The sequence below is a fragment of the Gymnoscopelus braueri genome (assembly GCF_963280865.1).
Source record: "Gymnoscopelus braueri genome assembly, chromosome: 7".
NCBI classification, from domain to species: Eukaryota; Metazoa; Chordata; class Actinopteri; order Myctophiformes; family Myctophidae; genus Gymnoscopelus; species Gymnoscopelus braueri.
The window spans coordinates 36,087,159-36,634,658 of NC_137608.1; the positions used below are offsets into that span (position 1 = coordinate 36,087,159).

The 547,500-nt window shown below is 42.6% G+C and overlaps 12 protein-coding genes across 37 annotated transcripts in view; 5 read left to right on the top strand and 7 right to left on the bottom strand.

Annotated features, from left to right (window-relative positions):
- arvcfb (ARVCF delta catenin family member b) overlaps positions 1-145,092 on the bottom strand; it is a gene marked incomplete at its 5' end in the record, with an annotated part of 301,150 nt that extends 156,058 nt beyond the window's left edge. For 3 of the 4 annotated variants that reach the window (XM_080432831.1, XM_080432832.1, XM_080432830.1), the window contains one exon: positions 12,550-12,780. In XM_080432831.1, the coding sequence (XP_080288957.1) occupies positions 12,550-12,780 (231 nt within the window). Of the gene's footprint in view, positions 1-12,549; positions 12,781-25,355; positions 25,472-77,355; positions 77,441-144,992 lie in introns of those variants that run through there. The other variant, XM_080432834.1, reaches the window with a different exon arrangement.
- Positions 145,093-147,400: 2,308 nt separating this feature from the next.
- On the top strand, positions 147,401-181,507 carry tango2 (transport and golgi organization 2 homolog). 3 transcript variants are annotated; one of them, XM_080432091.1, is made up of 9 exons: positions 147,401-147,480; positions 148,449-148,574; positions 155,286-155,374; positions 158,036-158,155; positions 159,077-159,194; positions 170,246-170,313; positions 177,472-177,625; positions 178,254-178,361; positions 179,543-181,507. In XM_080432091.1, exons 2-9 carry the CDS (start codon positions 148,519-148,521, stop codon positions 179,661-179,663), a joined length of 834 nt encoding a protein of 277 aa, XP_080288217.1. In that variant the 5' UTR covers positions 147,401-147,480; positions 148,449-148,518; the 3' UTR covers positions 179,664-181,507. The 3 variants fall into 3 exon arrangements, with proteins under 3 accessions (XP_080288217.1, XP_080288219.1, XP_080288218.1); XM_080432093.1 differs by having other exon boundaries at positions 177,475-177,625; XM_080432092.1 differs by having other exon boundaries at positions 147,423-147,476.
- A 523-nt stretch (positions 181,508-182,030) lies between these two features.
- On the top strand, positions 182,031-202,928 carry dgcr8 (DGCR8 microprocessor complex subunit). 2 transcript variants are annotated; one of them, XM_080432086.1, is made up of 14 exons: positions 182,031-182,172; positions 182,743-183,774; positions 186,450-186,612; positions 188,307-188,449; positions 188,698-189,055; positions 189,892-190,089; positions 194,086-194,187; positions 194,281-194,379; positions 195,310-195,392; positions 196,468-196,568; positions 196,662-196,768; positions 197,492-197,619; positions 198,808-198,921; positions 200,689-202,928. In XM_080432086.1, the coding sequence occupies exons 2-14, from the start codon at positions 183,052-183,054 to the stop codon at positions 200,770-200,772; spliced, it is 2,403 nt and encodes an 800-aa protein (XP_080288212.1). In that variant the 5' UTR covers positions 182,031-182,172; positions 182,743-183,051; the 3' UTR covers positions 200,773-202,928. The 2 variants fall into 2 exon arrangements, with proteins under 2 accessions (XP_080288212.1, XP_080288213.1); XM_080432087.1 differs by lacking the exon at positions 182,031-182,172 and adding an exon at positions 182,192-182,433.
- On the bottom strand, positions 201,404-215,999 carry trmt2a (tRNA methyltransferase 2 homolog A). 3 transcript variants are annotated; one of them, XM_080432090.1, is made up of 12 exons: positions 215,438-215,999; positions 209,279-209,919; positions 208,571-208,679; positions 208,077-208,258; positions 207,789-207,903; positions 205,717-205,832; positions 205,327-205,438; positions 204,797-204,919; positions 204,458-204,533; positions 204,172-204,288; positions 203,603-203,699; positions 201,404-203,440 (listed from the first exon to the last, which is right to left on the bottom strand). In XM_080432090.1, exons 2-12 carry the CDS (start codon positions 209,911-209,913, stop codon positions 203,260-203,262), a joined length of 1,863 nt encoding a protein of 620 aa, XP_080288216.1. In that variant the 5' UTR covers positions 209,914-209,919; positions 215,438-215,999; the 3' UTR covers positions 201,404-203,259. The 3 variants fall into 3 exon arrangements, with proteins under 3 accessions (XP_080288216.1, XP_080288214.1, XP_080288215.1); XM_080432088.1 differs by lacking the exon at positions 215,438-215,999 and adding an exon at positions 210,484-210,570; XM_080432089.1 differs by lacking the exon at positions 215,438-215,999 and adding an exon at positions 210,289-210,420.
- On the top strand, positions 213,981-221,084 carry ranbp1 (RAN binding protein 1). The gene is made up of 6 exons (XM_080432094.1): positions 213,981-214,158; positions 216,126-216,265; positions 216,748-216,905; positions 217,046-217,174; positions 218,403-218,471; positions 219,656-221,084. Exons 1-6 carry the CDS (start codon positions 214,144-214,146, stop codon positions 219,796-219,798), a joined length of 654 nt encoding a protein of 217 aa, XP_080288220.1. The 5' UTR covers positions 213,981-214,143; the 3' UTR covers positions 219,799-221,084.
- Positions 221,085-227,204: 6,120 nt separating this feature from the next.
- Positions 227,205-318,613, bottom strand: zdhhc8b (zDHHC palmitoyltransferase 8b). Its single transcript, XM_080432147.1, has 11 exons — positions 318,326-318,613; positions 248,578-248,699; positions 241,898-242,055; positions 239,340-239,512; positions 238,190-238,292; positions 237,562-237,653; positions 236,554-236,686; positions 234,525-234,633; positions 232,423-232,529; positions 230,975-232,059; positions 227,205-229,861 (listed from the first exon to the last, which is right to left on the bottom strand). Exons 1-11 carry the CDS (start codon positions 318,427-318,429, stop codon positions 229,729-229,731), a joined length of 2,319 nt encoding a protein of 772 aa, XP_080288273.1. The 5' UTR covers positions 318,430-318,613; the 3' UTR covers positions 227,205-229,728.
- Positions 318,614-319,126: 513 nt separating this feature from the next.
- pgam5 (PGAM family member 5, serine/threonine protein phosphatase, mitochondrial) lies at positions 319,127-324,417 on the top strand. 2 transcript variants are annotated; one of them, XM_080434419.1, is made up of 6 exons: positions 319,127-319,704; positions 320,325-320,500; positions 321,290-321,415; positions 322,002-322,090; positions 323,259-323,392; positions 324,062-324,417. In XM_080434419.1, exons 1-6 carry the CDS (start codon positions 319,472-319,474, stop codon positions 324,210-324,212), a joined length of 909 nt encoding a protein of 302 aa, XP_080290545.1. In that variant the 5' UTR covers positions 319,127-319,471; the 3' UTR covers positions 324,213-324,417. The 2 variants fall into 2 exon arrangements, with proteins under 2 accessions (XP_080290545.1, XP_080290544.1); XM_080434418.1 differs by having other exon boundaries at positions 321,290-321,414; positions 321,995-322,090.
- A 521-nt stretch (positions 324,418-324,938) lies between these two features.
- On the bottom strand, positions 324,939-347,081 carry ankle2 (ankyrin repeat and LEM domain containing 2). Of its 4 annotated transcripts, XM_080432144.1 has the most exons (14): positions 346,997-347,069; positions 346,154-346,212; positions 344,643-345,149; positions 341,598-341,789; positions 340,183-340,367; positions 336,745-336,933; positions 336,334-336,456; positions 335,522-335,585; positions 334,612-334,797; positions 332,681-332,783; positions 330,324-330,514; positions 328,796-329,759; positions 328,493-328,624; positions 324,939-327,498 (listed from the first exon to the last, which is right to left on the bottom strand). In XM_080432144.1, exons 3-14 carry the CDS (start codon positions 345,136-345,138, stop codon positions 327,303-327,305), a joined length of 3,021 nt encoding a protein of 1,006 aa, XP_080288270.1. In that variant the 5' UTR covers positions 345,139-345,149; positions 346,154-346,212; positions 346,997-347,069; the 3' UTR covers positions 324,939-327,302. The 4 variants fall into 4 exon arrangements, with proteins under 4 accessions (XP_080288270.1, XP_080288271.1, XP_080288269.1 ...); XM_080432145.1 differs by lacking the exon at positions 346,154-346,212 and having other exon boundaries at positions 346,997-347,081; XM_080432143.1 differs by lacking the exon at positions 346,997-347,069 and having other exon boundaries at positions 346,154-346,392.
- A 670-nt stretch (positions 347,082-347,751) lies between these two features.
- golga3 (golgin A3) lies at positions 347,752-374,240 on the bottom strand (the record flags this gene model as incomplete). 3 transcript variants are annotated; one of them, XM_080432363.1, is made up of 23 exons in its annotated part: positions 347,752-350,364; positions 350,649-350,803; positions 351,175-351,339; positions 351,920-352,042; positions 353,013-353,145; positions 353,619-353,758; positions 353,942-354,058; positions 354,567-354,764; positions 355,044-355,187; positions 355,430-355,646; positions 356,823-356,917; positions 358,008-358,271; positions 358,536-358,613; positions 358,805-359,173; positions 359,777-359,938; positions 362,002-362,139; positions 362,654-362,856; positions 364,191-364,497; positions 365,751-365,859; positions 366,763-367,508; positions 368,522-368,628; positions 371,335-371,499; positions 374,078-374,240. In XM_080432363.1, 23 exons carry the CDS (start codon positions 374,238-374,240, stop codon positions 350,166-350,168), a joined length of 4,497 nt encoding a protein of 1,498 aa, XP_080288489.1. In that variant the 3' UTR covers positions 347,752-350,165. The 3 variants fall into 3 exon arrangements, with proteins under 3 accessions (XP_080288489.1, XP_080288488.1, XP_080288487.1); XM_080432362.1 differs by having other exon boundaries at positions 371,236-371,499; XM_080432361.1 differs by having other exon boundaries at positions 371,209-371,499.
- An 18-nt stretch (positions 374,241-374,258) lies between these two features.
- Positions 374,259-418,506, top strand: LOC308088030 (uncharacterized protein). 2 transcript variants are annotated; one of them, XM_080432365.1, is made up of 7 exons: positions 374,259-374,391; positions 388,883-389,877; positions 393,054-393,105; positions 404,693-404,813; positions 409,475-409,623; positions 415,118-415,360; positions 416,990-418,506. In XM_080432365.1, exons 1-7 carry the CDS (start codon positions 374,374-374,376, stop codon positions 417,563-417,565), a joined length of 2,154 nt encoding a protein of 717 aa, XP_080288491.1. In that variant the 5' UTR covers positions 374,259-374,373; the 3' UTR covers positions 417,566-418,506. The 2 variants fall into 2 exon arrangements, with proteins under 2 accessions (XP_080288491.1, XP_080288490.1); XM_080432364.1 differs by lacking the exon at positions 374,259-374,391 and adding an exon at positions 377,643-377,823.
- Positions 418,507-421,455: 2,949 nt separating this feature from the next.
- On the bottom strand, positions 421,456-440,908 carry chfr (checkpoint with forkhead and ring finger domains, E3 ubiquitin protein ligase). 2 transcript variants are annotated; one of them, XM_080433963.1, is made up of 18 exons: positions 440,806-440,908; positions 439,667-439,797; positions 438,325-438,424; positions 437,812-437,921; positions 436,736-436,795; positions 435,665-435,889; positions 435,305-435,382; positions 434,762-434,936; positions 433,695-433,849; positions 432,847-433,009; positions 431,345-431,550; positions 428,726-428,848; positions 428,205-428,288; positions 427,808-427,878; positions 427,469-427,556; positions 426,712-426,819; positions 425,986-426,058; positions 421,456-424,001 (listed from the first exon to the last, which is right to left on the bottom strand). In XM_080433963.1, exons 2-18 carry the CDS (start codon positions 439,773-439,775, stop codon positions 423,959-423,961), a joined length of 1,971 nt encoding a protein of 656 aa, XP_080290089.1. In that variant the 5' UTR covers positions 439,776-439,797; positions 440,806-440,908; the 3' UTR covers positions 421,456-423,958. The 2 variants fall into 2 exon arrangements, with proteins under 2 accessions (XP_080290089.1, XP_080290088.1); XM_080433962.1 differs by having other exon boundaries at positions 435,665-435,892.
- Positions 440,909-461,408: 20,500 nt separating this feature from the next.
- Positions 461,409-547,500, bottom strand: part of fbrsl1 (fibrosin-like 1) — a 380,812-nt gene continuing 294,720 nt past the window's right edge. For 4 of the 10 annotated variants that reach the window (XM_080433944.1, XM_080433939.1, XM_080433945.1 and 1 more), the window contains 14 exons: positions 520,151-520,199; positions 488,835-489,387; positions 485,891-486,171; positions 482,701-482,957; positions 477,729-477,779; positions 477,446-477,541; positions 475,319-475,390; positions 473,820-473,849; positions 473,255-473,326; positions 471,739-471,871; positions 469,120-469,203; positions 465,614-465,697; positions 464,299-464,563; positions 461,409-464,012 (listed from right to left, as the gene is read on the bottom strand). In XM_080433944.1, coding sequence (XP_080290070.1) covers positions 462,674-464,012; positions 464,299-464,563; positions 465,614-465,697; positions 469,120-469,203; positions 471,739-471,871; positions 473,255-473,326; positions 473,820-473,849; positions 475,319-475,390; positions 477,446-477,541; positions 477,729-477,779; positions 482,701-482,957; positions 485,891-486,171; positions 488,835-489,387; positions 520,151-520,199 — 3,366 coding nt within the window. In that variant the 3' untranslated portion in view covers positions 461,409-462,673. Of the gene's footprint in view, positions 464,013-464,298; positions 464,564-465,613; positions 465,698-469,119; positions 469,204-471,738; positions 471,872-473,254; positions 473,327-473,819; positions 473,850-475,318; positions 475,391-477,445; positions 477,542-477,728; positions 477,780-482,700; positions 482,958-483,141; positions 483,303-485,890; positions 486,172-488,834; positions 489,388-520,150; positions 520,200-522,783; positions 522,897-547,500 lie in introns of those variants that run through there. The other 6 variants (XM_080433940.1, XM_080433942.1, XM_080433941.1 and 3 more) reach the window with 6 other exon arrangements.

The following is a 547,500-nucleotide window of genomic DNA, read 5'->3' on the forward strand; positions in this document are numbered from 1 at the left end:
TAATGCAAATGGAGGCTCAGTTCAGGACGCTTTCCTTTTAGGTACAACATTAAAAGAGAGAGAGAGAGAGAGAGAGAGAGAGAGAGAGAGAGAGAGAGAGAGAGAGGGGGCTGGTCAGACAGCTTTAGAAGAAGGAAAAGAAAAGAAGGAAAAAAGATGACTGGACAAAAAAAAGGAAGGAATCCACAGAAAGAAGGGATAAATGGCTGAGGTATTACATTCCGTTAGGTCAGAGTAGCCGCTTGCCATGCTGCCCCACTTTCGTTCTAAATGAAAGACCCTGGCACCCCACGCATCATTATGTTACATCCTTTTACTTTAAATAACACTGTTAATGATTCACACGGGCAACATTACATTCACAGTATCACTGTTCTCAGGTTATACACCTTGGAACTTATTCAACTTCAGTGGAAGTTTTCTCTCTTTGGGAACAGTATTTCACAATGCCCACTTCACAGTGAATTTGCCTGTGTTAAATCTATGAAAATGTCAAAGTATTGCTGTGGAAAAAAATGTAATGACTGAGATTGTACTCTTGGTACTAGTATTGTTATGCAAAGGTTGGACATACTGTAGAAGAAAAGTCTGTGTAGTGTGTGTAGTGTGTACAGTATTTAACACCAGGTAGGCACTGAGTAGTAGCTGGCCATATTGAATGAATGTGGTATGTTGAGTAAATAACCCACAGCTGTTAATCAAAGACAATGTGAGTCAGTTCTCTGTCAGGACAGGGTCTGTGAAACAGATGGTGGAAAGGTTAATGTTGGCCAGTAAGGCGCGGCTTGACAGCCAGCCACCTCCAATGAAGCTGCGTCTGTTAAAATCATGTTTTCTGCCTCCTTTCCAAGATGTCAGACATGAAGAAGTGAGGAGGGGGATGCTGGGGGCGAGATAGACAGAAAGAAAAAAGGGAGGGAAGATGCAAGGAGAGGTTGACAGACAGCAGGGGGGAAGGAGAGAGGAAAAAGACAGAAAGTAATTAGGGGACTGGTAACCATAACAAAAAATGTGTTCAGATAAATACAGGTCTACAAAAGATATGTCTTAAGACGAGGCTAATTAGAATATGACACTGACTTTGCCAGATTCATTAAATTGTTCCATAGTGTTGGAGACACCAATGGCAAAAACCCAATCCGCTATTTATGTGTACCTGCAGGGTAAATATGAAATTTTATGCCAGAGGCTACCTGCTGTTTATGCTAGCAGCAGCAGAGCATGCAAAACAATCATTATCTAATACATTTTTACATTGTCTTTTGTTTCCTCCATAGAGAATGGAATGGATACTCCGAGATCCAGAGGATTAGGGTCTGGTGTTTTGTTTTGCTTTCAGTGACTTATTTTCTGGTGGTTAAAAAAACTGTAATGTTCATTTAATTGCAGCACAGTAGGAATAGGGAGTTTTCTAAGCATCATGTTATTGAACATGCAGTCATCCATCCTACTATAATTGCACGGATACACTATTAAAGAACACCTACATTTAAACTACTGTTTATAAATCATGCATTCTTGTGTGTTGAATTTAAAAACAAGCTCAACTAAACAGTGCACCCATTCAGGTCAGACTATATGACTGAGGACATTAAAGTAATACAGCACCTTCTATCTTTTCTCACATTCCTGCCCTGGCCAGTCACTGCCCTCACTTTAGCTGTTACTTCTCTCAGGCACTCAGAAACAGTTCATACCAAGTCCAATCCTTTCCATTCTCTCATACTCCAATGTCCTAACTTGCTAATAATGTGGTGGCTGATACAGTGCGGTACAGCCCTTTGGTGTACATCTGCTCTTTCATTGAATCATGCTAATTTACTTGAATTGAACTGAACTGTTTCAGGTGCTAGACTGGAGAAGAAACTGGGCATTTTGTATTGTATTGTACTATATTGTATTGTATTGTGGTCACATTGAAAATATGGGCAAAGGGTTTGTGGTTCAAGACAGGCCAAGGACAAGAGCTGAATACAAACAACCTGCTAGTGGTTATAGTGTCCAGTGTCCATCAGTTAAACCAGTCATTTTCAAAGTGGGGTTGGGATACTTGGGAACCCATGAGTTAAATAAAAAATCACACCCTGTGTGAAGTGGGCGGTGTCTTGCTAGCTAATCACAATACTGAATGGAGTCAACCAATCATGTACAAAAGATAAATACATTTATTGAAACACTCTTTATGATGGACGAAACCATAACTCGAAAAAAACCAAGTTTTGGTTTTTTTCGAGTTATGGTTGCTTATATAGGGCTATGCACATGTGTCATGTGACACTGGCCAATCACAGTCCTGAATAGATTGTGATTGGCCAATCACAGCGCAGGATAATTCTACTAATTTCCTGGGCCCAGATCACAGCGCAGGAAAATGTACATTTTTCCAAATCTCACTTATAGGGGCGGTTTCACCGCCCAAAAAAGGACAGACTTGGGTCTGGTCTAGGTAGAGCTACAACTCACTCAATCAGCCAGACAGACAGACAGACAGACAGACAGACAGACAGCCAGCCAGCCAGACAGACAGACAGACAGACAGACAGACAGCCAGACAGACAGACAGACAGACAGACAGACAGACAGACAGACAGACAGACAGACAGACAGACATCTCTGTTGATGTGGCATGATGATGGGTATACTGTACCTACACTCATGGACGCCTACAATTGAAATTGTGGCAGCAAAATTGAGAACTGACTGGCAAGGGAAGAGCATTTCCATATATTTTAAAGTTGTAGCTGCTATTTCCTGCAATCTAGAGCCTTCAATCTTAACCAATAAAGCTGATCTTCACTGTACAGATCAGTTCATATTACAGTATCGTAGTCAACAGTCAACGTTTACTATCTGGTTTAATAAAATAATAAGAATACATTCATAGACTTCTAGATGGCATATTAGTCAGGTGGAAAGTAACCATTTAAGACCTCGAAAATGATGGGAGGAAAAATGTTTCTTCACAAATTGCACTTGCATTCTGTCATATTTATTGCAATGCATATTTTGCTGACATGTATATTTTTTGTCATTCATATCTGTTGATGTGATGTAATGTCAAGTATACTGTGAGTTGTTTTCAATGAGATGAGCTAAACACACCAGCGGTATGGTCCTTTAAAATTTGATTAATAATTAATTGAATATTAATTGTTCATTATTGGTGATGAATAGCTCTATTTCATATACTTTCACAAATGTTCCAAAATAGAAAGAATAGCAGATCTACAAGCTCAAATGTTGTGATATGATGTGTTGTGAGCTTGAGGAGTGGCCGCTATTTTTGAAGATTGGGGGGGGGGGGGGGGGGGAATAGATAGACATTCGCTAAATAGGCACACCAGGTTGAAATTTATCAAAGTGGTGTAGTTGTAGTACATTGCAATAATGTGTGATTGTCACAAAATCCCAAGGCACACCTGGGCTTGTCTCACGGCACACTGTTTGGGAACCACTGATTTAGCCATGGACAGTTTTATTGAATGTACAATTACTATTGCACTTGAATCAAGACAAAAATATCACAACTGTTCAAACACTCAACTCCCCTTAACCAACTACTTAAAACCATGAGGCACTTTGAAGAGCTCAGGAATGTTACGTCCAATGAACCACATATTTACTCCTTCAGCCCCTCCAAAACATGGTTCATTGCCACTCCTGGTCCTCATTTTCTCCCCATTTACATGCTTGTAAGTCACATAGTAAAAATGTCACACCCGTACCTTCAACTCATGAGTGTAATTAAATCAAGACTTTGAAGAACCACACACCTCCATTCTGGCAAACAAAGCTGTGGGGCATACAGACTGGTTTCAATTTAGGTTTTCTATGGGGGGGTAGGGGCAGGGGGTATACAGCCTTGTTTGGTTATCCTGCTGGACACTGGGAAGCACTGAGGTCACATTCCTGAAGTGGCACTGGGGTCCTGTAAAGGAGAGGCACTTTATTTTAAACACATGTGGGCTAGGCCCACACTCACTGTGCCAAGGGACTGACAGAAGTCCCCTATTCATGAATCTGTCCTCCACCTATCCTGCATTAATTATTCCTCATTCCACACAGACATTTCTTTCCTGGGGACTTGGGCAAGTGAGAAGAGGTCAAGAAAAAATGTAAAACGCACGCACGCACGCACGCACGCACGCACGCACGCACGCACGCACGCACGCACGCACGCACACACGCACGCACGCACGCACGCACGCACGCACGCACAATTAAAACTGTCCAGGGACCTAAGGCTCTTTGCCCTTCACCGGCATTGAGATCCCGTGTTCCCCTATTCCACAGGGAGGACTTGCGTCGGTAGGGAAAATGAAAGCAGTTTTCAGAGACCCTCTCAGTGCTTTTAGTGAGCATAATGGTTTAATGGATTGAGATCGAATGGCAGGGAGGTACACCAGGACAGGCATTAGGGCCACTGGCGTTGGGGCTGATTTGAAGGATGAAGGTCTGAGCCAACCCTAGAGGAATATAAATAACCCTGTAGTAACAAAAGGGATTCTCTCTCTCTCTCTCTCTACTGCTCTGAATGCAAAGAGAAAGTGTCCGTCTCAAACCTTGACTAAAGAAATTCCTGTCCTCCCATATCAGACCATGCACCAAGCTGGGATACAAAGCTAGTTAAATCCCCCCTTCGCACACACACACACACACACACACACACACACACACACACACACACACACACACACACACACACACACACACACACACACACACACACACGCACACACACGCATACACACACACACACACACACACACACACACACACACACACACACACACACACACACACACACACACACACACACACACACACACACACACACACACACACACGCAAGAACGCACACATACACACACGAAAGCACGCCCCCACAAACACACATAGGTCTACAGTAGTGTGCAGTGTGATTCACTGGGCAGTGAGGAGGATAAAAGATTGCCTACATTGACCTCTATTATATCATTTCAAATATCTGCTTAATGAGCATTCACAGCACATAATAACACAAATGTAAAATCAAAAAAAAAATGCAGATTTTTCAGTATTTGTTTCAATTATGTTTAAAATCACAGACTGTTGCGCAGGGCAAGTGAGGAAAACTAGAACTAAGAATGGCGTTAAAAGAGTACACGGAAAAGGGGGGGTGTCGGGCACGGGAGCGGTGGGGGTGCAAAAATAAACAAAGCAGCCCGCTTTCACACCAAGGTAATTAGGACATTTTATGGGAGGTTCCTGACGGTACTAGGAGGGGAAAGGAGTGGGGGACGGACAGACACTAAGGCTCATTGTTAGGCAGGTGATTTACGAGAGCATGGGGGCTCCCTCCCAGGCCCATGCCCCTAGAAGGGATATATGTACACTCACCGATATAGTGGCCTGCCATCTTTGTATTCATTGTGCCCAAGCAGGGCTAGGCAAAGGGGGGAGGGGGGGGGGGGTACAGAGGGAGAAGGGCTGGAGGGCATGGTGGGGTGAGTGCTGCATTGCCATCACTAGGCTGAAGGCCTGTACGTCTTCGCTCGCAGACAGCAGCAGACATCAAAGGCTGCACTGTTCTCACTCTCCAAAGCTCTCAAGCCTTTGAAAACTTTCCATAACATTTGCACGAGGGGGGTACAGAGGATTGGCGTGCGCTTCGGTATAGCCGAGAGAGCCTGCTGAATATGGCATATGAATACCAAACAACATTATATTGTGACTGTCTCTGCTGTGCGAGGAAATCAGACTACATTTCCTTTTCAATGAGGTTGGAGGATTGGCTCCACGGTTTGATGAGCTCCATCAGAGTGTGTGTGTGTGTGTGTGTGTGTGTGTGTGTGTGTGTGTGTGTGTGTGTGTGTGTGTGTGTGTGTGTGTGTGTGTGTGTGTGTGTGTGTGTGTGTGTGTGTGTGTGTGTGTGTGTGTGTGTGTGTGTGTGTGTGTGTGTGTGCGCGCACGCGCACATGTACTGGCGCACATGTGTGTGTATGTGTGCGCACGCGTGCATGTGTTCGCTGGCATGCACTAAGGGACAGTAGATGTGGGTAGACAAGATAAGGCGTCTGGTGTATATGAAATGAGGTCACCTTCCGCAGCCCTTCCACTCCAGACAGTCATGGCTGTCTGAGTGCTGGCTGCAACTCTGCGTACATAGAGCCGTCACCATTCAACACTTGACCTTTCAGAGCCTGGGCACTGACGCCACTCCGGGCTAAAATCAATTACCGCAGGCAAACCTGATACCAGACTAAGGAAAAAAGAAGAAAGGCCATGTTTTGTAGTGTGCACTACCACCGCCAACAACAATATGGTTGCATGTCCCAGCAGGCTGACGATGAATGAAGATATGTAAAGATGACCCCCTAGTCCATGTTACTATGTTAACAAAGCATCTGAGTGTTGATGTTGTGGTCAGTCCAATCTAACCCCATCCCACCCCCACTCTTTTGCTGTTGATGTTGGACAGTTAGTAGGTCAGTAAGTGTTCTTTCTAACAAGGCTGAATAGATCATAATTCATGTAGAAAGGTCTTGGAATGTAGGGCAGTGGTGTTTACAAGAGCCCCATGCTTCTGCGGTGGTCAAGGTCTCTTTGGCAATCAGCCACCTTACACACTGTGCCAATATATCATAACAAAACAAAAAGCAATATATCATATTTTTTATGTGTTAAACCATGCTTATTTCTAAACGCTATGCTTTGCTGTAAAAGTAAGAATGTACAAATGGATCCGGGTCCATTTGGTTCCATTTGGCACTCAGTTATGATGAATATGAGTTCTTTCTCCCTGGTGGAATCTTGGAGGACTAAACCTGACTTATTACCTTCATATCTGCACGCTGATTAAAGTTTTGCCTTTTAGGTGAATGCTACTCTAGATATAAATCGGTGTTTTACTCATTTTAAAATCCGATCTGTTCCTCTCATGTAAAGTGTACGGCCCAGTGATGATCCAACAGTTTTTCATGCCTGGGTCACCACTGATGGTGTAGCAGTTTGTCTCTGGACCAGGATATTCCCCTGCTAGCATAGAATGTAGTTAAAAACCTGACACCATGCCCAGTGATAGTTTGCAGGCTATGTCTCCTGTTTCTGCAAGCAGACATGCTCCTGCTGCCTTAGACGGAATCTGAGAGGACATTCTCTCCTGTGTCTCCTTTACGATGTCTCCCTCTCCTGCTCTCCTATTTATTCAATAGAACTAAAATGCAAAAGTAAATGTATTTTTCTTTTTAAGCAAGCAAGCCATCAAACGAAACAAAATAACCACAATGCTCACGGCAGACAAAACTCAGATTTTCTCTGACAAAAACAGATTTTGACAAGCCCACAATTTTACTGCATACTTGAGTTTGGAACCAATCTGTTCCATGGCCAAGGTGAGCTTTGGTCAGATCGACAACTAATCTTATTAGGCATGTATTTGGGATTCCATTAATCAGACCTGGAACCAGTTTCCCTTCTGACCCCAAGTCTAAATCATGGCAGACCTCATTGCCCCTGAAGTTGTGAACCAGAGCCCCTAGTTGCTGATCCGTGCTTCAAATTAATCCATCACCATGCATCCAGGGGCCCTGTGTGTGTGTGTGTGTGTGTGTGTGTGTGTGTGTGTGTGTGTGTGTGTGTGTGTGTGTGTGTGTGTGTGTGTGCGTGCGTGCGTGCGTGCGTGCGTGCGTGCGTGCGTGCGTGCGTGCGTGCGTGCGTGCGTGCGTGCGTGCGTGCGTGCGTGCGTGCGTGCGTGCGTGCGTGCGTGCGTGCGTGCGTGCGTGCGTGCGTGCGTACGTGCGTGCGTGCGTGCGTGCGTGCGTGCGTGCGTGCGTGCGTGCGTGCGTGCGTGCGTGCGTGCGTGCGTGCGTGCGTGCGTGCGTGCGTGCGTGCGTGCGTGCGTGTGTTGCGTCCTTCATCACTCAGCCTCATGATCAGAGTGGGTCGTGCAGTACAGTCAGTGGCATCCACACACGCACGCATGAACAAACACACACGTCCTGCCAAGATTTCCTCGTTACTGAGCAGACCAAGACCAACCCCCTTGTTCCACCTCTGTCCCTCTTGTCAGGTATTTGTGTCACAGCCCTTGCATCCAATTTGCCAGAGCATTTATGGGTGTTTATGATCAGGCCAATGGTCCGATACCTGGTGACATTTGAGAGCCGTGTAGAATGGTGTGTACTGTAGAGCAGATAGATACGCACGGGTATGTTCCACTCAATTGATTCCCTAAAATGTGAATGGGTGTGTGTGTGTGTGTGTGTGTGTGTGTGTGTGTGTGTGTGTGTGTGTGTGTGTGTGTGTGTGTGTGTGTGTGTGTGTGTGTGTGTGAGTGTGTGTGTGTGTGTGTGTGTGTGTGTGTGTAGATGTGCGCATTTGTGTGTGTGTCAGGGAGGTGCACATGACGAGGGCCTAGTGTGTGGAGTAACAGAGTGTGACTAATTCACAGGCTGTCATATTAACCACTTAAACCCTACTACTGTATGTACTTTGTTGACCGGTGTCCCCCAGCCCAGGGGTCTATCCTTGGCGCCCCTCATTTTCTCCCTCTACCAAATCCTTTCGCCAAAAAAAGCTGATATACAAGCTCACAAAGCAATCAGCATTTTTTGCCCAATAGTCCACCTATTTTCGCTGAATGTTTGCCTATTACGCCAGGCTAGGGTTCAAGTGGTTAAAAGTGGCTTCCAGTAAATCATACAGGAGTATTATAGCATGGTGGCTCATATGCGCACACGCACGCACGCACACACACGCACACGCACACACACACACACACACACACACACACACACACACACACACACACACACACACACACACACACACACACATATGCAGAGCAACACAAACAGGCTCACACAAACAAACCCATACAGAAGGAAACCCATCCATAGATATAGCCCACTTGATCTGCAGTGCCTGTGGCGATGGAGTGGGTGAAATGTTTAGTTTATTCTGTTGCATTTTACCTGCATCCTATTCATTTTCTCTTTTGTGAGGTCCAGGTGTTTGCAACATAGGGATTAAGAGGGGGCTGCATTTCTGCACAGACTTATACAGCAATAACATATGAAATGTAAAGCGGTTGTCAGTCATACAGTAAACATGATAGATGAATCACTCAAGCCATATATACTTGTGTGTAGTAAATCAGAAATAGCCAAATTAAAGCTCTCAATGCACTTCGATACAACGCACTGTGAGCTTGTACATCTTCTATTTTTACTACGTTGGAAAACTGAAGATTTTTGAAACATTTCACCCATAATGGCATGCCCAAAATAGGGACACCAGGTTGAAAGGGGATAAAACCCATGGTAACATGTAGGTATTCTTCACTATGATTAGAGGTATGACAGTATCACAACTCAATGTACAGTATGAGATGTACGAGTATGAGGTGAAGGTAGTTAAGCAGTTTATCAAAGCTATGTTTAGTTTAGTCAATTATGAATGTTAAGCAACTAGTCCATGAGCCAGAGCCCCAAAATTGAGCAGTGATTATCGAAAGAGTGGACAAAACCATACCTATATTAAATTGTTTATAGGGTCAATATAGGTAAATAAATATATGATAACCTTTCCACAGGAGCAGCTTTCTCATATTTATCACACATTTTGTTATTTTCCTTATACGTACATGACAGGTTTCACCTGTCATGTACGTATGACAGGTGTGACACACACAAAATGACAAAATTTAAAAAATAGTTATCGTATTACAAGTTTTCTGAAATTGTATATTTAAATATGCAAAATAGGCATTTAGTCCATGAGCCAGAGCCCCAAAATTGAGCCAGATATTGAATATTCCCTCGTTAAAAACCTTTGACTCCAACATCTTAACAAAATGAAACTAGAAAAAGTGCTCCTCGGAGCACAGGTCTCCGCCAGGTCAGGTAAGTTATTGTGGCCTCCTGGTGGCGCTACAATAGGCCAATGTGAAAAGGGTGGCATTTCTTCCTCGGCCTTGTGGGAATGTGCGTGCACATTTTCACGGAAATCGCACGCCGCGTTCATGATTTGAGACGTTCAAAACGGACTAATCCTGCAAACTTTGGAAGTCAACCTTAGCCAATCAGGATGGAATATGAAATATCGGACAGATGCGTCTTGATCACATGACTATAGAGATACTGTGTACCGATTTGCGTGATGTTTGGATAAAATCTGAAGGATTAATATCCAAAAATGTATTTGACATAAGTCGGCCTCCTGATGGCGCTGTAAAAAGCAGATGTAAAAAATGCAGTGCAGATGTTTTTCCTTGGCCTCTAGGGAGTAGGCGTGCAAAGTTTCACGCAGATCGGTGCAGTTATAGTTAAAAATGCAAATCGGCCTGTTATAGCGCCACCATGAGGCTGATGTGAAAAGTTTTAAGTGCCCTTTCTTCCTCGGCCTAGTGGGAATGTGCGTGTGCAATTTTATGGAAATGGCAAGCTGCGTTCATGATTTGAGGCAGTTTGTTCAAAACGGACCAATCCTGCAAACTTTGGATGGTAACCTTAGCCAATGAGGATGGAATATGGGAAATCGGACAGATCAGGGTTGATCACATGACTATAGAGATACTGTGTACCGATTTGCATGAGGTTTGGTTAAAAACTGTAGGAGTAATGGGAAAAAATGGGTTGAGGCAAAGGTTCTGAATTGGCATCCAGGGAGTGTGTGTGCACAGTTTCGCAGCGACCGGGCCAACGGTGCCGGAGATTTGGTGGTAACACACAGACAGGACACACGGACACACGGACGGACGGACGGACAGGGGCGAAAACATACTCTCTCGCCATGCCTTTCGGCCTGGCGGAGACAATAAGAATGTTGACTCTGGCTTTGTCCAATGTTGATTCTGGAAAGTAAAGCAAATTCGGGCATATTTTCATAATGCCTAATTTGCATATGTAAATATACAATTTCAGAAAACTTGTAATACGATAAATCATTGACTTCATGTAAGTAATCAACTGGGGAAGTTTCATTATGATAACTATTTTTTAAATGTTGTTATTTCTTCACCTGTCATGTACGTATGGGGAAAATAACAAAATGTGTGATAAATATGAAAAAGCTGCTCCCTGTGGAAAGGTTATCATATATTTATTTACTTATATTGACCCTATAAACAATTTAATATAGGTATGGTTTTGCCCACTCTTTCGATAATGACATCTTGTCTGGCTCATGGACTAAACAGTGAGCAATGCATTTACACTATCTCAACAGTAATATGAATGAGCAAGCCATATTATGTTTTGTTGTAGGACAGTGTCGCTCCCCGGAAATAACAGATTTTCGGCAAGCGACAAGTTGAAGTATAGCCTATAAATGACTACACTTAAGAGCAAACTTAAGAGCAAGCGGCAGAGAGGATGATCTTTACTGTGATTGATTACATGTGCCATGGTGATGCAATAAGAGGAGAATAGGTGCATCCGAGTTCCACTGGCTTCAACCAAATCACTGCTTGTTTGAAAGTGCCCGTCGTAGAAAGATCCAATGACACCAGACACCGCAGCAGTTAGAATAACAGAGGAAATAGGACTGTATCACTTCCTCTCGGAGGGCAGTAATTCAATGGACGGACTGTAAATCAATGGGCTGTGGTGACAGATGACATTTCTGGAGGATTAAACATCTGCTTTATTTCACGTGTCACGTCTCACACATCTCCTCCTCCAGCAGCAGGAGACACGATTCACAAGAGCCTGCTGGCTCAGTACTCAGGACTCTGACATCCATCGCATGCCAGACGGACGGACGAAGCTGGATGAAAGGCTAAATCCAATCAGAAATGCCGGCTGCAGATGATATCAAAGAGCATGGGGTGAAAGTAGATGGGGATTGGGTGTCGGTGGCAGGAGGTGGCGGTTTAAGAGGAGGAGAGAATGAAAGGTAGAATCTCAAATGATGAGTCACCACACAACTGATTGGTGCACAACAGCCCAGATCGGTGGGATGTGAACAATCGAAACGGGGCTCTGCATGCAATCCCAGAGATTTTGAACAAAGAGATTAGAGATCTCCAAGTCAAACTAGCGTGGACCCTGTAGATATGTTCCCCAGAAGTAAAGCGATGACCCAAATACATGGAAATGAAAGGGAGCTGCCGAGACAGAAGGAATGGGGTTGATAGCGTGAATCACTGGTTCTCAAAACAGGTTCCGGAAGGATTAGAGGGGGGTCCCCAGCAAAATGAGGAACCTTTAAAGCAGTTAAGCCCTATTTATTATTCGTCTATTAGAAAATAGTCAATCTACAAGCTCACACGCGTCGCGATACGTTGCGTTAGGAGCTTGTAGATCGGCTATTTCCGACAAATGTTGACATTTTTTTTTAAATCTTCTCTTATGGGGGTACTGGATATAAAATATTTTCAAATGGGGGTACGTGGACATATCAATCCGAGAGTCCTTGACATGAAAATGCTTGAGAACCACTGGCATGGATAGCCGAACGGCACATAGACTGATGGGTAAGTAGGTATGTGCAGGTAAAAGCAGACAGAGCCTTGGTCTGGTTTGGCAGTTAGGAGGGAGATCAGGGTGATGGCATGTTTTTTTGTACCTGCATCACTACCTGCTGCCACGCCAGGGGCTGACTGGTGGCAGTAGTGGTGGTGGCAGAGAGGGGGACGGCCCCGGCGAGCCTGTCGGGAGGCAAGTTGGCACGCTCCAGCTGCAGGGAGACGTTGCGTCGCTCCTCCTCGAGGGCGCGGGTCAGGCGCTCGAAGCGCGCCTCCTGCTCCTTCACCGAAGCCAGGATGCTGGCTGCCGAGTGAACGTCGTAGTCCTCCATATCAGTGGTGGAGTTGGCGGCAGTCTGGGGTCGCACAGGCGATCTTCCAGGGTTGGAAGGAGGAGAGGAGGGGAAGAGAGAAAGGGGAGTATAGGGCACCAGGTCATCGTTATATAGATATCCACCCAGCTGGCTCTCTTGAGATCAAACTGGCTACTATAGCCTGCCTAAGAAGAGCAGGGAAGAGGTTGATAGGGATATAAAGGCTAACTTGTTAGCCACATCCGGTATAACAGTGACAGCCCACCTATCATGCAGGGATGCAGTGTACAATACAAGTTGGAATGAAATTGGGCTGCCAATCTCAGTAAGTTTACAAAGATTATACCGGATGTGCTGTCATCTTCAGCTCCCTACAAAATAGCCATGTTTTAACACCAGCGCAGGGAAAATGACAAAATGCTCCACACAAATCGAGTTACAAGGAAAGGTATACTGTAAATGAAACATGACAGAAGATACAAACAATGTGTACAAACAAGACCCTTTACCCAGACTTCAAAAGATGGAAAGGGTTGATATCCTCCCTTAAAACCACTTTCACCCTGGTGTCCCTATTTTTCCCTATCTTTATAGGCAAAAGTTTCCACAAATTCTCACAAATTATCCAAACATTTTTCAAAATTGAAAATAGCCGATCTCTGTTAGATCGCCTATTTTCGCTATTTGTTATACAACAAAGTATAAAGTAGGGCTTAAGTGGTTAAAAAAGAACGGCCTTACCCAACATGGATGAACGTCACTGGCATAATATGGTCATGCACATGGCGATGATGTATTCTGACATACAAGCACTGCCGCAGGCAGGCATACAACACATGCACCAGCTTCCGTTTCTCTGAGCAATCCATACCGACAGATAGTCCGTGCGTGATATCATACGGTTATTAATCTGTTATGATTTTCAGATAGCACAGGGAACACGTTGACCCCACACATCACAGTCACATACAATCTGATATGCCTTATTGATGGAAGGGCCAAGAGGTCTGAGAGCACAATAACAAATCAGTTTGGGGGTGGGGGGGTGAAAGGTACATATACACACCTAGTCGATAGGTAGACTGAGATGAGTTAGTTAGAAGATAGACATTCCTCACTAGAACGACAGAATAGAAGCCGAAGGAACGCGATGTAGAGGGCTGAAAAAGGAGGGAGGAAAAAGGACAAGGAAGACAAAAACAGAAAAAGTACAGGCATTAATAAATAGATTTGAAAAAATAATTATTTTGTTTTTATTAAGTAAGAGTAATTACATTCCAATTCTAATGTTTACATACTATATAGTAATTCCCTCCTCCTAAAACTTCAGCACAATTTATTTTGCCTCCTTTATTCGTTTTAGGGATTGCTTTAAGACATGAATTAGGGTTATATTCACATACATTGTTTAAGAGTTTGATTTGAGAAAATATGTTTTTGTTAATGTTAACAAATCATACATCCAAATATAGATCTGTTTTACTCCAATGTTTCCAAACATTCCAACATGAATCATTACGGTCCCAAAATACAGCAAAATAAATGTAATTTATCTATTGTCTGTGTTAGTCCCATAAAGAGCTGAGTAAATCACCTAGACACTATGAACACGTCTCCGCTGCTATTTGTGTTTTTATTGGTGGTTTGTTGTCTCCGCCAGGCCGAAAGGCATGGCGAGAGAGTATGTTTTGCCCCCTGTCCGTCCGTCCGTGTGTCCGTCCGTCCGTCCTTCTGTCTGCGAGCAGCTAATCTCCGCCACCGTTGGCCCTGGCTGTCGCTGTGAAACTGCGCACACACACTCCCTGGATGCCACAGCAGAACCTCTGCCCCACATTTGTCAGATCAGCCAGTCATAGCACCACCATGGGGCCGACTTTTGCAAATCACATTTTTTGACAGATTTTGTCCAAAAAACACGCAAATCGGTACACAGTATCTCTATAGTCATGTGATCAACACGGATCTGTCTGATTTCCCATATTCCATCCTGATTGGCTAAGATTGGCTTCCAAAGTTTGCAGGATTGTTTTGTTTTGAACAAAATGCCTCAAATCATGAATGCAGCATGCATTTCAGTGAAAGTTTTCACGTAGATTCCCACTTGGTCCAGGAAGAAATGCCATTTGAAAACTTTCAAATCAGCCTCATGGTGGCGCTATAACAGGCCGATTCACGTTTTTACCTATAACTGCACCGATCTGCGTGAAACTTTTCACGCACACTCCCTAGAGGCCAAGGAAAAACCTTTGCCCTGCATTTTTCATATATGCCTTTTAGAGCGCCACCAGGAGGCTGACTTTTTTAAAACAAATGTTTTGCTCTTGCTCCTTCAGATTCTGTCCAAAAATCACACAAATCGGTACAGAGTATCTCTATAGTCATGTGATCAAGATGGATGTGTCCGATATTTCATATCCCATCCTACTTGGCTAACATTGGCTTCCAAAGTTTGCAGGATAGGTCCATTTTGAACAAAATTCCTCAAATCATGAACGCATGGTGCGATTTCCGAGAATATTTTGCACGCACATTCCCACTAGGCCAAGGAAGAAATGCCACCCTTTTCACATTGGCCTGTTATAGCGCCACCAGCAGGTCTAATTTAGCAAACCACATTTTTGGAACAAAATGCCTCAAATCATGAATGCAGTGTCCGATTGCCGTGAAAGGCCCAAGAAGAAATGTCACCCTTTTCACATTGGCCTATTATAGCGCCACCAGGAGGCCATAATAACCTACCTGACCTGGCGGAGACTTGTGCTCCGAGGAGCACTTTTTCTAGTTTTGTATCATTTGGAATTTAACTGCAGGGATCAATGAAGGTTTGTCTTATCTCTTACACATCTGAAATGTGTGGGGGTATATGTAGATTTAATATAAATGTGAGAACACGACTGCTATGTCTTCCATTATATCAGTGAACTGGATGCTCCTTTATCTTCAGAGCATACAGTAGTATCATGGGAATAACTGAAAAGCAATCTTTTCAGTTGAATCTTTGGATTTACAAAATGACAATGTAAAACTCACTTATGATGGAAATACCCTTCAAAGGTACAATCTAAAATAGATCTCAGAGATTACATAAAATAAATGTGAATCTTGTTTGTTTTTCATTGTTATTCACCAACATAATGTCCCTAATAGAATACAGTATTAAAGTCATCCTTAAACTATGACACACAAAGCCATTAGTGGTGCAATAACATTTCAATAAAAGTGTCATTTTGTGGTTAAAGATTAAAACAAAACCATTCTCAGGCTGCATGAGAGTAATGAGAGAAGTCATGTACAAGAGAAATGGCATTGAGTCAGTAAGCACACTACATCAAAGCATTAGCTACAGTTGCTAAATGCCTACATTGTAAATTGTAAATTGCATTTGGGTTATATTCCAGTTGATCCTACCGATATGACAGAGAGAGAGTGCTGCTTAAGGAGAGGATGTTTAGCTCAGTGGGGGATGATCAAGACATAGAATAGAATATTAAACCCTTTGAATAATAGACAGTGAGAGTGCAGGTGTGTGTTTCCTTGTGTGCCTTGAGTTAAGTTGATTGTGTGAGTGTGCGCACGCGCATACTTGCAAAGTGTGTATCAATGCTATAATGCATGCGATAGTGAGCATATGCGGTATGGGTGCGTGCGTGGATGTGTGCGTGCATACACTTCACGCGTAAACAAGTCTGACACAGTCTCTTCTATAGGACCATGGTGGGTATGCAAGGCTCCTATTTCCTTTGAAGCACACAATCCCTCTTTGATGTTTGTTTGGTGCTGATCATTTATTTATCTAGCAGGGAGTCTGGTCTGACGCGCTCTGACTCTCTAGCAAAGCAATGCGTGCTGAGAAGCCCACGTTTTCAAAGCTGTACTGTGCTGACGGCGGCGATGGCATGTGTGGAATGGGAGAATGAGGTTTCTTGTATTTGTTTTTGTCTTCCACTGACAAATATAAGCTACTGCACTATTAAATGCCTGAAACACCCGAATTTCTGAGTTTCTACCCAGCTACCATCAGACTGTTGAACAAGGCATGGACACCACCAGTCTGAGGTAGTTTTATATTGGGGGGGGGGGGGGGGGGGTTTGCCTTTATAGATAGGATAGTAGACTGACAGGAAATGGGGAGAGAAATGGGGAGTGACACGCAGCAAAGATCGTCAGGAACGGGATTCGAATCCGCGACACGCTGTCAGGCTGGCATTGCAGCCTAGGGTGCCTGGACCGCCAGGCTGCGGCCCAGGCCGTGAGGTAGTTTTTAACCATGTGAAATATCCACCAGGCCGAAGGCGTGCCCGAGACTATCTTTTCGTCCCTTGTGTCCGTCCAACTTTTTCACATCAGCCTTTCATATCGCCACCAAGAGGCCGATTTTTGCTAAAAAAAAAAGGATATTAATCCTACAGATTTTGTCTAAACATCACGCCAATCGGTACACATTATCTCTATAGTCATGTAATCTAGACGGATCTGTCAAATTTTTCATATTCCATCCTGATTGGCTAAGATTGGCTTCCAATTTTTTTTGCCGTTGCCGTGAAACTTTGCACACACATTCCCACTAGGCCAAGGAAGAAATGCCACCCCGTTCCTACTCCTACAGATTTTGTTCAAACCGCACGGAAAATTGGCCTATAACTCTTGACCAAAGCTTGCTCCGAGGAGCACAATTTTGATTATTTTATTTTTTTACCCAGCCTTATGGCATCATGTTATGCTCACACCTGCATATGATACTAATGTTTCTAAATAGCATGTACACACCTGCATATGATGCTAATGTTCTAAATATCATGTCATACCTGCTTTCACATACGCTATAAATCTCTCTCTATATATATATCTTTATATACTGTAGCATATATATTTGTTCTATTTAACCTGTTATCTACTGTATCTCTTTCCCTTTGCTCTCACTCTACTTCTGTCCTCTCTCTTGTGAAAACTGATTCTGATTATCATCTGAATCTGGAGTATTCACTGTGTATGTGAATTTGATTTCGTGTTTTGCTTACATACTGTAGGCAAGAGTATGAAAAACACCATTTTGCAACTCACTTTCCAAGACTATCAGTCCTGTTCAAGGAAAGCCGCAGAGTTGGATTAGTTAAGCTGTTTTAGATTTCATAGTGTAACTTTTATTAGCCTAAACCTGTGGTTGGTCTGTGGAAAAATGATTTATTCTGAAGTGATACCTCTCTTGTTAACTTTTATTCATGTTCATGGTTCTTTCATCTATGATGCATAATTTATGTTAGCTAAGAAAATCACTTTTTTATTCTTTGATGAATGGAAATCCCCTTTCTCCAAATATAAGGACATAAACTCAGCCTTAAATTAGTTCCAAATTGGATATGTAGCTATATATAGCTGCATTGTCAACTGTACTGCCCATAACTATTCTGAGTTTCGAGATAGCCCTTGATGTATAAATCGCTGAGAATGACAACGTGCAACAGGCTGTGCTGATTGGTTGTACACGATGACAGTCTGCAGTGACTCCAGTGATTCACACACTCCAGAGAGAAGGGAGATAGGGGGGGGTGTGAATGGGGCAGGGCAGTCATTTCTTCCTGAGTCACAGAGAGAAAAACATGGCAGGCATGTCAGCTACAGTATAAGCCCTGTGGTGCTTCTCATTAGCCACCAAACTTCTGGGCCTACTTAAAATAACCCATGGAATCCTCAGAATTCCCCCTCCCTACCACGACCCCTCCCTGACATTGCTACTACCACCACCACCGCCGCAAAAACGATCGTGTTTTTCTTTTCTGACCCAGCAGATGTTTGCAGTCTGCTGGGGCATTAGGGGAGAGCCAAGGTCTCTTAACCTCCATCCTCAATTACCCACACTCCAGTTCTCCACCCAACTTCATCCTCCAGAAAGCCCTCAGAGCTCCAACTCCATGGCTAACTATGTCATTTGTGGTTGGCACTAGCACAAGTGTGTGTGTATGTGTGTGTGTGTGCGCGTGTGCGTGTGCGTGTGCATGTGCGTGTGTGTGTGTGTGTGTGTGTGTGTGTGTGTGTGTGTGTGTGTGTGTGCGCGCACACACGCGCGTGTGTACATGGGCATTTCTGTGTGTGTGTGTGGGACAAGGGTTGGAGGAGCTGGGAGGGAGGCAGGGAGGGAGGATATAAAACCATTATTCAAAGATTTTCTCTGTAATTAAAAACATGCACATCTCACATTCCATGCTGCGCATGGAAGGTCAGACTGTAGATGCAGCACTTTGTTGCTACATGAGCCTGTACGAGTTCCGCTGGTGCAAAGCTGCTTCCCCCCCCTCAAGAATATACTTGTTTCAGCTCTAAAAATAGACTGGTAATACTGTAAATAAATGGGCATGAGCAGGGGCCCTCGATTCGCAGAGTGGTTGTTCAGGTGATGAGACGTAGTGGTCGCTCACATTAACCAGATGAACCCTTTTCTGGGCATGTCATAATAGGCGAACATTATGCAAAAATTGCTGATCTGTAAGCTATTTTCAGCAAAGCATTTGGTATAGAGAGAAAAAGGAGGGGACCAATTACAGACCCAAGGGGGACCCCATTCAACTACTCTAAGTATATACTGTAGGGTTGGTGGTTAAAGCTGAGTGGTGACCATTAGTTGGCCAGTACTGAGTCAGACACATTCACCTGATTAGGGAGTAGGGATTTTGTGTGGAGGGGAAGGTAGTATTGAAAAGACCTTCCAATCATGGCCCCTCACTGCCAATTTTCCCCCACATATTCAATTAATTTAATGTCTAATGAGATACGGTTAAAAACACCTGCTCCTTTTGTTACTCTGTGTGTGTGTGTGTGTGTGTGTGTGTGTGTGTGTGTGTGTGTGTGTGTGTGTGTGTGTGTGTGTGTGTGTGTGTGTGTGTGTGTGTGTGTGTGTGTGTGTGTCCAGTAGTGATGAGCGGGTCGACCCGTAACCCGCGGGACCCGCGGGTCAACCCGCGGCGCGGGTAGGTCGAGTCAGGATTTCAGAGAAAATTATGCGGGCTGAGGGTGAGCGGGTCAGCCGCTCTCCACGAAAAAAAAAAAAAAAAAAACTATTTTGACCAACATGCTTGTTTATTCAGCCCATGACAATGTTGTGCTACTGTAGACATATAAAGGGACTTTGGGTACTTAAAAGAGCGCTATATAATATATATATATATTCCCACCGCAGGTCGCGGGGCGGGGTGAGCCATAGATTTATATATGGGTTCGCGGGGCGGGTTGAGGCGGGTCGCGTTCCGTCGCGGGTTGGGGCGGGGCGGGTCATGAAAAAACCCGACCCGCACATCACTAGTGTCCAGGCTTCAATCCTTTCAGTTCAAATCAGCACCTTGGTTGTGATAATTATTCACCAAATAAGATGTCAAACCGAGGCCATGGCGCTCTCTGAAATCACTCTTTCAGAGTGAGTAACTTTAAGCTCTTAGATGGGCAATTCATTATGATGGGTCATCCATTATGCCAAAACCTCTCAGTTGATGACTTGCACATAGGTGATTCATCTGAAAGTCGAAGTTGATAAAATGGCTGAGGATGAACTATTTACTCTTTATACATTATTTACTTTCTGTGCATCACTGACTCCCGTACCCCCACAGGTTTATGCATGTTATCTAGGGCTTAACTAAATTATTAAATTCAATTTCAGTACTTAAATCACTTGCGACAATCTGGCAATTCACTGTGGTTGTGTCATGAAATTAACTTTTACTGAGATGCTCATCAGCTTGATGGTATATATCCAGAGGTCAAAGAACAAACATTATTAAGTCTGATAGGTGGCTCTAAAAAATATGCCAGACTTATGTAAAACATTAGCCTGTTTTAAACAAATACAACTTAATGTGTCACACATCTTTGAATATCCCTTCATAAAGCCAAAGAAAGATACAGCGACCTAGCAAAATATTGGCCTCCAATTTCAGATTCTGTGAGTGATTGCCTGTGGAACATTAAAGTGGTGTTAATCCCTGGAGGGGGATTGCTGAATGATGCCAGGATAAATAAAGCTTAGTGAGGTGTGTGAAGTCCATCACTGATAAGTTGCACAACTAGACGTATAGGTGGGAGAAGCGGTGTGTGTGTGTGTGTGTGTGTGTGTGTGTGTGTGTGTGTGTGTGTGTGTGTGTGTGTGTGTGTGTGTGTGTGTAGGCACTAAGGGTGGATTCAGACTGGGTCCGATTGATTTGAACCGTTCCAGAGTACGATTGGCCTCTCCCAGCTCGCCAGCATTCACATTGGCCAAAATTCTTCCGTACTCGAGTACACTTCATTCAAAAGTAATGATAAATATGTGCCTCATGGGGGCGCTGTTGACTATGGGGCTTTGGGAGATAGAGAATGTCATTCACGAAAGAAGAGTCACTTGTCAGAGTTTAAAGTGAATAATAAAGTTTGACTGTGTTCCTGACGTTGTCTTGAGTTATAATAATAACAGAACAACAATACACAACCAAAGCAGTGTGTGCATTGGTCTTTGAAACCTCAAATTGTAACGTCGTCTCTCGCGTCTCTGTTATTATCAATATGATAGTCACGTCACTGATGCATCCTTGGTATTTTAGCAGTGACGTCACGGACTAATCCTTGGTATATTTATCCTTATATACACGTTCGCTACACATGTGTTTTTTGTTTATTATTTTTCACGGCTCGCGCTACTCAAACACTTGCAGGATTATTATTTCTTGTCAACATTCAAGAAGAACTATGAGAAGGTATAACCCAGCTAAAATAATGCGTAATCATAAAAATATATAAATGATATATGATTAGCAGTCCACTTCCTCCTGTCGGTACGGATGGATTCACATTGCAGCGTACCGTACCCGAGGACGCATCAATCGCACCCGAGACTACCTCGGGAGGCGGTCCCGGGTACGGTACGGTGATCCGTTTCGGGGAACGGTACGCTACATTCACACTATCACAACATCTGCCATGTGGTCCGCGGTGCGCACCCGGGACCATAGTCTGAATCCGCCCTAAGGCTTGGTCACATACACATATTCTCACATGCATGCACTTACTGTACACATGTATTGATTGATAGATTGAATACTTTATTAGTCAGAAATGTAAACAGCACGAAGTACAGTCAGACATTAAGGCTAAAGGGGGGGGCACGGCCTCTTCCCCCCCTTGGTAGGCGTATGTTCCCCAGCCCTGGCGCAGTCGGTAGCGCTGTCACCTCACAGCTAGAAGGTCCTGGGTTCGATTCCCGCCGGTGACGCTGTGGGCACTGGGGGTGTGTCCTCTCCTCCGCGTCATCAGTGCCCATACTCTAGGTGGGGTTAGCGAAAGGGCCTTTCTGCATGTTCTCCCCGTGTCCCCTAGGGAAGGTACCCTCACAAAAAACATGCAGTAATCCTGGTCTCTATACTGCCTCCCCCTGGTCAGCCGGGGCGCCTGATGGAGGGGAAAGGAACTGGTTGGAATAACGTGTTCCTTCCACGCGCTACGTCCTACCGGGGAAACTCCCCCCTGTCAGGTGATAAGAAGCGGCTTGCTAGCTCCTCATGCATTGAAGGAGACATGAGCTCAGTTTTGGGCTCTCCCTAGGCTGGCAGAGGGAGAGTAGCGCCCAGGATTACATAGGCTATTGGCACTGGGTGAAAAATATGGGTTATAAAATCGTGGGATAAAAAAGAAGTTTAAGGCTAAAAGGATAACACAAAAAAGTCCTGGGGACTTGTTTCCATTGTGGTCCTATGTATCCTATGTATGCATAGTTACATGTACATACTGTATACCACACACACAAAGTACATAGAATTGTACAGTATGCACACAGATACACTACAATATACTTTAAGGATAAATACAAATGCACAAATATTACATGCATACAAGCAAACATGCAAAGCCATTCCAATATTCACACACAGTCACACAGTAAGATAAGACCTTTATTGATCCCACAGGGGAAATTCAGTCGCCAAAGACAGCACTGCAGTTACGAAACAGTTACAGGGCAAGAAAAGTACCGTAGTTACAGCACTGTTAGGGCGGCTTCAGACTGGGTACGTTTGAATCAAACCGTTCCCGAGTACGCTTGGCTGGCCAGCATTCACACTGGCCAAGACTCGAGACCATTTCATTTAACAGTAATGGTAAATATGTGCCTCGCTGTGGACTATGGGGCTTTGGGAGAGCGAATGTCATTCACAGAAGAAAAGTCACTCTAGAGTGAATAATAAAGTTTGACTGTGTTCCTGACGTTGTCTTGAGTTATAATAACAACAGATCAACAATACACAACCAAAGCAGTGTGTGCACTGGTCTTTGAAACCTCGAAATGTAACGTTGTCTGTTAATATGATATTGGCGTCACGGACGCATCCTTGGTGTGACGTCACGGACTAATCCTTGGTGTATTTATCCTTAAAAATACGTTCGCCACACATGTGTTTTTTGTTTATTATTTTTCACGGCTCGCGCTACTCAAACACTAGCGGGATTATTATTTCTTGTCAACATTCAAGTAGAACTATGAGAAGGTATAACCCAGCTAAAATAATGCGTCATTATAAAAAATATATAAATGATATATGATTAGCAGTCCACTTCCTTCTCTTGGTACGGATGGATTCACACTGCCGCGTTCCGTTCCCGACTCCGCAGCAATCGGACCCGAGACTACCTCCCAAGGTGGTTTCGGGTACGGTACGGTGATGCGTTACGGGGAATGGTTCGCTACGTTCACACTACCACAACATCTGCCATGTGGTCCGGGGTGCGCACCCGGGACCATAGTGTGAAGCCGCCCTAAAAGACATCACACCCAAAGAAGCACCCTCAATAATTATCAAAATATACACTATACACCCTCAACAGTGCTTTCATAGTGCAGGACAAAAGAAATAATAAGATAATGCACAGTAAGCATGTCAGACAGTGACCTTACTCCTTACTATAATGAACTGATGTTACCTCCGATCAATTACTCTATTGAACGAGCCGAGCGACCATCGTGTGCCTCATTATACATCTTCATAGCTAGCGACACACAATAATTTTCTGTGTCCCCTTCGGGAAGAGGAATCTAACATTACCCTTCCTGCTAAACCTGCCGGGGGCCAGGGGTTTGAGTGGTTGTCCAATGCAATGTCCATGATGGAGTCCAGCTTCCTCGTTGTACGCAACTTTGCCACCTCCTCCACCCCGTCCAGGGTAGCCCCAACGAGGGAGCCAGCTTTCCTGACCAGCCTGTTCGGGTTGCTTGTGTCCCCGGCATTAATGTAACACCCCCTCCCCGCAGGTAATCGCAAAGAAGAGGGCACTAGCCATTACAAACTGCAGAACATCTGCAGCATCCTGTCACACACACTGCCCACACCAAAACATCCCCCGCGAAAATACAGGCATTTTCTTGTCTTTTAGATTAAGCAGCAGAAAACACATTAAAGATAGCTATTTTTTTGTTTGTTTAAGTATATACTGCCTCTTCACCTAAACCTATTAAAATAACAAAGCACAGCTGTTTTATAATGTGATCATTACAGTTTACATTTCAGTTAATTAGCCGTTATACAGACCAACATACATAGTAATAGGCAATAGGCGTTCATTTCAGTGACTACAATTCCCTGCAACAGGACAAGCTTGAATTCATCACAATTACAAGGAACACAAGGCTAAGAGCTGCAACGGCAAAAGATTTAACATCATAATGGGTCTCTAGAATGAGCACATAATAGAGGAGTGCAAGATAAAGAAACAACACTCAACAATTCGAGATAGAAAACAGGATCTATTCTCGCTTGAAGCTGTTGATGTTGAATAAAAAAGGATTAGAAAACCTATTGGCTTTGATGTTCATTCGTCCATTTACCTTGGCTTGAATCAATAAATGGAAATATACAGTATGTTTTTTGCCTACTTCTGAAAAAACATCCTAAGCAAGCAGAGGTTAACCAAAATACAATTAAACTGCGACATGGCACAGTATCGAAAAGAAAACAGATTTCTAATTCAAAGTTATGCAGTCTATCATTAATTGTAGAAACTGGACAGGTGCAATGAGCCTTCTCCTGCTCAGGTTTCAAACAGGAGGAGATGTGACAGGAGGACACCAAGACCCCCATCTCGACCTTCTGATGTTTTAGAGTCTTTCTACCTAAATTGGCGTGACTGTGTGAATTATTCAAACGGTAGCACACATTTCCTCAAGGCAAAGACTTTCAAAGTATTTTTCAAAGATGAAAAAAAAAAGTTACAAAACAGACATGCACACACCAAGACGTGCATGCACACGTGTGCACTGTATACAAACACACACACACACACACACACACACACACACACACACACACACACACACACACACACACACACACACACACACACACACACACACACACACACACACACACACACACACACACACACACACACACACACACACACACAGAGAGGAAAGGCACCACGACAACAAAGAGAGATAACAGAGAATGAGACATTTTGGATTGAGGGGGGGAAATAGTGGGGGGAAAAGCCTGGCAGGAAGCGTAATTGCCGCAATGATGTGCTGAACGGAGTGATTAGAGGGAGGAGACAGATAGGGAAAGAGGCAGAGGAGAGGGCGGGTGTACCTGTCTTTGATGTTCCGTGTGCACCGTCAGACTGAGTGGACTGAGGTGAATCTCGGGCTCCGTTACAACTGTCTCGTTTGTTTGAGCCGCCCAGCGAGTTCCACCCGACACAGCAGCTGCAGCGAAGGAAATAAAAAAACTATTAGGATCCTGAACATTGATAATACCTGTATGCCTCCACACACACACACACACACACACACACACACACACACACACACACACACACACACACACACAACACACACACACACACACACACACACACACACACACACACACACACACACACACACACACACACACACACAGGGTGAGGTATAGACCAATCAACAGCATCAGCATCATTAGGATCACAGGAGACTCAATATGTGAATAGCTAAATTGGAAAAAAGAAAAGATAAATCAATTGAAAGTTGTCTTTGGTCTCCAACTTCCACTGTGGGATTAGAGTATCTCTCCAACCTCAGGGATACCGGGTGCATTTGCTTCAAGGACAGATAGGCTTTGAGCACCTTGGATTTCGGCACCAAACATCAAAGGTTAAGGTAATCCTCTCTGCGTTAGTTAATACATCTTCTCTCTCTTCCTGCCCCTTTCACAACGTTCCCACAAACCCCACCCCCCCACCCCCCCACCGCCCCCCCCAACCTCATTATCCATTCCACAATTGAAGTTTCAGACTAGCCTCTAGATGCATGTTAAATGAAGATTACCTTCAACAACAAAATGATGTGTCAATTCAATTCTAAATGAGCACATGTGGAGCTCGTTTAGATACTGCTGTGCATTTCTTTTCCAAAGATGACAGCCTATTGCTTTCTCATAAGTATTTTGTTTTCATTGAGACAGATAACAGCACAACTGAGTGGCAGACAAACCTGGAAGACAAAGGAGAGGGGGTTCTGATGGGATTTACTGTCAGCCAAAACCAACAGATATATGTGAGTCCAGCATGGATCTTGACCACTACATGATCATATTTGACCTTTTTAACCTATCTAACCTAATCTTAAAAGCAGTGACGGCTTCAAAGCATATTCCTGGGGGGGCTATGGGGGGCTGGCTTTTTTTTTAGAGCAGGGGCTCACATATTTATACATATCTTATTTATTTATTCCATAAATACTTTTCATAACAATTGGGTTTGTGGGGAGGGGGGGGGGCTTGGGGGGGCTAAGCCTTCACCGCCCCCCCTAGCCCCCCCTGGAGCTGTCACTGCTTAAAAGCATCTAAAAGTCTAAAAGCATCACATACTGTCTTATGGGAGGTCACCAGTGCAAATTTGTAGATCATCTAGGGAAAATCTGGGTAGTGAAAGTGAATGTGTTACCCTTTTCTCAACAACAATTGAGATGCCCTCGAGCAAGGCACTCGACCCCCAATTGCTCTGGGGGAGCTGTTCTTGACCGACAGTGTGATTGCAACTGTGTGAATGTCAAGCAGGTATTCTCAGCAAAAGCCCTTCCCCAGATATAAAAGGTTAGGGGAAATTTATAGAAGCCATTATTTGACTCAGTAGAAAATGATACCTCCAACAGCGTGTTCTATGTGCTTTCTTGTCCTGCACAATTCCGACCCCCATACTGATGAACTTCACCACCATCCCACAAAGACATCGCCGTTTGACAATAATCTCTGCAGGAACGTAATAATAATATTTGTGCCTCATCTCTCTGCACCTACCACTTTGCCCAGCCTGAATTATGCAGATACGCTTGCATATTCCACATAACTAATCCCCTTCCCATCAGCTCCATATCGCTTGGAGAGCGATGCAGCATAATTGTGTTATTAATAATAAATGCAGAATGGGTTCTCAACTGACTGACCGATTCTGTGGAAGGCTGACTGGCTGGCTGACTTAAGGTCCTGGCTGTCTGGAGAATACTTGACTGATCAAGGCATTTTCTCTGCCTTTGCTGTCTGTTGACAACTTGGGAGGATTTCTTTGCAGCTAAGAGTGACGAGGGTGATCTTTCACCGCTGCCTCTTACCTATGGTATGATGAATAAGTACTACAGCACAGAGTTGAGCTGCATTTGGCCTGTGTAAAGGATAATGCCTGCATGTGCATGTTAGTGTTTCTGCAACCTGAAAATGCATTTTGGAGAGACTGTTACTGAGAGACTGTTACTGAATAAACCCTAAATAACAATAAATACTATCAGAATATTGTTTTTTAACACTTATTTTAACAAAGGAATATCACTTACCCTACTTACTTCACTTACTTTAATCCTATAGTACATTAAGTACATAGGTACAAATGTACCATATATAGAGTGAAGAAATACAGAAAACACAAGGATGAGACAGGAAATGACATACTGTACCATTGAACCATTATGCTACTGTAAGTATACATCACCCAGAGGCCCATGGGCCTGCATTTTGTCATACATTAACTGGGTACAAAATGTGCAATAGGAGGTAGGCCTACCGTATGCATGCACAGATTTGGCTACAACTTAAATGTGTGTTGTTAGTTGTTAGTAGAGCATCAATCCCTTTTTCAAATGTGTAAAACTGACAATTACATGCAATTAGTAATGCACACTTAATTACATTTGATAGGAGCCATCCCTCAACCCTGTTGTTGAGCCTTTTGGCTGATAGTACAGCCAACCAATACCATCATATTAAATATAGCCAAAGGAGAGCTGTGTGAATTTTATGACAGTGAGCTACCACCTCTATCACAGGTTATATTTAGTAAAACACTAAATTCCATTTGATATCTCCAGGTCAAGGTGCAGAGTAAAATCTCATCATTCTTCACCAAAGAAATTTCAGAAAGACCCAGCCCTGGGGCTGGTTGATAGTGCAAGAAGTAGGTAGTCTTAGGTGAGATTTATAGTGATTTAACGGAGGCTGAGCAGTTTGGAAAATAGGTTACTATACTGCTCAGTCTGAGTTTTATTGGCAATGGAGCAGACACTGTGATGTCAGCACAGTCTAATCTGTACTTATGCTACTTCCTATGCATTGTGTTTGAAAATGCAGCTATTAACATGATGGCAGGTTCTTTAAATCTGGGGTTTTATGTTCTCTACATTAATTGACATAGTGGATATAATCTTTTTATGTGAATTTATGCTCATTACACATTTTGGGTGAAGCAGACAAGATTTTGCTATTTTTCAAGAAAAGTGAAGGTAGTATAGAAGTGAACAAATAAGTGGTTAAAATAATACCCCAAAGTATAAGTCAAGAATATATACTGTATGTCAAATTGCAGTGTCACTATTTTGTGTCACAATTCCCTTTTTTTTCTGGGGAAGGATGACTTTCTGATCAATAGCATCCTTGCTGCATCACCTAAACTACAACTAACTCTTGCATAGGGTTGGCGTTGACAGATTCTATTGCAGTGATGGTTACTATATGTACCGTACAGTACGTACTTTATGTGGAGTGTGAAGCTAAGTTACAGGGTTCATCAGAGGTTCATCAAGAATTGCAGTAAACTGATAGCTGTAAAGGCCTGAAACTATACATCATTCCGGCTGAAAACACGCTGCAGCTGACACACGAGAACTTCTCAACACAGTTGAATCAGTTCACGCCTGCTGAGAAAAACCATTCAGCCATCTCAGCCCCATAATGAGAGGTCTTGTCAAAACATCTGCTTGCTGTGCAGACAATGGTTTCACCATCTTTTTTGCAACACCAGTGCAAAGTAATCTGAACTTTTGACTTCATGTTTACCCCTCATAAGTCACAGGATTTACACCAACATGTGGTGGAACTACAGTGTATTTTATGGCTGATTGGCATGCATTCAGTCAGTGTCTGACCTCGTGTTGAGGCTAAAACTATAAAACAGAGATAGGAAAGGGAGATGCTATTGTAACGTGTTCCTGTCACTCTAATAGCTGGGCTAAATATTGGTTTGATATACAGTATTGTTTGACATGAGTATTTGTGATGAAACTACTAGGCTTAATAACAAACCTATAATTGAAAAAGAAAAGCGCTCTTGGGGGCTTGATTAGAGTGATTAGACCACACACAAACAGGAATGGAATTTGGGACCAAAAAAAGGTTAGCATTGTTCTTCTCAAAACGCATTAAAACGTATTGTTATATTGTAATATGCAAAATCTTCTCGGGGTAGTTGCTGCTGGGACACATGATTTTAGTATTTCTTTCTAAACTCCTGGCTATGGGCCTGATATCACATATAGAGACATACAGCAGGCCTATACAACATGATTCTGACGCACATCATTTGGCAAAGCTAGGAAAATAAGTAGCTTTGGGAACCATGTGGCCCATAGGGCCACTTAAGAGTGCTCATCCTCACTTATGACCTTGGCTGATGACACTCCTTAGATTAAAAAGCATGGATGGAGAAAAGAAAATAGGGGAGGAGGATCTCCCAAGACCCACATCAAAACCCGGCGACTCTACAGAGAAGAGGAAATTATCGAAACGGACAGCAACAAAAAGAACGATTTTCTGCCAAAGCAAAGTACCTCGCATTGAAGTGTAAGTGCAAAGGAGAAATTGATAGTTTATTGTTTTTTTTTTGTTTGTTTTTCTCCAGCCTGGAAGAGAGAGTGTTTGAGGACTGTCCAATCATCCTGGAGCAGCCATGGGCACAGCACTGAGGCATTTTCTTTCAGGCTTGGGTGGTTGACTTCCAAAATGTAATCTCCAACTCAACAACATTACTGACCTCACCTGTCTAAAACTGTAACCAGTAATCCACTAGACATGGGGTTGGTTAATTCCCAAACCTTTCCATGCAAGGGACCCCCAAATACCCATGGCCTCTGGCTGGGGACCCCCTATTGTGAAATTACTTTAAGGCATTTGTGAGCTTGTAGATCTGCTATTTTTGCACAATGACATTTTTGACAATAATGACATGCTCATATCTTTTTTATAAAAGTTTGTTGATTTTTCCTTTTTCCTCTCCATTCAATTCGCAGCCCCAACTTTGAAAACCACTGCACTAGTATGTTTCCATTCCAAACTGTACGTAAAAATTACATTTCATGAAAAAGTTTTTCACAGTTATTATGTATTAATTGGGGCTCCGTACATTCCAGAGGAAAATCCCACACACTGTCTTCACTTACAGTAAAGTTATTGAAGAAAACATTAGGTATCACCTAACCGCTGATGAGGAATTTTTTCCCTCTTCTATAAATTGGCTGTTCACTCCTACGCAACTGTCCTACTAAGAAGGTGTGCAAAAGGACTTTATTTACCCATTCTAGAGTTTACTTTTCCACCTATAGCCATATCTACATTCAGGTATCGTACATACAGTATTTGCCTCAGACCCGCAGATGGAAATATACATAATTCAATTTTATTTTTTAATACTTGAAAAGCTGCTAAAAATTTGCCTAACAATTACAGTTGGTTGGAAATATACCTAACCAGAGAGAGAGAGATTTCCTGCCAATGCAAAGACTCTAACAGTGAGGGCTTTAATAGGTGAGCCAGAAGGAATTAAAGTGAAGAAATAGATGATTGTTGTTTGTTATCTGAGTAAGTTTCAAAATGTATCTGTTACAGATTACTTGCTTGAATTTGTAATTACTACCAAAATTCCCTGGGTTACTCAAGCATGCCAAAATATGTTCATGTCAACCAAAATTAATTCCACTGTGCAGAGTAGACTGTACTTTGAACTTTGTCTTATGGTTATTATCTATGGTCTCTCTCAACAACTACAGGGATATTTGTTTCAGCGTTATCATCGTTTCAGAAGCAAAAAAGGTTTTCCTGACAAAACAAAGTATCCAATCTATGACTTTGGATAGAAGTGGAAATGAGATGAGAAATGTATGGCTGTTATTTGTTCTCTTGCTTGGAAGAGAGTATCCAGAGCAGCCACAGAATGGGATTTTTATCTGGGCAGGTTACTCTGAAAATGTAACATAAATTGTCTAATAATAGGAGAAATAGATAGACCTATATTCCAGCATGGCATTTGTTTTAGGACCCTAATGGTGTCTAGTTAAGCATGTTTCATTTTGTTATGACCCGGAGATGAGTTATTTGCCTGTTTTTCACCAATACAGATTGGTTGTACCATGTGAATAATGACTTTTCCATTTTATTACAAATTATATGTCAAACGGATTCATTCGTCTTTGTACTGTATGTTGTCTGGTTCAAGAGCTATGCCAAACGAACTCCAAGGGCCATAAGTTGACCGTACAGAAATATATTTTCACGCACGCACGCACGCACGCACGCACGCACGCACGCACGCATGCACGCGCACACACGCACACACGCACACACGCACACACACACACACACACACGCACAGTGCAACCCAGCAAACTGGGTTTAAAGATGCCATATTGCACATGACTAGAAGGGGAACGTAAATTATATTCCACCATTGTATTTTTTTTCTTATTCTTTTATTGCAAGATACTGTGATTTGACCCAGCCTTTTGTTGTGCATGACACAAAGGGAAGCAGTGAGGAGAGAATCGACCATAACATCATGAAACTATAGTGCATAATAAATCAAGAAACCACAGTGCAAAGATGTCAAAATCAGATTTAACTGTAACAAGGTTACGGCTACAGTGTTGAAGGTAGTTAACTTCATAACAGCACAATCTTCTTTGGCACACCAACAGTTCAAGTCCCAGCTCGACAAAATGAACTGCGCATACTAAGATATCCCTCTTCATTCAGCAGTAAGATAGCTAAGCTGTGGAAAGGTTTTGGAGTGATTTGTCAGCTGCTTTGATGAAATCAAATCCATTCTGGATGAAAAAGATAAAGCAAATTTTCTCACAGATATTTCTGGACACTCAAGCAAACTTAATCTGAGACTTCAAAGCTGTTTTCACCATTGTACTGCAACTCTGAACACATCTAGACATGCATGTGAGAACGCAAATGTCAGAATAAGTTGTACATGCAACGGATTTAACACTGCCTGCTCCCTAGTACAAATTACATATGTCTGATTGATGCCATGTGCGAATAGACCAGGTCATTGTCCGGAGAATTCAAGTGACATCTTTAATGACATTGAAAAATATATGTAACAATTGCTTACATTGGCCCACAAATGCATTAGCAAAAGGATAAACCACAATAAAGCTGACTGCAGCTAATTTCCATTGTGGTGAGGAGTGAGGACACACAACTGGATCAAGTGTTTGTTGGAATAGAGATACACAGGCGACTACAAATTCACGCCCACAATCGAGACAGCGCCGCCACTCGGGGTAAGGGAGAACGTTGTACTGCAGCTGTCAATGCAATCCATATGAGGGCTACTTGTCAACTACTGTAGTTGTCACAGTGCGAGGCAGAAGATGGTGTACCCAAACGCAGAATAGAAATGCTGAGGCAGAGAAGGTCAAGTGCACAACAATGTAATGTAATGTCAAAAACTAGGAACACAGGGAGCTTGGAATATTAACTGGAATATTAATATTAAATACACTAGGAGTCAAACAGAACACTGTAACTAAATCTAAGAACTGGAAAGGAACACAAGGAAATGAGGGTTTAAACACACAGGGTTAACCAGACACAGGTGTATACACAACTGATAATTAACAGAGGGATTGGCTAGGAGACCAACAGGACACAGGTGGAGAATACTAATTATCACAAGGAGGTGAGACAAGACAGGTAACTAGGCAAAACAGGAAACACTAGGACATCACTACATAATAAGAGTATCCAACAGACAGGTCATGACACTAGTAGGTATCCTACCCGACACCAGGGTCTACATTTCTGAATGCAGATGTACAGTAGTGGTTGTGGTAATGCTTTATAATATTTACAGAGAGGAATCCCCTCCACCTGCCCCCAAAACTGGTGAACTTCACTGTCAGCGGTCTGACTATTACAATACAGACTGAAAGTGTCCCACTTGATCAAATTGGATGAGAGATACTGAAATTCACAATACAGTAGCTCTGGAAAAAGCTGTTATCAAAGCAGTTCATTCATTCATGCCATATTTCACAATTTATCTTCACATCTGTGCCTTCTGCACACTCTAACCGGGCGCCACCCCTCGACTAAACCAAACGTATTTCCAGTTGGTGTCAAGGGCAACTCAGACATGTTTGACTTTGACACATATAGGCAGCTTTTGTTGACAAGATAGCAATCCTTTCAAACAACATTTCAACCTCCACTTTCTTCTACTTCAGACACATATGGATGGAAGCTGTCTACGCAGCACACCATCAGCACTGCTGAAATGTGCAAATACATCAGTGAGCTTGAGTTGGAGTTCACAAGATTCAAGGACTTTCTGACTTGTGGACCCATATTCTCTTTCTTGATCAAACCAGACAGCTTTGATGAGAGCACGAATTGGATTAATCTCTCGTCTGAGGATGACCTAGATGATGGTCATCTGATAAACTGGCTGAATACACAAGACTTGGAAATACAGCTAATTGTACCACAGTAGATGTGTCTGTGTGTGACGCTGCAATGGACTTGGACAGAACGGTTGATCATGATCTAATAGAGCTACGACAAATGTTTCATTAGTTTCATAAAATCTTTCATCCCAAAAGCTATGAGACAGACATGAATGGAGTTAGGAATTTAACTGAGGTTCGGAAGGAAAGACTACACTTGTTAAATTTCAACGAGCTCATACATTTAGAGTTTTAAAGTCATACTGTGTAACTTTTTGTTATTTTTGATATAATCTTTCACTGGCATATTCTTCACAAAAACCTCAAAGAGATCTCAAAGTGGATACAGGGGAAAAGTAATGACTACTTCTTGTGCTGATGGGATGTAAGTTAACCTACCACCTTGAGTGAGGAAATTATTGCGAACGCAGCGGAAGCCTTCCGAAACCCTGCTCGGCTTGTGTGTGTCTCTGTGTGTGTGCACTGCCTGTGTGCAGCCGCGCCCCCCATGTGACTCACGCTCTCATTGGCTGTGCAGCCGTGCCCCCATGTGACTCACGCTCTCATTGGCTGCTGACAGATCTCAGAGTGGAGCTTACTATGAAACCAACCCGATCGCCCCCCAAACACGGTGAAATAGCACAGATTGACAAACGGCAATTCCGTGCATAGATGACTAGGAACTCCGCAACTCCGTGCATAGGAGAATAGGCGGGTGCAAATATGGTTTGACCCCAAACAAATTGGAACAAAAGGTTTCTCAATGGTTTATTGTAGTATCAGGTGTACTTAATAACATATCAAAAGTCTACCGAAATCTGATCATTAGAAATGTCAAATTTCCAAGATGGCCGCCACCAGTTCCTTAAAAGACCATTACTCCTTCATTATTTACCCTACACAAGTAATTATGGTGCCTAACCCCATGTTTTGGTGATCTAGAAATCCAATTAGCATATATTCATTATAGTCAAGTGATTTTAAGTACAATTAAATATTGAAGCAATTGGTTATAAGCATATTTAACAATGTAATTGGACATTTCTCTTTTCTACACGCCATAATGCCCAGGATTGGTGAATTCATCACCTATATACATGTAATTCACATTCCGTTGAAGCTTTCAACATTTCTTTGGATACCAATAAGGATTAAATTCATTATTACTGGGTGGTACTGTGACATTTGTAAAAACATGGCTGCCAAGTGATAGACTGGGAATATTACACAAATCTTGGAAGAAATTCCTTACAGAGAAATGTCTTCACCAATTTGTTTGTAAAGGTGTCTGGTTCCCAAACCGGGGGTCCACCAAATGATTTTGTGGGGTCCCCAGATGGTTAGCTTAATGTGCAACATTGTTTTCTCACTCAACAGTAAACAAACCAACATACAGTATAAGTGTATACAGGGCATCTGCACATTTCTAAAGTTACAATTTAATTACTCTTAAGACTATATTATCTATATATATATTATCTCAAATATTAGGTAAGAAAGAGGCAAACATTGTGAAAATAGCCGATGTACAAGCTCACAACGCTACACTCAGTAGGAAAAAATGGCCACTTGTGGGCCTAGAGAGGGTGTGCAAGTCAGTACAGAGCTATCAGAACATGTATCTAGTGTCTTCTACTGGGTGTCTAGGCAGGGGTGGTGGAGGAGTGTGGCATGGATAAGGTTCAGATTTGCTTGTCACAGACATCTCCTTATTCCTGTGAGTAGTTGTGTGAGGTTTTAGTGCAAAATTAATTTCACATGTCTTTGTTTTGTGATACTGCTGGCAATAAGCTTGAACCATGATCTTTTTTCTGGATAATTGTAACAGCAAGAAGGTAAGTATAGGGGACAGCCCATGACGCCCTGGGCTCCAGTCTCCCCATAGAATCCCAATCTAACCGACCTCCACGCCCATAAGGTGCTGTGTCCCTGCTGCTATCCAACAAACAAGCATTGCTTTCGGCATACCCCAATTTTTTGTTCTGGAGCTGTTCTGGAGAGGGGAGAGGACGCTCTGAGCCATAATGATAAGTCACTGGGGGCCCCTGGGAATATTAATGGTCAGCCACCACCAACTCTCCTGTGAGCCAGTCCGACACAGACACCCTTGTCTGCCTGACACACAGTCATGCACCACCACGTGGAGGTCTTACAACCATCACTATGGGGGGGGGGGGGGGGGTGACCCGGGGGGGTGACCCTCCTCACTACCTATGCCCACTCAAGAGCGCCTATCTCGGGCATAGGAGCCAGACCCGCCAGGAGGTCCATTTGGGACCAGCATACTTAGGGACACGACTGTCTGCCTGACACAGTCTTGCAACATGTGGAGGTCTTACAACCACCACCACTGGCTACCTATGCTAACTCAAGAGGGCCTATCTTGGGAGTGCCTATCTCGGGAGCCAGCGTGGAGGTCCACTTGGGACCAGCGGGACTATCCAGTGAGCCAGGCGACATAGGGACACTCCTCTCAGCCTCACGCATTAGCTAAATTCCAATACCTTAATTTCTGCCTCCTCCTCACTCCGTCCTCCAGCGTGCCGTGGCTTAGTAATCGTTTGCATCCCAAATGCTAATTTGGTTTTGGAGGAGCTGAGAACGAGGAGAGTGCAGGCTCCCTAAGCCACTTGGAGTGAGATCTGGCAAAGAAGTTTATCTTTCATGTATCGTTTGCAGAACTGTCTTCGTTGAAATGGCGTATCATTTCTGTTGGAGGTTTTGCACATCGGTCATGGGGGAGATCAGAAGCTCAGGGTCTCCTTGGCTTTGAAAAATAAATATTCTCGTGTATGTAGGGGAGGAGTTATGAAGTTCCTGTGGGGTGGGTAAGGGGAGGGGTGCAGAGAGATGGGTTCAAAATGCAAGAAATAGTTTTTGGGTGGGGTGTATAGTCAAAGATGAATTTAGTTTGGGCAATATTGAAAACAATACTATATTGCAACCGACAATATTCTCTGCCACCACCTTCTGCAAATTGTGACTATTAGTTGTGTTGTGTTTTGAGGATATCTTAAAGCCTTGTTCCAGTAAAAAATTAATATAAGTTGTTGGACATTTATTATATAATTAGTTAAGTTAACTTGAAACGGGTGACCATTTCAAAGGGTGTTAATAGAGTCTCAAACAAAATATAGGATTTCACAATTATCTAATTGTATCTCTGCAATTTGGACAAGTCCAATGGATTCCCAGGCCCCCAAAACATGGGGTTAAACACAAAAAGTACTTTTTAGGATAAATAATGAAGGAATTAAGCTATTTTAACGTTTTTTTGGGTCATCTTGGACGCCATCTTGAAAATAACACCTTAAAAGTGGTCAAACTTTGGTAGACTTTTAGTATGTTATTCAGGACACCACATACTACAAAAAACAGTTGAGAAACCTTTTGTTCCAATTTTTTTTGGGTAAGGTGCTTTTTTTTCATATATGCACCCGCCTAGAACCATATCCCCCCCATTAACTTCAATACGAGGCGGAGGCAGTCACGTGACTTTCTCTCTACGCTCTCCCCATCACGGTGAAATAACACGGATTACAAGTCCGTACATACACAACATTTTCGAGCTGCGTTCGCTTCCCGCGTTCGCGCGTCTTACTTGTGAGCATGTTTAGACTGAAGCCTTATCCACACATTTCAGAATGGCTCAATGTAAATTTTTTGTTAATGTTTTTTTTCTACATTTGCTAGGCTGTATAGAGTACTTTAGAGAGGAGCTTTTCATATGCAGAACACCACTCTGTGTGTGTGTGTGTGTGTGTGTGTGTGTGTGTGTGTGTGTGTGTGTGTGTGTGTGTGTGTGTGTGTGTGTGTGTGTGTGTGTGTGTGTGTGTGTGTGTGTGTGTGTGTGTGTGTGTGCGCGTGCGTGCGTGCACGTGTGCACATGTCCTCCCCAGAGAGTGTGATTGTGAATTCAGCACATCTCTCTTGTAGCATCATCCTGGAGCATATGGATGATCAGTCTCCATCAGTCTCCCTGATGGAGCGACAGAGATTTGTGGGGAGGAGTTTTCACGCACTGCCGCCCTGAATAAAATATCCGTGCAGGGATTTGTGAGACACACACATGCCTTAAACACTGTGCACTTAAACTATGTAATGTGTGACACCGCAGCCTGGCAGGGCTTTATCTGAAAAATAAGGAGGAGGGAGTAGGCAACACAGACAGACAGACAGACAGACAGACAGACAGACAGACAGACAGACAGACAGACAGACAGACAGACAGACAGACAGACAGACAGACAGACAGACAGACAGACAGACAGGCAGGCAGGCAGGCAGGCAGGCAGGCAGGCAGGCAGGCAGGCAGGCAGGCAAGCAGAGAGGGAAAGATGGGGAAAGATGGGGAATGAGAAGATGGAGGGAGAGACAGAAATGCAGACATAGGGCCACAGACAGTTTGAAGGAGGAGAAGAAAAAGACAGGAGAGAGAACGAGAAAGTGTGAGACAGACAGACAGACAGACAGACAGACAGACAGACAGACAGACAGACAGACAGACAGACAGACAGACAGACAGACAGACTGACTTATAAGGACAGAAAGATTGAAAGAGAAAGCTAGGAAGAGAGGAGGAGAGACAGACAAACAGAAAGGGAGAAACATACAGATTTAAGGAAAAAGGGGGTGAAGACGAAGATGGTAAGAGAAAAAAACGGAAAGAGGCAGGTAAAGGAGAGAGCGAAGTTAAGATTGAAAGAGAAGCGAAAGAAGACTACACTAAAAAAATCTGTTTAGTCTGCTTACGCACAGCAGGTGGAAAGCTCCTTGATACACAAACGTATGAAATGCTAATACAATATATAGTAGGATATAGGCTACACATTCCTGCTTAGTCCTAGACGTGAAATCAGTAGCCTAGAATTTTACTCATGCGTTGAGTTGGGAGCACACACGCACAGATTAAAAACGAATCCACCACAAAGTCGCATTTTGACATCCCTGCATTAAGCCTTTTGACTTCAGTGTACAGCAAAGAGATATAAAATAAAGTTGATCTTTCTGGTTAGGTTAGATATGACATTCTCACAGGTGCAGTGGGTAAGCGTCACATATATTTTTCCAGAATACACTACATAGTCTACTGATGGGCAAACAAATTTTGCAGCATTTCAGCACCATGGAGAGCGCTTGTTTTTCGGATCAATGAACCCTCGGGAATAATGGGCCTTTGTGGTAACACTTTACTTAAAGATCGCGTCTATAATACATTATAATCACATTTATAACGCATTATAATGCACTTATAAGGCATTATAACACTCTTTATAAATGTTTATAATCATGTATGACAACTTATTACAACGTTTATAACGTATCATAAGTGCTGGTCATCATGCATTATAAGCTCAGAGGAACAACATTATAACTACCTTAACTTAGTTAGTTATAAAGTGTCTTTGTTAGAAGTTGTTATGCATAATTATAAACATTTATAACGAGTGTTATGAAGCATTATAACTGCATTGTAATGCATTATGATGCATTATAATGCATTATAAATGTGATTATAATGCATTATAGACTTTAAGCAGTGTGTTACCTGGTAGTTATAATGTGCTGTTCCACTGAGTTTATAATGCATTATGACCAGCATTTATAAATGATATTATTATAAGTAGCTTTTAAGTAAACTGTTACCGAAATGTTTTTTGAAACAACGGGTCGTCAGAACAACGGACCGTCGGAATAACGGGAATTTTTTGGGACCAATGAACCCTCTGAATAATGGAATTTTTTTTTTTTTTTTTTTCAAACAATCAAGATTTCGGACCAATGGTGCTTCGAAACAACGGGCTGTCGGACTAATGGGCAGGCCCTCTATAGATTACATATAGTTATATAGTTATTGGGTTCACCGTCCCAGGCCCATGTTACATCCATCCACAAAGTTTTATAAAAACAATTCCAATAGTTTTCTTGCTAACACACAGACGGACAAACATACATACATACACATACAAACAGCGCTTAAAACATAACCATGTTGGAAGCGGAATTATATAAAACTGGGACCATTATTTCACTGGCACACGGTGGATTCTTATTTGGGAAACACAAACGCACGCACGCACGCACGCACGCACGCACGCACGCACGCACGCACGCACGCACGCACGCACGCACGCACGCACGCACGCACGCACGCACGCACGCACGCACGCACGCACGCACGCACGCACGCACGCACGCACAAAGACAAAAAACAGGCATTCATGTGATTAACTCTCTTTAGACTGTGAAACATGAGACGCTTTATCAGCCCCCTCCGTCATTCCCCACCCACCTCCTCTAATTGTCTAAAGAGAACTCAGAAATCTCTGCACTGATACTCAATTAAAGTCACATGGGCAATTATACAACAAAGTAAAATCAGGGTAAAAAGAGACTTTGTAATACAAATGGTTTTGGTCATTCAAACAATCGACTTCACAAGGGAGGGGCTGAAAAGATTGGGTTTGGATGGTGGAGGTTTGGGCAGGAAAATAACTCAGCCCAAAGTAATTGCCTACTGCCGTCATATTTACTGTAGAAAAAAGGCTATTTATAGAAAGCCGGGTAAGGCCCCCCATTTCCTGAACAGGGCAGTGAGAAAGGCAGCAGCTCAACCGGAGTGGAACAAGTCACTAGAGACCACAAGAGCCTAACTGTGGTAATGGCTACAGCCTCTTAACAGGAGCTGTGTGTCTGTACTTTTCACTAGTGCGCATATGATTACACTGTGCAAGCCAGAGACCCCCCCCCCCCGCCGGCTTTCATGCCTTGCATAAAAGAAAAGAATGGAATAAACTGTTCCTTGAGACTACCAGACTTTGAGTCCGCATAAAGTCTGAGATCCAATTATTTGACTTCCACGTATTTTCCATTCTGGAGGAGTAATTCAGGACCCCATACAGAGCGACAATGAAAATTCCTCTTTCAAATTGGAGTTCAAAAGGAAATGGAAGCTCTAATAGAATCCATTTTACATTTATTTTTCAAATATCCGGGATGCACAATCACATATACAATATGTATATGTGTATATATATATATATATATATATATATATATATATATATATATACACACACACACACACACACACACACACACACACACACACACACACACACACACACACACACACACACCATACATATACATACGTGTGCGTGTGTGTGTGTGTGTGTGTGTGTGTGTGTGTGTGTGTGTGTGTGTGTGTGTGTGTGTGTGTGTGTGTGTGTGTGTGTGTGTGTGTGTCTGTGTCTGTGTGTGTGTGTGTGTGTGTGTGTGTGTGTGTGTGTGTGTGTGTGTGTGTGTGTGTGTGTGTGTGTGTGAATCAATCTACATTGGCCCAATGGATAAAAGCTGTACGAAATTGCTGTTACAATAGGCAGATGTACGCTGCTCCAATGGATTCAATGCACTATGTCCTTGGTGACAAATGTACTCTTCTGGGTGCGCGACAGCGGGATGAGACATCTCTTTATAAAGCATACACCCCTCCCACCCCAAACTCCACTTCAGCCTGCCTTAGCCGGTACAGTACATGTCTGCTTATAGCCTCTCTTTTTCAGCATTCAGCTCCTTTACCTCGTAGCCTCAGTTACAAGCCTTAATGTGACAGACATGTTGGAGGATGGGCTGCGGGAGAATCTGAAACAGCACAGAGGACAAAAACTGGTTGAGTCTATCAAAGAAGTGATAGGAAAAGCCACCTCGACTTTTCCCAATTCAAAAGTAGTCATATCTGCACTGCTACCCAGAGGGGATATCGAACCTGATGACATCAACACCATCAATGCACATCAAACACCTCCCTGGAGGTGGAAACATCCCTTCCCCAGTATGCCCCACCAGACACAAATTATACGTAGCCTGCGAGTTAGTTCAGGCAGTATACTCGAGAGGTTACACACTGCGGTTACGCAGGCGCATACGGAGCTTACTACAATACTATTACACAGACCATACGTCATAGCTGACGTGACATCAGCTGACCAATCAGCGGGTTATTTAAGCTCACCTCAAGTCTCTGTTCATTCTCTGCTGTCATTTGTCCCCTGGTCTGTTGGTATGCAACTTTTTCTCCCACCACCACCCCAGCACCACCAGTGGGCTCTGCTATTGGTTCTGTTCCCCATGGGGGGTTGTTATGTTATGGTATATCTATCTCCCTGCTCTTAATGGTTAATGATGGCTGTATGATTATGTTGAGCAGGGAGAAAATAATGTTGCAGAGCCTGAACGCCAAGATAAAGTATTATATCCACACTTGTATTCACATTCATAATAAATATTGGTTCAAATTATTCGTGAGTTATCTGACTGAACTATGACAAAGCAACAAACAAAAATGTGTCACAACTCCTCCAGCTCTGCCCCTTGTTGGGACTATACATAGTCAACGGTAGCAGGGGCGCCGATTATGTCCACGCTTCTGGGTGCGCAACGCACGCGTGCGCAGCGCACGTGGATGCACGGCCGGTTCTTGTCCGGGTTTGTTACCTTTTTGGGGGGGTTTTGTTACTTTAATGCGGTTAATTCGGTTAATTTGGTACCAAAAATGTACTCCATGAAGTGAAGATGTCGGTGTTTTTTTCTTTTTCTTTTTGTGTGATGAGTTTGTGATGGGTGCTCTTCATTTCCCCTGGGTGCTTTAGCCCCGAGGCACCCGCAGTATCGGTGCCCTTGAACGGTAGGCTTCGAGGAGACTCTTATGGTAGATACACATACAGCTCATCACTGGGCAGCAGTACAGTACAGTAGATTATTTTATCACTGACCTCAGCCTGGAGTCTCTCAGAGCATTCACAGTCAACCAACACTCAGACCATAGCAAAACCACCATCTACCTAAACAGACCAAAACCAAACCACAAAACTTACCGAAACCAAACAAGCTACACACTATTAGAAAAAGGCTACAACGAGTCCAATCACTTTTAGACAAGTTAGGAAGAAACTTCAAAGACAACAGGGAAAACAGGGCAGTAGAAAACCTCAAAAATATTTGCCTTGGAGCCTCATTAGCAAATCTAAAAGCTAGGAAAAACGACAAAAATGACAAATGGTACGATAATAACTGTAAAAACCTCAGAAAAAAGCTAAGGAACCTGTCAAACGAAAAACACAGAGACCCAGACAACCAAAACACACGTGTCCAATATGGGGAAACATTGAAACAATATAAAAATACATTAAAGACAAAAAGAGACAAACATATTGAAAACCAGCTGCATGATATTGAGGAATCCATAAAAACAAACAACTTCTGGGAAAACTAGAACAAATTAAACAAACAAAAACATGACGAGCTAGCCATTCAAAATGGAGACGTATGGGTAAACCACTTCTCCAATCTGTTTTGCCCTATAGAGAAAAACGAAGAGCAGAAACAAATACAAAAGAAACTACAAAGCCTACAAATCATAAGACTCTAGACTAGACTCCCAAATTACACTAGAAGAACTACAGGACAAAATTAAAGCTATAAAAGCCAAGAAGGCATGTGGTACTGACGGTATTCTAAATGAAATGATAAAATTCACAGACCTCAAATTCCAATTGGCTATACTAAAACTCTTTAACATCGTCCTTAGTTCTGGGACTTTCCCAGACATTTGGAACCAAGGTCTGATAACACCGTATACACAAAGTGGAGACAAATTCAACCCCAATAATTACCGTGGGATCTGTGTTAACAGCAACCCCGGGAAAATACTCTGCATGATCAACAATCACAGAATTCTACATTTCCTCACGGGAACCAATGCCCTGAGCAAATCACAAATTGGCTTCCTACCAAATGATTGTAGAACAGACCATATTTTCACCCTAAATACCCTAATTGACAACCAAATAAACAAAAACTGAAGCAAATTGTTTTCCTGATTTGTTGACTTCGAAAAAGCATTTGACTCAATTAGGCACGAGGGCCTGTTGTACAAACTGTTGGAAAGCGGCATTGGAGGAAAAACCTGTGACATCATAAAATCAATGTACACCAACAACAAATGTGCTGTAAAGATTGATGGAAAACACAAAGACTTCTTTTCCCAAGGATGGGGGGTTAGGCATAGCCTGGGATCCAGCCTGCTTCGCTACGTTCGGCGGACTTTTTTTTCTCTCTTCGCTTCTCAGTCTGGAAAGCCTCCCATTGGGAGGTTTTGCAGAACTACACTGGAACTACATATGTTACGTTGGGCAACGTCGTTGCTGATTGGATGTTGTTCAAACGAATGACGAATCACAACGATCACACTGTTTTTTTGGTCCCGCCCCGCACCACAGACCAATCAGAAGTCCCAGGTTCGATTCGAAGCTTTTGGCATGTCCCGCCTCCCTTGGAGATAGGAGGCTTTCCAGACTGAGAAGCGAAGAGAGAAAAAAAAGTCCGCCGAACGTAGCGAAGCAGGCTGGATCCCAGGCTAGGTTAGGCAGGGATGTAGCCTGAGTACAACCCTCTTTAACATAATACATCAATGAATTGGCAAAAACATTAGAACAATCCACAGCACCGGACATCCCCTTAGCAGACACAGAAGTCAAATACTTATTTTCAGAGGATCTGGTGTTGCTATCTCCAACCAAAGAAGGATTACAACAGCAACATGATCTCCTGCACACTTTCTCCCAGACATGGGCCCTGACAGTAAACCTAAACAAAACTGAAGTTATGATATTCAAAAAAATATATAGCCCCCAGCACCAACAATTTGTATTAAATACAACTGCACTAGAACATGCAAAAAAATATTACCTACCTCGGCCTAAACATTAGCAGCACAGGTAACTTCAAACAAGCTGTAAATGACCTGAGAGACAAGGCAGGCTAGAAGGGCTTTCTATGCCATCAAAAGAAACATCAAGTTAAACATCCCCCCAAAAAATCTGACTCCGTTATAGAACCCATTTTCCTCTATGGTTGCGAAGTCTGGGGCCCACTTACTGATCAAGAACTTTGAAGAAAAATGGGATAAACACCAAATTCTGCAAATCCATTCTCCGCATCCAATGGAAAACGCCAAACAATGCATGCAGAGCAGAATTAGGACGATACCGACAAATTATCAAAATCAAAAAGAGAGCACTGAAATTTTATAACCACCTAGGAAAGTGAACCAGACACGATCCACAAAAAGGCCCTCACATACAGTGAAACCGAGGAAAGATGTCCCCTCAGCCACTTAGCTCTGGGACTCCGTACACAAACACAAGCCCAACCACCAGACAGAAAACAAACGGGACTACACCAAATTATAAGGAAATAAAAAGCAAGCTATCTTACACACTGGAAAAGATCTACCCAAAACCAGAGCAAAATGGAATGCTATTTAGCTCTAAGCAGATAATACACAGTAGCAGAATACTTGAGCACTGTAACTGATCCAAAACTAACGAAAACATTGACTAGATACAGACTCAGTGAACACAATCTTGCGATTGAGAAAGGCCGGCATAGGCAGACCTGGCTCCCAAGAGAAGACAGACTGTGCACCCACTGCACATAAAACGAGATAGAAACTGAGCTACGCTTCCTTACCTAACCAAATCATTGTGTGTATCCCTGCACTGTTTACACCAAATGACCTCGGTACATAGAAATACTGTTCATATAAACAGAGCAGCTAACTTAATTCAATTACATTTGATTAAATTGCGGCTACTTGTCAAAAAGGTTTTATACCAAGTGAATGGAAAACATCGAAATACTGAAATTGCTAACTTTTTATAGTATTAAGATGCTCTCTGCTCTCAAAGTTACAATCTAACACAGCTCTGTTTACACTTTTATTTTATTCCTATTTATATTCAATATGTATTTGTACATACATTGTTTTGTTTTGATTGTTTTGTTCTACTTTTGCTTTGGCAATGTAAAGGTATGTTTTCTCATGCTCCTTTGAATTTAATTTAATTGAATTGAGTTGAGTTGAGTTGAGTTGAGTTGAGTTGAGTTGAATTGAATTGAATTGAATTGAATTGAATTGAATTGAATTGAATTGAATTGAATTGAATTGAATTGAGAGGGAGGGAGGGAGAGAGGGAGAGATGGAGAGAGAGAGAGAGAGAGAGAGAGAGAGAGAGAGAGAGAGAGAGAGAGAGAGAGAGAGAGAGAGAGAGAGAGAGAGAGAGAGAGAGAGAGAGAGAGAGAGAGAGAGAGAGAGAGAGAGAGAGAGAGAGAGAGAGAGAGAGGGGGGGTGGGGGATTAGGGAGCACAAAAAGAGAGGGAGGTGTAAAAAAATATATTTTTGAATTAAGTAACTGGAGAGAAGGGGCAGACAGAGAGATCAGAGAGAGGGATGGCATGGAGAGGGGTAAAGACAGAATGCTGAAAGAAGAGGCAGATGAAGAGAGGGGGGGGGTGGAGGGAGATGAGGAGAAAGTTGTTGAAGATTCCTAAAAAGATTCTCATTTATATTGCATGGGCATCCTTTCTGGTTCTGCTGCCAATTTGATGGTGAGGGGCGAGGGTGGGTGAAGGGAGCGGAAACAGGGCATGGGGGGGCAGTCAATTTCTCTAACCCATCAGTGGGAGGAGTGGGCGTCATGCTCCTCGCTCTGCTCTCATCCATCCATCCATCAGAACAGTGAGAACCAAAGTAAGCCAAAACATCATTTTACAGAGCAAAGAACTCATTCAACGCAACAGCAACTGTGAAACATTGCAGTTGCAGCAAAAACACATTTAAAAACACCAAAAATGCAGTCACACAACCACTGTTCTTCTATAAGATATTCTCCTCTCTTGCAACAGTGTGGTACATTTTCCATTCAGCCTTACCACAGTGATTTCCTGATCCCGATTTTAATTGAGCAGGTCCCACCGCCTTTGCCAGCTTTGCACTGCCAATGCAATTCAGTGCTGCCTGGAGTTTTATAGCCATAATTTAACACCAAATGTCACAGCTTTGTACATTGGCCCTGACAGAGAGACAATCAAAACCTTGTTTACTCTGTGGTGTCATTTATCGTTCTGGCAAACAACAGTATTTTTCCATTATAAGATCTACTGCAGGTTGGTTTGTGTACAAAGGGGACTATTCTAGATAGTGTTAACGGCAGAGTTGCAGGGATGCATCTAAAAACGCCCTTTGTTCAGATCTATGTCTCCTTTGTTGTGTCGTGTTCTGGTTACTGTATGGAGCTCTATCTGGGGCTTGATGTGAAAAGCTGGCCATTAAGCCATGCACACAATGACATATACTGTACTGTATGACATTATAGGCTACTTTACTTTAAAGATTACACATTATCTGTTTAAAAACAAGCAAAGTGAGAGAAGAGAAGAGAAGAGAAGAGAAGAGAAGAGAAGAGAAGAGAAGAGAAGAGAAGAGAAGAGAAGAGAAGAGAAGAGAAGAGAAGAGAAGAGAAGAGAAGAGAAGAGAAGAAAAGAGAAGAGAAGAGAAGAGAAGAGTCAGGGAGATGACAGGAGAAAGGCAGCCTATGGACAGACAGGTCTGTTTTTTTTACATCATAAATGTAAGTATTGACCACAATGGAAACAAGTCCCCAGGACTTTTTTTGTGTTATCCTTTTAGCCTTAATGTCTGACTGTATCACGTGCTGTTTCCATTTTTGACTAATAAAGTATTCAATCAATCAATCAAGACAAAAACACCACAAAAACAAAAGCAAAGCAGGACGGTTCTGCCAGCTTGTCAACACAAACAATCAAAACACAGTTGGTTGTGGGCGTGGTATTACACTCTCCCCACTCCCTCAACACTGACTGCTGACATGTCCTTGAATAAAGCCCCTGACCCACAACTGCTCCTGTGGAGTTGCCCAGTGGCTAACAGTAGGAGTTTGTGGTTGTATTAGGCGGCTCCCAGGTGTGAATATGAATGTGGAACAGGAAATTGGAGAAAAGGGCACACAGCTTCAGCAAAACAAAAAACCTTTGATGGATGAATAAAGGATTCTGAAGAAAACGTTGAGAAACAGCAAAAAATGTAATAACAAATAAAACAAGACAGTGGCGTCTAGTTTGAGGAAGGTACATTTGTCCAATAACCACCCAGTGCAGTGTTTTCTCAGAGTTTCAGAGTGCTGAGATTCTCAAGTATTGTGAGCCAAAACTATTGCCGTGGATTTGGCATTCCTGGTGTGGGTGTATCAGCAATATCTTTCGGACAATGTCCAAGTTTTACTAGTCAGCCATATTTAACAAAATGGTATGTATTTTAAATAGTATGTCTCTCTTCCCCTTTACCACATGGACTGGCCAGGGTGCACAGACCGAAAATACAATAAAATCCAGTGTTCTCTTGGTTTGTCCCTTTTCTTTAGACCCACCTTTTTAGTCCTTTAGGACCAACTTGCAAACCCATTAATTGAGCTACCGATGCTTACACTGTAAGATCCAGAATGTTAATTTGTGCAAATGGAACTAAACGAACCCATTCTTACTGCATGCCGACTTCAAACTAGGGGCCATAAAGTCTAATAAAAGACTTGCCTCCCTGTACATGAAAATTCCAGATGGAATCGCCCCCGCACTGACAACTGTCTTAGTATTCTGTTATTAATACAGACTCTACTGGCGTGGAGGAAGTGTAGGGATAATGTTAATGCCCTTTGTTGTCTCCGCCAGGCCGAAATGCATGGCCGAGACTATGTTTTGCACCCTGTCCGTCCGTCCGTCCGTCCGTCCGTCCGTCCGTCCGTGATCAGCTAATCTCTGGCACCGTTGGCTTGATCACAGGGAAACAGTGCACACACACTCCCTGGATGCCAGAGCAGAACCTCTGCCCAAAAAGTTTCACATGGGCCTGTTATAGCGCCACCAGGAGGCCAATTTTTGCTAAACACATTTTTTGACAGTACTCGTACAGATTGTTTTATGCTTACTTTCATTTTTATGTGGAAGCCGCCCGATGACGACGAGGAACATTTTACTGAAGGCAAAACAGAGTAGCCTTCACTGTGACAGCACGGCTGCGCATCCAAACAGGTAGAAAATGGCTTCTACCTGTTCACAGAGCACCAAAGCAGTGGTGTCTTTCAAAGACTAAAACTATAAATAGCTTTGAAAACTGGCGGCACAATGTTACACATTGTCAAGACAATAACTTTGCTTCTTTTCTGGCCGAGGTTGAAGAAAACCAAAGTGGATTCCAGAATAATGGTGAGCCTGTAGGCTACATTAAGCACAGCAGAAAGTAAGCTCACTTGAATTGATGCTCGAGCAAATTGCCAGCTATTGCCCTATTATCTCAAGTAGCACCAATGATAAACATTCTACATCACTGGGGTTCATAAGGCAACACTTTGGAGTCTCTGGCGTTCAGTTTATTGTCAGATATTCACCTTGAGTGAAATGAGTGCCCAGAAGACCTTTATCAACGTCTGATGGCATTCGTGGAGGACCAGTTACATCCTGATGGCCTCAGCCACTACGGTGAAGTGGTCATGGAGGAAAGAGGAGCTCTTTCCCATGGTAGAAAACATAGTAGAACAACCATGTTTTGGTTGAGAATCCTTCAGTCTAACCTCTGCAAACAATGATTCAGCACTCTGGCGTCAATTAAACCAGAAATATTACAGGCCCTGTGTTTTCTCTTGGATGAAATCTATGCATCTGATCATGCAAATATCTTCTGCTCAGCCACCACGACAGAGCTACGCTGTCCTGTAGTAGAAGTAGTAAGCCTTGCCGAGCCATGTGGCCTATAGGGCAGGAACGGATCTCCTGTTTCTGTACCCTGGACATGATGCTAGTATGTCACAGCGACTTACCCCCAATCCAACCCTTGATGCAGAGTGCCAAGCACGGAGGCATTGGGTCCCTTTTTATGGTCTTTGGTATGACCCGGCTGCAGAATTGAACCTCGACCTCCCAATCTCAGGGGAACATTCTAACCACAAGGCCACCGAGCTGGTTTAGACATCCTGTTCAGGGTCCTAGATCTACATTCAAAGCACCTTCTGCAAAGTCTGTCCCTATGCTAGCGGGCTTACAGCAGCAGGCTGCTGATTTGCAAATTGTCCCAAATTGATGGCGAGTCACCAAATGCACACAGTGAGGAAAAACTCACCACTGCACCTCAGTAAGTTTCCTGTAAATTTTAATGTGCATTGCCTGACTCGTGCCAGTATGGTTGCCGCAAAATGGGGCCATATGTTTTGTTTATCAATGATGGATGTGTTGCATTTGAGAGAAACTGACTAACTAACATGCATAGCTCCTCATGTGTCATGTGCGTTCAATACATAATTCCTGGAAAACTGGTGTGTGTTTCAAACTATCAATTCTACTGTGTAACAGCTTAAAAAGCCATGTCCACCAGCCACTCGGCTAAATGTGATAATTTGTTTAGCCCCCAAAAAACACAGACAGCATGATAACAACTGACAACTAACCGATGAACTGCATTTGAGTTTATTCTTTTTATTTTCTCTCATATCTGCCTCTTCCTGTACACTCTCTAGTATTCCCTTGTCGTTCTTGGAAAATAAGCCTTTCTATATCTTTCTTTATCACTTGATCTCTCTTTGAACTTCAACAGTATCATTGCAGGGTCATTGGAATAACTGTCAGGGACTACGGTTGTATGCCATCGTTTTGTCGCATTGCTAATCTAGGAACATAACTTTAATTCTTAATACTTCTGCAGTATTTTTAAGTCTCCAATCCATGGATAAGAGCATCAGCTAAATGCCTGAAATGTCAAATAGAACAGGGATCACACATGGCATCATGTTACGAATGTTTTCCTACTTTTGCAGAATGTTTGCCTATTATGTCATGCCAAGATTGGGAAGGCTAGGGTACTTGTGGTTAAAGTGCCTATACTGTGGCAAACTATGCCCAGACTAGACTTCTATGCAAGAATCGCATGGCTTTGTGGTATTCTGATGAAACTATGGTATGATGTGAACATGATTTTTGATGTTGTGATGTTGATGTTTCCCGTTATTTCAGTGACATAAATGTCACTCAGAGCTAGCAAAAGGACAGAGTGAAACAGCATTGGCTTCGGTTCACAAAAGCATTTTAAACATGTACAGGACGTAAACAAATCCAATCCATGCAGCAACCATTTTTCACAGTTCAATTAACACTGAGGATTATTCTGTGTACAGCGCAACTACATCATTTTGCAATGCAATGATGCTTTAACTTACACTTGAGTGTAGGTTAAAGTGCCCTTCTGTTTTCCCTCTAGTCTACACCAAATCACCCCACTGAAAATACCTGATCTACAAGCTCACAATGTGTCACGTTGCCATGCGTTGTGATCTTGTAGATCTGCTATTTTTGACGAATGTTTTGGGACACTATGGTTCATGTGTTTCTGTTAGCCTTGCCCCACTGTGTCTGGTCACAGAGAGCTGGGGAGTGTGTTTGATGGTAGAAAATCCCATAACCAATGGCTGCGTTAGGGATGTCAGACAGTGCAGCTGGAGCGTTACATCGCCATTGACCCTGTACTATATGGCAGCCCTTTGAGGTCAGCACATCAGCCTCTCATGGGATGAAGTGCACCACTGTTCCTCTATATAAAGGTGAGCCAGAGAGTTGGCAGCAAGCACACACACACATTACAACAGTACACACAACACAGGCATGTTATATGTCTTAAATAACTGGGAACAAATAAGCATACAGAAAACATAGAAACTCACTCACATGTGCATTTATTCATACATGGTCAACCCTATCCATGGCCTGTACTACACAGTCAGTTAATAGAGACAATTTCCTGCACACATGCACCTGCACGGACACACAGATATGCACACAGGCTATTTTCGGCATGCGACACCATTATACGACAGAGTACAGACTCACGCTGCTGCACCTGAAGTAGTAGGGACAGAGAGCAGAGCAGGAGGAGGAGAGGAAAAGGAGAGAGAAGATGAACAATCCATTCTGGCCTGATTTCACACAACAGCCAGAATAATCCATCAGGCATATTTTGTGGATGACCTCAGGCCCTGATGACACTGAGCGATGCCAGTGCTGAAACAAATCCCACCTGTGAAAATGATTTGATAAGTGTGTCTATCAGCGCAAATCAGAGACACAAACAGAGCGGATTAAATTGTCGCTAAAAATCTAACTAATTTACAGTTGACAAGAAGTTATTAAGTGTATTGACAAATGCCTTAAGTGGCCCATTTGTTGCAATTAGGATTTGGCTGGCTTCCCTCCTATGCTGTTGCACTCTTTTGCCACCAAACGCTATTACCCACACAATGTGGACCTATTGATCAGTGAAGAGCGGGTTCTTTATTGTGTAAATGGCTGCAAACTACAGTAAGTCTTAGTACAGAAACCTGCGCATCCTTATTTTAGGCATGTCATTATAGTTGAAATTCTTAAAAGATTTCAAACATTTCAAACATGAGCATGTCATTAAAGGAAAACCTACATAGACTACTTTGTCGTACGACAAGTTAGTCTACAGTATATAGGTGGTTAAGGTTTAGAGATGGATTTAGGATATAGCAAATACTTTCATAACAAACACCCATCACTTCACATTTCCACAGTGGAAACTATTCACCCCCTCTTCCCTCTCGTTCTCTGTCTTTACAAACACAGTGATGTGCTGCTCTCAGATAGATATGCTTGACATCGCTGAAAACAATGGAGCGCTTTTTCTAACCGTTAATCCACAGAGAGGGGGGCAGGCTGACAGTTCGAGAATGCGGTGGAGTGTATTGTTTAGCCCTGTCAATAAGCCAAATGATTCCTGGCATGAACTCAATAACTAGATAGCCGGCCCAGACAGTAATAGGAACCAAATGCCATTTGGGGACCGGCAATTATAAAATCGTCTAGGGAAAATAAAAAATATAATAAAGCATAACAGATAAGACCGAGGGCCATCCAATTTCTAAAATGAGGTATAGTATTTCTGTCACAGTCAGAAGCTTCCCCTGGCTCAAATGCATCATTACCAGGAGCCACTCCGGTGCATGTTAAGGGTAATTCAAACCGTCGCATTTTTCTCCGCAGTGTTTAAAAGGGCTTCTCAGATGGGGACTGACACTACGCCCACGTACCCACTTGGACCCATGGGGTTGCATTGTGCTCATGTGAATACCGGTAGATCTGTTTCTACGTGTTGTGTAGAAAAAGGTTAAACACAATTCAACTCAAGCGTGTGTGTGCGTGAGATGAGCATCAATGCAACATTTTCACAGGATCGCGTCCGCTTTGTCGCTACGCCTGTCAGATTGCCTGCACCCCAATACCTGAACGCTCGCTTCGCATTTAAAATGAATTACTAGGTGTGTCAGTCGCTTCCTGTGTGGAAAGAAATCTTAATACTTACTTTAGGCTTGGTTGAACAACGGTGTCATGCACCAAAAATAGTAGATCTACAAGCTCACAACTCGCCACAGCCGTGATCCGGTAAATTGGTTATTTTTGGTGCGCAACACTGTTGTGCGACAAAGAATAAATCGGGTTTAGTCTGAACAAGGCTTCAAGCATCCACAGCCATATTACACCAAAGAAATTAAGAGATGTATCTTAGCTGGAGAGAGCTGTGATGTTATGTGTTTTGACAGCAGGCAACGGCTCTAATCACTTTGATCACACAGGCAGGCAGTAATAGTTAAACCCTTTTCCTGGCTGTGAAATCTCTAATGAGAGTTGATACAAAACAAAACAACTCTTAATTAGAATTAAAGTCATAGGGGGTATTTTAAATGATGGCAGTCGGTTATGGTTCTTCTTCAGACATGCATCGATCACTTCTATGCAGTTGACGCCTTCTATTTTCCCTTCTTCCCTGTAGAAAGGTGGCTTATTTTTGTGAGGGAGACGTCACGCACACACGCTGGCTTGCACACACGCACGCGTGCACACGCGCGCATATACGCACGCACACACGCACACACACACACACACACACACACACACACACACACACACACACACACACACACACACACACACACACACACACACACACACACACACACACACACACACACACACACACACACACACACACACAGGTGCTACAGTGTATGAATGTGTTATCCTCATTCATGTGTGGTCTTAGTTTATGCACAAACATCTCCTGGGAAGCTGTGAGGTGGGCTCACACAACATGTGCTCCCCTGGGGGTTTGCCTCGCTCTGTTCCACGGTTGCAGATGCACCCCTCCCCCCGGCTCTCAAAACAAGCTAACTCCTCAGGGCTCCATCTACTGTAAAATATGCATTAGGTTAGAATCTCAATAAGAAGGAGAATGGCACAGTACAAGTGCACTGGTCTTTTTACTGACGACACAAGTGCTGACATATTGACAATTTTAACCACTTAGAGACATTCTATACGGACCTAAGTTGGCAATGTACTTGGTGCGCTCTTTTTTCCCTCTACACCATATCTCTTTGCCGAAAATAGCCGATATACAAGCTCACAACGTATTGCAACACGACACGTTGTGAGTTTGAAGATCTGCTATTTCTGCGAATGTTTCCCGAATGTTTTGAGTATGGATGCTAGGGCTCAAGTGGTTAAGAGTATCACAGTACAATCTGACAAAGACAACAGCATTCGAAACAGACAGTGCAAATTAACTATGCACAATATGGACTATTCAACTTGAGTAGAGATCTGCACAATCATGCATATGCAATTTACCATAGACTACAGTGAAATGAATGAAGCTTGGCAGGGCCTACATAACGGTTACAGTTGTATTTACTTAAGGGAGAGACAGATAAACCCCTCCTACTCACTTCTGTCTCTTGACCAAACTTCTCAAGGCGTTACCCAGGCAATAACCCAATCCCTGTACACATACGCACGCACGCACGCACGCACGCACGCACGCACGCACGCACGCACGCACGCACGCACGCACGCACGCACGCACGCACGCACGCACGCACGCACGCACGCACGCACGCACGCACGCACGCACGCACGCACACGCACAATAATAACCGCCAGCCAATGTTAGAGGTACATTGTCACAGGGACAATATTGGAACTGAAATGTTCCATATACAGTATGTTCTTACTATGTAATGTACTTGTGTTATCTGTGCCAATAGGTTGTACAAACTTTCACTAAGTCTCTATAATTCCAGAATATAATTACTAAGTAATTACTAACTTTATTAATGAAAAAAGTCATTGTGATTCGAACGTGGCTTGGATATTTGTTTACAGTACTTCACCAGTACATTTTGTCAGATAACATTTTTGAGTACACTCTCAAAGAAAATTAAATGAAAAAAGGAAAGAAAATAAAAATAACTTTTCTGTGTCAAGCTTTATTTGTATAACATAGTTCATAACTCAATGTGCCTCACAGGAAAACAATAAAAACTCATTTTAAAAAGTGCACCTGAAGATGCAAACCTTGCCTGTTCCTGGACTTTTTATTTATTTTTTACCCAGAAGTTAATTATCTTTTTCCCTCCCACCAAGTTTCATGAAAATCTGTGCATCCATTCTTGAGTTATTTTGTTCACAGACATACAAACAAACAGGCAGGTGCAATTACATTACAATACCCTGCCACGCAATGCTGGGTAAAAACTGTGAAATTCTCCGCAATAAACGGCAATGAAATAATATATAGATTAGAAAGACTCGCCAAAAAGACATGGATCAATTCTATTAAATACAAGCAATACTATTATTGAACATAAGTTCATCAAAAAGCTTTTTAAAAGTATTTAAACACTATTGTTAATAGGATAGAGTTGGGGTACTTCTCAGGTTCCAAGTGTGTAACAAGCATATTTCCATGATATCTACAGTCACAACTGTTCAATCTTGTTCAATTTCAGCTCATTAATCCATCAATAAAGAAAGATAAAGTGACGTCACACCATTGAAAGTAATAGCTAAAAACCTCCCAAGATGGCGCCACCTGTCCATTGCACTCAATGGACGGGGGTGGGGCGGTCGCTCGTTCTAAATTGGAAAATGGTGTGCCAACAGTACTTAAAGGACGACTTCACCCATTTTCAATAATTGGTCCTCACTAATGCTCATGATAAAATGGTTAAAAAAAAAGGAAATCGTCTGTGTCTCTTGGAAGAGACACAGACCGAGTCACTGATGCCTACAAGTGACATCATCATTAGGCAGGGGGGGGTTTTTCAAACAAGATTTCACTTTTTTTATTTTGATTTTTATTAACGCGACAACAATGGCTTCCATTATAGTATGCTAACTTTCCAGTAATAGAAAGCTTGCCGTTTCTATTAGCTTGGATTCCCCCATCGATGATGTCACTGGTAGGCGGGTTCAACCAATAATGATGACAGGCACCAGACCCGAAGATGGTGGACGTAGCTTTACAAATAAACAACAATACGAACATAAACAAACGTAAACTTACATTGCTAAACTGCCTTGTTGCCGTGCGCGGCGCTCAACGCAGCGTGCAAGAATTTAGATCTCATAGCCCGAGGGGATGGGACAGTCGCTGTCAGTGAAAGACCCACCCCCATTGCAGTGATTGGCTGAGAAAGCACCGAGCCCATTTCACTAGGAAACACGTCACAATATTGTCACGAAAAGCCATTTCAGCTGGTCTTTAATTACTCCATGTTTGTCTTTTCTTCAAAGTGTTTTTCATTTCTCTTCTTTGGTTATATGAGAGTGATTCTGACCATGTCAGTGGGGTCAAGTAGGTCCTGAAGTAGGGAACATCTAAACTTCAAGACAAAACTACACATTAGAATTTATGTATATATAAAGTCACTGTTTTCATTCTTAGCAAATACATTACAATATATATATATATGTTACAGGGAAATTGGCCGATGGTCTGCTAGTCGACTCAGCGCCGTCCGAGTTGTAAACCGATAGGGGGAGAATAGATCTTGTCATGGGTTACTATCCACGACACTCTCTAATTAGTGTGCATGCGTGTGTGCGTGTGTGTGTGTGTGTGTGTGGGGGGGGGGGGGGGGGTGGGGGGCTCTAGTGTGGCTTGCATTGCCCTCTAGTGTTGGTTCTACAGAATTGCCTAGTAACAGGTGTGTTGATTACATTTTTAACTGGTTTTCCAATTTCCAACATATACATTTTTGGAAAAAGCTGTTTCAAACTACAATGGAAGTGTTAGCATTTAGTATATAACTTTGTATGTAACTAATGAGTACAAAGTGTTAGACCGTCAGTTTTGGAAAACATTAAACATTGATTTCCCTACTTTTGAGAGGAGCTGACTATACTACAGTACATACCTTCAAAGAGTACACAGAGACATAAATACGATTTATAGATATACTGATTTATAGAATATAGGATTTATTGGCCTACTGGCAATGTCCACAAGAAATTTGCCACGTGGACACACACACACACACACACACACACACACACACACACACACACACACACACACACACACACTCTCTCTTCTAGACGCCCTCTAGGTGCCATGCAAGACAAGAGACTATAAGCAAGAGGAAAGTAAGAGGTGCAGCAAGCAGAACATCTTTGGAAAACCTTGAGCTGCGCGAACAATGGTAACACACAATGTTCTAAAAAGGAAAGCTTCATAATATCACCTTAGTCTTTGCAACACCTGAAGCACAGTGTACAACCCCATTGTGAGTGTAGGAGCCAATATGGGTGTTTTGATTTATTTTGAATATTATTGCTTATTTTGTGGTGTTATTGCACCACCAGGCCACAAGGAGGCATGCAGTTGACGTATCGGTGGTGGGTCATGTCACCTACTCATTGATTAAATGAACACACATGTGTGACTCTCTGCGTGTGTGGACCCCGGGAGATGCGACAGTTCTTAAGGTCCTTACACACCGGGGCGATATTTTTCATGCGAATAATACTTTTTTTTAAAAAACCTTATAAAGTCAATGCAAGCTTCCACACCAGTTTCGCGGAGCGAAAAAAGCGTCTTTTAATTATTCGGAACGAGTCCGAATTTTGCGTATATTCGCATATTCGCCGGTGTGTAACCGCCCGTAAGCACACACGAGGACCGAAATATAGAAACACAACAGGAATTAGAAGATAATAGGCACAAGGGTGATGTTGGGTTTTTATTTTGCAAAAACAAGTGTTGCAGGATGCCAAGGAACTGAGTGTGTGGGAGCGAGTCAAGAAATACTTTTGGTGAGTCCAAATTTAGTTAGTCACAACAGTGAGAAAGATGAATCTGTTACAGAGATGGAAGTGGCAGTGTATTGGGAACAGGGTCACACACTGAGACTCCTTGGACTGGATACACTGAATTCATAGAGGTGCATGATATTGTGATAAAGACACAGAATGAGTGAGTGAGAGGGCGAGTGAGAGCAATGCAATAACAAATAAAAGAGACCGCAAAAGACAGACACAGACAGTGTGTGTGTGAGAGATACTGTACAAGGACAGCAGGGAGGGAAAACATGTGATAACTAGAAAAAGAGCTCCTCGGAGCACAAGTCTCTGCCAGGTCAGGTAGGTTATTATGGCCTCCTGGTGGCGCTATAATAGGCCAATGTGAAAAGGGTGCCATTTGTTCTTAGGCCTTTCACGGCAATCGGACACTGCATTCATGATTTGAGGCATTTTGTTCCAAAAATTTTGTTTGCTAAATTAGACCTGCTGGTGGCGCTATAACAGGCCAATATGAAAAGGGTGGCATTTCTTCCACGGCCTAGTGGGAATATGTGTGCAAAATTTCACAGAAATTGCACACTGCGTTCATGATTTGAGGAATTGTGTTCAAAACGGACCTATCTAGCAAACTTTGGAAGGCAATGTTAACCAAGTAGGATGGAATATAAAATATCGGACACATTCATCTTGATCACATGACTATAGAGATACTGTGTACTGATTTGTGTGATGTTTGGACAGAATCTGAAGGAGTAAGAGCCAAAAATGTGTTTTACAAAAGTCAGCCTCCTGGTGGCGCTCTAAAAGGCATATGTGAAAAATGCAGGGCAAAGGTTTTTCCTTGAACTCTAGGGAGTGTGCTTGCAAAGTTTCATGCAGATCAGTGCAGTTATAGGTAAAAATGTGAATTGGCCTATTATAGCGCCACCATGAGGCTGATTTGAAAGTTTTCAAGTGGTATTTCTTCCTGGGGCAAGTGGAAATCTACGTGGAAAATGTCACGGAAATCGCATGCTGCGTTCATGATTTGAGGCATTTTGTTCAAATCGAACCAATCCTGCAAACTTTGGAATCCATTCTTAGCCAATCAGGACGGAATATGGAAAATCGGACAGCTCCGTGTTGATCACATGACTATAGAGCTACTGTGTACCGATTTGTGTGTTTTTTGGACAAAATCTGTAGGAGAAATATAAAAAAATGTGTTTTGCAAAAGTCGGCCTCATGGTGGCGCTATGACAGGCTGATCTGAAAAAATGTGGGGCAGAGGTTCTGCTGTGGCATCCAGGGAGTGTGTGTGTGCAGTTTCACAGCGACCGGGCCAACGGTGGCAGAGATTAGCTGGTCGCAGACAGAAGGACAGACGGACACACAGACACACAGACACACGGACGGACGGAGACAATTAGATTGAGCGTCAGACAAATAATGGATTGTCGAGAGACAGTGTGAGGGAAGGGAGAGAAAAAGTGAATGAGCAGAGTGAGACAGCGAGATCAATACACAGAACGTGTGTGAAAGAAAGACAGAGAGACAGAGGGACTTGAGGGACTGGTCTCTCATGCACTCTGTCCATAATCTTCTGCAACAGTATTGGTAAATGCAGGAGCATTTAGCTGGCGCTGTGCGGACCTGTGCCCAGTTTGTCTTAGGAAGATGGGCAGCTTAATGAAAAACTATTGATTCTCCACCCACATCTCTGGAAACCAGGCAAAGTAACACTTGCACTTCTCAACTTTGTTTGCCTCTTTTTCAACCAACGGAACCAGGACCTCAGGCTACGGGATGGAGGAAGATGTGGGAGGGTGTGTAGAAAAGGTGAGGGAGTGAGGCAGGAGGGAGGAGGAGGGCAGGAAGGAATAGATAAGAGGAAAGTTGGGAGATAGAAGAGGTATTACGTAAGTGAGCAGAGAAGGACTGGTCAACCTTGCTAAGGCTGTGCATACTTCCATTATACTTCTTTCATTCAGTACTGTCCCTCTTTCTTCTTTGTACTTTTATATGCAAGATAAAGTGTGTGAGTCTGAACAGACTCTCTCACACACACACACACACACACACACACACACACACACACACACACACACACACACACACACACACACACACACACACACACACACACACACACACACACACACACACACACACACACACACAGCGAAAGTCCAACTATATGAAAAAGGGGTTGAGTTAACAGACACAAGGCCCTGGAGCGGAGTGGAGGAGGTCATTTTGCAGAGACAGCTGATGACCGTCACCTTTATGTCCATAACTAGACTAAATGGGATCCCAGCGGGGATCAATGAGTGACTCATTGAACACACCCTCTAAAGTGCCACCTCCATACAAAAATACATACACAGTGCACACACACACACACACACACACACACACACACACACACACACACACACACACACACACACACACACACACACACACACACACACACACACACACACACACACACACACACACACAGTCACAATGGGTGGTCTCTCTCTCTCTCTGTAGCCAGGGGCCTCATTGCAGGGCCCCCTACTGGGAGTCAGTGAAGGGAGAAATTGTCATCCTTTGGCAAATCAAACTCAATTGGTCTCCATTGCCCAGAAAAGCAACCTCAGCACAGTGTGATGTGGTCAGTTTCCCGCCTCCCCAAACCCCTCCTGCAGTCTCGGTTACTCATCCACATGGGTAAAAAAAACAAGGTCTGCCGAAAAGAATCCAAGAGTCATCAGCATACATTAACATTTAATTTTTTGTTTTGTTTTGTTGAAGTTGACTCATAGACTTGCTCATATAAAGGATTTACCACATGGGCGAGGTTGTGTGGCATGTGACTGTGAATTGTTTCTAATCTATCGTCACCATATGTTAAGTCGCCTCGTCTTCATTTACATTGTTCTCTTGTTTCCAACAGAGATGATAGACACACGGCTAAGCTCTGACGGCTGGTCGTATTTCCTATACTGTAGCTTGTAGTTGTATGTATGCTCGCACGCACACACTTCTCGCACGCACACACTTCATTTCTGTGTCTCTGAACAGACTCAAACACTCATGTACGCATGTACGTATCTGTGCACACACACAAACAACACACACACACACACACACACACACACACACACACACACACACACACACACACACACACACACACACACACACACACACACACACACACACACACACACACACACACACACACACACACACACACACACTCACCCACCCACACACACACACTCACACGCACAATATTCAATAGCATCGAAAATCCTCCAATAGGCCTAACTACAAAACATCTCATCCAACTGCCCCAATTTTACAGTTTTCCACAATAACACATCCTTCACATAAATCAATACCAAAAACTACTTCTGCACAGCAAATAGTGTGGGGAGCTTATTAATGCCAGCATGCTGTAAAGCTTCAGAGGCAATCCTCAGTTGCTTTTGTTGTTTTAACTCATAGCTGTATAGGCCCGTAAAAGGTCTCCGTAAGACCTGTGGGCAGACAACAGGAGTGGAGGGGGAGACAAATTTCTTGCGTTTTGTCCGTCGAATTTACAAATTCGCAAAAAGTACCCTTGCCGACCTTTGGGCAGTTAGTGATAAAAAAAGTGTACCTCTGGTCCCTCTTTCTCCAAGAAAGAGAGAGAAAAAACACGAGACCAGCATGGTTCTGTGTTTATGATTTTTTTCCGTGCTAACTATTTTTCATACAAGTGGTGGACAACGTTTTTAGACGATTAATGTCAGGGTGAGCCAAATAATAACTTGCAAGTTAGCATGTAGGCTAGCGCCCGTACAGAACCTGGGGAACATAGATGCGGTCCCCATGTAAGCTAGCTGTCCTGTTGATAAAAAAACCACAATAAAAGTCACTAAACCTGAATCCCCAAACTGAACAAAAACAATCGTTGTCTACAAAACTTGAGTTTCACCTCCTACTGCACAGTGCTATATTATTTATGTGTGTGTTTAAGGAACGGCTGGGTACATTTGGTTCTGTATATCTGTACACTGCAGAGCAAACAAACTCGGTGGAGACTTTCACCCATTCTGCACCTTTATAAATCTTAAGAGTTTCTGAAAACCTACTACAGTAGGCTATAGTACTGGTATTGTGAAGAACTGACTAAAATGTCAGTTTTTGTCAATTTCTTCTGCCTCCTATCAGGGATTTTGGGTTACAGCACAAGAATGTACGCGCTTCAACTTGAATGCAGACATAGGCTACAAGCACAAGAGAACAAAATACATACACACATAAACCTTGAAAGTACAAATTCAAACACAGACAGAGACAAATAGAGCACTCAATTCTGTCAGGAACAAATAAACAAATAAAAATACAGAGGCGGACTGTGAAGGCCTGCAGGGTTGGCCCTATTTTGTCCTTCCTTGTCGGCTGAAAGGATATGGAAAGACGGAAAGGTCAGATATGTCACGTTCTAAGCACCGGGAGGCAAACTGGAGCCTAAAGTTTACTGGAATGCGTTGAAGTCAATGAGAGCCGGGGGACAACCATATGAAGTCTTTGAATGATTGCGACCCTTGTCAAATATTCGATTCAGAAACATAAAAGAAGACATAATGACATGTTGTTTTCTGACCTCTTGTTTTTCGATGTTTCGCATGCTATATAATTTTAATGAAGACAGATTACGTTTCTGACTGGGCACAGTGGGCAGTATGGGCTTTCAGCGCCAGACTGTCGATCAGTGATAGCCTGTCAACACCTGACAGTCTCACACTGAAAGCCCATATACTGCCCACTGTGCTGCAGTCAGAAACATACGCTGTGCTCTTTAGATCATTGGTTCTCAAAGTGGGGTCCGGGGACCCCCAGGGGTCCAGGGGGTCCCCAGCTAAATTAGTTAATATAGCATCACAATCATTTCAAGCACTTTATCCATTTTTACGTTGGCTATGCAAAGCTCACAGCGAGTCACTTCGTGCTGCACTGCGAGCTTGTACATCTGCAATTTATTTTGGAAAAATATCGAAAATGTTTTTTTTTATAATTTTGATTATTATTAATCTTCTCTATTATTAATCTTCTCTTCTGGGGGTCCCTGGCACAAAAACAAATCCGATGGGAGTCCGTGGCTAAATACATTTCAATTTGGGGGTCCTTGACATGAAAAGTTTAGATACCTCAATAAAATTATAGTGTGCAGTCTAGATATGTCAGTCATGTGATATGTCTTCTTTTATTTTCGTGAACCAATCATTTGAAAAGGATGATATAATTCAAAGCTATAGTGATTGATTATTCATAAGCTTGTCCACCTACTCTCACTGACTTAAATGCATTCCATCAAACTTCCGTCTCCAGTTTGCCTACCAGTGCTTATTGTGTTCTGTGTGACCCCTACTTGGTTCAACACACTTTGGTTGGCTGTGTTTTTTTCCCTCGTTTCCAGGAAGTTGATGGGTGGAGTTGTGACCTTGTCACAGATGCAACACACTGAGTAGGCTGGGCTCAGGAGGCTATGAATCAGACCTCTCTCTTCCCCTGGACTGCCGACTGATATATTGTCATTTGTTTGTCCTTTGTGTAACAGTTTCACATACAGTACATACACCCACTCATCACACCCTCGCCACTCACACAGACATTGCACACATACTGACAGATACACGCAATTATTATTGTATTTATTTTTGTTTTAATTTACTAATTTACTTACAGACTGTGTGGTCTCCCATTTTTGTCACATACTACACACACGCTTAAGCAACACACTATATCTGTACAATCACATGTTTGAATGTCTGTCTGCCTCCCTGCCAACTATGAGTGTCTGTCTGCCTTATGTTCACATGGCTTTCCACAAATCCCCTTCAAAGGAATCAATAAGAGAAGTCAGTGCAACCATCCCCAAAAACAACTTATGGAACACAGCAAATCTAGTAGTGTGGGAGAGCTTATTGATGCCAGCGTGCTGAAAACCTCCAGGGGCCAACCTCAGTTGTTTATGTTGTTATTTTGACTCATAGCGTATGCCAGACTCGTAGGATGTACAAGGAGTTACACTATAGTACACACAGTCTGACAGAGGATGGTGCTGGGAGATCCATGACTAGAAGGCTGCCAAGCTGAAGTAGCCCTGAAAAAGATACGTGTCTAGGTACGGTATATGGTGTAATGTGTGTACAGTACGTAATGCTTTTTAAATATTAACAATATTAATCCATTAAGACCGGGAACGCATCTGTGTCATTTTAAGATTTCTTTGGATATAAAAAAAATTGCAGATATACAAGCTCATAGCTTGTAGATCTAAAAGTTTTTGAAAAATTGTGGATTTTTTGGGGAAATCTTTGAACATATAATGTTTTAAAGCAAAATTTTTAACTCCGATCTGTGTTTCTGGGTGGTCCCTGGAACAACATATTTTGAGATGGGTCCGCGGCCAAATTCATATCATTTTGGGGGTCCTTGACATGGAAAAGTTGAAGCACCACTGATATAGCAACATACTGTATTTGGCCACGTACCCCCATCTCAAAATGTTTTGTTTCAGGGACCCCCATGAAGCAAAGATTTGAGTTACAAATGTTCGCTTTGAAAATATATTCAAAGATTTGCACAAATTGTCACGATTAAAAAAAAAATGCAGATCTACAAGCTCATAGCGTGGCACTTGGTGCCGTGCTATAAGCTTGTGTATCTGCTATTTGAATAGCCAAATAAATCTTAAAATGACACTGATGCGTTCCCGGATTGAATGGGTTCAATGAAATCAGATAAATGATGGGAACTCTCTTCTCTCTTTGCATTCCTGTTCGCTAGCTAGCCTGGCTCTTTTGCTGAATGGTTAATGCAGCTGCTGGTGTGTTATGGGTCCCGGGTTTATGCCCCACACTGGGCTGACCACTTTGAAGGTTTTGCACTGTGTAAACATTGACGAGGGATGGTGCTTCTCGGATGATGTTACACGAATAGCCAAATATCCATTAAAAAACTGTGCCAGCAGTCTATATATTATACGTATACACTTAATAATGCATAGTGTCTGCAGTGGTGGTCAACATTCTAAAGTGCAGTACATTACTGAAAGAAATAGCAATAAAATAGCAAAGTTGTGATGGCATGTGTACATGCCATAAATATTTAAACTGTAAAGGACAGTAGCAAATTTAGAAACCAGATAAGCTAAACAATCAAGACACAGTCAAACAGAAGTGCATATACTTTATATATTAGTTTAGTTACAAATATCGATTTCATATTAATGGATAAGCCCTGAGAATTAACTTGTTGAAAAGCCTATCAACAGTAACTAAGAAAGTTTATACTTTGGTGCATGCTAGGCATGTCCCAAAACCAGACTTATCAAGCAGGGAATATATGTAAAACAACACAAGCCTAGGCTCTGTATTGAATAAGAAGGTTTAGTTAGGCAAGAGAAATGCACTTTTTCCTATGAAGGCAATCAGACAGGTGCTCGGGCACTTCTTGGCTCCCTTGTGTGTGCCTGCATATTGCTTCTATCATGTAATATGTATACTGTGTCTACAAGTGCAGCAGAGGAGCTTAATACACAGCCAAAATACACCCAGGGCACATGGGAACAGAACACTCCAGACAAGAGGTTTGTGTTCAGCATTCAGTCACAACTGTATAATAGGCACCTGACGCTCTTAATCAGAGTGACTTAAAACAAACAAGTACAACCACAGGAAACAAAACAAAACTGTTCCTGGTAAACCAACATAACAAACAAACAGACACAAAGTTTTATAAGTGTCAGAACCACAGAGACTCAGTGAAGATCAGGTAAGTGAAGTGGCAGTATAAATATAGATGTAGCCTACTCTCTTGCACAGTCACATGGCAATGCTGTGGTGTTGAATGATGGAGGGAAACGAGAGGAGAGAAAGAAGTAGAGCAAGAGGTGGGATGGAAACAAAACAAGAAGAGAAATGGAGGGGATGGTGAGAATAGGACGGACAGAGGAGATATTATTCAAACAATGTTTAGGTTTGTCTCCTAAATATCATAACTTCAAAATATTGCCTCGTCAGACTTAACCACTTAAAGACGGGGTGCCGTGATTTTCAATTATTTTTTCTCCCCCTAAAACATGATCATCAGGTATTAAGGTCATTACACACCGGCGATTATGCGAATATACGCAAAATTCGGACTCGGTCCGAATAAATAAAAGGCGCTTTTTCGCTCCGGGAAACTGATGTGGAAGCTTGCATTGACTTTATAAGGTTTTAAAAAAGAAACGTATTATTCGCATGAAAAAAACGCCCCCGGTGTGTAAGGACCTTTATGGTTATACAAGGAGGAAGATTTTTTTCAAAAAAGTGTACAGAAAGTGTTAAAATTATGTTTTTATGTGGACATGCCTCCAGTTCATTAAGTATAGTCTCACCTTAGCACCTCCCACCTGTCCTAGTCCCTCCTCCTCCTCCTCATGCCCACACCTGTTGTGTTACAATCTGGGAACCCATCGCCAAATGAAAAGGAAAAACAGCACCCTCTGCTGTTTTTTACTATCTCACTTGGCTCTGGGAGGAAGTCGACGTAGCACACGTACGCAAGGAAACCGGGGTTTTGGTCTGCCTTCAGCCTTTCACTTCCGGTGGTGCGACTATGTTTTCATTCCCACTAACAATATTTCTACACGGAACACCACTTCTCGCAGAGAACATGGATCGTTTTGGTTATAAGCCCACTTGTTTCTATGATGAAAGAGCAAGTTAAAATGTGAATATCTTTCCGTGGTTTTGTCTGCTCCGAGGACGCTATTGTTAAATGAGTTTCGGTTTGTTTCTAGTGGGGAAGGATCGGCAGACACGTAAATCCCGCCCACTACATTTGATTGGGTAAAGCGTGGCCTGCTTCCTGATCTGAAGGCACGCCCACTTGTAGGCCAGTGCGTACGCGATATGACGAACCCCCCCGACAGATTCAAGCGGAGAGCAGAATCTGTTCTTGAGAGATTAGTTGTGTTATGATAATGAAATAATATTTTTACTGTGTCATTAAAGTGCTGTTTTTCTATTGGCACGTTTGGCCCTCAAGGTTTCAGCCTCCAGGAAGAAACTCAAAATATGTGTAGTTTGGGTCAACAGAAGAGAAAAGCACTGTGGCCTCCTCAATCAATGGAAAAAGAATGAATCGGGGGTATTTAACCTGCATTCGTATCCAATGACTTATAACGAGAGAAGGTAGAATAATTGCCTGATGTTGCCTGACACATGCAGACTCTGTCAGTCACACGCACGCACACGCGCGCACACACACACACACACAATCAGGGTGTCTCACAATCAGGGTGGACTGCTGACAGGTGGGCCTTGTAATCTTAAAAGTGACCCTGGAAAGCCTCTCTGGAGTGCTGTATCTCCAAGACAGCGACAGTACAGTCATACTAATTAACATTCCAGGACATTGTCTCAACTGCCTGAGAATAGAATCAGCTTCCAGCCTTCCACTCACTTCCCCTTCTTCTTTCCTCAAAAACAGCTAAACAGTGAACTGCCCGACTGCCAGTGTGTACAACACACACACACTGGAAAATATTCACAATTTAAACCCTATATACTTCAGTTGACCGGGATCCCCCAGCCCAGGGGTCTATATACTGTAGGTCCCCTCCTTTTTTTTACCTCTGCATCAAATCACTTTGATGCAGAGGTAAAAAATTGCTTACAGCAATGTGTTCTGCTATTTTGACCACGCTAGTTGTTCAGAGAATCTAGATGCACAGTGGAGGGTACTGGCTGGTACAATAATGATGTAAGCTCTAGGCCTATTTAAGCCTTTTAAAAAAAAAAAAAAGTTCTGTCTGCCAGTCAGCAGTCCCTATTTAATCCATCTGGGTTCTACTTCCATCCGGGTTCTGCGATTGGGTCCATCCTTTCAGCACAGCACCCCACCATGATGTTCAAGATAAACTACTCCACATGAGTCATGACAGTGGAGAACCCACCCCAATCACCAACATCTCCTGAGGTGTTGGTGATTGCTCTGACAAATCTTTGCTTGTCAGAGCACTGCGTCACGCGAAGCGTGGCCAATCCAATCTGGATGTCACGTTTGTGACATTTGTTGGCCAATCAAGTCCAGTGTTACGTTTGTGACACCCAATCACCTAACCAATGTCCACCCATAAGCCAATTTTAATAATATTTTCAAATTTTCTCTGATAGTTCGCCTATATGTCTTGCCCAGAATAGGTACACACGCACGCATGCATGTGCGCGCGCGCACGCACGCACGCACACACACACACACCACTGACATGATGCAACACTCCAAAACAGACACAAAACACATTCCCTGAGCACCCCCAGTAATAATTAGGAATTAAAAGGAATTTTAATTCCATGAAAAGATTTTAATCAATCAGATTGCACAGTAGATCAAAAGCCTTTTCCCCCTTCCACACACAATTAATTAGCATACTCGTGCTAGCATAAAACAGAATGTTTATCTCAATTCAGTTGGGAGGGCCATTTGAATGGGAGGTGACTAGTTCATCATAGCTGATTAAGAACAAATTATTCTCTTTAATACAGACACACTAATAAATGCTCAATACCTCTCCTTTGACACTTACATTATATCTCTGCTGTTCGGCCGGAACCAGCTAAATCTAAAATGGTAATTGTTCAGGAAATGAAAAACAAAATATCAATTTTTCAGAAAATGAAGAAAACCTTATATTTTTTAAAACAAAGCAATACTGCCTCATCAAACTTGGTATTGTGACTTTATATATTATCAGATACTTGCATGTGTCATTATATTATCACCACTTTACCCAAATCCAGTGCAAGTGGAGTTAGGAGGTTTTGTCCATCATTGATAAGAACAGCTGGCAATGGATCTCAAAGCTCACAACACATCACAACGCATTGTGAGCTTGGAGATCAGCTATTTATGGTGAGCGCCATCCTCATATACTATAGATCAAGCTGAATTCTGTACTTAAACAACTTTTATTTTAACATGCATTGTAAACAACCATGGATCTAACTGTTACCACTGTTCTTCTACAGTTGAGTGCAACAAACAATTCGGCCTCAATACTCAATCATGTATTTAACAAAAGCGATCATGGCACACCAACAATAAAAAAAATGGCATATAAATACAAAATACATTCATGAAAAATAGAATCTGTCAAATCTGTAGCCTACTGCACTAACAATAACAACCACAGTTGAATTTACCTATCATATACCTATCAACATTTTATTATCACACTGTTGTGTGTTGTGTGTTGCGTGTGTGTGGTGGGTGTTTCTTAGTGCTTTAGATTGTCATAAAAGCAGTGAAAGTCTTTTGGCATGATCTCCTTGAGCTCTTGGAGATGTTTGAAACAAACTCCTGCACACACTCATTCTCTGTCCATTAACATTTAAAAAGAAAACACGAGCAGATGACCTTTGTGAAGACACCCTTCTCCTCTTTACTGGGGTGACATCTATCAAACCTTGCACATACATTCTCTTCTCTTCCCAGTTTATGTTCTCCCAAAAGCATTGAAAAATCTTCTCCCTGTCTGCCTCATACAGAGCAGAGCTTCTCGAGAGCCTGAGAGGAGGGGGGAGTTGTTTGTTTTTGACGGACAGTTTGAGGGTCCAATGGAGTTAGGAGTTTTCGTCAGAGGCGCTTTTTAATACTTTTCATATGTTATTATTACAAAAAAAATTACACAGATGTAGAGGGGGTTCAATAGCGTTGATTTATGAAAAAAAAAGACGATATACATTTGTAGTGTGCTACTTTTATGCATTTTCTATTTGTAAAAAAATATTTTAATGGTTGAGGGACACTTGTAAGGGTGCTGAATATTATAAAACCATACCAATGTTAGATTTTCTCATCGCATTGTTGCGATACAGTATTTTAAATAAAATGATTTTCAAGTGAACAATGTGACGCATCTTGAACGCTTTTCTTGAAAATCTGTTATTTCCGGTGAGCGACACAGTCATGCGATGAACCTTACTTTACTTAATTGCATTCACCTGGTGTGTCCCAGGTTTCAACAAAGACAATAGGAAAACAAGACTACCAAACTTCGCTTGACTTCCTGTATCTGTCTCACGTCGGTGCGTGCCCCTTTAGTAGACCAGAAGCACACAATGTTCCCTATTAGCTTGAACTCACCAAATGGGGAGGGGAGATGCAACCACGCTCACTTATGAGACCATTTGTGTACCATTTTTTGTACTATTGACGAGGCATGGGCTTGGATATCTTGGTAAATTAAGGATCTTTGGTTTAAATGTGTCCCTGATTGGATGCCCAGAATGAAAACCAGCAATAATTCCCCAGGACTGGAGTCAAGATTCAAGAACGCCTTATTGTGTTCTGATAATGCACAGAGAGAGTTAAGAACCATGTCACATGGTTCTGATAATGCACAGAAATATGCACCACCATGGCTCATGATGATGCACTAATACTGTATCTGCATGATTTCTTCATACTACTCTGCTCTGGTGTGTGGTCCCGCACCAGTGAGGTGTAACTAAGGCCTCATTTCCCTCATTTATACCGCTGTAGATCGGCTATTTTCGGCACGGCATACCATTTTGTGGCCAAGTATAAATCAGGCTTAAGGTGTGAAGGACAGCCTGTCAAACACATACACACCACCACACATTTCTAGATTAGTCATGCTTGCCGTTGTCTGTGCTGGCATGCCAGTCATGCATTCAAATACAGTCTGACCACAGCATAGTAATAATGCACTATGCATAGTTACATGCATAAACATCAGCCTGGGAATAAACATTAATAAGACCAGCCACGCTTACCAATAGGCTACTCAAGATGTGATGGTAACTATATATATTGTACTGTATTTAGAATGAGTATTATGTAAAACCTAGCATGTGGAAGGTTGTTGTTTCTCATTAAACATATTATCCCTATTTTGAGCATGTCATTATAGGCAAACATATTCACGTGTCGCTTCAAGAAGAGAATCAAGAAGGGTTTTATTTGTACTTCTTTCCACTATTATGTTAAACCATTTATTTTTAGGTTACTGTATTATTTCTCCCTTGAGGATCCCAGAATGACGAGCTGTAGGTTGACAGCTAATTGGTATCCTTGGTAAACAATGTAAAATAACTCTACTAACTCTCGTTACAGTACACCAATCACATGGTATAAAATGTACCAATACAATGAGAATACATATTGTTTTGATAGAATGTCTTTTCATCTCACTAAACAAGTCAGGTGTCACACTATTAAAAAAAACATCTGTGCTCTGCGAATGAATAATGCTATCTATTGTACCACACTATACAGAAATCTACAGAGATTGTAGATTAAAATCAGAGAGATGTTGTTTTTTTTGACGGACATGAGCACAATACCACGGCATGCTAATGTGTTTTCTTATTTAATTTGTTTGAGAATCTGAAGAATCAACAATACCATGATTTTACATATTTTTGGTATGGCTGCTCAAGTAGGAATCAAATCCTAACCCTCGCAGTGTTAGCTACATTTGTAGCTCATTTATAAAAGACACACAGAATGGTCGCTTGCAAACTAGTGGTGCTCTCCAGAGGTGAAATCAGGCAAAGCTGTTATTACCAAGAGCAGAGTTGTAAACACATGCTTAAATACTATACAATCAATTCGAAAGAAAGAAAGGAGGCCCTTGGCAGTGAGTCACAAAGCATTTTCAACACTCCCACTAATGAAGCACCCAGTGACAGTGTGTGAATGTATTTCTTTAAAGTGGCAACTTGAGTGGGCAGTACATTCACACACAGCTACCTTAAGGATCAGAGTAGCTTGTAGCTTTTGGTAGGTTGGCGGAACAGGCTGACGTAGATACTATAACTAAATTGTGTTACAGTGGAACTTATTTAGTAAACAAAAGCTTTATCCTTAACGTTTTTAAGAAAGATGGGGGAGATCGCAAAGCGATATACCCCTTTGCATTTACCCCATTGCCTATAGGCACACAGCTGTGACGTTAGCCATCATCAGGCCACCATAATTGATTGATTGATTGATTTATTGATTGAATACTTTATTAACAGTTTGCAAAAAGTACAGAGGTACAGTTATACAATAATGCTAAAAGAATAACAAACAAAAAAGCCCTGAGGGCTTGTTTCCATTGTGGTCCTGTATATTGAATTTATCAAGCTATAAAGCTTAGATATACACTTAAGTCATGCTACTATGGTGTCCCATGCCGAAAATAGCGGATCTACAATTTAAGCTGCATAACAGCTCAGTTTCACCCACACCTCCATCTTACCACTCATTTTTCTCCCTCTCTATGAAACCAAACGTGCAATTTTCTACAGAGGTGAATATCTCAATTTTCTTCTGCACGCTAAGCGCTTTTTCCATCCGAATGAAATGTGGGAAATAACACGTTACGATGGAAACCTAACTTGTAATGACAGGAAATGCCAATGACAAGAACGCAAAAGGCTTCATCGTACAACCAGTAATTGGCTAAAAGGATTGGAAAGTCGTTTGTGGGAGGGCTAAAGGCTGGGAGCTGGCTGCCCATTTTGGCAGCCCCCATTCTCAGCTCCTGTCCCATCTACTGTAACTTACCACTGGGGTGTGCCAAGTCAAGTCAAGTAATAAAAGAAGCACACTCTCACTGGCTGTCCATTACCTTATTAGAGTCGTATTCCTCTAGCCCATTAATATACCCTCTGGGCATGAAATGATAAACAGCATGTCTCAAGACAGTTCTAATGCCTTATAAATCACAATGAGTTATAAATAATACGTGTCTGTCTCTAGTTGTGGATGGCGGGGGTGGGGGTGGGGGGAGACGAGGAGTCATTTTGCATACTACATGGTCAAAATGTCACTTGAGGTAACGATTCTCTAGTGAATTGGTTCCAAAATGTAATTGGCAACAGTTTTTTAAGAGTGATTAATTGTAATAAACATCTTCTCAATGTTACTTTTGGAAAGCAGGCCATTACAATTCACTGTGCCCAAAGGCTAGTGCACTCACTCACTTTGAAATCAAAACTAAATATAGGTGCCAGGCGATTTTGACAGGGAAAAATAAGGAGGGTGTTTATTTAGTTTATTATCACTGTGATGAAGCACAATAGTGAAATAATCAAAACCCCTGGATAGAAAAGGGGTGGGGACGTGAGGAAGGAGAAAGCGAGAGAGGGAGTAAGGAGAAAATGAAATGTTATTGAGTTAACCAAGCATCCAGTAGGCCTATACCTGGGGAATGTGGTCCTAAGAGACGAACCAAACCCATGGCTCTTTGCTTGGGCTGGCTTATCATCTTCAAGAAATTCAGTATCACTGTCATGGAAAAGTAACCAGTTTTAAAGTTGCTGAACTTATTGGGAACCATTTTCCTTTTCCAAGTGAATGACAACTAAGCCTTGGCTTTGACAGGTCGTTTTAGTACACACATGTAGTAGCCTACACATGCATATTCACCAAAACTGTCCGATTGGCACCTTGCCAGTAGATTAATATGCGCTCTCAAATTATTTAAATGGCCTGTCATAGTGAGGCTCCTGAGAGTTAATTAAAACCATGGTATTTTAGAGAGTCTAGGATTTAAGGTTAAGGTGAGCTTGATTTGGGAGAAGAGGCTCTGGGATGGATAAAAAGCATACTGCCATAAAGTTGGTACCGTATAAGCTCTTCCATGACTAGAATTTACCCGGAAGGTCTAGAAGTTCCTCCAAACGCTAACCTTCAAATCCTGTACTTGCAGGTCCAATGAGGGCAGATGAGTAAGAACTACATGACTGTGGGACACGCTTTTTGAAGTTTTACTCTTGGAGTGCTGCTTATAAAAAGGTCACACTGAATATATGATGAAAGAGAAACATCTGCCCAGGAAAGGCATTCAATATTATTTCTTGAACCCTATAGCGTCCCATATTCTGGGGTAGAACATTCTGTGAAAATAGCCGATCTACAATTTCTCCTCTATTTTGTAGATAGGCTATTTTCCGCAAAGAGCCTAGTGTGTCCCTGGGGGACTTACTCCGTTCAACAAAGTATATACTGTAGGGTGTAAGTGGTTTACGGACATAGTGTAGTATGGTTAAAGAAACTCTAAAGAAGAACTGAACTGAGCTGAAAATAGAGATACTTTTGATTAAAAAGACATGACATCAAGTTTTCAAAAAAGGACTGAAATGCCCCCCCCCACCCCCCCTCTTCAATTCCTTCAGATTCAATTGCAGTGTTTTTCGGGAGATGCAGTCTATCTGCTGAGAACAATCACAATAAAAGACAAACTGCTACTCACCAACCTCAATAATCCATAACAAAAAGAAAGGCCACTGGCAGAGTGGCGATAGAAAGTTGAGGCAAATAGGACAACAAAGTTTTTGCTGTGACCCTGCACTCACAGACAGCTGGCCTGGCTTACAAAAGATGAGACAATAAAGATGAATGAGGAGCCAAACAAAAGATTTATTTTTCTAATAATCGAATGAAGTGAGCTGGAAACTGTGGGGGAAGTGATCTGTTTCAGAGGCATGAAGTGGTTTATGACTGAATGTTCATGAGAACTCTGCTATATATATACACCCCTATTACCCCAGAATCTTTGCATGGCGATATGAATTCTGCAGTATGAAATTTGTGTCCTAGTGTTATCCAAGCCTGAGGTGTCTTTGGCGTCAGATTGCTTGTCTCTATGGCCCAGAGACAGTTAGTGGGAGAGATTTCCAATGAATTTTTCAGTGTGTGTATACAGTATTTTGGTTGTTACGACTTTGTATTATGATGTACTGTGTGGGCTCGCTATAATCCAACTTACTGTTTGGGGAAAATAAGGTATTGTAAAAAAAAATAATGAAAAAGAAAATATTTGCCAAACATTGTGGGGACGATTATTTAAAGATGGCGGTAAGAATGTACAGTTCACATAGACACATGGCATGGCAGTGTGTGAAGTGTATGTCACTGAATGTAGGGAGAGCGTTCCTTGGTCATTGCTTTTGATGTGACACATTATGTTCATATGTCATGCGCTATTTTTAGTATGCTGTCTATTATGAAGCATATATCATTTATAGATGTTCCATCTGGCACAAAAAACGTAACATAGTAATATGGTGCTCGGGTCGCGCAGTGGTAAAGTCCCTGCACACCAGGAGGTTGTGGGTTCGAATCCATCGGGGTGTATCCGGCTTTGTCTGGCGTCTACGAGAACACAATTGGCACGTGTTCGGGGGAGGGAAGCTGGGCGGGGAGGGTGATTTTGGTCATTGAGTGTACTCCTACGGGCTGGGGCGGCAACTGTCAGTGGGGAGCGCTGGGCGGGAGCAGTAGGACGAAGGCCCTACGCTCCTCACTGGCAGGCGAGTCAGTAGGATGCAACAGCAGTGACAACACAGGAATGTGTGCGGGGAGGAATCAATTGGCACAACAAAATAAATTCGGGAGAAAAGGGGTAAAACATTATTGGCTACTTTAAATTTATAATAAAAACTTAATATTTGAGGAGTGGGATATAGGGGAACATTTATAGGTAGAAGGGTGTAATGGCAATAGGAATCAACATCACTTTGATACAACTACCTCTCAGTATAATAGAACAGCTCAATTGGAGTTAAAGCACAGAGAAGGGACTTTATTCACCAAACCAGAATGTGTTCAGTAACCACGTGTCAGAACTTGGCTATCTTTGTGTGATTCTCTTTTTCTCTGCAGGTCTTTAAATCTCTCTTCTACATGGAGCCTTAAAGCTGATTTCTCATCCTGGGCCAGGTTATAACTCCTGGGCCGAGATACGCAGATGCAGCCCTGTTTGATGTACGGCCCTCCCCAGGAACAGCCAGAACAATATGTCAGCACCATTAAACAAAAGTATAAGGCCAAGAAAGAAAAAAAGAAAGAAAGTGAAGAAGGAAAAAAACTATTCAGCTTGAGCCAAGTTACGCAAATGACCAGAAACAAGAATTAACCTAGTGAGCAACAGAAAAACGTTGTGACTCCAGTGTTCCAATAAATCACTGGATAATAGAGGTTCCAGAATTGTTGGGCAATGAAATTGGTAGCTTCCAGAAGCAGGTTCAACTTCAGTTTACAGATCCTAGGCAACTTGCTTCAAAGCATGAAACGTTTGCAAGGTGGCAGCAAAACTGTTCCTCTACGTCTTTGAAATAACTAAAGTACTTGGAATGCAGTGAAAACAAGGCAATTTTTCAAAACCGGAAATATGTTATAGTTGTTGTTGTTGTTGTTGTTGCTGTTGTTGAGATGGGTGAAAGTGTCAATGTCAACATTAAAAATTGATGTTGCATGTTGACATGATACAAAAAACAGGTATGTGTATCACCCCCTTAAGCCATATCAAAATCAGATTATCAGGTAATTGAGTGTGTGCATGGATCTGTTTCATACCAGTCCAGTTAATAGCATTTACTGAGGATTTGACAGATGAGTACACCCTCAGTAGTAGCCGATGAATCCAAACAGCTTGTCCCACATTATTCTCAGCAGAGAACCAGTAGCATCCATAGCCTTTTTTTGTTGTTGCCAGAAACAGTAGTAGCTATTTGGTATGGCCATAACTAATACATTCCCCTCTATTGATTGAAGCAGTTGGCAGTCACATAGGTAAATGAGTCAAAGCTAGTAGGGGGCTGTCACACACTCAGTGGTAGCCGATGAATCCAAACAGCTTGTCCCACATTATTCTCAGTGCAGAACAACTAGCATCCATAGCCTTTTTGTCAAAAACAGTAACAGCTATTTTGTATGGTCATAACTAATCAATTGCCCTCCATTGATTGAAACAGTTGATAGTCTTATACTGTAGGTTATGAGTCAAAGCGAGTAGGGGCCTGTGACACAATGTTTGGAGTTGTTACTAATGGCTGTGAAGAACACAACATGATGGTGTGTTCTGGTGACACAGTGGTGTGAAAGAGTAATAATAGAAGGAGACATGATCATGTTATCAGCCTTTCCTCCCTGGAAGCTAAAAGCACAAGTATTTCTGTACTCAGTGTTGATAGATCAGGGTCCTCCCGGATGGAATGAACAGCTTCTGTCTCATTTGCAAGGAAGTGTCCTAGTTAGGTTGTATTTTTAGGAAATATGGTAGCTTAGGACTGTGTCATGACAGGAGGAAGCATATTATTTATAAATAAATACATAAATACATAAATAAATTGATAAACAAATCGATTAAATATATCGACAAATAAATAAATAAATAGTTCTCCAATATCCTCTGCTCTGCTAACATTCTTTGATTCTTATTCCAAACTACTGTAACTATAAGCCCATCTTTCTTGGTTACTGATTAAGCATCCAAAATATCTTCCATTATATTATAATATCTAAGATAATATAAGTTAAATTAAACTACACTAAGCAATGTCTCTATGGCAACTGACCGTGAGTTTACCATGCCAAATGCATAGCCTAATCGAATTCCATGCTAAACACCAGAAGACTGACAGCTGTGTGTTTGCAGTCAGGTGCTCCAGCGGTCAGCCGTGACATAATGCCATTGGTTCTAGCAAGTCAGTAAAAGCATACATGAAAGCAATACTAAAATAACTCACCTTTGGCTGAAGAGAAAGACCCATAAAACTGTCAGGACCGGTTGACATTTATCAGACGAGAGCCACGACACCTGCACCTCTACACCTGAAATAGAAAGAGGGGGAGCCTTTAATTGGATTGGATTTAAGATTTTATTTTAAACTATTGATTCAAGTTGTGTGTCTGTGGGGAGTAGGAAGCTGGATTATGCCCAAATATGGACATGCGTAACATTGATAGGCAACGGTTGAGGTCAGCGCAAGTCGCTCAACCGTTTCTCTTGTGTGTGACATCTGACCAGAGCTCGATCAGCGAGAGAGACAGACATACAGACAGAGACAGTGAGGGGAGGGAGGGAGGCGTGATAGTGAAATGCAACCCACCTCGAGCAAGACCCGGAAAAGACACGCTGTGATTGGCCAGTAGTCACTTTGAGTGACAGTTGGGGCAAACACTCACCCCAAAACATGATTTACGATTCTGTCCCTATCAGTACATAACTCAAACAGCGCTGAGTAGGCTCAGGCGAACTTTGCAACGTTCGGCACGGCAACTCGCTCCCTTTAGCTCGCTCGGTGGTGCCTCTCGTGGCTCAAGTTCGCTTCAGACTGCGTGCCTCCATCGTGGTCCAAAAGAGGACATTATGTTATATATAGACAAATAGGGAATAGCTATTTGTGAGTCATATCAGCATACATGCCTTTGCTATTGCAGCAATGCTATTGGCAATTGAGTAAGCTAGTAAAGTTGCTCAACTGTAACAAGCAGACTGTCCTTATGCCCCATTTTGTTCATTGCCTTTAAAGTGGTGTCTTCACGAGTCACGACTGACGTGCTCCTGTATTGTATCTTAATATCCTCTCTACAATTATTGTCTATTGGGAGCATGTACTGTATTGTATTTTAAGCATTGCCACTAACCAAATTTTCCAATAAAGGTGTTCATTGGAACAAACTACACAACAGCATCTGGTTCCAAGTGGTCTAAATGCAGCCAGTGAGCACTAGACTATGTCTAAGCTGCACAATGTTCAGAATGTAATTTCAACTGAATCTGAACAATTATCATTGTCTGCTGGTCCAATGTGCTGCTACAAATGTACCTTGCTGCCCACTCCCTGTTGACACACTTTGATTTTGAATGCTGAATGTACTGTATATGTCACAGGGAAGTTGGAGAACCGAGAAGGCACGCTCGTTTTTAGGCGCGGGGCGAGGCGGGGCTTTTCGAGACAGGGTTTATTACGCGAGGCTCGCGAGGAGGAGGAGGAGGAGGAGGAGGAGAAGGAGGACGCGGCGCCGCGATGCAGGGCTTTGATGCGAGGCGACGTGATGAGGAGGAGGAGGAGGAGGAGGAGGAGGAGGAGGAGACGGTGCCACGAGGAGGGGCTTTGATGGGACGCGGACCTGGCTTTTGTTGTTCCCCCCCACATAGCAACCAGGAAGCAACGCTAGGGGAAGGCTGAACACGCGTTCACACGCACACGTGATAATAGTTATTGTCCATGATGGAGGCGCGCCGACTCAGCAGAGCTTGAGGCCGAGGAGGCGCGCCCTCGCTCGCCTCGCGCCTCCAGGCGCGAGTGCCCGCGCCGACCGGCCGAAGGTCTGCTAGTCGAATCAGCGCTGTCCTAGTTGTGAACCGATAGGGACAGAATATATCTTTTCATGGATCACTATCTGTGTGTGTGTGTGTGTGTGTGTGTGTGTGTGTGTGTGTGTGTGTGTGTGTGTGTGTGTGTGTGTGTGTGTGTGTGTGTGTGTGTGAAATGTTAAAAGCCAGAACACAATAAAAGTATCTTAACAGTCATGCTTTCAATAAACCAAATTGAAAGCATGAGCGCGTGCGCATGCGCGCGTGTGTGTGGTCGCGGCCATATATGTTTGTGCACTTTAGTTGGGAAGCCTGGCTCGTGGCTTGCATTCGTGGCTCCCTCTAGTGTTGGTTCTACAGAATTGCCTGAGTGGGTAAAAACGAGTGCGCCTTCTCCAATTTCCCTGGTTTTCCAATTTCCCTGTAACATACTGTATATAGTATATATTGAGTATGAGCTATAGCTATTGCATTGCCCTACATTGTACTACATGTGAGGACCTGGCCTCGTCTGTGACATCCCCTCCGGCAGTTATAGCTCTGGGACGAGGTCAAGCCGTGTTAAGATCCGGCTTAGGGAGGGACCGGTGAAAATGTCTCTTCTTTCTCTGAACATTGTAGATGCAACTCGTCGATACACTCCATATGAACTGCGGACATCTGTAGGATACCGAGACTACTGTTACATGTTTACCATGTTCAGACAAAGGTACGATTTGGCCATTTTTGCCAGCCCGCCTTCAGCCGGATCTGAACGTGGTGGGACCTCATCCCGCACCAATAGAGCAGGGGGAGGTCACAGACCTATATAGTGAGGACCTATTATTGCATTATGTACATACAGTACGTTGCCGAGTACTGATATTATGCTACAATCTCACCAAGACAAAAGCCATACAGCAAACGATATTTGGCATACTTTAACCGTGATTCTGACAGGCCTGCAAAAACAGTTGCAGGTTGTTGTTTTTTTGGCATCTTCTGGCAATAGTTGATGATGAGGTGAAGTACCCGATGAAAGATGTCCTGTAAAAGGCTGTGGGTAATATATGTGAACTGCCGTTTTATGGGATGAGAGGGAGACAAGATGCCAGCTGTGATAGGACAGGAATTCCAGTGAAGAATCTCTCTCTCTCTCTCTCTCTCTCTCTCTCTCTCTCTCTCTCTCTCTCTCTCTCTCTCTCTCTCTCTCTCTCTCTCTCTCTCTCTCTCTCTCTCTCTCTCTCTATATATATATTAAATCTCCCAACTCATTCCCCATCTTTCCCTCTCCTCTTCCCCTCTCATCCTTTACCCCAATCCTACCCTTCCTGACTCTCCGTTTCCCACACTCATTCTCTCTCTCTCTCTCTCTCTCTCGTTCCCTTCCCTGTCTGTTGACTCACCCCTCCATGTCCCTCCCTGGCTCACTTGCTTACGCTGCTTATGTGGGCGGGGCTCAGGGGCATAACTCCATACAATCAGTGTTGGCAGATTTTTCGACAGAAACAAGCAGCCAGGTCTGGGAAAACAACTAGGACACACACACACACACACACACACACACACACACACACACACACACACACACACACACACACACACACACACACACACACACACACACACACACACACACACACACACACACACACACACACACACACACACACACACACACACACACACACACGGCTGTTTGAGAAAAGTTGTAGATTTGCTATTTTCAAAACAATCTTGACAGAAATTGAAAAATGTGGAATGTATCTGAAACATTTTAACAGAACAAATCTTGTATTGGGTGCCTGGCACAAAATATTTTCAGGTGGGGGTCCGCTGACAAATATATATTAATTTGGGGGTGCTTGACATGAAAACATTTGAAAACCACTGGTTTAAACAACATTAGGAAGCAAGCCCAAATAAGCAATTACACTTTAGAAACAAGCCCAAATAAACCTCAACCCACAACTAGCAATATTTAGAAGCGTCTTTACAGAAAAATAAGCCCAAATACGCTTATAATAAGTGGACATGGCAACGCTGCACTCAAGAAGTCACACACGCTCAGAGATCATCCGGGGACACCCCAGATATCACATCTGTTCGTCTTTCATCCAATTAAATCTCGGCTCCTGCTTCAGAGGGAAATTAAACAAATGAACGCAAGAGTCATATTTTTTCCCACTATTTCTCTTTTTATTCTATCCATCTCTAAATGTTTTAATTCCCTTCTCTGGTGACAGATACAATATAACATTTTTGTGCTGCACTACAGTGAAAGCAATGCACGCGCTGGAACTCATTTGCAGCAACTCTCACAAAAAAAGCCAGCGTAGCTTGTTTAAAAATGTGATGACATTTACAATTCCGGTGAGGCCCGTAAAGGCAAACTGAGAAGCACGTTGTGGTAAAGTTAGCCTCATTCCCTGGTACATCTCATCCTACAGTATGTTTCACGGAACACCATTACTGTTAGGGCTCTTTTTCTTTAACAAATGGCAGAGATTATAATGCAATGAAAATAACACGAAACTATTCTACAGAACAAGCAAACACAGCAAAAACTTTCCTTTCAAGAGCCCTGAGGGGCATCTTAGCTGAAACGGCAGCATCTTCCTTGCTCATTCCAGCCACCTGCATGTCCCTTCTCACCACCAGTAGTGGAAAAAGTACTCACATTTTTTACTTGTTAGAAATACTCTGCTACAAGTAAAAGTCAGATATTCAAAATGTACTTGAGTTAAAGTACAAAAGTATTGGTATCAAAATGTACTCAAACTAAGTACCAAAAGTAAAAGTACTCATTACACAAACTACACAAACTAACATCACAGATGCGCGCACGTTCATATCAAGGGCCTAGCATCCGCCTTTGAAATTGAGTCTATATAGGAAGTGACAGTTCATATGAATGGCCTGTAGTTTCGCTGTTTTACCCCAGCTGGTGTCAGAAGAAATAACTCTCAATGCAAGTGGGTGGGTTTTTGCCGAACTTTAGTCTTGATTTTATTGCCATAATAAACATTGTCATAAATACTATATGCTTCCAGTCGCTAGTTTAAAGTCTTCTTTCAATCAACATGATAATGTATGCGTTTTGGTAAATTATGGTCCCATTTATAAAAAAATATATGATAAAGTATGATATGCTCTAGGAGGGGCATGGCTACCTTGTGATGCTTTGATTGACAAGTTACACAACCAATAGCATTCATTCCCCACCCCCGCTCTGGTCCCAACCAATAGCATTCATTTCCGGTTGCTGAGGATATGACGCGATATGACGCGATATAGAAAGATGGCGGATTCATACAAACATATAGTAATATAATATCAACAAATGAGAAGACTCACAGACGGAAGCAGTCAGTGGTCCAGGATAAGACAGGCATTCTATTCATTATTACTTCTTTACAGAACAGAACTTCCTGACAGAATGATCACCTCTACTGCACCATTCTACTTGAATGCAAGCAGTTATAAAATGTGGGGTGTATATTTGGGGTGTATATTCTACTGTCTGTAATATGTCTTGACCTGGCCGATTGCTCTCCGTTTGAGGTCCTGTTGACCTCACAAAGTTGACCATAAGTGTCAGTATGTACTTATGACACGTTATGTTTCTCTCTGCGTGAATGTCACCAAGACACATTACTGTATGTTTATTGTACTGCAATAAACTTAATTCCTATAAGTAAAATTTCACGTAAATGTAAAGGTACAGTAGCCCGGCACTACCTTGCTATTCACCACTTAATCAGAAACTCGATAAAACTAATCGTTGTTGGGAGCAATCTACAAAATCTGATCTAAGTACACAACACATAAATTCTCCCATGCTGCATGAATTTCTTTAATTTATTCATACATTAAACAACAGCAATCTCACCAATATGCCAGAGAACAAAATTCACTTATTCACAATATTCCTTCCATAAATACAACCAGCACAAACCTGCAAGCAATTATCTGGTCACCTGCTAAGAATGGGTAGAGGTGGCGAGGGCTCAGAGTCATGTCAGTCCTCAGGGAGAAAATGGGGGAGTAATGAATGCAGGACTAAAATGCACCCTGGCTGCAGAGTTAAGTTGGCAATGTCACATTCACACAAACATAAATCAAATCTACGTGCTTTGCTGATATTACTGACAGCATTTTTGAGAGCAAGCACACAGTTCTCGCTCAGCAAACCCTCTTTAAATAAATAGCCTATAGGCCTAACAAACATGCTGCCTTGAAATGGTGGTTGATTGACCGTTTTAATCTTTATTTATCCAGGGAAGGACTTTCTGAGCATACACGTACATGGGTCTTTTTCAGCACTGCTTTGCCTCACATTCACACAATCAAACAAGCACAGCTGGGAGCTCGCCGGTGTATTATATCCAGTCCTACTACTACGACACAGATCGTGGCCCCCAAGGGGGAGGAGTGGCAACTGGAAAGGAGAGCAAAAATACAAATGTAATCCTAATAATATAAAATGTTTTATTTCAATTCAGATTTAATTCATAAGATTATTGTGCCAGTTTAACCACTTTCAACACAATCTGGGAACCCATCGCCAAATAAAAAGGAAAAACAGCGCCCTCTGCTGTTTTTTACTCTTTCACTTGGCTCTGGGGGGGGCTATACGGTGGACCCGTGCGCAAGGAAACCGGGGTTTTTGGTCTGCCTTCAGCGCTCCACACTAACAATAATACGGAACACTAACACCAATTCTCCCAAAGAACATGGATCGTTTTGCTTATAAGCCCACTTATTTCTATGATGAAAGAGCAATTTAAAATGTTACTAACTTTCCGTGGTCTTGTCGGCTTCGAGGACGCTATTGTTAAATGAGTTTCGGCTTGTTTCTAGTGGGGAAGGAACGGCACACACGTAAATCCCGCCCACTACATTTGATTGGGTAAAGAGCGGCCTGCTTCCTGATCTGATAGCACGCCCACTTGTAAGCAATGCGCACGGGTTGTCAACACGGCTACCGACAGATTCAAACGCAGAGCAGAATCTGTTCTTGAGAGATTACTTTCAACATGACGTGCCTTGGGCATGTCATCATTTCACATGTGAGTGTGTGTGTGCGTGTGCGTGTGCGTGTGCGTGTGCGTGTGCGTGTGCGTGTGCGTGTGCATGTGCATGTGCATGTGCATGTGCATGTGCATGTGCATGTGCATGTGCGTGTGCGTGTGTGGATGTGTGCACGCGCGGGTGCACGCGTACGTGCGCATTGCAAGAGTCTTGAGGATTTACTGGATAACAATCAGGAAGAAACTCAACCATGAAGCGCCTTGGGGATATAAGGCCATTAGCACTTCCTTCCGTTGTAACATCACCTCTCTCCTACAATGCTTGACCCCCCCCCCAAATCCCGTTCCACCCACCATTAACTAAACTAATGTATCAGTCTCACTTCAAATGTACAAATGCAACATGCTGTATCCTCACTAATTTGTACAGCCTACTTACTTAGTGAGTCATTATTACATTCTATGTAACATACATGTTTAACCATACGCTCAAACATGTATTGCCATTCATATTGTCAAACATGTATTTGCATTCATATTGTCAAACATGTATTGCCATTCATATTGTCAAACATGTATTTGCATTCATATTGTCAAACATGTATTTGCATTCATATTGTCAAACATGTATTGCCATTCATATTGTCAAACATGTATTGCCATTCATATTGTCAAACATGTATTTGCATTAATATTGTCAAACATGTATTGCCATTCATATTCTAAAAAAAAATGTCATTCATTGTATTGTATTGTTTTACTATGCTGTAGTACAGTGGTTCTCAACCTTTTCAGACCCCCCAAAATAAGCATATTTGAACTGGGGACCCCCCACCCTAACAAGCACTTGGAATTGTAGGAGTTGAGGCATTAACATTTGACTCGGTTCCGCAGATAAATATTGTGAAAATAGCAGATCTACAAGCTCACAACGCCTCACAAACTTTGCCTCTTTCTTAGGTAATATGACAGTTTGACCAATTTTTATAGTATAGATTGTTGATTACCTGTGATGCAGTAATGGTCTTTTTTATTTTATTTTATTCTTTCTTTTTTTGTTTGAGGTTATTAAAAAGTTCTTAAAAGTCCTTAAATTGTCACTTCACTGTCATCTGGGAACCCCCCCAAAATCATGTGGGGACCCCCCTGACTCACAGGTTGAGAACCACAGCTGTAGTAACTGCACGCCTTTGTTTACATTCAGTTTCTTGTTCTGCACCACGACATCACACCAAAGTACCCTCAACACTTATCTAAGGTGAATTGACGAGAAATATCACTTTCCCATTATTCCATTATTCTCCTCATGTCATGTTCTTCTCTTCTCCTCTTGAGCTTGGTGATTGAGAATGTCATACTCATACATTTTATCACTACCTGTTCCAGCAATGACCTTAATATCATCAATTATGCGCTGGAACAATTCAACTGAGACACACTGTAAATTACAAAAGGAATAATTTCTTGCAGGATTCAATGTCTTTGAAGTCATTAAAAAAGTTTTTCACTTCTTTACCCTGGCTCCAAAAGTCAAACTATTGGTGAATGAAATACAGTTACAATGTTGTGTGGTTTATTGCCTTTGACTCAATCTTGAGATTACAAAGATTACATATTCAATCACCTGTCAGCGACGCACACATGAATAAGTCTCAAGGAGAATCCTGTCAGTGCTCTCACCGGTAATCCTCCTAACTGTGATTTAAATGATTCCAGTTTAGGCATGTAGGCCCATTTAACATTGTACAATTAGAAGTGAGGTCGAAGCTACGCATTGATTTGCAAAAGGACACCTAAACAGAACATGTGGTAGAAGAATGCATTTCAAATTCAAGATTCCAACAAAATTCCCATAATTGTCAAAGAAGGCCATTCTCCAATTTCGTATGAAGTTAAACTTTTTTAAGATGCAAGTTTACAGACAGCAACTTTGTACAAAAATGGCTCTAATGACCTATTTCAGACTGCGGTGAAGCCTCAATAAAGCCTCCTTCCATACTTCCAATAAGTGGGAAATGGTTGCTGCCAGAGAGGAGCAAGACCAGACACTTCCACTCGATACAGTAATAAGGTACATTCTGTTTTAATGGCTTATGGATTAGGCGCTTATGGAAAGTATCCCAAATAAACCTCAACCCACAACTAGCAATATTTAGAAGCGTCTTTACAGAAAAATAAGCCCAAATACGCTTATAATAAGTGGACATGGCAACGCTGCACTCAAGAAGTCACACACGCTCAGAGATCATCCGGGGACACCCCAGATATCACATCTGTTCGTCTTTCATCCAATTAAATCTCGGCTCCTGCTTCAGAGGGAAATTAAACAAATGAACGCAAGAGTCATATTTTTTCCCACTATTTCTCTTTTTATTCTATCCATCTCTAAATGTTTTAATTCCCTTCTCTGGTGACAGATACAATATAACATTTTTGTGCTGCACTACAGTGAAAGCAATGCACGCGCTGGAACTCATTTGCAGCAACTCTCACAAAAAAAGCCAGCGTAGCTTGTTTAAAAATGTGATGACATTTACAATTCCGGTGAGGCCCGTAAAGGCAAACTGAGAAGCACGTTGTGGTAAAGTTAGCCTCATTCCCTGGTACATCTCATCCTACAGTATGTTTCACGGAACACCATTACTGTTAGGGCTCTTTTTCTTTAACAAATGGCAGAGATTATAATGCAATGAAAATAACACGAAACTATTCTACAGAACAAGCAAACACAGCAAAAACTTTCCTTTCAAGAGCCCTGAGGGGCATCTTAGCTGAAACGGCAGCATCTTCCTTGCTCATTCCAGCCACCTGCATGTCCCTTCTCACCACCAGTAGTGGAAAAAGTACTCACATTTTTTACTTGTTAGAAATACTCTGCTACAAGTAAAAGTCAGATATTCAAAATGTACTTGAGTTAAAGTACAAAAGTATTGGTATCAAAATGTACTCAAACTAAGTACCAAAAGTAAAAGTACTCATTACACAAACTACACAAACTAACATCACAGATGCGCGCACGTTCATATCAAGGGCCTAGCATCCGCCTTTGAAATTGAGTCTATATAGGAAGTGACAGTTCATATGAATGGCCTGTAGTTTCGCTGTTTTACCCCAGCTGGTGTCAGAAGAAATAACTCTCAATGCAAGTGGGTGGGTTTTTGCCGAACTTTAGTCTTGATTTTATTGCCATAATAAACATTGTCATAAATACTATATGCTTCCAGTCGCTAGTTTAAAGTCTTCTTTCAATCAACATGATAATGTATGCGTTTTGGTAAATTATGGTCCCATTTATAAAAAAATATATGATAAAGTATGATATGCTCTAGGAGGGGCATGGCTACCTTGTGATGCTTTGATTGACAAGTTACACAACCAATAGCATTCATTCCCCACCCCCGCTCTGGTCCCAACCAATAGCATTCATTTCCGGTTGCTGAGGATATGACGCGATATGACGCGATATAGAAAGATGGCGGATTCATACAAACATATAGTAATATAATATCAACAAATGAGAAGACTCACAGACGGAAGCAGTCAGTGGTCCAGGATAAGACAGGCATTCTATTCATTATTACTTCTTTACAGAACAGAACTTCCTGACAGAATGATCACCTCTACTGCACCATTCTACTTGAATGCAAGCAGTTATAAAATGTGGGGTGTATATTTGGGGTGTATATTCTACTGTCTGTAATATGTCTTGACCTGGCCGATTGCTCTCCGTTTGAGGTCCTGTTGACCTCACAAAGTTGACCATAAGTGTCAGTATGTACTTATGACACGTTATGTTTCTCTCTGCGTGAATGTCACCAAGACACATTACTGTATGTTTATTGTACTGCAATAAACTTAATTCCTATAAGTAAAATTTCACGTAAATGTAAAGGTACAGTAGCCCGGCACTACCTTGCTATTCACCACTTAATCAGAAACTCGATAAAACTAATCGTTGTTGGGAGCAATCTACAAAATCTGATCTAAGTACACAACACATAAATTCTCCCATGCTGCATGAATTTCTTTAATTTATTCATACATTAAACAACAGCAATCTCACCAATATGCCAGAGAACAAAATTCACTTATTCACAATATTCCTTCCATAAATACAACCAGCACAAACCTGCAAGCAATTATCTGGTCACCTGCTAAGAATGGGTAGAGGTGGCGAGGGCTCAGAGTCATGTCAGTCCTCAGGGAGAAAATGGGGGAGTAATGAATGCAGGACTAAAATGCACCCTGGCTGCAGAGTTAAGTTGGCAATGTCACATTCACACAAACATAAATCAAATCTACGTGCTTTGCTGATATTACTGACAGCATTTTTGAGAGCAAGCACACAGTTCTCGCTCAGCAAACCCTCTTTAAATAAATAGCCTATAGGCCTAACAAACATGCTGCCTTGAAATGGTGGTTGATTGACCGTTTTAATCTTTATTTATCCAGGGAAGGACTTTCTGAGCATACACGTACATGGGTCTTTTTCAGCACTGCTTTGCCTCACATTCACACAATCAAACAAGCACAGCTGGGAGCTCGCCGGTGTATTATATCCAGTCCTACTACTACGACACAGATCGTGGCCCCCAAGGGGGAGGAGTGGCAACTGGAAAGGAGAGCAAAAATACAAATGTAATCCTAATAATATAAAATGTTTTATTTCAATTCAGATTTAATTCATAAGATTATTGTGCCAGTTTAACCACTTTCAACACAATCTGGGAACCCATCGCCAAATAAAAAGGAAAAACAGCGCCCTCTGCTGTTTTTTACTCTTTCACTTGGCTCTGGGGGGGGCTATACGGTGGACCCGTGCGCAAGGAAACCGGGGTTTTTGGTCTGCCTTCAGCGCTCCACACTAACAATAATACGGAACACTAACACCAATTCTCCCAAAGAACATGGATCGTTTTGCTTATAAGCCCACTTATTTCTATGATGAAAGAGCAATTTAAAATGTTACTAACTTTCCGTGGTCTTGTCGGCTTCGAGGACGCTATTGTTAAATGAGTTTCGGCTTGTTTCTAGTGGGGAAGGAACGGCACACACGTAAATCCCGCCCACTACATTTGATTGGGTAAAGAGCGGCCTGCTTCCTGATCTGATAGCACGCCCACTTGTAAGCAATGCGCACGGGTTGTCAACACGGCTACCGACAGATTCAAACGCAGAGCAGAATCTGTTCTTGAGAGATTACTTTCAACATGACGTGCCTTGGGCATGTCATCATTTCACATGTGAGTGTGTGTGTGCGTGTGCGTGTGCGTGTGCGTGTGCGTGTGCGTGTGCGTGTGCGTGTGCATGTGCATGTGCATGTGCATGTGCATGTGCATGTGCATGTGCATGTGCGTGTGCGTGTGCGTGTGTGGATGTGTGCACGCGCGGGTGCACGCGTACGTGCGCATTGCAAGAGTCTTGAGGATTTACTGGATAACAATCAGGAAGAAACTCAACCATGAAGCGCCTTGGGGATATAAGGCCATTAGCACTTCCTTCCGTTGTAACATCACCTCTCTCCTACAATGCTTGACCCCCCCCCCAAATCCCGTTCCACCCACCATTAACTAAACTAATGTATCAGTCTCACTTCAAATGTACAAATGCAACATGCTGTATCCTCACTAATTTGTACAGCCTACTTACTTAGTGAGTCATTATTACATTCTATGACAATACATGTTTAACCATACGCTCAAACATGTATTGCCATTCATATTGTCAAACATGTATTTGCATTCATATTGTCAAACATGTATTGCCATTCATATTGTCAAACATGTATTTGCATTCATATTGTCAAACATGTATTTGCATTCATATTGTCAAACATGTATTGCCATTCATATTGTCAAACATGTATTGCCATTCATATTGTCAAACATGTATTTGCATTAATATTGTCAAACATGTATTGCCATTCATATTCTAAAAAAAAATGTCATTCATTGTATTGTATTGTTTTACTATGCTGTAGTACAGTGGTTCTCAACCTTTTCAGACCCCCCAAAATAAGCATATTTGAACTGGGGACCCCCCACCCTAACAAGCACTTGGAATTGTAGGAGTTGAGGCATTAACATTTGACTCGGTTCCGCAGATAAATATTGTGAAAATAGCAGATCTACAAGCTCACAACGCCTCACAAACTTTGCCTCTTTCTTAGGTAATATGACAGTTTGACCAATTTTTATAGTATAGATTGTTGATTACCTGTGATGCAGTAATGGTCTTTTTTATTTTATTTTATTCTTTCTTTTTTTGTTTGAGGTTATTAAAAAGTTCTTAAAAGTCCTTAAATTGTCACTTCACTGTCATCTGGGAACCCCCCCAAAATCATGTGGGGACCCCCCTGACTCACAGGTTGAGAACCACAGCTGTAGTAACTGCACGCCTTTGTTTACATTCAGTTTCTTGTTCTGCACCACGACATCACACCAAAGTACCCTCAACACTTATCTAAGGTGAATTGACGAGAAATATCACTTTCCCATTATTCCATTATTCTCCTCATGTCATGTTCTTCTCTTCTCCTCTTGAGCTTGGTGATTGAGAATGTCATACTCATACATTTTATCACTACCTGTTCCAGCAATGACCTTAATATCATCAATTATGCGCTGGAACAATTCAACTGAGACACACTGTAAATTACAAAAGGAATAATTTCTTGCAGGATTCAATGTCTTTGAAGTCATTAAAAAAGTTTTTCACTTCTTTACCCTGGCTCCAAAAGTCAAACTATTGGTGAATGAAATACAGTTACAATGTTGTGTGGTTTATTGCCTTTGACTCAATCTTGAGATTACAAAGATTACATATTCAATCACCTGTCAGCGACGCACACATGAATAAGTCTCAAGGAGAATCCTGTCAGTGCTCTCACCGGTAATCCTCCTAACTGTGATTTAAATGATTCCAGTTTAGGCATGTAGGCCCATTTAACATTGTACAATTAGAAGTGAGGTCGAAGCTACGCATTGATTTGCAAAAGGACACCTAAACAGAACATGTGGTAGAAGAATGCATTTCAAATTCAAGATTCCAACAAAATTCCCATAATTGTCAAAGAAGGCCATTCTCCAATTTCGTATGAAGTTAAACTTTTTTAAGATGCAAGTTTACAGACAGCAACTTTGTACAAAAATGGCTCTAATGACCTATTTCAGACTGCGGTGAAGCCTCAATAAAGCCTCCTTCCATACTTCCAATAAGTGGGAAATGGTTGCTGCCAGAGAGGAGCAAGACCAGACACTTCCACTCGATACAGTAATAAGGTACATTCTGTTTTAATGGCTTATGGATTAGGCGCAACTCAGCCACATGCACGCACGCAATCACTCACGCACGCAATCACGCACGCACGCACGCGCACACGCACACGCACACACAGTACATAGAATATGGTCTTTCTCTCCAGTGCAATCAGTCAAAAACAATGGTCACAAAGTCTGCTTGCTCGCTGGTGACAAAAGACGGAAAGAATTAGTGAAATAGAAATCGTGATTTGATGCTGTTATGAAAAGATGGAGAGCGGAGCATTTTGCAAGTGTGAAAAGCCATTCAGACGGACTTAATGTGCTATGAAATCACGCAGTCCTCAAACACCATCTATAAAACTGTTTCCATGACCAATTTTGATACTACAAAATGCACCCATCCCCCAACCCTTTGTGGTTGGTGGTTATCTATTTTTGTAGTGGGCATACCACCATGCTGGAGGCATTACAATAATACATAATACATTATCATTTCTTCCAGCCCCTGCCAAAACAAAATAACATGGCTAGTATTTGTGTATTGTTTCTACTGAACATTCTACTCCAACAGTTTGGACCCCATCTTGGGACAGAAAATACTTTATCACTTTATTGAATCTCATGGGAAAATTCAAGTAGTCAAATGTAATAGGTAAGGTAATACAAAGGTGCATAACAAAACAAGATTAAAAGCCCCTCTAGCAGTCCCAGGCTGTGCTGCTACTACCCAACCGGACCAAAGTGGTTGGAACAGACTAATGGTGCTTCTCCACCTCACCCACACACAGGATGTCAAGCATTTGATGTGACCCATAGCGTTCAGCCTGCTTTGGCTGTGGACTGGTTAATTGAGTCGCAATAAGAGATTGGAAAAGGAGAGAGGAGAGAAGAGACTCTAAGAGGATTGCTGAAAAGATTAATACAACTATGTGGGCAATGCTAAATAGTTACGATGTTGATGCTGACACCTGAACACACCTGTGTTTTCTTATCCTTAACCACTTAAACCCTAGCTGTACTTAATAAAACTGGGATCGGCTCTGCACTTGGTCCACGCTTTTTGCCCCTCTACTGATAGCTCCACCAATTCATCTATTGTATATTCAGTGAACAATTATCACATAGTAATAGCAAGAGCTTGTAAAGTGAACAACAATTAAGTAGCACAATTAAAAGCTGCAGTGTGCCTTTAAAACAGAAATCCTAAGGGCAGTGCTAGAGAAAAACAAAGCCATGCATGGGGTAACCAAAATCAGTAGGGTTCATCTTCTGAAGCAAATTCCATGGCAATGAATCCAGTAGCTTTTGAGATATCTTGTTTTGGACCAAAATGTTGGCCTGACGGACTGAAGGATTATACCATCCTTTGAGCTCTGCCGCTAGCAAGAAAGAAGGATCTGTTTATTACTTCAGAGTCGGTCACAGTTTTAATTTACATTCCCCCTCTCTAATCACTAATCAGACATTTGTTATGTACATGCTCAATAATGTATGCACTGTACATGTACAGTACAGTACAGTGCACTCACTGTATATGTACACCATTTTAGGTCATATCAATCAACATGAAGTAGAAGTTACATATTAAATCCAAACGATTATATAAAGTTAAACAATCTCAATGCAGTAAATTATAAAAGCGCCAAGCTGAACTAGTTTCACTGTGTGATAGCATATATGCGAGTAGCAGGATTGATCTAAAATCTGTCAAGATGAGTGTAAGACACGGCAGTAAAGCATACTGTAGGAGAGGAGAGGGGAAAAAATAGGTCATGCAACTCCAAGTGAGCTATGCATTTTTTGCTCTTTCTGCAAATGGCCTCTTTAGTGTGTTGCTTTTGCTGTGCAAGCAAAGCAGGCTGAGTAGGAGAGATATATTTTGTACTGTAGATGACTCAATGTGATTGTTGAAACTCATCAAGAAACGATTGCACATTTCTGAAACACTAAACCTCATGAGTGTGGATAAGGTGGCACACTAATGCACACACATAAACACACACCCATTACTGCGTTATTGCCACCGCTACAGCTTGTTAACAGCCGAACACTTCACACCAGGGACTGCGCGATATGACACTCTTGTCTATGCGCAGGGAAGAGATAAATATCACATCTTTCTCTTGCTGTTGTATCAGCAATGCCAGCTACAGCACATTTAAATGGCTCCCGATCTCCAGTCAGCAAGAAGTGGTTGCAAAAGAGGGAGATAAGATTTAGGGACAGGCGCAGGGGTACAGTTCCTGCCCATCCTGCAAAATGACCCATTGCAGTGATATATGTGGGAAAAGTCTGCTATATTGGACTGCTGCCGACAAGATTGGCCTGTTGCTTGCACATTGAAATAATAACGGGAAGAACAAAGTAATTTTCTCTCCATGAAAAACCCAGTCTCCTCAAAACTTGCACTGACAAACGGACAAAAAGGAGCCAAAGAGATGCAGCAGCGAAACTTGGTGTTCCTCCTCGAACAACGAGGAACAGTCATGGCTAGTGATGGAGACATGAATGCATGAATATGCACGGGGGAATCACCCCTCGTCAAGTGGATTGATAATGCCTACCCAGTCACGTAATGCCACGCTTAGCAAGCACTAAGTGAGGGGAACAGCTGAAGAATTGGCAGCAAGCCTGGGAATGGACAGTTTTAAAGTTTTCATCAAATGGTTTGAGCTCTGGTTTATAAAGAGTGAGAACATTGTGTTTCAGAAAGTGCACAGGGAGGCTGCTGAGCCCAACACAGTGCCATGCAATGAATGGCATGAGGACCAATGGGGACAGATGAGACAAGAATACATGGAGGAAAACATAAGAGCAACATACATTTTTGAGCACATTACCTGACCTTCACATTGAATATTAATTAAATAGTGAAGCTCTCCGTTTCATTATTTTATATTCATGTAGGCCAATACATACATGAATGTCAATTAGATGGTTATCTGCATGAGTTATGAAGAAAAAGAAAACAAGTTAAACTAGAAAAAGTGCTCCTCGGAGCACAGGTCTCCGCCAGGTCAGGTAGATTATTGTGGCCTCCTGGTGGCGCTATAATAGGCCAATGTGAAAAGGGTGCCATTTCTTATTAGGCCTTGCACGACAATCGGACACTGCATTCATGATTTGAGGCATTTTGTTCCAAAAATGTGGTTTGCTAAATTAGACCTGCTGGTGGCGCTATAACAGGCCAATGTGAAAAGGGTGGCATTTCTTCCTGGGCCAAGTGGGAATCTCTGTGGAAAATTTCACGGAAATCGGATGCTGCGTTCATGATTTGAGGCATTTTGTTCAAAATGAACCAATCCTGCAAACTTTGGAAGCCAATCTTAACCAATCGGGATGGAATATGGTAAATCGGACAGATCCGTGATGATCACATGACTATAGAGATTCTGTCTACCGATTTGCGTGTTTTTTGGAGAAAATCTGTAGGAGTAATATCCAATAATGTGTTTTGCAAAAGTCGGCCTCATGGTGGCGCTATGACAGCCTGATCTGAAAAATGTGGGGCAGAGGTTCTGCTGGGACATCCAGGGAGTGTGTGTGTGCAGTTTCACAGCGACCGGGCCAACGGTGGCGGAGATTAGCTGGTCGCAGACAAGGACGGACACACGGACACACGGACGGACGGACGGACGGACAGACGGGGGGTAAAACATACTCTCTCGCCATGCCTTTTGGCCTGGCGGAGACAATTAGGCAATAATAAGTTATAGTGATCAATTTGACCCGGACATACGTGAACACTATATACTACTGGCCCCCAGATGCAAAGCTGGGCTCAGACTACATAGTTGTACCGATTTTGGGTCAGATTCAGAGATTCACCCCTCCTGATATTCACAGTGGTGTTCCCTATTTGAAGCTGGTCAGAATCGATTATTTGGCCCAAATGATCCTGACGCATGAGTTTACAGTTCCAATCTTAAACCTCCTGATCTGCTCACAGATGCATCAGGGCCGATATTTAGGATTTTAAATCATCGCTACTGTTGTGTGAAGACAGGAGTCAAGAGTGACCGCAATAGCCGAGAGAGACAAGTCTACTTTTGACATGGCAGCTGCAAATAAACCTGTTTTGGACAGCTGAGATGGAGGAAAGGCTTTTCAATATGTGGCAAGAACATGACTGCCTATATAACATGTTTTCCCAGCCATATCACAACCCTTTGTCCTTTACCAATGGACAAGGTCAAGTTTAAGAAGCATCCATTGTTTTCATCTGCTTTGGCATGTGATCACATGAGATGAGATCACGTGAGGTGGTGCAATGCTCCGCTGGGCGCTAAATTTGTATTCCTAGGATGAGCGGGGCGAGGGAGCACTTGTTGTCGGACAACCCGACGGAGGCGCGTCAGATATTGTGTGTTCAGTGTCAAGTGTCTCAAGTCAGTGTGTCTGTGACTTAAGTGCGACTGCAGTCCATGTCCAAAACTCGACAGACAGGCGGAGGGAACAAGGGAAGATGAAGGGGAAAGAGATGGAGACAGAAAGCAAGCAAGATGCTGTGGGATGAAACTGAGAAAAAGATGATGATGATGATGATCATCATTATCATCATCATCATCCGAGGCCCATTGTTTGGGAAACACTGCTCTACAGTACTATTAGCAACTGCTGTGTGTGTGTGTGTGTGTGTGTGTGTGTGTGTGTGTGTGTGTGTGTGTGTGTGTGTGTGTGTGTGTGTGTGTGTGTGTGTGTGTGTGTGTGTGTGTGTGTGTGTGTGTGTGTGTGTGTGTGTGTGTGTGTGTGTGTGTGTGTGTGTGCACCACTGAGTGAAGGTTTTGTGGCAGGCTGGCTGTACTGTTGCTGCCAGAGTGTATAAACTGACTCTCTCTACATATGAAACACAACTGTGGTTTGCGTCAATGGCAGTAAACATTTATGGAATCTACTAGTGTAGGATTCATTCACTGTATGATACTAGACAGTGTCAAGACAACAATGGCACTGACATTAGTCAATAGTATTGACAAACCTTGCTATTGTATACAACAATCTTAATGTACCCACGCCACTATTCATTCATTAGCTGCAGCTGTGTGTTTACCCTGTTACAATCTGGGTAAACAAAAATGTTTACCCATTCGGTAAAAAATAAATCCCTGCTGTTTGTGCCTCCCTTTGTCATCATCTTCAGTTAGCAGAATCTGTCTTGAGAGATTAAACCCTGTTATGACACATCTGAGAAAACAGTTCATTGTTTTAAACCCTGGATATGTGGGGTTTGTATAAGAGGCCAACATGATATGTTGGTGTACAAGCATAAATGAATGCCCTCTTTTATACTTTGTTGCAAAAGTAGCCTACCAGCTCACAACAAATCACATTGTGATACGTTGTGAGATTATAGACATTTTTTATATTTAATTTTATTTTAACAGCTTTGGACTAAGTACTAACTGCATTGGATCTCTTGAAACAGAGGCAATTTTTTCCATTCCCTGAAAAGTAACGGTTTGGGACATTCAAGGTTTCTCTCCGATTCTGTAACGATTTACAGGAATTGTGTATAACCACAGTGATTGATAGGATTTCTTGCTCCAGGTCAATATAGAATGCAGTCATTGGAGCAGAGCTAACTGTTCGAAGTACATGAGCTGGTCTTGACCTCAAACTAAAACTAAAACGGATTGTTTGGGAGGAATATGTTTACTGACATTTCCGAAATGGCATAGCCATATGATGACTAATGACATTTGTCATTGCAAAGGCAGTGAGCAAAAATTACATAAAAGTGCATTCTCTTTAAAAGATAAGTAAAACATTTCAATGCAGACTTTCACACAGAGGAAATCACCAGTCCATCCAGCTGACAAATACAATTTGATAGGGCCAAACCAGATGAACATGATCAAGAGTTCAACTCAATAACACTAACACAATAACACCAGCACTTAAAGTAGGCTACATCTATATGCAATTATCCATTATTTGACATTTACATCCTTCACTGCCAGACTTATTTCTGGCTGCGTTTGCCCACTGCCAGCGATTTTAGTTTTTCTCACCTTTTCAACTGGTCACAGAATATTTATATCCAGTATGATCGATCCCAGGATGGCTGCTAAGCATGGACGGGTTTACTGGGCTGCCGCAAGAGAAAAGAAAAAACTCACCGCGACTCCCCCTTCCCTTGTTACAGGCTGATGAATATAGCATCTCTCATCAAAAATGCATGTTTTTCTCAATTTCTGGTCTTTTCAACTCAGAGAAAATTTATTTCCATGTATGATTGATCGCCCGACGGTTGCTAAGCACGGAGGGTATCACTGTGCTGCCGCGAGAAAAGAAAAAACTCACCGCGACCCCCCCTTCCCTTGATACAGGCTGTTGAATATAGCATGCCTCGCCAAAATGCAGGGGAAAAAAGAGAACTCAGAAGATACATAAGATACAGCTGATTTCCCAGAAACGCTAAACAGGAAGTGGATGGGGGGGAAATCTTTCGATCACGTGATCTCCTGGATCTGTTTGACTTGAGAGTGAAAATGGTCACTCAGGTGATAGAGAACAGCGCCATCTGGTGGAAAATCACTGAAAACGAAAAAGTCGTCATAAGTCGTCCTTGGCAGTGAATGAGTTAAAGGGCAAGACCACTTTGGTAGAGGTTTGGGTTGTGTAGTTACCTTGCCATGATGTAACTCCAAAGGTGGACAAGAAATAATAAACAAAAATAATTGCTCCAGTGATTAGAAATTGATAATTCAAAATATTGATACTATTGATACTTTTACTTTACTATAAGTACTTTTTCCACCACTGATGAACACATACAGTACAACACATAGAGCAAAGCATACCCTTCAGTTATACACCATGCACAAGCAGTTACACTATCAGCCATGTTGGGCTTAAGTGCTCTTTAACATATTCTTCTAATCCCAGTTCAACTCACTTACACACACTCAACTGTGGCTAATTTATCATTGACTCATTTCCTTCAAGCGTTTAACGAGAGATACACAGGACAATATTCAGTAGAAGCAGACGAAGCCTCTGGAAAAGACTGCCTCCATTTATCCCAATGACAGGGGGATAAAACGCAGCCAGTGCCACTTCATTTATGATACAGTAGGACTTAATGGGTGCTGACAAGCTCAATAATTTTTCAGAGGCAACAGATAACTTATAATTATCAGCCGAGGAATTAAACTGCTGCAAAGGAAGAGTGGGCACTCAGTGTGTGTGTGTGTGTGTGTGTGTGTGTGTGTGTGTGTGTGTGTGTGTGTGTGTGTGTGTGTGTGTGTGTGTGTGTGTGTGTGTGTGTGTGTGTGTGTGTGTGTGTGTGTGTGTGTGTGTGTGTGTGTGCGCGCGCATTCATGTGTGCATCATGTGTGTGTGCGTGCATGTGTGTGTGCGTGCATGTGCGCGTGCATGCATGTGCGCGTGCATGCATGTGCGCATGCGTTCATACAGTAGCCCATTGGTCAATGCAGTGATGGTTAACGTTGGACCTTGGGTGTGATATTGTTTGGTTAATGTCATAGAGCTGACTTCACAAGGCTGTTGGCTGGTGTGGTCTGCTGCCTGTAGCCTCTCTCTCTCTCTCTCTCTCTCTCTCTCTCTCTCTCTCTCTCTCTCTCTCTCTCTCTCTCTCTCTCTCTCTCTCTCTCTCTCTCTCTCTCTCTCTCTCTCTCTTTCTCTCTCTCTCTCTTCCTCCTTCCACTTATTTCTGCCATGCTCTGTCTTTCCCCCTGCCTCTCCCACTTTCATCTCTTTTTGCCCCCCCCCTGCCATCTATTGCTACAACAAAACACAGAAAAGAGTCTGAAGCCTGAAGCGACTGTATATTCGCAAAGAACAATGACTTCACTTCTAGACACCAGCTGAATGTATAGGCTACCATTTTTCATCAAGCTCACACACCAAGTGTCAGAAGAATTTACTGAGTTATGAATCACTACACACAGTCATTCAAAGAGAATGGTAATCAATGTCATGTTGCCCACGATCAGCTATGTAGAATGCAGAACGCAAAAGCTACTATGGTCAGAAACTGAGGGAAAGGCATAGGCAGAGACAGCGAGAGAGTGACAATCATACTGTAAGTATGAGAGAGACAAAACAAGACAGGGTTTTAATAATGGCATGGTTCCCATGTGGATCTCGTGATAATATGCCCAAATATTCATCCTGATCTGACTGGCATTCACTTCTATTAAAGTGAAGCATAAAGTTAAATATTTGAAGAAATAGAAAACATGTGTGAAAAAATGGTGGATGTACTTCCTTGGCGTATTGGCAACGTGCACAAGATCGGCCCAGCGGTTTGCAAGATTGACCTGAGGTGCACGCACGCACGCACGCACACACACACGCACGCACGCAGACACAGACACAGACACAGACACAGACACAGACACAGACACAGACACACACACACACACACACGCACACGCACACGCACACGCACACGCGCGCGCACACACACACACACACACACACACACACACACACACACACACACACACACACACACACACACACACACACACACACACACACACACACACGCCTTACTTATACTGATACTTTTAAATTACTGATTAATTATCAAATAAATAAATACACCTCTCTCTCTCTCTCTGTGTGTCTCTCTCTCCCTCTCTCTCTGCTTAACCATATAGGCAGCTTACAGAGAACGCAGCTGCCCTCTATGGGTTTAAAAACAAAATGAAAATGCAAAAAATCTTTCCTCACACTATTTCGTATACGCTGCTGCTACATTGTGGCAGGGAGAAAGAGAGAGAGGGCTGCTATGGTTAGAGAGCCCAGGTGTTCACGCTAATTAGACTGCTTATCTTGCTAATGTTGTACATACGCATTACGCAGACACACACAAGCACATTGCACATTAGCATGCATGTACACATACACACCTGTGTCATTCTGGAGACATTAAATGTGGCCCTGGACCACGCTGTGATACATATTTAACCAATGGAATGTTCAGTATTTTCCATTTATTTTCTGTTCCCCTTTGTACACACATGTAGAAAATTATTTTGATCTATTCAGTCCTCTTCCCGCCAGAGCCACCCCACCCCACCCCCGGTGCAGTTGGCGAGCCGGCGTATCTACGGTGTCAGAATCCATAAGTTCTGGTGCCAAGTTCAATACAGCACAGAAATACACTGTTTGTCTTTGCATTCTCTTCTCCTCCAGCCCTACATGGAAGACATGGTCCGTAAAAAAAAGAAAAACACACACACACGCTATAAACACACACAGGACAGATGGTGCATGGACAAACTTCCCCCTTGGGCAACAGAATTTATGGAGTTGGGGACCCCAACAAATGTTCACTGTGTTTACAGTTGAGCTTTAAAAGACCAGAGGAGGCAGGCAGTTCATATTTCACTCTCAGCATGGGGCTTCAAGCGTTTAGACGCACACACAAACTAGCCCCTGTCCACACCACCGTGGAAACCGCCAGGGGACCAGAGAGTTTATTGTGTATTTGCCTTTCCAGCCGAGGCTTTTCTATAACCCTGATCATACTGAGCATGCTGGGATGTGATGTTGCTAGCTGCAGTTGTCAAGTGACCCCATGAAGATGTTGCAAGGATCAAAGGATAAGATAAGATCTTCATCTCTGAAAACATGCACTATTCCATGTCAAATATGGCCCCTGGCTCTGTCTGCTAATGGCAACAGTGGTTAAGATGCACGGCTGAAATCAACAGATCCCCTGCCGGTCTACTGTACAAACCCAGTACCCCTAGAGAGGTCTACTGGGCTTCTAGTCAAATATTTACATTTATCTGTCTCTCAGAGGAATATGCAAATTACTCTGTATAATCTGACAGGACCATGCTGGCGGTGTGGTATGTTAAGTCCATTGACTATGACTCATGCACGGTAAACTTGACATTATTGCAAACAATTTTCCAAAGCATACCATGGTTTGTCTGATCTTAGCCAACATTCACTCAGTAATTCAGATACGTTCGGTCATGTTTTAATGACTTTCGAGAAATGTAAACAATCAAAAAATATATATAAGACTGGGCCAAAACCTAGTATTTGGCTGGATCTTCTAGGGCTTGGCCAATGTGTAAAATTGTGTGAAATTTGTCAGAATCAGGTTTGAACAGTTTGTGGCTGGGGTAGTGCCTGTCCTTAATGATGCGCTGAGCTTTGACTACACGCCTCTTTGTACAGTTCCTGGAGCGAGGGGAGCTCGCCTCCCATTATGCGTTCTGCTGACCGCACCACCCGCTGTACGTTTTTCTTTTCTCGTGCAGTGCAGTTTCCATACCAGGCTGTAACACAGCCTGGGCAGGACGCTTTCAATGGAGCTGTTGTAGTACAATCTGAGGATGTGAGGGCTAACTCTGTACTTCTTCAGGCGGCGAAACCAGCATAGTCGCTGCTGGGCCTTTTCCCTCACGTGTGTGGTGTGTTAGAGGGATTCGTTAGATTTGTTAGAGGGATAGTGAATTCCTGGACATGAAATGTTCATCTGCACTTTTAGTGACACCAGTGATTTTCTTTGTTAAAATATACTGTAAGTCATATCACATGACATGGCTAAGCTATGTTGATTCAAAAAGGTTATAAATGTAGTTGCAACTGCAATACTTTCCAGTCATATCTTAGGATGTTTGATTTGAAAGATACGGTATTAGCTAGTTGTAAATATTGTAATTATCTGCTGACTCCCCATGCTATTTCATTTGTTTCTATCTGCAGATGTGTCTTGTTGTTTTTAGACTCTGTCTGTATCTGATTTGTCAGAGAGATTGTTATTTGGGTTTTGCCTGGCTCCAGACCCTGAATCTGTAGCACACCAATTAAAGAATTCTTTATGTAGCGATTCGGGTCTGTTGTTGTTGTCATCCAGTGTGTTTTCTCGGTTGGAACCAGGCCAATTAGCGTCCATTTGAATGTGATGATGAAATTGAACTGCGCGAGACAGTTCAAAACAATAGCAGATAGAATTGACGTTGCTATTATTGAAGCTGTTTTTAAAACGAAATGGAAATTCAGGCTGAATGTCTATTAAAAAACTATGCAGCACTTGTGTGGTGCCTGCCCACAGAGGTTGTGGGTTCAAATCCACTGTGGTGGATCCGGCTTTGTCGAGCGTCTATACCAACACAATTGGCCCGTGTTCGGGGGAGGGAAGCCGGGTGAGGAGGGTGATATTTGTCATTGCACGTAGTCCTACAGGCGGCAACTGTCAGCAGGGAGTAGGACGAGGGCTCTACGTCCTCCCAGTGGGGGTTCCTCACTGGCAGGTGATACATACAACTGCAGTGACAACACGCAAATGTCTGTGGAGAGGAATCAATTGGCATAACGACTAAACTGGGGAGAAAAAAATACAAAAAACGATGCTATTCAAAAACCCACAGTCTACTCAAAAAGGAATGTGAATGGAATGTGATTGAAGGAGGCAGTCTAATTTGAAACGATATGTTTGGTAAATGGCAGGTGTTCTTGATAGTGGCAAACATATTGCAACAACTTTATCCATTAGCAATTCTAATAGTTTTTCATTTCTGGTATAGATAGTCTTTAGTAGACAAGAGTTATTAGAAAGGTAGCTGACCAGTGTCACCAACGATTTAAATGGCTTTACTATTTTGATTGCTTAGGCTTAGGGGATGAACCAATCGCTTAGGACAGTGTTTCCCAACCTTTTTGGTGCCAAGGCACACCTGGCATAGCCAAAAGATCCCAGGGCACACACTCCTAAGCCTTAGGACACCCTCTTCTGCAACGCCCATCTCAGAAAACAGCTGCAATGGGAGCCCTTTCAGACTGAATAATGAAGTTAAATGAAATGAATATTCAGACTGAGTGTCACACTTGGGTGCATTAACTGTGCGTTCTCCCTCATGCCTCTCAGCACTGAGCTGATGTCTCTCCTACTCTGTTCTGTGGTGGATTGTTACAGTGCGTAACCAGATATTTGATTTGAAAGAGCATTATAATGAAGCAAATGACACGCAGCAATAATCAGGTTGAGTTTATGAATTATTTAGCAGAGTCAAGGCAAGGTAATTGTATTTGTATAGCGGCAAGTATAACAGAAGTTATCTCAAGGCGCTTTTCATATAGCCTCCGAGAACCGTCTGGAAGTATTTGTCCTCTGTAGTGGACATGATTTTCTTGCATCTCATTTGCATCTAATTTGAGTAAAAACTGTAAATTCTCTTGTCCTCTGATGAGGACATTCTTCTGAGCTTTCCAATGATACCACTTATGTGGGTGTAGAACCACCATGCTGACAACTTCCAGGTTCTTCTAAATGCTAAAAACTCCATTCCTACTCTTCCCCATATACTGGGACCCTGACCCCTTGACCTCCACAGCCACCCCTCAATTCCTCCATCACTATCCAAATTTGGTGCTCCATGTTGGGATCACATGGCTTACATAAACATTTTTTTACATAAACATTGCCCTGACTCCACTACAGTTGACAAGTATCTTGTCAACTGTAGTGGACATCACAACCTAACAATTTATTTTCTAATTAAATCTAAATACTAAGAGGGTTTTTGTTTGCCTTCAGTCAGTCAGTCAGTCAGTCAGTCAGTCAGTCAGTCAGTCATTTAGTCAGTCATACGTACAGTACATGTCTATTAGGCTGTCCTCCTTGTCCAGCCAAAAATAAAGATATTTAAGGGGAAAAGCTCTATGCTTGCTTTGTGCTTCATGTATGATATATGGCCGAAACTGTAAATAGACAATGATATGTATATACAGCAGCATGGTCTTTAAATGCTCACGAAATAATATGGCAAATGTATATGTTATTAGAGACAGAGAGAGAGAGAGAGAGAGAGAGAGAGAGAGAGAGAGAGAGAGAGAGAGAGATCATATCTGTTTAAAAGAGGTTTCTCCTGAATGATAACAAGACTGCCTGTTTTCACAATGTCACCCAGCTCGTTTGAGAAATTATACAATCACATTTCGTCAGGTTCTAAGGGCCCGAGGGGGATCAACTGTCAACGCATGAACAATCATGTAAAACAGTAAGGAAAAATACCTAATGTGTTTTTTTTTTCACTCTGTGGCACTACCGGAATGCAAATCAGCACTTCCACAAGCTGATTTACGTATTGATCCAAGGTGATAGAGATGAAACCAAATCCCCTGCTCTATGGTCATGAAGGCTGCATAAATTCCTCTATTAGGTCTGTGGGGGTCAGGTAACGGAACAAGACACTGGCCCGGCATGCTGCTTCTTTCTGCAGTGAATGGGGAATGTGCATAGAGATCACTGTAGCATGCTAAAGGGGTCGAGTGTCAGGGGGCTGACACTTGAGACTAAAAATAGCGTTTAGAGAAAATAACACATTTACTGTATGTGGAATGTTTTTTGTGAAAGATTATATCAAAAATAACTTTTGTTTAATTGAAAACGTTACACAGTTTGACTTTAAGTTCCACCACTGCTTGCACACGATGGTGATAGGCTAATGTAGTGTTCTATACGTTACATTACTTTAGTCATAGCCTACATTGGATTTACTCTGTTCCAGGTCCTGTTCCAAATCCATTAACTTAATTAAACCTTTAAAGGAAACTGGTGGCTAAACCAACAATAGTTAAAATATCTGACTAAGTAAAAGAATAAGGTTATCCTGGAAAGTATACAGCCTTAACCCATCCATACAGTACATGAGGCAGGAATACTAATCCAAATGTTCATCTACCCCGCTAATATTTCAACGATGTAATTATTATTTGCTGTCAGTAGGGCTTTGAGAAACAATATTCCATCGACAAATTAAATGTCAGGTTGCATAATGTACTGTAGCCTCACAGAAGTTATGGAAGCTATCTGGAGCACTGCTGAGCACCTGTCTATGTCTAGGACACTGGTTCCTTGAGGGGTTTCCAGGGGGTCCCCATGCAGTTAAAAAAAAAATAGTTGGGAACCAAATGGACCTTTACGGGTCTGTAACAATACCAAGTTAAATCAACACTGAGGATTTTACAGTGTAGATAAATCGTATCAAATAGGTACGAACGTGGTTGAGAATCCCTGGTCTCTAGGATATGCCGTCATCCATTATGTAACCCACACACACACACACACGCACACGCACACGCACACGCACATGACATCATAATGGTTAACAACAGCACCCCTATCACTGAACCCACACAGCGTTTTTCATCAGGGTTTATGATGCCAGTTGGAGTAACACCAATCATGGGGGGGTCAGCCTCAATTAATTCCTTCTAATTGGATGTCAAAATTATAGTGCTGAAGAAAAAGGGGCTATTCTGAATTTGGGCGGACTTCAATCACATGTTTCCCTTATTGGCGATGCCTATGCTGACGATTAATTCGGGAAATCGGCTCCAAAGACTTACAAAACCCAATGGTAACATGGTTAACAAGCACGCATGGGTGAAAATGAAATAAAAATGATTTATGCAGTTTGAATGCAGAATTAGGTTCTCCTCCTCCCCTGCTTTCTAGCCCAGGGACTAGCTGCTGGCCTCCCTAGCTCAGCCTCATTATTAGCCATGGATGGATGAAGCATTAAGCTTGTTCACCACCCATGGAAAAGCATGAACCCTTCAAATACGCCATGCTACTGTATGCATGGGTGTGAGCAGCATGAATGTGTGATCTTGTTTACCAAGTAATCACACTGAAAAAAACACTAAAAGCATGGAAAGGGAAAGATATGTAGCACACTGTAAATAGAGAGGAATATATAGCTGGAACTGAGTCTACAACAACTTGCAAGTGCAGCCATAATATGATTAAAATAGGGTGCACACATAAGGTGTGTATTTGCATTTATATTGAACTTTGTGTATTTAGCTAATGGCCCAACCAACCACTATGGCCTGTGTGTGACATTACTGTGCGAGTTATACGCAAAACTTTCTTGCCAAAAAGAAAAAATCACAATTAATTGAGAGCATACAGTATAAAAGGAATGACTTCATCCCCCATGAACATCAATCAATAACATGTGAGATTCTCCCGTCTCTCACAAACAGAGACACTGTCTGTCAGCCCTGGCCAATCTTCCTGTCAATCACCCACACTATTCCATGACAACATGACAACTCCTCATTACAAATCCTGTTCCCATGACATAAGACCTGTTACGTGTTGCTGTCTTGACCGGGTCAGAAGTGCAAGAAGAAAGGGCTGGGATACCACGCACGCACGCACTCACGCACGCACACACACACACACACACACACACACACACACACACACACACACAATATAAAAATACTCTGTTACAAGTAAAAGGCCTGTGTTCAAAATGTTACTTAAGTAAAAGTATAAAAGTATTGGCCTCAAAATATACTTTAAGTACCAAAAGTAAAAGTAATTTTTTTAAAAATAGCACAACGCTATTATATATACAGTAGCACATACTGTATACGATGCGACGCGACGCGTTGTGAGCTTGTAGATCGGCTATTTTCAAATAGCCTGTGTATAAAATAGGGCTTAAGTGGTTACTGTATGTTTTATAAAGTAGTAATTTATATCTGCAAAGTAACTAGTAACTAAAGTTTTCAAATAATTGTAGTGGAGTAAAAGTACAATATTTGCCTCTGAGATGTAGTGGAATAGAAGTAAAAGTATTGCAAATTGGAAATACTAGTACAGTAAAAAGTAACTCAAAATTGTACTTAAGTACTGTACATGTACTTAGTTACTTTCCACCACTGACACACACGCACGCACACACGCACACACGCACACGCACACGCACACGCACACGCACACGCACATGCACACGCACACGCACACGCACACACACACTCAGTGCCTGACACATGTACTTCCTTCAGAGATTTGTTTGGAAGCAGCGAAACTCCCACATGAGGGATTGAGTGGAAGATAAAGCCCCCCATGAAAATGGCTCTACTTGAGCGCCATGGCGGTTAATCCAAATTAACTCCACCAAGGCTCTCCTTAATTCCCCTACACCTGTCAATTTGGACGGGGCTCCGAGGAAGAGTCAGGCGGCCAACCATTTAATCATTAGCGGGCTGCTTAGGACAGTGATTCTCAACCTTTTCCATTTCAAGGACCCCCGGTTTTGATATGCATTAAGCCATGGATCCCCATTGACACCATTTTTTAAATCTCTGGGACCCCACACTGTTAAATCCTAAATGAACTCTGAGAGTGTACAAATGGAACCAAAAGGACCTGTACGGGTCCATTTGGTTCCATTAGTACACTCTGAGAGTTACAGGCCAAAAAGGTTCCATTTGGAACAGTGGCGTAGGAGGATAGGTGCATACCACATGGGCTAAATGCCTGACAGTGAGTAACCTGGTTCGATACCCAGCCAGGGAGAGCCTACTCTCTCTCTTCGTGTTTCTTGTCTCTTTATAGGCTACTGTACCTGTCAAATAAATCTGGGGAAAAAATGCATAAAATAATAATATTGTCGCTGTCGGGCAGAATCCTTGTATGAACATATTTTATATCTCATATTTTGTAAAACATAATGGCATGCCCAAATTACGGACGTCAGGTTGAAAGTGGTTAAGGCTGTCATGTGCGTTTTATAAATATTTAACAAATGAAAAGCATTAAGAGCTTGTGACTAATAAGTATTGGATCAATTGGAACATCTTTTTATGGCATTTACAGTATCAAATGAACCATCCAGTCTCAGTTCAGATATCATCCCTTTTTTAAAACCCTGAAATAACACCTTGGACGACATGAAAGCATTTTTCCCGGGCAAGAAGAGAGATGAGATGAAAAATGAATTTAAAACAGGGAATGCTACAAAGAGAGGCAAGGCATTGAGGGAGAGCAGCAGTGGCACTATGAAATATAGGCGCTGAAGGCAGATAACAGGTACACGGGGAAAACGGACGAAATCCAGGGAACCAGCGTGATTCTGTCTCAGTGGGACATGATTGTGAACGTGACCACCTCGTATAGGCCAGCAGCTCCATCCTTATAGTTCATTTTGTGTCTATGGCAACAGTCTAGGTGAGGAGAGTGAACATGAGGAGTGAGAACGCAATAGCATGAGAGAGGTGGCTAGATGGCGAGGGGAGTAGAGAAAGGTACCAACTGAGAGAGAGAGAGAGAGAGAGAGAGAGAGAGAGAGAGAGAGAGAGAGAGAGAGAGAGAGAGAGAGAGAGAGAGAGAGAGAGAGAAATAGTGAGATAGAGAAACAGAGAAACAGAGAGATAGAGAGAGAGATTTTGCTCTGTCACTGTCCTGGTTTCTTTGGGCCAGACAGCTAGACGCCAAATCCAAAAATCCACACACTGTACCAAAAGCAGTGGAAAATAACGATGTACCAATCTGCCTCTTCTATCAGATTACTACATCAAGAGCCAGGAGAGAAGACAGAGGGGGGGGGGGGGGTAGTGGAAAGACATTCTCATTTTATAGCAGCTCTCGGCTCAGAATTCCAATCGTGACAAGTATTGATTTGTAACCTTTCACAGTGTGATAATAACCTGTGAGCCACTGTCTTTCTACGACTGCCAGAAAAAAAGAGAAGATGAAGCAGTGTTCTCTATTCTCACCTCCTACTGGAGAAAGGACATTCAAAAGATGATATTATACACACACAGAGATTAGAGTCAAGCCATTTCATTTCTGCAACATAAAAATGGCAATAGCAGACACAAAGGGAAAAGCCATCTTCACCATGTAGTTAACTAACTTCATATAATGCTTTTTGTAAATGCAATGACGTGCGAGTAACCTCTGATAGTGGAAATCCCATGTTATTTGAAAAGAGCTGCCGCAGCAGACGGATAAGACATAACCCTGGAAATAAGGAGCTTTGTGTGGGTTGAACGATCCAGGTGGCTAATGCTTGCAGGCAGAGCGGGGCAGAGCTCCTCCATATGTGCCTCGAAAAAAGGACTTTCTCTCATGCAAAAGGCCCTTCAGCGAACTTTCAAAGCAATACACGTGGCTGTTGTCTAATGGCAATTTGAACGTTTCAATCCCTCAAAGCTGATTTGCCACTTTCACGCATGAGCTATAAAATATATCACATATGCAGACAGGTAAAGAAAGCTTAGGAGGTACAGGACAGACTATAGAAGAATTTGCTTCAAGAGCAGGATATTGTAGATCCAATTAAAGCCTTCAAGTTGAGTCTTAACCACTACTACACCATCTCTAGGCATGGCATTTGAGGCTTTTACCCTGGTTAGGACTGAAGAGCCAAGTATATTATTAACCCATTAAAACCGGGAAAGCATCTGTGTCATTTTATATTTTTAGCGTTGGCTATTCAAAAATAGAAGATAAACAAGCTCCACTGCGCGTCACTTTGTGTATCTTGAAAGAACTGCTGGTTTAGAAGGCATCTGTAGCATCGGCCTCAGGTCTTAATGGACCTGAGGCCATTAAATCCCCCAAATGGATTTGGGGGATTTACAGTAGCTAAAATCAACAACCCTCCACCCAACCCCCAGCTGCCATTTGAACTAGATTTCCACTCTGCATGATGTGCATCATGTCATGGAAAATGTCACAGAATAGCATGAGCCTGACCTAAAAGTTTCCAGGCAGGAAGCATGGATGGCTGTAGACAGCAAACGTGGCTAAACACCTTGACACCAAGGGGTGAAGGACAGGGGTCTCTGAGGATCAAACCTGGGGATTTGGTCAACAGCTTTAGTCAAAGAAGGTCATAAAGTGAAGGTATTGAGCTAAAGTAGGTGGGCATCTTGGTGGCTCAGACGGAGCACACATAGACCTGTTTGTGACCACAAACCATTAACCAGCGATGCTGCCACACCCGCCTCTCTTTCGGTTCTTATTGATTAGGTAAATAGATGACTAATGACTAATACAGTGAGTTATAACTCTATAGTAGATTATCGGCCCAGTCTGTCTAGACCAGTGGTTCCCAAAACTTTTTCACTACTTCTTAAATGTTTTATTTTATTTAAAAAAATTGTTTATGAAAATTGTGTCTGTTTATACTTTTTTAATCTTTTGAAATATTTCTTTTAAAGGGCAAGACCACTTTGGTAGAGGTTTGGGTTGTGTAGTTAACTTGCCATGATGTAACTCCAAAGGTGGACTAGAAATCAAAAATAATTACTCCATCGATTAGAAATTGATAAGTCATTGTACGCTGAAACAGCTCTCAAAGTCACTCTTTTAACACATAAACGAACGCAAACAAAGTTGATTCAGACAATATAGAACATCACCAAACCCAGTAGTTTTTATAAAAAAAATGTAACTTCCTGTTGATTTTACTATTTGAAGATCCGGATCCGGATCCGGATCCATGGATCCAGTCCGGCAAAATCAATAGTAAGTCAATATTTTTATCAAAAAAACAAACAGTACTGGGTTTGGTGATGTTCTATATTGTCTGAATCAACTTTGTTTGCGTTCGTTTATGAGGTAAAAGAGTGACTTTGAGAGCTGTTTCCGCGTAAATGTAAGTCAGTGAGGAGCATATTTTTGAATTATCAATTTCTAATCACTGGAGTAATTATTTTTGATTTCTTGTCCATCTTTGGAGTTACATCATGGCAAGGTAACTACACAACCCAAACCTCTACCAAAGTGGTCTTGCCCTTTAAATGTAGGAAACTAAAACAAATTATATTTACTTGCGACCCATAAAAATTGGTCCGTGACCCAAACATGGGTCCCGACCCACTGTTTGGGAAACAGTGTTCTTCTAGACAGTCATAACATATATATCTTATGTTCCTCCTAGAAAGATTTATCATGATAAAGTTCTATGTAAACAAATGACAGCCAGGGAGAAGAGGAAGAGCATTTTCTTTAGATGCCAATATTAGAGTGAGCTAGTGCTACCTACAGAGAGATGAGAAAATGGGTTTTTATATGAGTGGTACTGGCTCAGATTCCCTGACTGATTGGGAATGCCTCAGTTGGGAAAATTAATGACACATTCACAACTTCCTTAACAACTAACAACAAGGTGCACCTTAAGCAAGCCTGGGGTGAATGTCTGTTACTCTATAGATGGATTTGGTGTAAAAAAGCATTTGTGTTCAGTCATTATTTCCTGGATGAATCAGGTTAAAAAAAAGAAAAAGAAAAACATAAGTGTATGTGTTCTCATGGGTGGCATATTGACTGGTAATACTTCTAATAATGGGCATTGATGGTTAAGATGCTTGTCATCAGAATGGCATGCGACCCTGCATAGGATAATCTTTTGATAGAAGCTTCTCTCCCTTGCCTCCCCCTAAAAGCCTCTCGGCTTTCCTACAGTCCTGTTAATACAGAACAAATACAAAGGGGAGACGCAGTCCAACCATGTAGGAACTGGTCACATTATGGTCCCAGCCTGCCCTGGGTGAACGGAGGCCAGAGTCGTACTCAACATACCCAAACTGAAACGACCCAGGCAATTAAATACCAACTATTACAATTGGAAAGAAATGTTAATTTACTGCACGCTGCTTTGGCACTTTGTCAAAATTATCTTTCTTGTATGCCTTAATTCTCTAGCTGCTGTGCTGAGTCTATTTTTAATCAAGTTAAACCATGCTCTGAATATTTCACGGCTTGCTCAGAGCATATTGATACACTTGCAGTAAACAACATAGTGCCCCATGGGCAGCAGGCATTATTGGTTTCCCTGTTACTCACACTGAAACAACAGATGCCCAGAATAGAATCTGTATTATGTGAGCATGCGTTGTTTCTGTACCTCAAATGAGTTACAACAATCATTGACAAAATTATTGACAAAAAATGTTCAGTCACCATGTGCTGCCTTCCAACATGAGTGCATGCATATGTGTGTGTGTGTGTGTGTGTGTGTGTGTGTGTGTGTGTGTGTGTGTGTGTGTGTGTGTGTGTGTGTGTGTGTGTGTGTGTGTGTGTGTGTGTATGTATGTGTGTGCGTGTGCGTGTGCGTGCGAGCGTGCGATCTGGGTCTGAGCGTAATTTTCCCCGACTATACACTATATATGATATGCTATAATGAGCTCTCTTTCCACTACACTGATTAATTTGCAACTCTTGGACAGCAGTTTTTACTGACACTGACACATAGGCCCTACTGTACTGACACATGCACATAATGTTGTGTACATAAATATATATGGGGATTGTGACGGTTCCCTGTATACAGTAGTATGATAATGTATCACTCTTAGGTTGTATGTGGTTATGGTTTAAAGTTGCTTTGTATTCATTTGTGTTCTCATTGGTTCCTATAGGACTTGGGGAGCAGTGAGATGTTGGCAATCAGCCAAATTGGCGTGCACCTGGGCCCGGGTGTCCACGCCCTATAAAAGCCTGCCTCCCCAGTCCTCTTTCTCTTCTTCAGTTCATTTGCTTTTGCTCCTCATCTAAGCTACACCTCTTTCTCCCACATTTATGTTCACACATGCAACACTCACACACTACATAATCCACTCATCCATACACGCATTACACTACTGACGTTACTGATTTCCACACCTCATCTGTTAATTCATGATTTGTTCATTCATTTTGATTACTTAAATAAACACTATTTCTTTGTAAACTGCGTCTCCCCTGTATTTTTGTTGTGTTCCCTGGTCCCCCTAGGCCAGGGTCATAACAAAATGGGGGCTCGTTCCGTAAAACTTTTGAGTGTGCAGTAAGTTTGGTGAGTCAAGTGACTCGCCCTTCTGCATTTGTTTGCTGCGACGCAGGTGTCAATTGGCCAAATTGGCAGTTTAAGGGCTCGTTTGCGCCGTGGTTTTTCGAAAGGAGTGTCATTTGGGAATCAATCCGGGGATTCCCTTGTCCGGTTGGTTCAACGGTCCGGTGAGTAGAGACAAAGTGTTGTTACACGCTTGTTTTTGTTTGGGAGATGCAGTTAATTTCTTTAGTTTGAATTTAATTTGTTTATTGAGAGTTTGATCATTTACAGATTTTATTAAGTTTCTACGGGGGGGAGTTTTTTCCTGGTATTTGTGCTGCTAAGTAAAAAAAAAAAAAAAAAAATTACCTGGCTGGTTTTGTTTCAGTGTTGTACGAGTGTCCCTGTTAGGTGCGATTTAGTTACTGGGTTAAAAGATTAGGTCGCAGGGTTAGGCTGGGGGGTGGTTTAGGTGCAAGGTGCGGCTGTAGCGGGTGTGTACCGGTGCGTGCACATTCCGTCTCGGGGGCACAGCTAAGGGCTGGACGTAGGTCGCCAGCTACTGGTTGCTTTTCCTACCCCTTGGTATGAGCTAGGCCTTTGCGGTGGCCTTCAGTGCGTAAATACCTTCCGCAAACCGGCATGAAGACGGGTGGAGTTAGTTTGGGGATTAAATAGAGCAGAGGGGCACTTGTATTTTGTTTTTTTTACCAGCTGGGGGACTAACTTAGCGCACATTAGCCAGGATGTGTACCCTAGAGGCATTTTTGGGTTCTCCTACTGAGGAACTGTCACTTCAGTGCACCAAAGACCAGTTACTTAAAATAGCAGAGCATTTTAAGATAAAAATTGAGGCAGGTGACAAGAAATTAAAGGAGACCTTAGTGTTAAGAGTACATTTATTTGAAACTAATTTGTTAAAGGAATATGAAGAGCCAGAAAAGACTTTTCCTATCCAGTTAGAGGCGGCAGCAGTGCTGCCTTTACCTGTAGCAATGCCAGGGTTGATGTTCGACCAGCAAAAAGAGATAATGGAACTTCAGATGGAACAAATTAGGTTACAAGCTAAGTTGCAAGCTGAGCAGGACAAAGTGAGGTTAGACACACAGTATGCAATTGAGAAAAATAAACAGCAAACTGAACAGGCAAAAGTGCAGGTAGAGCAGTGCAGGTTAGACTTGATAAGGGACGGTAAGATTTCAGCTGATGCAATAGTATCTACAGAACCTGCAGGACAGTCCATGGGGGAGTTTAATGTAAATGGAAATATACGTTTGGTCCCCAAGTTTTCTGAACGTGACCCTGAGGCATTCTTTTCAATGTTTGAGCGCGTGGCCGACATGCGGAAATGGCCTGACTCGGCGCGCACGTTGATGTTACAATGCGTATTAACAGGCAGGGCGCAAGAGGTTTATTCGGCAATGAGTGTTGCCGACAGTCAAAACTACTCTCTGGTTAAAGAGGCGGTGCTTAAATCGTTCGAGCTCGTCCCCGAGGCTTACGACAGCGGTTCAGGTCTTGGAAAAAACATGACAAACAGAGTCATTTGGAATTTGCACGTGATTTGACCACCTACTTTAACCGCTGGTGTAACGCCTCGGAGGTAACAGATTTTGAAGAGTTATGTGATTTGATGATTTTGGAACAGTTTAAAAATTCTGTTCCTGCTCGAGTGGCGACTTATATATCTGAGCAGAAGGCGAGCAACGCGGCGGACGCCGCAGCGCTCGCTGATGACTATGTCTTGACGCACCGGGGAGAGTTTAAGGCGGGCGGTGGCAACTATGTTGCCAAGGAGTCTTATGGCCGATTTAATAAACCTCTGCCGGTCGAAGTTAAAAGCAACAGCAACGCTAACAACAGCAGTAATTTGCGTGAGCCGGAGAAGGTTTGCAATTACTGTCATAAGCGGGGTCACTGGAAATCGGAATGTTTTATGTTAAACGGACCCCCCAGGACTAGACCTTTCAATGCAGGAAATTCGCAACCAAAAGGAGCTGGCATGGCCGCTCCAATTCGTCCGGTGTCCACTCGTGTTTCACCTAATCTCGGTCAAAACAAGGATACATCGTTTGCAGCACTGAATTCTTACCGTCCATTTATCATGAAGGGGTCTGTGTCTTTGGTGCAAGGTGGGGAAGAAGTACCGGTAACAATACTGAGGGACACTGGGGCTTTTGACTCATTTATTCAGGCTGGTGTTCTCCCTTTAACTAATGATTCTGACACGGGTGATGCAGTGCCTATCCGGGGCATAGACATGAATGTCTTGTTGGTTCCTTTGCATAAAGTGGTGCTCAAATGTGAACTGTTTCAGGGAGAAGCAAAGCTTGCTGTGCGCCCAGCACTGCCGATTCCAGGGGTAACGGTGATCCTAGGTAACGACCTGGTTGGTGCTCGGGTGTGGGCGGAGGTTCCGCCGCCGGCGGCAGTGGTGACGTCCGTTCCCCTGGTAGCGGGGGAAATGGATGAAAGTGAACGTGACTTTCCAGAGGTTTTTACAGCTTGTGCGGTGACACGTGCGATGGCTAAGTTAAAAGGGAAATCTGAGTCACAAGAATCGATTACGACTAAAGTATCTGAAAAGTTTTCAATACCTCTTGCTAATTTTGTCCATAACACGTTCAGATCTGGTTGCGGAGCAGCAGGCTGACCCCTCTCTGACGGAGCTGGTGCCGCTGATACGGCCAGAGGATGAGCTGCTTGACAGTGCTTGTGGGTATTTTCTGCAGGACTCCTTGTTGGTGAGAAAGTGGCTGCCACATGAGGGAAGGTTTGTGGGTGAACCAGTGTTCCAAATTGTGTTGCCAGTCAAACTTCGCCAGTCAGTGTTAAAAGTAGCTCATGATGAATCTGGACATGCTGGTGTGAGAAACTTATGACAGGCTTCTTAGACATTTCTTTTGGCCTCGAATGAAGAGAGATGTGTCAGCATTTATCAAAACTTGTCCTACATGTCAGTTAACTGACAAGCCTAATCAGAAGCTGAAACCAGCCCCATTGTATCCCATTCCTGCCATTAGCCAGCCGTTTGAACATCTAATAATTGATTGTGTGGGTCCTCTACCACGTTCAAAGTCAGGAGCAGTGTATTTGTTAACGGTAATGTGCCAAGCAACTCGCTATCCTGCTGCATATCCTCTGCGCACCATTACCACTCGGTTGGTGGTACGTGCACTTTCTCAGTTTATTTCCATATTTGGGATTCCGAAGGTCATCCAATCTGATCAGGGATCGAACTTCTGTTCTCACATGTTTTCCCAGGTTCTGAAGCAGCTACATGTCCGCCACAATCGGAGCTCTGCGTACCATGCTCAGAGTCAGGGGGGGCGTTAGAATGATTTCACCAAACGCTAAAAGCCATCTTGCGCGCCTACTGCACTGAGCTGGGTAAAGATTGGGAAGAGGGTCTGCCATGGCTGATGCTTGCTGCTAGGGAGGTAACACAGGAGAGCACAGGGTTCAGTCCAAACGAGCTGGTCTTTGCTCATACTGTAAGAGGTCCCTTGGCTGCGCTGTCTGGGGAATGGATAGAGGCACAGCCTCCCAAAAATTTGATTGACTATGTTAATGGTTTTCGTCATCGGTTTTACACAGCCGGGTTGTTGGCTAAAGAAAAGTTAGCTTCAGTCCTCTCTCTTCTTCAGTTCATTTGCTTTAGCTCCTCACCCAACCTACACCTCCTTGTTTCCACCTTATGTTCACACATTCAACACTCACACACTACACAATTCACTCATGCATACACGCATTACACTACTGACTTTACTGATTTCCACACGTCATCTGTTCATTTATGATCTGTTCGTTCATTTTGGTTATTTAATAAACACTATATTCTTTGTAAACTGCGTCTCCCCTGTATTTTTGTTGTGTTCCCTGGTTCCCCTAGGCCAGGGTCATAAAAAAATTGCATTTTGTTATGACCCTGGCCTAGGGGAACCAGGGAACATAGCAAAAACAAGGGAGACGCAGTGTAAAAAGTATACTTAATATTTATTAAAGATCAAAACCCAAATCAAACAACTAGAAATAAACATATGAGGTGTGGAAATCAGTAGTCAGTAATGTAATGCGTGTGTGGATGGTATAGTGTGGGTGCGAGTGTTGTATGTCTTAACAAATGTTGGAAGGAGTGCAGGTAGGGAAGTGAAGAAGACAGAGATCTGCCAAAGGACTGGGGAGCAGGCTTTTTATAGGGGCGTGAGCACCCGGGCCCAGGTGCACGCCAATTAGCCTGATGACCTGCATCACTCTGCTCCCCAAGTCCATTTTGTCGGTTTCCCCGTTGAGTAGAACTGAAAGCTTGTTTCTCACTTCAGAAGTTCTGCTGTTGTATGACTCTAAAGCCGAGCGCCGTGTGTTTAGCCCTGGAGACCAAGTACTGGCTCTGCTTCCAATTGTTACTTCACCCTTTCAGGCAAAATTCTCCGGTCCACACAATGTGGTAAAGCAGGTTTCCGAGCTAAATTACATTATTTAAACGTAAGAAACCAACCCAACTCTGCCATGTAAACTTGCTTAAGCCTTATTATGCACGCACTTCTGAGACACCGGTGTTGTGTGTGCAGCCAGAGGTTGGCTTGGCTCATGCAGTTTGCATGGCGGTTCCGGTGTTGTCTCCCAGTCGGGAGGTAGAGGAAGATGGGTTGGGTACACCTGATCCAGCGTTGGTGCACGGGCAGCTGAAGAATTCAGTAGCGCTTGCGTGCCTCGATACACTGTTGGCTCATTTGCCTACGACAGGCCGGGGGGAACTTTCGGGTTTAATCCAGGAGTTTCCATGCCTATTTGGTGATACACCGAGTTGTACTCATTTAATCGAACATGACATTGACATTGGCGATGCAAAGCCAATAAAACAGAGATTTTACAGGGTGAATGCGGATAAATGTCAATATTTAGAAGCAGAGGTCAATTACATGCTAACAAATGGCATTGCAGAGCCATGTGCATCTAGTTGGGCTTCACCTTGTATATTGGTTCCCAAGTCAGACGGTACTTTTCGTTTTTGTTCTGATTTCCGTAAAGTGAATAATGTCACTAAACCCGACTCTTTTCCACTTCCTAGAATGGAAGATTGCATCGATCAGGTGGGATCCGCGAAGTTCATGAGTAAATTCGATCTATTGAAGGGATACTGGCAGGTACCTCTGTCAGCGCGAGCATGTGAGATAGCCGCTTTTATCACGCCTAATGGTATTTATTCATACAAGGTCATGCCTTTCGGACTTCGAAATGCGCCTGCTACCTTTCAGCGGCTTATGAATCAAGTGATTTGGGATATGCCGGGGTGTGCAGTGTATTTGGACGATGTAGTTGTCTATTCAGACACATGGGAGGTTCACATGGAACGCATTCGGGAACTGTTCAACCGCTTGAGGGAGGCAAGGCTCACTGTCAATCTTGCAAAGTGTGAGTTTGCAAAGGGCGACAGTGACCTACCTCGGTCGAGTGGTTGGGCAGGGCCAAGTGTGTCCGGTTGGTGCCAAAGTTCATGCTGTTGAACAGTACCCGGTTCCAACTACAAAGAAAGAGCTCATGCGCTATCTTGGTTTAATAGGTTACTATCGTAGTTTCTGTAGGAATTTTGCGACTACTTAAGGCTAAGGCACAGTTTGTCTGGTCACCCGCTTGCCAGGAAGCATTTGAGCAGGCTAAATCACTCTTGTGTACCGCTCCTGTTCTGGCAGCTCCACGTTTAGACAGGCCATTTAAAATTTACACTGATGCCAGTCATGTGGGGGCGGGGGCCGTACTAATGCAGGAGGACAATCTAGGAATAGATAAGCCTGTTAGCTTTTATTCCAAGAAATTCAACTCTTACCAGCTAAATTACTCAGTCATGGAAAAGGAAGGATTGGCTTTGATTTTAGCTTTACAACATTTTGACGTTTATGTGGGCGGTAGTACCCCCGTTATCTATACTGACCATAACCCCCTGACTTTCCTGAATTATCTGCAGTGTCAAAACCAGAGGTTGATAAGGTGGTCATTGTTCCTGCAGTCCTATACCTTGGACATCCGTCATGTTAAAGGGACGGAGAACGTGGTGGCCGATGCGTTATCACGGGCTCCTCATGACTGAGGTCTTGACTATCTCCGTAGGTCCTCCTCTTACCTCTGTCTTTCACCCCTTAAATGCTTCCTTGGATCCGGTTGCTGGGGTGGAGGTCTGTGACAGGGTGCGGGCGGCCATTGGAGTAGAGGTTTGGTATAGTAGAGAGGTAGTATATTTATTGTAAATTGGATGCCGGTGATCCCTTAGGGACCCCGTCTTTATGGGGGGGGGTGACTGTTCCCTGTATAGTATGATAATATGTGTCACTCGTAGGTTATATGGTTATGGTTTGCTTTGTATTCATTTATGTTTCTCATTGGCTCCTATAGGACTTGGGGAGCAGTGAGATGTTGGCAATCAGCCAAATTGGCGTGCACCTGGGCCCGGGTGTCCACGCCCTATAAAAGCCTGCCTCCCCAGTCCTCTTTCTCTTCTTCAGTTCATTTGCTTTAGCTCCTCACCCAACCTACACCTCCTTGTTTCCACCTATGTTCACACATTCAACACTCACACACTACACAATTCACTCATGCATACACGCATTACACTACTGACTTTACTGATTTCCACACCTCATCTGTTCATTTATGATCTGTTCGTTCATTTTGGTTATTTAATAAACACTATATTCTTTGTAAACTGCGTCTCCCCTGTATTTTTGTTGTGTTCCCCTAGGCCAGGGTCATAACAAAATGTTTTGGCATGCAGGAGACTGTTACCATTGCCTCGGGTGTTGCGGGTGTTGTCATCATGATCATCCTCTTCATCTGCTGCTGTGTGTGTCCCTGCTGCTGCCTCTACAAGATGTGCCGCAAGCCACAACCTGTGATAGCGACCACCACACATACCACAGTGGTGACCTCTAATCCTCAGCAGTACCCCCAGCAGCCAACAGCCCATGCACCGCCACAGTCCTACCAGGGGACACAGTACCCAGGCTACCAACCTATACCAGCCCAGCCAGGCTATGGAGCCCAGCCCACTGCACCCTACCAGGGACAGCCTTACACACCAGGACCCCCACCTCCGTATCAGGAAGCTGCTGCTCCAGGCTACTCTCCTGCACCGATGCCTTATAGCCAGGCAGCGTATGCACCCGGTCAACCAGCATATCCTCTACAGCCACCTGGCCCGGCCCAGCCCCAGCCCAATGCACAGCCAGACTACCTTGCCCAGCCCGCCTACAACCCGGCCTACGCTCCACCTCCGCCCAAGACTGGCCATTAGACCAGGCCACAACATCCTGGTCCGTGTTCAATGTGCTGGACTTTTTTTTAGGACTTGGAAATATGTCTGTGTTTGGAAATGTGCGATATGTTTAACTGACGAGGAACGCTTTTGAGTGTGACGTTGTATTTTGGTGGTTAGATGTGAAAATGTGATGCCTGTAGTTCATCTCTTGAGGTGTTCCAGTACATGTAGGTTTTTTATTGCATGATGTCAGTAAGAACTATTGTTTCTTTTTTAGCTATTTCTTTGTCACCGACCATGCTAGGGAACAAAACCACTGAGTTTTCTTTTTTTTATGTTTTATATAAATACATCTCAGTTTCAAGTTTCAGCCTCCTGATCATGTCCCCAGAGTCTCCCCTTGTTTCGTGTATGCTTTGTGAAGATAAGCCTGTCGTTGAATCCGTAATTCAACCAGTTTATTCACCAGCCACAGTGAATAGAATTTGGCCCAAAGATCAAATTTAGGTGGGACTTTAAAACTGCCATTAAGTATGAACATTATTGCTTGCTTGCTGTTTTATTTTACACTGATAAACCCTGTTCTGTTGTCTCCCTTTTGTTGCAACTTTGAGTCAGGTCGTAACATCATCAGAATTATTAAACACAGATTATTATTGGTTTATTATTAAAAACAAATACATATCTTAGTCATATTTTGATACGCCCAATAAGGTTCTCCCTAAACCCACTCCTATAATAACTGATTGATTTCTCAGTCAGTCAATCAATCTTTCAGCCTATCAACTAGTCAGCTTCACAGTGTAGTCTTTCTCAGAGGAGCAGCTGACATGGCAGCTCAGTTCCTCAGTCACTGGGGAGCATTATTCCCCCCAAAAGAATGCAAATCAAATTAAACCTCTAAAGTCGGCCAGGACACCCATGATGACCCAGGACCCATTCAAATTGCATTATAAAACAAAATGTGAGAAGCCTATATTAAAATGGCATGCTCAAATTCTGAAGCTGTGCGTCCAAATTCTGTGCATCCCTTATTAATTCAAAATGTTTAGAACTATTGCTTCATTTGTCTATGACTGTGGTCTATCCATTTTTCTTTCGTTCCCACTTCCCACACACATCCATGGCCTCCATTGTAATAAAACACTAAATGGGTACTACACATAATTCAGCAGCTTTATCAGGACCAAATGACCTCAATCACAGATAGCAGTACCATCCCATCAGAGGGGGCAGGAACTCTGACTTGGAGAGGAAATGGCCTATGATACATAACTAATTGGATGACCTTCAGGTTCCCTTATCACCTCACTAGAGCCTTAAAAAGTGATTTTTAAAGGGACCAGGAAATGTGTTGTGGTTAAGTACCCCCCCCACCCTTAACACTCATATCAACCTCGCAGGTGGACTAAGATTGAATCCTGACAAAGCCTACTCTCTTTCTCAGCCTTCCTTCTGTCAACATAGAGCAAACACGTAAAGGGCCCCTAAATGCCATGCTGCTCACTTAAACCTAACTGACTGACTTTATCATTTTTAGAAGGCCATGCTCACTTCGGTGGGGATAAAAATTGTGTGTGATTATTAAGCTTTTAACTGAAATAATATAATGTACGATAATTAGATAAAAGGCCATGGAGTTTGTATTCCACTGCGCTCTGACCGCCTGGTACTTTGTCCTAGTAAACGGTTAACGTTTATAAAAAGAAAGAGTGCGACCCTAACTTTCCTTTTATAAATATTACCTGGTCCCAAAATCAGCAGAGGAAATTGTCCTTGCCCCACCACTAGTGAGGATAAAAATCAACCAAGTCCATGGAATTTCCCACTCTCCTTGTTCAAAAAGGTATCTTTACATAAATTATAATTTGAACATCTGTCAGCCTTGGCCAAATACACAATGCCATCAACCTTGGCAGAACATGGCCATGATAATGACTGATTCTATTACTAATACCAGCTTGATCCAGATGATAGCAGGGAGCACACTGTGAAATCACTGGTACTGGCATGGGACTCAAATAAATAAAGACATGATTGTTATTGACTTCCATAGGGTCTTTCTCATAAAGGCAAATTGCAATAAAGATCCACGCAATGAATCATCCAGCCTCTTCTTCAGTAATGGCCTCCCCATGTTGCCTGGCATTCATTTATGAAAGCTGGATTTTGGTGTCTAAAGAGCAGACAGTAATGACATCGATGGGGCTCATAATTGAAACCTGAACTACAAGGCCTAAAACATACAACATAAAAAGAAACCTGATGATATTCTGAGTAACAATTATATGACGGCATTACATTTTGGCATTCACACCAGTAGACAGCAAAGGGTAGAAGCAGGTAATAGGCCAGGCGGAGTCATTTAATTAATCCCCTGGCTAGGAGCAGATGGAAGTGAGCTTAGTGGCCTCTAATAAGCACTAATGTATTTTTGCACTCAGAGTAATGAAGGCTGTGATGGTTCTGGTGAATGGGGCTGTTAGTTGGCGCCATGTGAGGAGAAACTTCTAGGAGAAAATAGAAAGCACCATACTGGAGTGTGAAGGTGTTTTTTTGGTTCCTGCTTTTGCAAAGTGATGGTGTAGTGGTTAAATCCATCTCTGGGTCCAAATTGACTTCTGCTGGTCCTAAGATTGAATCCAACCAGAATAACCTTCTTTCCTTTACCTACTGTATACCTATTCCTGTCATCTCTTGCAATGTCTCCCTCTCAGCTTTTCTATTGTGTTCATCTCAGCTAAGCAAAGTGTTTTCCATTTTCCTAATATCCATGCCACTCGCAATCTCTCTGTAAAAGCCCAAAACAGGATGCAACAACTTTGCTCATAGCATGAGGTTAGCCCCAACTATCTGCAAGCTCACAATGCATCGCATCGCGACGCGTTGTGAGCTTGTAGATCGGCTATTTAAAAAAAAAAATCTTGAAATTTTTTTTTGAAAAGATTTGGACAGATTAACAACACAAATCTTGTATGGGCTTCCCTGGCACAGAATATTTTCAGATAGCGGTCTGCAGCCAAGTACATTATTTTGGGGGTACTTGACATGAAAACCTTTTAGAACCACTGGTTTAAATAACTGTTTTTTCTCAAACTAAATGACAGGGAGTGCTTTGTAGTTATTGCCCACATATAACATGTAGGGAGTAGGGAGAACACATTTCAATAGGATTTTCAATAAGATTATGATAGAGGTGACAGAATTTATAATAAATATTCAGAATCCTATAGGATTCTTTTGTAACATCGGAAAACTCCTACCGAATTCTTGTAGGAATTCCGAATCCTACATTGGATTGGAAAATCCTATAGGATTTTTTAATTTAATCTCTTCACCGAAAATAGACGATCTACAAGCTTAAAACACACATGTGAAAGAATTTGGTTTGATATCACAGTTGCGAGAACAATGCCATGATACCAATTAATACTTTCATGGCTGTTCTACCATTAGGGTATCAGAATACAAATATTTCAAACAATATCCAGTCCAATGTTACTTACTCTCAAAAGAAGAAATAAGATTGTAAAATCCACCATGTAAAAAAAGATTTGTCCAACACTTAATCCATCATCTACATTCAAAAGGAGTATAGTAGGTCACATATGTGTGTGTGGCAGAGAAAAGGACTGAGCTGTGGACTATAAAGGAGAAATAATTCCACAATAATATGATACGTTAAATTGCACCTTCCATATAATAATTCCGGTGTTTTGATATAAGCTGACAGTGTGACGTGTTTGCAGTGCAAAGGCCACAGTATGGGTATCGAAGCATCCTTAATACCATTAAAGAGAAAGAACACAGAAGGATTGCCGAGAGACGATTGCAAACACTTGTGGAATATTCTGTTAGTCTCACACAGCACAGCCCATTACCCATCATGGCCATTCCATCATAACGCTTCCAAGCAGTTGACATTTTACATGTGTTGGTTCAGTTCCCCTGAATGCCACAATAAGGCTTGCAGTACATATATCAATGAAGACTTACAACCTGGCTTAAACAGCCTCTCCCCCAGTGAGATATCCATCATTAGATAAATGTGATGCCTACTCTATCTAAATTATTGCTGCAATAAACTTTTAAGACACTATAAAATCACTAAAGTTTTAAGCTATCCTGAGCTGTTTTGGATTATGAACATTAGTAAGCATCATTGCTGTTTAACCCATTAAGACCTGGAACTGTGTCATTTTTAGATTTGAGCTAAAAAAGCATTATTTTACACTTAGGCTATTCAAAAATAGCAGATCTACAAGCTCGTAGCGCGGCACCGAGTGCCGCGCTACGAGCTTGTAGATCTGCTATTTTTCAAAAATCGTGAAAATGTGTGAAAATCTTTGAATATATATATTTTTAAAGCGAACATTTTTAACTCAAATCTTTGCTTCTGGGGGGTCCCTGGAACAAAATATTTTGACGGGGGTCCGCGGCCAAATACATATAATTTTGGGGGTCCTTGACATGAAAAAGATTGAGCACCACTGATATAGAAACATACGTTTTTCAGAATACTGTTGAGATTTAGGAGACATGTAGAATCGGCTTCAGGTCTCAATGGGTTAAAACATACCGTGGGCCCATACTGTATCCTTTTAGCAAAAAGGATATACAGCAAAGAGCCAAAAGTCAATGAACTTTTCAGCTCCTGTGTTAAACATGACTATTAGACATGCATGGTGTGTCTTGGTGTTTGTGTGTGGAGAGAGCGGCCTAATATCTACAGATAATCTAATCCATTCTAGTGTTCATGTGTAGCCAGTTCATGTGTCAGTTGTATGTTAGTGCACACAGCGAGAGGGAAAGCCTGGCCGTCCGTTCAGCAGGTGCCTGGACTTCGCTTACTAGACAAGATGAAGCACAGGGCATCCGTGTTCATTTGCCGTGGCTGTACGTCAGACTTCCATTCCAGACCTTAATTACACATGGCTAATATGATCTGGCAGGCATCCCCCTGGAGACTAGCCAACATTGCCCTACATACTGTATCTGCAACTACATCTAGAGTTTAAATTAAATATTGTTTTTCCAGCGGTTCTATGGGGTGGTTGTGGTGCTACAGTATATACAGTAGCACCGCTGCTGTAAAAAGAACCTGTATGGTTCTTTAGGGGTTCTTCAGCTTAGTTTAGCCACCTTTAATGGTTCTATTTGACAAAGGTTCTATTTGACAAAGGTATATAATATAGCACCTTTAGCACCGAAGGAGGTTTCCCTATGATACTACGAACTGTTTTGTTCTTTTTATTGAATGCATTTTTTCACTTGTGGTGTTGTGTTGTAGTTATCTTTAATCTTTTCATATTTGAACGTTTACATAATTATAATTTAGTACAACATACTGTGTACAGTAGGCCTATATATTTTTACACTGGCCTTAGGCCTATGGTAAGCATTGTTGAGAGCCCTCACAAGTGAGCATTTCATTATTGTATGCATAATCTTTCTGTCTCTGTGTTACTGCATCTGACAATTAAAAACATGAACTGAAACATGTAGTGTTGTTGCGCTTTTTTGTTCGTGTAACATGATGTAATTTTTAAGTGAGCATACAAATGTGTATGCTCACTGAATGTCATATGTTATGATACAGTGTTGCTATACTATTGTTAATGAAGTGCAATGAGGCACACATCCTTCCTCAAGCCCACACTGAACAGTACTGATAATCTAATCAGTTACCATGGAGCCTCTAAAAACACCTGGCAGTGTATAGGCTGGCAGTGAATATAGACCCTTCCCCGTGTCATCCATCCAATGGGATTCAAGTGGGTTAGAAAACATGTAGATCAAAGTAAACTATAGGAGGAGCTCCAGGGAGTGAGGGGCATGTGGGATTCCTCTGGGGAGTAATGGGGTACGTGGGGGTACAGAGGTCTGCATAATCTCTCCATACATCCCTGTCCTCTGCAGCTGGTTCAGATGGAGATAGAGGGCAGATGCCATAGGCCCGAGACCCATGAGAGACGATTAAGGAGTGACGTTCATGATGAGGAAAATGAGGAGAAGATGGAGAGGGTGGTGGAGTTTTTTTTTCTTCTTCTTTTTTTCTTTCTTTTCACCACCACAAATATGGAAAGGGATGCCTTGCCTGGAAGATTGCCAAAGACCTGTCAATCTCCCTCATGCAGAGAATTAGGTCTCTTGGTAGAAAGCACGACGCGGGCCATCTCTTGTGCAATGTGCTTCCCAACATTCAGCCGCCTCTCTATGACTTTTAGCAATTGCCACAAAATGAACCAGAATCTCTTGGGGCATTGCTTTGGCTCTGGATAAAAAGGGAACAGCTTGAAATGTCCATATCACATTGCTAACAGCTGGATAAAGATTTCAAATCCAATAGGAGGCCTAAAATGAAGAAGTATGCAGGGAGATTGGCACTTATGGCAGTAAGATGTCTGTTTTGAGGTGGGCAACCGAGATATATGCATTCTTAATCCCTTTGGTGCAAGCAGAAAATTGCTTTTACTCCATTTTCGAGCAGCTTAGTTAGTGCAGACACAGCAAAAGGAAACAACATATTAGTGCAGACACAGCAAAAGGAAACAACATATTAGAATGTTGATGTTACTTGAGGACAGGAAATGATTTGAGCTCTGACCAGTCTTACTTGCAAGACTTATTCACAGATATAAAATCAAAAGTTTGCTTGTTATTTGGAGATCAGGTTGAGTTCGTGTGCAATGCAATTTAAGAGATTTTGTTGAAGTTATACCAACTTGGCCTCCAACAATAACCTCTTGCAAACACACAGAAGATGGAGAAAAAGCTGGGGGCATTTCTTACTGCACTTACTATGTCAAGATAGATAGATGCAAGCTGGGACACAAGGGACCTTGCTTTTCATGCAATACAAAGTTCCAATCTGAGAGTTTATCAGCCAAAAAAATGTAATCCATTCATGTACATCAACACGTCATTTCACGATATCAACACTTAGCTGAGAAATACACAGAAGTCAGTTTTTCTCTTTTTTTTCAAAACTATTATTGATCCCCTCACATCAGAACAATGGCATTTCGGTTGAAAATCGGCAAACTTTCCCTTTAACAGGTATATGTCAAAGTTTGGCAATGTACATTCTAGTTGTCCATGTAGAATACAGGATGACACTAATTCAAATAGGTTAGGGTGAAAGTGAAATAGGCAATTTCTTATACCATTTAGAGATGGTATAACAATATGTACACAGTTTCATCGCGTTAACGTTTTGTACAGTAAACTGGGGATCAAACCTATGACCTTTGGATCCTCACCAAGCTACTTGTCTCATTAATATGAGCCTGTATTTTCCCTATAGTCCTATCTAAAGTAAAGCTGTCATAACATGTTTGATGTACCATTTTAATGCAAACACACACCCCAACATTTGCACCCAGCTGGCTACTTTTTCAACCACGCTGGACATTGAACACCCTGGCCTTTACCAGTCCACTACACCAGGGGTCTTCAATGTTTTTCAAGCCAAAGCTGAGAGAGAGATGAAGCAGGGACCCCCACTACATATTGTATTAAGCTGTGTTGCAGATTCAACTTTTTCAGAGATTTCACAGATAGCTTCATATTCTTTGAAGCTCTATTGTGTAGCGTTGGATTCATGTTAATGAATTCAGACATCTCAGACATTTAACCACTTAATACTTAGACAACTTGTACTTGGTTGCTCTTTTCCCCCCCTATACAAAACCTCATTGCCGAAAATGGCTGATCTACAAGCTCACAACGCCTCGCGCTGCGAGGCGTTGTGAGCTTGTAGATCGGCTATTTTCGGCTAATGTTCTCCTAAGAATAGGGAAGCTGGGGTTCAAGTGGTCAATGTAAAAAAAAAGATTCCTATCACACAAAGACTTGGCGCCCCCCCTGTAGTAACTCTGAGAACCCCCTAGGGGTCCCGGACCCCTGTTGAAGACCCCTGGCCTGCACTACACCACTGATGAGCACAAAATGCTTGCACTTTTTTGTTTTAATTGCTGATCCTAACTCTGTTCATCAATGTTCTGTTGGGAAATCTGTTAGTGTTCTGAAAAGTTCTAAAAGACCTGACATCAGCTGAGTCCAAAACACACAGTAGAGCGATTTCACTGTCTGACCTGCCATTGCAACCAAAATGAGGTAATTGGGGTCGCATCACTTGTCATGGACTTTAATTATGTTCCGATCCTTTCTGCATATTAAATAGCTCCAGTAAGAACATCTGGGGATTTTAATAGCTAAAGGGGAAAGAAGTATATGTTTGCGATATCACAGCATACGTGCTATTGTTACAGTGGAGCTGTGGATTTGCCTGGAAAATCACAATTTCTCACTTTAATTTCATCTGTGTACTTGGCAAGATTTCCCAAAAGTAATGGGTGGAGATTTTTGCCCATAAGTTAAAATGACAAAAGAGGACAAAATATGAAGCCTAATCTTTTTTGCCTTATTGTTGTGTTGAAACTTAACTGAACCCAATGAGTCAGAACTTAATCAAGACATGACATTTGAAGTGATATTGACAGCTCCGGTACCACTACTGTCATGACTCTTTGGCTACTATTTTTTAAGAATTGTGCTAATTTGAAATGTTGAAACATTGGACTACAGTACAAGGACAAATGAATAAATAAAAACTTTAATTTTGCTTTCATGTCAGAGAATACTGAAAGGTTTCTTAACAAATTACTTGATTCATCATGCAAACATTTACATAATTCTTAACAAATTACTTGATTCATCATGAAAACATTTACATAATTCTTAACAAATTACTTGATTCATCATGCAAACACATGCATGCCCCCCCACAGCACACACACACACACTCACCATGCACGCACGCACGCACGCACGCACGCACGCACGCACGCACGCACGCACGCACGCACGCACGCACGCACGCACACGCACACACACACACACACACACACACACACCTAACCCTTTCATAAAGCCACTTTGGTGTCTCTGTCCACCATTCTATCCATCATTGTCTCTCCATCTCTCCCTGTGTGTCAGTCTCTTTCCCACTGACTGTGCGATTCTCTACTTCATCCACTGTCCACCAATCTCCATCTCCAGCTGTATCGCTCCCTCTCTATTTTAATCAATCCTCCTCCCCTGCTCCCACCACCCATCCCTGTCTCTAACCGCATTTTATGTTATCTCTCCTTCTGTCTTTCTGTCTGACTGTCTCTCTCTCTCTCTCTCTCTCTCCCTCTCTCTCTGATCCCTGCAAAAGCTCCCTGCATTTCTGCCCGTGTGATTTATGTGCCACAGTCCATTCATGGTGTCACCATCTGTTTGTAGTCACTCAGTGATGAAACATTAGGGGGAGGGGGGATTGTGTGCCGGAGTACAGTGATACGCTATATTTGTTATTATTTGTTTAAAGTAAACTGGCACTATCCAATAGATATTTTATAGAATTCAGATATTTTATAGAGCCCCTACATCCCCTAGATCACCACTTGCAATAAAACACCATTTATTGATATTGTAATACTTGACAATGGCTTTATTCCACTGCTTTAAGCTGTGGAACATATTCTCTACTGAGCCTTGTATAGAAGGAGTTAGAGTTAACTAAAACTAACTTAAAACTAAAACTATAGGTGTAAAAGAACATTTGTTAACGCTTTCCATGAAAGCTGTACACAAAAATGTAGAAAGATTGTCTTCGGGTAAAAAATTACCCGAATACAATCTTTGTCACAGAGACAGTTGCAAACTACAAAACACACGCACGCACGCGCGCACGCACACACACAGTCTTTAGTCTGGCTGGGGGAGATTTCCCAGCATGCCCCAGGGCATGTTCAGTTTTGTGTGTTTTTCTATTGTTGTGTTATAAAGTAATTATTTGCTATGGATGGAAATGTGTTGGTTTTATGTGTTATGTTATGTTATGTAGTGTTACTGTTGAAAGCCATCAAGCCATTGTCACAACACTACTTAAGTCTGTTAAGAGCATGAGTGGTACTGTAAGGCAGGGACGTGCAGAAGGATTTGGAGAGGCAGGGGCTGGAATTTCAAAAGGGCACTTTTTGGATTTTGTTTCACGGACAATTATCATACTTTTAGGCCCAAAAACCCGAAAAGTCACGCACCCAACAAGCTTTGAACTGAGCAGATTGGACATTCCGTTCCAGAGATAATGGTCAAAACATCTTGAAAACTGCCACTTTCGCCGATTTTCGATCGCCGATTTTTGGTCGCCGATTTTTGGCCATTGTCGCCCGTTTTTCTTTAATAACACGGGCTAGGAAGGTCGTACGGTGACATACTAGATACCTGAGAAAAGTTCACTTTGAGCTGCATCCAACACATCCACTGGCATTTCCGTCAGCCTTACCGTTAGGCCGCTAGGGGCAGTTGAATCTTTCTTCCTTTTTTTCCCCCCCCAGTCTGGAGAGGGCACTTTTTTTAGCGACGGGTAAAAGGGCAGGGGCTCAAGCCCCCTTTCATGTCTATGTGTGTGCACGTGCATGCTGTAAGGTACTGTAAGGCACTGAGAATAAGTCTGTCCATTAAACTCTGTACCTTTTCTAGTCTCTCTTTCCTTCCATTGAGTCCATTCCTTATCATCCTCTTTTCTCAAACTCTCAATCCCTCACCTTCTCTCTCTTTTCCACTCCCTCTCTTTCACTTTGTCAATGTGGATTTTGACAATGTGGATTGTTTGTCTTACTTTCTTTCAGTTTTGTGCTCCACTCTCTCCATCCACCCTCACCACCCAATCCATTCATCTATCCCTTCCTTCGTCTACCTACAACTCACTCTCTGCACAAACGCGCGCGTGCAAGCACGCACAGCCACACACACACACACACACACACACACACACACACACACACACACACACACACACACACACACACACACACACACACACACACACACACACACACACCCTTCGAGCGTGCCTGTATCCCCTCCCTGTCTCTTTCTAGACCTACACTAGCTGCAGAGGCCTCCTGCTGGGCCTTTCATGACTGGCTCCGAGCTACTGAGCGCTGAGAACATCACCCATCACCCATCCTATTGCACCCACCGTCCCTGCATTTGTCCCACCACCACTTCCAGTGCAAACCGTTCTGTTTAAATGGAGTAAATGCCGTGTCTTTTCACACCGGAGCGATTCAATCTCCATCTCCATCTCGATGGCAGGAGGAATGTGGAGATGTTGCAGATTGGGGGGGGGGTTTCTTAGTATACATGGTGTTGCTTCATTTCATAACTCTGTGGTTACTGGAGAGTTCCCAGTGATTTTGCTATAATGTGGTTCTGAAGCAGCTGTGCTGGAGTCTCTTCTCCTCTCACATGGAGTTGCCTGTAGTGTTGCTGAAAGCTGAAACAATCTGAGCCAATGCTTTCAGCGCAACTGGCATGCATACACAGTAGGAATTTTTATCAAAACCTGCCTGAGAGCGAGTGAGAGAGGGCAGCCCTGTCCTTACATTTTAGAGCATGTGAATTAGAGAAAAAGCCAAAAGGTGCATGGGGAGACAGTGAAGAGCAGACCAAGGACGACGTCAGGATCCAATCCCATGCAAGGAAAGGGACACCTGTGTTCTCAAGTTAAGTGGTATACTCACTTCTTAGTTTGTATGCTGACAGCTAAAGGCAACCAAAATGAAGGCCTGCATCTAGGGGGTCTGGATGGTGTCTGACTGTATCTTATTTAATTTGCAGTGGGGAAATACACTGACACAGAAGAGGAGATGAGTGTATATCCAGCAGGTATAATAATGGCAAACAGGATAGAGCACATACCAGGGCAGCGTAGAGGACAGACAAATTGGACGAATGTATTTTAATACAACTGTCAAAGTAGGGCGAAGAAAAGCTTAGCCAAGCTCTTCCTGTTGCAGAAGAATTATCAACCATTCATTTAGACTAATTATGTGATTCCAGGGGCTGACGAAGCTTCAGTCATCCAGTAAGTATGTACTGTATAATTATGTATATTATATAATGATATTGTATATAGTTGCTGTATTTACAAATGTGTGTGTGTATTAATATATCCCCTAACTCCCATTTAAAGGTAGGGTAAGTGATATTTTTGGGATTAGTTTTTTGTTAAAAAGGTTAAAGTACTATATTCTGATAGTAATCATTGCTACAGAGCGTTTGTTCGGTCACAGGGGTCTCTCCAGCTCTTTAGTAAACAGAATATAGTACATTTTCAGGTAGGTGACAAAGTTTAAGCCAATCAGGAGAGAGCACTGAAAATGCATTTTCTGTTTAAGAAAGAGCTGGAGAGACATGGGAGACTCCTTTTACAGAACAAACACTCTATAGCAATGACTATTATCAGAATATAGAGCTATTTAACACTTATTTTAACAAAAGCAAATCACTTACCCTACCTTTAAGTGTTTTTTCCTGTGTTATATGCATATATATGTGTATGCATAATTGTATGTCTATTCGTGCATCTCCATGCCTGCACTATGTGTGCTGGACTGGTGCAGCATATCTGGTTTCATGGCTGAAGCATTCTTCTAGACACTGCAGCACTGCCCTCTGTGCTGCATAGCTCTGCAGCAGCCACAGTTGATTTCATCACAACACTAACACTTGGACAACACACACAGACCGTGATTTCCACTGGGTTGCCCGGATACCACATACACAGAGGATTGTCACGTGAGCTACACTTCATATACAGAAGAGGCAGAGGGAGGTACGGTATTAGAAGAGGTACGTAAATGTAATTGAATAATAAGCAACTCCCTAACCCCAAAAATGAAAGAGCTTCCCCATTAAACTGTTAAATTGAATCACTGGTGACGATCGACAGACCCGTCTCCAGACGACATAATATGCCAGATAATGCCACGCTTCATTACTTTTCCTCTCCAAACCCTGGATGAGTATTCTGGTATGGGCAGGAGGGCAGGCAGGCAGGAAAGACAGCTTGCATCCACAATCATTCAGGCACAGCTGGTCAAGGCCTCTCGCTTTCACTCTCCACAGCGGACCTAAGACCCCCTATCCCCCGCCCCCACCCAAAGGCACATCAAAAACTCTACCACACATAAAGCTGAGCATTGATGAATACGCTGGCACCTCCTCTGCCACATTCATGTTCTGACAGTGTCCCTTTATATTTGCTGCCAACCGCTTAAGTAAGGGAGAAAAACATTTTCCTGCTTTTATTTGACAAGCTTCTTCATGAGGCCAACTCGCATGACCCCACATAAATCAGCTGTCACTTGGCTTGCCTGGCCGCAGTACTAAACACTGTGTTGGACCCCAGAATATATGTGCAGGAGTTAAAGTAATACTTATCTGACAGGACATCGTCCATTCATCAAAAGGATGGGTACAATGCTTTTTGTTTTTGTGAAAATGTCATGACAGCAGGATTGCATTGCACATTAACATTTTTAGGCCTACAGTATGTGCTGGTTTGTTCATTGTCATTGAGCAGTGAACGGTTATTCTAAGGATGAGTAAAGATTATGCACTTATAATAATATTGATTGATACTTGGAACCTCTAGAGAATATCTTCTTGTAGAGGCCAACAAATTGCAATCTCTTGTCTAATGTTCCACCACTGTGCAAGTACACAAGTGCTTCCTAAAACGTACTCAATACTTTTACTGAAATGTATTCAAAAACAGTATTAGTATTCTAATCCCTGTTAATCCAATTGTGACAGTGGAGGCCTCTCTCCGATGAGCACAGAGAGGGAATGCGGCCCCACAAATGTAGACTTGAGCTTCCTGTGTATGCTAATTGGTAATGCCTTTCAGAACCAATTCATCATTTTGGAAATAGCATCCACACACTGAGGGAATAAAGGCCATTTTAGAAAAATTTAAGGTGAACTTGTGGCTCAGCCAGTTATATTTGTTTACAAAACCAAACAGAAATCTAATAAATCTTTTTCAATCTGGTTCATGATCCATCAAGTCATCCCCTCCCTATCTTGCTTCCAGTCTCTCAACTGTGCTGTCCTGTGTAATACAATAGAAATCACTTACAAATAAAAATAGCAATGGGTCGCTGTCCAACAATCTGTGATTTTGAACTTCAACCAGATACTACTACAATACCTTATGACCAACATGGCAAACACCGGGAGTGTTTATAATGTGTGATTAATTCACATGAATAAAAACTGCTGTTTGTGTCATGAGTACATCCACACAGAATGTGAATGTTACACGACAATAAAGCAATGTAAAAATAAAAAAAAAATTAATTATTATTATTATTCAAAACTAGGTCAATTTTACACTGCAAATAAAAGCATGAACGTGTATGAAGGAGGCATCACCAAAGTAATATAGTTTGAGCTTTGATGTGAAATATTGTCCCCGGCTCGTTCCAAGGACCTTTTGCCTTGATACACTTTTTATCACAAATACCACAATGTTATATGGATGTATTACGATTTTTGCTTCCACTCTATTACAATCCCAAAATACAGTGGAATATGATCGCTGTATAAAGATAGAGGTATCTCTCTCTCTGTCTCTCTCTGGAAAACTATAGGACTTTCTGTTTGAATAATACTTCAAGGCCAATATGTGGGAATTCCCATCAGGAAACAGTTGCTATGTGGTTGCTAACCTGTCATTCAATTCATTTGATTGGCCAGAAACTGAGTGGCCAAATGTCACCGCTTTCTATATCTGTCGTCTCAAATTCAAATCCCTCCAGTGTTTCAGACAATCTTTGATTTTGAGTTGATTTATTCGCCATAACAAAAAACATAGGTCATGCTGTACACATTGCCGAACACATATACAGGTACATTGAAAAGGTTGAGGATAACACAATACTTTTTTACATTGCGGTACAGCCATATACTCTACAAGATTTTGACCTCGGCTTGTTTCTCATCATGTATATGTCCTTTTCAGTGGATCAGCAATCAAGCTGCTCTCCACAGGAATGGGTTGCCACTCAGCAGTAAAGTTCAATAGGACAGGCATTTCCCATAGACCATCTCACACTCCTACAGAGTGCAGGGATACAAGGTGAAGCAAGTAAAAAGAAAACATCCCTAAGCTTCGTCTGACCTTTCTCTATCAAAAAACAAACAAATTACAGTTGCTGTTAGGGTGCCTTCTTTCTCCTTGAACCATCTAATGATGTGCCAACCTCATTTCACACTCTCAAGCACCACTGCTGCTGTCAAATAGGAGCAATGCCATGATTTGCAGATGAGAATGGCTGCCTACACATCAGTATTATGTATTAACTTTCTCACAGAAACCTAATCATAGTTAAGTAGACTTCTTAATTTTTTACCATTATAGAGCCAATAGCATGTAACAGAATCAATATTACCAAATTAAATTACCATTATGTCACTTAACTCAATTAATATAGCCCCAAATTAATAGCCTATGACTTGATTGTTTTTTTTATTTTAATCTCTTTGGATTGCCTTTGGCTCAGCAAATAAAGACTGGACGATAACTAAAATCAAACCAATGCAAGGCAAAGCTCTATTAAGTGCGAGACAAAATCCAATAACCTTGTGAAAGAATAGAGACGCCAATATACTGTAGATGGCTGCCACATTTTTTACAGGATGGTTCTTCAACTTCTGCTGCTGTTTGGCTCCATCCCCCAAGAGGAATAAAAATATAGTTCATAAAATTCAGGTTATAGGTCATTGGAAGGTAGGAATGGTCTGTTAACTTGAGAGGCAATATAGTTTTGTTTTAGCGTAAATCATTTGCTACAACTACCACTCATGACAAGGGAGACTACAATGGACAGCCTTCTGACAGCCTGGGTATATGAATGTGGTATTTTCCACATGCATTCTCAAGATGTAGTGTCTGATCTTTGTGTGTTGACCATATTTAAATGGCATCCATTTTGTTCTTATATCACACCCAGGGAAAGAGAGTTGTATTCATGTCCCACTATTGACATTCCTGTATTTACACTACCCAGGACAGTAGTAACAGTAGTAAGTAGTAACTAAGCAGCTCTTATCCCCAGACATAGTCAAGGCAGGTCACAGGTTAGCGGCCAGCACTAATCTGACTGCATGTGACACAGTGACCCATACTGGGGTGATCGAGGTCATTGAACAGACGGACAGTCACATGTACAGTCTGACTGTCTGTCAGACCAGCCAGCCAGACTTACAGAGAAACAGATGGGCAAAACCACAAGAAGAAAGTCAGGATTATTTGTTCATGTCTCAGAGAGTGATGATGAGAATATTCTGCATGTACAGTGTGTGTGTGTGTGTGTGTGTGTGTGTGTGTGTGTGTGTGTGTGTGTGTGTGTGTGTGTGTGTGTGTGTGTGTGTGTGTGTGCGTGCGTGCGTGCGTGCGTGCGTGCGTGCGTGCGTGCGTGCGTGCGTGCGTGCGTGCGTGCGTGCGTGCGTGCGTGCGTGCGTGCGTGCGTGCGTGCGTGTTTAGTGTGTGTGTTTAGTGTGTGTGTGTGTGTGTGTGTGGGCGGTGTACGCTCTTGTGTGACATCATGACATCCTATAAGCACAGGGACTTAGTGACACTGATCACACCAGCACATCCCCACCATATGCTGTTGACAATCAAATGAACTGTCTAATACCTAAATGTTTGTTTATGTATGTATATACACATCTGTGACTTTTGTAGAGGCAAGATCAAGGTTATCAAGGATCAAGGCTGCTATTCCAATCCATTATGAGGTCACAGAGGATGGTGCCATTTTGTGACCACTGCTGATGGAGCTGGGCAGCTGATGGGTTCATTTTGGGTTAATTCCTGATGTGAATTTTGAAAAGCAAAATAAAGAATATTTTAAAAAATAAGAGGACTTTAGAGGAATTTAGAGTTTTCAACGGGTCTGAAATTACAATCTAACCCAAACGGACCCGGTTGAGTTGAAGCCCAAGCCCCATACCCACCCCATAACCCCCCACCCAACCCACCCTCATCGCCCCCCCATACCCCCACCCCCATATCCCCGACATTCGCCACACCCCCATTTTCCAGTCCCCTTCCTACCTGAAAGCCCCCCTATACCCACCCGTCACACCCATCCCCATACCCCCCACACAGCCCTCTACACCCCTCCTTGCACCACCATATCACCCACCACACCCCTATTTCCACCCCATTACATACCAAGCAGCTGCTACCTTAAAGACCCTCCATATCCACCCACCAGCTTTCAGTAATAAAATGTTTTACATCCACTACTAACGCTACTCCTGAACATGAAATATGGATAACATAATTTCAGCAAATTTACATTGATGTCTAGTGGTGATATGTCGATTAATGTGAGAGAAATAATAAAGTACATTCATTAATTAAATAAAATAATTTGCTGTTCACTTCAGAAGTACCTCCACAGAACTATTGATTTATTTATTTTTAGGTTTGGAGACTGGTGTTCAACCATCTTTAGACTTTAGTTTAGGTATTCTTTACTTAATTCTCTCAACTTTATTTCTGTGTGATTTCCTGTGATTTTTGAGAGCAGCAATCACACACAGGTGTGACTGCAGGCAGAGCCATGCAGTCATGCCTTATATGGGGATTGGTGGGGCGGCTACCTATGGTAATTAGGATTAACTGGCACACCCCTTCAAGTTACGAGGATTGGGATTCATCATCATAAGAACATAAGTTACGAACAATTCTGCCTTTTAAGAACGTTTCATGAATCTGACTCGACTTCTCTTAGGAATTCACTTAGGAAGAAATGAAAGAGGAAACAGTAGGAACGTATTGCTGCATGAGGCCCATTATGCCCAGGTCTCCCAGCAACTGGGTGGAGAATGAATGCTGACAAAATCTGATTAGAAACCAATTTGGACCCTGAAGACATCTTATGTCTGTCTGGCACTGGATTCAGAAGCCATTTGAGGATGTGCCTGAGGAATGATTTAACTGAGAATCATCAGAGTACTAATTCAGGGTGGCAACTGGCAGAGTGGTTCAGTGGTCAGCATTGTGGCCACACAGCGATAATGTCCAGGGTTCAGTCTTAGTCTCGCCCTGTCAATGTAGAGTTCACACGATCTCCACAAGATTCTCCAATATAGCTCTAAGATAGCGTAGTGATTATTATATCAATTGCTTTTTCAATGAATCAATTATAAATGTTTCATTTTTGATATTTTTTTCATTGACACAAATGTTTATTGCATTTTTCAACCCCCCCATATCAATTATTTAGATTAGTTTTTTTCCATTCATTCATTAAATCATTTGTTGGACAAAAGGTTTCATCTGCAAAGTTGTCACAGCTATCAAGAATATAAGATTCATCATGGAAGCCCTTTTTCTTTTTGTTACGGTCAATTTATTTTTGTATTACGGTCACGTTTTATGGATCCATGGTTCCTAGAAGATCCCAAATGACCATGTAAACTTGTAAAAAGACAAAGCAGCAGCAAAACAGCAAGAGGGGACCACAATCAATGGAAAAGGAATACTGTAGAGTTGGTTATTGCACTGTTGTTTGTCTAGTCTTTTGAGTTTTAAATTTGGCATCTTTTTATTGGTGTATGTGCTTTTAAAAATGTCAATAAACATATTCAATTCAATTTAAGTTGTAAGATTTCTATGAACAAAGCAGTCGTTTCATATACAGTAGTTCAACTCTATTCCTGTGATACGTGACGTTCTCACACTTCTAAATTTTACCCCTTGACAGAAACAATCTATAAAGTTTAATTAATGAAGCTCTCTGCCTGGCTATGCAGTGTTGCGACCCAGACAAAGATGTGAGTTCTCTAGTTTGCATGGCAGTAGATGACGCAGAGCAGGTGTCAAGTCAACTGATCCCTGGCAGGCTCGTGAGGCAGGCAGGGCCTGGGGTGGGTTGGAGGTGAATATCAATCGGAACGACAACGGAGGTGGTGGGGAGCAGAGCTCTGCAGGTGTCTGATCCATAAAGAGCTATTCACTCTGGCTCTGGCCTGGCTTCCCCGAGCCCAGTCACCATCACAGCCAGAGTCAGTCAGTCTGATCACTATACAGCCACAGGACAGTTTTACCCATGATCCATCACACCATGCACCAGTGGAAACATGGAAATTACTCTCATTACAAAGTAATATTGAGTATGGACATCATGGGATGTCTCGACCTGTTACACCGGTTCAGAGAAATTCTTGACAGAATTCTTGACAGAATTTGATGTTATTCTTGAAGCACATCAAACAGGCGATTACACCAAGACATCACTATCACTACACAAGATATTGTGATATTTTATTTTGTCCATATCACTCAGCCCTACCTGCAATATGTTTTCTGGACACATTGGGCCTCATGCAGCAACCGTTCTTAAGAGGACATTTTTTCTTAGACCCACTTAAGAAGTTTTTAAGAAGATTTTGGTATACTCCAATGTTTTCTTAGCTGTGATCTGTTCTCAGGTAAGAACAGAATCTACACACACTGAAGAGCACTCTTAGGGTGGCCTTTGAGTTCTTAAGTGTGACATGTTTGTGCAAAAATAATTAATTCTCGAAGTTTCTTCAATTCTACAGTATAATATAGGATTTAAATTACAATAATATTTTTATCATATCTTTAGAGCAAAAAAGGTTCTCAAAAGTGTGGTCTGGGGACCCCAGGGGTCCTTGAGGAAGTACCAGGGGGTCCACAGTAAACGAGGAACAGTTTAATCACTTTAACCCTATTTTATACTTTGTTTGAAAATAGCCGATCTACAAGCTCACAACACGTCCCATTACTGGCCATTTTGAGCTTGTAGATCGGCTATTTTCGAAACATTTTGATCAATCTTGAAAACAATTCCCTAGCAGCCAAATGCATGTCAATTTGGGGGTCCTTGACATGAAAATGTTTGAGAACACAGGTGTGACTGCAGGCAGGGCCATGCAGTCATGCCTTATATGGGGATTGGTGGGGTGGCTACCTATGGTAATTAGGATTAACTGGCACACCCCTTCAAGTTACGAGGATTGGGATTCATCATCATAAGAACATAAGTTACGAACAATTCTGCCTTTTAAGAACGTTTCATGAATCTGACTCGAATTCTCTTAGGAATTCACTTAGGAAGAAATGTAAGAGGAAACATTAGGAACTTAATGCTGCATGAGGCCCAATGGCTTTTGGCTGTTACTGGGATCAAACCTGAGCTGAAATACTAGAAGATTGATCAAATCTATTCCATACAGTAATTGTTCAAGGATATGCTCATTATGCTGAGGTTATCATATGCAACTGAGAACTCACAGAACACTCATTGCAGAAACATTTACCATCTCCTTCTTTGATCTCCTCACTATGCCTTGACAATAACACTAATGCCTTTGGGCTAATTTATACTTTGTTGATTCACAAAAAGAACTCACTTAAAAAATATATATATGTTTTTCAGTAGGAAATCATTTGAATATAATGACACAAGTTTAAATTAGCAGCTCAGTGGCTTTGTGGTTAGAGTGGCCGCCCTGAGACAGGGTCATACCAAAGAAAATGGAACCCAGTGCCTACCTGCTTGGCATTCAGCATCAAGGGCTGGTTTGGGGTAAGTCCCTGCGACATACTAGCATCATGTCCAGGGGATGTATGTGTACATCAAGTTGCCTCACGCTACAGAAACAGGAGATGGGCCTCATGGCTCGGCAAGGCTTACTTATAAATTAGCCCCAATAGCCTACATGTCAATATTGAAGTGCTTGGAAGAAAATGGACTTGCTCAAGCCTGATGTATACTTAGTTGTGTGTCAGTGCTGTGCACCGAAAATAACAGATCTATAAGCTCACAATGTGTTGCATTCAGAGCGTTGTGAACTTGTAGATTTTTTGACACTGGTGCGCAACTTAGTATAAATCAGGCTTGACCTTACGACATGAGTGGGGCTCTAATGGATGATGTGCTGATTGCCATTTTGTACAGTAACAACCTGATTAAGAGGACCAATGGTGCACACCTGACAGCCCTTTGCATTTTTCTCATTACTGTGGTGGTCTTATGTGATGAATAATAATTAATATTGATCATCAATAGCCTTTACTTAACATATACTCAAGGCAGATTTTAATGGAGAGGCTCATCCTAAATAGCCCAATTAAAGGACAACTTAGTTTTTTTTACAACCACGGTTTATATTTTAGCTTGTAATTAAAGTAAATAAAAGATGAGTGTTATTTTTTTTTTCATTTACTGCTTTCTATAGTTTTAGCAATTTTCGCGATCTTTTTTACAGTGGGCGAGGGCATTCTGTCCGGTGGCTAAATATGTCTTTTTTACACAATAAAAAAGGTCCTGTGGTCTTTGATGGCCAGATGTGAGTTATTGGGGGCTAGAAGAGCTACTGTAAATAATAATAAAGAAAACGCCGGGTTATTGTGTAAAAAAAGACATATTTAGCCACCGGACAGAATGCCCCGCCCACTGTAAAAAAGATTGCGAAATTTGCTAAAACTATAGAAAGCAGTAAAAAAAAAAGTTTTAACACTCATCTTTTATTTACTTTAATTACAATCTAAAACATAAACCTTGGTTGTAAAAAAACTAAGTTGTCCTTTAAGGGATAATGTTTGGTCCATGGAATTCTAGTCTCATCTGGGAACAATCGACTAGAACTGGACAGTGGGAATTTTGTATTTCTTATACTAAACTAGCAGCAGCCTGGGTCCCTGAGAACCAATGTCTCATCCTGTTTAATGACACGAGAAAAACTAATAACTGATGTAATCAGTCATCATTTGTTGCTCAGCGATGATGAGAAACAAATACAGTCTTGGCTGCTGGCCTTCCTCTGTGTCAGTCAACAAGTCGTTATGGCAGTGTCTAATTAGCATTATGGTGAGGTCACAATTCAACCACTTCTCAACAAACATGACACCAATCAGCAAGTCCCAAACAGCAAATTCAGCCTGCTGAACAGGCATGGCAGACAGTTGGTTCACTGTAAAATCTGTAAAAGTCTGTGTTCATTTAACTCTGACAGTGTACAAAATGGAACCAAATGGACTTACGTATAAGTGTCAATTTTGAGGATTTTACTGTGTAAATTCTACACAGTCTGCATTATTGATGCATTGTTGACAAGTCTGGATGGGCTGTACTGTAGGTCTAGCAAAACAAATCTGTTGCTCCAAATAAAAAGAAACAAATGTAGATGACAAATCGCCCATGTTTCCTCTTAAATTATCCACTGAATTAGCAGATGGATCCCTTATTTTCCATCAAAGCAACTTGGATTTTAACTTATATCTATGTATAACCCATGTATAATATATACTTTGTTGTATGACAAATAATAAAAATAGCCAATCAATAAGCTCACAGCGCTTAAAAGTGAGGGGCCAGGTAAAACTATTTGAAAATGTGCCAAAAATACAGACAAATGGTGAAATGTGGTTAATGTTCACTTCTGTGCTCCTATGGGTTGTATAGGCCGGTGGTTCTCAACCTTTTCAGGTCACAACACCCCATAATAATCATATTTGAACTGGAGACCCCCCCCCCCCACCCTGACAAGCAATTGTAGGAGTTGAGGCATTACATTTAGTTTGACACGGTAACACAGATATATATTGTGAAAATAGACGATCTACAAGCTCCGAACGCCTCCCAACACGAGGCGTTGTGAGCTTGTAGATCGGATATTTTCAGGTTTTTTTGCCTCTTTCTTATATTATTTGACAATTTGGCCAATGTTTGACCAGTTTTTATAGTATAGTAGTTTGTTGATTACTTTTGATGCAGTAATGGTAGTTTTTCTTTTCAAGTATTAAAAAGGTCTTAAAAGTCATTAAATTGTCACTTCACTGTCATCTGGGGGCCGCCCCAAAATCATGTGGGGACCCCCATGGGGATCCCAACCCACAGGTTGAGAACCACTGGTATAGGCAGTAGACAAAGTTCTCTCTCACCGCAGGACTCAGGTTCATGTTCCCTGCTGCTGTCTTTTAATAAGAGCTAAATCAAGAAGCTCCAAGGGGTGTCTTCTGTGACTGAACCTGCACTCTCTGACCTCTGCATGGAGAATGATGAGTGAGGAGACGGGAATTTGCCTTTAGGGATCAATATAGTCCTGAAAAGAATGTGAAATGGCTAGCTGGCTAATGAGTGTGTTTTTTTTTTACAGCTAGGCCAAGTCTTGAGTCAGTGGATTCGATGAGAAAGACCAATGACTTTTCACAAGGTATTTGTAGCTACATGGAGGCTAAAGCCACCTACATAGTAAAATAATCATTGATAATTCAAATCCCATCGGTAACAATCGACCCATTTTGGTCGATTGTTCCTCTCTGAGTTAAATGAACACTGGGGTTTACTGTGTACTGCATACTCAAATATTAGCTAAGTAATGTAAGATCATATACCATCTCCCTTATACCACAACATAATTACTTTTGACCATGCTTGGCCATGCTTCAAATATTTGTATACTAGACATGTAGTCATATGTAAAGTAATGGAAATATGCGTGCAGTAAAGTAATGGCAATATGCATGCAGACATCCATAGCCTAAATCCATCTCTCTTTCTGGGTATTAGAGTACCAGTAGTCCAATTAGCATTATAGTGAAATATAATGCACAGAGTACAGTCGTCTCATCATCCATCACTATGCATTAAGCTTTGCACCGAAACATAATGCAAGCCCTAGAATGAAATTCATATTTAGACATACATAATGTGCAGTCAGTCAGTGAGAGAGAGAGAGAGAGAGAGAGAGAGAGAGAGAGAGAGAGAGAGAGAGAGAGAGAGAGAGCGAGCAGGGGCAGGAGTAAGAATGAATGTGTTCTGACAGAACACTGAGTAAATGAAAATTGTAACATTGTAACATTTGAAAGCAGAAAAGTGCCATCTGGGCAGATGCTGTAGCGGCAGCTTGTCAAGGCATGACCTTTTAACTGACTTACTGTTTATTCTAATCTACATGCATCTTTTCTCTCTGGTACCTAGGCGCTCAGCAGCCAGCTGTACGCACAGCATTGTATCAACTCTATATACCCTGAGACAATATGTGCGCCATGATTAAAAGGCAACAAGGGAATCAAAGGCAGGTAGCCTAGGCAATATGTGAGAGTATGGCCACCAGTGCCACACATCATTCCAGTGATGGAAGAAGTACTACTCACATGTTTTACTTAAGTAAAAGTAGCAATACTAGTGCAATGTAAATATACTCTGTTACAAGTAGAAGGCCCGTATTAAAAATGTACTTGAGTAAAAGTACAAAAGTATCTGTACCAAAAGTAAAAGTACTTATTGTGCAAAATATCCCATTTCACAGGTTCAAAATGTATTAAAAAATGTATTGCATCGCAAGTTTGTAGATCTACTATTTTCAAAAGGCCAAAATATATATATGGCTGAAGTGGTTAGTGTGTTTTATAATGATAATTAAAATCTACAAAGTAACTAGTAACTAAAGTTTTCATATACAGTAAGTGTAGTGGAATATAAGTACACGATATTCCTCTGAGATGTAGTGGAGTAGAAGTAAAAGCATTGCATTTTTTAAATACTGAAGTAAGTAAAAAAAATACCTCCAAATTGTACTTAAGTACAGTACTTGAGTAAATGCACTTAGTTACTTTACAACACTGAATAATTCTAGCAACTGGCCCCTGCTCCATCCCAGGTAATTGCAAGTCAGAAAGAAAGAACAGGGAGACTGACTGACTCTCCATGGTTACTCTGACTCACTCAGAGCAGGAGGGGCCAAACAATGGAATATAGTAGGCTCAGATGATTGACAGGTCGTCACACTCACTCACTGTCTGTGTGTGTGCACTGACGACAACTGCACATTTCGCAGAATGTTTATTTTGTTGTAAAAACCGACATTTACAATGAAGTAGCCTATTGTTCTCTCTGGCGTGATACATTGAAACGACTGTTTTTTGTTTGTTTAGCAAAAGCACGTATATACATACAACAGCAGCGCCCGTCCAAATCAAAATGCCCGCATTATCTTAATATCAATTCATCATTAACAAGCTATTATAGGCATCATCAATTTCTTCATGGTAACATTCACCAGGAAAAATAATAATAATATGATCTTACCCTGGTTTTCTTGACTTATTATAGCGTAGTCGTGCAGCAGGCACCCGCACGCAGTGCAGCCTCAACTTGGCGATGTCGGACTCGGATAATATTCACCCGATGGATTTGTTGTACAACTGTATTCTCCGTCTGATAATAATGCAACGACCCACCTATTCCGATATGTACCTTAATTTAGCCCGTTCATCCTTCTCTATGGTCCAAATCGATGCGTTTATAGTCCAAACACCGGTTCCAGCGGTAGTGCACGGCACGCACGCAGTGGCCAAGTTACTGTAGCAGGTACAGTTACAGTAGCAGGCTATTATAATAACTGTACATCCTCAGCACAACGCTCTTTGTTGTTTGTTTGTCCCCCCTCCACACAAAAACAAAAAAATAGTAAGGCTAGAGGCAGTGGTAATTAATTATTTTCTTTTCTTTTTTTCCTGCTTCAATTAATTAGTGAGTATTAGTGCCAGGTTCGATTGTGACAGAAAGGACTGGGGAGACATATATTTACCCTCTCATCCACAACTAAGTGGTCGGTGCTGTAGGCTATTAACTGTCTGTCTGTCTGTCTGTCAGGCCTCAATGTCTCCGCCCTTCATCATCACTTGCGCAGAACTGTCAAGGTTGAAACTATTAATTACTTCAGTTGTTGTTGTTGCAGAAACAGATTTAAATATCGTTTAGTTGACCGAATGATTCTTTTCGTCATTGGTCACCATGCACCATTATGTATTTATTTGATATATAGCGACTCACACTCATGATATATCATGATATGACATGATAATATATATATATATATATATATATATATATATATATATATATATATATATATATATATATATATATATACATACACATATATATATATATATATATATATATATATATATATATATATATATATATATATATATATATATATATATATATATATATATATATATATATATATATATATATATATATATATACACGTGACACACACACACACTTTACGCACACAAATCTGGATATGGATGAGTTGACAGAGAACTCAGAGTCATTACTGTACTTTGGTTTAATATGAGCTGTGCTCTTGAGCTTTCATCTGTTCACTTGTTTTCACTTGCTTCAACACACCATCACATTAACTGTTTTCCATAACAGCTCCAAGCAGAATTTTTAACTCTATGGCAGAAGGAAGGGAAGGATAAGCGGGGTGTCGCTTGCCAAAAAAGAACAGATCTACAAGTTACCAACGCGTAGCGTTGATTGCGACGCGGACGCGTTGATGTCTTGTAGATCAGTGAGGAGCCATTGGGCGGAGAGACTTCTTCCGGCAGCGTGCCACAATGCTAGCCAATCAGCGTGAAGACAGTGGAAGACAGTGGGGAGGTGCGTTCGATATGATGCTTTACAGTGTCCGAGTGGGCGGCATACATACCATAGATAAAGTAAAGTGTAAAGTAACTAAGTACATTTACTCAAGTACTGTGTACAATTTTGAGGTATTTTTGGGCGGTGAAACCGCCCCTATAAGTGAGATTTGGAAAAATGTACATTCTCCTGCGCTGTGATCTGGGCCCAGGAAATTAGTAGAATTATCCTGCGCTGTGATTGGCCAATCACAGTCTATTCAGGACTGTGATTTGCCAGTGTCACATGACACATGTGCATAGCCCTATATAAGCAACCATAACTTGAAAAAAACCAAATATTTGTTTTTTTCAAGTTATGGTTTCGTCCATCATAAAGAGTGTTTCAATAAATGTATTTATCTTTTGTACATGATTGGTTGACTCCATTCAGTATTGTGATTAGCTAGCAAGACACCGCCCACTTCACACAGGGTGTGATTTTTTACTTTACTGGAGTATTTCCAATTTCAGTACTTTTACTTCTGCTGCACTACATCTCAGAGGGAAATATTGTACTTTTACTCCACTACAATTATTTGAAAACTTTTTTAGTTACTTTTACTTTGCAGATTTTGATTATTATTACAAAACACACATGAACCACTTCAGCCCTATTTTCGGCCGTTTGAAAATAGCCAATCTACAAGCTCACAATGCGACACGGTGCGACGCATTGTGAGCTTGTAGATCGGATATTTTCAAAAGATTTTTATACATTTTGAACACTTTCAAACATTCTGCACGAGCACTTCCTACTTTTGGTACTTTGAGTACATTTATTTTTGATACCAATACTTTTGTACTTTTACTTAAGTAAATTTTGAATTCCGGACTCTTACTTGTAGAGTATTTCTACATTGCAATATTGATACTTTTACTTTGTAAAAAAGATATAGTAATTTTTCCACCACTGATATAGCTACATACCGGCTGATTGATTTCGAGGGACTGTGCCTTCAACCAGTGAGGGCAAACGGCTGCGGCGGTCGGAGTGTTAAATCGAGCCAACCCTATCTATCTGGACTGTGAGGGCACAGAGTGATCTAAACAACACAGACAGTGCGCTCTTGACAACAGCAAGTGGGAGACAGTGAGTAAGTACTCTTTGACAGTTGGTTAACAACATATAAACGTGCAAGATCACCTGCAAACAAACTCTGAAATGACTCAGTCTAGACAACAACTCACCCAAAGTGATTTGCGACATAATGTGATGCAAAGCCAGCCTCGTATTTATTGCCAGAGCCATTGGCATTTGCTAGCTGAGGTTAGAGATTGCTCGCTAGCTAGCTCTCGGATGGCATGGTTTTGTAATTGAACTATAACGCTATTACAATGTCATCTGCAGTGATATAACCAACGCAGTTGTTTTTCAGTTACAGTGGCATAGTCAATGTTAGTACTGAAACCAGCTTATTTTAACTGTCATCTTTCTTCATGAATGTTTGCGTGGGTCTGACTGATAACGCTGGATAGGATAGGCTAATGTTAGCAACTTCACAGGGTTCCCACAGTCATGAAATTCCTGGAAATATTTTTAAATGAGAAAAACTGTTTTTCTGGCCTGGAAAAGGTTAGGAATTAATCAAGTGTTTTGGAAAATGTTTGGATGTACATATTTTTTGGCTATTGGTATTGTTCATACAAACATGTCCCATACCAAAACCCGTCTAACATTATGTGAAATGTGTAACATACAACATAAAATGTAGAGCTGCATGTATACAGGACGTCACGTGACAAAAATAATAGATCTACAAGCTAACAACACGTTGCACTGTCTAGATTTGTTCTTTTTGTCACGTGACACCTTAACTCAACTCTGTCTTGGGGCATAGCACATTGGAGGAAGAGCCTCATTATTGCACAATATGATTGCAATAGGCCTGGAAATGGGGTAAAAAGTTATGGAAAAGTTTTGAAATTTCATTGGTAAAAATCTTTTGTGGTAACCCTGACTTCAGACAAACTTGATGATGAGTATAACACAGCAACTGTATGATATGGAACTGTAACTGATATGCTATTTATTTTCCTTTTATACCTTTATTTTCCTTTCCAGAAATGTTCAGCATGAGCATCCTTTGAAAGTGGACTGAGTGAGACCCTGTCTTCAATCCCTCAAAACCCCCATGTGTATCATCTTCTTCAAGTTTGACCCTCGGCCGGCATCCAAAAATGCCTACAGGTAACATGATCAACCCCTTTATCCTAACCTCACGTCTGTTAGTATGTTGGAAAGCAATTTGGCTAGAGTTATCTTAACACGTAGTACAACATTTCAGTTCAGTCCATGTTTATTTGAGTTGTGTGACTTGTTGAGTTGTGTCACCGTGGGACCTGGGAAAATCAACAAAACCTTGAAAATTGGTCATTGGCAGTGGTAGACTCTAGACAGTAAAACATTTTAAGTACATATTTTGAATATCTGTACTTGAGTATTAGTTTCATATGACGTTCGCTCCACAAATGCGGTGTACCTTTGACTCCACTACATCTCTAGGAAGGGACCCCCCCGGGACCCAAACTTACAAAAATACATTATGAATTAACCACTTAAGCTCTATTTCAAAAATAGTGAAAATAGCCAATCTACAAGCTCACAACATGTCGCTATGCGATAGGTTGTGATTGTAGATAGGTTACACATTTGTGAAGATTTGATTATTTCTTTTTATGGGGGAGGGTTCTACATTTCAATACAGCAATGCGTTGATATTAAAAAGGAAAACGTACTATGTAATTTGTACTTTTGAATACTTACGTATTTTTAAAAGCAAGTACTCCGGTACTTTAACTCAAATACAAATTTGACTGAGCAACTTCAACTTGTAGTTGAGTAATATTTGACAAGGAAATGGAATATCTTTACTTTGACTCTAGTACAGGGATTGATTACTTGAGTACCACTGGTCATTGGTCATTATTTTGAAGCACTTTTGTTCTGTTTGGTGAAGTATTTATGAAAATGGCTATTTCCATTGAGGCGTAGACTGTCACCACACTAGGTGACATGCACACAAGAAGGATGCAGCCTGTACATGTACTGTATAGTGTGGCTTACTAATATAGCTTAATCACTGAACTCCAGATTGTGAACACTAGAATGCACCAGAGCCATTGAGGTCGAAAGTTGTATTATTGAGATAGTTGAGGTCAATGAGGGGACAGAAATACTGTCATGTGGTTCATGTATTGTGAGTGTTTGGAAATACAAACAATAGTGTATGGAGCTATTGGTTGCCCAATGGCAAGCGTTACACATTCTTGTTGTTCTTGTTGTTATCCCTAAGAACACCAAAACAAACTATATATATATATATATATATATATATATAGTTGGTTTTGGCAATAAATGATTGAATATGAATATTCTTCATTTACATGATCTGCCATTGCTGTAAAATAATTGGCCAGACGGAGTGAACAGAGATGATGCAACCCTTTCTATCTCAAAATGGCTCTGGTATGCACACTTTGTATCCGCATAGCTAAAGATTGGAGAGGAAGGTCACGCAGTTATTAGACTATTGTTGCGTGTAATCATTCAGCAGGTTCCAGGTATTGCTCAAGAACACATTGACAGGAAACATGGGCTTGTGGGATATTTTCCATTACAGGATAATTCACATCACACATACTAATTCCGTTATTAGAGCCGGTGATTATTTGCATGCTATAGCTACACTGTTCAGGAATGAAAGATAATTGGATATTGTGGAACTGAGCTTTAGCTTTGGTCAAGGGCAGATCCTTTGATTGCCAGCATACTGGGTGAATATCCCCAAAGACTCCTATTGTTACTGTATTCACTCATATCTGATAATCGTCTTAGCTAGCACCACATCAATGCTGAACAAACTATAGTGGGAAAAAAGCATTTCATGGACATTGCATGTGACCTTCCTCCTCGCAGTGAATGCCACTTTCTTTCAGTGGGCAGGCAGCAGTGCAGACCTGTGGACTAAGTGCTGTCAATGTGACTTAGGGCGTGATGTCAAACTCGGCTTATTATAATCCCCCCTGGGCTTGTGAATGAGCATTGTACTTGGCCCTAGTCCATCTATGTTGTTCCATTTTGCTAGCCTGGGCCAGCCAAAGGAGATCACAGGTGTATTTGCACACCGACTCAGTCGGACCTGAACCCCCAGAGAGGTGAACTCTCCTGCTGTACCCTAACACTGTTGAAAAGATGTTAAATCTGACCTCTATCCCTCACGAACAGTTCCCTTGTGCTGCAATAAAATCCAAAAGGATAGACTAAATGGGTTTAAGATGAGATTTATTGAAGGGACAAGAAACTTAAAAAGAGGGACTCTGGTCAAATCCACAATACTTGTGGGTTTGGCTCACAAGTATTTGGAAATAATTTCTCAGCCAAATGTTGGTATATTTTAGTAGTAGCTAGGGGGATTTTCAACTGTACTGGACAATTTAATAGCTAGTCACTGTGGTGTATTAAATATATTGACTCAAATTTGACTGGTGTAAACCACTGGAACTAACTGAAAAATAATTGGATTATGTTAGAAATAAAAAGTGACAAAGCATCGTGAATAACAATGAAAGCTTCATGCTCAGCATCGCATTTAGAATGAGAATGGCTTTTGGCTTTATTCAAATCTCTTGAGGGAGATCTGTATCATAATGTGCCATCAGTCAACAAACATTCTGTATGTTGGCAGCTGCAACCTAAAGTGCTGTAGTGCATGAAAGTAGCATTAAATACGGTACATAGTAGATTAGAATTGACACAAAATAATTATATTCAGTCTGTTTTGAACAAAATGCCGCAAATCATGAACACAGCGTCTGATTTTTCACAACTTTTGCATGCACATTCGCACTACGTTGAGGAACAAATGCCACCCTTTTAACATTGCCCTATTATAGCGCCACCAGGAGGCAGATTTTTGCAAAACATTATTTTAAATATTGCTCCTACAAATTTTGTTCAGACATCACGCAAATCGGTAGACATTATCTCTATAGTCAAGTGATCAAGACGGATCTTTCCGATTTTTCATATTCCGTCCTGATTGGCGAATTCCGAACATTGTTGACCCACAATAACCTACCTGACCTGGCGGAGACCTGTGCTTCGAGGAGCACTTTTTCTAGTTAATGGATAAGTTTGTCTCTACAAAAGTGGTGAATCTCAGAGCCATGCACACCATGGGAACAAGCTTTTTATCATTAACCTTTGAAGCACAGAGGTTGACCCCTCCGATTAGGTCAATTTGATCTGCTTGCTCTTATCCGGATCCTCATTCTTGTCCCTCTCTTTGAGATGAATGAGTGGGGACACTGTAGCTAAGCTCAGGGGAAATAAACAATCTTTTCCAACCTGCACCCCACCACATGCCCCGAATAAAGACGTTGGTGGATCATTTTATATCATATCACAACAACATTTGACCTTGAGTGTGGTAAACAACATGTTCGGGCAGTTGCGTGCGTGCGTGCGTGCGTGCGTGCGTGCGTGCGTGCGTGTGGCTAATGCAAATGGCTAGGCTGATAATAGGAGTACCGTTTGAATTCCTGATTAAAGAAAATAAGATCTGAATAATCCTTGACTGCTTGGGAATTTGCACAATTGTACAGCAGTTGACTACAAAGGTTGTGAATTTCTTTTGATTGTAATTGTGTCTTATTTTGGCTGCTGCAGCCTTTTAGCTTAAATTGGCTTGCTTAGGTAACCGGTGGTCTCTGTATTATAGCTCTACTGAAATAGAAAATACCCGCTTGCTGCTTGGTACAGAAGGACATGCCCAGAGATGGCGTAGTAGTGGTTAAAACCCTGGGCACTTGTACTTGACCAGGATCGACCTCATCACTATTCTTTAAGTCTCTGTTGTTCTGTTCCCTCCGTACTAAGTTGTGAAAGTAAATCATTTTTTAAAGATGACAAGGTCGTGCATAAGGTTGCAACCATCGATTATCTTCTTTGCGATTATTCTATTGATTGGTTCTTAGATGAGTCAAATATAATTGAGAAGCTCTTTAAAAAAATATGTATATATCACCGTAATAAACGCTTCATATTTGGGCATGCCTCCCATTTAATGGAAGAATCTGGAGAGGAGTAGTGCTGATGTAATTGTCATTGTGTGTTGTCCTTTTGTTATTTTGTGATTGTCTTGTAATGTTTATATGTAATTGTCCATTTTGTTTTCTGTAATGTAATGTAGTAATGTTGTAATGTTGTTTGGAAAAAGAAAAATTCAATAAATATATTGTTAAATAAAAAAATCACACCCAGTGTGAAGTGAGCGGTGCTATTTATGAGTTATTAATTTCATCATGCATCTCGGTAGCCAATCACAGCACGTCCTGCGAAGTTTGAAGTTAATTTCATCATGTGTCTCGCACAGCACGTCCTGCAAAGCTTAGCCTATGGGCGTCGCAGCGAAAGACAAATTTTCACGGCGGAAAGAAAAACTTTCACCACGGATGGGTCCTAAACCCTCTTATAGGAGCGGTTGCACCGCTCAAAAATGGACGAGACAAATAGACGGGTACAACGGGACGGTATTGCAAAACCAGGTGTTGCATGCATTCCAAACTTACAAACATTGTTCTCGACTTATGTCTTGTGCGGTCCCCAAGTAGGCCGGTCCCCAGTCTAGTATGATAAATATGCAAAGCTGCATGCAAGGGGGACCTTTGCTAAGCCTGTGACGTTAATTCAGTTTCAGCGTCACCCAGCTGATGGCTGCTTGCATGTATGCCAGTGCGCGATTATTTTCTTAGAGAAAGTGCAAATGAAAATTTCACATGAACATAAGGCTGTTTTGGTATCTCTCTGGCACGAGTACAGCATTAGCCAAGTTTATTGTCGCATCACACTTGACATTTTCAGGTGTAAAGAAGTGGGCGAAATCATTTTTTTCATACAAACTCCATCATTTGTAGTTTTCAGAAAAGGGAAGTAGAGATAGAGCAAGGAAAACAAGGATAGAAACCTGTCAAATAATCAAATGTTCCTGATATGAGTAGAGTGAAAGTGAAAGTTTTTGGAAGTAATACTTTTTCCTCTTCACTGGCTCATTCAGTCTCTCCTTACCTGCACTCTCCCTGCCAGCATTCATCTGTGAAACAATCCGTCAGTTCTTCAAAGTGACCGTTGGCAGCTGGATGCACATTAATTAGTCAGAATTAGAAGTGCTTGGTAGGTGTATGGGAGGCACACTTCTATTTCTTCCAGAGCGAATGGTACGGTACGGTACGGTATGGAACGGTAATGCAGATATGCTCTCTGGATCTGATGGGGTATGATTAGCCATCCTAGTACTTGGTCCATAATTTTACAGTCAAGAATGACACACACACATACACATACAGGTACTAGCTCTAACTTGATCAGAGAATTAATCATCATCTACTATTTTACACTTAATTCTGCATAGAGCAGATAACCGGGCTAAATATGTGACGGTACTAGTTTGAACAGTGTGATTCATAATACACAGTGACTGAGAGATAATGGGGAAGGCACTAATAAGTATTGCACTGTTGCTTCATGAAATAACTGACAGTAGTGCCAAGCTAGTAAAAGCCTCCAGAGATTAACATCAAACACAGTATTAGGGACAGCCCCACAGCATGAGGGCGCCCGGTGTGTGGCACTGAGTAATGACTGGATGCTGTGATGGTTATGGTTTTAGCACAGCGTTGGGTGTGTCAGACTTAAAGATCCCTATGTAAGGGGATTTACGTGTAAATTAGATCACACTGGTATCCCAGATAATATAGCTGTGGTTGTAAAATTGGCTATGGTATATTTCTATGTATGTGAAGCACTTTGTGAGCCATCTCTGTGAGAAGTGCTATATAAATAAAATTTACTTACTTACTTACTTATGGTAAATATTCAGGAGAAGAGTTCTGGTGGTGTTTTAATTAATCTACAGTGTCACACTATTTCTATCGCAGTCGATTTGTTAAAGACAGTGGACAGACATAGGGAAAGACTGAGAGGGCGAGAGGGCGTCGGGAGTTGAAACAAAGTGTCTTAAGTCAGTCTATACTTATACTTATCTAGTTTTTCACAAATTCCCTGTTCCGTCACCTCGTCTCCACTCTGATCCACTTCCCTTCGGCCATCATCAAAGAGTGCTCCCTCCTTCTCCTTCCAGCGTTTTCTTCCTGTTGACGCTATTGAAAAACACTCTGCTTGATGCTGCCTGGCAGCATCCAAGTACCCTATGAAACTTGGAAGGAATCAAGACTTGCAACACAAAGCAGCAACAGCAGAGCCCAAAAACACCATCATTGGTGTCAACAATCTATCAATCTTTGGCTGACTGCCAAACTCATTACCACCATGTTGACCACAATCAGCTGTCCAGATCCTATAGGGAGGATGCTGGTCCAACAGGGAGAAGAATGTGGGATCAAGTGCACCTGCTCCCCCTTGTGTTTTATAGCGGTATCATAGTTTTGGATTGACTTGTAAATGAGTGTGGGAGAGGTGGAATAAGGATGATGGATTAGCCCAATTCAGATGTAATATTTGTAGTATCTTGTATGTATCCTGTCTTTATAGCTGCAGTAAGAATTTACTGGCAGACAGGGAACAGAATAATCTCCAAGGATGACACTAGGATGTCACAATCAAGCAACCAACAGCAATGGTGAAGATAGCACGCAAACAATAGACCTATAATAATGGCTTGGAAGAAGGTGGCCACATGTTTGTTCATTGCTTGACCGTCTGGGTCTGACTAGTGGCAGGTAGAAAGGAGAGGTAGGGGAGTGGAGGTGTCCTTTTGAGGTAGGGGAAAAAACATTGACCGCCCTCTCCAAACACCTGCATCGATCATGTCGAGGGAATTGATAAAACGATAATCACCCGCACCCACCCACACACCTTTCTGTTCTGCTGTCTCTTTCTCAGGCTTATATTGGCTGCGAACAGAGATGAGTTCTACAACAGGCCATCCAAAGCCGCTGACTTCTGGGCCAATAACACTGAGATTCTCAGCGGTGAGTAGTTCTTTGTGTTATCTTCACCTATTTTGACATTTTGCTTTCAGTTGTGTGGTTTATTTAGTGTATTTGCACAGACAAGGTAGAAAGAAGTAAAGTGATGATGATGAGTGGGTAAGAGAGTGAGTATGTTAACGGTGTATCACAAAGGGTTCCCATCAACTAGGCAGAGTATCAGCATCTTAACCACACAAAGGTGTGTACACTAAACCTGATTTTGAGAAGCTTATCCTGTGAGACTGAATATTGTTTGGACAGTTTGACCCTTGTATTTAATATTAGTTAATGGTAATGTTGGTGATCTACATATGAATTAAAGCATATTCTGCTGTTGTACATGTAAGTAGGTTGGAGGGTCGCATTGTAACGTGGGAGTCTTATCCCCGTTACAATGCGCTGAGGAAGACTATCCTGTCGAAACGTTGTTTTCTGTATTCTAATAAGTACATTTTGCCTTGTGACTGCGAGCTGTGCGGCCACCTCCTTTTTAACTACCTGCGATTTGAACCTGTGTCTCCCAAACTTTCACCACTCTTTCAAGACCGAATCCCTGCTTGGAATTATTGATTTTATGAGCTTCAGGCAGTACTATATTACTTTACATTATGGTCATTTAGCAGACGCTTTTATCCAAAGCGACTTACAATAAGTGCATTCAACATAGGTAGGGAACGAAACTACTAATCACCAGAATTATTAAGTTATTATTATTTAGTTAGTTAGTTAGTTATTATTACTACCATGGTCTAAATATCTCAAAGGAAGGGAATACCATCACAGTATATTGAATTACCATACTCAAAAATTATAGTTCTGGATTTCAGCTTTACACATTGAGTTAGCAAGTACTGGTTTTGATTCCGTAAAAGTCTGCTCCATTTGCTTTCAGAATGTCTATTCTCCTTTTCCCCACCGCACAGTAAACTACCCTTTAATTGACTGATGCTCAGCAGTCTGATACGTAACACGTCTACGCCTTAGAAATCCATCATCTCCTTTTCCTGTTGAAGAAGGAAACGCAAGAGATGGCCTCGGCTTGCTCACCCGTCTCCTCTGCCAGGGGTCAGGACTACAGCAGTACGGCCTTTAATTGATGGCTGCTTTTATGTGGTGTGACAGAAATAAATAGCCATGGCTTATCTCAGAGACAAGGGCAGAGAGAGCAGTGCCGGTGGTGATGTGAGGTCTGAAGGATACCGCATAAGGAGAGTGGAAGTATAGCTACAGTATAGCTCACAGAGTGAGTTGGAGTTGCCCCGTTGCTACTCCCTGAGCAATAAAGCGGACTACAGACTGTAAGTCAGGAGGTCAGTCAGGTGAAAAGTGTGACAAACTTGCTGAATACAGTTCTCCACACACCGCACAGACAGTTGGCTGGTATGGTGCTAAATTTAGAGCTTGATATTCGCTTACAAGAACAAATGTATGAGCATGCCCACAAGCTTAACTAACAATTTGTGAAAGGGCCCCCGCCTCCCTCCTTGCCAGGCTAAACAGCCAATCGGAGAGCTCTACCCCCCTCTCTGCCCCCATCTCCGCCACCCCGCTGCTATCAACGGGCAACAACAGACTGAGCTGGCTCAGTCTGCAGGTGACGCTTCACTACAACTGATGACCATGTCATAACCATGTACACGCTGCAAACACTGCAACAGATTTTCGGCCACAGACGATTTCCAACATTTATCTAGCCTGGTAAACCCTCCCTCCGGAAATCTCAATTCCATTTCATTTCAGGAGTGAGTCTGGCATGATCCGCCTTTCTGCAATATTGGCTCTGTATGCCAAACGGCCGGGCCTATCAGCGTCGTCGCTCATTGTTCTGTGATTGACAGCTTACGTTGGCCAATCAGGTGGCGAGTTCGAGTGAGCCCAAAACACGAACGGCAGCCATCTTTTTCTTGTGCGGCCAATTCTCCGCTATTTTTTTACTTCAAAAAGCTCTCTAACTTCTATTTTGAGGCACGGAATTTACTTATAAGATATCGTTTGGATAGAATTTAGTTGTTTAACTTCATATATGTGGTCAATTAATCATGACAAAGCCTATTTAAAAAAAAAAAATTAGAGAACCGGTAGGGGCGGGCAGTGACACCATTGTACCCGAAAAAGGCAACCCATTTTGGGTATGGCTGTCTCAAAAGTCCCGTCGCGTCACATTAAGACTGGTGAACTGCTGATTGGCTGAAGGGGAAAAATTATCATTGGCTGAAGGGGTTGTCAGTCAACGGTATTACTCCCGCCCAACTCCAGCACAGCCAATATTGCAGACAGGCGGATCAGGCCAGACTCACTCCTGAAATGAAATGGAATTGAGATTTCCGGAGGGAGGGTTTACCAGGCTAACATTTATCAACGCCGACGTCGCACTGGTGTGTGGGGGCTGTAAGACCGCCCTTGATCAAATTTGATGAAGGTTTTCTATGATTAAAAAAACTAGCTAATCCTGAAGTATTAGCGTAAGTTTATTTTCAAACCACTTGATTTTTAGTTTCATATACACATTTTACAAAACTACCATCTACTAAATTAATTAAAGGTGATTAAGCTGAGACGGTTAATTCCTGTCTCAGCTTAATCACTATGTGCTTTGCCCTGGAAGTCGTTATGTATTATATACAGTATAAGCCATATTTTTTTATCATTCTGCATTTCCAGGACTTGACCTGGAATACGGCAAAGAAGGAGGCTCATGGCTAGGAATCACCAAGAGGGGCAAGTTGGCCGCTATTACCAACTACCTAGAAGGACGGGCCAACCCTGAGGCACAAGGGCGAGGTGAGGGGACAAGTTACCCCAAGAATCATCACTACTGTATGTCTTAAAGAGCATAATGTTAACCTGCATCTCTGTTTTTACATTATGCATTACCTGTCATGTTAATCCTGAGTGACTTTGAATTGAATTAATCAATAGTTGAGTTTCAACTCAACCTCGGCATTACAAAAAGATGAGAGAGCTATGATCCAGTAGACTTGTTCTAAAGCCTCCCTCTATGTTCAAAGACAGATTTGTATCAGAAACAGAAACGTCATCGGTCAAGAACATTTGCACATACTGCTGGAAGGACCTATGACCAAACCTGAACCTTCCAATTTCCTGTCGACCGCTCGCTCTACCTCTCGAGCGACTGCCACCCCTACAGTGTAGAGGAGGGCGATAAAGTAAAAACGATTTATATGTAGAAAATCTTTATGATCAATCAGTGTAAATGAGCTGCCTTGAGCATTTTCACTAGTTCTGCAAGAAGTGAAGGTGTTGTCAGGTTTGACTGGCCTCATTTAGGCGCATCCTCGCAGATGCTCACCACAGATGTTTCTTTACCTCAGGGACTCGCGTCTTTGTGTTAGAGCAGCTTTCTAATTTGTTTGCTTTCCCTCAAGGTTTCAAGGCCACATTTTTCAATGTCTCGTTGTTGTTGTTGTTTTTTACAGATGTAGGAAAACTAAGAGGTAGACACGGGAGACATTACTGAATGCATAATGTACAGTCTAACAACTTTAAAACAAGATTTTTTTGAAGCGTGGGCAGTGTTCTCTCTTTGCCGTTTTCTATGTAAATCAAGACTGATTAGGTTGCAGATTGAAAGCAGAGAAGGTATTAGCAGGATTTGACGTGAGCCCTGAAATCGAGGCCATGTCGCATGCAGAATATTATATTCTGAATTTGCTACACTAGCCTATTCTTTTTTTCTTTTAGGATTTCTGGTGTCCAACTACTTGGCGGACAGGGACGTGGACAGCCACTCCTACCTGAAAAAGGTCTCAGCAGAAGGCCACCTGTACAATGGCTTCAACCTCATCACGGCAGAGTTCAAGTGAGTTAAAGGTGTGGTGAAGTCCTTGAGACGATGATTATCAGCTTCAGTCTCTTCCTCCACTATTCATGACTGGAATAACCAATTTAGTGCAAGAACTTGTGGACAATAAAAGGAGACGTGACACAAGGTCGACTAGGTTAAATGCTACTCCCTGTAAGTTTAAAAATGAAGCAGAAGACGGTTCATTTGTTTTTTATGAAGAAAGAATGCGTCCTCCAGTCCATCACATCCCTAGTAGAAGAGACCAGGGAGGAATGGTCGAAGAACTTTAAAGCTTACATGCATTTCTGACAAATCTAATGCGGGAATGTTGTTTTGAGATGGCAGTCATTGCTATTATCTTAGCAATCATTGTCATTGCTAGAGCTATTATCTCTAACATGCTGAAGCAAAAGACCAGTGACACAGCCACGTCATTTATGATACTGACATGACACCGATGTCTCTAACGTTGTCATGTTGAAGTTGAGCATGCTCATGCAAAAGGTAATTGAGTTTTTTTTTTATTATACATTTTTTTCATTATTCGACTGAGAGATTGGCCTAATTTGTTATATTAATTAACTTATAGTAGTTTGCCAAAAAATAGGATATCCATCATGATTTATTGGGAGAAACCAAGCAAGTATATGTTGAATCAGACACATATACATCACATACGTTTGTTCTTGTAATCATCACCCCTACAGCCCAAATGGAATGTTCCTCTATTGCATAACATATTTTTTGCATGATTCGACTGATAGATTGGCAGTCGAATCAGACTGATTCGACTGCCTATCTCAGTCCAATCATTAAAAAAAAAAAAGCTTTAAAAAAAATATATATATGTTGCATTAGTAGACTATTAGTCGGCTATAGGCAACATTTGGCCAATCAGATAATATAGCCTAATATATATATAGATTAAATACTGAGTGATGTATCATAGATGCTATTTTGCACGGATATGAATGCAGGTGAGATTTTGCCTTGAGATTTTTGTGTGCCTTTGACACAAAAAGTTTGAAAACCACTGGTCTAGAATAAACCAATTTGCATTACACTGAAAAGTAACCTATAAACAGGGTCCCCACGGTCATGAAATTCCTGGAAATATTTTGAAATTGAAAAAAAAATAATCCAGTACTGGAAAAGTTTGGGAATTGATCAAAGGTCCTGGAATTTATCAAGGGTCCTGGAAAAATATTTGGCTATGCATTGTTTTTGGCTATTGATTTTGTTAATACAAAACATTTTCATAAACATGTATAACATTACACGAAATATGTAACATAAGTAGTTTTTCGCCGAACGGGCTGTGTGATGGCATATATTATTTAAATAAAATAAGTCATACGGATGCCATAATGAGTCTTCCAGTGAGCTATGCCCTAATTTTGCACGAAATTTTGAATGAAATTGTACTATTCTATATTCTATGCTTTATTTTTGCTACACTGCCTATCTTTGGGCATTCTACATAGGAGTAAGAGACACATCATTGCGCTGAATGATTGTTATATAGGCCTGGAAATTGGGCTAAATATTCTGGAAAAGTTTTGGAAAAGTTTTGGAAATTCATTGCTAAAAATGTGTGGGGACCCTGTATAAAACAAGTTTTATTGTTTACAGTACAGTACAATTATAGACAAACATGTAGGCCAAACTGTATTTTCATTTTAGGTATGTAATACATGAAGGTGGTCAATATTTCCACACAGTGGCAAAACAATTGCGCCACCAAATTAGTGTCCTGGTTCCACAAACTGAGAAAGTAGGAAGCACCAGACAGTGCCACCAGTGGAAAATACAATATTTATTTAAGGGCGGCGATAGCTGAATGTGTAGAAAGGCTGCATGGAAAACAAGGTATACTTAGGAGCGGTTAAATGCAGAGAACACATTTCACTGTATATCCAAATATACAGTGACAAATACTGTTAAGTTATTATTTTTACTAGTTATTATTATTAATTATTATTTTACTCTTTAACTCTTGTTTACTTTGGATACATATTGAGGAATTCTTAATTTCTGACCAACTCTGTGGCTTGTGTTCCTCAGACACTCAAGGTACAGTAGATGTTTCAAACACATTTATTGCAGAGAGAGGGCGAGATGGTAGAAGCCATAGCTAATTTAGTTGCTTTCATGGCAGAGGCTATTTCCTGTGTGTGAGGAGAATGGAATGATTCATTTATCCTGTGTGCATCGATTAGATTCGATGCACAACAGGTGTGCCGTCACACTCCGCTTGGATTCAGGCTAGGTATGACGGCTTAAATCAGCTATCTCCCGCACCACAAACCCTGAGGCCAGGGATAATCCCCAGCCATAGCCTACTAGTATTAGTACAAGTACTTCTGGACCAGCGGGCCATTTTATAATGTCGATCCCTACATGTGTGCTCTCTTCATCTTTAAATGTCAATGCAAAATTGCTAGAAGAGTTCATTTCTTTCAGTAAGGGATTTATTTGTCACTCATACAGATACAACCAGCGAAATGTTGGTGGAACATGTTCTGCCACAGATTGTGCTAACACAACAATACAATATGATAACATAATAAAGAATAATAATACTGGATGTAATTACTGTACAATTGTAGATAAAAAATTACGTTAAAAGTATAGGTAGAATGTCGGGTATAAAAAATGCCTCTTAAGGCAGGTATGGTATCTTTAGCAGCAATGGGGAATATGCAAGAAGGCAATATACACAGTATACTCTGTATACTACAGAGTTTACTATTGGATTTTTGGCATATTCGATTGCTTTATGAGCCGTTTCAGTATCTGTGACTAGTTACTGAAAATGGAACATGAGCTTAATGATAATTACTAACTTATTGCAAAAGGAATTTAATCATTTTACCTATCGCTCTCATACACATGCACACAAAGCCTCCTACACATGCATTTCATCAGAAAGGTTAGTCAGAGTGCAGGGTTACCTCGAGTGCAGCACTCTACAGATCAGTTTTGAGATCCACTTCATTGCTTATGGGCATTTTTGCAGAGGTCATGTGCCGCATACTACTTGTAATAGCAGTCACCCTTTACTGACCGCTCTCTGCAGGAACACTATGCCCTGTCCAAAGAGAGGGCCAAATCATCAAGCCTCTAGTTAGTAGTGAAAAGTTTCTACCTCTAGGGCTGGGCGAAGCCGGTGCCCAAAAGACTGAATTTTAGTGGGTGGATGTTGTGTAGAGTGCTGGGGAAAAACTGAAATGATAAAACAGACGTGATGTTGATGTGCCAAACGTCCCTCAATGGTAATTATAAGATGTGGCGCAGCACACATAATGTATGTGCTCATTCTTTGCATGAATGTGCCCTATACTATTCTGAAGCTGTACGATCCGGGCAAAAATTGTCTCACTTAACTCATTCACTGCCACTGACGTAAAAAACGTAATTTGTCCCGTTTACCAATCCTGTTTTTTTTTTTTTTTTCAAATTTGACCCAAAGACCAAGGAGATATGATTGTTTAAAGATCTACACTCCCATCCACTTCCTTGTTAACTTAAAACTTAAAAATTCTGTATCTCGGCTCCTGAGTACTTTTTTTTTTCAATGAAAAATCTCTGGCAGTGGGCAAACGCGGCCAGCAATAATTGTGGCAGTGAATGAGTTAACATTTAATTGGAAATCCATAACAGCATTCTACTGAGCCGTGATCCCAGCTGTACGATAACTTCCACATCGAGATATTTGATATTCTATACACATTTAGACCTGAGAGGCATAGAGAAATCCCACTTCAGTGTTGTCAGATTGTAAAACAAGTTCATAATTGCGCTGTACCATGGGATACTAGAATTCCATGGATATGGAGTGCGAGGCATTGTCGACGTGCATTGAGATCTCAGTTCTGTTCAAATATGTTATGTCCCGAAAGGACCATTCTCCTTGCAAATTAAAAACAAAATGAGCAAAGTGTCTCACAAGATTAACTCATCACAGATTAAGTTGCTCATCGGTGCAAGATACAAACTTGGAATGAGAAGTGCTCTGCCACATTTGACACTGCTCAGTGCTGCTAAAGATACCTGTCTTAAGAGACTCTGTACCTGTACTTTAACTTTATTTCTATCTATTTACTTCATTATCCATTATTATTATTCATTACTATTATTATTATTTAATTCATTTAATCTAATTTTGTTGTTGCATTGTTGTTAGCACAGTCTCTGCGGCCACCAACATTTCACTGCTTGAACTTGTATGAGTACTACATTGAGGTCTGCAGTCAGGAAACTCTAGATACTACATTAAGGTCTGCTGTCTGGAAATTCTAGCAGAGTTTGTATATGTGGTCTCTTTAAGGGGACATCATTCTTAGTACTACAGGATTAAAAAGAGAGCCCAATCTTTTCTCAAAGGATACCTTGAGAGAGAGACAGACCCCACCCCCTGTGTTCCTCTCCTGCAGTCTGACATGATTTAGTCTGGTGACCCGGTGAGGGGAAGGATGGGAGTGGGGTTGTTGAAAAAGAGAAAGAAAGAAAAATGTGAGTGGCTGCACAGAGCAACAAACTGTACGACAGAAAGCCAGAAAAGGAGAGTTAGAAAGATGAAGGCCGGTTGATAGATCACACACATTCAAAGGCAAAAAGACGAAAAAAACGAAGAGTGAGCGCAATGGAGACTTGGAGGCAATGAGGAAAGGGTGGGAGAGACAAAGCGAAACAAGAAAGAACTGCCAGAATGCGATATATACACACACACACACAGAGAAAGGGAAATCAAAGCTAGATCTGTTCAAACAAAGATGGCTGTCACTGAATCCCTGTAGTTATATTGCTATCGGCATCGCAACAGATCCCTTTTAGAGGCTTGGAGATTCAGTTGCGGTGGTCTTTCCCCTCTGCCTTCCTCGATCTGGAGAGAGAATCTGTGAACGTTAGTGGTGTGATCCATCAATAATGGGTGGTGGACATTTATGCAGGGAGAAATGGTCCATGCCTTTATGGTGATCGCATAGCCAGAACATTCTTTATTCAGGTTTAAAATGTGTATGGTCTACTTCATTGGAATGCAGAAAATGGGAAAGCCATAGGAGTCTGCTCTGCTGTAATTAATGCAATGCTCTGTCTGAATGTTGCTGCTTATTGGAGTAATATTGCCTTGATTAATAATGTATATGCATGTTTGATTGAGTCTTTACATATGAGCAGTGCAGCCATTTTCTTTATTCATACTGCCTTGCCTCGGTGCATCTAAAGCCATTTGAGCTTTATCTCAGACATTACTAGCTTGATATATTCAAGATTGGATTTATGCGTTAATGCCCATTTCAGCAACATTATGTTAATATAGTTAACACGATTTGACGTGTTTAGAGCTTGTATATAAGCTATTTTTGTGTGACACTGTTGTCCAACAAAGTATACAATGCTACAATACAGTGGTTAATAAGACTAATCTATTTAGTCAATTATAAAAAATCAATCTATCTGTTGATATACTTTTTTTAATAAGAAAAAAACACCCCTCTTGATTATTCAATAATCAAAAAGGTAATTGATAGAATAATTGAAGAAAATCGATAGTTGCAGCCCTAGTTATTGCTATACTTGTTCTCCTAGCCGGTAGGAAGAAACAGGTGAACGCCTGATCATAAAAGAAAAAGAACAGCTCAATGACATTACTGTATGTGTATCGTTACAGTGGACAGCTCCTCTGATGTGTTTGGCAACAAAAAAAAACAGGCAGCACATTTCTTTGAGTCAAGCAGTATGTACATGTGTTTTCTAAAAACAAATTTTAATGTGGTTTGTGGCCTGTAACTGTGAAATGGAGCTCTTGGCAGGAGCTTGTTTTTTGAAGGAAATAGGAAAAATAGTGTGGCTCAGATTTGCACATTCCAAAGCTGGTATCACGACTGAATGATCTCTTAAAGGTTTCATGTGGAATAGCTTTGAATATTTGTTGTTTCCTAATGTCTGCATTACCCTGGCTGTAATGGAAACAGTCTGTATGATTTTTGTGTTGATAAAATTCTGTAAAATGGACTCCTACAGTCAATAACTAGTACATACAATAACATTTCAGTGTGCCTGTGAGTGAATCCAGATGTCCCTTTAAATATGCGCCTATTGATTTTGGCTGCACAATTGTTGCTGTGGGATTATATTTTATATCATTATTGTTGTCTCCGCCAGACCGAAGGCATGGCCGACACTATGTTTTTGCCTCCGTCCGTCTGTGTGCAGTCCGTTTGTTTGTCTGTGTACAGCAAATCTCTGGCACCGTTGGCCCGATCTGCATGATCGGCGTGCACACACACTCCCTGGACATCGGCCTTTTATAGCGCCACCAGGAGGCCGATTTTTGAACACATATTTTGATATTACTCCGTCTCCTACGTCATGTGATCAAGACGGATCTGTCCGATTCTGATTGGCTTCCAAAGTTTGCAGTGGAGTGGCCCGTTTTGAACAAAATGTCACAAATCATGAACTGTCTGATTGCTGTGAAACTTTGCATACACATTCCAACTAGGCCAAGGAAGAAATGCAACCGTACAATTTTTTCAATCGGCCTCATGGTGGCACTATAACAGGCAGATTCACGTTTTGGCCTATAGCTCTTGAACCGTAGCTCATACAATCGAAATACATATTTTCCCTTGGATGCCTTAGAATATTACCCAACTCCCCAAATAAGCCACGCCCATTTCCACCGGATACGTTTTCCGCCGTGTTGCGTTTTCTTTCAACATTGCTGGCCCACAATTACCTGGCCTGGCGGAGACCTGTGCTCCGAGAAGCACATTTTTCTAGTTCATAATATAGTTCTATTACCGGTCACATCTCTGTTGCTCCTGCTGAGAAAGATGTGATCTAATGCACACGATCACTTACAGGTTTCAGATTATTTAACATTGGCTGATTAGTACCACATGATGGAATTTACTAGCTCTTCTACATTACATACATATATGGACACATAATGCAAGCAAAACATAATGTAAACTGAACAGACATCCCACTGTAGTGCAAAACGGCAAGCAGCGCAATATAATAGGGTAATTCAAGCAACATCGGATAATGAGTAAGTAAACATGGAGCATGGGCAAGAGTGTGATAAGATGCAGACATGAAATATGGAGACTATATATGAGAGGCAACAAGGCAGTCTGTCTTTATGCTTGTCACAGAGCATATTTTTTTTAGTAAACATTTTATTGATCCTATGGCAAATTTAAATATATTCAGGAAGCAGTATAGTTTGCAACATTTTTCCGAAAGCAACAGAGACATAAAAATCAATCATCATAAAAACCCATCCCATCCCAAATTCATGGCTCCACGTCGAACAGTCAAATTGGACTTGGCTAAATTCGTACCCCTGATAGCCTTTCCCCAGGGTTGTAACGGCTCACTCCTTGTGAGTGACATCCTCCATGTGTCTTATCCCAGTCCCCCCACCTCCTTTTATGTTATCATGAATATCTACTGTATATTTAAATTTTCTATATTTTTGTGTAGTTTCTGTTTTGTCCAGATGTTTGAAGGTTAATAAAGTATTCAATCAACCACCCATCATTGTCAACACAGCTGTAATCTGAAACTAAATTACTGCAGCTTCAGCATAGAAGACAGTTCATTAGGACATATTCCAACCAGTTTACTGATGTGCTACAAAAACAGAGGTTTGAAATGCAAACATACCCTGTTCCAACTCCTCCTTCCTCATTCTCCTTCTGCCCAGTGGTCTCTCTGCCTCCCACTGTTCTTTCATCTCAGCCCCCAAATTAACCTGCAGAACACCTGTGAAGAAATTCGATGTCCTCGAAATCCTCACAGTCGACATCACAGATTCCGCAAATATAGACTGCTGGACCTTGCGGCTGAGATGGTTTGGGGAGTTGAGGTTGTTCTGAGCTCTAAATGGTATTTTCATTACTTGTTTTTTTGGCAGCAATGGCATAATCCACAGCCCAGATAAAGAGTCTTGACAAACTATTTGGCTTTAGTTAAATGCCATATGGTTTCCATGCAGCATGTGCAAACTGGGGGGTGAAGTGGTGTTGATACGTTAGCATATGCTGCTGTGTTCACGCTTGCCATGAGAATAGAAGAAAATCAGGTTTGGCTTTAGTTTGGCTTAGAGCAGGGGTAACCAACCAGTCGATTACGATCTACAGGTAGATCATCAAAGCCTTCTAAGTCGATCGCGGGGTGGGCCCGGTGGCAGACGGGCAGCCATCGACAATTCACAGAATTTGTCTCCAAGGCAGTGTTGCCAAGTCTGCTTATTATAAGCTCCTTTGGGCTTGTTTTTCTGTGAAGTCGCTTGAATATATTGGGGGTCCTTAACATGAAAATGTTTGTGAACCAGTGCTCTAAAACAACATTCGACAATAAAGTCGCTTATTTTGGACTTCTTTTCATAGACCTGGTTGCTTGTTTCTCTCACAAGATCTGGCAACGCTGGTCCAAGGGAAGCCATGCGTTGTTGTTTTCCTGTACATTCCACGCACACATAATTCAACTAGCGGGTCGCGCTCAAGAAATAACGACGGGTGCAGTCTCGTGACATTTAAATCTTCAAACAGTGTTCTAGAACTGACGTTACAAAGTGCCATGGCAGCAGATCGCATTTGAGCACAAGCAGTGGTGGAAGAAGTACTCAAATATTTTACTTACGTAGAAGTAGCAATACCACAATGTAGAAATACTCTGTTTTTAAGTAAACGGCCTGTGTTCAAAATGTTACTTGAGTAAAAGTACAAAAGTATTGAAAATAGCAGATCTACAAGCTCACAACGCGTTGTGATGCGACATGTTGTGAGCTTGTAGATCAGCTATTTTCAGATAGCCTAGGTATAAAATAGGGCTAAAGTGGTTTATGTACGATTTATAATATAATACATGTAAATGTATGTATCTGCAAAGTAACTAGTAAAAAAAGTTCTGAAATAATCGTAGTGGAGTAAAAATATTGAATATTGGATATACTCCAGTTAAGTAAAAATACCTCAAAAGTGTACTAAAGTACAGTACTTGAGTAAATGTACTTAATTACTTTACACCACTGAGCACAAACTAGTGTGTTGCCTGCGATGTGTGAGAAGTTAAAGCAAGAGTTACTAAAGGGCTGAGCCATGTAGAATTGATGGACTGCCTTAACTAGAACGGTCCTCCTCAGAACACAGATCTCCGCCAATCTCCGCCAGGCCGGGTTGTCTACCCAAGGCCCGCAAACTTTGGAAGTCAGTCATAGCCACTTGGAATGGGAAAAAATCTTGTGTCATGTCAATGAGCACTGGCACTGACTCTGCATATGGAGATTTGATACTTCAAGCAGACGCCTCATTAAAGGTGGGCTGATCCTGAGAGTATTGTATCTGTCACCATATCTGTGCAAACATATGGTCCTGTATACATTTTTGTCATTTGAACAGAATATCTGTAAATGTGGAAAATTCATCGAACTGAGAAACTAAATATTGTGCATTGAAGACATCTGTAAAAGCAATTAATTTCATGTCCTTTGTGGACATGGGAAAAAAAACTGAAGTTTATTTGTATTTTTGTCCTAATATTTACATTTCTAATATTTATATATTATTTTTCTTAATATTTTGGCATTGATTATATAACTATCATGTTTATTCTTATTTAAACTACTAGTCTTTGGGTGGATGTATGTACATGCATTGAGCCTGTCAGAAATTGCAATCGTGACAAGTGTTTTTTTAAAACATATTTTAGTGGTTGATCATGGCTTACATTTGGAAATAAAATGTGCTCTTGGGCTTGAAAAGGTTGGTTACCACTGGCTTAGAGTCTGGAAAAACACGAGGGTCATTAGTTTGCTGTATGAAATAATGCTCCTATGTCAACATAGGAGCATTCAACAGTTTTGTACAGCTGCTAGGAAACGCAGTCAACATTTTCACTAGATAAGACAAATGATCGTGCAAACACACAGATGACCCAGACATAACACCATAAAACAAATAACTTGGCTTTGGAAATTTATTTTTTGGTTGCTCATTCATTTTCGGCTATTCTACTATCCGTGTTTATACTGTATCTGACGACGGACATGATGCAAGTTGTCTTGTGCAAAGCGGGTAGTTGTCTAGCCTATTATGTACACACCAATCTACTGGCAACTGGGCAACAGTTAACACAAAAAGAGCAGAGCAACATAACAGAAAGATAGCACTCAGAGCAGTGACAGCGACCAATGCACAAACATTGTATAGGGCACTAAGGGCAGGCAACACACAATGGGGTGGCCAGACTGAAAAGTGTGGGGGGGTGGAGGCAAAAAAGATCGCTGCACCCCCGTTCCAATGCTAGTGCCTGAACCCACGTTTTCGTGCACAAAAGGCATGAGCTAATGTATAAATGTGGAAGGCAAATGTGGCATGTCTGTGTCTCTAATTTTATTACGGTAATCCTGACGCTGCTGGATTGACTGTTGTGAAATTGACAATGAAATTCATTCTAGACCCAGTTCAAAGAACTTAGGATGTAGTATTATTCAGTCCAGAAACGGCAGTGGATGCCATTGATGTCAGAGAGCATACGTTTCCTCTGCAATCCGAGACTCAACAAAGCGATTATAAGATTACACCTTAGAAGGTCTCAGGCATTGCAAGGTGTTTGTAACTCTTCCTTTTGAAAATTGAACTCTTTGTTGTGAGATTCACATGCTGTAATTGGCCATTGTACTTTTTGGCCGTCAACATTTTTCTTTCACACTTGAATTGACTTTGCAAGTGTAACACACTATTAATGACTGCTTTGCTTACTGGAGTCTACCAGTAGAATTGATCAGTTGTTAAAGAAAGGAAAGTACAGTATGTGCCGGGCTTTTGGAATTACATTTTACTGCTAATGACAATGGCCCCTATTTGGCATAATGCCTGGAAGAAAAACTGCCCTTGAAGATTTGTTGCTGCCGTAATTTGGGTAATTTTTCTTTTTAACAGTATAAAAACTTGATGAGCCTTAGAAGGGCCTTGGTGATTAGACATGTGCCGTTTAATTGGTCACTAAAGCAGTATATTTAGTTTTCCATCTCACTGTGTCCCATGCAGAGCCAAAGAAGACATTATGTGTTACTATGGCAACAGAGGCAGCCCCAAGCCCCTTCATCTAAAACCAGGTCTGTATTTTATAATATGGTTACCGTAGAAACTGATCAATTCACACTCAGTCTCTCCTGCTAGGTCTACTGATGTTATCCTGTTGTTACCATGCTGTTTAGCACATTGGTTCTCAAAGTGGGGTCCGGGACCCCCAGGGGTCCCCAGCAAAAGTAGTTAACATAGCATCACAATAATTTTAACCACAACCTTTTATACGTTGGCTATTCAAAACTAGAAGATATACAAGCTCATAGCGTGGCACCAAGTGCCGTACTATGAGCTTGTAGATATGCTATTTTTCAAAGATCTTGAACATTAGTGAACATTTTTAACACAAATCTTTGCTTCTCGGGATCCCTGGCACAACATATTTTCAGATGGGGGTCCGTGGCCAAATATTTATCAATTTGGGGGTCCTTAACGTGAAAAGGTTTGAGAACCACTGGTTTAGCAGATGCAGTATATTAAATCGCTGACTCTCAACGTCAGGTCCTGGGACCACCAAGTGTCCGAATGGAGCCTTTTGGGTCTTCTGTAACTCGGAGAGTGTACTACTAATGGAACCAAATATTCCCTTAGGGGTCCATTTTGGTTAGCACTGAGGATTTTACAGTGTAGAACTAAGGGTTACTTCCGTAACCCCGGTTTTGTAAATTGCGAACGAGGTGTTCACATATGGGAAACAGCGCCCTCTGGCGATGTACAGAAGCTTCACATTCACTCCCTCAGGGCCAAATCCTTTTTGGCCCGATGGGTCTTCCGTCGCTTTCCGGTAGCCTCCTTACCCGAGGGCATAAAAGTAGACCGGAACGCGGAAGTCATTCTCTTGATACACCAGCTTCCTTCTGCCTACGGTGAAGCAAAAAGAAGGGTGTTTTTGTGAACACCTCGTTCGCAATTTACAAAACCGGGGTTACGGAAGTAACCCTTAGTTTTGCTACATTGCTCTCTCGGTGTTCACATATGGGAGATATAAACCCCCGGAATGTATCTACAAATCGAGATACCACAATACCTGCCCCAGTACCGGGCGCCAGGGGCGTGGCCCTCAGCACCCAGGCGCCATCAGACCCACCGGGTCTGAGGCAAGGATCAGGAAAGTAGGGCCCTGACACACCATTGTCAGCCCTAAGAACTAAAAGACAGGCACAGCCTGTCCATCTTCGTGGAGGGCCCTGACAGACCGAAGTCCGCCTTACTGACCTAAGGCCCGGACGTCGGCCTATGACATACTAGGCACAAGGGCATGAACAGATCCTACATCCGTTCTATGCCCCTACCCACCTTCAGGTGGAAGCCACACCCCGGACTGCGAGCGCCAAGGAAGACGCCGCCACGTCCAGGCTAGAAAAACAGCGAAAGTCAAGGAGACTACGAACTCGCTGTCATGTAGACGTCCTGAAAGACCCGCCTCTGCAGAGGGCCCAGGACGTCAACACCCCCTAGGAGGCACAAGGGCATGAACCGACCTTACGTCTGTTCCATGCATCTACCCCACCGTCAGGTGGAAACCACGCCCAGGACTGTGTGCGCCATGGAGGGCGCTGCCACGTCCAGGCCAAAGAGAGAGCAGCGAAAGTCGAGGTAGACGACTAACTTGCTGCCGTGTAGGCGTCCTGAAAAACACACCTCTGCAGAGGGCCCAGGACGTCGACACACCCCTAGTAGAGTGCGCTCTCAGGCCGTCGGGCACTGGGGCTCCGCTACTAGTGTACGCCAGGCGAATAGCATCCAAAATCCACCGGGAAGGCGTTGACTAAGCCAGCTTCCCCGTGACCCGGGCCCCAGAGAAACGAACAACCGGCTGGGTCGGTTCTGGGCCACAGTCCTTCGGACATACACCCCCAGGGCCTTCACTGGCCAGAGACAGTGCAGCCTCCGATCCACCTCCGGGCAACCGGAGGCAGGTGAAAAGCCACCACCTCAGTAGGCTTTAACCACTGCTAGGTAGTCTTGGGGACAAACGCCGGGTTGGGTTTGAAGACAACCCTACCGTCACCTCCAGCGAACCTCATGCACTCTGGAGTCACCGAGAGGGCACGAATATCGCTCACCCGTTCCGCTGTCAACAGCGCAACCAGGAGTACCGTCTTGAACGTGAGGAACTTTGGTTCCTCCGTCTCCAACGGCTCAAAAGGAGGACGAGAGAGTGAGTCGAGCACCAGGACCAAGTCCCAACACGGCGAACAGGGACCTTGAGACAGGATGTGCACGCAGCGCACTTCATGAACTGGCCCACAAGGGGCTGTTTTACGCGGTTTTCCCCTCGAAGCCAACCGTGGCTCACTGAGATAGCTGCCAGGTAACCTTCGATTGTGGAGAAAACGTTTCCCAGATCATACCTATCCTGTAGGAAGATCAGGACGTCTGCTACCGAAACCTGGAGCGGAACCATGCACAGCCGGGGACCGTCCCAGATACCATTCCTCGCACACGCCCTACTTTGTCCCGTAGAGAGACCTAGTGGAGTGTGCCCTAGCGGCCTGAATAGTATCCGCTAGTAGTGGAAAAACAGTCATTTCAGCGAACTAACGACTTTGTCCACGTTCACGGCAATGAATAGTTCAATTGACTCGTTCACGTTCTCGTTCAGCAGCTCCACTCTCTAGTGTAAAAACGCCCTCGTGGGAGCGTTTTTGTTTTCTACGTCGCACATACAGCCCAACCTCCCGTCCTATACGCGGGGGGAGGGGATGGGGGCCTGCACTATAGTGTGAACGTAACCGTCCCAGAAAAAGAACAAACTCGTTCACATTCACGGCAAGGAACTAGTTAATTTGAGCGAGTCGAACCTGAACGATACCCCACTGGTAGCCACCATTCTAGGTGGAAAACCAGTCGCAGTCAAGTTTTCCCTCCACGGGCCAGACCCACAATTCTATTTCTGCGGGTCTGGGATGAAAGGTTTCGCCCTTCGCCTGCTGTCGCAGATCCCTGCGTAGCGGGAGGGGCCAAGGTTGCTCGTAGAGGAGGGGAGCTATCCCCGACCTCCGGGAGCCCCGTACCGGAGCCACCAGCAACGCCACCAAGCCTTGGAGTCTGATCCGTTCCGGAGTGGGGTGGATCAGTTCCAGCGGAGGGCACGCATAAGGCAGTCCCCACGGCCATTCGTGCGCCGGGGCGTCCAGGTCCAGCGGAGCCCGCTCTCTCATTGAGAGGAACAGCGAGCAATCTGCGTTCTCCTCCGCGGCAACTAGGTCCAGATCTGGTCTCCGACCCCGGTGCGGAAACCAATCTGAATAAAAGTTTCGCCTCTGGACAGAGGATTGGTTCCCCTGTTCAGAAGGCCAAGCACATGAGAGACGCTGATTGATTCCAGGTGTGCGTCGCACCACAGAATCAAACCTCCGTGCCAGACTGTTCAAGGTAGGAGATCTCAGACCTCCTTGCTTGTTGGTACAGGCCATGGTCGTGGTATTGTCCGTCCTGACCTGAACGTGACGTCCACTGATGTGGGGCTCAAAGTGTTTTACCGCCAAAAGGACTGCCATCAACTCCAAGCAGTTAATGTATGCTGTCCTCATGCTGCGGTTCCACAGACCCATGGCCGTCCGGCCCCCGAAGGTGGTGACCCACCCTGTGAGGCTGTCATCGGTGGCGATCATCATTCTTGAGATGATCCTCCCTACCGGGACGCCCTCCGACAGGAAGGAAGCTACTTTCCCTTGTTGGAGGGACTGCATGCATGCCGCGGACACTGTCACACGGCAAAAAACCTGAGGGAGCCCAACCAGAGCGCATCCAGTGCGATACCTAAGGTAGCGTGATAGGACTGGGTGAGCACATACTTCGTGCACTTCTCGAAGTTCAGTGTGAATCCCGGGGAGGTCAGGTGCGACACCACCAGTCTATGGTGATGACATGCATCCAGAACGCGAGTCCGCACTCAGCAACCAATTGTTTCTATGTAGGTTGCGATGCGGACTCCCCTCTGTCTCAGAGGAGCTATCGCTTGAGTGCATTTCATGAACATCCTGGGACTCAAGACATTTCAAACGAGAGGACCAGGTACCTGTACACACGACCCTCGAACTCGAAGCGCAGGATTTTCCTGTGCGGCGGGTAGATAGGGATGTGGAGAAGGGCGTCCTTGAGATCTAGTGAGCTCTTAGATCCAAGATAGGACGTAGCCCCCCCCCCTTTCTTCTTCACGGCAATGACCAAAGATTCGTTCAAAGATTCGTTCAAGGATTCGTTCAAACGATTCGTTCAAATGATTCGTTCAAGTTCGGTAGCGCTTCCGGTCCCGGTGGGGCGTAAGGGGCTACTATGTGCATGCAACCGTGTGCACCTGATCCCACTAACATGACTGCACATTGCACAGTCGCAGGAGGAGTTAACCAGTCCGCCTGTCGTGTGTGCGGTGTGCTGGGGGGGCATGAACGAAATCGTGAACGTAACGGTTCCAAAGAGTGAAGAGTGTCCGTTCGTTCACGTCAAGCACTAGTTCTTGTGAAAGGATCGATCATAACCGACACATCACTATACTGTCCACTCGTGTGTGACAACAAAGCCCTGTTGGACATGGGTGGTTTTGTGGAAACTGCGGCCTGTACCCCTGTGCTCTCATATGAAGCACCCAGGGGTCGGCGTTGCATTCTTTGCATCGCTCGATGTGGATTGACAAAGGATTTGGAGGGGTTGTTATTAATGTCGGGCGTACGCGAGCCGCCATCCTGGCTATACTCGTTGGCCCGGCAACCATGTTTGGCTTTTTCCTGGTAACACTTCCCTTACGGCATTCTTGCGTAATAGAGAGGAGATCTCCTCTCGTAACGTCACCGCCGTTTGACCACTCGCTTGTGACAACAGTACTTTGTTGGACATGGGTGGTCTGGTGGAAAATTGCAGTCTGTAACCCTTTGCTATCGTACGAAGCACCCAGGGGTTGGGGTTGCATTTTTTCCATTGCTCGATGTGCATTGACAACGGATTTGGGGGGGTTGTTATTGTAATCGAGCGTACATGAGCCGCCATCTTGGCTGCACTCGTTGGCCTGACAACCGTGCTTGGTGTTACTTCCGGGCCCATGTACACGGCCATTTTGGAAATACTGGCCACGCACGTGGGCGCCGCCATTGTTGCCGGCAACACGTGTCTGCAAGCAGCGGCAGCCATCTTTATTGGCAACACGTGTTGTGCAGGGGGGGCGGCCATTTTGGCTACCCCCACCTTCCTTACGACAATTTGGCTTATTTTTACCTTGTGACTTTCTTTTATGGACCAAGGAAAATTTTGGCGTGACCCCTTTAGAAAATGACGGTTTTGGCCCGCCATAAAGCCTTTGTTCTGTCCAGCGACCACCATGGACCCCCCGCAGGGGGTCCGTAGTGGTCGCTGGCTCATTTTGGGTACTTATGGTTGCAATCTTTTGGTTGTTTATTACACAAGCATTTTTTGTCATATAAGCAACATTCGCAACATAAGCAGGGGACACAATCACATTCAACGGTGCATACACATTCACGTAATTCTCTACAAAGACTTGTGTATTCAACTGTGCATGCATATTCACGTAATTCTCTACAATGACATGTGATTGCGACGGCAGGGCTTTTGGTTGCAATTATTTTTTGTTTTTTATTACACAAGCACTGTATTGTCATATAAGAAACATTTGCAACGGAAGCAGGGGACACAAGTGCATGCACATTCACGTAATCCTGTACTATGAATTGTGTGTGTGCGTGTCTCGTAACTCGGGGCTAGTGGCGCAGTTTTCTGTCGCCGCTAGCTCCGGTTTGGTGGGGTTTGGAAGGCGGGGAGGCGGTCGCTGTCCCTCTGGTCAAGCTGCTCGCCTCTGGTCGGTAGCGGGTGGGGCGGAGGAGGACTGGGAAAAGCAAGCTGGACCTACCTGCCGGGTCTGTGGTGAACCACCGTGCCCTTCCGTGGGTGACGCACAAACAGAGTACTCTCCCAGCCCATTCTGTGGAGTATTTGTCGAGAAAGATCTCCTGTGTGAGGCGTTGCATCTCAGCTAGCGCTGGTATAGCGGCGTCTCCGGTCTCGAGTTGCTTTTTTAATTTTACACAGACACTTACTTTGTCATGGAAAAACATTTCGAGCCGCACAAACAAAGGGAACACATAGGCATGCACATTCGGCCAGATCTGTACGCTGATGTGTGTGTCGCGGCTTCTTCCAGGGCTGGGGAGACCAAGGGAAGGTGGCGAGAACTGGAGGGAGAGCGAGTGCATTTCGCTCCTTCTGGAGAACTGAGCCTGGTGGTCCACGATGGCGCGTGCGTCATGGTAGACTGTGTGTCCCACTCATCCAGGGGCTGTGAGCAGGAACGGGTGTCGCGTCCTCACCGGGGGGGGAGGGGAGATCCAAGCTGGCTCCCCGGTCGCGGCTATCGGCGGTAGTGTTAAGCTCTCGTCGAGTCATCGTAGAGGACGTAGGTGGCTAGGCTAGGCTAGACTAGGCCAAGGCCACTGAGCTAGCTAGAGGCCAGGCTAAGCTAAAGGCTGTTTTAGCTAAGCCAAGGTAACTAGTCTGGTTAGTTTAACGTCCGTAGAATGCTGTGTTTTCCTCGTCTGGAAAAGCACAGCGGGGATAGGAGGGAGAGAAGGAGGTCCGGGGAACTCTCAATGGACTGAGAATCCTACCCGTCGCTTCAGAGTTAGTAGAACCCGCAGACCTCGATCTTGTAGAAAGGTGAGAAGCTCCTTCATCGTAGGCAGAAGGAAGCCAAGAGAATGACTTCCGCGTTCCGGTCTCCTTTTATGCCCTCGGGTAAGGAGGCTACCGGAAAGCGACGGAAGACCCATCGGGCCAAAAAGGGTTTGGCCCTGAGGGAGTGAATGTGAAGCTTCTGTACATCGCCAGAGGGCGCTGTTTCCCATATGTGAACACCGAGAGAGCAATGTAGCAAAACGGAGTTCCAGTATATTTTAACTCAGCGATTCATCTCAACCCTTTTAATTTCAAGAACCCCCAGTTTGATCTGTATTAGGCCACGGACCCCATTTTGATAACCTTTCTACACTGTCAAATCCTCAGTGCTTATTTAACTCTGAGCGTGTACACACTCTTGAGTTACAGACACGTAAGGGTCCATTTGGACTGCTGGTGGTCCCTGGACCGTGTGTGTGTGTGTGTGTGTGTGTGTGTGTGTGTGTGTGTGTGTGTGTGTCTGTCTATCGATGTAATTGTTTTGATTGTGTCCTTTCCAGCAGGAATCTATGGTTTAAGCAACTCTCTGCTAGAGACGCCATGGAGGAAGCTGCAGCATGGCAAGCGTCTGTTTACCAGTGTGGTCGGTAACCAGTCTTTGTCCTGCGACGGCCTTGTACATGAGCTGCTCTCCGTTCTCAATGACGAGGAGCTGTGAGTGATGCAGCGATGACTTCTTTTCCACCTGCTGTCTTGCTAGTTGTTTATAGCAGTGATTCTCAAACGTTTACATTTTAAGGACCCCTAGTTTAATATGCACCAGACCACAGACCTAGATTTGATCACATTTTTATCTCTAGGACCCCTCTAGGACCCCTGTTTGGGGCAAACTTTACTGGTATATTTCATGCACAGGAAAACTCAATGATCATCAGAGGAAATGCATACAATGTATGTGCCAATACATGTATCGAAAGTTGTGACAATGCATTGCTTAGAGAAAAATGACACATGGTAAAAGGACCCCTCCTACCCCCACCCCACTTTTTTTCTGGAAATAGATCCATTATTGCTTTAAGTGTTGTTGCTGATATTTAATGTATGTATTGTATGTCATGATGATGAATTGAGTACTGTACAATGGACCACATTGGAAACGAGCCTCCCAGGGCTTTTTGTGTTATCCTTCTTACTGTACGGCCGTGCTGTTTTCAAACTTGTTAATAATGAAATCAATTCATCAAAAATAATTCGGTCTCATATAAAGTGCAAAATGAACAGTACAGAATATACAAAAGACCCCTCTACATATTTATCTATATTGTGTGTTTCGTTTTAACAGGAACACCCCAGATCCTGTCCAGGAAGGCCAGGGTCAAGGAGGCTACAGCAAGTCCATGCTCCAGGCCCTTTCAGCTGTGTGTGTTCGTTCTCCTCATTATGGCACAAGGTCAGTGTCCTCCACCTACACACACACCAATTAAATCTGTGTCTTTGCAAATCCCCCATGAGCTACCTCCCAGGCCTATGACCAGGGTGAGAGAACAGCTCTTTGTACATAGAAATCAGTCTGTCATGGCCCGCAGTCAGCAAGGAAGTTAAAGGTGCATAGTTGGCAGAGTGGTGGTAGAGTGGCCAAGTAGTAGGTGAGACGGTCGCATATCTTAACGTTCACAGATTCACAGTGTGTCCATTAACCCATTAAGACCGGGAACGCATCTGTGTAACCACTTTAACCATTATTTTATACTTTGGCTATTTAAAAATGGCAGATATACAAGCTCGTAGTGCGGCACTGAGTGCTGCGCTACGAGCTTGTAGATCTGCATTTTTTTTTTTAATCTTGAACATTTGTGCAAATATTTGAATGTATATATTTTTTAATGGATTTTTTTTTTAAACTAAAATCTTTGCTTCTGGAGATCCCTGGAACCATATATTTTACAAATGTTTGCTTTAAAGAATATATATTGAAAGATTTGCACAGATTTTTAAAAAAATCTACAAGGTCATAGCGTGGCACTCGGTGCCGCACTAGGAGCTTGTAAATCTGCTATTTTTGAATAGCCAAATAAATCTAAAATGACATTCGTTCCCGGTCTTAAAGGGTTAATGTTCACAGATTCACAGTGTGTCCATTAACAGTCATGTTCTGTTTCGCCGCACAAGCAGCCCCTATCTGCACAATCAATCTGAAATGCTCAATGTAAGTTACTTTGGGTAAGGATGACCGCCTAAAATAGAAAACTGATTATTTCCTCTGTTTCATCTCCACATACACTATAGGTGTGAAATATACTGCTGCTGTGCAGTAAATTGAACTAGGCAGTTCCAGAATTTCTTTGGGAGGGGGATCTCTGGCAGCTCATGGACAAATGCTATATACTGTCACATTTGGGGTTTATACAAGCAAGTTTGTACAAGCTCACAACGCGTCGCAATGCAACACATTGTGAGTGTTTGCTATTTTGGGGAGAATACTTTTATTTTATTCCCTTTGGAAAACAAACAAATTGCCCAAACTAGGGACGTAGTGAACTAACTAAACTAGTGATTGATTACTGTAATCCAGGTATTCTCCAATCCCATCAAATATCTATTAATTTTGTGTGTTTCCCCGCCTTCTCCTAGGACCAATACCATCATCTTGATTGATGCGGCAGGGAACGTGACCTTCACAGAGCGCACCATGCTCAACTGTGACATCGCCCAGTGGAGTTCCAACTCCTTCCAGTTCCAACTACAGGAGTGACAAACGAGACGTCCCTCTCCTTCTCCTGCTGCTCCTTTTGGGAGCATGTGTCTTATATTGAGGAGAAAATCCATTCTCTCCATGTGCCTTTCTGCAAATCGCTCCTGTCCCTCCCATTCCTCAATCTGCTCCCTCAAATGAGCACACTGCATCATGGCCACGTAAATAAAGAGACTTTGTCCCACATTGGAACCGTGGGAGAGGCGTGAAATGAAAGGACTTACATGGAAAATAGATTAATTGCACTTTTTCTAGTGACTGCCTGGCTGTTTGTGGTGGGTGGGGGGGGCTACATAAGACATATACCTTATACGTATGGCCATTTTTGTCTTGATCAAATTATTTATCTCAACTTATTTTAGCTAAGCCAATAAGAAGTATGAGTGAATAGACTACTCTTATTCTTGATTTGTTAGGAGGAAACTATTTGTATTGGTATGTGCTAATGAAGAAGATTGCCAAAGAACAACTGTGATCTAACAGAGAAGAGACAAAGAAAATGTGGCATGAAATCAGGGTTGAGGAAGATTACTTTCAAAATGTGATCTGTTGCATTACAGAATACCTGCTTCAAATTGAAATTGGTAATGTAATCCGATGCAAATATTAACACTGTTATGCAATGTAAGCTAGTTTTTGATTGCTTTTAAAATCAATCAATCATTTGCAGTGACATTATTTCTTTGCTATTATAATAAACAACCATTAGATTTGTCTACAATCTCACAAAGTACTATTTTATGTTGGAACACTTTTGGAAGTAATCCAATAAGTAATTGTATTTGATCTAGACAAAGTATCTGCAATATGACTACTGTGTTAACATCAGCTGTAATGTTTTACAGTTCCTTTTTGTATTTAATCCTCTTGGATTGCAATCAGTTACTCCCCAGCCCTACACAGTAATAATCTCAGCGCTGGTTTGCTGAAGAAGACAACAGAGCACTGAGTGTCGGACTCAAGTTGTTTCTGGCACACTATCTCTGACCTCTTCTCAAGATAGACAATGAAAGCATTTTCATCACTGCTCACTTATGAAAAGATTGTATCACTGCACTGGGATTTGGTTGGTTGGCAGCTAATGTCTTGCATCAAATCTCTATTCGAGTAAATCACTGGGAGAGAAATGTCACCGGCTTCGGATGCACGGAATGGGACATTATCACGTTTAATCAGACTATTGATTGGTTTAAGTAGGTGAGATACTGACCTACCGACGGGGCTCAGTAGGTGTTTTGTCGTTATTCTGTGGGTTGATGAATGTTGGAGCAAACGCTCACCCCAAAACATGATTTAAGATTCTGTGGTACATAACTCGGATGGCGTGAACTTCGCAACGTTCGGCACGGAAACTCGCTCGCTTTATCTCACCTACTTAGACCAATCAATAGTCTGATTAAACGTGGGTAGGTCAGTATCTCACCTACTTAGACCAATCAATAGTCTGATTAAACGTGATGATGTCCCATTCAGTGCATTGACAGCATCCGAAATGGGTGGAAATGTCCATGACCGCCAACCTCCTGTTGAGAAGTGTTTTGCTTAGCCTCTGTGCTGTTTTATTAATAAATAAATAATAATACTATTCAATAAGACAGTTTTACTGAGGAAATTGATTTTACCACTACATTGTTTCTCTTCTTACCAGCCTGTGGATATTAGAAAAAGTGAGCTTATCCACCATTGAGAAACTGTCTATTGAAGCCTATTGATTGTAAAAAGAAAGCTTTGTGCTAGAACATCATGGTCAATAAATACAGTTAATAGCAGTTGCACGCGTGTGTGGGAGAGAGGGACTTCATATGAGTTGTGGTGGTTACGAATAAAAAGTACTTGTTCTTTAATCAGTTGGTAGTCTTTACCTTTATCTTCGTTCTGAGTCATATGTATGTTCAAGCAACCACATCTTTATTTATTCTGTAAACAAAAAATATATATATTTTTTTAATAGAATACTTTATTAACAGTTTGCAAAAAAAAAGCACAGAGGTACAGTTTCATACAAAAGGAAAAGGATGAACCTTATGGCGTGTTCCCGTTAGGGTCATGTGTATTCAATACATCGAAACATTTAAAGACAATAATATACAATAACAGTCATGTTGGTTGTATTTTCCTGTGTGATATCTTTTCCTAGGATGATTCGAGGGTGGTTTAGGTATAGATTGGTGGGAAGGATTCCACAATGCAACAGCTTCTGCTGTTGAAGAGCGCCGTTCAATGCTTAAGAGAGGCATTGCGTCTGCAATTCATGCACAGCACACTAGACTACTACTACTAGACTGAGTTGTTTTGATCAATTCACCTCGCACAGATCCGGTTTTATAGACGGAAACGGAAAGTGGGCTCTAGACCGGATCTAACCCACTGAACAGTAAATAGGAAACCAGGCTTTCCACAGTCGCGACTCGCGAGCGTATGTTAATGCAAGTTGTTGCAACGAGTGCAAGTAAAAAGACAAGTTCTTGCGTTTGGTTTGTCTGGATTCTCGTCGAATATTTTCCATCCGGTAAGCAGCTCGTCTGTTGATTGGTGACTTAGGGGGGGTTTATTATATTAACAATATCGAACCTAGGGCCAAATACCGGCCAATCCATGTTAAAAAGCCGGTATTCGTTTTGCAAGGCGTCTGGGCGGCCGTTTGCAGTTGCGGTTCTCTCTGCAAGATGGCGGAATTAATGGGAAAGCCGTGTGGCGGTGCCTCTAGGAAAAAACTGATGTAGCGACGTAGATAGGCGCCCGAGCAAAGTGAAATTAGTCCTTTACATTGGTAAGTATTCCTATAACCCGGTACTTAACTGTTTACGGCTATATCTAGCTATTGCTACAGCCTACAGGTGCAGCGTCTTGTTGATGCTTACTAGCAACATTAGCATGATAGCAATAATGATGGTGATGGGGCCTGCAGACTTTGAGGAGGTTTCTGGAAATAAACGTATTTAACCTGTTATTTGGGAGCAGTCCGAGCTTGCGTGCGAAAATGAAAAGGTTGCCTTTAATCTCCCATTACTCTGTTGAACGGTAGGATATTGGGTGACTTCTAGCTCATCTTGACTCTCATTGTTCTTTTTCCTTGCAGAGGGATACAGTGGAGGATGATCAAGAGCCTAGAGACCCCATATTAAGCTGAATGCATTGTGATTTCCAATAATTGAGACAGTAATTCTAAAAGCTGTCTACATTAATGAAAAGAACAATGTAGTCAGCTTAGCATATTCAACAACACTGGTACTACACGGTCTATACACAGGAATGCTCCTCTGCATGTGTCTTCCTTAGTTTCAACTAAAGCTCGTGGAAGAAACCGTTTCAAACTAGGTAGATAGTTGGAGTAAATAGCCATTTAGTTTAGTGTAAATCTAAAAAGCAAGTAGCTCACTCAGTAAAGATGGAGATAGACGATATACTGCCCCCTCTCCCCTTGGAGCCACCTAGTGATGAGTTCGGACAGGGCGATGGCCGAGCACCTCCACTACCTCCCCTGCAAACGTCCAGTGAGGCAGAGCTAATGGACGTTGGCTCTGGTGGTGATGGACCCACACACACCCCAGAAGGGGATGATGGGGAAGCGCAGCAGCAGCCGCAGCCCTTCACTAACGGCTCCTTAACGTTCTGTACTCACCTCTCAGATGAGGGACCCCCTCCCACCCCCGGTCCTCCCCAGTGTCCCCGAACAGCCCGCCACGCTCCCACTGTCACCAAGTTCCTCCCAGACCTCAAGTTGCTCCGAGACGTTAAGATCAGTGTGAGCTTCACAGAGAGCAGCAATACTAAAGACAGGAAGGTTTTGTACACTGGCATAGGGCAGGGCAATGCAATGGAGGTTGGCATGGATGGCCTGAATGGTGAGTTGCATGATTCTAGCGAGCAAGGGGCAGGCGAGAGTAGCTCTAGCTCCGGTGTCGCGAACGGTGCAGGCAGAGGAGAGGAGTCTGAGGTAGATCTGGAGAACAAGGTAGAGTACGCTGTGCTGGATCAGCTGGACGACTTCAGTGACAACTTTCTGGATCACGATGACCGGGGGCCCGGTGGCTTTAGGTCAGAGGTGATAGTTCAGCAGGAGCAGGCGGAAGATCATGAGGATCATGAGGTCCTGACATACTCTTACGAGGTACGTCTTCCCATCCCTCTTTACTAGAGCCTAGAACTTCACTGAACCTATGCTACCATCCAGTGTCAAGTGAATAATGCTATCATCCAGTGTCAAGTGAATAATATGCATCATACTTCTGTGCCTTGACCAATGTTGCCAGTTTTGTCCCTTCTTTGAAGTGACTGGTGATGCTGGTGCGTATTCAGCCTATGGTGTTTATAATTCATTATTTTCTTGGCTGTTCATTAAATCATTATATTAGTATGTTGTATTTAACAACTTTATGATCAATGTACAGTATATTTTTTATTGAAGGAGTATGGTACCCTTTTATCCTAAACTTGAAGAAACCTTATCATCCACAGAAATTAGTATTTTTGTCATCTATTGTTTTAGTTTTCATTGTTATCTAACCATTTATTTATTATGTTTTTTAAAGCTTTCATTTATGTGTAATTTATTTGTATTTTATGTTTCCTCTAAGTTGCTATGTACTGTTGCTATACACTGATAACAGCTTAAATGTACTTTTAAGTGATATTATTTGGTTTAAACAAAGTTTAGTTAAAAGGTTCAGGGTCTAATATATTCTGATAGTATATAGTGTTTAACGTTAACAAATATACTTTCAGACGCATTGCCAGTCTCAGCCAATCAGGAGAGAGTACCAAATTTTTATTTGTCTTGTATCCTGTATTGTGTTCCCTCTCCTGATTGGATCACATTGGTATCCCGACCTGAACTTGCATTTTCTGTTTACTAAAGAGGTGGAGAGACGGGGAGACCCCAGTTACTGAACAAACACTCTATAACAATGACTATTTTCAGATGCGTTGCCAGTTTCAGCCAATCAGGCGAGGGTACCAATTTATTTGTCTTGTATCATCTTGTGTTCTCTCTCCTGATCGGATCACATTGGTATCCCGACCTGAACATGCATTTTCTATTTATTAAAGAGCTGGAGAGACATGGACACTCCGGTTACTGAACAAACACTCTATAGCATTGAGTAAAATCAGAATATAAAGCTATTTAACACTTATTTTAACGAAAATCACTTAACCCTACCTTTAACACTTAATAATAAATAAATCACTGACTGCACCTTTTTAACCGCTTAGTAAACAAGCATATTAGACTTTTCATAAAGGTGCACGGAATCCTTAAAGCTAATGGCATTTCGATGGAGGTTTGGGTTGTGTTGTTGCCTCACCATGATGTAATAAAAAAAAAATCAATATACAAGTACTACATTGTAAATAGGCCTACTACACAGTAAGTACATATCACAGTGAAACGGATCTCAAAGGCACTCTTTTAGTACATAAACAAATACAAAGTCAATATATAACATTACAAAACCAGATTATTGAGTGATTTTTTTCCCTTCCTTTTCCGTAAAATGTATACTTTACTCTTGATTTTGCGGTTTGAAATTCGGAAGAAGACCCGTATTGCATCCGCAGATCCAGATCTTCAAATAGTAAAATCAACAGGAAGCTGTTTTTTTGGGGGGTGGGAACAGAACTGGGTTTTGTAATGTTATACCTGGTCAAAACTCACTTTATGTGATTTTATTTGTATGCTAAAAGAGTGACTTTGAGAGTCAGTGGGGAGGATATTTTGTATTATCAATTTGCAAGACTCAGCAGAGCAACCTTTGAAGATGTTTCACTAGTGTGGAGTTAAATCATGGCAAGGTATACACAACCCAAACCTCTACCAGTGCCATTGTGCTTTAAATATGCTTGAATTTGAATGCAATTTCTAAGTTCATGATTGTGCTTGAATTAAGTACTAGAAAATACTGTAATTTGTTACGATAATGATACTGTAGCGTAAAGCAGCTTGATGTACAAGTATACCCCCTGGACATCACGTTAGTATGTTGCAGGGACTTAGCCCTAATCCAACCCTTGATGATAAGTTCCGAGCGGGGAGTAATTGGGTACCATTTTTATAGTCTTCGGTAGCCAGGGATTGAACCCTGACCGCCCAGTCTCAGATTGCACTCTCTAACCGCAAGGCCGCTGAGCTGGTGAACATTTGTTTAACAGTGTCAAACAGTGTCTGTTTGCTTAAAGCTGCAATCCAAAACATATTTTAATGAATAAAAGCTATTTTACCCAATCTGTATGGTAGAGTGTGTTATTGATACACTAAAATTAATACATCTGCACAATGGTTGGAGGGGTCTAACAACTCTTCTGTTGAGATATTTCGGCCCCTGGTGTGGTGTAGGACACTGAGTTGACAAGTAGTATTGTATGAATCCCATAAGTGCTCCCTGGACAAGCAGAGATTTTACAGTTTGGTCTCAAGCTTGGATTCGATTCCCGGATAGGACATGAAAATTAAGGATTGCAGCTTTTGGTAGATCTGCACTCCGCACAATTAGATTTGTCTTTAGACATTTTGTTCTTAAATCGCCTTGTGAGCACATGCATCGCCTGATTTTGATTATCTAAAAATGGCACATATTGGCCTGGTAATTGGTCTATCTCTATACAACATGGTATAGAATACAATTAATGACATTTTGCTTTCCAACTGGGGAAACAAATTTACTACACACCTTGAAAGTGCCAGAAGTTGAGCTCTGGGATGGGTGAGCCCCACACACCCAGTTTATGCAACAAGACTGGCTAGTCTTCTATCCCTTCCCCCTCGACCTTAACCACAGTCTCTTTTAGGAGGAGTTTGATAATGACGTGGATGCACTGCTGGAGGAAGGTCTGCCGGTACCCAAGAAGATGCGTATGGCGGAGGACAAATATGCCGGGGAGAGCGACCATGGGTCAGATGGAGAGGGAGGTGTCCAGCCCATGATGACCAAAATTAAGACTGTCCTGAAGAGTGAGTGGTGCTGCGGGTCTGCCGGTTGGATTGAGTATTATTTGGGGGGGAGCAGAGCTCCTGGACTTATGCCTGTCAAGTGTCAACATGTTTTTATTTGATGGTATTAATTAACAGTGAATGACGCATGAATAATCTAGGGACATGCCAGTGGGGCATTAGTAACATCTGTTGTCTAGGTATCATGGTTGTGATTCTTCCTTGCTTTTAGTTTTGTCATGTTTTTAATCGAGGACTTCAACCTTATTTTACTGTTTCACTTGGTGTTTAAAGACTCTAGTGTCGGAGAAATACCAAAATTAGGGGTGCACTAATACTGCTTTTTCATGACTGAGCACACCAATGTTGACTTGGAGTATTTTACATAATATTGCAACCATTTTACCATAGAGCAGGGATTTTCAACTGGTAGGCCGTGGACCACTGGTGAAGGTCCCTAACCATGCATTTTTCCCCTTTTTTCATTCTATATTATTTTGGAGAAACCTATACCACAGCTGTTGGTATTTGTGATAAGGACAGTGGAATTAAAGACTATCAGTGGTCATTTGAGGAGGTTTTTGCTTCAATTTAATTTCAAAAGAACTTCAAGCTTAACTACCACAGGTAGAGGATCAGCTCTGTCAAGAGGCACATGTGTGAAACACAGTCCCTTGTGAAGTTCTGTATGAGTTGTAAGGCAGAATTCTATTTACAGCAATTAAGTGTTTTTTATTGTATGTTTTTACTTTTTGTAACTACCGGTACTTGTCTCAGTGAGAGGTTATTTTTTTCTCCACACTGACATACCTTAAGTACAGGCCTACGGGGCTAGGTTGGAGCCAGAAAATGATATGTGACTATGTCCCTGTCCACCACTATAGGCAAGAATAGACAGACTCTGTGCAACTCAAGAAATACCATATCCCCACCCAACATAATGGTGGTCCCCAGGTTGATTAATTTTTTTAGTCAGGGTGTTCATATCACTAATTACTTATGGCTCATTGGTCTCTGTAGACACCCTGCTGAGTATTTGTTTGAAAACCAACTAGCCAGTCACAACAGGATTGTCCTTCTAGGTTGTGGGATGTAAAGAGTCGCCCTACCTGTGACCTAAACATTGGAGAACAATATTGCTTTTATGTGTTGTCTTGTGCATTCAATTAAACTTTTATTAAAGTGTCAAATCACAACAAGTTGTCTCAAGGCACTTTACAAGTAGAGCAGAGACTCGACATTGTCCCACCCTGAGCAAGCAATTCTTGCAGCAGTTTCAAGTGGTATACCTTTTTTAAATGCTCCCAAATCGTGGACATTTAAGTGGGCGAATGTGCGCATCCAAGGTCTGCAAACGTTTTGTCAACAAAAAACTTGCTGAATGAGGACATTCAAGTTAAAAAGCATGTTGATGCATTCATAAAATTCATTTTATATTGTATTGTATTGATTCTGGTTGGTGGTCTTCACCGATTAGCCTGGTATCAACCCAATACAGGCATTGTATCGGTGCACCCTTAAAACAAAAGCAGCCACACAGCAGGTCACAACAACACAGCAGTGTGGGGAAGGGGAGGTCATTTTCGTCTTTTGTCTCCTGGTTGTTTGTAACCACTGGTTAAACTTTGTAACTCGCCCCAATTATTGTCATCCTTTTCGGCAGAGGGGTCCAATTAGTGCATGTATCTTTCTTTCCTGTGTTCCGCCTTTCCTAGGTCGGGGTCGACCGCCCACTGAACCCCTCCCTGATGGATGGATCATGACATTCCATAACTCAGGCATTCCAGTCTATCTGCACAGGGAGACACGTGTGGTCACCTGGTCAAGACCATACTTTCTGGGGACTGGGAGTATCAGGGTAAGACGGAATGCTTGTTTGAATTGATATGTGAGACCGTTTCTTACACTCAACATAGTATAATTAGTTTGCTAATACTTCCTTTCCTTGTGTGAGTCATGCTGTTATCGTCCTCACACTGAAATACATATTCTTTGTATAACCGTACAATCCACAATTTTTGCTTATAGGCGTATATGAGCAACACAAGTTCATTCAGGAAACTCCATTCTTCAGTCTGCTCTTCCTTTTTGTTCGTCTGGGTACAGAAACATGACGCTCCCACCACCAGCATCCCCTGTCTGCACTACAGGAAGATGAAGGACGTGGAGTTGAAGGAACTCAATGGAGAGGTTACCCCCAATGCCGAGGTTACCCCCAATGCCGAGGTGTCTCCCGTCAAGCCGGGTGAGGAGGAGATGGCCGACAGCACAGACAGGGCTGACGAGCCAGACTCGACAGCCCAGGAACAAGAGGAGGGCCAGGCTGTTGTTGCCAGCTTGGCAGAGGTACCGGCGCCAATCCAAAGCCTGGACAGAAAAAAATTGCCCCATGCCTTCGACACGGCTCAGGGAGCCCTGGGACAGGTCAGAGCCAAGGTCGAGGTGTGCAAGGACGAGTCTATAGGTAACGGATGAGAGTAAAGCAACGGGGGGGGATTATGCACATTTGTATGCCTCATTTTACCTCTTATATACATTTTATACATATCTTCTAAGTCAGTCATTACAATCATCATTATTACAAGTCCAATCCAGGACTGTTAACACATTCCATGCCAGAGGTTAATATCATAATGTACTCACCAGTGCCAGCGTTTTATTGTTGTTTTTTGTTTTTTTCATGTCGCCACAGACCTCGCTAAATAAGTTAAAAGTGCGCGTTCATTTGGTTCTAAACACACAGGGGATCTGTGTGAAACGGCCAGCGAAAACCCTTTCCAAATCCGAGCCGCCATCTTGAAGCTACAGCGGTGAACGCTAAACAGTGATCAGCGAGGAGAAAAAAAACAACCGAGAAAATCGAGTTTTAGACAGGATCCCAGACAGGAAGCGGATACGATCGAAAAAAACGGAACCCGAATAATTCTGTTTCCGGTGGTGCTACCGGAAACGGAAGTGGATCAAAAATTGCAGAAAGTGCACTTTTTGTCAGATCTACGCGAACGGCACGTGGCGGCTTTAAATAGGTTCGCGTAGATCTACGCGATTGGCAGTCAATGTGTTAAGAATTGAAGATTGAATAAAAAAAAATACGTTTAATGTCCCATCAAGAGCTGAACCAATCACCTAATGGCATTAAAACATGTCTTGCTTTTCTTTTTCTACCCATTTCTTAACATCTTGACATTGATCTCTCTCAAAGCGTTGTGTATTTAGATCATGTTTTAGGAGACTATTTTCAAATGGAACAACAAACTGCCATTGATTTTTTTTTATTTGCTTTTCACTGGGTTCCTCTAGGTCTTGAAGAGTTCCGTATTTACTTGGTGAAGCGCTTCGACTTTGAACAGGTGACTGTGAAGAAGTTCCGCACCTGGGCCGAGCGTAGGCAGTTCAACAGAGACTGCAAGAGGAAGCAGGCAGAGTCTGAGAGGCCCATCCTCCCTGCCAACCAGAAACTCATCACACTGTCAGTGCAAGACGCACCCACTAAGAAAGGTAATTGTGGGACCTACAGCTATGACCTTCTCTAATGCAAGCAAAATACAGTATCTCTGGTCCGGACTGCTTGGTGTAGCAGTCCGGGCATCTAGGCTCCAAAGTAGCAGAGGTGGGACAAAGTCCCTATGTTGCAAGTCCAAGTAGAGTCTCAAGTCTTTGCTCTCAAGTCCAAGTCAACACAGGCAAGTCCCAAGTCAAGTCCAAGTCTTAAACCTTTTGTTTCGAGTCCCAAACAAGTCCTAAGCTTTTTGTTTCGAGTCCCAAACAAGTCATAATGCTAATTAATGATATTTAAAAATGTACATACATCATGAGCATTTTTCAGAATTTGCATTTATTTTGAAACAAGGATTATTCCAGGCCAACAGAACGCAGACATTTATCAGAAAACTGCAAACCACAAAGGCATTTGTAGAATCGGCCTCAGGTCTTAATGGGTTTAATAGATGTCATAAAATGCCTTGTAGCCCTACATGAATTACAGATGAAACTAGAAAAAGTGCTCCTCGGAGCACAGGTCTCCGCCAGGTCAGGTAAGTTATTGTGGCCTCCTGGTGGCGCTATAATAGGCCAATGTGAAAAGGGTGTCATTTCTTCCTCGGCCTAGTGGGAATGTGTGTGCAAATTTTCACGGAAATCGCACGTCGCGTTCATGATTTCAGACATTTTGTTCAAAACGGACCAATCCTGCAAACTTTGGAAGTCAACCTTAGTCAATCAGGATGGAATATGAAATATCGGACAGATGCGTCTTGATCACATGACTATAGAGATACTGTGTACCGATTTGTGTGATGTTTGGATAAAATCTGAAGGATTAATATCCACAAATGTATTGACAAGTCGGCCTCCTGGTGGCGCTGTAAAAAGCAGATGTGAAAAATGCAGTGCATATGTTTTTCCTTGGCCTCTAGGGAGTAGGCGTGCAAAGTTTCATGCAGATCGGTGCAGTTATAGTTAAAAATGCAAATCGGCCTGTTATAGCGCCACCATGAGGCTGATGTGAAAAGTTTTAAGTGCCATTTCTTCCTCGGCCTAGTGGGAATGTGCGTGTGCAATTTTATGCAAATGGCAAGCTGCGTTCATGATTTGAGGCAGTTTGTTCAAAACGGACCAATCCTGCAAACTTTGGATGGTAACCTTAGCCAATGAGGATGGAATATGGGAAATCGGACAGATCAGGGTTGATCACATGACTATAGAGATACTGTGTACCGATTTGCATGAGGTTTGGTTAAAAACTGTAGGAGTAATGGGAAAAAATGGGTTTTGCACAAATCGGCCTCCTGGTGGCGCTATAACAGGCCCATGTGAAAAATTTGAGGCAGAGGTTCTGAATTGGCATCCAGGGAGTGTGTGCACAGTTTCGCAGCGACCGGGCCAACGGTGCCGGAGATTTGGTGCTAACACACAGACAGGACACACGGACGGACGGACGGACAGGGGCGAAAACATACTCTCTCGCCATGCCTTTCGGCCTGGCGGAGACAAACTCTCTCGCCATGCCTTTCGGCCTGGCGGAGACAACTACTCTCTATTAATGTATTATTAATTTAATTAATTTCACCCCGCTCCCTCAGTCCCTCCCTACCTCCCTGCCCCCTCCCCCTTCTCTCTCTCTCTCTCTCGTTAACTTATAGGTATCTGCCCCCCCCCCCCTTCTCCTCTCACTTTATGATTACTAGGGTGACCACCTCCAAACAGGCCCATTGAGGGACAGGTGAACCCATTTTGCGGGACATCGTGGGACGTGCATGTGACCCGCCCGTGCGCGCGCGCGAAGATTTTCGGTTATTGGCCGGTTTCTGGTTACTTTATTTCGGTTTTAGGGTTGGGATTAGGGTTAGGTTAGGGTTATGTTATTTAATTCTTATTTTTGCCTGATTTTACCGATTTCATTATCAAAAAAAAAAAAAAAAAAAATCTTTTGCAAAAAGTGGGGGGTATGAAATCACAGATCTGTGAGAGTGAGGGTGTCGCGTCAAACGCACAGTGAATGGCCATGACGCCCCTTAAACCCCTTTCTTTCAGAGGACAATAATAACAAATATAATGCAGCTGAGAAACTTCATTATGTACTTGCATAATACATGTTCTTTTGGTCGCAAAAAAATACCTAGTCTACTTTGGATCTGATGGATAGGGTTCTGTTCAGACTGCAGTCCATTTGAAAACACTTGGTTGGACCCTACCTGGTTGTAGTGTGACTGGTCCAGGTCCATTGCTCCTGACATTATCAGAATGGCAGCTGCTAAATCCTTTGATCTCTGATGACCGTAACATTCTCAGTGTCCTCCTCTTCAATACCTTCGGTTTTGGTCAAACTACCCCCCAACTTGGAAGCACCAGGAGGTTGTTTGTTTATAATTATTCACAACGAATCTTTGGATTTGATGATAAACTCCCGTGGTCGCTAGTTTGAGTCGTGGCGGGGGTCTATCACTTTCTGTTTCTTTTTCCTGGGTAGCTTTCACTGTTTTAAAATACTTGCTTAAATCTGCACACTTTGCAGCTAGCACAGATAGCTCTTGTATCCTCTCATTATGTTGTTGAGCTCCTGATTATTTTATTTCCCCAAATTCGACTTGTAAACAAGCCGGTGAATATAATACAAGAACGCGGCCCGGCGGCCGCCTCGTCCCAAAACACACTCGGCCCGGGTATATCCGGCGGCCTCGGTCGGCGAAAAAAATTGGGGCGAGTTTGTTTTGGGGCGAGTGGTTTTTTGGGGCTGCGTGCGTTTCTCGTCGATGAGTATTGTGGAAATAATATGAATACTATTATGGGGATATGATATAATCCTATGCTAATATATTGGAGAAAAAAATATATATAGCAGTTTTTTTTTTCTCTCGAATCTTTGATTCGCGGGACATTGTTCCGTTTGTGCGGGACGCAGGACAGACGGTCCAATTTCGGGACGGGTCACCCTAATGATTACAGCAATGTTGATGTATTTGGTCTCTCGTTCTCTCTTTCTCGCTCTCCCCCTCCCTCTCGTTAAGTTTGCAGTAATGTTAATGTGTTGTATTGGTCTCATTCTCTCTCCAGTTACAATAATGTTTTCCCTCCCACTTGTATTGTATACTAATGTAGAATACTCTTCTCTCTCTCGCTGTGAATCTTGTCAAAGTATTGAAATGTTTTAGGCTACACTGGCCACCCGTCAATGATAGCGACTAGCAAGTTAACACTAATAAACATTACTGATTGTAGGTTTGTAACATTGTCAGATTACTGCATGCATGGCCATAGAAGAGTAGTTTTCTTGTAGCATTAGCTTAGGTCACTTATATCTGGATCGACTTACCTGTTTTTGTGCTCCTCTTCAAATGTCGTTTGAAGGAGTTGCAATTCCATCGTTAATTCTAGCACCGCATGCCTTGCATACTGAGATTCTTGTATGGTTGCATTCCACCTCGTAATATCTCAAATCGAACAATATAATTGATGGGTTCGACATTTTCTTCCACCTGGCTTCCAGCAGCCATGGGCCGGCAGGAGTGAACGCACGTGTGTGTTTTCTGTTTGGTAACGTACTACAACACGTGAAGCACAGGCGCTGTCACTGACGGCCGGGATTTTTGAATAATAACATTAATAGCTGATGGGACACTTTTTAACCATGGGCTTGCTGTAAAGTATTAAGTGGCTTGAAAGGACTTGAAGTCTTTGGCAGTCAAGTCACAAGTCTTTGGCATTTAAGTCCAAGTCTATTTTTTATTTGATCAAGCAAGTCTAAAGTCATCAAAATCGGGCCTGGAGTCCTAGTCGAGTCTCGAGTCCAAGTCCCCACCTCTGCAAAGTAGCCTGACAGCGCATTGTGGGTTCGAGTCCCGTTCCCGACGATCTTTGCTGCATGTCTCTACCCATCTCTCTCTCCCTGTTTCCTGTCTGTCTCTACTGTAAAAAACATAAATAAAGGCCAAAAATCCCCCAAAGAATTGTTTAACAATGTTGTACTCCTTTGTTAACACTGTCCTGTTTTATCAGAATTCGTCATCAACCCTAATGGGAAATCAGAAGTTTGCATCCTACATGAATATATGCAACGTGTACTAAAGGTCCGACCTGTTTACAACTTTTTTGAATGTGGTAAGTTTCTATTCTCTTCAGTGATACTTTGAAGTTGTATAAATTCTACTGTTTTTATTAGCCAGTAATTTCTGTTTTGCTGCTTCCTTACAGAGAACCCAAGTGAACCCTTTGGAGCCTCAGTCATTATAGATGGAGTGACTTACGGCACAGGAACCGCAAGCAGTAAAAAACTTGCCAAGAATAAAGCTGGTAATGTCCTTGACCTTACCACTGTGTGTGTTGAAATCTTGATGGTCTACTCTCTATTCCCAACTGGTTTTGTCTGGCACCTTTTTCTTCTTCACTGTAACATTGAATACATAGGGAAGTTCCTGGCTCAAAGGGACCCAGTTGATAACCTCTGCTTCTTAACTTTATTCCACTATCGAATTGAGATTTCTACTGGTATGGACTATAGGTTTACTACCACAAGGGATAGTTTTCTCACATTCTGTATTTTAGTAAAAATGTCCTGTATACATGCTGTATACATGCAGTATATTGCAACAATCTTAAGATAAAACACTTTATTAATCCCCGGGGGGAAATTCAGGGTATTTCAGCAGCACAGGATAAGAGTACTGGAATACAAAGTGAAACAATACATTGCAGTACTGAACCATACAATAAGGCACTAAGATCAAATAAAAAAAGAGAGACCCCACATACACACCTACATACAACAATACAAACATCAACTCAAAGCTCTCAAACATACAAGGCCTTGATTTTGGGGGATGCAGGCTCTGATGGCTTTTGGTACAAAGGAAAGCGCTTTGTTTTTAGGTAGATTTTCAGTTATTACTTTTAAGTAGCTTTTTTTTATTGATTCATGAGACATTCTGACAAGTCCACATACATTACCAAAACAATACCAACCACATTGACTGGTGACACAAATTTGAAAAAATAAAATGAATAAAACCAGTTAAATCACAGACTTAATTACTTGCATTGTAAGACCAATGTGTTGTCAGTTATTGTATTATTAATAATGAGACGGGGATATCTTCATAATTTTACTCATGAGTGTAAAACTAACCAAATGGACCTGTTGTTTACATTTGTACACTTCTCAGTTAGGGTTTTACTGTGTACACTGTACACTACTTAACAGTGTTGTTTTTTTGTGACTTCCAGCTCGAGCCACACTGGAAATCCTCATCCCTGACTTTGTGAAGCAGACATCTGAGGAGAAGCCTGTAGAGGGCGATGAACTGGAGGTACCGATGCTCTCATCCAGACTGACCGTAGTAGTTGGAAAAAGAGGCTGTACTTGTTATTTTGTGCTCTAAATTGACTATGCCGTTTCTCATGTAACCCAATATGTGAACAAAGGGTATCTTTGGATAACAGTTAATCATCGCTGATGGTTGGAAGCCTCTATGTCCAAAACCACGATGTGTTGTGAACTTGTAGATCGTCTATTTTTCCTACTTTGTGTGACACTCTTGTGCAGCGAAGGAGGTGTATTTTTGAATTTCCATTTCTGCTCAGCAGGAACCTAGATATGCTTTGACTAATTAGATTGACGGAAGGACAAATTTATGCGACAGCAAAAACGGAAGTGGGGGCGAGGAGGACATCCACTTCCGTTGCTCGGACTGTATGACGGAAGCATTTGTAAATTGTGTGAGCCTGCTCAGGACTATGTAGAGGCTATTGATATCCAAAGCTGTAATACGCTTAACACCTTTACCGCCGGGCCCGTAGTTCTACGGGCCGTTAAATCCAACGGTTAAGCGCCGAGCCCGTAGTCCTACGGGCTGCGGTCTTTTCGCGCATGCGCGGTCCGGGTGCACTTTCGGAATTTTTTTGATCCACTTCCGTTTCCGGTTTGATGACAGGAAATAGAATTATTTGGGATCCGGTTTCGACGATCACGCCCGCTCCCATTCTACAGACGAAACTGAAACTCAATTCTCTTCCTGTAGTTTTTTCTCCTCGCATTTCACTGTTTAACGTAATCCGCTCTAACTCAAACATGGATGCCCCGTTTGACACGTGGTTTTCACTGGGAGATACAGGGAGATCTCGCGGATGTAAACAGACCGTTCACGGCTCAATCTTAAGGATTTTAACAAGATCTATGGCGACATGAAAAAAACAAAAAAACAACAAAAACACCTTGGCACTGGTGAGTACATTATGAGATTAACCTCTGGCGGTGGATGTGTTAACAGTAACGGTACCTGCTAGCTACTCCTGGTACTCTTGCTTCTCCTAGTTACTGTCTGAAAAAAACGTCTGGTATAACTAGTGGTTTAACAATGTATTATTCTGCTTTCTCACTCACAGTATTTTAACCATATCAGTATTGAAGACTCAAGGGTGTACGAGTTGACCAACAAAGCAGGTCTCCTCTCACCATATCAGATTCTTCATGAGTGCCTTAAAAGGTAGGAGCCACTATTAAGTTCATGTTTTTAACGTGTCTTAATTTATTTACAATCATTTTTATGACCACATGAATATTATTTTCATTGCCATAGAAACCATGGAATGGGGGATACCAGCATCAAATTTGAGGTTATCCCAGGGAAGAACCAGAAGAGCGAGTATGTAATGACTTGTGGCAAGCACACTGTCCGTGGATGGTGTAAGTACACCATTAACTTGTCTCATATAGAGGCAGTATATGCACTCTCAAACTATATTTTGAAGTTCCCAAAATCAGCAATGATGGATCTAAGGTTTTTATGCCCACCCACTTTTGTTATAAGCTGTGTGTTTCCACATTCACTGGGGTGTTATACCATAGTACTACTAACGTTAAAGGAGAGATCCGGACATTTTAAGTGTTATCTTTGATGTGTCGTTAGTCACTCACCGACGTAGAAAGTGGCGTTGAGTTTTTCCAGCGATTCCCCTGTCGTCATTTTTTCGACCCCCTCCGTTGGCATATTGGGAGCGCGTGTATGAGTGAAATTCGTCTATTATAACCGATGCAAAGTTATTTTTTTCTCTACTACTGCTCATTGTAGAGTCTCATGATACTCAAACATGCACTGAAAGTCCCTGAGAAGCTAACGCTAATGCCGAACGAGCTAACGCTGGTTGCTTGTTTCTCTCCCTGGCAACACCGAGTTGCCAGGTTCTGGGAGAGAAACAAGCAACCAGCGTTAGCTCGTTCGGCAGGGGAATCACTGGAAAAACTCAACGCCACTTTCTACGTCGGTGAGTGACTAACGACACATCAAAGATAACACTTAAAATGTCCGGATCTCTCCTTTAATGCTAGCATTCAGTAGTACTAATAACATTAATGGTAGATTCTGTAGTACTAATAACATTAATGCTAGTATTGCTAATGCTGCTACAGGCAAGAACAAGAGAGTTGGCAAACAGCTGGCATCTCAGAAGATCCTTCAGATGCTTCATCCCCATGTGAAGAACTGGGGCTCCCTGCTGCGCATGTACGGACGTGAGAGCAACAAGATGGTGAAGAAGGTGGGTCTGCCTCGGCACAGCGCCAACAGCAGGGAAAATCTTGATGGGTTTTGGAGCTTTCATCTTGAAAGGGGTTTTGGAGCTTTCATCTTGAAAGAACTGAAACTTTTATGTTAAAAGAATTGCTTGCCAGGCCAACTGAATTGGAAATTATCTTTTATCAACCTGGAGGCCTTCGGGCACACATGCCCCGAAAAGATTGTCCAGTGCAACAGTAGTGTGTATGTGTGGGTGCACCTAGATTATATGCTAGCTCACCAGTGCAATCAACTAAAACGTTAGTCTGGAGCCCTGTGGAAATCAAACATTGACATATATCTCTTACTGTAGTTGTTCCATGCTATAACATTAAAGGTGTATGAAAAAAATAAATATATATGAGATTGTGAAACTTTTAATAAAGTTTGATAAATGTATCTATAGGAATTTTTTATAAAGTTTCCTAGGTTTTCTGTGAAAAGCCTGGGTTCTTGTCAACAACTAGTGGGTGAAAACGGTTTTGTCTTTATTTTATCATTTTGGTGGTGGTCAGAGTTGGAAATAACATCAAGTTACCAAGAAAATCTACTCTCATTCCCAAAAGCTCATGGCTCATAATTCATACTGTCACTCACACACACGACTCCCCGCTTCCCTCTCCCCAACGTCCTAGCTCCACCCATAGGTTTCCTAGCTCCACCCAAAGGTTTGCTACTTAACTTTCAATCTTGTGGAGTGAACCGAGTAGGGCTGGGCAGTTAACCGAAGATCTATCGAAACTGATATTTAAAACCAATAACCGACTTAATCTTAATCATATACTGTAGGTTAATCAAATAATGTAGGAGCAGGTTTTTTGTTTGTTTTGGATCATTTGTTTTAATTTCTTATACATCAACGAATCAACATGAAAAATCTATATATATATAATCGACTAAATTGATTAGTCTGGTTAACCACTTAACCCTGCCTTAATGCTTTATACTTTGTTGTACAATGGTGATGTACAAAAATAGTGAAAGTTGCAGATATTTTCATTATTTCATTTATTAATCGTAATCGAGGCAAAAGTTTTAAATAATCGTGATATTGATTTGAAGTCATATGGCCCAGCCCTAGAACTGAGACAGGTTTCATCCAATATTGGCATGAGATGGTAAGCTATGTTCTTATATATTTTTTGGAATATATGATCTATTTTTTTTGCAGGAAAGCAATGACAAGAGTGTGATTGAGCTTCAGCAGTATGCCAAAAAGAACAAGCCAAACCTTCACATCCTCAACAAGCTGCAAGAAGAGATGAAGAAATTAGCCAAGGACAGGGTAAGAAAATCTCCTCTGCTATGCTCAGTTAAATATTCATGTAATTCTGAAATCCTTCCTGTAACCACTGATAAACGTATTATTATTACACATGTAATTTTAGAATTATAATTCATGGGATATTCTGTAGTTCTGTACTGAACAAGTTAGAAGCTTCATTCATAATGTTGGCATTGCATTTTGTACATCAACATTTGAATGCTGACAATGCTGGCTTTTCAACTTTTTGCGTGCCTGTATGAATACTGTTTAAAGTGATACTCGTGTATCGAGTTTAGCACAATATCTGCATTTGTTGGCTGCGAGTGATACTTAATCAGTGCTTTCAATAAGCACTTAATCCATTTTTTGTGTTGTGTCAAATTTAGTTCCTGGTATTTGAGAGGCTTCAATGAACATTGAACCTGTTAAGTGTGATGTTTCATGATTTGATGGCACTGTGCAAACACTTGATTACGATTACAATTTCACGATTTACAATTTAGCTGTTTAACAGATGCTCTCATCCAGAGCAACTTACAATACGCAAAGTATTCATAGAATGCTGAGAGAGCCTTAAGAAACTAGCATACCAGGTAAACCATGAACCTAGCATCTGTCTAAACAATATGCTATCTGCTATCTGTATTCTGTACACAACTGTGCTTGATCACAAGCAGTCATCCTGGGCTGCAGAGTTTTTTTTTTGGTGTCACATCCAGGCCATATTTAATCTCAGGCTGTATCAGGTTAATTTCATGGCAAGAAGTCCCTTAACGAGAAGGCTTGACGTTTCCAACACTGAAGATCATATACAGCGTTTTAATCAGGAAAGGGGTGCCGCAGGGGTAAAATACCTGCACACCACATCGTTTGATCCCTCCAAGGTGCCTCCGGCTTGGCCGGGCGCTCCAATAAACAGAGTTGCCTGTGTTTTCCGGGTGTGAAGCCAACAGAGGAGGGAAATCTCTGTCGCTGAGCTAGCACCTCCTACAAGTTTGTCGGGGGCACCTGTTAAACAGGCAACAGAATTGGTAGGGACAGCGGGTTGGTCCCAGCATGCATGGCCACAGCTCTTCGTGTCAGATGAATAGAAGCTGTCGACTCCATATGTATTGGAGGGGACATACTGTAGTCTAAACCCTACCCAGACCAAACGGTAGGGGTTAGCCGTGACAGGGCCTTTGCACAAGGGAGGAATTGGCATAATTACTAAATTTGGAGAGGAACATTTTTAAGATGGAAAAAAAGTTAGTAATTAAGATGATGCGCTGATCTTATCAGTTTTCAGTCCCTTACATGGTTTAGATTGATAAAACACAAAAAAGCACAACTGTAGACAAAAAATGTATCTACAGTTGCAGATAATTATTAGGCTACTAATATTATAGTCAAGCCATTTAAAATATAACATTATATATTCATTAAAGAATGTTAATTTAATAATAAAGAAACTCATTTAATTAAATTAATCAAGTTTTATTGAAATTGAGGATTAAAGTTTTTGTTTTTGAGTTTTTTTTATAACGACAGACATTCATAGCTTCATTTTAAAACATTCATAGCTTCATTTGAAAACCTAAATGGAAGTTTGAGTGTCAAGAAATTTGTATTATATATTTTCCATAACTTCCTTTACACTTTTGCTCGAATGCAACCTTGACACCTTATTCAGTTGGAAAAACACTATTTTTGTCGAACTGGGTTTTGCAACAACGCATAAATAAAGTGTTGTGACTCATGTTTATTGTGGCTGCGATGTTAATACATTCCTGTTTCTTTTGTCAGGAGGAGACTCGGAAGAAACCCAAGATGACCATCATGGAGTCCGCCCAGCCGGGCAGTGAACCTCTCTGCACTGTTGACGTCTAAAAGTCTAGAAAACACTGACAACCGGCCGACCCGACCCGCGGCACTGACCTACAGCCACTGTCACACACTCGCACCATGCTCACTTCACCCTTCACTTAATTATGCATCACTGAGTTACAATGGCAATACAACAACACATTTGACAAAGCTGGTAGAACTTGGCTTGCTTCCTCCCTTACACTCTGCTGTGTTTTTATTGGTTCACTGTGGTGGGGTGTTACGGGGTAGGGGACAAAAATGCACTAATGGATAGCAGAGCAAACGTCTACCTCTAGATGCATTCTCTGTATACTGCACTTGGGAAAACAACATGGTGTGACTAGTGACGATATACCTGTGTGAACCATGACGTGTGGCATGCTTCGCTACTGCAGAGGTTCTCATCTTCAGACCAGGGGACTTGAGCTACTGCTAATTTTAAATTCTACCACATCATTAGTTGCATTCATCGGTGTCCTAGGTCTAAACTAGTCTCTAATTAAATGGATAGAATGAACTCCAGTAGTAATCTGCCTCCTCATAACTTCAGCTAAGAACCATAGCTCTACTGCATCTAACCACTGGTTACCTATTTTATTTGTTTTTAGTAGTGCTGTTTTTGGAACCTTCACACATGCAGTACTGGCACCTGTTTGTTTTTCTTTTTAATTTCAAGGTTACCAGACAGTACATTTACAGTTTACTTGACCAACTTAATCGGATAACCAATTGTACGTGTTTAGTGGGTATTTTAAGTGGTTGGTGTTGCTGAACATTTTGGGTGGTTTATTACAAATATGCTTTTCTGTTCTCCTCTTTAGAATGGCCAGGTGAAGTCTTGGTTTGCACGTTGAAATATACCATGTGAAGTGATCACTATTCAGAACCACAATTATGCACTCACGTTCTGTCAGATATTTATGTCAACTAATGCTGTTAGTGCAAAACAATAATGCTGTTAGTTTAAGTATGTGGAGTTATTTAAGTTTTTCTTTTCTTTTTCTTACTCATGTATTAATAGGAACTAATACTTTGAATTGCCTTTTTTAACTCTGGCAATACAGAATGAAAACATATCAACAGACTGCTATACAGGCTGGTCTGACAAACTAGCGTCTTGCTCTCTTAGCACTACAGGGAGCTGAAGCACAGGAGCTTTGAATGCTGTAAGAGGTGATATACAAGGTAAACAATTTAACTCGCCTTTTTTCTTTTATGCTTTTACGTGTAGCTAGCGTTTCAATGTTCCTGTAACGTTCATCATAAGCAATGCCGATGACCCCAACCTGACAACTTGCTCAAGTGTCTCACTTTGGAATCCATCTCTGTTTCTGGCCATTTCGGTGTCCTTAAGGGAGTCAAGTCAGGTACATGTTGCCTTAGTTAATCCATTTCATGAAGGGCTCCACAAGTGCATACATTTGGACCTAAAAAGAAAACTTAACGACCCACTGGATGGATATGGGGGGTGGGGGAAACTATCCCGTCTTTACTTGAGAAAGTTTTGAGAAAATGTATTGTTTAACCAATTTAGTATTTTTAATGGTAATAAATATATATATATAAAAAGCCTAAATGTCTTCATTGATACGCAAAGGAGAAATCTGCCTATAGCATGAGCAGATTTTATGAGTTAATGGTTTGGTTTGTGTACATTTTGCCATTGTTGTGACAGTTGATTGTGTGTCCTGGTCCATTCATTTTATAACTTGGGAGTAGGATAATGTTAAACTGAAGTTGGTACGTTTACCTCTGACAAAATGCGATCAATGTCATTGAATCCAAACAATGTGGTACAAACCAAAGCTTAAACACAGACTTATGCATTTTATAGAAAACTCATGTTGCTGCAGAACGCATACAAAAAAGAAATCTATAAATACATGCAATACCTGCTGAAACAAATAGCTGTGCATCATTCATTGTTTGGTCTGTACTTTCTTTTCCTGGAATGTTCATACAGTATGTGGACTGTTTGAAGAATGTGCTATCCCTACCGTTGTGTTCTTGCAAAGTGTGTGAAGAAGAAAAGAAAAAGAATGCTTTTTACACTTGTTGGCATTGTTCCAATGGATTGTTTGCTTGAGATGTTGCTGCCTAGAAAATGAAGTATGTATTGCAACTGAGCTCTATAACTTCAGTGATATTTGTTATGCAAATAAATTGTCCTAATTAAATATGTCTGTGTGATCATACTGGCAATAAGGGGATCGAACTGTTCCAATAAACAAAAAGGTAGTTTTATTCATTCAGGAAGGTATTCTGCAAAAACATGTATTGAATAAACTCAAAATAGGGCTTTAAAGTCAAGCATTGCATCAAAGCATTAGAGGGAAAAAAAACAGTACTTAATGTAATTACAAAAAAATAGTTCTATGCTAAGACTGCCTTGTTATTTTAAGGGTCATGCTGTGGCTTTTCTTTATGAACAATTGGGAATCATACCCACTGAGCTATGCACAGGTAACAGAATGCCTATCTTTGTCAGGGTTTGCATTCTGCTCTACATTATGTTTTGGGAGTTGTCTCTTCCTCTCCGTCTTCCATATCCTTCTCTGAGTTGTAGTCCACCCTCTCAAAAAGCAGAAGCATCTCAACATGTATTGTCTGGGGGAAGAGATCCACAGCCATGGCTCGAACTGGTCGGAACGGGGTTCCTTGCACTCTTTTAGAAGGTGCTCTGCATAGGCTGGAAAGTAAGAAGGGTCAACACCAACACCTTAATGAAATAGAACCATTAGATTTTTAAATGGTGGACAGCAGTCAACCTTTTTGCCGTACGTATGCCTTTTAGTTATATTGCTTTTGTCCACATAATTTGCACAAAACTGATTAAATGGCAGAAACTCACTCAATGAAGTTGACCATGGCTGCCTTGGCATTGCAGGCCACATAAACCAGCCGTTTTAGATGCTCCGCTCTCCTGATGGCACAGACCACCTTTGAATCTTTTCAAACAACAAGAATAGTAAACACATGGATATTTTGGGCCCAAAAGGCAAAATAATTCATTTGAAAAGTGTATTTGTCAACAATTAAAAGGTGAGGTAAGTGATTTTGATAGTACTCATGGCTATAGTGTGTTCAGTAACAGGAGTCTCCATGTCTCTCCAGCTCTTTATTAAACAGAAAATGCATTTTCAGGTCCGGATACCAATTTTATCCAATCAGAATAGAGAACTCAAGACAGATTAAACAAGTGAAATTGGAACTGATGACAAAGAAATGAGTAGACAAAATTGGAACACTATCAAAATGAAACGGATAAATGGGTACCCTCTCCTGTTTGGGTGATATTTTGTCACCTGCCTGAAAATGTATTTTCGGTTTATCAAAGAGCTGGAGAGACCAGGATACTGAACAAACGCTCTATAGCAATGATTACTATCAGAATATGGTGCTTTAACTCAGTCTACTTACGCAGGCCTGCTCTGGGTGGGTCCACAATGGCTGTGACATTGGATGTCACCAGAGACTTAAGAATATTGGGAAACACGTCTTCAGCCTTTCCACAATGAAACTCAATGTTACTCAGACCTAAAAACATTAAGTTGTAATTAAGAGCACAACAGCACCGTTACATTAGTACAACCAAATTAAAGTACAATCTATTCTTCGGTGAAAAGGTGTTCTGCAATATGTAGCTTTTTCAACTGAAATAAAGTCAAATGTTGACATGAATCACTGAGGTAAACAGATGTCCTACCATTGAGCTTGGCATTATATTTGGCATCCTCTATTGCTTCCTGGCACAGCTCTATCCCAATAACCTTCTTCACCCTCTGTGGAGGCAAAAGAAAGTATTCACAACTTGCCAGCAGACAAACTCATCCTAAATCATTTTGGTTAAAGGACAAGTCCAGACTAAAATAAATGTTCCTACTTATATTGATCCCAAATGACTGGCCATGGAGTTTATTTGCACAATTGCCCCTGTCGTCCAGTGCTCATATCACCGGCAACTCAAAATTAGGGTCCCACCATCCCAGTAAGACCCCAGCGCACAACTACTGTTAGGAGAATGCAAGTACTGCAACATGTATACCTTAGCCAGAGAGATGCCAATGGTCCCTGTGCCGCAGCACACATCAAGCAGAGTGCTGTCTTGTTGTAGCTGAGCCCATTCCCCCACTGCAGAGTACAGCACCTCTGCTGCTCCCGTATTCACCTAGAGGGGGCACAAATGCAAACACTAAAAACAAACACTTGGTTGGAAGACCACATGATAAAAATTGCATGTTTAACTGCTGATGCGGAATTTTCAGTTGAAAGTGTCATTTTTGTTCGACAAAGTTAGCCTTAAACAATAGCAGAGACATGGAGCAGATTGGAACCTTAATACTGTACATGCAATGTCATTACAATTTGTTTGAGTGGAGCTGCTCAGTAGCCAACAGTAGAGGACTGTGGTGGTTACCTGATGCAATGGTTGAGAAAACTGCACTACAATGTAATGAATGGATACATTGTAAACAACACTACTGTCATACAACTCTCCACTTTCTGCTGCCCAGTGGTCAGTAGTTGAAGTGGAAGACCATTTGTGTGCCAACAATACACACATGTGCAAATTACCTGGAAAAAAGAATGAGGGGATATTCTGAACTGCAGATCCAGAAGTTCCTCATGAATGTGCGCTTCTCCAGCTACCAACTCAAAGGGTAAGGCCTCTTGGTTAGGGGATTTCCTAGACAAAAATACATACATATTGACCATTATCTATTGTACTGACTCCTAAAACTGTATTGAACCACTTTAAACCTGCCGTTCCTATTTTGGCATGACATAGGTGGGAATGTTTCGTAAATAGCAGATCTACGATCTCACAATGCGATGTGTTGTGAGCTTGTAGATCGGCTATTTTTGCCACACGACACCATCATACGACTAAGCATAAAATACGGCTTAAGTGTTTAACAGCTCTCTCTGACATTTATGGCGAAACCATGCTTTTTCATTCCTCACCTTTGACCCTCTCTTATGAAGTAAAGGGATGTGACGCCACTGTCTTTTCCCTCTCCTTCTGTGAAGTAAATCCTTAAGGAGTTCTTAAGTGCAACAAGTTCCTCCTCTTCAAGTTTCTGTAGAGAGATAGAGCTAAATTAAATGCAGAAAGGCATGGGAATGAAAAAAACCCTATCCTTTTACTATTCAGATTAACTTATGAACTGACACTTAAGGACAGCGCTTTCTCTACTATAGATGCTAACGTGTAGGCCAATGTAGTACTTGAAAGAATAGCCATGTATTCAAAACTAGAAAACAAAATGAATCTTTATCATTACAATTTTTTCCAAGATGCCAAAATCGCAATATCCCAAAATGATACTCTGGATACAGGAACCTACACTGACCTGGTGTGACCTTGAAGCTAAATCATGTCCTACCACCTCATTTCTAGCCTTACTTACATCTAAATTACCTATTCAACCTAAAACATTCTCAGCTAATCCAAGTGTGGTCTCTACTTTAAGAATCTGGTCTCAATTCAGAGTTGCCCTTGGAATGTCTAACCATAGTCCTATTCAGAACCACATTTTTTCCCCGCCCAAGAATGATGTAGCCTTTTCTTTGTGGCAGAGAGTAGGCCTTGTTAAGTTAAGGGATCTTTATATAGACAATATATTTTGTAGCTTCAGCGAACTGTGTGTAAAGTTTAACCTCCCAAATTCTCATCTGTTCCGATATTTCCAGGTTCGAAACTTTGTGAAAAATAATAACTCCTCCTTTCCAAATGCTATCCCCAATTCTTTAATTGACACAGTTTTGGACATCTCCATGACGGGGAAAGGTTTAATTTCAAAGGTTTATACCACAATTTCTACTCATAGTCTCATAGAGTAATTTCTTTGGACAAAATTTAAACAGATTGGGAACATGAACTGGCCAGGGTTATAGATGATGAACTCTGGGAGGAGGCTTTAATGAGAGTGAATGACAGTACATCATGCGCTAGGCTGAACCTAATACAATTTAAAGTGGTGCACTGTATTTATTTTACTAATCTTAAACTTTCTAAAATATACCCAAGTATCACAGATGCCTGTAATAGATGCCATATGTCCCCAGCAAATATGACACACATGTTTTGGTCTTGTCCCCGCCTACAAGGCTACTGGACTGCCATTTTTAAACACCTTGCTGAAGCTTGGAACATAGAGTTGTCACCGGGTGCAGAGATGGCGTTGTTTGGAACTTGTTCAGATCTCCAACATATTGGAAGGGGTATAAAGCAGAATCTTGCCTTTATATCTTTATTCGCAAGAAGAAGGATACTACTGGAGTGGAAATCACCACTGGCCCCTAAAGCATCTGTATGGCTTAAAGACCTCATGATGTACCTAAATTTGGAGAAAATTAAATTTTATCTGAGAGGATCACTTGGTAAATTCGATCAGGTTTGGGGCCCATGATTAAATATATAACTAAATTAAAGACGTTACAGGACAGATAAAGCAAACACCACCATCGACACGTTGACAAGCTCTAGGTTAATACATGCTAAAGGAAGAAAATAACAGAATCCTACTTTCCTTTTTTGTATACACTCCATATGTACCATGGGGAGGGTTAGCGAGGGAAATCATAATACTTATGAATTGATTATTATAATTTTTTTTCTTTTGAGTTATGTAACTGTATGTTACATGTCCGAATGTTGCATGTTGTATGTGGGATTGGGGTGGGGGGTAGATGTAAGGGAACAAAACAAAACAAAAATGTACTTTTGACATCCTATGGCAACTGTATTCTGAGTTTCTGTATTCTGTACTCTGAGTATCTCTGAGAGTATTCCCATGTACTTGTCAAAAGCAATAAATACACATTTAAAAAAAAAGGTTTCCAAGATGCACGAATGTCAACTCTGTATCACTATCAAAGCTTTGACTGTACTGTATATATATGTTATGTCCAAAGAAGTACATTTAAGAACTTTTTAAGGATGAGTGGTCAAACATTGTAATTTCACTTTTAGAATCCCACAAAATGTGTCACTGATTTATTTCGTGGCATATCAAGTCACAGTGTTTCAATACCTGTGGGTTGAAAAACACCATAGCCATGGCATGCTTCTTTCTTGTGGTCCTCACTGTCAACTGCTTCCAGTGCCCTTCATATGTCTCAGCATCATATACCTTGTATTGGGTTGTCCTGTGTGTAAATTGGGGGGGGGGGGTCAATGTGATGTCATTATTTTCCAATTGGTTAAAACCACAGAATGTTGCTGTGCCTCAAAGACAATATCCTGACTGGCACATCTAATCCTGAATACAATCATAACGTGGCACACACAAAGTTGTGGAATAGCATTATTATTCACTTACCTAATGAACTTCTGAAAGGCGCTGACCACTTTCTTGGTCTCATCTGAGACATGGGTGGTATCTGCAGGTCCCACCACAGCACAGGAACCACCTTTATATTTTCCAAGACGGAAGCCGACAGTCTTGTCTTCACCATCAGCACCCACAGAAACGAGGAATTCACACTTGTTCCTATACTCAGTCTGCCATGACACAGTAGGGACACATTTCAAAAGGGTTGTTGATGACATTTAACTGAAATGAGGTATTCATTCACCATTTGGAGAGACAAAAAGGACCCCTACTCTTTTAAAATAATAAATTATTTCAATGATAAACACAATTCATAACAATACATTAAAACAAATTGTGGCTACTTTTAAAATCTTTAACTGACCAAATGTATCTGTATTTATGCTGTTTAATGATGAACTTCTATGAATTTATTTTGACAAAGTTGTGCAGTGTTACAGAACATGAGTGTGTTGACTTGAATAAAGTCCAACATGGAATACCTGACAAGGAGAAGGTCGAATGGCTTCCAGGGGACAACACTTATTCTTATACTTCCCCTTCTGTGAAAACAGCCATGGCAGCATTGCTTTGTTTGTGCTGCCTATTTCTCTGAAAGACAAAGATTTTTGGAAATCAATGTGCATTCTGTATGCGACGCATCTTATCTCAACTTAGCCCGTAGCACTTGACCAAGCCTTGATGACCATGCAGTCGTATGCAAAGTTTAAAATGTAATTTAGATATTAGTTATTTCAGACAGATGCTATGTTCATTCAGTTACCTGGTTAGAACAGATTTCTATTATTTATATATTGTTTTAGACTGATGCCAGGTTCTTGGTTGACCTATGATCCTAGATTACTGAGGCACACCATCTCTGCTTTTGATTGCTCTCTGAGTTTACCTTGCTTACCGTTAGTCGCTTTGGATAAAGAGTGTCTGCTAAATGCCTAAATTGTAACTAACTCGGAAGTGTACTGAACCATACTGATTGATAATGGACAGGTAAAGCTTTTTTTTTAGACTTTCAGATTAATTGCCTGTAGTATAGGCATGCTAGTATGGGGCCCATATTTCATATATTTCGTACTAGCTTTCTTTTAAGAATTCAATGAAATTCACTTAATTAGTGCATTGTGTTAACTCAATAAAAAAAAATCAAAGTCAAAAATTAGAACCCCAGGCGATTAGCATCATCAAAGCCTTACTTGGCCAGCGTCTGCAGGACTGCCTCCACCTCCTGCTCCTTCTTTCTCAGCTGTTCCTCATAGGGGACCTTCCACAGCGGTGTCACCACATTGGCAATCTGTACACTGAAGGGCTCCTCTTCTTCATCCGCCTCCTGACGCTTGGATGGGGGTCGCCCATCTCCTCTTCCTCCTGCACTCTCCCCCTCATCTTGCTTCCTCTTCCTGACGATGGGGTCTACTTTGGGCTTGGCGAGCCTCACAGTGAGCGTATTGCCTTTCCACTGCATGCCATGCACCATCTTCATAGCCTTGTCACGCTCTTCCTCATTCATGAAGGTGACAAAGGCAAAAGACTGCCTGCCGAGCAGTTTGATCTTGTGCGGGTTGAGGCCATTCCTAGCCAGGAACTTCTTCAGGTCATTGAAGCCGACATACTTAGGGATGTTCTTGATCTCCACTTTGTAGATCTCTGAAGTGAAGAGGTCCTCTTGGATGTAGCGGTATTTGCTAGGGTCTAACACCTCATCGCCCTCTCCTTCTGCTTCTGTTTTCACATTGTCTGTCATGTCCTCTGTATCACCAGCAGCAGTCCCTTCCACTGAGGGGGGTGTGATAGCCACTGGGTCCGGGGTTTCAACTTTACCATCTGCCATGATACTCTGAGGGGAAAAGACCATTCGCCATCAGAAGGTACCAACACTCTGGCAAGGAATGCATACACATATTGTACTTTTACTCCACCACAATGATATGAAAACTTTAGTTAGTAGTTACTTTGTAGATTTTGATGCGAGGCATTGTGAGCTTGTAGATCTGCTATTTCAAACGATTTTTTTTTTACATATTTGAACTTGAACTTGAACGTGAAATGGGACATTCTGCACAATGAGAATGAGTATTTTTACTTTTGGTACCTTATAGAACATTTTCATGCAAATACTTTTGTACTTTTACTCAAGTAAATTCAGAATACAGAACTCTCACTTGTAGTAACACAGTATGTTTACATTGCATTGGAGTATTGATACTTTTTCCACCACTGACCAGAGCCCCAATGTGTGGCGAATCCGTCAAAAATAGAGTGAATGGTTGGTACCTCAGTCAATGACACTGACAGTATGATTAACACTAGTAGACAACATTTTCAATTCGTGTAAACAACTGTACTGCGAACGCAGTGACTGCATCTAAAAAAAAAATAGTCAGTGAGTCAGTGTACCTACCTTCTTCTCGCTTTCAGTTACAAGCAAGGAAGCCTGGTTACAGGGCGCTGCCATATTGGTTTAGCCACGTGCAATGCAATGGTGAACTTTCAACTGCGACTAAAGCTGGCTCCAGACCAATCCAAATCGGCCCGACTTTGGGCCGATTTGGCTTCGGGAAGCGTCGGCCAGTCGGTTAGGGGTCCGTCGGCCAGTCGGTTAGGGGTCCGTCGGGACCTTTTCGGCCGACCCAGAGCCGACCGAACATGTTCAGCTTTTTAGCCGACTGGCAGAGCAGTGGCAGTGACAACAAAGGGCTGTCGGTGTTGCCAGATTATGTGAGAGAAACAAGCGACCATGTCTATGAAAACCTACATTCACTGTTTCTCGTTGTTGCTCCCAGAGAGAGAGAGAGAGATTGATTGATTTGACCTAGTTTTGCGCAGTTTTGGTGCGCAACACAACCCTCGTTTAAGTGAATTGCTTTCACCTGCTGCTGCTGTGTGGAGCGCAGTGGTGGAAAAAGTACTCAAATGTTTTACTTAAGTAAAAGTATCAATACTGCAATGTAGAAGTACTCCGTTACAAGTAAAAGTCCCGAATTAAAAATGTACTTGAGTGAAAGTACAAAAGTATTGGTATCAAAATGTACTTAAAGTACCAAAAGTAAAAGTACTCAAATGTTTGAAAATAGCAGATCTACAAGCTCACAACGCGTCGCTTCGCGACGCGTTGTGAGCTTGTAGATCGGCTATTTTCAAATAGCCTAGGTATAAAATAGAGCTAAAGTGGTTACTGTATGTTTTATAATGTAATAATTTATATCTGCAAAGTAACTAATAACTAAAGTTTTCAAATAATTGTAGTGGAGTAAAAGTAGAATATTTTCCTCAGAGATGTATGGAGTAGAAGTAAAAGTACTGAAAATTAGAAATACTCCAGTAAAGTAAAAAATCCTCAAAAGTGTACTTAAGTACAGTACTTGAGTAAATGTACTTAGTTACTTTACACCACTGGCGGAGTGTGCGCTACAGGGCATATCTCCAAGCCAGGGTGACCTACCCAGGCTCATGAAATTCATATGCAGGCATAGTAGCCAATTAGAATGAAATCCGCAAAAACGGACTCATATACTGATACAGAACCATATATTGGCTATTATATTATGGCTGTCGGGTGGAAATCTTGTATGTTCCTTTTTTATTATTATTTAAAAACAATTTAAAATCGTGAAAATAGCCAATCTACAAGCTGTAATTATTAATAATTAAGAAATACTATATTTTAAAGAGTGAAAAATCAACTAAAGTCATTATTAGTGCAAGTTCATTCACATTTCATTTGAATGAAAATAACTTGTGGGTAAAATACATTCTGTGAATCTAATGTGATTAATGTGACCCCTACTTCAGTCAGTGAAGTCCAGGGCTGAATGTGACATATTGAGACCTATATAACTAAATATTGGTCATTTGCCAACACATTATTTTGTGAAATAAATGGGTTATATTTCACAGATAGTTATACTATTCTTATAATATATTAAAATACAATGATCCTTAACCTTCAAGTTAAATGCATTATTTCCGTGGACTTAAAAATCATTTTTGGACTTAAAAATCATTATTATTTTTTTGGATGGCCTTCCTGCCCTGGCAGGAAGACCGGGCAGGGCCTTTGTGCCCTCCAAAAAATTACAACACCAAAGGCCAAGTGGCCTTGCCCCTAAAATGACGAAATTCCAGGCTTGAATGCAATAGATGTACTCTGAGTCTGTTACAAGTAAAAGTCCAGAATTCAACATTTACTTGAGTAAAAGTACTAAAGTATTGGTATAAAAATGTACTTAAAGTACCAAAAGTAAAAGTACAAAAATGTTTGAAAATAGCAGATCTACAAGCTCAGAACGCGTGCATCGCAACACGTTGTGAGCTTGTAGATCTGCTATTTTCAAATAGCTTATAGGTATAAAATAGGGCTAAAGTGGTTAATGTATGTTTCATAATGATTTATATCTGCAAAGTAACTAGTAACTAAACATTTCAAATAATTGTTGTGGAGTACAAGTATAGACAATTGGAAATACTCCAGTAAAGTAAAAGTACCTCAAAATTGTACTTAAGTACAGTACTTGAGTAAATGTACTAGTTACTTACACCACTGCACGTCAGTGAAGAAAAAACGCTGGGAACATCCCTAAGTGGCTTTGCAGGGAAACAAGCCCAAAGTCGCTTATAATAAGCAGACCTGGCAACGCTGGCACGCTAAAAGTCAAATTAGCACATGAATGGCCAGTCGGCTGACAGACTTAAATGGTAACTTTTGCCAACCGAATACCAGTCTGTTGCAGTCTGGAGTAGTCTGCAATAGTCTGGACGAGTCTGTTTGGTGCGGAGTTGCCTTAACGGTACCAGTGTTGCCAGGTTTTGCGAGAGAAACAAGTAACCAGATCTATTAAAACATGCCTAAAAGAAGCCACATGAGCGTCGGATATTTGGAAATAGACAATCTCCAAGCTCACAACGCGTGGTGATGCGACATGTTGTGAGCTTGCAGATCTAAAAAAGTGCAACATTTTTTATATTTTTTTGGAAACATTTTAACAACACAAATCTGCTAGGGGTCACAAAATACTTTTAGATGGGGGGGGTCCATGGACAAATATATATTTATTTGGGGGTCCTTAAGTTGGCATGAAAATGTTTGAGAACCACTGGGTTTTTACGACATTAGGAAACAAGCCCAAATAAGCAACTACACTTTAGAAACAGGCCCCAAAAAACTGCAACCCGCGCAACTACCAATATTTATTTTCAAGCTGAAGCACAGACACAGACACAGACAAACAAGCCCAAAGTTGCTTATAATGACCGGATATGGCAACACTGGCTTTCAATACAAAATACAAATATCCGGCAAAAAGATCTCTTTGTATCCGGTGTAGAGACCACTTCCTGTATCCGGTGATTTCCACAGTGGATGTTTGTTTACGAAATTTACAATAACTCTCAAATGCAACATGGTCGAGTACTAATAAGCCACTTTCTTTTTCTGTGAAGTTGCTTGTAATTATTTACAGGGCTTTATTTTGGGCTTGTTTCTAAAGTGTAGTTGCTTATTTGGGCTTAGTTGCTTCCTAATGTTGTTTAAAAAACAGTGGTTCTCAAATATTTTCATGTCAAGGTCCCTCAAATGATTTAATTTTTTAGTATTTGTCTGCAGACCAGACCCCCAAATGAAAATGTTATAGCATATTTTATATTTTATACCCATGCAAGATTTGTGTTGTTGAAATGTTTTTGTTTTTTATCCAAATTTTTCACATTTTCTAGTAGATTGTTTTGAAAATAGCAGATCTACAAGCTCCGTGACGCGTTATGAGCTTGTAGATCGTCTATTTTCAAATAGCCGATGCAAAATTGCTGTTGTGGCCTAAAAGTTGCTTCTTTTGGGCTTGTTTTCAGAGATCTGGTTGGTTTGTTGCTTGTTTCTCTCGCAATACCTGGCAACACTGCGGACGGACACGGTGTGTGTGTGGAGGAATATCGACGCGCGCGAAAGCTCGAGCAGCAGCAGCAGGAAGGAAGAGAGAGCGAGAGAGAGAACAGACAGAGCTCTACATCTGAGTTTGGTTTCAGTCTGTCAAACTAAATTCCATAATCTACAAACATCTACGTTACGATGGCGGATCCCAAGGTGAGGCCGTGCTCTCGGCGTAGTGTTGTGTCTCGTGCATGGCCCGAAACCAACATTTTCTGCCAAACGGTGCATTTTAATTGACATTCATTAAAGTTTGTAAAAGAAAGCGACGGAACAAAAAAAACGAATGCCGGCAATGATGATGCTGTGTTTGCGACGTCGTTATAAACAACAAAATAAGAAATACCGCGCTGACACGTTCTCCCCTTAAAGCAAAATTATGTGCTTGATTATAAGGCAGAAAACTATTGTTTTCACCGAGTCCTAAAAGTGACCACTTGAATACTTTACCGCCTTTCTTTAGACTTAGCGAAGCTCACAAGTAAGAGTGACCAGCTAAGCTAGCATGCTAACGCTAGCTACATAGCATTGGGCTAAATTCCTGGCAAATGTATTCTTCGCCGCGCCACAAAAACGACGTATTTTCAACAGGAGAAATGTAACGTTGACGCAGGTCACGGTGACACCATTTCAGTTCTAAATAACGATATTTGTCCGAACCACGCTTGTCGTAATGGGTTTTCGATTTTCTCCATGACTGACTCAGTATAAATGAAGCCCCAACTCGGGCACACAACATCTGACCATGACAACGCTGTCAGTACAGCTAATGCATAGCTCCAGTCCTTCATTCCTGTGATTGCGTTATGATCAAGTTAATCAAATCCGTTAAACTGATGATAATCTACACGGGTCCTTGTCATTTGCTTCCTGGCTAAACAAGAGCTAACTAGCCATTTAGCAGTGTTGACAGGATCAGTCGCATATGATTGTTTGGCTTGTTTGCACTAAATATCCTATGTGTCGCTGTAATCAATCAATCATATTCGGCTGCTGATGAAGCGCACATCGGAGAAAGCTGATAACTTAACCAAGTTATCATCCAAGTTACTTTTATTCTGATGAGTTGTTTGCTAACATTAGCTGTTAAAGGCCCCGAACTGAAGTTAATATTGACACAAAGACTTGATACCAGGTGTATCATTCGTACACATGTACAAGACCCCCTTTTTAAGCAAAGCACAAATTAAATGTCAGTCTGTTTGCTAAATAAATGTATTCTAAATTCAAATAACGTGATCAAGTTAAGAGTAGCCACGTTGTTGCTACAAGTGCTATTTCTTTGATGCGGCAAGCTAACTAGCTGAACCAAGCTAAAGAGTAATGTGACAGTGTTAGCCAAAAGTTATGTATTGTGGTGCTAGCAGGACCACTTTGTGAGTTCTGTCCTTTCTTCTGCAAAATGTAAACACATACATCCACAATGGCTGCTTACTTTACCCGATGTATACTGATCCTCAACATGTTACATGCCAGTTGTCACCATAGCGTGATTGTCACCATAATCATGCTGTAAATTTATACAGCCATACATTTTGCTCCCAGTTTAGCTGTTCATGTTTTCTCTCAGTGGTTTCTGTAAACACTCCTTTAGACATGGCACTGAAGAAGTATCAAACATATGCTCTGGTCAAAATCTTTTGTATTTTTTCACTTTGCACCTTACTTTTGACACTATGTATATACAACTGCAGTGGAATTGAGTTTTGTCCTAGCCTTGGAACATTACATTTTTTTGTTAATTCTTGTACATGATTTGTCCTAACTTTCTGGAAATAAAAATAGTGTGAGTATTTAATTCCACCTTGCATCAAAGATGCTTGGCTCAGCACCAGCAACTGCCAGTTACAAAGGCTACTGCCAATTCCCCCCACAAAAGCTGTACTTCCCAACAGTGATCTTTTAAATCCCTCCATTGATACTTACTTTCTGTTGGTAGACAGCAGAGCCCAATAGTTACTGTAACCCTAAAGCAATGATGTGAGCAATTTTGATAAAATCATGCCTGTATATACAGTATTACTAGCATGAATGTTTATTTACAGAGATAATAATAATTAGCGTATGATGATTTGTGTACAGTTGTATGTAACTGTGTAACTGTTCCATTCTGTCTTTTTAAGGACACTCAAGATGACCAGCCAGAAACGGCCACAGACAATGCTGAAGATGTGAATCATGACCCCCAATTTGAGCCCATCGTGTCTCTTCCAGAGCAGGAAGTGAAAACGCTAGAGGAAGACGAGGAAGAGCTTTTCAAAATGTAAGATGCTCCCATAACTGTATAATAATGATCATGTATGTACTTTCAATGTCACAGACAACATGTAGGTGGAGGATTTTGGAGAAAGTGTGACAGTATTGACTATTGATAAATCAAAACTACATTTTGTTTTCAATTAATTGCAAAACTATGAAAAAGGCAGAGATGGTTCAAGACTGGTATACACACGGCCACTTCCTTGATTGTACTAGCAGTAAACCCACTCCAGTGTTACAAATAATGTCTTGAAAATGATATCTCTTAGTTGAGTAATTTTTCCAAACCATCATGCATCATGCAATTTATATAGCAGTGCCCAAATTCTCTAATCCAGACACGAAATATTTGTAAGAATCCCCTTTAATTTGGATACCTATTTTTGCTTTATGTAATGTCTCTCTCCTCCCAACATTACTACATAGAGAGACTGTTCTCATTTTACAACCAGTGACACCCTGTGTACAAAAAAAATCTCTCTGTAGGCGGGCCAAGCTCTACCGCTTTGCTTCTGAGAATGACCCTGCAGAGTGGAAGGAGCGTGGTACTGGTGATGTGAAGTTGCTGAAACACAAAGAGAAGGGCACCATCCGCCTACTGATGAGGAGAGACCGTACTCTGAAGATCTGTGCCAATCACCACGGTGAGTCAGCTTATTATTGTTGTCAAATCATTATCACTACAACATTCCTACTACCATATTTAAGGTCCAAAAACCAAGCATGGTAACACTAACCAACGTACTGAAATTCGTAACCCTTTTCCCTTCCTTCTGGATTTCAGTCTTGCCTATGATGGAGTTGAAGCCCAACGCCGGCAGTGATAGGGCCTGGGTATGGAACACACTGGCAGACTTCGCTGATGAAAGTCCCAAACCAGAAATGCTGGCAATACGTTTCCTCAATGCAGAAAGTGAGCATTCTCTTGCCTCAATGTACTTAAAATTCGAACACAATTTATTTAATTGGTCCATAATTGAAGCAAGCATTCTTACTTCAAGCAACTTGGGGAAGCTGTTTATTGGAAGGCTAATAGTTTTTACAACCAGAAAAATGTCAGCTGAAGTTGACCATAGTCAATTTTGTTTCCACGTTTTGTTATTCTGTCTTTGTAAGTACATTTTACCATAAAATTACCTGTATGGATTAAAGTTCTCAGTCGTCACAACTGATTTCAGTCATTTGGATTCCATAGAGTCCAGAATGTTTTTGGCTTTCTCTAAAGGATACTTGGTTGTGCACCAGTTAAGTTAATTCACTTAGCGTAATATGTCCTTTCCATCACATCACAGCAGCACAATTTGTGCTGAAATTGGTTTGAATGCAATTCATCACATTCATCATATATTCAACGTGTAGCATTGAAGAAACTCTTCCAGAGCCTTCCAGAGGTTTCCTAATTAGATTGTGGCTGTAATGCATTGAAGGTAGAGTTGGTAGCAATAAAGCATGTATAATCACAAATAAAGATGACATTATGCAATTTGACTTTACACAACGGGATACCAGTGCTCTTATCAGGGTCCCCACGGTCATGAAATTCCTGGAAATATTTTGAAATTGAAAAATAAATAATCCAGTACTGGAAAAGTTTGGGAATTGATCAAAGGTCCTGGAATTTATCAAGGGTCCTGGAAAAATATTGCATTGTTTTTGGCTATTGATTTTGTTAATACAAAACATTTTCATAAACATGTATAACATTACACGAAATATGTAACATAAGTAGTTTTTCGCCGAACGGGCTGTGTGATGGCATATATTATTTAAATAAAATAAGTCATACGGATGCCATAATGAGTCTTCCAGTGAGCTATGCCCTAATTTTGCACGAAATTTTGAATGAAATTGTACTATTCTATATTCTATGCTTTATTTTTGCTACACTGCCTATCTTTGGGCATTCTACATAGGAGTAAGAGACACATTATTGCGCTGAATGATTGTTATATAGGCCTGGAAATTGGGCTAAATATTCTGGAAAAGTTTTGGAAAAGTTTTGGAAATTCATTGCTAAAAATGTGTGGGGACCCTGTCTTATGTAGACTGATATGTGTTAGATGTGTCTTTCATTTGAAACCCTTTTTTGTTTTTGTTTGTAAAATCATGTAACTCATCATAAACATGTGATCACTTTTCAGACGCTCAGAAATTCAAGGTGAAGTTTGATGAGTGCAAAGAGGAAGTCAGAAAATCAGAAAAGGAAACGGGTACGTGCATTACTCCTGAGCCATAGAGACATGACAGTGATTCTGTAGCCTCGGAAACCCAGGCTTTTTTTTTTGTTACAAAAGAAAAAAAGCCTGGGGGAGCGATGCACGAACGATGGTCTTGGACCTTGTTATCTCCTAACCAATCAGAGTGCAGAGGGGCGTCGCTCTAAATTTGGTGACGTCAGCGTGCTCGGTGCACAGGCCGAGGGGGGGAGGGGAGGGGAGGCGGGGACATAGATTGGTGAAGCAATAGGAAGCCACGCACAAATCCAGGCGGCTGTGTTTGGGTCCGCCCTTCAAGACCATGGATTGAGCTCGTAGCCTCAGGCTAGTGATTCTGTGATACTAGCACAATTTTGAACTCCACATAATTAATGGTAAAAAGCCATATGCTCCACCAGGGTTTCCGCTAGGTATTTGTTTGGGCTGGCCAACGTGACTGAGGCCATAATGTAATACATCACGTGGGTGTTTGCAGATATGAGCGTCTGCGCCACCCTGATTAGGGCTGTGCCCAACACAGAATTTAATTGGTCGGATCAGATTTGGGATTTTTATGCGAATATTTGACTATTCATTTTAAAAGGTCTATAAGACTGTCTGACAAAATACAGTACATGTATAAGTGTTTCAGTGCTGATTCAGACCACTGTAACCCATTTAGACTTGTGGACAATTAAAAAAATGCCTTCTAAATCTATATACTGTATATAGCAACAACTACACACAGAGGTGTTCCTGGCTTGAAAGGTACTAGTATAGTAGGTGTTCCAGGTCTAAAAGTAGAACAGAATGATTGAACATTTTGTTGGCATTTAAGATCAATAAATCTGTTAATATGATGGCAGACGGCTTATGTAGTTGAAAAATATATACCAGCTAACAGAAACCTTGTGCTCCACAAGAACTCATCCCAAGATAATGAGTTGGGGAATCCCACTCCTGATCGTTGCGTGTCGCTCCCCATCTCTAACTCTGCGTTTCCTGTCCTATCTTCACTGTAATGCTATCAATATAAGGTAGAAAAGCCCCAAAAGATCATGAGTTATGTTATCTGGGAAGTTCGTGCAGTCTGTTTTAGAATTCGCGATTTTATTCCTCTTGGATAAATATTTGAGATTGTTGCCTTTACTGAAATGTGGAATTTGATGTGATTTTCCATTGTCGTTTTCCATTGTCAGGAGGTGACACGGACAGCGCAAACAAAGTGGCAGAGAAGCTTGAGGAGCTCTCCGTAAAGGAGGACAAGGCATCAGATGAAAAAAAGGAAGAGAAAAAGGAGGTGAAGGAAGAGAAAAAGGAGGTGAAGGTTGAGAAGAACTGAGAGAACTTGCTTGGCTGATCTGCAATTTTTATTTTATGTTATTTTCCTCTTTTTCTACAGCAGACTTTAAAAGAACTGAATTTGGACACTACACTCTTTTTTTGGTTCCTTCTTTTTTTCTTTACGTTCCATTTTGCCTCGATCACAAGTCCTTGGTTCCGCTTGGAAATAAAGTAGTATTCAATTTCTGGGAAAAAAAAGATCCATTCCTACCCCCTCATCCCCCGCCCCACACACACGTCGTACACACACACGCACCCACCATGGAGCGCAGAGATTTCATTCTGCTCACCTGTTATTCAATGTTATTGTATTTTCTTGACAAACTGTGAAATGAGGCTTGTGATATTGATAATTCCCACATTGGGGTAACACTTTTTCCTTTTTGTTTTTGTTTTTTACGAAGCATGGTTAGCTTCTAGGAAGGATGAGGATAATTGAGTCAGGAGCAGGTGCATTAGGGAGGGCTGAATCCTACAGTGCATCGCAATGAGATTTCCCTTCCCTTTGTCCAAGTCTCCATTTTTAGATACAGCTGAGTGTAAGGTTAAACCTATACAGTGGATGCCTTGTAGGAATCTCCTTTTTTTCTAGGTTCAACATTGGTGATCATTGCTCTGATGGGATTTGGAGGAGAAAGCCACTTCAGACAGTTGGTGACATCTGGCTGTTAGGTGATCATCAGATTCACTTATAGGTCATATTTTTCAAGTGCTTTTCTTTCTCTGATATCTCAATCATCACACCAAATCCAAAGTCAACGGTTCGTCAGATTTGGGTGTAGGTAAAATTCTGGCTGGACTCCCAGCTCTGGTTGGTCCAGTTTGTATATTCTTTTTTTAGTAGGTCATAACATTCCCTCAGATATAAAGCATGTAGATTGTGTATAATGGAAGAGTATGACAATGCCGTATCAGGTCTGTGTGCTAAATACCCATAACTGGTCTCTGACCCCTCCCTTGCCTCGAGAGTGCATCGAAGTGCCAGTGCGTCTGTTAAATGCTTTTACAGGTGACTGTTAAAATGCAGGAAATGTGTCAGTAATTGGGGAATCAGTGTAAATCATCATTTTGAAAGCAGAGTTCTTTTGGTATATGTTTTGAGAGGTCTAGAAATGCTGATCACAAGAGCCCTGTTTTTATTATATCTTCTAAGTAAATCCCCAATTTACTGAGTCAAACCTATTTTAGCAGGTAGCGGTGTATGAATAAAATGTGTTTTTTTTTTGCACTCAAAATGGTATGACAAATTTCCTCCACTTACAATAAAAGCTCAAAGACCATGTTGACATTTGTTTATTATTGCAATAATACCGTGAATACCTGATGACAAATGTTTTATACAACATTTACAGTATACAACAGTGATCAACAAAGATCTTTTTAACAACTGCATTTAACAATACACACTTTGTAATTATCTGACCTTGTATGGCGCATGATGTGAAGTGATGTCCATCTAAAATAAACATCCCAGGAAATTGCCTCTTGAGAGATAATGATGGCCAAACAGAGTTTCTGTTTGGACACCTTTGTCCAATCTATCTCTAGTTGCCGTTTATATTCATGTTTGGCAAAATCGCTGTATATCACGTATCACTGTATTGATTGTTATGTCACATGTTGACATTTGACGAGCACATCTTAATCAATGAAAGAGATCCGTTACAAGATGATATGTGCCAGGAGAGGAGGCTGATTCCAGTCAACTCCAAACCACCATGTAGAGAATGTCTTTCTCCATGCACTGTGCCAATATGCAGACTCGCCCATCTACACCAGATCCCATACAGAGTGGATGGACAGTTAGCAATTCACTGGATGCACACATTCCCTGCACCTGAAGAAGTCCTTGAGTTGTTGGCTTGTAAATGTGCACGACTATGCAAGCTTCCTGACCGCTGTTATAATCAAATAAAACTATCTGTATAGCACTTTTTTAAACAATGTTACAAAGTGCTTGAACAATCAAAAACAGTAACGCAATAACAATAAATTAAGTTTACAATAGAATAACGAACAAGTGTCATTCAAGGTGATAAAAAGGCCATTCTGTAGAATGGCCTTTTTAGAATGAGTTTTTAAGAGGGATTTAAAACTGGTTAATGATAGGGGGCCTATTTCACGACAGCAGAATTAGGGGTTAAGCCTGGATTTAACACCTATCCTGGCTTAATTTAGCCAGGATTAGCGATGAATCGGTTTCATGAAAGCTGAATTATCTTGCCAGATTAGTTTAGCCAGAGCACACTGGATAAGTTTATCCATGACTCGATTTCACGAAAGAAAATTTACGCAATCCTACCATAGTTACCATAAGCTAACAGCCAAGTTAACTTAATCCAGTGCCTTGTTCTTCAAGTTTTTCCACAGTTAATTCAACACATGTGTTTGGACTCATTTTAATGACCCTGCATTCAAATAAAATGAAATAAATACAATAAAATATAATCAATTTAATTATATTACTGAAATAGAGTGTGACCATGAATCATAATTGTTTCACAATGACTCATGTGATATGCATACCTGCCAACCTCAGACCGTCCGATAACAGGAGATTTCTTTCCAGGGGTGGGGGGGGGGGGGGGGGGGGAGTCATACTGACCACGCCCTCAAGCGGGGGGGTCTGCACCCCCCCCCGGGATTTTTTTAATAGAGTAGCATTATACCTGCCAACCTCAGACCCAGACTCGGATGCATGCTTGAGATTTTTACTTTGAAATAATGTGTAGTTTTGGAAATATTTCACTTTAAGCGCCCAATGCATTGTCAATGGCAATGGACATTTAAAGGGAAAAAAGTACAAACTTTGGCAGGCTACTAGTCCTACATACTTACACCTACAAACCCCATTCAAACTTTAAAATGTTCATCTTACTGTGGACATGTTTGCCTAAAAATGAATCTTGGTTTCATAGTCTTAGAATTATACTCCTTTAAAAGTTCAGAACATTATAATGGAGGTCAATGGATGCTTTTTGGAGCCTCAAAAAACACTTTCACCTAGAAACTGCATTCACGCTTTTTTATAATTCACCTTACTGTGGACACACATGCTTGAATGTTTTACTTTGAAATGTTTTGTAGTTTTTGAGATATTTAACTTTTAAAACTTAAATCTGAAAACTTTGGCACCTCGCTGTTCCTTCATACTTTAACCTATAAACTTGATTCACAATTTAAAATTCCACCTTACTGTGGACATGCATGCTTGGGATTTTTACTTTGAAATAATGTGTAGTTTTTTTTATATTTAACTTTAAGCGCCCAATGCATTGTCAATGGCAATGGACATTTAAAGGAGAAAGAAGTTAGTGAACTCTTGGGAGTTAGATTGCTCAGATGCTAAGTTTCCTTGCTAGGATTCGATCCATAGACCTTGTGGACTGAAGTCAAGAGCTCTTTTGACTGAGCTACCCAAAGCACACTAAACTTTGTCCATTCACATTTCCTGAACGTGATGGGTCATTCTCCCAAATTAATTAAAGTAATTTGGCTCATGCACTTTTCAAGTGGGCTTATTGTCAGCAACAGCCAAGAACACAGGAGTCTATACCTGTTACAGCACTAGACCCCAGGGAGCGAGATTGCTCACATGCCGATTCATACCTGCCAACCTCAGACCGTCCGATAACAGGAGATTTTTTCCCAGGGGGGTGGGGGGGCTCTTGACCACGCTGGGGCCCCCCCCCCCCAGGACATTTTTAACTCATTCACTGCCAGGCTTATTTCAAGCTTGTTGATCCATATGCCAAAGGCATTATGGATCAAACGGAGAAAAAAAATTCTCCGTTTACATTTTAACATTGAAGTGGATGGAGAATTAACTTTTTGAAAATCATTTTCTCCTAGTTCCTTTGAGATAAAAAAAAAAATGGCGCACTGAAAACGGCCGTCAAAAGACGTCATTGGCACTATATTTAACAGAGTAGATGTAATTTCCAGCATTCTAGTGGATTTTGGGAGTTTGACACTTTTCTCAGACTTTACTTACATAGGATCCATTAAAAAGTTAAAAGTAGCAATAAAAGAGCCATATTTAATAATATGAAGGTAATATCAAATACATTGTAAAAAATTAGAGACATGACGCTTTATTAGCAAGACAGTCTTTTATTATATTATTCCTAATTTTGCTGGTTTCCCCTGAAACCCCTTTACTGTTACAGAGTAAAACTGCCTTAGAATCTCTGCTGACGATGTGGCCATAGCTGAATGGTTAGAGAGCCTGCCTGGCAGGCCATAAGTCCCAAGTACAATTCCAGGTTTCAGCAACGTGCCAAAGTATCCCTGATCAAGACACTTAAAAGACACTTACAGTTCACCCTAAACATACTTATTTTCAATACATTTTTTGTTTTTGACACATTCCTGACCTGAGCACAGACTCAGATATATTGGTTGGATGCATGGCGCATATAATAGGCGCATTGTAGATTAGTAGGCGATAATTCCAATATTCACTATACACTCCTCATGTTTAAGCCTAACTGAATTATATATTTATGGACTTTGGACGACTTGTGCATTTAATTTGTCGGCAATACTTTGCCAGGCTTTCTCCCTGGATCCATTTATTGCGGCCGTGTTTCCTTTCTTGCTTATTATACATTTTACTTCCTCGTATGATTCCGGGGAGACATCAAATTTCTCTTTTGGGTCTTGAGTCAAGACCCAGGCTCCCGGGGAGACAGGAGACTCAAGACCCAAAAGAGAAATTTGATGTCTCCCCGGGAGCCAGGACCCAAGCCTCAAGACTCTTGAGCTAAAAGGTTTGTGAACCACTGCCATTTAGAACAGTGGTTTTCAACCTTTTTCATGCCAAGGACCCCTAAATTGATATACATTTGGCCGCGGACCCCCATCTGAAAATGTTTTGTGCCAGGGCAGGGACCCCCAGAAGCAAAGATTTGAGTAAAAAATGTATATATTTCAAAGATATGCACACATTTTCAAGATTTTTCAAAAATAGCAGATCAACAAGCTCATAGCGCGGCTTGTAGATATGCTATTTTTGAATAGCCAAAGCTAAGTGGTTAAAAATGTTGTGACGCTATCAGTGGCGTACGCAGGCGCGCGGGAAGTCCTAGGGGGGCTGTGCGTCGGGGGGGGACTCCTCGCGCCCGCGCGATGTTTTTGCGATTTTTTGGGGGTTTTCTGTGTTTTTCCCCACACAAAAAGGCAGAAAGACAGTGTAAACACCAGGTTGAAGTTCATCCATGACCGTAACAGACTGCTATGATCCATAAAATATATATATATTATAAAAAATAAAATAAAATAAAACTTTTTTTTTTTTTCTTCCCATCACCAGGGGGGCTGCTCCCATCACCAGGGGGGCTGCAGCCCCCATAGCCCCCCCCTTCCCGCGCCACTGGGCGTACGTACCCATCGTAGAGGCAGGAACTAAAATCTCGCCTCCCCTAGAAAATGAAGTAAAAGACTGACTGAATAACAGGCAGTGAAAAAAATCCAAACAGAATAGTGTCCGTCGGACCATTATCCATTCACGCGGGCAGGCAGCTATCACCACCGTATCCATTCAGCAGAGCGACCCTCGCCTATAGTGATGCAAATGTTTGCCTTTGTCTTCATGGGGTACCAGGAGTGCCAGGGGTGGGGGTCTGGGCCATCACCTGTACTCACCTGGCAATGGCAAAAAGGGTCTCTGAGAGCAGCTTGAGCCATTCATTGCTAAACTACTAAACTAAAATGAAGAGACCACCGCTGAATAATTGATTGATTCAATATACTTGCATATTGTTTTTATTAACATTTTCCAGTTTTGTAGTCAGTGTAGTGTTGTTGTTAACTTGTTTCCCCCGAGATTTCCCCCCGAGTCCCCCCCCCCAGGTGTCGTGCTCAAATCTCCTGGTACCAGTGATGAGCCTGAACAAGACAGTACTGATCTGAGTAGTTCATACCATGTTAAATGTCTTATTCTTGGAATTATGATCTAATATTTGTGATTATTTTGATAACAATTAAAATAAACAAAAACAATTGAGCTTATTTATTGTTTATTTGCTACAAAACGGGTATTATTGAGGGCAAGGTCAACATAAAAGTCAAGTCCAAGATATGCCAATTTTGTTAACATTTTGGATAAAAAATTACCTTGACATTGACCTTGAACATTTGACACTTAACTTTAGAATTGCTCTGTCACCAGAGCAATTCAACAACTCAGCACACCAGAAAAACTGCCCACAAAAAGAAACTTAACTTTGGTTGATTATTCCTCCCCTTTAATAATACCAATTGGTATTGTATTTTATATAATTTTCATCGTTGATTAGTCACCTTTACAACGAGGTTTGTAAGGATCGAGCATTCGTAGAAAGAGCAACACAGCAAAATGTTTGGGTAGCGCCCCAATTTCTTTTGCCAGAATCCCCTGCAATATTGTTCTGTTGGCATTCACTCTTGATTTGAGCTTCAAGTGCTTGCAGGTGTTTGCCAGTCACAGGTGTATGACTGGCACCTGAGCATGGGTCTTGCAACTCTTGTTGAGTTTGTATATGCTCCAAGCAGCAACACTGCCCCCATGGAAAGATGCCACGGTTGTCCCTTCAGGATAAGGCCTGTGCAATAGGGCAAGTGAAGCTGGTGTTCCGTTACGCAGAGTGGCAGCATTATTTGGTGTCAGCCCTGGTACTATTTCCAAACTTAGGACCAAGTTCTGTGAGACTAGTGAAGTCAACTAGTGAAGTCATGGGCAGGACCCATGCTCAGGTGCCAGTCACACACCTGCCAGCAAATGGTACCAGGGCTGACACCAAATAATGCGTAATCTGCATACCGGAACACTAACTTCACTTACCCTAGTTGCCCTATATCCTGAAGGGACAAATGTGGCATATTTCCATAGGGGCAGTGTTGCTGCTTGGAGTATACACAAACTCAACTCAAGTTGCAAGACCCATGCTCAGGTGCCAGTCACACACCTGTGACTGGCACACACCTCTCAGCAGTTGTGTGCTGGCAGGTCGCTAAAAATAAGAGCGATTACCAACAGAAGCATATTGGGGGATTGGGGCCACACGTTTAGCTGATTTACTCATTGTACAATCCTTACAAGTTATAACTCGTTGTAAAGATGACTAATCAACGATAAAAATTATATAAAATACAGGGGGTATGCACACTCCAAGTAGGCCAAGGAAGAACCTCTACCCCCAAAAAGATTTGGGGTAGAGGTTCTTCCTTGGCCTACTTGGAGTGTGCGTGCAAAGTGTCACAGCGATTGGTCCATTGGTGACGGAGATTAGCTGCTCACAGACAGGCACATATAGATGGACAGGGTCGGAAACGCAATGCCCGCTCCCGGCCTTTCTAGCCTGGCGGAGAGAACAAAAAAGGAAGAGGCCAAACACATTAACGACTTTCATTAGATAGCTAGATTTAATCAGCGACTTTTAATGAACAAATATAACTGTACTTATGAAACTATAACTTCTTCAGTAAACAGCAAAGAAAGCCCCATCTCCTCCCATCTGAGTGGTGTGTAACATGATCCATTTGCTGTGCCAGACAGCTGTTGCAATTCCATTCGCCATTTTCAACCATAACCACTTTAACCCTACATACAGGTACTTTGATGATTAGGGTCGCCCAATGGGCGCTGGACTTGATCCCCTCCTTTTTTCCATTACACCAAATATCGTCTGCGAAAATAGCCGATCTACAAGTTCACAATACATTGCAAATGAACTTGTAGATTGGCTATTATCTCCCCCAGAGTAGGGATGCTAGATGACATTCTGATGATGTCACAATGTCAGAGCCCCAGCCAGGGCCACTCCAGAGCCCCCATTATCTCCGCCAGGAGACGGGGGTTATGTTTAAGAAGCCACTTTTTGGCACTGAAATCTCAAGGCAGCATTACTTTAGCTTTTTTTTTTTTTCTCCAATACTGCTTCCAATATTCTTAATAATACATATATTGATCCATTTATACACGAGAATATACAAGCTTTAAATGATTGAGTTTATCTATTACCCATTAACTCATTTATTCATTAAAGTTATAAATTATTAACAAAAGCCAACTGGAAAAAAAAGAAAGAAAGAAAACATCCATTCCAAGCTTGAGTATCGATATAAAAAGATGTATCAAACATGGTTTGGGTATAAAAAAGGAAAATGGATTTAAAAACAAAACAAAAAAATACAAAATAACAAATGGGCAGTTTTACTTCATTATACAACACAGACAGTGACTTCTTTTTCTATACCCTTTCATTTCTGATATGAACAAAACCAACTCATCTCATAACAGTGTGTATATTTTGGTATGCAAGGCTGGACCAGTTCTGCGCTTCTGGAGAAAAAACATTTTAATGAGGTATTCAGATTATATTTAATCGGAATATATAACAACATATTCAGAGTATAACTGTTCAGCACTTGTCTGGGTAACACTGAAATTACTTAAATTACACTGCAACTTCTGTAGGGAGACAATGGGACAACAAATATTCTTAGAAAAGTATTACACTAGACTCACAATCCTTGTGCATCTAGTGGTTTCCAACAGTCCTGAACACACCATCATGTTAGTAAACAATGTCACGTTATCACTTTTTCCTCCTTACTTTTTGCCGTTAAACATTCTATAGTATCATTTCAGCCCCCTATTATCTTGTATGCAGAGATTTTCTTTTATCTTCTCATAAGAGCAAGAGGCGATAATGTATCAATGCCGCCTTCTTTATGCAGGCATCTCACTCATAACCTGTGACAACCACTCTACTCTGGTGTCTCTATTGTTAATTTACCAACTACTCACAGTACTTTCTCGTTATGTTTTGTTGTAAGAAACCTACAATTAACCATATTGATTTGAACCAGAATTGTCCTTTTGATTAGTTATACTGTAAACTACAACTTCCAATAAGGTTCATGTGAGTAAAATAATAACTAAATATTAAATAATAGCAACCAGCCTGTACTCAGTTTTATGTTCAAATTGTAGCCCTGTTTTTTATTAGAGTACTTTGTATAAATCTGTTAAGTTAAATTCTCTTCTTTATAGAGAAACCAAGCATTTCTCAGTCAATTGTGAACTGAACCACTCTGGGGTGAAATCTTGGAGTTTCCTTTAATGTACAGCGACATCTAGTGTTTCTTCTTTTCATTCTGCTGTTGCGTGTTCAGGCTGTGTGTGTCTGGTGGTGACCGGGTGGTGCACCCGGTAATCTTGCACGCTGTGCAACACATCTGCCAAGAAAAACGATGAAGTGAAAGGGCACAAGATCATGTGAAGCACCTTGACTTCTTGAGGTCAACTCACTTGGACATGTGGAAAGAACGTCAGTCTATGGATGTCCCACACTAGAGAGATCAATGCATTCATCTGTAGTCTCTTGTTAAGCCCTCAGTGTTTCCTCTGCGTGTGTGTGTGTGTGTGTGTGTGTGTGTGTGTGTGTGTGTGTGTGTGTGTGTGTGTGTGTGTGTGTGTGTGTGAGTGTGTGTGAGAGAGAGCGACAGACAGGGAGACAGAGAAACACTTGGGGTAATAACTCGGTAGGCTTGATGAATGAAACCAAGAGGCTAGAGGAATAACATTTATGCGCTGTCGGACGGTCCACCATGAAGAAAAATGACATGCCACACAAACGTATCAACGATAGCACTCCCACACAAAGACAACCTTCAGCAGTTCCGATTGATATCCCACCCCTGCAATACACACATACACACAGGCTACTGGCTAGACAGACCCACAAGAAGCAGAGAGGTCCCACTGAATGGAATAACTCGGAAGCAGGAAGTGCCGTGTACCTCCAGATTTGCCGATGTCTAGACTTTACAAAAAAACATTACAGAGGAGAAACTCGTCTCTCTTTGCAGTAGAGGTTGTGGTTGTTGTTGCCATTGAAGATGGTTTGGCTGTGTCCGTTTCCTGCCCAACCCCCCACCTTGCTCACACAGATATCTCGTAGGTGGTGCCTCCTACCCCAGTGACCTTCTTGACATTACTGTGGCGACCAGGGCTGAGTGGGGTGCCCTGGGCACTGGGGTGACTGTCCATTTGCCCATTAACTTTAATGGTCTCTCTGAATGGGAAGAAAAAGACAAAATGAGTTAATACAAAGAACCAGTACTTGAAGAGTAGATAATATTGCATGCACATCGAGAACAGAGAGAAAGTATTAGTGGGTTGTTTGGTGTCACATGCATATTCAGGTGTAAGTTAAGAACAGAAGAGCTACGTAAGTCTTGTGAAAAGAGACAAACATGCCAAAAGCCTGTGATTTGTTAATGAAGTCTGGAGGTGTGCATTGGATGAGTGGGTTGAAAAAGCATGCAAGGGAAAATAATATGAGTGTAGTCAAGCAACTTTATTTTTCTGACAGCAGATTTAGAAAACAGTACAAATGTTTTAATCTTTTCCTATGAAGGCAAACGTTTAAATTCATTTATAATAAAAGTAGTTCACAAATCACACCAGATCGAACTTAACTCTTTGACTGCCAATGACAAGATTTCTCGTCATATTTTCCAAAGGCTCAGACTGCCAATGACGAGAGTGACGAGACTTTGTGTTTTCAGTGGTTTTACACTAGATGGCGCTGTTTGCTAACCATTTGACTCCCAGTGAAGCAAAGAAGCAACAAATCACGTGATGGCAAAAAAACTGCCACACTCACTTCCATGTTAATGGATTTGGAAAAATTGCTTTTTCTCTGCTTTCTGTTGCTTTTTGGCGAAAACAACCTACATTCAACTGCCAATAACTATGGAATGGATGATCGCGACAGCACGCTTCTCTCCCCCCCCCCCCCCCCCCGATTCTACGAGACTCGGATACGTCTTTTAAAGCGATCGGGGGATCGATCATACTGGAGATAAATATTCTATGATTTCAAAGGTTAGTCAAAACACTTGAAAATCGCTGGCAGTAGCTTAGCAAGTTTTATTTCTGGCAGTCAAAGAGTTAACAATGATGGTCTGGGTATGATGGTCTGACAAATACTGTACACATAGGTAGGTTACAGTATGTATACTGTGGACATATTATACACGGCTATGCTACATGTGGACTAAACCAAAGTAGACTAGTTGCCCACAACTCCCCGGCTCCACTCCAACGGGAACAGAGCTTCCAGCTGGAATTCCGCCCAATACGTTACATGCAGTCCGACAGAGGGGTATGTTACGATTCATACCTGGGACCCCCCAGGCGGGGTGAGTCTGTCCTGTCGAGGATGTAGGAGAGTTTCTGATGGGTGTAGGATGGGGATCGGGGCATGGCGGGGGAGTGGTGAGGCTGGTGGCCTGGGGAGCGGTAGGGGGGCTCGTGGCCCTGAATGGCCCTGCCCTGGCTGCTGTTCGAGCTACTGTGCTCTGTGTGCAGTGAGCTTGAGGAAGTCCTGGGGGCTCGGCCCAGAGCGGAGCCGGCATGGCGCAGCACAGGGGTCCGCTGGCCATACCCTACCAGCCCAGCCCCCATCAGATTGTCCCTGGATCCTCCATAGGCTGGAGGTGTGGGGCCCCTGGAGAAGGGGGGGCCTCCAACACGGGGCCCGTCGGCGTAACAGACACTGGGGGGCAGGCCGTAGCTCCCAGGGCTGTCAAACACTACGCCCGAGTCCTGGCCGGCGTAACCATGTGAACGGCCATGCAACATCTGCATCTTCTCCCTCTCCTCTATCTCTTTCCTCTCCTGGATGGAGGCCATGATGGTCTGGGAGAGGTTGTCGTAGCGCACTGGGGAAGGGTCCCTGTCCCTATGGTGGGGCGACTGCCTGCCCATCCCCCTGGCTGACATTACTGGGCTATAGGCTGGTGGCACCCGCTGCTGCGTCTGCAGTTCGGGCCCCCGTCTGTGGCACATTTTGGTGGGAAGGTAGGGTGAGTGGAAGCCCATGGAGGGCATGCTGGGGTGGGCCATACACTCGGCGGCAGTGGCTGGAGAGATGGTGGGGTTCAGCAGACTGTCATAGGACAGGCTACCGTTACGGTTGGAAAGTGTGTTGGGGGCAAACACGCTCTTGTAGGGGGTGGATGTGACTGTCTCAGGCTGTAAGGCTGACAGATGGCCCTTCTCTAGCCGGCAGTGGCTCTGCTTCAGGCTGAGCGAGCGGGAGTTGATCGGGTAAGAGTCCAGCTGGAAAGGCGAGGACTGGAAGGTGCGGTGGAGCGGAACGTTGCTGTAGTCAGGAAGGTCCAGATTCGGTTCCGAGCGATAGTCGTGACCACGCACACCCTCTTCCAAAATGGCTGATGTCTTCCGCTCATCTGGCATCACGATCTGAGGGGCAAACAACACAACAGGACATTGTACACACATGTTTCATTCAAATGTTGGGTGTTTATTGCACATAACAATGTATTCTGAAGACCATGTCACATTAGAGCAAGTAGAGGAAGAAGACTGCATGTTTTTTCCACTATTTTTGAAGCTTAATGTTTTTAACGTAGCAATTTATTTTATCAATCAAATTTAGCTGGTTGGTTAATAATCTATAATTCTGTGATGTGACGAACTGAGATTACGTAATTATTACATACTGATTTTTACAGCCACTTTAAGACAGAAAACGCTGCAGTCCTGGGTGGGAGGGGGTGGATAGTATGTGCTAAAAGCCTAATGTTCTTCTACTGTGTATCCTACCTTCTCTCCAGTTACGTGGTAATGGACTTTCGGCATGGTGCCGAACGATGGTCTGAACTTGTACATGGCCGGGGTGGACGGGTGGGTTTTACCTGATAGAGAACTCTCTAGAACACACAAAGAAAAGAGGGACAAAGGAATAGAAGAGAGAGGCAAATTAATGATCATTCATGGGATGAAATAACAATTCCTGGTTATTCCAGGTCTATCATTTCATTGGTTTAGTTTGAAATGCTTTTTTCAGAGTAAGAAAGGCCTAAAGGAGGCCTTTTCTGAAATGTGGGTGACCTTTTAGCAGAACATTTGGTCTGCTGCTTAGCTCTAATAGCGGAAAGTCACACATAAAGAGGTTCTAGGTATTGTATATAAGTATTTTTGTTTTTGTTCTGGCTAAATGACCAGAAAGTGGGAAGAATTAAAGGACTACATGTGTACAATTTAATACTAAGCAGCAGATTAGAGACTCCTGGGACTGGGATTGAAACACAAGGCCAGCTCACAAAAATGCTTAGGAAAAATGACCAGTATCCAACTGTTCACAGCACAGATGATGTATGACACCATAATGAGAATTGCCAATGTTCATCATTAGGTACTTGATATGCATACTGTTTTAATAAGGCATATATACTAAGAAACAAATTCTGAATCAAAGTTTCATGGTGGCTAATATGGAGAGAGTATTATAAAATACAAACAGTGGTGAGCAGTGAAGTAACCCAGCTAGCGTTCTCAACAACTGCAGTACTGTACACTGCCACCAGAGAGCAGTAGTATTTCATAGAAGAAAAGACAGTGTTCCCTCCCTGACATAATGCACCATGACAGTATAGATCTTCTGTATGGACCTGGCTATCATAGGTTCTATAGGACATGTTATCCACATTTCACACTACCTAATGCAACAGTCGATTGCAGCCGTTCTCAACCAGTGGGTCTTGACCCAAAACTGTCTCGCAAGAATATTCACACAGGGTCACAGACTACGAGAAAAGGGACCATTCAGTTTTTTCACACACAGGATCAGGATTTAATGGAGAAAGTAAAATGTGGGTCCTAAGAAAACCCAACTGAGAACTAGTGGTCAAACTCAACACACTAGCAACCAAGTGAAATGGCCCTGGGCCATCTAATAGCAGCCCAGTCATTCATTCGGCATTAAACACCAACTCCTAGTTCATATTCCTCTCCTCTCACTCCCTATTTGGCAAAGCTCCAATGGTACACATCAGAATGCAATAGGCATTCATTCATGACAATTGGAATTAATTTCCTCTGTTGCTCCACAACCTCTGTCGCTGATTCAATGTGAAGGGCCCGCATTGCTGAGGTCTATGGCCATCATTGATGGCCATAGACCTCCCCATAGAAATCCCCCCTGACGGGAGGATGGAAATCCAACAGATTTAACGCATACTGGCACGCACGGTGATTGAGAAGAGAATTTAGAGAGACAAATGGTTTGGTGCAGACCTGTCAGGTGAAAGAGGTAGGGGATGGAGCGCTGCGTGTGTGTTTGTTTGTTTGTGCACGCGTGTGTGTGTGTGTGTGTGTGTGTGTGTGTGTGTGTGTGTGTGTGTGTGTGTGTGTGTGTGTGTGTGTGTGTGTGTGTGTGGTCATGTGTCCACTGTGTTTGAGAGAGACTAAGATGGAGATAGAATGAGAACAGATGAAAGACAGATGGAGAAATGAGAGGGACCTTGTGTATGCGGGTGAGTGCAAATGTGCATGTGACGTCACGTGTGTGTAAACATGTGTTATTATGTGTGTGGATGAGAGAGAGAGAGAGAGAGAGAGAGAGAGAGAGAGAGAGAGAGAGAGAATAGAGAGATGGTATGTAGATTCTGTTTATCTGTGTGTGTGTGTGTGTGTGTGTGTGTGTGTGTGTGTGTGTGTGTGTGTGTGTGTGTGTGTGTGTGTGTGTGTGTGTGTGTGTGTGTGTGTGTGTGTGTGTGTGCGCGCGTGCGTGCGTGCGTGCGTGCATGTGTACAAGAGAGGGGGAAAATGCCAGTGAGAGTGAATGAATGGGGGATGGAGGATTGTGAAGCCTGCTCACACGATGGCAGAGGGCTAGTTAGCTAATTCCTGTATCTCCTCCTTACCTTCACTGGATGTCGTCAGCTGGCTTTTCAGCTGGTTATACCTGTCAGCCTTGGGAGGCAGCGGTGGCTGGGTGTCTTTATCGTCCAGGCCTTCCAAACTGCTCTTTGACTGCAAGAGGAAGAGACATAGGAAGAGGTTGCAGTGGGGAGATTACAAATGAAGCATCGCGTTAGTCCATGGAGGGCACAGGAGTCATACACGCCTCAGCTGTAAATGAGGAGCTGTACCGCCTGTACCGCCCCAGTTGAGAAACACTAGGTTACATCTTTGATGTACATATGGATCATTTCAGTCTTCTAATGTTACAATCAGTAAAGGTAAATGTTAGAACTCCCCCCCCCCCCCCCCCCATGCGCAGGTACAAGTGTCTCCACGCTCGTACCCACATGGTGAGGATGGTCCCGACAAACACACACACACACATTCGCACACTGATGGCGGGAGGAAACCATCCCTAAGGCAATTAGGGATTAAGTGTCTTGCTCAAGGACTCTTCGATATGCATCAAGGAGGAGCCAGGGATTGAACCGGGAACCTTCTGATTCCAAGACTCTACTGTACCGCCTGCGAGTCTACCTCCTGAGCCACTGCCGCCCCAGTTTTCTCTATTGAATCAGGTATTAAATCAGGGAGTCAGAAGAAACAACAGGGTGCAACTCTCTGACATTAAACAAGAACCTGACCACATTAACCCTCGAGTCCCTAGTTTGGGCATGTCATTATAGGCAAAAATTTGTAATCTTATTAACCCATTCAATGCGGGAACGCATACTGTGTCATTTTAGATTTTTTGCTATAACCGTTATTTTATACTTTGGGCTATTCAAAAATAGCAGATATACAAGCTATAGTATATAGTGCCACGCTCCAAGCTTGTAGATTTGCTATTGTTTTTGAAAAATCGTGAAAGATTTGTGCACATTTTTTAATATATATATATTTTTTAAATATAATATTTCTTTACTCAAATCTTTGCTTCTGGGATTCCACAAATGTCTTCTAAATCCTAACAGTTTATTTTGCTCACCAAATATCAGTGGTTCTCAAACTTTTTTCATGTGAAGGACCCCCAAAATGATATGCGGAACCCCCCCCCCCCCCCCCCAGCCCCATCTCAAAATATGTTGTTCAAGGAACCCCCCAGAAGCAAAGATTTGAGTTAAAAATGTTCGCTTTACAAATATTTATATATATTAAAAGATTTGCATAAATTCTCACGATAAAAAAAAAAAAGCAGATCTACAAGATCATAGCTTGTATATCTGCAATTTATTAATAGCCAAAGTATAAAATAATGGTTAAAGTGGTTGCACAGATGCATTCCCGGTTTTAATGGGTTAAACAACCTTCAAACGTCATGACACGTTGTTGTGAGCTTGTAGACTGGTTATTTTCGCTGTCATACAAAGTATAAAATAGGGCTCAAGTGGAAGAGCAGATGATAAGATTGGACGAGGCAGAGAATTGATGAAACGGGGACCGTGCTTCAAGCAAAATCAATGTTAAAGCAAATTTTGCTGGAGGGGATGCCAAATCTTAGAGACGGCGTGGACTTTGAAAAGCCAATCACTGGCATACAGTATACTGTATGTTGGGAGTGTCTCGTGATAAAAACCTTTCCGGGCAGAGTTTCAAAAAAGCACTGAAAAGCATATTTAACCTATATTTAATTGGCCTTCCAATTTTCCAATATTTATTTATTTATTTAGTGTGTGTTGCATTTTATGCTTTATTCCAGACGGATACAGTAATTAGAGAAACGGGAAAGGTGGGATAGAGAGGGCGGTATGCAGTAAATGGCCTTTGGTTGGATTCAAACTACGAGCTCACAGTGCAGATTGTGAGCTTGTAGATCAGCTATTTTTGAATATCCTAAGTATAAAATAGTTAAAGTGATAACAATTATTTGCTATAATAACTGATTCTGTCAAGGGCCCTAATTCCCTCAATGTCCCTTGGGTCCACACACCCCACTTTGGGAACCTGTGTTCTACAGTATAAACATCCACCTGTGAGCTAGCTACTCACCTTAGAACGAATGATGGTGCCATGGATCCCGTTGTCACTGACTTTGATGACGATCTGTCTGTCAGAGAGATCAGGTCTGATGAAAGGAGGCTGGATTTTCACTGAGGGTTTCTTCCTGGGGTCCAGTGTGTACCTGCACAGGAGGAGTTCATTTCTGTTTTTACTTGAGACTCAAACTTTATACTTCGTCTTTCAAGACCCTACATACCAACATTTTTCAGCCCAAGGACCCCCTAGCTGAGAGAGAGATGAAGCAGGGACCTCCACTACATATTGTATAAAATGGTGTTGCAGATTAAACTTTTTCATAGATTTAATCGACAGCTTCATAGACTTGTCTGACAGCACTGCCATCAGTGTATGTTGGATTCATGTTAATGTGTATTTTCAGGATGAATACAGGCCATTATAACCACTGACAATGAACTGTTCGTATTAATCGCAGTCAGAATATAACATATATTTCTAATGTTAGTTATATACACTGGATTGTTCAATTACATGTATTTATCCACAGTCTAGTGTAAATGTGAAAACATGAAATAAATAAGGTTACACAAACCTATCACACATCAGCACACGAGCCCATGAGCATCACATTTCAACTTGTAACGAGCGATCAATATATATGTAGTTATATATAGATGTAGTCATAGTTGTATCTTTGTTATTAGAAATATGTGCCTATATAGCCCTTAGTGTTAATTTAACTCCAAAAAGTGTATAGGTTAATCCGTTAATGGAACCAACTGGACCCATACTGATCCATTTGGTGACTCTTCAAACACTGGGATTCTACTGTGTGACAATACGGTGAGTAAACCCATCACATCACAAATGTCCATTCAATATATGGGCATATATATGCACCCACTGCAGACGTGCAACTTGAACTTGACCCTGTCTGAATTATGGTCAATTGGAGTTGGATTCCGCAAAAACCTGACATCTTAAAAAGAAGAAGAAATAGAAAAATGACATATTGTCCTTTCCAAGTAGATGTCTTACCTGGGAGCCAGGGGAGCACATAAGACATACTCCACATTGCCACAGCAACCCCTGGTGAAGGGATTCACTCCTCCACGGAACTTGCCTGTCACCTGAGAAATACAGACACTCATTTAGCATTGTAGGGAAAAGATACGTAAGGACATCACGTGCGATGCACGCGTGTGCGCGTGCACACACACACACACACACACACACACACACACACACACACACACACACACACACACACACACACACACACACACACACACACACACACACACACACACACACACACACACACACACACACACACACACACACACACACACACACACACACACACACACACACACACACACACACACGATGGTTTAAGGTGGTGTGCGTATGAGTGAGTGAGTGAGTGAGAGAGAGAGACAGACAGACACAGACAGAGAATGTGTGTGTGTGTGTGTGTGTGTGTGTGTGTGTGTGTGTGTGTGTGTGTGTGTGTGTGTGTGTGTGTGTGTGTGTGTGTGTGTGTGTGTGTGTGTGTGTGTGTGTGTGTGTGTGTGTGTGTGTGTGTTGCTTAACATGACCAGTGCACTTAGTCTGAAGCAGTATAGGATTCAGCAGCTGTCCTCCAAGCTTCCAAATGTCTCACCTGTTCGTTTGTGGTGCGACCTCTGGTCACCAGCACCATATGAAAGCCCGTCAGGCCCAAGACTGGGATAAAAAACAGTCCTGCTATACACATCACAACCAGACTGGACACATGCAGGGTTAAGGAAAACTAGAGCAACATGTACATCTTTGGTTTACTCCCCATCACAGAGTCAACCAGCATCCAGGTTTATTTACCAAGCACTTCTCAATCGTGCATGAACCTGTATGTCTGACTAGGCAAATAAATAAAACACGCCCAAGGGGCAGTTAATATCCATGTTGTGTAGAGCTGAAGCTCTCTGCTATTCAGACTTTGGTAATCTTCTACATGGTGTCCCATGAGCATATATGTTTGGCAGAGACAGGGCTCTGGAATGCGCTCATTTGGCCCAATTTAGATTTTGTGTCAGTAAAATATTTAATTACGCCTTTTTCCTGCTATTTTGCCTCCATAAATTATTTAACTAACATGTTACGGTACTTGAGGACATAACCTTGAATGTTCTCCTGGTGTAAGGGATTTTGAGTGTTAGTAACAGCTGTAGACACGGCCAGACTCAGGGGGCACCTTTACTGGGTGATAGGTCACGTTAACGCTTAACATTTTATTGTATTTGATTAATATTAATATGAAGCTGACACAACCACCTCCAGCAAAGTGTCCTGACAAAGGAAGCTTTCTGCCAAAACATTGGCCTTACTTAGTATGTATAAATATCCCCCATTGTTTTTCTGTAAATATACTTTTATTATTGCTATCAATCAAAAAACACTGCATATGGGATAGGCTACATTGTATGTATAGTCTTTTTATATATATATAAAAATATATATAAAAATATATTTTCAAAACTTGACTACCGGTAGTAATCATTTGTCCAAGTTAGAAGATATGTCACCAGACCAGTCCTTTGGGCTAGTGCCTAAAATCCTTAAATTCCACTCATGAGCTTACTATATAGATATCTTACACACTTGCTCTGTGCACAAACACTCACACAATACCAACTCATATAATTTACATGCAAGTTAAAGACTATGCTTGTCTAGTTTCGACTTGTTTACGTCAACCAAAATGAATAAAGAAACACAATTTAAACAGAAGAGGTCACGAGCAGCAGCTCAATCTGTGGGTGGTGGAAGGATACGTGACGGTGGTGTGCAAGGCGGCCAGCCGCTCCCGGTGATGGAGGACGAAGAGGAGGCCAAAGGAAAACACACCCACCATGTGGATGCTCAGAGACAGCAGGAAGAGGAAGAAGTAGCGATAGTTCCTCCTGCCGATGCAGTTGTTCACCCAGGGACAGTGGTGGTCGAAGTCCTGGGGACAGATGGACGGATCAAGGTAATTATAGGTAAAACATGTTTTTAGAAATTTATGAAACATTTGGTTGACTGAAATAAAAATTAAAACAAGGCTGGAAAAAAGATAATTAGCTGAAACTGTATTGTGTGTTTACAAAACAAGTTTTAGTCTTTGTAAATATTTCATACTTAAAGGGACACTACACCCAAAAAAAACTTTGTTTCAATGGATTAGTCACCCCATGGAGACTTGAATTCATGGATATTTTTTTAGTTTTTTGTCTCATTCCTAAGACAATAATTTGATGACCGGCAGCGGTTCCGGTAGGAGACACAACGAGTCGTTGTGTCTCCTACCGGAACCGCTGCCTACCGGTCCGCTGGTCATCAAATTATTGTCTTAGGAATGAGACAAAAACTAAAACATTTGGGTGAAGTGTCCCTTTAAGGTCCTTACACACCGGGGGCGATTTTTTCATGCGAATAATACGTTTTTTTAAAAAACCTTATAAAGTCAATGCAAGCTTCCACATCCGTTTCGCGGAGCGAAAAAGCGTCTTTTATTTATTCGGACCGCATCCGAATTTTGCGTATATTCACATAATCGCCGGTGTGTAATGACCTTTAAGCCTAATATTTTGGAAGGATGTGAAATCTTATGTTCCAATGTTTTTTAGCTCTGCCAGTTTTAAGCCCTGTTGTTAAAAATCTTCAAAGTATAGCAAAATTGTTTTTGCTATTTTCCTGATCTTTTTGAATCTCACCCTTGACAAAAGACACTAATGAAAACTAAACTAAACTAAGCCTTTTCAGAAAATAAACTAAACAAGCAAACCCAGTTTAAAAACAAATCAAAAGTAAACTGAAACTGAGACAGAAAAAATAAAAAGAAAGAAACAATGCTAAACTATAATAACCTTGGGATGGATGAGTGTGGGTTGGAGGAAGGGATGGAGGGAGGAAAGCAGGCAAGGAGGTTAAGGGGGGGAGGGAGGGGAAAGAGGAGGTAGGGAAGTTTGTAGGGAGCCGGCCGGACGACACAGAATGGAAGGGGAGGGAGGGAAGGAGACATGGAGAGAGAGGGAGGTGGAGGAAGGCAAGATGGACAGGGAGACGGAAGGAGGAGGAGTGATATTTGGAAGAAGATAGGGAAGGGAGACGAAAAAGAGGGATAGAAGAAGTGAGATGGGGGATAATGGGGTGCAGCGATGGGGTGTAAAATTATAATGGCTGAAATATATTAGTCTTTTCTATTTTTGTTGAGACTTGTATACTTTCTGCTGGTACATTTATGTATACATATTGTCAAACCAAATTTCCCTTTAATTACTTTTTACCTCACCTACCATAGCATACATTATTTCACCTCAACTTACTAAAGATCTGAGTACCACTACACTACCTCGTGGTTAGTTCAAAGCCATATATATATATATATGACCCCTTTCATACTGGGATGTGTGGTGTACATGAAAGCTCTTAGACAGCTTCAAGGACAGCAGCCCAGCTGGAGCGAACAGCTTCAAACGCCACAAACCGTAAAAAAAAAAAAAAAGTAGGGGAAACTAATATTGAGTCTCAGTGGTGTGCAGTCATGTGTCACAGAGGGCCACATACTGTATGCGCTTGTTTTCATTCCAGCCAAACGGTACACCCATTAATTAGTTTCCACCTCTGTGGTTTAAGATGTGTTAATTAATTAAATCACCTGATGCAGTGTTAATTGGACACCACACCATCAGTGGTCATGATAAAAATAACAAGGATCATGTGTGATGTGATGAGAAATGTATAAAAGGTGTCTCAAAGACTGTATCTGAAATCCACATGGCGTCTGTTATTTTGTTTTAAAATACAAAATATGGCCATGGGGTGTATGGCCGGCTCCAGAGGACCAATTAGTCACTACTCCTTAGCACACAGTGTTAAAACACTAACCCTCTGCTCTTGCAATGAGTGTGTTTACTGTTGAAACACCAATCCTACCTGTATTACTTGTCTTAAGGCAATACACTGGTTATTGAAATGGTAAACACCATTATCTGGTTTCCAAAAGAATCAGATTAATTGGGGAAAGCCAAACCTAAGTAATTATAAATGCTTTATAATGTGTTGTGATTATTGTATGCTAAAATGTCAAAAAAGATTCCTCTATCAAAGATCTTATTAATGATATCCAGTGGTTCTCAACCTGTGGGCCAGGGCCTAACCCTAACCAATTTTTTTATACATGGTATATATTCTTTCGATAAACGCTTTTGAGATTTTCAAGTGGGCTCTGATCCACAAAAGGTTGAGAACCACTGACCCTATCCAAGCATCTTGTTGACCACATTTTGGCACCAACCACACTGGTTGTGTTCATATTGTTCCTTAGGCACAGTGTGAATGTCTTTCTCACCTCCACACAGTTGTCACAGACACTGCAGTGGGAGCAGCGAGGTGGCCTGTAGAAGTGACAGGTGGCACACCACTTCATCCGAACCTGGATGCCTTTGATCTCCACATTCTTGTAGAGAGGTGCCCGGAAATCATCGTCCTTGTCCTCGTCCTCGTCCGCTGTAGAGGACACACACAGAAAAACGACATTGTGGTGTGGACGCTTACACATAGACTAGACCAGCAAACAAAGTGATAATCGCCTAATGTAATTACACAGAGAGACGTTCACACATTATGTGTAAGCACATGCACTTTCACTCCATCTCTTACTCACTAAAACACACATACAGAGTGGTGATGTATAACTATATGAGAGAGGAACAACGGGGAACCGCATTAAATTAAGCTAGCCCCCACTGTTAGCTGTTTGTGCAAAGAGCAACAATCAATTAAATGGAAATGTTATAAATAGTCTGTGTAATTTTAACTATGGGACTTACTATTAAGCAAGGTGAATATCTTAACCCAGGGAAGAATCTGCAGTCAGGTGTGATACAAACTATTGACATTGACATGGTGAATCCCTTACCCATCATACGTCACTGAGGGAATGGAACCCCAACCCCTGACATGTAAAAAAAAAAACTCTCCCACTACAGCAGAGCACAACAGCAACAAATACAATTGACAGTATTCTTGGGCAAGGGATTGTATCCTTGCACTAGCGACCCCTGCTGGTTGGTTGGGGTCCCCTGTTTAGCAGGGAGGGGATCTTGGGGGAGATACGCTCTCCCTGTGAAACTGAAAAGTGGGACTGGGACTGGCAACTCCATGTGTATCGGAGGAGGCTCTTCCCAGGCCAACAGTGGGTGGTAGGGGGAGATTAAACCGAAAAAAATATGAAATAAAAAGTGGAGAATCTTGCCTTATGTGGAAAATATCCTTATGTATGATGACTGATGAGAATAATGACTTTCCCACGCCTTTACATGTTGCCACACTAGTTTTTTTGTGGATGTTTGCACGCAGCGCCACAACACAGTGAGGGCCGTGTTGTTCTGTTGAGACCAAGGAACAAAACCTTCTTTCAGCTGATCAAAGAGCTCATTCAAACTGAGAAAGGATCAGTGTAGGGCACCATCTTGAAAAATGATTTCACACTCCCTCAGTAAAATACCTGGAGGGAAACAGAGGCAGCTAAAGCACAGGTGGAGAGAGAGAGAGAGATACAGAAAGACAAGGAGAGAGACAGACACACACACACACACAGGCAGATGGCAAGAGGAAAATGGGGGAAAAACACATCAAGAGAGAACGAGCTTGAGATAAAGAGAGAGAGAGATTTAAGGCGGCAAATAGGGCAGGAAAACCGACAGAAATGGAACGAATGAGAAGAAGCTGAAGGAAAAATGAAGGAGAGGCAGAAATATATAGAGATATGGACAGTAGGAGAGAACAGAAAGAGAGACCACAGGAATACAGAGTCCCATAGTCTGAGAGAGATTACTCTGTCATTATGGCACTACAGCCTCTATAAATAGATTTCAAAGGTACACCAGCTGAAAAATGCCAAAAACATATGCAGCCCCTGGTCTACAATCTTTTCTTCCCTCAATGAGAGATGGCAGTCCACTGAACCCTGCTACAGTGTATTATTTTATTTTATTGAGATTGGCAATGGGAAAGCGGGAGATTGAATATGACAGGCATGGGAGAGAAGGATCAGCTGGGACTCAATTTAAGGCCCGCAATAACCCTATTCATGGGCAAATGCACGGGCAAAACTAATTGAATAATAATCATAATAAATCAATTGTTATTATTATAACTGATCATAGCAAGTAACTGAGATACTGGATAAGGGAGAGGGAGCATCTGTTACACAGTGCATTAAAGTAGACCATTTCTGTTATTAAATCATCATCTAATCTTTAGAAGAAGAATTATATCGCACCGGCTTGTCTGTGTTCCAAGTACCTAATGAGTACCTAATATGATTATTAACCACTTAAACCCTTCTACAGTAAATTAGCAAATCAGACCTGAGTTGCAACTGCACTTGGTACGCTCCTTTTTCACTCTACGCCAAATCTTTTCACCAAAATTAGCCAATCTATAAGCGGGTCTCAACACGACGCGTTGCGAGCTTGTAGATCTGCTATTGTTGGCAAACATTCCCCCCAGAATACGGATGCTGGGGGTCAAGTGGTTAATTACCATTTCTTGGTACCATAGAAATATTTCCAACAGTCCATGACTCAATTTTAGTACCTGACTCACTTGTAAAGGAACACTATTTCAGGAGATATAATCCCCTTGTGTTACAGAGAATACGACATCTAGCATGAGATCACCACCACCTAATCCGCGGTAACGCCAGCGAATGACGTCACAGCATGATGTCATATCTTTATTTATACACTAGTGAACCCTGAACCCAGCATACAGATACGGAACTACAGTTATGAAGATAACCAGAGATATAAGAACAGAACACATACAATAGAGTAGCGAAAGTAGCTATAAGATCATCCTCATATCAGAGAAGCTCCTCAGCTCAGACCACTGCAGTGGTCTGAGCTATACTGAAACTTAGCACAGTCAATCATATCTCCATGACATTTTTTCATCTTTTGAAATAATTAAAAACAAAATGTAGGAGACAAAAAATAAAGGGGTATTTACTCGCGACCCTTGAAAATTGGTCCGCAACCCACATATGGGCCCCGACTCCCGACCCAGGGGCCTCATACTGGGGTTTGCCTAGGGCCTCCTGATCCCTAAGCACGGCCCTGTAGAGGACAGCTTCCTACTATTATCCAAGGAATCTGTTTCTTCTATCATTCTTCTGAATATTATGCATGCTATCTTTTTGGGCGGTGAAACCGCCCCTATAAGTGAGATTTGGAAAAATGTACATTTTCCTGCGCTGTGATCTGGGCCCAGGAAATTTGTAGAATTATCCTGCGCTGTGATTGGCCAATCACAGTCTATTCAGGACTGTGATTGGCCAGTGTCACATGACACATGTGCATAGCCCTATATAAGCAACCATAACTCGAAAAAAACCAAAACTTTGTTTTTTTCGAGTTATGGTTTCGTCCATCATAAAGAGTGTTTCAATAAATGTATTTATCTTTTGTACATGATTGGTTGACTCCATTCAGTATTGTGATTAGCTAGCAAGACACCGCCCACTTCACACAGGGTGTGATTTTTTTTAAACATCTGACATTGAGTACTTAAGTGACAATTCACAACCCAAACCAGTGCCTAAGCGCATTCTTCATTACACCTTGGATGTTAAAATCTTTAAGGTAATTCTTTCCACTGATTATGTGTGATGTACCAGACATTTTGTCCCATGACAAACATTTATTTTCTCTCTCACTCAGTCTCCTGATCTCTCTCGCTCTCACTCTCTGCTCGTTTCTTCATGACTTAGTGTCCGTCTCTCTATCTGTCTATTTCTCCGAAGCTTTGACATGAATGTCTTTCTTCATCATGTCTCTGGATATGTATGTCAGCACGTGCACTGGCAGATCACGAGGACTGTATTGACAGAGACGACAGAGATGTAGTGAGCCCCACCAGAGGGCATATCTACTAGAAGGAGGGATTAGACTGCATCCATTCCCCATACATCAGTGTGAGTGCGCACGTCCCATTTGTGTGTGAGTGCGTGTGTTTGTATCTGTGTGTACTGTACTTACTGTATATATGAGTGTGCACGTACACACACACACACACACACACACACACACACACACACACACACACACACACAAACACAATATACATGAATGCATGTATAGCGTGTGAATGCTTTAAAGATTAAGACCCTGATAAAAAAATAAACAGATTGTTTTCCCAAATATTAAGTGTAAATGTGCTAAACGCTTTTCTACACCCCCCCCATGAGTTGCATGGGGGGGGGGGGGTTTCAGTGTTTAGGGCTCACACAGATTATATATACTAACGGATTTCATTCCTGCTACACAGTATGTAGGCCAGAGACACGCACAGCACCAAATACCTTGTTTTACCAGGCCACTGGAAACACCTTTCACAATGATGAAATGTTATGCCAGTAATGTGGAGCCACACTTAACCCACCTGGACTAAGATCAACTCCCACCAGAGCCCCCTCTCCTGACTCTACTATCCTGGCTCTATCTCAGCTTTCTTAGACAGTAAAATCCAGAGTTTAAAAAAAATAAAAAAATAAAGCTTTTTGGGCTTTATTAATATTGCTTTACTGTAGAGACAGACAGGAAACAGGGATGAGAGAGATGTGGACAGACATGCAGCAAAGATCGTCGGCAACGGGACTCGAGCTTTGGAGCCTTGTCAGTATGCAATAGCTACAACTCATGCTCTGCTTACTGTCCCTCCCTCCTTTATGAATTCCCCTGTTCCTCCATAAAACTCACAGCGGGAAGGGGCAGAAGGTCTTCATTATCTCTTGATGGAGGTTAAATAGCCTCGGCCATATGCACTGTAAAGATAATTACTCCTTTATGGGGGCCGGAATGCACTTCCTAAACACAGGCGCTTATCATTTACAGCCATCAATACAAACACTAACCTGGAAATGAGTTCAATGATTGTTTACTAAACAATCAGCTTGTGGTTCTGGGGACCCTGACTACCATTCTGCCAGGCTAGAATGAAAACCAGCAGAATTATGGGTCCATAGTTGAGAACCTGACATAAAAGAAAATCAGTTGTCTGGATCTTCATCAGCAGAAATGGAGCTATGAATCTGGTAGAATGAATTACTAACTGGGTCTCCTGGGCTGATGTCTACTTAAAGGCCCTCCTAATGCGTGAGGGGGCCGTGTTTTTTCAATTATCTTTTTCATTTATTTTATTGTTGTATTGTATTTTATTTTTTTCATAAAAAAAATATATATAAAAAATAAATGAAAAAAGTAATTGAAAAAACATGGCCCCCTCGCGTATTAGGGGGGTGGTATGAGTCACCAGAACCAAGGACGGGTGTTTTTGATGAATCTAACATGGTTAAAATGGAGTTTGAAGTTACAATGGGTTTGTATAGGAAGGGGGCGTGTCTGATAAAATGAATATCAAATGCCTAAATACTGAATCGAGCAACTTAAAAACTGTCTGGGGGGCTCACAAAGGCCTGAGTAGACAATAAAATGACAAAAAAATAATAATAAAGTGAAATATCCCTTTAACCCCAAAATATGTGGTATGGTGGATTGTGCAAAGTTTTAGAAGGACAAACAGTTGAGCGATCCTGAATACATGCCCACAAACAGTAGAGCTTCCAGCAGGGCTCCATGGAAGACCTGGGGGTAAATCCCAGCCTAGATCTATGGAGGTATGGATTTGAACAGGCTGATGAGGGGAGATAATGGGATGTTGAGAAACAGCTTTGGCGTGTGTTGATGTGAGCTCTGGTGTATAGAGTATAGTGAACCCACCACGTGCACAAGACACAGAAGAAACCATTAATCATAGTCCCATGTGTACATGCACAGTAAACACACACACACGCACTTGTGTGTGCGAGCATGTAATTGTCACAGAGCATCCACTCACAGACAAATTTCCCCCTCCACAAGCTCATTAAGGTTTAATGTACATACGATTACATTGCCAAAGCAAGTGTCAAAATATAAGTCACACAGAAATACAGACACACGCACAGTCGCACACACAAGCGGACAGGGACGAAAATGGAATCTCCCCCTTCCGGCCTGATAATAGCACATTGTCAGCCCTATAGGCACCCTATAGGCGACCTATTAGGGCGCCATCTAGAGGGGGCGCCGAATTGGGTGGTGTAATATTCCGAAATGAATGATGACACTTGAGCGATCCGTATTCTATCACTCGTTTGCAAGTCACATCACTGAGTCACATGGGTGAATAAGCCTTGTGATACTGCCTGTCTGCCTGGAACTGGGAGCCTATGCAGCCTGGCTGAGCTGCGGAGGAGGGAGGGGCGGCTGTTAGACTGACAACGTCGCAGCGCACCTCTACCACATTGTTGAACAGCTAATGTAATTAGTAAAACCAGTCTGTCACACACAATTTTTTTTATATTTTGAGGGCAAAAAAAGGACAAAAAAGAGAAAGCTTGCCTAGGGCGCAAATTGGGCTAGATCCAGGCCTGCATATTGACAAGCTGGCAGATGATACTACAATGATACATTTGAACCTTGACAACGAGAATACTTATAGGACAGAGGTGAGAGAGCTACACCTATGGTGTAAGGATAACAACTTGTAGACAAAACCAAAAAGGTAATCATCGATTTCAGGAAATTTCATATCAGCCTTTATCTCCAGTAACTATCAAAGTTATCGAAGGTACAGTTTTTGAAATTGCCACTCATTTCAAATAATTTGGAATACAGATCCATAACTGCCTTACTTGGAGAGTATGATAATACTGACTAGACACTAAAGAAATTCAAACAAAGCCTTTACTTCTTGTGCAGCGCTATCAGCAACAGAGATTGGCTATTTTCGCTACTTTTACGGAACACTGTCATACGATGAAGAATATGGTAAAAAAAATATATGGAGATGCAAGGTTTCTGCCTGAAAGCAATATTATTGTATGCCGTTTGTCATATTATATGTAACCCAAGCAGTAGCTGCATTGGAATACACTGCACACACACACACATAAATATTTCCAACAATCATTTCAACACAAACCTCGGGGGAAGACTCCAGGGTCCATGAAGGTAGCCATGCTGAAGTTTGCCAGAACAAAGAGGAAGACGACGCCATTATAGAGAGGCACTGCAGCGGAGATGGCCTTGGTCAACCAGGGACACCTGGAGAGAGAGACACACAGGGAGAAAGATTAAAGCAATCATCAAATTTAAAGATTCCCTTAAAAAATTATGACTCTGTCCTACATGGTGAGACAATCTATTTAAGATTCTAAAGTGTTACAGTCCTGCACACACTCTCTTGCCTGTAGCCATATCTACATGTACACATCAGTATGTGCAATGCATGTGAGCTGTGTTACATCTAGTACAGTACAGTAATACACATACTGTGCAATCAAATAGGGAACTGCTGGCAAATAAATTTACCCACTTTTTACACCTTCTTTTCGCATGCACGCACACACAGTGTGTGTGCGTGCGAACACACACACACACACACACACACACACACACACACACACACACACACACACACACACACACACACCCCCCCCCCCCCCCCCCCTCTCAACTAGGCTGATTGATAGCAAAGGAGCCATGAGGATATGGCTATACTAGGGCCAGCAACACTGAGCTATATTACAATGTATGCTAGCCAAGGCATTTCCTGGAACAAGCTGGAGGCTTTCAGGAAGACTCGGCATACAAACAAATGCATAGACACAGACAGACAGACAGACAGACAGACAGACAGACTAACAGGCACCTACTTGGCTCCTGTCTCTTTTCTGACTCTATACATAGTAAATTCCTCAGTGTTAATTTAACTATGAGAGTGAACAAATCGAGTTACAAATGGATAAATTAACATTTCACTGTCTATAGATGTATACCCAGTTTCTTCTCTCTGTCTCTCGTTTCTACATTAGTAATGTAAAGTACGTTTATATGTCCCAATGGGCAATTTGGTTTGCAACAGCAGTAAAAGAAAATGAAACAATACATACAATATAGATGTACTGTGCACACATGATTCAAATAAAGCCTTCCATTTTCAAGCTCACAGGGATCAAAATTTAACCATTTAAGCCCTATTTCAAAGATGTTTTTTAGAAATTGTTTGATTATAGCATATAATGACATGTCCAAAAAGGGACACCAGTTTGAAATGAATCAACACAACTACCTGTTGATTCATTGGTGAGTATTTATAGACAAAAAAATTACCACACTATGCCTGATGTAGCTAAGTATAGGGGACTCTAATGTCAGCTAGGGTCAACCTTCCCTACAGTGCACGAACGCCCTTGTTGTTGCATTTACCAATACACAGAATGCGACCCCAACTCTTCCTTGAACTATTTACCAGTTTCAACCGGGTGTCCCTATTTTGGGTATGTCATTATTGGTGAGAACTGTCAATAATGGTCTATTTCCGCAATTTGTCGTACAACAAAGTGTATAGGGCTTAATAAACAAGGAGAGTTAGAAGGCTTTTTTTTTTGCTCGTCCTCAGTTTTTTGTTTGTGTGACTGTGTGCATAATACACCAGGGTAGCAACTAATCTAGTATGTGTGCAGTCCCTCTAGAATAGATAAAAGGGGAAAAAAACGCTATAATGAAGCTGTGTTAATGAATAAAACTTGAGACAATGCAGATGTCCAGGGGAGAGACTGACAGAGCTCATGAATTAATAAAGAGTCTCCAATGCAGCTCCCTCTGCCTGGAATAATGACAGATACATTTTTCACACATGCACATGTACACAAACACGCGCACGTGCACATACACGTTTGTATAACTATGCTTGTGCGGAAATCAACATTTTAGGACTGTGATTTTATCACTACGTATAAATCAGACGTAACTCGTGCGTGCACGTGCGTACACACACACACACGTTCACGCAAGGTCTGACGTCAGTCGATTTCCTGGTACCAGTACCCTGAAATGATCTTCAATCTTTGTCGCCCCGTTCCATCCTGCCATGGGTGCTTTGTTGAATAATTCAGAGCAGTGGCTGTAGAGCGCTGGGCTGCTGTACTTACAGGCCTGAGCTAGTGGGACAGTTAAAGAGGACATTTTGAGAGCTCGTTTAGGCCTGAAGATATTGAACTTCTCAAAGCTCAGCCTTAATCACACCAAAGTTAAACCCTCTCACTGGCTAGACCCTGAGATGTTGCCTGATGACCGACATGGTGGAAAGTTGCATTTTAAATATTTATTTGGGAGCTTTAACTGTGTGCGGATATTTTAAATTCTCTTAGACTCTGAGAAGGAAATAAATATGACTTATGATACTGAAGTGGAATGATCTACTGAAGCACTTTGAGTTTAAATTAGCGCTTTTCTAATCTCATAATCTTTACAATCTCAGAATTAAATGTAAAGATATTACCTGAGCACTATGGTTCTGACATTGTACTCCTTATTATCTGCTACTAGGAACCATGATAAGACCCTACAGTACTAGGAACCATGATACCAAGACCCTACAGTAAGTGCCTCTAAGGAACAGTCTTGATCCTTAACTTAAACCTTTAGCATGTACGCTCCACTACAATCCCTAGACTGTCTGTAACGCCATAATCTTCTCTACAGATTATAATCCTCAACTATACCTCAACTTCTGAACTATGACCTAGCTGTGACCTAACTCACCAAGCTACGAGCCAGCTGAGAGGGTAAAACGTTGAGTGGTGGCCAATGCTGGTCTGGGTGAAGTGATACAAACTATGGCTGACAGCCAAGAGTAAGAGAGGCAGAGAGAGACACAATCTGGATCATTGTTTGTGAGTAGAGCAAGGCACTGGAGACAGTGGAGAGACATTATGACATTATTAAGGAGAGGAGAGGTTAACCACATGAACCCTAGCATCCCAATTCTGGACATAATACGCGAACATTTTGCAAAAATAGGCAAACATTCGGTGAAAATAGCAGATCTACAGTAAGCTCACAACACGACACATTGTGAGCTTGTAAGTATAGACTCCTAGGGGGCCCGGTCAATGAAGTATATAGAGTTTAAGTGATTGATTGTATTTAAAGTTCTCGTAATTTCATCATCGTCTTTATTAGTTTTTCTCCATTTTATTCCCAATTTAAGATTTTCCCCCATTTGTACTGATGCTGTTGTGGCCAACCTCACCACTGTTGGTCTAAGGAGGGTGTAGACTGCCACATGCCTCCACTGATACACATGGAGCTACCAGACGCGTATTTTCACCTGACCATGAGGAGTATCACTGGGAGAGCATGACACAGAGGTTCACACCATCTCCCCTCTGTGTCCCCAACCGACCAGCAGGGGTCTCTATTGCAGTGACAAGGACAAGATCCCTCACCGGCTTCCCATCCACTAATGTCACTTTTTGTTGGGAGTGTCTGGCCAAGCCAGCAGCACCGCTGCCAGGAGTTGAACCCAGGTCTCTGCGGAGGCGGGAGAGTGTTTTACCCGCAACAGTTGATTCATACTCAACTGACCAGACTGATGCTCTTTTACAGCAGTACCCTGCTTCACACTCACATCTGGGAGATCCCCCAGTCCAACCACAGTGTTCTACTGTTTCAAACAGGCTACTGAGTGAGTACAGCTGAGTACGGGCTACACACTACAGTGTAGCTCAACTGGTGTAAGTGAGCACCAAGTGTTTTGCTGAAAGGCACCTTGACAGTTGTTGAGGGAGGATTTTCCTAGCCAGTCCAGGTATTCACAGAGGTCAGATGATTGCTCCTCGAACCATAACCCTACAAATAATCCTTTCCCTTGATATTCTGTTAACTCATTCAATCCGGGAACGCATCTGTGTCATTTTAGATTTCATTGGCTATTAAAAAAATTGCAGAAATACAAGCTCAAAAAATAAATCGCAGATCTACAAGCTCATAGTGCCGCGCTATGAGCTTGTAGATCTGCCATTTATTTTTTACATCTTGAAAATGTTTGCAAATCTTTGAATATATTTTTTTAAAGTGAACATTTGTAACTCAAATCTTTGCTTCTGGGGGGGGGTCCCTGGAACAAAACATTTTGAGATATTGTAATATTACTTTATACTATATTCAAACTAATCTAAATCTAGTGTAATCTAATCCAATGTACTCTCATGTTATATCTGTACTGATAGTTCTTCCTATAAAAATGATGAGCTTTTAGGTTTATTCCACTACATCAGAGTGGTAGGCCTACATCCACACTGACTGGTACATGCTTGACGAAGATTGTTATTCATATTGTACATGTTTTGGAGACATTTTCTTTTAGATAAATCCCTCCCAAATAGAACAAGAAAGCAATCAAAATTATTATTAGAGTTAATACAGTTGATGAATCCACTACCGTACAAAATAGCAATTTAACATCTGTCAGTGAGTGTGGCAAAATTATGCAGTATAATTGACAGCAGCCATTTGCAAGATCTATAAGGGTTCATTTGGGTCTGTTTTCACACTTCAATTAACAACAGGATTTTACAGCGTGGGAGCAGACAACATGGGAGGGAGAATGTGACAGGGGAGACTAGGGTGATATTGGCCATTGTGTGGGAACAAAACAAATAACCAGCGGCCACTTATCATGGCCGTTTTACAAGTCACTTTTACAGCTTATGTAACCGTGATACTATGGCGGGAGGGGAAGCATATAACTCGACAAAAACGAAGGAAAAGTTTGAACAAAAGTTTCTGACTCTTAGTGAGTGAGCCAAAGGGCCAAGGGCCTCTTGCTGCCAAACAAGCAGTAATGTAATGAATTTGGTTCTTTGTTGGATTCTTGCCCCAAAGCTGGCCACCAAAAGGCCTGGAAACTCCTGTAGTAATTAAAACTGCCGAAAAGAGGCGTGTGTGTAATGTGTATGTGTGTGTGTGTGTGTGTGTGTGTGGTGTAGCTACAGTAGGTACTGTAGAAATCCTTCAGGGCCCACGAGCCAGCATTGGGAATCGTGACAAGTTTTCACCATCGTTGAAGAGTCTGCATGTTTGATCTCACAACAATGATACAAATATTTTAAGCTGTTCTATATTCTCCCCCAGATGAGTTTGAAGAGATTGTTGCGCTATCAGAGCTTCTATTAAATAGAAGCAAAACAGCACTCAGAGTGGGCACTCGTGTAACCACAAATACCGTACATTACATTTACACAAACACACACAGACACACACACACGGCTCCCCCACACAGTCAGACAGACCCGTTCGCGCACACACACACACACACACACACACACACACACACAAACACACACACACACTCAGCATTGTGATCAATGTGTCAGGCTGCAGGCAACATTCAGAATCTCTACACAGCAGCTTTGTACTTGCAGTATCAGTATCTCATATCAGAGTCACAAGACTGGGGCTGGCTTCTGACTCGGTTTCTTCACTGCCTCCCAGGGAATTTCATTTCCTCAGTCAAAGATGGTTCATTCATTCTAATATGACATGTTCCACTGTCTTGCAATGCTTTTATCCAAAGTGCCTTAAGTACAGTGTTTATAAAAATGATTTTTTATTTTATTGATTTTTTTTATTAATGACAATCAGGAGTGACAAAACACCAATATATTCTCGGCCATGCCTTTCGGCCTGGCAGAGTTTTTTTTTACATCAAATCTTCAAATTGATATGAAGATTTTTTCCCATACTGAAATGTCGGTCAAAACATCACTAATTGGTGGGCTAGGACTCTCCAAAATCACTCAAAAATCTGCCATAGGTCGGGCTCCCCTCCCTCTGTATGTGGCCAGGACTACACCTGGAACACTGTGGCTAGCTAGAGAAGTTTTCTATCGATCACTGCGGTGAAAGTCACATCCTGCATTACAACGGGCAAATCATTAAATCTCCGCGGCTCTTTCGTTTCCGTACTTGACTCCATTAAACTTTTCAGTACGATAGCTAAGACCACAATGCTGTTTAGATTTCGAAGTGCTTTATACAGCGAAACAACAAGCGAGAGTGAGTTGGTAGGTAGAGTTATGCAGTTATGCAAATGTAGTGCATATGCATGAAATGTACATTGTACACACATGCATACTGTATTGTTATTTAGAGAAACGCCCCCTGGTTGTCTAGTGACAAGAGGCCAGCTGGCTGGCTACAAAAGCCAGGCACAAATCCTGCTTTAAGACCTCCACTGATCATCAGTGACCCTGAGAAAGATTCTCAGGCATGATAAGATTATGGTATGTGTTGATACGAGAAGGGAACCTTTTTGAAACTAGATTTAAAATCTAGATTTTAATCCAAATATTGTGGAAAGCCTACAAAGCTAAGAAAAAAAAGCATTGTGGACTTTTGGTGGAGAAAGGCCTTGCTATAGATATGGTTAGATGCTACACTTGCAGTGCAGGGTCTCTCTCTCTCTCTCTCTCTCTCTCTCTCTCTCTCTCTCTCTCTCTCTCTCTCTCTCTCTCTCTCTCTCTCTCTCTCTCTCTCTCTCTCTCTCTCTCTCTCTCTCTCTCTCTCTCTCTCTCTCTCTCTCTCTCTCTCTCTCTCTCTCTCTCTCTCTCTCTCTCTCTCTCTCTCTCTCTCTCTCTCTCTCTCTCTCTCTCTCTCTCTCACACATCAGGGCAGAGTAGTCATCCCCGACTTGAAACTGGCAACTGCATGCTCTCACTTGTTCTCTCACGCTGCAAGAAATTACCACCCTTAAGGAGCTTGTCCACTGAGTCAGATTTTTTCCTGTCAACCAATTATCTTGATACTAATGGAGAGCTATGCAAAAATAATGTAGGCCTACATCGTTTCAGGAAGTTTCCTCAAAGAAATTAAATTCTCCTAAACCCCTGGCAGATAAAACTGGAAATACATAAAAGTACTGTAGCAATTTTCTTTGGTGAAATATTAAAAAGGTAAATATCTGCCTGGATAGAGTGAGATAAAACAAAAATGTGTGTGTGACCATTAAATTGTCATGTAGAATTACAAATGATGCAGTCGAGTCAACAAGTATTTTATTCCCAGTGTCGATTACCATATTGGCTTCTCAAATGGAAACTACCAAAACCCACACATTTCTATGCTTGTACAATAATGTTTTATTCTATTCCACAAACACAAGTCACTGACTAAGTGTTGGCTTTGAAAGTCTGTTTAATCGAGGTGGTCAGACATGCATTTTAGTGAAGAAAATCTGAATTCATAGTCAGTTTGGATTTGAAAACTCATATGGTCTGAGTCCGTCCTGTTACAAGGAATTCTTTGCTACCTTGTATGACACCTGTGACGTCAGCAGGTGTTTGCGCTTCCATTGGGCACAATTAACGATATGGTATCAGTCGGGAGTTGGGAGTGTCCTGCTATTGGTTAATTCGTTCAAAGCTGTGACCTCCCAGGGTGACACAGATGGGAGACATATGTTCATCCAGGCTGCCTGCTGATGCCCGCTGATCCCAAAATGCCCTGAGAGAATCAGGCCATGCCACCACACAAACCACCCACTGGGTGTGATGCACAAATATAGAGATTCTCCTCAATGTAGCAGCACAAGTAGGCAGGGCTGGTTTATAAACATCTACTCACACGTGTGTCTGTGTGTGTAAGATATAAAGTGACTTGTACCAGTGGCAAAAAAACTATTCCTTTATTTGTCCTGTGTCTGCAAATGCTGGTACACAGCCAAATCCAGAACATAAATTTAACTTTGAAAATGTAAAACTGGGTCAATTTGTATACTTTCAGATTTAAATTAACACTGTTTTTTTGCTGTGTAGACAAGTTCTCCTCTGAATCTCCACAGGACAAACAGCAGTAAGACCTCCAGGTCTCTAATGCATACACACTTCTGACTGAGGCACTGTGCTCACTGTTATTAGTATCACACACACGCACGCACACACACACACACGCGGGGAGACCACCTCCAACCACTGCCACTTATTTATACTCTACCATACCATTGGTTAAAATATAATTGTATTAACTCTCTCAGTGCCAGAACCCGAGTTATCCCGAGTTTTAGGGTTATACCCTCAGTGCCAGAACGAGAAATCCCGAGTTAAATCTTTTTTTTTTTTTTTTTTTAAGTGTTCAGAACCCAAGATATCATTATCTGAAGATTTGCAGCTCCATCCACTCTTTGTTTAACCTATAACTGAAAAAGGCTGTATCTCGCTTCCTAAGCACTTTTTTTTACTTTGAAAAAAAAGAAAAAAAAGTTGGCACAGTTCGCAATATTTTTTTCATTGGCACTGAGAGAGTTAATTAAAATAGGTTCCGGATTGCAGCTTACCAGTTACCAGTTAACCAGAACCAGACCCTTGCAGACCAACACAAGGCTGAGGCTCAAGTTCATCTGATTTGTTTATTATTAACTGTATTATTTGAGTACTGACTTATTTGAGTAGTAAATACTATTTAATATGTATTGCTTTACTAATGTATATATTTCATGGGACATAAACAGGTGGAGTGTCGGGGAACTAAAATAGAGTATCCAAGCCTCTAACACTATGTTCAGACTGGCATAAATCTTTGGGCCTATCCAGATTGAAATCACATTGTTTTCATCAAGTCAGAACTAAAACTGATTTTCACAAATCTGATTTGAGCCACATTCCTAGGTGGTTTGAAATGTGATTCAAAACTGATCTCTAAAGACGGGTGCTAAAGCCAGATTTATACTTCAAATAGCCAATCTACAAGCTCACAAAGCGATGTGTTGTGAGCTTGTAGATCAGGTCTTCGGCAAGCAACCCATTTGTTTGAATACCAAAATCCCATCTGATCACTTACAAATAACGTGTGGACAGTCAATCCTAAAGATCAGATTCGGATTTGTCTTTGCTTGCAGTCTGAACAAAGCCTAAAAGTCTACTTACTGGTAACTAGACAGGCAACTGAGGTGTAAGATCCACAGCTGCCTGATGCTACACTTCATGCATGGCTCGGGCGGCAGTGGCTCAGGAGGTAGAGCGTCCGCTTGGGAACCGGAAGATTCCCAGTTCAATCCCTGGCTCCCCCAGAGTTGGTGTCAAAGTGTCCTTGAACAAAACATTGAACCCTTAATTGCCCCCGATGAGCAGGTTGGTGCCTTGCATGGTTTCCTCCGCCATCAGTGTATGAATGTGTGTGTGAATGTTATGCACAATCATTGTAAATTGCCTTGGATAAAGGCGCTATATAAATGCACCATTTATATGCAATTCAACTGAGGGGCATCTCGTTTCACTTTTACATGAATGCATAAGAGGCCCGTTTGGAAACGGAATGAAATGTTTCGCCCTCTGATGCCCTTTTAACTCAACATTTACATATGCATAACTCCCTTTCCATTTTCATCAGATTGTAAAGTGAGACAGGAAAGGAGGAAACGCTGTCCTAGGCATTGCCACAGGTCATTTCAATTTGTCAGATTCAGCATGTTTTAGTGATATGGACCCAACTGGCTTACTGTCCTGGAAACGCAAGAAATTAGGGGAAATATGCAAATGTATTATTCTCTGTTACCACTGATGAACACAATTTTAAAGGGGGGAATTTCATCTTTTTTTTTACCTGAACTACGTTTCATGTCCTAAGGGATAATCTGCACAGTAGACACACCTTTTTAATCTCTACTCATCATTAACAAAGTATCTGTCAATCTGTCACACACTCCAATGAACCCACAATAAATCACAATGTGACAAGTATGCTGACGGAGCCCCTATCCCCATACACACACTGCACTCACATTAACGTGCGTCTATGAATGGAACCACACACACGCAGCCACGCACAGTGCAGAATTAATCGGGGCACCAAATGGTGGGGAGAAAGTGAAAGAAGACTCAACTATCGCCGCAAGAGTGCCGACATTTAGAAGCAAAGGCTGCAGAAGGAGTGCTAAAACTGTGAAACGTGTCAATTTTCCGCGCTGCAACCCCCCCCCCCCCACCCCGCTAACAAAATGAAACGGGTCGTAGCACCACGAAGGGTTAATCCGCCCCTGGCCGAACATGCTCTCTCTCTGGCTAGGTTTTTGCATGGTATTGCATTAGATGTTTAACATTTTTAATTACATTTACATTTAGATTGCACCTGACCAAGACCTTGTGTAGGTCAAAACGTTGTAACTTGTCTAATAAAGTGTATTGGGAGCTTAGAAGACGGTGTGCATATATTTTCTTCTCAGTTATCCAGCACCCATTGCAATTATTTGTGGATGTGCGTGCACCTTCATTTGTTTAATTACATTTAAGGACCACCGCAACATGGACACTCACACACAACCCAGTATCCATACTGTGGACTGGTATGTAGCATAATCTCCCTAATATGAAATGACATATGGAAGCATCTGGAAGAGCCTCCAGTGATCAGGCTAACCGTGGGAAATGGAAACCCACTACAGTGCTAAGGGTCAACTAGAATAAGTGAGGGCTTAGGGGGTCAATGACATTGGGGCTTAACCACACTAGTATCTGTGAGTATTTAGACCACGGTAGCAAGGTCAATCACAATCTGCAAATGCAACTGTTACCACTGTGTGTGTGTGTGTGTGTGTGTGTGTGTGTGTGTGTGTGTGTGTGTGTGTGTGTGTGTGTGTGTGTGTGTGTGTGTGTGTGTGTGTCTGTACATGCACACGTGTGCACATGCTAAGCAATGCATTGTCCAAATGCATAGTGAAATATCTGTGTCCGAAAGGAACCCTACGTATATGGGTCTAGCTTATAGTAGGATGAGTGGGAGGGGAAGGGAGGGGTGAGGGGGACTCAGCTAATATGGCCGTCACCTTGTTCCAGACAAACACTTGGGCCTCTTCCAGTTGCTAGGCTGAAATGTGGCGAGTCTGAGCAATGCATATCTGAGTGGCCGAAGTTGGCTTAGTCTGTGTTACATTCCTAGCCTCTCTTATTCTAAGTCCTGAGTGCAGTTGTTGGGGGGCTGCATGTGTGGGCAGAGGGCACCGTCACCCTATGACACATTTTCGTATAGTACAGTATATTGGCTGTGTTTCCTATTCATTGTACAACTAGAAAAAGTGCTCCTCGGAGCACAGGTCTCCGCCAGGTCAGGTACGTTATTGTGGCCTCCTGGTGGCGCTATAATAGGCCAATGTGAAAAGTGTGCCATTTATTCTTAGGTCTTTCACGGCAATCAGACACTGCATTCATGATTTGAGGCATTTTGTTCCAAAAATTTGTTTTGCTAAATTAGACCTGCTGGTGGCGCTATAACAGGCCAATGTGAAAAGGGTGGCATTTCTTCCTCGGCCTAGTGGGAATGTGCGTGTGAAAATTCACGGAAATCACAAGCTGCGTGCATAGTTTGAGGCTTTTTGTTCAAAACGGACCAATCCTGCAAACTTTGGAAGCCAACCATAGGCAATGAGGATGGAATATGGGAAATCGGACAGATTTGTGTTGATCACATGACTATAGAGATATAGAGACCGATTTGCATGACGTTTGGATAAAATCTGTAGGAGTAATGTAAAAAAAAAGGGTTTTGCACAAATCGGCCTCCTGGTGGCGCTATAACAGGCCCATGTGAAAATTGGGGTAGAGGTTCTGAATTGGCATCCAGGGAGTGTGTGTGCACAGTTTCGGAGCGACCGGGCCAACGGTGCCAGAGATTAGCTGCTAACACACAGACAGGACACACGGACGGACACACGGACGGACACACGGACGGACGGACGGACGGACGGACGGACAGGGGCGAAAACATACTCTCTCGCCATGCCTTTCGGCCTGGCGGAGACAATTATGTATTAAGTGGTTAAACGTTAGGGAGACTGACCTCTGAACCTGCAACAGAAAAGTCATACTGTAGGTTAAATCCCAGGGAAAACACAAACATATGCTCAACATAGGAAAGAGTCCTAAGAGGTAGAGCCAAACAACACACAGCAGGAGTGAGACAGATGTCCATCACTGGCCATGACCTGGACTCCCATGCCTTGTGTCTCAGGAACCACCCCTGCTCTCCATTCTGCCCTTGTGGACCAGATTCATGCCCCTCCCTCCCTTACACAGTCATGAATGTTTTGACTGTTTATCTCTAAGCGTCATCAGCGAGGTCAGTCCAACTCTACACTCACTTCCTGCAGGAAGCCAGGGTTTAACTTGGACTGGGCAACCAGCAGCCTGCAAGCATACATGCATGTCTTTATGTGCTGTATGTGCATGGACCTGCAAATGCATGCAAATGTACACACACAAACACGTGCAACACGTTACTACTACTGATGTGAGGACCTTCCATTGACTTCTTACCGGCAGCAATCATTCAACTACAAAACCTCAAAACTACCGGCTTAACCTTTAACCCTTTCTTTAACCTTAGTCCAACTCTAAAACCGACAACCAGTTAAATGCACAAAATATCTTCCCATCCCTGTGAGGGCATGTGATCCTGTCACAAGAACAGAGGTAAAGAAAAATGGATGCACAAACTCATACTGTGTACACACGGCATGCTGACTGTTCCCCACAGTGACAAGAGCAGTCCTCTCTGTCTGAAACAGACACCAGATGTTAAGTCTCTGTCCACCGGGAAACAAAAATAACACACTGGATTTAAACAGATGGGAGGAGCGCTGGTCATGGCTGAAGTTCCTCAGCATCTACAGTACTGAACTGTTGAGGAGGTGTGCTGCTTACACCCTACATATACAGTATACTTTGTTGACTGGAGTCCCCCAGGGGTCTATATTAGGCCCCCTCAACCCCAAATATCTTCGTCGAAAATAGCTAATAATCTCCATTCTCAGAACAGGTCTTGTTGTGACGTGTTGTGAGCTTGCAGAACAACAATTTTGGCTCAATGTTCGCCCCCAGAATAGGGACGCTAGGTTTCATGTGGTTAACTCCCAGCTGCTCCAAAAGAAGTGCTCAGTGGTACAATAGTGAATAGTTATACAGTACACTGCCCAGATGTGAATGTGTGACTATGAAGTGAATGTGAAGTAGGGCATTGAAAAATACCTTAAAATAGTGTACATGCTCAGCCATCCGTACACAGAAAAATGCCATGTACAATCACATGTTCCTGTGCTGGCAGCATCAGTAGGTGCTGATGGCTCAGCGCTTTGCCATGCCGTCTGGTGCTGGTGACATTTACAGTGCAACACTCTCTCTGCTTTCCAAAAACACTAGATTAAACAGCTATACGGTGCAGTTCTCACCACTGAGGCATGTCCTGCCACAAAGCCATGGTCCAGCTTTACATGCATACAAATCCAGGAAGAAGACAACGTGTACAGTATGTGTTCTGTACAGTAAGTGATCCTTGGTGCATCTAATGGCCACTTTGTACACAGGTTTACTATATATATTTGTACCAGAGTTGGAAAATCAATTTGAAAACTATAACTATAATAATAATGCTTGTAATGTTGGAAATCTGCAAATTAAAGCAACTCAAAATCGTGTTTGCTAAACATCTAATAATTATTAGATGTATATTATACATTTAGATAGGACAGCACAATTAATCGAAACCATTTGGAAATCCTGATTTGTGTTTCACAATTATGTAATCATGAAACTTGAAAATGAATTTAAACACCTTATTTAGTTAGTTATTGCAACTTGCCCTCATCTCCACGCCGTCAAAGCCATCTCTCCGTCAAGCTCAAAGAGTCACAGTACAATCAGAAGATACAATTTGACCTAACATGTGGCACGGATAAACAACAAAGGCATTACAAAAATTATACAAAACACTGCGATTACAATATCAGGCTAAATGAATGGAATTATAATTCTAGCCATAATCATGCAACACTGAAGTAATATTCTAGCACTCTAAACATCAACTCAATACATCCATGCAATCACTTCCCACAAGTAAGTAAGTAAGTAGGTCGGAGAGGCTTATCGTCGTTATTAGCAGAGAACGTGGGGGTCTATCCCTGCTACAATGCGCTAGACCCCTAGGACATGGATTGCTGAGGTGGAACGCCACACCTACGCTGCCAGTACTTACTGCACCCAAGCTGTGCTGCTCCTACGCTGAGTTGGCGGTGCCTGGGATCGAACCCATGACCTTGTGGTCCAATGGCGAGGGCTCTACCGACTGAGCTTTTCTATACTAAAGTACTGTAGGCAGTCAACTCCTTTTTCTGGGAGGATGGTGTTGGGTAGGCTCTGGAGTCATTTAATTTTAGGCACTGCAGCTGTATAGTAATCTGTAACATGGGCACTGCAGCTGTAGAGTCATCTGTAACATGGGCACTGCAGCTGTAGAGTCATCTGTAACATGGGCACTGCAGCTGTAGAGTCATCTGTAACATGGGCACATTAATAACTCACAACGTTTCGGCCTCTGCCCTCTGTGGCCTTCATCAGGTGTACTGACAGAGGCCGAAACGTTTTGTTTTTACCGCTCAATTAATACATATTTTTGGGAGCATTAAGATGGTGTGCGGACCTTCACTACAGTGTTATGTATTCTGATCAAGCACGATCAAGCACGCACGATCAAGCACGCACGATCAAGCACGCACATCCACACTTGTGGATGTGCGTGCACCTCTTGACCGCTATTGACACATTAATAACTCCTCATTTCCATTCATCCCTCATTGAGCACAAAATGCACAATTACAAATGGGTCTGTAGAGTCATATTAAATTGCTGGCACCGAAAACCGGGTGAGAGCATGGCAGATTCTTGCTGTATTTCAAGTCCACCATGTCTTACAGAGGGAGGCCGGTCCCTGCGGACCCCATTGGCCTAATGAACTGATCATTAATCAGTTTAATGCACACATGCACACACACACACACACACACACACACACACACACACACACACACACACACACACACACACACACACACACACACACACACACACACACACACACACACACACACACACACACACACACACACACACACACACACACACACACACACACACACACACCTCAGCAGCCTGGGCCAGAACAGAAGCTGTCAGATACAAACAGTAGAATAGTAATAAAACTGTAATAAAACAGAAGGGAAATGTCCAAGCATATTGTTTATGCTCCAGATGGCCCTTATGCCGGGTTCACACTGTGATGTGCATGATGTAAGTTTATACAGTTTATGAAGTCATTTGATTTATTTTACATTTATATAGTTGGAATACTGGTTGAAATCAATACAGTAATGTCCAGTATGCTCTGTGTGTGTGTGTGTACTGTATGTGTACGTGTATGTGCGTATGTGTGTTGGGGGGAGAGAGAGAGAGAGAGAGAGAGAGAGAGAGAGAGAGAGAGAGAGAGAGAGAGAGAGAGAGAGAGAGAGAGAATTATGAAGCATCCCGTCTTGCACATGGTATCACATCATTTCAAATCGTGCATGTTTTCAGGATTTGACAGACGCTGGAGATTCGGAAAAGAATAGAATAAAAATATGCCTACTTTATTCATATATTCATATATTGCGTATATTGCATCTGTATTCATATATTGCGTCTGTATCTCGCATCCTGGTGCAATCTTGCAATGTGTGATCCCCTGTCTCCGATCAGTCACACTCTGAGTCTGGAAACCACAACGATTTAGGTCAGCCGATTTCAAGAATGACAGCAGTGCAGTGTGAGTGTCTTATGACTATCTGATGACTTTGAAAGTTGTCCAATGTGTTCGTGCCTTTAGATCAAATGTAGGGTAAGTTTGTATGGCCAAAATGAAAATCTAATTAATTTGAATTTCCTGCTTTTATTCTCAGCTGCTTAGAAACACCCAACCCCTCACCAAACCACATACACACGCAACACTGTCAAATCAGACTAGAATTCCTCTCTTTGAGCTTTACTGTACGATCAGCTAACACCTCTGGGATATTTCATTTGGAGAGATTTGGACGTTCATTCATCTCTGATGGATTTGACATCGTGGTCAAAGTCATCACTGGATATTCTCTGAGGACAGATCTATGAGATATTCAGGGCCAGACCTGCAATACGAAAACCATAATCCCAGGTGATAGACCATATGTTGCTCTGAGATTGAATCTATGTGCAGGCGATCGACTGCACATCACTAATATCTCTGCTGCTCGCACACATGATACCGTGAGACAATATCCTCAGTGGCTCTGGTAGGCATGATTATTGAGAGAGAAGACGAATTGTGATACAAGAGGAAGTGCGCTTTTTGGGCGGTGAAACCGCCCCTATAAGTGAGATTTGGAAAAATGTACAAATATCTTGGGCAGTGAAACCGCCCCTAAAAGTGAGGTTTGGAAATTTGTACAATTATCCTGCGCTGTGATTGGCCAATCACAATCTATTCAGGACTGTGATTGGCCAGTGTCACATGACACATGTGCATAGCCCTATATAAGCAACCATAACTTGAAAAAAAACATAAATTGGTTTTTTTCAAGTTATGGTTTCGTCCATCATAAAGAGTGTTTCAATAAATGTATTTATCTTTTGTACATGATTGATCGACTCCATTCAGTATTGTGATTAGCTAGCAAGACACCGCCCACTTCACACAGGGTGTGATTTTTTATAGAAAACCTATTTCTTCATAAAACAAACTTCACCTTCCCCAGTAGATTGAACAATTTGCTTAATACCTCTTATGACAGAAAGAAAGAAGCGAAAGAAGAGAATGATAGACAGAAAGAAATGCAGTGAATTAATTTGGAATGAAATGTGGGACACTGAAATGTACAGAACAAGCCAAGCATGCATAGAAGGACAAAATGTCCTTCACTTTAAGCTTAAACCTGCCCACCCACCCACCCGCCTCCACCTCACTCTCCCCTCCCTCTTTCTTTTTCTCAGTTTCACCTCTCCATCCATCATGAGGCATGTAGCTGAGGCAGGTGCATTCAGTAAACCTCCCCAAACACCCCCCCCTCCCATGTCACCATTCCATGTGTCTCTTTCTCTCTCTCTCTCACTCCCTCTCTCATACAAGAAACTCATCATTGGCCCTTTCAGATCTGCAGGAATCTTAATTGTATATTGTCAGATAGGGTTCTTATCCAGCCAAGTGGGCGCATATGCATGCATGTGTGTTATGTTGAGATCTGCATAAGCTGCGTGACATGAATGCATACTCCCACACACACACACACACACACACACACACACACACACACACACACACACACACACACACACACACACACACACACACACACACACACACACACACACACACACACACACACACACACACACACACACACAGGTCTACAAGCCTACAGTACATGAATACCACACATATTTATTTCCTCATAAGGTTTATGTGCATATACACACACAGAGACATAAGTATTTTACTTTGCACACATGCATGCATACTGTACACACATGCATGGAAGCATGCACACACGCATGCACTCCACCATCTCTCTATATTTGTCCCCTCATACTGTATGCTCCCAGCATAACCCCCCCCCCACTCCCACCCCTGTCCTCATGTCTCTTCTCTCCAACTCTGAGTGGCAGCTCTCTTTAGTTGGCCGTAGAGTTAAGGATGAAAACTGACAACCTGCTGGTTCTCTACGGCTTCTCCACCAGCCTCACAGAAGCCACGCTGATACAGTGTGATCTGCTGACTGTACGCTTTCACGGAAAACACCACTATGACATGTCATTGTGGAGTGAACTTCCATCCCATTTCGTGACGTCCCAGGTTGAATTGAGGGATGGGGAATGAGGGAACAAAGATTTCCTTTGATTTAGCAGGCTCCGACAAGACAATGACCGCATTTAGCAATTAAGCCCGGCAGCGCTGGGGAAGGGCTCCTGCCAGTGTTCTCTGGGAATTGGCAGGACAAAGAAAGGGAGAGATAAGAGGGTAGGCAGGTTAATAAACTGGGTTGACCGGCTATAGGCTACTGAAGGGGGACGGACGGACGGACGGACGGACGGTTGTGACGTACCCAGTTCCACGCGGGAGGGGGGATGTCCCTCCCACTTTTGAGAAGAAAAAATCTATAAAAAACTTCTGAATAAAGAACTCACATGGATGAATGATGGATTAAACACTTATGTTAGATTTATGTTATGAACTTCGACGTCTTTTCTCTTTATTGTCTTGGACCAGGACTGGATGTGTAGAATATAGCAGATACAGTAGAATTGAGCTCTGAACTGTAGCAACTTTACTGCTAAACACGGGCAGACAGACAGGCAGAGATTCCTATGCACATTAGATGTGTTTGATTTTGAAACAAAAGCCTTGTTGTGTGGTTATTTAGCATCTTTGGGGGCATGGTTAAATCAATTAATTTAATTTCATGGTCAGTCACTTCATCCTGGTGCTGTAGGCTATAATAGTTGGTCAAATATTATCCTTGTGCCAATGCACACAGCCTGCAGTCTGATGGATTAAAATAAGCCGGCTGCCATCATATGTAATTCTCTGAACGGATTGATTGCTTTAAAATGCCAAAAAATATAATATATAATATTATAATATAATATTATAATATATATAATATAATATTAATATGGCTCTGTTGCACTGTATGTGCTCTAAATCAGAACTGAAACGCTTGCTGCTGTAGCCTTCAGTTTTTGTCATAAAGACCTCTATATACTGTATAAAAACAAATCGTTGGATATTTGCTATACTATAAAAAGTATTACAACCTCAATTATCTGTTTATTAACACTTTCAGTTTTGCGATAAAAGAAAAGGTTTCCCTACACTTTCAAATCAAGACCAAGTCATTCATTGCAATTTGGGAACAGTTGCTGCCTGCAAACAAGTTGTACTGACGGTGCTCTCTGGCACCACCAACACCTGCTTCGTTGAGAAACCGCCTGGTATTGGATGGATGTAAATATAGGGCACTTTGATGTTAATCCCTCATGGGGATAGCCAACCCCCCCCCCTCTCTCTCAACCCACTCCAACCTCTACCTTCTCCAAAAAAAAGCATGTCATCAAGTGTTCATGGAGCGTCTATCTTCTCCAAGGTTGCAGTGCTGAACCTGCTGTGTCTACTGGCTGAAACATAAGAGGGATAGATTGCACAGAGAAAGAGACGAGCTGGGGCTAAATCTGTGTGGATGGCAGCGGTGATGGCGACAGAGAGGTGGCAGGCAATAGTACAGTAAATTTATATTTAACCAGCAAGGACTGTCACAATTATTACATAATCGCCACGTTGTGAGCTTGTACGACTACCCCCGTAGGACCAGAGGCGAGGGCATGGCTACACAATGTTGAACCCACGAGAGAAGAAGAAAGAAGACGCCACACGCACGCACTAGTGGAGCTAGCGCATGACTTCAGCCAGCAAGTTTCATGACAATGTGCTCCTTAGATTTTGACAAATATTGAACAATTAGAAATGTTGTCCTATGGGGAGCCATGGGTTCATCAAAATCAGCAGAGTTTATCCTCCTGGGAGAGAAGGTGCATGGGGAATTCTGTGGGAATCAAGCTGTTGAGATATCCTTTTTGGTACCAAAGTGTTGGAAAGATGAACAGACCAACAATTCCATCATTAGAGCCCTGCTGTTAGCAGTGCTAAAAATATGATTAATCCATTTAAAAGCATGCAGTGCAATTGCTTCCCTTATTGAAAGGATTCCACTGGGCAACACTGCAAGTCTCCCCTGACACTCACATCACCCCATTTACTCTGGCTGTGCAGGGAAGTTTATATACCACTGACAGGGTCCTGAGAACTGCGATTCCTAATGAAATTGTGGAGCAAAATGTAAAGGCCTGATTGACTTAGGGGAGGGTGCCTGCTTGATGTCAGTTCTCTGCTAATTCAATAAAGCGCAAACTCTAGACTGCTATGTCAAGCTTTAACAATAAGCATGCATTGAAGGTTGTGGGATTTAATTATGGAATTGTTACAGTAAATGATTTCTGGGCACAGCCTCTCCTGCTGGTGAGAACTGATTTCATTGACAGCAGCAAGCGACTTGCCAGTGTGCTGAAATGAAGACTGATGATTTTTGAACAAGATAAACTCCTACAATATCAACCTATATTACTACTAGAATGCAGTCCCAGAGAAGATGACATGGTTTAACTGCAAACGCAGCCACTGGAGAATTCACGCTTTTCACTCAGTGCTTGCCAGGGTATAAATATAGACAGTGCAGGCAGTGTGGTTGCACTGGGCCTGTGGTGCGGGGAGTCTATTGAGAGAGACCCCCAACAATGTGTTGGGTGGAGAATGGGTCCAGCATGGCTAATATGTCTGATAACTAAACCTTATAAGCGACTAAAGAGATTTTAACAGGAAGCTAGATAAAAGCTATTGCCTCTGACCATATGGTGTCACTATTTACCCTTGGAGTGTGTAATAATGCAATAAAAAAAACGTATTAAATGGTTTGGAAATATATTACTTTCGCGATCTTCATTAAAAAATAAAAAAAAACACAAAATCTCTCTCCCTCTAATCTCTCACTCAGTCACTCACTTGCTCAATCACTCGCTCACTCACTCACACAGTTTGATTTACAGTCTATGGTTTTCCCTCTGCCAATTACTGAAAGATTAGGAATGCAACCTTGAATAAATTACTATACGCAAAATACTGTATGATTTACACCACGACACGTGTGCAATAGAGGATTTACTGCATAGTTTGATTGTTACCTCTTTGAAGGTTTACATCGCCAGAAACAAAGATTTCTCCATGATTTTTCGATCATGGAGCTCAGCTGTGTTGATCAACCCAACTCCGTTCTGTATCGACAGCAACAAGCAATTGGTTAAACTGAATGCAGAAACAATTTTTTTATGTAAAAAATAAACGTACAGTTGGCTCTAGTCAATTATGCATATTTATAGCAATGGTTAGGCTAGTTATCTACTATAGGAACTTGCCTGTTAATTGTTTTTTTGTACCATCCCAATACTTACAGTATGTAAATGTTCCAGCTATAGTTTGTTTATTATGACTTGTTGATTTGATTGACAGACTGTATGTTTATGTTACCGCGTGTCAGAGCGCTATCCATGGTTCTGATAGCTTTCTCTTTGAACTCCATGTTCACAATTTCCAAAAGCATAAGTAGATCCTTAATATCCAACACATTGTTGATAAAATGCACCGTATGCTTATTGTGTGTGTGTGTGTGTGTGTGTGTGTGTGTGTGTGTGTGTGTGTGTGTGTGTGTGTGTGTGTGTGTGTGTGTGTGTGTGTGTGTGTATGTGCGTGTGAGTGTGTGCTCTTCAGGTTTTCAAGGTTATCTGTCCCAAGCTGGGCAATTTGTACTGCAGCAAATATAAAAACAAGAAACATAAAACATGTAACAAGTCAAGTATACAACACACTGCACCACAATACAAAATATCAGAGGATCAGTGTACACAGCAACCAACCACCCTGCCCCAACCAAGAAATAGGCAGACAAACCATGGCCACTATAGCTTGGTAAACTGAAGCAGCACTTTTGCACCAGTGACTCCCTATACCAAGAGAAATGGTCAGGAAAAAGTGGTCTGCATTTTCTATTCATGTAGCGCCTTTTTCCCAAGATCGTTTATAATGTATGCGTTAACTTAAATTCACCTATTCACTCACTGACAACGGAGGCAGCCATGCAGGCACCAACCGGCGAAGTTCGGTTTCAGTATCTTGCCAATGGACACTTGGACATCATGCTAGGGGGAGTGGGCACAGAACCGGGAACCTACCGATTCTCAAAGCCATAAAAGGAGTAATCAGGGAACTAGTTTATAATGTTGTGTTAGAATATGCTAATATGGTTCTACTCCAACACAGATAATTATCTGGAGTAGGCTAGCAATGCAGAATTAACGGATAAAAAGGTCCCTCAATGCAGTAGGTAAGCACTGCATATACTGTACACAAAAACTTGTGCTGCATTCGAATGCACGATTTTTGCTCAAAACCATTCAAGCCTAAAATGAGAACTCCCACAGTTCCATATTTTATTTTGGACAATGCTCTAACTGAACATTTTAAAAGGGATGTTTAATGAGGGTAAACAAATGTTGCCGTTTAGCAGGAGGAGGCCCATCCAGGCCACTTAGCCGGGCTAACTCTGCTCTGTGTTTAACGTGTTAGGAGAGAGCCAGAGTTGGGCTATAAATACACACACTGACCCAATTATAGGTGGAGTAGTCATCTGTGATTTAGATTGTTTTTAAGCCAGCCAAAAATCCTCCCGAGTGGGCTGACAGGGTGTGGCCAGGCAAGACTCTGAAAACAATGAAGGTGGGACGCTGGGGATTTTTTTCTCTTTCTTCTCTCTCTCTTTTTAAGGTTATTTAAAGAAACAATTCAAAACTAGTTTAACTGTATAAAGTTTAGTTCTTAGTACTTATTTCTCTGCCCATCGTGTGTAAAATCCATGGTGAAATTATATTATACGGGGATCAAGCCCAGAGGGGTGAAACCCTACCGTTTTTGTGAGAATTTTTCTTCTTCTGCTGTGGTTTTGCAAATACCCAACAAATATGGCCTGATGGGGTGCTATAATTAGGGTCAGGACTTTGAAAGTCAATGCCATCGTGAGTACGATTTACACCCATTTTAACTCACTCATTTGCCTCAAGAACTATTAATGTCTGATTTTCCAGCATTTTGTATTTCTTCTTTAAATTTTTTTTCTTAAGTTCGATTGCTACCAAATTTCCTGTGGATCATTATTGGAACAAGCTAAAGTAAGTTAATTGTTTTAAAAAGGAGTCATAAATATAAAAATATGGGTCATATTTAGGGATTCGATTTCTTTTGAGCAAAGGTCACCTGATGAACCATTCCACAAAAATTCAGATTTTGTTAAGACTCACACTGAGCTTTGAAGCCATATTCCCACTTCTCACACAGTTCCAGCACTTGGCAATACTTCTGCCCCAATGCTGAGCTCTCCACACATAATGACTGAAAATCACAAGACAAAAACTCCCAAGGAATGAACATACCCGAAAGACATCAGATCACCACGTACTACTAGTGTGTGTGTGTGTGTGTGTGTGTGTGTGTGTGTGTGTGTGTGTGTGTGTGTGTGTGTGTGTGTGTGTGGGGGTGTGTGTGTGTGTGTGTGTGCGTGTGTGTGCCGTCTCCCAAAAAGGGAACTTTCCCACACTGTGACCACCAGTCAGAAGAGAGGCTCTGTTCTGACACCCACGAAAGCCACAGGCACCAGAGTATGAACATCCCCAGCAGACCAAAATAGAGTGCAGCTTCCTTGTAATCCCAGATGAACAGGTGCTTCTATCTAAAGGATCAAATCCTCTCCAATCCACTCTGGGAATCCCGAACCTTCCTGACTTTGTCTTTCTAGTTCTCTCTCTGTAGAATGTTTCTTTTTTTTTGTCTGTCTTCAGTGTCTTGCTATTTTTCTAACACTCTTTCTTTCTCCCTTACCTTCCACTCTAGTCTCTGTCTCTCTCTTTTTGTTTCTTAGACAGGAGGAGGTAGAATTCTGTATGCAGAGAAACAATGGCCTTGATTCCTTGATTCATGTAGGAGTATTGCACATCAGGAAAAATCACTTGCAGTGGGAACCCACAGAGTGGGTTTGACTGATCATGCCATGATCAAGTGCAATGATGATTAGCCTGAGTCCAGCTTTTGTTGATCTCTCGCCTGTGCCTGAACTGGCTTAAAGAGTAGCCAACCAAAATTGGATATGCAAAGGCAGGAATGGTTACGAGAAGAAGCAACTAACATGAAAGAAAAGAAAGAGTACAGCTACTGTACCATGCTTCACAATTGGCTGTTTGTATGCCTGTTAGTGGCACAGCGGTAGGGAATGTCCACCTCTAGACACTCAAAACGTCCCTATGGTAGAATGTCCACCTCTAGACACTCAAAACGTCCCTATGGTAGAATGTCCACCTCTAGACACTCAAAACATCCCAATGGTAGTCTCAGTCTCTCTCTCTCTCTCTGAATTGCCTTGTTGTTGAAATGTGCTATACAAATAAAATGGCCTTGCCTACACACAGTCCTTTTAGCGATTTGTTATGCATGGGTGGCTCTATGGGAGACAGTCAAACAGTTCATTTAATTTTCACATCTGTCATGTTCTGTGTAGTCTCTTTATTTAGCCAGACTATCTCTTCCACAATCTTCAGGCTACACAGAGAGTCTGTAATTCTGCCTGGTAAAACTGGAGAACAGGAAGTTCAGACTGGACGAGTATGCTATTCGACCAATCACGTGTTCATAAAAAAAAATCTTTTTAAATTTCCATTTCTGCTAAGCAGCTAGCTAGATAGTCTTCTTTTATTTCCAGTAGGACTATTATCTAAGCGACTGTGCACAGGCTAAACGGAAGAGGGGAAATGACGTGACATCCACTTTATTTTCTATTAATTTTCAGAGCTTCCGAAGTACAGACTGTTAGGCGGAAGCATTTCAAAATGATGTGAGCCAACGTTTGTCTTGAGAGACTATGTTTTGTGGAAGGATATTAAGAGATCACTTCTCATCCTTGCATCTCTCCCTCGCATCGTTAAGTCGGAGGAACTAAGACGTGTGCACACTCTACCTGGGCACTACCCCTTGCTTAAACCAAATAGAGTGTTTCCACTTTCCAGTAGGTGAGAAGTTGACACATCTGCCACGGACGAGCTCCTGTTAGGTAAAGGCAACTACGGACAACTGGTTATACTGTCATCGAGAGGTCTTATGTTTATGCTCTTAATTTGAAATGCACCTCGTTAATGATCAACTTTGTAATCAAATTTGTTCCGTTTACAGCTCTTGAGCACAAACTGCATTTTCTAAAGGAGTTGAGACATTTATCAACTTTATCTTTGTCTGCCTGCGATTCCAGTCCTACTCTAACGCTTTGAACCTACCAAAAAAAGCGCCTGCACGAGCGCTTTATTGCGCGTGCAGGTTTGTGCCAAGTCATTAAAATAAAAAAAAAGTCAGGGCAATGTGGAGATTTACATTTCTTCTTGCACAATGGTTGACGAAATGTTCTGGACAGGTTCATAAGGAGCGCTGACAGAAAGGGGCGTAGGAAGGGCAGAGAGAGGGATGGGTGCACGGGAGAGACAGTTTACTTTGGGTACTCCTTTGTTTTGTTTTGAACAGCTGAGAAGATGCCAAGGCTGCACTGTCAGCACCCGGGTAAACAGTGAATGACAGGACATTATGATTGTCTGGTTTTTGACGGAAGCCACAAATGATTCGTCCCCACTCCTCAAGTGGCGGGCCATCAAGGCAAAAGCACAGTTAAGGAGAAGATTAAGAAAAGGCCTGGAGGCTCCACCGAGCTGAGAGTCTCAGCTTGCACTAATTACAAGCACCAACCACCCCCGGCTACTGCCATTTTCAACAACACCACACAGTAAAATCCTGAGTGAACCGAGATTGTAAAAATGGTCCCGGACCAGTTTTACACTTGGAGATAATTAAGACTCAGGATTTTACTGTGCAGGTTTCCTCATAATATGTTGAATATCAGTATGGCGCTAAAAGATGTACGTAATAAATGGATACAATAAAATAGAGGACCTTTAATGAAAACAGTTTATTCTAAGAATGAATGGGTCTTGCAGCCCAGAAAATGCAAAGGCTGTAATCTCTGCTCTGCTTGCTGTTACTGTACGCAGGAGGCGAGGCCAGGGAATATACATAAATTGGATTGCTGTGGTCTAAATGTGTTATGTTATTAAAAGGGGGAATAAGTTTAACAGGCCCCTGGGGCCAAGTCGGAGTAGTCTGGCTATTCACTCGGGTAGAATGATGACCTTTCGAAATATGAATTTTATACGACCTGTGTGGTCTTGGGCTTTTGTCAGAGCACAATGAGATACACATCAGCTCAGTAACTCGCACAAAGCAAGAAGAGGCCAGTAGTATCTGGGCAAAGGACAATGTTCTGAGGCTTTTAAAAGAGCCCTCTCCTTTTCTTTCCTTTTGCTGACCCATTCTGACATACATTACTTTCACATGATGTTCACACAAAGATAGTTTTTTTTCTGCTACAAATTAGCCAAAATGGCACGAATTCCATTGAGCTGTGGAATTCCATTGAACTGTGGAACAAATGATGCTAACCATGTCTGCAAGGCTCAGGGGTTCCATTCCCTGCACCATTCATGACTTATCCCTTGCATTATTGCTGTTGCCTATTTAGATAGATGCTATACATGCAGATTGCCTACTTGTTCAAATATGCCACTTCGGCTGCCGTGTTAAGTGGTCAGATGGGTGGGCAATTTCAGAGCAAGTCTATTTTTAGGATAATCTTTCAAGGTTTCAAAGAATCTTTGCAAAGAAAATACTCACACATCCACTTCGTCCAGATGCAGGTGCGTTGGACAGTGACAGTAAAATTCATGAACAAAAATCCTGCACTCTGCTCTTGCTCGGCACCATCAGTTTTATTCAAATTGACAAAATGTTAAAGAAAAAAATACCACAACATATTTTTGAAATATTTGTATTAATGTTATATTATCATTCAAATCTTAATGTTTTTTTGGGCCCACTTGCACTATCCTCACGCCGGCCCACAAGTTGAGAATCCCTGATTTAAACAGATGCTACAGTATGTTTGATGTTTACACTAGTTACTTAATTGTTCTCTTTGCACTCTCTTTGCATTCTATTTACTTGTTGTTTGTTGACTATGGTTCATGCCTTTCACTTTACAAGTCACTCTGGATAAAAGTGCTAAACGCCTAAATTGTAAATGTAGCTAGTTGAGCATGGCATTAAAACACTAGCAGAATTACACATATTTTGATTCCCACTTTGTCCACCAGTATTTTTAGCCAAAGAAATCTTAAAAATCACACAGATGTGTTCCCGGATTGAATGGGTTAAATGCACTACTTTGAGGCACTAAGAGCAAAACTGTAGAGCATTTGCAGAGGATGAAGTCAAGCTCTATGAACACCAAAATCATTTGAACAAGAATCCCCCCGGTTGATTCTTTTGACTTGCGTACACACACACTGCTGATATACAGCATCTAACAATAAGCTCTCCGAAGGACCCACAGCCAGCGATCTATCTCATCATCGCAGGGTGTGTGGCGCTGCACCCTTCATGACTTGGCAGGAAAACACTGAGAGCTTTGTGACCTCTCCGTCTCTGTCTGGCGCTGAACCGCGTCAATACACAGCCCCAGCAATTGACAGTGTAAACACAAGGACAGGGTAGAGTCAGAGACCTTAAACAGAGAAGACGCAGGGAAACAGAGAGATGAGTGACATGGATGACGTGATGTGGCAGGCGGGGCGAGAGCCAGGGGACAGAAGAGCCCATCACTTCAGATAGGTGCTGACATCTCAACCACCAGGGAACCAGGGATAATGAATCAGTCAGAGTGTGAGTAGTGTTGGACTGCATCACGGAGATAAACACTGGCAATCATTGTCAGAATAGAGAACATTAGATTTTTCATGCACTGGGACTTCTTTCCTCCTCTAATTCTGCGTTATCTGTGTCTCTAAGATTATGTACCCAATTTATTTAGTTGGGAAGGGAGTGGGGTGGTGTCGAAGGGGGTCGATTTATTTTTGTAATTTGAATGCAATGTAATGTGTACAGGTCTCTCAAGCACTGTATCTGTATTTTCCTTTTTTTCTTTTGTTGATGTTGCTTCAGGACCCCGTTCTGAGTTCTTGCGGGAATCAGCCAACTCGTTAGAAAAGATACAAGTCTCTACGTCTTAGCGCCATCAAGTTATGAATTCTCCATATCTCGTGACAGTGGAAAAAGACAAATATGCTAAATTCACCATTACAATACAGAGTAGATTTTAAACTAGTTGAGTGAGTTTTTTGTCTAGATGTCAACGGTTACATGTCAACAGTTAACGCTCAGTTGACCACTGTAACATGACCGTCAGCGTAGACAACACTCCTAAAATCAATCACCGTTCTACTCTGCATCAGTGTGAAACATGAGCCCTCCAACTCTGTGAAGTTGTCAGTGATCCAAATTGAGCTGTCTGCCATCCAAGTCCCGAGACCAGCACAATCATTATAGGAGAAGAAATTCTAATTTCATTAGGCCTGACACTGTTCGTACATCCCGTGACACTACACCAGGGGAGCGGTGTTATGTGAGTGGTTGACGTTTTACATCCAGGAGATTTACTGGCTAGGTCTAGGAGGTCATGAAGGCTCTATAACAGAATAAAGAAATGTTCTCTGACCACAAATGATCATCGATGGTTTGAAGTTCTCACACTTGAGTTTTCAAAATCCTGCTTCTGATAATCTACTGATAACATGTGCTGAAACCCTGAGACTGATGGAGATAAAGACAAGCTTAGTGTGTGAAGAATCAACATGAGGAATCAATCTGGAATCTCATGCTCTGTGAATTTACTTGGAGTTGAGACATACTGGGCCCTGTTCCTGAATGATGCAGCAAACAAGACACACAGGGCACTGAGGGCAGATTCTGATCTCACTTCCAAAGAAATCAGTCAAGTTACTCAAAATGTCCACTCACTATGGACTTGGATAATGTCAAGTCCTTTCCTCAACACACAACGTCCTGGGCTGGGGCCCATATGCTCCGCTCTTTGTAATTTCACTCACATTTGCCCAATGCGAACCAGATAAATAATTTGGACGGCATGCACCAAGAGAGAGAGAAAAGATGAGAGTGAGGCAGAGAGCTAGCGTGTGAGAGAGAGAGTGAGCGAGCGAGACGTCACACAGTGCTTATGGTTGCATGTCGCATTTAATCAACTTCTCATGCCAGACAACGGTTCTTCTAGGAGGTGAGTTTATTTGTGACAGAGCAGTGATTATTATGGAACTTCTGGTAAAAGAATGTCACTCTCAATATCAATGTTGCAGACGAACGAATCTCAATAGTAAAACTTGAGTGTGTTGATCAACCCAAAGAGTTGCATTCATTACAGAGTCAGCCACCTTTTTGGAAGGGTATATCAAACATTATAACGGTATTCATTCATGTATTCGCCCATATGGGAGAAGATTTAATTCCTCTCAGGCCGGTGCAGAACAGCGCCATCAATTGACTGTCAGCTGTAGTCTGCGCAGTGTGTGCGGGAGCAAATTTTTACACCTTTTGACACTGATGTCTCCCAATCTAATTTCTTGACGTAGTCTGTAATAGTCAGGATAAGTCAGCTTGATGTGTTCCGACCTTTACATTCTGAAGGCTTGTACTTCTGTATAAACTTACTGTATTCACCACAGTAAAGTTCCTCTAGATATGAGTGGCAGCAAAGTAAGTGCCATGTATAATCACATTCTAGTCTCCTGCCCACCATCCTGCAAGCAGAGTATGCAAAAAGAAATCTCTCTGGTCTGGTAGAATTTTAAGACTATTCAACCAGAAACGAGACAACTAGATGTTAACTATTATTTCCCTGTGGGAGACATGTCAGACATCAACAGTTTGACGTTTGCATGGTGGAAAGATTTAGAATACCACAGGGGGTATGAAAACAGCCTTTTTTTCAGAATTGCTGAAAGTAAATCTATATATTGCATATGCAACAGTAACACAGCTATTCACTATTTCTCAATTATGGTGGCAGAAATCCAGCTAAAGCCCAGACTGTAAAGACATGGGGGCGGGGGGGGGGGGGGGGCAGAGGGAGATGGAAAAAGAAAATGAAAATGAGAGAAATAGAATGAAAAGGAGGTGGCCACAAGAGTAACTGTCATGATTGACTCAATGTCATGATTGAAGGTCTCTTTGAAATGGAAATTGTCTCGTTCTTGTTTCCGCTACCTGGCCATGCTGGTCTATAAATAAACTTGGGCTAAATAAGCTTACTGTCCCACTTTTCTCCACAGACAAAAAAAAGGGAAAAAAGAGAGAGAAAAAAAAGTGAAAAAAACACTTTTCCTGTTTATTGAAGCTGGTCATGTTGTTGCGTTTAATATGGTTTATTAATTGGTCACACAGTGTCTCATTCTGTGTGCATGGGGATTAATTATAGCAGGAGAGTAAACTCCAATTTGCTCTGCTGTCATCCACCTAAAGACAATACTATATAAACCATAAATCATAACAGAAGGAAATAAGAAGCAGCCATGCACAGAGAAGAAGTGTGCAGGGTAAAAATCTATGTTGCACCAAGATAGCAGTGGCAAAACTCTGTTCTGAATGCATTAGTACTGGATTGTGATGGTGCGTGATTGATCTTACATACTGTATCAATACATAAATCTCCTTCAAGTACATGTGAAAAAACAGGATATTCTTACAATAAGAAGGTGGGGAAATCCTTAGGAGAGCATTAACTTGCTCATCAGTTCATGGCAGAACAAGACTAAAATCTAAAAGCCCTGCTAGCGCCCCCCAGAGTTAATGCTACTCCTACACCCTTGATATCAGTTAGAGTACATGCCAAGCCGTCCATTAGAATTTTGTATACAACTGGAAATTGTGGCCAAAGCGTGGCACTACAGGAAAGGCAGTGGGGTCACCAGAGAGCATGAAGGTGTACAGTAAATTCCATGGCAATCCAGCCAGTAGTTTTCAAGATAAACCAGTTGGAACTAAGCATTGGACTGGACAGACGGAGCAAAGTTGCCGTCCTTACAGCCACGCAGCAAAGGCATCAAAGGAGAGGTCAGTCAGTCATACAGTCAGCACATGAACGTCAAAGGAGGCTCTCAATAAAGACACCCACAGACAGACCTAGGCCTGTCTCTCTCTCTCTCTCTCTGTGCCCAACAATGACACTCCTTCTTTTCATCCAATCCACATTCAGTCCCCAGAGCCTGGATTATAAACCAGCTCGGAGCCCCAACTAAATCTCTCCTGACCAATGAATAAAATGAACAGTTTATGAGTCAGTCACACCTATTCACTGGGAGAAGAGAGGCAGCCGTTGACTTGGGTCCGCCCATGCCTCCCTGCCCTCATTGGTTCTACTGAATGAATGGAGGCACTATTGAGCCTGGGTTGGCTTCGCTATGGCCCACGGTGGAAAATATGACAGGCCTCCTGCAGGTAGGAGACAAGAGGCGACAGAGAGAGTACTGGTAGGAGGCATGCACCACCAATATTTACCCCCATTTTAAACACAGCCATGTCTCATTTGATTTGAGTTATCGAGGTTACACCATAGACATCACATATTTCAATCAGGGCACTGAGTTACATTGGGGGTCCTTGATAAAAAAAAAGCATTATGAAAAGCCAGATTGGGGCACACTCTATTACACATTTAGAATTGAAAAAATTAGAAATAATCTTAAATGAAACTTCAAATTTACATAAGGCATTTAGCTGTCACTTCCACCACGATTGATTTATAACCAGAGCGACAGAAGAACAGTAAAATAATAATATGCAGAATAAGCCATAAGCCTCAATTCCAATTCCAGAGTGTAAAGGTCAGCCACATTACCATAATAATGGAGATAAGAAATACTGCTATTTTCTTTGCATGATTATGTATGGTAGAAAGTTTTACTGTAGATTAAATAAATTATACCCAGGGTGAATAGACACCTCAAATACACTGCTCAAAAAAAAAGGGAGCACTTTGATCCCTTAATTCTTTTGAGTTTTTTCATGAACTGTGTACATAATGCTAACGAAAACTGCTAAAAAGAATTAAGGGATCAAAGTGTTCCCTTTATTTTTTTGAGCAGTTTATATTAGGCTATGGTGAATGCAACATTACAAACTAGAGAATCAATTTCCGGCATTAGCTGATGACAGGAGCTGCAGGTAATGCATTGCTATAACATCTCTGCATTATTCTAGAGGGAAACACTGGGTTTTTTGGCCGGTCATAGGAAAACATACACCTATCCTTTATTACTCTCTTTTCCTTACCACTTTACATTACATTCCATAAATCCATCTGATGCTCTTAAAGAAAGCGACTTACAACTGCAACTGTGGAATAAGCTTTAATTTAAAGCTTTAATTCATCACCCAACATTGATTGCAAGCATCCAATCACAATATCCAATGACATTGCAATAGTGCTGTATCAATGCACAATAGTCGCACACATCCAAATATCGTTTAAAGTAGGTGCTGGACCAAAAGAAGACCGCAATCAAAACATAACAGATGATGACAGGCAAAGGGTCACACTCAGAATGACATAATCAAAGTTTCTTTACTTTTATTTCTCCAATGCCTTAGTTACAACAAACGTTTCGGCTATCCAGCCTTCGTCAGTGTGTGGAAATAGAACAGTATGCTTCCTTTTAAGGAGGAGGTGACAATGTTAAGGTGGCAATCATTGTTGCTGATCACTTCAATTTGAAGATGACAGCCACAATCAAGCAATCACAACATGAGAGGTATGTGTACACTGAAGCTCAATTTATGACATATCAACCCAATGTTCTTCTAGTGTGGACCGTGGAAATCTTTTCTGTCCCTTATTGTCATGATCAGTTGCTGAGGGATCTGGGATTCAAGACTATGATAATGTATTTCTTATTTTTTTGCAGAATGCAGCACTGTATGTATACTATAGGCACACAGTCCCAGAGTTTGTTTGTTCGTTCTTGATCGATCAATCAATCAATCCATCACTGCAGCTACAGGCACACAGGCCCAGTTGATAAAACTCCTCCCTCACATCATATCGTAATAGGTTGTATCATCTTCTACTTGGCCATATTCACATGCAGACATTTTTTGCTCTTATGTCATACTAGGTGGGTGGAAAACCCCAAAAGGTCAACTGTGCACACGGGAGACAAATTGAGCAGTACACTGAGGGTTGTTAAATATTTAGAGCTGCCCTACTGGCTGAAGCTCTTGGGATTCTGCAGGATTCCAGGTCATGTTCCATTTCATGTTTCTATGTCACTCAAACTACTACGGGGACATTTAGGACTACAACACACATTATGCCTCTGTGCAGGGAATGCATGCCCTCTTCACTGGCCTTGTTACCCAAATTCAACACTAATGGTCCTTTTTTTAACTGGACCACAACAGCGAGCAGGCCCGTCCCTACACATGCAAATGTCTTTGATTGAATGACTGACTTGACTGACAGACTGACTGACTGACTGACTGGCTTGCTGTCAGTCCCTGAGGGATGAAGCTACACCATTTGTCAGCCGATTGGCCGTTCAACAAGCTAGCCAAATCCCTCCAGGCTAAGGGATGTATCAGTTACACCAGTGGTCGTCTGGTCGACCTGTTGGCCCATCAACACACTAATTGCAGAGCAATCGTCCAACTTCACTGCTTGTGCTCGCATTTGTAATCTTAATGTTTCCCGTTTCATGTCAGTCTAAGTTCAAAGATGATGATTTTCAGTTTAGCAGTATCCCAGAACAGCTGGATCATTTTATTGATAATAGGGGTCACTAGAGGTTCCAATCCATATGCAGCTCAATGGGTTGACCATGGAACCAACACTGTCAGGGGTTTCATTCCTATAGCTGAACAGATAAAGCAACTAAGCAAGGCATTATTATTACTGCCAGGGTGAGGAGTCTGGTCCCAGTGCTATTGCTAAATCAGCACTGTGTATGAGTTTCATGTCATGTTTCATGTCATGTTCCAGAATATCAATGCTGAAAAGGTTACGGTTCAAATCCCACTGGGGAGGGGGGGGGGGGCATCCTTACTCAAAACATATGCAATCATTCCATTGTTGGGACATTGTTGTAGCATGCACTGCAGTAGATGTTTGGGACAATGGAACAGAGAGTGATACAAGAATAATACGTTTGCTGTGATTATGGAGAGAGGCTCATTCTCTGAGATTTCAGGATCACATCCTGGAAGAACTAAACAGGGAAAGTAGGTCTTTAGTTCACAGCCACCTTGCCATGACATTATATTCTCTTTTAGAACTCCCTGTCTCTCACACGCACACGCACACACGCACACATGCACGCTGTGGCCTAAACAGCAAGCTAAAGCATTGGCTTAGCACCTTGCCCTCAACTTGACCCCACATTGTGTGTGCGGACGCCTGATTTTGTAAACGTCTGTGCTTGTTTGGTCTGCCTATTATTCACATCGTATTCAGACTCACAGAAGGAGGAAAGTCAACGTTATCTTTGCGTTTGAAATGGCTATATTTGGAGTGAACGCACAGCTGAATGGACAAATGGGGTATCTTCATAGTGCTGACTCAGCATTCCTTTCAGTCTCACAGCTCATCTGTGCCCAATAGGGGGTCCACAACAAATGCTCCATATGTGACCCCACCTCACCCTTCTTAACCAGTCACTATTCAAGGACAGGCTGGGTATTTTGTAGCCTGTTGTTGATACAGCCATATAATGCCTTGTTTTGTGCTGAGAAAGTTGACTTGACAAATGTTGACAGAATGGGAAAACGCCATTAGGCAGCTGTCCAACGCAAGCAGCAGATAGAGGTATGGTTCTACTGCCACTGTGTATCTCAAAAGTGCTGACACACATACTGTATATCCACATACACACACGGATGCTCACACAAACACAGGCAGACTAGACCTACAGTACGTAAAAGGATTGCAACACTATCAATGCAAATACATTTCACTGCAATCATGTGGAGAAAAAAAATCCCAAAAGACTAACACAATGATAACACATTTCACAAGCCTGACACAATCAATGATGCTGTTACCTGCTTTAAGCCAGCATTCCTTCTCTCTCACTTTGTTATGCCCTTCGCTGTTTTGCTGTTCCCAGAAATAGTGGCCTCTGTCCTGTGCGCGTGCATGTGTGTGTGTGTGTGTAAAGTTAGACCTGGAATAGGAGTGTGCCTGACTATCACTATGGACAGATCTGTGCATGTGTGTGTACACTTAACAGGTGCATTTGAGTTTGTGAATAATGTCTGTGTAGTGTGTATATGTAGCAAACGTGTGTAGGTAGCCTACTTACAGGATGTGTGTATGCGTGAGCAGGGGACAGGTGTGCCTGTGTGCATGGGTCTAGGCATGAACATATAAACAAAGCTCTTCCCACAGAGGCATCAGACAGACAGACAGACAGACAGACCTCTCACAGAGCCATTAGCTGATCCTGACTTCCTGACTCAGTGCTTCTCTCCAGTGTTGGGTACTCAGTCAGTGCCAGCTGTGGTATGAAGCATACCTCATTAGGCCTTGGCACAGAAGACGGTGCCAGCATCATAGTGGCAGCAGAGGAAGAACTATGCTTTCAGAAAACCATGTGATTAAATTTGACTTTGAAGTCAACTTTTTTCATTTATTTTTAATATGATCTTTGACTGGTATATTTCTCACAATAACCATGTGTGGAGTGGTGAACAGCATTAAACATTTCTAATCTCAAGTGTAGGCCCCTGCCACCGGAAATGTACTGGAAATGTATTTATGTATTGTAATAATGTATGTAAATACATACAATATGTTTTTGACGAGGTGTTGTTACGTTCCGAAATATCCTCAGGCGCCACAACCTTACAGCATTCATTTTTCAGGGTTTCTTCAGTATAGACAAACTCCATGCTGAATCTTGTGATGAAAATGTGACTCCAGGGATGTGTCACTGGGGTACCTCCCATGAAGGTGACAACTACAACACTTAACTTACTTACAGTTGTTTTGCTGCTATACTTGGTGGCCGTGACACTGTACTTGTGTGTTTTGTTTATGACAAACTAGTGATCTTGACTTCAGAAAATATCAGGTTCAGGGCAGGCTGATGTAATGGCAGCCACAGACCGTATGGGTGTGCCAGGCCGACGCTTGCCTGCAAAATGCATCATGGGAAATGTAGGAACACGGAGTACCATCAACATGATAAGCATTACATTGGGAAAAGTGCCCATGCCAATGACATTATGTATGTACAAATGACAGTATGTACAAAAAGGGCATGCCTTTGGTGTTTGTGTGTATGTTGGTCCATTCATCTTGGTGTGTGGGCTGGTGTAAGTACAAGTGTGTATGTCCATGGTCTGTGTGCCATTATCCATTGTTTGTGAAATTACAATTATTGCTTGCATCTGTAAAAAGAAAAACAAAGACGATTAAGCTTGGACATTCCACTTCCTCCTAAGCGGGAGAAACCGGAGAACAGAGAACTAGAGAGAGAGTCCATTACACGTCTAATGAGGAAGTGGAAGAGTATCCGCTTGATTCCAACTATGCTGTGTCACAGCCTCCTCAGCACAAATTGCCTAATTTGTTAAACTGTCAACGGAACTTCTAACAATAGATGATACTATAGTCCACTGGAATTAAAAGCATGCACACTAACACATTATAATGAACCATGAGGTTCATACAAGCCACTTGGTATAGTTATAACCCAAGAAAGATAGTGTCAAATTCATCCCACTAATATTCTGTGATTTTCGTTTAGGACTTGCAGTCTCATAGTGTTGTATCAACTGATTATGCCCATCTGGTTGGGACCCATAGCCCTCCTCATCCTGCCAGACTCTCTGTGTGTGTGTGTGTGTGTGTGTGTGTGTGTGTGTGTGTGTGTGTGTGTGTGTGTGTGTGTGTGTGTGTGTGTGTGTGTGTGTGTGTGTGTGTGTGTGTGTGTGTGTGTGTGTGTGTGTGTGTGTGTGTGTGTGTGTGTGTGTGTGTGTGTGTGCGCGCGCGTGCTGTGGCAGGGGTACCTGTACTTGGATCTCTGGGTCAGGTGCGTGTGTTATCTGTGCTTGTGCCCGTTTGCATCCACGCACCTGTGCATAGTGAGGGTGTGTATGTGTATGCTCACGGTGCACATCTCCAAGAACAAGAGGACCTCCTGTGATGCACAGGTGTCACCAGCAGAGTCGCTTCCCCACTTAAGCCCCGGTCCATCTGTTCCATTCATTCCCAATGGCACCAGGCCGTGGGAGCAGCCAGCCATGATGAGCCGACTGACGATTGGAAGGTGTTCAGATTTTATGTTGCAACTCGTCAGTCGTCACACTGAATATTTAATAGGCACCGCAAAAAAAAACAACTTTGACAAATCACCTGGAAGTGAACTTTCAAATAAAGGTGAAGAAGAGCCTTATGATTGTTTGCAGATCTTGAGATTAATGGATGTTTGTGGATCGTTTATCCCCCCCCCCTTTCCTGAACTTGACATTGTGTGTGAGGGAGGAAGACTTCAAGTGGAGGAACAGATAACAAAGTTTGTCTGAGCCGTTTACACAGTTCGGCCGACCAGGCCTTCTCAGGCTCTTAAGTTTGTTACACTGCAGGACGATAAAAATGTCCTCTGAATGGGGTTTGAAGATAAGCGCTGGCAAGGAGCCAAAACGGTAAACGTCCACAGACACTGCTGGGATTCCTGAGTCCCACAGTCAGACGAGGTCAAGCAAGGCCATACCAGCCTCCCAGCTCTCATCAGACACACACAAAAAATAAATCATGGTTCTTCTGAAATGCCCTGTCCACATACTGTATTGTGGTTTATATGATGCATTCAGCCCGATTGATGCCTGTCTACCCCTTAGCCATGTTCCCTGTTTCAATAAGAGAGCACTGTGCTCCAGTTACAGAGGAGTGTAAAAATAGGCCTCACTCAGTCACCACTTAACCTGCCAATGTGGAGAACAAACCGTAAACTAGAAAAGTGTGCTCCTCTGAGTACAGGTCTCCGGCAGGCCGGGTTGCCTGTCTGACTTACACACGTTGTAAGTCAGTCATAGCTAAATGAAGTCACTCAACAGAGTCACAACACGTACACACACAGATGCCCGAACGTCCTCTTTCTCTCTCTCTCACTGTGTGTGTGTGTACATGTTGTGAATCTGTTGAGTTACTTTATTTCTTTGCCTATGTAGGCAGTAGGCACGTGTGCATGGACGGCTGGACGCACACAAACAAATAGTACAAGCTCAACACTTTGCTCACAGGGCAATACACAACCACACAGTATCAAAACCTTAAACAGTAGTAAAACCCCCTTACCGTCATCCATTGAAGGTGTGGGTCTGGCAACATTGCAGAACTGTGGCGGCAACACTATTATGAGCTGTTCAACTGTGTTAAAGGAGAATTCCGGACAAATTAAGTGTTATCTTTGATGTCTCGTTACTCACCTACCGATGTGAAAAGTAGCGTTCTTTTTTTTCATATATTCCCCTGTCGTCATTTTTTAAACACCCTCCGTTGTTATAATGGGAGCGTGAGGGTTAGTGAAGTTCGTCTATTATAACCGACGCAAAGTTGTTTTTTTCACTACTAGTATTCATAGTAGAGTCTCATGATAGTCAAACATGCGTTGAAACTATCTGCGAGGCTGCCGTCAATGGCGAACGATTTAACACTGGTTGCTTGTTTCTTCCAGAACCTGGCAACTCGTGTTGCCAGATTCTGGAAACAAGCAACCAGTGTTAAATCGTTCGCCATTAACGGCAGGCTCGCAGGAATTTTCAGCGCATGTTTGACTATCATGAGACTCTACAATGAATCGTAGTAGAGAAAAAAATAACATTGCGTCGGTTATAATAGACGAACTTCACTAACCCTCACGCTCCCATTATAACAACGGAGGGTGTTTAAAAAATGACGACAGGGGAATATATGAAAAAAAAGAACGCTACTTTTCACATCGGTAGGTGAGTAACGAGACATCAGAGATAACACTTAATTTGTCCGGAATTCTCCTTTAAGAGTGACTCTTTTCTGGTGGAGAAGGTTGACCCCACTGAAAATGTGACAGTTAGAGCTGAGGAAGTCTATAACACTATAATGAAGCTAGAAAATAACAAAGCTTGTGGCCCGGATCACATCTCAGTTGAACACTTAAAATATGCCAGTCTGAAGCTTGCTCCTATGCTTGCTCTATGTATTACTGGTTTCCTTAACCATGGTATCTTACCAGATTCCATGTTAGCGGTACTACTTGTGCCAGTTATTAAGGACAAAGCTGGGAAAATAAACAGCATTGATAATTACAGACCCATTGCTTTAGCTAGTATACTCTCCAAAGTATTGGAGAAAATCCTGTTGGACAGACTGGATAGGTATATTACCACAGCTGACAACCAGTTTGGATTTAAAAGGAAACATGGCACTGATATGTGTATTTTTGCTTTAAAGGACATTATTGCAAAATATAGAAGCCAGAATTCCACCATGTTTCTGTGTTTTATTGATGCTTCTAGGGCATTTGACCGGTTGAATCATTTCAAGTTATTTGACAAAATGTGCCAAAGAGGGGTACCCAAGTACATTATAAGGATACTAGCCTTTTGGTATGCACATCAGACTATGCAGGTGAAGTGGGGAAATACTGTGTCCGAACATTTCTATGTTGGTAATGGTGTTAAGCAAGGGGGGATTTTATCTCCTCTATTATTTAATTTATACATGGATGGGCTGTCTAGGAAACTGAACCAGTGTAAAACTGGATGTGTCATAGGTGACTCTGTAGTCAACCACCTTATGTATGCAGATGATTTAATTATCTTTTCCCCGTACAGTGCAGGCTTACAACAGCTTCTCAGGGTTTGCTCCCAGTATGGCATTGATTTTAATATTAAATATAATGCCAAGAAGAGTAGCATCATGATTGTGCGAAGTAAAGATGATAAAAAGGCAGTATTTCCTAATTTTATTCTCAGTAGCAACATACTACTTGTGTGCAGTGAGATTAAGTACCTAGGACACTGTATATCCGATGATCTCTCTGATGACAAAGACATCCATAGACAAAGATGCAAATTGTATGCCCAGGCAAACATACTAATGCGGAAATTTCACAAATGCTCTGTACATGTCAAGGTATCACTCTTTAAAGCATTCTGTACACCATTGTATACGGCTCACTTATGGAGTAACTACAAAGCTAGCAGCATGCGAAAACTAAAAGTAGCATATAATGATGCTCTACGGTTGCTGGTGAGGGTACCAAGATGGCACAGTGCCAGCCAGCTGTTTGTAAACCTGGGGGTACCTACCTGTCAAGCCCTGTTAAGAAATTTAATGTACAAATTCATATGTCGTCTTGAAAAGTCTGACAATCATGTTATTAAGATTTTAATTAACCCTGTCAAAAGTTCTACTCGGTACTCTTCCACGATATGGAGACATTGGCGTAACAGCCTCTACGGACTTTGAAAAGCTGTAGTTGGACTGTTTTTATGTGTTTTTTTATTTCTTTTTATTATTTTATTGCTTTTACTGTGTGATTGTCATGTTTTGCTACAGTATATGGACCCTGAGTCTGAAATAAAGATTGAATTGAATTGAATTGAATATTGCTCGTTAAAAAACAACTGTGCAAAATTTGCCAAACACTAAATGGCCATATAACGTAATTACTTTTGAAAACATTATGTCAGACAACATTTAATCATCACCATTAAAAGCAACACAAGTGAATCTACTGAATTGCACAATATGTGGTTCTATGAGCTGTTAAGGTAACAACGCACCAAGCGATGGAAAGCGTCTATTGCCAAAAATCTGCTGTTGAATGAGCGGTGGGTACACTGACGCGTCGGAAGTTGTAGGGAGGCGTCTAAAGCCAACTGAGAAAGCTTAGTCGTACGGTCGGCTTTCAACTGTCGGGTACAGTATCAGCGGGCTGGTGGAGAGGAGATAGAGCTCTCTGGTTGGCTGATATAGGGACTCTTTAAAAAAATGGGGTACATTTATTTTGTCTGAATACAGCGCATATCCATGGTATATACATATTTACTACAGCTCAAAATGCACACACACAGCGTGGGACTGTGCGCGCTCCTTCAAACACCAGCTGAAAATGATGATGATTACGATGATGAAACGTTGGATTACATCGTGGATGCACAAGGCTCATGTGGTGAGTAGCTGTAGGCTTCTCGAACAGACATGACATGGCTTTTAAAAAATCCTTATCATTCTAGCTATCTATTATATTATATTGATCATTAGTTGAAGCAAAATGATATGGCTGTGTTTGCAGATAACCTTGTGCCCAAGCCCCAAGCACCCTGCAGTGCAGTAGCTATCTTTATAATTTCTCAAATTATTTAAGCATGTACATGTTCATGAGTCGCGCTTGGTACAGACATGCGCAGAGCAAGGCTGGCCGACCATCAGTCGGTCTGAGGTCCATGCTTCTATTCTCAACCAATCACATACTTCATAATAGAACACCCCATTTAAATGGGGAAGTTGCATTGCTCATTCCTTGCTTGCCTTTTGCTGCTGCCTACTGCTGTGCTGCTGATGCTTGCTGCTGCCGCTTTAAAACCGCCTCCACCACCCTCCACCACCCTCCACCACCCCAGCTACCACCTGTCGTTTTGGATCGCTTTGGATCTATCCAATTCATCGTCAAACCAAAATAAATATATTGCGCATTTTATATTCAATAAATATATTTAACCATTCATGAGTTGTCCTGACTGAAACGTGTTTGTTGTTGAAAAAGCCATCAAGCCATAGGCTATTAAGTAGCCGTCTGTCGGTGTCTGCTCTCAGGTGCATTTAGCAGCTTTTTTTCTCCACATCTTAGATAGATACTTTATTTGTCCTTGCGGAAATTCATTTTGTGCCAAGCAGCCATCAGGATACAAAAAAATCACAAACACATAACATAATTACAAAATACATACAAACTAGACAAGGCCACCAGTCATGGTTCAAGAGGCATCACATTACATTTTATGCACAGAACTGAGATGGGGCCTGTTTGTTCAGGAGTCCTATACTTGTAGGGACAAATGATCTTGAAGCCCTAGCTTGCAACATTGGCACTGTGTACCGTCGTCCTGATGGTAATCTTCCAACAGACTGATCTCCCGACTTAATTCGACTGCCAGTAGTAATCTGTAGTAGTCTAGTCTGTGGTGGAGAGCTACCTTTAGATAAGGATCAACAGGAATACAGGAGCTCCAGACAGCCTTTCAGATAGGAAGGGCCCTAATGCCTGAAGGGTGCTTTTTTCTGCCCATATAATTGGTCCTCACTAAAGCTCATTATAAGATGGTACCGTTGTGCAGTGAGGTAAAAAATCTATCCAAACAATAAATCATATGTGACCAAGAACATAAAAGATGTAATAAATGAAAGGAAAACAGCCTTCATAAACAAAGATTTCGGTGCACTTAAATTCACAGAAAAAAAGCTAAAAACCAAAATGTACAAGCTCGATGCAAAGAGTTGTGAGCTTGTAGAAGAGCCATTTTTGGTTTGGCACACCGTTGTACAACCGAGTATAAATCAGGCTTAAATGTGTACATAAGAGCGATTCCCAACCTGTGAACCACTCAGGGCCCAATAGTCGGCTGTAAGGATATTGCAAGTGGGCTCCCAAATCATTGGCAAAACACACAGATTAACAGAATAGTACAATAAAATAAAAATATATTTTTTTTCTTTAAAATCTTTAAAAAATATATATTGTGATACCGATAAATAGGAACTTAACCCATAAAAACCGGGAAAGCATCTGTGTCATTTTAGATGTAACGTTGGCTATTCAAAAATAGCAGATATACAAGCTTGTACATCTGCTATTTTTTAACATCTTGAAAGTGTGAGAACTACCGAATCCGATTTAGAAGGCATTTGTAGAATCGGCCTCAGGTCTTAATGGGTTAAAGTATACTACGTTGGTTCCATTGATCCGAGCGGGATTACCGAGTGTTCAGTAATATCAATGTTGCATTCATGATCTGTTCCCATTCTATATCTCCTGTATTCAGAAAGTAATTAGCCCAAGCCTCATGCATAAGTCATAAGATCAATCTCCTCATTCATTCAGACTGTGCTTAATGAGGCAGCCGTCTAGGACTTTGAAAAACTTGAAAAACGTGTCAAGCAGCAGGGAGGGGTTCAGTGTCTTCCTCAAGAACACATCCACCGGACACATCGGCGGGAGTTGAATGTGGGCCATTTCCGTTAAGATACAATCACTCGAACCATTTGGCCATCATGCAAAAACTGCTGGGTAGCGTCACGTTTGCAGACACTTTTGTCTTCGTGCTGCTGACTCAAGGAGTGAGATAAGAGTTATTACAGGACACCAGTGTCTGCTCTGCTTACACCAGAGTGGCAAGCTACACTGGGTTACTTACAAGCCTGTGAGCTAAGAAAAAGCAATTCATCACTTTTAACCTGGCATCCCCTTGTTTTGGCATTATAGATTTCATTTTCTCCCTCAAGCACACCCGCCAAAAAAGGGGGGAAAAGCACAAAAAAAGATATATATATATATGCATGTATGCGACTGCAGGACACCAAACTAAATAAGTCGCTGAGAGGCGATGAGGTGGGCCATTGTCTATTGTCTGACACGTTCCGCTTAACAGAAGGAAGATTTGCTGGATCCAAACAATGCGTTTTAAGGGGTTTTATTAAAGCAACATAAATAACTTACTTAAGGGTCCTCACACTTATAGCAACATAATCACAGCGATCAAAGCAAAGCAAAACAAATAAAGCAAATAAAGTGGTCAACAACAAATACGGCTTCCCAGTTCCCACACACCCCCCCTCTCTCTGTCTGTTCTCAGGTGATGCTTTTGAGGTAACAATGTGTCCGCCCCTATGCCTGTGACTCAATTATCCACCTACCCCAGTGCATTGACCAATTATATAAACAAACATAAACATCATAATAACAATAAACCCATTCATGGCTCCTACAATGTATATATAGACTTTTTTTCCTTTTATTTTATTTTATTTACATTTGCCTATAATGACATAGGGAGTCAATGTTCAAAGTGGTGAAAGATATGAGACAGCACAAGACAATATCAACATTGACATTCTGACCTTACCCATCTCTCTTGCTTTACAAGTGTTAAAAGTGAATAAATCCCATGAAGGTGTACAGTACATTCTCACCATTTTACAGAGTCAAACAACACAGAAATCTAAAATATGGACTGGCTGACATGAGAGGTTACTACAAATGCAATGTATCCTCACTACGTTTATTAACCTCAGTTGCCAATATACTTGTTCATGATTTTTGTTATAACATAAATTAATAATAATAAAAAATGTAATAAAAAGATCAAATAATACCAAGCAATAGTAAACATGTCGTTCAGCTGCTATAATAAATTGGAACTTCAAACTCTGGGTATGTTATTGATTATAAACAGCAATCAAAATGCTCTCTCTCTGTGTGTGCTGGAACACTGACAGCTGGATGCGTTGACATGAAATAATAAAAATAAAAATACACAAAATGGACATGTATAAAAGGCTATACATAAGCAGTAAGCACAATAAACTTAAATGCAACTTATTTAAAAGTCGCACAGACCAAACACACACACACACACACACACACACACACACACACACACAGTGATTTTTAGCATTCAAATTATTCGACCTATAAGTATTCGAATATTCGATTAATCGATTTGATTATAAAAAATAAAATAATAAAAAAATTCAAAAAACGTTTTTTTTTTTTTTTTCAATGGCATTGATGACTCGACTCAAGGAATGCGAGTTGACGTCACACCAGAGCTCACAGTTGCATGTCTGCTGTAGAAAAGCCAAAAAAAAAAAAAAAAAAACATTTTTTTTTTTTTTAATAGAATAATCGAATAGTGGTTTGATAGTCGAATAGTCGGTTTGATATTCGAATATTCGAATATTCGACTATTCTGTGAATGCCCCGACACACACACACACAATGGGCATGTATGTGAAACTCCCTTATTTTTTACACAGAATAGAATTTCAATGCTACCTGGGTACCTGACCGTACCGTTTGGGTTATGTAATATTCTGTATAGTTTAATCCGTGCCTGCATGTCATTGTATTTCCTTGTTTCTATCAAGTATAATACCGGATTTCACCTGCTGCAACAGCACCACGGTACACAAAGGACCCATACAGTCAGGTAATGTCTGTGGGTTTTAATAGGGTAAGCACTACTGTATATTTCTTGAATTCGCACATTTATGGAGAAGTATGGGCATTAAACACGGAATTGCAGTGGCTATTTGGGGAAGTGAGATACACAAATGTCAAAATCAATAAAATAAATCTCTGAAAGTCTTGGCCCAAGGCTTCCCCTACTCCTTACCAATCACTGTCAGGGCTGTGCTATGTTCTCCTGGGAACTCAAAACTAAATATTCTATACAATATAATATATACAATAACTGTCAATATCAATAATACAAATATGATTTCACAAAATGTTTGGAGAATAATTGACAAAAGTACCACAAGTCCATAGATTTTATGACTTACAGATCGGTAGTGCTGAAATTATGTTGCATTATTAAAACTGTTCTGTGACAGAATTCTTTGACAGCTGTACTTGTTGTCCACCATTTACTTGATAGAAACGCAGATCACTGCAGACTGCACCACTCTCAACAATTTGTTCAATGTTTAGATTCTGGCGCTACCAAGGTGTGCTTTCTGCTTTCTCTGCATTTTCTGCTTGTGGGAAAGGTTGATTTAGATTTAAAATCCAATAAATCATGAGGTTGCTGAAGGGAGATGCAGTTCCATTACTGGTCAGTGCCTGCACTCCCCCCACCGAGCTCTCACCCTAGCAACATAATTATAGCCCTCAATCACCAAAGCCATGTTAAGCTTAACTGAACCGTTACTTCGTGACTATCACAGAACCTGAATGGGAACATTGAGGATTTTGAAAAGCCAAGCATATTGAGTGCTAATGAAGACCAGCCTAAGAATATTTAAAGGGTTCTTTACACACCAGCATTGAGTTATGCCATACAAAGCCAGAGCATTCAATAAATAATTATAAATGTGTTTGTTGAAAAGTTATTTTCCACTAAATATATTGTTTGCCATTGCTCGAAAAATGTATGACAATGAATTTGCTTAAATAGTATTTATTTTTTAATAAATACAAAGTTTTGAATGGTGAATGTTACTTTAAAATACTGACTGTACTTATGAAATACAACTTCAATGAAGTTATGGCAGGCACCCATAAACCACAAATCTTCAGAAGATCTTCAAACAGAAAATGAAGACAAAATTGCACAATGCCCTCCTGGTACAAATGCTTATACAACACAATGTAATACATGATAAGCTGCACCTTACTAAAGTCATTCTACTACACACAGTGGTGAATTCTGAACGTGCATTACCTGGGGTGTTAAAGCAGGCTGAAATATGCTTAGGGATGGGAAACGTTGTGAGCTTGTCAAAGACGAGCAGCCAAACCCTGAACGATTTCATTAACACAGAGGAAATAAAGATTGTATAAGGCAGACCCACAGGCAGATACTGTAACTGAGGGGATTTAATAGGGCTCAGGAAACTCCACATTCAGAGAGAATTGTCTAACAAAGAGCAAGTCTCGTATAAGTGGCAGTTTCTACAGACTTTGTTTCACAAAGAGACACACATTAGTTCTGTCGGTGCAATTAAAGGAACTATGCTATGGGCTCACACTTTGAGGATCTAGAAGAGCAACTGCATTGCTTAAAAGAAAAGGAGGCATCAAAATGAATTGAAAAATAAAATACAAATTGGCAGGTATGTTCTGCACATCAGCCTTTTCTTATCCTGTGCAATAACCCATATGGCAATATTAAGCAATACAATTTCAAGCTGAATACAGCATCCTATTATTCTAACCACTAGCCTCTAACCACTGGCTGGGATCTCAGACAGATAACAACTAACTTCCAGAGCGATCGGAGAAGTAGGTGGTGAGAGAAATGTGAGCTGACAGTAACTGGCGGTATAAGTGTCAAGAGTATAAGTTTGGAAAGCGTAAAATAAATTTACCGGGGCAGCAAGCACAGAGCTGGGTTGTTATGGTCTTGCATAATGTTCAATAAAACACACTAACTGATATGCACAGGTCATTTTGACTGATATTCAGTGAGGCTAAGTGCCTGAGTGCACAGGAGCATCATCCAAATAATAACAGTGTAGGAATATAAGTTCCACTGTTACTATCCGCCTTAAGTGGGGCATAGAAACAACGAGCTGTATAGTCTGAGAGTGAGAAAGAGAGAGGGAGAGAGAGGAAAAAGAGAATGTAAGATGTTCAGAGGGATGTGTAAATATTAGACAGGGCCTCTAATATGTGCTCTGGTAAGCTTTGCCCTTGAGGCACATTAAGCCATGGCAATGATACATCACACAAGCTGTGGCTCTCATTGTAAAGGGTGGTACTCAGAATACTGAGTGGTGCAGTATGGAGCTGGATGACATCACTACACATCCATGTCCATGAAAACATGGCATGAATGTCACTGAATTTAACTACCAAGTTGTTATACTTTGATAGCTTGCATACTTACTTGGTTAAATGTTTTTGGTAAAATGACATTGGATTTGAAGCAGCTGTACTGATAGCAGAAACCAAATGATTGTGCACTGCATTTATGCTCTGCTTAAGAAACTAAATCTTCTCCACATGTTTACACTCCTACACAGAGGTCTACGTCACACAAACAGAGAGAGCTCTGTGAGGCCTGTATTCAATATTTGCACTCATCGTTTGGCTGCAGAAGACTTGGATTATGTTGCACAAGCTGTCATTCTTTGCCCCGTTTGAAACTCCAAGAACTGGTCACCAATGACTTCATTTGTTTTTGGCGAAAACTGCAATGACATTTTGCTGGCAAACTCCTTGTATTGTGTGTTTGTGAGGACGAAGAAGACACTTTATCTGTTTCAACTGGCATGCAAGTTAGTAGATAAATCCGATCAAAAAGCATGTTGCTGAGAACAAATACCAAAATGCTTTAATATTTCAAAAATTCAAGAAATGCTGTCATCTAGAATGATGGTAGAGTCTGTCAATGAGAAAGATTTGACACTGTACTATACTTGCTTGTTTTGACTTTGGCCTTTGTTAATCCCTGAACTAGTGAAGAATGAAAAAAGTGCTCAAAGCGCCACTTTGTCAGAGGTTTGAGCATTGTTCTGATTCTTGGCTCTGTGAAATATACAGTACATTTTGTGAAAGATACCGTATGTTTTTTTGTATGTAGAATGTTCACAGTTAGAGCACATAACATATAAATAAGGCTAGTCGTTGCTGCAGCTGAGCCCAATTTGAATTCGACCCGAGGCACTTTATACCACTGTCTCCCGCCTTTCCTGTATATCTGTTCACTGTCACATCGAAATAAAGCGGAAATGCCTAAAAAATAATCTTTAAAAAAGAAAGAAAAACAAAAAGGATTAGGTGTAAGAAGACTGGAACTCAATGAGGGATATAAATCATGTATATCATCCTCATAACGTATTGCTTCCTTCCAATACAGTTATCAAGCAATGACATACAGCTCACTACATACAGCTAATACTGTCAGAGGAAGACCCTTGAGTCCACTGAGATTCCTGGAACGTATTAAAACTGTGATTTTAATTCCAAGCATTTATACAGCATCTGTTACAGCAACTGTTAAAAAGTCACATGCAGGTGCCCGGACCGCTACGCCAGCGGCCTGGGCATTCCATGATCAAACAAGGCCAATCCTCTACTTCATTTAACAACTTGGCATCCCTATTTTGGTCATTATAGGGCAAATATTTTACAAACAATTTCAAACATTTTCAAACATGTTTGAAGATTTCAGATCTACAAGCTCACAACCTGTCACGATTTGACAGGTTGTGAGCTTATAGATCGGCTATTTTTGCTATTCTAAAGTAGGGCTTAAGTGGTTAATGGGTAATTTCCCTGACTATACAGTTGAGATCAGTCCAGACTTGGTAAATTAAGTTCATCATCTACAGGCGGAGAGTAAGTCCACTATTGAGGAGACGGCTTTGGCAGGCCAAATAATGGATCAGTTTAATCAGTAATTTAGAGATAATTCACATTGCTGGGAGCCAGAAGGGCAGTCAGGATAGGGACAGACTTTGTGAGCAATAAAAAAGGTCGGTAGCTTGTTTCAGCTCTGATTAAGTGGATTGTGATGCTAAACAAACGTCTCATAACCAGAATTAAATCATGACAATGTGTGTAGTAAAAGAAAAAGGTCTTCTTGGATATAAATTGGTTGTTAATTTGTCTCACTGAGTGGCAGTGAAACCAGTGTTTATGTTTCTCACACACACACACACACACACACACACACACACACACACACACACACACACACACACACACACACACACACACACACACACACACACACACACACACACACACACACACACACACACACACACACACACACACACACACACACACACACACACACACACACACACACACACACACACACTTGATGGCTCGACTTGGCTCCTGGCCCTTTGATATTTAGCACATTAGCTGTGAGCCTGTGGCATAGTTTTTGCTTATGTTGACTTAGTAGAGTAGACAGGAGTGTTATAGTTTTTTCACAAAAAAACTAACAAACTAATGGTCATTGGTCTCCTCCAAAAATAAGAAAACCAAAAATACAAATAAGACTGAAAATGAAAATTCAATAAATAAATAAATAAATAGGTCATACTAATTTAAAGGTAATTTACAGTAATAGTAATATGGAAATATGTACTCTTTTATTTAAGTTAGTGATCCTTACATTTTGCTTACACTACATTACATTTACAGATGTATGTACAGTACGTCTGCAGGAGTCTTCATATTGATGTGTATGGCTGACAGACAGTTGCAGCCCTGTATCAACAGATAAGAATACTCCAGTGAGTTTCACAAATAGAACCCCCCCCCCCCCAGCCTATAGGAGACCCACAGCACAGAGCAGGCTGCACTACCAGTGTAGCCAATGGCCACTTGGTCACTAGCCAGCACGGTGCATTCATCACATTGCTCCCAGCCTGGCCAGAGTTAAAATCAGTCCTCGCTGAATATAGGATCAAGCTATTGTTCTATATCAAGCACATTACCCTAGCTGCACAATACTACAGCTGAGTAGTAAATCATGTGGACTTTTTATATATTTTTGGCAATACAACAATAACCAAGTGACGTTGGATGTACGCTCTCAGATGTTGTGGGTTTGTAAACTTTCATCCCCTAACATCACAAGAAATTAATTCAGAACATATTATTTTGAAAACTGAAATGTCTAAAAATATCATAATAATTGCGGATTTCATTTTGCAGGCAAATACAGCAACAGCCAAGAGAAGCAGATGTTAGTGTATAAACAAATCCTATTAAACCAGTCTGTGTTGTGATTAACAACACCTCCCACTCATCTTTCACAGCGCTTGTGTCAGATGTGGGCATTGGCCCTCATCCACAATCAGATGGAAAGTCAACCAAATTATATTCTGTATTTGATTGCACATCCATCCAAATGAGGTCGCACAGTCAAATCAGCCGATTTGCATTGTCTATGCCTGTATGCAACTTCTGTCCCTTTTCAAGACATGGAAACCAACATTAAATGCAGCCAGTGTGCAGTTTCGCAGCGAACACAACTATCCATCAGTGCTCAACAGCTTCTGGACACACACACACACACACACACACACACACACACACACACACAAAATTGGACGATATTCTTTATGAACTGTAAAGAAAAGGTGTGACAGCTATCACAGGATTACCCACATAAACCCAAAAATATATGATCTGCAACGCATTGTGAGCTTGTAGATCAGCTGTTATTGGTGAAGAGATATGTTGTAGAGCCAAAAAATAAGGGGACAACTATAGACCCATGGGCAACCCTGGTCAATGAAGTATATTATGTAGGGTTTAAGTGGTTAAGGATCGTCAGTGGTACACTACAAAAGAGGTATTGTTGTAGGCAGTGTAGAGGTATAATAATGGTATCCATTTACAGAAGTCCTTCTTCAACCAAATCAATATGTCGTAAGCTGCTTTGTTGTAAACGTCCCCCTCAAACAATTCCTATGGCAGCATTGCAGTAAAATGTGAGGCATCTATACGGGCTACTGATGTATCTATATAGAGGTTGTATAAAGGTCAGGTCCTCCCTGCACAGTCAAATCCACTGGAGGTCGATTTGTATACTCTCAAAGTTCAGCCTACTATGGTACTACAGATGAATGAGTGGCACCTCTCCATTTGATGTGCCACAGTCATGTCCAGAGATGATTTTTCCGCCTGAAGTGCTGATTGCTGAGAAGTGGGCATAGATATTATGGTATGTCCTTATAATGGCTCAGTCAGCCCAGTCTCCATCTCAGTCACCCATGCTCACGGGCTAAAGCTCTCTGGAGCTCTCTCCACTCTACAGGGATGACAAACTGTAGCCCCCCCCCCCCCCACACACACACACAGAGCCTAGAATACACAGCATTCTTGATCTCTCCGAAAGCCCCTCTAGAGTGTGTGTGTGTGTGTGTGTGTGTGTGTGTGTGTGTGTGTGTGTGTGTGTGTGTGTGTGTGTGTGTGTGTGTGTGTGTGTGTGTGTGTGTGTGTGTGCACGTGGTGAGAGGCGGCAGAGCTCTGTTTCTACTTATTCCCGGTCACGGTCTCCCTCTGACAAAACAACAGGAGGTTAAAACAGGGTGGAGACACCCAGGGAGAGAGGGAGAGGCTGGAGGGTCTAAATCAATCCCACATGTTCTACCAAGAGGAGGGCTTTCCAGGCGCCCTCATCTCAAACAACCTGTGCGCGCGCAATAGTTTAGCCGTGTCCCCACTTGGACAGAAAGTGGAAAATTAGATCTTTGTCACTTTGTCTTTCTTCGCTTTTCAGAGATTGTGGTTAAGGTCAGTGTTGAAGGTTACAGTTTGGCTGAAAGGGCTGTGCATTATGATTTAATAAAGATCGATGAAGTGTGCTCACAAGTATAATACAAAACTGTGTGTGTGTGTGTGTGTGTGTGTGTGTGTGTGTGTGTGTGTGTGTGTGTGTGTGTGTGTGTGTGTGTGTGTGTGTGTGTGTGTGTGTGTGTGTGTGTGTGTGTGTGTGTGTGTGTGTGTAAGGGCTTACTCAATACTTTTCCCGCACTTTTTGCACCCCCTGCACCCCACACACACTGCTGTGTGTACTCTACTGTAGCTCATGGCTGGTGTAGAACGGAACACATGGATCCATTTTATTCTAGCCATTGCCATCACAAAGGAACAATTTTATTTTTGGCAGGCAGCAGAGTTCTTCAAAAGAAAAGTCACTACTTAAAATAAATAAATAATACAAAAAAGGATGATGCCAAATGCCGCAGTGGGGTACAAACTGAAATATAAAATGTTTGTCCAATTCTAAAATAAATCAAAACACAGATGGTAGGATTTGACACATTAAAGATAATTCCTCCCTGTTTTTTGAGGGATATTAAATTTGTCATCTGACAGTGAATGCACAATACAATACACACGCAGAGCACTGTGGTGGGGAAAGGACATAACAGCTCCTTTTATTGTGTATGTGTGTGCATGTGTATGTGCGCGACACGTGTGTCCTATGTGGGCAGAAGGTTTCAGAATGCGTGATAGAGCCAGGTAAGTGGATCTGTCAGCATTACCTTAACCCAGTTGTCAGGCTATGACAGGAGGACTGGAAGTTACTGAATAAGATTAGACGACCTGGTCCATTATTCTGGGAGCTGTGTTCACTCATCAATGGGAGCATCCTGTCTGTCTGTCTGTCTGTCAACAAACTGTTGGTTGGACCTGGTTGTGTAAGACAGCTGGAGAGGTAACAGTATAGAATAGTGTGTCCAAAAAATGTCACAACCAATGCTTTCAGCTTTTTTAAAGCTTAAAAGACGTACCTACCTGGATAACACTGTAAAAAACTCATTTTATCTAACTACACTGGTAGACTCTAACACTTAAGAGACAAGTGTACCAATGTAACCAAGCGGACTAATACGGGTCCTTTGGTTACATTTGTACAGTACACTCCCTAGGTAAATGGCTAATTTTACTGTGAAGAGCCTAATTGTAGTCAGTTCTATGCCTTTGACTGTACATGGTTTCATGTTCTCCTTGTGGATTTATCTGTCAGTCAGTATTCATTGTGAAACTCAATTTTTTTTATGTCTCTGCAGCAGTGTCACCAAGACAAATAAAACAAGCTTTCATGAGGAATTCAATGTTATTCTTATAGCACTTAGTGCTAAAAGTGTTTCAGATTCGTTCTGAGGTCTAGTTGTCCTCGTAGCCTGTGTCGGTGATGGAACCTGTGTGAGCTGTCAACATATCTCTGCTCTGATGTCAGCACAGTTATTGTGCTTGGGAAATTACGTGATTCTGGTCCTTTATGGGAGCTGTGAGTGTCCTGGAGCTTGACAAGAACACTTGGCTGTGACGGGGGAAGGAGAGGTGAGGAAAGGAAAGAGGTTGTGCCACTGCAATGCACGAGTACTACTCTGAAGAGATGGAACAGCTGGAAATACCTTGGTTTGGCAGGAGACAGGGCTGATATATGACATCTCGCCACCATGCTGCATTGGCTAGGTCTAGCTATCGAGTATGTGTGTTTTAGGGGTGGGAGGAGCAAGAGTTTGAGATGTAGGCCTACACTGAAATATCCTGGTTGTTGAGTATATAAATGGACCCTTACGGGTTCAGACTGAGTAACATTAACACTCCAGATTTTTCTGTGTGTGTGGTGGTATTCTAGAAGACCATATGGGTCAGTGAATGAAGTGTGACACACGTTAGCTGCATGTTATTAGTTTGCCCTGACTCAAACCATCAGTCACGTTTTGAAGTCCCTCGAACACAAACTCCCTCTTTTTATCAGATACAGTCTAGTCTGAAGACTGAAACATACATTGAAGCTCATTACTGCTAATGAGCCATCAGCTAGAAACATGTAAGTGCCAAAATCCATATAACAGACAACAACCGTGATGTGTGAGTCTGTGAGACATCCTTGTCTCTGTTCTTTGAAATACAGTCCTTACATAAAAAATCATCAACAGATCACATTTAAAAACAGTGCTATTTTCTTGATCATTATTATTCTCACACATTAGTAGAGATTCACTGAACTGATAAAAAATCTCCTTCACTGTCAGTTGCTCGATAACCATCCTGAATTAACATTTTGTATCGTATTGAAATTTGAAAAGTGGAGTGTGGATAACGGACAATGCTGCATTAACATTTTGTATCATATTGAAATTTGAAAAGTGGAGTGTGGATAACAGACAATGCTGCATTAACATATTGTATCATATTGAAATTTCAAAAGTGCAGTGTGGATAACAGACAATGCTGCATTAACATTTTGTATTGTATTGAAAATTGAAAAGTAGGGTGTGGATAATGGACAATGCTGCTGGATTGAAAACAGACACTGACAACATTGAAGTGGAAGAAAAGCATACTTTTCTCATTACCAATGCTGTGTGAACCTAGCCTGGCTCCAGGCCCCTGAAATCGCTAGCCTCGCATTCAGGGTCTGGTGACGCTGTAGAAGACGGGGTTTTCTCGGTTGAAAATCTAACCGGCGGCCCAATCGGGATCGGTTTAATCCAGTATGAATCAATCGCTAAAGAGTCCCACTTTGGCCACGCCCCCATCTCAGCAATCGGCTCCACTGAGAGGGCTTTCAGACTGAATAATGGAGTGAAACGAAATGAAAATTCAGGCTGAGTGTCAGGCTAGTGTGAACCAAGACCAGCACCAATTGCTTTTGATAAAATGTTAGAATTCTTCACCCATTGAGACTCGAGAGCACAACAGGAAGAAGATAAGAGCACAATGGGATAGGAAAAGAAAAAGAGTTAATGAGAGCATTATGTTGATACTGCATGCATGGTAGCAGGGAGGCCATGTGGCTGGAGAAACTACCTCATAACCATAAGGTAACAGGTTTCATCTCTGGACATATGAGTCCATCACCAGCTGGAAGTATCCTTGAACAATACACTGTGCCTCTAGCCGTTTCCTCATTGTGATTGGCTCTGGATAAGAGCATTAGCTAATTGCCTAAAATGTAAATGATCTCTCCCCTCTAACTAACCTTGGAACCAAGACTCTTGACACGTGATGTCATACTTGATTGTTGATTGTTGAGTCACTGTATAAGGTAAAAATATGAACACAAAATGAAACATAAATATAGCCACACAGTGTGGTCCACAGACAATTTCAACTGCAGTCATTCTGTAATCTCCTACGGAGAGGTCTACATCACACGGAGTGGTCAGAAAGACAAAAACTGGTGCAACATCCAACCATCTGCGTAGAGACTAGAGAGTGGTCATTTTGGGATTTATTTTTTGGAGATTCACAAAACGTCAACGTTCTCTGTGTTAACCACACTTTAACCCTGTGTCCCAATTTTGGGCATGTTATTATAGGTGCGAAAAACTAAATCCAATATAAGCTTGTAGATTGATATTTTGAAAATACTGTTTAAGAGCAAAAGGGGAAAAAAGCGATACACTATTTAATCTGCCAAAAACACACAGTGTTTGCAGACTACACAGTCTGCACAGATCTACTGCAGGCCTAATCCTCAGTGGAAAATGTTATCTTCACAAGCCAGCAGAACACACCATGTATGATTTTATGAATGGCTTAAGGCATATTTCGGTCTTGTCCTACTCCTCCTGTTCTCTTCTCACTGTTATCACTGAAGCATGTGAAGCAAGTATTCCTGACCACCTCTGGCCTTAGATGTTTTCAGTCAGATGATCATTGTTTATCCTTACGTGACATGAACAAGACAGCCCCATCCTTATCCTGCACCTCAGCTGAGGGCCTCAATGGAGAGACTGTCGTACAGTATTCAAAGCCTACTAACATCTGTCGACTCAATGTGGCAGTGTGTGAGTAAGGACCACTCAGGGAGTTCAACAATAGCCCTAATTATTCTGTTTGGAACAATTAAATGAAGGCTGGCTGGCAGGGGAGGGGGGGTCCCTACATTTAACTCATGGTCAGCAGTTGGATCTCGATTAGCCAAACATACTCCCATATCCTACTGTGTTTTAGTTTAAGTAGAACAAATTTGCTCATGTTCCCTTGTACTGACATTTTTATGCGATGAAGTGACAGTATTTTACCTTCAATGACAACTGAAAAGAATAAGCTCACCAAACCAAAATGAGATATAGTATATTAAAATAAGGCAGCTGAGACAGCCCAAACACCAAGTATACTACAAACAAGACACTCTAAACCAGGAGTTTCACAACTATTAGCGTAATAGAGAGGCAAATGTGACAACAGGGAGTAATGGACTCTAATATCACACAGAACCAAGATCATTAACGAACAGGAGCTTGAGTGGTTAGTGAAATCCCCAGAACAAAAGCTCCGCCTATGAAATCACTCTCTGGATGCAGATTAGGTTCAATGAAAACATTCAATTATGCTTTTAAACACCCTATTAATATGACACAGATTACCACTATGTTTTGAAACACCACAGTCAAGAGGGCATGGCGGTGAGCAGCACTTAACGGCTATAATCTCAGGGATAACAACCACATGTGAAAGCACTAATATCTCACTGTTAAACCAGGAAACAAAACACATTTCACACACTTACATTTAAACATTTGATAAAATATTTTTGATCTCTTTTTGTCCCCTTAATTTTTCTCACTAATGTAGTAGTTACGCAAATGTGCATGTGTATAATAGTTCCAGTCTCTGCCAACTAGGGGCTGTCACGATTATGGAATTCTACTTGACGATTAACTGTCATACAAATAATTGCGTGGCTTAATTTTAGGCCTTGTAAACATAGGTTGCATGGGGCAGATATGACAAAAACTTAAATAGAACACGAACACAAAGAAATGACTGACAATGACCGATACCAATAATCAAAATAAATAACTATGGTCAAAATACGCCAATTTAATTTATACTCAAAATGTATTATTTTACGTAACACTCATGATGCAACGTGTTGTGAGCTTGTAGATCTGCTTTTTCCACTATTTTTGAAAATGCTTCAAAATGATTGAACGATTATGTAATAATTGTGACAGTCCTACTGCCAACCCCTCTGTTTGGTCTGAGGAGGGTATAGACAACTATGTCTCCTGATACACATGGAGTCACCCGACAGTGAGGAGTTTCACCAGGAACACCCCATCCCTCCCAGTTCTGCTCCCTGCTGATCAGGCGCCCAGAGCCAACCAACCTGTAGGAGTTGCTATTGCAGTGACAGATATGAGAGATCGCACTCCCCATACCAGCCAGTTTCTTGTCTAATTCTCCGTAACATACTCACTATGGGATATCAGCGCCCCCTGGCGTGATGCAGAGCTACATACCATAAACTCCCGGGCCATTCATTGGCTGAGAAGGGTATGTCACGTGTCCGGTAAACCGGAAGAGGTATAAAACCTCTTGCGTGACGTGGCTCATCCTCTTTCGCTTCTCTGCATGGCAGATGCTACAGCTACAAGACATACCTCAAAGACCAAACTTTACAAACTTTGTGAATTAGACCGAAACCAGCTTTAGCCCACTCGGGTGGTACTTGTACTGACCCACGGGTTTTCCTCTACTGCAAAAAAAAAAAGTTTATTATTCTTTCCGCTCCCGCGGCTCTCTTATCTTTTCTTTCTATCTGAAATCAAGTTTTCCTCCTTTTGCTTTCCTCGTGTTTAGCCGGCCGGCTAAAGGCTAATAGGTTAGCTCCATGGAGGCTCCACGTTCGTGCGGGCTGACGCCACGGTGCCGCTTGCTGATCGCCGCGGACGACCCTCACGGGTTTTGCATCTCCTGCCTCGGACGACGGCATGCCTTCGAGGCGAAGCACTTCCGTGGTGCACCGGGAGGTTGCGACGACTGCGCCCGGTTCTCCAGGCGTCGCCTCGAGCGCCGTCTAGACAGGGCCGACGAACTGGCCCCAGGCGGCAGCGCCGTAGCGGATCCAGCCCGCATGGACACCGGCCCAGGTAACGTGGGTGGTAGCGCCCACCACGTGCGCCCTCATCCCACAATGGGCCCTCCAGCTGCGGGCGGTCCCAGCAGCAACCGCTCGCAGCAACACCAGAGTGCGCCGTCGCAGCAGCTCCAGTCTGCTACACCCTCCGTGCCGCGCAGCACTCCACCGGCCGCCGCAGCTGTGACCGGGGGAACCACCCGGGTGCAGCTAGCTAGCGGCGCTTCATCCCCCTCTTCCCAGCCGCTCTCTCCGAGGCCGCAGCAGGAGTACCGTGACAGCGGGGCTTCGCCTTCGTTCAGCGACGTCTCCGACGACGGCAGCGCCCACAGCATGGACGAGGGGGCGGAGGAGGGTGAGATACTGTCGTTCCAGGGGGCTACCGGAGCAGCCGCCTCCAGCCCTCGTCAGGACGACGACCTCGGGGCTTCTGGCGGTCAGCTGGGGCCCAGCTGGCCGGACGCCCAGGAGCTGGAATCCGATCCCGCAAGGCGCGACGAGCCGGTCTCGGCTATCATCGATAGAGCCTTGCTCAGATGTGGGCTCGTTCGCCCGATGGAGGAGCGTGCATCCTCCACCGGGCAAGATGACGAGTACCAGGGCTTGGCTCCCCAGGATCAGCGCGCGCAGAGGTCCAAGAAAGTCCCGGCCGCGCTGGGCTTCGCCAACGCCCTCATGTCCACCTGGGAGGTCCATTCCGAGCCGCATCGGCTGGGTTTCCCCCTCGAGGTGGTGGACGCGCCGAAGTTGGGGCTCATCGCCTGTCCCCCCATGGACCCCGTCCTGGCCCAGGGCATCATGGACCAGCGTCATCCAGTGGCCCTTACTCCCGACCCGCACTTCACCGATCCCCAGGAAAAGGCGATATCCGTGGCGGTGAAGAAGGCGTACAAGTCAGCAGCGCTGGCGGCGCGCGCGCTGAACATGGTCGCCATTCTCCAGGGCTCGACAGCTAAGCGGCTAGCCGAGCTAAAAGAGGCGTGGGGCGACGACGCTGAGGAGCTGGAGGCCCTTCAGCAACTGACCATTAAGGTCACTCGTCACGCCACAGCCTGGGTGGGGAAGTCCATGGCGGACAGCGCGGCGATTGAGAGGGCTCGTTGGCTCGGTCTGGCCATCTTCCGTCACGAGGTGGTGGACGCAAAGAAAAGCGTCATGGCGCTCCCGCTGAAGCCAGACAACCTCTTCGCTGGAGCGTCGGAGTTCCTCCGAGTCTCCACCGACTCACGGAAGGCCCAGAGGGAAGCCGCGGCGGGGGTTCTGGAGCCAGCCCCTCCTCCGTCTGCGAGACCCCGCAACGAGAGGCCCGCGGGCAGAGGTCGTTCCTCCTCCTCTCGCCGAGGGTCCAACACTTCCCGCTCCTCTTCAGCCCAGGCGAGCTCGCGGGACAGACCGCAGAGCAACGCGGGCAATCGTGGCAGAGCTTCCCCCCGCCAGCCACCCGCCTCTACCAACACAAACACCGTAGGAAGCTCCAGCCGACCTCCACGTCGCAACACAGGAGGGAAGCCTCGTGGCGGGCGGGGTAAGTGACATTGTCTCGCCGGTGCACAGACCGGCTCAGCCCGCTGTTCCGCCGTTCGTGTTGGGGAAGAGGACCGTGGCTTTTCAGGCCTCGTTGGACAGAGTCGAGGACGGCTCCACGAGTGCCAAGAAACTTTGTTGTGTTCAGAGTGTGGACGATTTATGTGTGCAGAATGTGGACGTTTTAGTAGTACAGCGCAATGTTTCAGTGAAAAGTGCCCTGTATGTACCTCCTTTTTCTCTGCAAAAGAAAATAAATGTACCGAATGTTACAAACAGTCTCGTTCTTTCACATGGCATAGGGCCTTGGAGCAGAGGGGTCCCCGTCTCGCGGGCCCCTCTGTTCCAGCGCCCTTACTGTATGGGCCAACAAGGCCTGGAGCCCCCGATTTCCGGGGCTCCAGGTATTGCTGGGGGTCCCCATGTGCATGCATTAAATCTATGTCATCTTCCCATAAGCCCAAAGTGCCTGGGGCCCCCGTTTGCCGGGGCTCCAGACACTGCTGGGATACACTCTGTGAATGCATTAAGTCGATACCATCATTCCATGAGCCCACAAGGCCGGGAACACCCGAACCCCGGTGTTCCAGGCATTGTTCGGACAACATCTGTGCATGTTTTGGGTCATATGAAGGTAATCGGAAAGGTATTAAACAAACCGACGCCGCCTTTGTCCACAAGAGGGCGCCAAAGCGCCAGTGGAACAGGGTCACGTCGGTTTTGCCTTTCGCCTCACAGGCTTCCGTCTCACGGGATGCAGCGAAACGCCACTGTGGACCGGAAGTCTTTGAGTCAGACAGAGCGGGCCTCTGTCTCCGCCATTTTGGAGGGACAGATGCCCCCTCTCTCGCAACGCGTCACGATGGGCGGGCCACGTTCGCTTGTAACGGGCGACAACGCATCCCTTACGGGGAGGAGGGTTTTGTCGCCTCACAGGCTTCCGTCTCCCAGGTTGCAGCAGCACGTCACTGTGAACCGGAAGTACTTGGCTCAGAAAAGGCGGACCTCGGTCCCCGCCATCTTGGAGGGACACTTGCCCCCTTTTCCACACCGCCTCTCGAATTACAGGCCACGTTCGCCGTTTCCGAGCGACAAAACATCCCCTACGGGGAGGAGGGTTTTGTCGACGCTACGTGCGGAGCCTTTGGGCTCCGACGGGGGGGCGACGGCCAAGGTAGGCTTAGTTCGGGCGGCCCCGTTTGTCCGGGTGACAGCGCCGTCGGTTTCCATGGAAACAGGCAGCCGGCGCGGGCGGACAAACCGGATGTTGACGTCAGTCACCTCAGGGTTAGCACCGCCGGCGGCAGTAGCAACAGCGTCACTGCTCCCCATGGCAACCGTCCCCATAGCGACGCTCCCACTCTCCGAGCGGCCGGTGACGTCACCGGCCAACCCACTCGCTCGGTGTGTGGAGGAATGGAAGATTTGCAAGCCAAATCCTTGGGTATTACGCACAATACAGAAGGGTTACAGGTTACAATTTTCCAGAAAACCCCCAATGACGGACAAAGTGTTGTTTTCCAAGGCCACAGGTCCAGCGGCCAGTACTCTGAGGGAGGAGGTTGCCTCCCTTTTGAGCAAAGGCGCTGTCACGGAATTACTTCCGAACCAGAACCGACTGGGTTTCTATTCGAAATATTTTCTGGTGGCAAAGAAGGGGGGGGGGGGGGTGCGACCCATTCTGAACCTGGTTCTCAACAAATACCTCACGGTTTTCCATTTTCGAATGCTGACAACCGCTGCGCTTTTACGCACCGTGCGTCTTGGGGACTGGTGGACGAGTATCGATCTCAAGGATGCTTATTTTCACATTCCAATCTACCCACCGCACAGGAAGTTCCTGCGCTTCGGGTTCGAGGGGAGGGTGTACGAGTACAATGTCCTCCCGTTTGGAATGTCTCTCAGCCCCAGGGTGTTCGTGAAATGCACGGACGCAGCCGTGGCTCCACTGAGGAGGCAGGGGATCCGGTTGTCCACTTACATAGACGACTGGCTCCTGGCGGCGGGCTCGAGAGAAGAGGTGATGCGACACACGCGCGTGGCAGTCGCTCACCTGACGTCCCTAGGTTTCATGATCAACGCCAAAAAGAGCGTACTGGTTCCGTCTCAGCGGACCACCTTCTTAGGGATCCTGCTGGACTCGAACACGCTCATGGCACGCCTATCCCAGGACAGGGTAGACAGCTTTTTGGCGTGTGTGAGATCTTTCCACGTGGGGCGTCCAGTCAGTTACAGACTGTGTATGCGGGCGGCGGGTCTCATGGCCTCAGCCATACACCTGGTCCGCCTAGGCAGACTCTACATGAGACCTTTCCAGCGGTGGATGTTGGCGCTAGGGATCCCATCCACTATGGGTTCGCGGAAAGTGGTGGTGCCTCCACGGTGCGTGGAGGCTCTCAGACCATGGTCACAGGCGCCCTTTCTGACCGAGGGGGTCAGTGTGGGGGTTGTGACGTCACGGATGGTTATCACCACGGACGCCAGCCTGACGGGATGGGGGGCCGTCCACGAAGGCCGCTCGGCCAGAGGGGTGTGGGACTCCAGTCTACGGGAGGCTCACATCAACTATCTGGAACTAATGGCGGTTTTTCTCGCCCTCAAACATTTCGAGGCTCACATCCGCGGTTGTCACGTCGCTATCAGGACGGACAACACCACGACCATGTGCTATATCAACAGGCAGGGGGGCTTGCGCTCCCAAGTGTTGGACAGCCTGGCGTGCAGACTGACGCGTTGGTGCGATTCGCATCTCGCGTCGATTCGAGCTTCACATGTGCCGGGTCTCCTGAACAGCGGGGCAAAGTGTTGTTTTCCAAGGCCACAGGTCCAGCGGCCAGTACTCTGAGGGAGGAGGTTGCCTCCCTTTTGAGCAAAGGCGCTGTCACGGAATTACTTCCGAACCAGAACCGACTGGGTTTCTATTCGAAATATTTTCTGGTGGCAAAGAAGGGGGGGGGGGGGTGCGACCCATTCTGAACCTGGTTCTCAACAAATACCTCACGGTTTTCCATTTTCGAATGCTGACAACCGCTGCGCTTTTACGCACCGTGCGTCTTGGGGACTGGTGGACGAGTATCGATCTCAAGGATGCTTATTTTCACATTCCAATCTACCCACCGCACAGGAAGTTCCTGCGCTTCGGGTTCGAGGGGAGGGTGTACGAGTACAATGTCCTCCCGTTTGGAATGTCTCTCAGCCCCAGGGTGTTCGTGAAATGCACGGACGCAGCCGTGGCTCCACTGAGGAGGCAGGGGATCCGGTTGTCCACTTACATAGACGACTGGCTCCTGGCGGCGGGCTCGAGAGAAGAGGTGATGCGACACACGCGCGTGGCAGTCGCTCACCTGACGTCCCTAGGTTTCATGATCAACGCCAAAAAGAGCGTACTGGTTCCGTCTCAGCGGACCACCTTCTTAGGGATCCTGCTGGACTCGAACACGCTCATGGCACGCCTATCCCAGGACAGGGTAGACAGCTTTTTGGCGTGTGTGAGATCTTTCCACGTGGGGCGTCCAGTCAGTTACAGACTGTGTATGCGGGCGGCGGGTCTCATGGCCTCAGCCATACACCTGGTCCGCCTAGGCAGACTCTACATGAGACCTTTCCAGCGGTGGATGTTGGCGCTAGGGATCCCATCCACTATGGGTTCGCGGAAAGTGGTGGTGCCTCCACGGTGCGTGGAGGCTCTCAGACCATGGTCACAGGCGCCCTTTCTGACCGAGGGGGTCAGTGTGGGGGTTGTGACGTCACGGATGGTTATCACCACGGACGCCAGCCTGACGGGATGGGGGGCCGTCCACGAAGGCCGCTCGGCCAGAGGGGTGTGGGACTCCAGTCTACGGGAGGCTCACATCAACTATCTGGAACTAATGGCGGTTTTTCTCGCCCTCAAACATTTCGAGGCTCACATCCGCGGTTGTCACGTCGCTATCAGGACGGACAACACCACGACCATGTGCTATATCAACAGGCAGGGGGGCTTGCGCTCCCAAGTGTTGGACAGCCTGGCGTGCAGACTGACGCGTTGGTGCGATTCGCATCTCGCGTCGATTCGAGCTTCACATGTGCCGGGTCTCCTGAACAGCGGGGCAAAGTGTTGTTTTCCAAGGCCACAGGTCCAGCGGCCAGTACTCTGAGGGAGGAGGTTGCCTCCCTTTTGAGCAAAGGCGCTGTCACGGAATTACTTCCGAACCAGAACCGACTGGGTTTCTATTCGAAATATTTTCTGGTGGCAAAGAAGGGGGGGGGGGGGTGCGACCCATTCTGAACCTGGTTCTCAACAAATACCTCACGGTTTTCCATTTTCGAATGCTGACAACCGCTGCGCTTTTACGCACCGTGCGTCTTGGGGACTGGTGGACGAGTATCGATCTCAAGGATGCTTATTTTCACATTCCAATCTACCCACCGCACAGGAAGTTCCTGCGCTTCGGGTTCGAGGGGAGGGTGTACGAGTACAATGTCCTCCCGTTTGGAATGTCTCTCAGCCCCAGGGTGTTCGTGAAATGCACGGACGCAGCCGTGGCTCCACTGAGGAGGCAGGGGATCCGGTTGTCCACTTACATAGACGACTGGCTCCTGGCGGCGGGCTCGAGAGAAGAGGTGATGCGACACACGCGCGTGGCAGTCGCTCACCTGACGTCCCTAGGTTTCATGATCAACGCCAAAAAGAGCGTACTGGTTCCGTCTCAGCGGACCACCTTCTTAGGGATCCTGCTGGACTCGAACACGCTCATGGCACGCCTATCCCAGGACAGGGTAGACAGCTTTTTGGCGTGTGTGAGATCTTTCCACGTGGGGCGTCCAGTCAGTTACAGACTGTGTATGCGGGCGGCGGGTCTCATGGCCTCAGCCATACACCTGGTCCGCCTAGGCAGACTCTACATGAGACCTTTCCAGCGGTGGATGTTGGCGCTAGGGATCCCATCCACTATGGGTTCGCGGAAAGTGGTGGTGCCTCCACGGTGCGTGGAGGCTCTCAGACCATGGTCACAGGCGCCCTTTCTGACCGAGGGGGTCAGTGTGGGGGTTGTGACGTCACGGATGGTTATCACCACGGACGCCAGCCTGACGGGATGGGGGGCCGTCCACGAAGGCCGCTCGGCCAGAGGGGTGTGGGACTCCAGTCTACGGGAGGCTCACATCAACTATCTGGAACTAATGGCGGTTTTTCTCGCCCTCAAACATTTCGAGGCTCACATCCGCGGTTGTCACGTCGCTATCAGGACGGACAACACCACGACCATGTGCTATATCAACAGGCAGGGGGGCTTGCGCTCCCAAGTGTTGGACAGCCTGGCGTGCAGACTGACGCGTTGGTGCGATTCGCATCTCGCGTCGATTCGAGCTTCACATGTGCCGGGTCTCCTGAACAGCGGGGCGGACTTACTGTCCAGGGGCGAACCCCGGTACGAGGACTGGTCCCTCAAGCCGTCGGTGGCGGACCTGATCTGGGCCAGGTTTGGCCAGGCGCAGGTCGATTTGTTTGCCTCCGAGGAGAACGCGAAGTGTTCTCGCTTTTTCTCGGTGAGGGTGGGGGACCGTTCACTGGGCATGGACGCACTAGCCCACGACTGGCCGGACGAACTGCTGTATGCGTTCCCGCCACTGGACCTGATCCCCTCAACACTGGAGAGGGTGAGACTTCAGGGTCGGTCAGTGCTGCTAGTGGCTCCGGCATGGGGCGTGTGGAGGTCGGAGATAACACCTCTCCTCTACGCCGAGCCTTGGCCCCTCCCGCTGTACAGGGACCTACTACGGCAGGGAGGGGTCGACATCTTCCACGAGAGACCTCAGGACCTAGACCTGTGGGTTTGGCCCGTGAGAGGCAGACCTTGACTTCGTATGGCCTGCCCCCTGACGTGGTGGCCACCATCCAGGGGGCAAGGGCCCTTTCCACGAGGTCCGCGTACGACGACAGGTGGAACCTGTTCGTGGCATGGTGTCTGAGTAAGTCACCGCCGGTTGAGGCTTTTCGGGCCCCGGTACGCAGCGTCCTCATGTTCCTACAGGAAAAATTGAGGCAGGGTCTGGCTTTCTCGACGATTAAGGTGTATCAGGCGGCCATTTCCGCGTGTCACGAAAGTTTCGATGGCATGACGGTTGGCCAACACCCGATGGTGCGGGGGTTCATGAACGGTGCCAGGCGGGCCAGGCCGGTCTCTAGGGCTCTGTTCCCGGCTTGGGACCTGACGGTGGTGCTGGGGGCGCTTTGCCTCCCACCGTTCGAGCCTTTGGAGTCAGCGGATCTGAGGATCGTCAGCCTCAAAACGGTTCTTTTGGTTGCCCTGACTACAGCCAAACGGGTCAGCGACATACATGCGCTCTCGGTGAGTTCGGAGTGTATGAGGTTCGTGGGTGACGACAGTAGGGTTTTGCTTAAGCCAAACTTGGCGTTTGTCCCCAAGAACGGGGTGGTCACCCAGACGCCGGTTGAGCTGGTAGCTTTTCATCCGCCGCCTTTCGCTTCAGCGGAGGATAGGCGGCTACACTGTCTTTGCCCGGTAAGGGCTTTGAGGCTCTACTGCCAGAAGACGGTGGCCGGCCGATCGTCGTCGCAGCTGTTTGTCTCCTTCGGCCCGGGTGATCAGAGGAAGGCAGTGGCTAAGGCGACGCTTTCTAGATGGATTTTGGATGCCATTAAGCTGGCCTACGTCAGTGGTGGCGTTCCAGTTCCAGAAGGACTGAAGGCTCATTCTACTAGGGGCGTGGCTGCTTCCTGGGCCCTCTCCAGGGGGGTTTCGGTCCAGGAAGTGTGTGCGGCCGCAAACTGGTCGTCACCTTCAACGTTTGCGGCTTTCTATAGCCTGGACGTGGCAGCAGCGTCAGTGGCGCATGCTGTCCTAGGGGTGGCGGCTGTCTCTGGTTAGAATGGGGGGAGCTAGGCTGGTTTTGTTTTTAACCTGCCTTTTTTCTCTTCCCTATCTTCCTTCTCTTGAAGTCCCCTCGGGACCACCTGTGGTAGGTCTCCAGGGGAGGAGGGCCCCTGTTTCCTTGTTTCACTTAAGGAACGGTGTTGTGTCCCCTACCTTCCTTCTCTTAAGTCCCCTCGGGACCACCTGTGGTAGGTCCCCAGGGGAGGAGGGCCCTGTTTCCTTGTTTTCACTTAGGGGACAGACTTGTGTCTGTCCATTAGTTGAATAAGGCAGACTTGGTCTGTCAGGGTCCTTTTATTAACATCATATACCGCACCCTGGCCCGGAGGGCTGGGGCGCCCGTGAGGCCGAAGGTCACGTCCAGGGGGACGGGGCCTTATGGCTAGGGGGCGTGCGGACCTGAGATTCGGTATGGCTATAAGCCCCAGGGGGGTTTATGCATCCCATAGTGAGTATGTTACGGAGAATTAGACAAGAAACTCAGGGTTACGGATGTAACCCCGGTTTCTTTAGAATTCGGAGTAACATACTCACCTAACACCCCTGTTTGTGTGCATCTGCATGCAGGAAGCGTGTTAAAGAGGATGAGCCACGTCACGCAAGAGGTTTTATACCTCTTCCGGTTTACCGGACACGTGACATACCCTTCTCAGCCAATGAATGGCCCGGGAGTTTATGGTATGTAGCTCTGCATCACGCCAGGGGGCACTGATATCCCATAGTGAGTATGTTACTCCGAATTCTAAAGAAACCGGGGTTACATCCGTAACCCTGAGTTTCCCACCCACAAACACGGTTAATTGTGTTCACTGGAGCACCTGGCCTTGCCCGAGGCACCGTAGAGGAATCAAATCCCAGTTTGCCGGGTCAGCCCCACAGTGGTAGGCAGGTACTTTACCCTTATGCCACCCGGATGCCCACACTTAGAATCCTCTTTATTGTCACATCATCACAGGTTTAAAGGTGTAAAACAGGGGATGAAATTAGTTTTTGTGCAAGCTCCATCGTTTTTGAAAGAATTGAATAAAACATGAAACAACACATTCCACCGGTATCTGAATTGAGTCCAATTCAATGGATCCATAGTGAAAAGGAGGAAACAGATGTGGAAGTTGAAGATTAGGTTCCTGTCAGTACTGGTTCCCAGCTCTCTTTTCAGGATTTAAATGCCACTACTAACAGCCTCTTAGTGAATGTACTGCCATACAACCAAAAAATGCTGAGCAGATGTTTCTAGATGATCGATTGATAGTTTCCACACATTTATCCATGCCTACTCTTGAAATATGGGGTTATTGGGATTGAGAGCAAATTACAACAGTTGGCCACCCTGGTTATTTTGTTTAGACAGCTGTTACATTCAACGTGTAACAACACAGAGCTGGCTATAAACAGTAGGATTTCTATGCTAAAAATAGTAGATCGAAACTAGATACAGTGGGGCATCTAAGCTAGATATAGCAGGATCTCATTACAGACATAGAATATGGTGGGATAATATTATTATAGATGATGTTGCCACGGCCAAAGGCTGACTTTATCATCAGTTTATTACTGCCGAGTTGTGGTCATGCTGTGCAGATATAAATAATTCTCTACTAATGTGTTCTAATTCTATCTCAGAGGGGAACACAAACTGTCAGGCATCAGTAAGCCAGGCACTGACACTGTAAGAAGTGTGCAGTGTGCAAGCTTTGGCCCAAACCATCTTCCTCCAGGTGCCCAATGAAATATGACATCTGCTGCCATGGAGCTCTGGTACCATGGCATACAGTAACATTCTAAGTGTTGGTTTAACTCTACATCCCTGTAACAACTTTGCACACATACAATGATGTTGAAATAAGAATATAAGCCTCCTCCACTGTTACACTGGAAGTCATCAACTAAGTGCCCCCAAAAATATAGTGTAAAATTAAATGCAACGGGTTATTTTAATAGTTGTAAAGCTCAAAGGCTAACAGTCAAAGACTGAACATGTGTGGATTGACCAGTAACAAATGCAATAGTGGATCAGAATAGAGTGATGTCTCTGACTGGACCTGTATCTCCCCAGGGGGTCCCAATATATCAGCCTCAAATCCTTTGGGCCTTTTACTGAGGGAAACAAAGAGCACCAGAGTAAAGACTTAATCTTCTTCACCCCCGACCCATCTGCTAGGCCAGGGGATCAACCCCAACATATTCCTGTACAGTTTAGTTTCTGGACCTTCTGGACCTTCTGGACCTTTCAGCATACACAGCAATACTGTAGTGTCAAAGTATGTATGATGCTATGATAAATTCCTCATGGAGTAATTCTGACTTTAAATTGGTACAGCTTTATTTCACTGCTGACAGTACAAATAAAAAATAGCATGCAACAATGTCTTACGAAACACTACATCTTGCAAGACTAAGTTGTGTAGTGTCAACTCTGTGACATCTCAAGCACCTTCTAGATAGGAAGACTTACTGAATCACATTCACTGGATCAATTTTCGAGAATAAAAAGATACCAGCCATGTAAATCATACCATTTGTTTGTGCAAGGCCTCTAATAGCAGCCAGCAATAGTTCTTGGCCCCCATAACAACAACAGATAACATAATGTACTGGAAAATAAAAGCTAACCATGGTGTATAAGGGCCACAGGAATCTTTCCACTTCTAATCAGCACCTGCATCCGCAGGACAACTAACATTTCTAGGGTCTAGACAAATTGTCATGTGGTGAAGCAGGAACTACACTGGTTATGGATCAGTGATAATAATAACTTCCTAATTGACTGCATTGCTTTGGCAAATAAAGCTATTGGACTAGGCAATGAGATCAATTGTGTCTATCATCACATTATGAATATGCCATGACACACACTGCTAACATGTCTAGTCTACTGAGAAGTTTAGCCAGTGACAAGTGAGATGGAAGAGACAAATATCAATTCATTTCTTCTCAAAAGGATTAAATGAAAGAGCAGATAGGAGAATTCTACTGAGGATTATCTGCACTGACACTCACTGTGTGTGTGATAACTGTGTTACTATGTAACCATCCTGAACACCAGAAGAACCCGTGACAACAGACCTACTCTGACTGTCTGTCGGGACTCGGGACAATGTAACCATTTTAATTGTAGCAACTGCCTGCAGGCATTTCTTCAATAGAAAGCAGGAGTCTTCAACGTTTTTCAGGCCAAGGACCCCTTAGCTGAGAGAGAGATGAAGCAGGGACCCCCCCCACTACACATTGTATAAAATTGTGTTGTAGATTAAACGTTTTCATATATTTCATAACTAGCTGCATAGACTTGTTTGACAGCATTATCATCAATGTTGTGTAAATTAATGTTTTTGTTTACACATATCATGTCAATGTATATTTTCAGCCTTTTAAACCCTCAATATTTAGTAAACTTGACTCTGCTCTTTTTCCCTCTACACCAACTCACAACTCTGCAGGCCTTGTGAATTTGTAGATCTGCTATTTTCGGCAAATGTTCCCCATCACACAAAGATTTGGCGGACCCCCTGTAGTTACTCTGAGGACCCCCCTAGGGGTCCCGCACTCCCTGTTGAAGACCCCTGGATAGAAAGTGAATAGCCGCGGCCTAATAAACGGTCGCCTCCTACACACGGTCCTCAGCTCAGTGCCGTTTAACTTGCACGGCATGAAGTTTGCCTGCAGACATTACCGTAAGAAATGCGATCCATCTGACTTGGACTTGTGGAATGACTTCAAACGGTTCAGAGATGCCCCGAGTTCGATCGCTTTGTTAACGTTTAGGCCGGGGAAAATAATTCTATTAATATCACACATTATATTAAATAAGACTCAAACCGTGTACACATGATGCAAAACTCCAAACTGCATTGATTTGTCTCCAGCCTCTCTGTAACGTAACGCACACCAGGTTGATGGAAAACAGTAAAACGCTCAAAAAAACAGCAACACAAAACTTACGTGAAAACGAAGAATAAAGTGGTCGATCCCACGAGAAGTGTGGCAGCTGTGGACACCGGGATGTATCTGGTGGGTTTAAATCTCTTTCCAGCGCTGTTGGGCATTCTGTAATGTCCACATTCCTCACTTATTTATTCCGATTGGATTGGAGAGCGCATGTAAACATCCAAGTGAGCGATATTTAGCGGTTATTATTATTAGCGATTGAGCCCGGGGTCCGTGTGTTTCGCTACGACGCTACCGTTAACCCGCATATAGTAGATCCACAGACAGACAGACAGACAGACGGGCAGAAACACAGCGCTGCTCCCCGAGCCTGGAAATCCCACCCTTACGATCCAGCCCACTGGTGGTGAGGTCACTCAGTCAGCTTGAAAGGTGGAGCCTCCATGAAACCCATGCAAGAGGGTCTTTATAAATGACAGCATTATAGTTCATATTGTGTAAAATAAAAATAAAAATCTTTAATGTAAAAGTACCAGTCAATTTGCTGTTTAATTAAAATAAAATAAAACTGGGCCCTGTGGATTGTTTTCCAATAATTGTGTTAATTAGTTAGTTACTTAGTTATTGCATGTAGTAATGGTGACTTTTGAGGTTTTGGTAGGAATTATGGGATAATAATTTGAGCATGGATTAGATCACTAATAGGCTACACACACACTACAGCCCGTGTCACCCCGGCTCATCTTTATAAGCTCATAAGTAACGGGCTCCCTCTAGCGGCGGTCTGCGTGACGTATGAGAACCATGGACCCGTTTTGACCTACATGCGACACCGTATGAGGACACACTGTGTACTAGTGTAGACAGTCAGGAACATTAGCGAGCTAAAGTTGTCTCCTCCCCAGTAGCACTATAACGGTCTGATCATGGTGGTCAGTGTCATTTAAGTTCGCGTTTAAAAGAGTTCGCGTTTAGATATCCTGGACCCCAGAAAGCGCATTACAACACCAACCATCTGCTGTTTTTGGATTGTACAGGAAAGGGCGCATAATAAGCCCAAGTAACGCGTGTTTGTGCGTCATCATTTGCTAGCTAGAAGAAGAGTCTACATTCATTTTAGGAGAGGAGATCTAGTGGATCTAGTGAGTGGGCTAGTGATCCATCATCCGGGAAACGTAGTGTAGTTAGAGATCTCCCGGCATGTCATTCAGGAAAACGGTCAAACTCTTATGCGGCTTCGCCGGAGGATCCGCGGTGTTGGTTTTCGCGGCCGCCGCCGCCGCTGATTCTCCGGGGTGTTTGGGAGATGGAGGACCAGCAGGTGTCTGGTGGAGCAGACTGACTGTCCTCCAGGCAGCACAGCCTGCGTGGACAGCGGCCAACAACCACACTCCTACACCCACTGGACACGCATGGGACTTCAACTGGGATAAGTATGTGTATCTGTTGTGTGCTGCACCTATACACAGTTCATTTTAGCCTGGGATCAAGACATGACAGTCTGGTATCAAGGCTAATTTATTTACTTAGCCTTGGATCAAGACATGACAGTCTGGTATCAAGGCTAATTTATTTACTTAGCCTTGGATCAAGACATGACAGTCTGGTATCAAGGCTAATTTATTTACTTTAGCCTTGGATCAAGACATGACAGTCTTTTATCTGGGCACATTTTTAACTTAGCCTTGGATCAAGACATGACAGTCTTGTATCAAGGCACATTTTTAACTTAGCCGTGGATCAAGACGGCCATCTGTCATAATAATTATATAAAATCTTAACTTGTATTAAGGCAAATTTTATCTGTGATCCTTAAGGGTCCAGTTGGTTACATTTCTACACTCTCAAAGTTACAAATGGATACATGAACAATTTTACTATCTGTATTCTGTGGAAGTCTCGTCTGTCATCCTAAGTATTAACACTTTAAATGGTAGCCCTTTGTCCCTAACATAAACAAGGTCAACCCAGTAGGTCAGGTTTTGACTTAACCTTGTGGGAGGTGTCGTGAGGTAAAGCCACTAATCTCATCATCTCTTGTCTCTCTGTGTAGGAGGGACCCGGCGACGCTGACTAATGGCTCCAAGAAGAAAGAAACCGCAACCGAAGACCCCAGTTCAGAGCAGGACAATGGCAAACCTAAAGCTACACGCAATATCCTCCTCATCCGACACTCCCAGTACAACCTAAGTGGAAATGGAGACAAGGAGAGGATCCTCACACCATTAGGTTAAATAATCTTCTACCAAATTGTTCCTTTTGTGTTGTTGCGTTTATTCAGACAGACCATTGTAGAGATACAGGAATTTCAGCAAAGGAAGAGAGGGGGATGACATGCCACCATCTCCAGCTGGAAGACAATTGGGGACGTGTAGTAGTTGATGACATTACTGTATCTCCGCAGGGGCCAATACTTTCATAAAGATAAATTAGCAATTTTTCTATTTACTTAAATGCATTGGCAGCATGTTGAGAAGCAAGGGTCCCACTGTCACCACGGAGAGTGCAGAATCTCCCTTCCCTGCAATTCAGCTTACAGTGCACATTGCCTGTGTTACGCACTGTCTTTAAATCTATCATACACAGTAAATAAGCAATGGGAAGTAGTTGGCAATTGTTCGTAACATAATTATTCAACATATCAGTTATGTTTTGTTACAAACAATATTCTTATATAATTTAAAGTGTATGTACTGTATATATATTTATTTTCCATCTAGATTGGTGACTAGTGTTATTTATTTTACAGCAGCGGCCTGAGAGCACAGTTGTAGGGATTGACACTTAGCACCTGCCAAGTGCAACACATCTTAATTTTGTTGAAATGACTTTTATGTGGTGTACCCTACACTAAGTTATGAGGTACTTTTACCTATATATTGGTTAACTACATGGTTTCAGCATGAAGTTCTCCCATACTTTGAAAGAGACAGCACGTATTGGACATTGCATAACATTGTCCTAAATGGACCTTACTTTATGTATTATGTCAGAGCTAAAGTGTTCATTCTCATCTAGGTCGGGAGCAGGCTGAGCTGACCGGCGAGAGACTGGCAGCGCTGGGACTAAAGTATGATGTACTCATCCACTCGACTATGAGCAGGGCCACTGAGACTGCACACATTATCAGCAAGTACCTCCCAGGTCAGTCAATCCACACTACAGAGAAACATGTAGATCTTCATTGTTACAACATCAAGAGCTCCTGTTCAGGTCTGGAATGTCATCAAAGTATAGTGATAATTGAATCATTTACAGGCCATAAGGAATACTTCACTCCCAAAATGACTTTTCTATCCATTACTCATCCTGTGAAGACTAGAACTGAAGAATATTTTTTGTCTTTGTCATATTCTTTCATGGTGAATAAAGAATAAACCGATTTTTAATATAGTTTTGCTTTTTATAATCTTAGACCCCTTTTTTCTTCAATTCATGAAGTATTTTCTCATTCACTGTAAAGGAAAGTGAGAAAAAATAAAAAACTCCCCATGAATACACATTTTCACAGTGTGAGTAATTGATAACAAAAAGGTAATTTGGTGACATATTCCTTTAGAAGAGTTTAGACTGTGCACAGATACAGGAAAAGGGTGGAAAATAAATATTTGATTCCAATACACATGTTACTCAATGTTGCTCCCTCTCTATATATACATATTTGTTGCTGAATTGAAAATGTCCTTCAAATCAATACATTTGATCCTATCTCATCTCGTTACTGGTCAAGGAACTGAGCTGCTGAGCTGTGATTTGCTGAGAGAGGGAGCGCCTATTGAGCCTGTGCCACCTGTCACTCATTGGAAACCTGACGCTGTGGTGAGAGAAACCACGCCCACTCTAGACTAAATGTTGACAGATGGTGTGATTTCCCATGTTCCTTTGCAGTTGCTAAGATACATTTCAGCTGTGTACAGTGTACATGCAAATGTCTTGTCCAGTGTGTGTTTAGGCACCTGAAGCCATAGATATATATAAAGGCTAGATGGCTCAAGGGGGCGTTGCAAGCGTAGCTCAACCGCGGCCATCTTGCGACGGTCATTCATAACATTATGCCTATGGGGCATATACTTTGAAATAACCATAGCGTGCTCAATTTTCATCCGATTTTCAAACGGTTTGGTGTTTTGTAAACACCAAAGATGTAGTTTTGATACTGCATACTTAATTTTATTTAAAAAAAAAAAAACATGATTATAATTATAAGTATGCAGTGTCATAACTACATCTTTGGTGTTTACAAAACACCAAACCGTTTGAAAATTGGATGAAAATTGAGCACGCTATGGTTATTTCAAAGTATATGCCCCATAGACATAATGTTATGAATGACCGTCCCAAGATGGCCGCCATGTGGCAACGTTGTACTCCATTGGCCAGCAGCGCGGGTGAGTCATCTAGCCTTTATATATATCTATGCCTGAAGCTACCCACACACAAATAGCCAATACGACAGTGTAAAGCGATGGGAAAAGTGTGAACAAAAAAGTGATACTTGCCCCATTCAATACCACCAAATAACAGAGGATACAGCCTCTGTAAGTGTTGGGACTTTATCGTTTGAAAAGTACTATATATAGTTATGTTGAAGTTCAAGAAGACTTTTATATCTTCATAACACATGCAGGCTTACAATAGACAAAATATTTAAATACAGTAGGCTCAGCCTTCAGGTGATGTGGGTTAAAGGACCACATTGGTGGTCTGCCATATTTAGGCCATGACACTAGTAATGTCACAAGTATACTTGTCACTAGTGACCATTTTCCAAAACATCCAAAGCAAATTCACAGGATACCTCGTTTCAATGTGCAGCTTGTGAATTTGAAATAAAAAACATTTGTATGTCCTACTATGGAACAAAAGTCTTCACATTCCCTGCAATGTATTGGCTCTTCATATGAGGAGCCTAAAGGACTATTATTCTCTTAAGTCACACATTTTCACCTGACACGGCGGCTGTCCAACCCTCTGTACCAACCTTCAGCAGTACCATGAAGACGGGGCTCGGATAGAAGCTGCCTTCCGCCGCTACATCCATCGTGCTGACCCTAAGCAGAAGGAGGACAGCTACGAGATCATCGTCTGTCATGCCAATGTCATCCGCTATTTTGTCTGCAGGTGTGTTTTGTCATGTCAATTTCTGGTGGGGCCAATATTCTCCCTGACTCATACTGTAGCTAATTTATACTTTGTTGTATGATAGTGTTGCATGGCAAAAATAACAGATTTTCAACTGAAAAATGCAATGAATGGTGTTTTTAAGTTGAACATAAGTTGTTTTTGTGACTATCATGGTCGTACAACAAAGTATACTAGAAATAAGGCTTCAGGTGGAGAATTTGTCTGACCTTTGTTTGTTGAAATGTATTGCTGCCAATTGTTTTGAATACAGTAGTACAGCTTTGGCATAGCTGTTTGTTGTAAGGGTTTCTAAAGGAATCTGTGCTTGCTTAATTCCATCACAATATGTGCTTTATGTCAACACTAAAATGCTTAGTTATTTCATGTAAACCTTCTTACTGCTTTGTAAACTGTTAAAATACTTGTTTGCAGTGGAGAGTCACTGCCAATCCGTGTATGTTCAAAGAGTCATTTTATAGGCCATACCTATACAATTAATGCTTGATTGTCTAACAGACTCTGTTAAGAATTTAACTGTGATCACAAGGGTTCATATCACACTTGTTATTAGTTTGCCAAGATATTGTGGCAACCACACTTATAATTTGTTTGCCAAGAGATTGTGGCAACGCCATTGTCATTTCATTTGTTTTGTGTGTTTCTCAGGGCTCTCCAGTTTCCACCAGAGGGTTGGCTACGCATGGGTTTGAACAATGGCAGCATCACCTGGCTCACCATCCGCCCCAGTGGCAGGGTGGCCCTTAGGGCTCTGGGAGACTCTGGCTTTATGCCCCCAGACAAACTGACACGGACCTGATGCACTCATGTACTCAGCACAAGGGATGTACTCAAGATGGTTGTCATTCGTTTGCTGGCTCACAGTTTTCCTCAAGTGTCTTCTTGACAGTAAATTGTTCATTACAATTGTGTATAATTTAACCAGTTACTATAATGCCATGGTAATTCGTTAAGTCTGTGTGGTATTTTGTTGCGATCACTCTAGTGCCATAGTTTACCACCTACAGTACAAAGGGAAAATACTGCACAGAAGCCCAGGTGTCTCACTCAAGGATCTGACTGCCAACTCCTGTCCAACTGCAGATGTGAGGACAACCACTTTGGAGATTCCTCCTGAATGTAATCTGAGGACTTTTACACTTAAGTGACTAAATGGTTTTTAAACCAAGAATGTTTCTACGTAACTACATGTTTATTAACCTCTAAATGAGGATTTCAAATCTGTTGTGTAGTAATACGTAATAATAATAAAAGTGAAATTGATTTCATAAAAAAAGTAAATAAAATCATCCATATTGGTCTTGATATATGGTCTGTTGATTACTTAATCCCCCCAATAATTGTGGAACACTTTAAGTTGTGCTCTTTGAATCAGTTCCCTATGAAATGTTTGCCAAAATGACAGCAATATGTATGCACAATTTACTGTGCTGTTCTAACAGACTTACAATTATAAAGACAGGAATTATTTGTAATATGAAGGTAAGGAAAATCAAATTGACACCTCAGCAGCCAAGTAGGAGTGACATTTTTATTGATTAGTTGAAAGTAAATGAGTCTAGACATCCAGAGAAAGGAGATAATTCACCATGTTAACTTTTTTTTTAATAAAGCACAGAATGCCCAAAGCACAATAAGCATGACTTTAAGTATTTAGGTGCATTTTTGCAAAGTTCCACATTCATAAACATTCAGAAGACCAGAATGAGATCTGCTGTTTACACCTGAGAGCACACGTACAATACAATCCTCTCCAGGAAGTTAGGTTGTGCTCTCCAGTTAAGGTATAGCTCAGGGGATTTTACATTCACAACTTGTTTCCTCTCACTGACAATCTGTGGCAAAGTCATAAACCACTTGAACCAAACCATCCCCATAATGGGGCAGACATTCGGTGAAAATGGCCCCCCATCTACAATCTACAAGCACCCATGTTTTGCAACGTGTTGTAAGGTTGTGGATTGGCTATTTTAACACAAGATATTTAGTGTGTAACCCTAATACAGTCAATTAAGTATAGGGCCTATGGGAATACGGTCAATGAGGTTTACCACTTAAACCCTAGAATTAGTTGACCGGATTCCCAAGGGCTCTATACTGGACCTCCTCCCGTTATCGCTATACACTAAAAATCCTTGCAGAAAATGGCCGATCTACAAGTGTGTAGATTGGCTATTTTCACTGAATGTTAGCCAGAACAAGGATGCTAGGGTTCCAAGTGGTTTGACTTGACTGTTTTCCCAACATCAGATTAGTTGACAACCTCTTATACAGCAGTGAATTAACCTCTAAAATGTTATTTCTTCTCCATACAAGTTTGGCTACAGCATGTTTTTGCACATTCACATTTGACCGTTTACATGTTACTAAACTTGCCTTTTGTAAGCACTGCAAGAAAATGTACAGATTTAGTTCTTGCCATCAGCCAATTTAAAACAAATACAAATAAAATCTAGCTTTGAGATCTCAGACTGGATGGTTTTCCTTTAGCAACATGTGCACTAATGTTACACTGAGGATTTACTGTGTACTCACTCATTAGTCATTCATGTCTGAGTACTGAGTGTGTGTGTGTCAAAGTCACATGTGCTTTTAGAAAATACATGCAGTCTGAGGCCACCTTACAAGCAGAATGAAAGACGTCCTTAAATGTACAAAAAACACTTAAAAGAAATGACCAACATTTCAATGAAATGAACAAAAGTATCTGTAAAATTCACATATTTATTAAATAAAATAAAACTAAATTAAAGAAATATGGAAGATCTCAGTGTACCATTGCTTTCCCAAGTTTGCAGTTGTCACCTGTGACCAACACGGCAAACAGAAGTTGACATTTTGGGGATTTTTCTGTTTCAAACGGGTTGGACCGCATGTGGCAAACTCTGAATGAAGACTGGTCCATCACTTCAGAGAAATTAAGGCAATTCCCAAACTGAGGAAAACAGGAACTGGCAGTCGGTTTTAATAAAAACATTGAATTATTTGTGCTACTGACCTGACATACAAAAAATAATTCATTAAAATATTGACATTTATTTTTTTAAACATTTAGTTTAAAAACACCCATCAGTGCCTGAATCCTGAAGAGGATTCGACACCGACACCTTTAGTTAAGAACTAGCTTTTTGGGGGGGGATTGACAGATATTCAAAAAGTTTAGACTCGAGCTATGATACAGGTGCTTCCACAATTGCCACAAATAACACCATTACCATTGAATCAACATGGCTCACAGCCATACAGTACATACATTGTCAAGGAACTGGCTTATTCATTTTCTTTTTCTTTTGTGTGTACATCACAACTGAGAAGTGAAGAGGACTTCCTGTATGCAATATATAGTGAGTAGTACCATACATCATTTGATACAAGTCTTTCCAGACACTTTGTGCATATTTCTGTTGTTAGGTATGTGGTTCTGAGCTCTGGCGTACCGGCCTTAACAAGGCTTGATCCTTACTGGCATACGAGGTGTGGTAAGGAGCGAATGGGGGCGGGGGGGGGGCTGGAATTAGATTGGTGGCTCACTGAAGTGCTTGAGGCGCAGCAACGTTGCTGGGTTTTCAATGTAATGAGTCCCGGGACCCGCAGTGGTCTTTTGTATGGGTCCCCAATAAAAGTTGTAGTTAATGACAAATTGCTGTGTTTAAGCTTAATTACGGTTATATTACTACATGTTGAAAATGTACCTGAAAAAATTTAACAAACAAAATCCCAAATCTGACAACTTTATTTTCAAAAGAAAACTATATACATAGAACATAGAAATAGCACCAAAGTAAAGTATAAAATCAAGACTAGAAGGGTGTCCTGCGTTAAGAAAGTAAAAGTAAGTCCAGAACCAACCACTTAATTAAAAGAGACGCGGGACACATGACTAACAACATCACTGGAGCCGTATTCTGTGGATGAAGCTGGCATAGGCGGGGCTGTAACGGCTAGGGCTGAATTCTGGAGAGGCAGCCGCGTGACGGACGGGGCTGAAGCGGCTGACTGAGGATGCCAGGCTGCTGCCTGCGGGAGAGCCAGGGGTATGGCTGTGGATTTGGAGGCGAGGCTTCACCACTGCGGGGCTGGGCCAGCTGGAGGAAACATAATGGATTTTATTACAATAGTAGTAACAGTACAGTAGTAGAAGTAATGTAATATAAAAAAAATAAGAGTATGAGTACGGACAGTGTTAGACATTTCTGGAAAATGACTTTCAGCATTTTATAGTATTTATAGTTTTTAGTAGTTTTGTTTTAGCTGCGGTGGATAATGGTGAAAAGTATTCTCAAATTATAGCCTAAAGGGTACTTACGCAGCAAAATGTTAAATACCCCATTTTACAATAATAAATGAGCAATACGATTATTAGTGCTTCTTTCTCTGTGTAAAATGGGGACTTGCAACTCCTCATATGGGCCACAGCCATTTCTGACCAACTTGTTTTTCTACTATTTTACATTTCCATCAAAACTCACATTTTGCTACTACTACAGGTTTTGTCCACAACTCACACAAATTGCTAGGCATGATCTCTGGACTCCTAGGGACTCAAAACGTATCATACAGGCTTTTTAATAGGTTGGCGCGGCGACACAATTTTGCATTCTATAAACCCAGCTAGTTTCAATTTTCTTAATTTGCTGCAATTTAAATTTGTATAATTTATTTGCCTGCAGTTCATTTCTGACCACCGCTCCCGCACGCAACAAAGAGTTAAGTGCCATGCAGTCCCGCATAAACCCGCAATATTACCGTCCAGTGCGCAAACTGTACATAAGCTGCAATATTTCCACTGAGATCCAAAAACACACACAAGAGAGTTTATATTTGCGAGGAGCTGCACAGCGGGAGAACAGACACACACTAGAGAGAGATAGGCTACTTAGCCATTACACCTCCACAGAGACACTGTGGTGGCACGGACAGCAGGGCTCGGCTGGACTTACTGCTTGACAGTAGGTTGTTAAATAGATCATTATGCACATATCGGACTGCCCTCAGTTTGGTAATATCCTATTATCGCTTCTCTCAACCAGATCAAATAACAATACATGCATCACATAAAACACAAAAAGGCCTACCAACCTTTGCATGTCTGATGTGGAGTATTTTTTCATTGTGCTCTTCCACTTATGAATGCAAGGATATTTCTGAGCGTCAATGTCTATGGCTTCAATTGCGACCAAGACCTCTTTGTCCAACTTCGTAGGCGACTCCCTGTGAAAACAGGAAAAGCGATTGAGCACATACCCTTATTTTGATGAGAAGGTCCGTTTTTAAAGCCCTTATCTCTATGTTTTTCTCCAATCAATGATAACTAAGTATTAAGTAGCCGTACTCAGAACTCATGATCTCGAATAGTGGAAGGTAAGTAGAGGACTCACTTACCCATCTAGGAAAAGCCCTTTCCTAATGCGCGGCGGTGTTCTGGGTAAGAACTCCGAGTTGTCCAATGACTTGTAGGACGACCCAGAGGATCCAGAGCTGCTTAGATCCCGCCCACCATGGTCCCACGACTTGGACCTGGCACAGAGCGTACGGCCAGACACTGGCCCCCTAGTCCTCTGGCCTCCCAGCCCATCCAGATCTTCCGTGTCAAAGTACTCCTCCGAGCTTCCAACGCTACTCACATCCCCATCCTCCCCTTCGCTTCCTCCTCCCTCGGTCCTCCACCCAGCCATCTCACTGGCCTCCTCGCTGCCCGTGACAAACACGTTGTCCTGACAAGTGTGAGCCAGTGCCAGCCGGCCCAGCCCTGAGCTCAACTCCATGGCAGCGGAGCTGTAGTGGGAGGGAGAGGAGTCCCGTGCTTCCCTGTGCCTGCTGCCGCCACTGCTCCTTCTCTCCCTGATGACAGGAGGGCCGTCGAGTGAGTCAGCGAGCGACATGCGCTCAAATTCCGCCATGAGGTTGGAGATGGGAGAGAGGAGGCAGGAAGCAGAGGAGATGGACGAAGTGGAGGAACGGGGGGACACTTTGTCCCCGTTGCGAGTCCTGTCTCGGGAAGAGGAGGACGGGGCAGTGGTGGAAGGGCATAATCCGTTCTTGCAGACCGCGGCAGGAGACAAGAGGTCGTTGTCTTGGCAGCAGCACAGCGGATCCTGCTCGGCCGCCGCCTCAATGAGGTCGGCACCACGGTGGTGGTGTAATCCCGCAGCGATGGGCAAAATGTGAAATTCGTGGCCGCCCATGGCACCCTTCAATGAGCCACTGTCCTTGGAGCGCGCTGAGGAGGTGATGGTTCTGGTTAGCGCTGCATTCTGCCGGTTCTTCATCTCCTCCAGCGTGATGTCATCCCCTTCGTCCAAGAAGGCACCCACAGAGATGGAGTTGCAGAATTTCTTAGGCTTACCTGTAACCACAGGGGGGGGATTGATTGATGGATGAATTGCAAGTACTGAACCAATGTTTAGGAGCACATTCGCTAAATATATAGTACACTTACTACTGTTAAAAAAAGACATTTTTTATCTTAAACCTGGGGCCTATTTTTTTGATTATTTGGACAACAAACTTCAACTCCAACTTTAGTGTCACATCACAGGTTTACAGTTGTAAAAAAAGTGGGTGAAATTCTTATTTGTACAAGCTCCCATCATTTGCAGTTTTCAAGAAAGGGGGAAAGAAAACAAGGAAAACTCGTCAGATGTGTAAATATTCCCAATAAGAGTAAAGTAAATATATACATAAAGGTGCATGATTAAAAGCAAATAGCAATAAAGGGTGGGTGTAAAATATATTGGAATTGGTCCATTCCGTCGCCTCCAGATGTTTTGTGTCTGGAGGGCAAAGCAGGTAAGTCAACCAATGCGGAAAAATCTTTCCGCATTTAGGAAAAATCTTCCTAAATGTAGAAAATGTCATTGGATTTCAAAAAGACCTGCTAACTCTCGTGTACGGAAAAGACCTAGCCTACCTGGAGAGGGGGTTCTGAACCTGTTGCTGGTCTCGTTCTCCCCAGCCTCCTCATGACCCCGCTGGCTGAAGTCTTTATTGTTGAGGTAGTCCTCAAGCTTACGCAGGCCGTCTGCTGATGAAAGGTCTACAAAACTTTGAAGGAAGTCCCAATACTCTGCCCAGGGGTGCCCCAGCTCACGAGCCAGGTCTCTATGGTAAGACAGGGTCAGAAAATGTTTAAATTTTTTAATATATTTTTTCCTTCCCTTTTTTGTATTCCTTCACACATCAAGTTAGGCCCTGTGTGTGTTATGGCTTGTAAGTAAAAGTTGACATCAATGTCTTGACACTGTGCCATTTACCGGTACTCTAAATATCCTTAGTTAAACAATCCAACAATTTATTTAGGCTTATACTTGAACGATTAAATTGCAAGGGAAAAGAAATGGTTTAGCAAATTATTTCCCCTTACACTGTTACACAAAGTTGTAAATAACAATATTTATGAATGTAGAATTCTTCTTAGAATTTTTTTCCCACGTTCTTTAAAGTCAACATCAACTGAAATGTCATACAGACTGTTATAAGCACAAATACCTGGCAGTAGAGAACATGATGAAACTATTTTTAGACTATTCATTGGCTACTGAGTCAGATGTCAGTCAGTCTGGGTGACACATGGCACAGAAAACACAATGTTGGAGTAGCAGATGCCTATTTACGTGTGAGACAGACAGCTGTGGTAATCTGCCCTTGTGTAATATACTGCTCAAAGGAAATTAAGGGAACACATTTTTTCCATTTAAATGTTTTTAGCAGTAAATACAGTATACATACATACAGTACAGTACATACATTGATCATCAAAACTGCTAAAACAACTTAAGGGAACTTATTTTTTTGCAGTATGCAGCTATTGTACCAACATTTTGGTTTGGGCAAGTTTGTTGTCACAACTGCATCTATATTGTACCAACATTTTGATTTGGGCAAGTTTGTTGTCATAATGTAGGACAAGAGAAGACTTTACTGCTAGTCCTTGGTCAAGACAGCTGTACTCCAAAGATAACAGGGCAGTAATAAGGTGACCTAGTCAGTAGAGGAATTGTCATAAGTAACCAGTAACCCCACATGGTCACTGGTTCAGTCCCCACACCAGCAGTGAGATATTACCCATAGCCAGTCCGGTATTTCAAACTTTTTGGCCTAAGGGGTGACCAAATATTCAGCCCCTCAAACCGAGACCCTTAAAAAATGTGCACGTTCTTCGCGCACGTGCGAGGCCGCTCATGCACACGCACATGTATACACACACCATAGGTGTTGCATACAGGCAACGACTGACTGACAAACATCAGCCTCAGTGTTGAATTCAGGCACACAATGCATTTGTTCATGTTTTCTGATTGGTTAGGAGAGCATGTTTACATGAAAAGAACATGATAAACGTTTATGCAACCACTGAAAACGATTTTAATTCTGGCGAAAACCGGGACAATTTCGTAGTGAAGTTGAAAACCGGGACATATTAGTGTTTTAGAGATATTTGGACACCCAGCTTGAAACCGGAACAATCTGTCCCAAAAAACAACAACAGTCCCAAACTGGGACGTCTGGTCACCCTACCCAAGGCACAACAATGGTGAAGTTAAAATCTCAAGGTACACCTACATTGTCTTCCTAGCAAAAATATCAGAACTACGAACTCACAACGTGTCGCATCATGACGTGTTATGAGCTTGTAGACATATACGTATCCTACAATTAAATAAATGGGCGTCAAATCGGTTGGATGTCCAGAACTGCAGATGCAATCACTACGCCCATATATGGTCAAGTGCATATATGGGACCGACCGACTTCAAACTTGGCGCGCAAATCGGAGAGGACTTGGGTGAGTGGGGTGCCCGGCATCGAGTCGTGTGGTTGTACAGAACCGCCGATCCACCAGATACGCCCATATATGGGCATACACCGATGACATCAGGGTACTCCATATATGGGCATAAAAGGGATAGACGAGCGGGGACTCGTGACAATGGGTAATGCATAACTGAGTGGGGATGCATGCATTCCCAATTAGGCTCGTGCCCAATGGGCACAGGTCTAGATACAATTACATAACTTTTTGTATAGTTGTATATCTGTGACTGTGAGGTTGTTAGAAAATCCCAAGGCAAACCTGGACTTGAGGCACATCAGTGTGGTTCAGCACACCGTTTGGAAACCACTGCCCTAAGCAACCAGACACACTCCAGCTGGCCTTTGGGTAAATCTCACCACAACCGTTTCTTCTGTATCATCCCTATGCTGTCTCCCCAGTCTCAGCTTTTCTATAAAAGGCATGATTGTGAAGGGTTCCAGAGCTGGACCTACCTGCCCACTCTCTCGGCCCCACGGTCAGGGTCTGACTTGAGGATGTGGTGGAAATGCTCTGCTCTGTCTCTGGGCGGCGTTTTCCATGCCCGGCGGAACTCATCTGCCTGGAAGAAATTATGTAATTATTTCAGTACAGGTTGGACTTCAGTCGCCCCCTCCAGTAAATTTCACTTACCGTTTTATCCACCTGCTTTTCTGAAAACTGCACACAGTGTTGCGGTTTGAAATCATAGCAACACTACTGACTATATTATATTCACACAGCGGCCATTTTGCTCTCACGTCATAATTGCGGCTTGGGAAGAAATAATGGGGGTGGCATTATTTCATGAACTTAATAGCAAAATGGCTGCTGTGTGAATATAGTGAATAGCAATCAGGTGAAAAGACCTATCTTGTCTGAGTCTACAGCGAATGGCAGCGGTTTCTAAGCTAGCATTGGACAATCGCTATAAAATATTGTCTATTAGAACTCTTTGACTGCCAGAGTATTTTCATAAAGTACTCCCCCATTGCCAGCAATTTGTGTTTTTTTTATTTTTATATTTTGAAAATTTTCATGAAAATAATTGATCAGACTGTTTTTTAAAGACGCAGCACAAATCCGCCACTAGAGAGCAGCACATGATAGCTTGATCAGCTCCTTGTGTCACTGTTACCCTTCTTGAGCGATTAGACAGGGAAAAACATGAAAACGGATGCGACGTCCTCCCAGATTGTTTTGATCGTCAAAATTACGATGTGATACACGACGGCGATGACTGATCGTCACCCAGACCATAGATTATAGAAGAGAAGCTGTCCGTTTGTCCGTTATACCGTGTGAAAAACCGTTTGTTTACCTATTTTGGACGAAAATGACCGGGGGAAAATAATCAAAAACCGGAAACGGAACCCAGATCATGAAACCGGATGCAGATATGGGTGAAGTAAGTGGAACTCGAGAATAACATTGAATTTTAAGCAGCATAGCGCGATCAGAGATTAAACAATGAACGCAAATCCAACGCGTCAAACGCGTCAATGGCGTGGGTGGATTAAGTAGTAATTGACGCGTTTTCGAGTCAATGGCGTTTATAGAGTTAGTGATGAGCGGGTCGTTTTTTCATAACCCGCCCAACCCGCCACAGAACTCAACCCACCCCAACCCACCCTGCGAACCCATATATAAATCTATGACTCAACCCGCCCCGCGACCCGCGGTGAAAAAAAAAAAGATAAGTATAAGTATATACCCCGAGTGTATTCAAACTGTTTTATTGTTATTATTCTTATTAGGAATAAAGACAAAACAAGAGCATGTGATTTTTTTGCGTGTGAGAGTGGCGTCGACCCGCAACACCCGCAGCCTGCATAATTGAGCCTGCATAATTGCCTCTGAAATCTTGACTTGTCCGCCCGCGCCGCGGGTTGACCCGCGGGTTACGGGTCGGCCCGCTCATCACTATTGTCTATGGTGCCACTGGAATCCATGTTTAGCACTACAGGTTGGCAAAGGGAAACATTTAACAGCAAAAATTAATAAAATAACTACTGGACTAGGGCTTTACAATTACATATGAAATGTGAATGTATAAAGTAAAGCCAGCCAGCCAGCCAGGCATAAAATATTTTTTCTGAATGCTGTGATATGAAACTCTTGCTTATGGCTCAGCATAATGAGAATGCTTAGAATTGTATTCAGTTTGTATAAAGTTGAATATTTTGTTATTACTAGGACCACCATAACATTGAAATCTCTTGTTTAGGAAGCTGTGTATAATAGCTTTAGCTATGAGTAAACAATGCAAAACCTCCCAGTAATTCTTTGCTTCCGTTTTTTTGTTGACATTTTGTTCCTCTTTAAGAAGACTCTTGACAAAAGACAGTCCTTTAATAGATCACAATTTATGATCCTACATGTTGACACATTAAGAGAGAGATGGAACTTGCCTTAGATGGGCTCAGCGGGCCGGCAAAGGCTTTGACTGCCATAACTGGATCCTTGGGACTTCTTGTACATTGTGGGGAGAATGAACGAGAGCGACTTTCCAACGGCTCAGGGGACCAGGGTGCACCAATCACAGGCTGAGCAGAGTTGTCTATGGCCCTCAGTAATGGTATATAGCAGCGGTCTGAGACACATGAGTCATTGTTTTTACACCTGATTACAACTGAAAATGTCTGAAACTGAAATTGTTTTTAAATCACTATGCATTTACTAGATTCAACTGTATTGTGTAAATAAACTAAACCTTTTGTCACACACAAAATCACAAACAAAAGGGCACTGAACTAGACTAATTTGTAATTAGTATAAATAAATACATAGTTGGTGCACTAACCCCATTTACGCCTGCTTATGAACACTCAACTGTTCTGAATAGTCATTTGGTTGCAACATTGGTGATGGTGTCATGGTTCAATTATTATCTCAGGTACTTTGTAAATATGTAGATAACTTGTCTGGCCTTCCGTTGTTCTCTTGTTTTGATCTCCTTCCCACTTGCCCCCCACCCCTCTTCTTCTCCCCCCCCCCCCTCTTCTTTCTTTGGATTAACGTTGCGATGGGAATGATGTACAAAAATGAATTTCACCCACTTTTTTACCTTGTAAACCTGTGATGTGACAATAAAACTGATTCTGATTCTGATTCAATGAGGGAGTTTGAGCCAGTACCAGACACAAAATGATGCCCTTTGTTTACATTAGTATTTTTGGAAAATGCTAATAAACGTCCAGTAGACATTTCTCATTAACTCTAGCGTTTATTTAATAACGGCCTGAATCGTGGGATGTGCGATATCACCCCCCCCCCATATTTGTGCTGAATGAAAAAACCTCAAGCAGTGTGCTTACCTTCCAAATATTCACATATCTTCTGCCTCACTTCTTGAGTTTTATTTTTTCTGTCACAAATGACCTGAAGAGAAGAGTTAGTTAAATAAAAAAGTGTGAGGTGTGAGCTGATGGCTCACTTACAGTAGCATGCCTACCACATAAGATGCAAAGAATAGCCATAAATACTGTATATCTTCTCACAGTCTTGTCATAGATTGAACCATTTATTGAAACAAATGGAATGCAGTTTGGCACTGATGGCTCTGCTCTTAAGATGCTCCTTAAATCAGCCAAGCCGCTTGTTAAGCTAAATCAGGGAGCTCCCCCCATGGATATACAAGAGCACGCCACAAGCAAGACATTGAATTTCAACTTTGAACCATGCACGACTCTGAAGTAGAAAGGTGGAGGCTTGGGTGGCGGAGGAAAAGCGTTGCCAGCAACAGCATGTGAGGCAGGATTGGTGTAGCAGAATTTGAGTGTAGGAGGAGTGTGTGTGTGTTTGTTGGGGCAACTCTGGCCAAATTATTCAAACATTAAGTTGAGTTACAGGACAAAATGTTATCAGATTGTTGGAAATGACCATGACAACCCAGCAGGATCCCTCAGTCATGGGCAGGAAGAGGGGTGCAGGGTTATAGGGAAGATGAAAAAACATGGGTAAAATTAAATGGGAATAAGTCTATGTGGATGTTTCTTCTAGTGACATAGCATAATGGATTTATGATGAATATGTGATTAATGTGTTGACGAGTGTAGCCCCAATAACATGACTGTACTTATTAAGAGAATGTTAATGTTGATGAGAATTAAAAAAAGAAATGTCTTACTTCACAGGGCTTTTGGTCATACTTGTTCTTGCAGTTCTTGTCGACGTCAGGGTGTGAGCAGAGAATATTAACCACCTCTGGACAGCCAAACTTGCAGGCAAAATGGAGAGCCGTCTCAAAGCCCTGAGACAGAGCAGAACAGAAAATATGAAGAACACGGGTATAGATTTGTTTGGGTCCTCCTTTTGGAGCCTGACCCTGTATTTATTTTGCAGACAGTGAAGGCACAGCGGTGAGACACTGTTGGTGTTCAACTGCTAAGGATACATGTGGAAGCAACAATTAGAGCTACTGAACAATGAGAGCTAATAACCTCATCAAGAGTGTTGAGGTATACTGTAGGTCTGCAATGCAGGGGACAGGTTAAGGTTACTGATGTGTGAGCATCAGTGGTGTGAAGTGTAAACTCACAGCCTTATCTGGAGTGTTGAGGTATAAGTCGACAATGTAGTGGATGCGCTTTTGAAGCATAGCATCCTTATCGTCAGGATACATGAGCCGCATGAACTCAGGATTTTCCAGAGTGTCCAGTAGCAGCTGGACAATTCCCGCCTGGTTCTCCTTGGCAGCCACATGCATCACATTGTAGCGACAACCCTCCTAAGCAGAGCATAACAGCAAAAGTATAGTAAATATTATGACTTTATAGATGGCCTTAGGATGAGTATATTCTTCAGATGTCTAGGAAATGTCTGTTCATTATAATTCTTGCATCTAGAATCAAATCCGTGAAACATCAAAATATAAAATATGGTGATTAAAAGGACTGTTATGAAATAATCAAAATACACTGTTATTAAATGTTGGGAGAGGGGTTATCCATTGCTCTAGCCCCTTTCGGAACCCTGTATACCTTTTTTGTGTATGGTATCAGGGTCCCTTGAAAGTCAATGCATTCTCTCATTCACCCGCTGGTACCACCCTCTGGTCTCGGACAAATATAACGTCTCTAAAGTCAGCTGTATTATGGTCCCGCGGAAACGTGTGTTTATCGGCGCTAATCGGCGTTGCCATTAAACATGACGGGCTCCATTTTCACCAGTGCCTTACCCATTATCCCTTAACTTCTTTGACATTTTTTAGAACATTTTCAAATAGTTCAAATAGCCAACCTATGAGCTCACAACGTGTCGATGTAGATCGGCTAGTTGAACTATTTGAAAATGTTTTTAAAAATAGTCAAAAATGACAAAGAAGTTTAGAGTAAATGGGTAAGGCACAGGCGAAAATAGGGCCCGACATCCATATTTAAATCTGTTTAATGTTTTAAATTTTAGTTTTGCTATCACTCGCGCACCATGTCCCGCCTCCCCGCCTTGTGATTGGCTGGAAATGTGCATCTAGCCAATCACAAGACAGCGGAGGCGGGGTATGGAGAGTGGGATTTACATTTTTTTTAATTAAACCTGTTTAATGGCAATGCCGATTAGCGCAGATCCCTAATGCAGCTCAGAGTATCTTTGAAATCTCTCTGCAAAACTTCAGAGACGTTATATTTGTCCGAGACCAGAGTGGTACCAGCGAGTGAATGGGAGAAGACATTGGCTTTCAAGGGACCCTGGATACCGCCTTCCAAAATACAAAAACAAAAAAGGTATACAGGGTTCCGAAAGGGGCTACCATTGCTCCAAAGGACATCATGCCACCATGTTGGTGTGATAAAAAGAAAGTAAGGGCTGCAACGTCACCACCCCTTGATTTATTTTTGTTATTTTAGATTTCAATTTTTTAAATGTTATTATATACGTATATGAAATTATGTTACCATCTTTTGTTAACTTCTACCGATCTCTTTTCTTCGCCGTTATTTCCATTTCCTGTCTTATTATTTCTCTCTTAAGGCCAGTTCTGATCAAAGATTCACAATCAGATGCGAAACTTACAAAATAATGCCCAAACGTTTTAAAACTGGCCAATTCACAACAAAGAGATATAAGTTGTTTACGTTACACCTCTTTCCAATGTCTTCTACTTCCTAGTTGTTGTGTTTACATGATACAGTTGAATCACTGCAGCTTACATTGCTACACATAACCAGTAAAACCACTGAATTGGCAGCCATTTCTTTCCTACGAAGACATGGCCCAACCTACTATGTTCACATAGATTGTAACACCTTTCGCATGATGTTACGGACGGTCACCTATACCAAATAAAAAGCATTATTTGTAATTATTAAAGCTTTATTTTAGGATACACTGTTTGATGCTAGTTGAAGAAGAATACTGTTATAATTCAATCATGACATTAATCATTATCTATATATATAATAGTAGGAACTGGACAGACACACAAAACAAAACCTCTTGAGGTGCTCACAAGCAAAAACTAAAAACAAGTTACACACTGCATAACACTTGTGGACTTTTTTAGTTTTATTTTGAGGGAAATGGGTGATAGCAGTGACAGCAAGTGGTTTGCTGGCTTGTCATATATGCAAACAACTTGGGGCTGCCGTAGCTGAGTGGGTTGAGAGGCCGCCTGGGAAACAGAAGGTCCCCAGTTTGCGTCCCTGAGCAAGACACTTAGCCCCAAACTGCTCCCAGGGCGCTGTTAATAGCGCTCTATAGGATGGGTAAATGCAGAGGAAGATTTTCACGTATGTGACCACATTATATTATTATCACTTGGAGGCTGAGGACTTTGAGCCAACCATGGGTGTTATAATGGGGAAGTGCATGTTACATTCTAAAACTCTTGACCTCTCACTTGACAAGTTCAGCCTTTCCAGATGCCAAGAGTCGCCAGCCAAAGGCTTCCAACAAGGGAGTTCACACGACTGTGAGTCGTTCTAAAGGGGTTTTTGTGTCGTTTTGTGAATGTTTGAGCTGAACTGGCCTTTATATGAGGATTATCCTTGTACTCCTCCCTACTGGCTGATTGTAATATTACACTGTAAAAGCCTGAGTGTTATTAACAGAGTGGGCAAATGTAGCCATAGCGATTTGTACACTGTTACCAATGGATTAATGAACACAGAGGACTTCACTGTGTAGTCATGTAGGAATTGAATATATTTCTACTGGAACTCAATCTGGATAAGAGTGCCATGTAAATACATACAGGAAAGAATAACATCTTAATCCACTGGCAATAGGGAAGGATAGGATAAGGAAAGCATTTTTGTCTACAGAAGACGTGAGATGATTGTTCAAATTCACCGGCAGCCTTTATAGAGACATTGAGGTCAGGAATGATACTGGAAAGAAGTTGATATATCAACAAAGTGCCACACTCAATTCAGACAACACACCACCAAGTGTTCATAGCGTTAAAGACTGTATACTCACCACACTTTACAATGTGTTGCATGACAGAGAAATAAGACATATCTGGTCACTATATGGGCTAGGAAGACATAATTCTAAAAAGCAATAACTTTTTCTGAATAAAGTTTAATTCAAAATTGTTCCAAATATTTTAGTTTCTAAGACCTTTTTCCTCCAGTTTGGAATCTGCCATTTTCCATAATAAACATTAATTCCCTTGTGTCAGCATAATGACCTCATCAGGTTGTCATAATAAATGTTTTTAAATAATCATTTTCTACTTTTTAACTAACAATTAGTTTGTGTGGGGGTTAGGTGTAGATTAGCCCTATCCAACACATCTACCAAAGGCTTCCATGTCATCAGTGGGAGATTACTGCACTTGCCAATTAAAAGCTAACATCTAATATTTCTCTGATGTAAAACGCTTGTATCATCAGCCTTTTGTATTATTTAGTCATATCTGTGTGATAGATTGTAAATTTAGCTCATTCCACAAACAATGCAGTTATAAGCAGTTATCTATTATATGGTTTAATGGTTCCGATCGATGTAATAAAATGTGTACATATCTGCTCACCTGCACAATTGTAGGGTTGTCTCCAGAGCCAATGAGATAGCGAGGGTTGCTCCAGACTAGCTCACTGAAGGCTACCTCATCTCCTTTCTCCACAGCCTTCCTCAGCTTGGCAGTCAGGTCTTGGGTTCGGGGGCTCTTGAAACTGTTGGCCCGCTCTCGATTGATGGTGTCCACTTCCATGTTGTCTGGAATCAAAAGGAACATGATGACAATGCAGGCGTGAATCTTGAGTGTTGAACTTCAGCAAGACAGACCAAAATCATTTAGAAAATGCTTTTAACTAGAGCCTGACCGATATATCAGTTTGTCATTATTTGACTTATTTTTACGATATCGGCAAATAATGCAGCCGATTGGTCCCGATTTTCAACCTGGTGTCCCAATTTTGGGCATGCCATTATAGGTCAAAAATAGCCAATGTACAAGCCAATGCCACATGGCAACATCGCTAATCTAGAACTCTCCAAGATTGGGAACGGACCAAAAAATTTAGCACTTGTCAGGTTCTACTGGTCAGCACTATAGAGCTAGAGGGGAGCAGCAAGACGCCCATTTAAAACACATCGTTTCCATCATTCCTTTAAACTGAACATCAGTATCAAACATTGGTATTTCAGACTATGTGAGCAATGATCCTGAACAAGTCTATTGTTAACATCTGTATTTAATAAAACTATCGTCACTCACAACTTTTACATTCACTGTGCACAATATTCATCAGCATTTAGTCAGTTATCGTTAGCCTGGCATAGCCAGACTAATATCACTGCGTAGATATTCGTCTGGAATCTCTGTGTGGAACCTGCATTTCCGAGGGGCAAATTCCAAAAATGCCTCTGGTGATAAACCCGCCCCATATTTGCATACTGGGCCCTGATTGGTCCCTCACAACTTCGGAGGGAGAGAAATACCATCTCTATTGAGAGGGGCCAGACCTAATCTGCCAAGGGCTTTTTTTTTTTTTTGCAATGGCAGATTTGTCTGTAACCAGGCTAAGTTATCGTTTCTCTCGCCTCGTGATTGGGAAAAGCCACACAGTGGAGATTGAAAAGAAACAGGGAAAGAGTTGGGGAGTGACACGGCACGGGAACTGAACTACAGTGGAGACTTCGGGCTTTCTTGTGTTTCTTGTGAATTCAAAAGGATTTTTTAATTCAAAGGATTTTCTAATTCATTTTCAATCAAGTGCTCAATCAATCAAAACCAATGAAAAAAACAACAGACGATCAGGGTACTGGCAAAACCAAACCAACCCTGGAATCGCCATCAGGCTGCATCAGAGCCTATTACTGTATATGGTTTTTCTTTTTTTGCTCGTCCTCATGGACCTACAGTACCTGCGGATTAAATACATTACAAACCATTCTACCACCATTGTTGCAGAACAGTTCTCTCACCCATCTGACCTTACTTACCCTTACAGACTAGTCCTGGTTTGACTGGGGAAACGCAGGACATGGACTTGCTGGGAGACGGGTAATAGTCGCATATTCCCTTTGCAAATTTCTCAGCATCCTCCCGGTTGGAGAAGGCTTTGAAGCGGGCTCCCTTCATCATCTTTACCACCTGGAGGGCCTCTTTCTTATCTGTGTACACATGTGCTCTCTCTACACAAAACAAAGAACATATTGAGTTGATGTTTGTGGTTTTTAGGTGTAAAAAAAAAAGACACTGAATGCAAAAGTGTTGATGCTGTAGTTGTCCCATGACTATGTGCTCTACAGGCGAGCCACCGGGACACCCCGGAAGCCTATTTTTGACATTCATTTTAAACTGTCTGACTAGGTAGTAAAAAGTAATTAGGAGACCTCCTGTTATTGCAGTTGCTAGCAACATGTGGTCTGATACAATTACCTTAATCTAACAACTCTACTCAAGGAGTAAAATGAAGTGTATCATTTTTTCCCACATCATTGTCTGTGCTATTTCAGAGGTTAAGCACATTGCTTAACCTCTGAAATAGCACAGACAATGATGTGGGCATGTGGCTGCCCTTGTAACTCATCATCACACCAAAAATAACACATGCGACTAAAGCCTGATTTATACTTCTTCGTACAATGGCACTTGCTTTAAATAGCCAATCAATAAGCTCACGATGTGACACATTGTGAGCTTGTAGATCTGCTATTTTTGGTGAGTGACATTGTCCTACAGGAGTTTAAATTAAGCATCAGCTTATAGATCAGATCTTTTCAGCAAGTGACACCGCTGTGCGATGAGGTATAAATTGAGCCCAAGGCCTTCACAGAATATGGATGACCTATTTTGACAACATCAATCACCCTCACACGCATTTAAATTACCCAGGGAGATCATGGCAATCGTCATGAGTCACTAAACAAACAACATTACACTCTCAGATAAAGTGGTCTGTCATCTACTATCAGCATGTCATCTACTATCATCAGAAGGACCAAATGTTGACATACGAATGGGTCATGATGACAAGTGATAGCTGTAGTCATGTTCCTACACATTAATAATTGTCAGACTAGTCTAAAAGTTCAAAAGTAATGTCTCATAAATCATAATAGTAAAGTATCAGGTTTAATTCGCACTGGAGATTCCTGATCATCTTAATGTCATGTGCCATTCAAGTCACTGATCTATGTCAACAGTCCAAAATAGTATAAATGTATTGTTATTTTGGAATTTCACTCCCTCTGTCATATATCATTCTGTTAGTATTGTTATCCTTTGCCAATAAAAGACAAATAACGCTACTATACTCATAATGCATTGTTTTTGTACGGGTAACTATTACTTTTCTAAATTGTGGTCTTATTTTGGAACATAACATTCACATTTCTGAAAATACTGTACATGATTCTCTGCCCCTTAATTTCTAGATGAGAACATTTGGCTTGATGGTTAAAGTTGTACAATGCAGAATCACAAATAACGATTTTTAGCAACCTCTGCTGGTCACTACCGTCACTGCATACAATTTCCCTAGTCCTCGATTACCCAGAATTCCATTCGTTTTCACCGGAAGCGTTTCAAAAAGCGATCTTTTAATTGTTTTATACTATCTACGGATCGTTTCTCTTAGCCAGTGGAGCATTAGTTACCATGAGCTGTGCTTTCTTTTTCTGTTCTTTTTCGATCTTCCAATCCTACATTATCTTAAAATCAGCGTGAGGTTCCTTTTTGTTAATAGCGCGGTAGTTCCTGGCCAAACAGGAAACCGTTGCGGTAGTTCCTGAGGACGTCGGCCACGACGTCATGACGTTGGCCAGGAACGTCATTTTCCCGGGAAAGTCCCCCCCGTACACGTTCAATAGAAAATATATAAATACAAGGCTTCCGGGGGTGAAATTCACGGAGTGGGTGTTGTGAAACTTTTGCCACTCGCAAAAGATATACAATTTAACTTTAGTTTTGTTGAAAACGTTACCTAGTATTACTTTAATGTGATACATTCTGATAAGTGAAATGCCATGACTATCAACTAAGCCATCTATAGCTTAAAGGAGTATTTCACCCCCAAAATGGCTTTCCCCCTAGTATCAATTGCTCACCCCATGAAGCATTGAATTCATGGAGATTTTTTTTTTGTCATATTCCTGAATGAAGAATCCGAGAATGTTTAATGAATTGCAGAATAGGGGTCCAAGCTTAACACATCCACCGCCAAGGGCTAATCTCATAATGTACTCACCAGTGCCAAGGTTTTATTGTTGTTTTTTGTTTTTTTCAGGTCGCCATAGGCCCCGTTAAAATCCTTTAGATTGCCCGATCCAATGTTTGTAAACAACGGGCACATGTCCTGGTGTCTACTCGTCGAGACCGCGTGTCAAACGGAGCCGCCATGTTTGAGTTCTGATCGTTTAAGTTAACATGGGAAATGCGAGGATGAAAAACTACATGTCCTGTACAGCTTTTACAGGGGTTTATGTGTACGACTTAGAATGGAGACAGACGGGAAACAAAAAACGTGATCGCACTTCCGGTCCGATCGGGTGGTGTTACACTGAAAATGGTCCCCCTAGAAAATTAAAAAAAAAAAAAAATTCGAAAAAAAGGAAAAAGCACCACAGCCCGTAGGCTACGGGATTGGCGCTTAACCGTTGGATTTAACGGCCCGTAGAACTACGGGCCCGGCGGTAAATGTGTTAACAGCAGCAAAACTATATTGAAACAAAAATCTGATTATAACCTTCAACACTTGGATTACACTGTGAGAGTTGTTTTGGAGTTTACAAATTGTTTTTAATATAGCTTTGCTGTTAAGCTTGGCCCCCCATTTTCCTCAATTCATATTATCCTCATTTTTGTATTCTTTATTCAGGAATGTGACAAAGACAAAACAATCTCCATGAATTCCAGGATTCATGGGGTGAGTAATTGATAGAAAAAGGGTCATTTGGTGGGTGAAGAACTCCTTTAAAACGTTTTCCCACAAATGCCATATTACTACCATAAGACTAAATGACAACAAGCTGTGTCTCTCTTACCATTTCGAGCAAACACATCCTCCCACATCGGACATACTCCAAAGAAGATTTGCGACACTTGTTCGTGGGGTGGGGTGGGGCGGGGGGTGTCAGGACAAATGTTTGAGGTGGTCCTTGACTTCACTGAGATCGCCTCTTCCTCAGGAGGGTTGAGTCCCATGCCATACCCAAAGTCCACATCTTCACTGGCGGCCCGAGGAGGGCAGGTACTGCTGGTGTTGTTGACAGTTAGTGCACCTGCTGATGTGGCGCATGGTGCAGAGTTGTCCTGGTCAGTGCTGGAAGAGGCTGCACTACCTGAGTTGCCTGGAGTTGAGCTGCCCTCCGTTTCTGTGCTGCAGCTGTCCTCTGACTTTGCAAGGACTCTGGCCAGCTTCCTCTCAAAGATGGCCCGGGTGGTGGCTGTGATGGGGCCACACTTGAGGTCTGCCCTGGCAAACTCCTCTCGCAGCTCGTCAGCAGTCAGCCCCCTCAGCCTGGTCAGAACCGCCTCCATACTTCAGCTGCCTACAGTACAAACCAAATCACATTTCAACAACCATGCCAAATAGTCTAATAATAGTGCCACTTGTGCACACCTGGCCAATACATGCTATCCATTCAGAGACAGTCTGTAAACACATTGTCAGATAACTAACGTTGCCCAATATAGAATGGTTTCAGAGACAAGTAAAGCCATGTCATTAAGAATGTCCAAGTAGGTTGCCCAAAACTAGCATGCTACAAGAATTGATATTATTAGCTATGCAACCCCCAATGACATACTGTCGGTTTCATTAGAGCTTTGTTCCGTAAACTATAGCCAACGTGTTATTTTACGTTTTAAAAAAACACGCCGCCTAGAATGTTAGAGGATTATCTTGGTAAGCTACTGTAGCCACAGTAGCTAGCTAACCAACAACAAGTACCGCCAGCCGGGATGGGAGTGAGCAAGCTCAGTAACAAGAAGACTCGCCCCAAAACATGCTCGCCCCCATTTCTTTTGCGGACCGCTCGCCCACAGCGGTTCTTGTGTTCTTGTATTTGTTTTTACTGAGGATAAGGTTAGAAATAGTTTAGCCATAGTTTTACTGGGGTTAAGAAGTTTAAGAATAAAGGTTAGGTTTAGGCATAGTTTACCGAGGTTACGTTTTAGGAATACCAGGTGGCGACTGGCGACCGTTCTGAGGCCGCCGGATTTGCCCCGGGGCGACTGTGTTTTGGGGCGAGTGTTTTGGTATTCAGCAGCTCTCATGGATGGCAGGCGTATGAAAATCTACAATGTGACAAACAGTAGTGTAACCTAAAATAAAACGCTACATTCCAAAATGGCAAGCAAATATATAAATAATAATAATCAAACCGTAAGGAAAAAGTCACATACATAATCATGTAACAATCATATCAGACAATATAATCGCACGCTGTCACGCCCAAGTGGTGGTCTTTTCAAGCTGTAACAACAATATGATGACATGATGCTGATCTAATCTACAGATGACATCTATTGACAAACGCATCTCACTACTTACCGAGCATCATCTTTTATGTCTTATGATAATCAAAGCTGTGTAAAGTCGTCTTATTTTGCCTGCAGATCATAAACTGTTGGGTGTTAAGACACAATGCTCGAGACGGTCTGGATCTGGAACAGTCTCATTGTTTACAACACGTTGTGCGCATGCTCACTTCCAAGCAGTGGTGGAAAAAGTACTCAAATGTTTTACTGAAGTAAAAGTATCTAATACTGCAATGTATAAATACTCTGTTACAAGTAAAAGCCCGGAATTCAAAATGTACTTGAGCAAAAGTACAAAAGTATTGGTAATGGTATCAAAATGTACTTGAAAGTACCAAACGTAGAAAGTACTGTGTACTTGAGTAAATGTACTCCGTTACTTTACACCACTGTCACTGTCAAGGGAGGGCTCGTGCTGCTAACACATCTACCGTAACCCTGCCTGTTCTCTACTTAAATAACATCCGTAATATTTGACTAAAAAAGCCAATTTATTGCCGTCAAGAAAGTAGGATTAGATTAAAATCGTTTTCTTTCCCTATTCCGGTTGCCAAATGTCTTGAGTTTAGCCACAGTTTACATACTTATTATTAGTTCACAACGAGCTTGTAGATCAGCTATTGTCGTTGCGCGACACCGGCGCCAACCAAGTATAAAATAAGGCTTTTTATCGAACACGCTAATGTTAGCATCTAGGCTAATTGGAAAGCTAGTAGTCGCACAAGCTAAGCTAACCGTTAGCACACATTAATGCGTCACTGAAGGGTAATATTATATATATATATTTATAAATAGGTTTGTCATTGTCTACTACTGCAGTGAAGCCGTACTATCTTTGTTTAAACATAATGCCCACCTCCTCCTCTCTCTCCTCTGGCTACCAGACCAGACCAGTACCACAGATAGCTGCCTAGCTTCGCCGCGACCGTTTCAAAATGTACAGTGTGGACCCAAAAGACAGCTAACACAATGCCTGAATGAAATGCCTGAAAAGGTTGAGAGCCACTGGTTTAAGGCACTGTTGCCGAAAACAGTGGTTCGGGACACATGTCTGTGACGTGGATCAATTTGTATGGGTCATCAGAAGTTCTTTTGGTCTCCTTTTAGTTTGCTTATGTGTTTTTATATTGCTTGTCAGAATTAACTTACTTGTCAACTGTTATTCCCTTATAGGATTTTTTAAACGTGTAGTTTTATTTGACCGTACTTTATTTTATGCTCCAACTGCTGTTCAGCACTTTGTAACTCATGTTTTGAAAAGTGCTATAAAGTTGTTATTAAAATTGTATTTTTCGTTTCCTACGTTTAAAACAAAAGGAAAAGATTGAAGTAGTGAAAATAGCAGATCTACAAGCTCACAATGCCAGAGCTCTGCTATTTTCACTAGTTTGGGTAGTTCCTTGGCAAACGTCTAATCTCGCTTTTTTCTTGAGCTAAAACGTTTGAGAACCACTGGTTTAAGTTGTACTTGACTTCAGCCTCATGACTAGAGAGAGTAAAAATGTCAAATAAAATAAAATTCTAAAAACTACATGTGCCCCCTAGGGTTAAAGCATCTTCTAAAGTAATAGTGATGTGTAAATATTTACATAACAAAACACACGCACTGGCTGATGAATAGTGCAATTTTATGAGATACATACAACGCCATCTCCCATTATAAACGTTAAACATCGGAATGAATAACTTCCAACCATAGCAGATTAAAAGATCGAACAGCAAATACAGCAAGGTTTATGCATATAGAGCTCATGCTCCCCGTCACACTTATCAAGTACTGGTAGCTTATTACAGTGAAAGTAATTTGGAAGATGCATCTTGTCTAAATGAAGTCCCCAAAACACAGTTCAGAACACAGTATATTGGTATGTTTGTGATTACCAGTCCCAGACAGAGCACTCTTCTCCCTTATATGTATGCTGTCCCTTTGGAATTGCACGAGCATACAGTGTTGTTAAAAATAGTCAAGACAAGCAAGGTATTTAAATGTACAACGGCCCTTGCAGCACAATTGCATGTGCTGCAAGCTGCTGTCAGATGAACCAACTACATTTGTAAGTCTGCAGTTCTGTAGCAATTAGTTTACTTTGATGTACAGGTTGCTTTTGACAGTGTTGTAATTTATCCTCTTTATACAGTTAAACTATCAATAAATGCATTTACAGTCATAGAAAAAAAAGGCAAAAACAATTATGTTCATATATTAACCTCTGCAAAACGTACATTTTTTCCCTTTGACAATGAACAAAATGATTAGAAGGGGGCATTTTCTTCAAGTATGAAGTAATGGTAATCAGAAAAAAATGATTAAAGGTTTGATTACATCTGATTGCAAATCACTGAAAACTATAGTAACATTTTTGCTTCTTAAAACTCTGTCCCAGTTCTGCAAACTCTTTTTGCATCTTGTATGTCAGTTGATGCAGCCCAAATCTATATATATATATAAATTACAATAAACCATTCCATATGAGCTTGTAACCATAACCATTATTACAATAGACATATATTACATCTTGCACACGCTCAGTCAGTAGAAATAACGTTCAAACCGTTTAGTCCTTTTACACCATAGCAAAGATTCCTTAAGGCCTTTTCATGTTATACACATTACAGTCCAAGCCAGACAACAAACTTCCATTCATAATTGAGAAAACGTTTCCATAGAGTTAAACAACCCACCATGGTATGGTTAAATGCAAGCATAAGAAAACAAACACTAAATTTCCACAAGAGGCAATAAAAAGCAGACCACTAGTGAGCATGACAATATTGAAATCCATAGAAAACAAATCATGTTTCATTGCAAATTGCTAGAATGAAAAGCAGAGGCATAATTGACCACTTCGGTAAATCACAGAATTAATGACATACCTCCTACATAGTCAAGAAATTGACAGTGGGGAGGGAATACTGCGCGTAATAAAGCCAGACATTTTCTACCAGCCTGAAAGCAATTCATGTAATATTACCTGCGAGATCAATTAGTAATTTGTAGTAAGCAAAACACCATTATCCAACTGCAGACCAACTGCTGCAATGGAAATGGTTTTACAACCAGGCTTTAATTACATCAGCATGGGGCACCTCTCATAGGGACTAATATTAGAGGTTGTAACACAGGTCCCTCAATGAATTGTTTGGATTAGTTACCAATGGTTACCATGGGACATGCAACCATGTTTGAGTGACACAAAATATAAACATGACATCACCACCTCGTCCTCTTTGTCATCCATTTTCACTTTCTAATAGTACAACTTTAACGCCCGATCACTGAGCAGAATTTCTAACTTCTTTTTAACAACTAACTTCTCTGTTAGTTGAGCCACAAAGCAATTACAAAATTATTGTAATGAGGCTTTTTGCAACAACAATACGCAAATTACAACATAAGGCCATAGAACTTCATACTATTAGATCTCAATATCCATCAGACAAACATGTCACCATCGGATATCTGTCAATATCTGACATACTGTATGGTGCAATTTGGTGGTTTAAGATCAATGAGTTTACGATCTAGGCTTTTATTGTGCCCCCCCAACAATGGTGGTAGACCAATTCTTTGAAAATAACATAACACTCTCAATTATACAATGAAAACTGGGTGCTGGATCCTTAAAGTAGTAAATAATGAAAAAGAAAGACTATCACAGCACTCCAAATGGACTTACTTGCCACAAATTGCTGTCCTAGTCTTTCTTTTTCTTTATGAAACGGTGACATTTTTCCATTACTGAATTGTAAATAAATAAAACATAACGAGCAGCGTCACAAAAACAGAAAAAATAATAATAATCAAAATAAAGAATAAAGCTATGGTATATAACTTATTACTTTGCGTCAGCACTCTTGTGCTAACTAGAGAATGCCAAATGTTGGCAGCAATTGTTAAGAAAAGAAAGAAAATAAGGATAATAATAATAATAAAGGGCTAAGGTGGCTTTCTATTTTTTTAAAAGTGCCCTTGTGGATAAAACTCCACTCTCTGTCCGTTGGCCTGAGAAAAAAATGTTTCTGCATTACGATGGCTGTGCCTCCTCTTTTGCCGAGTTGTTATTCTCCACCACATTGTTGTTTAGCAGTGTTGATGATTTGGAGACATCATCCCTCTCGCCCAGTCGCACTAGCTCCTCCTCCACGCTGGTCAGTGAACTCATGGACTCATGTACCGTGACAGTATGTTCTTCCATCTGCTTTTGAAGGCTGTCCATCTCCTCCCTAAATAACAAAATAATAATAATAAATTCAATACAGTCCATTGTGATGAACAACAACTTACTAGACTATTTGAATGTGATATTCCATACTGTGGTATTGGGATATCAAAAGTTTTCTGGTTATCGTGATGTTTATTTCTCCCCACATTGCCCAGCCCTACCAGTCCCTGCTTTCTGCCCGACAAGACCCAACATGCTGTGACCCTGACTTCGATCAAGCAGGTATAGAAACTGAAAAGATAATGTAAATGAAAGACTCTGTAGCAGGGGGGGGGGGCGTCTTACTTGAGCTGCCGTAGACAATTGTGCAGGTTATTGAGGGGTTCCTTGTTGACAGAGGCTGAAGGTTTCAGCAGCTCATCCAGCAAGGACGCAGGCACAGGGCAGTCAGGGATCTTTACCGGCGTCACAGGGTTGGATGGGTTCCCCTCCATTCGCTGCTGCTCCATTAAAAACATACACGACAGATAGCGGTTTTTTTTACTTATTATATTATACTTATAATGAAGTATTCAAGTTGGGCAAACACATGCCCTGAAAAGGTGTTCCTGAGGCCAGGCTGCTGGTTTTAATGTCAGGACCAAAAGTCAATGAAAAAACTTTCTTAACCCTCAACCACCATCACCAGTTGAACCTGTGGAGTTGCTCGTCAATCAAACAATATTGGTTGCACCTTGCAGCTCAAATGCGTGAATATGTGCAACATAAGCAGGCCATTGCTGTAAAACAGCATGCATGCTTAGTATATTAAACTTGCTTAAATCAAAAATGTATAAATAAATATGTAAATAATAAATAAATGCCGACTTGCCTTCCTCAGCCGATTCTGTTTGAGGTCCTGTTTCAGTTGCTGGTTCTGCAGCAGTACCGTCTTCATGCTGTTCCTCAGCTCGCCCACCTTGGCCTGCAGCATGAACTTGTCCTTCCTAGTGCCGTTCAACTCCTCCTGGACAGACTCCAGCTCTACCTTAATAATCTGAGACAGACACATCTCTGATATAGAACCCAGTTTGCACCAACTTACTACACCACTGCACACTACACCTGGGGCACAACAATTGCGTTTATCTTTTTAAAATTAAAAACATTTAAAAGATAGAATCAAAATAGACCAGAGTGAGTAAAGTGTAAATTGATTTCTCATTAAAATAAAACCAAGGACCCAAAGACATACAATAAAAGATAAGATTAATTAAAAAAGTGAAATAAAAAATACACAACATAAATCATTCCAAATGGGATAACATTTTGTAATCTGGAAGTAGAACCCGCACACGACAAAATGTACACACCTTTATTGATCAAATATGTGAACATCTCAATTAAAACAATCATATCCGATCAATGAAGAAGTCTAAATTATACATTGTGTGCACGTTCTATTTCTAAATCATGCACTGCACGATATTGCGCATAGTTAATCCTCCGCATAAACATTAAAGGGGCAATAGACAACATTCAGCCACTAGATGTTGCTAGGGGGGATTATATTTAATTATAAAAAATATATTTATGCATAGAAAATATGTATTTTAAAAATGCATAATATATTATACCTGTAGAGCTGTGTGTGTGTTGTCCAGCTCTCTGTGGTGACACTGATCCATCATCTCCAGCTGCTGTTTCTGGGTCTCGATCTCCCTCTGTCTCTGCTCTACCTCCCACTTCAAGTCCTCCACCTGCCGGACAGAGTGTTTGTCACAGAGCTAGACATCAGGCAAGAAACTTGTTTCAGGATTACATTTCAAGCACATTTAAAGTGCATAGTCTTAAAAAAATATATAATAATAATTGAAGGGTGATTTCCCCCTTCTGCACCACTTGGCCAGCAAATCGACATCTTATTCAAAAGCCACACCTTTGTGAGAGCATGGAAAAAACATTATAGTCATTACTGAAACCATCCAGGCAGTTATAGTGCTAGCTGTAAAGCTCTTTGAGATGCATTCTATGTATGAAACGGCTAAAATAGTTGTTTTTTTTAAATCATTACTAGTAGGAATATTAGTAATACTAGAAGTTAGGGTTGGGGAAAAAAAGAAAGGCAACACACTCAAAACTGTGAGATAATTTCACCAAAATGTACAATCTGAAATGCAAGATTGTGACACATGCTCATCTGAAACATTTGTCCATTTAAAAAGCATGGCATCTTTGAGCCTCTTAACTTGCAGTGACAGTTAAGTAGCCAGTTCCTCCTCAAGTTAAGTTATGCTAATTTAATTTGCAACAGTACAAAAAAAACATTCTGTGAAGCCAAAACTTTACATTCAGTGCTATAGTTACTACAGGTCATTGTTTTTATTAGCCCTGCTCATGATACACACAGTGTCTTGTAGCGCTCCATCTCCCTCATCTATCTATACATGTGATGTTCCCAGCTCAAACCTTAGTTGTACTTTGTGAGCTTAAGATCTGCTCATTTCGGTGTACCACACAATACAATGCGTTACAGAATAGTGAGCATGTAGATCTGCCATTTTCAGTGTGCAACACCAGCATGCAACTAAGAATATATCAAGCTTAATCAATTTACCTATAAGATTTGATAAGTCACTCAGATTCAGATTTGATACATGGATTTGGATCCAGACTCAGATTCTACAAAATGCCTTCAAACCCCAACCCTACCAGAAGTACTATCACTACCTCTTGGTTGGTGAGGGGCTGTTTGGACAGCTCCTCATCCAGTTGTTTCTGGAGGGCTTGGAGCTGGAAGTGAGCCTCAGACAGTTCTTCCTGGAACCTAGACACCTCCTGAGAATGCTGCTCATCCTGAGTCCTGCAGGGAGACACACACCAAACAGTAGATGCAATTATAATGACAAAATTCGAAAAACTTAACTGGGTTCCTTGATTTAGTCATTTTGCCCCCTCTGGCAGCAAGAAGTATTGCAAATGATTTTCTCAGACTAAAACTCAGACCAAATAGGCTTGTGCATGTTGACCATGTTTATGGAGCATGGAACAAAAATATTTCTACAAGTCAAATTGATTTAATTCAATTACCACAAAGCTATTCCCAAATGCAAAAGTGAAAATAAAATGTCTGTTCCTTAAAGAGGGAAGTGGAAACTTGTTGTAGACGTGGCAAACATCATAATTTATGGATCCACACAGCAATCCTTTCTGGAAAATGACAGAATCTTTCCAGGGCCTTTTATCAGTGCTTCCACTAAGCCATCACAATAAAATGAAACCATACAAACATGAACTACCCAGATCCCTGTAAGCAAATTGGAAATGTGAACATACTGTAGTTTTTTTGCTTCATTGTGCAGGGCTTTCACCATCTCTTCTTTGGTCTGCAGGTCTTTCTTGATCTCACACAGCTCCAGCATTGCTGCCCTGTAGTGTCTTCTGTTGTGGGCGGCTTCAGCCTTTGCTGCTGCCACCTAGAGGACACAACACGCCATTATACCATTGAAGAGTTCAAAGGAGCACTGGGGTAAGAATCTTGTAATAAGAGCCCAGAGCCCAAAAAATAAATTAGCACAAAATAAATAATAAAATGATGTAACTAAAAACTCTGTAAAAGTAAAATGTCTAAAAATATCATAATTAAACTGATCCGTTACCTGTTCTTTGAGGTCCTTGACTTTGGCTTTCTCCTTTTCCAAGGCAAGCTGCAGAGACTGAACCACCTGTTTCATCTGGTTATCCTCTTCCTCTTTGCGTTTCAACACAGCTTGAACCTGAAGAGAAAGGTTAGAAAGGTAACAGTGAGTGGGTACTAGAAAAGGGAGAAACATACTATTCACAATTCCATAAATGTGGTGGTACTGTGACAAGAGCTGGTACAGAGAACTTTCATCAACAGATGAAACCTAAACCAGATTCAGATGCAGAGCTTTGCAATGTACATAATTGGTTGAGATAGAGGGGCCGTTTACAGAATTACATTTTCTTCCTGTATTTGAAGATTTATATCATTATGTTTTAATGTGATATATGATGATAGTGGCTGGATATGATCATCATGTCAGCTCACTGGCTACGGTCATTGAGTGAAGAATAATCCTCCAACAATATGTGCAAACTTTTTGTACAATCTAAACATTTCAAGATCTAATGCTACCTAAAATATTCAACTTCCATATCATCATTGTAGACTAGCATCTTCAACCAGACAGTGTTTTATCCTATACTTTATCTCATATCACAATTTGCTAAAAACTTAACTTTTCAACTTATAAAATGTACCTGCAAGTTGAGTTGGACAAGATCTGCCTCTCGCTTAGCTAAGGCTGTCTCCAGAATGTTTGTGTGCTCCCGCAGTGTATTGTGGGATTGCCCCAGTCCGGCCAGTTTCCCCTTTTCGTGCTCCAGCTCTAGGGCAAGCTTTTTGTTGGCATCCTCCAACTTCCGAATGCGCCTCTTGAAGCACCGGGCTTCCTGAAGCTGTGAAATAATTTGGTAATGGTTAATTCTGTACAACGGTATGTGAATGGATAAATAACATAAGTTTAAGTCTGCTGCATGTTGCGATCAGGATTAAAAAGCAGTGGGAAGGAATAAAACATAAATTAACAGTTGTATGTAGGCAAAAAAACAACACAAAAACCAATACAGAGACAACCAGATAGGCAAACTAAGACAAGGACAGACAGAATGCAAGATAGAAATGGATTGAATCCTCATGTAGCAATTATTTTGGTGATGTATAAATTCATTCCACACCTCGTCCTCCAGCTCCATGACCTTCTCCTGAAACTCTTCCAGCTCTGTGGAGGTGAGGGTGATCACCTCCTGAAGCTCCTTCTCCAGCATGGCCTTACTGCGGCTCACAGCCTGGAGATCAGCCTGCAGGGCCTCCATCTTATCCTGGACAATAGACAAGCACATACAGGGTTTCAAAAGGCTAATTCAAACACCATTCAGACAGCCTCAATGTTAAGAGTCAGAGTTACTCCAGCATTTCCGTTTCAGTATAGTATATTACAATCCAATAGTCAGTGAATAGTAATTTGGAGGTCATTTTCAAGCACTATACGTTACAGCACATTTTATACACAGAGAAACTCAAAGTGTCTTTCAGGAAATACATAAAGGGCCCTCTCTGTTACCTGTTGAGCCTGGTTGTTCCCTCCATCTGAGACCTGGGCCTTGAGTTTGACCAGCTCTGCCTCTGTGGTCTCCTTGTCTGTCAGGGCCTCCTGGAGCCTCCTACTAAGGATGCCCACCGCATTCTCATAGGCCTTGTGTTTGGCCCTCACGTCCTTCTGGGCGCTGGTCAAATCGGTCCCCAGACGCTTCATTCGTACCTTCTGCTCTGAGATGGCTCTGTTTGAAAGCAGAAGAGCACTGATTAGTGCTTCTACGTCTTATCTTGCCTGGACTGCACCAACACAGAGTAAATAAGGTGGTTGAGTGGAGTGATAACAACGCTCTTATCATTAACACAAAAAAGACAGAAGAGATTGTTTTTGGGGCACCACTGGAGATACACAGATCCTCCCATCACTATCCATCGTGAACAGATCAACCAGGTATGTTCGTATACATACCTAGTAATAGACCATCTTTTGTCATGGAAAGACCAGATTGAATCAGTGGGTAAGAAGACAAAGCAAAGAATCTATTTCCTTCGCCGTCTGAGATCTTTTGGTGCTAGTAGACAGATTCTTCTTTTGTTTTTCACTTCTGTTATTATGAGTGTTCTTCAGTACTGTAGTACCACCTGGTATGGATGTCTGTCTGTAGCCTTAAAGTCACAACTGCTGCAGCAACTGAACATTTGTTCAAAGATTGTTGGACAACCACTTCAGAGGCTATATACATCTACGTATAATAACAGTATGCTAAGGTTGGCAAGGAATATCACTTCAAACACTAGCCATGTTTTGTATGGAGAATATAGGTTGCTGCCTTCAGGAAGGAGATACGGTGTTCCAACATACAATAAGGTCAAACTGAAGAGGTCCTTTGTCCATCAGACGACATCGAGGCTTAATCAGGAGTTTAGGCCAGGGGTAGGCTGAGTGGTGGACATTGCTCTTATCTTTATGTCTTTATGTATGTATTTTAGTTTTTTGTTTTTGTGTCATGTCAAATGTGTGTACTGTTTATGTGTTGCATACATGGCTGCTGGGTCGCAAGACAAATTTCAGTGTGAACTGACAATAAAGTATTATCGTATCGTATCTTGTGTGAGTTTTATCTATTGGCATCACTTTCTTCCCAGTTGTTTTTTAAGTAGTTTGTTACTTGGTCTGGTAGTCATCTTCTTACAAATCTAACCAATTTTAAGCATGCGTCTCATAATGTTATTAGTGCTCATTGATGTGCTTTATTTTCATGACAAACATTATTGCTGAAGAGTAGATATCAATATGTTAGGCATCTCTATTGGGATGAAAACAAACCAAACTCTGTAAAACTGAAATATTCTGCATGGATCAGGCTGGGTTTGGGAACAATTCTAGTTGCCAAAAAAAGTCCATGGCGCCTGTGACTCACTTTTTGGCATCAGCTTGCATTTGCTCCACCTGCTTCCTCAATCCCTCGTTCTCTTCAGTCACGGCTGCTAGCTGGCTCTGGTCAAACTGTACAGTCTAGGGAGAGGAACCAAATCCAACAAACCACATCACACCACACTCCATACAAAATGGCAGATACAAATCTAAACACAATGCAAAAGTGCATACCAGTATATGCACAGTGAGGCTAAAGTGTAAATATGCACAGTGATAGGTGTGTCTATCCATGTCCTGTACCGTACTACTATAGTGACAGAAAGGTCCTGTTGTCAGTACATAATGTCATGAGTTTGTCTACACCAATGAGTAAAATAGCTACACTTGCACTTTGGTTGTACTCAATATTTTAAATATTAAACACTAACCTTCCAAAATGGACGAATACTTTGGAACATAAAAGCGTTGCAAATTTAATTCAGTGCTATCCTACACACAGGAAATGAGATTTGGGCAAGAATTTAGGTTGGATAATACCAATAATTTATTATTTATAGGCCTGATAATGTGAGTGAGAAAATAGTTTGCAAACATTAGATCTAAAAACAAATGTTTTTTGTGATCATTATATGAATTTAATTTGTCTTATGCTGCATTTTAGGCCACTGTATGTTATCTACACCTAGTCCTTAGATGCAGCAGTCACATAACTCCTGCTGATCAATCAAGTTAATCTCATCTTATACAGTATAGATGCGGGTTTCAGGCTGTAAACAATAACACTGCTGTCCTGAAATTCAAATTTTGGGAACTTCCTGTTTGTAACCAAGGCTATGTACAGTAAAGAAGAAACGGTCTGATACGTATAAATAAATGTGATATGTCTACTCTTCTATAATTTTCCTGAATCGTAGAAATAAAGATAGTGTTTATTCACATGCCTCCCATTGAGTTCAAGGCATTAAATAAACATTTCGGCTGCAGTTTGCCTCCAAGTACGGAGAAAGAAGGCTTATAATGAATACTGTGACCCCTCTCCTTCTTTAAATATACTCTTTGTTTGTAAACCATTGCCCAGGGAAATAAACTACTAGTTAGCTAACGAGAAAGCGTACAAAATAATCTCCATACGATGTTTTAATTCATTATTATTATGCTTTAAATTTGCTAGTGGTAATGTTAACGGCTGACAGGACAAGGATTTCCTAACATTGAAAACATTCTATACCTGTAACTGGGTCTCCAGTTGGTCCCTCTCCTTCTGCACACCTTGCAGGTGAGCCTCCAGGCTGTTCATCTGCCCCTGGACCCTCACCACCTCCTTCTGCAGGCGTGCTTGTTCTAGCTCAGCTTTCTCCTTCTCTCCCTGGATGTTCAGCACCTCCTCTTTCAGCTGTTTCACCTCTGCCAGCAGACGTTTCTTGGAGGACTTCAGCTCGCTGATCAGCTGCTCCTTTGAGCTGGCATCTCGCCGGTAGGCTTCAACCATTACCTTTGGTGGACCAAAAAAAAGTATTTTATTTGAAGCACATCAGTCTTTTATCAAAAATAGTTTAACTGTTTAAATTTTAGTGTTGAACACTCAACAATTAAAAATATATATATTGTATAAGTTTTGACAGAAACAGACATCAAAACAAACATTTTCCATCAAAAGTAAGAAGAAAAACAAATTGTCACCTGTGACAATCAAAGATGGGGTTTTATAGCGGAAAGGGATGTGAACACCATCTTCCTGATGGACATGCAATCTTACCTTTTGCTGTTGGAACTGCTCTTTTAATTTCTGTGCTTGTTTCTTTAGGGAATTGTTTTCCTTTTGTAGTGTTTCAATCTAAAAACAAAGCAAAAACCAGTGGTCATTTTTTACATTTTCTCCTGTAATTGACTTAATAAATTGTAAATACTGGGTCCACACAGCAATATTGACAACAAAGTCAAACGAAATAAAACAAAAATGAATCCCCGTTATAATACAATTATGATTCATTAATGACCCTCTTGGCACCTCCACCTGTTGCTGACCTGTGAAGCTTTGACCTGGACTTCCTGTTTTAGTTGGTCAAGGACGTCCGCTGCCACCAGCACACCCTCGCTCAGCCGCTCTGCCCCCTCGTCCAGCTGACTTTTATCGGCACGGGCGGCTTGCAGTGCCACCTCCAGGACGATCTTCTCATTCTGGAGGAACTGAATGGTGTCGTCTTTAGCACCGCCATCTGTCTGCAGTTCACCGAGTTGGGTTTCCAGCTCCAGGTAGCGGGCCTCCAGCTGGTTGATGGACTGCTCTTTGGTTTGAAGGCTCTCCTGAGTGCTGGTCAACTGGCGCATCAGGTCCAGGTGTTCCCTCTGCAGGGACTCCAGCTGCAAGTCCTTCTGAGAGAGGGTCAACTTCATCTGGGAGAAGCAGACCAAGGAAATATAATTTAGAATAGAATAGCAAAGCATTCTATGGTGAAGTATTGTATAGCATAAATCCAAACAGAATAGCAAACAATAAAATGTTACCGCCTATAATGCCGCTACCAACTGTATTTAACCCATTGATACCTGGAACGCATCTGTGTCACTTTAGATTTCTTTAGGCTATTCAAAAATAGCAGATCTACAAGCTCATAGCGCGGCACCGAGTGCCGCGCTATGAACTTGTAGATCTGCTATTTTTGAAAAATCGAGGTTAGGATTTAGAAGACATTTCTAGAATCTTCTCAGGTCTTAATGGGTTAATGTGACAATAAACACCACTGAATGTTAACCACACCAAAACCCAAGCCTAAACATAACCACTTCCATCACGTGTCTTATGGAAGATGCTCCCGGCACGACCCTTAGTCTCCACCCCGTTTATGCTACATTAGTTTATGCCCGGAGGTGGCTCCGTTTCATGGTATCATACACGTCCTCTGTGCCTCTGTGATTGGTCTACTTTCGAGGGGACCGACACGCGTTGATACAGAAAAACCTTTGGCAGAGGTGAAGGAAATGAGCATGATTGATTACCTGCTCTAGTTCCCTCTCCAGGGAGCTGGCTGTGTTGGCCAGTTTCAGTAAACGATCACGCTCGTCCTCAAACTCCTCCAGTTTATGTTGCAGGTCATCCTCCACCATAGTCTTTGCATCCTGAATCTGCTGGTAAGCTGCCTCCTGGGTCAGCATGTCAGCCTACAGCATCGACAAGGAAATTCAGAAAGTGAACACATTGGAAAAAAAAACAACTAGACTCTTGCAGTGCCACGCCATAAAAATACACCGTTTTTATTAACTAGGCTATAAGATGCAACATTTTACATTTTAGAATTTTGGAATCGGAACGTTGCTGGTTCGATCCCCGGCTACCCCTGTGTTAGTGTGGAAGTGTCCTTGAGCAAGACACTGACCCCCTAACTGCTCCCGATGAGCAGGACGCCTTGCATGTTTCCTCTGCCGTCGGTGTGTGAATTGGTGAATGAAATGCACATAGTACAGTGCTTCGGAGATAAATACACCAGTGGCCTTGCGGTTAGAGTATCTGCCCTGAGATTGGGAGGTCGGGTTCGATCCCCGGCCGGGTCATACCAAAGACTATTATAAAAATGGGACTCGGTGCCTCCCTGCTTGGCACTCGGCATCAAGGGTTGGATTGGGGGTAAGTCCCTGTGACATACTAGCATCATGTGACAAGTCATATCTTGCACCGATCAACACCACATGTTATGTACACTAACAGTAGGTCAACTTAGAATCTTCATGCATTTTTTTATGCCTCCATCAGCAACAGCAGAGACATTATGTTCAGGAACGCATTGAGGGAATTTCATGACATTGGGCACAAATGACCACTTAAGAGTCCGTGATGAACTGATCGACTGATAGAAGTAGGTGGTCAAAGCTCAAGATCACTGTGACCTGATGTCTGTCCCGTTCTTTTAAATGCGATATTTCAGGACGCCTTGAGGGAATTGCATGACATTTGGCACAAATGTCCACTTGGACTCAAAGATCAACTTAAAAAAGGTCAAGGTCACTGTGATCTGTCCCAACTGTGTGGACGCGATGTCTCAGGAATGTTTGAGGGAATTCCATGACATTTGGCAGAAACGTCCACTGGATAAACTGATTAAATGGTCACAAAACATAACCATCCCTTCAAAGTCTCCATTCATAAAGTCTTCATTTCACTACAGTGCCAATATATTACCGACAAACAAATAAGCATAACTTGCTGGAATGGCAATGGGAGAGAACGTTTTCTTTTGACATGCACTCTTTGGCAGTAAAAGTGCTGGTAATGCCTGATATGCGACCGTTTTCATTTGTTGATTTTCTAATGGTATAGTACTTTATAATCGCGCCAGAGGTGACTGTAAGCACGTAAGACTGTAACTTTAACCCATCGAAAGAGCTGAGGATAAGCAAGCAGGTTCCTCAAATATTTTCTCTCTCTCTCAATCATTCATTATCACTGGGTGTTGACAGGTAGAGTTGTCAGTTCTGTTCTAAAATCTCATGTCCAAGACGACATATCTTGAAATGTCAACTTAATTGCTTGTTCTTTATTTAAACGGCCACTTATTAAATCATATTAAAGACAGCTGTGTTGCAGTGTCGCGCCTTGCGACTCAGCGTGAACATTGTGCCACTCACTCTTTTCTCTCTCTGAGAGAGTGAGATTCTCACCAACCCTCTCCCTATAACAGAGCTAGTTTTACTTAACTTGTAGTTGGACAAGCCATCCCCATGCGACATAATATGCATTCTCTGACTTATGTCAACATTGCTTTGAAGCATTTTTGTCACTGAACAGAGTTTTGGCTACAGGTACAGGCAGCACGTCACACGCTCTCTCTCTCTAGCTATTAACTTAAAGCATGCTGGCTCTATCCAAAGTGACGATCGTTCTCTTTGTTAACGTCATCACGCTATGCCAGTACTTTGATTTCAAGCATTTTCACTATAGGGACATTTTTATTCCGCCAATAAATGCCAGAAATATTACTAGGAAGCTTGCCGAAAGTTTTCGAACACCAAAACTGCCCCATACAAGATCACATGATGAGAACCACATGGGAACAACACCATTATTAGACCCAGTCTTGTTATTAATGGCTTACATGCCATTCTAAAAGTTGGAGCAACTTCTAAATGAATACAGTGAATATATAATATTCTTTTAACTTGAATATGTCAAGTCAAAAGAATATTTTAACTTGATGATGCTCTTATTCAGACACAAGAGGGCTCTATACCTCAATGCTCTGCAGCTGGACAGCAATGCGTTCCTTTTCCTTAATGGAGCGGTGTTGTGTGTCATTCAGCTGATGGGACAGAGTCACATTCTCCAACTTCAGGTGTTCCAGAGTACCCATCTGGTTCATCTGTCCAGCCTGGAAAAACAAACAAAGAAAATGCATGTCAACTTTATTGAAATGCCATTAGAAGTCATTGTTTACATCTCTAGAGTATGCATTTACCCGATGTAAATAAACAGTTGACTATGATCTTTCACAGCAACAACCTGTCTCACACTCAACACAACTTACAATTGGGAGCTGCCCAGTACAACCATAGTCTTTCTTGCCTGAATAATAATTGTGTGTGCAACTGTGCCCATTACTGTGCCCACTCAGTTTTTCCCAGCTGGTCAGGAGGACCAAAACTGGTAACCTTCCAGTTGTCCACTTCACTTGGCTACTGTGAATGGGGCCTTATGTCTTATGAGTAAATCTGAAAGCAGAATGCATACCCAATGAGAGAAAATGTTCAATAATAATGTATTTCATTTATAATGCAAAATCTAAAAGTGCTACAAGAAACAGACAAAAAAAGCAACAAAAAAAAGACGCTACAAGATATAAAAAACTATTCTGAAATTCTATGCTTTCACAACAGTAACCTCACCTGCATGTTAGCCATTTCGCCCTGCAGCCGAACCCGTGCCTCCTGTGCCAGCGCCAACTGCTGCTGGTACCACTGTCGGACCTGCTGCAGTGAGTCAATCTCAGCCTGGGCCGTTTTCAGCCGGCTCTGCAGGGTGTTGCGCTCCAACTGGACCTGCTGGAGTTGTCCCTGGAGCCCACCCATCTGCTGACGCAGCTCCTGGACTGTAACAGCGGAAGACCAGAAACACAAGACATTAGGTCAAACACACAGTCCAAAACCAAGGAACACTAATACTACTAATACAATGACGACGACTACTACTCATGTTCATGTTCACTTGCCCCAATAATAGAAATCATGCAACGAACGGTGTGCATGTATTGGGGGGGCTTGTATACTTGTAGTGTCAGAACACAAACCACTCACTCAACTACAGACGAAATAATATTTGAGGGGCGAAAAATCATCACTGCTCACTTTGCCGTCAGACAGAGCTCTGAACAGAGCACGAGGACGTTTAATTGTGTTTATGGGGAGATGTAGCATGTTGTGTGAATAGTGAACAAACAAAAGGTTGATTCCAGTCTCTAAAAAACATTCCAGAAACTGCAAAAACGACTTGCCCATCCAGGCAACCATAAAGCAAACTGCACTGACCCCAATATCATTTTTACTTGCCCCAGGCAATCAGGCAACTATGGGCGTCAGATATATTCATGGCTAAATACAATGTTCATACCTTGTTTTATTATTGTTTTACAATATACTGTAACAGATCTAATCCAACTCTAGCATTAGTTGCTAGATTAGGATTCTGTTAGCAAAACAAGTTAGCGGCACTACGTGGCATATTATGCGTGGTACAGTATACTATTATTATTGTCACAGCTAGGGGGTTGATGGGTAGATTGCATCATAATGAAGAACATCCCATAGCCATGGCAATATTCAAGATATACCACATTTTCTCAGGTCATAAGTTCATTAAGTAGCCTGGAGCTTACCGGTACTTATGTTAGTTCATGTGTCGATACAGTCATGCATCAATGTCACAAGACAAATCGCTTAGCAGCCTGTCAGCCACTCTAACCGATTCTGATCCAGACAATGGGTGCATTCAGCAAATGGACAGCGGTTAGCATTGGTAATGAAGAGGTACCTCACCATGTTGTACTGACTGTACTAAAGCAAACATGTTAATGCCTATTCCTCTGGGACAAGCTAGCTAGCTTATTTGTGGTTGTAAAGTATTAAATTATTGACATAACACTAGTTGTTAATGCTAGACTGCCACCTGTTAAATGTTACATCATAACTCCTTGATGAAGCCCTGCATGGGCAGATGTTGTTTGATTAAAATAATAAAGAAAAGACGGGAGAGCAACCCATTGTGTGCGGACTTCCTTTTTCTTCACTTGATAATTTTTGGCTCCAGCACCGTGTTTAAATAAACTGTGGGGATGTGCATATCCTACTCCTTTTTTTACACCGTAACTCCCATAAGCCAAAATTACATCAGCTGTTGTGGGGGTTAAGTGGCGTCTCCATCACTCACCAGCGGTCTCCCTGGTGGACATAGACTGCTGCATTTCCTCCACCTTCCCCATCAACCGGCTGTACTGCTCCTCGGCCACCTGCAGGTCATTGCCGAGGGAGGCCAGGCTGGCGTTCTTGCTCTCCAGGCTGCCTTGCAGCTCCACCATGGCCTTCTCCAGTTGGCCGCAGTTCTTTCTCAGAGAGCCCACCTCTGCGGTGAGGGCGCTCTGCTTCTCCTGGCCGGCCCTGGCCTGCTCCTCCTGAGCCCGCAGCTGGGCGTTCACAGTGGCCAGCTGAGCCTGCAGCTCTGTCTTCTCCTTGAGTGCCTGAACGCAAAGCAGGGTTCGGTATGGTCAGAAACACTACTTTTAAAAAAAAGAAGGGGAAATGTCACACAGTCCATTTTTTAATAGCGGAAAGTACTGCTTCTTGTCCCAGCTTTGAAAAATATTGCGGTCTGTAAAATCAAAACCTTGTCCGTAGAAAAACACAGACCACTTGAACCGCTAGTCCTCTCGGTGTTGGGAGTTGAGAGCAAAACTCTTAGATATATCAACGTTGTTTTTGTGGAGCAGTTTTAACTAGGTTTTTAGTAAAGCACCAGTATTTATAAAAGGGAGACGTGCCAACTGTAAACCATGGACTGAACTAACTTTAGTCAACACCAAGTATGACTTCACTTTACTGTGTCATTGGTGATTTTTATAATAATTTTCAAGTATCTTTCTTAATACCGAATGCTCATAATAGATTAAAAAACTCCAAATACAGAGAGGACCAGTGATGGAAGTGGTCTGTTTTCTGACTTTTTTTCACAGACAAGGAACAGGCATGTATAGTCTAGTTGCAGACTAAAGATTTGTGACAAGCCGAGTTGCCAACTTATAACAAGTTGCAACAGATTCCCCAAAACGGTGGTTTGCAACATCATAAAACCGGACAGTCCACATCCATGTGCCGAGCTGCAACCGGTTGCCATTTCCACTGCAACGATACTGTCACAGTACCTCCAGGATAGGGGATATTAACAACAGGCAGAGGGGCCGTCCCTACTGGACAGCGACAATCCACATCAAGGCGAGACATCAAAGAGACAGTTTACCGTTTCCACAGCACATCAACCTAATATAATAAGAAATATTAAATAGATAAATAGGCTTAAGCTCTCCCTCCTTTTTCTCATTTGCACACTCTTTTTCTCTCCCTCCCTCTCACAGGCAGGGGGTTCAGTAAAAAAAAAAGAAAAACTGACTCACGCTTGACAGTGTACGTTTGTGTGGGTGTGACAGAGAGAGAGAGCAAGACAACATGTTGTAAAGTTACAATGGCAGATTAGTGTGGACAATTTGTTTGTGATCAGAAATGTTTGCCACTTGTTGCTTAAGATTGAACAAGTTTAATTATTTGCGATTCAATGAGCCAGCCGGCATGCGCCGACCTGCAACAGGGTAATTCAGACCGCCGCAATCGTTTTGTAGTGACGCAAATCTTTAGTCTGCACTAGGCTAAACAGTACTTTACACTATTACAAATTGTCTGTGTGACAGTAGGCTTTTCACTATTAAAGCTGCTCTTTCACCTGATTGGCCTCAGATGACAGTGACTCCAGCTGGCCCTCCAGTCTCATCTTCTCCTTCATCACCTGAAGCATTTCATCATGGCCCATCACTGAACTCTCCAAAGAAATACTGGAGGAATCAGAACCAGTCAATGTCACAAACATCATTATCAATATTATAATATTAGCAATATTGCATCTCCTAGGAACAACAAAGACATGATCAATAATATATTAAAAAATGTGTTATCTATGAAGTCATCAAAGAAAAGCCTACAATAATAATGCCTAGGACTGAATGACACACACACACACACACACACACACACACACACACACACACACACACACACACGATTGCAAGTACTGCTTTACAAAAAATGTAAAATATCACGATTAATATTTTTCATGACTAATCTTAAAAGTCTAGTAAATCTAGTCCATCTGACAAATAACAATTACATTTTAGTCTGATTTATTGACACAGCAAATGGCCATTCAGCGATGAGCCCCCAAAGAAGGGGGCTAGGGTAGGCAAAGTTAATTACTATTATTGTGTTTATCATGGACTTTAGCTTGGGTTGATTGCTGAGTAACTGAATATAATGTCATGTTGAGTCAGAGTATTGAAGAACTGCTGTACTTCCCCCTCTAAAATCATCTTAATTATTGCTAGAGTGCTCCTTCCTTCCAAATGGAGCAACTGCAGGTAAAAGATGTATATATCTATCTGGTGAAATTATGTAAATCATGTTTGTTTTTTTTGCATTAATATTGCAAGAAAACTAAAATATCGCAGTCAAAATTTGACCAATATCATCAAGCCTATTGCAAGCAAATGCATACTGAATATTACTTCAGTGTGTAAACAACTATTGGTTAAGATCACATTAGAAAAACTTTAGACAAGTCAATGATTAGATTCTAATGAATTCTGAACAGTTAAAAATAATGAATGAACAGACAGACAGAACAGAATACAGCAGGACAAAGACCACATTTATGTAATAATATCTTCTATGTCGATCCAAACCTGCTAGAGAAGCTGTCTCTTCGGCTGCGCGGCTCAGAGGTTCCCTCCCTTGCCTGTTCGAGCTCCAGCAGCTGCTGCTCATCGCTGGCTGCCTGGAGGACCTGCCGTAGGGAGGGGAACTGGCCCATGGCCTCAGGGGCGATATCTCTGCCCTCCACCGTGTAGTGTGCCCCCCTCTGCCTGCCCACCACAGCGGACAGCATGCCGTACGTCCCCCGCGTGGACACGCTGCTGTAGGATGAGCTGTCACTGTCGTCGCCATCGTTTCCCAGCCTGGCACCCGACTCACTGCCGTCAATCTCTGACGCGTTATCGCCAGAAATCTGGAGCGGGGCAACACTGAGCTGACCCTCGACCTCAGAGGAGCAGACATCTGACGTTACGCTGACCTCGGACAGGGTGGACACAGAGCTGAGGGTGGACTGGAAAGAGGCCCGACCGCCATCTGACGCCATCATCATCCTCCCATCTTCCCCGCCTCCACCTCCCCCACCGTTCTCTGCAGACTTGTAATCGGCTAGGGAGTGGATCTTACTCGAGCGGGGCGAGCGGGATTTCTTGTCTTTGGAAGGGGGGATGCCTGGGCCCAGGCTGCCCAGTTTGGGCCCCCGGGGAACACTGGTCCTCATAAAGGAGTACTCTGTGGTCATGCTGGTCGTGTTGGCCCGTGGCAGAGCTTCTGGGTGCAGCATCAACTCTGGGTCCAGAGTGCTGAACAACCGGCTCTTTGGGACGGTGCGGTGAGACTGGGCAATGGAAAAGGATGACAGGTGAAGGAAGAGCATAAATTACAATATAATGTACCTTTGTTTCTCCCCTTTTGACATTTGGCTCTTACCTTTTCTAAGCTTGTTAGCATTAATGAGGAGTTTCAATGCTCTTTTCTATATAATATGGTACTGCTGTCCTGTCCGGCTCTCCCTTATAATAGATCCTTACCCTCAAATTCACTAACCTATAAACCAGAGGTTCTCAACCTTTTCAGGCCGTGACCCACCAAAATAATCATATTTGAACTGGGGACCCCCCACCCTGATAAGCACTTGGAAAGCAAGAGATGAGACATTCAATTTTGTTTAACTCGGTTTCACAGATAAATATTGTGAAAATAGCCGATCTACAAGCTCACAAGGCCTTAGGGAGTTGTTGTGAGCTTGTAGATCGGCTGTAGATCGAATGTAATGTAATGTAATGTAATGTAGATCGGCTATTTTCAATTTTGCTCTTATTATTTGACAATTTGGCCAATGTTTCACCAGCTTTTATAATTAGTTGATTATTTTTGATGCAGTAATGGTCTTCTTTTTTTTTTATACTGAGATATTAAAAAGGTCCTTAAATTGTTACTTCACTGTCACCTGGGAACCCCCCCTAAATCATGTGGGGACCCTCCTGGGGGTCCCGACCCACGGGTTGAGAACCACTGCTATAAACAAACAATAATGTGCTTTACACATATTGGTAATAAAATTTCTTAGCATTACTGACTGAAGATTTAAGCCAGGGGTGTTTACTTTTGGAGAACTGAATGGAAACAATTCCCAAGCTGCTTTACCCAAGTAATATGATGCTTTAGCCAGGGGGATTCTACTCAACCAGACAGCTTTATTTGTTCTATTTATATCTTTTCAAGATTCAAGATTCTTAAGTCTTAAGCCAGCTGTGAACCCAAGCAGCTGTGATCATGTGGCCCCATGCATGCTAGACATTCTTTGCTGCTGCAATGACCTGATGCCTGGTCAAGACTGCATCCACTCACCTTATGCCTCTGCACCCTGTACTGTTTGAGCTGCTCCTCTAGGCGCCGACGAGCGTCCAGACGAATCTTTTCCTCATTCTCCATTTCCAACGAAGGTTCTTTGTTGGCTACAGGGGAAAGATTTTTAGAACAAAACAGAGGAATCTTCCATCTTGGACCGTAGATATAGGGCTGCACAATGACGGCTGACAGTCACAGTTATGCCAAATACTATGCTACTGTGAATGCAATTACACTCAGTGGCCAATTTACGTATGTACACCTATTGTTTGATATAAACAACCTACTCCTCCAAATAGAGAGTGATGTGGCTGCAACTATGTATATAATAGTTTTATGCAGAAAGGCCAAGAGGTTAAGTTACACTTCCACTAACATCAGAATGAGCAAGCCACATGATTTAACTGACTTTGAGTGTACAATTGCAACCAATTTGTTCCATTTGTACACTCCGAGTTAAATTAACACTGTGGATCTTACAGATGGGTCCCAGAGATTAAAAAGGTTGATAGTCAATGCTGTACAGTTTGCTGAGAATGAATAAACCAACATCGAGTCACCCTCTTAACACATTAACTGCCAGAATTATTTTCATATTTTTTAGCCAGTGCCAGAGTTTTTCATTGAAAAGAAAAAAGTACTCAGGAGCCGAAATACAGACCTTTTAAGTTTTAAGTTAACAAGGAAGTGGATAGGAGTCTAGATCTTCAACTAATCATATCTCCTTGGCCTTTGGGTGAAATTGGAAAAAAAAAACATTAAAAAAAAAATCACTTCACGTAGATCTACGCGATTGGCACGTGGCGGCTTTAAAGCGGTTCGCGTAGATCTACGTGATTGGCAGTCAATGTGTTAATGAGAGGTTAGAGGAGAACCGTCAGTCTCGTTGAAGCTAACAGGAGGGCCATGATATGACGCTTGGGTGCTGAGTAGCCGAGTAAGCAGACACCAGCTCAAGAGGACAACTCACTCTCAGTACAAGAGAGGGGTGCAGGAGGGCATTTCTGACTCATCGAACTCATCAAACCTTACAAAGGACGGGGGAAAAGATCAGGGTCCTTCCTACCCAACTAGTAATCAGTAGTTGAGGTGTGTACCTAATAAAATGGCCACAGAGTGTATTATAATATATAATGTTGATGACTAGTCTTTACAATTTGATGATCAAAAAACACCATTGTAGTTTTACATCTATATAAACTTTGCAGATAATTTAAAAAATAGAAAAATTAAATGACATATTTCTGAATTCTATGTAATAAATCTGACAACTAAAATTGATATCCAAAGAAATATGCCAATTGTGCAGCCCCCAAAACATTCCAGGCACTTAATATCATCCAAGTTCCAGATTTATCGGATAGGAAAAGATCCAACGATCTTGCTAAGAATAGGCCTAGATCAGGCACAACCATAATGTGGACACACAAATGTATAACTGTGTTTTTACATCAAGAGTGAAGCTGCATGCAACCCAGCCCTCAAACAGCCACTAAAGATAATTTGTCATTCATCTTTTTATGAAGTTCTGTGGGTTAGAGCCAGGGCAGGAAACTAACTTTTTACCGAGAGGCCACAGTGGCTAATAAGCCATACATTTTATTTGGAACTTTCACTATTTTACCAGCCAGACAAGACTTTCAGCTTAGCGAGAGAAACAAAACTCCAAATGAAGGTTATTATCTCCAAACAGGCTGGTAGGGTAAAAGATCTTATCTATGGGACAACATGGTGTTAATTTCTAGCCCTGGGTCCCTTAACCAGTTAAGATTAAAAAAGGGAGTGTCAGCCAACCTGGTTAATTTGCACACAACAGACACCTGTCACTGAATGTTTGGAGTAGAGAGTGATTACAAGGACACACCAACATTGAAAGAGTAACGATAAAAGAAAACATTACAGACTCCTCCTCCCTAATCTGATTTGTAGAGGAATCTAACCACCACTGCATAAAACTTTAGCATTTCCTTTGTTTAGGAATAATGTTAAGTCTTTCCATTATGTTGTCATTCCTTCAACATGGTGACATGTCCCTTATAACCAGTAGAATCCACCATTACATTCTGTGACATTTGTGTTAGCAATCTTGGCCTCAACCAGGTGCCAGTCTGTACAAGAAGTTACAATGAGAACGTATTGACAACAGCAACACATTAAACATAAAGTGGATCCGTCTTGACTATGTGGGAATCTTTGTGTAATAATTAACATGCACCATTAAGCCAATAGTGGTCATAGCATAGTATTAAGTCTATCACAACAACTCAAATTGACCAAACCACAACCACAGCTATCGGAAACAGGCTTGAAAACATCACATTTAACGAGGGACAAAATATTGATAATCTAGTTATTCAAGATATTGAAACACCACCAGAACACAACATCACACAGGGATTAGTTCTAAAAAAAAACACAGCCATTAGTCCAGCTACTATTCCAAACAAAGCACCACGTCCCACACCGACGCCTAATCAAGCAATGAAACACCTCAGGGAGTTGGACATACAGCACAAAGCAGGCTCAAACAAGTAAAGCTGAATCCATCTGGTCAGAGAATGCACAGGCGATGGGTGTTTTAAAAAAAAAGACCGTACACATCAGCCATTAAAGACATCCAACAGCAAAAGGGGGGTTAAATACACAATATTTGGGGACTCATTATAAATCAGGGTTTTTATGCTTACACAGTTCAGTCTCCTGCATAGGCATACTTATTCTGAGCGATAGCAACGCGTCACTCTTGTGACCCGTGCCCTCAGCACTAGCTTCCTCAGACTTCTCTAGCATCATGGGAGGGAAAGCAGCCACACCTGGGAGGGAGCGCTCTTGGCTCAGAGACTGGACAGGGACAGGGGTGCTGGTGCTCCGGGGAGGGGCAGGCAGAAGCAAGGGGCCATTCAGGTGACCGTCCCCCGCACCGCCCGGGCGATCCACTGCACCGTCTCCATTTGGCACCACATCTCGATCAACAGGACCTGAAAGGAGAGGAATTTGAGTTTCTGTTCTCTGAGGTTAGGTTAACCTACTTGGTACCATGGTAACTAATGTAGTATGAAACTAAGTCATGGTTAACCATATCCAGGATAACTCAGCTTTCATGAAACCGATTCATGGCTAAGCTAAAATAAATTCATCCAGGATAACTGATCAATCCTGGGTTAATCTGCTATCTAGGTTTCGTGAAACGAGACCCTGGCATCCTATAGTGTGTATTGTTTCAATGTACATTTTATAGATTTTTTATATTATACTGTTTAGACTGATGATAGGTTCTGGTTTACCTATGATCTTAGATTACTATTTCTATGCATTTGACTATTACCTCGTGTTGGTTTTAAAGGCATTTCCTCTCAAAAAAACTAAACAATTGGAAGAATGGGGGTTAACAAAGGACTGTGTCTGCTTAGGAGGTTTAACAGTATTGTTTGGGTTTACATTTCACTGCACAATAAAAAAGGAAAGTGATATGCTTAACATTAAAGTAAAACATTCAGGATCCTGTTAGCATGGCTGCAAAGCTCTTGTCATGTTCTTGGTAAACTGGTCAAACAACTTTGTCAAGCTACAATGGATATTCTGTGTAAGCAGGAAAGGGTGGTTGGCGACAATTCAGTAGCCACGTGTCCCTATAGTTGGTCCTGTTCTCAATGTCAAGGTGCTGAATTACCAGGGCTTACTCCCGATGTAAACAATTTCAAATGCAAATGGTACATGTAGCGAAAACCATGTAATCATATGAACAGTGGAGTGCAACCACTTTAATAGGGCATATAGCCTAATCCTAAAAATGAACTCCAGATACTACTGAGAAAACTGAAAAAGAGTTATGTGACAGATGACGGCTTTCAATAATTTCCACATGCCTATATTTTTAGGACTACGATATGATTCTTTTCCTGAACATGGATCTTGGAATAGTGGGGCAGATGAAGTTAAAAAAAGTCAGTAGGTTAGGGACAGTCTCAGACCAACAATTTATGCTAATTGGTTAGGTAAGGCCTGGGCTTGGAAAAAGAAAACGAATACAAGTGCAAGCACTGAACGAGCGTTTGAAGTTGATGACAGACAAACAAGCTTCAAAATCAATATATCCATAAGCATGAGTAGCAGCTCGCAACAACCCAAAAAAGCCCTGTACAGTCAGTGCAAGCCACATAGTATGTTGTCTTTGCCATTTTTCTGTTAATAATGTTGTGGTGTTCTATTTCAAACTCTGGTCAGTGAAATCTATGCATAAATGGAAATAGAATTACCAATTGTGCACCCTTTGTTAAGCTACTGAAACTGTGAAGGAGAGAGAGATAATAAGAGCGAGTTTTATTAACTACTTAACATTAACATAACAGAGCAGGGAATGTCGGGTGTGCATGCTGCCTGCAATTTGTGACAGAGATGCTCCATCACAAATAAACTCACACAGAGAACCGGTGTCTGGCATGAGAAATGTATTAAATGCAACACATGACAAGCATGATGTGACACATCATCAACTATTCTCTCTCTCGCTCATTCCATTGTGGCATGTGATTTGAGCCACCGCCTACATAACTTGGGCAGCCTTTTCTGGCAACAACATACTTTTGTTTTGTTTTGGGGGTTTTGGTTGGCCTCAATACTTTATATGTTGACTGAGCTCTGGCTTCAACTCACTTGGATCGGTTGGAGTTTAAATTTTCGGACTCATTGAGAAGTCTACCACAAAGGTTAAAGGAGAAAAAGAAAGAAATCTCCCTCCTTTAACAGTTGGTGCTAATTCTGGAGGCACTAGGCTACAATTGTTCAGATGCCAATTGACTAGTTGGTAGTTGTAGTAGATTAGTTGAACTGGGCAACTGTGTGCACGGGGTCAAGTGCACGAATGTTGCAGAAAAAGAACAAAGGTGCAGAGACATCTTTCTCTGATTAAGAGTAGACTCCACACTCCTGTCATTGCACTAATCTGTGTGACCACTGAAACAGGTCACATGGGATAGTTGTGAAATTAAAAAAATACAAAGACAAAAGAAAGGTGATGTGTTGTGATATCTATTGGTTAAAATAAGTGTTAAATAGCTCTATATTCCTAAAGCAATCATTGCTATAGAGTGTTTGTTCATTAACAGGGTTCTCCACCTTCCTCCAACCCTTTAGTAAACAGAACATATATTTTCAGGTCGGAATACCTATTTTATCCGATCAGGAGAGAGAACTCGTACAGGATACAGAATAAACAAGTAAAATTGGAAGTGAAGGGTAAAAAGAGCAGACAAAAAATGGAACTGGAAAACTAAAACTAAGAATAAATTATCTTAATGGGGTTCGCTCTTCTGATTGGTATCCCGAATCTTTCTGTTCACTGAAGAGCTGGAGAGATGGGGTGACCCATGTTATTCGAAACTCAATAGCAATGACCCTAACCCTTATTTATGACCTATTATATGTGAACTCATCCACTTTCTAGCTGTGGAGCTGTGTTATAACAACGCTGGTAGTGGTTATTTACACATTTTACATCTGCAAGAAACTAGACTATAAAGAAAGCAACCCAGTCAAACAAACAGAATCAACACTAACCATTATGAACATCTTCTGCTGCTGTAGGTGTCATCTTCTCCAGCCCTGGTTTCAACGGAGTTCCACTGTCCACAATACCCGCTTCAACCTCTTTGGATTTTACAACCACGTCTTGTTGTTGAGCCTGCATTTCAATTGCTCCTTCTGTGTGGTGGTTATCCATTTCAGTTGAGAAAATGAACACACGCTGTGGCGCCGGTGTCCCTTTGGAAAGAACGTATCAGAGCATCTTCTTGTCCCGTTGGAAAGAACAGATCAGATCATCTTCTTCAGGTGGTGTCAACAGTTAACTCCAGATGGATGAACTAAAAAAGGTAGAAAACATGTGTAAGGCTCGTTTTGCAGTAGCTGCAGGATTCAAATGAATGGCATCGTAGGCATCACGATCACGTGTGTGACCTGTGTACACGTCTGGTCACAAGACACAGCGTGAGTGTAAGCAGAGTTAAACTAACCATTGGGAATTTTCAGAGTAGAATTCAACTTCCCAGGCCTGGCAAATCAGTTTACAACCACACCAACCACACTGATGATCAGATTCAGTACACAACCACGTCACCAACCACACTGATGATCAGTACACAACCACACCAACAACACTGATGATCATTCAGCACACAACCACACTGATGATCAGTACACAACCACACCAACAACACTGATGATCATTCAGCACACAACCACACTGATGATCAGTACACAGCCACACCAACAACACTGATGATCAGTACACAACCACATCAAATCACACTGGATGAAAGACCCAACCTTTTCATCCAGGAAGAACAACGTGTTTAACCAGTCAATGGTTTAACCTGTATTAACGTTACGCAACAAACAGCCAATCATAAGTGGATTGTGGTGTTTAGGCTTAGCCAATTATAGGCTAGCTAACTAGACAAGTTATCAGCTGCAGTTAGCATTAGCTGTACGTTATGCTAGCTCATATCGAACATTCGCTGCTAACACACCTAGCTTTCCCCTAACTAGCTATATCTGACGTTAGCTTTGGTGAAAGACGGTCGTCGAGTTGCTGCCGTGTCCGAGCATGGCGTTTTATAAACGGACTGGTGGTTGGTGGATCATAACAGCTAGTTAGCTAGCTGTGTTGTTATCATCTAGCTGTGTTTACCACCTACGCTACGATCTGCAAAGCTAAGCTCTACAGGCTAGCTAGAATAGATTGATTCGAAGACTCGCCACAGATCTCGTGATCTCAGGCTTGTGTGGCTTTTTAGCAAATATCCCAACGAAACCAACACATCTGGTTACATGGCGTGTATGCGTTACACATCTTACGTGCAAATCACGAGGTGACAGTTTGTGTAAAGTGTTGAATTAAAGCTTTAAACGCAAACCTTCCAAACGCTTCGGTTTCTTCTTCTCTACGTGGCTATTTTGAGTCCGTCTGTTTACTGTCTTCCGACTAGAAACAGAGGGAACTGGGCGTTGCCAATAATGTTAGTTCCGTCTGGAATAGATGGATCATTTATTTGGCAGTGGTGGAAAAAGTACTCAAATGTTATACTTAAGTTAAAGTATCAATACTGCAATGTGGAAATACTCTGTAAAGGTATTCAAAATGTACTTGAGTAAAAGTACAAAAGTATTCGCATTAAAATATTGTTATAATATAAGTAAAAGTACTCATTATGCAGAATGTCCAATTTCACACGTTTCCTATGTGTAAATGCTTTGAAATTTGCAGATCTACAAGCTCACAAAGCGACACGTTGTGAGCTGGTAGATCGGCTATTTTCAAATAGCCATGGGCATGGCTGAAGTGGTTAATGTACGCTTTACAAAGTAACTAGTTACTAAAGTTTTCGTATGATTGTAGTGGAGTAAAAGTACAATATTTGCCTCTGAGATGTAGTGGAGTAGAAGTAAAAACATAGAAAATTGGACATACTCCAGTAAAGTAAAAAATACATCAAAATGGTACTTAAGTACAGTACTTGAGTAAATGTACTTAGTTACTTTACACCACTGGCAACAGACTTTAATTTCATGACTCAATACGTTCTTTCAAAGATAGCATTAACTCTAATGTAAAAAGGGACACAACATGATGCTGAAAACTAGTAATTTAATTGGTGTTGTGGACTTGTGATCAAAGCGTCAACATAGCTCAGTGCTGCTCTCTTGTGGATATATTGTAAAAATGCGCCCTACTTTTCTGGAGAGGGAGAGAGAGAGAGAGAGAGAGAGAGAGAGAGAGAGAGAGAGAGAGAGAGAGAGAGAGAGAGAGAGAGAGAGAGAGAGAGAGAGAGAGAGAGAGAGAGAGAGAGAGAGAGAGAGAAAACTTCTATATGAAAGCTGACAGCTTAAAAACTTTCTAATGATGTATTGACACAAAGCTCTTAAGTACCCCTGGTTTTCAACACAATTGTATTTAATACAATATTTCTATTATTATTAGTATTATTATATTCTTACTATTTATTACTATCATTTTTTTTGCAGAACAGGTCCCACCAACATTTCGCTGCTAGTACTTATAAGTAGGATAAGTGACCCAAAAAAAAACGAATACCAAAACGCTCGCCCCAAAACACAGTCACCCCGGGCCAAATCCGGCGGTATTCACCTGGGTATTCCTCAGTAAACTATGCCTAACTAACCTAAACTAACCTTATTCGTTATTCCTAAACGTAACCTCAGTCAAACTAAAACGGTGCCAAAACCTAACCTTATACCGATATTTAACCTCAGTAAACTATGCCTATTACCCTAAACGTATTCACAAACAAAAATACAACAACTGCTGGTCCGTGAAAAAAGGGGGGCGAGCGTGTTTTGGGGCGAGTTATCAGGCTACCATTAAAAAAAACCTTCTTGATTGGATTCTTTATTCTCTTCTTTTCAGTTGACGCCGTTGACTTTTCATGTTAAGTCATATAGCCTACTACTACATGTTTTATCAGTAAAAGCAGTGGTGGAAAGTAACTAAGTACATTTACTTAAGTACTGTACTTAAGTACAATTTTGAGTTATTTGTACTTTACTTGAGTATTTCCAATTGCCAATACTTTTACTTCTACTCCACTACATCTCTCAGAGGCAAATATTGTACTTTTACTCCACTACAATTATTTGAAAACTTTAGTTACTAGTTACTTTTCAGATATAAACTATGGTATAATGAAACGTACATTAACCACTTTAGCCCTATTTTATACATAGGCTATTTGAAAATAGCAGATCTACAAGCTCACAACGCGTCGCATCGCAACGCGTTGTGAGCTTGTAGATCTGCTATTTTCAAATATTTAGTACTTTTACTTTTGGTACTTTAAGTACATTTTGATGCCAATACTTTTGTACTTTTACTCAAGTACATTTTTTATTATGGACTTTTACTTGTAACAGAGTATTTTTATATTGCAGTATTGGTACCTTTACTTAAGTAAAGAATTTGAGTACTTTTTCCACCACTGCTAAAAGGGCTGTCAAATTATGTGTTGACACTTAGCCCTGTGAAACCCCAGTAGACTGCTCGTGCACGCGGGTCTGCCCGTGAACGATGGAAGCGCGCTCCCGAGCCTTCAGGTGAATGGAGAGAGAGAGAGAGAGAGGGAGAGAGAGAGCGAGAGAGAGAGAGAAGAGGAGCGGGTTAGGGTTCAGTGTAGAGCGTTGCTGCAGAAAAGGAAGAAATAAACAAAATGAGTGTCATTGCGTCGCTCCGGGCCCATGTGTTGTTGACAGTGTGTCTGCTGGTCGGGACGGGATGTGTCGCGCAGAAAGTAAGTAATAATGTGACTGATCTTTGTTCACTGACTGAATCATTCATAGATCTGTACGACCTCCTGAAAACAGACGCGCGTTTGGAAGCTTTTCGCCGTCAGATCACTTTCTTTTGCAGCTTATTGTGACACATTGCGAAACTTCTGGGGAGTGTGAATGTGAAAGCAGTGGTGGAAAAAGTACTCACATTTACTTAAGTAAAAGTATCTAATCTGCAATGTAGAAATACTAAAATAGTAAAAGTCCGGAATTCAAAATTTACTTGAGTAAAAGTACAAAAGTATTGGTATCAAAATGTACTTAAAAGTACAAAAAGTTGAAAGTACTCGTTATGCAGAATTTCCCAAGTTCAAAATGTATTAAAAAAATATATTGAAAATATGTGAGCTTGTAGATCGGCTATTTTCAAATGGCCGAAACATATGTAGGGCTGAAGTGGTTAATGTGTGTTTTGTAATAATAATCAAAATATACAAAGTAACTAGTAACTAAAGTTTTCAAATAATTGTAGTCGAGTAAAAAAGTACAATATTTGCCTCTGAGATGTAGTGGAGTAGAAATAAAAGTACAGAAATTTGGAAATACTCCAGTAAAATAAAAGTACCTCAAAATTGTACTGAAGTACAGTATTTGAGTAAATATACTTAGTTACTTTACACCACTGGGGAGGTGAAATAAAAGTAATGATAAAGGAACAAATAAATAAAATTGCAACTTGGTAACTCGTACCTGTGATTTTCAAGCATTACAAACATGCCCATACACAACACTCAGTGAAATCATAGTCTTACTTCACAGAAGTTTTTTTTTTTTAACTTGTTCGCCCCTTGGTCAAACTAAACTACTACTGTAAATTAACTCTTTATTAAATTAATTATATTGAAATGTAGGATTTGCATCTTGAAAGGGTGAATGTCTGGTCCAGTGTCGTAGATCACTTGAGGAAAACACGTATCAATGTACAGTAATCCACACCGTGTATAATCTTACATTATTTATGTTCATATTTATTACATCATTGTACATGGCTTGAAGTTGGCCAGTCTTTCATTTAGTGATTTTTCTTTTACACGTTAAAAAGAAGAAACAAAAAAGAACTCTGATAAACCATTTCCCCAGATGCTTCCCAGGGTATGTTTTGATGTTACTGTACTTCAGAGTTGGGAATGGTATGCAGAGTCAAAACTAGTGAAATGAAAACCATATTGAGAACATGCTAACCCCATGTTCTGCTGCTGATGTGACCCAGACAACTACCTAATCCACATGTTTAGAGGATGCTTGATGCTTCATTATGATTGATTTGTTTTGGCTTCTCACGTGGTGTAGAATCTGCATAACAAATGCCAATGTTTGCACAAATTAAGAATTCAGTATGTTGCTCGTGTGCAGCGTATAATCCTCACTGTTAATTTATGCATTTGTAACAGAGTGTACATTTTGTACACTCTGAGTTAAATGAACACTCAGAATTGTCCTGGATGGGTCATATATCGAACAGAACTATAAAATGACTGAATCTTATGAGTTTTATAAAAAAAATAGAAAATGGTAAAAAAAAGAGTCAAGTATTAGCAAGCCTTATTCCACGTCAGGGGGTCATCTAGCCATAACTTATCATTGATGCCGTTATCATTATTTTACTGTTATTCAGTTTGATAAGGATGCCTGTATATCCTAATGAAGATAACAGATGCGATTTTCACTTAATGCATTGCTTAATGAATTGCTTATCAACTTTGTATGATATTCATAGCCGCTGGTACCCAAGTGCCCTGGCTGTTGCTGCAGTAATTGATAAATTATACCTGCCATGTTTCATTTAGAAAATTATGGTTCATAAATAATGCTCTTCTTGAAATGGGATTTGATCTGCATTTCATGTGTATGTCTATAAGTTGGTTCCACAGTCCTAAGTAGTTGTGATTTGGTTGTGTTGATCTAGCTTTTTGTATCAGGGAAAGCCCTTGGTATTCTACCTTATCCTTCCAGATATGGAGGCAATATGCTGAGTCCATCCAAGTAATCCTGTTCAGTATGTCACTCCTGTAATTAAAGAGTCAACATGAACAGCTTTCTACCAAATAAAGAAACTAGAGAAATAAGACTTGTATAGGACCACCTTGAATTTGCAAGTCTTAGTTCCCTGTTCTCTAGACTTAGGAGTGAGCTTTCCATACACAAATATTCTAGACCATCACCATACCAATGAAATATGCAAGTTAAAAATGAGTAGTGTCCTCTGGTATATTTCAACGGACTGTATTTGGGCAGGGATATCATAGTGCGGCTTCTACACAACACTCCACCTACTCACTTCTCTTACCCTTGTGCAATGTTGCCGTGATCTGTGAGAGTACCGCGTGTCTTAACATCAAAGGGATACCGTTGTCACAGACCTCCCCTCAGGGTGTCAAGAACAGAACGTAAACCAAGAGAAGCTCGGAGGCTTCCAACTGTCAAAAGTCGTCCCCGTCCACCAGCGGAGAATGGTGGATTCAGCAGCGCAGTTCTTAGAACTGCACAACAAAAGCCCTTGGTATATTGAAATGTCAGCGTCCCCAGCTTTAGTTTGTGTGTGCATAGGGTGCTCACTATCTTTGCAATTATCTGCCTGAGGGGGCACGGTAAATGATGGCTTTGTCCTCTGGTCCCCTTTTGTATTAAGTTGATTTTTGGAACAGCGTAAACAAGCTTGGAATTTGTTACACTGCTCTGCAGAAAAAACAGCTACTTTTGACAGTCCTCAAATCAGAAATGTAGACAAGCAAGAGTGACAAGTGAATTTGACCTTTTGGTTTGTTATTTCACACTGTGTGAAACTACAAACCAAGGATGGATTTTTTTTTAATTTGCTTTGTATGGAGGGATATTCATGCCTAATTGAAGAGCTGCAGAGCCCTAATGAACAGTGAATTCACTTATTCTTCCCCTGAATAATTCTGTGTTCTGTAAACAGAACTTATAAACAAATAAACATGCAACAATAAGCAGTACTGTGACTTTAAAAGGGGTGAGATGAATGGTCAAGCGGAAAGAGTGGGGGAGAAAGGGGGTTGTTGTCATCCTATCCTACAGATAGGTCTAGCCAAAATTTACAATTGCTACATTTCCTACTTGTTGTTAAGTGCACAGATGGAACTGAACACAGTATTCTGGAGAAAGAAATCCCTGGCATACAAATCAAATTACTCATTAGAGAACATCACATTCCAATACACAGTCAAATCCGGAGTGTTAATTTAATTGTGTGTGTTGAGTGTAAAAATGGACCTTCACAGAGTAAAAGTTAACACTCTACTTTTACCTTCCAAAAACATTTTTGACAGTGTTTTCAGGTTTGGCTAACAAAATAACTGCCTGCACATCTTAATTCATATTAAAAAATGATTCTGACAGTCAATCCATTGCAGCCGCACAGGTGGGGGTGGGGGGGGGGTGTTCAGCTGTTGCTGAGAGACATAATTACCATGGATGCGTTCACTGGATCACATTCCACAATCTGGAAATGATTTTTCCAAACTGCTTTGGAACCACCAGTGGAGATAAGCCTGTATTTCACCCACAGGGGCTCCACAGGCCTGGTCTTTAATGGCCACAGAAGCAGCTTTCCTTCTTCCCGAGGAAATATGTTAATTGGTTTGTACCACAAACATGGAATAGAGGGAGAGAGAGTGAACGAGAGAGAGAGAGAGAGAGAGAGAGAGCACGCCATCCCTGCAGCCATCCACTTGCCCACCCAGTCACATATCTGTGAGTGTGGAGGCGACTGCCGCAATAATCCTAAACATTTTGCTTATCCACAACTGGGCCTGCAGAGAACGTCCTGTCCCAGTGCTTGAGGTCCAGTTAACTACGTAGCATGTTGATTGAACATGCATGGGTTCAATGAGCTTTTCAACAGTCGGGGCCATGATGCACAGGGATGTGCCGAGTCAGCGCAGCAGTGATGGCCAATGAGGTCGACTGTAGAAATGCCCTGGGCTTAATCGTGCCGGTGCGCCAGTTGTTTGTAAACTCATCCAGGGTGAAATGTGTGGGCACTGACATAAACCCGGCACAGTGAGAGGGGCTGACATCACAGCGGAGATATGTGATAAGTCGCAGGCTCGTGTATCAGTGCCTTTCACAGCTGTGGAGAAAGACATTAAGGATCTTCTCTTTGCCACTCTTGTCTCTCTCGCTCTCTCTCTCTCTTTCTCTCTCAAATCAGTATAGTGCTGTTCAAATCAATACAAGTAACAAAACAAGGTCTATCAACCTGCAATGTCCTCATAGTGACCCAGGAGAAATTGAGCCAAAATGACCCATGGAGAACGAGAGTAATTTGTACTGCATCATCAGTGGGCCGGTGTTGTGAAAGCGAAGCGTTAGGCTGTGAAGCCGTGTCACTTTTCTTCTTCAGTAAACAGGGCCAGCGAGGATCCCTGCCCCCTTTTGAGGGGCCCGCCTGCCTGTTTATGAGCCAGTCAGGGGCTGTTTGTGCATGTGAGGGGAGAGGGTGAGAGTGAGAGAGTGAGGGAGAGAAACAGAGAGAGACTGTGGGGAGAGAAAGTTGTGTGTGTGTGTGTGTGTGTGTGTGTGTGTGTGTGTGTGTGTGTGTGTGTGTGTGTGTGTGTGTGTGTGTGTGTGTGTGTGTGTGTGTGTGTGTGTGTGTGTGTGTGTGTGTGTGTGTGTGTGTGTGTGTGTGTGTGTGTGTGTGTGTGTGTGTGTGTGTGTGTGTGTGTGTGTGTGTGTGTGTGTGTGTGTGTGAGAGAGAGAGAAAAAGAGTGTGTGTGTCAGAGAGAGAAAAAGAGTGTTAACAGGACTTTGGGAAAAGCCTGCCTCAGTTTTTGCCATGGTGTCGTCAGCCTGTGTGGTTAAAAACAAAACAAAAAAAGCACCAGTTCAGGGAAGAGGTTGGTTCTTAGGGATATGACATTTGGATAGAGCTGTTGGAATTAATTAGCAGTAGCTCAATTGTTTTGAAACTGTCAACACTACAAAACTTTTGGATTGTGAAATTTGTTTTTATAGATCAAAACTCTAGCACAGTAATTTAGGACACTAAATCCATGACCAACACATTGGGCTATGACATAACTATCCTGACAAGATACTTTAGATAACTTTTATATGCACCAATAGATATATCAGATCACAGCATTGCTCCGGAACATTCCTATAATTTCAGTTGAGGGCAACAGAACTTAACTCCATGTTAATTAGACATACAAAACGCCTTAAGGAATGTGACCGGATGCAGCTTTTCTGTAGAGGTAGTGACGCAAAGTGAAAATGATAGAACAATACCATTTGTCATGGGGGCCTCTGAGTAATGACTGCAGGTGGCCTGACGTTTTCACTGAACACAAGTCAGTCATTCCAGACAATTATGTGTTCGGTTGATCTACCTCTGTCTTCTGTCCAGGGCAGGGGGAAGGAAGCCCCCATCGCCCCCATGGGGTGGTCACAACTGGGGTGCAATGACCAGCATGCCGTTATGTAAACCCACAGCTTCGGCCTTGAACTTATTAGCATCACTCGCTTCATTAAAACATCAGACCTTAACAGAGCGCAGAGTGAGTGGTCCACCACCAGATGACACCGTGGTCCTCATTGTTTTGGCCATGAGAAAAAGCATCCTTGAATAATTAGCGAGCCTGACAGTCCAGTGGGAGCAGGCCTGGCTGTGATGTAACAGAACTGGGATGTTTGGCATTATAAGAATGTCCCATTTCCATTCGACACTGTGGCACTTTGGAGGCCCTTTCATGTGTAGTCTAGCATGCACAACATCACAGGGTGCCGAAAGGTTTCATCCTTTTGCTGTGAGGAAGATGAAAGTCCTTGTCTGTTACACAGTTGTCGTTTCATAAGATTTAGGATTCCATACACGATGCATATCAAGAGTGTATGTTTTCCAAGCTGAATATTAATCATTATCTTAACTATCCTGCACCTCATTTCTCTTCTAATTTTTTTTTAAAATTGTCAGATTAAAAGTATTAGCATGGTAGGCTCTGAAATTTAACCTCGCTATTTTAGGACAGAAAAAAGTGCTCCAAAGTAAAATTGGAGAGCATACAACAATGAGAAAAAAAAGCTTGTCTCTGTCTCTCTCTATGAGACATATCCACCTTCCCTTCCCCCCCTTATAATGCCCCCATATTGGGAAGTGGTTCCCCCTTCTAGCAGGTTGCGTAACCCCACTGAATCACTCGCAGAGCGAAACCCAAAATCGGCTTAGGAGAAGAGGGAATGGCATTTGCCCAGTTCAAATGTCATCTGTGTAATTCTTTGGAACACATGGATTTTTCCTGCTAAGTGCTAAGGTTATTGTTACTAAATGCCACACAAGGGGGGAGGTATCCTAAAGTGAATTATAGTGGGGGTACATTAAACTAAAGTACAGTGTGTTAAAGGTCTCCTGAATTAATTAAAGTCAGATTTTACAGGACTATCTGGACTATCTGCTTTAATACCGCAATTAACTCAGAATAATCACAGTTAAGGTAGCGAAAATTATGTATGTATTTAGTATATTATTATACTAATAATAATAATAATAACTAGAATTTATATAGCGCCTTTCAAGAGACCCAAGGAGGACGCTTTCATCAACAAAAAATAAATAAACTAGCCTGTGTGAACAAGTAAAAAAGTCCAGTGTTGGCGCATGGCGAATCTCCGTGAGAAGTGTGTTCCAGAGGGTAGGGTATATATAAGTTATGTTGCTAAGTTAGGTCATTAACATCAGCTTTAAAGTCTGTCGCTCTGTGTAATTTAAAAGGAACACCCTATGCGTTGTACTAGTAAGCGGATTAGTGTTGTTGCTGACTGCACAATAGCAGTGGTTACTCAACATACATTGGCTTTACACTTGTTTTCTTGGAAAGCGTGTCAAATGGAGAACCGTATTTGTGTTATCCCTTAAACTATCGGAAAAAAGCGCTGATGTAATATAAACACTAATGCAACTGAAACTGAAGTTCATGTGGCGGTCAGAAGAAATCAAGGCCAACTAAAGGTTTCCTACCAGGGCTGCAGGATTACGTCTGAAATGATAATCCTGATTATATGTAGCTAGATATTGTGATTACAATTGTCAATCATTCACAATTATCGAAAAATAATAATAATTTGAACCTTTTCAAAACTGTCTGCACAATTTAAATGTCTATTTTGGGTTTTAAGTATTAAAAGTATTAAAAGTATAATATATATATATATATATGCTATATTATTATTGTTGTTTTTTATTATTATTTATTATTATTATTTAATAGAAGAAAGAAAAGAAATAGAAAAGTAGATGATGGAGATGTGGCAGTGCGGATCTGATTCAGGGGAAGAGCAGGATGCAGAGTTCTTATTGAAGATGACACACACACACGCACACGCATGCGCGCGCGCACACGCACGTACACATTAATGTACGTAGTGTTAGTGTATGTAGGTCACACTGCCCTCTTTGCCCTCTTTGCCCTCATTCACCTTCCATGTGTCCATATAACAATGCTGTGAGGCCATCAGCTGTATCAACTATGGAGGGGGATATTGGTTTGACTCCGAGGACTTGGGGCCCAAGCAAGCAGTCGCCTCTCCCAGTCACAATTCAAAAAGTACATCTCGATTCTGCTACTTAAAATAAACTGGTCTAAGGAATGCCTTTGATAAATGCATGCACATGGGGAGAGATGGCCTATAGAGCAATCAAAGAGCCTGTCTGGCTCTGTGTGGACCCTGACTTTCCCCCATGCCGTGCCCCCATTGCCCTCTCTCTCTCTCTCTCTCTCTCTCTCTCTCTCTCTCTCTCTCTCTCTCTCTCTCTCTCTCTCTCTCTCTCTCTCTCTCTCTCTCTCTCTCTCTCTCTCTTCCCCCCCAACCCCCCCACCCCAACTCTGACTGCCTTTTTCACGGCCTGTTCCCAGTCTGCCCCAAGAGTCCTACTGTTGCCTTAGGATGTTGCTTTGTTACCTGTCTGGTGGTGCAGTCTGCCAGTCTGGGTCATTCCCACAGTCCAGAACCAGGAGCCAACAGGAAAGCTCATAAACACAGGCCCCCTACAAAGGTCTGGTCCTAAGTTTGCCGGCCCCATCCACACATCTGCCTCTGCTTAGGCACCCCAGGTCCCCCTCTGCATCCCCACACACCTGGGAAGAATTACAGCCAGCATGGTTGAAGAAATATCCTCCCCAGGGTTACCCAAGCAGGCCGAACAACAGGGCAAGCGCTAGCTTTGATATACTGGCAAGGTTGCAAGGTTGAATAGTTCAGCTCCAAGCTGGTTTATGTCGAGGCAATCAGAATGCAACTCGGGTGTATTATTTGCTTGTTTGGGTACAGCCATTCATTATCAAATAATATGATTCGTGTCAGAATTGAAGCAAATTGTAGGTTTGCAAGGATTGAAAGCTGCTTTGGAAAAGTGATATCCAACATAATAGAACGTTTGAACGAAATGGGAGCTGCCTAAATTACTTTGGTCAAGTACACTAAAACAAGACTGGGATTAAATCCCAGTTGGTTAGGAGCTGGCTACCTGCGGTATGTGGATCTCTGACATCATGTTGATTATGGCATATTGATGGAGGGATAGCAGTAATATCGTGCACGCTCTGTGTACCCGGTGGGAAATCTTTTGGGGTGTATGATTTGTAAATCCCAGTTAACAGCTGGGGGAAAGTCCCCCCCCCCCCCCCCAAAATGCCTACTTCCTGTATCAGGTGCTAGCGGAAATAACGATACAAAAGAACTGTCTTGTACAATATGAATGAAAATTAAGGCCTGTAACAATTTTAAACATTTAACTTCCTACACAGTTAAATCCAGTCAATTAGCAACCAATAAATGAATCTACTATGTAGAATAAAACCTCTCAGTCAGTCAGTGAGAACTTTTATTATGCCGATAGAATCACCCTAACTATTAATTCATGAAACCTGTGTCTGTCTCTCTGGGTGTCCCGGGCATAACTCGGGCACCGCCCGACCGAAAGGCCTCAAACTTGGCATGTGTCCCATATGTTTGGACCATCCGTTTATGAGAACCAAAAAACCACTATATCTGTCTGTCCGCAGATCTGCGGAGGACACACCGAATCTCTGTATGTTTTGGAGTGGTGTGGGCACTGGCTTCCCTGATTGGCCAACCAGACCTGTCGGCTTCACTGATTGGCTGACTCACATTTGTACTGCTTTGCTATTATAAGTGGCGGCGTGTGGGATAAGCCTCAGACTCCAACATGTCAGACAAAGATTACATCTGGTTATGGAGTATTGCACAAGCGGGTGGGCATACGTATTCTCGACTTGCGTGTGTGTGAAGTGTGTGTTTAAAATAGCTCTATATTCTTGCTAGAGTATTTGTTCAGTAACAAGGGTCTCACCGTCTCTCAGCTCTTTAGTAAACAGATAATACATTTTCAGGGCGGATACCAATTTCATCCAATCAGTAGAGAGAACTCAAACAGGATATAGTGAAATTGACTGTGGTGGGGGAACAACCCACCTGAAAATGTGTTTTCTGTCCTGAGCAATATCAGAATATACAGCTTTAACCATTTAACAAGAACCTTTTGGTTTTCACCAAAAAATATCACTTACAGCACCCTTAATAATTAAACTAAACATTAGCGCTGTAGTACTGTTGTTGATCATTGTGCATTGTGTCTAAGTGTCCCTGAGCAAGACACATACCCATAACCCCTCCCCGAGTGCCGTACTAATGGCGTTCAGTGCTCTTAGAGGTTATAGGATGGGTAAATGCAGAGGACAAATTTCACGTATGTGCAAATATACAGTGAAAAAACTGGGGACCAAATTATTATTATTGCTATGTCGCTGGCGGCGCATCTTGAAATTCTCACTCACAGCAGCTTTATAAATTGAATTAACATTTTTACGGCTGGAATGGAAACGCTGGGCTGCTTTCCGCCATGGTGCGTCCATTCACAGAAGCTTCAATACTGGTTGGACAACACTCTATTCTGATCAGTTTGATTTTCAGGAATACATTTCTCTGATTGTTTGGCAAAGGCTGGTCCCCAGAGATAGTGCCCATGGCCCATTCAGTCAGTTCCCCTGAAATCTCTGCAGTCCATGGAAATGCAGTGTAACCAACATCCCATCACTGGGAGAGAGAGACGCCACAGAGTTTCCTTTCAGGGCTCTACACTAGAGCTGCCCTTTCAGGCAAGCTCTAAAAATGCCATACAAATAACAAGGGCAACATAATGTAGTGTACTGCATAGTTAGACCGTGTGGCTCATTGCCAGATCACCTCAATGTCTGAATAAATGGCTTGAGAAAAGCTTTCAAATGCAACCTGTTCGGATATTTTATGATACATTTATGTTAAAGTCATACTGTGTAACATTCATTTTGGTAGTCTTCTTGGTGACACCTCTGGTAGCTCCGTTTTCATAACAGCATTTGTATGGATTAAGTACTGCTCAAAAAGGAATGCTGCAGGGTCCTATATACACCCGAGGATATAATGCAAAAACAAGTTGGAAAAAAGTGGAAAATACATAAATGAATACATTTCCAGTACATTTCGTATCTGGGGCAGACACTCGCAAATAAAAATTTGTAATATTGTTTAGAGAAGTTTTCAAAACCACACTCATGTGGAATGTTTATTGTGAAAAAATATACCAGTGAAAGATTAAAACAAAAATAACTTGTTTAATTGAAAAAGTTACAATTAAACGAAGTTACCCAGTATGAATCAATAGATGACCTTGACTACCAAATTGTGCCATGTCAGACATTGAGCTATAGATCTATTTACAGTAATATTGTGAAGTTTCATGGCCTTCTGTTGGGATTTGGTGATGCTACCGTGTATTGAGTCATTGCGAACAGAGTGACGTAGTATACAATAAAGTAGATAAACAGACAGCCTCATTACAGTGGTTTCACCATCATTTCATAGCCCAATTGATGAAATAATACAGCAACCTGTTAACACATACACAGAAAAAAGAACATTTAACCTGAGCGCACACAAATTTTTTCCCCCTTCTTTTTTACTAACTAACTTTTCACATTTCTGACCTAACTTCTATTGCAGGTCTATTTTGACTGTGGTGCGAAGGTAGACGTAGTGGATGTCCAAGGTCTTATCCTGTCCCCTGGCTTCCCTTACAACTACTCTTCTGGGACTCACTGTGTGTGGCAGTTCTTTGTGCCTGTTGATCACCAGCTCATCTTGGAGATTTTTGACTTTGATGTCTTTGAGAGCCATGACCCTGCTGCTGCTCAATACGTTGCCTTCTCAGACTTCGAAGAAGACATGGCAGATGAGGAGGGGACTTTCACAGCTGGTGATTTATCAGTGAATGAAAACTCATCTGTGGCCAAAGACTCTCTGAGTGCAGGGGATGCTCCAAAGATCCTGCAGTCCTCCCAAAGTGGTGAGGTCAAGCAAGTGGTGGTCCAAGAACAATCCACAAAGATGGAGATCGCCAAAGTTTCCAACTCTGCAAAAAGATCCGTGGACGCTTCCTCTGACCTGAACTCTGCTCCTCCACCTCCTCTGCTCCTCCTCCCTGGAGCCCAGCCTCCAGGAGACAAGGCCACCAACTCTGTCTCCTCCTCTGCTCCCAGGGCAGACCCTGACCCCAAACCTAACCCCAACCAGCACCCTGGTGCAGCTGTGGATGAGACCACTCCAGTTCTGCGACTACCCACAGATACTCCAGTCATGACCCCAAGCCCTGAAACCCAGCAGTCGGTGCTGGATGCCTGCCCTCATGATGTCCTCTACATCTCGGACCTCATCACCTTCTCCTCCAGGTTCTGTGGCTCCAACCGCCCCCCCAGTAGCCAGCTGGTGTTTGGCTCCAGCCAGGAGATGGTGGAGGTAATCATGGAGCTCATTACAACTACCCATTGGGGCCGTGGCTTTGCCCTGCTTTTCCACTACCATAACCGCACTGAGCCGGGCGGAGAAGAAAGGCGTGCCCATGCCCTCACGGCCAGCAAGGTGGATTCTCTCCTCGCTGCTGTGAGCGGAGCTGCCTTCTTCGCTATGATACTCACCAGTGCCCTCTGCATAATCTTCAGGTAAGATTAGGAAGGGCTGCGTGTTTGAGAAAATTATTCTTACCAATATGACACTGTTTTTGGCGTAATTCACAAAAAAAAAAGCCAAAAAAACAGAAAAATCTTCCTGGGCGGCCTGAACTCTCCCTTGGCCCAAGTAAAGTAACTAAAGGCGCCTTTCCATATGCATGGCCTCACCTTACACCACACCGCCCACTTGTGCCTCGGTTTCCACTACAATGAAGTGGGTAGAGTGGTGTGTAAGTGGTACTAAACTGGTGCCTAAAAAGTACCCAGTCCTGGGTAGGTCTGAGCTAGGCCAAGCGGGGCCAAACACTTAATAATGACTGATCACTCACCGACTTTTTATTTAGAACAGGATATAGTTGTAAAACATTATAATACTTTATAGATTATTAAAATCACAGTTAAAATCTATTCTAGTGTGTTATAATTATCATAGTTGTAATAAATTATAATAATTTATATTGTATTATAATCAGTTATAATCCATTATAGTGTATTATAAGTATCATAGTTGTAAAACATTATACTACTTTATAGTGTATTATGATCACAGTTGTAATCTATTATAGTGTGTTATAATTATCATAGTTGTAATAAATTATAATAATTTATATTGTATTATAATCAGTTATAATCCATTATAGTGTATTATAATTATCATAGTAATATAATATAATAATTATAATTTATATTGTATTATAATCACAGTTATAAGGATCCATTTGGTTCATAACGAACCAAATGGTTCACCCGCACGTGCACAGGTGATTTGCATTTGTATACAGGACAGTTGGCCACTCACCTACATTACATTGTTAGACAAAAAGCAATGACCTCCACCTATGTTTACATTACAAATGAGTGTCAATGACCGGAGTCTGCTACTCATACCTGTGGATTTGAGCGGGGGTACTTTTGTGTAATGGAAACGGTGTGGTGTGGTGTAGTGTGGTGTGGTACTTAAGCTGCTTGGAAAGGGGGCTATCTAACTATTTAATGCATTGGGTCCTCCTACTGTATCTTCATGTTCAATGCGAAAACCAGGTAAAAGCTACTGGGATATAGGGTTAAAAGGCAACAGCAGTGGATCACACAACGATTGAAAGTGATACATCACTAATTAAAGTATTTGATGGGGTTTCCTCAAAGATTATCTAGATTAGATCTAGATTCCCTGCACTGTTTGTGAAATCCAATGCTCCCTTTATAGTGGAGTCAGTCATCACAAACAGCTTCCCCAGAGAACTGACAAGACTCTCCCATGAATGAGAAAGAGTTACAGTAACTCTGTCACTTAACACTACACACACTGTACCATCAGTCACTCCGATGCTTTTTTTTAAATACACGCATATATAAAGCATTCCGACATACAGTAGGCTGAAGCGCACACACACACACACACACACACACACACACACACACACACACACACACACACACACACACACACACACACACACACACACAAATCCGCCCACAACTACAGTACGTACAAATTAGAGCTGTGTACCACTCAATTACTACCACTCTCTCTCTGTCACTCACACACACACACTTAACTCGACCAACAGCGCAAATGAACACACACACACACACACACACACACACACACACACACACACACACACACACACACACACACACACACACACACACACACACACACACACACACACACACACACACACACACACACACAGAGAGAGCAATGTGTCTTGTTGACTCAGCTGGAAGCCTCTGTCCTGATGTGGTGTCCCTTGATGGTTAATTGGGTTTGGCCGCGACCGCGCGGCCTCCTTGATGTGGAGAACTCTCAGTGAGGACAGCGGGGCGTAGGAGGTACAGCACCTGGCATCAATTCCAGCCCAAAAGAACAGAGAGAAGCCCCGTGAAAAGTGAACGGGAGGAGAATGAATGAGAAGGGGACAAAGAGAAGGGAAAACTGAATGTGTCCTCTGAGCTCTATAAAGATACTAATCGGTTTGGTTTTAGACCATTGAGTTCGCCACATCAAAAGGTGTTCCCACATGTCCCCCCCCTGGGGACAACTCACACAGTCAGTCAGAGGGTTTGTAATTGTAATACGATCTGTTCTGACAATATTACTATTTTACTTTACGGTTCCCGACACATTTTAAGGTCAAGGGAGATTCATGGGCCACATTGGTGGAATTGCTCATCGAATTAGAACATGGTGTGCGCGCGCGCGTGCGTGCGTGCATGTTTGGGGATACATATGTGTATGATTTATATTAATTTGAAATGAGTATATGTTTTACTTGTTCATATTACATAATTCATTCCATGTATCATAATACGATTTACAACATCTCAGTCTACTGCAGTCGCCACGGTCAACTGACATTCAATGTCTCATACTCATCTGTCGAGCACAATAACTCCTCCGCTTCTCACTTTTAATGACGGGGAAATTGGAAACACATGTTCAATAAAATGAAAGTGCAATTAGCAAGAACAACAACACAAGTCATTTGTAAGCCAGGGAATGTAGCACCAAAAAGTCCTTTAATAGCTGTTTAGATTGTTTTTTTTCCCTCTTCAAATTACTGGCCATTACTGTTATGAGTTCATAGAACTACTCGTGGAACAGCTAACCTTGAGGGCCAAGCGATATCTCCCAAGATTTGTGACTAACTTGCCATGTTCATTTTCAACTGTTGATTTACAATGAAAAGAAAAGTGGAAAAACACCATTCTAATTCTACGATACCTACTTTCTCTCTTTTTTTTATCTTTAATCTTTACTGTAAATGTTTTAAGAAGATGGAAAAGATGACAACAGCAAAGATCTGAACGCCCTGGAGTAGTGATTTCTCAACCTTTTTTCCTTTCAAGGTCCCCAGTTTGATATGCATTAGCCACATACCTTCATTTGAGACCATCTTTATCTCTGGATAAACTACACTTCAAAATACTCAGTGTTAATTTAACTCAAGAGTGTACACATGTTGTAAGGGACAATGTCCACTTTTACATTTTTGGTCCACTTCCAAACAGGGGAAGGGGGGCCATACTTTTGAGAAAACACTGCTTTTAAGAAAACCCTGTCAAAAATGAAAGGGCGAAAGCCGTTCCAGGACATTGATTAAAGTTGGTTTTCAGACATGTCAGTGATTCTTAACATGCATTGCGTCTTTGTTTTCCAGACCCAAACTATGTCCGAAAAGAGCCAACTCCTCTTCCTCCGCAAACTCTGAGGTACATGCAAAATTCTCTCTTTTTCCCTTCTCTTTCTCTTCCCAAACTGGTGGACAGCATTAGTAATGTAAGCTCTACTGATCAGTATCTATCTATCCAGCCATCTTTCTGTCTGTGGTTGTTTCTATCCAAAATGGAACACATTTACATGATGTTGGAACAAGAGCAACGTCACAAAATGTGATCTTGTTACTGACACATGTCTATCTGACTGTGTGTGTGTGTGTGTGTGTGTGTGTGTGCACGCGTATCCCTGTTTGTCTATCTGACTATCTCTTGTGTGTCTGTCTATGTATAGTTCTTTCTCTTTGACTTTCTAGGTATTTAGCCGACATTGTTAACGAGAGAAGCTTTACATGTGCACAACATTTTTGATCTACTGTAATGCCAGGACAAGGCAAAAACTAAGGAGAAAATGTTTTACTTCAAGGTTAGGTCATATTAAGATTGGACAGGAAAAGGGGGTCTGATTCAGGGGTAAGGGCACGGTCACACCAAAATATGGTTGCCCACTGTTAAACTCAGGTTGTGCACGGCCGTCAGTTTTTTGCAGCCAGTATTGTATGGCATGTACCAGCAGGCGTATAGAGCACATAAACTTAGGATGTGCGCAACACGCGGAAAGATGCGCAAGACCATGAATCCACGCATTTGCATTGACAAAGCATTGGCAGATTCTGCCCCATAGGTAAAATACAAGTAAGACGCGCGAACGCGGTAAGCGAACGCAAAAAAAGAAAAAAAAGAATGAAAAAAAATATTTAAAAAAAAGTAACCAATAAAAAAAATAAAAAATTTTTAAAAAAAAATCTGCGTTAAAAGGAGCATCTTAGAAAAATACAAATTCACAAAAAAAAAACTTGGAATGTTTTTGAACAATTCAACAAAGTGTTTGAAGTGCCTGTTTCACCCACTTCCGGGGGGCGGAGCCAAAATCCGAGCCCGATGTATTTGTTCGTAGACCCCCACTTAGGGGGGGTAGAAAAAGTTTGGGAGCGATTCGGGCACTTTTCATTTAACATGGGGTTTCAATGGGGAGTTTTTAGGAGCCTTCTCCGGGGCGTGGCTTCCGGGGGAAGGGGCGGGCTTAAACGCAACCTTGACAGGTGTGTTCAGTTTTCAAAGACCTTTCATTTGATGTATGGTACGTCTAAATTGGACATTTACTTATCTCAGAGGAGCTGCACACAGGCAGTGCACACAGGCAGTGCACACGGAGACACAGAGACACAGAGACACAACCCAAGCAGGGTTACATAGTAAGCTCCACTTGGTCGGAGGCGCGGCTTCGCCGCGCCTCCTCCCGCGTTCGCAAAAAGTGCGGTGTGACCGTGCCCTAAAGGTGGAACATGAGGTACTTTATGAAGAGATAAATGGCTCTCTGTTTGTGGTGTCCCAGACATTCTCCCAAGGCAAAGCTCTACCTGGGATCACAGGACATTTTATTCAATATCCTCTGCCAGTGGACCCAATACCCTCCACTGCTGTTACCTACTGTCATACCACGGGGAAGCTCTCTGCAGCAACCCATGACACACACACACACACACACACACACACACACACACACACACACACACACACACACACACACACACACACACACACACACACACACACACACACACACACACACACACACACACACACACACACATACACATACACGCACACACACTGTGTCAGTCAGTCCTATAAATGCCATCTACAGTTGCCTACTACAACCCTATACACAGCTAATTCTGCAACCTATTCCAGGCCAAAGGTGCAGAATACATACACACCCCTTTTCCAGTTTTCCAGGGAATGGACCCCAGTCCCTATCTAGCTTAAGGCGGAAAGATCTCCCTGTAAACAAATGCTCACAGGTTCAATTCCTACAACAGCAATTTTATGTCTTGGCTCCGTCAACAGCTATGTATCCATCACCTTCATCACCATCATCATCATCATCATCATCATCATCATCATCCTCATCATTATCATAACCTTTATTTAAACTCAGAGTATGATTGAGGGGCAGGCCCTCATTTTCAATGTAGCGGAGGTAACAATACAATAAAAACATACTACTCTACCTGGTAGAGTCTCCAGTCAAATTAACAATATTTGTAAAAGGCATGAATCAGTATTAACTCATATAGTGCCAATGACGTCTTTTGACGGCCGTTTTCAGTGTGCCATTAGTGCCAATGACGTCGCCTAATTATTATTATTTTTTTGGTTATTTTTTTTCCTTTTTAATCTCAAAGGAACTAGGAGAAAACTATTTTCAAAAAGTTAATGCTCCATCCACTTCAATGTTAAAATGTAAACGGAGACATTTTTTTCTCCGTTTGATCCATAATGCCTTTGGCATATGGATCAACAAGCTTGAAATAAGCCTGGCAGTGAATGAGTTAACATAGAAAGTACTTAAAAAACAATATCTAAAACAGCTCAAAGATAAATTACTTCAAACAGATACAATCTCAAATAAAAGTGTTAAATACCTTTGCCCTGAACTGACCTAATGATAGTAGGGAAGATTTTTGAAGCTCATTCTATATGGGGCACTGGCAGAGAAGGCTGTCTTGCCTAGATCTGACTGAGCACGAGGAGCCTTGAACATTGAAAAGTCACCTGAGGGTCTGATACGGACTAGAGAGTTCTGTGTCAACATAGGACAAATATAGAGAGGGATCCTTCCTGCAGTGGCATTTCTATTTCATTCCCTCCTGACTGCCAGTAGGCAGTTACAGTAGTGAATAATGCCTCTCGCGCTCCGCGCAGGTCGAGTATTTATATAAACAAAGTCATGTGACGCGTAGGCTACCTGTGCGTCCGCCGTCCCGGCTACATAAGCACATGATAGCCTGCGCGCGGCCTCTTTGAACTTCTCGCTACCTGGCGTGCATCGCGGGTAAGTATTGCTCTGAAGAATCCGTGCATCGGTTCTTTGTTTTGCAGGTCCAAAGAGAGAAAGACACTACGTGTTGTTTGGTGAGTTGACATCCTGCCTGTGACAGTTGTCGAGAGCGCAATTTATTGCCCTCTTAAGGCTGTGGTTGTCAAACTATCTCCTCCTCTCTTTTCTTTATCTATCGGGAGGATTTTCGAGCGTGGCTCGTTCACCAGCTACACACACACTGTCTTACACAGAGTGTTGTGAGAGTGATCCTCCACACTGGGTGTCGGTCGCGTGCTGTGGGCTGCCCACAGCACTCGCCTGATTTACCTGGCTATAATAGCTTGTTTGATTAATTAAAGGTTAAATTAATTAAAAAGTTAAATTAATTTGAAAAATTTAATTGATTGAAAATAATAATAATAATCAATTAATTAAAAGTTACTGGAAGTTCCTGACGCGTACTGTGGCTGCACAGTTCTCGCTACGATTGCCTGGTTAAACACCTGATTGACATTTAAGCTGTTCTAAACTGTTGAAGGTGAATATCAAATCTGCTGGACGTTCTGGTTAGTGTTCAGATTTCCTAGCCTGATGAGCTAACAGCAAGCTACTTTAGCCTGACTGATTAGCTACACTTTGTGATTGTTGCTGGAGGTTACTAACGCGTTCGGTAATTGTACAGCTCTCGTTGGTATTGCCTGGCTACACAACTGACTCGATATGGAGTGTTCGTCCTGTAAGGTTCACCTTCAGGTCGAGGACGGCCATGAATTGTGTCCATCATGCTTGGGTATCGGTCATCTCAAGGAAGCTCTGACTGACCAGGCATGCATGAATTGTAGCATCCTGCCACTCTCTGTGAGAGAGGCCAGGCTGCAGGGGGTGGAGAACCTCCTTTACAGGGGAGACCTTCCACCCTCTGGGGTCCCTTCCGGTGGGAAGGCGAAGCGCAAACACGGGTCTCATGGCGAGCGCGGTCACCCTGCCCCGAAGAGGTCGGTGGGGGCTGACAAGGCTCCATATCGCCATGAAATGGACGAATTGCGAGCTGAAATAGAGCGCCTTAAGGCAATGGTGCAGCCACCGCCTCGCCTGCCTCTAGCACCTCCCCCACGCCAGGCGGCCTGGGAATCGGAGGAAGACAATGCTGACGTCCTGTCAACTAGAGCTTCAGACTCTGAGTTCCATGACGGGGGTTATAGCCCCAGGTACGACCCTTCCCCCGAACGGGGGTCTCAGGGTACTCCCCAGCCTGGGAGTTTGCAGGCTGAGGATGGCTCAGAGACTTCCCGCAGGAGCTCGGGAAGCACTGAGCTAGGAGATGGGCCCTGCGCGTTGCGTGCAACGCTGCGTGCTGCCCTGGCTAAGGTCGGTTTGGATGAACCACCGGCCGCTCAGGTTGTGAGTAACCCGTTCTTCCGACGGGTTGCTGCGGCTCCACCCTTTGCTGTCCCACCCTCGCCTCACTACTTAAGTCAGCTGAAGCAGTGTTGGGCTGATCCAGGCGCACCTGCCCACCGAGGCAAGGATGCAAGAGCCCTGGCCTCCATGAGTGAGGCAGAAAAACATGGACTGGTTCACATACCTCCTGTGGACCAGTGCATTGCGGCGCTGGTTCTCCCTCCGGATGAGGCTCTGAAGAACACAGCCCGCTGTCCCAGCTCGCAGTGCCGGGTCACTGATGGCCTTCTATCGAAGGCATATGATTCCGCTGCCTGCATGGCCCGTATGGGAAACTCTCTCTCTGTGCTCCTCCTCGCCCAGTCCAAGATCTTAGAGAGCGGGCAACCAGGGAGTGAGTTGGGCGACATTAACGATGTGGCTCTTGAGACCTTCGGCTTAATGTCAAGTGAACTTGGCCGTTTGATGTCCACCCTGGTCGTGACACGACGTCAGGTGTGGCTTGCTCAGGCGCCTATGTCTGACGAATGCAGAAATGCGCTACGGAAGCTCCCTGTTGTGCCGGGCCAGTTGTTTGGGCCAGAGGCAGACAAAGCACTAGAACGTAGGCGGCAGTCACGACAGGCTTCAGAAGCCTGGGGTCAACGGGGTAGAGGCATGATGCCCCCCCCCGTTCGAACCTCTAAGCCACGTGGCGCGCGGGACCCGCGACGCTCGGGCTACCTGAGTCCTCAGCCGCAGCCCTGGCAACGGGACCAGGCGGCTGCAGGCAGATGGCAACATCAGTCCAGAGGTGGGCGGCGCCCACCTCGCCAGCCCCAGCGTGGGCAATGGCATAACCAGCGCCCCCCCAAGCCCCCAAATAACCCTCCAGGCACAGCCTGAGGGTCGGGGGCCGGCGGCTGGAAGATTTTCACAGCAGCACCTGAATTATTGGGCAGACCATGCCAAGGACGCATGGGTCTTGACAACAATGTCTCAAGGTTACAGGTTGCAGTTCCGCCGCCGACCCCCACCACCTTCAGGGGTCAGGGTGACCTCGGTCACAGACCCCGTGAAGGCCCAGTGTTTGGCCCAAGAGGTGGCCAAGCTCTTGGACAAACGAGCCATAACAGTAGTTCACCCACGTTCACAGAACGAGGGGTTCTACTCAACTTACTTTCTCATCCCAAAGAAAGACGGGTCTCTCAGGCCTATACTAGACCTAAGAAGGTTGAACGTGTACCTCAAGGTCCTTCCGTTTCGGATGCTTCGCACAGTCGACGTCCTGCAGACGATCACACAGGGGGAGTGGTTCACCTCAATAGATCTGAGGGACGCGTATTTTCATGTGCCTATACACCCAGAGCACAGAAAATACCTCCGCTTTGCCTTTCAAGGCCAAGTCTACCAGTTTGCCGTTCTGCCGTTCGGCCTGTCTCTAGCTCCCCGCATCTTCACAAGGTGTATGAGGGCAGCCTTAACATCGCTATGCCTGTCAGGAGTGAAGATACTTCCCTACCTCGACGATTGGCTCATCTGCGCCCCCTCTTTCAGGGAGGCGGAACAGGTGACATCCAGGGTCCTCGCTCACATCGAGGCACTGGGCATGTCGGTGAACCTCGAGAAGAGCTCGTTGGTTCCGACACAACAGACCACCTTCATCGGCATGTCCCTAGCATCGGTATCGATGCAGGCACGACCGACTACACAGAGGGTAGAGAAGATACACAACCTCCTGCGGTCTTTCCGCCTGGGGGCAATGTTGACTGTCCTAACATGGCTCAGACTGCTTGGCATGCTGACCTCAGTCTCAGCGATCACTCCTCTGGGGCTGTTACATCTACGCCCACTACAGAGGTGGTTCAATGGCCTTCGCATGGACCCCTGCCTACACAGGGGGGTCAAGGTCAAAGTCACTCGCAGGTGCCTTGGTTATCTCCGCCGGTGGCGGGACAATGCATTCCTGCTGCATGGGGTTCCTCTCGGCTCAGTCCCGGCGAGACGAGAGGTAGTGACAACAGATGCCTCGCTTCAAGGTTGGGGCGCGGTATGGCAGAAGAGGTCAGTCCAGGGGGTATGGTGCTCTCGGTGGAGAGGACGCCATATCAATGTGCTAGAACTCCGGACTGTTTCCTTGGCGCTGAAGCACTTCTTACCCTTTCTCAGGGGGAAGCATGTGCTCATTCGGACAGACAGCACCTCAGTGGTGTTTCATGTCAACCATCTAGGAGGGACCAGGTCTCTGGAGTCCCTGAGGGAAGCCCAGCGACTGTGGACATGGGCTTATCCTCTATTTTCCTCGATGAGGGCAATGCACCTGCCAGGCAGAGTAAACTCTGTGGCAGATTATCTGTCTCGCCAGAGACTGCCCTCTGGGGAGTGGAGATTGCACCCCCAGGTGGTACAGCTGATTTGGGATCGGTACGGGGTAGCCCGTGTAGATCTGTTTGCCTCAAAGGGCACAACTCATTGTCCTCTGTGGTTCAGCCTGGCAGAGTCCAGTGCCCCGCTTGGGATGGACGCTCTCGCCAACATCTGGCCGAGGGCGCTCCTGTATGCGTTTCCTCCAATCCCCCTGTTGTTGCCTGTGCTTCACAGGGTGAGATTGTCAGATCACAGAGTTCTCATGGTGGCCCCCAAGTGGCCCTCGAGAATATGGTATTCAACGCTCCTCAGTCTATTGGACGGGGATCCTTGGCAGCTTCCAGTGAGGATGGACCTCCTGTCCCAGCTGGACGGGAAGGTATGGCATCCATCACCGAGCCTCCTTCAGCTTGGGTATGGCCATTGAGAGGGATCAGTCACTCTTGAGTGTGCTTGACCCCTCAATATGTGAGACTTTGCGGAATGCAAGAGCCCCTTCCACAAGGTTGGTGTACTCTAATTGCTGGGCTGCGTTCTCATCATGGTGCAGCGACAGGGGTCTAGACCCAGTCTCTTGCCCTGTACAACATGTATTACATTATTTACAGTGTCTACTTGATGCCGGCCGTGCGGCCTCCACGTTGAGGGTACACACGGCCGCTATATCCTTTAATCATAGCCATATTGATGGCAGGTCAGTTGGTGCGCATTACTGGGTGACACAGTTTCTGCGTGGTGCCAAGAGGTTACGCCCCCCTAGGGTGGGGCGTGCTGCAACTTGGGACCTGCCTCTGGTCCTGCAGGCATTGAGCCGGGCGCCCTTTGAGCCTATGGCGGGGTCGTCCTTGAGCTCTTTATCCATTAAGACTGCGTTTCTGTTAGCAGTCACGACAGCCAAGCGTGTGAGTGAGCTCCACGCACTTTCTATTAGTCCAGTATGCCTTCATTGGAAGGCGAACGACTCTGGGGTTACACTTTGGCCGAATGTCTCATTCCTACCTAAAGTATTGCCCCCCAATCATACTAATCAGGCCATAGAGTTGGCGGCGTTCCATCCTCCCCCGTTTACATCCGGGGTGGAGGAAAGGGCCCACTTACTGTGTCCAGTCCGTGCGTTGCGACTGTATATTCAGGCAACGCAGAGTATTAGACGCTCAGAGCAGCTATTTGTCTGCTACGGCGGAAAGAATAGGGGATGTGCACTGTCTAAACAGCGGCTATCCCACTGGGTAGTTGACACAATTAAAAAGGCTTATGAAGTAGCCGGTAAACCTGCCCCTTCAAATGTCATCTGCCATTCTACCAGGGGCGTAGCCACGTCCTGGGCGGCGATGAAGGGGGTGTCACTGACGGACGTCTGTGCGGCGGCATCTTGGACAGCGCCTTGCACATTCTCGAGGTTCTATCGCCTTGACGTGGCCTCTGGATCCTCACTGGCGTCAGCTATCCTGCCGCTGGCTGCTACGGCAGACTAGGAGGTGGGTGCAATTCCTCGTGACACTTGTGGTATAAGTCATCCACTACTGTAACTGCCTACTGGCAGTCAGGAGGGAATGAAATAGAACGGAAGTTACGAATGTAACTATGGTTCTATGAATTCCTGGATGACTGCCAGTAATACTGGTCACTCGGAATCTTTCAGGGCGAGAAGATTCTTAGAGGCCGCGCGCAGGCTATCATGTGCTTATGTAGCCGGGACGGCGGACGCACAGGTAGCCTACGCGTCACATGACTTTGTTTATATAAATACTCGACCTGCGCGGAGCGCGAGAGGCATTATTCACTACTGTAACTGCCTACTGGCAGTCATCCAGGAATTCATAGAACCATAGTTACATTCGTAACTTCCGTTATCAGGCCTCTCTGTCAGAGAGGATAAACCTGCATTCACATTAAGTGTACAGTGATGATGGGTGCCATAACTATCACCAGTGATCCATCATAAGGCAGAGTGATAAACAGTGTCAAGGCGCTTTAACCCATTAAAACCTGAGGCAGATTCTACAAACGCCTACAATAAACCAGTAGTTCTCACACCTTCAAGATGTTTCAAAAATGTAAAAAAAAATAGCATCTATGTACAAGCAGCAAGTGATGCGCTGTGAGATCTGCTATTTTTGAATAGCCAACGCAAAAATCTAAAATGACACAGATGCTTTCCCGGTTTTAATGGGTTAAAATTGAAGGAGCAGCAATCCTATAAATAACATCCTCATAATGTAAGACTGAGAGGAAAGTGGATTCAATGATCGTTTTTCTTTTCATTTTTTTTTGTGCTGGATACAGGAACATTTGATTTATTTCTGCAAAGAAATCACATTTTTTGTCTCAGTTTGGAGACAAGATCATCAACATGGAATTGAAATGTCAGTCTCATCAAGCCAGATACAGAGGTATTTGTATGCAGAGGCCTTCTCAATTGTATAATACTAGAAGAATTCTAGTACCCCCCCCTAACCCCCCCAAAGCAAATGTCGTTTGGGGGTACAAAATCATGGGATAAAAAAAAAAAAGTACTGTACTGTACTGTACGGTCTGTACTGTACTGTACTGTACTGTACTGTACGGTCTGTACTGTACTGTATGTACTGTACGGTCTGTACTGTACTGTACGGTCTGTACTGTACTGTACTGTACGGTCTGTACTGTACTGTACTGTACTGTACTGTACGGTCTGTACTGTACTGTACTGTACTGTCTGGTCTGGTCTGTACTGTACTGTACTGTACGGTCTGTACTGTACTGTATTGTACTGTACTGTACGGTCTGTACTGTACTGTACTGTACAGTCTGTACTGTACTGTACTGTACGGTCTGTACTGTACTGTACGGTCTGTACTGTACTGTACTGTACTGTACGGTCTGTACTGTACTGTACGGTCTGTACTGTACTGTACGGTCTGTACTGTACTGTATTGTACTGTACTGTACGGTCTGTACTGTACTGTATTGTACTGTACTGTACTGTACTGTACTGTACTGTACTGTACTGTACGGTCTGTACTGTACTGTACTGTACTGTACTGTACTGTACAACGCGCAAAACGAAAGCGAAACCTAACTGCAGCATGCAAAGCGAAAGCGAAACCTATGCAAAGCAAAAGCGAAACCTAACATGCAACTGACAAACACGTGACAAACACATTACAAACACAAATATAGATATTGCTGTGTTCTTGAGCAATGACACTGAACCCCTGCCTGCTGCTGGCACAGAAGCCCTACTTAAGAAATATCAAAAATAGCCTATGCGACACGTGAGCTGGTAGATCTGATATTTTTTTAAAGTTTTTGAAAAAAAGAAAAATCTGCCCAAAATAGGGATTCCAGGTTGAAAGTGGATAACGTTTTCAATGCCCACAAATAACCAGTATCTGTGAAGAGCCACAGACAGGATGTCTGTGGACATGGCCCTTGAGCAAGACACAATCCCAACCTTTTCACTCACAGTAAAGCAATGGATAATTGTTAACCGAACTATTTGATATAATTGATTACAAAAAATAATCAATCAGTAATTTAATAAAAGAATCAATTAATAATCGATCCCTATTTTGGGCATGTAATTATAGGCAAAACGTTTAAAAAATAGTGAAAATAGATGATCTACAAGCTCACAACGGGGCGTGATGCAGTGTGTTGTGAGCTTGTAGATCAGCTATATTCACTATTTTTGCATGACACAGTTGTGCGACGAGGTTTAAAATAACACTTAAGTGGTTACTCAATTTTGTTGATATGTATTTACATATATATATATATATAAATAAATAAAAAACGTGCTCTCGATTATCAAAAAAGGAATCGATAGAATAATCGCTAAGAGAATAATGGATAGTTCCAGCCCTAGTGTGAATGTGTGCTGTGTTTCAGCCAGTGGTGGAAAGTATGTTTACTCAAGTACTGTACAGTTTTTGCAGTATTTCCTGATTTCAATTACTTCTACTCTACTACATCTCAGAGGCAAATATTACGCTTATATTCCACTACAATTATTTGAAAATGTTAGTTACTAATTACTTTGTAGATTTTTATTATTATTACAAAACATACATTAACCACTTCAGCCCTATATACGTATACTCTGGCTATTTGAAAATAGCCAATCGCGTTGTGGGCTTGTAGATCTGCTATTATCAAAAGATTTGTATACATTTTCAAAACTTGAAATGGGACTTTCTGCACAACTACTTTTCCTTTTGGTACTTTAACTCTGTAAACGCCATTGACTCGAAAACGCGTCAATTACTACTTAATCCACCCACGCCATTGACGCGTTAGACGCGTTGGATTTGCGTTCATTGTTTAATCTCTGATCGCGCTATGCTGCTTAAAATTCAATGTTATTCTCGAGTTCCACTTACTTCACCCATATCTGCATCCGGTTTCATGGCCTGGGTTCCGTTTCCGGTTTTTGATTATTTTCCCCCGGTCATTTTCGTCCAAAATAGGTAAACAAACGTTTTTTCACACGGTAGAACGGACAAACGGACAGCTTCTCTTCTATAATCTATGGTCTGGGTGACGATCAGTCATCGCCGTCGTGTTCGCGATCGTAATTTTGACGATCAAAACAATCTGGGAGGACGTCACATCCGTTTTCATGGTTTTCCTTGTCTAATCGCTCAAGAAGGTAAACAGTGACACCAGGAGCTGATCAAGCTATCATGTGCTGCTCTCTGGTGGCGGATTTGTGCGGCGTCTTTAAAAAACACTCTGATCAATTATTTTCATGAAAATTTTCAAAATATAAAAATAAAAAAAACACGAAAATTGCTGGCAATGGGGGAGTACTTTATGAAAATACTCTGGCAGTCAAAGAGTTAAGTACATTTTGATGCCAATATTTTTATACTTTTACTCAAGTAACTTTTGAATACCGAACTTTTACTTGTAACAGGGTGTTTTTACATTGTGGTATTGATACTTTTACTCATCACTGTGTTTCAGCCAGCAGACCGAGTGGAGACCAGAGGGGCTGAGGCCAGTGAGCTGCAGCTGGTGGCTGCTAACCCAGCCGGAGGTGTGGAGGGGACCACAGAACAGGATCGCCACAGGCTCAACTACACAGGTGGGGAATATAAACATAACCATAACGTGGATACACAGACACAAACTTGAATATGGATACAATAACCAACACATACACACATAGGGGTGCAACAGTTAATCGAACTTGTGAATTTAATCGATTATAATAAATAAAAAAACGATTATCGATGAGTTAATAAGATAGTCGATTCATGATATATCCCTATTTTGGCCATTAAAGACGAAAAGTCTAAAAACATTTAAGAAAAATTCTAAAATAGTGAAAATAGCCGATCTACAAGGTCTACAACACAACGCGATGTGAGCTTGTAGATAGGCTATTTCCACCATCAGCGCAGATGGGCTATTTTCAACCGTTTTGCGGCGAAGAATGCTTAATCAATTATTTGATTATTCGAAAAAGTAATCAATAGAATAATCGCTAAGTAAATCTATAGTTGCTACACACATACTGTAAAATTTTACGATGAGAGTTACAAATGATTTTACAGTGAGCGCACGCGCACAAAGGGAAAGTCACATGCAAACAGACATGGGTGAATATAACATGTTCAGTACACATGCACATGAACACGTTAATGGATACTCAAACATACATGCATACCAAACCATTTGGTGTTGCATACAAAGTGTCATTGTTGGTGTGAAATCATAAGTGGTTTACTGTAACTTCCACTATGCGCATTACTGGCATCAACAATCATTAAATTATTAGCCTATTTTAGAACAAAGCTAAATGAGGAGACCGCAAACCGCAGTTCCACTGAACTGTGGTGCAGAACCAATGACATATGGTATTTGCAGCGCACAGATTTGCAATACAAGGATTGGCCGTCATTTATCAATCTAACATAGAAACCAGCACAAATCCAACCGCATAATTCATCTCACTACAGTGTTCCTATGATTTATGAAACGGTTACATCTCGTCAATCACAGCATAAGAATGGTCTGGCATTGATAAATGTGGCGGCTGAAAATGATCGTTATTTAAATATCACAGCCAAAAATATTCTTGGTTAAGAGGCCTCGCCCCTAGAGTTTATGACATGAAGAAGCGGAATACAGACAATAAGAGAAACTTCTCCAAAGTGGGGATAGATATTTTAACATTTCAATTCCAATCGAACCAACTAATAAAAAGTGGCAAAGGAATGCAGAAGAATGTGGTCTCTAAAAATAAATCACTGATGCGGTCACTGAATAGATACAGTAAATGGCTTACTTCTCGCCATCTACACTTTAAAGAGATAAACGTAAACCTGAATCTAGCATCACATAAATAATATGTTTATGACTAAACATTCCAGTATTGAATAGCCTACTTGCCAAACATACATTTTGAAGCGATGAATGAGATCCTGTCTTCTTCGTAGAGCCCCCAGACGGGCTGTGCTGTCCACAACTCTCTCACAGCATCAGAACATCCAACGGCTCCCCGTTATCCTGTGCAATGTTCTGCAGAACCCCACAGTCCAGAATTAATGTCACATACGTTTTCTGGTGCCTGCAGATCCAAGCAGCCCTTTGCAGCTCACCACCATGAAACTGCGCTCCTGCTCTGTTGCAGGGTTTTACAGTAGTTACCAGGTACTCGATGAGGGGTTAACATTTGTCACCTAGTACATGAAGCATAGCAAAATGTTCATCATTGGAATACTTTCTGAATATTAATGAATGCATCACAGAGGAAATCCTAGAAATGTGTCCTATCGCTGAAAGGTCCTGGTGGCCCAAAACAGAGCAGCTGCACTGGTACAGGTATGGCATTCAGGCGGTACTACTCTATTTGATGTGAGGGCGCTAGTATTCAAGTGGTACTACTCCATTTGATGTGAGGGGATTGGTATTTAGGAGGTACTACTCAATTTGATGTGTTGGTGCTGGTATTCAGGCGGTACTACTCTGTTTGATGAGTGTGCTGACTGTGTGTGTGTGTGTGTGTGTGTGTGTGTGTGTGTGTGTTTGTTTTTACGTGGCGCATGTGATGCACTGTCTGCTGTTTGTGTTTAATTAGTGTAATTGGTGGCATCTTTGTGTTGCAATCATCTGCAGCTGTTTGTGTAATACTCAATGCAGAGCATTGCATGTAAATGACCATACACCCACTTTTCGGTCATAAGTTAGATTAATAAATGAGGGCCAATGTGAGAGCTTATGTAAGATCATCACATTGTGTGTAGCTGGCATTGATAAGAATGCATGCACTCGCAGGACGCTTCAATCACATTGATCTGCTTCAGGAATGGGATCATTCAAGATCAATGTGATGGAAAAGTCAAATCGACAATGAATAAAAGTTAATGGAGCAGATTACTAGTGTGTAGACATTATTATTTTATGTTTCTGGGATTGAACCTGTGATCTTCTTATTCTGAGACACACTTTACATTAGTCCACCCTGTCATCTTCCCCACATGACTGAGGGGTAATAGTGGGCAGTTAATTTGTCCCTTAACTGAACTTAATGTGCTTGGCATAATTGGGCCACAGTTAATGCATTACACCTATAGCAAGAACATCCAACTCATTAGAGCCTCATTATAGAACCTAACTGTTCCCTGGACACACACACACACACACACACACACACACACACACACACACACACACACACACACACACACACACACACACACACACACACACACACACACACACACACACACACACACACACACACACACACACACACTAATGAGTATATTTCAGGCAGGGTGGCCCTACCAGAGTCAGAGAGAAACACTAGTGTACACACACGCACACACACACACACGCGCGCACAGCATAGCAGACAGAACTCAATGCTACATGATTTTGGCATCCTACAAATAGTCTGGATTGTGTGAGAAGACCTGGAGCCAATTCTGCATGGTTCTGTAGCCACCGTACATGCTGTCAGACGGAATTGGACCGAAAACAGCACAAAGTGTACAGCCTGTACTTAATCATCATAATTAAACATAATAATTAAATATTGTGCTCCATTTTGGGAGAGTTATTCCATTCCAGCGGTCCCCTTTCACATTGTAGTAATTTAGCAGTGTCTTATTTAAAACGACTTTCAGCAAGCACTGAAAGTCCACGACTCTAGAGTGTAGCTATGAAGAGATGGGTACTCGCTGATAGTGCCTTCTAATGCGGGTAAGTGCGGGTAAGTGGACCCAACTCACTGTATAGAGCATACAGTATAGTCACTAGCTGCCCCAAATACAAATGGCAAACAAGGTTTGATCGACCTGGATGATGTCACGTTGGCCTGTCTTGCCTCAACAGAGCAACAGGTCTTAAAACTAAGAGACTAAGTAAGCAGGTGGGGGTTTGGTATCTTTGACATGACACAGGGGCTGTCAGCCACTACCTTATCACTCAAACAACTTGGCCATCCCCTTTTATATTTATCTCTCCCATTGCCGACATGCTGATTTATGTCCGAATTATTTTATTGATTACATGGAGAGATTGAGGTTGAAGTGATCAGCAACAGTTGCACTAGTGATAGAAAGAAATACCTGTTCTGTGCTCAGAGATAGTGGTTGAGAAATGGAAAAGTGTGCTCCTAATGCTGGCCTGGCTCTGCATGGAGCAAATCTCAGCACACCTTTCTCTTCTAAATTGTCTCTCTCAGCTTTACTCTTCCATCTCAAAAGATAAAATACAAAATATAAAATACAAAGGTGAAAACACAAGTTACAAAACTGCCCTTCCGTATGGACTATAAGAAACAGATGAGGTCTTCAAATGGACAAAGCCCTCCAGATTCTGTTGACAGTGTCATTCACTCTCTACAATTCCTTCCACAGAGAGACAGTCTCTCTCTCTCCCTCTCCTTCCCTCCCATGCACAAAATGTGTGGGTTTGTGGCATTTAACCCACAAAGCAGCCTGGGAGCATTTTCAACAACAGGGTAGAGTACAGTCCCTGCTCTGTGTACAGTATATGCTCCAGTCATGGTGTTGTGAGTTCACACCAAAAGACTGAGCTTGTTGAAAACTGCAGTTGTGTGGGTTTCTCTGCACCACTGAGCTGGAAAAGCTTAAATTCGAAATCAATTGAGCCATCAAGTACATTAACAATACAGGAGTCCGTCTTATTGACACGGGTGCAGCAATGTCATGACAACTCACAGCAAGCAGTACATACGAGTCCACATAGCAAAGCTATAACATTTCACATTGAAAAAAAAAACATTACAGTGAAGTGCAAAACATGATAACACAGTGAACTGCGAACAAACTATGATTTATGGTTTTAGAATGAATGGCTTTTGGTTGAAGCATTCCAGCATGTTTTCAGTACATATTAGTTGTATAACAATATTTGGCAGTCAGTTTCATAGTGGACTGTCTGTATACTCTGAACATCTAAGTATGCATGGAACATCATGGGACACAATCTACTAGAGCAGTGGTTCTCTAAAGTGACTGCCAGCCGTGCCAGGGTTCCTTAGGGGGTTCCCAAATGGACCCTTATAGATCTGTAACTCTGAGAGCGTACAAATGATAGTAAGTGTAAGGGTATATTTGGTTCTTTGATAAGTGTTGGACTTTTTCATGTTCTCTGTTTTTTCTTCATTTGGATACATGAGCTTGTTTAAATTTAGAGCACTATGACTGATTGACATACAGTACTTACACAGTGGTTCTAAACTTCTCTTTCTCTTTGCCTCTGTTTTCTCAGTCAGTGCCAGCGGTGACACTTCCCAGAATGCCGAGCTGGAGCTCTCGTCCAGTGGGCTGGCAGAGCTGGACCTGGGAGCGGATGAGGTGTTCATTGTGTCATCAGCCCCTACCCCATCTCCCACCAGACCGCCCTTCTCCCCCCACACCGTAAGACACATTTCTGTTTCTGGAATGCAAGTACAGTATAGATCAGTGGTTCTCAAAGTGGGGTCCAGAGATCCTCAGGGTTCCTTGAGGTGGGTTCCAAATGGACCATTAGAGGTTATGGGGGTGCTTGAAATAAAAAAGTTTGAGAACCACTGGTATAGACAATGTAGGTCTCATAGGGTTTTGTGGTGATAATATGCATCCCGATGGCAACAATATAGGATTGTATGTATAGTATTGTACAGTACGGTTCGATTGAAATTCTTCATCAACAACAGCAAAATTACACATGTACAGCATGCAGTATAAATAGATACATATTAGCCTTCGATCAAGACTATCATAGATGTATTTTATCGAGTCTTATTTTTGCTTTCGTATTGATGATAGTCTTGGTCTCTTGGTTTATATTGAGTGTAATACATAGGCTTTCACCTGATGCGGGCCCCACTACCACCCACTGAGGAATACAGGGAACTTCCGACAGAATCCGACACAGGCGGGATAAAAACACATCTATTGAAAAATACGGACTAATACAGTGCACACAGGTTCCGAATGTCGAGTTAACATCCGTGGCTACAGGGTTAGCACTTTATATGTTTTGTTTTGTTGTTTGTACATGTACGAAGAAGTACGGGCTTTGCGCGCAGATTTCCAGTGACTATAGGGCGATAGAGACCAAGATACGAAAGCGAAAATCAGACTCGATAAAATACATCTACGATAGTCTTGATCCAAGGCTATCAAGACTAGCAAGGGTCTGTATGGCAATGATGTAGGTCCTTTTATCCGTTATACACCTCTCTCTCTATGGCAACAATATAGTTCTGTGATGACAATTCCTTCCACAGAGAGACAGTCTCTCTCTCTCCCTCTCCTTCCCTCCCATGCACAAAATGTGTGGGTTTGTGGCATTTAACCCACAAAGCAGCCTGGGAGCATTTTCAACAACAGGGTAGAGTACAGTCCCTGCTCTGTGTACAGTATATGCTCCAGTCATGGTGTTGTGAGTTCACACCAAAAGACTGAGCTTGTTGAAAACTGCAGTTGTGTGGGTTTCTCTGCACCACTGAGCTGGAAAAGCTTAAATTCGAAATCAATTGAGCCATCAAGTACATTAACAATACAGGAGTCCGTCTTATTGACACGGGTGCAGCAATGTCATGACAACTCACAGCAAGCAGTACATACGAGTCCACATAGCAAAGCTATAACATTTCACATTGAAAAAAAAAACACATCTATTGAAAAATACGGACTAATACAGTGCACACAGGTTCCGAATGTCGAGTTAACATCCGTGGCTACAGGGTTAGCACTTTATATGTTTTGTTTTGTTGTTTGTACATGTACGAAGAAGTACGGGCTTTGCGCGCAGATTTCCAGTGACTATAGGGCGATAGAGACCAAGATACGAAAGCGAAAATCAGACTCGATAAAATACATCTACGATAGTCTTGATCCAAGGCTATCAAGACTAGCAAGGGTCTGTATGGCAATGATGTAGGTCCTTTTATCCGTTATACACCTCTCTCTCTATGGCTGCCCATTTTGCCTCAAATAGGGCTTTTCCACTCTACAATAGAACAGTTCCAATAGCATTTCCATTTGCCGATGGTTTGCCCAGTTGGCACGGTTAGCGCAACCAAACATTCTGGTGGGAGGGCTTGACGTAGTAGGTGGTATTACATTTTAGGCCCCACAGTGAGAAAGCACTCAGAGTCAACACAAAAGGCTGCTCCAAATGCAGGAATATTTACTACTGTTGAGGAAAGACAATAATATACACCAATCCCATGATTCATTATAGATTACAGTCGTTGTTATAGACCCTCAGTTGCATATTATCCCATGGTTGATTACAGGCTATTCAGGTAAATAGGTTCTTACCAGAAGATTTGTTTTGTGAAAATACAGACCTGGATCAGCACACCCCCATTCCAATGCGAAACTGGGGTCAACACGTATTTACATTTGGTATATTTTACCCCAATGTGCTCCATCTATCATATATTACAAAGACGTTACCCACAACTTACAACAGCGAGGGAGAAATGTGTTTTCTGTTTAGCAGTGGCTAAAATGTTGACCTGTACCTCATTCTATCGTTTGACCAAACTTAATCAGATTTTGCAGTTTAGAGTGCTGGTGAAGCTTGCACCAAAACTCATCTCATCTAAAAAAAACGAAAAACATGTACAGCTCCTGAACGAGCATGCTAGATTTGAAAACATTTTGGGTGATTTTGATTGGGACATCCCTACTTATCTTAAAGGGACTACACCATGAATTTTAACTTAACTTAAGTTAGTTGGAATGAGTATATCTGAGGCTTGATTTAGGCTCAAACCTTTTGAAAAACGTTTGAGGGACATAAACAATATGATATTATTATTATTATTTTTTTAAATTCATGGTGTAGATCCTTTAATGTTACATGTCGCTTCATATTGTGTCATACACAGGTAAAGAAAGAAAGTCGTCGCCAGCTTTCATAAATAGCTGTGTGAAAATTAATCCTACATGCCATTACTATGGACCTGTGGGAAGAAATTCTATAGGAGGAGGTTCTGTACAATTGGAACAATGCCAGTTTGTTTAATAAAAAAAGCCAAGCTTTTGGTCAGACAACCTTTGTCAGGGCAAAGAGAAGCCATTATAAAAATTACGTGACAAATCCACACACAATATATCAAAAACTGATAGGAGACGAGGTACAGGCTGAATGTATGAACATTATGGGGATATTTGTGGGAGGGCTGGGTTGGGCAATAGCAAGGAAGGTGGGGGGGCAATGATGAGGATACAAAGAGTTTGACCCAGCATTTATTTTGCTGTGCTCTTTTGTCTTTTCTTGGAATAAGAGTTGGCATAAGGCAGTTCTGGCAGCTTTTAGAAGGAGAGCTTTTCACCAGCCCCGGCTAATGGCCGTATTATCTACGGAGCCAGATTCCCAGCTCCAAATGTGTGTTTGTGTGTGTGTGAGTGTGTGTGTGTGTGTGTGGGGGGGGGGGTAGACAGACAGGCAAAGTAAGAGAGGGTGTGAGTGAGTGTGAGAAAAAAAGCATGTGAAAGTAGACACATGCACGCGTGTCACACGTCCTTCTGTGCACAGTGTGTGGTCCAACAGTGTGTGCCCTCTGTGCAGCAGTGCAGTCCATTTGAATAGCATTGGAGAGATATCCATTTACTGTGGAGTAGTGGGTAAACAGTTGAAAGGGTCAATTAAAAACTCTTCTCTAAATTGCTCTCATCTAACTCATCTCCCCGTTACCACTGCCTTGTGCGACTTCTGCGCCAGCCTGGTTCTTAATCAATCTGTGTTTCAAGTGACATTGTTCAAGGAGTTCTCACCTTGTGTGTTGTCGTCGTTTTGTGGGCTTTAATGACCAAAAGAACATTTTAATTAAACCCCTCTCCCTAATTCTTGTCTAGACTAATCTAGGCACAAGTGATTCTCTGAGAAGGATTATCGGGCCTCTCTCTCTCTCTCGCTCCGTTTTGGATGGATGCAACTTCTAAACCCTAACACCTCTCCTGATCAACAGCAGGTGACCAACCAGGAAGGATATATGACCCTAATTTGGCCCTCACACATTAAACATGTCACTTCAAATTAGTACGTAGACTCATGCCTGATTTATACTTGGTTGTGTGCCGTGTCACACACTGAAAATAGCAGTTGTGAGCTTGTAGATCTGCTATTGTCGGTGCGTGACACTGATGGAAGTACAAATCAGGCGACAGCATCTTATAGCTGCTCTGGGATATGTGAACCATACATGTCCGTATCTACTCCAATGGTTAAGTCTTGGCTTGATAGGAAGAAACTTGGCTTTTCCATCATGGAATTTCTGGGTTTCAACCATACAGTAATTTAAGGGAGAGGAATGAACTATACAGTATATGTCTATATATTGCCTATATATAGACAGTACTGTATAGTTCATAGTTCATATCGGTCGGATCGGCAGTTCTGGACAACTGCCTATCCGACCACTCCCTCGGGTCCTCACCGATTCGCACGTGCACACACACACACACACACACACACACACACACACACACACACACACACACACACACACACACACACACACACACACAGACACACTTAACATGAATGAAAGCATTCTACAGCATCTACTGCAGTTTGTGAATGAAGCTGGTTGCATGAGCCACACACACACTCACAAGCTGAGTGGCTCTGTGACTAAGCTTGCCAAGCTAATCAGCACCAGTTCCGTCTCACTAATCCATTAAGATAGTACTGTACACAGCACAATCTTTAGGGAACAATTGAGGTTGGAGTAGGAAATCGAACATGTGCCAATGATGGCTTGATGGATTATCTTTCTCGCTCTTTTGGTCAGCTGTTCACTTGTAATATCCCCCCAAGGACAGTGGGCTCGTTAGAGAGGAGCGAGAAATGAACTGGAAAACCTGTTGTTTTCAGTGCCAATACCGATGTCAAGTACTGAACTTTTAAGTATCAATCATTCAACTGGAGGAGTCCACTAAAAAGATTGAACTAAAAAGGTTGCCAAATACGTTTTCAGCACCGATATCGACCTCAAGTAGTAATCAAACAGAACAAAAATAATGTATGCCTTTTGTGTCACAACAGAATCTATACATGTAGATTGTCATTAGTGCTGATGAGGTGTTGAACAAGGTACCAAAATCCTAATTGCTTCAGTGGAGACTGGTTGCACGGGGCAAGTTTAAATGTATGTATCTGAGTTAAGTTGGGTGTTGACGCAAAAGGAAGCTACATACTCAGCCAACTTAAACTTACTTGGATCACTGATACAATGACGACACCATGTTTAGTGCAACACAGTGGCTAGGAGGTACAACTGGAAGGTTCCCAGTTTGAGCCGCAGCATTGTTGTCGGCATCATGTCTGGGTGTTCTTGAGCAAGACACTGCTTCTGATGAGCATGGTTGCTCCGCTGCCAGTATGTGAATGTTTAAGGCAGGTGCTATAGAAATAGACCATGTACCATCATCCACTCTACAGACAGCATTTGTGTCTGCGATATGTGAATATCCAGTACACCTAAACATTGTATTATTATATGACATGCAATTTCTTGATTCATCAATGGAGCGGGTGATCTAGGGAGTGTGAATGGATAGAATAATAATAGCATAATGCTATTATTCTCAATCATACAGTGAACATTTTCCTGTGCACAGCTTTACCCAGCTTCTTTCCTATAGAGTTACACACTTGGGAGCGGCTCAGTATAACTTAAGCCTGCTACTCCTTTTAGAATGCTAGTAAAATATTTCACTTCACCATTATTCAACTGAATTCTCCATTGTTACTTAGCAACAGCCATAGCCACCACTTCTTCGTCTTAACACTGCTAACTAAATCCCTGGGAGACAAAGGCCCTGACTGCTTTTAAAACATTTGTCAATTTTAGTAGTAGCAAGTAGCAGCATTGTTATTAATCAATTTGTGTGTTCTGTATGGACAAAGCAACGGGAACGGTTCTTACACCACAGTGACACCGGCACTGGCCCAGTGAGCGACTGGCCCTATCCAGACCCCGACACCGCTTCTTCTACAGGGGCCAGGTCCTCCAAGGATGGCAGCTGTGCCCAAAGACCAAGAGCCTGGAGCGTACGCACCTTCCAGGACTTTCTGCCTCCTCTCCCACAGCTCCATAAGAAGTGGTGCAGCTGGAACTCCACCAGCCCATTCACCAAGCTGGTGGACAGCGTTAGTATTACCTGTTCATGTCTCTCTCTCTCTGCAGCACAATGTGTCTTATCTAAAATAATCTGTTCTATTCCTTCACACTCAAGGCATTTATGTTCAAATTGACAAATTATGCATTGAGTTGTCTTATCTAGAGTTACTTTGAACTAGATAAGACTAGTACACATGCTTTCCATGGAGGCAACAAGTACAAGCTCATGATCTTAGGGCCTATATAAACTATCTATAGGACATGGTCTCTAAAGTGCATCACTGTTGAGAGGAAACCTTGTATGAATGTCCAAAACCCTTTTATGCCCATGTGATCGCTGATGTCATCAGTATATCTACTGTATATGCATTCCCCTTTTGTGCCCATATATGGAGCTGACTGATTTGTTTGCGCCTGATGCCAAAACGACACACTGGGTGCGTTCGGATATGTGCACACAGGGAGCGCACTCACGTATTGGTTTGTATTGGACCAGTGCCTTATATCCGAACGCACCCAAAGAGGTTAGACAACACACTCCATATTTGGGCATAGCTGCATTGCGAACTCCTTATATGGTTATGGCTGAGTCATAGTGACATGAGGGTGACGATGTGGCCCGCCCGCCCTTAATATAGGATTGATGTTTCGGCCTATTGACCTTCCTCAGAATCAATCAATTATCCACAATAAAACAGACACACAGCTATTCAATTCAAAGAGTGGCTTCAAGAAAAATTACCATGTCTCCATCAGCACTTCCTTTATGATGCTTACACAGTGTGGGTGCTGGGCGTGAAAATTACAACAGCGTCGGTTGTAAACCAGCAATGAGAGTTGTTTTTTTGCGCCGGCTATAAGATAGGGCCCTTAATGTCAGATGTGTTTGATTGAGATATTGCAGAAGCAAAACTAAAGTTTAACAGTTTTTTTAAATGTACAGAAAATATATGACACATAATAAACGATATGAATTGCAAAAAATGACCAAGAAATTGGCAGAACATGAATCATGTAGTTGAGCAGGTTCATGGCATTTGATTAATGAGAACTTCAGACTGTGTGATGTAGGCTGTGGTTGCCAGAACTGGCAACCTGAAGGCAGTAGCTTAAATGTTGTCCTCAAATGGTGATTATGGCATCTAGGGCAGTCTGTCCTAATACGTTTTGCTTGACTACATTATGTACAGCTGGATTGAACTGACATTAAGGTTGCATGGCTAAATTGATAGTCTTCGATATTGAGATAATGATCTTCACAATTATTAATTCTAATAATTTGGAGGACAACATAATTGTACTGCAAGTTTTGATTGTTATATGAACACAGTGTAAGAGAATAGGAATTCCCTAATGAAAAGAACTAGAGGAGAGCTCTCTCAAGGCCAAGTAGATTTATTGATGTTTCGGTCTCTCAACCTTCTATCAACAATGTGAACATTTAAAATACAGCAAAATTAAACTAGTAATTGAAATCACTGAACATTGTGAATATTGTATATATTATATACAATATAGAAAGCACAAATTAGTTTCTCACCATCAGCAAAAGCAAACAAATTACAGGTACAGGGATGTATATTACATACAATATCTTACTAAATAATCAAGCTGTGTCTGCCATATTTCAGAGCATAAAACATCCTGTGTCATTCCAGGCTCCAGCCAGCCTTGCAGCCAACATCCAAGGAGACCCCAGAAGGGTGTTTTCTGACGTCCACCTGGAGGCTGGGCCCAGCACAGTCTCAGACTCTACTGTTAGCAACGCCTCCTACCCCCTGACCCAGCCTGCACACAGGCAGCGCCGCCTCAACTCCACCAGCAACCTGCGACGCACTCGATTCACGGGTAACTGCTTCGGCCTTCTCTCTGGGGCTGCCGAATCCAGCTCTGGGGGTCCCCACGCCATGGCCTCCCCCTCGGCGTCCGTCAGCCCTACGTCGACTTCGTCTTCCAATCCTTCCGGTCAACTTCAGGGGGAGGGCTCCCTCCTAGCTGGGAAGCGACGTGATTTCCCGGCCGACTGCGATCATGTCAGCGTACAGGTGTTTGCCATCTCCGAAGAGGAGGACCGACAGCCTCTGGTCCTGGCCGAGCACGTCGGGCCGGCCTCCTCCACCGCCATGCTGAATGGACTGGTCAGGGGCGTGTACGAGGGGAAAGGTCTCGTCGTGGGAAGCACTGGGCTCGGCTCCCAGAGCCAGGCCAACGGGCCCCTGCCCCAGAGGGCCTGATCAGAGTGGAGGCCATGGGGGAAGTCAGACATCGGGAGGATCAAGTACTCCTCTCCCTTCCCGCTCCTCTAACGCTACCAGCGATGAGTCAAAGCCTGCCTTTGTGCACAGCACTGTCAATGACGCCTACTATTCCCGCAGCCAATCAGCCTAGCCGTGCAGCTTTGTCTGGAAAGGACTGAGCGTTGGGACTCTTTGGCGGGGCATTTAAGCCTTTATGAACTCAAGTAAGCGCCACTTTGTCAAACAAATATCACCTACTCTTGATTTCTGAAATCACTTTTTTTATGAAATTACATGTATAGCTTTCCATCGGCAAATGTTCTTGTCCTCACTGTAGTCAGTCTATTTTTTATAACATGCGAGATGAGATGTATTCAAAGAAGGTATATCATGCTGCTTACTATGCCAAGGCACTGACTGCTGTGGTATTGTTAGAAAAAAAGAAGGAACAAAAAATAAACATATGTATTTGTAAAGTAAATAGGCCTACATGACACCCCAACACGAGCACTTTTTTGTGAACCGGTTTGGTACTTTTCAATGAGCTGCGAGGTCCCAACACGTGCACTTTGCCATTCAGTAGCTCATTCTTTGGACTCTGTGCTCCCCTGTGACAACTTCTGCCTTTTGTCTTATGTGGGTCCTGATGCAGTGCTATTCAGCACAGGCTAAGACATGCTTATACTATTGCTAAATACCTGAGAAAGTGTTTCACAGAGCATAGATCGTATAGATTTCAATGCTGCGATAATGTATACATATGTATTCCTGAAGCCAATAACTGGATTATAAAAGGGAATTGATCATTGTATGAAAGCATTTACTAATATACAGTATTCGATACAATAGTATAAAAAGAGAAGTAGTGATCACTATTAATGAGTCAACTTGTTGGTAGGGAATTAATGTCAAACTTTAATAAAGGCTGTGTCATCAATGCTTTTGATTACTGATTTTACGTAATGACAGTATTGCACCATAATATTGTTGAAAATGAAGACTGTTGATGCAAAAGTGGTTCTGAAAACGTTTTAAACCCACTACATCAGTTCATGGGGCAAAAAGGATAGAAGAATTAACTTCCTACCCCACACCATCAGACACTGATGCACATCACCTGAACACACTAAAAGCAGGGCAATAATTTACACAGACAAAGCTATATCAATCTTTTATTAGTGCACGTTAACAGGCATGTTAAAACCATATGCATTTAGAAGACATTTTAGCATGGCTAATACAATGTACAGGGACCAGGCATCGAACCAGTGCCAATGTCCATTCCTTCAAAAAGTCTGCATTTCTACTTTGTCTCTAGTGCTATTCTAGACTATAGCGATAAAACGATATTAGAAGTTGATTTGAGTGACTAATTGCTCAAATAGTGCAGTGCATAAACCATGCTTTCCCCAGACATCAATAGGTGAAGACTTGGGAGTCTTGTGAGAGCGCTGTGCCCGGCCTTGAATTACAGTCAATGCTGCTCTACGTGCCCATTCTTTCCCCGACTCACGCAAGTCTATGGAACAGAAAGTTCAAATCAGATTGTTCTCCATCTTCCTCAAGGAGCTAAAATGAGGTAGAATTTCAAACTACTGTTAGGAGCAGAGCTCAGTCCAGATTTTCTCACACAAAAGTGAGTAAATATTTGCCCCAGGATGCGGTGTATTTCCCCTCTGGGCGGGGCAGGGGAAGAATGCAATGAACCCCTTCCAAAGCCTCCTAACACCCATTCCTGATCGAGGCGGCTTGGGGACTGCTGTTGGCTTAGGGTGCCCAGATCTCCTCCTGTAGGGAGTAATTAAAACTCAGCTGCTTCCAAGTAAAGGGGAGGGAGGAGGCAGTGAGAGGAAGGGGGCAGAGCAAAAGCTGCTGGGCTTGTGTTGATGAAGGCCTGAGCTGCTAAGGAATGCCAGTGTGAACCCACCACGAACTTGGGGGGGTGGGGGGGGACACTACCACCTCACAAATTAACTCAGGAGCTCACGCTGAGGGACAGGAAAGAAGTGCCCATTCTTAGCCCCCACCGCACTCTACTTCACCTTGCCTCACCCTTACATCCCACCTCTTTTGACCCACCCCAGAGAGAAATCGGGTTGTGATTATTTCCACAAGCAGGAAAGGCCTTTAGGGGCTCAATTTCAAAAATGCTATATTATCCCTTTTTGTGAGAGGGGTAGAAAAATTACCTTAAGTCTCATGACATTTTTCTGAAGTTGAGGGGACCCTGTCTTATCAAGCAAGGACTTGAGTTACCTTCTACCCCTTTGTTACGATGCCATCAATTCCTCCACCCACATTGCCCACAAAGATGGATCCAATTACAGAATTAAACTCTTTGCATTCTGTTACAAACTAGAAAAACGGAGAGCTTCAGCTCGAGTATAAGGTTCACATATACTGCAAAAGGAGCTCTCCTTGTAATTGTTGACACACGGTCAAACAAATCTCTACCATGCTTTTTACAAAAAAGATCATATTAGGACGTTGAAGACATGAATGGAGAATCCCAGATGACACTCCAGTATTATCTACCTGCTTTCACTAATAATTTACCAGGAAGAACCATATTTTATTGTAAATATTCTTTTTTCCCCCCTCATATAAAAAGATCTTTAAAACATCTTGCCATTCTAGCTAGCCCATAATAGTCTAGAAACAATAGGCTGATTTTATAAAACCAGTCCAAATCAGCAGGACACAGGTTTAATAACAAGGGTTTTGGAGGTATGAACACGCTCGGAAAATTGGAAATTGTGTCATACAGATAAATCCAGAGGAGAAAGAAATGTATGCCATGAGAACAGTGTTGGTTAACATAGATTTGGACATTTGGAACACCGACACGTGGAAGAACCACCAGCAAACATCACCCAGTAGAATACAGTTATACAAGACCAATGGAAAATGGATTTGTTAGCATTTGACCTCTGACAAAACCCATCTAAATCATTGCATCCACTAATACCTCCAATATTCCAGTACAGTGTTTCTCAACCAGTGGATTGGAACTCAAAAGTGGGTCACAAGACATTCCCACAGGGTCAGACTAATCCTGCGTTCATGTGGTGTCGGGTATATCATACGAACACATTTCCAGGAACCAGGAAATGACACAAACGGCCTTACAAATTAGATCAACGGTGTTTGAAAGACAGAGACATATTTGATACACGAGTTGCAAAGTTGTGACCCAAGTTGTAACTTTTCACTCTGTTGGACATAAGAAATGTGGAGGAAAACAAACAATTGCAAACATTGCAAAGGAGCCGTGGACATCAGCTTTTTAAATCAGCTCCATCTTTTTCGCTCCTCCCAACCAACTGCAAACAACCACTAGTGCCAAGTCAGAATAAAAACATCAGTTCAAACATCAGGCCTAAAACCTCAAACAGAGTTCACATAGTGTACCATAGGGTTTAGGATTTATGCAGAAAATAATGTCTGTGGTCCCCAGGACTTTTCCGTGTTATCCTTTCAGCCCATGTGTTTTACTGTACATCCATTCCGTTTACATTTTTTACTAATAAAGTATTCAATCAATCGATCAATGGTTAACCACTTGAGCCCCAGCATCCCTATTCTGGGGGGGGGGGGGGGGGGTGGCAACATTCACTGAAAATAGCAGATCTACAAGCTCACAACGCATCACGTTTTGAGCTTGTAGATAGTCTATTTTCAGCGAAGAAATGTGGTGTAGAGGGGGGGGGGGGGAAAGGGCGCACCAAGTACTGTTACAACTCATGTCAGTTTACCTACTGTAATAGGGGGTAGTGGTTAACAAAAGCCTAATATTTCACATTTTGTTCTGACAGGTTATACCTTGGCAATCAGTTGTGAGTTTTGAAGGAGTTCGTGCTCTTTTAAACTTAATTTCATGTGTGGATAAAAAAAATAATAAAGTGTAGTTTTGAGTTTGTGCTCTTTTAAACTTAATTTCATGTGTGGATCAAAAAATAATAAGTGTAGTTTTGTAAACATTACCATGTTGAATATAACTTGTATCCAATGCAAAATTTCCATTGGAAATGTGCGGTGTGTGAACCCATGGCAGAAGCAACTTGTGTGTTGGCCAATGAAAAGACATTTTGCCACAGTTGGAACTTCTGAGTTCCCGAGGACCACATGAACGCAGCATAAGAGCAATTTACACACTGGGTCATGTACTATAACATTAGAATTTGGGGCATGACATCATCGAGAGGGTAAAATGTGGGTCCCAAGCAAAACTTGTAGAGACCCACCCTCCTACTTAAAAAAATATATATATATACACACACTGGAAACAATAGAAATACCCCTGAACATAATTTTACCTTAGAACAAAAAGCGCACCAACTGTGCTGAGAACACCAACACCAGCTGTGCTGAGAACACCATTATTTGCTTATCATATTGGCACATAAGAATTCCTGAACTGGAGTTTCAGCAAGACAACCTGCCATTGCAAAACAACCTGCCATTCCTTGTAGTCTATGCAACTACAATCATCAGATCAGCTGAAAAATCAACACATTCAACCAATAATTGCCTCCCAATAAGAGCCTAGTTCAGTTACCTCATAACTATTCTATGCTCTCTAAACAAAACTGTACAGTCTAAACAACAGCCCTGGCCCTTAAGTTACAACTACTGGGGTCTGAGAAAGTGACTCTTTTTAATGCGCTACTCTAATCAGCTTGCAGTTGATTATCCAGAGCAAAGCATACAAGCGAGGGCCTCCCAATGCCCTCAGATATGACTGCAGCCATTTCAACACATTACTCTGATCCCTCTTCTCAGACAGAACCCTACACAACTATCACATGGGATTGCCTGTCTATACCCTATTATGTATGCTTGTGGGGGGGCTTTGAGCTTCGACATGGATTTTCTCCCCTTGTCTCGGAAAGCCCATGTCCCTCAAGGGAACCTTGCCACCACCAATAAAACAGGTGTACTCCATAAAAAGTCAAGACATCCTTTTCCTTGTTAATAGATTGTTTTAAGTGAGCAATACTGGTGATGGAAGCAGCTTGTGTCTTCAGAAATAATATGGAGTTACTGCTCTTCACATTTGAATTGCAAACATCCTCCAATCCTCCTAAATGCATAGAAAAAAAAGATGTGCTTGAACTCATTTTTCCTCGTTATGTCTTAAGGAATATGTCTGTTGTAGGAAGCCCTAGATTATTGTTCCAAATCAAAATTTCTAATACACTTATTATAACATCACAAGTACAATATAATTACTAGATCGTTCATTTTCATAATCTCAACTACTCAGGCACAGGAAGACAGAAAAGTATATAAAAACAGCTCAGTAGCATGCCTTTCAATACACATAAGATGGCCTTAGTCCATACAGATTGCTTTTCTCGCTTCTTGATAAGTTTCGATTTGAAACTTACAGTACTTGTCTTTTGCGACCAGGTGGTTATGGTGTTGAAATTAAAAAAGGTGATAGGCCACAGTCTCAGCCAAACAAATTTCCATCAACAATTCTTTGCTGGTTACCTGCCAAAGTGAGGGACAGTGCACAAAAATATATACATGCCACTGCAAAAAATGACTAGCCTTTGGGGCTGATGGCTGGTGTTAATTCGCCACACCTGGTCTCAATCATGAGCAGCTTTAACTGTTTAGGGTCCATAGCATTAATTGACATGCCCCAAATTGTATGCACATTGGTTGTAAGTGATTGTAATTGTTGCAACAGGTCAATGCATAACAGGCAAAACTCCCTTGGAGGCATTTTGCCATAGTACAAATCTATTAGATTTAATAAAGAAAGAAAAACTATTTTCTCATTGCTCTGCAGCAGATATGGACTATGGGAAATATATGTACATATAGGTAGGCCATTGCGCTTCGATTTGTTGGTGCACAGTCCTTGCATTACAGTTTAGTCGGAAGAGTGGGTTCACATTAGACACTGACACCACTTTAACAAGTACTTAATATATATTTTATAGCACTGATGAAAGCTGGGGCCAAAATGGAACTACATTTGAAAAAATATTCTCGCTGTTGAATGACGTCCCTTTCTTCTGACTGATCTCTTCCAATGATTAGTGGGTAATACTGGAGATTTTTAACTGTCTCCTTCAGGCACGGTCACACATGTGCTACATATGCATCAAAGGTGTCAGCTTCCCCGTTCACTTCAACCAGGAAAGAAGTGCCATTGTTGACCCCACTTGGCAGCCATTTCGCTTGTAGTTTACTTTCAGTGAGCCAACCACTCCAATGTGTAAGTCAAAGGAACTACGGTACACACCCGAAAACTGACACTCCTGCAAGACTGACACATCTTAAGCCTTGGCTTGTGTTGGCCACAACGCATATGAAGCACATGTGTAACCGTGCCCTAAAGCTGCAGAGATGTATTGAATGAGTCGTCCTGTCCCTTCAGCTCTTGAAGCGAGTCTGCTCACATATATGGTTGAATTTCCTGAAATCAAAGCGAAGAAAAGGAAATATTTTAGAGCCTTGCATGTCACAAATCGAAACACAAAAGCAACAGATAAACAGTTATTCTCACCATTATACACTCTCTTTTTGTTTTACTGATTTAGACAACAATGGCAGACACTCAAGTAAAGCACATTACAGGTTTGAAGTGATTATGCTTTTGCACACTACTATATTCTCTCCAAAATACACACATATTGTTTTGGGATTTCGTATTGAATTGCAAGTAGCAGCTTCAATACTCCTCTACCACAAGGTTAGGTTTGAGGTTACTGGAACACAGGTGGAATGTACCTGACCCAGGGGAAAGAGTATGGAAAACTAAGATGAGAAGCACTTCAGTGCTTTTTTGACAACCACCGCTAGATGGCACAGTGACAGCGCTGCCACCATATTGGTGTGAAAACCTGAATCTAAATAGACAAAATTACAGAGAAAGAGATTTTCTGCTTTGATTCATTCGTACATTTGATTGAAGCGAATAAATAATTATAGTAGTATGCATTATTTACAATATGTTTTCCTGTTATGTTCAACACAGACCATTTCAGTAGAGTCATTAAACATGAGCCGTGTGCTGTGTTGTCACAGAACGACCAATTTTGTGTCGTCTCCTGGGGTTCTATACTTTGTTCCCGGGTAACAAACCTACAGTAGCATCTACTTGAGCTCACATAACTAGCATGCAGGTATATGGAGGAAGCAGGACCAATTGATGCAATGCCTCCCTCTACTGGGGAAATGGTTTAACAGCCTGCAACATTCTGAAGGTACCCATTTAAACTAAAATAATGTATTAACCTTTTTAATGGTGTGGCCTGTGTGTGTCCATGTCTGTCTGCACAGTATTGTATATCTGACTGTCCCCTACAAATTGGACAAATCACTGCTCATGCTGCACATTTGTAGCCTGGTAAACCCGCCCTCCGGAAATCTCAGTCATTTCCATTTGATTTCAGGAGTGAGTCTGGCCTGAAGGCTTGTCTGGGCGTTTCTAGCCCGTACACCAAATGGACGAGCCTATCAGCGTCGTCGCTCATCGTTCTGTGATTGACAGTGACAGTTGGCCTTTCAGGTGGCGAGTTTCGAGTGAGCCCGAATGAAGCCGAGTGCAGCCTGAGTGCAGCCGACAAAAGACGAACGGCAGCCATTGTTGCTTGTGCGAGTGCCTTCACTTGTACTTTCGGTTATAAAACTTCTTTTTTGAGGCACGGAATTTACTTATAAGATATCGTTTGGATAGAATTTAGTTGTTTAACTTCATATATGTGGTCAATTAATCATGACAGAGCCTATTTAAAAAAAAGAAAATCAGAGAACCGGCAGGGGCGGGCAGTGACACGCATGTATCCGAATAAGGCAACCTATTTTGGGCATGGCCATCTCAAAAGTCCCGTTGCGTCACATTAGTCGCGGAGGTGGTAAAAATGCACTCCAATTGGCTGAAGGGGAAAAACGATCATTGGCTGAAGGGGTGTCAGTCAACGGTATTACTCCTGCCCAACTCCAGCCCACAGCCAATATTGCAGAATGGGCGATCAGGCCAGACTCACTCCTGAAATCAAATGGAAATGAGATTTCCGGAGGGAGGGTTTACCAGGCTAGCACATTTGTACATTAGATTAAGTATTTATAAAGATCACCATTTCCACTAATGGACATGCTCATAGGCAGCCAGGCTGTATAGTGCGGCTTCGCCACTCAACACTTTTACAGTGTGGTGTAGGATGTGAGCCAACAACTAGAGCATCTGTGTGTGTGTGTGTGTGTGTGTGTGTGTGTGTGTGTGTGTGTGTGTGCGCGTGCGTGCGTCTGTCAAATGTATTGTGCAAGCTGCTAGTAGGCCAAGGAAGTACTTCCATGCATTTCTTTTCACATGTTTTATATATTTTTTTTAAATATTCAACTAAAATTATATAATGTGACTGACGTCTCAGACTGGAACAATCTGGAATTGAACTTACGTGGCGTGATGCGCCTTCACCTGTGTGCGACAGTTCCGCCCCCAGTAGCAGTCAGGACGAGATGTTACAGATGCTGGCAATCAAACATTAAATCAAGTCATTACTCAAATTCTAATCTAAATCAGACACATTTGACAAAGTGTATGGCTCATTACGACACACCTAGGGTATATTACAGCCAAGTGAGGGCTAACAATGTTTTCACCTGAGGTCAAGCAATTTATAGTGATAAAAAAAAGAAAGGCCACCAGGATGGTGTCATCCTCTGCGCTGGACTATTGGTTGTTGTTCGTTTTGGTTTAACCCTGTACATAGGGAATCTTCTACTTACACTTTATAGTCATAAGCCTTTGTTTGAGGGGGTGTATTTCAAGACTTTTCTATCTTTTTTTTCTCTTATATTTAAAATACCTGGATATTATTATTAAAATGTTCATTTGTATTTTAAAAGGAAGTACCACAGGCTTGTTATGTGGCAAATTCAAATCCAAAACATGGCATAATAACTGAACCACTAAAAATATCTTCAAAGCATTTTAGGAGAGCAGGCTCAACCAGTTACTGTAGTGTGCCGACTATTACTGTGGACTGTATAAACTCTGACTTTGATCTGTATGACATGTCACTCTGCTTCTCTACCAACTCTGTCCTGTCTCACTCCACTGTACGAGCTAAAAGAAATACATGCATGCCTTAATTAGAACACAATACTATGGTGTCTCCTACCTGGCAAGTCAGAAGCAGGGATGTTCTGTCTATATTTGTAGGCCAGTTCCTTGAAGCCCCGCAGGCCACAGCAGAAGCAGACGGTGACATTTGCATTAATGCGATAATCTGAAAGATCCGAGGTCACTTAAGTGAGTATTTTACAACATAAAATGAGAAGACTTTAAGGGTGCAACAATTATCGAACAAATCCATTTAAGAAATTATAAAAAACAAATCAATTTAAATAAAATACAAAATAGCACATCTACAAACTCACAACGTATTATGATACAGCACAAAAACAATGAAAATTGTATGTTGATTCGTTGATATAAATGTTTTTATTGTAAACAACATTAATCAAAAAAGTTATTGATAGAATAATCACTAATAAAATAATAAATAGTTGCAGCCCTAAAGATTATACTGTACACAAAAGGGGGGGGGGGGTGAAGGCTGTGAATGCCATCACCTTTCTATGGGAGAAGTGAGATACAGTATACTCCATTCATTGACTCCTTTTTCTAATAAGATACATCAGTATACAGCTTTGTAAAAGTATAGCGGATCTCTGTTAAATATCAATAAGATCTTAAAATGTCACCAGGACTCCTACACGTTATTTGATTTTCTTTCTTTCTTTTTCTTTTTCCTTTATTTATTCAGGGAAACCCATTGAGAGCAAGCTCTCTTTTTCAAGGACGCCCTGATAACAAACATTTGAATCACATTACAATGTCACAACATTTAAGAAATAAAGATTTTACTTTCTTACCAGACAGATAGTAGATTCCTTGTTGTAAACCCTGTAGGGCCTCCTTGAGCATGTCCTTCCAAGACATCCCTCTGGAAGACAGGTAGTTCTACAAGGACATACATTTGTTTTTTTCCTTATACACAGTATCTGAATATATAATAATATAATCGCAATATACCACAACCTGTCATGACTCATGAGTTATTGCTTAGCTCAGACAGTGGCATTGTTAGCAGCGCTCTAGCCACTGAGCTACACAGCTAATGGTAGACTAACTCTGACAATGTTAGCCCCATGCTCTCTACCCATTCAGCTAGACAGGATCACGATAACAACCACAAAGAAGGTCTGACTCACCCGGAAGATCTCAGACTCGTAGTTATTGCTGTTCAGAACACCATCTAGGCATTTATCTGTTAGATTGAGCTCTGTAAAAGAAATAATGGGTTAGTTGCATCATAAGACTGCAATTATAATCAACATGGATTCCATGTATAATCAACAGGACCCTCATGTTGAGGGGCCTCTATAGAGCACACCTCCAAAAGGCCTTTCACTTCTGCCCATAACGGGCACCACAAACGCAAATAGTTAAACCGTCTGTCGTACAAACTATTCCCACCCGCAGCTTCCTCATGTTCACAGCAGCACCCCACGACTGACACAGCCCTGGGTAGGTAACCTGGCATGGCACAGATCTGCACTCTGTGGAGCGCAGTCATTTAGATTTTTTGGGGAAAAAAATAAGACTTACCGCTAAAAAGGGCCAGGCAACCTTGACAGCCAATCCTCTGGCAGCCCCAGTAGATATGACAGAATGGCCGCTGGCACAACATACCTACAGAGTACAGACACACACAAAACATTGAAATGAGGGTATTGACAACTATGTACTGTAGGTTTGTTTGTCAGGGAATGCAACAGGCAGGAAAACATAAGTAGAAATGGATACAGACAAAATTTGACCAATCAATGCCAGATTTATTTTGAACACTGCCAGTAGGTCAAGAAGTTTAACTGAATATGTTATAGTTGTTTTGTTATAGTCTTCACAGACAAACTGTCAGACCACTTTTCAGTCTTGCCCAAATATAGAGTTCCACACTGGCGACATCAATATTTTTTATCTCAACTTTTTTATACACTGTTGAGGAAAGCTTGGCGTACAATAACTTCACTGCCCGCAATGTTGCTACCAGCTGTATTGTAATGGGCATGTGACAATAAACGCCTTGAACCACACACACACACACATATTCAGTCAACACAACTCACATTGCTGAGCAGGGACCTGCTGGCTGCCGAGTTCACCACGTCTGTCTGGCATTGGCTGAAGGCAGCAGGTGCAGATGACGTGGCAGCCCTGAGGAGGACACCTGTACTCCTGAGGAGCCGTTTCTGAGGCAGACAAGAAACAGGCTTCAAAATACATTTCATATGCAAAAGGTGGAGGGGAGTAATTTTCCACCTCAAAACTATGCTCCGAGACGTGGCTGTTCAATGATTTCCCTTACGAGACAATAAAGATTTGACCTTGAATCACCTTTGTGTCCCTGTGAGAATCAAATCAGACCATTTGTCAGACAAATAATTGCAATTAACGATTTAAGTGTGTTTTTGGCGGTGGTTGAACAGATTATTAAAGGTAGGGTAAGTGATTTGCGTTGGTTAAAATAATTGTTAAATAGCTCTATATTCTGATAGTACTCATTGCTATAAAGTGTTTGTTCAGTATTAGGAGTCTCCTTGTCTCTCCACCTCTCTATTAAACAGAAAATGCATTTTCGTTTCAGTTTCAGTTTCATTTCCAATTTTATCCAACCAGGACAGAGAACTCAATCAGGATACAGATTAAACAAGTGAAATTGGAAGTGATGACACTAAGAAATGAGCAGACAAAATTGGAACTGGACACTATACAAATTAAGCTTAAAAATGGGTACTTTCTCCTGATTGGCTGAGATTTTGACACCTACCGAAAAATTGATTTTCTGTTTATTAAAGAGCTGGAGAGACAGGGAGACATCCGTTTCTGAAAAAACACTCTATAGCAATGATTACAATCAGAATATAGTATTTTAACCTTTTAACAAAATACTTTTTGTTTTAACCAAAAAATATCACTTACCCTACCTTTAAATTTCTGATTGGCTTTTAGGCTTTGTAAACACAAATTGCACAGGGCAGATATGACAAATAAACAATATTAAAAAAATGACTTATGATTGATATCAAATTACTTTAAACTTTCTATTTTTTTTGTGTGAAAATGGTCTATCTACATTCAAGCTCACAATGCCTTGCATCGCGACAGTGAGCTCGCCTAGTAGATCTGCTATTTCCGCTATTCTTTTTTAAAGTAATACTAGGTACCGTTTTCAACAAAACTAAAGTTAAATTGTATATCTTTTGCGAGTGGCAAAAGTTTCACAACACCCACTCCGTGAATTTCACCCCCGGAAGCCTTTTATTTATATATTTTCTATTGAACGTGTACGGGGGGGACTTTCCCGGGAAAATGACGTTCCTGGCCAACGTCATGACGTCGTGGCCGACGTCCTCAGGAACTACCGCAACGGTTTCCTGTTTGGCCAGGAACTACCGCGCTATTAACAAAAAGGAACCTCACGCTGATTTTAAGATAATGTAGGATTGGAAGATCGAAAAAGAACAGAAAAAGAAAGCACAGCTCATGGTAACTAATGCTCCACTGGCTAAGAGAAACGATCCGTAGATAGTATAAAACAATTAAAAGATCGCTTTTTGAAACGCTTCCGGCTTCCGGTGAAAACGAATGGAATTCTGGGTAATCGAGGACTAGGGAAATTGTATGCAGTGACGGTAGTGACCAGCAGAGGTTGCTAAAAATCGTTATTTGTGATTTTGCATTGTACAACTTTAAATATTTGAAACAAACAATATCTTGATGGAAACGATAATGCATTGCAATTATCTCAAATAATTGTGTAATAATTGATTGTGACAGGCCTAGTTGCCATATAGCAGCATGAAGTATGATCTGGTGAGAATTAGGGGGGCAACAGGAAGTAAAATTGCATGGAGGGTGACTTTAGTTTTATTTATTTTTCTACTGGCATAACCTACATATATTGTCTGTGAACCGAGTAACATGTTGGTTGTAGTCAAACGCCTGCACAAATGTAAAATGCAAAAACAGACACTGTATTGACTGGACAAACTAAGTCCCATGTCTCTTGGCCTGAAATCAAATATTTTTCTACCGTCAACCCCAATGTGGTCTTCTCTCTGATTTCATATCTTCCAAGTAAATAAAATCCCCAATAGAATGTTTGTACTTTTAAACTGTTGTTGGCAAATTGTATAGTCCATATTTTGTATGCTTACGGTACTTTTTATGTTTTATGTAAGACACGATGAGCCATCGTGTCTTTATGCTCTAGTCTTTGTGGAACACATTCCCTTCAAGGCAATGGTGGTACGTTAGATCCAGGTATGATGGGCATATTATAATACTATATAAATAGTGTGGTACATTGCTACATTTCCCTTGTCATCAACAAGAATACAGCCTTTGCATGTCCGACTCCCGACTCTCGTTTCCACGATAAATCATTGTCGAAAACCAAGCACATCATCAATAAGGGAAACACTTCATTTCATTTGGAATAGCTGCTGCTTTTACAAATAGCCTGGATGTTCAAATAAAACTGCAGTGAAGTGCAATAAAAATAATTCTTACAGGTAAATTCATCAAAACCAAATAAATACATTATATCTTGCATAACAATGTGTTTAATATAACACATTTTACTACAGCAAATAATGGAAAATATTAAAAGAATAACTGGTAATAGATGAACTTGCAATAATCATGATGCCGTTTATCCAGCAGGCCTTCAACAGGAAACATACCTGCAGTGACCTCAGAGGAGGTTGACGGCTCTTCTCCAGTTAGTTTCTCAGGGCTCTCTTCGGGGCCTTGTGTGGCGGCTGTGGCCGTCACGGTGGGTGGAAATGAGAGAGCTGGCTGGACAGGAGAATCAGCGAGCCAGGGGAACAGCAGTTGATGGCTGTCCTTCTTGTAGCCAGGACACTGTCTGCATATCATAAATTGCTGACTGGGGCAAGACATACACAGAGATTATCAGGACAGAGATTATCAGGAGACCTCAGTCACTGAAAAAGGTAGTTTGCTTTAGTTGGAGAATACAATATATAATATATATCCAAAGTGATCAAATGCTAGGGCTGGGTATTGGCAAAGACCTCATGATTTTATTCTTCTATATTGTTTTACTAAAATTCTAGTCAAATGTAAGATGTTTTGGTGAATTTAAAAACAACCATATACTAGAAATCCTTGATACGTGGGGGCTGGATAATCAATACCATACTGTTATGTTAATATTATCACGAGACTCAACTGTATGAATTCTATATGAATTTTATTTGCAAAGTCATAAAACACAGCATAATGGGCAATCACATAGAAATACTCTAGCGGCTGCTGTTTTAATTGCCATGGTGTACCTGATCTAGTGTGCATAAAATTAACCAGTGGCATTAAATAAATAATGAGCTGGTCTCTGTCCACAAGAGTCGCAGATGGCGGATGTCACACAACAATTGGTGACTTATCAACAAATGTACCACTAGCAGTCTGTGTTGGTAGCGTATTCAATGGGTGACCACTTTTCTTATTTTTTAAATTTAAATTTTTGGTTTTTCTTCTGCATTTATTGATAGTATACAGTAGACTGACAGGACACGGGGAGAGAGAGATGGGGAGTGACACGCAGTAAAGGTCGTCGGGATCAGGATTCGAACCCGTGACGAGCTGTCAGGCTGTAGCCAGGGTCACCACTTTTGATGTAACAGTGTAACAGTGTCAACACAGCGGTTGGTTTGTTTTGGCATTAAATTAAATAAATTGGTTGCACAGGTGTGACAAATTAAAATGTTTAGTTACACTTAGGGATTTTGGTCGCACATGTGCCCAAAGATCTATCAAGTTGAGACTGTTAACGATATATATATATATATATATATATATATATATATATATATATATACATACATACATACATACATACACACACACCAGAAACAATCTGTATTGTCACATCACAAGTAAGGTGGATGAAATTCTTAGTTGTGCAGGCTCACCATTGCAGTTAAAAGATAGAGTCATCTCATAAAAAGAGAGAGGGGCATAAAGTGCATAATATTTGACTAATCTGCATAATACAATTAATATGACTAAAGTCACACACCCACACAGTATACTCGGGGTGTGTGTGTGTGTGTGTGTGTGTGTGTGTGTGTGTGTGTGCTTATATAGATGAGAGATTTAGATTTTTTTCTCCATTAATTTTTTTCAGTACAGTTTCTTCACTCCTACAGATAGTATTTACCTGATGTCTGAGGTGTCACTGTCGTTGTCAGAGAGCTCAAAGAGATAGTCAGAGCTCCCCTCCTCATCAGAGAAAGAGCGCTCCACCTTCGGCTGCAGCATGTCCTGAGTTATCTTATTCCTACTGTCCATGCTCTTCAGGTCCTCCTTACTGCGACACTTCTCTATAACCGGACAAACACACAGCTAATAATTGTCCACATCCAAACAATACAGATGCAATCAGAAATTAAGTATTATTTGTAGTACACTAACCTTAACCGTTTTTAAATGTGCTCTATAAATAAAGTTGGATTGGATAACATGCATGGCTTAATGTCCAACTTGCAGCTTAACAGCTACTCTGCATAGATATGTACGTATATGTAGAACATCAATCCCTCAAATTATATATTCAATTGGATGTTGGCCCATGTCAAGATAGTCATAGACCTGAAATTCATAGCGTATTATGTTCATGTTATTTGTCTCTCTTCTCCTATGTCTGTTTGTTTAAAAAAATAAATGGAAACATGTTTAGTTTGATGTTGTATGACTACATGCAGTGCTTCATTAAAACATTTGAAACATCTGTCTTTGGCCTTGGCAGTTTAGTGCATCTTCACTAATTAAACAAAGTAATGTTATGTTGCAGCCTATTGTAGGGATAAAGTTAGGCCTAACATATTTGTATTAATATCGTCGCAACACGTAAACACATCGCAACCTATTGTGAGCTTGTAGATTGTCTCTATTTGTGCCGGACAATGTTTGATGTAGAACGAAAACAGGAGGGGGCCCTAGTACAGAGCCCTAGGGGAGTCTGGTCAACTAATAAGGGTGGTTAAAGAGTACAGAATCAATATTAACCAGGGTGCTGGATGAGGTAGGCCTCCACCAGGTTGTTGAGGATGTGGTTCTTGCGGATCCTCTCCACAGGGCAGCGGCAGGTGGGGCACAGAGACGAGCGCTCCATCCATCCTGAGTAACAGGCTGCACAGAAGGTATGCATGCAGGGCTGTAGGCTGGGGGACAACAGTAGACGATTACAATTTAACCCATTAAAACCGGGAAGGGAACGCATCTGTGTCATCTTCTGGCTATCAAAAAAATAGCAGATCTACGAGCTCATAGCACGGCACTCGGTGCCGCGCTATGAGTTTGTAGATCTGCCATTTATTTATTTTTAATCGTGAAAATCTTTTAATATAAATATATACATTAACTCAAATCTTTGCTTCTGGGGGTCCCTGGAACAACATATTTTGAGATGGGGATCCGTGGCCAAATACATATAATTTTGGGGGTCCTTGACATGAAAAAGTTTGAGAACCACTGATATAGAAACATACGTTCTTCAAAAAAAAAATTAGGATTTTTAGAAGAATCCCCAGAAGCAATCGCTTTAACAAATGTTATACACACATATATATATATATATATATATATATATATATATATATATATATATATATATATATATATATATATATATATATATATATATATTCAAAAGATTTGCACAAACTTTCACAATTATTAATTTTTTTGCAGATATACAAGCTCATAGCGCGGCTGCTATTTTTGAATAGCCAAAGAAATCTTAAAATGACACAAATTATGCTTTCCTGGTCTTAAAGGGTTAAAAACACACATTCAATGTGACTGTGAAAAAAAAGGATCTGTCTGGGAAAGTGTGTAAGTGCATCCACCTACATATTCTATCATCCATATCCATCTACCTACATATTCTATAATCATCCATCTTTCATTTCTCTTTTTACAGAAAAACAAGCATGCATAAATGAGAAGAAATATTGTCAGTGATTATGAAATGAGATATTTCAATATTCCAGTCATACCAACATTCTACAACTGAACTGGGAAAACCATAGTTTCAGTATATCATCATGTCTGATGTGATTTTGCAGCCATACCTGACACAGTCGTACAGTAGATCCTGACAGATGATACATGTTAAAGACTCCTCCATCTTGTCTGTCTTGGTGCCTTCCACCGGAGCCTTACCCAGCAGGTCCTGAAGGCTTCCCTTGGGTGGACCTACAGCTTCAGTACTGGATGAGTGTGGGAGGCTCAAATCACAACCCTTGTCTGGAAAAAACAACAACAGAATTTAGTTCTGTTGGAAGAGCAGATACTAACTGTGTATTTTGTAACAGTATTATTTGTCATTTATTTTTTCTCAGTTTTTTTTAAAGACATTTTAAATGGTTTACAAACGAACAATACAGAACGGCAAAAATAATCTGGGTGGGTGAATAGCCACCACTTATCCCTCCCCCAACACCACTGAAGTGGCACTGAAGTTGACTGAACCCTCAAACTGCTCCAGTGGAACTGCTCAGTGGCCAACAGAGCAAGACTGTGGTTGTACTGGGCAGTTCACAGGTTTCATGCGTGTGTGTCTGTGTGAATGTGAATTTAACATACACATTAATCTTCAGACGTAATAAACTGACCGTTGCTTGTTTTCCTCCTCTTCCTCTCTGGCTCCTGGATATCAGTGTATTTCTCTTGTGCAGGGACAGGTTCTTTAGCTTGGGAAGAAAAATTGAATATTAATCCAAATCCAAAAGTGACAATTTTAAGCAGTTAACTGAAGCTTTAATCCACACTGACTTTAACTAAGTGAACAGATAATGAAGTTCAAGGTCTTGATCAATGACAATTGTATGATTATCTGTAGCTGGATCTGAACATCTCTAACCTTATGTTTAAAAGATGACATCTCTAACACTTATAATAGTTTGATTTTTGCCAACTTAGATGCGTATACACTCTTTGAGTTGAATTAAAACTGATTCAGTGTGTGAACCTACCTGAGGCAAAGGAGACAGTGTGTACAACAGGGCCAGCTGCAGCAGAGCAACTCAAGAGCAGATGGGTAGAGGACGAGGTGGAGGGCTGGGGTTCCTCCTGAGTCTGTTGCCTGGGGGGTCCAGCCAAAACCACCGGCTCCACTGAGAAAGACAGGTCTGGTGATGGAACAGTATGTCTGTGGGATGACCTCTCCTCCATAATGTCTGCAGCATTTGGTCCAACACCTGCTAAATACAGTTTACAGTGTGCATTTGGTCTTTTGACTTGTGACTGATTCCATTTATTACTTCTCTTTCATCAATTTTGTCTTTCTCCTACCACGCACTTAAAGTTCCCTGTAACTTTCCTGTTCTACCCCGGGTTTGAACCCAGGTCTCCAGTGCTAACAGAGCCTGCCTCCTTGCTCAGAGGAGAAATACAATTTTGACCTGCAAGTAGTACAACTTGTCAACCACAGGTAGACCAAGAACAACCACCCCAATTGCATAAGTTATATTGTATTAACATACTCCACCATACAGAATAAATTGGACAAAATAACATTGAAATCTCACAAAAAAAGTTAAATAGTGCAGCTTTAAGTAAAAAAAGGGAAAAAAGAAAAGTACGTTTTAACTAGTAAGTAAGGGCCTTTTTGTGTGGAGTTTGCATGTTCTCCCCATGTCCCCTCGGGTAGGTACCCTCACAAAAAATATGCACTAATCCTGGTCTCTATACTGCCTCCCCCTGGTCAGCCGGGGCGCCTAATGGACGGGAAAGGAACTGGTTGGAATAACGTGTTCCTTCCACGCGCTACGTCCAACCGGGGAAACTCCCCCCCTGTCAAGTGATAAGAAGCGGCTCATGCATTGAAGGAGGCATGAGCTCAGTTCTGGGCTCTCCTTAGGCTGGCAGAGGGAGAGTAGAGCCCAGGATTACATAGGCAATTGGCACTGGCTGAATAAATGGGTTACAAAATAATGGGATAAAAACATTTTTGAAATATATATTTGACCAGACAAGACAAAATAACTGTTGAATAATTGTTATACCCTGGATGTTGAGCGAAGTTAAGATGAATGGCTACTTACGTCCACTATCTTGTGAATCAGGTTGCTCCGGTTTAATGGAATGGTAAACATAGGCGATATCTACAGGTTAAGGAAAAAATAATTTTTCATTGATTGTGAAGAGCTGTGTTTTTATGCAAGATATAAAAACAAAGATATCAATAATAATACCAAAGAGGGTGTCCTTTACTGTGGCTGTTACACAGGACAAAATATTGATACAAGTTTAAAACCACTCAAAACCCACCTTTTCAGACTTGCATTCCCTACCTAATCATAATCCCATTTTTCTTTATTTTCTCTTTATATCGTTTTTAACTAGTACATTTTCCTAATAAAATTGTTTTATTCTGTTTCCGTAAAGTGACTTTCAGTACCTAGAAAAGCGGCATTATAAATTGTTTGTATGCATCATTATTATTATACAAAATAATGGGGAGACAAAACACACATTGTTTCATTTATCTCAAGATTAAATTATATAATTCATGAGTGAGCCAGACGTAAAAACAGATGAAGATTCATGAGTGAGCCAGCAAATAATTAATATGACTAGTAAAACATGGGTAGAGTTTTGAGGATGATATTTTAACCAAAAGAAAAGTGATAAAAGAAAAGTGATACAATATAAATATTTTATATAACGTTATGGCGGGAGTCAAATTATATGAAAGCATTTAGCTTTAGTGTCTGCAGTTTAGAACTGATATAGACAATGCCTTCTCAGAAATCTACAGCACAGAATATACACTGACACTGAAGTGGTTTTATTTAATATTAGATGTTAAATACATTAAAAGCTGTGACTTTATACAGTTAAATATTTAGTGTGAATATTGTATCATTAAGCCTTTAGGATATATATGGTATTGTGGTCTATCGTGCCTAGAGCCTGTGGTACTACACAGTCAAAGTTAATAAAAAAAGACAGAAAAAAAATAATATCACAATCTAACTTCAGGCATCTACCAGAGTGGGTACAGTCACAAATAATGAACAACTCTCCTCTTTATAGGAGTGGTCAGCAAAAAATAGTTTTTTTTGCCAATAGCCATTGGCTAAGGGCCAATTGCAAAGGCCACTAAAAACACACTCACTTTGTTCTGGCTCATTTTTCCTGTACACAAAGTAGATGACATCTCCATTTTGCAGCACGTGGGTCTGCTTCTTCACCAGCTGGGACATGTTGATAACAGTGCCATTGGTGCTAAAGAAAGACACACAAACAGTTCCATATACCATAGGCTAACAGCATTTAAGAGAAAATTACAGATAATGTCTAAGGTAAGGTAATTCATTAACAATAATAGTTTGGAACTATTCCGGGAATAATACACAACTTGTTCAAATTGATTAAACGCGGCATGTCTAAACTCAATAATAATCATTAGGAAGCATGAAACGATTTGTTCACAACAAAAGGTGGGCCAACGACAATAAACAAATTGTAAATTCTATACCAAGGTGTGGTTTGTGCGTAAGTTTTCTCGCATCTGAAATGTGTTATACCAATAAAGTTTGATTTTAATAACAAGCCTAAACCAGAGTATTGTACAGTCATAATTTGTACCACATGTGGAGTTTACTGTAGAGTACAGATTTCAAAATACCTCATGTCCTCGAGCCACACCTGCCCTGAGTGCTCATCTTGTATAATTTTGCAGTGATCCCCCGAGACCAGTTTGTTAGCAGGAAAAGATAGATCACATCCTGGCAAAGATACAAAATGTCCATCAGCTCTTGCACATACTGAGAACATATGCAATAATGTTGTATACTGTATCTGATCTAAAAAACGATCTTCTTCCTGTACATGCTTATTTTTTTTATAACTTATCGTATTTTATCCATTCCATTTCCTTGATGCTGCAATAATGTTCCATTTATTTAACATACAGGCAAATATGTATACGTACACTAGATGTAAATTTTTAACCTAAGTACACCCAGACAAAATACTAAAGACTACTAGTAAAACTAAACTAGTAAAAGTAAAATAATACATTTGTGCATATTGAAACATTTTGAAAGCTGCTTGTTTTTAATCATCTGTCAAAATATTATATGACAAAGCTCATTAATACATTCATTAATACATTCAACTACCCAGAGATAGCCTACTTAACTATGGCCAGTTACTTTGTAGTGCGGTAGCCTCCTGAAGCTGAATACAACAGAGCAGACAAAACCAATGGAGATATAAGCCTAACCTTACCATGGGTAAAAATCCATACAAAAAAAACTACTTAATATTCGGCACACATGATCGCAATAGACTCCTTTGTTATCCTCAGAAGGGGGTGTCTAAGTTTGGTGAATTAAGAAGGCTTTGTGTCTTGAATGTGTGTGTGTGTGTGGGGGGGGCTGTTAAATGGTCCAGACACTGGCAGACTAGACTAGCTATGTCTGTGATGCAGTAGTAGGACAGTGCTGTCCAGACTTTTATGAGAAAAACAGGTTGAAAACAAATAAAACATTCCAACGGTCAACACTTTTTTAGGCTATTCATTTTCTGTAGTAGTGTTTGCATCTGATTATTTAAAAAATTGCTTCAAATATTTCCCACACCGGGAAAGCATCTGTGTCATTTTAGATTTTAGCATTGGCTATTCAGAAATATCAGATGTACAAGCTTGCAGCGCAGCACAACGTGAAGCGCTGTGAGCTTGTATATCTGCTAGTTTTGCTATTATAGCCTATGCTATTTTTAATCTTTTTTGTGTAATTTTTTTTTCAACACAAATCTTCCATTCTGGAGGTCCCTACTACCTGGCACAAAACATTTTCAGATTGGGGTCCGTGCCAAGGAGCCCCAAATCATTTTAGGGCTCCTTGGCACGAAAAAGTTTAAGAACCAGAACCACTGATTTAGAAGGCGTTTGTAGAACCGGCCTCAGGTCTTAATGGGTTAAAGAGAATACAAATATTCTTTAACCCAGAAAACAGATTTACCTTTCCTACGGCCAACCGTGCATTCCCTGTTGACCAGCAACACCTGGCTCTCACAGGAGTCCACTCTGACCAGCTTTCCCCACGGTCGCCCTCTTCCAACACCTTCCATGTTCCAAATAAAATCCGATGTTCTGAAAGAGTGACAACAAACAACACAAAACAAAACAAAACAAAACAAAAAACGTTGCAGTCATTGTTTACAGTACAACCAATAGAATGACTGATATTCCAATACATAGGCTATATTTCCATGCATGCAATCCTATGTTATATCAGTCATTGTAGGGCTTCACTACATCATTATCAGACTTAACGTTATCCTTCAACTTCTTGTTTATGCCCCAAAATGACTGAATATACAGGTATTGAGAGATGGTAGAAATATTTGACCTTATTAGTCTAATGTTTAAGCATGTTCTAATCATGTATACTTTAATTTACTCAAAAACATTTTCCAAATATTTTATGTTTACATTTTGGACAAAATAGCCCATTTTACATTGAGGTGCCCAGATGTCCCTAAGTGCCCACCTAGCCTGTTACCCCTCAGACAGCCACACGTAAAACAAATTAACTTGAGTGTTTAAAAAAAATACAGTGGCATGTTATTTAGTAACAGCTAGTGATTATGCCTAAAACAATTAATTCATATTTTCGCGACGACACTTCAGTTGAAAATATGTTGTTTATTTTCAAAAGGGAGGGGACGTCGCGCGACGATGTACAGAACCACCGTTATCAATGTATTATCTTCTTTACAACAATGAAACAACCATCCCACGAAGAAGCTAACGATAGCTGCATAGCTACAGATAGCGAGGTTAGCTAACGTTACACCATGTCAAGCTGGAAAAACACGACATGGAATCGTAGATCTATCAACGCTATCGATCTCAGAAGCTAAATAACACACACACACTTATATCGCCACCACTTTAGCTGGTGATCAACACGCTGTAACGCAGCCGCTAAACAACAACACAACAACTTTGTTTACTAATAATCACGCAACGCTACTTAACGCTATCTTGAACACTTTGTGTTGGTATAGTACCCGCTCACGTTAAGGATATACACAATAACATTATGCCAATAGCAACATTTGTCATACCATTACATAATACAACATGTATTATTACCATCAACAGTGCAGGTTGCTTTGTGCCAGACCGTGTTGTTGGTTCCACATTCTGCTCTATGGGTCCAATCCGTGCACTGATGTCTGCTTCACTTCCTGACGAGCAGCACAGGCATTTATTTACCCACATCAGCTGATGGAGGAGGGGCGAGCAGTGAGGGTATATAAAGCAGCGGTTCTCGAACTTTTTCATGTCAAGGACCCCCAAAATGATATGTATTTGGCCGCGGACCCCCATCTCAAAATATTTTGTTCCAGGGACCCCTGCAGAAGCAAACATTTGAGTTACAAATGTTTGCTTTAAATATATATTATATTCAAAGGTTTGCACAAATTTTCAAGATTTTTCAAAAATAGCAGATCTACAATCTCATAGCACTGTGCTCGGTGCCGCGCTATAAGCTTGTATATCTGTTGCTTTTGAATGCCATTGCCAAAGTATAAAAGGTTAAAGTAGTTAAAATTATTGTGATGCTATATTAACACATTTTGCTGGGACCCCCTGAAACCTGGAGACAGGGAGACCACTGTTACTGGACAAACACTATAGTAATGATTACTATCAGAATATAGAGCTATTTAACACTTATTATTTTAACAAAATAAATCACTTACCCTACCTATAAGTAGGAAATGGAACCGAATGGACCCATAAAAAGCTAGACAGTTTTGTGTCCCAGGCTTGGCCCTTTACCTCCAGAAAGATCTCTGAGTTTGTGGTGATTACACCACTTTTGCCTTACAATAAAGTGCCACAACAGTCCATTTCATAAATGGGAGACTGAAGATAATAATAGTAGTAGTAATCATAATAATACAAATAATAATACAAATAATAGTAATAATAATAATAATAATACAAATAATAATAAACATTGTTGTATTTTGTTCTTAATTGGGGAGGGGTATCTCAAAATCTGTAGAATAATCCATTATTATGATGTAACGGTGGCGTTTGTATTGGCATGTTACTTGCACATGTGGCCTTCTAGCACCTTCCTGACTGTATCTTATTTTCAGAATGTTTCAGTAATATAATAATAAAAAAAGGGAAAAAAAGTACAATAAGAACTACAGCTGTGACCTACACTGTTGAAATCAGGGGACTTTGCACAGTGTTGAGAGAGTTGATTGATTAGATCAGATAAGTAGCCACTGTTATAGAACATTGCTGGAGCCTGAGTTTCGTCATTTAGGACAATACACAGGTCACATGTCTAATCAACAGAAGGTACACCCACATGGGTAGACCAAACCCATATAAATAGAGTGGATGCTCACTGATCAGTACGAAGTGTCCTGCAGGCATCAGTGTTACTAGTTACCAGGGTGTTATTGCTACGTTCGTAATTTTCCATTGCGAGCTCCAAGAGACTGACGGTAAGAATTGAGAGTGTTTACATGACGATATATGTATGTATTTCTGATATGTTTAACAGTTTTGTGTGTATATCGCATGTCAGTAATTTGTTGTTGTGTTGTTGTTTGTGTTTCCATTCCTAGGTTTATAAAACGTACAAGCTCACAACACATCGCAGAGCTTGTAGCTTGTGAGTTTGTGTCAATTATGTTGCAAGGGTTGACTGGGAACACAAATCAACCTGGGAATACGCTGTCATTATATACAAGTAAGACGCGCGAACGCTGGAAGCGAACGCAGCTCGAAAATATTGTGTATTTACGGACTTGTAATCCGTGTTATTTCACCGTGATGGGGAGAGAACATTGACATCGTGTGTGTGTGTGTGTGTGTGTGTGTGTGTGTGTGTGTGTGTGTGTGTGTGTGTGTGTGTGTGTGTGTGTGTGTGTGTGTGTGTTTTGCAGGCTGTTGTGCATTTTAATCAGAGCATTGTCTAAATTCCTGCACTCTGGCGCACTCTGGCGGCTGCACACAGGCAGGGCATGCACACAGAGACACACACACACACACACAACCCGAGCACGGTTACATAGTAAGCTCCACTTGGTCAGAGGCGCGGCGAACATCCGCGTTCGCAATTATATATATATATATATATATATATATATATATATATATATATATATATATATATATATATATATATAATATATAATGACAGCTGCCCCATATCTGTCCGAATTTACATAATATTGATGGAACAGTTTTGCACTGTCTGGCAGAAAGAGAAAGAGAAACTGAGGACAAAAAAGATCACAAAGAATGTCTAAGTGACCGTAACATTTACATTTGATAATTTTATAAATATTTTAATTATCAAGAATTAGTGCATAATCAAAGCAATAGTGCACAGGAATTTAGTAAATGTAGGCTATGTAACTAAAGTGCACAATGCAAGGTCTAACTTAACCATAAAGTAGTGCAATAGGCTAATTCACAGTGTGCTGCTTGTGCAAAGAGATGTACAAAGATATTTGGGAAAGTGAAAAAGAAAAGTGTGCTCTGTTGGTGAGTGGGTATATATAGGTTAAAGACAGTTATCCTGGCAGTTGGGACATTGTTCAGAGCTCTGATAGCCTGAGGGAAAAGCCCTTTCCGTGTCTCTCTGTAGTGGGTTTGTGACCATGCAGGCTTTTGCCTCACTGCTGTGGCACAAACAGTCTATTGCTATGGTGTGATGGGAGTCCTTCAAGGGGATCCTTTTAGCTCTACTTAGGAAACTCCTATGATACCAGTCCTACAGGGAGGAAAGTAAAATCCCCATGGTGTGCTCGGCCGAGCGCACCACCCTCTGCAGGGCTCACTGGTCCCGAGAGGAGCTATTTCCATACCAGTCAGAATGCTCAGGCTGTGCAGTAGCAGAATAGAAGGATGTCAGGATCTTCTGGGATACTTTGAATTTCCTCAGCTGTCTAAGGTGGTACTGCCTAGCCTGGGCAGCATTCCTTTTCGGGTATATGATCCGGTTGGGAGCTCTACGTCATCCGCGTCATCAGCGACCGGATCGCGACAAACCGGAAAGACGTCTCACCCCAAAATAGGTCCGTCCTAATAAAATCCTTGATGCGCGTAGTTTAGCTTATTTTTGGGCGGTGAAACCGCCCCTGTATGTGAGGTGTGTAAATTGCACCCCCCCCCAACCCTGCGCTGTGATTGGCCACCAGTGTACCCCCCTAACCCTGCACCGTGATTGGCCAATCACAGTCTATTCAGGACTGTGATTGGCTAGTGAAACATGACACATGTGCATAGCCCTATAAATAGGACTATGCACTTAAAAAAAACACATTTATGTTTTTTTAATTTTTTTTTTTCAAAATTCAAAAAAAAATCAACCATTTTCCAAGAATTTCATAAATAAATCAAAGAAATCAAAGAAATTCTGTAAATTCTGTTAAATTTGAGATCCACTGCAGTTTGCTGTCCCAACAGATCCAGTGGTGACACCATGTCCCAGGCTATGCATGCCATCCTCTCCCACCTTGACAACAGGGCCCCACCAGGCTGACTGTTAAACACATTTATTTAAAAAAACACATTTATGTTTTTTTTAAAGTTAGGGGTGTACAATGGTTGGTCCACAATATTACTTTTCTTTAAGTGAACTTCCATCACTGTGATGACCACTGTGACCACACCGCCCACTTCACACTGGGTGTGATTTTTTAAATATAAATGTGAGTGTACTTTCCGGAGACTATTTAGCGTCTGTATTATCCATATTATCCCACAGGGAAATTCTATTCCATTTAAATAGGGATTGGGGAACCAAAACAAAGCGGCACCGCAAAACCGGATCGCGACAATCCGGAAAGAGGATTATATATATATATATTATTTTTTTCAGTAGGCGTGGCCTAGACCGGATCATATGGGTCTTTAGTAACGCAGACCAGGCTTTCCTCCGAGGTGGAAAGACTGGTGACGCGAGGTTAGGCACTGCCTAGCCTTCCTCGCCACGGTGTCTGTGTGCATTGTCCATGACAAGTCATCAATGATGTACATACCAAATACTTGAAACTTATAGTAGGCCACTGCTCATCCTCTTCACTGGTGTCCTGTTTATCGTAGGTCCTCTGCCATTGTGTACAAAACTCCACAACCATCACTCACGTCGGTTTTATCAACGTTCAAGAAAAAGAGTTGTTGTCCTCGCACCATAGCGACAGTTCTGCCATCTCCTCCAGAGGGGCCTTCTTGTCACTGTGATAGAGCCCACCACCGTGTCGTCGGCAAACTTAATTTTGGTAGAGTGAAGCAGAGAGCTCAACAAAGCACTGTATGGGGGCTCCCGTGTTGAGGTTGAGTCTTTTAGAGGTGTGTACTCATCTTGACAACCTGGGGTCTGGAAGTCAGGAAATCCAGGATCCAGGCACACAGTAACATTCTGTCCCAGGTTAGACAGTTTAACAGTCAGCCTGGTGGGGCCCTGTTGTCAAGGTGGGAGAGGATGGCATGCATAGCCTGGGACATGGTGTCACCACTGGATCTGTTGGGACAGCAAACTGCAGTGGATCTCAAATTTAACAGAATTTCTTTGATTTCTTTGATTTCTTTGATTTCTTTGATTTCTTTGATTTATTTATGAAATTCTTGAAAAATGGTTGAATTTGTTTTGAATTTTGAGAAGTTCTGTCACCCGAGAGAGACTCGGTGTAGAGCCGCTGCTCCTTCACTTGGAAAGGAGCCAGCTTAGGTGGCACACCAAGGACCAGATGGGGGGATTGCATCTCCACACTGGCCTGGGAACGCCTCGGGGTCCCCCAGGAGGAAGTGGCTAATAGGAAAGGGAAGTATGGAGCTCTCTGCTGAAACTGTTAGCCCGCTAATCTAAATGCTTATTGTAGCACTTTGAGATTTACACAAATGTGAAGTGCATTATAAATAAAATGTATTATTATTATTATTATTATTATTATTATTATTATTATTATTATTATTATTATCTTTTTAATTTTTATTATTACTTACTCTGTGTCTCAGAGGTGGGCTGTGGACAGTTCAGAAACCTTCCTCCAATGACATCATCAGTGGGGATTCCAAGCTATTGGAAACAGCCCTTCTCTTCCTGGAAAGTTAACAAACTGAAATAGAATAAAGAGGCCTCCGTTGTCTTCTACAAAATATTCGATCTCTGGCCAGGTAATACTAAAGACTATAAAAATGGGACCCAATGCCTCCCTGCTTGGCACTCAGCATCAAGGGATGGATTGGGGGTAAGTCCCTGCTACATACTAGCGTCATGTGCAGGTGGTTACATCAAGCTATATATAATAAATAATTAATAATTACGGGATCAAAGTGTTCCCTACATTTCTTTGAGCAGTATATACATATTATATAGTAAGTAGTATATATAAGTACTATATAAATACAAATATTATTTGTATTTGTATATTATCGTGACAACCAGGAATAGTTTGGTAACCACTGGAAAGACGGTTGACAGCCGGAATGTAGACGGCACCCAGGAGCAGTATGGGTTAGCGATCCAGCCTGTGTCTTCCGTGAGGAAGAAGCCCAACAAATCCACTGTGAGGCCTTTAAGGAGGGCCATTCAAGCAAGCGGCAAGTGAAGCCTGCAGTACCACCAAGGCCCAAGAAACCATCACGCCAGAATGAAATGTTTGGAATGGGGGAGTCTGGTGCAACCCTCAGGTGCATCCATGTGATGTTTTTCTTTATCACTTGTAATGTTTCTGTTTATGTTGCCTGCCTGGGGGCTATACGGATGTAAATTATCATTCTTGCCAAAATACAGCATGTTTATAGCTTATATTTTTATGCTGATGTCAACATATTCTCTACTTTTAATTAAATAAATGGAAAATATCAGATAGCCAGTATACAGCATGTGTAGACTACACTTTCTACACCACCCATACACTTGAAATAAATACAAATCTTCGATATATGTTTTTATAATTCCTTAATGCTACAACTGCCTACGCATTCCTGTGCACTGCAGACCCATTCTCAGTTTCCCAGATCAGGTGATAGCATGAAAGGCCACAACAACGATCATGTCAACAAGAGCCACCTGTTTCAGTTCAGAAACAGGGGTTAATCTGTGTTAGCTGCTTCAGTGCTTGGCTCCCTGCACTGGCTCTCAAATTGGATGAAGGGTCCCAGAGGGTCTGCGGAAGTCTCTCATTCCCTCTCTCTCTTCCCTGTCTGGCCTAGATAAGGCCATGAGTGACAGGCTCTTTAATCTCCCTGCCTGTGTGTTTGTGCTGGCTATCGGCTGCTAGGGGCTGGGTGTCATCACCATGGATGGCCCCGACTGACAAATAGAGGGATAGGGAATGGGACAGGGGAAAGACAGAACAGGAGTGAAATAAGAGTAATCATACACACATGGATAATAAATGGAGGACTCAATGACAAATAATAAAACATTGTAGTTCCAAACTACAAATCTTAGGTATATTGATATAAATGTATAAATGTAATCTATATAATAAATATGAATAATAAGGAATATATATATATATATCCTACACAGGACAATAGAGGGAAAGCGAAGACAGAGGAAATCCATATATATATATATATATATATATATATATATATATATATATATATATATATATATATATACAGTACATACACATCCCAGCGTTGCCAGGGTTATTCCTTGGACAATGCGTCACAAAGCGTGTTCAGATTCTTATACAGGTTATTATACCCAGCATTGGCCATCTGTGTGCGTCAAATACGCTCTCTCGCCCTCTCTCTCCCTCACTCCCCTCTCACTCTCCTCCTCTCCCTCTCCTAATTGGTGTGCAAATGCTGTTCATAGCAGTAAAGTTATACCCCGCTGTATTTTGGACATCATCCTCAGCAATTGGCCTGGGATTACGATGCACATCCCTCGCAAATAGGAGTGTGACAATAAGGGATCCAAAAGGTTTCCCCAGCATTTTAGAAGGCTTAATTTGTCTGTTTCTTGTTGGAAGTAGCGTTTGCAAATTAGTTCAGTGTTATGCCAACCAACCAACCAATGGTGTAACTTCATCAGCACCTCAGTCAATAACAGACAGTCATATTTATACTAGGGCTGGGCCCGCACTGGAGTCAAGCTACGAACAACAAAACATGTTTTTATAGAGTCCCTCTAAAGTCCCTCTAAAGTTTAGAGAGGAATGGGGACAGTTTTTTTTTGTCTAAACATAGTGTAGCGACCACAGTAATTGCGCCAAGGGAGCTAGCTTGCTTGGCGTGGCTTGTTGTGCGCCTGGCTGGTAGACGGGGTCGCCGGGTCAATCTCAGGGCGCTGCACTCGTTCGCTACACTGGTGTCAGAAGTGGCACGTTTCTCTGTCACATGGCATGAGGGCTAAGCTAAAGCCGAACAGCACTTAGCCACTATAAGCACGAGGATGCGCTTGGATTCGAACTGAGGGGAGAGTGTAGCGACCCCAGAAAAAGACCCAGGCGGTAATTCGCACCCCCAAGGAAGCTAGCTCTCTTGGTGTGGATTGTTGTGTGCCGGGCTGGTAGATAGAGGGTTGTGGGGTCTATCCCGGGGCACTGTACTGTTAATACATTACAGAACCATTCTTATTTGGGCTACCCGAATCTTAGTGAAAATTTGGCTGCAGGTATTTTGCTGAGTCTGTGGGCCAAGAGGGAGTAGCTACTGAAAACTTTGATATAGGATTTTATAAACTTCAATTACAAGTGCTCTGATCTATCTTATTTGAGAAACACCACCATGCTTCTGTAATAGAAATAGCAAACGAGTCCTTAATGGAGGACTAATCTCTGCAATTCCCCCCTATTCCCTGGCAGTGCATTATTAATGGAGAGCCATGGAGGCTGATGAGTGCAGGGCCTCTCCTTCACTAATGCATTCATTCCTCATGGCTAGATGTCTGTCTCTGGACTTTGGAGCAAAGAATGAATGCACATGCGTTGCGCGTGCGCGTGCGCGTGCACACACACACACACACACACACACACACACACACACACACACACACACGCGCGCCCACTCACCAACTCAAATGTAGACAAAACATGTGCAGATGTAAGCTATGCATATATTTATGCTTACTCTCTCTGTCTGTCTGTCTGTCTCTCTCTCTCGCTCTCTCTCACAAACGCACACACACACACACACACACACACACACACACACACACACGCACGCTATGACGTTCACTCTACACAGTACATATAGCCTAGAGAAATAATATTATTTTCATAATAGTCAGTGGTGAGTAAGTGCACAGTAGATCATGTTGATAAGGTCATGACTCCAAATTGAATGCTGCAGAACGAATCCCACGCACATGCTGTCAATCAGCGTTTAAATTGGATCAAACATTCTACTTGTGGCAGCTGTACAAAACATCAAACGAGTAATTAAATGAAATAATGAGAAAATAAACTGTTAATGTTGCCAAATGGGAACGGAGGGGAGCTCGGGAACGTGGATCTGTTGTGCTTTCGGAAATTATCTTTCCCCCTGCTCGGGCTTAATTGCTGGAGGATGTCCTCTTAACTGAGTGTGAAAAGCTGTGTCTAATTAGTGCAACATTAATCAGGCATTAGCATTAGCATGTTATCACAAGGTTAACTTATCAGGAGGGGCCCAGAGAGAAGGAGCTGGAGGAGAGGAGGCACATTATCAGTGGTGCAAAGTAACTAGTACATTTACTCAAGTACTGTACTAAGTGTACTTATAAGTACAATTTTTAGGTATTTCCAATTGTCAGTACTTTTACTTAACTCCAGTCCACTACATCTCAGAGGCAAATATTGTACTTTAAATTACTCCATTACAATTCTTTGAAAACTTTAGTTACTAGTTACTTTGTAGATTTTTATTATTTTACAAAACATACAGTAACCACTTTAGCCCTATACATTTCGGCCATTTGAAAATAGCCGATCTACAAGCTCACAATGTGTCTGCTATTTTCAAAAGATATTTATACATTAGAAAACTTGTGAAATGGGACATTCCGCATAATGAGTAGCTTTCTACCTTTGGTACATTTTGATACCAATACTTTTGTACTTCTACTCGAGTAATTTTTTTATTCCGGACGTTTACTTGTAACAGAGTATTTCTACAATAGGGTAGGCTACTGACACTTTTACTTAGTACTTTTTCCACCACTGCACATTATCCATGCTGTATTGGGCCAACCAGGCCACAAGGGGTAGCGCTTGTTCTTCAATTGAACGCGCAACTCCGTTCCCATAGTAGCCACGAGCTGAATAGAAGCTCAAGGACGACGACGACCATGTTGTCTACCATACTGTTTCCCAAACAGTGGGTCGGGACCCATGGGTGGGTCGCGGCTAAATTTGTATGGGTCGCAAGTAAATGTCCCCTTTTTTTGTTTCCTACATTTTGTTTTTAATTATTATTTTTTCAAAAATGTTTGAAACAAATAAAAACAATAAAAACAGTGATTTATTTATTTTTAAACGCCATATGTGTTGTGAGCTTGTAGATCGGCTATTTTCACTAGTTTGGGTCCCAGGGGGACATCAAATTTGAGCTAAATGTTTTAGATGCCTGGACTTTGGAGTAGAAAAAAACCCGAATCGATTTCCCAGTGATTGGGTTTCAGAATTCGAATTCGAACTTCCATCATGGGGATTAGGCCATATCGAGTCCCGAATTTTCTTTCAATTTGTTACATTGTACCAATCTACATTTCCTCCTATCCACCTGCCTCAGATGATCTAACAAACATGACATCGATCAGATATGGTTGATTCAAGTTGAATCAAATGTAACCAAATAGTGATTGACTGGGATGGTGATTGATTGCATCCTAAATTGCTCCACCAGTGAAATAGTGTTAGTGTAGCTGAACCATGAACTTAAAAACGCTACAAATGCTTATATCACATCAGTGGTTATAATTTCCCTCAGCAATACGGAACATTTGCAATAGTTTGAACGTGCTTTTCTTGGGGCCAATTATAGTAAATTGCTGGGTTTATTTGTATTCTTTTGTAGCTCTTTTCTCATTGTCTATTATAACAATAACAACAACAACAACAATCATAATAAACAGCGATATAACATTTAAGATCGGCCTATTTGTGTCTCTTGTTTGTGTTTTGTTTTGTAGCAGCTTGCTACCTTAATGAGGAAACAGTTTCATTCAACACAGCTATTTGGCCTGACTTGTTTTTTGTTTTTTGTACACACACACACATTTTGCTAGTGGTCATGATCATGTGCAGTTTTCAGTCATTGCCCGTATAATGACCTGCCTGTGTGTACATAGATTAAAGGTCTGTTTCTGGCAGCAGGTTAGCCCTGTGCTCCTGACTTTATTACTGGCAGCTCCACAGTCTCTCATCAGGATTCCAGCAGGGCAGAGGAGCGCTACCTCCAGCAGCCCTGCCAAAGGCACTCATTTGTCAGAGAGGCAGGGAGATCACAGGCCGACAAATCTCCCGTGTCTCCCAGGCTGTCAAGCTCTCAGCCTGCATATCAAAGACAAAAGAACAGAGCCAGGGAGCAGAGAGAGGGAGCAGAGCAGCTATTCTCATTTAGAGATGCTATGCCATTTAAAGCCCCCGAGCGTGCCCTTTGAAAACGCCTATTAGCCTGGGTGAGTGAGATTACAAGCAAATAAAATTATGTTCATTGTGATATTCGATTTCATAATGCCCTTGGAATTATAATTACACCACGCTCACACTTTTCATTTAAAACCCATTCTGCCATGACAAAGGATCAAGAGATGGGAATGAGCAGGTTGTGCATCCAGCGAGTGAGGAGACATTATCAGGCCTGTTTCACCAGAAGTAGCAATAATGGGAGAAAAATGAGAGTACTAATCAGAATATAATCAGGTGAGAGAACAGGGTCTAATCATATGGAAAACAGGGTATAATTTTGATCTGTCATTCCCCTGGTAGAACAACACCGGAGCAGGTTAGGAAAGAAAACACAATGTTTTGGAAGTATCATGTTCTCCCCAGGTGTTGCATTAAAGAGGAAGAACCAATTAAAGCAGAGTTTGAGATGTAGGAGACCTTTGTTTCTGGGGGGTTGTTTATCCCTTGCTCCACACTATCAGCCCCAAGACTTAAGCATAACGACAGGACTCTGACAGGACTCTGACAGGTCACTTTACAACTATACACACACATAAATAAATGTTTTAGAAGTAGGTACCTTATGCAGCACCTTCAATCACCTTAAATGCAAGGACCATTGGACAAACTGTATAATGCTTCTATTCTTTGATCATTCCCTTTTAAATGTCCTTGTTGTTATTATTATTGCTGCTACAATGTAGAACTGAAATTATTGTAACAATAAAAATAAAAAAATGGACCTTGAACATTGAACCTTGAACGTTGTCACTGGCTGAAGACCTCAGTAAACCAAGCAAGGGTTAAATTGCCCCCACTCATTCCTCAAATGTTACCTATCTGTCAGGGCTGTTCCAAAGTCACGATGCTGTATTATACGGGGAATGTGGGCATATGCTGTCTGGGCTTAAACCAACAAGCAGAGGGGGGAGATAAGATACATTCTTGGGCGGCACAGAAACGAGGCTTGAGAAGGGCCTGCCTGATAGCAGTACTTGTTGTTCTGATGTGTTAAATAGCTGGCCTTCAACACCCCAATCAATTGCTGAGTGAGCCACTGTGTAGCCAAGGGTTGTGAGAGATAGCCAGATGGCCGAAGTCAATGGAGCTTTGCCTGGCCTCTTTTGTGTCACAGAGCGATAATTATAAATTTGGCTGCATGCACAGACTGGACGGAATGCATGAAATATTGCTGTCTGAATATTTTCCTAGCTTAAACTCCATTAGATAACAAAATTGGTCACTAATGCACCACCAATTGACGCTCCGCACTAATCAGCCACCACAATAATAACATTTTATCCCCAAAATATTCAGTACATCAACAATAACATGGCCTGGCTTTGGTAGCTATCATGCCGCTTTTTGTTTTGGCTCATAACATTGGCTTGTCTGATGTGATAAGTGCTACTGTAAATCCCGCTGTGTGTAATCATGCCCAAAAGCCATCATCGTGTTGTGTTCGTGCCATTTGACACAGGCACAGGGGAGGCAGCCAATACGCTTACGTGTGCACACAAGAACGTCTGCGGGACAAGGCAAGGCATTTTGAACACACTCCAAAGACCTCCAGAGGCCTGTGTTGACTAATCTGCAAACAATCCACTCTGCAAGCCCCATTGCAAGTGGAAGAGCTAACCCCTTAAGCTGTGACATTAACGAACAGAGCAAGATAAGATAGGGATTGTTATCTTTGGTGCATGAAAACCCCTGCCCAGATAGGAGATAAGGGCCTTTTCAAAGGGTGTTTGCTGCCAGATAGATTTCCACAGACGCCGGGAGAGGCAGGCAGTTGTTTCTCGGGTTGGGGATGGAATCTTGGATCACCCTATTGCTACCCTATTGCTCACTATTTTTAGAGTATACACTAAATTGGCTTATAAGGCTTTTGATAACACAAATATGTTTTCAAGCTAGAACAACAAATGAAACTCATGTTGTAATAACACCTAAGAGATTCCTAATACCACTGTATTGTTTTTAATATAACATGTTCCCTTGCACAATGTGAGTGAGTGAGCAATATGTGGTTTGTTGTGAAGGCATAGTCGAACACTACACACAACTGTTTCTTGCAGCCTTGCTAAAATTGTTGTTGTTGAGCTGTGCTGGCAGCTAAACTAGTTGATCTCACACTCACAATGTTTGGTTCTGGTTTGGCTTGGGGTCATTCCTCCTCTAGCGTCATAATGAAGGAAAACTCCCCCCAAAAAATACATCTTAAATATTATTGGTTCTAAATCCTGATGTTGTGTTGACGTACTTGGGCAGAAATGGGAGACAGATGGACCCGCAGATAGACAGACACATAGCATAGCCATTTTGTGCATTCTCATGCAGGATGAAGTGGCTAAGGGAAGTCTGGGGCTGTCTGCTGGAACTGTTCCCCCCTCAACCAAACTCCAGGTAAGCGCATTAAGCGGTTGAATATGGATGGATGGCACTGCATACCCAGGGTCATCAGCGACACACACGGCAAGTTTTCGGTGGGACAGTGCCTGAGTTAAGCCCGGAACAGTCACAAACCCGCATGCACGCAAATGCACACGCATGCACGTACTGTACGTACGCACATACATACAGTACACACACACACACACACACACACACACACACACACACACACACACACACACACACACACACACACACACACACACACACACACACACACCGACAGACACACCGACAGACACAGACACACAGGTTTTGTGAATTTATATACTAGATTTTCAGGCCTTCATATCCAGTCCTATATTGCGCTGATCAGAGCAATATAGGAGTTATGGCCGAGTTATCACCGAGCTATGGCCATTTGAAATATTAGACACTGCAGTAACACTGCTGTAGTGCACCATATATGTGCAATTTAGGATTTGTTAGTGTGACTATTTGCATGGCCGACCCCTAAACAGTGTTTGTCCACGTTTTGGTGAGAAATTGTACTATGCATTAGAGCAGTGTTTCTCAACCTTTTTTGGGCCAGTGCCCCCTATCCAAAATCCAGGTCCCTTACCACCCCTCACAACCAATTCAAATGTAAGCTTTATTTTTATTATGTATTGTGTTGCTTATATCATTTAGAAAACGTTTATTTACATTGAACGTTTATTACATTAAACTGGACATGACTATCATGTCAGTATCATGGTCAGTATCATGTCAGTATCATGGACTGAATCATAGTCAGTATCATGTCAGTATGGTTAGTATCATAGTCAGTATCATGTCAGTATCATGGTCTGAATCATGGTCAGTATCATGTCAGTATCATGGTCAGTATCATGTCAGTATGGTCAGTATCATGTCAGTATCATGTCAGTATCATGGTCAGTATCATGTCAGTATCATGGTCAGTATCATGTCAGTATGGTCAGTATCATGTCAGTATCATGTCAGTATTATGGTCAGTATCATGTCAGTATCATGTCAGTATCAACAACGCGTCGCATCATGGCAAGTTGTTGGCTTGTAGATGTGTTCTTTTCAGCAAGCAACACTGTCGTATGACGGAGTATAAATTTGTCTTTATTAGCCTCTCCAGACATGCTTCCACCTGTACAAACACCATTTAACACTTACAAATCTAGCCAATCTTCCATCATCATCCCAATAAAATAGGTGCAACCACCACACAATTCAGAAACCACGCCTGATTTGACTGCAGACGTGCAGAGTTAATGAAAAAATCCAGGATAAAATGTGCTTCTACATACAGTATATTAAACTGCCCCCCCCCCCAGGAGCACCCCAGAGCCCCCCTTTAAAAAGCATTTCTTCCAGCGTCCCCCAAACTTCTCTGTACCGCCCCTGTTGAGAAACACTACTTCATCACAAAAGCAGATATTCATTAAGGAAATGGGGTAAAATATGTAAATAAATATAACATTTTGTAGAAGATATGAGGTTAAACTGTATCAGTGTGAAAGTGCTGTCAACTTCATATGTAATTTCAAAAGACACATGTTTGATCCCGCCCACATTGGAAGACCAGCAAATGGCAATGAAATACATTGGCAAAATCCATCTTCTGGAAAATGCAAAACCAGACATGTAATGTAGCCTATGCGCAAACATAATGTAGATCCTGACATACACGTGTATCAGCATGAACGGTTCACAGCTAGCTTTATGTTATTTGAGCATTCAAAGGTGGTGCAGAGAAGGTTAAATACTTGGCAGTGGTGCCTCCAGCTTGACAGGGTACTACAACAAACACAACTGGCAGCAGTCGTTGGTGGGAAGCTGTTGAGTTATCATGTCCTTGTCACTGCACTAGTGGCCTCTGTTTGTTGTGTCTGCCTGTGAACTTCTACACTCCGTTATTAGACTGTCTTAGAGTTACACAATCTTAATTGGTCAAAACAGACATAGACAAGACATACCCAACCACAACCAGAAATCCCATTCTATACACATACGGTATACTGTAATATAACTACAATTGACTCTTGTTTCCTTATAATTTTTTTTTTTTTTACATTGAAGCAAAATGAACCTGTGGTTTGCATTTGTGTGCTTTAAAGATCAAAGGTCATGACATAGGCTATAAGGCCCTAGCATATGGATTTCCACCAGTTACTGCTTTGTATTTGTTCAACAGTACTGTGGTGTGGACAATTACTGAATGTTCTAGAGAGCATCCTAAGCTTCCAATTTTCTTAGTTGTACAGTTTGTGGATTCACTTTTATATTTAAGCCCAGTTGGTGTCAGGGTTTTTGTAAGCTCGACCCAAAAGCAGGAAAACTCAAGAGTCCAAGTGACAAAACAAAGTTTTCATTCTCCAGTCCATACACAAAACCCAGGGTGGCAGAACTGACAACAAACATGGGTTAAATTAACAGAGGATCCAATAAACAATCATAGTAAAACAGGCATACAGGGTGCGTTCGGATATATAGAACTGAGCGCACTGGCCAATACAAACTAATAAGTGAGTGTGCTCCTGATATGCATTTCCGAACGCACTCATATAGACAGGGAACTAACCTAGACACAAACTCAAAGACAATCAACGCAGGGATTGGCTGGGGCAAACAGGACACATGTGACTCAAATTAACAATCACAAGGTAGGTGAGACAAGACAGACAAACAACTACAAGGGAAGGCAGGAAACACAAAAGACACTTCAAAATAATATACGGAAACACAGATCCTGACAGTAAGGGCCTTTTTGGGGTCATACAAATCAAAACCTTTCATAGAGTGTTAGGGAATTATTTTTATGTGGAAAGATAGCAGGATTTATTTCATGTATTATGAATTCATATGCCATGAAAACATGGCCCCCTCTGCCCATTTAATAATTTCTCATTGGAAAGGAAACCCTAGCACATGTACTGTGCCAAGTACTAGGTGCGGCGTGTTTGCCAGCGTCAAACAGAATAAATGCTTATGCATATCCACACACCACCAAAGGGGACAGACTCAATCATAATTCTCATTCCGTGGTTTTGGAAAAACTTCCGTATTAACTGTGTGCCAAGCGGCTCCGAGGCGATCCCAGCTACAAGCCAGCGACTGCTCTGCTATAACTGAGCTCCAGAGAAATTCGGTCAGGACAACAAGATCCACATTCAAATAAACTGCCTCTCTTGGCCAGCACACACAAGCCGTGTTGTCACCAGCTGGCAGCTTCTTCCATCCGCCCCTTCAAACACTGAGACACTTTTGATTAGCGTCTCAACGGCCAGTCATATGCATTTGCCGTGCCAAATTGGATGAGGCACGTATGTCTTCCATTTGCCTTGAAATAGCTTTCTTCTTTTTTTAATATATTATATATCATTCTACTTCCTCCACAATGGCTCCCCATTCTTTCTCCATGTTGCCTCTTGTCTGGTGTCCATACATAGAGCAGAAATCTTTGAGGGCATGGCGCTGCGGCTTATATCCCTTGGGCCTTCCTGAATGAGAGGACCACAGCAGCCAGTTTCGTTTTTATGGCCTGTGTATATATTTCTGTTAGTGTGTGGGAGATTGTAAGTCTACACTAAACGGTGGAAAAAACGTCTCAAATTTGAAAAAAGTGGAAAGATTACTTTGGCTGGTGGTGTATGTATATGGACCTCCTCCCTTTTCAGGCTTCCTTCTTTTTGGTCTCTCCATCCCACATCTCGTTTTCTGAGGCTCTTCTGTTTTGAGACGGCCGGGGTTTATTCATATTCTTTCTGGCTGGCTGGGCTGAAGATCTTTGCACAGTCATATACTATATAGCACAGTGGTCATGTTGGTGTGAGATAGTGGGAATATTTGCCATAGGTCCAGAGGTGCAAAGACATTAGACAGCACTTTGTCACCAGGGTCTGGAATTCACACCGTCTGGCTGTGTCTAAGTCAGCCTCTCAACTGCTGACTGGCCTGCTCTGTGTCAGCTGCCGCTCTGTTGACATGGAGGGCTATAAAAAGATGGCCGACCCAATGGAAGGACGCACGATCGCTAGCCTTTTTAGGTGGTGAAAAACAACATGCGCTCCACAATAGCTCCATGACCTCCTGTGACAGACACACAGCCAAAGCCCTTGACTTACTGAGAGCGCTATCCCCTCTCTCTCAATTCTGTGATTCAGATGTAGTTTAGACCGGGGGCCTATTACACAAAAGCAGAATTAGGGGTTAAGCCTGGATTTAACACCTATCCTGCTGGTTTAATTTAGCCAGGATTAGCGATGAATCTGTTTCATGAAAGATGAATTATCTTGCCAGATTATCTTAGCCAGAGCACCCTGGATAAGTTTATCCATGACTCGATTTCACGAAAGACAATTTACGCAATCCTACCTTATTACCATTGGAAATTTAGCTGTGAAGTTAGCCTGGTAGGGACCAGGCTAACAGCCAAGCTTACTTAATCCAGTGCCTTGTTTTTCAAGTTTTTCCACAGTTAATTCAACACATGTGTTTGTATATGGACTCATTTTAATGACCCTGCATTCAAATAAAATGAAATAAATACAAAAAGATATAATCAATTTCATTATATTACTGAAATAGAGTGTGACCATGAATCATAATTGTTTCACAATGACTCGTGTGACATGTCATTGTCACTCTGTTAACACTATAGTTCATATTGTTGTTAGATGTTTGATAATATATTACAGATTACGGAGGAGGAGGAGGAGGCGCGAAGAGGGGCTTTGATATGAGGCGGTGCGAGGAGGAGGAGGAGGGCGAGGCGGGCCTTTGATGCGAGGCCGACCTGGCTTTTGTTGTCCCCCCCCACATAGCAACCAGGAAGCTACGCTAGGGGAACGCTGAACACACGTTCACACGCACACGTGATAATAGTTATTGTCCATGACGGAGGCGCGCCGACTCAGCAGAGCTTGAGGCCGAGGAGGCGCGGCGCGAGGGCCCACGCCGACCGGCCGAAGGTCTGCTAGTCGAATCAGCGCTGTCCGAGTTGTGAACCGATAGGGGGAGAATAGATCTTTTCATGGGTTACAGTCTATGGTTACTATTCAGTGTCCACGACGACACACACATGTGTGCGTGTGCATGTGTACACATGCACACGCACACATGCACACATGCACACGCACACATGCACACGCATGTGCATGCGTGTGGATTCAGTGTGCATTCATTGCCCTCTAGTGTTGGTTATACAGAATTGCCTGGGTGGGTGGTAAAAACAAGGAAATAGGAATACGTGAAGCCTGGTTTTACCATCCTGGCTCGACACAGCCTGGCTTGACAAGGTCTAGCTCGACAAAGTCGCTACTTTTCAGCCTGCCTTGGCGTTCATGGAACGGAATAAACCAGGCTGTACGGACCAGACTTAGTCAAACCTGGATTTGACTTAAATCCAGGCTTATTGAATTCTCCTTTCGTGTAATAGGCCCCCGAGCTATAGAATAGTCGACATTAGGGGTGTTTGCTAACCCGCACTGAGAGCTGGGGCTAAACTGGGAGCATAAACCCTAGTCTCTCAAATCACCAGGCCCATGCAGCAGAACCCCCAAGCCATAATAATGTGATAGTGACAGGATCCTCCTGTCTCATTACCAATGTCCATTTCACAACAGTCTTCAAAAATGGGAACTAATGCATTAGCTCCTGCTGGGGGAGAAATGCTAGGGACATAGTGCATAGCAGCTTAAGAAAACCTTGCTTTCATACATGTTTTATCTTTTGGGGCGGGGGGGGGGGGGAGAGAGAGAGAGAGAAAAGCAGCTTGGATTGAACCATTCATTTCATTCCTTGCCCATCTTATTAGCTTGGCAATGTGTTATTAGCTGCCATTGTGCTCCATAAAGCCCCCCCAAGGCCTGTTCCACTGTTTGCTGGATCTGTGGTGAGCTCTGTGCCAAGAGGATTTTTTGGAGGTATTTAAGACCATGAAAATCCAATCCACAACCTTCAGCGTCGGGGTTTCTCCCAGATAAATGTGGGGGATTAGCAGAATGAAAAACAATGTCTTACCTCAGATGCTGCTGTATCCTATTAATTGGGATTATTACGCTGGAGAAAAATGTTTAAAAAAAAACAACACCTGCAATATTATGCTTACAAGGCACTACATGAAACACTGTTAATATTGTTTATCAAGTTGGGAATATGTATCAAATTATAAACATTCTACAGTGTAGTCTATGAAAGGGAGAACATTCTATGTTACATTATCCCCTGGAAAAAACTCTATACCGTTGAAAAATCACAGTGGAAAGGATCTGACATCTGCAGCCATTGTAATAACCCATCTTGGCTTGGATATGCTAGGCAATGTGTCAATTGATTCCCATCTGATGATGGACTGTGTACTGAAATAAATTGACCTTGCCAGACAATGAGTGGAATTGATGGAGCCTTTCATCTCTGGAGGGCCGTTCCCACACTCAGCCATAAAATGGATAGAACACGGGCTGGAATAATGGAGTCAGGAGAAAATGTAAGGTGTACGTTTTTCCTGGCACAAAAGCTGACTTGGTAAATAATAGTTACAGGGGGAGAAAAATCACTATGTGGTAATGTGTACGGAGGTTAAGTACCTGCTGTTGACCAGATGATTAGGAGTAAAAGCACACAATGCTAAAGTGAAACCAGCAGATGCTACCCGTTGGAGGAATATGTGGCTCAATTACCGTCCTCCTAAATTGAAAGTGATAGTGATTTAAGTCTTCCCAATATACCCAGCCCCCCTTCTGGCAGGCAGCCTTTTCCAGGAGCCCTTTTAAAGGAAAAAAAAGAAGGGGAAAAAAAAACTGCCCGAGAGTGTGTGAGACAGAAGGCCAGCATTGATTTTCAATAACATCCCCTAATGACCTGGCCGCTGTTTGATCCACGCTGTCATTATGCACCGGTACCCTGGGACAGGATTGGTTTGGTCTTGAAGCGTGTGCGGTGGAGAGATGGAGAGCTCAGGAGGGCATTACCAGGATGAATTGGCCGTCTCCGGACAGGCAGCGAGGAAAGGATAGGTCTTGTCAATAAGCGGGATGGGGCGCCTCAGGGCCTCCTGCTCGGTCCACTCTGCATTGCCCTCAGGCCTCATTAGGGAAACGGATGAGTGGAGCGCATGAGAAAACAAGTGGAGGGGAGAAGGAGGATGAGGGAGAGAGGAGCCTCTTCTTCTACACCTCTATCCAATAGTCTGCCTCTCAGGCATTGCTCCCTTTAATGAGTCCAGACCGCAGGTCAATACGCCGCTGGGCTGCCCAGTCAATACCAGTTACCTGCAACACAAACACTCAAAACCTGCTTTCTTACAAAATCAATGTCCTATTAGTCCCACCCTCTATTGCCTTGCCCTAATCTCATTGATTCTACTCTGGAGAGCTCTGCAGCCAATGTATGATATATTAGACTCAAATCATCATCATCATCATCATGATGGCTTAGGCTACAATTTTGCCCAGAGTCCATCGTCTTTGGGATTTCAAACTAATAGCTTTATATGAGATGAGCAAATACTGTAACGCTTGCAAGCTGAGGCATGAGCACTATTGGCAAACACATAATCCACCGTTTCTTCTAGTGATTTATACATTATTGTCAAAAGAAAATTCACTCAGTGGGTTTGTGATACAAATTAATTAATTAGATGGGATTCAATGATGAAAAATTTACAGGGTGATGAAAGACAACAAAGCAACAAAACTGTCGAGACATTAGGTCCAAACTTTATTCCTTACATTTTAAACCATGAATGTTCATTTTTGTTTTTTTGTTTTTTTTGCACGCCTAAAACTCTACTTGTTTTGTATACAAGAGTCTAAGAAAAACAACTGCACAACACCACAAGGTCGACAGAGAAAGTCCTATTGCCGCCCGCTCAAAACTGTCCTCCATTTTCTGTACGGGGCTGTATGCTTCTGCGGCCCAGTTCATGACCTGGAAGTCTTTAGGTTTTTAATTCCATCGTTTCATTGGCAATTATAAACTGGTTTTATAATCCTAGTTCCTTTCATTATCACCAGTATCCACTGTTCTCTCGAGGTTGTCTCTCCATCAGGGTCCTTTGTGGCACTTTGCATAGGTTGCAGATGATCCTTCTAGGCCCCCATATGACACCCTCCCTACACGCTTCCCTCCCATTGGCCAGGCTTGTCTGTTACCATGGTTTTTCAACAGGGAAGTGGTTATCCATGTTTAATTTCATTTTGTTTTTCTAGAAACATTTAAAAAGCCTAATAAATTTACATTGTTATTTTTGCAGCAAAGGAATATCAACAAGTTATTTACATGAATTTTCTTTACAGAGACTGAACAAAGACCTTGTAATATATATTTATCTGCATATCTCAAAGGCAAAACAAGTGAACAAAACAAATTGGTAATGTAACATTGTACATTGGCATTATTCATGAGGATATCCTGGTACCATGAGGTTAAATCACTGTTGAGAAAAGTCAAAAATCAAAATCCAGTCTTTACAGTGGGCCATAATGGATTATGTCTCACAATGAACTGGGATTAAATATCGGAAAAAGAGTGACTAATGCACAAAATACATAAAATTCATAAAAAGATGCCTATACACGGAACGAGGATAGGAAAATGTACAAACTCATTTCAGGATCTCTCTTTTCGCACAAAGCCGAAAAAAGGTATTGGATTAATATATTATTAATAATAATTATCAAATACTTAAGTCGGATATAAACATACACATAATTTGTGTTCTCTTCACCGACATTATTCAATCTGCAAGTTTGCTGAAAATAAAATCATGGCATGTGCTTTGTCAGCCCTGCACACCTTTAATTTGTACAATCATACCGTTTCCTCAGAGTGATTTTCTTTTTTTGCTCTTCTCTAGTGAAAAGCAGTGCATTTTGTTCACAATAAGATTTCAAATTCAGGGTAAAGGGGGTGGGGCTTGTGAGTTCATCCTGTAAGCGCTTATGTCATTTTAGTCCAGGAAGCTACCGTGCCTCAACCTCTTTGGAGTTGCGGGATGGAGAGTAGTCCCGAGGGTCCTGTGTGGTGGTGGTGATGGGGGTAGTCCGCCTGGGAGAAGCTGGCCTGCCACTGCCTGCAGGCACAAGGGGAGGGGGGGCACTGAGTGCAGCGGTGGGGGGTGTCCGGTTGAGCAGGCCGTTGTGTACTGCGGAGGGGCTGAGTCTGGGGTATGCCATGCCACCCAGCGGGGACATGAAGGGGGGCATGTGGGCAAGGTGGCCCTCCATGGGCGACTGGTGCAGCTGGTGGAGGCGCGCTCGGTCAAGCTCCTCCCTCAAGTGGAGTCGCTCGCGCTCCTCCGCCTGCTGCCGCATCCTCTCGTGCTCCCGGCGCACCTCCAGCAGATGCTCGTGGTGGCTGTAGTCGTGGGCTTCCCGCTCGCGGTATGCCCGCTCCTGGTCATACATTGTGGGGAAGCGGTGGCCCTGCTCGGCCCTCAGCTGGAAGTCCATGCGGCGCTGCAGGTCCAGGCTACGGTATGCCTCTCTCAGCGGGTCCCAGGGAAAGGAAGGGTGAGGCAGACGCTCCCTCCCTGCCGCCAGCGGACTCACGCCCATGAAGGGAGCCATGCGGGCTCGGTCAAGCACGTTGAGGCTGCCCATCTGGTGCATGGCGCTCATGGATAGGGGCAGCGAGTGGGCCATTTGCATCCCGTGGAGGCCCGGGCCCGGCATCTCGTTGCCACGAGGGGAGGGTGGAGGAGGCTGCTGTGTCAGAGGTGGATGGTGGTGGTGAGGATGACCGGGCTGGGAGACAGGAGGCAGGACGGGAGCTGCAGGAACAGGGGGCAGCGAGGCAGGCTCAGAACTGACCACCATTACTTCCTGCTCCTCCTTCCTCTCCTCCTTGATCTTCATGTCGTTTTTCACTTTGTGGAGGATATCCGTCGAGGAGGGTGGAGGCTCTTTCCTCTCGCCGTCCTTGAGCATGGGCGGGTGTGGCCCGTTGCCGGCCATCATTCCTTTCATTCCCTGCTCATTGAGCGACACCTTGGAGTACGGAGAGGGGGAGCGGTGTACGGGTTTGATGGGGTCTTCCGAAGATCTCCGGTCCAGCACGTCCTTCCCAGGAGAGCGGCTCTCCTTCACTTTAATGTCTGCCAGACCAGAGGTCTCTCGGTGGCGCTCCAGCAGCTCTTTCTCTGCCTCGCGGACCCGATCCTCACTGCTACGCCCACTGTGGTGTCGTCCCGAATCGCTGGAGTTTTGGCTGTTGGAGCGGATCAGGTTGCTGATCTGATAGCCGACCGGTGCAGACGCCGGAGATGAGCGGTTGGAGTGGCGGTTCCGGTCCACCGAATCTCTGCAAAGAAAACGTTTACACTGTTAGTTTACACTGAAATGTGAAATGTATATGCAATTGATTATAAATGTATTGATGCACATTTCACAGCTGCATTTGAAAATGCCCCAAAAATTACTTATAAAATAAAAAAGATAAATTGTTATTATTATAATTATTTTATTATGTAGCAATAATGGGCTAATCAGGACATAATTTCGATATTTAATAATATTTTGATACAATAAAACTTTACACTACAATTATAATGATTATTTTCCAAATCTAACTCAACCTCACTACCCACCTGTCTTTATCTTTCTCGTCTTTCCCAACAGAGGAGTCCCTTTTCTCTCGCTCCCTCTCTCGTTCTCTCTCTCGCTCCCTCTCCCGTTCGCGCTCTTGACTGTTGGCCGACCCGCTTCTCTCGATGTCTGCAGACTTGGGCCACTGGGGCGGGGTGGGGAAGGACGGCGGGGTGCGGTGCAGCCTGTTCCAGGTGTCGTGGTGGGGGCTGCCAAAGTTGGGCAGGCCCCCTGGGCCCTCCTTGGGGCCAAACACACTGTTGGAACCTGAGATGGGGGAGAGAGGGAGGGGGGGACAGGGACGCAGAGGCTGTTAGTTCAAGGGAAAACCCAAATCCAAACCTCTTGATGGAGATGAAGGACGAGTGGCAACCAGAGGAGGAGAAGGGGAGGGTAAAAAAAAAAAAAAAATCAACCACAAAAGCTGCTTTTGTCTTTGACTCTCGATGTTCTCCTGCTGAAGCTCTGTGTACAAAGACCAGTTAGAGGTTAATGGCTTCACCCCTCCAACTTGCTGCTGGACCAAATGGGCTCTTCCCCCCTTCCACCACCCCCCCTATTCATTGCTCTTCATTCTCATGAACCTTTTTTTCTTCATTGGATGAAGGGGTGGAGGGGAAGACACTCAATTGCCCCGTGGGGTTGAGGGTTGTGAAAAGCCAGGGAGACCTCAGCATTCCATAGCGTGTTTGTTTCGCCGACATCCATTTTGCTACATGGCGGCTGGATTTGGCAGAGAATAGCAGCAAGGGGCGAGAAACGAGAAGAAGAGGGAGTGAGGGGGAGGGGAGTGTGGAGGGGGAAGAAAGTGAGAGAGTGAGAGAGCGAGAGAGAGAAAGAGAGAGAGAGAGGGGATAGAGAAAAGGAGCGAGTCTTCCACGGCGGTGGTGTGAAGAGGCTTGTCGAATAATTAATAGATGAATAGCGACCAAACAGCGGGCCCTGGAGTGCGCGTTGGCAGTGGTGCAGCCAGATTACAGCCAGGCTTTCAGGCTTTTGGGCCTAGAGAGGCGAGGAGAGGAGAGGAAGGGAGAGGAGGGAAGGGGGAGGGAACTGTACTGTGCTGCCTGGATGGATTGGTCCTCCCTAGACTGGGGTTAGGCTTTGGCTTAGAAAGGCAGAGCTAAGTGCCTTGATTTTATTCTTATTTTTCTTTCCCTCCCAGCTCTCCCTGTGGTCTAAGACTGAACTGCTCTGCTCTGTTACTGGCTGACCATGATATGGGACAGGCCCAGTATGAGGGGGGGTATGGGTTGGGTGGAAGGGAGGAGGGTATGAGGGAGGGGGGAGGGAGAGCAAGGGGGGGCCAGCGCTTACCAAGCGAGGGGTTGCCTAATCCTCCGAAGGCACTGCTTGAAAGGTTGCCGAGGCCGCCAAAGGTACTGGAGCGACTGAAAGGATCTGCAAAATGCCAAACAGGGATTAGCAAAAAAGGGGGTGCTGTCTAAAGTAGCAGCCCCCCACCCCCACCCATCCACCCACACCCACCCAACCATTTCACTCTGCTTTTTTCTTACAAGCGAGCTGTGGTTTGGCGTTTTTTTTGGCTCTCCCTACCGACTTAGCTTCTCTGTCTTGATAATCCTGCTGCATGTATGTAGCCAAGCCTCCAAGACTCTGGACCCCCTCCCACTGGCTCTACTGTGGCTAGGGGCAACACACGCCTGATGGGACAGTGGGGCTTGTGCAAGTTGGAGTGGAGCCAAGAGTGGACTTATAGCTGGGACAGGGAGGATGGAGGATGGGGTGAATCAAGCTGAAGGGACTACAGTGACTTGATTGGAGGGTAGGTTCCACTGGGGGGGATGTTGCAGGGTGTCATACATACATCGGTACAGTAGATAAACTACAGCCTCTGTATGTATGGAGAAAACATACATATGCTCACCTGAGAAATTTGTAAACAATGATTAGGTTAACACATCGGGTGCCAAACACGGTCTGAACCGTGTTTGCGCAGAGTAGCGGTCCGGTGCCGAACACGGTCCAGACCGTGAAATATGTCTTTTTGTTTTTTTCGTTTTTCTCCACACGGGCGGGGCTAGAGCAGCTCTGGGAGTACCCATTGTGATCTTGAGAAGGATAGGCCAGATAGATCACCGGGAAAAAAAACATGGCTGCCATCCACTTCCTGTCTATTTCCTTCTTTAAAACACCTATATCTCCGAATCTGTTTCCGGTGGGGAAAACCGGTCATGCGCGATGCGCGATCCCCCCCCATTGTAACTCGCGAGTGAAATGTTATGGTTCCAGGCTGTAGCCAGGGTCATCGCGCAACATGAATGGATGTTTTTTTTTACATGGATTTGCTCCTCGTGGAGTCTAGAGCTTTAAACAGCAAAGCGCAGTCAATGGGGAGAATGCTGGCACCCAACGTAAGTTGTTATGAAAAAATGCTGGCACCTGATGTGTTAAGATGTTAAGACATTTAGCTAATGATCTTATCCAATGCAGAGACGGAATGTGAACGACATGTGAATAACGGCCTAATACTTCAATTCCAAAATCATCAACAGCCAACAATAATAAAGGAACAGTTTAACCACTTAAAAACCTCTAGTAAACTAATACTTTGTTGACCCGGGTCGGCTCTGTACTTGGTCCGCTCTTTCCCCCCCTTCTACACCATCTCTTGGCCAAAAACAGCCGATCTACAAGCTTGTAGATCTGTAATTTAAAGCGAATGTTCCCTCCAAGAACAGGGATGACAGGTTGACTATTTACCCTCAGGTAAACGTAGGTATGTTGAGATGCTACTTGATCCCATGGACATCCAGGAATTGAGCTAAAATAGGTTAAGCTAAACCTTCAACATTCAACATTCAAACTGTATGCAGAGACATAAAAAGGCATCTATAGGTCTGCCTGGCTGGTTAAAGGCACGTTCAAAGTCGCTAGATGGGTCTTTAACGTGCGTCAGGGGGTGAGGGATGTCTTGCGTTCTTTATGGACACATGCATGGTCGCGCACGTTAAATCCGTTAGGACGTTGAGGCGTCATACACCTATTAATCCACTAGATGGCAGTTGCGAGCTAAAAGTGTTGCCATGTCCGCTTATTATAAGCGACTTTGGGCTTATTTTTCTGTAAAGTTGCTTGTAAACAAACTTTGGTGGTTGCGGTTTTATTTGGGCTTGTTTCTAAAGTGTAGTTGCTTATTTGGGCCAATTATTATTTAAACCAGTGATTCTCAAACACATATTGTAGATCTGCTATTTTCATGTGATGTGGCCTAGTCGATTCTTTTGGGCTTGTTTTCATAGACCTGGTTGCTTATTTCTCTCACAAGACCTGGCAACAGCGCAGCTAACAACATGAAGCTTGTAGCATCTAGCCAAAACAATGCAATAAAGACACAAACTAGTCCACAAACTAGACAAAAACAATGGTTGTCTACAAAACGTGAGTTTCGACCCCTACTGCACTGTGCTATATTATTTGTGTGTGTGTGTGTGTTTAACTATAGGGAATGGCTGGGTTCATTTTGTCACAGACGGGTCGTTTATTGGTCTAAGTAATTAAGTACATTTACTCAAGTACTTCCACCAACGTGGGTCTTTTTTTGGAGAAAGAGGGCCCAGTTTTCCTTATACTGCCAACGGGCACCAATGGTACTACAGGCAACGTAGTGAACGTACACGTCGGCCTGACGGTGAATGTTGATCGCACGGAAGGAAAAACTGGAGCCGCAGGTGACGGAGGGGGAGACAAAACCAACAACGTAAGGAGCGCCGGCGCTCGTTACGTATCCTTACGTCCGACTATAAATGATACTTAAGTAGACAAATAATAACATTTCCCTCCAAACAATTGATCTCTTTAACGTACCAGTTACATGTAGTTTAGAGAAGGCCTACAGTACTGTAGGTAAGAAATAACAACAGCACAACAATGATGAGCTCAAAATACTATGTGGTCACATCACATATTTATACTCAAACAAACAAGGAAACAAATTGCTTCAGGAAACAGCAGTTATACAGGCAGGGATTTAAGGATTTCTGACATCGGTAATGAAAACGGCCTCATCAATAAATCAGAAAAGACAACAACTGGAAAATCTCTCCCAGTCTCACACTTGAATTCCTGGGCAGGCGCCCAAACCCCATCCCTCCCTCAAAGTCTTTCTCCTCTGTGCACCATGTGTTTATAAGCTCAAACTGGATTGACTCAAGGGCTTATCCCGTGAAATCACCTTGCCGCTGCAAACCCAAACAATGTCTCAGATGGAACAGAGCAAAAAATTAGAAGAAAAAAAAACCCTGACTATGAACGGCAGATTTAACTTTAAAAGCCCACACAAAAACGGAGGAGCATCAAGGTAACATGTCGTATTTGCTGAGGCCATCTTCCTTGCTCTCCAAGGCCATCCAGAGCAAGGGTAGTAAAAGAAGAGAGAATTCTTTTGTCTGAACAAAAGGAAGGATAAAAAATAGGTCTGGACATTGGAAAGACTAGGCCACCGGTGTCCTTCCCCATCAGCCCAGACAGTGGGGTGGAAGGGGGTTATTCAAGGCTGTATATTATGATTCACTGGGGCCGATTTTTACAACTGCCTCTTCCTCCACAACTCTGAAATGAGAGGGAGTGTGATGCCAGCAACAGGGCTGCTACACCGGCCAACCCAGACCCAAGTTTACCTCCACATGAACCTCAGATGAAAGCCGTAAATATTTCAGCTTCAGCAAAACTGTCAAATTACACCTGGGTGTCTTGTAATGTGTTTGAAATATGAGTAAAACAGAAAAGAGAGCAAAAAAGAGAGAAGAAAAAGCGGATGAAAGAAGATGTAAAAAATGATAGGTGAATGTGGGGTTACTTACACTTACCTGCCAAGTGGCTAGGAGGCAGGAAGCCGCTGGGATGGGGGGAATGACCATAGGGGGAGGGTGTCGGGTGGCCAGATGCTATTGGTGGAGAGATGGAAAGAGAGATGTTAACATTATCCAATCAGTCAAAGGATGGTCAGCGAGGGATCTCAGTAAATAAAAAACCCTCAGTAGAAATGAAAGAATCCGACATAGTGTGACCTTTGACATTTGGACCCTTATGAGTGACCATGACCCTAGATTCACCCAATTGGGACAGTCACTGTATATGAGAGAATACAAAAAATAAACACAAAAACAAAAACAAACCAGTAAAACAAATTAAAAGCAAAATAACAACTGTTAGAAAGACTGCGCCCCTCTCTCTCTCTCCCTCCTCCCGCTCTCCTCCTCCCGTCCCCGCCCCCCCCCTCCCCCCTTCTGCCCGAGAGACTGTTCCGCCCCTCGCGAGACTACAGCGAGCCCTGTTACTAAGACTGTCCCTCATCTCGCGAGAAGTAAGAAGAAAGAGCTAGAAGCCTGAAGCAAGAGACGCTCCGTTCATAAAGTTAATACACTTGCACTATTTAGAGTTTAGACATATTAAGTCTTGTTTACCTATCTCTGATACACACCAGAGTGCCTGTGTGCGTGTATGATAAACGTAAGTTCTTCATGAAGCCGATATACTGTATATAACCTGTTGTCCCGCTACGGGTCTTGTAGCCAAGCTAAATACCTGTTGCTATGCTAACTAGCACCTAACTACCTTGTCACTCTGTAATAGTGACCGACGGTCATAGAAATGCTATCGATGGTTCGTTGGTATCGTCGTACTGTTACTGTATGCACTTACACATCCCCTATGTTGATGAGGAAGAGTAATGTCACTGCACTTGTTTCTTAGAATGACCAGTGTGATACGTTTGGATAACTACTACTACTTATAACCTAAGCTGCATTTGTGTTTCTAAACGCAGTTGGGCAGATACAGAGTCCATATATACTGTATGAATGTAATTTGAGCAGCTAAGCTAAACTGTGAAGTTTAGAGCACCTCTTCAGAGAGGCCATCACTCATTTGGTCTAATATCTGTTAAACTAGACCTGTTTACAGTGAACATGTGACTGCTATGATGTACAGTTTACAAGGTCAATCATTCCCTGTTATATTCTGCTTATTACAGAAACCACACACAACCCTGCTGTGTAGCACCTGTTCATTAAGCCAAATAAAAGGTCCTCGGTATCCACCATTGTCGTCTGCATCCTAATCAATGCACAAGGGCGAACACAACCTACCCAGCCATACAGTGTTTCACTGGGTCCTTCCCAACAACAACTATACAGAAAGAGAATTACAGAGGGGGTGACCTTTTTGCCGTTTGATAGCATAAAGTCAGTACATAAAGTCAGAACTAAAAGTTTGTATCATTCAATCAGAGTCAGAGTATCTATTACAGACACAATAAGAACCATGACTAAGTCTAACACTAACCAGTGAAGAACAAATCACAGCTTGAACTATGTTTAAATAAAGACTTATGACCGATTGATGTGCGAGGTTGACCACGTAAAAATGTATCTTCAGCAGCAAAGCCAACATGCTAAAAGCTAATTATCGAGATGATTGACGAAAGGGCGAATATCAGTGGCCTGAGACGAAAAACTAAACACACAGCATATTAGCTTCTGATATTTCCTGTCTTGTTGCTGTACAGTACGCGTGTGCACGCTCGCAGGGTGCACATCAGTGATGCAGTCAGCTACTGAAACAACGTTGACCCAGTGTTTCCCTTCACCCGCATTTTCATGAATTGCTAATCAAAGAGCCAATTACACGAGTGCTAATGACACGCCACCACTGCATAATTAGCAGGGAAAGGCCGATCGCCCTGCTGTTGCCCTCCAACGCAGGGCACATCAGTCAATTACCGAACACAGAGAACCATCCATATTCATACACATGACATCATCTGAGCCCCATGGTTAGCAAAACATTTAGCGCAACCACACTACAATTAGATGAACAGAACATGAGAGGAGGACACTTTAAACAAAAGAGCAGAATAATGTGGTTTATTGCTGCTGTGAGAAGAACAATTATGACAGCCATACATTTAAAAAACAGCTCGTTAGCATACAAACTAAATTCCCGATGGAGAGCTTTTAAGATGGGAAAGTATCCCTGTGTGTGCATGTTGAAAAGGCTTGGATCAGTTTGTTTTTTCAAGATGTTTTCCCCTAATATTCATTTTAGCATAATGTCCTTGCAGACAAACATAAACAAAAAAGTATGGCCTAAAATAAGACAAAGCTAATGTCTCCTCACATGTATCATTTCAGATGTAAGATGGGTTAAAATTTGACCGAAAAAAAGGCTACTTACGATGACCTATGTAAGCTAATTAAAAAATGCATTCCGCTTTATTTAGGAGTACAAGAGGGAGCTGTGGCATTAGAATGTTAGAAAAGAAGTGACACAGGTCAAAAGCCAGACCAGATCTGTGTCTACAAGGTACACCCCCCCGTAACTGCCGCAGGCTCAACGACACCACACAAATATTGGGTTTTTAGGACATTTCATTTAGCTTCCTTTGTGGTTGTATGAGAACCGAGGCTTCATCTACTGACCTGTAGAGGAGAAGAGGGGTCGTGCCAGGTCGTGGGGGTATGGAAAGCCAGGCAACACTCCTGGAGCTGGCGGTCGACTGAACAAGTCCAGCTTCCCATTCATGTCCAACTTATGAGGGTCAAGCTGCATTTGCTGAGAGACATGCACCCAGCGAGAGAGAGAGAGAGAGAGAGGGAGAGAACTTAGTTTCAAAACAGATCTAATACAAGCATTGATTCATAGTGCAGAGACATTAACAAACACAAGTTGACAAAAGTGAAGAGAGAAAAGGTGAGATAGAAACACAGAGAAGGCAAAAGACATAAGCAGTGAATGATGACTACACTTTCAGTCCAGTAGCGTCAAAAATGGCTTATCTCCACACTAAACTGGGTAAAAGATCAGAGGCACAGAAACACATCAACAAAGGCTCTACAGGCCCTAATCCTGGCCCACTGTGTCATAACAAAATATATGTAAGCTGATTAGGGACAGTAAAGCCTAGGGAAAGGGGGGATGGGGAGCTCTGGAGGAATTACCTTGATGGGGAGAGTCTCGTCAGCAAAGGTTCTCTATTGTACATTTACATTTTCAGTGAGGTTTAATTTTTTGGCCTATTTCCGTGATTTTTTGTCAGCATCTGTATTTGATCATTATATGTTTGTGTGTTGAAGACCAGATATTAGGTTGTTCAGGTCTTGTTTTGGCTCACTAAATCTATCCTGTGAGATAATAATATCATGAAATGTATCATTTGTATTATTATTCCTTCTAAGTTAAAAGGAGCACTTCACCCCTTTTCAACTTTATCTTCATATAATTGGTCCTTACTAATGTTCATTATAAGATGGCACAATGGCCGTCTACTCATTGGTGGGCTATGGATAGTTCAGAAACCTGCATACCAACGATATCATCGATGGGGATTCCAAGCTAATAGAAACTAACACCTTTCTCTTCCTGGAAATTTATTATGGTGAAATAAAAGCCACTGTTCTTGCATCCATAAAAAGTAAAAAACAAAACAAAGAAAAACAACAAACAACAAAATCTTTGAAATGACCAAACCTGCCTACCAATGATGTCATTGGTAGGCAGGCTGAGACACAGACCAAGTAGACAGAAATGGCACCATCTTATAATGAGCATTAGTGAATACCAATGACATACTTTGGTTTAAAATGGAAGTGATCCTTTGAATAGATCAACTACCAGTGATGGTTAATGTTAAAACACTTGAATCATTGAGACAAATGCAAACAGGAACACTGTCTGAGCAACAATGGCTGCTGTGAACATGTACTTTTGGTGATCTAGGAATGGAAGGTTATCCCCAAGGTTGCACTTGTAAACCGCTCCGGGAAGGAGTGCCAACAATATATTTAAAATATAAATGTAAAAAACAATACATTTGGTGGATGCACTTCAATCTCCCATAACACAAATTGCACGACTCCTCATGGCTGGTCAAATATCAATTCCCTTCACTTTTCAGAGACTGTGGGCACACTACATGTGACCATCCAGCTGGCTCACCTTCATCTTCTGCTGGTGATGGTAGATCTGCCAGGCGATCTGGACATGCACTGCACACCACTTGCCAGGTTTCTAAAGAATTAGAGAAAGTAACACTGGTTTGACAGCTGGTCTTCATTATGCTGGACTTGGAGTGACCCTAACAAGAATTGGAAGTGTCTGGCCAAGGTTCAGTGTGACTGTGTTGCTTCTTTACTGGTCGCCCTGATTGTTTTTTGTGTGTCTGCTATTTCACTTTCTGTCTGTTTTCAGATTAGATGCTTTTATAAGTTCCTTATTTGTTTGTTTTTGGAATAAAGTTAGTAATTCGTCAGTGTTTTTTTATCATTGTGCGACTGAACTGAGCTATAACGGAATTTGTTGTATTTCTCACGTTAGGATCTGATTGTGAACTGTAAACTACAACGGAGACACCAATGCCTGAAACTAACCCTAAACTAGGGACTTATTGATCAGCATTTACTTAATTATTAAGTTATAGCAACTTATAAAGTATATATTTTTAGTGTCTTGGCCAGAAAGTCATAAAAGCAATTTAACAGAAAAGGATAAGACAGCCACTTACTCTGACAGATGTCCTGAAAGGATCTGTTATCTGTATGGACAGACAGACAAGGAAAGATAAATATCTTCATCATGTGATCATACCACTATCTTTAAAACATGAACAAATCTTATATAATGTATGCAATGGGTGCAGATATGATATTACACACTTATTATATTATATTATAATAAGTGTGTAATATCTCCCATTATATATACTGATATTACGCAGAGCAGTAGTCAAGGATGCTCGCGGTTCAGCCTAAAGCCTTCATCAGTGTCTTTTCAGAGCATAACATTAAATGAGAATTTTGGACCACGTTTTTTTTTTACCTTTTCTATGATGTTATGATATCTTAGGATGAATGGTACAGTAGAAATAATTCATAACTCCATCCCAGGTCCGCCACAGCTCAAAACGTGTGCCAATAGGCCTTGCGTTAGATCGCGTATTTTAATAGCTTTTTTTAAAAATATATATTTCTGACGTTCATAGTGACAGAACACTATGCAAAAAAAAAAACGGAAGTCTCTCTAGACGAGATTGAAATCTTGAGATTTCAATCTCGTCTAGCGAGACTTCCGTTTTTTTCGGTTGCATAGTGTTCTGCCACTATGAATGTCAGATCTTCTGAGCTTCCCCTTTAACACTACTAAGGTTGTTCATCCACCTTAAAATCTATGAATTCACTTAAATACATTTGGATGAATAATGTTTGGCCAATAACTACCCAGGACAGAGTTTTCATGGCGTTACACAAAGGCAATACGCAAGTTTGATTAATGCCTTAGTGCCTATGAGAGCCACATCTAACTGGGAAACAAATAAGTCTCTCTTCCAATTTATTTGTATAACCGACAAGGTGGGGTGTACAGGATAGGTCGCAAAACAAAATGCAACACAAGCCTTCTCAGCAGTTCCGCTGCTGTGTCAAACTTACAAACTCATAAACTGTGCTGCCGATAAAGATGAATGTTTAACAGCCCTAAAACTACTACTATCTCTGAACTACTGTAATTATCTAGAGCACTGCAGATTGCGATGTACTGTACCCATCTCATGTCTTGATCTTTTGATCTCTTGTTTTATAAAAATCTTTATCGTTATTTGTCTTTTTTTTGCAAGCAATCATAAAGTACTCTGCCAAAGGCCTTTGGTGAAAGCATGTCATAAATACACTGGAGTTTGTTTCTTTTCCACATCCACCACAGACAGATATTATTTTACCAGAGGGGTTAAGATCAGGGCACAGGTGGACACATGTAGGCTGATTGAACCTGTGAACTTCACTTAGGAGTTATGGGTCTGTAACTTAACACTGAGGAATTCATATAACGTGTATTGGTGTCCCAGAGAAAAAGAAGAAAAAAAGATCAATTAGGGGGTCTGTGGACTAATTCATAGCAAACTGGGGGTCCTTGAAATTAAAAGGTTAAGAATCACTGTCCTACATAACCACAAGGCCGCCCTGCCATATCAAGGCTGTAGAAAAGTGTCACAGCTCTGGAGCGTCTTACCCTGGGGTCCTTCTGTAGGAGCGTGTGAGGTACTCCACCCGGCCGACCTCCTACATCAATAGGATTGGACGCCTGAAATGCAGGGAGAGGAGGAGAGATGGATTGAAGGATAAAAAGAGAGAAAAACACGGAGAGACTTTCTAGATTCACAAAACAAATCTAGTTCAAACATGTTTTAGCCATGTGGTGCAGAAGCATGAACAAACATAAACTTAGAACATGTACCCGTACACTCCAAACATTAGGAATAGTTGATTTAACACACAAGGAGACCCTCCAGCTAGCAACACCAGCATCAATATAGCCCAATACCCTCCAACTCTGGGGAAGTATGCCATACTAATCCTCACCTACTGCTACTGTAAGTCTGACGTCAATAGATAGCTCTTCAATAATACCCTGGGCACAGAGCAAGGCCACATTAATACCACAGCCCAAAGCCTTTGGAGCCTGAATGACTAGATCAGCCCTATCCATCCGACTATCCAGGATCAGAGTAATACCCAGGACCCCAGGTTACCCTCTACCCCAGCCCCCCTCCGTAATACTTAACATGGGCCTTGAACACAGCAGCAAAGAGCCCTTGCCCTGTTCACCTGTCCATCTGGACAGAGAGAGAGACCCCAGACAGAGCAAAAGGGATTCCTGTCCGTGACAGAGAGCCTCCTGGGAAGAATTAAGGCCAGATCGGTGGATTCAGGCCAGCTTTGATTGGTGGCTTACACTGGGTTACAGCCACTGGGCACCTGCCAGACCCCCTCCCCAACTGCCTCCCTCTTGTCCCAGATTGTGTCACACACAAACCATTGTTATCTCACTTGGCACGGGTCAATACCACCCGGCATGGCTCACCACGGAGCGTTGTGCAGAGTCCAGGCCAAAGCTGAACCAGCCAGCTTTAGAGGGAATAGGAGGGCAGAGCCATGAGGTTTAATAGGATCCTGTTCTGTTTCCCTTCAGCTACTGCTTCCCCTGCTAGGCTGAATGTTAAGCAAGGCTTTGGTGCTATTCACCCAATGCTGGCCTCATTTCCTGGGTGAAATGGCAAGAGGGATGTGGGGTGATGTTTTGCGTGAAAGCATGTTACTGTGTGTTTAATAAGGTATGAAATTGTGTGTGTGTTTGTGTTCTCCTATGACTGATAGAGCGCACATGCAGAGTGTATGGGTGCGCTGAGTGAGTTTCTGTTTGTGTTTTCTGTCCTGCATGTAGGACCACAAGAGAGGCTTTCTAGGTTCATGGCTTGTTTTGTGTGTTCTGTGTTTCTGTATATTTTTGTGTTTCTGCATAGGCAAACATATATGTTGGTTTGCATGTGCAGTCTATTTGTGTATGTGTTCATGTTCCTACGAGTTATTACATTTCTAGGAGTGTGAATGCTCCTGGCTGATGTTTTACTGTAGCTAATAGAGCTAGATTGCATTTGGTGGAGTCAGGACAATCAAATGAGTATAGTAGGTGTATGTTAAGTTGCCCTTCTGTTTGCAAAACATACAAATCAGTTTGTGTGTGTACAGATTTCTGTACATTGTTGCACTTTTGTGTTTTGTTTGCGTCTGTGTTGAAAGAAAAATAACGCACATCCTCTGTTTTTGGTGCTGAGCCAAACTGCAAAAACAGAATCATGAAACACAAGAGGGGGGCTCACAACTCACTTCTAAATGCTCCAATTGTATTCACAGCAGCCAGCAGTTTTTTGACCTTACAGACTTTTTTGCCTGTTTTTGCATCTATTTGAGACAATATGTACAGTATAAGGATTCTGTAGTGTGTCATTGCTTGAAAGCAGACCTGCTTTCAAAAGTATACATGCCAATTGCCTACCGAGAGAAGGTAAGTGGGCCAATGTTGTGCAGAAAGATTCTCTGGAATTAAATTGTGCATGTGCTAAATGTGTGTTTGTGTATTAATAAGGCCTTGCTTTGCAGTTGTGGTTTTCAACTCTGGTCCGAAGGTCCCAGAATACTACTACTTGTTTTAAGCCATAAGGGACTAATGTAGGATGGGAAAACCAGGTGGATGCAATTTGTAGAATTGAGGATGATACCACTAGGACTAGAGTTGAGAGCCATTGGTTCTAGAGAGTACACATGGATGCTAATGAAGGGCAAGGTATCTGAGGCTAACCTTGGGCTGGAAGGCTCCTTGCAGCGAGCTGAAGGGTCCTGAGTGTGGTAGCAGCGGGGGCATGCCTGGCATGGTGGGGGGATAAGAGGGGAAGAACTGGGGAGGAGACAAAACCAAAACTCATAAAAAACACACATCATAAGGTATGTGCATACATACACAAACACAGAGCAGTAGGCGCCATTTAAAAAAAGAAAAAGAGTTGTCATGGCATGTTCAAATATGTTCAAATATTTGATTTGCCAAATGCAAATAGCTGGGAACTTGAGTGGGCGAGACTTACGTTTGAATGTCTGATGAATGGATTGTCCAGCTTGGGAGCGTATTTGTCGAACTAAAAGAGAAACGAGAGAAATGCATTAGGGGAAATCACCAAAATTATCAGCAATGTCAAAAGCTCTTCAAAGAAAACCTGCATTAAACATGAATCTCCCATTATTTCTACATCAGAATTCCCAGAGCATATGATTGAGCTCTGGCACCGGTATAAAGCAGAGGGGTTATGATATGACATAATAAGCCCTAGAGTAAAGCAACTGGCTCACATTGGGTCATGGGTTTAACTTGAAGCGCATGGAGAGATAGACAGCTCTAATCACTGACAATTTGACCACTCAGGGGAACTGGCAAGACGAGGCAGAAATATGATTGTTCCAAATGACCATACACACAGCAGCTGGGTATGTAGAGACCAAACTCAGGAAAAAAGGCTCAGTCAGGAACCCAGACGACGAGTTATATTTCTATTAGCTGGAAAATTTGCAGAAATGTGACGCTAAATGCTTGTGACTGCTATGGGGCTTAAAAAAGATTTTTTCAGAGACAACCCCTTTGCGCTGCTATAGAGGGAAAGACATGTATTGTATTTTTCTCTTAGTTAGGAACCAGGGCTTCAAAGAGATTTACAGTCCAATACAGGCCAATTTTCTGTGCATAAAAACATGGAAAGAATATATAGAACCTTGTATGCGAACAGCCTGTCTTTTTATGAGTGAAATTGAATCGGCGTAGACCGCATTCGGTACGGTTGGGAGCTAATTCGGGACGGCACAGCGTGAAACTGATATAACCTTGAAGGACCGAATCAATGTAATGAAACGTTTTCTGAGGCAGAGCCTGCCGTCTAATAGAATAATTACATTTGAGAATTTAACATATAAAAACTATAGCCTCATATGAAGTGCTGTTTCTGATCATGAGAGCCAAGACATGGGAATCTAGTTAGTAAATTGAGAAAGAGGAGAGCAGGGGAGGGAGAGAAAGAACATTTTCCCTTGTATGAATGGGGACTTTGTGCATCTGTACGTAAGCCAATCCGGAATCTATTTTGAAACGGGCTAATTGCGACTGACAGTAACTCATTCCTGGTCGGTAAATACACAAACCATTTGCAGGTACTTTTTGCGAGTGTTTTTACAAAGCACCTCTTGGCAGGCGTGGAGGTTTTTTGGTGGTTTACAAAAAAAAGAGAAAAAGGGAAAATGAGCGGGTGCTATGAATCAATGTTTCTGTGTGTTTGTCTCCTGTGACATGGGCAGAGGAGTAGAAGCCATATGAGGGGATATAAAAGTCTCTGGCTACCTGAAAACTGCTGTGGGAGAGACAGTAAGAGAGAGGGAGACCAAAGAGAAAAACAGTGACTCAGTTTGGGTCGGGCCGGTCCAGTGAAGCAGGGGACACATTCATTCTCATCTGCGCACAAAGTGGTTGTAGCTGCAGTGGTGGTGGTGTCAGTGGCCCAGTTTGTGGGGGCGATAATGGGCCCAAATCAAACACAGACACCCCTGTTGGGGGAGGAAACGCCACGCCAGGCTTCTGAGCTCATTAAGCAGCTTTTCTCTGCCTTCTGAAGGGCTGGCCTGTTTAATGTCTGACACTAGGAGCGGAATACTGGTCTCTTTATGGGCCCTGTAAAAGAAATAATAAAATAAAAACTTTGCCTCTATAATTTATGGCCCCTGTCAGGGGGGTTTATTGCAAACAGCTTTGTCTAATTAAAGCTCAATATTTCATCATATAACAATTAAGGATGCCTCCTTGTCCAAAGACATGGCAGGAGAGCGAGAGGGCGAGGGAGTGGGGAGTGGGGAGTGGGGGTGTTAGTGTAAGATGCTCGGTAATGCCATTTGGCAAGCCAGCTGCTTGAGGGTGTTCAACAATAAACAAATACAGAGGCTTCATAATTTCATTAATTACAGCCATTAGACAAGGGCTGTTGCATAGTTGTAATGACATGGGGCATCTAGAGAGAGTGTGCGAGGGAGAAGGAGTGAGAGAGAGAGAGAGAGAGAGAGAGAGAGAGAGAAACAGAAGAAAGTTCCCGAGTATTTTATGCGAATTATGATGCATTAGCAAACGCATATTTCAACAATATTGCAAAAAGTTTTAATGCTCGCTCGAGGCGAAGAAGACTTTTCTATAAATAAATTATGTAATAAACAGAGCGATGGAAATGCATTTTCCGAATAAACAATGAAATCGCTTTATTCTACATTCCGGGAACTAGTTTGCTTCAGCCCAGCTGAAGGAGCTACACCTAATTCACTTATTTTTTTGCAGTGCTTGATATCATCACTTAAAAAAAACTGTTGGGTGGGATCATAGCAACAGACAGTGAGAAATATATATATAAGAGAGAGAGAGAGAGAGAGAGAGAGAGAGAGAGAGAGAGAGAGAGAGAGAGAGAGAGAGAGAGAGAGAGAGAGAGAGAGAGAGAGAGAGAGAGAGAGAGAGAGAGAGAGAGAGAGAGAGAGAGAGAGAGAGAGAGAGAGAGAGAGAGAGAGAGAGAGAGAGAGAGAGAGAGAGAGAGAGAGAGATGCATAGCTGAGTCATCATACTAGGTTCGCCCCTCATGACACATAAAAAAATAACCACAACAATCCATGTAACTCCTTTCTGTCTAAACAGGCATTAAAGAAAAATAACAACACATTGTTACCAGAAGGAGGGAGAAAGGGAGGGAGAGCAGAAAGGCATGAGTTAAATATAAACACACTTTCAGTCAAATTGAAAAACTAAATAAATACAGAAGGCAATAAACCCAGCAAGAGACAAGAGAGGGGAATGGGTGGAACAGGGGCAGTGGGGAGCATACATTATGGGGTGAATAATGTCAGCATTAGCCAGGCAAAGAAAATGACCCCTTTCATCTTTCTCAAATGGAGGGCTGTGGAAAAGAATGCCCTGTCATGTCAAGATTGAACTGGGGAGGTGGAGAGGAGGAGGAGGAGGAGGAGGAGGAGGAGGAAGGGGGAGAAGATAAAAGCCTGTGTTCAGGAACAATCTAAATACTTATTTAAACACTTCCATACTTATCTGAACCCTGAAAGCTTTTGATTTCTAGTGTACAGGATGAGGATAATCTTGGCGATCCCCTTAATGGGCTCCCCTTAATCAGAGGTCACTATACATGACAGATTAGGTCTATTAGGAGGGGGGGAAAAGCTACAAATGGTGCCCTCCTGCCCAGGGACGGCTTTTGGAGGTTGTCATGCATTTCAAATTAGGGATGAATAGCCTTAATATATCTTTTTTTCTTATTTTATTTTAGTATTATTCTTTTTAACCTAGAACACCCCCCACCCCTGCACCCTACCCCCCTCCTCTGTAGGGCGATCTAATGGCTGCCAGTCTATGTGCCTGATGGCAGTCAAAGCACTGAAGCAATTACGACCATTATCAGAACATTTTGTGGTGATGTCATGTCCCCCCTTTAACCCATTCAATCCGGGAACGCATCTGTGTCATTTTAGATTTGAGCTATAAACATAATTCTATACTTTGGCTATTTTTGAAAAATCGTGAAAATGTGTGCAAATCTTTGAGTATTATATTTTCTAAAGCAAACCTTTTGAACTCAAATCTTTGCTTTTGGATGTCCCTGGAACAAAATATTTTATAAATGTTCGCTTTAAAAATATATATCTTCAAAGATTTGCAAAAAAGATCCATGAAAATAGCAGATCTACAAGCTCATAGCTATGAGCTTGTATATCTGCTATTTTTGAATAGCCAAAGAAATCTTAAAATGACACAGATGCATTTCCGGTCTTAATGGGTTAATCTGCTGTGAAGTCACTCAGCTCCAAGGCTCTCAACCTGTCACTGGTGCAGTGTGGGCGCACGGAAGCGCGCACACGCTCACACACAAAATACACAAGGTCCTGGTTGATGTGTGCTTTTGTTCCTTTCTGTGTGCAGGCAAATAAGAACATTCAAAACCATTTAAAACACATCCATATGAAAACCAACTGAAAAGCCCCGCCTCAAGGCATTACCCTTTTGTTCACAGGCAAAACACTACACAGCCAAACACGTATGTCAAGTTCAAAGATAGGAAGATGAATGAATTAAATCAACTGCATAGGGTTAGATTGTTTTCTGGACTGTTTGGCCATGTGTTGGAAAAAGGAGCCAACATATCGTTGCTGTCGGGTAGAAACCTATCTTTTAAATGTTTTTTCATAAATTAATGCCCTATTTTATGCTTCGTCACATGGCAGCGTGACGCAAAAAGTAGCGAAAATAGCCGATCAAGAAGCTCACAACGCATCGCAATGTGATATGCAGTAAGCAATTTTCACCTACAGACAGACTTGAAAGTGGTTATCGGTCTATAGGCTTTACAAACGTTTATTTAACCAATGAAAAGTAATAGCAAGAGCTTGTAACTAAATAACAACACAATTGGATCCATTGGAACACAGTCTCTTTTTTCCAATTCCTGAAAAGTGTTGTCAAGGTTTCGGCCCGACAGTGACGATATGATATATGAAGCATGAGACTTGGCGGTATGATCTTCAGTGAGTGTATGACGACGTGCTGTTTTTAGAAGATAATGGCAGGCAATGGGCTGTGTATTTTTTTCATCTCAGTGGTTGCACATCAGACGCAGAGCTACTGCTGTAGCTTCTTATCACAGCTGTCAAACGTTCAAGAGTGGGACAGCGTATAGGCTAAAGAGCCCAAAACCAGAGTAAATAAAGTACTGAAAATGAAAATGATGTTATCATTATCAACATAATAACAGATTTTGGATAGGAATTATAGTTTGGGGGGAGGGGGGGGGGGGGCGTCTTTGGTAGAGTCAAAGAATAAAATAGGTGGGTGGAGTTGGGTGGGATATAGTCGATCGAACTAAGGGGAGGAGGAGGGGTGGGTTCTGGGGTCAAGAGGGCAGTATGGGACCTTTTGTTATGTTTTTGTTTGATTGTTTTTTCTTTAAATTTGATATTTTTTTTTTTACTTATCCTCACATTTCTGGCTTGGGTACGCACCATGGGGGGTGCGGTGGGCGGGGCGGTGAGGAAGGCGGCGGGCGGGGGCAGACTGGCGGGAAAGGGCGTGAAGGTGTGCTGGTGGGTGTGTTGGTGCTGGTGCATGTGCTGGTGTTGGTGAAACTCTGCCCTCAGGAGCGACGCGGGGGCCAGCGGTGAGGCGGACGGCCCCCGGCCCCGCTCCGAACTCTGAACCAGGAAGCGGTTGTTCAGCTCCTGCCTCAGGAGGTCATGCTCTGTAAGAAAGGAGAGCGAGGGGGAAGAAAACCAAAAGGGGGAAGAAAAACAAAAAAAGTTTTGGGGGGAAAAGGGGGGTGGGGTGGGTGGGGTGGGGGGGGACACAAGAAAAAAAAAAGAGGCACGGGCGCCCTGTCAGTCTTCACAACAAAACGTAGAAAGAGAAGAAAAGCGAATAGTCACCTGGCATTCCCTGTTTCTCCAGCTCATGCTGTGAGGGTTTTCTACGTGGGGACTCATTTGTGGTGGTAAGAGAGTTGCCTGTGACAATGTGCCAATCAGAATCCCCGAATGAGGCTGGCAATACATGATTGGTTGGTTGAATGATATCAACAGGCTGGTATCTAAAGACAAGAGAGAACCAAGAGTCATCCCAGCAGAAAACACACTCTCTCACACGCGCACACTCTCTCATGCACACACACACACACACACACACACACACACACACACACACACACACACACACACACACACACACACACACACACACACACACACACACACACACACACACACACACACTCCCTCTCTCTCCCCCTCTATAAGGAAGGCTAGCTAACCATAATAAAATAAAAGTTGATACGTCACCTGCATATAGCTAAACACATTTGCTAATACCCGTCATCGCTGGAGACAATTTGCAGTTCTTTTGCAGTTAAATCATTAAAATGTTCATATTCCAGCACGTTTGGAGAAGAGAAAAACAATTTCTCCTTCCATGATTGCATCCGCGGAATTTTCCCCCCTTATTTTTAATCAAGTGGTTGTTAGCAAAGTTGCGAACAAGAGAGCTGTCTCCAACAGGGATGAGTTTCACAAAGAGAGCCGTCACACAATGTTTGGAAAGTAACAATAATTGAAGTTACTCCTTTTGTTGTAGTGGTGTTCTTTGAAACCCTTATACTGTCCTCTTTACACCCATATCTACTATTTAAATGCAATCCAGTTAACTGTATTATTGCACACTATGCTGTTTTATTTCACTGTAGCCTATGTATTGTCTGCAACACATTTGTTTATATTAGCATTGTTGTGCACCATGAGGCCAAGATTTATTTATTAGATTTTTGTTTTTCCAGATGTATTTGTTTGCCGCATGTGTCCAGTTGAATAATACACTCAATTCATTAAGGACTGGTTCTGAATTAGGACGTTGGAACTGATCCATACAGTATACGGTAGTTTTGGAAACAGCGCCATAGCGCTGATCCAATCAGTTCCTAGACACTTCTGGCAACATTTTTATAATAAAAGGAAAAAGGCTCAGTTAATTATCCCATTGTTTTTAATAAACATTTTCACTGAACAATGTTACCTACAAATCAGTTTTGACTGCCTGTATTCTTTTTTACGTGACCTCAGAGAAACTTTTGGCGTGAAGTATGTTCAAGCAAGCTACTGTACTATTGCCATGTAGCTCATGTACCTACATTTCTCTGAGGAACAGCTTTCAATTAGCAGAGCTATGGCACATTTATTGTAGAGTATAACTGGTAGCTTTTACAACACTGGCCATTGCATTGGTAAACATTGTGCAAACATTCTGTGACAGGTCTCCAATGTCTGTTGTGTACTGAGGCACTGTTCCAGTGACCTCATATCCATTTGCAGATTAAAAAAATTAAGTGAAAACCCATCTCTGTGAAAGGTAATTCTTGATTTTCTGTTCTTGCCAGCCAAGATAAGGTTCAGGTGTGCTTACATCTGGTGCTCCAGGTCTATGTTTCTGATTAGACTGAATTAAAACTTAACTGTTAAATAGTTTGTTATTGTTAAATTAATCGTTTAAATTGGAATATTCCTTTAACATAATGCAGTACATGTAAAAGGGACAAGCACCGAATTACAGCATAAGTTAGTATAATATAAATATACAGTTTGGTATTACTAATGGTCATGGTTAAGTTAATATTTTGATTGTGTTAAGAGTCCTCAACAGCACATTTATTTTTGTATTGATTTAGTAAAACTTAGAGCAGCTAATTCTTTTTACCCCTTTTTTCTCCCAATTTAGTCATTAATTATATTATAATTATAATGATTTTACATACTTTTATTCTCATAATTATTCCCCCCCTTCTCCCACACGTATGCTATAACACAGTATTGAGCATGATTCATCATAGGAGGGCTTTGCAGAGCCACAAGCTCCCAATGAGACACGTTGTGAGCTTATAGATAGGTTATGAAGAAGAGGAGACAGACATCGTTCCTCACACAGTGGCAGAATGCCTAGAAAAAACCTACGGTGTCTTGAACATACAAGAACCCCAGTGATGAAGACAGCTTCATTCAATGGCAGCTAGAAAGTGGTTCACAAATGTATATGTGTTTATTGAAAGCATTATAGGTCAACAGTCAGCACGCAGGCTACAGTTAACCACTTGAGCCCTATGTGGCACTTCATCGTACGATGCTGTTGTGCGGCAAAACTAGCCAATCTACAAGCTCACAAGGTGTACAGTAGATGTGCTATATGAAGATTTTCTCCTATAGTGATAACAGGGACGCCAAGTAACTGTGGATATTCAGATGTTTAAACAAAGTTTAATGTACTTTAATGATTTTGTGTTCATAGATCATACTCTAACAGCTAGAAAGCAGCAATGCCGGGAATGTACAGTAAGGATTTAATGTTTTATGTTAACACTTATGGTTTGTTTTTGGTGGAGTTTAAAAAAAGTTTAAAGGGATTTGAATTGGTTTAGGAACCATTTTCATGTACATAAATTCAACCGACTGCTGCCACTGCAGGTTCCCCAGAATTAGTTTTCTACTCTAACACGCTGTCATTTCATGTTTCAGGCCTATATTAGTTTAAACTATATTAGTTTGACGACTAGAATAAAAAAACAGGACAGTACTCTGGGTTCCTCTGGAGAGCAACTGTGGTACTTATGTGGTAGTGAGATGCAGAATATATTGGTACCTGGGTACGGTGTGCCAGCAGGATGCCCAGGGACCACTAGGCTGTTGGAGGGTAAGGTTGGCGGCGGTTGCAGGGTGGCAGGGGTAGCGAACATGGCCGGATGGCGGTGGGCCTGGCTCCTTAGGGAGGAATAGTGCGAGGTAGAGAGGTTGGCTATGGAGAGGGGCAGGGCCGGCGGGGCCGGCGACGGGAGCCCACTGAGGTGGTGGTGGTGGTGGTGGTGGTGAGGGGAGGGGGGCAGGTGGTGTTGTTTGGGTAGACCCACCGGGCTGTTTCTGTGGCTGTGAAAGCAGGAGGGAGAGAGAAGTTAATATGGCGCTCTGACACAGACAAACACCAAGGAGTGGTGAAACTGAGAACAATCACTGGAAATGTCAAAATCTCCTGTCAAACTCTGTCTCTGTCAAAAAGTATTGTTCAGGCCCGGACGGCTGGCGTATCGGTCCGGGCACCTAGGCTGCTAATGTAGCCTGACAGCGTGTCGCGGGTTCGAGTCCCGTTCCACGACGACCTTTGCTGCCTGTCACTTCCCATCTCTCTCCCCATTTCCTGTCAGTCTACTGTACTCTATCAAATAAAGGCAGAAAAAGCTCCCCCCCCCCGAAAAAAAAGAAGTATGGTTCATACAGAAAGAGTTAATCTGCCATTTGTCACTTATTATCGGTGTAATTCTTTGTAGATAAAACCTACTCAGAGTCACGACCTTTGACATTTTTTAACACGTATCTACATGGCTATCTCTGTGCTACGTAAGGGCAGTATTTTCCTATAAATAATAACAATTACGTAATAATTGCTTGGTTTGTAATGGTAGGTTTGCCCTTATGCTTTGACCATGTATCGTGCCAATTAAGCTTCCTGCAGTGAAGTGAAAAACAGGCAATCTGAGAAAGAGAGACGATGAGAAACCAGCAGTAAATCTATGCTCTAAGCTGTTAATGAATGCCTGAACTACTGTAAGACAGAGTCGGTTACTGTACAGCAACATGGAGGATATTGTACTGTGTCATATAAATCCTCATCTCCTTTTTTCCCCTTTCATACAGATTTATGCCTTGAGGCAGCAGTTTATAGAACCACTTTAAAATGACCTTCAACTGTATCAACCATTTCTGTATTAGCCCTGAAAATATCCATCATAAATAACTTGTGTATTAGCTTGTGTATAAACGTGCAAAGTACATATGCATGTATTGTTAAGTACACATTTCTACTGGAACATCTTCCTAATACACGACACAGTGTACTCTACAGTACAAGGATGTGATGCAAGTGTAAGAAAATCATATTGATACACATCAGCATTGCATTGTTACACACATGTATGTAGTTGTTTGTTAAATGCTAAAACAATACTATTACCGGTAGGTATTAAAATACTTTTAATTACCTTAAAGGGATAGTTCACCCAAAAAAAAATCTTTTTTTGAAAACCGGACCGGTAGGCAGCGGTTCCGGTAGGAGATACAAAGGAGACTCTTTTGTTTTGATGACCGCTGCCGGTCATCAAATTTTTGGCTTAGAATGCGACAAAAACAAAAAAAAAATATCCATGAATTCAAGTCTCTATGGGGTGACTAATCGATAGAAAAAAAGCCATTTTGGGGGTGAACTATCCCTTTAACACACTGTGTGCCAGAGGTTTATTAAAATATTGTACGTTCAGTGCCTGCTATTCTTCCATCCACTTATGTTGATACGTTTCGTGCTGTAGAAGCCCCGACGCGGAAGTGCATGTAAACAAAGCGTGCGTGCGAGACGGCAGAGGGTCCCGACTAACGCCTGGAACAATAATATTTCTAACGCGATCCTCCATTGCAGAGTGATCGCCGATCGAAAACGGCTCACTTCCACCACGTTAAAAAGAAATGGAGATATTAAGCTTTTAGTCAAGGAGTTAACATTGGAGAGGCCGACCGGAAGGATTTTTGACATGGATCCACATCCGGCCTCTCCTTCTCAGAGAGGTTAGAGCGCCCCACGTGGGCCCCACTTATAATTAAAAAAATCACACCCAGTGTGAAGTGAGCGGTGCTATTTATGAGTTATTAATTTCATCATGCATCTCGGTAGCCAATCACAGCACGTCCTGCGAAGTGACCTGCTTACATTCTTTTTTGGGCGGTGAAACCGCCCCTATAAGTGAGATTTGGAAAAATGTACAAATATCTTGGGCAGTGAAACCGGCCCTAAAAGTGAGGTTTGGAAATTTGTACAATTATCCTGCGCTGTGATTGGCCAATCACAATCTATTCAGGACTGTGATTGGCCAGTGTCACATGACACATGTGCATAGCCCTATATAAGCAACCATAACTTAAAAAAAACCAAGTTATTGTTTTTTTTAAGTTATGGTTTTGTCCATCATAAAGTGTGTTTTACAAAAGATAAATGTATTTATCTTTTGTACATGATTGATCGACTCCATTCAGTATTGTGATTAGCTAGCAAGACACATGCTGACACTAAGTGGCTCTTTCAGATCAAAGCATATATATTGGTTGACTCCATTCAGTATTGTGGTTAGCTAGGAAGACACCGCCCACTTCACACAGGGTGTGATTTTTACATTATTATTAATTTCATAATGCGTCTCGCTAGCCAATCACAGCACCTCCTACAAAGCTTAGCCTATGGGCGTGTTTTCCACAGCATGGCGTCACAGCGAAAGACAAATTTTCACGACGGAAAGAAAAACTTTCACCACGGATGGGTCCTAAACCCTCTTATAGGAGCGGTTGCACCGCTCAAAGATGGGTCAAAAATGGTCCGGACCGTTTATGGCACCCCCCGCATGGATTCTCAAAAACGGCCCGGACCGCTTTTGCCACACAATGTGTTAATAGACAGATTAGTATAAGTATACTCGAATAAGGCCATTCATTATAAACTACAGTTGTCGTAAGGGCAACAACCTTTTGTTTGTGGTCTTAGAAACACTTACTTGATGTCGTGGAGGGAGCTGTATTGTAGTGGATGGTGCACTTGGTGGCCAATGACTGGCCGAAGTGCGTGGTGCTGGGAGGGCGGCAGTGGCCGCGACTCCTGGTGTTGATGCGGGTGCGGGTGAGGAGACTGAGGGTGGGGAGACTGAGGGTGAAGGTGAGGGTGAGGGTGGGGGTGGGGGTGGGGATGGGGGTGGGGGTGAGGGTGAGGGTGGGGGTGGGGGTGGGTGTGGGGGTGGTGTTTGTCTGCCCTCAGCAGCGGAGGGGTAGGGACGGAGAGAGGGACGGAGACAGGCTGCTGCTCCCGCTTGACGTGGAGGGGAGGCGGGGTGGGGAGGCGCGCCCTGGGAGGCTCGGCAGAGGGAGGCGGTGCAGCCGCCGCTGCTGGCGCCGGGGAGCCCGTGGGGGCCGAGGCTGGGGTGGGGCTGCTGGGCACCGGTGGCGGAAAGGGCACCTGGCCGTTGATGCTCTGCTCCTGGCTGCGCTGGAGCCCCGAGACTTTGGCTGAGCTGCAAGTCTTGGATTCAGGACTCCTCTCATTCGTTGGCGCAACTGGAGACAAAAAAAAAGCAGATGGCAAACGTCAGAGAAGGAGTCTTGTCTATAAACTCATTTGTTCGCATCGAGGAAATAATGAGAAAAGAAGGTGTCATTGGAAATGCATTTATACTTTTTGGGACACAAGAGAGATAGGAGGGAGGGGTTGCCATGTCAAGTAAATTGTACGTATTTACAGTATATAGTACCAAATCAAAACAAAAGTTATTACATGATACTTTTCATAACAAGATACTTTACTTTACAAGATATAACCATAGAGACTACTGATATATTGTAAATACTGAAACATTTTCACTTCTTTTTCCATAAAAAGGCAAATGTTCTTGTAAGATGAGAAATGTATCAATTATTATTAATTTACCATGATCGCTAACAAAAACAGGATTGTGATTTTAGCCATGATAATGCAGTACTGTGCTCTTTCGGGGCACAAATTAATTATTAGTCATTTCAGATGTGTCAAGCCACTTTCTGGTTTGATTTAACAGGAGCTGATGCTAAAAGGAAAGATAATGGATTTATAATGAACTCCATTTGGAACTGCATGTATCTAGGGGGACAAAGCTTGGTTCTGGTCTGGTGTAACATGCCCCCCCACCACTTTGTACTTCTGCTCCATGTCTTCTGCCCAAGGTTCCTCTCTCTTCTCCCGTCTCCCTAGGTTTCATTAAGTGCTTAATCAGGTCATTTTCATGCTTGACTATAATCAGATGATCCAATTTCTGCCGGCGATCTAGTCGGTATGAATAAATCACAGCTAATTAAAGTTAAATGTCGGGCCCCCATTCAGGGCTTTGCTGAGCACACAATCTGGCATGAAATAATTATGTTTCAATTGTGCTGTGAAGAGAGATCACGGCCCCTCATCGTGGCCTTTCTTGCCACTACGCCTCTCTCTCCTCTCTTCCAGATCTTTCAGGGGATTTGCAAAGCCACAGCAAAAGACTTTGAACTAGGCCACTTCATCTTAAGCAATTCATCAGGGGCCCTTTCAGCCGGGTGAGAAGCTTTTCACGGCCCGGCATTCCACAGAGCAGCCAACGTTTTGGAGCTTAGCTTGTTGCACTTTAATGACTGTAATTACATGACCGCTTGTACCAGACAGATGGAAGTGGCAGAAAAGATCGCTGCATTGCCCAGTGTTTTTCTTTTCTTTCTTTCTTAACAATGAGTCATTAAGTACTTGTACCATTTTTACCATTCCTTGAATATCAGAAAAATAGCCCGCTAGAGAGAGACCTCAGAGACCGCAGGGCTTCCAAGAAATACAGTTTGAGGAAAACGGTAATGATGCAACAATGACCACAACAATACAGACGTTAAGCCACTGAACTTATCAAAAGCTGTCAGCTGTGGAATCGTTTAACTATACAAACATCACTTAATCTTCACGAGGAACACTGATAGCGGATGAGGAAGACACAACTTGTGTCTACAGATTGGGGCCCTCTTATCTGCTCCTAATCAACATTATGTAACAAACTAACCACTTCGTCTTTGCTCTCTTTTCAGCTATTAAAGAATTCACCTAACTTCTTGATTGATAAGACAGGAGCGTTTCATGTTACTATATACATATGTATGTTGTTGCTTCTATTGTGCAATATAATACAATATAATAACATCTACATCTACACCACCATACAGTAACAAAGCAGGATAAATAAAAATGACTTCTACAATGCCACAACTGTATATGGAATTTCTGCAGATTAGCTGTGGGCTAAATACACTAAAGGGGGACTTCCATACTGGCTACCACAACACACAGTACTGATGCAGAGGCAGGATAAAGGGAACGTCTTCAATGGCTTTCTCTGTGTGGTCGGGATACAGATGGACTTCAGTCATAAGGCTTACATCTTCTAGTGCTTTAGCTACAAAAAAAGCACAAACCCCATGTGTGCTCATCCTCAGCACGAACAAAAAAACAAGACGAGTCCAGAGCTGCTATTGAAGGCAGTAAGAGCTTGTGTAACACAGGCTGTGCTAATGGGATACCCAGTCCTTATTAACAGCCAGCTTAATCTGTCAAGGATCCTAACACCAATAAAAAAAAGACCAATAAATGAGGGGGTGCAGAAAGGCTTTTTTCCCCCTTCTTTTTTTTTTAACTCCACTCCCAAATCTCAGCCATCACGTTTTACAGGGGAATTGGGGCTGGCTGAGGTGTCACGATTTTCAAATGAATTCTGAGGTCTGGGCTTATATAGAGCTACAGATTTATAGGTGTCTGGAATACAGATGGAAGAGTCAGGGCTTTGTCTCTGGGAAGGAACAGAGAAAAAGACGATGGGAAGGAGAGGAAATGAGGAACGGAGGGAGGAGGGAGGGAGGGAGGAAAGACAAGAGGAGCGACGAAAGAGATGGGGAGAGTGAGAGAGAGAGGCAAATATCCAGTCAAAATGTCGCCCTGGGCTGATGTTGCCGTGGTAACCTGCTCTCCCAGACACAATGCGAGGCGAGTGATGGTGTTGGTTAGAAGTCTGGTGTTACAGCCCACCACCAGGAAGACAGACACAGAAAGCCTTCTCATGCTCATTGCTCACAGTGGAAGCCGGGCAACAGCAAGGCAGCAGGGAAACTTAATGATGATTCTAATGGGCTCTAATGGGGACAGACCCTGACCCAATACATCATTAAAATCTACTCCAACAGCTAAGACATATACACACAAACACACAGTTGCAAAAAATACATACACACCTGCATACTGTATGTGTGTGCACAGGATGGCATATGCCCACACACAGGTGAATTGATACAGATACACACACATACAATACAGACGCATGGTTACAGCACTCATGCGCGTGCACGCGCAGACACACATAAAGAAATATGAAACAAACAAATGCAAAGATGCCCTGAATATACTGACTACATGCAAAACAAAACGCAACACACGCGTAAACACGCTTACACATGTTCATTTTAATGAGGGCCAGCAGAGTGTGAATAGAACCTAACCAGATCCATTGCGGTACGATTACATAATACTCAATTATCCCCTTGGCCTCAGCACTGGTGACAAGATGCTATCACGGCTGGCTCTTGGTACACAGAGTGTGGACCGGATCATGATAAGGCTTAAAATACAAAGACAATGAACGTGCAGGAAAAAAAAAACCTGATTGAGTGAGTCAAACCAGGTCCTAACAGGCTTACTTATTTACATGTTAGAGTTCTCTGTTGTGTCAGTGATTTTATAGCATCGGTCGTTTTGAGTGTAAACAACACAGAGCAAGATGACAGGAGCAATTCTCTGGCACATTGTCATCTCAGGGCAATATGTATATTAAATCTTTACTCATTCGATGTCCCCTCTCAGGATATTAAAAAAAAGAACTGTCAGCCAGAGTTTCAAGCACTTGGAAGAAACCTTCACAGTCTGTGTGTGTGCGCAATATTCTATTCTCCTTTCTCCCCTGGGACTTGGAACACACAAACCTCCGGCCCGTGAGGGGGGGGGGGGGTGGACCATAGGTGAGCCATAAGATATAAGCAGTCCTACGAGACCAAAGCTGTGTGAATGGCTGCATCACCCCCCCGCCCTAAAATGAAAAGAGTACATAGCCCTGTAAATCTGAGCAGATGGTGTGAGTGAGTCAGGCAGGTTGGAGGACAGCCCGGTGGTAGAGTGACCCCCCCCCTCAACACACACACACACACACACACACACACACTCCTGTATGCTGGATTACTGCACTGGGGGGGGCAGGAGGTGGGGCGAGGGGACTCTCTCCCTAGAGAGGTGGTGGTGTTGGCAGCCCCCTTGTTCACCAGATGACACTATTGATCTTTCCTGTTGGCCCCTATGTCTGCTTACTCAGGGGATTTCTGTGCTGGGGGGGGGTGGATGGATGGAGGGAGAGCAGGACGGGGGGGGATTGAAAGAGGGAAGAATTATGTCAGGAATGGAAGGAGGAAAGGGATGAAGGGATGGACGGATGACTAGAAGAGAGGGGAGAAGAAATCACCGTATCCACCCTGAGCATGAAGTAAGACTGCTGTGTGATTATAGACTATGGAAGAAGAGGGGGAAATGGATGGAAGGAGAGAGGGAGGAACAGAAGGAGGGAAGGGTGGACAGGAGAGGGAGGGAGGGAGTGAGTGATGGAGGGACTGGGAATGATGGGTATCAGACAGACGGCAGGCCAGGGGAACATGCAGCTGACGACTGAGGTGTCCAGCGGGGACTGTGTGTGTGTGTGTGCGTGCGTGCGCGAGTGTGTGTGTGAACTTGGGAGTCACTGCACAGCTGTTTCTGCCTCTCATATCCTTCACACGTGACCCCTGCCTGTCCCTGTGGAACATCTGGAGAGCTGGCACTGGTCTGCCCCTCTGTACCCCCCTTATGCAGCCAGATGGTTCGGTATGGCTTGGAATGGTGCTGAGACGAGTCGGGGGAGGCTTGGCCCTGCGCTGACTTCTGCTGTCAACGAGGGAGTATTCCATAAACTACTTCGCTGCGCACATTATGTCCAGATTTATTCAAAGAGTATAAACAATATGCAAATATGAAAGAACTGCCCTTTGTTTTTTTTGTTTGTGTTTTTACATAAAACTAACACAAACAAGCCCACTTGTCCACCCTCCCTCCTGCATGAGTGAAAGAAATGAATGAATAAATAAATAAATAAAAAGTTAAAAGAAAGGGGGAAAACAAAACAAAAAACATAATCCAATTAAGTGTCTATCGAAGTCAATACAAGAGAGAAAGGGGTCACAAATTCTATGAAATCCAAGAAAATATTAGATGAAGAAAGGACAATAAATCTTTTAACCAAGATGTTTTGCCAGGGGGTTAGGACTCTTCCAATGAAGTAATATACGACATCTGGCTATGAGTGAAGCAATCACAACTAGGTCAAGCCTGACAACTGGTAAACCTGTCCTCAACAGGAGACACACCAAAAATAGCAATTAAGTGACACAGACCATAGAAAGAGTGCCAGAAAGGGACGTCCAAAAACAGGAATGTTTTGGGCAACAAAAAGAAAGTCTGTGTCTGGTCTGCCAAAGAGAAAAACACCTGATACAAGAGCAATCTGTATGAAACAGTTTACTCAGCTTGGCCCTAGTGTAATCGATCCTGTGAACCACTTTAAACTGAATAAAACTCAACTGTACGAGCAGTACACAAGCATAAGTAGAGCTGATCCTGTGTTATTGGGGCAAAAGTAAAGTAATTGTTTAGATGTAGTGAGCAATGAAGGTGTTTTTTTGAGTAAGGCCTTTGTTGTCACGTATGGTTTATTGGCATGTAGTAAATGATGTGTCGGGTCACGTGGTATAAAGACATTTGGGAATCCCTGGCGTATGTTAAGGGAATAAAGTGGTCAAAGATACACTTGGGGCAGCACTTCTGGGAAGGGGGAAGGGAGGCGGGGGGGTCCCTTTGTTTTTTGCTTAAGTTTGAGTGTATTCTTTTCATGTTACCTGTCTATTTTGTGTACTGTATATGTCTGTTTGTTTTTGGAAAAAAAGGAAGCAATCCATGTATATGAACAGAAATGTATAATCCTACCCTGTGCTTCACAATAAAAAAAGATTTGAAACAAAGATACACTTTTCACGCACGCACACGCACACACACACACACACACACACACAGGCTGCCAACTTTCCTCGGAAATGATTTCGAATATTGGTCTTAAAAATGTGCAGATATTCGAATATATTCAAATATTATTATTATCATTATAAAAAAACATATTATTATTATTATAATTTTTTGTTGTTGTTGACAGAAACAGTTACAAAAAACAATGTATCGAGTGCTCGGATCCAATAAAACATATATTTTGTTTGTTTTTATAACTTCATACATTGTTTTTTGTATTGTCCCTGTCAAATAAACATTATTTAATAATAAAAAATATGTTTTTAATTCGAATATTAATTTTCGTATTCGAATATACATATTTTCCCAATATTCGAATATCGAATATTCGTTTGACAGCCCTAACACACACACACACACACACACACAGAGAGAGATGCAATTCACGTAAGTAGACGCTGAACAAATCAAATAAAACAGCACAATTGGTCAGCAAGTAAAGAAAGTTAAGTGAAGAAAAATAAAGTGTTGCCCTATGCCTCCCATGCCTACAGTCTGTTTGTACAACAGACCGCGGTAAGAAGTGAAGTTCTGTCCGTGACGTGTTGGTAATTGTTCCTTAAACAGATCGCATCACAGACGCAGAGAGACCGTGGCCGACAGCACAACAGAGCAAAAACGATTGGTTTTAAAGTTATGTGCTGTCCATGTCGCCGACACTGAGTGGCCGTGGCCGACAGTATGCTGGACACAGCCAGGAGGTTATTGAGAGTGGAGGATATAAGTGCTGAAGAGCTGGACATTTGGGTGGGCACTGTAAATAATTTGCACTGAGAAGATAATACAAACTGCGTTATTACTCCCGACCTGTGGGATGCAGCAATGTGCCGTAAGGAATCCAGTCTACCGGGCGGAAACTAGTGGGCGCAGTGGGGTGGGCATAGCGGGCAAAAATGTGACGCAATACTGAACATTCATACAAATTGTACAACATGTAAGTACATTCAAGGTGTTGAAAGCAGCTTAGGTCCTTGCCAGAGTACAGAGCAATACTTGTGTGGACCCGGTTGGATTACTGGTGTGCTGTGAGACCCGGCACAAAGCCCTCACAACGCTGAGTGGCACTCCAAGGCCCTTTCCATGGGTTCTAATAGTAGGTTGAGGCTATGATGTTTTACACTGATGTATGTTTGGCTCCAGTACAGCTACAGCTACTGAAAAAGAAACTCTTTTGGGAGAATGCATCGTCCATGCATGCTTGCACTTCAAAATGGCCTGGTGGAGTTTGTTTTGGTGGCTGACATGCAAAACAGTGGCTTTTGAAATGCCCTGCCATCGCTTTTAATCCAGTGTTTTATATGGGTCCTTTGTTAAACAATTCAAGTCTGGCAGACACACCTGGTGGCCACATATGATGAAGCTAGAAAATGTTAGGGGTACTTTGATGTGAGACGTGAGAGAGAGCCTTTCTATGCTTCTTCCTAGAGTGTCCCTGTCCATTCATCCTGTGACTAAAAAAACAACAACTATTAGATCTTAGGTTGTGCATGCACGTGTATGCAAATGCAGGCATCCTATGAATCACCTGCCTGCTGCCAAAATAGACAACCAGTATTCAACAGAGATAGAACCTGTATGCAAATAGCTTCTTTTCAGATTAGATATGAGGGTATGCAAATTCTTAACCCCAACGTGTGTGTGTGTGTGTGTGTGTGTGTGTGTGTGTGTGTGTGTGTGTGTGTGTGTGTGTGTGTGTGTGTGTGTGTGTGTGTGTGTGTGTGTGTGTGTGTGTGTACATGTCCAAGTATAGTATGTGTGTGCATGTGTGGGGAATAATCAAGAGGCTATGAAAATCACAAAAAAAGCCACTGGCCACATTCATTTACAAGGCAAACACCTCCAGTTCTCTCACTTCACTGCTTCATGTGACAGTGTAAACAATCTGGGAGCAGCTGAGCAGCAAACAAAACAACAACATGTGAGCAGATAGATGTTGAACTGAAATGGTGTTTCTTCAAATAAAGATGTTAGGGTGTGAGGAGGTAAAGCCATCATTTGCTACACTTCGATCTGGCTCTGTGTTCAGTGACGGCTGACAGGGATATTTTCCTTCTCTTTATATTGTAAAGGTTTTTTCCTTAGAGGCATCTCTGATGAGAATGATTGCCAAAGAGCGGGCAAAAAGCAACACTTGGGCATTAAATGGATTCTAACCCATCACATTATAACCATGTCTATTGGCTATGTGCACACATATATTCCATCTGTTCTTGATGATAAATGAACTGAATTTATATAGCGTTTTGTTCTAGTCTTCCAACCACTCAAAGTGGTTTAAAATGCAGTGTCTCATATTCACGGCAGAGGCAGCCGTATAAGACAGCAACCTGCTCGTTTAGTTGGGAGCAGTTTGAGGTTCAGCGTCTTGCTCAAGGACAATTTGCTCAACGATGCCAGGAAGAGCCGGAAATGGAACCTGCCTAAAACAGCTTCTCTACCGATGGCTGAGAGTCCCAGAGACTGGGTTACCTTATTTTGTGTCTCTCTCTTCTGTTAAACTGATGTCACGTGTGGCTGTGGGAAATGGTGAACAGATACCGCTAGATGACAGGATGGCTATGGAAACCGACGTCGTTGCTGCGTGGTATTTGGTCTTTTGAAACGACAACTAGTTCATTTCCCTCTAAATGATCTTGGATGCCTGGGAAACAGAAGGAGCCTAAAGTGTTGGCCAATCGTCACTCTAATAATAAAATCACAAGAGGAAATATGCAATGCATGGCTTTCTGCTTGTTGTTATTTAATCTGCGTCAAACATTTCCCAAGCTGGTGAGCAAGGGAGAGACAGGCGAGGCACTTTTTCACAAATTGTTCAGTGATGTTAACTGTGCGTGTCTCGTCTGTGTGCGTGTGTGGGATGGGGTGAGGTATCTGGCCAAGATAGCTAGAGAGAGACAGAGCTGCGGGACAGCTGGCGCGTTTCAATTAATTCTCGCTTTCCCTGCGTTTCGCGGTTGACAAAAGGAGTGGATAGCAGGCGCAGAGCGGGGAGCAGGGTGTTAAGCTGTAACACGTTCACAGCCCAGGCCTGGGCAGAAATTGAGAGAAACCTCTAATGTTCATTTTAGATAGCTGGCAACTCAGGCTGTGTGCATGTGGTGAGAAGATGAATCAGTGCTTCCTCAGTTTATCAGGACCTGATTCAAGCCCCAGCCATATGGCGCAAGGACGCATATGCCACCATTCTCTCATGGCAAGTATGTGTCTATTGTGGATAAGCGGTGTGTGTGTGTGTGTGTGTGTGTGTGTGTGTGTATGTGTGTGCATGCGGGATAGAGGGAGAGGGGAATGTTAATGCACTCCGGTGTCATGTCTAGCTCATACATTCATATACAGTTCATGTTTCATTTAACCACTTAAGCCCTAGCCTCGTTCCCAGCCTTTACTCATCTGCAAAGAGAAAAGCCTGGTCACGACCCAATGCAGAGAGTGTCTATAGGGGAGGGACTTACGTTGTACGTATTCCCCCGGAAACTATCTTTTTCGACCAATCACAACACGTAAACGGATTTGTAAAGCATCAACGTCATTTCCTTGTGCGGTACTTCCACCAAATTCCGGCACTTTCGTTTAGACACTCAACCGGCTAGGTCTTGCCCAGCGTGCTTAAGCCCTATTTCAAGAATAGCAAATGTACAAGCTCATAATACGTCGCGTTGTGGCCTGTTGTGAACTTGTAGATCGGCTATTTCAAACTTGTGTTCCTTTTTCTCATAATGACATGTCCAAAATGGGGATGCCACAGTCACACACCTATCTACCTACCTACTGCTGTTGTAAATCTATCAGGACCGCCCCCACAGACTTTCAGTGTTCTTTGGAGAGATGGGGGCCTCTGCTTTTTAACGCCGGGAGGTCGTCTGAGGTCAGTGCCATCAGGCTTTCCAGAATAAATAGGGGGAGGACATCTTGGAGCTTTCAATGGAAAAGCTCAAGTCTAATGACCTTCTCCAACATGGCCCACCCTGTCAGCCTGGAATGTGACCCCCTTTCACTGTCATTGACCCCTCACCGACTTTGCTGACCCTTATGACCCCAGCTAACCCTGAGGTCACTGCGGGCAGACAGCCAACAGGCAAGGAGAAGGGAAGTGAGCGAGGGACGGACGGAGGGAGGGCTATACTTTGAACTTAAAGGATGAATCCTGCGTTGAAAGGGATCTTTTGTTTTTAAATACTAATAAGGGAGCCCTTCAGGACTTATTTGCACTGCCCGCCTGTGCCCGCACGCTGCTAAGGCTTATCGTTTCATTAATTAGCGTGACACGGCAGGCCCGCTGGACTTGAACGCTGCGGCGGCGGCAGCTGTCTCGATTGATTACGGCGGGTGGACGGGGCCCGGCGTAATTACCCAGCCGACTGGAGACAACGACTGCCACTTCTAATAAAACCTCCCTTACTTCCTCCTCCCTCCCCCCCTCCACATCTCAGCACAGCAGAGAAGGAGGCAGGGGAGGAGAGGGGGATGACAGCACCTCCCTACGAGTCCTCCCTCATACCTCAGAGACCTTTTCAGAGTGACTCTGCAGGCCGCAGTGCAGCCCCGCGCAGACTGTGATTCTTTAGAAGCACGTCAGCTTTGCTTAAGGGGCCCCGCAGAACGGTCCCCGCAAACCATCTCCACAATACTGCTTTGTTACCCTGCAGGAGTGCATCCTCTATTTGGGCCCACCAGCTGGTTTACAAGCCACGGAGAGAAAGGAAGGAAAGGAGAGATGTCGGAGAGGAGGGGTGGTAGTGGTGGTGGTGGAGGGGGTTAGACAAACAGAGAGACGTGGAGACAGTTAATGAGACATTTGAGACAGAAAACAGACACAGACAGAATGGGAGATATGGAGCTAGAGAGAGTGAGAAATACATAAACAAAAGTAACAAAGTGAGATTCCTAAAGCAAAAGACATGGAGGAATAAACAGAGAGAGAGAGAGAGACACACACAGGGGAGAGAACAAGAATAATAGACAGAGCGAGAAAGAGAATGAGAGAGCTATACCCACCCACCAGCCAGCTTCAAGCCCTGACAAAGACAGAGAGGTGGGGGCTGAGTGAGGGATTGAGAACTCAAATATGTAAACAGAGATAAGACTATACTCCAGCATGAACCTGCATGCAGCCCGAATACCACTAAAGTGGATATAATATTATCTTTCACTGCCTCGCTGATTACTTCTCAATGGAAGCCAAACGGCTGGGTGAAAATACTTCAACGGATCCTAAGTGCCATGACAGCGGGCTGAAAACGCCTGCATGTTTTTCTTTCCCTCCTCTGTCTCCATTTTCACTTCCACCCCTGCTCCGAAAAAGCAAACCGACAATTGCGGAGAGCTGACAGGTCCTAGCCATTTGCCATACCTCATTCGCTGTTTTGACATACGCAGCCATAGCCATTCAGTTACCATGAAAGGGGGGGTTGGATAAACATCTTTTCCCAGCGTATCGTGTTTCGCTCAAGTGTTTCGCGGGACACAGAAGTTTGTCTGTTTGGATGTCAGGCCTGTGTGGTTTTGACTAAGACGTTGCCCGAGATACACACCTGTTTCATGCAAATACAGACAGACGTTTTCCATAATACTAAAAGGTAAATATACCCTCTGGCAAATGACAAAAAGAAGAGAAAAGAAATGCTGAAGCGGCTAGCATTTCTATGCTGCGTTCATTTATAACTAGCGTCTACTTGAAAGCAGTAGGCTTATCTTTTTTTTAAATCAACCAGCGCCATGGGGTTGGACCATCCATCAACCAGGACATTTTTCTGTCATGTTTACATGGTGTACAGTCCTGTTATTGCCTGTCACAGCCCCTGCTTTCATTGGCTGTGTTTGATCAAGGCTGAGCTACTGTGCTAGTCCATACTGGATAGGGATGCTCCATCCAGCCCTTTGCCAACACAATACAGAGGAAGTCCACACGGGCCAGGTACTTCAATGCATACAAGTGAATTATTCAAACAGAGGATGAACCCGCTAAACAAGTTACAATAACATTACATTTAAGAGGCAGGACTTCTCCAGTCAGTACACCGTGTTAACGTTCTATCATGTCTTCCAAGACATGAATGCTGTTCGTGTACTGTCAGTAGCATAGTGTCCATAAAATATTAATACATAAAAAAGGAAATTAACCGGTGCCCTGGCTACCAGAAGAAACTGGCATTAAAAACCACAACAGAACTTTATGGGATTTAACAGTACAGTTAGTTTGGAATGGTACTGCCTATAGTATAAAGCATGTTTTGGCGGAGGTGCCGGGGCAAGGGAGGTATAGGGTACAATAGCGAGGCCATTTGTCTAAAGATAGCGCGTGAGTGTGTTTTAAAGTGCCCAAGCTTAGGTTTCTCATATGTCTGTGTATGACCCCACCCCCTGAGGAAACAAGCTGTCCTGGTATAGATAGACACACTGATGTAATCAATGCCTGGCTCTATAGGGGGATCATGGCTTTTTAAACCAGACTGGATCTGCTAAGCAGCTCCCGGAGTGGGATACTGCTGGGTAATTAGGCTTGCAGATGGAGGCCCAGCAGCTGTTGATGACCGGGTTTTATAGGGGTGACCGTTTTTCCTCAACAAATGGGCTTGTGCTCAAGAAACGAAGCTACCTTTCGTCAGCCCGCGACACATTACTGTAATAAAGTTAAACGAAATAGAATGCGATCAATAGAAAAGTTACCGTCATCTCCACATTGGAAAATTCGCCTTGGGCATTTCTGTGGTAGTATTAAAAACAAAATGATAAGATAAGAAAACATAAAAGACCCTCCACTACATATCCCAATTCTTCTATTTTCAAAACACGCATTTCTGCTGCCTGTCTGAGCGAGTGATAGATATCTGGAAAGGAAAGGAAATTCAAAATGACTCATGGGACAGTCTGGGCTGCAGAGTCGTGGTGTTTTTTTTTTCTTCTTCATTTCTGTCTTTCTTTCTTTCCTGCAATGAATTAGGTGTCGGGGCTGATGACATACTTAGTGGCCCGAGGTGCAGATGTTTGGAATAGCTCTCATGCAGGGCTTAGCAAGACAAACACACAAAAGCCTCCTCAACAGCCCTGTCTATCTGGAATCCCCCCACGATGTCCCCCTTTCCAACAACACCGGTGCAGAGGAACGCACGAGAATGGCTCTGGAGTGTATCAGACTAGCAAACTTCCCTTGTGCTTTCCTTGTACCCTATCCATCACTCTTGATTTGAGGGGGTGGAGTGGAGGGTGAGGGGATGAAAGAAAGGGAGGGAGAGGTAAAGAGACAGTGAGAGGAGGAGAGGTAGAGAGCAAGATGGAAAGATAGATAGATGGATGTAGGGAGCGGTGCAGAGAGAAGGAAGTTAATAAGGCGGAGAAGACGAGAGAAAGGGAGCAGAGGCCACGGAGTTGTGTCAGGAGAACTAATGGAGACAAGGCCCAGATCCTGACCCGCTGCCTCCAAGCTCAGCCATGTCTGCTCTCATCTTCTCCAGCCCCTAGTGTGTCACACACACACACACACACACACACACACACACACACACACACACACACACAGCTGACAGTGCTTGACTAAGGGACCAATCCACTGAGCACCCGAGTGGACGGGGAACATTTACAAGAGCCTGTGAGCTTCTGGCTGCATTTCACTCTGGCACTCTAAGTGCAGCGAAGAATTGATTTGTTTGGAGTGTAAAGGCAGTTGTGACAGTTGGAGAAGGGTGTGTGTGTGTGTGTGTGTGTGTGTGTATGGGTGTAGGGAGGAGGGTACAGTGAAAAATAGGAGACAAGAAATTGGACTCTGAAGCCAGCCAAATCATTCACAAGAACAAACAAAACTATGCTCTGAAAAACGCCTTGGTCCTTGAAAGTGTCGTTACAAGTTAGTTGTTTTCGGACAGACTCCGTATTTCAGCTTCCTCACGACGAAAGAAAGTGAAACAGTGAGAAGAATGAAAATCAAACCTAGCGAACGTCTCTGTTATATATCAATCTGACAACAACAAAAGCGAGGAAATCCAAGGTCGAGAGCTGAGATTGCCCGTGTAGAATTCATGAAAAGAAAAAACTGAAAGCATCTGTTTTAATAATCTGCAGAGAGAAGAAAACAACAACAACACCACAACAAGTGCCCACCCATTCACATTACACACACACACACACACACACACACACACACACACACACACACCTGTCAATTCTGCTAGCACATCCTCCCTGTGTAATAGCAGGATTATTGTCCGTGGCAGAGCAGTGCAAGTGAGAGTCACACTCCAGAATGTCTTTTAAGCGCTGCAAAGTGGCGAGACGCAGATGGCTCATCCTCTCTTGACGACCACGGCCCCTACTACATCTGCTCTGGTGACACCTGCTACCAGGATTAGCCTGATGCTACACTAGGCAGGCAGGCTAATACACTGTGTTACAGCAGATAAGGTGCCTCAGGCTCTTGAGCACTCCCATGCACTTCACAGCCAGCAAGTCAATAGCGGTATCTGTAGTGATTCTAAGAAAATATATATAACATATTGATCTGTTTCTGGAAAATACAGGAAAAGCCTGGTTTGGATGTAATTGGTCAATACGGCTACTAGGAATAGTAATCTGTGTGCAAATACAGGCAGACACAGAGTTGCATGTGCTCACTCACGTGCACTCACACACACACACACACACACACACACACAAATACACAGACACTTCTCCATGGGTCACACAGCACTGGACCTCTATCCTTCTCTCCCTCCTTCTCCCTCTCTCTCTCTGTGCTTCCCAAAGTAAACACCAGTGAGTTCCCAGTCCTGCTGCTCGCCCCTCTCCACAGCAGTGCTAAAACCAACAGCCAGGGAGGCTGCAGTGAGCCCCTTGGCCCTGCTGAATGGGGCATTACACTGAGAAGCCATTAGGGGGGCCCGCAGCAAGTCCCAGCGCAGGGAATACGCCGGTAGCCAAAAACAACAGCCCAACAGATGACCGCTTGATTAGCAGAGGAGACCACACTGTGCATGCTCTCTCTTTTTTTTCCACTCCCTCGCTCCCTCCCTCCCCCCAACCAAAGCAAACCCAAAAGACAGGACCCTGCCGTCATAACGAATTACCGCTTGTCTCTTAACAAAACACCCGGGGTCGATTAATGACACTCCGCCCCCACCCCCCCCCTGGGTGATATACGGGACCGAACACAAGCGCTTTCTCAGTGGTGCGCGTCGGGTTACTGCTTTTCACCATGTGTCGAGTTCAAGGCTAATAGCCGGGGTCTAATCTCAAACCTCCGGAACCCCCCGACGACTCCCACTCTCTCCGAGTGCGTGTGTATGAGAGAGACCTACTGTACTAATCCAAGCCTGTGGTGCTGCTAGACAGAGTGGCTTTAAGAGGGCACTGACAGAAACATGGATGCCAATGTGCTACACCTTCAGGAGGGGTTTGCGTTGTACTGTACAGTGGACCACCCAGCTCCTGTAAAGAAAAACTTGACAGGGCAGGGGGATATTTCTGTTGGATTCAGGATTTTGCTTCCAAGCAACAATGCCCCCCCCCCCCATTTTATCTCTAAAGCTGGATTTATACCTAGTTATGCGCTGGTGGTGTGCACTGAAAATGTCAGATCTACAAGATCTACGAGATCTATAAGATCTGCTGGTGCACGACACTTCACACGACAACGTATATCAAGGCCTTAATATGCTCTACTCATTGGTACGCAGAGGAAATTCTTGCGCGGCATGTAGATTCGGAGGCACTACACACACCATCCCGTCTTCTCGCCGACCAGCCTGGCTTTCTCATCTGTGTAAAAATCCCCCATGTGTGAACCGCTTCCCAAAACCAGTCAAATCCATTACATGCGTGTTTGTAATATACATCTAAGGCTGACGACGCCATACCCCCCCCCCCCCCACCCCATTCCTTTGCCAGAGATTGTGTGCTATCCAAGCGGCGTGTTTTGGCCGCAATCGCCCACCATCTGGCTTTGTCGATGAACATTACAGCCTCATCTGCAGACAACATTGGCTCGGGAAAAGCAAGAAAGCGCTCCACAGATGAGCTTAGAGCAGAGATCTGGGATCTTCTTCAAACAAATGCGCAAATGTGGGATCGAGAAAAAAAAAGAAGAAGAAATATGCAGAACCTGCTCGCCCTCGCTGACAAAATGACTGTAGCTAGCTTGGAATAAAGGATAGAAAAGCAACCTGTGAGCGATCACAGGCAACATACTTTATGTTTAAGGCCTGACAGCAGAGATAAGACACCCAATCATGAAACAATACAAATGTCTTCTGCCTTGAAGCTGGAGGAGGCAGCGGAGGAAATGAAGGAGGAATGAGATTATACAAGGATGAGACGAGTGGCTGAGGCAAAAGGATCTCAAGCTAGTGTTGGCATCATATCATCCCTTCTCAACTGACCACTTAAAAAATAAACATTTAAGAACATTTGGGTCTTGAGTGAAAAGGTTTGAGAAACCCTGTTCTAGGACAGGTGTGCCGTCAGGTAAGTACAGGTGTGCCTTAGGACACAATAATATTGCAATACATATGATACAACTATATAAAAAAAAATCACTATATATCAGTAATTCATGCACACTCATTTCCCAATACAGAAGCACACATTTTAACATGTACACAAATAAAGATTTACAGAGTAATACAGATGTGCCTTGGGATGTTGACTTGCCCTTTGGTGTGCCTTGGGCACAAAAAAGGTTTAAAAACCACTGTTCTAGGGATAGGAGCAGCAATGACAAAACATGGATAGATGTAACAGCGTTTTATTGAAGCACCAGTAATCCAGTAAAAGCTGAAAGGAGGCACAGGTGCGATTTCACCATAGATCAGCTAAAGGAACATATGTGACTCAGGAGGGCAAGCTACATCTTAGTGAACTGCACAGAGAGAAAGCTACAGCTAATGGGGTTATGGTCCTGCTCTAGGGATTTCTCCGAGTCTATACAGTCTCTTCCATTGCTTAGTTTGGCCACTGAGGTTAATCCAACATATTTAACATTCTATGCTCTTACTGTACATGTACAACCATAGTGTACACCAAAGGCATGGTCCTAGAAAGATCATATAATAGTAGTTTTGTTTTAGGATGATGTAATACAGTAAACAGAGGAAGACAGAGAGATCTGACTATCACCTATGATACAGTCAGAACCACTCCCTTTTCATCTCTTGAAAACCTTGCACGCTGAGCCAACTCACACTACATATTAAACAATACCTCACCCTCTTGCCTCGATGATAGCAAGCCGATCCGAGGGCACGCGGCTCACTTCCCCATTTCCTCATCAGGCGTGCGCTATTTGCCCGCCGTGCGCTCAGGCGCACAAATAGAACTGTCAGCCGTGGTATAAGGAAGTGAAGTGCACATGTCGCCTCAGGTCACAGTCATGGCAAACAGATGCGCCTGGTTTTGTTTTCTTATTTCATTTTTCTGATTTGTTGCTCAGCGCTGCCAGTGGCAAAGTGTTGCCACACACACACACACAGACGAGCGCACATGTGCGCACGCACGAGGTGCAAAGGTGATAGGAATCACACGCTTGGAAAGGGCAGAGATGGCAGTGAGCCGGGAGTTTATCGTTTAACCCCCGACCTGAGAAACAGAGCTGCAGGGGTCTCAGGTGGTCCCTGATACATCTGCTGGCTGGAGGAAAAGACTTCTGTGTATGGAGCTTTTTTCTTTTTTTTAAAGTGGGCAGTTGACTCCCTTTTACATTTGTACTGTCTGTATTTGAGTTCATAGTTAAGTGAGCAGAATGAAAGACAGTGAGGGCAGAGACAGATGCTCTGTTGAGATTCAAACCACGGCTAGTTTAGATGTAATAGTATTGTAAACAGAAATCATTTAATGGTACGGTTTAAAGAGAGGCAGTTAAAAAGCTCCAGTCAGGCCCCCGACACCTTCTTCTAACCCTCGGTCTCCCGTCCTTTAGTGATCTTGTAATTGCTCTCCCTACTCCGGGGCCTGAAGCTCGATCCATATTCAGTCAATGAACAGCAAGCCACACAAAAGGCCCTAATCACACAGCCTTCAGTGACATTGGTCTGTCACAATAGTCCATCACCACCCACAGACCCACTGACATCGATGACAAGATGACAGGCAGCGATAAGCATAACAGACAGGTGTCAGGTTCCCTGACATCCATTGCATTATAGGCAGGGGACAGCAGGGAATACATTGACTAGCGAACTAGAGTGTCTGATCTGAGGTCATAGCAGAGACCAACATTGGCCTGCTACTCTTGCTGCCAAGTTAATATTTTATGTACAGCGGGGGCTTGTCACAGAAAAAAAGCATTTCTCCCCTAATGGAGCTAATAGTTTGGTCTAAAGGGGCTGCAGAGTGCACCCGGGCATAGCGTGACATATCAGCAATGACATTACAAGCCAGCTAATTGGCCCGGCTAAGAACGCTGGAATTGACTGAATCAATTACATTTTCTGTCTCAAAATAAGCCTTTGAAAAACAGGTGACTTGTCAGCAGCACGGGTGTAGCTTTCACATCACTTCCTGAACTGAAACACATACCAAAACAAATCCCTCCAGTTGGGCCATTCATGGAGCAGACAGGCAACCAAGGAGGGATTGTGGGTAATGTGCCCCCACCCCTTCCACCGCCCCTCCGTGTACCCTTTGCACGACTGCCTCAGCCCATAAATAGTACATGACGACGTAATCGCAATTTAAAACGCTATAAATATTGAAGGAGAATTAAAATAATTTATGGAATACTGCAGTTTAACAGGGGTTCGTGTGTATGTTTTTTTTTTTTGATGGTGAAAAGGAGGGGCAGCTGAGGTGCAAGCAGGGAATTCTGTAATTGCTTTTTCTCTCCCCTGAAGCCAGCTTCCTGCCTTAAATCAAAAAAGGCAATCTCTGTCAGTAATGGCTCAATTAATAATTAAACGCGTGTCTTATCTCCGCCGCGCTCCAGCCTATTTATTTTCATCTCTCCGACAGGGATGGCTGCACAAACAGCATTAGTGCTATCAATAAAAGGGGCATTAATATTGGCCCGCTTTCTAAAAAAAAAACAAATCACCTAGCTCATGAGCGTTCCTGTGACTGTGAACAATAATAACCCGAGGATTAATAAAGAAACATGCCCCCTATTGTTCGCTTTAACTCTTAGATGTATTTTCTTTCTCTGAACATGTACTGTACCTCTTACCTACGCTCCAAAGAAACACATAAAGCATTTCTGTCTTCAAGGATTTGCACCTGTTTAATATTTAAATTGAATCAGGGGAAGAAATGAGCTTTGGTTCTGGGCTCAGTAACAGGTTGAGGTGGCATTGGGGAAAGCCAACAGGATTTGCATCCATAACTATTATTACCCTTTTCCTTCTCAGCTCTCTGTATCATGTACTCTTAAGTCTCCCTGTCATATACGTGTGTTTGGGTGCCAAATGACTAACACCTATGAAGCTAGGTCATAAGTGCTCTGTCAATACCAGGGCTGTCAGTCCCCTAGGTGATAAAGAAAGCATTTCCAGCCAGCCAGCCGGCTGCTGTGCTTTGTCAAACAAACCAAAGAGCTAGGTAGCTGAGCTTCACCAGGCTTAGATTCCACAGCGGTGATGGCTGCTTTTAATTCAGGGAGCTTTAATCTGGGTGCGTGAAACAAAGCTCTTGGATGCGAGCCTGCTGCGCTTTTTTTCTCCCCCCCCCAACCCGTCATGTCCACCCTCTTGCCTGCCAGCAAGCCATCCAGCCCAGGCAGCCAGCCAACCTGCCAGTCAAGTATAGTCACACACTTTTCCCTCTTACCACGGAAGTCCCTCCCACTCATTTATCCCATAGTCATCTGGACAGCCAGCCACATTCTATCTACCTAGGCAGTCAGACAGCCACCCCCCCCACCCCCACCCCCCACCTCGCGCCAGGCAGCCACAATCTCTATCCACCTACCCCTACTTCGTCTGGAGTCGACAGCGAAAAGCAGATTAGCTGGTCAGAAAGGTCAGCCTCAATTCATTATTTAATGGGGCAGGGAGGCCACAAACAGAGCGTGGCCCCCGGTCGGCCGCTGAGGTTAGCGATACATCACCGTGACCTGGTCAGAGTATAGCGCTGCCCCATGAATACGAAACATGCTCTCATCTACTCCATCGTATAGCCCTGACCTAGCTACACCCGATCCTCCCGTGCACCCTGCACCCTGACCTCACACCTCTCTCCATCCACCCCCCTCTATCATTCCATCCTTCTTCTTTCCGTCTCTCCTCTGCCCCTTCAGAGTGGAGGTAGGCCCTTCACAATTATTACATAATCGCCTAATCGCAATCATTTGAGATAATCGCAATCATTTTTGCATAATCGTCATAATCGTTTCCATGTTGAAAAATGCTCACACATTTTCAAATATCAAAAAAGCAGAAATAGCAGATCTAAGCTTGTAGATCAGCTACTTCTATTTTTATATGTATAAAATTATTAAATATGTCAAAAATGTCTTTGTATATTTAAGTTATTGTCATATATGCCCTTTGCAATTTGTGATTATTAAGCCTAAAAACCAAAGTTTTTTTTTAAAGTTGCATTCATATGTTCCAATGTTCAATGCCAAACACACATTGCCAAACATTAAATCGTTAATCGCAATTATTTGTGTGACAATTAATCGTCAACAGACTTAACGACCCCAAGTGGAGGTAGGACTGTGTGTAGCATTAGTACTGTTACCACGCAGTGAAGAGCTTAGTCCCGTACCATGGCTAGCACAACTAAAGGGGCCAGAGGAGGGATGGAAGTGTCTTTCTCCTCCTCTTCCCTCCTCTTGGCCTCCACCTCTCTGGCCCCTTTAGGCCATAGTTCTTTTTATTGACATGCAGCAAACAGCAGCATGAGGAACAAAGGCCACTCAACACCTATTGAGAAGCCAGACCTGTAGACAGGGTGCTTGATTAGCGATTCGGCACAGGGGGACCGTGGACCGTGTAACACATAATGAGACCTAAGGGATCGAGGCATGAGCTCACTGCATGCATGTTTATGTGTGTATATAGGTAAGGTGTTTGCATGGAAAAGACAGGCGGTAGGGAGGGAAGGATCAAGCATTTTCTTTTGCCGTTTTGCAGCACTGTGAGGAATCGATTTTTGTCAATAGCACAGATTGGATTTGTGTGCAAATAAAAACAGGCTCCAGTGGAGACAGCGATGATGAGTCCTGGGCAGATCTAAATGCTAAATCCTTATGGTTCCAGAGTATTTGTATGGTACTGTACTGTGTTTAAATATAAACAGTTAGGGAGGATAAAGCCCTCTAAATCCACTGCCAAGCTAAATGGCTTATGCAATTTTTTTGTTTGTTTGCTTGCTTGCTGGATTCTTTCAGCATCAATTAAGCAAATTGTTCCAACGTCCCTGACGAGCGGGAGGTGGCTGAAGCCAGCAATTATTTTTTTCCATACCCGTGTCTAAAGGCCCTCTATCTCACAAAATATGACGGGTAGGCTAACCCTACCTTCACCCTACAAATATCCACTAAGTTAGCGTTTAGCATGGAGGCAGCCGTGCATGGTGGCGGTAGCGTTTGTGTGTGTTTGCTCTCTTTTCCTCTCTCTCTGTCTGCTCGCTCTATCCTTCCTTCCTTTGTTCCGCCAGGCCTAATCCAGTATGTGTGGGCCGGTAAGTTTAATGGAAACAATTTATTAAGTCCGGCTTAAAATGCCATCTGCAGCTAAGCCTCTGCAAAGCCGCTAAGCTCCCGGTTTCGCCCCGCGGCTTGCTGTGTTCACGCTTACTGTAATGCGCTGTTTAAAATGAGCACGACGGGTCAAAATTAATCAGGATTACAAGGGCACAAATCCACTTCAGAAATAGGTTTCCTTTTTTTTCTCCAGCAATCTTTTCTCCCACTATCCTAAGATGGGCCCAGGTTGGCCGAGACTGATGGACCGCAAACTAAACAGGCAAGGTCCATGCTTTGCAGTAGGTAGAATTATTTCCGGGCCACCAGCCACCCAAACTGGACTCACAGACTCAGAGTTGCTTTATTTGCGCACAGACATACGTGTGTGTGTGTATGTGGTTAGAAACGAAAAATAGAACCAAACTTTCCCTAAGCAAATATCAGTTTCATCTTCCTCTACATGATATTAGCGCAGAGACATGCATACAGCATACACCATAGAACAGTATATGCTGCCAAACATTTGACAAGAACAATAGAACATACAATATGATGGTGTGAAACCTAAAACACATCACCATCAAATATAGAGTACATATAGGATTCAACATAGCCACTCTATATTCTAGAATGTTCCAGAATTCTCCTCTGATGTACTGTATATAACAGCTTACGAAGTGAAACAGTACAAATTGACACATACCCTCAGGGTATGTGTCAATTTGTACAGTTTACAGGGTATTACCCTGTATGCTATTAGAACAGGACCTTCCATAAAGTACAGAGAAACAGTGCAAACACACTAAAGATAAGATAAGCAGTAGACTATACAAATCCCAAAACCAAAGCACAGTGTTCCTTTTATGAAGCTATGGTAGACGTCTAGACGACATAAAAGTTTATCTCCTGTCCAACCAAAAGTATTGGGTTATACAGGATCATTTATGGTGTTTTTTTTTTTTATCGTTATGAGATTGGAACCCCATTTATGACCTTCAAGATAAACAACTGATGCTTGCCTTTGTAGGGCAGAGAAATTGCATGCCTTAATAGTTCTTCATTTCACTATGCGAATCAGGCGATAACTCGCCACCTTTTCCATAAGTGAAGCATCCAGAGTCTGATAACCCGCCTACCCAAAATGTTTATCTTGCCTCTGTGGCGTGGTGCCCACACATACATGCTCAGGAGGACTTAAACATCGTCTTCAAAGAACCAATAAAAGGCAGCAGCCCTGAAAAGGTCACGGGTGATCTTTGTGTTCTTACTCAAACACACATCGTCCTACAGGAAATCAATCATTTCCAGGAAAGGAGAAACACACATCATTTGACACCCAGAAGCTGGCATCTGCAAGCTCTCTTAGGCAACAACATCCAGGGAGAATTGCATGGCGCGTGCCTGCATTACGTGCTATTAGACCGCAGTTATAACAGGTTGTCGAGAGGCTAGTAAAACCAAGAAGAAAGACAGGTAAATGTGAGGAACGGAAGATAGCTAGGGTGTCTGGATTTTTGCCCCCGAGCCCGTGTTCTGTGTGGGTAATTACAGCATTCTAGCCTTGGGTTGATTACAATGTAAGGTCTGTCTTCTCCTCTATTAAGCCACCGAACCATTTCATTAACGTGACAGAGTGGAGGGCTGTGTGCGAAACCCTGCGACTGTCTCCACTCATAACTGTTTACTAAAAACATAGGAGCTCTGACAGTACCGCCGCTTAAAAGAAAAGCAAAAAGCTAATTCTTGGAGAATACACCTTGGGATGGGACGATAATCGTTATGTTCGTTTATCGTGATAAAAAAACACTCACAATAATCGTATCGTGGAGATTTTCATTTATCGTGAAATTGTCCTCCGTCATACACTAGGTTTATTAACTTTTGTTTAGCTGAACATTCAGTACCACTTAACACATTGACTGCCAAGATATTAAACATAGTTTTCTATCCCCGTGCCGGCGTATAATTACCTCAATCCGATGATATTTGAAACGCCGTGGAACCGACATTGTGTAAAAAAAACACACGGAAAAAGTTTCCTGTGAGTAGACGGAAGGATCTGTGTATCCATGGGAACAACAAGTTTCCAACCGTGATCCGCCATTTTGGAGCTTTGGTCCGCTGAAAACGGGTGGTTTTCAATGGAAAAAAAAGAAACTGAGTTACAGCCGTTTTTCTGAAAATCCCATCATTGGGGCGGATGGAAGTGACGTTTTTTGGAATGACGTCACATCCACATTGTTCTTCTCTGAGAGACGATCGATCATTCCAAAGCTGTGTTAGGTCGCCCCTTGTGGAATTTTCCCCCAAAAATGTAAAAACGAGTTAACTCGATCTAGGCAATCAAGCGATGGATTCTAAAAACGAGTTGACTCGATCTAGGCAATCAATGTGTTAAACCCTCTATACTTACTGTACTTGATAAAACAGACCTGTAAAGAGCGCATTTGGTACGCTCTTATTTCACTCTACACAAATCGTTGCAACGCGTTGTGAGCTTGTAGATCGGCTATTTTTGGCGAACGTTCCCCCCAGAATAGGGACCCTGGGTGTTCAACAAAAGTGACATTTTAAGTTTTAAGTATATTTTGATAATCGCGATATCGTTAATCGCAATAATTTTTTGCCACAATAATCGTGACATGTAATTTTCATATTGTCCCATCCCTAAATACACCGTAATCATACGGCAGACATTTTTGCTCTTACGTCATACCGTACATCAAGTATGACGTAAGAGCAAAATGGCTGCTGAGTGAATACAGTCAATAGTGGCTCCTATAGTCAACAGCTGTGTGTCGGTGTGTGCGGTTGTATTTTGTGCATCTATCTGTATGCATGTGTGTGTGTTTGTTTGGGTACTGTATATGTCTGGCTGTATGTGTGTGTGTGTCTCCTAGACAACAGCTCGACAGGCCTGGTGATCAGAGAGAAGTGGGCTTTCCATCGGTCCCTGGGGAGCTCAAGCCAGACTGGTAATGGGCCCCATACGCTGCATAGTAAACCGGAGGAAAACAGCCTACGGGCTTCTCTGCACTCCATACACACACACACACACCCACGCACGCACGTGCGCACACACACACACGGTCTAGGCGGTTAACAGACACTGTGCAACAACCTATTACATCTCAAAAACAATAACACTGGCGAGGAGAAAGGCGAGGAATAATTCTTCCTCCTCATCATGACCAAATCACTTTGCAAGATCTTCCTAATCCCCATAGATAAGCTTTTATGCTTCTTATCACAGGTGCCTTTTAACACACACACGCACGCAAGCACGCACGCACACAGAGTGACAGACATTGCACACACAACCTCATACGCTAATCAACCAGGCAGGGTGCAGTTGATCCATACAACTCTCTGATGGGATTGTATATGGAGTAATTCTCAGGTCCTAATCCTCAGAAGGGACCTGTGAGCACATAGCACTCACATTAACACAGTCTGAGCCAACCAAAGTGACAAAGGCCCTCTCCAGCTGGGAACGTGTGTCTGCATGTGTGTGTGTCTGTGTGTGTGTGTGTCTGCGTGTGTGTGTGTGTGTGTGTGTGTGTGTGTGTGTGTGTGTGTGTGTGTGTGTGTGTGTGTGTGTGTGTGCGTGTATGGGTGTAAAAGATTGATAAAGTGACAAAGACCGACAGATGGATAGACAGACAGATGGATGAATGGACAGGACAGACAAATTAGGGGTGCAACAGTTAATCAAACTAACCAGTTTAATCGATTACACAAACTAATCGATAATCAATTTGAATAAAAAAACGTGGGGGGTGGAATAAAAATGTTTTCACGTTGATTAGTAAGTAGCAGTAAAACAAAATTATAAAAAAAGGAAAAGAAAAAACAGATAGAGACATAGCTAACAGAGTCTACTGTATAAACACCATGGAAAAACATTCATACTCAGACTACAAGAGGACAAGTTTCACAAAAATTGGGAAAAGTGGGCTTTCTTCCTTCAGCCCATGGACAATGTATGAAAAAAAAAACCCATTGTACTACAGTAATAACTATCAATTTTAGAATGCAGCCCTTTTGCCTGGTCTTGTCCTGTTGAATGTTATTGTTTGTTTCTTGAAATCCTATTTCAATAAAACATAAGTGAAAAAAAAAAGAGTCTCTCTCTCCCTCCCTCTAACATATACCGTAGCTGCAAACCTCTGCAGTACTGTATGTGTAAGCACACAGTCAGCCATACATTTCTATAGGGCTGTGTAGATAAATAACAAGCGCAGCACACTGGCAGCTGACAGCAGCAGCAGCAGTAGTCCAGCGGTCTAGTGGAGCTTGGAGCAGCCTGATGTGGTCTAGTTGCTTTCTCTAAGTCACGCATCCAAGCATCGTCATACGGCAGAGCTGTCTGGAAGTCATTGTTAAGGGCGAGGAGCAGGCAAACACATGACTGGCTTCATGAGGCTCTGGTCGGTCACAGGTCATCGACACCGCAGGGTGTCTCTCTTCTGCTTTGTTTTTTATTTTATCCTTTATGAGGGGGAGAATTCGGGCAGAGTGGATATGGTTTGCTTGGAGCAAGTTTGGCCTGTTTTTCTTCATGCACAGGACAACTAAAGCTAGTAGTTAAGCAACACCGTCAGTGGATTTTGTTAGGGGTTTGTTTTTGCCAGTAAATAATGTAATATTGTATAATGTATGTACATATATTCAGCATATACAATGATGGTGGGTCTATTATCACAGAGCTATGACTATCATGACAATGTTTTTATTTTCCACTGAAAAGAAAAAAGATAATGAAGGAAAAACATGCATCTACTGTATGCTACATTAATCAATACAATGCATTTTACTGTGGTCTTATCCAGCAGCACTAAACCATCACTAGGCACCATCACGACAAGAATGACTTATAAATATAGCTGCATCGCAGCAATGCAACTGGGTTCCACTGAAAGACAAGGAATGGGAAAAAATGGATCCTGGAGGCTAAATTGCTTGATATGTCTAGATGGACATCCGGGACCAAGTGTCACCTCTCTAGAACAAATGGGGCACAGGGCAACATATCTGTCCAATCTGTCGCACGGAAAGAGATCCGCCCATATCCTGACCTCCATCACCCACTCTTATCGCCTCCTGGGACGGCCACCCTCCTCCTCCTCCTCCTCCTCCTCCTCCTCTTGGTGCTGTAGTCTGTGCTAATGGTCCTACTCCCTGGTCGCTGCCCTGCGGGGCTGCTATCTGTCACTGAGTGAGACTGCTCTTCACCTCCCATCACCTCCTCTTTCCCCTCGTCCGCTCTCGCCCCCTTTTGCTCTCCCATCCGCGCACCGCCCCCGCCCAGGAAGCCGCTCTCACCTCCCCGCCTCATCTCATCTTCTATCCCAGTGGTTCTCAACCTGTGGGTCGGGACCCCCAGGGGGAGTCCCCACATGATTTTGGGGGGGGTCCCCCACTCCCCAGAAGTGACAATTTAGAAAGACCTTTCTAATACTTAAAAAAAAAAGAAAAAAAGAAGACCATTACTGCATCAAAAGTAATCAACAAACTATACTATAAAAACTGGTCAATCATTGGCCAAATTGTCAAATAATATAAGAAAGAGGCAGAAAAATAGCTTGTAGATCAGCTATTTTCACAATATTTATCTGTACGTGGAACAGAGTCAAACAAAATGTAACGCCTCAACAACTACAATTCCAAGTGCTAGTCAGGGTGGGGGGTCCCCAGTTCAAATATGATTCTTTTGGAGTTTCGCGGCCTGTTCTGTCCTCTTCTGCACCACTTGGAGGTTGGTCTCGCTTCACCCTCCCAGACGTCACACCCCTCTCTCTCTCTCCAGCCAAAACCGGAACCATTTTGTGCATTTTCCCACTTAGATTTGTATCGTTAGCGGCTACACATCTTACTCATGTAACAGCATAATCATCTTACTTGCCTCTGCTATTTATCCATTATGGTTGGTGATGTGATTCTGTTGGGTTCTTTATTCCTGATGTGTTGACGACACAGGCCACCACGCAGGATTGTTTTGTTTTCTGTATATGATGACTAAATGTTTTTTTTGTGTGTGTATATATATACTATATGACTAAATGACCTTATATGACCATATACTATGTCACGGTTGTTATCTGCTGCTTTTTGACTGCCTCATTTTATTGATATTTTCCTTAAACCATGCACCTTATGTACGTATATATCATGTACCTCACAGTATTTCACACTGCTCATATTGATATCTGACCAGTTTTTCTGTTTCTTTCTTTCTCTATCTCTTTCCACCTTTCTTGAAACCGAAATGATGGAGCTTGTACAACAAAGAATTTCACCCACTTTTTATAACAGTAAACTTATTATTATGCACCGAATGAGTGAGTTTCTCCATCACATATCTTCAATAATGTCCAGCCATTGCTCCTGGGTTGGTGGTCTACTCACAGTATACCGTGACTTTGTAACTGCTTTCTTTCTAGCTGCTAGTAATACTTTAACTAAGTATTTATACTCTTTGTATATTCTCTCGAGTCACGTTTTCTTTTCTTTTTATAGATATATGTTTTGCCTTTTATGCTTTTATTTTGATAGGACAGTAGACTGACAGGAAATGGGGCGCGAGAGATGGAGAGTGACACGCAGCAAAGGTCGTCGGGATCGGGATTCGAACTCGCGACACGCTGTCAGCCTACAGTAGGTGCCCAGACCGCCACACCACCGTTTTCTAAGTACACTACACTACAAGTCCTAGTTATTTCATATCCTAGTATCTCATCCATACATTATCCCGATATCTTTCCATCTTCTGGCAGTTCCAGAATACATGTATAATTATGGTCTGTTGCACATGTGTCCACATAACCTCCAGCATGGTTGCTGAATAGATAAAGTACGCCCCCACACCCTTAATCTTTAGAATGATCACAACATATGACAACAATTTGATTAAATTCTTCCAACAGAATTCTTTCCATATCCAGGAGCTAGCAGTGTATCTTACATACACATCGTGCCCTTCTCCGTGAGTAATGTTAAGTTCTTTTGCCCAATTTTCTTTATATATAGTTGAGGTTCCTCCAGTCTACATGCCAACAAACCTTCACAGAGAGCCTAGTATACATTTGTCATAAGCATTAGCCACTTTCAACTTGGCATCTCTATTTTCGGCATGTCTTAACAGGCAATTCTTTTCAAAATGTTTCTGTGACACACTGTTTGCTTGTAGATCTGATCTTTTCGCTCATTTGTCGTACGAATAAGTATATAGGGCCTCAGTGGTTAGTCAGTACCCTGACAATTTCATCTGTTTACTTGGACAAGTCAATTTTGATCTTTTTCTTGTTATAACCTCTAACCTGTAGATGTGGGGATAAAAATCATCATGCCTCTCCAGGTCGTATTTTTCCCTGAAGTTTTGAAAATTCTGCATCTCTCCTTTCTAGACCATTGTACATACTGTACTGCCGTAATGCCCCTGTTTGTCCATTGTTTGAGTCCTGGTTTAAATCTGGGCTCATATGCAGTCCAACTTCTTTCTCGTTTCTCTTTCCAGTTTATGTTGTTTTATTACTATGTTCCAGATTTGTACCATAAAGTTAGTGATTGGATCCAGTATGTTTTCCATTTTCATAAGTAACCTCTTGTCTGCTATTAAAGTTTGTTTCTATGTCCTTCAATCTGCGTTACACCAACATGTCAAAGGTCTTATTTGTACGGCATACAATTATTCCTTGAGACTTGGCCGTGCCTTTGTCTTTGGGCAGTTGGAGAGCTGCATACCTAATGCTAGGCTTCTTACCCCCTTCCATGTCCCCTTTATCCCATTCTGTGTACTGGTTCTTCACAGATTCAAATAAATATACTAGTCTCAGCAATATATTCCTTTTAACTATCTCTATTATAAATCAAATCTAAAGTAAGGACCAAACATTTCTCCATGTCTTTTTGTTTTCCTGATTTATACGTTTTCAACAGTCTGTGCATTTAGAGAATATACTGGTGCAGATGGCACCACTAAGCCTAAAGTACATGGTGCCTGTGATGTGCACAACACAGTATGCGAATGGAGATACATACAGTATAACCAAGCATGCACCCACAACTGTAATAATGTACACATGTGGTACGCATGGATTCCCCAATGCATTAAAAAAAAAAACACGCATGTGGGGCTTTTTAACCGTAATAATCCTAAGTGTGCATGCATGAGCACACAGTAAGAACCTCAGTGTACATTTAAATCTGAGAGTGTTACAAATGTAGCCAAATGGACCCTTACATTTGTACACTCTCAGATTGAACCCATTAAGACCTGGAACTGCGTCATTTTTTGATTTGAGCTAAAAAGCTTTATTTTACACTTTGGGCTATTCAAAAATAGCAGATATACAAGCTCATAGCGCGGCACCGAGTGCCGCGCTACGAGCTTGTAGATCTGCTATTTTTGAAAAATTGTGAAAATGTGTGCAAATCTTTGAATATATATATATTTTTAAAGTGAATAGTTTTAACTCAAATCTTTGCTTCTGGGGGGTCCCTGGAACACATTTTTTTGATGGGGGTCCGCGGCCAAATAAATATGATTTTGGGGGTCCTTGACATGAAAACGTTTGAGAACCACCGATATAGAAACTTACGTTTTTCAGAAAACTGTTGGGATTTAGGAGACATGTATAATCGGCTTCAGGTCTTAAAGGGTTAAATGAGCACTCATGATTTTTACAGTGCACAGCCACACACTGCATTGTTTTTTTGTTGTCTGGGTGGGTGGCTGACAGACCCCTCCGTCTATCTGTCTCGCTCTCTTGCTCTCTCTCTCTCTCTCTCCTCTGGCGTCCATTACAGGACAGGCCTGCTGTCAGCGAGCTTGTATAGCCTGAGGGGAAGTTCCCATTTTGTGGGAGCATGTGGCAGGGAGCCTCCAAATCTCCCTCTAATGAGCCAATATGTAGGAGGGCTAAGCCTTTGGCAGGGGGTCGGCCAGAGAGTGCCGCTCCGTGCCCGCACGAAAAAACAACACGCATATGTAGCCTGTTTTTTTCCCTGTTCACTGACATTTAAATCTGAATGAGACTTTGGTGGATTAGGGCAGACGGATAGGGGGTGGTGTTGGTGGCGTGTGTGTGTGTGTGTGTGTGTGTATGCGTGTGTGTGTGTGTGTGGGAGGGGTTGGACCCACTGCCCTGACCACAAGCCACTGCTGTTTACATTCACATTTGCATATTTTGAAGTTTTGATACCTCGCCGTCTCTCACATTTACATTTTGGAGCCATCCAGTCTCGTGCTCTTATTCAAAGCGCCTTAACAATCGGCAGGCAGGTGTTCCGGGGTTCACGGTCATGCTCGGACGTTGGTTGACCAAACAACATTATTGGCTTTGGCTATGGGCCTTGGTCTGCGTTTAATTTGTGACCTTTCACATCCAGGATAGATACTGCCGATCCAAACCGCTAAACCCTGCTATGCTTGAATGCAAAAAGGTGGAGGAGGAGAGGGGGAGCGGGGCAGGGTGTTTGAAAACTGGCTCAAAATTGAGGGAGAGGCATGGGGGACTTACCTTTGGGTGTGGTGGGGGAGAAGAGCTTCTCAGATCCTACATCGGAAACCTGGGGAACACAAGAAGAAAGACAGATTGTTGGTTGGATTCAGTTTTGTGGACCTGCTTGAGTAAGTCGTTGGCCACCATTTAGCCATTTACTAGTATCACTCACGTGAATGATCAAACCCCAAAACACCATCCTAGACAGTATATTGTGTTCAACAGCAAAAGAAGGCACAAGCTTGTAAGAAGTGTAATAACTATGCAGTATAAAGTATGTGTGACAGTAGGACATGCAACATGTTCCACTGTCTCACTCCTCACTGAGAACTAATAAGTAGCACACACTCAGTAGAACTACTGTAAGTAACTGGCAGCTAGTGCCTACAAATAGTACACACCCATTTCTGCCGCCACATAACTGGCACAACCTGCTAACTAGCACAAAGTCCTACAGTATGTGACAACATAAGATATAGGGCCTTTTCCTCCCATGTATCTTTTATCATTATTTTGCTGTTATCTATGCTGCAGTCTGAAGTAAGCCAAACAAAAATAAGTGTTACCCTTATGTACTGTACCTGTAACAATAAAGTACAACCTTGAACCTTAAACTGGTAGGAATACAACACTCAACTAGCAAGCACACACACTACTATTACCAACTAATGCATAGCACAGAATAGAAACATGGCACTGTCTACACATGTGATGGTTTTAAAAACAACAGACAATACATGCGAGATCAACTGCACAGCATCACCAGCACACTTTGAATGACACACTTATTCTCCTATCATGATCACAGCTTCTTCTTCTTCTTCCTCAACTGATAGTCTGTCTCTCTGTCTGCCTTCCTTCTTCCTGTGGAGGTAACATTAGGGGGCAGTCTTGTGCCACCTGAGAGCCCTCACACACGAGGCTGAGAGCGGGAAGTCAGCATGTCAGCCATGCAAGATCAGAACACAAAGCCCTGAACACACGCACACACAAACATGCACACACACACGCACACACACACACACACATGCACGCACACACATACCACAGGGCTTACAGGGACCCTGGGCGGAAATCTCATTTTGTTTCTGTGATGTATTTGAGTGGAATAATAGGCTGCAGCCCACAAATAGCATCTTGTTCTTTTAAAGTGAGAGCCGCATTTCAGATGCAACAAACATACGGCTGTAAATGGTTTCATCCACTTATGCAGAGACAATCGTTTGACCATTGTCAGGGTTGAACGCAGTTGCTACACAGTAAAAACCTGAGTTTTTAATTTAAATCTTAAGTGTGTAAAATGGATTTGTTACAGATTGTTGGAACCTTGTCTGTTCTAGTATCCCTTCTTTTCGCTTATTTTGATAGATGCTAGAATAATATGCAGATATATGTTGGTTACTTGTTCACATATGTTATTTAGATTTGTTTTTACTTGACCACAAATGCCACGAATGTTATTTAGGATAGCATGTCGTTTAGACAAATTCTAGGTTTGATGTTGGCCTGGTATGCTAGTTTCTTTTAAGTACTAATTTGTTTTCTTTGCTCTCTACTTATGTGACCATTTACACTGTTGTTGGTTGACTAGGGTTCATGCCATTTACTCTGACAGCATTTGTAAGTCGCTCTGGATAAGAGTGTCTGCTAAATGCCTGAATTCTAAGGGTATACCATTGGTTACAGCTTCACCTAAATGCCAATCATTTAAATGTTAAATAAAACATAAACATACAAAGACATACAATAGATGTGCATTGTGTGTTCTTTTTTTGCATCATGATCAGAGCTAGAGGTGTACAAAATTACAATATTGTGCATAACGGAGAACTGATTAATTGCATGGTCGATACTGATAATCCAACACAAGTTTCCAGTTAGGGTCTACCTTGCACCTGTTATAACTGTGATTCTGGGTGCAGATGCAGACTTCAACAAAACAATGCATTCTTATTACATGATGTAATGTAACATTTATTTTAACCAACTTCCAACTTGTTGGCCTTTAGTTCTACTGTTCTACAGTAGATCCTTTTGAAATCATCCCCAGAAAACACTGATTGAATGTGTACATCACAAAAGGCTTTTTCAGCTTCACATTCAACCTAAATATTATATTGGCTAAAGAAAATATCAGGATATTTCACAGATACTGATTTTCATGATATTGCATTTTTAAGGTAGATATCAGCCGATACCGATATGATGACAAATTACTTGTGCATCCCTGTTCAGAGCAAAATAAACAAATAATAATACAAAATAAAATGCCAGGAATACATCATATACTGTATATTCCTGCATATACCTGTATAAATCTATTCTCTTGTAGTGAGAATGTAGCTGAATCAAACAGATGAGGGAAAAAATGGTGTCTGACTATTAATTGTCAGTGGAGTCACCCAGACTAAACACAGCAAGCTATTCTCCTCTCGTGCCTCACATGTGGACATGTGTAAATCCTGGCATATCCTTGCCGAATCAAACCCTCCATACATTACTACAAATATACACAGCTACCGCGCAGCAGACGCTACACATTTTCAACACTAAGAATAGAGTCGGTAAAATGCAGACCACCTGGCATCGTCAGATAATTTATGTGGCGACACAACCTTCTGCGTTTGAGGAAGGTGATATTAACAACAAACCTCCTCCGTAGCCTTTGATCTCAGCCTATATGCGGAGGGATTTATATGTAAACCCATGATTTGACTCCTGCTGCGTTAGCTCCCCTCTCTCACTTGTAAAAAGAGGTAACAGAGGGTAGGAGCTGAACATATGTTCCACCCAAAGAGGGGCCAGGTGTCCTTAACCGCCATGATTGTATTTTATATACAACACAAAAGCAAGCATATGTAAAGTACAAGCAGCGAATCAGAGACGGGGAGCACACGAGCACAAGAGAGACGGAGCAAATGAAAAAGCAAACGATTGTGTAAACACAGATGGCTGTCCTTGGCATCCTGCGTACTCCCATCTACAGTATTTTGAGGACATCCTCTGCTTTCCAAAGACCTCACAATAACTCTGTACGCTGTCACTGTTCTGTGTTTGTGGGCGAGGGAGGGTGTGTGGGTATGTGCATGTGGGTGGCTCTGCGTACGTGTGTGAGCGTACGTGTCTGTATGTTCCTTTGTGCCAACGTTTCGTCTGAGCACCGAACACCACAACCGCACTCAGAAATACAGCAGCGAATCTCCCCACCCAGAAGTATCAAACAAGGTCAATACGAGAAAAAAATAACATATTTAGTTTCGGTCTTTGGTCTCTGCAAACGTTCGTCGACGAGGGCAGAGGGAAGTGAAAGCTCAGCATAGAGAAGGTGGTGTTTGGTTTCCTCTGACAGTAGACGAGGGGAGAGGCGAGGCAAGGAGACGGGAGAGGAGAGCAGAAGTGAGCAGAGGAAAGGAGAGCCGAGCAGTGAAGACGCCATGAGAGTAAGAGCAAAGGAAAGGAGATGAGAGCAATGGAGAGACGAGAGGAGATGAGTGCAGAGAAAATCAGAGAACAGTATGATGGGGAGGAGAGTAGAACAGGGGAAGCGGAGAGCAGAGGGGAACAGAGGAAAATGGAAGACAGGACACGAGAGGCCAGAGCGGAGACCAGAGTACGAGATAAAGAACGAAGCAGGGAGACGAGAAAGAGGAGAAGAGAAGAAAGGAGAGGAGAAGACAAGAGAGGAGAGCAGGAGGGGGGGGCAAGTGAGATGAGATGAGGAGAGCAGAGGAAAGCAAAGGCGAGACAAGAGTGTTGTGTTCATTGCCCTCTTTCAGTCTCCCAGAACCGGGGCGCCAGCCCAACAACACAGACTCTTTTGTTAGCTTTGGACAACATTAAACGCTCCAGTACCAAGCCTTAGCACCGCAGCACAGCACAGCACAACCTCAGCCCTGATTCATGGTCCCGGAGGCCCCTGGGTGAAAAAAGAATAAAACATAGGGGGCTCAGGATGAAATGAAGCTTGGCAAATGGATACAGAAGTCAGCTCGGGGGCTCACTCACAGTGGCACAGGGTCACGAAAGCGGAAAAAAAGAAGAAAAAAAAAGAGAAGGGGATCCTTTCACGCGGTAGCCCGCTATGACTGTTAAAACAACTGTTATGACCAGAGCTGTTAACCGAGAGAACAGACGAGACGCAACATTTTCTCCCTGTGAAGGAAAAGGTAAACCATACTTTGGTCGAGTGTACGTCACCTAGACGAGCCATGCCATATCTATTTATTCCTGCCCAGACCGTTTTGACTATGCGAGTGTATAACCCGTTTTAAATGTTCCCAAAAACACAGCGGCTACACCGACAACAACCGATATTTAGGCTTTTAGCACTGCGTTTTGCACCTGCCAAGTCTGTATGAGTCAGTCAGTATAATCCACAATTACAAGGCTGCCTTACAAGAGCACTTCTTAAAAAGGCATGTCAAAACAAGAGCCCTGATTCGTTGGCAAGCTGTTGCGTGTTTTTGCAGAACTTTTTTCTGGGTTTTCGCCGGCTGGCCAAGTTGACATTTTTCTGCGGGGGCTGTAGCGCTGTTCTGGAAGCTGAGGCTGCCTGCAGTCTCGGCTCACAAAGAGGTCACGTATAACAAATCCTTCACACTCTCTTTGTTGAGGCGAACTCAGGCGGCCATCAAAAACAGACAGAGAGATGAGACGGGGGAGGGAACAGAGAGGAAGAGAGGAAGAGAAAGAGGCAGACAGAGGGGAATAAAGAGGAGCAAAGGCCAGGTTTTCTAAAGGAAACTGGAATGGGGGGGCTCTACCCATAAAAAAAAATGAAGGGGGAAATTCAAGCCACATTGCCTGGGAGCCAAAAAGCCCTTGGAGCGAGCCGCAGGAACCCTGACCTTTTCGCGGGGGCCGTCTGCTATTCGAGCCTGGGGCTTGGTGGGGCCATGGGCCTACCTCTCTACCTCTCTGGGGGCCCGTCGGCAGGCCTCAGCTTTCCTTCCCTATTCTATTCATTAGCCATGCTTTATGATTCAGCTTCCTCTGAGCCACACAAGAGCTCCCTGAGGAAAGAAGCCTGAGCTGGAGAGAGAGAGAGAGAGAGAGAGAGGGGATGAGAGAGAGAGAGAGAGAGAGAGAGAGAGGAGGGGGGTGACAGAGAGCGGGGAAAAGGAGAGGTGAAAAAATGCAACGAGGAGGTCATGGGGGCTCAGTCAGGGCCCCTGCTCTCAGCAGCTGTGAAATCCTCCCGTTTCCTTGTCGAGCACAGAGGGAGAGATGGGTGTGTGTGTGTGTGTGTGTGTGTGTGTGTGTGTGTGTGTGTGAGAGAGAGAGAGAGAGAGAGAGAGAGAGAGGGAGGGAGGCAGAGAGAGACGAGTGTTAGAGAGGGAGGGTGGCGGTGCTAGGCTAGCAGTAGTAACCCCACCAATGGAGTGGGTCATCTCCCCAAAGAGCCACACGCGGGAGCATAATTCCCAGATTTAGGGAATGGCAAATTACAAATTACACTGTTATTTGTTTTAAAAAGCCCCCACTAGCTCCCCCACACACCCGAACACCAGTGACTTATTGGCTGCATAAATCTCTGGATAATAGCAGAGCGGCATAGCAGGGAGGGGAGGGTGCAGAAAACCCTCTCGCCAGCATTAAGGGAGACATTTACTGCCAGGCATTCTCAGCTTTTGCTGCCACAGCAAAGAAACGAGGAAGGGAAAGAAACGAGGAAAGGAATGGGGGGGGGGGGGAATCTTTGGCAATTTTCACATGTCCACATTGCTTTTACTTAACAACACCGCAAGCTAATTAATTTAGAAAATCTCTCCCGACAAGCTTAATTGCATACTATTTTTTTTCTCCCAGCAGTTAAAACGGCTTCCATGCTTCATTTCTGCACGACGACTGAGTCTGATTTGAAACACGTTCAGCGACACGAGGGAAGGCAAGCGAGGGCGGTAATCAACCCAATGACCTTCAGGCATGAATTTATGAAAGGCATTGATCAGTGTATGGCTGTGATTTCACTGAGACAGGAAGGTCAGCAATTACCCAGATTCAATTAACCTCATTTAGTGAAAGACTGCTGAGAGACCAATTTCTCTTCACCACCCCCTCACCCCGACTTCCCACACACACACACAGACACACATACTCTCGCGCACATAACAATGTATGCACGCAGGCACACTAACAAACACACAGCCCAACCCGCTGGGCTGGCTTTATATCAAAGAACCCACACGGCTGGGCAAGCAACTACCTTTTGATCTACAAGCCCCTATTGCATGCTCTGCATTCCTCAGAGGTGAGCGAATTATTTTTACAAAATGTTAGAAAAGGAGAAAGAAGCTAGGATAGAACATATACCACGGCTGGAGGTAAACGCCAAATCTCAAACAAATGAATTCCAAATCAAATATATGAGCGTGAAAAGAAAACAAACAAACAAACGAGCAAACTCCACCCGGCTTTAAAAAAAAAAAAAATCCTTTCTACACAAGCTGGCAGGTGCTATCACAACAACAACCACAGAGTGAAAACAAAGGAATAGCTCACGGTGGGCCTTTGTTGTGGGTCTGCGCCTGTGAAGCTGGTAATTATGGTTTATTTCTGAGTCATTTGGTGTGCACTCTTCTTGTTCTTAAGCAACCTGTTTGTACAGAGAAGTTCCTCTCAATGACAAGGGCCGACATTAACACTCACCACAACCCACGTGCAGCGGACAAAATTCTATTTAATTGTATTGTCCTACTACATTGACGCGCCGTGCTTAATGTGAGGTTGTTGTCACATTAATGTGACTTAAATTATCCACCGATATGTTCCTCCAACAATCTCATCAAATGAAATTTCCAAACAGCTATTGTTTATAGTGAATTAAGTGATTACGTGCTTTAGGTCCTTGCTCGAGAAATACTTTTACATGAACATCAGGATGATGTGTGTGTTTTGAGTGTGTGGAGGTTATCTGTGCACGTTATCTGTGCAGGTGAGCATATTTCAGTGGGTTGTTAAGCGTATGAATTAATGACTGTGTAGCAGACCTTTTGAATTTATGGGTGGGAGAAGATAACCGTATTATTATAATTTCTCTTGTATCCCATTGTATGATTTATACATTGTTTTTTACAGCATCGTCCCTGAATAAATAATTACGGCGATCTTTTCCATAAGTGGGTTTCTAACACAATGTAATAGATCTCTTCAAATGTATACAAGCCCATATGTAACCATAAACCAACTACTGTATAAATACCAACACTGCTACAGTGGTACACGATATAAACTATCGTTTAATTGAGCATGCTAAAACAGCCTATAAATCAAAGACCTCACATCATGGTTGCATAGTTCCCTGACAGCCAAATGAGTGAGTTTATTTGATGCCTCCAGGGAGGAGGCACTTGACACTGTAGTATATCACTGCTAGCATGGTTAGTCTGGGCTCTGCAACGCAGTGGAATGATGTAACGCAGAGCCACATGGAAATATCAGAAGACCAGAGAGATAGAAAGAGAGAGAGAGAGAGAGAGGGAGATGGAGAGAGAGAGAGAAAGAGAGAGAGAGGGGGAGAGAGAGGGAGAGAGAAAGCAATGGGATAGAGAGGGATTAAGGCAACAAATAATTAATTTATCTTGCAATAAATGCAAGATAGATGGGGGGGCAGTGGGTGCATGGTGCAGTAGAGGAGGGTACCCACATACTGGCATGGACAAGCAAGTTCTCAATTAACCCTGGCACCACCTTTCTGCCACTGGACCCCCAACCTCGGCTCAACCTGACACCTCCCATCGACACTCACACACACACACACACACACACACACACACACACACACACACACACACACCCCCCCCCCCCCACACACACACACACACATACACGCATGCACACGCCTGCACGCACCTCACGCTTGTGCTAATTCGCTGTCCTGCTCACCGTTTTATCACTGTCAGCTTCCTCCTTCACTGCCCTGACCTCCTCTCCATTTCCCTCTGTCCCTCTGTCACCCCTACAGTTCTCTTTCTCCCTACCCTGGTCTTAGTAGGACGGGATGTCATGTCACCAAAGCCACATCGGGGTTGGGGAGGGAGGGTGGGTGTAGTGGGTTCTATCTTTCCTTTGCCGTTTGCCGTGCACATTACAGTCATGTCAGGAGGTGCCTACTGGGCAATATGATAACTATTTCACAGTGACATCGTCTTGGAGAGAATAAAAGAACAACGTCTTTTTTCTTTACGATGTCAGAGGTAAATTACCTGAGGATTTTGCTGAGCTTCATCAATGGCCCCTCAGGTACCCTTAGACCCAATCACTGCTAAACGGGTCAGAATGTTCTCTTGGTTAACTACTTAACCCTACAGTATACTTACTTTGTTGTGCGACACAGCGAAAATAGCCAATCTCCATGCTCACAACGCATCACATTGTGACACATTGTGAGCTTATAGACCGGCGGCTATTTCTGCCATCACTTTGAGATTTTTTGAAAAATGTCAATGCCAAAAAATGTCCAAAATACGGACACCACGTTGAAAGTGGTTAACAGAGCACCAGCATCTCCCTGAGATGCATAAGTACTGCATATTATTATTATTATTATTATTATTATCATTCTTACTATAATTCTTTATCAGAGAGTGCAGAAAGACAGGAAACCAAGGGCAGAGATAGGAGAGACAAAGAAGTCTGGGACTTGGATTTGAACTCGGCTCCTCGTGGCTCGCAAAGACATGGTCTGTGGCTGAGCCACCAATATTGCATGTATTATTATGAACAACTAACGCCACGTTATCCGTCAATGCTAAATGTTAACGACTTACGCTAGGTTAGCGATTAATGCCACGTTAGCTGTGCATGGCGGGGCCCAGGGCCCCCTGACGGCGACGGGGACACCAAATTAATTATCTCTCCCTTGCATTTGTCCTTCCCCCCCCCCCCCCATCCCTCCCTCACTGTTCCAGAAACTTAATGACCTCCCCAGCGGTCGTTTATTATAAGCTACAGTAGCGCTACCATTTTCCCAGGAACTACCGGGCCAGCAAACGGGGAACTACACCCCCCCCCTCCCACCACCAGCATGTCAGAACAAGTGTGGGCCAGCAAGACTTCACTCCCCCACAAGCAGGAGGGAAAATACACACACACACACACAGAGATGGAAACCTCCCACGTAAACTGTCAACTACTGGGCCCTGAACCTCACCTCCAGCATCATTAAGATGGTAATGAATTCCATAGTGACCATCTCTGCACAGAGTGCACACACATACACCTACTCACAGCAGGTATGCACGCACGCGCACACACACACACACACACACACACACACACACACACACACACACACACACACACACACACACACACACACACACACACACACACACACACACACACACACACACACACACACACACACACACACACACACACACACACACACACACACACACACACACACACACAGCTTTTTACATTTAGCACTAGCCCTTTCAACAGCTGGCTGACATGTAGGCTGTGCACATGCATGTGCACATATGTGTAAATCTCTTCACACTTAGACCTCAGCAACATTTTGTGTGTGCGCATGTATGCGTGTGTGTGTGTGTGTGTATGCGTGTGTCTCTCCTCTCCCTAGCAACAGAGGCAGGGAAATCTATGCCGCGAGCTGAGGGGCTCCACAGCTTTGTGTAAAATATTACCCATCATCACCCTTACCTTCTCTCCCTTCCCCCTCTTCCGTCTCCTTCCCTCCCTCACACTCCCCCCCCCCTTCCCCATGTCCTTCTCCCCTTCACTTCTCCTCCCTCCTCTCCTCCTCTGTACCCTTTCCCTGCTCTCCCCTCCTCCTGGTGTTTCACTCCTCTCTTCTCCCCAGGCTGTCTGGGGGAGCAGTTGCTGGCCCTTATCAGGGCCGCCTGTCAGTTTCATATACAAATTAGCGCCGTATCGGGGGGAGAGCAGGGGCCTTGTTTCATCAGCGGGGAGGAGAGGAGAGCAAGCTTGAGACGTACAGAGAGAGAAAGTGAGAGACAGAAGGGCAGAGGGAGAAACGCATCACATTAAAGTGTTTCTTTACACTGTAGACAGACTGAGAGACGGCTCACAAATCGAAGCATCCACCACCAGAGGAGTTGTGCGTGCGTGCGTGTGTGGTGGTTTTTAGGGTGAGTGGAGGTGGTGCAGGTGGGCCAGCCCCATGCTCAAAACTAACCAGAATAAAGAGAAATGAAATGAGAGTAAATTAACATACAAACACCACCACTATTTCCTGGAGGGCCGAACCGTGGAGATCGGTGTATGTGTGTGTGTGTGTGTGTGCGCACTCACACGCGCAGAGGTGAGTACGTGGGTGGGCAGTCAATCCAATGCACTGTTGTCTCAGGAAGAACAAAAATACAACAAATAAACGAATATTGTGCAATATAATATAACAGCAGTGGTGTCACAGTCAGTCAGTCAGCCTGCCGAATTTCTCACAGGAAATCAAATGAGGGCCATGTGTGGACCCATTTCCCCTCAACACTGTCTCAACCAGAGTTTATGAGCATCAACACCCGCCAAGACAAAAACATCAGTGAAGCGTCATCGTTAAGTGACATGGGGTGCAATGAGCCTCGAGGCAATGAAAGCAGACAAAATCATCTCGACCGTCGTTCACCATTTGACGCCCCAACGCATTGCCATGATATGAGCTTCAGCCAGTATTTATAAAACCGTACTGTAGGGATGGGACGATATGAAAATTACATGTCACGATTATTGTGGCAAAACATTATTGCGATTAACGATATTATTGCGATAATCAAAATTTATTTAAAATAGCCGATCTACAAGCTCACAACGCTTGTAGATCTGCTATTTTTGGTGAATCGATTTGTGTAGAGTGATATAAGAGCGTACCGAATGCGCTCTTTACAGGTCCGTTTTATCAAGTAAGTATAGAGGGTTTAAGCGGTGCTGAATTTGCAGCTCAACAAAAGCTAATCAACCCTAGTGTGGGACGGAGGACAATTTCACGATAATTTAAAATCTCCACGATACGATTATTTTTATCACAATAAACGATAATAACGATTATAGTCCCATCCCTATACTGTACTGAATGTTTAAATAATGTACACGCATCTCTCCATCCCTATACGTTGCTGTCAGGTGTGGTGGTGTAGGGGCGGCTAGAGGAGGGGATTGTATGGTGGCAGAAATGTTGATAACAGTGAGATAGTGTTATCTATGCCAGGAGGAGGTGAGATAAGGGTCAGAGAGGCACGGCACAGACACACATACATTGTACAGTCCTGCTTAACACCCATGGCAACGAGATGGGGAGTGGAAATAAAGAGAGAGAGAGAGCAAAGCAGACGGACAAACAGAGAGGGATGAGAGGGGGAGAGAAAGATACATCGCCAGAGTAAAAAGGGGGACAGTAAGGCAGGCAGGGAGATGAAAAATATGAGTGAAACAAGAGGAGGCCAGAGATAAGGGCCACGGCAGCAGTAGCCTGGTTCGGCACGGCATGACTGAGTGCGGAAAGGGGGCCGTGGTGGCCTTCCTTCCCTCTTTAATGTCAGAATGTGTGCCAGCAGAGATAAGGGCTTCAGGTAATCTCCTGGAGGAACCAAGGGGGTTGTGGGGAGAATTCTTCATTATCTCCCCGGGCCTGATAGGGATCTGACTACTGCTTGGCTCTGGCCAGCTCTCTTGGACCGCTCAGATGGCTGACAGGTCCCATTTATAAGTCACAAGCGAACCGGCCATGCCGGTCGACAGTCAGTCGAGTGTCTCACTATATAGTTACAGGCCTAATTGTGAGGTCAAGTGTTCAAATCTGGCTTGTGACCAGTGACACAAGTAATCCCCTCTCTGTCTCTTCTCCTGTCTTCTCACCCCTCAAGCAGAAATGCCTTAAAAAAAAGATCTTTCATCGAATCCGGCTGGTGATGGCGTGTGTCATTCTTTCTTGTTCTCTCACCATTCGACTGCCCATTAACCCTGACATTCCTAATTTGGGCAAGTCATTAATATTGCCAAAACTTTTCAGATTTTTTTCTCAAACTTGATCAAAGTGCCGATGCCTTGTGAGCTTGTAGATTGGCTATTTTCGCTATTTGTCGTACGACAAAGCATATAGGTCTTATATTTGTAGTTAAAACAGAAATGCTTTTACAGCATTTATGTAAATAGTACTTTTTACCCAAATTCCACCTTTCTATGATATGAGCCAGTACCCACATAATCATTTTTGTCGTTAAGCCTTAATGATAAGACATGTGCGGAACGGAACGGAATAAAACGCGGAAAAAGATAAGATCAAATAGACTGTTTATTGTCCAAAGGTAGAACATTGCCGGTGGTTTCACAGTGGTAGAATGAAAAAATACAATAAACATAGCTACCATCAAACACTGTAAGCCAAGGACAACAAAACAGAGCCTGAAGTGCATATTTCACTTCTAGTATTTAGAAAAAGAAGCACCTCTTGCCCATGCTTTCCCACAGTGCAGCAGGCAATCATTGTTGCTGTGGAGAGAAGAAGAGGATCCTGGAGGAGATGATAATAATATTCCTAGCCCGAGAACCATTTTGCTGCAGTAGAGCAACATCCTAATAGACACACACACACACACACTCTGCCTGGCCCGCCATGACATAATCGCCCTGCAGAGGGCTGCAGGCAAGCTTGGTAGGCAAACCACCCTCTCACTGCAGCTTGTTAAGAGAAAAGGTGGCCTTAAGCGTTGCTCGAAAGAAAAACGCAGATTCAACTCGCTTCTTTTCATTTCACCCTCCACATCCGTACAGTGTCAAGGTGAGTCATGCTCCATCTCAGAGCTACAGGAGTCATAATCTTGTGTTATTTCTCTCGCATCTCGTCTCTCTCTCAAAACCGCACTGTGAATGTGACGTGGATTCGCCAAGAGGAAGTAAAGGGGAAAGGGAGCAAAAACAAGAAAACAACCTCCACTTGGATGGCATCGTAAATAATGCAGCGAAGGAAAAAGGAGAAAGAAAGAAGTTCTGTGACCCTTTCCCTCGCCTCAGCCCCCCCCCACACACACACAAACAATGCATTTCCACTGCAGCGGAGAGACACAAAGAAGCAAAAGAAGAGGAAGAGGCAGAAAGAGGTGGATGGCAGGGTGTGCGCGGTGTACAGCAGACATCGGTTGGTTCCTCTAGGCACAGACTACTTTAATGAGAGGAAAATAAACATCTCGCCCAGCCCTGCAAGCCACGTTGAGTAATATGAATCATCTCGCCCTCTCTAACACAAATAAATGTTTCACTAATGCACAGTGGGAGTACAGGGCTCCTTGCAACCTCCTAAACCCCTACATACACACACACACACACATTCACAGAGTAGATCCCACCACAATGACCCCTCACATTTCGGCCAAGCTCTCCGCCTGCTCGGGCTCACACGAAGCTGCAGTTTCGTGGTGAGAGGGAGTCGCTGTTGGTGGTTATTAACAACATGTCTACCAACAGCCCTCCCGTCTCCAACAGCGGGGGAATTCAGGCAAGGTGGAGGTGTGCGCACGGGGACATTCAGCAATTCCACCTGGCATTCCCACTTGTGTGACAGCCACTGGCACGAAAAGTAGGCCAGCCTCTTAAGGATCAATACGGCCACTTGTCTCGCAGACAGACTGGGAGCGGGGGGGGGGGGTTGAAGCAGAGGTGGGGGCAAAGAGGCGAGGGGTGGAAAACAGAAAATGACAGGGTCAGGAGGAGCTGACATCCCTAGCTAAACCCCTTACCCCTCCACCCTCACCACTCAAACAACATACACCAGTCAGCTAGCCGTGCTAGCGTAAACAGACACGTTCTGCGCTATATAAAGGAGGTGCAGAAACCCCCCCCCCCCCTCCTCCTCCTCCTCATCCTCCTTCTAAGCCCCTGGGGTCACGTTGGAAAGGGAACGAGGAACGTTAAGTGGAATTCACTTTTAAAGCGGACACCGGGACTCAGGTTACCGGCAGCTGAAAGACAAGCTGCTCCCGGAGGCCTTGGGCCATGCAAGGGTTGGACGGGACACCCGATGCTCCGGCAGGCAGGCAGCCCCCTCTAGAAATACCTCCACCCGTAGTCAGCTGCCCTTATAAATAGAGGAGAGGAAAGATGGAGGGGAGGTTGGCGGGGTCACCATACTTTCACACCGACACTGTAAACTAATCAGGATTTTACAGTGTAGGGGCCTGTGGTGGTTGAGTGTGCATTAGAGCATCTTGTCTGCTTATAAATCTACCACAGTGAAGCCAAATGCAGCCTTCCACGTGCAAAGACAATGACGTTTCAATGGAGAATGGAATATCTCCATGTTGACTTCCATCTATCTTCCCTGATAAATGCAACAGAATATATATTTTTTTGCTTATTATGATTATGATGACAATTATAATAACATTATTGATATATGTATGAATAAGCAAAGTCAGCCATAATACAGCTGATGATAGTGAATAATAGTATTATTCTAATATTATTCGCTGGCACATGATATATGTAGCTCTTTATTCTGCTGCCAAAAACAGTAAACTGAGGTCAGATTGGCAGGGGGAGGCAAAGATATAAGGTTTTACTGCTGGAACATAAAGTGATGAGAGAAGGGCAGCGGTGGCAATAGTTATGCGAGTCTAGCATTAATTAAATATAGCAGAACCATCCCCTCCAACGCATGGTCGTCCCACAGCTGTGTCACGACTCTGCAACATATATTTTCACTATTTAGACTATGGTGCAGTCCTGTTTTATGGATGTCTTTATTCGTTCCACTGATGTGTGTACATGACACGTTCTTGATTCACTGGTGACATGGGAGCCACTTTATGATTGGAAAAGTAGGTGTGTGTGTGTGCGTGCGCGTGACCGCGTGTGTGCGTGCGCGTGTGTGCGCGCGTATGCAGACGATTCCCCTGACATACATACATATATCTCTTTCATGACACGCCATAGCTCTCAAGCGCTTCGGTCATTGGCAGTCCCAGATGTGTGACTTTACAGGGGGGCGTTGGTGCATATAAATAAACACGATGACATATCAGTGGGACATGCCATAGAGATTTTGCTCTTTGTGGGTTGGGGGGAGGGGGGCATGGAGGGGTTAGGGGCTAACAGTGTTCCTCCAGCACAGGCCAGTTTAACGTTGACGCGACAACTGCAGCGGCCTTGTGAGAGAGCTTATGGCTCTAGGCTTCACACCTACTGTTTAACGTCACCTACGCCATACCGCACCAATGCACTCCATGCTCTGACCTTGTGACAATGAGACTATGTGTGTATGTATTTTAACTGACAGTTTTTAGTTACACAATTGTCGGAGTAGAGTAGAGTAGTAACACAATAATAATAGAAAAATATGTTTCTCAAACAGTGGGTTGGAATGATGCGTGATGTTCTAACGCCTATTTTATGCTTGGGGGACAAAATGCGGTGCATCATGTCACAAAAGAATTGCAGAATTTTGTTTGTTTGCTTGTTTTACTTTTCTTTTGTTGAGTGACATGTCACACAGCACACTTTTTTGTCTAACCATAATTAGGCTTTACAAAACTGTGGACGAAAAAAAAAGAAAGAAAGACCTCTAGCTTTCAAACTCACATGGAATTCAGACAGAACTCCAATACACTGAAATTTAAGTGGGAAAAAAAGAACTCCAATACACTGCAGCATTTATATACTACATACTATTTGTAAACTATCTCTTCTCCCTTACGTGGTCATTTCAGGATATAATTACAGCCAGATCACTCACTCTGGCACTCTCTTCAATTGGCTCCTTGTAACGTTGCTCTGGAATACAAAATCCTCAAAACATGCCAATGTTAACCACTTAAGCCCTGTTTTCAAAAGATTTTCAAAAAGATTTTCAAAAACATTTTGATTTTGTTTGAAAATAGCTTATTTTTTTTAAATAGCCCACAACAAATTGCATGCCGACATGCTGTGAGAGTTTAGATCCGTTAGAGAACTTTTGAAAATGTTTGCCGATAATGACATGCCCAAAATAAGGAGGCCTGGGTTACAGTCGTTAAAATATTCTGTCAGAGAAAAGGGTATACCAAGTCAACTTTGTTCTTTTGCAATGTATCAGTGAACTCTGCGTAAACCCCATGGCAGTTATCTCTCTGATTATAATGTAGCACCTGTGGAGGAATCTGATCTGGCATCTGTCGGAACACAAATCCCCGGACAGGCCAACAGTATGCGGGGCAGGGGAGCAGGGGAGGAGGACAATCTTGATGGGTTTGCACGGCTGAGGCGGATTTATGAGCAAGCTGCAGAGGAGAGGACCGTTAAAAGCCAGTGGCCATGCCAAGCATATGCAGAGCAGCCATCGCTCAGGATTAAAATATAATGAGGCAAGTAAATGCAACTTTGTCTTACATGAGTCCCTAAATTATTCATGCAGAGAGAAACAACAACAGGCAAAAGAGATTTTCCCTAGAGCACTAATACCCTTTTCCGAGTCGCTCACGGTGGCGACGATGAATATCTTAGTGCTTGTTAAAAGCTTTGTTTTTCCTTGGGACTCTCAGGCTGGGGGGGGTGGAGGGGATGGTTGGGGAGCTACACATGGATTCTGATGAGCAAAGAGGACTTCACTTCCTGTATCTTGGCCCCTGCTGAGGTTATTGGCGTGCACATGTCCATTATGGCTCGTATTGATTTTTTGAGCAGTGAGTATGGGAAAAGGCAAGGTTAAACAGCTCATTGCCACAGCGCCACATCGCTTTAACAAAGCTGTTTCCTGTCAATAAAACAAACGCGACCATTATGTTCTCAAACTACCTCTTAAACGCCAACGCGTCTCCCCTTTCAAAACGGGAAGCTGTCCGTTCATGCAGCCGAATGTCTTAAGTGATGCCGACACTTAATTAATTGTGTCATTTACCAACTGCCACCTGTCTATTATTTTTAAAGCCTTAAACAAACTCTATGACGCCCCTTCATTAGCTGTCACATCAATTCAACATCTGAGAATAAAGTAAAAACCTTCAGTCAGGCTCAGTTTGCTGAGCAGTAGATATGCTGGCAGGTGGAATCAAGATCACAGCTGTTATGATCAAACGCTCCCTTTCCCACATTTTGTATGAATCTTGGGATTAGCACATGCCCTGAATTTGCAATGGCTCTTTGTGCGCCATTCAGTGCTCAGTGGAGAAGAAATGACACAGATTGGTGGAGGTTATCCAAAGCACTGTTCGCATAATATCGTATCTGTTTGCGCAGAGAGGACATCAGAAGTGGCACGGAACTGCTCTCTTTACCATCTTTCCCAAAATTGGCTTTAAAAAGTACATTTGTTAACCACTTTCAAACCACAGATATCAATATTTTGGGCATGTCATTATAGGCAAAACATTAAAAAAAATCTTAGATTTGTTATTTTTGGTATTCATCGTACGTAAGCCCTATAACATATATAGGGCTTAAAAAGTTAAAAATATAACAAAAACGATGCATAACCGGACTACATCACAGAGGATCCAGGCTGCATCCAGAGAGGAAGCAACCACTGAAAGCAGCCTCATCTGCCTCCTACACTCATCTCCTCTATACCCCCCACCGCACCACCACCATCTCTCTCTCTCTCTCTCTCTGCTGCTTAAAAGCTTTAGCCGAGAGAGGGGGGATTTAATCAAGTGTTAAAAGCTACAAGGCTGTAAGGCTGGGCACAGCGGGCTATGAGGGGGAGGGAGGGAGGGAATTGTGGGTGGGCAAATCTCGCTTGCGGGCATGTCTTCTTCACGCTCCTCTTGCTCATTGTTGTTATTCCCAGACAACGAGAGTCCTTGTTGAGCACTGCCTGTGATTGTTTGGGTCCGTAGAGAAAGCAACAGCTACTGTATTGTTGCGAGGCGGCAGAGGGAGAAGAGAGGAGGCGGGAGGACACCTCTAAAGTCCCTGCCGCCGGTGTCTTTTCACCTTGCTCAGGTGCTCCCAGCAGGGAGTGGTCGGTCCCACCTGGCCCTGTTATGAACCTAACGCTCACTCCTGTGTTTAATTGGACACTTGGTATGGTTCAGTGCACCCCTGAGCCTTCTCCCCTTCCCCAAGTACCAAGTAGTCCCAAGTCTCCGCCCAGGCCGCCACCCACCACCTCTGATTGACAGGTCACTGGCGGGTGGGTGGGGTGCGGGGTGGGTGGGGTGTGAGGTGAGGCCTTCTGGAGGAGTTACCTCCCACCCACCGAAGATCAATACCTCCACACGCAATTAGAGGAGCCGAAACAGATGGGCTCGCAGGCTTCAACGACTCACTGCCTATACCACCCACTACCATGCCTCACCTCACACACTCTCTCACACACACACACAAACAGGACACACACACACACGCACACAAGCACGCACACACACATATTCCAGAGGGTAGAGACCTATCACATCTCCTGGCTGACTGGTACTGGCAGACACATTCTGCTGTTGGGTCTCTAAAGGCTAATTTAGGAGATTGTTGAAAATGTGTTATATTCCGGGAGCGACAAAATTTAGATTAGCCATAAGGGTTCATGCTAACTTAGCAATAGTTCCAGAGCAGTCGATGCAGGCAGTGGTGATGGGGCAGTGGAAACAGTAGCCCACCCCGATATACACATGCACACACACACACACAGTACCCCATGGGGAGAGACCTTAAACCGGTGTTTCTGACAGCTACACTTGTTCTGTAGAACCTCCTACCCCGCCATACCCACCCCTCAGTCACTAACAGGTGGCCTGTCCGTTCCCCACAGCAATGTCACTTGCCAGACATGGCAGCCCAGTCACATTCAGCTGGCTTCGGCTGCAACACAGACCCTGAGAGAGTGATGCATACAAAGACTGCACAGCGGAGGAAAACGGGGGCCGGGGGTACAGGACGGAGAGACGGAGAATCTCATCCAATCAAATGAATCCCACTCTAAGCACAAGTGACAGGTCTTGTTTGGGGATGTCCCCACACAGGGGCCTCCTGAAAGGCCATGAAGGGCCTGCTGCCTTGTCTCTCTGGCTCTGGCTGCGAGCGACACATTGTGGGTGGGTGTGTGGATGGGTGGGCGAGAGAGAGAGAGAGAGAGGGAGAGAGGAGGGGAAGGAAAGGGAGACATGTCTGATTTGGCACCATAGCTGAGAGAGTGAGAGCAGCCCAATTATATTTCCTCTCCCTCAAGAGCTAGCCGACCCCCTCTGGCAGAGAGAGACATAGAGAGAGAGAGAGAAGGCTCTGCCATCCCTTCTCCTTCAAGACAATGCGGATAAATAAATGACAGGCCCGTCAGGGCCTGGCCCCGGCCTCCCAGAATACATTGCAGTAGCAGCCGCCCCGCTTGTCTCCCTGCCTGCCTATCCATTCCCCTTCCCCTGGTATTACCGCAGATAGACATTTTTCACATTATTATCGTTGCGGCGTCTGCGTGCCCCGTTCGCTCGCTGAGTCGCGGCTGATGACGGACAGTACTGCAGGCAGAGCGCGGGGAAGGAGATGGGCGAGAAGTGTCTCTTGTCAAAGTCAACATGCTTAGCAGAAATTTAACAAGTTCCCTGGGCTCTCTGTCTCTCTCATGGCGCAGGGAGCCACAGGACAGCGCCTGTTGACAAGGCCTGGGCGTGTCACTGTCACTGACACTTGATAGGTGGGAGAGAATGGAGAGAGCAGACAGAGAACAAGAAACGGAGGGAAATGGAGGGCCATATGCAGAGATACCCAACATCTAGTTGAAACATGAGCTTGTAGTACAGAAGCAAATACAAATGAATAACTTACTGAGAGATAGAGTGGCTACAAAAACAGCCTGCATGACTTCCACAGTTTTGAAATCTAAGCCACCAAATACTCCAATATCCCCCCTTATATAGCTTAAAGGGATAGTTCACCCCCAAAATGAGTTTTTGTCGCATTCCTAAGCCAATAATTTGATTCTCCTTTGAGTCATCAAATTATTGGCTTAGGAATGCGACAAAAACAAAAAAATATCCATGTATTCAAGGCTCCATGGGGTGAGTAATAGATAGAAAATAAGTCATTTTGGGGGTGAACTATCCCTTTAATGTAGCCTAAATGGCTTGAACCAAGTTTGCGCAAGAAGGGTTTTCTTGCCCCCCGGTGCCCTTCTGGCAGCCAGTAGTGGGCGCGTCGCTGTAAAACATTAGCGTCACATGACAAGAAAAGTCAAATATCACAGGAGGCTTGTGTTTTTTTAGTAATAATTAGGTTGGGATCTGCGGAGAAACACTCTGAGCCTAGAACTCTGTGCGCACGAGCATTTCTTTCCACCGCAACTCTCATGGCTGAACCAAGATCCAGATGTTGCGGCTCAGTGTGGATGAAAAACAAGGCGAATAAAAATTGGAGGACGGGAATGGTACACATTAACTATAATCAAAAAGAAACAGAAAACGAGAGCGGGACGCTTTAATTACTTCTCACATGTAATTTGGTTTTTTGGGGGCCAGAGGCAGGCACTGCCAAGAAAAGCTGAAGATGAAAAGGGTCTGAAATTACATGGAGGGGAGAGAAAGGAGAAAGTCCGGAGGCACTTATACTCGCGGTCCGTCACTACGCCACAACACAACTTTACAGACAAGGCCGCTGACAAACCCCGAAGTCAACGTTTCCAGTAAATTGGACACGGCTACGCACACCATATTGACTAACTTAGATCCAGAAAATCAGCAGGGCTGCAACTTTAAGGGAGATGGCGAGAGCATGGGCTGAGAGCTTAGTATTTGAACACTCGTTCACTCTGTAAAATTACCGTGTTTGCTGTGTGACTGAACAAGATGTCAAAATCATGTTACAGAAATAAAATAGAAAAGGTTATTGTCCACACATGGATATTTGATTTCACTGTGGCAGAATAAAAAACAGACAAAATCCACTCATAAGACATAAGACTGATTGTTTAAACTTCTAAAGCCCCCTTCAATAATGTGAATCGAATGACGTGTTATTCCTTTCAGATGAGTAGGTGAGGATACACATTGTCTTTGGCCAGTGGAGAGCCTGCTTGGACGCATCAGTTGTCCTATGAAATCTCCTCTGTAGCCGCTGCTCCTCTTGTTTGCAGAGGCTCTCTCTCGGCTCGCCGGTGTTGCCACAGTGCTAAATTGCACAGCTGTTCCACAATCTGTGGCTGTGTTAATTACCCTAATGTGAGCGGCAGCTCGTCAGCTCCTCACTAACGAAGGGGGGGTATGTCGGGGGGGGGGGGGGGGGGGGGGGGGCTTTCCAGCGAGGGCGCCGTATGTTCGGTATGTAGGGCCCATTTCCACCCGACGCTCCCCAGGCTGTACACACACACACACACACACACACACACTCACACACAAACGCGGACCACCCGACACATCCACATCCAGGAGGATACCACATCTAATTAGAACTCCCCAAATCTGCTTACTAAGGGGGAAAAATAGGGAAAACACACACAGGCCAGATTAAAAAGATGGGGGGCTACTTTAATACACTGCAAGCGAAAGGGGGCTTAGGAGGGAAATAGGAGAACTCTCAATGGAAAGATCCTAGGCAGGCGATGCTGGAAGGCTGGGAGGAAGAAGCAGTGGCGGCGTGCGACTCAGAGCCCATCAGTCAGCTTTTGTCAGTCTGATCCCTTAGTGGCACCAAAAGCCCACAGGCGGGAGACAGACGAGACAAGCAGGTAGTTTTGTAGAAAAGTGGCTCCTAAAACTCTCCTAGTTGGCCCCCTGCTTCAGTCCTGTCAAGGACACATCAATCATCAGTGCTAACAAGGGAGACAGCGGGAACAGAAAACCTATACTGAATGACAGCCAAAAACAGGGCCAAAATACAACCAAATCCCAACTCCACTTACCAAGGCAATTTTACCACTTGAGCACAAATAAACACCACAAGCCCATGTGAAACGATTCAATTTCCTCCACCTCTTATAGCGTTACTCGCGACTACAGCACATGACAATGTAACCCTCCCTAGATGCACTAATGTACCGCAGCATTATCACACCATCAGGTTGCAAGCAAAGCTTAAGGTGAAAAGTGCTAAAAAATTGTCCCCACTGCAACACAATCCCCTCCCCGATGCATCGCTGGCTAAAAGCTTCACCGCTGCGTAGCTCCCACCCACCGTCAGTGATACATGAACACTGCAGGCCCTGACAAAGCACCAGGAGGCTACATAATGAATGCATGAAAGCTAAAGGTGTCACGGGGGGCCTCGCGCCGAGCACAAAACGATGGGGCAATTAGGCCCACACGACACCTCGGGATGGCGTGATGAAGGACTCCGGGGCTCGTCTCCTCTGCTCCTCTTCTGCTGCTCCTCTATCATTAAGGACTGAGCAGCCACATCTGGCTAATGGCACGCCTGGGGTTCCTTGCTCAAACACTGTGTGCCACGCCGCGCACATTTAATTACGCCTCATAAAAGGTAACAAAAGACACAGGCCCCGCGCTCCCGGGGAACCACTGTTTGTTGGCGGGGGGGGGGGGGGGGTAAGCACACGGGAAGGAGGGGGGGTGGGTTTGGTGAGGTGGGCTGGGTAGCATACGTGCAGCTGTCAGAATTACAGGTTGACCTCCAGTTGGTTGCCTTGAAAAGGAATCCACTTAAGTGTCTCTGCTGCTCCTTGATGGCTCCCAATGAGAGGGCTGAGAGAAAACCAGGAGAGGCTCACTAGCCAACAATCAGCCATATCAGCCAATTAGATTGGGAGCTGCACTGGGTGCAGTTGTCTATGGCTAATTGTAGACGGGACATGAGGATTAAAGGGAGAGCCCCTTTTGAAATATGTATGGGCTTCGATAATACTTTTGAAGTGAAGTGGGGGCCTTGTTATTTCCGAGGAGAGGGACGGATGAGAGAAAACAACAATATCATCAGAGAATATCTTGTCCCCCTTAACAACGTTTGTGACCCATTCCCCTGACTTTCAGGCACTACTGTGCAGCTCAGCGGACCTTCTGCAAAGAGCCTCACGACATTGGGCCTACAAGCATGAAGCACATATCAACTGCTGCCTAAAGCAACTGGCATATGACGTGACCTATGACTTCAGAGTTAGCTGGAGATTATTTTCTTTTATAAAGTCGGTTCCTTTTCTTTTGTGTAAAGCGACTTATGGTACTTAGAAAAGCGGTATATAAATCTGAGTTATTATCATTATTATTAGTACATTGAGGAAAAACCTTTGCATTGGACGTTTTATGTGGCGCACAGATGACATTTTCAGTGAAGGGAAAGACAAAGGAAAGGGAAAGAAACGAGTACATGACTGCACCTCTCAGGTCTCCTGGCAAGCAGATGCCTACGTTTAGGAAATAACATCAGATAGGAAAGAGATGAGGGGGGCAAAATGTCATGGTTCACTGTCGAATCACTCCATTGTCTGGCACTTCTGAGAGCTTAAGTAACGCTACGATAAAGGTCACTGGTCACTTCCATTTGAACCTGCGCATAAATACCCTCTGACCGCCTGCCATCCCGGTGCAGTTAATAACTACCCCGACTCTGAAGGGAAACATCCATGCAATAAAAAGCAGAGGAGATGAAAGAAACAAACATATTTTGTTTTACCACAGACAAATTTGCACTCAAAGGTTATGCGTATTACAACTAATAGAATTCCCTCTGCGTAATAGGCTTAACATACTGTTAAGTAAGTGCCCTGGCCCAGAAAAATAGATGTACTGTATAATAGATGTAATATGCTTAATAAGCGGGTGCTGCGTCAGTTCATCTTCCAGAAAGGCACAAGTACAGATTCAGCATTTGGGAAACATCCATGCACTTCACTGCTGATGTTGGTCACCGTTTTAAAGGAGGCCAGCGGCAGCCCCATATTCTCTGCCCACAGATGCATAGGAATATGGGCAACCTCACAGTCAAATCTGGAGTGTTAATTTAACTCTTAAATTGAACCTTATGGGTAAACATTTCAGAGCTACACTAACACTACAGATTTTGCTGAGCTGGCTTGCCAGTTAGTGCATGCATCAAGTAGGGAACAGAGCTAGTCGTGACATCATGGGTTCAAATCTGTTCAATTCTCTACTTCTCATTCATCTCTCAATGGTGCAGTCAAAGAAAAGCAGAAATCCATTAAAGTTCTCTCATTGAAAAATCACAATGTAACAGTAAAGCTGTGGAAAACAACGATGTCTCGTGAATTTGATAAATGTTAAGTGAGCACTGAATCTGCCTCAAATGGCATTGTGGAAAAAGCAACAAAAAAAAGCTAGTTGTTTAGCTGTTCTTACAGTATGGCACAACCCGCTTCCATAATTCTTGGAAGGTTCTCACAAGTGGGCAAGCTAAAAGCCTGGGAGTATAAGCCAATTTGGCTCCACATTCCAGACAGGTTCCAGTTGGGATTTATAACACTTTTCCTCTCAAAATGCCGCTATACAGTACACTGCAAATGTATCAACAGAATGTTTTACAGATGAGTTTTGGTATCCCCTTCTTACATACTTCAAATATTAAATCTTATGTAATTTATGAATAATAACAATATTTTTTAGAAAGCTTAGCAGGCTCCATCGTTGGTTTACAGATACAATACCAGTTACACAATACCAGTTGGTTCAAACAGAAACCCTGAATGCTAATTTAACCACTTTTCAACCTGCCATCCTTATTTTGGATGGCATGTTGGTAGGGAATGACATTATATTGTCAGGAATAGTCCAAAGGAATTGCAGAATTAGCAATGTGAGTCGTTGCAAGCTTGTAGATGGGTTATTTTAGCGATTTGTTGTACAACAAAGTATATAGAGCTTAAGTGGTTAAGTCTGAAAGTGTAAAAATGGACCCGGGGTCCATTAACACAGAGTATTACTGTGAATCTACGGGTACCATTGTCAGGACTGAGAACAGCGCACTGCATCCAAATGGCTTAAGCCATTTTTTTATTATTATTTTTTTTTTTACATTTCTCACTACCTCATTTTTTCCACCCTTGAATTCACGCACTGCTTCCAGAATAAATCTCCATTTATTTTTTTATCTGGTATCCAGGCTTCAGGGGGCACAAGGCATTAGTCTCATGATGCTGGGTTTGTCATGTCTCCCCCGGCTGTGATCCGCCTGAACTCTTTCGTTACAAATAGCTGGAGGATTTTTCACCCTCTTATCACACTCGCCAAGCAGGCCTCTCTCTTATCAGCTTTCCGCTAGAGATAAATGGGCTTTTGAAGATATGGAATAAGAGAGCTTTTTGCAAGCTAATTCCAGAGCACCCCCATCTGCAGTAGATTGCAGATATATCGGGGAAAAAAAGATACATATTTTAAAATGTAGGTGGTGATGCAGAAGGTGGAGAAGATGTTGGGGTTGAGGCGTTGTGTGTCTTAAGAGTATTACAATGTTATGTTCCATAAACAAAACAAAAAAAAAACACAATGAGAATAGCACATAGTAAAAAGAGAAGCTTAAATGGAAGGCTAGTTTTATAAAGACCTTACAGGTTATTATGACACTATAGTGCTGCTACTGTGCACCAGACAAATCCTTATATAAGCAGTAAGCACTAAAATCACATTCCCTTATGGCTTATCTAAAGCCTATAGTATGGTCTATATAAGTGTCAGTCTATTACAACCTGGCATACTGGACTTATTTCTAGGTGTGCCATATTATGAGTATTGGTGCAAACAATAGTGAAATCACATTTCTTTCCCAATGCTAATGCATTTTGAGAAGGTCCCACCATTAGGCCTATAATAGTATAGTCGCGTTTAACTATAGTAGTAGCCTACACATGGTGACAATAAAACATTGAAAGCTAATAGTAGGCCTATGCTTTTGGACTTTAGGTCTACACAGTAACATTGTTATAACATTTTTGGTACCACATTGTCCCTGTGAACGTCACTTTTTGTTGTTGTTGAAACATGATATACTGTCTGTTCTTGTTTTTTCTAGTCTAAAATATATAGGCTGGCCTATCCTGCCTGAACAGCACCTTCAAACGATGAGTGACACTCATGATGACAACAATGCACTTTGATTCGGACAAACTTGACAGGCTTATTGTCATAATACTGTCTGAGCACTGAACTCACTGGCTGCTGGAGAGCAACATGATGACCTAACCTTGAACGTCCAGATTCTTCCATGCTATGGGGAACACAACCTAATTAAACAGCTCCTCCCCACCGTGGTGCTGATGAGAAGTCACACACGGGACATCCTCACATTGTGTCAATGTCGCACCTTGTCCATTTTTTACAGTGTCCGTCCGCAGTGTTGCCATGTCTGCTTAGTAGCCTATAAGCGACTTTGGGCTTGTTTTTTCTGTATATTATTGGTGGTTGCGTTTTTTTGGGCTTGTTTCTAAAGTGTAGTTGCTTTATTTGGGCTCGTTTCCTCATGTTGTTTAAACCAGTGGTTCTCAAACATTTTCATGTCAAGGAACCCCAAATTAGTATGTATTTGTAGATCCAACCTTCTGAACATATTTTGTGCCAGAGACCCCCATACAAGATTTTTTTAAATATTCCTAAATTTTCACTTAAAAAAAAAAAGTTTTTTCTTTGAAAATAGCAGATCTATAAACTCAAAACTTGAGCTTGTAGATCGGCTATTTTCAAAAATCCAATGTATACAGGGTTAGACTAGAGAGTGCTCATGTGGCTTATTTTGGGCTTGTTTTCGTAGACCTGGTAGCGTATTTCTCTCGCACAATCTGGCAACACCGTCCGTCAGTCACACAGACAAGCTCGCCCAGCAAAAAAATGTAAGTTAAAACCACAGGTTAAAAAAAAACCCAGAACGCAACAATACATTGATAAAACCTGCTGGGCCCCACCGTAATGAAGTCAACGGAATAGAAATGCGCCTATACTGCCAACAGCACCGAGGCTGCAAGAGAAAATCCCAACAATGTAACTGAACAAAATCCACCTTATCCTTTTGGGTCATAAATTGCCGTAGTAGGCTATTATAATTGGACACAAAAACTGTTAATTCAAATTCCTTCCTGGTCGTGTGGGGCTAAACGTGTTATATTTGAACCTGAAAAGCAACAAGACATCGGTCATCATTTCACAACCTTACCGAATCAAATGAGCCGAGTGTGAGGTGGTCGCCGCGGTGGAAGGATATCCAAATCACCGCGTCGAGTAAATAGAAAATTTAAAAGGGTCTCAAAAACAAAAAAATATTCAACCAAGTATTCGTTATAAATCCACTTTCGAGGACACAGATCGTCCAACGGCAGACTGTAGAACCTCAGAGGAGGCGAGAGGAACAATACATCTTCACCGAGACGGTTTTTTTTTCGTCCGCCGCGGGGGGAAAAAAAGCTGTCAGAACATAACGCGATACGATAGAAAAAATCAGTTATTTTGTATTTCACAAAAAAAAAGTTCTATTTCACGGGGTATTCATTCGGGTCCCGACTGGACTAGTAGTTCAGAAACACGTTTCATTTGCCGCTCCGAGGGAAAAGG

What these genes read in the sequence shown, in the direction of transcription:
- tango2 (XM_080432091.1), top strand. Translation starts at nt 148,519, where the DNA reads ATGTGTATCATCTTCTTCAAGTTTGACCCTCGGCCGGCATCCAAAAAT. An exon ending in CCCTGAGGCACAAGGGCGAG is followed by an intron (nt 158,156 to 159,076) that starts GTGAGGGGACAA and finishes TTTTTCTTTTAG; the next exon opens with GATTTCTGGTGTCCAACTAC. An exon ending in GTTCTCAATGACGAGGAGCT is followed by an intron (nt 177,626 to 178,253) that starts GTGAGTGATGCA and finishes TCGTTTTAACAG; the next exon opens with GAACACCCCAGATCCTGTCC.
- dgcr8 (XM_080432086.1), top strand. Translation starts at nt 183,052, where the DNA reads ATGGAGATAGACGATATACTGCCCCCTCTCCCCTTGGAGCCACCTAGT. An exon ending in CTTCATGAGTGCCTTAAAAG is followed by an intron (nt 196,569 to 196,661) that starts GTAGGAGCCACT and finishes TCATTGCCATAG; the next exon opens with AAACCATGGAATGGGGGATA. An exon ending in GCACACTGTCCGTGGATGGT is followed by an intron (nt 196,769 to 197,491) that starts GTAAGTACACCA and finishes ATGCTGCTACAG; the next exon opens with GCAAGAACAAGAGAGTTGGC.
- trmt2a (XM_080432088.1), bottom strand. Translation starts at nt 210,537, where the DNA reads ATGGCAGCGCCCTGTAACCAGGCTTCCTTGCTTGTAACTGAAAGCGAG. An exon ending in GTCCTGCAGACGCTGGCCAA is followed by an intron (nt 208,680 to 209,278) that starts GTAAGGCTTTGA and finishes TTTGTCTTTCAG; the next exon opens with AGAAATAGGCAGCACAAACA. An exon ending in CCCACCCAGAGCAGGCCTGC is followed by an intron (nt 203,700 to 204,171) that starts GTAAGTAGACTG and finishes TTGTTTGAAAAG; the next exon opens with ATTCAAAGGTGGTCTGTGCC.
- ranbp1 (XM_080432094.1), top strand. An exon ending in GAGGAAGAGCTTTTCAAAAT is followed by an intron (nt 216,266 to 216,747) that starts GTAAGATGCTCC and finishes ATCTCTCTGTAG; the next exon opens with GCGGGCCAAGCTCTACCGCT. An exon ending in GATCTGTGCCAATCACCACG is followed by an intron (nt 216,906 to 217,045) that starts GTGAGTCAGCTT and finishes TCTGGATTTCAG; the next exon opens with TCTTGCCTATGATGGAGTTG.
- zdhhc8b (XM_080432147.1), bottom strand. Translation starts at nt 318,429, where the DNA reads ATGCCCAACAGCGCTGGAAAGAGATTTAAACCCACCAGATACATCCCG. An exon ending in GCCTTGCACACCACCGTCAC is followed by an intron (nt 238,293 to 239,339) that starts GTATCCTTCCAC and finishes GCATGTGTCCAG; the next exon opens with TCTGGTTGTGATGTGTATAG. An exon ending in GCACCATCATTCGTTCTAAG is followed by an intron (nt 234,634 to 236,553) that starts GTGAGTAGCTAG and finishes TTCCTCTTGCAG; the next exon opens with TCAAAGAGCAGTTTGGAAGG.
- pgam5 (XM_080434418.1), top strand. Translation starts at nt 319,472, where the DNA reads ATGTCATTCAGGAAAACGGTCAAACTCTTATGCGGCTTCGCCGGAGGA. An exon ending in TGGGACTTCAACTGGGATAA is followed by an intron (nt 319,705 to 320,324) that starts GTATGTGTATCT and finishes CTCTCTGTGTAG; the next exon opens with GAGGGACCCGGCGACGCTGA. An exon ending in ATCCGCTATTTTGTCTGCAG is followed by an intron (nt 323,393 to 324,061) that starts GTGTGTTTTGTC and finishes TGTGTTTCTCAG; the next exon opens with GGCTCTCCAGTTTCCACCAG.
- ankle2 (XM_080432145.1), bottom strand. Translation starts at nt 345,138, where the DNA reads ATGGAGGCGGTTCTGACCAGGCTGAGGGGGCTGACTGCTGACGAGCTG. An exon ending in GATATGTGAATATTTGGAAG is followed by an intron (nt 334,798 to 335,521) that starts GTAAGCACACTG and finishes CATGTGTCTCAG; the next exon opens with ACCGCTGCTATATACCATTA. An exon ending in GGGGCCGAGAGAGTGGGCAG is followed by an intron (nt 330,515 to 332,680) that starts GTAGGTCCAGCT and finishes GTCTTACCATAG; the next exon opens with AGACCTGGCTCGTGAGCTGG.
- LOC308088030 (XM_080432364.1), top strand. Translation starts at nt 377,743, where the DNA reads ATGAGTGTCATTGCGTCGCTCCGGGCCCATGTGTTGTTGACAGTGTGT. An exon ending in CCACAGGCTCAACTACACAG is followed by an intron (nt 404,814 to 409,474) that starts GTGGGGAATATA and finishes CTGTTTTCTCAG; the next exon opens with TCAGTGCCAGCGGTGACACT. An exon ending in TCACCAAGCTGGTGGACAGC is followed by an intron (nt 415,361 to 416,989) that starts GTTAGTATTACC and finishes GTGTCATTCCAG; the next exon opens with GCTCCAGCCAGCCTTGCAGC.
- chfr (XM_080433962.1), bottom strand. Translation starts at nt 439,775, where the DNA reads ATGGAAGGTGTTGGAAGAGGGCGACCGTGGGGAAAGCTGGTCAGAGTG. An exon ending in CACTGTCTCCTTTGCCTCAG is followed by an intron (nt 435,383 to 435,664) that starts GTAGGTTCACAC and finishes TTTCTTCCCAAG; the next exon opens with CTAAAGAACCTGTCCCTGCA. An exon ending in CTCCTCTGAGGTCACTGCAG is followed by an intron (nt 428,849 to 431,344) that starts GTATGTTTCCTG and finishes TGTCTGCCTCAG; the next exon opens with AAACGGCTCCTCAGGAGTAC.